Genomic DNA, 443,922 nt, shown 5'->3' with positions numbered 1-443,922 from the left:
AAAAATGTAGCAGGCAGGACAATTATTCTGAAGCTAATGGCTAATCCTTATAAGTGAGAGTAACGGAGTCAGGATAAAGATTTAGTGACACACTCCTGGCTTCCTATCATTTACTTCTTCTTAAGATGCACCATGCCGTCCTATTCCTGAAGTGTCTTCTGAGGTCATTGCAGTTCTAAGCTAGTGTTCAAAGGGACTACTAAGCAGGATAACGAGCTCCACTACAGGACTTACTTGGTTTTTTACAACTGCCAACAAGGAGGTCATTCTTTGATTTGGTTGTGAAGATAGTAACACTGTGTTGTCAAGTGAAAAATACTTGTGCTTACTAAAAATTGAAAATTTAATTTTTTCAGTATTTGACAATTATTAAATATTTGACAATCACAGGTGTATAATTGCACTGTCACAGTCAGAGGGCTAAACTTGGACAAAAATACTCAATTTCCTACAAAATGTGTGTGCACCTTCTTCATACAACTGTCCTCATTATCAGTTTAGTGGAAGGTAGTTCACTGTCTGAGAATAGAAATAGTTGTCCTAAACACATGAAGAGAAACTAAATTTTATTTTAAAGATCTTTGTCTCTAGATTCAATAAAATCCCTTTAAACAATAGAACTTAAATCATATGAGAGTGAAGTGTGCTAAGGAATGATAAGGAACAAGTATCATTCTTCCACTCATTCATTCAATAAATACATATTGATCAGTAGTGAGCCTTTGGCTTTCTCCTCTCCCTTCTTCCAGTAACAGTACCTGTATTTTCCTTTGGGAAGCAAACCCTACCCCTGTCCCACTCGCAGTCTACTTGGCTCCATTGGTGCTAATTTCCTTTCCTGGCACAGGACCCAGGATTGGTCCTTGAATGTTTTCTCTCCTCTTGGCCATAATGATCAGCGCAAGGACGGCACACACCCAAAGACAGACCCTTGAGACGCAATTCTGGACTTTTACTGGAAGTATTGGGAAAGGGAAGTTTTTTTCCATTGGGTTGAATAAGTCGGAAAAATGTTAATCTAAGGCCCCTGCAGCCATTTTTCTACTTCAATTTTGTTCAGTTGGCAACTGAGATCCCTTAAGCTTATAAAGTTAGATCCTCTCTCCAGCCCTAAGGGATAGTGATTCGTCTTTCAGGTAGTAGTTTTCAACCCTGGCTGCACATTAGAATCACCTGGGAGACTTAAACAAACAAATCTAATGCCCGAGCTGCCCCCCAGAACAATTTCGATCGAACTCTCCAGGGATGAGATCCAGGCGTCAGTATTTTTTAAGTCCCCTGAGGTGATTTCAACCTGCAGTGAAGTTGGAGACACACTGGCCTAGGTCAGTCATGACAATCTCCTTTCCTTTTGCTAATGGTCTGGGGTAGGCATGGGACCTGATTTTGGCTGATGTGTGTGGACCTAGCGCTAGCCAAGGGGATGTTAGAAATAATCCATTGCTTCTGGAAAATATATTTTCTTCCCAGGTGAAAAGACAGCCTCAACAGCTTTGAACCAACTGAATGAGGAGCAAAGGCCTCTGAATTGTTACCATGAGATTGCAAACAAGCCTAAGGACAGCAAAACATGGTAGAACGGGAGAATGGAAAGGGAGAAAGAACCAGGGTCGTTGGTGATCCTACTGACTTTCTTTATGAAATGCCTACCATCACTTTTCTTACATGAAATAAACAAATGCCTTCCCTGCTAAAGACAGTCAGTACTCTGTTACCTCCTGTTGAAAGCATTCCTAACAGATAATTAACTGATAACTTATTTAGGAAAAAGTGTTTTATAAGGGAAATATGTCATAGAGACAGTCAAAATGTCTCAAGACATAGTCCTTGTATATCAAGTGTTTATAAAACATGAGAAACAAATTTGGAAGGTTTATAGAATGCAATGCTAGGAAGTAACAAAGGCTTTTGTGCAGGAGAATGAAATCATCAAAGAAAGACTTTTTCACTTGCTTTCACTTCCATGACCTCTGGTTTTCTTAGCCCCACAAATGATGTGCCTATTTCTCATCCTTAGTTCTCAGATCAATCCAGACTTTAAGCAGACAGTAAACTATTAAGCAAGGTTAGCCATAATCTGTCTTCCCCTCTAGTGAAGCTAATGTTGAATTACTTCCCTTATTTACCTGAAGCAGGTATAATAACCTAGGTCAGAGCTCTAGCCCCACATTCTTCCTACTGTATACCAATTGTATTCCTGAGTCAGTTTAAGCTTCACTCTCCACTAGCTTTACTCTGCCAAATAAAACCACATGTAAACATCTTTGTCTAATAATTGTACCACATTGTTCAACTCTCATATGTCTACATTTATTTCTATGTCTAGGTTTCCTCATCTGAATTTTCCATCCTCTGCCTGCCCTACTTCATAAAACTGGGATTCTCTCTTGGTTCCTCTTTGTAAGCAATTTCTGATATCCTATCTAGTATTCCAGCCCACTTCTAATATTTCAGCTCTATCTTGTTCTTAAAAGTCATCTTCCCTAGGATAAAAGTTCTGTCCTTATACCCTTGACCAGTGTCTGATGTTTGCTAACATATGGTTGAACTCCTTATATACAGATTATCTGGACTTGAAAGTATCCCCTGTTTTGAGTTCTTCATTATTGGAATTCACCTCTTACAACAGTTCATTTCTTATTGGATCTCTGATATTCTCTCTCCAGTGTATCAGGAAGTCAAACCTCTTGTCAAGAACTGTGAAGGGGAGAACCTAAGATGGTGGCTAAGTGAGACAGGGCAAAAAAACACCTCCATGAAAAATACTAGATAAAAGCCAGAAAATGACCCAGAACACCAGTTCCAGCAATGCACCAACCGGACAAGGTCTGCTAAATCCACAGAGACTGTGCATTTAGTGAAACTGGGAGTCTGCATTCTAAAACAAGTGAGTGAGCCGGCTGAGAGTCCGGCAGCTGTGCTGCAGTGTGGGGAAACCATGGGTTGGCGTTTGGAGATGGACTAGTTCTTTTTTAAAAAAACAACAACCCAGGAGCGGCTGCGGACACGGTGGCGAGAACTGCGCAGTGAAGCGCAGAAGGAGCAGGCCTTGCGAACGCATCAATATCTGGCGTGGAAGATAGCCCTTCCCACACCTGCTGCTAATTGTCTCAGAGCCAGGAGGGCAGAAGGGAGCCAAAAGGAGAAACAAACTGCACCCCTTGCAGCCACCTTCTTATCAGGCTGGGGATGCTCCTGCCAGGGGCCGGATCCACAGCCCAGAGCTGCACCAAGGGTCCCAGTGTGACAGGGAGTGTTTCACGCAACACCACACACTTGCCACAATATTGGCCGTGAACAGTGGCCTTTAGTGCATCCACAGCTAATTGTCCCAGAGCTGGGAAGGTGGAGCTGTGCAAAAAGGGGGAAATTAACACGCCCCATTCAGCCATCTTTACAGCAGGCTGGGAACACCCCTACATGGCCCGGCGGCCCAGGGCTTCGCTGGAGGGCCGGCACGCACTTGTGATGTGGCACAGCCTTCCCTCAGCAGAGGTCCTGAAAGAGCACGGCTGGGAAGGGGGACCCACTCGGAAATCCCAGGGACCCTACCCCAATACCAAGGACTTGTGGGTCAGCAGCAGAGACAATCTGTGGCAAGACTGAAATGAACGTTTAGACTCTTGCAACAGCCTTAAATCTCTGGGAACACCTGGGAGGTTTGATTATTAGAGCTATACTGCCTCCCTAACTGCTCAGACACACACCCCACATTCAGGGCAGACAGCACCAAGAACACACCCAAACTTAGTGCACCAATTGAACCCCACAAGAATCAGATCCCCACACACCACAAAGACAAAGTTGGGGAGAACTGACTTGAAGGGAATAGGTGACTCTTGGACACCATCTGCTGGTTAGTTAAAGTGTACGCCACCAAGCTGTAGATCTGACAAATTAAAGATAGGTGTTTTTCATATCCTGAAAGAAGCCTATCAAGTAAAGCAAATGCCAAGAGGCCAAAAACAACAGAAAAATTTAAAGCATATGATAAAACTAGACGATATGGAGAACCCAAACCCAAACACCCAAATCAAAAGATCAGAGGAGACACAGTACTTGGAGCAATTAATCAAAGAACTAAAGACAACGAGAGCATGGCCAAGGATATAAAGGACATGAAGTCCCTAGAAGAACATAAAGAAGAAATTGCAAGAGTAAATAAAAAAATAGATGATCTTATGGAAATAAAAGAAACTGTCGACCAAATTAAAAAGATTCTGGATACTCATAGTACAAGACTAGAGGAAGCTAAACAACAACGCAGCATCCTCGAGGACCACAGAATGGAAAATGAAAGAACAAAAGAAAGAATGGGGAAAAAAATTGAAAAAATCAAAATGGTTCTCAGGGATATGATAGATAAAATAAAACACCCAAATTTAAGACTCATTGGTGTCCCAGAAGGGGAAGAGAAGGGTAAAGGTCTAGAAAGTGTATTCAAAGAAATTGTTGGGGAAAACTTCCTAAATCTTCTACACAATATAAATACATAAAGCATAAATGCCCAGCGAACTCCAAATAGAATAAATCCAAATACACCTACTCCAAGACATTCTGATCAAACTGTCAAATACTGAAGAGAAGGAGCAAGTTCTGAAAGCAGCAAGAGAAAAGCAATTCACCACATACAAAGGAAACATAAGACTAAGTAGTGACTACTCAGCAGCCACCATGGAGGCAAGAAGGCAGTGGCATGACATATTTAAAACTCTGAGAGAGAAAAATTTCCAACCAAGAATACTTTATTCACCAAAACTCCCCTTCAGATTTGAGGGAGAGCTTAAATTTTTCACAGACAAACAAATGCTGAGAGAGTTTGCTAATAAAACACCTGCCCTACTTCAGATACTAAAGGGAGCCCTATCAACAGAGAAACAAAGAAAGGAGAGAGAGATACAGAGAAATTTAACAGACATATATAGAATATTACATCCCAAATCACCAGGACACACATTCTTCTCTAGTGATCACGGATCTTTCTCCAGAATAGATGATATGCTGAGACATAAAACAAGCCTCAATAAATTTAAAAAAATTGAATTTATTCAAAGTACATTCTCTGACCACAGTGGAATACAAATAGAAGTCGATAACCATCAGAGACTTAGAAAATTCACAAACACCTGAAGGTTAAAAATGAGGGGAAGATGAAAACATTCCTGGATAATCAAAAGCTTGAGGGACTTCATCACCAGTAGATCAGTCCTATAACAAATGCTAAAGGGAATTGTGCAGGCTGAAAGGAAGGGACAGTAAACAATTGACTGAAACCACATGAAGAAATAAAGATTTCCAGTAAAGATCACATGTTAAATATAAATACCAATACTACCATATGTTTGATTTGTAACTCCACTATTTACTTCCTACAGGATCTAAAATACATAAATTGTAATGATGAATCAGTGGTTTTGGACTCAATGTAAAATATGTAATTTTTGACAAGAACTACATAAAGGTGGGGGAATGGAGGAGTATAGGAACATAGTTTATGTGTCCTATTGAAGTTAAATTGGTATCAAAGAAAAACAAGATTGTTATAGATTTAAGATGTTAAATTTAAGCCCCACGGTAAACACAAAGAAAGTACCAGAGAATATGACCATAGAGATGAAAAGTAGAGTATGGGTTACGAGAAGTGGGGGAAGGGGCAATGGGGAGTTAAGAAATGAGTGTAGGGTTTCTGTTTAGGGTGAAGAGAAATTTCTAGTAACGGATGGTGGGAAGGTGATGGCATTCCAACATTCTAAATGTGATTAATCCCACTAATGGAATGCTAGGGAGGGGCTGGAATGGGAAGATTTAGGCTGTATATATATGTTTCCACAACTGAAAAAAAAAAGAAAGAAGACAGCCTAAATAGATAATGACAATTAAATGCCAAGGATGATCTTGGATGGGATCTGAGGATGAAGGAGAGGAGGGTCAAAGGGACACAGTTGGGACATAAGAAAAAAAAAGAAATATAGAATGTAAGCTTTGTATCAATGTTGAATTTCTTGAACTTCTTAGCTGTGCTTAATGGGATTGCATAAAAGAATGTTCTTGTTCATGGGAAATGTACATGTGAATTATATTGTTTGTTCAAGGATGTGTGCAGCTTTCTCTCATATGTTCAGAAGACAGAGCAATAGATGATGGGAGGGAGTGAGGGAGGGAAAGAAAGAAATGGTGGTGTGACAGGATGTTAAACTTGGTGGATACGGATATCGGGGAAGGGGGGTCAGGGTATGCTGGAGTTCTTTCTGTGTTTGGGTTTGTATTGTTTTTGCAACTGTTCCTGTAAGTTTGAATTTATTTCAAAATCAAATTTAAAAAAAAATTTTTAAAAAGAAAAAAAAAAAAAAGAGGCCACACAGCATCTTTCAGAATGCCTTTGAAGATGAAGAAAAACAAACAAACAAAAAAAACTGTAAAGGGTCTGATATTTTGTCCTACTTGCAAGATAACAATTTAGCCTGCCTCAGTTTCATGAGTTCTTGCAGAAGACATGGGACATTAGGGTTAGAGACAAAGGAGTTTAGTATTCAATAGCCATATCCAGAGTACCAGCATTTTCTTTCACCAGCTCCTCAATCCCTAATTCCCACAGGGTAATGTGAAGTAATCCAGTAGGTTACTTTTATGGAAGATGGAAGAGGAACCTTGAGCTTAGCGAACCCAAATCTTTTTAAATGGCCAGTAAGCATGCTCTTTGCTACAGAGAGAGACTTTCTCTGTCTTCCAAGGATGTTCAATATAAAAACATCCTTGCAAAGACAGTCCAAAACAAAGGCCATCATTGCTTCCACTTGCAAGATATGCAGAAAAATGAGAGACCCATGGAGAATTGTCTCCCAACCTTTCTACCATAAATCACATATTCAAATATTTATCTTTCCTCCTACCTTGATTAATACTACCATTACCTCTTAATGAGCTTCCACAATAGAATTCTAAATGGTTTTTCTGTTTCCACTATCATTCCCCTATAATCCATTATACACACAGCATAGTATGAGTGCTGTTCTTAATATTTAAATCAGATTTGGTCTTAAAATCATTATGGTTTTCATAATATTCATACTCTTCCCCTAGACTTTTGCAAATTCTGGTCCTTAATAAGTGTGCCGGTTTTGAATGTATTATGTCCCCCAGAAAAAGCCATATTCGTTGATGCACTCTGTGGGGCAGACATAATAGTGGGGATTAAGTTGGAACGTTTGGATTAGGTGTTTGCATGGACGATGTGCCCCACCCAACTGTAGATGATAACTGATGGGATATTTCTATGCAGGCATGGCCCCACCCATTCAGGGTGGGCCTTGATCAGTGGAGCCATATAAATGAGCTGACTCAAAGAGAAGGAACTCAGTGCAGCTGTGAGTGACGTTTTGAAGAGGAGCAAGCTTGCTAGAGAGGAATGTCCTGGGAGAAAGCCATTCTGAAACCAGAACTTTGGAGCAGATGCCAGCCACGTGTCTTCCCAGCTAACAGAGGTTTTCCGGACGCCATTGGCCATTCTCCAGTGAAGGTACCCAATTACTGATGTGTTACCTTGGACACTTCATGGCCTTAAGACTGTAACTGTGTAGTCAAATAAACTCCCTTTTTAGAAAAGCCGATCCATCTCTGGTGTTTTGCCTTCTGCAGCATTAGCAAACTAGAACAGATTTTGGTACCGAGAGTGGGGTGCTTTTGCTGCTGAGTTTGCAAATACCAAACATGTTGGAATGTCTTTTTAAATGGATAAGGGGAAGATTCTAGAAGAATTGTGAGGAGTTTGTTAGAAAAGGCCTAAACTGCTTTGAAGAGACTGTTTGTGGAAATATGGACTCTAAAGGTACTTCTGATAAGGACTTGAACCAAAATGATGAATGTGTTGCTGCAAACTGGAAGAAAGGTGATTCTTGTTTTAAAGTGGCAGAGAATTTGGCAAAATTGAATCCTCATGTCAGATGGAAGGAAGAATTTAATAGTGGCAACATGGAATACTTAGCTGAGATCTCCAGACTACATGTGGAGGAGGTACCCTGGCTTCTTCTTGCAGCTTATAGTAAAATGCGAGTGGAGAGAGATAAACTTAGAACTGAACTCGTGGGTTCAAAGAAACCAGAAGCTGATGGCTTGGAAAATCATGAGCTTCCAGGGGGTGGAATCCCAGAAGCTACAGCCCAACGTGAGGACGTAACCAAACATGGAACCCAGCCGCCATTTCAGTACAAGCCAAGATTGGAGATGGAATTATCCAGAAAGGATTTGTGGAAAGTCCTATTGTCTGATGGCTTTGACCCCTGCATGCTTCATGCAAAGCCAACAGAATTTTTGCGAGATCTTTACAGACAGAGCCATTGCCAGTCTGGACTGGAGAAGACAGGCAAGGAACAAACTGAAGGAAAAATTTCTTCAAGGACAGAGCCAAGGAGGTTGAGGTCTGGAGTCAAGAGGTCTTGGGCTGGGAGAGCGAAGTGGCCCACACGCATGGAAAGGGTGAGTTTGCCCTGGAGGTTGAGGGTGGGCCTTCCGCCTCGATGCTCAGGAAATGTCTTGCCACCCCAAACCCCAAAGAGGGTGGAACACATTCCGAGGGAATTGGGGAGAGCCTGGCTGCCACCACACTGTTCTGAAGGGGTTGAGCATATGCCCCGGAGATGGAAGGGAATCCAGGAGCTGCCCTGATGTTTGAGGAGGGTGGGGCCGAGAAGGTGGTCTCCCCAGTGTGTGGATATGTTAGAGCACTCACCCAAGTGTTTGGAGAGGAAAGGGCTGCCAGAAAGGCCCTTAGGAAGGGTTAGACTCCCGCTCTCTCAAGCCCCAAGGATGCAACGTCGTTCTGTTAATGACTCTCAGACTTTGAAATCTAATGGAGTTTATCCTGCAGGTTTTAAGAACGGTTTTGGTCCTGTTAACTCTGTTTTCCTTACTCTTTCTCCTTATGGCAATGGGAATGTTTATCCTATGAATGTCCCTCCTTTGTACATTGGAAACATATAACTTGTTCTAAGTCCACAGATCCAAACCTAAAGGAAAAGTATGCCTTAGGACTGATCACGCCTATATTTGATTTTGATGGGATCTTGTACTTAACGATTGTTACTGAAATGATTTAAGTTTCTGTGGTATTGTGGGATGAATGTATTTTGTATTTGGAAAGAATATGTTTTTCTGGGGTCCAGGGGGTGGAGTGTGCTGGTTTGAATGTATTATGTCCCCCAGAAAAAGCCATATTCTTTGATGCAATCTTGTGGGGCAGACATAATAGTGGGGATTAAGTTGGAACGTTTGGATTAGGTTGTTTGCATGGAGATGCACCCCACCCAACTGTAGATGATAACTGATGGGATATTTCCATGGAGGCGTGGCCCCACCCATTCAGGGTGGGCCTTGATCAGTGGAGCCATATAAATGAGCTGACTCAAAGAGAAGGAACTCAGTGCAGCTGTGAGTGACATTTTGAAGAGGAGCAAGCTTGCTAGAGAGGAACGTCCTCAGAGAAAGCCATTCTGAAACCAGAACTTTGGAGCAGATGCCAGCCACGTGTCTTCCCAGCTAACAGAGGTTTTCCGGACGCCATTGGCCATTCTCCAGTGAAGGTACCCGATTACTGATGTGTTATCTTGGACACTTCATGGCCTTAAGGCTGTAACTGTGTAGCCAAATAAACCCACTTTTGAGAAAAGCTGATCCATCTCTGGTGTTTTGCATTCCGCAGCATTAGCAAACTAGAACAATAAGGCCTTCCCTATCTCTTCTCTAACTTCATATTCTTTCTTTTGCTATGATTGCAGTTAAAGTTTTCCACTGAATTTTTAATTTCAAATATCAATTTTTTTCTAATTCTGTTTGATTCTTTTTTAAATCTGCTAAGATTTTTTTTTTAATGGTTTTCTGTCCCCCCTCCAGGTATTTTTAAGCTTGTCTTTTCTTTCTTTAAGCATGTTTGTCTTAAACATATAGTAAAACATATTTACATTAAAATGTGTGTCTGCACGATGGAATACTACACAGCACTAAGAAGGAACGACGTTGTGAAACATATGACAACATGGATGAACCTTGAAGACATAATGCTGAGCGAAATAAGCCAGGCACAAAAAGAGAAATATTATATGCTACCACTAATGTGAACTTTGAAAAATGTAAAACAAATGGTTTATAATGTAGAATGTAGGGGAACTAGCAATAGAGAGTAATTAAGGAAGGGAGAACAATAATCCAAGAAGAACAGATAAGCTATCGTGGGTAAATTCAATGTTCTGGGAATGCCCAGGAATGACTATGGTCTGTTAATTTCTGATGGGTATAGTAGGAACAAGTTCACAGAAATGTTGCTATATTAGGTTACTTTCTTGGGGTAGACTAGGAACATGTTGGAAGTAAAGTAGTTATCTTAGGTTAGTTGTCTTTTTCTTACTCCCTTATTATGGTCTCTTTGAAATGTTCTTTTATTGTATTTTTTTTAATTTTTTTTAAAAACTTTTTATTTTTCATAGTTGATTTAGAAAAAAAAAGTTAAAAAAAAAAAAAAAACAAGGAAAATATATGCAGAGCCCCCTTGAGGAGCTGGTGGAGAATGTAGGGGTATTGGCCTACCCCACCTCGATGGTTGCTAACATGCCCAAAGACATAGGGGACTGGTGGTTTGATGGATTGAGCCCTCTACCACAGGATTTGCCCTTGGGAAGACTGTTGCTGCAAAGGAGAGGCTAGGCCTCCCTATAATTGTGCCTAAGAGCCTCCTCCCGAGTGCCTCTTTGTTGCTCAGGTGTGGCCCTCTCTCTCTAGCTAAGCCAACTAGAAAGGTGAAATCACTGCCCTCCCCCCTACGTGGGATCAGATACCCAGGGAAGTGAATCTCCCTGGCAACGTGGAATATGACTCCCGGGGAGGAATGTAGACCCGGCATCGTGGGATGGAGAACATCTTCTTGACCAAAAGGGGGATGTGAAAGGAAATGAAATAGCTTCAGTGGCAGAGAGATTCCAAAAGGAGCCGAGAGGTCACTTCTGGTGGGCACTCTTACGCACAATATAGACAACCCTTTTTAGGTTCTAATGAATTGGTGGGTAGATGTGGTGGTGGATACCTGAAACTATCAAACTACAACGCAGAGAACCCATGAATCTTGAGATAATTGTATAAAATTGTGGTTTATGAGGTAGGGACAGTGGGATTGGGGGGGCCATGGGGATCACACTCCCCTTGTCTAGTTTGGGATGGATGAGTGGAAAGGTGGGGAAGGAAGGAAACAACCAACAAACAAACAGACAAGGGCGCCCCAGTGTTCTCTTTTTTACTTTAGTTGCTCTTTTTCATTTTAATTATTATTCTGGTTATTTTTGTGTACGTGGTAATGAGGGTGTCGGGGATTGATTTTGGTGATGAAGGTACAACTATGTAATGGTGCTGTGAACAATCGAATGTATGATTTGTTTTGTATGACTGCGTGGTATGTGAATATATCTCAACAAAATGAATATTAAAAAAATGTGTGTCTGATTATATCAACATCTGAAATTTACATAGGTCTGTTTCTGTTGTCTGATGTTTCTGCTGGTTCTTGTTCACAATACTTTATTTCCTTGTGTGCTTGATTGTCTTTGACTGTGAATTGCTCTTTTCCCTTGAAAAGTTCTTTGTGGGAAATCTTTGAGGCCTAGGATGGATGCATGTTCCTCCACAGGAGATCTTTGTTTACTTCTGCCAGGTTTGCAGGGCTACCACCAGTTCTGGAACCATTTAGGCTAAATTCAAGGCTTGACCTTTTGGGGGATCTCTGAGGAGATGTGAATTTGGCCTATAAATTCTCCTTTAGGACAGAATTGTGATTAAAACTTCTCAGAGATAGCTTTATTCTTTTTCTCCCTTACCCTGCTTTGTCCAATGCAAGATAACTTTCCTTAAAATTCTTGTAGTACCCTGAGGGTGGGGGAGTGGAAGAAGCAGAGAGGGCTATTAGTTCAGCCTTACCCTTACATTCGGAATAAAACCCTTTGAGTCCCAACCATATCAGGAATTTACTTATTAGATTGCCCTGCTCTATGTAAGATGAGCTCTGTCTTTTTCCCTTCACACCCCATAAGGCCTTGATGATTTAAGCTATATTCAGTATTACCACTCTGCTTACCTTGCTGGTTACTGCCTTCACAAGGATTTTGACTTGGTATTTCCTTATTTTTTCAGCATCTCTATGCTTTTAAAATACACACACACACACACACACACACAGAATTTGTAGTTCTTTTTGGTGAGAAGGTTAGTATGAATACTTTGCAGCCATATTACAAAAAGTGGAACTTACAGACACTACCACATGTCTAAAATGTTTACAGAATCCCTTCTCTCCTCTTTACTCCTATGGCCCCTTCCCCAGTAGAAGTCATTGCTTCTTACCTGAAAAATCACAGAAGTAGCATTTTAAACTGCTGTCTTGCCCAGTCATTCCCCATTGCTTCCATTTTCTACCCTGCTGACAAATACTTGAAAAACACTGACCTATCATATGACTCTTCTACTTAAAAATATTCAATGGCTCCCCTGTTGCTTATACAGGTCAAACCCTAGTCTTGTCCCAACTTAACTAGACTCATGTTCAACCACTTTCTTCTCCACACACAGTAGTATAATACTCATTCTTAAACCACCATACACTTTCATATTTCTGTTCCTTTGTTCAAGCAAACTCTTCTACCTGATAAGGACTGTTCTCTATGTGGCAAATTTCTTCCCATTTTTCATGGGCCTGGTCTAGTACCTTCACATCTCTGAAGCAAGCCTGTATTCATCCAGGGAGAACTAACTCTTCTTTCCACTACCCTAACACTTACCATATTACATATTAATAGTTTGCATGGCCATTTTTAAAATTAGAATGTGACACTAAATGAAATCAGGGAAGAAGGGTTATTTATTTCGATTTTAAATTTTTAGTCATTAGCACAGAGCCTGCTACAAAGTCAGTGCTTAATACATAAATGAATGAAGGCATTTTATTTTATGAAAGTCCAATGTGTAGCTTTTTGTTTTAAATTTCCCACTCTGGCAGGGTAGTCATAGCATTTCAGAGTTAAAAGGCACTTTGGAAGTCATTAATACAATTGTTTTTATGATTATTAAAAACTCAGGCCCAAAATGGTTAAGTGCAAAACTACAAGAAAACTCAATGAGTATTGCAAAAGTATGTACTATTTATTCACTGCTTGCTGAATAGCAGCTACTGCTAAGCACTTCATATATTTTATTTCATTTCATTTATTTCATTTTTTATTGCATTTTCTCTATGTACCTATAAATAAGGAATTCTTTTTTTATATTTTATACAATGTGTTTATCAGTTATACCAATTCAGCTTTGTGATCTGAAACAAAGCCACAGGTTAAAGTTATCGGACCTTTTCATGGCCCCTGGCACCTTCTCCTTTAGCCAGTTCCTGGCTGCCATGTAGAGGAAAAGGTTTTATTGCCTCCTTAACACCTTCTGGTTACTCTCAGCTCTTAATTTTTCTCCCCCAGGGCTATTCCTGACTTACAGGCTACAGCTTGGAGCCTCTGTGCATTTTTCTGCTTTTATCAAAATGGTGGCAAATCATTTTGTAAAGCTCACCCCGCACTTACTGAGAGCCACCTCTTCCTGGAAAACAATTCCCACATTTTGAAACTCTGTTTTTTTTTTTTTAAAGGGACCATATCCTTTTTATATATTTTTAAAATATATTTATTTTAAACATATTTCCTCCTTACTTCATGTCAACCAAGTTTGAACAGTTGGTTGATTTAAACAAATGTTATCTGATTTACCCAAGATTCCTTCAGTCATAGCCATTTTCTAATTCTGTGTTTTGTATCTCATTACATCATTACTCTAGCTATATAGGTCTTTTACATGGCATAAAAGAGTTTTCTAATTTCTCAGCTTTCATATACTCTTCATACAGACTGTGGTAAGGCTGACTAGTTGGAGGCATTCTGTGTGAGTGGGAGCAATATACTGCAGACAGCTTCAGTAATTCATCCTGGATTTCACTAACCAAGCTTCCATTGTTGTTTTAGTAAAAATATTATTTTACTAAAAATATGGATATAGTTATCACTCCCCTGATCAAGTATTAATTTAAAAATCATGGAATTCTTAATAAACAGAGAACAAATGAGGAAAATACAATAATCACTGTTAGGCAAATATTGTTGTAGGCAAGAACCATTGATGGATGTCAAAATTAGTGAGCAAACATACTATGAGAAAAAGTATATTTGCATAGTCTCAAAGAACCATCTCTTAAGATATTTTTTAATTGCAAAGGGAAAAATAACAACTTTATAGTGGAGAAACCTGGCAGACACCACATTAACCAGGCAAGTAACGACAGCCACACTAGTAACAAAACACTGACATTATGTAAACCCTGATGTGATGCACTGAGAAGGGCACAACATCTCTTCTGTGGTGCCAGAAATTCATAGGCTCAATCTAATCATAGAAAATGTCAGACAGACCCAAATTGGGGGACATTCTACAAAGTAACTGACTAGTATCTTCAAGGGTGTCAAAGTCATGAAAGAAAAGATAGAACTGAGGAACTGTCACAAACTAGAGAAGACTAAAGATTCATGACAAATAAATGTAATATGGGTCTCCCAGTTGGGTCCCAGGACAGAAAAAGAACATTAGTAGGAAAACTGGAAAAACCCAGAATAAGCCTATAGTTTTAGTTAAAAGTAATGCATCAATGTTCATTTCCTGGTTTTGATAACTGCACTGTACTTTAAGATGTTAACATTTGGGGAAGCTGGGTATTAGCATTCTCTGTACTTTTCTTTAAGTCTAATATTATTGTAAAATAAAATGTCAGAAGAAAGGACATCATGGAATTCCAACAAATAGAATCTGGGTGCCATTTCTCCTCTTCCATTTCTCCCAGGCAGGAGGAAATAAAATCTTGGACTGGGCCAGTATCCTGCACTTCAATTGTCACTTTTGGTGCTCTAAGAGATCCAGTTGTTCCTGAAACCCAGATCACTCCTGCAAACTGACCATCCAGTTTTTCCTTAGATTTTTGTGAGCTAGTAAATATCTTACCAAGAAATGATTTTTCTGTTTTTCTCTTTTTCTTGAGATTCTCAGAGGTATAATTTTTTATTTTGTAAAATGTAAGACTCTATTTAAATATATTTTTAAATCATTATTAAAAGTCAATGAAGTATCTGTCTGTACAAGGTGAAATAAACAGATTACAGTGGCTACTGTTTTAGGAGTTTACAATCTGCATGCTGTCCCCACCAGGGCACTTGTAAATTCTCACTTCTTGCTTCTGTCCTCACATTCCCAGTCCCTTAGTGTAGCCTTCCTTCCTCAGCCCAGTATACCCATTCAGAGTCTATTTTTGTTGTTTGTAATGAAACAACCTGAACTTATACAGACAGTGTTAGAGTTAGCCTCACATTTTTGACTTCTTGTCATCTTTTCCCTTCATTTCCTTTTACTATTTTAATTTTATTTATTTGCCTTACTGCTCACAGTCCTTTCTTAAATAATACTTTCCCTGTGTGCATGATTCTTTTACTCTTTTTCCCTAAGTCTCTCTCAAACTTCTAATTGCATCTAACTGTATCAGCTGGCAGTTCACAACTTAAATACTAATTTCAACACTTCGATTCATACCTTGATTGCTGCTTTTAAAAGTACACTGGTATACATTCTTCATTTAACCATTTGAAGCAGGTGGGCCTGTTGCTATTTTATCCTGTTTCCACATAAGTTAATTGGGTCCCAGAGATACTAAATGGCCGAAAGGAATTAAACAACACCCGGGGCTCACAGAGCACGAACCACTCAGCAGCTGCGCAACCCAGAGGGCTCTGGTAGCCCTGGGGGCAGTGCCCAGGAGGTCGAGGGTCCCGGCACCAGAAGGGAACCCTGCAGCCCCAGTGTGATGGCAGACATTGATGGCAGACTTGCCTAGGACCATAGTGAGCCACAGCCTACCTGAGTTCTCCCAGAAGTACTTCCGGGGCCCTGCGAGTACCCTGGAGCTGAGGCTGTGAAAATACAGGTTAGAAGAGCAGCAGAGACCTGTGCCCTTCTTTTGCTTTCCTAATGAAAACTTGCAGAGTCCTCCCCACAAAGTTTCTCTTTCCAAAACACAAAATTCTCACAACTGTCATGGTTTCTATTTTTCAAAATGCAAAAATAAAAGAAAAAATTCACCGCTTCATTATTCCAGTGCATTTGCTCTCCAGATACACGGTGATTAGAGCGAGCTATGCCATTTGGCACTGAATGCCGGACCACCCTTCGTTTTTGTCTGCTCCATTCTTTGAAGGCCGTGGGAATTCTTGGCGCGCAGCTTTCTGTTTTCACAGCTTTGCTGCAGCACCTGTTCCAAAAGCAATTGGAAGAGCTTGACTGGATCCCGATTCTTAATTTTCAGCTCCCAAGCAAGAATGTGAAGGATTTAGGGCATAATACTGTATTTAACAGTGTAAGAACTGAAGCTTTTATGTGGAATTATACCATAAAACGCTTTTCCTGATTTAGTGAAAACAGTACATTTAAAGGGGATTTTGTCCTCATTTCAAGAAGACAAACATAAGCATATATCATACCCATGTAGGCATGGAAAATACGTATTTGTAGGAGCTTTTATTATTTTGACCTGCTCATTAGATTGTAAGTTTTCCCCTTATGGTATCTTACAGGGGGTAAATGCCTAATAAATATTATTTCATCAAACAATTAAGGAATAAATTAAGGAATAGTTACTCTACTATTTTCAGATGTTTGCCCACCTACGTGAATCAAAGATTCTTTTAATCCTACCACTGCCTATGAATTATTCATTAATGCATCAAAAATAAAATATTAAATTAAGTACTCATTAATTCAGTAAACATGCAAAATTTGTTCCAAGTTCATCAAATTCCTCTAAAGAGGACTGGTTGACTTTTGAGACCAGCAGGAGACCAGAAAACAATGATATAATTCTGGGGGTGAAATCTGTCATCCTGTGAACTAAAAGACGAGTTTCAGCCTAAACCGCTATAAATTTGCTTTCAAATGTGAACCCAATGTTTCATTTAGAATTCACCCAAGTAACATCACGATCATAAGTGATGATTTAGTGGGACACTGGACTTTGATGGGGACTCCTTTCCTGGTAGGTGGGGACCAGGATGGACCTGGGGCTGTTCCTGCTGGAGTCCGGACTAGGGCACAAGGTGGTTGGGAAGCCTGGGTGGGAACGAGGTGGGCCACGGCTTCCCCATGGGGCGTCTCACCTGAGGCAAGGCAGGAAGCAAGGACGGGACTGACAAATCCAGTGCAAAGGAGCAGGCACCCAAAACTTACAAGCTTTGCTAAAAATAGAGTAAAGGAAAGGGGAGTAAAGAGGTTTGCAAGTGAGAAACTGGGAAGATCTCCCAGGCAACACTGCACAGGGCAAGAGACGCTGTTCCCGGAGGAGGCGGGGAGTGGGGGGGGGGGGGGACGTTGCAGGGGCACAGCTCGGTGATGGGCGGAGCACATCACCCAAAGGGGAAAGACTCCAGTGGATACTCATCACAACTCACTTCAGTGAGTGAACAAAAAGATCAAGTAGATGTTCACTCTCAGTTTGTCTGTAATGCAACAAAATGTCATTCTGTCTCTTAACAGTGGGTTCTGAATTATGCATGAAGTGGTTTGTCTGAAATCAACTATGATGTGCAGTCAGGTTCCTTCAGAGTGTTTCCCAAAGGACAAAAGAGGAAATAGTAGGAATTTTCTTGTGTATCAAATTTTAGAAGAAAACAAAAATATTTATGTTGGCTTGCATTGTACAAGGTCTAATAAAAGCTTGTATACACTATCACCTTTTAGTATTATTCCCATTTAAAGTACAGATTTTTGACAACTATCTTTTAAATTTCTTTTATTTTTGCTAAATTGTTAATTAATAAAGATGACACACTGATTAAAAAATTTATAAAATGATCTGTGAAAGTGGTGACAAAGTGCCTTCCTCAGCTTATAATTTCTGTACTTATAAATTAAATACCCCTGAAGAGCAAATTATTCATTTCAAACAATTGAAAACTACCTCTCTAGTCTCTTGTAAGAATTGACTTGTCTCATCAAGTAAACTGTACTACCCTGAAACTGTAAAATATCTTAATAAATATATTGTATTCCACACTTTTTTAGACTTTGCATCCTGATTTTTCTTAATGTAATATTTTCTTCAAGTGTAGAGTGTTAGCCTTTAAAAGTTTGAAAATTTCTGACTTAATCCCACCTGGGGCATGGATCACAGAGCCTCTAAATGGCAGGGTTATGATGAGAATATGACTTTCCTGACTTCCACCCCAGTGCTATTTCCACTAGAACATTCCTAGGCAAAGTAAAACCAAGTTGATCAAACTGATGTTGAATCTTAAAATATAACTTTAAAAATTATAATAAAATATGTTTCCAGCTTTTGCCAGTGTATTCAGAATAAATGACAATTACAATAAAAAGAAACTACAATGTTTCCCTTAATAAAGAAAAAGCTTTCAATTTGTGATACACAAATTTGTATCAAGGCCATGTTACACTGTTAAATTCATATTTCATCCCCTTAGAAATAAGAGTATAGTGGAAGTACTAACACAACTGTAGAGGAGGAATTGTGCCAATGTCATAAAATTCAATACCCCAAGTTTTCAATTTTATACCAAAAATATAAAAAAATAAACAAATAAGAACACATTGAGAAATTATGTAGAAGACCTATTAAATGTTTAAGTGGCCATAAAACTGCCACCAACCCATTAAATATTTACTTGAAAGCATTAACCCAAGAGCCAATAGGACCCAAGATCTCACAATTAAAAAAGAGAGAGAGAATTTTATAGGGCAGAATTATTGAAAAAATTATAAAAATGGCTTAGGCATGAATGAAACAATGAATTTATTTAATATGGATGTTTCGATTCAGGATAAAATAAAGAACTTATAAAGTCTTCAAATTCCTTAACATTAGAAACCAAAAAATATATAAACCTAAGAATAGGATGTACAGTTAATTTGCTTTAAACAAAGTTGGAATGGGAATACATATTGCATTCTTAATAAGGCGCAGATCAACTGTGGTTTCTTAATGAAGGACTACAGCTTGGAAAAGAATATAAAAGTACTTTGTAAATCAAGAAAGAATATTGATTTATGTGTTCCATTTGTATAACGTTAAAATGAACCTGACATCATCATTTTGTTTAAATATTTACTGCCAGTATGAAAGATTTCTCTGTATCTGTGAATTGTTTTAGTCAGACTCGTTGAACTTCAAAGAAGACAGTTCAATTAAAGAGGCCTTTATTGTTAGGATAGATGATGGAATCTCACTTTTTTAACAGGTGTTCTCAGAAGTGAACATGGTATATAGAAATATAGCTAGGCTCTATGATCAGGAGGGAAAGATCCTACCCTTTAATTAACTTTTCTTTGTATCCACCCCATGTTAAAGTAGACTCTGGACTCAGGCTGTCAAGCTTTGAATCCTGAGCTCACCATATGCTAGCAATGCGATAATATTTTTTGAAAAAATGATTTTGTAGTTGTCATTGGAAAACACAGTGCTTATGTATTTTCATTATTTCTTCTCTTTTTCCACTTCAAATAAAATTCACAACTTATTTAAATAGCCTAGAAGACTAAAGAGCGGTTCAACATATGGCTGACATCTCTTCCTTTAAGTGTTTCATATCTTTAAAGGTGTGCCTTGATGACCTTGGCAGGCAAGGAGAACAGAAATCAGAAGCTCAACTCCATACAGGAAGAGGAGTCATATTTAGGACACCTTCTCCACAATAAGCTGGGGTGCCTCATGCCCAGGATAAGGGTGAACCAGAAGTCAGCCAGCCCTTGCTTGGATATGCCGTCCAAACTCATGTCACATAGGTGGTCTAAGGAAATTAAGGTGGCTCCAGATGATCCGAGTCCCCAGCTGGTATAACTGTTCTATACATTAAAGCCAAAGAGATTTATTACAGGTAAAAATAGCAATTTAATAATAAAATATTTAATTCACTAGGAACATATAAATCTTAAAATTGTATGCACCTAGTAAAATAGCCTCCAAATGTATAAGGCAAAAATGACAGAATTAAATGGAGAAATAAAGTAAAAATGAGAGAGTTCTGTGAGTAATAGAACAAATGGACCAAAAACTTAGTAAATTAAGAGATTATACAACCTGGTTACAAACTTGACCTAATAGACATATACATAAACATATATAACTGTATGAACCACTGCACAATCGTTTCAAGAATCGTTTTCAAGAATACATGGTACATTTACGAATGTTGAGCATACCTTGGCCATAAAGCAGGTCTCAACAAATTTCAGTTAGTTGAAATCATACAGAGTTGGGTCTAAAACCATAATTTCTAGTAGTTAAGCTAGAAATTGATTTTAAAAGTAATAATAGTAACTAGAATTCTGTTGTTTTAAAATTAAGAAATTTGCTTCTAAAGGATTTAAGTGTGAAAGATGAAATCATATTTTGAATAGAATGATAATGGAAACACGATCAAAATTTGTGGCTATAAGTTAGACAAGTAAACACAGGGCCTCAAATGCATGTATTAGAAAAGGCTAAGAGCTAAGAAAATAGTTGCCCTCCGCCGCCACTGGGCACTCGCCTCCACGCCCCTCAGCTCCTGCCCCGCTGCGCCTGTGCATTCTCGCCCTTCCCTCGCTCCACTCGTGGACTGGGAGTCCACGGTCTGCCCTGAGTACGCCTATTGTTTTGCTTTGGCCTCCGTGGTTTTCAGTGCCCTGGACTCTGCCAATGGAAAGGTCAAGAGTGGCACTGGCATCTCAGCCATGTCCCTCTTGCTACCTGAGCCGATTATGGAGTCTATTATCCCGGTGGGCGTGGCCGGAATCATTGCTATCTATGGCCTGATGGTGGCAATCCTTACGATGAACTCCTCAAAAGGAAAGATCACTCTCTTCAGGACTCTCCTGGGCAGTGGCCTGAACATGGGCCTGCACGGCCTGGCACCCGGATCTGCCAGTGGCATCATGAGTGATGCTGGCAAATCCAGCACTTTGGCTGTTTGTGGGCAGGAGGGTAATCCTCGTCTTCCCAGCAGTCTCATAATTATGCTCATCTGCCCCACAGAGTTGCCCCTTCCTAAGCCTATCAGCCACAGGATATGATATAAGGACCACCCCCCACCTCATTCCAGAATGAACAGTCTGACACACATCACGGGGCAGCTGACCCTCAGTAGCTGGTCTTCTACATGTGGAGTGTAGTAGTGTTCATTTTCCCCTGGCCCCCACATGGCTTCTGCTGTGGTTATCTCAGCCCACTCATCACCCATTCCGGCCCTTTGACCAGTTAGGATGCACTTAGGTAGTGTGAGTGTTGAGCTGTGGGATTCCTGTATGCCCTGAGACTTCCTTGGATGTAGGTACCCTATCCTCCAGCTCTGGGTACTGGGGTTCTGGAAGGCAAGTGTGCTAAGCCTTCCAGGCCTTAGCTCTGGAGCTGTGTCCAATAAAGTTCTCAGATGTGACAGGGGAAAAGAAACAATAAATTAAATATGCATTTCAAGAGGTTAGAAAAAGAGTAGCAAAATAAATCCAAAGTAAGCTGAAAAAAGAAAATAGAAATAAAAAGAGAAATACATGAAATAGAAGCAAATGTATAATGGGGGATTCAACAAAAAAAAGGCTGGTTTTTAAAAAAAGAGCAATAATATTGATAGAGCTTTGGTGAGATTTTTAATCAATAAAAATGAGAGAAGACAAAACTTACAATCAGAAAGGAAAATGAAATATTACTACATAAGCTTCAGACATGAAAAAAATTAATAAAAGGACATTATAAACAACTTCATGCCAATAAATTTTTAAATATAGATGAAATAAATGCATTTTTGGAAAATGTAGCCTAACAAAATTTACTCAGGAAGAAAGAGATTACCTAAAATATTCTATAATGTTAAAGAAGGAATTGAATTGTCAAAATTCTTCTTTAAAGCAAAACAAAACAAAAGAACAACCTCTAGGCCCAGATGGATTTACCGAAACAAAATCTACCAAATATTTAATAAAGAAATCATCCTGTTGTCTTATACAAACTACTCCAAGTCCACATAAAAAAGGAGAAACACACCACAATTCACTTTATAATCTTTTTTCACTAGCAATAAACAAAATGCAATTTTTAATGTAATTTTTAAGAAATCATAAAAATAGTGATAAACCAAGGGGAGTGAATCTCCCTGGCAACGTGGAATATGACTCCCGGGGAGGAATGTAGACCTGGCATCGTGGGACGGAGAACATCTTCTTGACCAAAAGGGGGATGTGAAAGGAAATGAAATAACCTTCAGTGACAGAGAGATTCCAAAAGGAGCCGAGAGGTCACTCTGGTGGGCACTCTTACGCACACTTTAGACAACCCTTTTTAGGTTCTAAAGAATTGGGGTAGCTGGTGGTGGATACCTGAAACTATCAAACTACAACCCAGAACCCATGAATCTCGAAGACAGTTGTATAAAAATGTAGCTTATGAGGGGTCACAATGGGATTGGGAAAGCCATAAGGACCACACTCCACTTTGTCTAGTTTATGGATGGATGAGTAGAAAAATAGGGGAAGGAAACAAACAGACAAAGGTACCCAGTGTTCTTTTTTACTTCAATTGCTCTTTTTCACTCTAATTATTATTCTTGTTATTTTTGTGTGTGTGCTAATGAAGGTGTCAGGGATTGATTTGGGTGATGAATGTACCACTATGTAATGGTACTGTAAACAATCAAAAGTACGATTTGTTTTGTATGACTGCGTGGTATGTGAATATATCTCAATAAAATGAAGATTAAAAAAAAAAAAAAACAAAACAGGGCAGGCACATTGGCATCCTCACCTGCTCATGATCCACATTGCAATCATATAAAATTAATCTCTTTTTCTCCTTGCTAATAATAGAGACAGTTAAAATATTTTTTGACAGTGAAATTACAATTGGATTCTTTTTCATTTTGTTTTGTTTTGTTTTAGAAGATATGGGCTCTTAAGCTACTGTAAAAATAGCAGAATTGCCTAATGATTACTTTTCATTCTAATTATGTACATTTAATTTTACTATTGTATTTCCTTAAAAATTTTCTCCACGAGCCACTATTTTGAAGCTATATTTTTAACATATAAGCTATTCATTCATGGAACCATGATTTCAATGAGAGTTCCTTCAGGAAGAGCAGCTATGTCATAAATAAAATGATGGAGCAATTAAGCATTTATAGGCTATTCTAATTTTGGAAAATATTTTTTGACCGCTAATACACTTTACATTCCTGTTTTCAACTACAACCTTGTTGAGCAAGCTTATTTTTAAGATTTTAATTAAGATGCACATTATTTAGATTATAAAATTATACTACTTCTTGTATTGAAGTTGGAAAATGCAACGAAACACAAAGAAAAGTAAATAAAATTATCCACAAAAAAAATAGTGATAAAATATTAATTTTAGGGAAAAATGGAACAAAAATTATACAAGGACTTCATGTAGAAATTTATAGAATTTTACTGAAAGACTTTTAAAAAGGATCTAAATAAATGGAAAGGTGTTCTATGTTCATGGATTGGAAGATTGATGGCCCAAAGATGTCAGTTGTCCCTCAACTAATCTAGTGATTCAATGAAGTTTAATTAAAATTGATAAAAGAGAAAATAGCTACATTGGACTTCATCAAAATTAAAAACTTTTTTATTTCAAGAAAGTGAGAAAACCCACAGAATGGGAGAAAATATTTGCAAATCATATATCTAATAAGAGACTTTTATTTAGACTGTATAAATAACTCTTACAACTCCATAATTAAGAGACAAACAATCCAATTTTTTAAAAATGAGCAAAGGATCTGGATAAACATTTCTACAAAGAAGATATACAATTGGCCATAGGCACATGAAAAGATACTCAGTATCACTTTCTTTTTGTTTTGTTTTTATATAGCAGTCGTATTGATATAATTCACTTACTATACAATTCACCCATTTAAAGTCTGCATGTCAATGGTTTTTAGTAGATTCACAAAATTGTGCAACCATCTCCACAATCAATTTTAGAAAAATTTTCATCACCCTTAAAAGAAATCCAAATACCCATTAGCAGTTACTCCCCAATTCTCCCAATCACCTGAAACACTATCTAATTTTTGTCTTACAGATTTGCCTATTCTGGACATTTTATATAAATGGAATTATATAATATATGGTCTTTTGTGACCGGCTTCTTTCACTTAACATAATATTTTCAAGATTCATCCATGTTGCATCATGTAACAGTATTTCATTTCTTTTTTTAAAATTCAGTTTTATTGAGATATATTCATATACCATACAATCATCAATCATCCATGGTGTACAATCAGCTGAGCTTCTTGGATCTGTAATTTTATGTCTTTCATAAGATATGGGAAATTTTCATTATTTCCTCTATTATTGCTTCTGCCCCTTTTCCCTTCTCTTCTCCTTCTGGGGCACCAATGACATGCACTTTCCTGCATTTCATTTTGTCCTTAAGTTCCTGGAGACATTGCTCATATTTTTCCATTCTTTTCTCTATCTGTTCTTTTGTATGCAGGCTTTCAGGTGCCTTGTTCCTGAGTGTTTTCTTCTGCCTCTTGAGATCTGCTATTGTATGTCTCCATTGTGTCTTTCATCTCTTGTGTTGTGCCTTTCATTTGCATACATTCTGCCAGTTGGTTTTTCGAACTTTCAATTTCTACCTTATGTACTCCCAGTGTTTTCATTATATGCTTCATCTCTTTTGCCATATCTTCCCTAAACTTTTTGAATTGCTTTAGTATTCATTGTTTAAATTCCTGTGCCTCAGTTGAAGTGTAAGTTTGTTCTTTTGACTGGGTCCTAACTTTATTTTTCATAATGTAGGTTGTAGTTTTCTGTCTAAGCATCTGGTTCCCTTGGTTACCCCAATCAGATTTTCCCAGACCAGAATGGGCTCAGGTCCCAGAAGGAAGAAATATTCAGTATCCAGTTTTCCTGAGGGTGTGTCTTAGAAAGTTGGTACATCCTGTGAGGCCTCAAGTCACTGTGCTTTTCTGGCCAGCAGGTGGTGCCTGTTGGCCTGTGACTCCAGACTGGTGCAAGGTGTGGCCCATGGCTGTTTTCCCCTGGGCTATGGGGTCTCATTCTGAATGGAAGGTGGGTAATAGAGCTGGACCCCACCTCTTTCTTCTTAGGGAAGATAGACCCCCCCAGGGAGAGGTCATTAGCATTTGAATGGTCTCTCTCTGCCTGTGCTGTCTCCACCCTTGTCTGGGTCAGAGTGCTGGGAACTGAAAATGGCTGAGACTATCTCCACTGAGCCAAAACAGGGACAGAAAACTCCCTTCAGGGCCAGTCTGTGGACACCCTCTGGCTCTCCAAGGTCAGTCGTCATCCAAAGCCTCTGTCTTCTTGTTGGGGATTCATAGCTTGTATCAAGAGCAGTCCACATTTGTTAATTAAAACCCCAGTTGGAGCTCAGCTGAGCTGTATCAAGTGAGCTGCTCTCTAGCACCATGAGGCTTTGCAGTTTGGGCCATGGAAGGGGGAGGGGGAGTCCCGGCTTGAATCCACAGTTTTTAATTTACAGACTTCATGCTGTGACTCAGGCATTCCTCCCAATTCGGGCTGGTATATGATGAGTGGTCAATCACGTTTGTCCCCCTTCAGTTATTCCAGATTATTTACTAGTTGTTCCTGGTTATTTATTAGTTGTTCCAGGGGGACAAACTAGCTTCCACTCTTCTCTGTGCTGCCATCTTCTTCCGTCTTTTCATTTCTTTTTATTGCTCAATAACATTCCATCATACAGGTATACCACATTTTATTTATCCATTCATTATATCATGGGCAATTGGGTTGTTTCCACTTCTTGGCTATTACGAATAATGCTGCTATGTACATTTATGTACAAGTTTTGTCTGGACATCTGTTTTCATTATACACCTAGAGCAGTGGAATTTTGGGGCCATGCAACAACTCTACGTTTAACCTTCTGAGGAACTGCCAGGTTGTTTTCCAAAGCAGCTGTGCCATTTTACATTTCCACCATCAATATATCAGTGTTCTTGTGTTAGTTTGAATCTGAACAGATCCCAGAAGATCAAGTTCTTAAAGCTAATCCATTCCTGAGGGTGTAAACCTATTGTGGGTAGAAACTTTTGATCACATTATTTCAGTTGAGGCATGCCCCAGGTAGGTCTTATTAAATTCAGTTTTATTGAAATATATTCACATACCATGCAATCATCCATAGTGTACAATCAACTGTTCACAATACAATCAAAAAGCTATGCTTTCATCACCCCAATCTATTTTTGAACATTTTCCTTACACCAGAAAGAATCAGAATAAGAATAAAAAATAAAAGTAAAAAAGAACACCCAAATCATCACCTCCATCCAACCCTATTTTTCATTTAGTTTTTGTCCCCATTTTTCTACTCATCCATCCATACACTAGATAAAGGGAGTGTGATCCACAAGGTTTTCACAATCACACTGTCACCCCTTGTAATCTACATTGTTATACAATCATCTTCAGGAGTCCAGACTACTGGGTTGGAGTTTGATAGTTTCAGGTATTTACTTCTAGGTATTCCAATACATTAAAACCTAAGAGGTGTTATCTATATAGTACATAAGAATGTCCAGCAAAGTGACCTCTCGACTCCGTTAGAAATCTCTCAGCCACTGAAACTTTATTTTGTTTCATTTTGCATCCCCCTTCTGGTCAAGAAGATATTCTTAATCCCATGATGCCAGAGTCCAGTTTCATCCCTGGGAGTCATATCCTGCATTGCCAGGGAGATTTGCACCCCTGGGAATCAGGTCCCACATAGAGGGGAGGGCAGTGAGTTAAAAAGAGAGAGAGAGAGAGGGCCACATCTGAGCAACAAAGAGGTACTCAGGGGGAGACTCTTAGGCACAATTATATGCAGGTTTAGCCTCTCCTTTGCAGTAATGAGCTTCATAAGGGCAAGTGCCATGACTGAGGGCTCAGCACATGAAACCACCGGTCCTCAATGTTTGTGATAACACCAGCATCAGTCCAGGCGAGGACCCAGGTGGGTCTTAATCCTTTCACTGGAGTCCTTTATAAGAGGATAAAATTCAGAGAAGCATGGAGAGAAAGACACAGAAGCTGAGAAAGAAAGGCACAGAAGCCAGAAGTTGAAAGTGACGAAAACTAGAAGAGAAAGGAGAGATTAGCAGACACCACCATGTGCTTTGCCATGTGACAGAGCAGTACAGGATTGCCAGTATCTGGTCTTCAGGGAGAAAACACTACTCGCATGTTGATGCCTTGATTTCGAAATTTTCATGGCCTCAGGACTATAAGCTTGTAAGTTAACAAATCCCCATTGTAAAAGCCAGCCCAGTTCTGGTATGTTGTGTTTTGGCAGCTTATCAGACTAAAAGAGTTCCTATTTCTCCACATCCACTCCAACACTTAGGATTTTCCAGTTTTTTTTAATAGCAACCATTCTAGTTGGTGAAATGGTTGTGGTTTTGATCTGCATTTCCCTAATAGCTAATGAGGTTAAGTACCTTTTCATGTGCTTTTTTGACCATTTGTATATCTTCTTTGGAGAAATGTCTATTCGAGTCTTTGGCCCACTCTTTTTTTCCAAGCCTTTTTTAATTAGAAAACTTAAATTATTACCTTTTTTTAATTAAAAAAGGGAGTAGCCAGTATCCATTTTGAATTTTCTCAAATAATAATAATAGCAAATGAGGATAATAAAACACATCAGAAGACAGTGTTCTACTTCATACAACTTCGAGTTACCTTTTCCTAGCCAGTCACTTATTTCTGGTTGGCAGCAAGAAAAAAAAATTCATTTATTTTTGCTTACTTGGGTTTTCCAAGAGTAGTTTTCATTTACCCAAATACAAACAAAAACTAGGGGAAATGGCTTTTATATTGGCACAGACCAAGTACATTCTTACGAACCAGGAAACCCTGCCTTCCTTGGCTTCTTTTTCAGTTTAGAGTGCAATGGTTACACAACCAACTGAAAGTTGAACAATGTTCAAAATGACACAGATTGGCCACAAGTAATGGAAAGACATGGAATTCCCTTGGCTGTCATTCTTCTAATAGACAAATACCTAGTATTCTGTAAATAAAATTGTAAACACTAAAGAAATGATGAGAATTTCACAATGGGGAAAGGATTATTTCTTATATCTTAATATCTTGGAATACATATTTAAAAAGTAGAAAGGTTAGTATCTTTGGGTACTTTTTTTTAATAAAACCATACCTGCCTCAGAACTTGTTTGATTATAGCTGCTAATAATGCTGTTTGGTAGCACTGGAGTGGAAGACATTGAAATTCTTGACTCAGGTGGATTGGGATATAATGAATTTCCTAAAGCCATGTCCAACTGACTGAGTATCCCACAGTTCCCGCTAGCCTGAATCTGATTTATGAAACCCGCAAAATGGTGGTTTGGGACTGGACTGCTACTGTGAACAAAGTTAGTGTTTACACTGTAGCAGTGCATGTTTTCCCCTCTTAAAAGTATGTTCTGTGTCAGTGAATTCTGAAGAACACTGGAGTTCATATTGGGATTTGTAAAATGCAGCTGGTTAGCAGAGCAAGACAAAGCAGTATTTGAGCTCCTACAACCTAGGGTACTGTTGCTACTCAAGCTTGAGCTTTGACAACTCATAGACTGTAGTAACTGGGACACTGAACTGATGGGAGACGAACCCTGACCCTGCTTCCTTTGCAAGTCGGGTCCAAGTTAAGGAACTGCAGAACTATCCATTTGAGACTTCCTGAGCAAACTCAACACTGTTGCAGGTGGCTGTTTTCTTTTCCGCAACGAGTCTTTTTGCTGAGACATCAGTTTATCTCTCAATGCTGCTTGCCCACTTTGCCCTTCACCTGTTGGGAGAAGCATGTTGGCACTAGGAGGGAACATGGTCTTTAAAGTGCTATGTCCTTCATTGTTGCCACAGCTAGCAACAGCTCCAGAATTGCTACTGCTGCTACTGTTGTCACCAACAAGTTTGTTTTGATTTGCTAGCTGTGCTTTTGGATGCTGCTGAGAGTAAACAACTAGCTGGATAGGAGGCAGTATTGTGCTGGTTCAAGAGCTGATTTAAAGGCATTCCCATCAAACCAGGCTGACTCCTTACAGAACCACTTCCAGCGGATGCAGTAGGAATAGCTGCACTGCTTGAGGTATTTAGCACATTACTCATTCCAGCAATTAATGAGTTAGGGATATCCTTGTATTGATGATGTCCATTGGACTTGGTAGAAGGGCTTGATGACACTGATGGCCTTGGGGACTCTACTATTGACCTTGGTGACCTGGGTGGAACCTTAATACCACTATATGTGGTCTGGGGTCCTACAGGTGGCATCATGAAATTTCTATGATCTGAGGATGTGGAAGATGAGAGTGATCTTTGGAGCAATGCCTCAATCTTTCCCATTCCAGTCCCCATCATGTGCACTGGGGATGTCACTGGAGAAAGAAACAGAGAGGTTAAAGCTGAATGTTGAATTCTTTGTGCATGACTCCCATGATTCATGTGACAGGTTTTACAGTTGGCAAGGGAGATTACCTGGCAAAGGAGCCACAGCAAGAGGCATGCTTACAATCGTCACACATACCTAGAGTGGACATTTGAATGGAAAACGGTTGGATTAATGTTAATAGGGTTCTGATTCATTGGTTTACTAGGAATAGGGTCAAGAACGCCAAGCAGATCTTTCTCAGATGTTAATGGCTTTTTCTGAAGAGCACTAGAAGGTGGAGGAGAGGGATGTAGGTCTTGGGGTGGTTTGCAGTGGAACATTGCTCGTGGTGTTTCCATATTAGTTAAAAAAATAACTCATTGGTTTTGTCATTACTGGACTATTTGGGGAAAGAGGAATATTAGTCCTTCCAGCCATTGCACAGGATGACTGCACAGGAGAACAGTGTGGCAGTATTGAAGGTGGAGAAAGAGGAATCCTATTCAGGTGAATAAAACTAAAATTGGGAACTCCACGAAAACCAGGATTATTTCTTGTGAAAGCATCAGGGCTTCCAAGTGGGACTGAGCCGTTTTCACATATCTCGGATGCTGATGACACTGGGCTGGGCAGGCCATCATGTTCAACACAGAAAGGAGATTCCTGTCCATGTTCACTGTTGCCCAATCTCTGCCAGGAATAGATAGAGTGGAGTTCTTGTTGCTGACTTCCAAGCAGTTCTTGTACCTGCATTCTTCCCATGGCATTGGATGATCCAATCATTAACTTGAAAGGATTCTTACATTCAAACATCATAGAATTTGTAATTCCTTCCTGAGACTTATTTCTTACTGATCTTACAGTTGCTGCCCATGAAGGTACCATTAGAGTTACATTGTTCCTCTTCTGGGACTGGTGAGCTCCAGAGAAGGATGTGGGGTTTCCATGCTTTTAGGAAATGTGGTCACTGCAATGATTCTTCTTTTATGTATACATAGCTTTGTGACATCTTCATCTGCTTTTACATTTTCTGCAGTTCTCTGCTTCATCACAACCCCAGGATCAAAATTAAACACCTTGGGAAGAATAAGAGGACATTCCAAGTCACAGTTGCATATTCCGTCAGTAAGCAGGTATGTTTTAATCTGCTCCAAGCAAGATAACAAAGACCCACTGGGACTGAAAGAAAGCACTCCATTTTGATCCACCTGATGCTGCCAACCCTCAAGAGCTTGTACAGCTGGAAGACCTCTATCCTTGTCCCCTCCGTCACACACCTTTCCTCCATTCATTTTCCATGTCTGTTTGAGAGTCTTCAAAATATTAGCAACAGATGTTATCCTTACATTCCATGGCATGATGGCCTTCAAAAATGGACCAATGCAGCACAGTTTTTGCCAGACTGTACAAAATGCATTGGGACTCTTCAGCTCAGTTTAGAACCAAATCTCTGAAATCTGTCCGAAGTGGTGGAGGGAAGGAGTGTAAAGGTTTTGGTTCACCATTTTGCCTTCAACCTTGATGGTGGTCTAAAATAACTTCTACTGTTTAGAAATCAGTCTCACTTTTAAAGTGTGAGTCAGTTAATATTTCCATGGAGTACCCAGCTTCAAAGACCATATTCTTTAAACTTTCTCTTGATCTTCCAATCTGAATCCAAGGCTGGTTCATCTGATGTATTTGTGTCTCCAAAATTCCAATAATGTAGCCTTCTGGAGATAAATTGATGAAAACATAAGTGTTGTGAGATCCAGTAGCATAATGGAGGCAGTAAATCTCCAGAGGCTTTATGCCTTTATGTAAGGGAGGACCTCTTTTTCTCTAAAAAATTTGTTGACATCCTCTGGGGCCATTTGCCAAGGGGGCCATTCCTCTTTATTTCATGGAATTAGAGAAGTATCAGGATTCTATGGATTGATGGAAAATATTCTGTGTTCTTGGCTTATGGTTTATTTCCTTGGTCCTTGAGTGTCTAGATTTTAAAGATCTTGTCTGTAAACCATAAAACCTTCAACATCTACTTCCCACACACTGAAAGCAATGTCTTCAATGAACATTTTTCCTGTTCCCCACTTTTGAGTGCCTTCCCTGGAGCTGTGGAGGATGACAAAAAGGGTAATAAAGAGGGAAGCGGAGGAGGGGGAGGAGAGCTGGGGAAATGGCTGCTCCTGGGTGTAGTGAAGTGTATCCAGCCAGGGCCAAGCAGCAGCAGTAGCAGCAGCGGCACTGGCAGCAGCAGAGAAGGGTCTGTGTTGCTGAGAGTCTTTGGTCTCTTTCTCTCCTCCTCCTCTTATAGCCAAAGACAAGGAGGTGGAAGGGGCTCAAGAGAGAGGCAAATGGAGGGGTGGAGAAGTAGGAGTTGTAGATGGGGGGTTGTGAAGAAGAAAGTCCTTCTCCTTCTCTCTAAGGCCCAATCCCCCTCTCAGGGCTCAGAGATAGAGGATGGGGGAAAGAACTCAGCCACCTTCCTCCCACCCCCTCAATTCAATGTTGAAGTGGGATAAAATTAGTGTTCTGTCCCTTTAAAAATAGAAATAAAAGGTGCCTCTCTGCTCCCCCCCCGAAGACCCCCACTGCCTTTCTTCATCATCATCAGCTGCTGCTGTTACTGGGTCTCTCCATGCTTATACACTGCTCCAGTAATCAAGGATGATGCTGACTGGGTGGGGCCACACCTCCATGGAAATTATCTCATCAGAGTTATCACCTACAGTTGGGTGGGGCACATCTCCATGGAAACACTCAAAGAATTCCAATCTAATCAGCACTAAAATGTCTGTGCCACAAGATTGATCAAAGAACATGGCCTTTTCTGGGGGACATAATACATTCAAACCAGCACAGGTGGTATATGAAAAAATAAACTTAAGGTAACAGTAATATTTTAATATTCTTTTGTCAATTGTAACAAAGTACCACACCAATACAAAGTGTCAACAAAAGGGAGGTATATAGGAATGTTGTATTTTTCACATGACATTTATGTAAACCTACAATTTCTCTAATTAAAAAAATAACAACAATAATAAAAAAACATTATGCTAAGTGAAAAAAACCAGACACAATGCACTACCTATTGTATGATTGCATTTATAAAAAAGGTAAATATAAACAAATGTATGGAATAGAATTAGATTAGTGGTTATGTAGGGCTGGGAAAGGATAGAGGGATAGCAAGGTTAAAATGATTGGGTGGGCTGAATGGGAAAAAATATTTGGAAACCATGTATCTGATAAGAGACTAATATCCTGTGTATCTAAAGAAATCCTACAACTCAATGACAATAGTACAAACGGCCCAATTCTAAAATGGGCAAAAGATATGAAAAGACAGTTCTCCGAAGAGGAAATACAAATGGGTAAAAAAAAAAAAAAAAAACGTGAAAAAATGTTCATCTTCACTAGCTATTAGAGAGATACAAATCAAGACCACAATGAGATATCATCTCACACCAGTAAGAATGGCTGCCATCAAACAAACAGGAAACTACAAATGCTGGAGAGGATGTGGGGAAATTGGAACTCTTATTCATTGCTGATGGGACTGTATAATGGTACAGCCACCCTGGAAGATGGTTTGGCAGTTTCTCAGAAAACTAGATATTGAATTACCCTATGATTTGGCAATTCCACTTCTTGGTATATAACCAGAAGATTTGAAAGCAGTGACATGAACAGACATTTATACACTGATGTTCATAGCAGCATTGTTCACAATTGCCAAGAGATGGAAACAATCCAAGTGTCCTTTAACAGACAAGTGAATAAACAAAATGTGCTATATTCATATTTGGAATACTATGCAGCAGTAAGAAGCAACAAGGTCTTGAAACATATGGCAACATAGATTAACCTTGAAGATATAATTCTGAGTGAAATACCTCAGACACAAAAGGAGAATTATTGTATGTTACCACTTCTTTGAACTACCTGAACAATGCAAAATCTTATAAGAATATTGGGAGCCTAGTGATAGACAGTAGCTAGTGAGGGGGAATGATAATATGTTCTAATATGATCAGATATGTTAATGATGGTAAATTCAAAGGTATGGTAATGGATAGGGGTGATGACTGTTAAATTTAAATCCTTCAGAGTGCTCCTATGCCAGTTAAGTCCCAAAACCCCGAGGCAAAAGCCTCTTCGAGAACAACCGGATATGTCCCCTTTGCTCATAAAATTGCCACTCCCTTTTTAACATGAATGGATTAGGGTGGTCACTGCCTAGAAATCCCTGAAGATTGGGAAAGGGATTAAACTAGAGGAAGGGGTAGCAACAGACTAGATGGAATTTAACAAAGAATTGTGAATACTGAATCTTTATATAATTTGCTTTTTCTTAGTTGCCAGGGTATTAGAATAGATAGAAGGACAGAATTGAAATGGTGGAACTGTAACTCAGAACATCCTTTGAAATTTGTGCTACAGCTACTTGTTAAATTGTAATTTAAAAGCCATATCTTTTGTATATATGTTATATTTCACAATAAGGAAACAACTGAAACAACAGTACTGTAACTCATAATAACTTTGAAAATTTCCTATATATCTACTTGTTAAATCATACTTTGAAAGATATCACCTTTTTGTGTATATATTGTATTTCACAATAAGGAAATAACTGAAACTGTGGAATTGTAACCTATAATATTCTTTGAAATTTGCTCTTTAACTACTTGTTAAGTTGTACTTGGAAAGTTATCACTTTTATGTATATATGTTTATTCCACAATAAAAAAAATATATGAGAAAAAAAGATTGGGTGGGTATGCTGCTGATATTTAGTAGGTTGAATCCAGAGATGCCCGTGGTCTGCCATGTCCTGTAGAGTCCCTGTTCTGGTTTTCTAGAGCTGCCATTAGGCAAAATAGCAGAAATGGATTGGCTTTTATAAAATGGGTTTATTCAGCTACAATTTTACAGTCCTAAGGCCATAAAAGTGCCCAAACTTAGGCATTAACAAGACGATACCTTCACTGAAGAATGGTCCATGGTGTCTGGAACACCTCTGTCAGCTAGGAAGGCATGTGGCTGGTGTCTGTGCTTCTCCAGGGCAATCTCTGGGTTTCATCTCTTAGCTTAGCATCTCCAAAAGTCCTTCTGTCTGCAGCTCCAAGTATCTCTAAGTATCTCTAAGCTTCAGCTGTTCTTGGGGCATTTTGTTCTCTCTCAGCATCTCCAGAGCAAACTCTGGGCTAGCATCTCAAAGCATCAGCAAGTTTCTGGGGCTGCTCCTTTTAAAGGATGCCGGTAAAGTAATCACGACTCACGCTGAATGGGCAGGGCCATATCACCACGGAAACATTCAATCAAGAAGTCACACCCTAATCTGCCTTTTAATCTTAAAAAAGTTTAATCAATCTGCCCCCACAAGATTGCATTAAAGAATATTGCTTCTCCTGGGGATATAATATATCCAAACCAGCATGGTCCCATACTACAAAAAAATCATCTCTCATCCTGCATGACTTTTGATATCCTATGGGACATTCAAGTAGGTTTAAAAACACTTGTGTATAATTGTCAGAATCAAGAAACTAAAACCTAATTACATTTTGCATATAAATGTATTTTTAAAAATATTTACAGAATTTTCCAGAAACCCAAATAACATATAAAGAGAGGAAAATTGTACCAAGTGTTGTTTACCACATCAGGAAATCACTTCATCAGTAGCTGCAATGCTGCTTTTTGTATCTGAGTCATGGATATAACACACCCAAATCAATCTGCATTTGTACATGTTGCACTCAAGATAAACATAGCTAACTACTTCATTATGTATTCCAGCACAGCTGTTCTCAAAATTTACATATTGAATGAGTATTATGTCCTTATCAATTTATTTACTTTTGTATGAATCAATTATAATGTCTATGATTTACATATCAGGCTAATAAAGTGTTGTTACTAAATATTTGTAATGAAAAGGGGAGTCATGGTTCTCAGCCTGAAGTGCTTGGAATTATTAGGGATTTGTGAATGTCAGTAGATCTTTTTAGTACCGAGCATCATTTGCAGACAGAATAAATGCCTTGCATGTTTACACACACATACACATACCCACACATAGTGCGATATGTTGTTCTATGTGATATATGTATTATAGTTTTTAAAATATTTGCAGGTGTGGTTAGAATTAATAAAATACAAATCCACATAGCCTTATTGATAGGTTTGTATGAGCACAAATAGAGAAGTCAAAGGACCAACATCAAACTGTTAATACTGGTTACTTAAGTGGGGGAAAGAGAGATTATGACCTCTTCTCTACGTAAGGTTGTGTTGTATATCTTGTCAGTGTGAATTTGTAATCTTAAGGAAATAAAACATAAGCATTATTGAATTCCTAGTATAATCAAAACCAAACAAAACTAAGACTCTAATCTTGTTTCGTTCACTCATTAGCTGTGTACTGTCAGGTGTTGCTGAGCTCATCCTTCCACTACAGTTGACTCATTTCTAAGGACATAGCTGAGATTAGATGATGGCTGGGGGGTTTCTTCCAATACTAACATTCTATGGTGCTCTGTATAATACAGTTTTAAAAGGTTACATTTCCAAGAGTCTACTGCCAGACATACATTAGTTTACCATGATGCAAGGTATGCTGGGACTGGGGGTTGTATTGACTTCGACATTGACCAAACACAGTAATGGGAGCATGGGAAGGTAATGACCAGAAACACACCCCTGTGTTAGTGGCCAGCCTTGACTGACCTCTCCCAGACCCACTGAGAGCAGGAGAGACGCTTAATCCCTAGAGCTAAAGCAGAATGCCTTACCAATGGCCCCAAGACTTCTGGGCTGAAAACTGGGAGTTTTCAGAGCCTCCAATATCTTTAGGTGATGGGCATCTGGGAGCCAGGGCAGGAAAGAGGGGTGGGTGCAGACAATGGCCACCAGGACCAGATACAGTAAGTTCTCCTGCTCATAGCAGAGAACACTCACTGCTCTTGGAGTCACATGCTGGTAGGCTATCCCCAGTGCAGGGTCAGAGCTTATGTTTTTTTGTCCTACTAAATGGATTTAGCTCTGGCCTTCTGTGAAGAGCAGCAGTCATCTCACTTCATAAATAACAACTGAAATCTGCTTATCCATATTCTCAAAACTATATTCTTCACCCTTCAAACTCCAAAAAAATTTTGAATATTTTTGACATAATTATTATAAAAGTAATCATTTTCTTCTCTGACATAGACCAGTTATCTGCAGGCAAGTGAGCATTTCATTCACTTGTGAGATTGGGGCCTACCAGAGCCCACTGGAGCCTACACCCAGCAATTCCCCTTAGAGGGCCCCTGTCATCCTAGAACGTCACCCCTTCTCCTGGTAGAGATGATTCGTATCTGTTATACTGCAGTGATGTCTCACTTTTTTTTTTAATGATGATCTTAATATGGGAGATGAAGAGATGAGAACAAGAAGATGTAGGAATTTCCCAAGAACATCATCTATGATCATCAACCCTTATAAGAAGGAATATTAAAAGCACGACTCAGAGATATTACTTTGTATCCATCAGCAAATTTTGTGTCTCCGTGCAAGGTATATCAGTTTGGCTTATAATAATAAAGATCCTGTTTCTGAGTGGATACAGGGAGAAATAAGGCAATGAAGAGTGAGCTCCATCCCTGAAATGCTTTAATGAATGGAAATGGACCGGGTGAGAACAGGAAATCTACTGATAAAGAAATTCTTGATGGCTTTGCAGAAGCAACGTAAGAGGGCTAAGCTGAGCACATCTTTTTTGTTCACACATCTTTTTTAAGTCCTAACCCAAACCTGTGGCTTTCTCCTTTAAACCCACCACCAAAGAAATGGGAGAGAATAGGGAGTTAAAAAAAAAAAAAAAAAGGATGGGAGGGGCAGGGATAATAGCCAAAATCTTTAACTGCTAGTGCCTCATGGGCACCAACCAATCAGAAGAGACGCTGGCAGGCATCACTCAGGATCAAGGATCAGGTTGCCCTTTGCTGTGCCGGCCCTTAACTCTTGAGTTGCTGGATAGTGGGGAGGTTTAGGTTTAGTGGTCCATGGGAGCGGGGCCGTGGTTACCAGGTGACAGGGGGCACTGGGTGGGTGGGGAGGGGTAACAGGGCAATGACTATTTTCCAAGCCATGTGGAATAATTTCAGCAGGCCCGACCGCATGGAGTGTATCAGCGGAACCTCACTCAGCCCAACGAAGAATACATTAAGGATGGGAGGTAATGACACTTCCTTCATTCTTCCTTACCCAGCGGGCCTCTTCTTTTGGAAACGCCCTGTGTTAAAAGGGCTCAATTTGATTGTTCGCCTGAAGAAGTCAGGGAGGAGTAGGATAAGCCATTATCCTTTGCCTTAATTTCTGTGGTCAACTCAGAGAAGTAATCTGAAACATGAACTCTCTATAAGAGTTCAATTATTAGCTATTGGAAATTAGAAAACATTATTTTTCCAACTTTTTACTTAATATTTTTAAAATCAGGGATATTTAAATGTGTCTTAGGGGCATTCAGCAGTTATGCAAAAAGAATAAGTCAAATAGAGCAAACAAGTGTATTTTAAAAGAAGGCAACATGTGGCTGTCACTCTGTTACTTAGTGATGTCACAGAGGAAAGCAATGATAGATTTTATATTTTGTGGACTAAAATTCATTTTAAAAATAAAACTCACTAGATGTCTGATTACAAGCAAATCACATACTCTCCGTGTTTCAGTTTGCTCATCCGAAAAACAGGAATGTTAAAAACGTTCCTGTCTCATAGGCTGAAGAAATAAACGAGAATCCACACAAAGTGCCAAGCACATAGAAAGTTACTTAAAAATAGCTGTTATAATTGTTAATGACAAAATTGTGGTTTGAGAATCTTGAATTAGCTTTGTTCAACCATATATTCAGAAACCAATGGAAAGGAAAGGATGAGGCGTCCTGTGTATATAGAAATGGTTGAACATGGATAAAACAAGTAGAAAGCAGTAGCAACTATGAAAATTAATTTGTTATTTTTCCATGTAGTAAATTTGAATTAAATCTCAGTATTATAAAATGCATCTCTTAACCAGAGTTCAGAAATATCTTTGTTTCATGTACAATGGAAAAAAATCAAGAGCTTATTTCCATTTAACTCATACAAAATATATCAATTTCTAGAGAATTTTAACATTTACCACCTCTTTTAAAAGAAATTTGTCCCCTCTAATTATATTTTTATAATAGCATATGCATGCTTCTTTTCTCTTACATACCTCTTACGTATAAAAATTCTCTAGTTGGTTTGTTGATTTATGTTTTGCAAATATCTTCTCCCAGACTTTTTAAAAATAATCTTTGATGGACCTAGGTTTTACATTTTAATGAAGAATTAATCAATATTTCCCATTGTATATGTGTATATGCTGTTTTATAAACCCTTTGCTACCTCGAAGTAATACAAATATCTTGCTATATTGTATTCCAACATTTTTGGAGGTGACTTTACACAAATAAGGCTTTGATACACTTGAAATAAATGTTTTCATGTGGTATGAACTAGGAATCCAATATTCCCCCTACATGGGAAACCGATAATACCAGCACCATTTATTGAAAAGGTGACTTTCTCCGGCTGATCTGCAAAGCCACCCATTACAGACCAAATGTTCATGTCTTCGTGGATTTTAATCTACACCTTCTATTTGTTTCCATTGATCTGTTTGTGCATTCCTGTGTCAATAATACTTCATTTACTGTTTTAAAAAGATTATTGGTTATACTAAAAGCTTTACTGCAAGGAAGCTTAAAATAATTAAATTCTTTATGGCTTTAAAAACAACTTAATTTTAAAATGTCTAACTCATAATATTTCAGGAACCATCTGTCCTGTAAAAGCATATAGTTGCATTTACTGTTTTATCACAAGGTTTAACATTTACTTCTCCATGGGCGAAAACTCCAGTTATTTCACATTATCTATTGAACTCAATGCATTTTAGTGCAATGAATGAATGGATAGTCAACAATCATTCGATGTAGAATTTCTGGCATGTGTGCTAGAAACCAATGTCATTACCTAGCAATCCATACTTTAGATTTATAACTCTTGCAGCAAAGGTGTGTGAGCTAAGAAATGGCCTTGTCATAGCTCAGAGCTTCCAGGAATGGCCTCAACAAAGGCAATATTACTTTTGCTCTAGCAATTCACATTTGCTCTGGTCTTAAAGGAATTCTCCCTACATTCCGGAAGGTGTATGTGGATGTGTGTATATGTGTGAACATGTGTGTGCTGGAGGGTGGGGGGAGGGGGTTTGCATTTATCATTCTCAAATTGTTTTCCTGTCCAGTTTTTACAAAAATATGTGTGTGGACCTAAGTGTTTGTGGTGAGAAACCCAGTGAGAGTTGTCAGCAGAGTACAGGGCTTTTACTGCAGCAAATAAACCTGATAAGGAGGAGAAAGGAAATGAAAGGATGTAATAGAACCTTGCCTTAAGGCAAGTTCAGGCTGCTGTTGAGGATCTTTTAAAAACTTTTACAGCAAATTGGCATTTCATTCAGAGTTTATAGGAAATTGATCGTACAGAAGTCAGTTGGGGCAGAAAAAGCAGGAAATTAGTCTTATTCTATGGGAATTTAGCTGTAGCAAGGAGAGTAAGGTGTGCACAGTCTAATTTACAAGGTTTGCCCTTAAATATGTCATGATGATTTCTAGGTAAGATTCCTAAAGCAATGTTTGCCAATGCCTAAAAGAGAGAGGAAAGAGGACACCAATAAAGAGCACAAGCACAAGTGCCCAAAACTGATTGGAGCCTTGAACTCAATGAAATTGGAACAGTGTGCTTTTAAAGTATTTCTAAAGTTCTTTTTGGAAGTAAAAGCGGTTTTTGAACATTTGTATTGCTCTCAATGACTATTTTGAAAATTTTATTGAGTACTCTGTAATTTCCTCTTATGAAAGTTGTAAAATTTCAAGGTAATAACAAAAAAACTTTGTTAATAGTGAGATACCATGGTAAACCTCTGAAAATCAACCCAACTCAAAGAGAATCATGCATCATCAGAGCTGCCTGTTAAAGGAAAAGAAATGAAAAATGAAAATATCTGACCTTTAAAGTGTTTACTATGTGCAGGCAGTGAGCTAAGTGCAATACATGTTTTACCCTGTGAGGTAAGGTAATAGTATCTTTCCCATCTGACAGATGGTAAAACTGAGGCTTAGAAGAATTAAGTAGCTTTCCTAAGGTTATATTTCTAGCAAGTGGGAGAGATGGGCCTGGAATTAGGTCTAATTTGACTCCAAAGCCCACACCATTTTTTTACACTGATTGGGTGTAAGCTCATGTAACAGCTGTGGTTGACAGAATAATCAGCTGCTGAAGACGTCCACCTTGTAATACACAGAACTGGTGAGTATGCTACCCTACATGGCAAAAAGACTTTGCAGGTGTGATTAAATTAAGGATCTTGCCATAACGAGATTACCCTAGATTACTTGGGGTGGGTCCAGTGTAATCACAAGGGTACTTATAAATCAAAGAGGGAGGTGGCGGAGTCAGAGATGTGAAGATGGGAGAGTTCAAGTGACATGAATGCTGAAAGGAGGGCACAAGACAAGGAATGCGGGTGGCTTCTAGAAGCTTGAAAAGGCAAGTAACAGATTCTCCCCTGGAGCTTCCAGAAGGAAAGCAGCGATGCCAGGACCTTGATCTTAGACATCTGGACTTCCGACTTCCAGAAATGTAAGATAATAATTTGTGCTGGTTTCAGCCAAGTTTATGGTGATTTATTATAACAGAAAAGGGAACTAATACCCAGCCAAAGAGAATGCCTATCTGCTCTTGGGTAATTCCAAACTTGATTCATTATCTAAAAATACAAGTATTAGCAAATATTTGTTGAATCAAAGCGATGGGGGCCAATGTGTAATCCAGTTTATAAATCCAAAACATGAGTTAATCTGTTAAGGGTTGGTGAAAGCTTACTTCAGTTTGGGGATCCTCCCAAACTCAAAATGATATTGCACACCTGTCTTCAAAAGTAGCTAAAATTTAAGCTATCAGTGACTGGTGAGTGTCCCTAGTAATTTGTAGTTTGTTTATAACGAGGCCCATGGATGGGAAGACACTCCCTATGAGGAACTACAAACACATTATAATGTCAATCTCAGGACAATTGTATTAAACACTATTTTAATTATGCACATCCTGACAGCCTGTTCTAAATTCTCATTCCAGGGGTAGGGTGTTTACAAGTCCTGCCTCCTGCTCCAAGTACTATCTGTTGGAGAGCAACTAGGTACCATGGATTAGTCTGACTGCTTGCCATGGAACATTCATTTGTCTCTTCAACAAACGTTTATTGATCTTTACTGTGTGCCAATAACTGCCTAAGAGTGAATAAGACAGACATCGTACCCGTCCTCATGGAGCTTATACTCAGGTAGGGGAGCCAGCAAATAAACAAAGCCATTGCATAAAAAAGTATTTAATTGGAATTATGCTAAATTCCATGATGGAAAAGGACAGTGATGGGCCAAATCCAGTCTGGAGAACCAGAGTAAGGCATTTAACCTTTGGGGAAGATTAGAAAACATCCTCGAAACTGGTTTAGAAATTATAAGGAACAGTTAAAGATCTGTTTATACATTGTGACTACAAAGTAAAGGCAAAATACTAAAGTCACATGAAAATATGACATGTTATATATTATTATTATTATTATTTTAGAAGTCATCATGTTTCTGATAGGCAAACCTGAGAGCTATTCCTCTGCCTAATACCATTCAATGGTTTCCGTAGCTCTAGGCTCATGTCCAAATGCCTCAACATGCCCACTAGGCCCTTCTCACCTGTGCCTGCTTCCTTTTAGAGACAAGGAATGTGATTCTCGTTTCTGTCTCCATCACACCCTCCTGCTCCCATCCAGCTCTTGGTCGCTCCTGCTCATCTTTCATCAGCCACTGCTTAGCCATGGCTGCCTCTGGGAAGTCTTCTTTGTCGCTCTGTCTGGTTTAGGTGTCCGTCCTCTGTGTGCTTGTACCCTCTTTTGTGTTCCCTCTACTGGCACATTCCACCATATGACATAACTGCTTATTTGTTTATTAAATTGTGACATCTCAAGAGCACGAATTCTGCGAAGGCAAGATATGTTTTGTTTTGTTTGCTGGGGATGTGAATGCATATATGGAATAGGCAATTCCAATGGAATGACCATGGAAAGGAAAAGAATGGAGGAAAACAGCACTGTGGTCCTCTGCTTGTCTGGGACAGATAAACCTGCCCAGTTGGCTGGACTGGGAATGAGAGGCGAGTAAGATCAGGGAGGCCATGGGAGCAGTAGCTCAGCATGAACCTCCAGGATCAAACTGCCTGGCTTTGACTTCCATACCCTCTACTGATCATTCACCCCCCATTTAATGGCTCATCACAGCTGCAGCTGAGGATTGGGGTAGGAGAATTGGTGCTAAAACACCCACTTGTGCACCACGCTTGATGCCCTGGTGCAGGGCTGCAACTGCCCTGAGGAAGGGGCACTTTTTTGTTCTCCTAAACATGCTATGGCACTCCAAGAAGACTTGGGGCTGAATTGCCTGTGGGGCTCTGAGGACACGGATGGGCAGGCACCTTTTTTTTTTTTATAACTCCTCTGCCCACTGGGGCACTTTTCTATAATTTGTCCACCCTTAGGTAGTGTCTTTTTCAATTTGGTGCAAGGATCAGATAAAGGCTAGCTAAGGCCTGTCTGGGTGAGACCCTGGGCTGGTCTCCAACCTCCTCTAAACCTCAGCTTCCCCATCAGTTTCTGCACCCAAGTGCTCATCTGAAACTTAACACTTGATGATCCACTCATATGTGCTCAAAACTGGTAACAGCTGCATTTAAAATACTCAGGATGCTAAGCCATCATTTTGTATTTTAAAAAATACGCCTCGTGATCTGCTCCCCTTCCCAAAAGCCTTACAGGAGGCGCCAGCAGTTTTGGCGATGCCTTGTTTCCTTTTCTGCTTTCACATTTCTTGTTAAGTCTTTCTGTTCATACTGTGCCTTTGTGCGTTATGCACTTTTAAGGCCCACTTGTAAAACTGCAGGATGCTGATTTCCTTACACATAATATAATTCTCACAATGGATATTTAAAATTTATGGCCAAGTCTCCCACATGAAGGTGGTCTGGCAGCCACAGTTTTTTTTCCTTCTGTACATAAATGACTATTAACTTGGCGTTTTGCAGACAGGTTCTGATGAACTATGATGTTTTGCTTAAAATCATTCCAAGAATAATGTCAGACTTCATAATTGCCTTACCATGACCACCAGCAAGTAAAAGTCACCTTTGCTGCACAGCTTACGTTGAAAGGAGTCGAACTACGACCACAGACAGGACTGTGAATGTGAAAACACAGGTCAGACAGCTCCTTTTCTGCAAGGTTTGGGAATCTTTTCAGAGGTGGCACAGAGTCTTGACTATAAATATCTGTAAGTCAGTTTCCACAAGCATAGAAATATGCTGTGAGAATGGCTTTTGTAGGTTGTTTCAGATAAAAATTTGGCAGATGATTTGACATGAAAACAAAGCAATAATCAAAATTCAGTCACGATGCAGATAAAAATATTTAAGTTTGTGGCTGAGTGCTATTTAGAACAAATGTCCCCAAATGCCAGACGACGTTAAAACGTTCACTCATCTAGAGCAAAATAAGACAAACTTACATAGGGATGTACAAACAAATGTATATATGTACAGCAGGATTAGGTTGCCAACAATCTTTATTCAGGAAGAATTGTCAGTTATTCTGAGATAATGTCCTTTCAACCTTTTTTAATGTTAAAAGGTTTTTTCCTAATGTAATCAATTCCAGAGTGGATGAGAGTTGTCAATACTTGGAAAAGGTAGAAGTTAACAACCTCCTAATTTTGTTTTTTGAAAATGTTCATGCTACATGGAATCTAAAGGCCTACTAAATAAAAAATCGACTCTATTTTCTATTTCCTAGGCCTCTGCTTTGCTATCATAGATGCTGGCCTTGCTTATCTTCTGTAAAAGAATGGGGGTCCCAGACCTCTGACATGTTCTTAGACACTATCTCAGTACAAACAGGTTTGCATGGAGAGCTACACCCCACCATGTATCTAGGCTGCATTCCTACTGAAGAGGATTAATAAGACATTCTTTCCTGTTCAAGGAACAGGAAAAATACATGAGAAAAAAGGGAAGAATAAATAGGCTCATTAGGCAATGCATAATTCCATTAGGACTTTTATTCAAAACATGTCTAATAATTTGAATTATTTTATACCATCATGAATAAATTTTCTCATATACATTCAACTGAGAACAAGTATCATGCCATGCTAACTTGGATAAAATTACTTCAATCTAGGTCTTTTTATCCTCAACTGGAAAAGAACAGTTGGACTCACCAATGTACCTCCCAGGACTGACATTACACACTTGACCACTCCTCTGGCCCACAAATAATACTTTGCTCCCTAAAATAGTTTTGGTGAGATAATTGGAATGGAAGTTAGTGAACGTTAAGGATGGATGTCAATTGCATAAAGTGCATATGACTTTGCAAAAAAAGATGTTTTTCTTGTATCACTTTGTCCTATTGATGCTTCTTTCACCATGCCACTCTTCTACCGCTTCAGGTTAAATCAGGGGCCTCACAATCTGGGGTCTGGCAGACCAGGCAGCTGATTGAAATAAGTGAAGCTTCTCCAGTGGGATAAAGAAACGAACCAGCCCCTGCCCATCAAAAGGAGCAGTGGCCGCCCAGCTCCAGCACCGTGGGGCCAAACAGGAGGGCCAACGGCTGCCAAATCTAGCTATTTTTTGAGAAAAGGCAGAGATCTGATTTTATTGTCGGTATGTAAGTTTTAGAATTTTAACAGTTGGCAACTATGTTAAAATTCTTTTAAGCCTGATGGCCCATAAAACGGGGTAGGTAGACAATTTCTGAAATGAAGGATAATATTCTGAGAAACAAGATTCTGTTACATAGCCCTGACTTATTTTGGGGCCCAAAACATACACTCTTTTCTTTCCGTTATATTCTTGGAATCAGTAATTGAGACCAACTTTCCCAATTTGTAGATGAGGACACAGAATATGGGCTTTGAAGATGAAGACAGATCTTGTTATAAATACCAGTTCTGCCATTTGCTACCTTGTGAAAGATACTCAACTATTTTGAACCTGTTTCCCCAGGTTTAAAATGAAGTTAATAACCCTACCTACAGTGTTGTTAAATGTTTGGTGTGTTTTGTGTGTGTGTGTGTGTGTGTGCGTGTGTGTGTTTGTGATGGTGGTTTTTGCCTTGCTTTTCCCTACTCTTTCCAAGATGGAAGACTCTTTGGACACATCTTGGTCCCCACCTGCACTGTTTTCTCTCCACTTACCTGGATTCTGCAGTGACTTTAAGGCCATTTTATATGCCACTCCCATGTGCAGTCTTTTCAGACCAGCTCAATCTGAAGCAACTTCTCTGCCTTACCCCATAAGCATTTATTTTTACCATAGCTCAGTTGATATTTATCATATTTTAATTACATTACCTATTCCTGTGTTTGTACTTCGGTTAAATCTCACTATCTACTACTGAGGTTTATTTCCCCAACTGAATTGTGAACCACCTGAAGCTAGGGGACCCTGTGTGATGTCTCACCCCTGTCACAACATGAAGTCTTCACAAAATGTTTACTGATTGGTTTTGTCTACTTTTATGAAGATTCAATGACAAATATAATTTCCAACAACAAAAACACCAAATCAAGTAAACACCCCAAAGTCTTCCTTTTGGTCATTCCTTTATCTCATTCTGGATGTCAGAGAATACATCAACAATGATCAACTCATAGTGTCAAATTCTAATCTGAGTTAGGAAGCATTAAATCATTTGAAAAAGAGAACATTTTCAGAAATTGTGTATGCTTTGCATTTTAGAGTGCTGTACACATCATCCCACACATAAAATACTACAATCTCCCCACAGTCCTACAAAAGTTCCATTAGCATAATCAGGGACTTGGGAAAGGGGTATAATTTTTGACAGTTGTTTTTCAATAACATCAACAAGGATCAATTTCAATAGTCAAAAACAGGAACCTCTTCTGTTGTGCTGGTGAAATAACAACAACAGTATCAATAAATGATTAACATTTATCATCACAGCTGCTTCCTCCTGTACCCCAGAACATGGCCCCATAATGAGCTGCTAATAAGATCCTGCTCTAATTGTGCTCTAGGCTATGTCCAGACTTGCTGGTGAAATGCTTTGGATACAATGAGGTACGCAGAAGCCCCAGGAGTGTTTTTCATCAAACCCCGGCTTTAGTGATAACCTTGCTCTCTAAGGAGATAAGCAGAACCCTCCTGCGGCAATCCATTTCAATATCTGTCCAGTGTAGGTTTCTCTGGAGATTTATTTGCACTAAGTTCCCATGATGTCACATAGAGGTGGTGATCTGGAAACAGAATTAAGAGAAGTGTTTGGGGAAATATTCTTATGAATGATTGGTCGAGAAGGGTGGTAATGGGAGACACCACCCCAAAGAGCCTTTTTCACGTGGGATAAATATTCAACTGCCAATTGTTTATAATCTTCTGAAGCTCATAAAATCTAACCCCGTAAATTGGCAAATGCACATGATGTACCCAGAATCCAGAAGGAACAAACACTGTTATGAGTATAAAACATCCTATGTGTATTTAGAGGGAACATTTACAAAGCATTGAAAACTTTTGTTATGTGGCCAGAAAGGAGTCTGAAGATCAAGGTGGACGTTGTCCAAGAGGATGGGTGGAGGACAGCGTACAAAGGGGGCGGCAAAGGAAGCAGATTTCGAGGCCACTCAACAAGGCTCGAGGGCCGCAGTGGCAACATCGGTCCACGTTCTCCATCAGCCCCAAGCAAGTCTCCAATCCAAGACAAAGGCTTTAAGGTCTTCACACTCTCTTCCCATGAACATATTCCTGTGTGTTCTGGAGACCCCTTTTACTTTAAACTGCTCCTGACGGTTACTTCTCCCGAACAAAAATGTTCAAAGTGGGGATTACAATGTAATTTCTCCAAAGCTTGGCAGATCTCTAGAACGGTGGCTACAATCAGTTTAAAACAGCTAATCGAACAAACAAATGAACAGACAAAATATGCGAGCCTCCCATTTTAAATTTCAAGTGCGTCCACGACACCACTTTTGAGGGAGGTAAGGCAAGAAGAAAGAGGTCATTACCTTCACCTGGGATGTTGTTACAACTCCTTAACTTCCTGTGCCCTTCTGGAACTTATTTAAAATCTTGTCACTTCACCTATGTCCCACCCATACTAGTCCATAAGAATTCTTGAAGCCTTTCCTGGTGCCTAAGAGCTTTGAGCAAGTCAGTTTCAAAGGCTCACAGGCTCATCTCCCAGTCTTGCCAACCCTGGAAAATGAGCTCCTTCCAGGCCCAGAAACAGCCAGAAACAAGAAAGGGAAAATTGGAGAATACTAAATTTTGTATTACGGAAATTAGAGGCAGTCCAGACTTGGGAAATTTCATCAAGATGAGAACTACATAATTTTTCTTACAAGCCAAAAATAGAGTGTTCAGGAAACCCTGCCCTGTGAGCATATCATAGCAAAAGTCAAAGGTGGTTAGTAACGTTACAGACACGCTCGGGCCTTCATCCATTCAGGCACTGGAATGTGATCCACTAGTTGCCAAAGACCTGTCTGAGAAGGCTGGAGAAGAGGAGAGAGAGAGAGGATGAATAACCTGCATCAGCTCAAAGGACTTATTAACTATTTGTTATTACAGTAAATGTCACCGTCCGTAAAATGGCCTACCAGGCCCTACGTGATCTCCCCACTTCCCCACCTTCTCCCCCCTCCCCTTCCACTTGCTCCAGTCACCCCAACTCTTGCTGTTCTCTGAACATGTCAAGCGTCTCCCTCTGCCTGGAACAATCTTCCCCCACCTTCCCACGTGGCTCCCCACTGCACTTCTGTCCTGTCTGGTTCACTCACACCTACACTCCCTTCCCCTTATCCTTCTTTATTGTCTTCTATTTACCGCCTGACTGTGTCACTTCAGCCTGGAACATAAGCCTTAGGAGGGTAGAGACTTGTGCTTTGTTCACTGCTGAATCCCCAGGGACTAAAATGGTGCCTGGCAAATTCTAGGTGTTCAATGCTTATCTGTTTAATAAATGCATGCATGAAAGAATGAACGAGGCACCAACATATGTGGATTGTATACTTTCAACTCCCTGCAGAAATGTTTTCTGGGATAAGATTTAAAATTTTGCCCTTGGAAAGAGCTGATATAAGACAAAATTTTATGTAAATGATGGCCTTTCTTAGTCATCCAGAGTTCGAAAACAACAGGCCATTTTGTTACCTGCTGTGTACTGGAATATTAGTGACCTTGAATCCCAAGATTATTGCACACATGTTACTAGAATGTAAACAAAATTGAAGGAACATGTTTGTATAACAAGTGATAACCAGACATTTGTGTGAGGATAAGATATGGGCTTTCTTGACACCTGCCAGAGGGACAATCCCTGGTTAAGGACGTTGAGGACCAGACCTCTAGGACATGAAAGACCAGTGCAGACACCCTTTCAGTGAGTGTCAAATCATGCAGACTGACACTTGGCCGCTCAGACTCTTGGCCCCAGTGCCCATGCTGTGCCCTGAGGCTTGCTGCCACCCTTACCACCCTCAGGTGAACAGCATCCTCTACCAGTGGTTTCCAACCCTCTGCTAACTCTGCATCAGACCAGCTTCTGGGACCTCTCACTAAAGGTACCTGCCTGCCTTGTGTCTGCCCTCAGACGGATGGACTTTAGAGACTCTGGTAACTTCCACCTTTGAATGTGTTGTGGGCCCTTGACCTGGTTATTGCATGTTGGTTGTGGTGCCAGCTTGTGATTATAAGCAAGCAAATAAATTGCATTGAGCATCCAAACTCTTGTTGTTTTGACTCTGCATTTGATTTGAGATCATTTCTCAGGTCATAGGTGACATTACCCGAGGTGTCTCACATAAGAACCCAAGAAATTCCTTCAAGAATCCAGGGCCAGGAGGTTTCTTCAGAGTAACACTGATGTGCATCTTTTTAAACTGACTCTGCAGACCACATTACCCTTTTATCTTAGCTGCCAGGAAAATAATTTAATACTACTGTTACTTATCCATGGAAAGTATGTTTGTGTGTGTGCCTGGGTGTCTGGAGGGGTGAGGGTGTGTGTGTTCTTATTGATCTTCTCTTTGTGCCTGTAAGTCTTTGTCATTTTCACTTATTTTACATTGTTACAGAACCCATTTTTTAAAAATTCAGTTTTATTGAGATACATTCACATACCATACAATTATCCATGATGTACAATCTACCGTTCACAGTGCCATCATATAGTTATGCATTCATCACCCCTGTGCTGGTTTGAATATATTATGTCCCCCAAAACACCATTATCTTTGATGTAATCTTGTGTGGGCAGACGTATCAGTGTTGATTAGATTGTAATTCTTTGAGTGTTTCCGTGGAGATGTGCCCCACCCAACTGTGGGTGGTGACTCTGATTGGATAATTTCCATGGAGGTGTTACCCCACCCATTCAGGGTGGGTCTAAATTAAATCACTGGAACCATATAAATGAGCTGACAAACAGAAGGAACTCAATGCAGCTGTGAGTGACATTTTGAAGAGGAGCTACAGTCAAGAGAGACACTTTGAAGAATGCACAGAAGTTGAGAGACAAGCTGCGGATGAGAGACAGTTTGAAGATGGCCGTTGAAAGCAGATTCTTGCTCCAGAGAAGCTAAGAGAGGACAAACACTGCAAGAGCAACTAAGAGTGACATTTTTGAGGGACTGCAGCCTAGAGAGGAACATCCTGGGAGAAAGCCATTTTGAAACCAGAACTTCGGAGCAGATGCCAGCCATGTGCCTTCTCAGCTAACAGAGGGTTGCCAGATGCCCTTGGCCATCCTCCAGTGAAGGTACCCAATTGTTGATGACTTACCTTGGACACTTTATGGCCTTAAGACTGTAACTTTGTAACCAAATAAACCCCCTTTATAAAAGCCAATCCATTTCTGGTGTTTTGCATTCTGGCAGCATTAGCAAACTAGAACAACCCCAGTCTTTTTTTTTTTTATGTGATTATCCAGAAATCCAAAGTGTACAATCAGTTGCCCCCGGTACCATCATACAGTTGTGCATCCATCACCACAATTAATTTTTGTTCAATTTTTGGAACATTTTCATTACTCCAGAAAAGAAATAAAGACCAAAAAAAAAAAGGAAACTCAAATCCTCCCATATCCCTAACCACCCCCCTCCATTGCTGACTCATAGTATTGGTATAGTACATTTGTTACTGTTTATGAAAGAATGTTAAATTCTACTAACTGTAGTATATAGTTTGCAATAGGTATATATTTTTTCCTGTATGTCCCTCTAGTATTAACTTCTAGTTGTAGTGTCATACATTTGTTCTGGTTCATGAAAGAGATTTCTAATATTTGTGCAGTTAATCATAGACATTGCCCACCACGGTTCACTGTTTTATACATTCCCATCTTTTAACCTCCAACTTTTCTTCTGGTGACATACATGACTCTAAGCTTCCCCTTTCCACCACATTTACACACCATTCAGCACTGTTAGTTATTCTCACAATGTACTGCTGTCACCTCTGTCCATTTCCAAACATTTAAGTTCATCTGCTCATACTAAGCAACCGCTCCCCATTCTTTAGCCTCATTCTATATCTTGGTACCTTATATTTCATGTCTATGAGTTTACATATTATAATTTGTTCCTATCAGTAAGACCCTGCAATATTTGTCCTTATGTTTCTGGCTTATTTCACTCAGTATATTGCCCTCAAGCTTTCGTCATCAGCCCTTTTTTTTTTTTAAGATGGTTTTCAGAACCCATTTTTTATCTCCCTAATATGGAATTGCATGGAAATGGGAGGAACATTGTTTTACAGTTTCCAAGGAGACCTCCTTGTCCTTAAAATTGCTTCTGAGTCCTCTAAGATTGAGGGAACTCAAAAGCAGGGCCAAATATCATTGGACTAGAATAAATCAAAAGGAAAGTCATTTCCCAGAGCATGGGCAGAGAGAGAAAGAAACAGGAAACTGAGAAAGAGAAGGATGAACACTGATGGAAGACGGGGGACGCTGTGCTCTGCTGCCTCAAAACTAACCAAACGGAATCCTGGAATCTCCATTACCCTGTTGAATACAACATTCCTGTTGGCCCCTGTCCAAGCAGGTTTAGTGGGAAAAGTATTAACGCCTACAAGGTGGGCCCACAGCAAGGTCCCCCGAGGACAGAGGTTTCAGTGTGGTTGGGGAAAAGCCGGGGGAACGGGCTGATTCCAACACCGTGGCGTCTGCTGTTAAATGACAAGGCACTATATCACCCAACAAGTGCAGCTTTCGAATGGGAGATGGTGGAGGTATGATTGAAACCCATGTGTCCCACAGATGACGTGAAATGAGTGAGCAGGGTTGTCCTGGGAGAACATAATCTACATACCAGAACAGGTATGGGTTTGTTTAGGTCTAAGCCACTGACAACAAATTTTAGCTTTGCAGCTCTCAGAACAGCTGTACGGCAGAGTCCTGGGCAAGGCTGGGATTCCAGGACCCCCCCAACTCTGGGCTCTGTTGTATTATATCTTCAAACAGCACCTAAGTGTTAAACCTTCAGTTCATTTGCACAGTGCAGCTAAGAAAACAAAGCAACTCCCAGCCCTCCCCAGTGGCTGCACACAACCCTTCCTTTTACCTCCCCCCTCACAGACTGAAGTAGTTTTCAATCATATGAAAAAGTAGGGAAAATCTGCTTATTAGTTTCAAGGGGGAAAGCATTGAAAAATGGATTATGATTTTAAAAAAACCAAAACAATTATTCTCTAGGCGATGCCAAAGTTGTGGCAAATGTGAATGGATGTGTATCAAATAGCACCAATCCATGATCCCCACAGGTGGTTAAATAGACTGGAAGAAATTTAGGAGGCCTTCCAGTTAAGAGATTTATAAATCCTGTTCCTGAGAACCTGAGGAATCCTGAATTCCTTCAGTGGTTTTGCAAATCGGAAGCGTCTTCTAAAATATTAAGATATTAAATTATCTGATTACCTCTGGCCTGTTTTTTGTGTTGGGTTCTGTGATGGTTGGGTTCATGTGTCAACTTGGCTAGGTGACCCAGCTGTCTGGTCAAGCAGGCACTGGCCTGACGATTGCTGTGAGGATATTTGAGGCTGGTTAATAAACCAACGGGCTGGTTTGTTGGATCGTTAGTCAATTGACTGCAGCTGACTGATGACTCATCAAGGGGCATGCCTTCCACAATGAGAGAATGCAATTGGCTGGATTTGGTCCAGGTGATCAGTTGAAGGCTTATAAGCCAATGGTTCGCGAACCTTCACTACTTCTTCGGCTGCCCAGTGAAGCATTTCCTGGGGAGCTCGTCGAAGTTGCCGGTTTGTTTCCTGAGGAGTTCATCGAGCACGTTCATCAAAAATCCCAGTTCATTTCCTGAGGAGTTCGTCGAAGTTGTCAGTTTGTTTCCTGAGGAGTTCGTCGAAGTTGTCGGTTCGTTTCCCGAGGAGTTCATCGGACATCTTCCTTGGAGTTGACAGTTTGTTGACGGCTCTGCAGAATTTGGACTTGTGCATACCCACAGTTGCGTGAGTCACTTTTACAATTTGATAATCAGAGACATCTCTCATTGATTCTGTTTCCCAAGAGAACCCTAACTAATACAGGTTCTGAAGAAGATGTTTTCAAAAAAGTTACTCTACTAAAACAAACAAAGTGAGGAAAACACTGATCTAGTTAATGTTTATAGAGAAGAAAGTCCTGGTCAAGATTGGTTAAGTGCCTTTACCAGTGTCAGAGAACTAGTTAGTGACCACCTGGGCCAAAGACCCAGCTCCATTACTCTTGGTTCAGGGCACACTCTTCTATAACTTAAAGCCCCCTTGAAGGAAGTTTATAGCAAATGGTTTGGGAAACTAACATTCCTAATCTGGAATGATGAGAAATACCTACTAATTGAGATTTAATTTATTTCCGATTTCACTTACGGGGCTGTACATCCACTGTTGGCATTTAGTGACCCAGCTTAGGTTATAGCCCATGCAGGATCTATTGTAGCTGCTCTACTTTCTACAGGTGCCATAGGAATTGTGAAAAGAAAAATGAAAAAAACTTGCAAAATTCTCAGATTACATTTTTCTATGTATCTAATTTTCAGAGATCAAAGCAGGAGTCTCTGACTGTAGACACAAGAGGAGGAGAGGAAATATCGGTCTCTACCTGTAGGCTCTGAAGGCTCTGAAGGCTCCTCATGATTTTGTTTCATCACATCTAAGCCAGAGATTCCCTCCTGCCAGTGTCTTCCTTGGATCACAGCATCAAACCACCTGGGAGTTGTTAGAAATGCAAATTGATGAGCCCATCCCAGACCTACTGAATCAGAATCTTTGGGGATGGGGCTCAGGAATGTCTTTTACAAGATCTCCGGCTGATTTGTTTGCATATTGAAGTAAAAAGCATTGGTTTAGATCTAGAACAGTGGTTCACAAAGAGGGGTCCCCAGACCAGCAAAACCAGCTTCACCTGGGAACTTGTTAGAAATGCAGCTCTTTACCCTGCTCTAGACCTGCTGACTCAGAAACTCTGGGGATGGGCTTCAGCTAAATCTGTTTAACAAGCCCCCCAGGTGACTCTGATACACACTAAAGTTTGATAACCACTGATCTAGAATATGAAGAAGGTAGGTACAACTTGGGACAGTCACCCTAAAAAAAGAGAAAGGGTAAACCAGTGTCTCCCTAATTGTATTATATAGAATAAGGTATTAATTGGTATTCTTGAAATAAAGGGGCTCCTCATCAAATAAATTTGAGAAATACATAATTAAAACTGTTAAATCATTTTTATTTTTCATGGTAAAATTACTCAGCGTAAATATGTATTGTGAATCTCTGAGATAGTTGATAGCAATTTCCAAATTTTACTATGAATTTTTGAACAATACCTAACTCCTAGAAAAAAGTGTGGATAGGTTGTTTGGAGCTATGGATATTTTCATATACACTGTTATTTAAATGTCACAACAATTCTCTAAGACACTGGAGAATGATTATCCCCCAAGATGTGAGGGGACACACTAGTGAGAGATGCAAGATCAACCATGTGATTAGCTTTTCTAAATTCACAAAGTTTGTAAGCGAGGGAACGCCAGTTAAAGAGGTGGGTCCAGGATGCCAATCCACAAGAAGCTCTAAAACCTCACTGGAAATGCTATGAGAATGAGAATTGTAATTTACTAGAAAAATTCTTGGGACAAGACCTCCATGGGGTTGAAAAAGATACCTGGATAAGCAGTTAAGAGTTGGGAGTTGAGAATCTTAAGGGAGATCCTCAAGTAACACCAGGTAACTCTTGTCTGAAGGCTGCTTTGCTGAGTGGGATGGACAAACCTGGAGCAGAGGTAAGTGGATCAGAACATTTTAAGAAACTGATTCCTGCTCTCAGTGATCCTTCACCTCCCCACTTCCTCCCAACAAAGTGCTTAACCACTCCTCTAAATAAATGTTGAATAAGAATACCAATAAAGCAACACCACTGATTTGGAGGTGATCCAAATTATTGGCCAGCCTGTGGCACCCCCATGTATAGGTTCAACCTGGGTGTAATCAAGATTCACCTGTAAGCAGGTCTATCAAATGCCAGTGCCTGTGTCCTCTTGAACCGGTCTTCTCCCTTTAAGTGCTATACTCATGTATAATTGTTATATTCCATTATTACTGGTTAATGCTCTACTTTGACAAGAGCTTAAGTTGGTTTGAAAAGATACTGAATTCTAGTTCTTGAACATATTCTATTGGCTCCCCATCATATTAGTATCAGAATGACAGTAGTGTGAATGAACTTTATTACAATCCTTCCAAGAGATTCTTTAGTGAGTTTCCATTTTTAAAAAAAATTTTGGATAAACAAATATTTTCAGAACCCTTCCATTATAATCTAGCACTCAAGCAAGCACCGTAACCAAATTATGGATCTCAAAGAATTTTGAAGTCAAGTCACACAGGTTTCTGATGTATACAATATGCAATTGTTAGAAGTCTAAGACACTATTTCCTCAACATTATTTTAGTTCAAACCAGTTTAAGAGCCTAAACACATAAGATTTAAGCTACAGCAGTCCATCCACATATTTCATAATATGTCTCATTTTCTGAACAAAGGATTAACAACTTGAATGTAAGAAGCAGGTGTGAGCATTCTAGAAAGGTCAAATCCTTAACACCACCCAGACAAGTCTATAATTTCTGGGCACAGTACATGGCATGTGTGGATTTTGATTCAATATGTTTTCCATAGCGATAGCTTAGAAAGTCACAAAGCCATATCCTACCCACACTTCCATTCCTGGTGGCAGAAGTATTTGCTGATGATTGAAAGATCATGCAAAACAGATGTGAGGGCAGCTGGATTTTCCAGCTATGCTTCAGTGGACTTAGCAGTGGTGCCTGCAATTACCAAATAGCAGAGGGATTTTATTTCAATTGAGTAAAAACAAGAATCTTATGCAACTTTGTCAGTATAACTGGATATATATGCGGTTTCTCTCAACGCTCACTGATGTCTCACCTTTCTCTCCTTCCACTCCTCACACTCTCAGCCTGGAACTAAACTCAACACACTGCGAAGGTAAACAATTAGCTGGGTGTCAACCATTCTGACCTGTTTTCAAGCACCTTATAATAAATAGGTATTATTGACTTCTGTATGTGGAAGTGATTTTAATTGCATTTCCTACAATCTTTTCATCTGTTTGGTATCATATTTGGTGGTATGTACACTTCAAATTGACTTCCTTTCCTTATTCCTGTGGTTTTTTTTGTTTTGTATCCCCAGTGTATGAACTGTGAAATTTAGTGAAAACAGCAAATGGTGCATTGCAGAGAGGACTACCATGGTACAAACTGAAGAAGAGGTGGTCCAATTGCAAACCTCCCAAATAAGACTTCTGTGTGGAAGGCAACTGTGTCAGTCATACAGATACAACTTTTAAGTTTTGCATATTTTATCAAAACTAATAATTCCTAAAACTGTCGTTTACCAACTGAATATCTGGAAATTGTTCCTTAATAGGAGAGTCTCTGAGGGGATGTGGATAAGGTAATACAGTTCCTCCCAAATCTATTAGAAAGTTAAGTCTCAGATTTGTAAGTTAATGTTTATAGAGGATAATTTCTGAGTTTTAATTTTCTCATCTCTAAAATGTGGATTAAAAATACTTGACTCAGAGTTTCTCCAATTAGCATGTACTAGTATACCGTAAGTGTAACAGATGTGTTGACATCTGTAAATATTTCACAAATTACAAAGACTATTCAACAAATGTAAGTTGTTGTAGGTCTTTGGGCTTGTCCCTGCATGCTTTAGTGTGGAGAGGAAATTGTTAATCTCCTTGCTTTCTACTGCTAAATATGGAATGAATATGATTTAAATTTATATAGAAAACTTCTAGAAACTGGAATCCCAATAAACACAAACTTTCATTTACGACTGACTCAACAAATTCATTAAAAAAAAAGAGCCTTTAGTTAATCTTAGTATACATCCAACTAAATCTCTTAAATATTCAGAACTATTCAGCTATCCTGCATGTTTAGAGGATGGAACTTGAAAAACTCAATTAAAGCAACATTATGTTTACTTTGCATATTAAAGTATATTAATTCATTATCAGAGGATTTTTGACAGTGAAGAACAAAGTAAGAAGAATTTCTTGTTCGACTTTCCAATTCACAAAAAATATTCATTGATGTTCTGGGTAATAGAGGTTTCAATTTAGTTAAGAATCTAAAGTTTTATTTTGTACCCAATTATAAATGCACTGCTTTTAGTGCCAAATTCAGCCTTGAGTACCTGCTCTGTGATAATGGACTGGAATAAATATTTCTTTACTATGAGCACGACAATGTCAAGCTTTGTCAGTAGAGGGCGCCAAAGGGCTGTTGCAGGAGAATGCATTGGGGGCTTCTCTTCCTGGTACCAGTCCCAGCATTCTGCTTTTTGTTACTCAGGCTGCACTGGGTCCAGTGACCACCTTGCCATGGCCCTTGTGACCTGGATACTCTGTTCCGGGATTGTCCCTGCAGCACAACTTCCAACTCCCTATGTGCCATTTGTCCATTGACTTCGGCTTGCCTGCCTCCTCGAGGATTATTTCCTCCTTATTGGTCAACTGAGGACCAAGCTCTGGCTTCAGCAACCCAGCAAACTTGTTTGCCACTTAGTGAGCTGCAACCACACTTTAACCAAGATCTGAACCCCAGCCCTTGGGGAAGGGACGCCCTCCAAGTTTGTCCTTCCTTGGTATGATGGTTCGGAGCTGTGTGAACCCCAGGAAAACATGTTCTTAAACTTAACGCATTCCTGTGGGAGTGAACCCTTTGTAAGTACGATTCTTGATGAAGTTACTTCAGTTAAGGTGTGGCACAACCCAATCAGGATGAGTCATAATCCTATTGCTGGAGTCCCTTATATGCAGAATGAAATTCAGACCCAGAAAGCCTCAGGAAGCAAAAAGCTAAAATTCAAGGGAACCCAAAAGAGAATGGAGAGGCCAGGGGAGGCCACCATGTGCATTACCATCTGACAGAGGAGCCAAGCACCAAGGATAACTGGCGGACAGCACCAGGACGCTGGCCTCTGGGAAGAAAGCATCACCTTAATGATGCCTTGATTTGTACATTTTCCCAGCCAAAACTATGAGCAAATAAATTCCCATTGTTTAAGCCAAACCATTGCATGGTATTTGCTGGAGCAGCCCAGGAAACCGAAATACTTGGGTACTCTCTCTCAATCCTAGTTTACCCTTTCGAGTTCTCTTTCCAGTTTCAGTTGTTTTCCTATCATAGCTTAATAATTCTTTACATAAAACTTTTGTCTGCTGAAATTACTGTGTGGTATTGTCTTCTGATCCAGACTGACACATCAGGTGGAACTAAACATTTTTCTCTAGGCCCTAATTTATACTCCCTATTATTATCCATATTGATACTGCTACAGATCACCCAGAACTTCCTGGATTTTCAGGCTAAACCCTAATAGATTTACATCATTGATTCTTGGGCCAGAAGTACTGGGTTCAGTTCAGTGCCTCTCAACTTGCTTATTGTTTATTTTTATTCTAAGCATTTCTAATAGTACCAGAAAATTATTAAGCAGTAGCATAATAATTCAGAGCAAAATGAATGGTAAGTTTCAGTTGATAAAACCAGAATTTAACTTATATTTCTAAATTCATACTTGAAAAGCTCCATGGATTTTTCTGCTCTACCTTTCATTCAACCAAGGAAGCTCGAGACTGTCAGGGTTTTCAAACAAATAGAGATGGAGCAAGCTTCTGGGGTCAGATAACATCAATAAAGGGTCACCTAAGCAAAGACTTATTCATGCAATAACTATTATTGATATGAATATTGGAGTTTAATGTACCTTTCTATTTACCAAGGGAACAGTTTGGCATGTCAGTGATTAAGTAAGAAAAATCAAAAGACATCTTAAGGTATTATAGTATACAAAAATACTTTAAACAAACAATTTAGTTTTGGGTACAGTAGAATAGCACCAGCTGTGAGTGCTTTATAAGTGAAGAAAAAGAAAAAGGAAAACAAACAAACAAACAAAACAGGTATATTTGAACTAGAAAGCAAATGTAACAATTTGGAACCTGAAGATGTAAAACTAATTTGGAACGCAAATATAAAGCAGAAACTTTATCCTTGCATAAGAGACCATGTCAATCAATTCATAGACCTGGCACCGACATCACTTTCCTTGGGAACTATAAGCCTGAAGGGAAATTGAAAAATTATATTCTCTGTGAATTCTAAAGTTTTATTTTTCTCCCTGAAGTCAGTGATTGGTGGTTTTCTGACATGGAAATGTTGTATTCTTCCACATTAAGCAACGGCTCCAAGCTTTATTGTCTGATTACACGCAATTACAGAAATGGGGAAAAAATGGCTTTCTTGGCAAACTTTCATTTAATAGGGCTCTCCCAGTGCTCTGCCATTAGTGCCATTCAGTAAACGCATTTCACTTTCCCCCAGCTCTGTGTAGAAGCCACACATTTATTAATCATTGATGCAATCTTGCCACCTACTCAGCCTCTAAATCATACAATAAAGAGTAAAAGTTCAGTAATATAATACCATAGACAAATGGTTAGTTCTAAATTCTCTCCATAAAATGAACAGTTGAGGTAAATCAGATGCTTGCCACATTAAAGAGTGTATACCTATCTCCTAAGTATGATAAATACACAGTCCCTTTTTACTCTTGGGAGGGAGATTTCACAAACTTTTGGGCTCATTGCTGATTTTAATACTCTCATTCATATGTACAACATAAAACTGTATCAGTCTGAGATATCTGTTAGGTAGACATGTGTCCTAGCCCGTTTCCTCTTTTAAATTTTAAATACTGCAAAGGAACCATTTTCCCGTGAGGCTCCCACACGTGGGATGGAACCTTCTCTGTGGAATTTTGGCACCCTAGTAATTAGTGGTTATGAGTGGGAGCTGCTCTCTCTCAGCAACTCCTATTCTGCCATCAGTCAAGTGTGATTCTGTAATAAATTTCCACAAAGCAAACTATTTCTGGTAATTCTCCCTAATTAACACCAGGCCTGCTAATAATACATCAGTACCTATGTGTTTCTGATATAAGCAAGATCTTGTCTTAGAGTACTCTAAAAGGGAAAACGCCAATCTAAATTAAGCTTTTGCTGGCAAAAGGGATTTTATATGCAGTTCTGTAAGAAAACCTTTGATAATCTTATATTGGGGACATTTGACCAGAAAACACTGAGCAAGAGAAAAGTGTGTTCTGGTTTGAGCACTGAATGGGGATTTACTGTGAACACACACTGTTGAGTCTTAAGCCTACAAATCTTGTACAGGATTACTGTTTCTTAACGAAGGAATGACAGATCTCTTATTTTGTTGGTGCATTTTAATGTGCAATGATGTGATTGATAGAAACCAAACAGCGGCTATTAAAACGTCAGATGCAGACTCAATGCCCTTAAAAGTTTGGCTTCTGGAGTTTATATACTGTGAGCAAACAGACTTGAATTTGTCTTTTATTCCCAATATACAGTTTGCAACAGAAACATTTCTTCTAACTTTATACCGTTGGAAAAAAAATCTTACCAGAACCAACAAACACCAGGAGAGCTTTTCTACATCATTGAAGTCATTTATTTATTAAGAATGTGCACATTAAGGTATTACTGTACTGATTGTATCTCATGTGATTTTTTATTAGAAAATGTACCCAAAAGCAAAACAGCACAGACATATACAAACTTTAAAAACTTAAAGAAACAGAAGATTGAGATTAATATATAGGCAAATGGTACATTGAGACCCCAATCCAACACATTTAAACATTTGGGGGACTGGGGAAAAACTAAGGCCAGGTTAGATTTGTATAAAACAATTCAGTATATGTTTTCCCTTCCCTTATGTCTGAAAGCCCCTTTGTTCAGCAGGGATGACTAACTTCCAAATATCACAAAATGTTAATATCAGGCTAAATTCACACTTGAACAAGGGGAAAATGAAGGAATTATTTTCTACAAAAGTAGTTCTAATATAGACCATTTAAAAATGGTAACAAATACATTTTTGCTGTAGATAATTTTAAACATAATGCCACATTAATATTTTTAATATTTAAACTCTTATTTATATTTGTTTTAATACAGTTACCATCCCAAATAATGAGGTTTTAGTCCTAGACTCTAAATGTAACCTGAATCCACAAGAAATATGTAAGGTTACTATATGCATAAGCAGAGGGGATAATTTTCAGGTGGCTACTTCAATGGGCAACATTCAGTTCTTTAAGTCCAGAGAAATATTATAAATCTGAACCTATCACTAAAATTTTGAACTTTGGAAATCCAAGTAGGCAGTGTTTTTAGAGTCATGTATTGTGATTTTAATCTGTTATATCAATTACAGGATTCCAAAATATACATCTAGGAGAGGCTAAAAGTGAATGCTCTCCACTGAAGAAGTAATAATAATAATAAATGCTTTTGACATGGAATATTTATAACCAGAAAAATAAATATTCAGGGAGCTCACAGAAGAATAAAGTGCTCTGCCAGTTATTAATAGATTAATGCTTGTGTATTAAATATGGCCTTCTCCACTGGAAAATACAAAGATTCTTCTGGGTAATGTTCAATATTTATTTCACAGGATTAACTGTTTTAAGAACAGATATAGAGCTTTGCCACAGAAGAGACAGACAAAGCACAAAGACAAAATGATAAATTAAGAAGCAACATTACCCTTTTAGGGATAAAATTTGGAGAAATGCAACATCATGCTCCACGAATAATATGTAGAAAGAAAGGTCTAAAAAAAAAATGAAATCCTTAATGAATGTAAGATAACTTTATGAGAAATCCAGGCCAAATAAAAGGCTTTGAAGAAAATACCTAAATGCCATTGACTTATCAAATATTATCTTGACCTACATGTAAGCTAAAAAGGCAAAACTAAATAAAAATAGCTCCACAAAACCAAAACAAAACAAAGCTATTTTGTATTGTCTAACGCAAAAGACTGACATAAAGATATGTGACAATGCACATCAGCCAACATGTCTTCTACAGGGGATTTCAGCAGCAATGAGGAATAATGCATAATTCAGTTCCAGCACTTTATTTCAAGAGAAACTTCCCACCTCCTTACAAGTTGCAGGCTGAGGAGGTAGTTTGGGGTTGCTGTTGGTGGAGCATTCAGTTTGCCACTTTGGTCCCCCCTTCTCATTCTTTTATCCCCAGTTAATGATTATCTGCATATAATATAAATCTGCTAGATCATAAATTAACAGCTTTCAGGACAGATGCCTTGAAAGTTCTCAGGGAGGTTAAACAAATATTGTAGCCTAAAACCTCCCTCTTTAACAAACCTGCACACAATGGAAGTGAAGTCCTTAGTGAGTGATGGGGCAGGAAGAGCTCTGTCTCAACTTTACAAGCACCTTACACCAAACAAATTTAAATTATAATTTAGTGGGATCACAGGCTTTCATCGTTCCAGAAACAGAGAACAAAGAGAAAAACTATCCAATGCCATCATGATCTGTCTTCTCACTGGGCAAATATAAACTGAATCCATAATTTCTCCACAGTTGTTTCTCTGTCTCCATGTGGAGCTATATAATTCTGTCCCTGAATCAGGAAAACAAACGGGACAATCTGAATAATAAATTGTCTTCCAGTACTACTCTACCAAACCTCTGAAAATAAAAACTCTCCAAACTTTATGATTACACTGAAAGTAGTTTGTGTATTATTGAGAAAGAACTATCAAAAACAACAAAAAACAACAAAACCACAACTAACTAGGTTTTATCACACTCCCAAGCCAATCTTCTAGTTATTTTTCTAATGTAGAATTAAAGAAACAAATGAGTGCTCTCAAACCTTTATGGTTAGTAGTAAAACTCTGAAATTGACTCAATTGATTTTTTGTCTAAAAGGGGGAGAATTTCTTTTTTGTTTTGGGTAAAGACCTCTGATTTACTATAAATTCCCAATGACATTCTTTACTACTTATTCTCTTTAAAGAGAGAGAAAAAACTAACTTCAGAGCTCAAAGTTATTTAACTGGTTCTTTACCTTAGCATGAGGGAAGGGAAAAAAAAATGGAGTTTGAATAACACAGGTGACGAAATTTACACAATGAATAGAAACAGTCATATACTAATAAAAGGCAAAAACTCGAGATTATAAACTATGTGGTAGTTTTTGGAGGAGAGAGAAATGGGAGTTTTCTTATTGGTATGACACATTTTGATTAAAAAAATCTGATTGGCCTCTCCTATCAGAATGAACAACTGAAAGACAAAAAGATTTACATATGTTTTAAAAAATTGACACTGATAAAATTATGGGTTAAAACACCTATTTAGTGTTATAAAGATAAACAATCACTTAGTTTTTTTAATACAGTGATTCTCTTATTGATAAGGCTTATGGCAGTTTTCATTGCCTTTTACAGATTCACTCATAACTACCTAACAAGGAAAGAAGGAATTATTTCAGCATAGAGGTTGAAGTTCTTATTCTAAAATTTAATTCTTCACTAATTTATTCTAAGATGAATTTAATAGTCAACCAGGAAATTGGTTTTTATACCAGTTATTTCATGGGCAGAAAATACAGGAAAAAAAGTATTAAAAAATACCGAACGGTTTCTTTCTTTACTTTATGAAGCCAAATATTTCCTCACAGACTTGGTTTTTAAAGCTGGAATTTATCCCTTCAGGGCCACTATTATTTTTTAAAACTCTATATAATACTAAACTAAAAATTGGTAATTTTAATTCTCCTTTCTCTTCAAATTTCTTCTCTTCCCTGAACTGCTGACTTCTAAAAATTCACAGAATGAGCATGTTTCTTGCAAAGTGGCTTGTCCTTCTTGGAGAAAAAGGTCTGACCTTCCAAACTTTCACAACACACCTGAAAAAGAAGTATTATTTAAGAGAATATTATTATTTTGTCAAGTATACCTAAGAAGGGGAAGGTGATTTTACCTCCAAAGGATAATATGACAAAGCACTTTAGTTGGCTGGTGTTAGACACTCTGACATTTCATAATTACTATGACATTTCATGTACTCTTTGAAAGTAATGAAAAATGACTTTTTCCTGGAATATAATCTAATTTGCTTAAGTCACTGATCATTATTTTTCTTTATTGGGAGAGAAGCAGTTAGTGCTAATGAAAAAAATAATACATAAAGAGGTCATATTAAGTATACTTTCTCTCCCCAAATTCCGATCAATGCTGTAAATCTGCTTCCTGTTTTGGATAACCAATGCATTCAGAAAGAAACACAATTCAATTGCTCTTCAAACTTTTCCAAGCCCAACTTTAACCTGCCTCCAAATACACAGGTATAATAAACTCGCTGCTTCTTTTTAACTTGTTTCTTTGTTTCCTAGAGTAAAATCCCTGCCCCACATCCTGGATGATTATATAGTCAGTTAAGTATCCACATTTATGTCTTCTTGTTTTTTCTACTGCATTTGTTAATTATAATGCTGATAAGCAGCTCTACCAGAGAGTAGGAAAAGGCAAACCTGCTAAAAGTTGTTGCTCTTTTAATAGGTTTTAAAGAGTCCAAGGGATGGATGAGGTAAACAAGAAAGGGTTCAATGGTAATGTTTGGGGAAATTGTTCAACTTCAATTAACATTACTTTTTCAACTTCATACAATGGACATTGAAAACTGTTAGATATACTAAATCAAATTAAAAATCAAACATCAAGCAGAACATCTTTAACTGGATATTGCTTTCTAAACATACACACACAAATCTTAGGTTAATGTCAATCTGTGAAATCTATCCTTAGCATTAAAAAATAAAACCAAAAATATTAATAAAATATCAAATTAAATAAGTAAATATTTCACTGCATGTTTATTGTAGGCTTCATGGGGTATGGCTAAGGAAACAAATGAATCAACATATAGTTTACTCTCAGTGTTAATTCAACAACAGATGTTTATAATTGTTTATTTCTATTTTAAGCATCTAATGTTTCCAAAAACTACTACAAATATTCCAATAAAATCAAGCTTAAAACCAGGAATCTTAACTATTTTAAGAAATATATAAGTTCTCCTTATAAAGAAAACTACATTAATAATAGTATTTTCTCTAAAGGGGTAAGCATCTTATTCTGTGCCAAATAAGTTTAAAAGGTGCCAAAAATTGTTATAAACAACTTGCAAATATCACTGTAAAATGGTTTTTCTTCAGCTTCGAAGGACTGAAAGACATAAGTGCTATGATTTCTATTAACTACCTAGGCTAGAACTGGGCATACTAAGCTCTCTTAATTAGGAAACCAAGTTTACTTACTGAGCAGACAAAGCAAGTGTCATGCCAGGTATAACCCAGAGCTTCCAGGAACATGTCGCCAGCTTCTATGGGAAATTCACATCCACGGCATATGGTACCAAAGAGAGCATAATAATCTGTATTGGAGGAGGAGGGGGAGAGACTTAGTTCAAACACCACAAAGTGACTAATGTGTCCATCAAATTCACTTAATGAACACCTGAAGAGGCACAATTCAAATAGAAGACAAACTTCTGTTTTGTTTAGAGCACTAAACTTGGTGCATATCAGAATACTCTGTAAGTCCTTATATCAATTTACCTTTCTGAGATGTAAAGAACCTACTATTTTAAAGGCAACTTTTAAAATACATATGCAAAGGGCCATAAATAATTAATAGACATAAATTAAAGTAAAAGCAGGTTTTAGAAATATTAGCAAAGTTGCTTAAAATTTCAAGACTTCAAGGACTAAAGTCAGGTACAGGTTTAAGTTTCTTTCAGTTGCTAAAAAAAAAAGAAAGGATCTAATAATCACTTAAAGAAATGTTATGGAAGTTTATATATCTGACTCCCTTACTAGACTTGAGGCTCCTGAGAGAAGGTACAGGGTCTTTTTGTCTTTGTATTCCAAAAACCTGGAACAGGACCTAGGTATAGTAGATAATATGTAATAAATATCCATTAAACACAACTGAAAATATAAAAGTGGTGGATATGTTCACTTGGTACACACTTAGCATTGGGAAATTCCTTTATTGTAAATGTTTTTATTTAGCTTTGCCTTTATTTTTGTGTTTGGTTTCAGGTCAAAACATCCTTTAGAATCAGAGTTCTTAGAAAGCAGCAACAAAATCAGAATAAAATAGGACAATGTGAAAAAACCTGGTAAACTGCAAAACTATGTTTATTACTATATGCAAGCAATACTGTGTGTTTAAAGCTGATAAAAATAAAGATTGTAGTAATTAGAAAACCATAAGGACACAGCATAATATTTGGCTTAAGATACATGTTTAACATGTTTTATATTTCTCTTGGTAAAAGTTTTTTATACAACTTAACATTTTAATTATATTTCTAAGTGTAACATTTCTCTCCAACTATGTAAGTGCCCAAATATGTATGAAGAACAACACTATTCTCTGACAAACTACTGGTAGACATGACTTTCTAAAAAGATACAAAAGGACCTGCAATCACTAGCAACATTAAGACTAATAAACATAAATCAAGAACAAAGGGTGATACTAGCAAATGCTGACAGTGTATCAGACTTGGTATGGAAAAAAAGAAGTTACAAGAAACTTCTGTGAATAAGTGCCATGACTAAGATTTTAGCTGAACTGTATCACAACAATATTAGCCACATTTTTTTCCCTGTATTTTCCTTTCAATTTTATGACTTCATGCTGAAAATCCTTAGCCAGAACACCATTTCCTTGACACAGATTACAGTTCTAAAACACTAGCAGAATTTCTGTCTGAGAAAGCAGTTTTGACAAGATGTTTTCCTGCTAATACTAAATTAGAACTTACTAGTGTTTTAATATTATTTTATGAAGTTACTCTCACTACTGTGTCTACTCCTGGTTCATACTTTGGCCTTTATGGTTTTGCAGTCTACCAAGTTTATTTTACAGCTCCAAACCACCATAGTATCTATTGAGCAAATACAATTGAAAATTCAGTCTGGGATGGAGGAGAAAGTAGGCTATCATTTGCAACTTAATTCATCTTTCTTAGCAATCTTCAAAATCCTGAATTCCTTAGCACCATTTGCTCAATACAAATTGTGGTGGTTCGGAGCTGTATGCACCCCAGAAAAAAACATGTTTTTAAAACTTAATCCATTTCTGGGGGTGTGAATCCATTGTAAGCCAGACACCTTTTGATGAGGCTATTTAAGTTAAGATGTGACCCATTTCATACAGGATGAGTCTTAATCCTATTACTAAGGCCTTTATAAAAGGAAGCAAGACAAAGAGAGAAAGCCAGGAAAGGAAGAAATTGAAAGCCATGAAACCTAGAAGAGAAGGGAGAGACCAACAGATGCCGCCATGTGCCTTGCCATGTGGCAGAGGAGTCAAGGAGCCAAGGATCAACGGCAGCTGGTCTTTGGGAAGACAGTACTGCCTTGATGATGCCTTGATTTGGACATTTTCCCAGGCTCTATATTCCCATGAGTGAATAATTCGCATTGTTTAGGCCAAAGCATTTAATGGTATTTATTTAAGCAGCCTAGGAAACTAAAACACATATCTATAGGGTCCTGTTATGTGCAGGCACTGTTCTAGGTACCAAGGGTTACAGTGGTGAAGAAGACAAATGTGGTTGTTCTCCTCATGAGGCTTATATTACTGGGAGCAGGATGTCACTATTTATTATATTTTAAAAATAATGAAAATAGATAATTTCAGATTGTGGTAAGTGCCATAAAGGAAAGAAAATTGTGATGTGATACAGAATAACTGTTCTAGGCACTGGGGGAGGGGACATGAGGTACTACATTACATAGGAGGGTTAGGAAAGGTCACTCTGAGAAGGTTAATAGTTGTGATGAGACTTGAAGAACAAAGAGGAGCCACCACAAAGAAGCTAGGGAAGATCATTCCAGTTAGAAGAAATAGCAAGTACAAAAGTCCTGAGGCAGGAAAGATCTTAGCCTGTTCAGAAACAGCAAAGCGGTTGGGTATGGCTAGAACCTAGTGATAGTAGGTAAGATGGGAAGAGATAAGGTTGGCAAAGCAGGCCATGGTACAGAATATAGTTTTTATTCTAGTGGAAGCCAGTGAAGGGTTTTAAGCACAATCTAATTCACATCAAAAAAATATTACTGTAGCTGCTATTTGGGGATTGCAGAGAAGGAGGTATATCATTTAGTTGGCTATTACAGTGTCCAGGCAAAGGGTGAGAGAGAGAGAGCTGGATTTAGTAGTGAAAGCTGAGATGGAGAGAAATTAACGGATTCAATATACAGTGGGGGAGGTAGAACTGCAAGGACTTACTAATGGGATTGGATATGGGGAAAACAACAGAAAGAGCAGAATTCAGTGGACAATGGGGCCATTTATCCAGACAGGGAAGACTGAGTTAAGAACAGGTTTGGGAGGTTAAAGAAAAAGAATACCAAGTTCCTCAGAAGCAACATTTAAATAAATCTTCAAAAATATTTTATATTTTCTAAGCAATTCATTAGGTTCTTAAAAAATCTGCCAGTTAGTCAAAATGTCTTGTTAAGCTTCAGGAAAATTAAGTGGAATTCCAAAATGTGAAACATTCTGGTTAAATGAGGCCTGCAGACAATCTGTCCCAAAATGGCACATGGGGGACTTCTCTGGAATTTTCAGGACTTCCTGGTGGACAGTCTGGAATAGATCCAGGTTCGTCCCAATTAAGGAGCTAAAAGGATGGTGAAAACAGGAGAATATGGAGTGAACAAAAGAGGTGAATGAGGTTAATACAGCCTCAATTAGAAGCTGTTTCTTTAATTTGACTACCTTGGAATACTGAAAGAAGTTTTAGCACCCCACCTTGAGTTTTAAGGTAGAACAACAATAACACTCAATAATGGAAATGCAGTGATAGTGAGTGGAAGAATGATAAGGGAAAAATATTTTATTTTTTGAAACATGCATGTGTGGCAGTAATATCTAGGAACGAGCATGTGGTGGTTTGGAACTGTATGTGCCCCAGAAAATCATGTTCTTAAAGCTAATCCATTCCTGTGGTTGTGGACCCACTGTATGTAGGATCTTTTGATAAGGTTACTTCAGGGTGGATCTTAAGCCTCTTACTGGAGTCCTTTACAAGAAAATGGAATTCAGAGAAAGAGAGAAAGGCAGGGAAGCAAGAAGTTGAAAGCAAAAAACCTGGAAGAGAAGAGAGACCAGCAGACACTGACATGTGCCTTGCCATGTGACAGAGGAGTCCAGAATCACTGGCAGCTGGTCTTAAAGAAAGCATCACCTGATGATGCCTTGATTTGGACATTTTTCTCAGCCTCAAAACTATAAATTTGTAAGTTAATAAATTCCCATTGATAAAGCCAATGCATTTCCTGGTATCTGCTTTGAGCAGCTGAGCACACTAGAACAGAGCAATATTAATAAATGAGTGTTATGAAAGTTTGCTTACAGTCTTTGGGAAGGAAAAGGAAGTGTGCACAGTTCATATAGTAAGACAAATGTACCAGACAGGTCCTTATAGCCTAGTGTGTTAAAAATAATTTTACCCAGGGAGCAATCCAAGCCAGGATTGCCCTCCCATTCAGTAAAAGTAACAAGATTATGAATTTATTTTCAAGGCTGTTTCCTTAAAATAGCAAATCAACATATTCAAAAGTAGAATGCTTCCCATGTTTATAACTACTCAAAATTTATTACTGGAGTATAAGTGGTGGCTTTAAGCTACACAATTTGGTAGAAAATTTGTATCCATAAATTAATAGGTATTCAAACAAAATATTTTTTTCTTACTAAGTAATATTTACATGCTTAATTCTCTTAATGACATTGGGAATATCTGTTTTGACAAAAGTCACTTTAAAAAGTTCACATAGTTTTTTGCTATATATATTTAGAGTAACATTAAATGCCCTCAAAACAATTAAGAAAACAACTTGCCTAACATTATCTTTCAACGTACAGCAATATAAGGATTAACGTTTGACCTTTATTCGAGACTTAAGACACCAATGGCTTCATGATCTTACCTGTCTCACAGTATGGTTCACCATCCTCTAAGTGAAAAACATTATTACGAATGGGTTTTCCACAGGCTACACATACAAAACAGGACACATGCCAAGTTTGCTTCAAAGCATTGATGACTTCCTGTCACAGAAAGGATACAAAGGAAGATGACAATAAATAAATAAATAAATGAATGCTTACTCCGATAGTTGTACGAATACTGCACACAAAATAGACACACACGTTTTTTCTTGAGTGTTTCATCTAGATAACATAAGATACTTAAGGACAGAGTTGCAAATCATCTCAATCAATTCATTATGTGTGTTCTTCACAAATACACATGAATAAACCTACTTTAAAAAAAGTAAAAAAAATTTGAAGAAAAAGTAAGAGTTCATAAGTGCTTGTTATAATATATTCTGCTTCCTTTCAAAGGGTGTCAGGAAACATTCATTAATTTAATTTATAATGATTTCATAGTACTATCTTGAAAATGTTTTGGGGGAATGGGGAAGTATTTTAAAGCTAAAACAAACCTAATGCATTGGCACATTATGGAAGCAATAATATAATCAGTATAAGCCAATCAGTTTACATATGTTTAGGGTTAGCTGTGACCTGAGGATTATATTAAGCACATACTCATGTAAGTGTCTAAAATTTACCTAAAGCATGGATTCTAGTCAACAATGGCCCCATGGTTAAATTTACTATGTTATATATATGGGTCAGATTCTAATTTCTAAAAGAGGCTTTGTGGTAGTTGGATTGACAGAAAGAGATGGAACCATTAAATATTATATTTTTGAAGAACAGTTAATAACATGTTTTTTTTTCTCTCCATATTTATAAAAAAAAAAACACCAAAAAACCAGGATACTATTAATAAAGTATGGTTACAATTTTGTAAATGAATTACTTGTAAAGAGCAAACTGGAAGAAAATGGAACATAAAGTTAACACTGATTATCCAGGTGGCTAAACATATACAGGTCACTTAAATTTTACTCTTTATATTTTATATTTTCTACTTTTTCTAGAGTGAAAGTGTTTTTCTTTTACAATAAAAAATACTGTCAAATAAAAGAAAATGATATAGGATGAATTACTGGCAAAAGAAAAAGTCACACTTCATTACAACAAATGTGCACTGAACCAAATCACTGCATAAAGCTTCTAGCATATACATCCCTTTCCATCCTTGAGACACATTACCATGCCTTCTTTAATAGGTAACCAAACAACTAAAATGCAATCCAGAGAATATATATTCTTTTTTTTTTAAAATGTTTCAGACATATTTTATTGTAAAATATAACATATATGCAGAAAAGTAACAGATTTCAAAGTACAGTTTAACAAGTAGTTATAGAGCAAATGTCAAAGCATAGTTAAGGGTTACAGTTCCACAATTTCAGGTATTTCCTTCTGGCTGTTCTAATACACTAGAAACTAAAAAGAATTCTCTGTATAATGATTCAGTTGTCATAATCATTTGTTAAATCCTAACTTCTCTGTTACAACTCCTCCCTCTCATTTAATCATTCTTTCATTCTTCAGGTGTATCTAGGCAACAACCATTCTAACTTCTTCATGTTGAAAAGGGGTGCTGACATTATGGGGTAGAGGAATGCAACCGGTTGATGTTCTTGGAGAGACTGGTACCTCTGGGTTTCAGGGCTTATCTGGCATGGGAACAATCTGAAGGTTTTAAGTTTCTGAAAAATAAACTTAATAAATGAAACTTTTATAGAACCTTAGATGGAGCCCTGGGTTTTCTTGAACACTGTTGGTTGGGGCTTGGCACAACGTGGCAATGTGCAATATCTGGCTAAAGTTTGTATAGGAGTAACCTCCAGAATGACCTCTCGACTCTATTTGAAATCTCTTAGCCACTGAAACCTTATATTGTTACATTTCTTTTTCCCCCTTTTGGTCAAGAAGGCATTGTCAATCCCATGTTAGGGCTGGGCTCATCCCTGGGAGTCATGTCCCACATTGCTAGGAGGACCTACATCCCTGAAGTCAAGTCCCATGGAGGCAGGGGGTGGATGAGTGGGAGGGTAATAAGATTATTTGCAAAATTTGGCTTAGAGAGACCACATATGAGCAACAAAAGAGGTTCTCTGGGGGTAACTTTTAGGCATGTTTTTAAGTAGGCTTAGCTTCACCATTACAGAAATAAGTTTCATAAGCCCTCAAGATCGAGAACTTGGCTTATTAAATCCAAGTCCCTAATGCTTGAGAGAATATAACTTTCTATTATCTACCCAAAATACACTGGAATGTATGAGGGTATTACATTAAGCTATACAGAATCACCAGATCTCATTCCCTATTCTAGGCTCCATGTATTTAGGTTGTTTAATTAAACTGGCCAGACAGGTTAAGTTAGATAGTGTGCTATAGAAAATATAAATTTTGGACAAAATAAACATCCCTTCCTTTGGTCTCACAGAGGAGCTGAAGTTTTAAAATACAGACAATATCATCCTTTACCCTGTATTCTGATTCACCTTAGTCCCAACCAGATCAGCTTCATTTATTTCTTTAATTAAGTCTGAATTCTGTTTCATCTTCCATAACTGTTGCTGTATGGAGTAATGCTGACTTTCAGAGCTGCAGAACTCTGAGTCTTAGGTGTCACACAGGTACCCACAGATACAGGGAACTACCAAGGTAACACAAAGAGCACACCATCTCTGAATTTAGAACTAACACTGAAAACTCAAGAATAAATATGACTGGTGTATGAGCTTACAATGTAGGCCCTAATATTCTTATAAGCATTTCCTAAATGAGATCATACAGTATTTGTCCTTTTGTTTATGGCTTATTTTGCTCCACATAATGTCCTGAAGGTTCATTCACCTTGTTCCATGCCTCACGACTTCATTCCTTTCTGTACGCACACAACATTCCATTGTATGTATACATCACAGCTTACCCTTCCTCCCTTCCTCTCATCAATCAATGGACACTTCAGCCACGTCCATCGATTGGCTATCATGAATAATGCTGCCATAACCATCAGTGTGTATATGTCTATCATGTCCCTGCTTTCCATTCTTCTGAGTATATTCCCAGTAATGGGATAGCCTAATCCTAGGTGACTCTACATTTAGCCTCCTATGGATCTGCTATATTACCCTCAGAAGGGGCTGCACCATTCTACTTCCCTACCAACATTGAAAAGGTTTACCTCTCTCTCCACAACTTCTCCAGCACTTGTATCTTTCTGTTTATTTATTTATTTGAATCGGCAGTTTTTGTTGATATAGTCACATAGCATATATTCCATCCAAAATATCCAATCAATGTCTCATAGTATACTCACTCAGTTGAACAATGATCATCACTCTCTATTTTAGACAATTTTCATTGATCCAAAAAGAAAAATTACAGACAGAGCCACACAAAAAAAGAAAACCCAAAACACCCCATATCGCTTATTCCTCCCCAATTATTTACTCCTCTTATTGGTGTGGTACTAGCAAGATATTACTGTTAAATATAGTCCATGGCATGCAATAGGTAATTTTTCTCCTATACCACTCTACCATTAACTCTTGGTACAAGTGTCATGCATTTGAAGCAGTTCAAGCAAGGACTTATTTATATTTGTAGTGTTAATCGGTGAGATACATGACTTTAAACAACCCTCCTCAATTGCATTCACCTTCAATAAGGCACTATTACTTATAATCCCCATAATGAACTATCATCAACTCTATCCATTCCGAAACATTTAAGATCAACCTCATTATCAAATTTGTACATATTAGGTAGCTGCTCTCCCTTCTCTAGCTTCTATCTCTAGTTCCCCTATATTCTACATTTTATTACTCCAAGTTTACATTTTCTAGGTGGTTCATATTAGTGAAATTATACAATTTCTATCCTTTTGTGTCTGGCTTATTTCACTCAGCCTTATGAAATATGTCATCCATATTAACACATGCTTCAGGACCTCATTTCTTCTTAATGCTGCATAATATTCCATTGTATGCATATACCACATTTTGTTTATCCACTTGTCTGTTGATGGACTCTTGGATTATTTCCATCTTTTGGCAATTGTGAATAATGCTGCTATGAACATTGGTGTGCAAATGTCTGTTTGTGTCACTGCTTTCAGATCTTCTGGGTATACACTAAGTAATGGAATTGCTGGGTTGTAGGGCAACTCAATATTTAGTTTCCTGAGGAATGCCAATTGTCTCCACAGCAGCTGTACCATTTTACATTCCCACCAGCAGTGAATAAGTGCTTGATTTTCTCCACATCCTCTCCAACATTTGTGGTTTCCTGATTGTTTAATAGTGGCTATTCTTATAGGTGTGAGATGATATCTCATTGCGGTTTTGATTTGCATTTCCCTGATAGCTAATAAAGAGGAACATTTTTATAGCCATTTGTATTTCCTCTTTGGAAAAATGTCTATTCATATCTTTTGCCCATTTTACAACAGTTTGTCCCTTTGTTGTTGAGTTGTAGGATTTCTTTATATATACTAGATATCAATATATTATCAGATATATGGTTTCCAAATATTTTCTCCCATTGAGTTGGTTCTCTCTTCACTTTTTTGACAAACTCCTTTGAAGCACAGACATGTTCTATCTTGAGGCACTCCCATTTATCTATTTTTTCTTTTGTTGCTTGTGCTTTAGGTGTGCGGTATAAGCAGCTACCTCATCACCAGGTCTTGAAGATGTTTCTCTATATTTTGTTTCAGGAGTTTTATGGTATTGGCTCTTATATTTAGGTCTTTGATCCACTTTGGGTTAATTTTTATATAGGGTGTGACATAGGGGTCCTCCTTCATTTCTTAGGTGTGGATATCCAGTTCTCCCAGCCCCATTTATTGGAAGACAGTATTCTGTCCCAGTCAGTGGATTCGGCGGCCTTGTCAAAAATCAATTGACCATAGATCTGAGGGTCTATTTCCAAACTCCAAACTCTCTGTCTTTTATCCTCTTATAGAGGACTGCAGTAAGGGGACTAAGACCCATCTTGAATGGGTGGGTCACATCTTTATGGAAACAACCTAATCAAAAGGCCCCACCCACAATAGTTCTGCCCCTACATGGCTGGATTAAAAGAACCTAGGCTTTTCTGGGTATATAACAGATCCAAATCAGCCCAACTGATTTTCTTGTATTGAACTACCCTTGCATACCTGGAATAAGCCCCACATGGTTGTGGTGTATGATTCTTTTAATGTACCATTGGATTTGATTTCCAAGTAATTTGTTGAGAATTTTTGCATCCATATTCATTAGGGAGATTGGCCTGGAGTTTTCCTTTCTTGTAGCATCTTTATCTGTTTTTGGTATTAGAGTGATGTTACCTTCATAAAATGAGTTAGGTAGTGTTTGTTTTTCTTCCATTTTTGGGAAGATTTTGAGAAGGAAACGTATTAGTTCTTTTTGGAATGTTTGGTAAAATTCCCCTGTAAAGCCATCTGGCTCTGGGCTTTTCTTTGTAGGAAGGTTTCTGATGACTGATTGAATCTCTACTTGTGACTTGTTTGCGGAGGTCTTCGATTTCTTCTTGAGTCTGTGTAGGTCGTTCTTGTGTTTCCAGGTAATTGTCTATTTCATCTAAGCATACAGTTTGCTGGCATGCAGTTGTTCATACTATCCTTATATGATTTTTTTTTTATTTCTTCAGGGTCCATGGTAATGACCCCACTCTCCTTTTTTATTTTATTTATTTGCATCCTCTCTCTTTTTTTGTCAGCCTAGCTAAGTCCATTCATTTTACTGATTTTCTCAAAGAACCAACTTTTGGTTTTACTGATTCCTCTATTGTTCTTTTTTTTTTTTCCAATTCATTTATTTCTGTTTTAATTTTTATTTCTCTTCTACTAGCTTTAGGGTTAGTTTGCTGTTCTTTTTCTAGTTCCTCCAGGTGAGCCATTAATTTCTCATTTTGCTCTTTCTTCTTTTTTAATATAGGCTTTTAGGGCAATAAATTTCCTTCTCAGCACTGCCTTTGCTGCATCCCAGGCGTTTTGATATGTTGTATTCTTGTTTCAATTCATCTCCAGATATTTACCATTTTCTCTTGCAGTTTCTTCTTCAACCCACTGTTTAAAGAGTGTGTTATTTAATCTCCACATATTTGGGGAAGTTCTGGTTCTTTGGTGGTTACTGATTTCCAGCTTCACTCCATTGTGGTCAGAGAATGTGCTTTGAAAAATTTCAATCATTTAAAATTTATTAAAACCTGTTTTGTGCCCCAGCATATGATGTATCCTGGAGAAAGTTCCATAAGCACTAGAGAAGAATGTGTATCTTGGTGTTCTGGAATGTAATGATCTAGATATGTCTGTTAGGGCTAATTCATTTATCACATTGATTCTCTGTTTGTTCTATCTATAAAAAAGAGTGGTATATGGAACTCTCCCACTATTATTGTAGAAATATCTATTGCTCCCTTCAGTTTTGCCAATGTTTGCCTCATATACTTTGGAGCTTCCTGACTGGGTATATAAACATATGATTATTTATTCTTGGTAAATTGTCCTTTTTATTAATATGTAGTGTCCTTCCTTGTCTCTTACGGCATTTTTGCACTTCAGTCTATCTTGTCTGATATTAGTATAGCTACTCCTGTTTCTTTTGGTTACAGCTTGTGTGGAATATATTTTTCCATCCTTTCACTTTCAATCTGTTTGTATACTTGGGTCTGAGATGAGTCTCTTGTAAACAGCATATAGATGGATCATGTTTTTAAATCCATTCTGCCAATCTGCATCTTTTAACTGGGAATTTAATCCATTAACATTCAAAGTTACTACTGTAAAGGCAGTTCTTGAATCCACCATCTTATCCTTTGGTTTTTAATTGTCAGATTGATTTTTTTCCTCTCTCTGTCTTATCTTCTTATCTTTTAAGTTACCCTTACTAATACTCTTCAGTTCTGTGCCCTTCTCTAGACCTCTTCCTTTTTTTTTTTTTTTCCTTTCAGCCAACAGAATTCCCTTTAGTATTTTTTGCAGGGATGGTCTCGTGTTAACAAATTCTCTCAGCATTTGTTTGTCTGAAAAATTTAAACTTTCACTCACTTTCGATGGACAACTTGGCCGGATAAAGAATTCTTGGTCAGCAATTTTTCTCTTTCAGAATCTTAAATATATCATACTACTGCCTTCTCACTTCCATGGTGCCCACTGAGTAGTCAGAAATTAGTCTTTTGTGGCTTTCCTTGTATGTTGCAAATTGCTTTTCTTTTGCTGCTTTCAGGACTTTCTCTTTCTCCTTCTCTTCAGCATTTGACAGTCTGATTAGTAGGTATCTTGGAGTGGCTCTATTTGGATTTATTTTATTTGGAGTTCATTGGGCTTCTTTGATTTCCATATTTATATCTTTTATAAGGGTTGGGAAGTTTTCCACAATTATCTCCTCAAATAATCTTCCAAGCCCTTTACTCTTCTCTTTTCCTTCTGGGACACCAATGACTCTCATATTTGTGTACTTCATGTTGTCCGCCATTTCCCTGAGACCCAACGCAAAATTTTCCATTTTTTTAACCATGTTATTTTGTGTGTTCGAATTCAGTAGCCCTACCCTCTAGTTCACTTATTCTTTTTCCTGCCTCTTCAATCTGCTGTTGTGTCTCTCTAGCATATTTTTAATTTGATCTAGTATCTTTCATTTCCATTGTTGGGGCAGGCCATCTGGGCTTCAGCTCCATGTCCCCTCTACTCTGTGATATGAGTCAGGGCCATGCCCCTGCACCCTGGAATAAGATGAGGCCATTCTGTCCCTCCCTCCCTGAAGCTGTTTCCCAGGGCTTCTGTTGGGGCCTGGCCCAGCTGTTTACATCTTCTGACATCCCTCTCCCACTCCTCTAGGCATTCTGGACCTCTGGCTTGGGATCAGAGGTAGGTATGGAAGGGATGGAAGATAAACAGCAGGATACACTTCATGAGGACTGGGAAGGACAATTCTTAAATTGCTGTGGAGATGGGGTGGGGAAAAGAGGTGGCATCTTCTTGAGCTCCTCTCCCTCCTACACTTACCATCCCAGCTGCCCAGATGCAGGGAAATTTGGCCAGCTTGTGGGGGAGGGGCTTGCTCCCTTCCATAAAACTTTGATGACTGACAATGCCCATTCTTCCTTTTGCTGACCCAGGGAGTTCTGGGAGTTGAAGTTTATTAAAAGATTAGGGAACTTTCAAGTTGTTTGGGCCAAGAACCCTAGATGTGAAGGGTTGACTTCATCCAGTTTGGGTGGCAGAGGAGTGGTGAGAAGCATCTGAAACATTTCTTTAGATCTCTGGGGCCAGACACAGGGATGTCCAGTGGAGACCCCTAGCTGCCCTCTTTCTTCTACCCACAGCACTCAAGGCCAGCCTAGGGTCATATATACCACCCAGACATATAGGAAAGACACTCTATTTTTTCTTTCAAATCCTTCTTTATGCTCTTTTTGTGTCTTCTTGATATCATTTTTGTCTTTAGCCAACTGACTGAAGTCATTTAGGAGGCTTGTATGAACATCTTTGATTAGTTGTTCGAAATTCTGTGTCTCTGGCTTTTTAATTTGGTCATTTGGTTTGGCCATGTCTTCTTGCATCTTTATATGCTTAGCGATTTTTTGTTGATTTCCAGGCATTTGGTTATCTTGATAAGATTATTTTGAAAGTTGATTTCCCTTGCTTGTCTAAGATTTTGTAGTTGCTTGTGTTTGCACTGAAGGTCTCCTTCGCACTTGGTTTGTCAGAAATTCCCAGCCAAACCAAGGCCGGGGCCTCATGCAGGAGGTGTAACTCTATTTGAAGATTTGTTAAAGGCTGAGCAGAAAGGCAGTTTACCAGAGTGCACTTTCCCTGTCTTCTCAGCAGATGGTGATCTTGGGTCACCTCTACCTCTCAAGACAGTCTCTCTCCAACTGCGGCAGCCAGCTGGCAGAATCCAGACCAGGTGAAAATCCAGTCAAGGCCATGGTCTCCATGCATGCTAAAAGCCACCAACCCTGGGAGTGGTGGGTGGGCACCGTGTACCTCTGCGGAGAATCCACTTGTGGGAACAGTGGGTCTGGTGACTCTCTGGCTCCTGTGTAAAATGACCTTGGGCTGTGAAACTAAGAGTTTCAACTTCCCCTGCTCCCTGGGGGTGCCTGGTGCTGCAGTGTGGGTCACTCCCTTACCTCTTGCCTCTCTGCCTGTGCATGTCAACAGTGATCCAGCCCTTCATGGAGAAAGGATATGGGCAGAACAACCCAGAGTGTCTCTTTCACCGGCCAACTGTCAGATCGGCTCTGCTCTGTGTCCCCCCTCCCCCTGAGGAGACATCCCTACCCCCAGTCTGCCCCCAAACCAGGTACCCACACTGGCCTGCCTCAGGGGTAGGGAGTAGGCACCATGCACTGCAGCAAGGTCTCTGTGTGTGGGTAAACCAAGTCTACTAGCTCCTGGGTTCCCATGCAGGAGCTCCCACTGTGGAGCTGAGAGGGAGGATCTCCCCAGCTGGCTGCAGAGGTGTGGGTGTGGTAGTGCTTCGCTCCTTTGGCACCTGCTCCAGCCTGTGCACAGCAGCCTGCTCCAGGTATCGTCATGATTGAATACACTTACCTTGTCCTCTCAGTCATAATTTCACTGCTTTTTCACCCAGGTCCTCCCTATATGATGTAGAAGTCCCTCTCTGGTCACTCATACCTTGGAACCACTGTTGCTGTCATTTTCTGTCTTTTCTCTAGTTGTTCCATGGTGGAGGGGTGAGCTCAGCCTTGAGAATCTATTCTTTAGTGAAGTTCTGGCCAATCTCTGAAGTAATGAGTGTAAGATTTCCTTTCCTAAAACATTATTTGGTTCTAAGACGCTTACTTGCTCTCTTTTATTAATTATTCTAGAATGTGTAGAGAACATTTATACACTTAAATAGCATTAATGTACATTCTACTGGTTAATTATTTGGCATCATTTGGGAAGGTCCATGCTGAACCATTCTACTCCCCCGCCCCCCAAATATAGTACAAATTAATAATATAAAAGTATTTCCGGTGGTATATTTATAATTTTCAAGGGTCCTCAATGCTTTAGACCCATATAAAGAGGTACCCTACAATTAAGAGTGCCCAATAATTCACATTAACTTTTCTCTCAACTGATATTAATTGAAGTTTCATTATTGTATTCCATATTGAGAGTATTAGAATTCAGCACTGCCATTTCCAACTTTTGCATGAGGCTGCTTCTCAAATAAAATTCCAGCTCGTGGTTACCCACAGGAAACACCCAGGTACTAATGGGAAGTAGAATAACACTTCATAATTGCAAATTGGGTATTCCAGAGCAGGAAACTGATTCATTCGTAATTATTCATTATGTAACTGATTTTTAAATTAGTCCTTTTTTTGCAAAAGAACAAAACAAAACAAAAAACAAAACAAAACAAAAAAGGTGTGGTTTGAAATGATTTTTCCATCAAATGTGTACTCTCATCAAGCTGAGGTTATATTTTTAAACAGTACATGCTTTCAAGGAAACCATAATTATAAACCTTATATTTTTATATTTCATGAGATCTGTGTCCCAAGTTTGAACTGGGGAAATGCTGTCTTAAAACAGCTATGTAATTTAATTTAAAACAGTTAAGGTGTCAGTTCTGAGAACTCTGATGCATGTGGTCCTATGCAACCTCTTCATTCCCCAGCAAACAAGAATGTTCCTGAAGTAGCACAACCTCGCTAATTTATATTTTCCCCACAGTGGCTAGACTTTCACCAGCCAAGCCAGCACTCAGTAAGACAAAATCAAAGACCACCTACCCCCATGAGTCTGATATACTACTACAGAGATCTATTTAATTTTACTTCATAATAATAATTAGTGATGAAAGGAAAGAGGGAATAAAGCAAGAAGAAAATAAAAAGAGATGATGGAACAGTTTCATACCAAAATTATTCTGCTTTAATACCACTCAGAATAAGAAGGTTTCCAATACTTACTCCAAGGATCTTCCTTTGGCATCGACCACATTCAGGAGCAAAGAATTTCTCATAGCACAGCTCACAATACAGGGCTCCCTTCTCCTCTACAAATCCAATGTAGGCCATAGTATTTTTGCAATGAGCACAGTTAAATTCTTCTGGATGCCAAGATTTCCCCAGTGCCACCAGGAATGGTCCCCTGCCAGAAGAAAAGAGATCAAGTTGGCTCAGGAATAAAAATTTCTAAAGTTAGCCTGGATAGCATGGACCTCTTTTATGCAACATCCAATCAATTAAATACTTGCTCAATTCTCCTTCTCAAGGTTGAACACATGGGTGCTTTACATTTACATAGGGACTCTATGCATTTATGCAAAGACAAAAGGGGAGAGGAGTGAAAACAATTGAGGGTTTCTTTAAAGAAAGGCCATCCCCCTTTCCCCCTTTTTTCTGTCTACAGAGGCTGTGGTAGGTTTTATTAAACTGCAATGAGTGACTCTGTCTGCATGATGATTATGGTTTATTATGATTGGATATTAAATGTGACAGAAACTGAAGCACCAGAAAAATGTACGTTTTAACCAGAGATAAGAGTTTGATATTTCTTTAAATAAAGAAAAGAAAAATCCCAGTTTGGCATGTCAGAATTTTAAAAATAGTTAATTATTAGCCAAAAATACTCTAGTCAATTTCTCATCCCCACATATTGTTTCATATATTTATTTCTCAACTTTATTAAGCATATCAAATCCTCACACCCTGCTAATGACTACAGAAATTGTAAATTGAGTATTATGGATTGTTTGAAGCTAGTTGGAAAGAGGTTTTATTTAATTTACACATGGCTGATTTTTAATGTACATTCCTATCAAGATAAAAAATGTTTGTAAAGAGATTTTTTTTTCCATTAAATACTACACAGTCATGGACTGATAAAATGGGTCTGAGTTTGCTTGACAGGGATCCATTATGAAGCCTTATCTAGTCATGAAGCCTGTGGAAATTAACCATTCTAGCCTCTGCAACATACTTTTCAGTAGTTACATCACACTAATTTTTATTCATAGAGTGGCTTTACCTCCAAGGCAGTTTTACACTTATCTAATTTGTCCATGCAACATTCCTGTGAGATAGACCAGGGTAGTTATTACGGACTCAGTTTAACAGATGGAGAAGCTGAGATACAGACTGTTCAAAAGATATGACCAATACTATAAAATCACTGACTGAACCAAGGCTAGAAACTGAATTTCCTATTTCCTAGAACAATGTTCTAGTCAACTGTTATTAAGCACCAGACTAGGCAGCTTATTATCAAGTAAAGTCACAATAAGCATCACAAAGTCACACCTTTTTTTTAACCTTTGACAGTATCATAAACCTTTCTATTCACTAACTATCTCCCATTAGTAAACTCTTTGCACACACATTGATGTTTATTTAGAACCGGCACTTAACTCTGCAAGCGTCAGGAGAGTAGAAAGGCTCTTGATGGATGACTAAAAATTTTTCTATGAGTTTAAAAGGGTATTTTCTACCCCCAATTCTTGTTAACTTGTTTCTCAATAATATGATATCATTTTGTAAAAGCTAGGACATGCACCTTTCTTAGCCTTTGAGACAAATAGTTTATTATTTTTAAAAACATTATCGTAGTTTTGTGTTCCTTAACAAAGAATGTCTTTGTTAACTAATAACTGGCAGAAAAAAGAGCTACCTATTCTGTACACATATATATTGCTTTTGGGAAGTCATCCCTCAGTTTTTAACTGGTTTATAAATAAAAACAGTCCCACTCCACAAATTCCTCCATCTCATTTTCTTAGTATACATTTGGCAAGCAGTTTACCTTCAAAGATAAACCAGAAAGTCACATGGCTCAAAGCCAGCCAAGGTTTTATGATTGCTCTGAGCTTTTCCACTAGGTGGGTATTTGGTTGTATATGCTTGAAAAGTCTTCCAGACTAAATTTACTGTGACCATAACACAGGGTATGGTAGAACTTTGGGGTTTTATGGCTGGCATTTGTCTGGACATTAAAGCAGATTAGAAACATTTCTATTAGGATCAATTTTTTTATTAGGGCACACACATCTTCAGTTCATCCATAAGGATGGATAGTCCCTGAGGCCGGGATCTTTTTGGGCACCTCAATTTTCGAATGAAGTCAGTCCAACCTAAGGTCTGTATTTTGTAAAAGCATAAGTGTTGGTATGCACCATGAATAAAGAGAAGAGCTTTATTCCCGGAACATAACCAGTGCTACCAAATACTTAACAAAGTTTATCTGAGACAAAAAGACATTTAAGAACTGATTCTAGATTTTCTACAGTATGTACTGAGATCAAGTCAGATCAGCAGAGTACTGATCTATGATATGCTATGAGTCTGACTCACTCGACAGAATTACTCCTTTTATGAACAGTGCTTGGTGTGATGTTATTACTCTATATTGCCAGCAATTATGGAACAGACCTCTATGAAATTCACCCTTGCTCTTCCTGCAAGTTGTTGTTGAGAGTGTTGTGTGTTATATCATACAGGGTCATTTTCACGTATACTCCTGGAGAAATGCCTATCAAGTTTTTGTAACAAGAATAGCTTTGCTTCTTCTGAGCAATAGGTTTATTTTTACATTATTGTATAGTGAATTGCAAAACTATTCTTTGGGGCTGACTGCTAGAAGGCTTAAAGCCAAACCATAGGCAAAAGTGTGTAGGCCATTAGCATAGGTATTGTCTAGTCTTAATGCTAGCTTCTTTAGCTTGGTTTTTAATGGTCCCACCTGTGATTTTCATTCTTCTTTTGCCCGCTTTTAAGTTAGAATATTTTATATTCCATGTATTCAAAAAATCTTTGTAAACGCTTTCTGGAATAAGGCTCACTATAAATAAATAAATTAGAATTATACTCCATTGAAAGGGTAACTTTAAAGTATTTCATTAGTTCTTTTATCAAAGAATAAAGAAAACACTCTAAGACAATAAAAAAATTCCTTCTGCAACTTTAAAATATGAGTTTAAAATAACCTTTGCTCATGCCAGATCTCCTTCCTTAAACATACATGCTCAGCTCAAATACTAGTCCAACCTGATATTCCCTGGCTGCACTGAAAGTGCATTTTTCCCAATCAATGTCTGTAAAGATATGTATAGATTAAACAATAAAATCTCTTACTTATAACAAAGCACTCTCTTCTCTATGTAAGCAAAGACTAATTTAATAAATTCATTAACACAGGATTAACACCAAAGAAGTTCTTGCTCCAGGTAGGATTGAGTTTCCATGTCTGAACTGGAACAACAGGCTTGCATAACTGCAAAGTGGAATTAAGTATTCAACTACCTCTTACAGTACTCTATGCCCTATGGGCCCTTACTAAATACTTGTTGACTGACAAACGAAGGGAGGAATGAGAGTTAAAGTATTTGATTGGCTGAAAGAGAAGAGCTATAGCATGAAAATTTTGTGCCATTTATCTTCTGTGAGACTTAGGCCAGGGAAAAAAAAAATGAAGGAGAGGTAGGGAAGGATGCCAAACAAGAATTTAGGGGAAAAAAGCTTATAAAGTGTCAGAAAAGTGAAAGAAATTGCAAATTTCAACAGATACAACCTAACAGGGATTCAGCTTCAAATACACATGCTCACTGCTTGATTCTCTTTATTATTTAATTCTCACAATAACCCTCAGTGATGAGGTTATGATACAGATGAAAAAAATATCAGAAGTTGACCAACTTTCCTAAGATCATGTGGCTGATAACCTATATTTAGAATACACCCAAACCCAGCCACTACATATTAAAAACTTTTCTACCAAAAGTTACTGCATTAGTAGAAGTTAAAAATAAAAGCCTATCAAAGCCATATAAAAATAAACAACTTGTGTTCAAAAATAAAAATGGAATCTGATATCCTATTTAATTATATATAATAATACTAAAAATTATAAACCAGTTTTATATTATGGTCAACTTTTAAGCAGCACCTGGCATGAGCAAAGAGTTCAAGAAAAACATAACTGGAGGAACAGAGCGAAACAGAAAAGATAGTTGGGAGAAACTGCACACCCACACATTCACAAATACACACAGTTATATGCAGGAAGAGAGAAAGAGTAAGAGAAAATGAAAATACAGTCACTGTCTTTCAAGATTTACACTACCCTAAATTAGAAATAGTAACAATCATTCCTAAAATTTGGCATAACTATTTTTGACACCCTTAATTCTTCATTTCCAGTAGATTATACCCAATTTTCCAATTTGGAATGTTAGAAAAATATAGCTCTACTTTCATCAAGTATCATATTTATGTACAGCCCTTTAAAATACTGCATTTAAAGGGTTTTGAAGCAAACTACAGTTTTAAATTTTAAAGACAAAAAATTTGCTCAAGAATAAAACATAGTTAAAATGAGCCTAAACATAATAATGAATAAAAATGGCATGCCCTAAAGAAGTAATATGAATTGATAATTTTTAAAAAGTCTACTGGAGACAATTATAGTCAATTCTTTTATTGGAATTACTATAAAATCAGCAAACCAGGGGAACTGTGATTCTATAATAAGACAAGTTAAATAAGTGGGATATAATTGCAACTTGGCAACCTTAATATCATGAACCTTACAAATACTTTAAAAAAGTTCATTCATCAACTTAAATATTTACCAAATGCAATAATATATGCAGGCAGTGTTCTAAGAACAGGGGTTACAACAAGAAACAAAGCAGAAAAAAGTCCTAGCTCACATGGAACTTTTATTGTAGTATGAGGGAGAGTGACAATAAATAAGATAAATAAATAACATATATGATATGTCTGATATTAAGTGCTGAGAAAAATAAAGCAGGGGAGACTGGGAGAATGTGCATGTGTGTGTGGGAATGGAGGGAGGTGGTTTAAACAGGGTGGCCAGGGACATGATGATATTTAAGGAAAGGTCTGAAGCAGGTGAAGGTGAGTCATGCAAATATCCAGGGGAAGAGAATCCAGGCAGAGGTGATGGCAACTGTAAAGGGCCTGGTGGAGGCACCTGTAATGTTCAAGAAACAGCAAGGACAGTGTGTTTGGAATTGAGGTGACTAGGGGGAATCTGTAAGTAATAAAATCAAAGAGATAATGAGGTGGGTGGGTAGGGGTGACTGAGTAGGGTCTTTCAGCCATTGTGAGGACTCTGGCTTCTATCAAGGGTGGAATCATAAGAAAGTTTTGGGCAAAATACTGACTTGATATGATTTTAGTTTTTTCAGGATTACTCTAACTACTATGTTGATAACAGGTAGGGAACAAGGGCAAAAGCAGAAAAATTAGTTAGAAAATAACTGCATTATCTCAGGTGAGAGATGAAAGTAGATTAGATCATGTTGGTAGGAATAGACAGAAATAGTGAATAATATTCAGATTTTGGATATATTTAGAACTTAGAGCCAGAATGATTTGCTGACTCATCATATGTAGATTGTGAGAGGAGTCAAGGAAAACTCTTAAGGATTTTGGTCTGAGCAACTGAGAGAAGAGAGCTATTAATCAAGGAGAAAAAACATGAGGGGAAAGGTATAGCAGGCAGAATTCTAGGATGGCTCCAAAGAAATACTGGAGTCCTTAAGAAAGCTCAGGGGCCAACACAGACCCAGATGCTTAGAGATGCAGACAGAGCATTTGGTTGCCCTGGAGAAGCTGAGAGAAGACCCCCAGAAGCTTAGAGAGAAACACCCTGGGAGAACAAGCAAGAATGCACAGGAGCTGCAAGAGAGAAGCTGAGAGAGACAGAAGCCCAGAGACATTTTGAAACCAGAACCTGGGAGCAAAGGACCAGCAGATGCCAGCCATGTGTCTTCCCAGCTGACAGAGGTGTTCTAGACGCTATTGGCCTTTCTTCAGTGAAAGTATCTTCATGTTGATGCCTTAGTTTGGACCCTTTTTTACCTTAGAACTGTAAATTTGTAACTTAATAAATCCCCTTTATAAAAGCCAATCCATCTCTAGTATTTTGCATAAAGGCAGCTTTAGCAAAGTGGAACATGGGTCTAGATGTGAATCTTTTTAAATTTATCCTCCTTGGAGCTTGCTGAGCTTCTTGGAAGTAAATTAATGTTTTACATCAGATTTGGGAAGCTTTTGGCCACAATTTCTCTAAATATTCTTCCTGCCCCATTCTCTCTCTCCTCTCCATGTAGGACTTGAATTGTAAATATATTGGTATGTTTAATGGTATATTAGAGGCTTCTGAAGCTCTTTTCATTTTTTCTTCATTCTTTTTTCTTTCTGTTTCTCAGACTGGATAATGTCAATGGGCTTACCTTCAAGTTCATTGATTCTTGTGCTCGCTCAAACCTGCCCTTGAGTCCCTGGCCGATTCTTTCTTTTCATTTATTGTACTTTTTCTACTCCAGAATTAAATATATTTCCAGCAAGCCACCACCATAATGCTACAGACTTCAGAGAAAGCATAATCCTGGCAACAGTTTGATTTTGGACTTCTAGACTCTCTTTACTGATATTCTTTATTTAGTGAGACATTGTTCTGAGACTTGCTTTTGGTTGTCCAGATGTGGCTTCCTTTAGTCTTCTGAACATATTTAAACAGCTGATTAAAGTGTTTGTCTAGCAAGTCCAACCTGTGGGCTTCCCCCTCATCCCCCGTATATGAGCTACACTTTCTTGTTTCTTTGCATATTATATTTTTTGTTGAAAATAAAACTGCAGTTTTAAGTAATATAACTTAATGAAGCAAAGCTGGAAATCAGACCCCCATTCCCCTGGGTTTGCTGTTGTTGCTGTTTGTTGTTGCATTGTTTGCTTAGTGATTTTTCTGAACTAATTCTGTGAAGTCTATACTCTTTGTCCTGTGGATCTGCTTATCTTAGTAGTCAGCTAAAGACTGGACAGATATTTCCTTAAATGCCTGGAATTGATAAATCTCCCCATATTTGCTGACAGGTTCTGTGTACATGTTGGGACACATTGTCAACACTCAGCCAGGCACATTACAACTCTATCTTAGCCTCCACTTCCTTCCTGAGCAGTCTCAAGGTTAGTCAGAAGGGAGAGCTTAGGGCTCTCTATTGAGCATGCAAATAGCCCTACACATGCACATTACCTTCTAGATTCCCAGGAATACGCTGGAGTTTTTCAAAGTCCCCTATGGACATCTCATTCCCCAGCTTTTCCTTTTGGCTTTTTGTTAACCTATTGTCTGTCCCAACTATTATCCACCATCTGAGGTTGCCCTGATTTTGTTTTAAAATTCAGTTTTATTGAGATATATTCACATACCCTATAATCATCCACAGTGTACAATCAGTTGTTCACACTACCATCATATAGTTGTGCATTCATCACCAAAATTTCTGAACATTTTCATTACTCCAAAAATAAATAAATAAATATAAAAATAAAATACAAGTAAAGAAGAACACCCAAAACATTACATAACCCCTACCGCCCTATTACTGATTTTATTTTTGTCCCCATTTTTCTACTTATCTGTCCATATAATATAATGGAGTGTAAGCCATAAGGTTTTCACAATCACAGTCACACTATAAAAGCGACATAGTTATACTTCAAGAATAAAGGCTACTGGATTGCAGTTCAACAGTTTCAGGTATTTCCTTCTAGCTATTCCAATACACTAAAAACTAAAAAGGGGTATTTATATAACCCATAAGAATAATCTTCAGAATGACCTCTTGACTCCATTTGGAATCTCTCAGCCACTGAAACTTTGTTTCATTTCTCTTCTTCCTTTTGATCCAGAAGGCTCTCTCAATCCCATGATGCCAGGGCCAGGCTCATTCCTGGGAGTCATGTCCTGCATTTCTAGGGAAATTTACACCCCTGGGAGTCATGTGCCACATAGTTGCCCTGATTTTAAACAATTCTCTCTTATTGTTTTAAAAAAAATGTCCCCAGGTAAAAGATTGTTCACACTGAGTGAGCTGAGTCAGGTCAAATAAAGATAGCTGTGAAAGTGGAGTCTTTCAGGGAATAACCAGACAGGTCAAACAGTGACAATTCTAGGAATAGAGCTTTGAAGGCACTCCAATCCTGTTCTGCCCCTGCGAGTGGCTGCCAGGCTGCTTGTTTTTACTGTGATTGTGAGCTGTTGATTTTCAAGGCTACCATAAAGCTATGGAAGGGGGAGACTGGGATATGGCAAGCTAAAAGGCCACAAAACTTGCTGTTCTTACCAAGATTCAGTTGGTTTTCTTGAATAAATGCACCTCAGATTGCTACAAGCCTTTGGTTAATTTTCAAAGTTCTAGAAAAGTTGATTCTGACAAAATTTTTCAGTATTCTTGCTGCTTTTATGGAGGGGAGAATTTTCAGGGGTTCTTACACCACCGTTTTTACAGAAGTCCAAATTTGTGTTGTTTTAAGCCACTAAATTTGTAGTAATTTGTTATGCAGCAATAAGAAACGAATGCAGAAAGTTTAGGGGTAAGATCGGGAGGTCAGATTTGGAAATGTTCATTTTACAATGCCTATTAGACAAAAAAAAAGAGCAAATACTGTGTAGGATAGCTGGATATGAATCTGGATTTTAGGGAAGAGGTTCAAGCTAGAGAAAAAAATTGGGAATTATGAGTGCAAAAGATGATATTTAAAAACCAAGCAACCGTAGTTACCCAAGGAAGAGAGTATAATAGGAAACAGCAATCAAAGGACTAAGCTCTGAGGCACTTCAACATTTAGAAGTTGGCAAGATAAAGGAGGAACACAAAAAGAGTGATCCAGAAAAGTAGGGGGAAGAAAAAAAAGAGGAGAGCATAAAATCATGGAAGTCAATTGTTTCATGAAGGAGTAGGGCTCTACTATATCAAAAACTGCTGATAGGTCTAGTATGATGAAGAATGATAATTTATCACTAGATTTAACAACAATGTCTAGGTTACCAAAACACTGATGGTGGCAATTTTGGTGGAGTATTAAATAAAAGACTAACCAAAGTACATTAGATAAATGGAGGAGAGGAATTAAAAAGAGTATAAACAAGGAATATAGGAGTTTTCCTGTGAAGAGGAGAGAAATAGGGGTGAAAGACAATCAAGGGCTGCATTTCTGAACATGGGGAAAAATAACAGCTTGTTTGTATGCTGACAGGAAAATCCATTAGAAAAAGGAAACTGATGATATAGGAGAGAGAAGGTGGAATTGCTGGATAAATGTGTTTGACAAGGCAAGAGGGGATGAGATTTAGTGCCCAAGAAGGGGGACTCACATTACATATTAGCAGAGCTATTTAATCCATAATACAGGAAAGAAGTTGAGTGTATGGGAACAGATGCACCAAGGTGAGTGGGTGCCATGTAGAAAATCTCTTCTGATTACTTGCTTCCCTTTCCTAAGTGAAAGAATGAAAGAAGAATCAAGGTGACAATCAAGCTGAGAGTGAGAAAGGAAAAAGAGGTATTAAGGGTATGAAATGGCTTTCTGAGTGGGAAAGTAAATGTATTAGAGAAATACATAGCAATGCTGTTACTATTAAGAACACACCTGAGATTAATAATCATGAATTTAAAATAAGATTCATTGGTGTGGTTGTGGGTTTCCCCTTAGCTACATCTGTCTGTTCAGGTGTAGGTACAGAGTAGACTAAGAGTTGATTCTATCCAGGTTAGTGGTTTTGTCAAGTGAATATGATGAAGTGAGAGTTGTGGAAAGGAATAGAGGATGTATGTAAAGGAGTGGAATTAATGACTGACTATGGAATTAAGGCTGGATAAGAAGAAAAGTGAGAACCTCAGGACCTGAGGGACTGTGACAAGGTATCTGGACCAATGGTTAGAGATTGCTGGCAGAGGTATGTGTTAAAGGATTGTTGGAACTGGGGTATTAGAGAGTAGTGATATAGGCAGTGGTTCTTGAAGTAGAATGGGATGCTAAGAATTGGTATTATGATGGAATTGTAATTATTGGTAAAGATAAAGTCCAGGATGTGACTATAAAAATTGGTGTCAGAAGTTGAGTAGAGGGATCACTAAAGTAGAGGATGACAGAATATTGAAAGACCAGGATATAAGAGTGATCACCTGTGTTGATATTGCAATCACAAAAATGGCCTCCCATTAATAATATATTCTTCTGAGGCAAGATTAATTTTTCAATTTTTACAACTGTGACAGTTTAAAATTCTATAGATATCTCATGACTTTTCTTAAGTACCGTGATTCAGGACTGCCTACTACAGATGACTCTTTCTCCTTTATATTACTATAATAGTACTGTGTATCTTTCTTATGACAATTATATTACTACACTATGGTTATCTGTGTCAGGGTCTTAGCTTCTCTAGCAGATGATAAAATACATGAGAACAGGGACTGCATCTTAATCTTTATATATCCATGGTACCAGTTTGGCGACTTGCACGTAAGTTTTCAATGGATATTTGTTGTACAAAAGTATTGATCTGATAAGCAGACTATATAATCTTATTGCTTATCATTCCTTTCAAATAAAAGAAATTGGTTTGTTGAAGCTAGATAATCACCACCTTTCCTCCTTTTGCCAAAAGGATCTTGGATGTATCCCTATTAGACTTATATACTAATTTGGTGGTTGATTTTCTTACTTGCATTTTCTACTAGATTGTAACCTCCTTAAGGGGAGGTAGTCTATCTTTGATTTTTTTATCAATGGTGCCCAAAGGGAGTTGCACACAAAATATTCAATGAGTGTTTGCTTATAGAATGAACAGATTTCTGAATTAGATGAGAATTTGGAAAAGTGAAATCTGAGTCACCTATATGAGTCTAAGAATGCATGTGTGTGGTACAAAGTCTTTTAGAAGGGAGGTAAGAACTTTTAAATTTTCAACCTATCTATAATCTATCTTGTTCTTTCTCACTTATACATTCAAACATTATGAAGTACGTTGCCACAGTTTTAAGTTACGGCAGTTTTGCTTAACCCTCTCCCCCTGCCCTGATTTAATACAGTAACAGGTATTACTATATTTATAATGTAGACATACACACATAATTTTTGCACGTAATAAGTTAGAAAGTTCAAAACATCACATCACATCCAAATTTCCAGAGATTATCACTTAATTTTTTGCATAGTTCCTTTTGGTCTTTTTTTTCTTCTTTCAGAGTTGCTGTACATACGGTTAACTATGCCTGGAACCTAGTAGGACCCTTAATAAATATTTAATGAATGAATTAATATGTTTTGGAATCAAACAGACCTGGGTTCCAACCCTAGTTCTACCATTCAACCAGATTTGTGACTTTGGGAAATGAATCTAAGCCTCAGTATTCCCATCTGTAAATGGGCATAACAACAATATCAACTTCATGGAGGTTATTTTAAGGATCCAGTAAAATAATACTTATAAAGTTCTTGGCATGGCACCAAGCATGTTCAATAAACAGTAGCTGTCTTTATTATCATCCACAGATAGGTATCTTGGTATATATTTCTTTATATGAAATTGGAATCACTCTTTAATATTCAGAGTTTTATATTTTTCCATCTTACTATAATATTATTAAACATTTTCCTATGTAGTGGCAGCTGAATGCATGAATAAAATCTAAAGTTAGGCAGACCTGGGCTCAAGTTCAGGTTCTACCATTTACTATGTATGTGAGTTGAGGCAAATATTTAACTTCTCTGTGCCCCAATTTCCTCATCTGTGAAATGGAGGTGATAATAGTAACTATATCAAAGGGTTGCCATGTGAATTAAATGATAAAACAGGTAAACTTCTGAGCACAATATTTGTTATATGTTAAGAACACATTAAACATTACTATTATTTGAAAACAGCATTTTAATGGCACCATGATAGTATAGTATATAGATGCTGAACGTTTATGTTCTTTCCAATTTTTCACTTTATAAATATATTGTATAATAAAATTGTATTACAGTTTTAACATATCCTTGTTCATAAAGCTTGGTCTAGATCTTTGATTGTTTTCTTAAATTCAGGGGCCTAACACATTAAGCCAGGAAACCTCTTATCCTCAAGTAAAATCTTCACCAGAAGGGAAAAATAAGTAAAACCTATTAATAAGAGAGTGCTCAGAGACTGAAGTAGATGGTCAGATAATCTTGCTTGCCTTTCCCCAGAGTAACCCAACAAAGCCCTCAATAGGAGAGAGTTGGAAAAATCACTTGGCAAAAACGAAATCAGTTATGTTAAAATTCTCTCACTGGAATAAACAATGGATTGACTGAATGTGGCTGTTCTGGTGTTATATTGCAGTCAAAGAACAATACTCAAGTGTTTTTTTTTTAAGCATTCTGTATCTAAGAAGAAATTCAAGCACCAGAAATCTCTTACTTCTTTCACAAAGATGCTAAGAATCTAAACTCGAATGGTTCAGTTAACTGTAATGCAAATGCGCAATAGATTTTAATGCCATTTGATGCAACAGTCAAGAAATAAGCTACAGTTTTCATAAAGTACAATTTTATTGGGGAAACTAAAATGTGGTTTTGGCTATATTAGTCCGATTTTCTATGCTTTCCCTGTTGTACCAGCACACCAACAGTCAAACTATTTATGAGTATAGCAGCCAAAGAAATGGTACTCCTATCATAATTGGTTTGGAAATATTCCATAGCAAACTTAACCAAAGCTTCAGCACAATTTTCTAAAATGTTAACTCCATGCCCATTTGGAAAAGGCAATAAATGAGTTAAAGTAATGCCTAGATAATAAAATGTAGGCCAAACATCCATAAACTTTTCAGGATTCAAATAGGTAAGAACTTTTAAAATATCAGACCCAAACAAAATTATTTATGGAATTTAAAGCTAACCGTATTCTATAAAGAGATAACCAGCTTAGTGGTAACATTCAGTGATTCAGGTTTCTGAGGGTTACCAAAAACAACTGCTAAAAAAAAAAAAAAAAAAAAAAAATTCACCTTAATTTGCCCTTATTTTAAAAAGGTTTTTGAAAATCTGAAATATTTAGGAAAACAATATGTAGAAAACAATTTAAATTATAAAACAAACCTTATACTTCTCAGAGTCTGCCAAGTTACAATATTCAATATTGAAAGTATCAGCACTGCAACTGCAACTCATTGTGTTCAAAACAGGTGGCCATAAGAATGTCACTTGATCTAATGCCTCTTGCTTTGGTAAGTAATACTGACAATGAGGCCAGGAACTAGAATTATGCTTTGACTAGATCTCTGAACCAACCGCAATCTATTCAAGCTGCTTTAGCATTTGAGCACCAGGCAAATGTGCTATGTTAATTACTGTTATGTGATCTTGGCATGAACTAATCCCTGTTCCTATTAACTTCCCTTGTAAATGAAGCTTTAATGCTTAACGATAACAAGTGCTGGGATAATCCAGAGCAATATAAAATTTAATGATGAAGGACCAATAAGTGGTGGACATTCATATTATTAACATAATGCATATTTATTTCATATGGCAGGATTATTACATGTTAAATTATGTCTTCTGAGATAGGTGGGGATGGGGAATGTAATTTCTACTCTGATCTGCACATTTTCTCCATACTAAGCAAATTTTCCAGAAATGCTGATAGTGGGTGGTTATAGGATGTCACATATTTTGATAATCAGACATGAAGTCAGCCACTGATGTGGTCTGCCATTTTGTTAATCCATCCAGAAATTACTGCTTAAGATAGTACACAAGTAACAGGAGTGATTCCTTTCTCCATAAAGGTTGTTTTTATCCAGAATACAGTATCCCAAAACACAAGCCTAGGTAACCAAAATACCATAAATTATAGAAACAAAGTTGCAAATTAGATGTTATTTTTATTTTACTAATATGAACCTAAAAATATAGCAACTAAATGCAGGTAGAAATTAAAAACATTGATTGTTGTATTTATTAGACAAAGCAGTACCACACCATATTTTAAAGTTGTTTCAATATTTCTGTGAGGCAGTAACACTACAGTAATACTTTAAGGAAAATGACTCTAACTAATTAGATATTATGGCCTGAATAATGAGTAGGTTTAGAGTCATGCATGATCTGATAAGGTCTAACATTTACTAAATGCCTTCGGCATGTTGGATACTGAGCTAGACATTGGAAATCTCTACTGAGTCCACCCTTCCCACATAACCACTAATTATTATTACCACTGTTACTGGTTAATTCTTATTGAGCAGATACTTTGAACCAGTTACTTTTCTAAGTACTTTATATATTATCTCATTTAATCCAACAAAACCACCCAATGAGGAAGACACTATTACCATCCATATTTAAGAAACAAGGTAACCTAAGTACATGGAAATAAATAAATAACTTGCCCTAGGTCATGAAGGTACTAAGCAAAAATAAGTCATATCAAAATTACTAAAATACTGAGGACCAAAGAAAAGACACATAGGATCCCCTGTTAGCCCAGAACTAAACTGAGGGACATAAGATAAAAATCACTTTACTAAAATTTTCTTATATTGTTCTTTGTTTGAAGGGCATTATGTTAGTAATGCTAGTTTTCTTATACTTTACTATAAATATTCAAGTCTATACATAGATTTGAAATTTCATATGCTTATTAGTAAAGGACCCTACCCTCACAAATATTAACCAAATGAGAGCAAAAAAAAAAACTTCCCTGCCCCATATGCGATTCTATTTAAGTACTATCACATCTTTAACAACAACAAAAAGGACTACCATTAATAAAGCAAGCACTGAGTACACTATAATCTTAAACCTATTAGAACAATAGAAGGGTATTGCTACTGTTTTCATCTCCTCACATTCATCCTGGAAAAATATCCAAGGGCTCCTATTATGTTAAAATGGGACCACTCCCCTGGCTGTTTGAATATGATTGGCATCACATGTAAACCATCCTCCCCTTAACACCTATGATTGATTAGTATTACCTGGCTACTAGCCCTGGAATTTCAACATCAGAAATTACAGGGAGGAATAGGACAGATCATGGAGGCTAGAGCATTCAGGAAACTGCACCTATCTTCATGCTCGTTAACAGCACAACTTCTCCCCAATTAAAGGCTTCACAGGAGAAGCCGAAAATTACCAAGAATATTTGGAAAATCATCCCTGGTAGGAAAACAAAAAACATTTGCTGAGTACCTACTTTCTGCCAGAGATTCAGTATTGAGGAGATATGATACTGTTTCATGAAGGGAATTCTAGTTGTAGGCAAGATTATCACAGGATTATAAGTTATTATAAAAGTCACACAATATGTCTAGAATTGAATGAGGGGAAGAAAACTTGCCAGATAAAGTACAGGATGCCCAATTAAATATGAATTTCAGGTAAAAAACATTGAATTTTTTAGCATATGTTTCAAATACTGCACAGGACATACCTAGGCCAAAATTTTTTGTTGCTTAGCTGAAGTTCAAATTTAACTGGGATTCTTGTTTGTATGTGTGGCAGGGGGTGCCGCAAGGTGGGGTGGGGGTGGGAGGGTGGGGATTGTGCAGGTTTTTGTTTGTTTTTTGGCTAATTCTGGTAACCTGAGGAAGGAGATATTTCCTGTAAGCCTTTTAAAGGGCCTAAATCCATCTAAAATTGACTCTCCCAGATTCCACATCTTGTTCCTTCTGTTTCTGTCTTTTTCAAATAAGTGCTAGCTAGCATGGTAGGGTAGTTAGGACAACTCAAGGAAGTTAGGTGGTGGTAAAGTCCACTTTATACCTAAGTACATCACAGATAGATTATAGGTATAAGGTAAGTAAATACAGAAATAAATTTTAGAATAAAATATTAGTGAATATTTTTATAATCCTGTGGTAAGGAAGGCCTTTCTAACCAAGGCACCGAATGTAGAAACAATAAAGGAAAAGACAGATTGATTTAACTACATAAAATTAAGGCTCCAGTGGGGTAAAACAAAGAAAATAAAAAATGACCATATGGTGAAAACAAACAAAAAAATTAGAAAACAATATTTTTAACATATGAACAAAGGTTTACCTGCCTAATATACAAAGTGTTCTTATAAATCTGTAAGAAAAATAGGGATATTCCTGACTGGAAAATGGGCAAAGGATACAAACAGGGGATGAAGAAAAAAAGAAATACTAACAGGAAATAAATATATGAAGATGTCATTAGTCATCAATGAAATAAACAACAAAACAAAACAATTTTTGGCCTATTATAATAGAAAAAAGATTGGCAATATTTGGTATTATCAAGAGTACTGGTAAATGGGTGTTTTAGTTCATTTCTGATGAGAGTAGAAACAGATGTAATCATCCTAAATGGTAAAGATGGTATGAACCAAAATTTAAACAGGTATATCCATTGACCCACAATTCCATTTCTAGTAATTTATCCTAAAGAAATAATATATTTGTGCCTCACAAACCATTGCCTATAATATACAAAAGTTAGATGCAATCTCAATTTACCAAAAAAAAAAAAAACCACTAAATTTATGGCACATTACTACAATGTTATATTATGCAGTCATGAAAAACATGAACTGGTAATAGAAAGATAGACTCAGGATATTATTAAGTGAAAAATAATAGGTTATGAAACACTGAGTATTATGATTCCATTTCTATAAAACTATGTCTGCTCTTCTGTGAGTGTTTTAAAGTCTGAACTAAAATAAAATACTAATAGTGATTATCTTGGAAAGCCTGTTGTTTTCTATTCTTCTATATTTTTTAAACATTATGATGAGAATGGACTCCCTTTAAAATAAAAAATGTATTCTAATTTTAATCACCTATTATGTGTATGTTCCTAAAGCAGGTTTAGGAAAGGAGTATGCATATTTGACTTTTAAATAAAATACTGAGGCTTCTTGGTCTCCATTTTAAGTTACTATCTAGAAACATTATCCAAAGCAATAATTATGTAATAAAGGAGTGGTAAATGCAAACAAGTTTTAACCCTACTCAACTTTAGAGAAGCCACTGTTACAACTATTTCAAAACAGGACAAGTAAAAAAATGGGGAGAGGAGCTTGAGCAATCATTTCAAATGATTATTTGCCAACAAGACAAAACTCACAAACAGGAACCAAGGCCCTTTTGGTGGGACCCCTGTAATCAACAGCCATACCTATACCTCATAACATTTTAAAAGCCATTTATTAAAAAACATCAGAGATTTAGTGTCAGTGTAGTACACTAACTTCAGATTTCTGGACCTTTTTCCTGCTACGAAATTTAAGAGACAATAAAATAGATTTGGAGAAAAAGTATTTTAAAAAAGTAGGTTACGACTTAATCAAATATTTAAAGCATTTAAGAATAGACCTGAAGGTAATTATGTCTTTTCCGAGCTTAGGCATTTGAAAATCCAATCTTCATTTTTCTAGAGCTCAAAGTTCCTCATATCACTAGTTATTTTTCATCTAAATGAAAAGTTCTTACTATTATAATTTGTAAAATAATGAAGTTGAGATAAATACTCTGCAGAGTCCCTTTGAGTCTTAAAATTTCATTCTTCTCTGAAAGACTACATTAATCACTATTTTTCCTTCTGTCTGATAGGAAATAATAACTGACAAAATTGGTATTTTTAGCTTTATTTTCACAGAGCCCAAGCTTACTTTTCATTAAAATAGATTCTAACAGATATATATATTCACATTTATACATATCAATAATATTGATTACATAGAAATATGACTAGCATATTTTCACTTATACAATTTTGATTCTTTCAGAATATTTTTAAAAAACCAACACTGGTATTAAGTCCTTTCAAAAAAATTTCAAAAAACAACCAACCAACCTGATGACCTGGTTACAGTGAGCACACATTGGAGTTCGTTTCCCTGCAGGAATGTGCTCAGCTCTTTGCACTAAAGTGTCTTGCTCGCTTGGCTGGGGTTGCCCCCCTGCTAAGTTGGCTGGTGCCACTGCCCCTGAGGAAGTCACACTGTTTGAGATTCTTCCAGTGGAAGGTGCTACAAGGTAAAACACAGAAGAATAAGACAAATACAAACTATAAATATGGGAATAAGACAAATATAAACTTTTTCTAATAATCAAAAAATAAAATTTTTTCTAATAATCACTAACCCACATTTATGGCAAGCTTACATACCAAACACCGGGCTGTGGCTACTGAGATGAATAGAAAAGAAAATAAAAGATTACAACACAATGAAAAGAGTTATAACACACATATGCATAGGATATTATAGGAAAAGCAGAAAGTCACCTTTGCTTCCAAGAGGACATATAGTTAAGGTGAATAAAGATGGCAAAGTATTTATAGTCACCTAGACATCTCTGCTAAGCATTAAATTTATATGTCCAAATATATCATAAGTACATGAAAAACATCAGTGTGTTGAAGAAAATGAAAACAAACTCACTATATTCTCTCTCTTTCTATATTCTCTAACTAGACTGTGGAATCAATCACACACTCATATAAGAATCATCCTTGATCCTTCCTCTTTTCCATCACTCTCTTTGGTAGTAACAGGTTCTGCTGATTTTACATTACAAATAGCTCTTGAATTTACTCTCTCTTCTCCATTCCTACTAATAATGCCCTGGTTCAAGCCATAATTGTCTCCCACCTGGTCTAGATGCTCAAACCTCATCTTCCTTAAATTCATCTTCCCCTGTATCACCTAAGACTTAAATCTGACCCAATCAAACTCTGCTAAATCATTTCAAGGACCTCCCTTTTCTTTGACCGCTGAATGCAGTCCATGCTTCTAACACAGCATAAAAATCTCTCCACTGGTCTCTATCTCTCCCCATAACCTCATTTTCACCACTCTACCTTTCACTTTGTGCAACAGCCCAACCACAAACTACCTCACTTTTTCTTGCTTATAGGTCTATGCACAGGCTGTCTTCATTGTCAATAATGCCATTTTTTAACTTTTTCCTCCTATTTACCTGGTACTCACTTTTTTCCCCACTTAGGTTGTACACTCCCTGAGAGCAGGTATATATCTTATTCATCACTCTAGCAACTAATACAATGTCTGAAATGAATGAATGAATGGATGGATGAATGAATCCAAAAACTGACTGAGGGACTGAAACCAACAGAAGGTCCGCTTCTTACCAGTAGGAAGCTAAAATATATTGCAAGAAAGAGGGTACACATTTAAAAGGTTAAAAAAGGAATAACTTTTAAGAAAAGCAACCAAGTAACATAAATTAACAGAGTCTGTATATACACACACATACATATACACATATATACATATGTTGACAGCATCCATATTAAAGAGGTAGTTAGAATTGATTAAGATTAATTAGGAAAAATGAAAGGATCATTCTCCTTCACCAGAATAAAGCCTATGTGCAATGATGTCTAATGATGGATCCAGAAACCCCAGCATTTATATAAACACTTAAAACATCTCTTAAAGTGTTCTGACTGGCACTCAATCTGTGAAATGGCACTTTACAGACCAGGGAGATCCACAATTGCCCATGTTTCAGGTAAGCCAACTGGGCTAGGAACATGTTTTTATTCTCAGACTTATGCTTTCTCTTATAGAAATGGGAAAGAGAAAAACACTGTAATTTTCACATTGTGCACTCTCATTACTTCACATACACAGCACAACTCTCACTTCGGTGAGTCGTCAGTTTTTAGATTGAGGCCTGATTTCTCTTGGAACAACAGTTAAGCATTTTCAGGGGCATTTTCAACGTCAAATCCTGCTATTGTCTTTAAATTCAAGACAACTAAAATGGATTTCCTCTTCTAGCACATGTTACCAGCTCTTCCAAGAACTCCTATTTGTTTGAATTCTTTCATTTATCTAGGCACTTTGCCTCCCATGTCCCTGATGGTCAGTTCCCAGACCCTAACAACTGTTTCAAAGTAAATGCTCCTTCGTTCTAATCCAAACCCACTCTCTATCATTTGAATTCTGATCTTGAATCCTTTAAGGCTGGACTATTACAATAACTTCCTAACCAGTCTCTCTGCTGCCAGATTCTCCTTCAATTTATCCTGCTAGATTCTTTTCCAGAAAACTCTGATCATATGTCCCTGCTTAAAAGCTTCTACAACTCCTCAGTGAAAACTACAAGCAGTCCTGACAGTTCAATCCCTAAGTGAGTTCATCCCAATCTTCTTTACAGCCTTGTCTGTCACACTTCCCTACATTGCTGTCATTCTTCTCATACTAGATTACACTAATTTAATACTTACCTTTTGTCATCACTATTTGAAAACACTATTCTCAAATCCTTACAACAGCCTTATGATTTAGGTACAATTAGTACCCCTTCTTTTTTATTGTTTGAGGAATCTGAGGCAGGTTTAAAAACCTGACTAAAGTCAAATAGCAAGTGGCAGTCCTGAACCCAGGAAATTGGCTCCAGACTGTGTACTCTTAAACAATATGCTATGGTTTACTCCCTGTCCCTTAAACATGCCATATCAGTCCCTGCTTCTATGACCTTCAGTCAATGAAATGTCTCTTTCTCTGCTGCTGCGCACTGTTTTCCCATTCTGCAAGGCTCATGTAAGTTCCATTTTCTTCTCTAAAATCTTCCCTCACCATCCCAGCTAGAAGTGTTCTCCTGTTCCTCTTAACATCTATAACCCTCCCCTACCTGTAAAATTTAGTAGTTTTTTATCAATGTCCTATAATACCTTTTCCTCCCTGAGTCAATTATAAACTGTTACAAAAATGGGGACAAACTGTATACTTCTTTCTATCCACTACCAGAAAATTTCTATATAAATAGAAGGTAAGAAACTAACATTTGAACAATTAAATGAAAAAAGAAGAAGGTTCCAAATCACTTTCATTTTGTCTCTTAAAAGAAGACTGTAAAGACAGACAGATATTTTATAATGTGGAATAGGTTCAGGATTTCAAATAATGGGAGAGGTGTTAACTGAGAAGTTAAAATTCAACAAATGATTATGATTACTGCATCATTATATAGATATTTCTTTTTTTCTTTCTAATATTAGAATAGCCAGAGGGAAATACCTATAATCCAGCTACCTTGATCTTTGATAATGACCGTATAACTATAAAGCCTTTATATTGTGATTGCAGAAACCTTGTGACTGACCCTCACTTGTACCCCCTTTAACCTATTTTTCAACTTTAGAGTCTTATGATCACTAGAGACAGCCCCTAATGTTTATTAATGAAGGGCCTTGCATCAGCCCAGAACAAACCCACCCAATTCCAAAGTTATCTTGATAGACGGAGCTGGATCTAACCAAAATTGGCGTGCCTGACATGTGCAGTAGCTTAAACCTCTAAGTGACCTATACCTTATTATAATACTAAAAATTACACCCAGGCTGCCATTTTCTTGCATACATTCTGTGACTAAGCATGTACTCAATCTCTGCATGCTCAATAATTAGATCATCTCTAACCTTGTCATCTCTAGCCACTGTGCTCATTATCCTAAAACCTGCCCATCCTTTGATACTATAAAATTATCAGATTACTGCAGTTCGGAGGAGACAGATTTTTAGGCCTATAGGACATCTGATCTCCTGCTTTGCACCTAGCAATATACTCTTTCTTTCTCTTTGAAACCCTGGTGTCTCAGGAATTGGGTAATTTGAGTGTAACAGGCAGAGAACCCACCATTCTGATTGGTGTCAGAGGTACCAATTGAAAAACCTGAAAACCAGAACTCAAAAAGAGTCAAACCCTTTCATCTACCATATGTCTTTATTTTATCACATTATCTGTGCAAAAACCCTAACATATTGAGTCTTTGAAACACTTTTACCAATGGAAGTGTAATAATTCTCCATCAGTCAATGTAAAATGGGATATAATCCATCTGCCCCATGCTTCAAGGAGAAGGTACATGGGGAACTAATTTGATTAACATGAGAAGCCATTCTTAAACATGAAACATGTGAATGTCTTAAACACATATAACAAGGCTTGAAGCTCTGTTGCTGTTCCTTTCTTGGGAAGAAAAATCTTGCCTTCTATTACTGCCCCATTTTAACCACTTTGGATACAAAAGAAATTGTCATACTTCTGTTTTGTTGCTGTGTTGCTAACACATTAGCCTACACACAAAATTACACAAGTCCTATCAGTTACCACGCCCTGAACATTTCCAAGCACAGTTATTTCCTATATGAATAAAATGATGTTCCTTTCTTCAGATTGAACTTCTCACCACTCTAGCACAGGAATGGGCAATGTTTCAGCAGTCAAATGCCAATCCACTGGCCTTTGCTCACTTGGCTTTCTTATGAGAGGGAGGTATAAGAAGGTGAGGTCTTGGGAGAATGGAAGCAACATAAAATTAACCCTACTTATTTTATAATTTTGTAGAGAACTTCTATTACCATACAGGAAAAAGTCATCCATGGTTAGCACAGTGACCAAAATACTTCAAATTTATTGAACCCATTGTAAAAGTCACCCACAATTTTTTTCAGAGGGAGCAGATTATAAAGATTACAACCTATTTGTTGTTTTCATTTGTTATGAAAACATTTTTTTTTTCTTTTTAAGTTCTGGTAAGACAATTAAAAAGGAATACTGAATTAGTCTCACATCATAATCTAGGACTCTAAGTCACAAAAAATGTAAATGACTTATTCAAACTGAATAATGAGTGAGTCAGTAAAGTGGCACAATGAGAACATTAGAAGGAATTTAGTTCTTGACTCAAGTTTTCTTTTTTAATCTTTATCTTAAAGCAACTTTCATTAAATTTGGCATCTTTTGTGCCTAATTTCTATCCTACTGGGACTGTGTTTGAAAATTATTATTTTTTCCTTTTGTATCAAATGTATTTAAAAAAATCCACCATAAACCTCATCTAGAAATGCAGTCACTAGCTACTCTCTCAAAATCAACATTGTTGATGAGACCTTTTTTCATTACCATTAGAATTGTTAGTTATGCATCTTTTAAAGGCTTAGAATCACATACATTAATACTTAATCCTTACTTTTGTCTTTCAATACTATGATAGTCAAACCTAAAATTACAAAGATTATCATTAAATAAGCAAACACAGATTAATGTGAAAATCTGGCAGGATACTAAAATACTTTCCCAGTATATAATATACAAATTTGTCAAATTATATCCAGCACAATTTGTAAAATATGTCCAGCACAAAACACATTGAGTTGGTAGATTTAAAAGTATTCGTCACAGTGATACAACTGAGAATTTTAAGGGGCAGAATTTTTAAAAAGCAAACAAGCCCATGACTCACTAAACATGAAATTTAAATTACTACAAAGAATTAAAAAGGAATCTCTCTACTTCAGACTATTAATTGGAGATTAAGAATCAAAAAAGAAAAAACTGAACTACATAATAGTCATTGATTTAGTAGAACCCTATATCCTGTTATTGGGAAATCTTTCCATTACATCATTTAGAAAAATAAAAAGCGAAGATTCTGTAATCTAGAAAACTCTTCACTGCATTTTTTCAAGCAGATGGTATGCATTATTAAGCTAACTAGTTAACACAGTTTTAAGCAATTTTATCTTGAGCTTTAATTTTATTTTTTAATCATTGTAAGGCCTTAACTCAGTGACTGTCAAGTTTATTCAAGTAACTTATGTGCTAATGTACCACACAAATATATTATTAGGGACTTAGATAATATTGTCGTAATATTATATATGTAATATTATGTAATGTTTAAAGAATTAGAAATTGTCTAATTTTTACTATATCTCTGAAAAATAGCTGAGTTCACTAAAAGGCACTTGTTTATATGCATTATAAAGAGATTTCTGTGAGAAATCACAAAAGACCAATTGAAGTTCCTGGTAGTATAATGGGCAAGTTTTCTAAAAACAGATGTTTTCTGTCTTAAGAATAATTGTTGGTTATTTGATGCTTTTGTTTTCTATCCCTGTTTACAAATGGCTGTTAATTCTGCACCAATGTTCTTAAAAAAACAGTAGTGAAGCTTATAATGCACACATTAAGCACCCAGTCAAGACTGTACTCGAATAGAGATGAAATGAATCCACTGACTCCTTTAGTTCAAGTTAAGTTATTCAACTGTCAGTAAAATATTCTTATTTATTGACATATACTAGGTGAAAAATTACTACACTCTGTAAGATTTTACTTGGAAATTTAAATAAGTCAGTTGTGGCTGGGGGATAATATCCCAAAAAGAAACGTAAGTAACAACAGATGTTGCTATTATCTTCTATAGTGGGTTACTGTTATTAAATAAAGTGCTTCTGAATTGTTGAATGTTATCATTCAGTAGGCGAGCAAATGTGGTGCTAAGATGAACTGCTCATGACAATATAAAAAATACAGAACCTGATGACTTCTCACCACCTCCATATTACACTCTGGTCCAAACCACATCTCTTGCTTGGATTAATGCAGTGACTGCCTATAGATTTCCTTGCTTCTGTTCTTGCCACCAAAATACAGACACCAGTAAAAACTAAGTCAGATCATGCTACTCTTCTGCTCAAAACCATCCAATAGCTTCTTTCTTACTCAAAACTAAAACCAAAGGTCCTAAAGAATCTGATCCCTGCTATTAATCTGACCTCATCTCCTGCCGTGCTCCTTCCCACCTTTTGCTCACTATATATTAGGCACACTGCTCTCACTATTCCTCTACAATGGCCAGCATGCTTCTGACTCACAGCCTTTGCACCTTCTGTTCTCTTTTCCTGGAAAGCTTTTCCCCCAGCTTGTTCCCTGTACAAAGGCCATTTATCAGTGTGGCTCTCCCTCACCACCCTACATAAAACAGCAACTCCCTCCCCCACAAACCACCACTCCCTAAACTCCTTACCTGGATTATGTTTCTTCAAAGCACTTATTCCTGCTATGAAGAATATCTTATATTCTTTTTATAGGGCAGGGATGCTGTCTATTTTGTTCATTACTATATCCTTAGCACCTAAAACAGCCCCTGGCATATTGTTCACTAAATATTTGTTTACAGAATGAATGACTCTAGCACAAAAATTATTGCCTTCCCGCTAAAATGAACCAGTACTTAGAGAACCTGCTGATTGTGAGCATTGGGGAAAGAAACAAACAAGGGGAATCTGAATATCTTGTCAAACTAGAAAGTGAGGAAGCTATCAAAGACTACTGGGGTTGTATCAAAAGGATTGGAAGAAACAGATGGGACAGTTTGAGCATTAATAAGGATAATAACTACAAAGCATTGAAATTCTTCAAATATGTTTAAGTCCGTAAGTCACAACAATTCTGGAGTTTTAAAAATGCACTGATATCTTTAAAGGATGCTAAGAAATCAATTCATTCTTTTAAAAAAAACAGTAAAATTTAATAAAGGAAAAGAATCAAGCTTTGACAATGTATCAACTCATAAATGATCATATTTCGTCTGTATCCCATCCACTCCTATCTTTGCACTATTCTGAATCAAATTCTAAATAAATCATTTACTTCATAATATTTCAGTATCATCTCTAAAAGAGTACTGTTTTAAAAAGATAACATTAATGCCATTATCACACCTAAAACAAAATAAAAATATTCCTTACAACAAATAACCAAAAAATTTTCTGTCTTTTCAGATTACCTCCGGTATTAGTTTTCTATGGCTGCAATAACAAATTACTAACAACTTAGTGATTTAAAACCACCCACATTTATCATCTTATAGGTCTATATGTTAGAAGTCTCACTTGGATCTCATGGGCTAAAATCAAGGTGTTGGCAGGGCTGTGTTTTTTTCTGGAGGCTCTAGGGGAGAATCAGTTTCCTTACTTTTCCCAGCTTCTAGAGGTAGTTCATGGCCCCCCTCCCTATTTTTAAAGCTAGAAACATCAGGTAGAGTCTTCACATTGCATGACTCTGACCATTTGTTGTGCCTTCCTCTTCTACCTTCAAGGACCCTGTGATTACACTGGGCTCATCAGAAAAACCCAGAATAATTTCCCTATTTAATGTCAGTTGATTAGCAATATTAATACCATCTGCAACCTCAACGCCCCTTTGCCATGTAACATAACATATTAACAGGCTCCAATATTAACAGTTTCCAGAAATTAAGACATCTTTGAAGGGCCATTATTGTGCCTAGAACACATCCCTCAATGCAATATTAACTAGGATCCAAATAAAGACCTTACATTGCATTTGGCTGTATGCTCTTGAATCTCTTCTAACCTATAATCCCCTCCATCTCCCTACCCCCTTGAGATACATATGTAGAAGAAACTAAGTCTCTAGTTTTTAGTTTATATTTTAACATTTTTATAAGGAAAAGTAAAAGAAAAGTGAATGACTAAATCTGAATTGTTTAATCTTTACACCATAAGGTATTATCATTATTTAATGGATGAGGATTATAAAGTTCACGAAAGATAAGTGACTTGCCCAACAACAATGAAATGAAATGGAGCAAGTATTTTTTGAATAATGACTACATACCAACCAATGTGGTGGGCTTTACAACTGTGAACAAGACAGACATGGTTTCTGCCTTCGTAGAGTTTAGAGAAGATTGTAAACTAACAGTCATCTACTTTGTAGTGGGATAAAAGCTAGAATAATGAAAGATAATGAGCTTATTATAGATTATTTATCCATTCACTATTTATTGAGAGCCTACAATGTGTCAGGCATTATATTTTGCATGGGTATACAGTAGAGAACAAAACACGTATGGTTCTTTCTCTCAGAGCGCTCATAGCCAACCTTTTTTAGTTGAACGTGCCTGTGGTTCATCCTGGTGTAATTAGTCTATAAACTCAAAATAAAGATCTGAGACAGAAAAATTGATTCAGAAGTCATCAGCATATTGATGACATCTGAGGCTGTGAGTGAATGAGATTGTTCAGGGGAAGTATAGAATGAAAACAGAGGAGCTCCTAAGATAGAAGGCCAATAACACTGTAGGGACAGAAAGAAAGGTAGGGGAAAAAACCACAACAGTGTGGTGTCATGGAAGCCAAGGCAGGAGAGTGGAAAGTTTAGGATCAAAAACTATGTCTGACTCCAAACCCTGTGCCCTTATGCATTCATTAACTGAATATTAACTACGTGCTAGTGGGGGCCAAGCTCTTTGCCAGTCACTGCCTTGATCCATTATCATATGAAGGCAGATCTTATCAAATATGATCTAAATTTGGAAGGACTAAATTCTGGACCAATTGAGAAGGAGGGGATAGTGATAACTGAGATCATTAATTTCTGCTATTTTAATTTCTTTACTTTACTTGCTAGAGTAAATTTAGGAATAACGTATGAAAGCAGTATTTTTTATTTGGTCTGGTGTCCCTAACAGCAAAGATTATCACTTGTAAACCCTTCATGAATTCTGTAAAAGGTTGGAGTAGTTTCCTATAGATTACTTTCTTTCCCTAAACCTGGCTCCCCATACTTTTCAGCCCTTTTAGAAGCCTTCAAGGTTTCTAAAATAAAACATGGATATAAGGTTCAATTCTTCACATTGTAAGAAACATCTCTCTTTAAGTGGATTTATATAAATTGCTTCAGAAAGGAAAATATAATTGTAGGTCTAATACTTTTGATAAGGACAAACAAGCTTGGAGCACTATTAGAATTCTGACCCATTTTCTTGCATGAACTCCATATTGGAGTAAATACTTCAACTACTACTTTTGAATTAAGATAGAGCAGCTAAGTTATGGGAATAAATCTAGGGGTGACCATAACATATTTCTTGATTCCTTAAAAATTCCTGTAACATTTCATCTTCATTAAGTCAGAAATAAGGCTGATATTGAAAATCTCAATTAACACTTTAAAGCTCCCCACCCCCCCAAAAAGAAAAAAGGCAAATGTTTATAGCCTGACAAGAGAGAAGTCACAATGTGAGATTTTATGGTATGAAAAACAACTGGCTCAACTGCAAGAGGTGTTCCTATTAAAAACACTGAGGCTAATGTAGTACTCATATAAATAACTGGGCTACATCAAAGTGACATTTTGGCACTGTTGGGGAGACAAAGTAATGTAATTCAGCATCTTAGAGAATATGTTCTCAAAAGTATGGAAGAAATTTTACACGTACTAAATTGGGCAGCAGTGATGGCAACACATTTGAATACTGTGTATAGCAAGTGCTTGCTTCTTTGCCCCATTCCCCAACCATTTCAGATAGATGGGGGCCAAGACAAGCATAACATCTGTGCATTTTGTCTGTCAAAATCCTTATGTTAAAAGCATAAATAACAGTCTACTCTTCCTAATCCAGGCATGAAATCATACACAGCAGAAATGGAAAAAGTTTAAAGTTATGCCCAGATCTAGGATAAAAGGAAAGTACATTCTGGTGAGTTCTTTGGAAATTTATTAAATGGAATGAAAGATTTTTTATTCAATGATTAAAAGCAAAATTGGGCAGATTAAACTATTATAATTTCTCTAAGTAGTGGAAAACACTGGTATGTATGTCATAAAGAACTGGAACAGGTGAACCCAAGGCTAAGTATCAAATATTTCCACAACTTCAAGAGGTTAGTTTCTTCCATTAGCAACCAGTCTTTCAACTTTAAGAATCCAGATTAAATTGGATCTAGAGTGTCTTAAAGTGAATATGGAGACTTGTATTACGTTCAGTTCTCTGCTTTTTAATTCGTTACATCATATGCCATCAAAATTGGGTACACATGGACCTGTCTTTTTCTCTCTTCTAACTGACCCTACACACAAAATTTCCATTTGGCTAAAGTTGCAAGTAAAGAACCTATTCTGTACAATGCAGATAAAGATGTGATATCTTCAAATATCTGGTTTTGCTATTGTTCAATTAAAAAGCAACTAATTATTTTACTTATCACAATATAAACAGGATTTTCTAAATACATACTCTCAGTATCACTGTTACAATTTCTACTTTCATAATGGGAAGGAAAGCTCGTGCTTCAACTGTGGGAGGTCAATGTGCTTCATGTTAAAGACGGGTGAGGGGTATAAATATGTAAAAAGAAAAAAAAAAAAAGAGAAATACTCTGATGAAGTATTTTTAAAAACTGAAGTTTGATTCATGACCAGGAATGCTAGTCACTGGTAAACTAGTATAGACTCTGTAAATTAAGAATTTATTTCAAATATTAAATTTGTAGAAATTTGCTCACATTTGGATAAGAAAATTGAAAAGACATACATGAAAATTTTTATACTTGTATTATATTTAGAGTTCTGAAATATTTCCAAAGTAACATGAAATCTAAATGGGTTTGGATTTTATCACTTTCCCACCAATTTCCATCTACTTATACAAGTGAGAAAGCAGCCTAGACTCAGAAATGAAGGAGAAACATACCTCAAGCTTCAGTTACCCATATATACTCATATATAAATAAAATTCTTACCATGTAGGGGGAAAAAAACAAACAAACAAGCAAAAACAACAAAAACTGAGGCAAAAAGGAAAGAAAATTTAAGGAGATTCTCCCCATGTCAAACAGTATCAAACTACTACTAATTCTCAAAGATCTCTGGAATCAATGAAACTTTATTATTATTATCCAAAGTTATGTTTGAATTTCCTATCTGTTAAAAGCGGAGAACACTGCTCAGCTAGTTTATGCTGGAGGAAGCAATATAGTTAACATAATGAATCAATGTTAAGACACACTTGGGCATCTAGTTCTGACACTTTCTAGCTGTGTGATCTTGGAAATGCCATCATTCTGCATCTTGGTTTTCTCATCTGTAAAATATAAATAATAACTACCTCAAAATGTTGAGAGGAGTAAATGAGATAGATATATAAAGGGTTTATTTACGGTTCCTGGAATGTGTAAGAAATGCTTTATAAAGGTCAATGATCTTTATTATACTCTGACATTTGATTGCATAAGATTTAAAATATTCATTCATTCATTCAATAATTACTAACAGAACCCATACAACATTTTAGACAAGCAAAGAAGCAATCAGAGTGTCCTGAGTAAGTGCTACCAAGAGAGCTCATGATCCTCAGTAAATTTGCATCTGCTTTTCGGAAACATCAAGCATAATTTATTATTGTTCCCACAGTTTAAATCCAGGGTTGGCAAACTTTTTCTGTTTAGGGATAGAGAGCAAATATTTTAGGCTTTGTAGGCTGTATGGTCTCTGTTGCAACTACTCAATTCTGCCACTGTAATATGAAAGCAGCCATAGACAATATGTAAAGAAACAAGAGTGACTGTGCTCCATAAAAGTTTATTTACAAAAACAGGCAGGCTGTATGTGATCCACAGGCTGTGGCTTGTCAATTCCCACAAGCACCAATTAATGAGAATTAAAAATTCTTTATGAAAAGCATATGTGAACATCTTCCTTTATAAAAGATTTAATATTTTAACCTCATATGAAAGGAAAATGGGGAGAAGGAAGAGCTTTCACAGATATACAATTGGATCAGCACTGGAAAGCTTCCAACATGAAAATAATTTCCAATAAAAGAACATTTAGAAGAAAAGAAAGAAGGCTGTTAATGATTGTTATTTTATTTTTTTCCTATCTGGCATCCATGATTCTAAACAAAAATCGATTTGGTATATAAGAAGACAAAGCATATTTGTATGTTTCACACCCCAGTTCTGACAATGGACAGCTCTAGTCATGCCTTTAAGGCAAGTGGCCTTTTCAGTTTAATGATGTCCAAATGCAGAACAGACAGCAATAACACATTATTAGAAGAGATGAAATACATGGAACTGGTAGGAGTTTACTTATTCATATAAAATCTTCAAAATAGAACCAATAAATGTATTCATCTTAGCTATACAAATCTAGTTATTTTGATTTACTACTCTAGCAAAAGCCTACAATGAAATTTGGGATAACTGTAGAAACAGTAATTTCCTTTTTCATCCTATCACTTTTAGATTTCAAATAAAAAAAAGAATATATATCCACTTATAACTGACATGCACATTAGTCAGTCTTTGATGTAATCATGTCTCACAAACCTGTCTTCTCTGAAAAAACAAAACAAACCATCAGATCTCTCCAAAGTTCTATTCATAATGAAGTAAACAAATTTTTCTTTATTGCTAAAATGTAGTACATACTAGAGGCAGGCTATGGTAAAAGGGCATGTTAACTAGCATCTTAGGGAATTAATCTAAATTTCAAAAATGCAGTTTAGATTCAAAGAAAATGTTACTTGAAAGTGACATCAGTAGTCACTAGTCAACTATTTTATTCTCTCTCTCCAAGGCAAGAATCCTTTCTATACTATATTCCTAAGAGATTTAGTCCTTAAATTTATTCACTGATGCTATCTGTTGACACAGGGAAATTCACCTTTCAGAATCCATATGACTGAGCTCCAATCACTATAACTCTGAACAATTCTTTTGACTTCTCTCAGACTCTTATCACACTGGTAAAATGATGCCCATTTTAATTTAAAAATTTAATGACATAATCTTATTGTGCATTATAAATTAAAGAAAATTCGTAAAACTGAAAGTATTAGAAAAATATAATTATTACTATTAGTCAATAAAACCTACCATTTCACAGTTAAATGAGCTAGTTTGTTCCCTTCTAGGCTGCCCACTGCGCTCATGAATTTCAAGTCCCTAAGTGGGGATAATGAGAACTCTCCAAGCCAGGGTGCAACAGAAGCTAAGGTCAACCAAATGTTCACTTTGAAAAGCAAGTTTATATGTTTTTCTCTTTTTCATTTGACCAAAAGAAATTTACTGTGCCCCCAAACAAAATTCAAAGAATCACAACCTTCCTATCTATAGCTTTATTGCATCATGCTTCTTCAAAACACAAAATAACTTACATACTAAGTCACCAATTTTTACAAATCTCATTGTCAATTAATAGCTCTTGTCATTACTATATATGTCAAAACTGTTTCATAAAGAAAAAAGCAACTCACTAATAAATAGTAGTGTGTGTGTGTGTGTATGTGTATACATATATATATATATATATATCATTTGAAATATATCACCTGATTCAGATAAACAGAATTATGCTTTAAGCAGAATGTACGGAAACTGATTATTTGTTCAATGTGGCATTTCAGAGGTTAAGAATGTACATTATGAAAAGGTAAAATAGTTTACAGAGTGTCACTTTAAAATCAGCTAAATGCCTTTACTCTCCTCAGCAGAATTCCAGCCTTCAGGGACACAGTTAAGGATAAATGGAAGGAAAGAGGGAAGGGAAGGGCAGGGAAGGAAAGAGGGAAGGGAAGGGAGGGGAGGGGAAGGAGCTTGTAAAAGTAAAATTTAGCTTATTTCAGTTACAAACTGAAACCCTCCTGATTTACATTTATAACTTGACATGTTACATTAAAAAAACTAAAGATATATATTCAATTTTCCAACCAAGCTTAATTTCTCTATGCTGAATACAATCTTCTACCAATGTTTTAACAGAAGATATATAAGTACTCTATAGGGAGTTAGGCTCCCTGGTAGATCAATGGTTAAAACTCACCTCCAAGTCACGTTGAAGTGTAAGTATCTCGCAGTTCTCTTGCTCATGGAATCTCTCCCTTCCCATTGCCACTGCCCAGAGTGATATTCACTATCATCATCTCTACAATGGATTGCCACCACAGTCTCCAGGACTGCCATCGTAATCTCTACACCACAGTCACAATGATCTTTTATAAGCACATAGAAGCTATATGACCTTTTACTCATGCTAATCTGATTGTTCCACCACCCATCTTAAAAATCTTATAATAGCTTCCTTTCACTATCAAGTCTACAAGCTCTTACATCCAAAGCCCTTTCTGGCCAGCCCCCCTCTTTCTCTCTGGCCACTAGACACAATGAACCATTCTCCTTTCCTTCAAGAAGCCAAATTCTTTCAAAACTTTTGAATATGTTGTTCCCTCTTCAACTTGGGCTCTTTCTAAAAATGTCCAAGAACCATTCACTATGTGTGATTTTGTTTTAGACACAAACATTACAATTTTATTCCTGCATAAAATAGGACTACACTATAAACCACTATTTTAAAATCCACTATTTAAAAATAAATTTCTAACTCAAGACTGTATCTTTGGAACTTTATCTGAGCCCCTTTCTCTTCTTTTCATTGATCCAGAGCTCTACATCTTCTGACCTGGGCCTTGTAATCTGATTTTTAACTCTTCACTGTGCCTTTTTTTGCTTATTTCTATATGTTCTTTATTGGTGCTTTGCATCTACTGTGACAAATCATATCCCTAGTGCTCCCTCTCCACCTCACTGCTTTATTCTCTACATGCCATGAATTCCCATATTTTTTAAGAAAAAAATTATTACCACAGGGATTCAGATTTGTTATTATTGTTAATATTTTAATTACTGGAAATAAATAATATTGTACTACCTATAGTACTGTTAGTATTCACAACCTTTAATTCTTATGGCAGCCTTCACCTCCTTGGGAAGTGAATTATGTACCCCTTAAATCATATGAAGAAGCTATTCAAAATAAGACAAACTGACCTATTCACCCATTTACTTATTCATAGACTTTTACTGAGGAATAATAAATTGCACCTGGTATTGTTTAGGTGCTGTTTAACCAAGATTAGTAAGACTTGATCTTGTCCTGAAGGAGATATGAAAGCTGTAATAAAAGACATATATGCAACTGATTAAAATAAACATGATGAATGCTATAAGAAAGCCACTAACAAAGTTTTGTAGGAGACAGACAAAGAATAGGTAAATATTTAGAGGGATCAAGAAAGCATCACAAAGGAGGTGATAACTAGTCTTCAAGGGTGAAGACAAGTTTCCAAGGGGTTAAATGAAGCTGGCAAAGAAGGCTGAAAGGGAACTGTAAGCCCTGGTAAGAAGCTTGACATTTAACTGTGTGTAGCAGAAAGGTCCAAACATTTTCAAGGAAGGAAGTCACATAAGAAGAACTGTTTTGTTGGATGGTATTAGTTTAAGTTATTAATGCTATTAGTAAAAGGAATAAAGGTATAGAAATCTAGCCTTTCTTGAATATCCTCTATGTATCAGGTACTTTGATATTATTCAATCTTCATAAGACTGCTGTAAGAGATTTTTTTAGACCCTATTTTAATAGATGAAGAAAACTGGAGGCTCAAAGATGCTCCACTTGAGGAACATCTCGAACCTTTCAAAATTCATACCCCATTAGGCAGTCAATCCTATTTTTTAGGGCCACCACCAGTCAGAAAACTGAGTTCAATGAACAATGGACCTGATCTAGTGAGGCACTGCTTATAGTTTAATGAATTAATCATTCTCACTTTGTATATGATTAAATGAAAATTAGAAAACTGATGTGCTTCCAACATATAATGCCTCTTCACAACTGGATTTGTGAAAAATATAACTTTATTTTGTAAGATAATATTTTATATGTATGTTTTCATTTAGTGAACTAAATTTACCTAATATGAATCCATAAATTAAATAGAATCTAGGAATAACATTACAAAGCAAATGAGATCACCTAACAAAAAGGACTGTGTAACAATAGGAATACATTTTTAAACTTTTACCATTATATTTACAAAGGTTTTGAAAATACTCATCTAACCATTTATTAATTATATATGAGTTTCATGCATAAAAAAACTATCAGCAAATGCAGTCAACACAAATAGTCAATTCAAATAGCTATACTGAATTAAAATATAACAAATATACAAGGAATTCAAATATAAGTTTAAGAAGTATATATCTTTAATTCTGAAAAATAACAAGAAAAATCTCACCTTTATGTGTTTTTCTAGATTCAAGTCAATGTTTCTAAAAGGATTACTTCATCTTAATCATGGAAGTATCACCAAAGACACAGGACAAGCAGGAATTAGCATTGCCAGCTTACATAAAACTCAAGCTTGGATTCTTATTTCTTTTGTATCTTAATACTTTCATCCAGACTTTGAACTTTTAATCATTTTGCATCCTAAATGTTTAGCTCTTTGTAAATCACGGCAAGCTTGTGTGTGTGTGTGTGTGTGTGTGTGTGTAGGTGTATGTTAAACTATATGCCTGAGAAAAAGAAGATGATCCAATCTAAGCTATAATGCTGTTACATATACACTTAGTTCCTATTTATCAACTAGTACAGCATTACTGCGTTCTTGAAAGATTTCTGGGTACAGAGGCTATATAACACCACAAGAGAAACGATCTAAGATTTAAAGTCAGTACTTCAGAGGAGGTAATAGAAACCCATGATAGGCTTAGAATACACTGGAAGGTCTTAAAATTTCAATCAGCCCTTTCAATGCAGTCTTTTTTCTTGGCCTGTCATTTCAAAGCTACATTAGTCATCATCCAATATACAGAAGAGACAGACTGAAATATTTGTTTAAATCAGTATTTTCAAGCTTTCTCTTTTCACTGTAATACATAATAAGAAATGCACTTTACCTTCTGATCCAAAATGTGTGCACACATACATACATACATATATATATATATAAATCAAAAGTTTTCACAAAATGACACCTCCCCTTAGTGTGTGAAACATAACTCAAATATTTTCTATTCTATTCTATTTCATTATTTCAAAATGTTGTCTATGATTTAGTAAATTGATTTCAGGATCAGCTAGTGGGTCACAGACTGCAATTTAGAGATTCTGATCTCCACCACCACCTATAGGAATTGGTAAAAAATAACATTACTGGTAATAGTCACTGTTTGGTGATCTGTGGGGAGGGAGGAGGAAGGGAGAAGGATCAATTTTTTTTTTCCTTTTTTCACTGGCACTAGAGCACAACTATGAATTATCACGAGCAACAGAAGTAATGCCACAATTCTTAAATGCTTTGTCCAAGTCCACACTAGCCCATCAACTCACCTTTCTAGCTTGTGTATCACTTTGGTTAATACTACAGTTTTCATAGGTGAATTATGAAGACCACAAAAACCCATGAGAAAGCTATTCCTTCTAAAGCAAAAAACAAAAACAAACTTTTTCAGGTGCATTAGGAAGCTTTTGAAATTATTTATCAAAGACTAAATCAGAGTAGATTCTAAAATTTGTTTTTTTTTTTAATTGGATAGGGCAGAATAAAAGAATTTGAGTGGATGCTGGTAATTCTGTATTTATAGAGCGTTTTTACTAAATAGTATAAATAAAAGTGACTTCTATATAACATAGTAACCCATTAAATGCCAGTTTTAGCACACACAGCAAGATAAACAGCAGGAGTGCAACAAGTATTTTCTGATTTGAGCTGAGCATCATGATTTAATTCAACCATGACTTCACAATGGAAAAATACATTTTATTTTTATAACGTTAAGGTTTATATAATGCTATATAACGTAGTGTTTTCTGCTGTTATAGTTTTACTCATATTAAATTCACTTATATACTCTGGAAAAAATAAAGTGCTTTAAATACTAAATACTTGAATCATGATCACAGTTGAGTTATTTGCCTGCTTTGAGTACTGTAACAAATTAGCCTCAGAGAAGAAAGGATTCTGTCGCCCTCTTGAGGTAATTTTGCTGTACTGCATTCTCCGGGGTCCCAACATGAATTGAAATTTTTCTTTCCACTTTAAGAGGCAGGGGATATTCTGCCTCTTTCCTTATTTCCATAAGCAGTACTTGTACTTTTTTCCCTTTGCAGTGCATTTCCTTTGTGATCTCCTTTAAGCTTCTAACTCAGAAAGGTGGTCTTTTCCTTGAAGAACTGTTTTAAGAAACATTTTTCTGTTCTGAAAGTTACTTTCTGTATTCCAGTGCACATACAAAATAATTACAGCAAATCTCTGTTGTTATAAGTAGGCTTTAAGCAAATGGAAATAATTAAAAATGGTTAGGGCTGCGCTTTGTCAGGATTTTGTTTCAAGAGAATAATTGGTCTTGCTAATTTAATAAACAATCCAGAAATTTCAGAGGCTAATGATATTAGTCAAAATATTTTAAGCTTTCAAAGGAAAAGAATAATTGGGACAACTGAAAAAATTGGAATATGGACTGTATGCTTTATATCAATGTTAAATTTCTTGAATTTGATAACTGCATTTAATGTGGTTATATAAATGAATATCCTTGCTCTTAGATAATATATATGGAAGCATTAAGTATTAAAGGAGCATGACATACGCAATTTACTCTCAAATGTCTAGAAAATAGGTAGTAGATAATACACAGACAGACAGGTAGAATGATACAACAAATGTGGCAAATGTTAAAAGTTGAGTAAATCTGGGTATCTGGGTAGGTGGTATATTGGAGTTCTCTTTATTGTTTATATATTTTTCCAACTTTCCTGTAAGCTTGAAATTATTTAAAGATAGTTTAAAAAGTAGTAACATAGTCTTTCATTTAAAACAGTCACACTTACATGCAATGACCTATCCTTTTTTCCCCAAACACCTAGTTTCTTTGCAAATTTAGCAACATGTAACTGTAATTCAAACTATACAAAATGCCACTATGAAATACATTGTATAAATGATATAAATGATTAGTTTTTCTAATGATAATTTATTTAAAATACATGAATTGATTTAGTGTCTAATGTATTTATACACTATAGAAATTGTAAAAACAGATGTATTCTAATTACATTAAAAACTCTGTGGGGGAATACACTCTCACAAATGACAAAAATATTCTTAAAGAATAATAAGTGATCAATTCTTAAAGCTATAATATTTTGAAAAGTAGTCCCTTGTGCATTCAATCAATACTCATCCAAATATTGATGTAGAAAGTTCTGGTCTGTCTTCATTCTATGAAGACAGACCAGAACTTTCAAAATCATGTTAACATGGCATGTCTCACTAATTGTAGATGGTTCAGTATGGTTATAGCACAGATTATAAATTGGGGAGCAGCAGGAGATGAGGCTGAGAAGTTAGTTAGTAGGAGGCAAAGTAAAAAGGTCTTAAATGATATGTTAAGGAATGGGGAGATACACTGAAGCATCTGAAGCAAAGGAGCGATATGATCAATTAGAGCTTACAAAGATCACTTGCTGCAGAATGGAATACAAAATGAAGGAGTTAGAAGACATTTGCTAATGTTCAGAGCTTGAAACAAGGCAATGTTTCTTAAGAAAGAGAGAAGAGGAGAAATTTGAGAAATACTAAGAAGTGGAACCATCAGGGGTTGGTTACTGAAAGGATGTGGAAGGGGTCTCAAGTTTACATTCTAGCTTTGGTGACTAAGTGGATATGCCATTCACAGAGACCGGTAATGTTATTTTCAATTTTGGACATACTACCTTTGAGGGATCACTTAGAAACATCAAGTAGGTCAATGTGTTTGGGGCTATGGAGTTCAGGAAGAGAGCCCTGTAAATTGTCAGTGATTAGGTAGTAAAAGGAACCTGAGAGATCATCCAGGGAAAGTGTCGAGTGACAAGAAATGAAGGCTGAGTTTGGGAATTGGCAACATTTAAGTGTATCTTAAGTACACTGAAGTACATCTTTCTGTTGAAAGAGGTACTTTAGTCATATAACCATAAACTGTTCATGTTGAGAGAAACGAGATATTTAGTGTCTCTTCATTTCGCATATAAGAAAACTGAGGGTCAAATAGGTTAAGTGACTTTATTTAAAGTTATTTATCTGTAAAAGTGAATGAGAACTCAGGTTTTCAGGTGGAGCACAAGTTTTTTCCATCCTGCTATGCAAATATTCTCTTTCCAGTACCACATCCTTTTTCCTCTACTGCCTCAGAAATCTTTAAAGGGCAAGAATTACAAGATCCTTTTGTATATATCATCATAATTACAATGTCATATTTCCCAAGGATAACTTTCCAACAATACTGTTCCTTCAGAAATAAGACCTCAATTCACTATTCAACACGTGCTTCCTGGGTAGTCTGGAAAACAAGGAAAAGCCCAATTCTACAGTTAAGGATAGTAAATGGCATACACAGAGAACGCTTACAAATACTTCAAAGAGAAAGACAGCAATATCTATTCTTTACAGTCCTCTCTCAGTCTAAAATTGTTGAGACTGAGTTTTAACAGTGAATTCTATCATACATAGAACACATTTTCATAATTGCACTTAAAAAAAGCAAGTAGCAAGAGATTTCTTTGGAATACCTGCTTGATTTGGCCGCTGCCAGCTTGGTGACTTGATAACATTGGTGGAACCCAGAGGCTTGAAGGCGGCAGCAGTTGTGAGGCTGGCCACCCCTGGTCTGGCAGAACCTGGGCTTTCTAGGCTCTCTGGCAGGCTCTGACTTGAGGCTACTGAGGAAGTCAATTGCTGAGAAGACTCCTGGGTATTGCTGTAAAGGAAACATTTTTGGTGAAGTGGCGGCATTCTAAATCAGTAATGATCTTTTCTTTTCCCAATCCATTAAATCTTTAAGTAAAACAACAAAAATAATTAATTTTTAAAAAAGAAAAATTCTGAAACCATGACTCAGGGACTTCATCTTTTTAAAGCAAGGGAAAAAAAGAAAAGTAAAGGGTCCGACTGCATTCATCCTATACTATGAAATTTCTCTTTGAAAGGTCTACCATGAGAACTTGGGCTATTAAAAAGCTTATACAGCCAATGCCTTTAAATAAGCTAATTTCCTCTCCCAATTCCTCTTTAGTTCATCACTTCAAGAGTCATCTAGATTAAAACAATCAATTAATGGAAAATCCCTGATAATTTCTATGAAATAGTAGAGGTGCTTCAACTTTCCTGCATTTTTCTGGTATTTTATGAACTAAGCTTCCCAGACAAGACACTAGTTCTTTCTCATTCACATACTCACTCGTTCCATCAATTAATGTTTAAGCACCTACTGTATGCCAGACACTGTATTAGGCACTGATTACACAGTGGTAAACAAGAGGTAACAGTTCCAGTCTAACAGAATATCTACTGTTCTGAGTTGATAATACAGGAAAACAAGACACAGGACTACTATAGTCTTCTCTCAAACAGAATTATTTGCTTAACAGGATACTTTATCTGGACAGGTTACAGTTTGGTTTACAAGATCATATGGCCCAATGTTGCCAAGTTATATGTTGTTATGATTACATATAAAGCATTTCTAAAAAAAATTTCAGGTAGCTCAAATTATAAAAAATACACTTTAGAATGACACAAAATAACAGTGGTTATTTCTCTCAAGTGAGGTATAATAATAATAATAACAACAATAATCCTGACTGCTTAACTCCATGTATAGAAACTCAATTCCTTCAATTACTGAAATCAACACATGGAGGAATAGACTGTAAATACAGGATAATATATTAATGACCTCAGCAAAATAATTACCCTTAATTATACTGTTTAGGTATACAGTATTTCAACAAAAAAATAATTCAATCACGTCCACTAGATTATCAAATGAACTAGAATATCTAATTTACCCAAAGCCTCTTGAATTTCTGGTAACATCGAACATAGGAGGCCTGAGACTGCCCATAACTGAGAAGACCTGCTTGCAAGGTTGATCCTTCACTGGCATTTGGGAACCTGGCTGGTAAACAGTTCATCACAGTGATATAAAACTTTCTCTAAATGATGAGAGGCTCACTGTGCCTAGACTGTACAAACAATGTGATTTATGTTCAATACCTGCTTTCTTTCTGAGAACATGAAATTTTGATACATACTAGGCACATGGTGCCTATGTGACTGGTCCCTAACAAAAACCTTGAGCACTCTCCGATGAACTTCCCTGGTAGACAATGCTTTGCATGTTTTGTCATAACTCATTGCTGGAGGAATTAAGCACATCCTGTGAGGCACTACTGGGAGAAGACTTTTGGAAACTTTTGCCTGGCTTTCTCCAGACTTTATTCCACGCACCTTTTCCCTGTGCGTGTTTTCCTTTGTATTCTTTCACTGAAATAAATCTTAGTCATGAGTGACTCACCATCTGGTGAGTCCTGAATGTAGTCCTTCTAGTGAATCATCAAACCTGGGGGTGTCCTGGGGCACTTCCAATACTCAATAGTTACAAAAAATCATACTAATGGTTCTCTAACTTTCTTGAAATTTTGGTCCCTATTTTTGTCCTCTCAAATTCAAATGTAACAGAGCTATCAACTTTCTTCATTAATTCTGATCCATTTAATGAAAAACTAAAACCTATTTAATGTTAAAACATACTTTAAAACAAAAAGTTTAATCATTTTAATAATTTTTGTCATCAATTAAAAGTGGAAGACTGCTTACTTAATGGCAATGTTGAACACAAATATCAGAAAAGAAGATACAACAAAAACATTTATGGAAACAGAGTTCAAGCACTATGGTATAGTAGTTACAAGCATCCTTTAAAAAACTTTGTGATGAACAAATCATTTAATTCCCTAAACCTCAGCTGCCCAAACTTTAAATAGGGATAATACTTTGCTTATAAGACAAGAGGCTTTATGCATAAGACAATTATGCATAAAGTGCTTAGCATACTGTATGGTACAGAATATGAGCTTAATATAGCAAAAGGATAATTAATATATTCAAATAAAAGACTTATCTTCATTATTTTTACTCATCACATGTAAATGATCTTTAAAAGTAATACTTAAGTACAGGTGATTTTAATTCTAGGATTAAATTACTTGTGTGGATTTGAAAAAAAAATAACTAATAATCCAAATAGTTACAGTTCTGTGAAGGAAATTTATCACTAAACCATACTGCAAGTTGTAGATGAAACAAAAATATAATCTGGAAATAAAAATAAACCCAGGGGCGGGGCAAGATGGCAGACTGGTGAGCTGGATGTTTTAGTTACTCCTCCAGGAAAGTAGGTAGAAAGCCAGGAACTGCGTGGACTGGACACCACAGAGTAATCTGACTTTGGGCATACTTCATACAACACTCATGAAAACGTGGAACTGCTGAGATCAGCGAAATCTGTAAGTTTTTGCAGCCAGGGGACCCGCGCCCCTCCCTGCCAGGCTCAGTCCCGTGGGAGGAGGGGCTGTCAGCTCCGGGAAGGAGAAGGCAGAACTGCAGTGGCAGCCCTTATCGGAAACTCATTCTACTGATCCAAACTCCAACCATAGATAGACTGAGACCAGACACCAGAGAATCTGAGAGCAGCCAGCCCAGCAGAGAGGAGACAGGCATAGAAAAAAAAACAACACGAAAAACTCCAAAATAAAAGCGGAGGATTTTTGGAGTTCTGGTGAACATAGAAAGGAGAAGGGCAGAGCTCAGGCCCTGAGGCTCATATGCAAATCCCGAAGAAAAGCTGATCTCTCTGCCCTGTGGACCTTTCCTTAATGGCCCTGGTTGCTTTGTCTCTTAGCATTTCAATAACCCATTAGATCTCTGAGGAGGGCCCTTTTTTTTTTTTTTTAATCCTATTTTCTTTTTCTAAACAATTACTCTAAGAAGCCCAATACAGAAAGCTTCAAAGACTTGAAATTTGGGCAGGTCAAGTCAAGAGCAGAACTAAGAGAGCTCTGAGACAAAAGGCAATAATCCAGTGGCTGAGAAAATTCACTAAACACCACAACTTCCCAAGAAAAGGGGGGTGTCCGCTCACAGCCATCATCCTGGTAGACAGGAAACACTCCTGCCCATTGCCAGCCCCATAGCCCAGAGCTGCCCCAGACAACCCAGTGTGACGGAAGTGCTTCAAATAACACGCACACACCACAAAACTGGGCGTGGACATTAGCCTTCCCTGCAACCTCAGCTGATTGTCCCAGAGTTGGGAAGGTGGAGCAGTGTGAATTAACAAAGCCCCATTCAGCCATCATTTCAGCAGACTGGGAGCCTCCCTACACAGCCCAGCAGCCCAGAACTGCCCTGGGGGGACGGCACTCACCTGTGACATAGCACAGTCATCCCTCAACAGAGGACCCGGGGTGCACAGCCTGGAAGAGGAGCCCACTTGCAAATCTCAGGAGCCATACGCCAATACCAAGGACTTGTGGGTCACTGGCAGAGACAAACTGTGGCAGGACTGAACTGAAGGATTAGACTATTGCAGCAGCGTTAAAACTCTAGGATTACCAGGGAGATTTGATTGTTAGGGCCACCCCCCCTCCCTGACTGCCCAGAAACACGCCCCATATACAGGGCAGGCAACACCAACTACACACGCAAGCTTGGTACACCAATTGGACCCCACAAGACTCACTCCCCCACTCACCAAAAAGGCTAAGCAGGGGAGAACTGGCTTGTGGAGAACAGGTGGCTCGTGGACGCCACCTGCTGGTTAGTTAGAGAAAGTGTACTCCACGAAGCTGTAGATCTGATAAATTAGAGATAAGGACTTCAATTGGTCTACAAATCCTAAAAGAACCCTATCAAGTTCAGCAAATGCCACGAGGCCAAAAACAACAGAAAATTATAAAGCATATGAAAAAACCAGATGATATGGATAACCCAAGCCCAAGCACCCAAATCAAAAGACCAGAAGAGACACAGCACCTAGAGCAGCTACTCAAAGAACTAAAGATGAACAATGAGACCATAGTACGGGATACAAAGGAAATCAAGAAGACCCTAGAAGAGCATAAAGAAGACATTGCAAGACTAAATAAAAAAATGGATGATCTTATGGAAATTAAAGAAACTGTTGACCGAATTAAAAAGATTCTGGACACTCATAGTACAAGACTAGAGGAAGTTGAACAACGAATCAGTGACCTGGAAGATGACAGAATGGAAAATGAAAGCATAAAAGAAAGACTGGGGAAAAAAATTGAAAAAATCAAAATGGACCTCAGGGATATGATAGATAATATGAAACGTCCGAATATAAGACTCATTGGTGTCCCAGAAGGGGAAGAAAAGGGTAAAGGTCTAGGAAGAGTATTCAAAGAAATTGTTGGGGAAAACTTCCCAAATCTTCTAAACACCATAAATGCACAAATCATAAATGCTCAGCGAACTCCAAATAGAATAAATCCAAATAAACCCACTCCGAGACATATACTGATGACACTGTCAAACACAGAAGACAAGGAGCAAGTTCTGAAAGCAGCAAGAGAAAAGCAATTCACCACATACAAAGGAAACAGCATAAGACTAAGCAGTGACTACTCAGCAGCCACCATGGAGGCGAGAAGGCAGTGGCACGATATATTTAAAATTCTGAGTGAGAAAAATTTCCAGCCAAGAATACTTTATCCAGCAAAGCTCTCCTTCAAATTTGAGGGAGAGCTTAAATTTTTCACAGACAAACAAATGCTGAGAGAATTTGCTAACAAGAGACCTGCCCTACTGGAGATACTAAAGGGAGCCCTACAGACAGAGAAACAAAGAAAGGACAGAGAGACTTGGAGAAAGGTTCAGTACTAAAGAGATTCGGTATGGGTACAATAAAGGATATTAATAGACAGAGGGGAAAAATATGACAAACATAAACCAAAGGATAAGATGGCTGATTCAAGAAATGCCTTCACGGTTCTAGCGTTGAATGTAAATGGATTAAACTCCCCAATTAAAAGATATAGATTCGCAGAATGGATCAAAAAAAATGAACCATCAATATGTTGCATACAAGAGACTCATCTTAGACACAGGGACACAAAGAAACTGAAAGTGAAAGGATGGAAAAAAATATTTCATGCAAGCTACAGCCAAAAGAAAGCAGGTGTAGCAATATTAATCTCAGATAAAATAGACTTTAAATGCCGGGATGTTTTGAGAGACAAAGAAGGCCACTACATACTAATAAAAGGAGCAATTCAGCAAGAAGAAATAACAATCGTAAATGTCTATGCACCCAATCAAGGTGCCACAAAATACATGAGAGAAACACTGGCAAAACTAAAGGAAGCAATTGATGTTTCCACAATAATTGTGGGAGACTTCAACACATCACTCTCTCCTATAGATAGATCAACCAGACAGAAGACCAATAAGGAAACTGAAAACCTAAACAATCTGATAAATGAATTAGATTTAACAGACATATACAGGACATTACATCCCAAATCACCAGGATACACATACTTTTCTAGTGCTCACGGAACTTTCTCCAGAATAGATCATATGCTGGGACATAAAATAAGCCTCAATAAATTTAAAAAGATTGAAATTATTCAAAGCACATTCTCTGACCACAATGGAATACAATTAGAAGTCAATAACCATCAGAGACTTAGAAAATTCACAAATACCTGGAGGTTAAACAACACACTCCTAAACAATCAGTGGGTTAAAGAAGAAATAGCAAGAGAAATTGCTAAATATATAGAGACGAATGAAAATGAGAACACAACATACCAAAACCTATGGGATGCAGCAAAAGCAGTGCTAAGGGGGAAATTTATAGCACTAAACGCATATATTAAAAAGGAAGAAAGAGCCAAAATCAAAGAACTAATGGATCAACTGAAGAAGCTAGAAAATGAACAGCAAACCAATCCTAAACCAAGTAGAAGAAAAGAAATAACAAGGATTAAAGCAGAAATCAATGACATAGAGAACAAAAAAACAATAGAGAGGATAAATATCACCAAAAGTTGGTTCTTTGAGAAGATCAACAAGATTGACAAGCCCTAGCTAGACTGACAAAATCAAAAAGAGAGAAGACCCATATAAACAAAATAATGAATGAAAAAGGTGACATAACTGCAGATCCTGAAGAAATTAAAAAAATTATAAGAGGATACTATGAACAACTGTATGGCAACAAACTGGATAATGTAGAGGAAATGGACAATTTCCTGGAAACATATGAACAACGTAGACTGACCAGAAAAGAAATAGAAGACCTCAACCAACCCATCACAAGCAAAGAGATCCAATCAGTCATCAAAAATCTTCCCACAAATAAATGCCCAGGGCCAGATGGCTTCACAGGGGAATTCTACCAAACTTTCCAGAAAGAACTGACACCAATCTTACTCAAACTCTTTCAAAACATTGAAGAAAATGGAACACTACCTAACTCATTTTATGAAGCTAACATCAATCTAATACCAAAACCAGGCAAAGATGCTACAAAAAAGGAAAACTACCGGCCAATCTCCCTAATGAATATAGATGCAAAAATCCTCAACAAAATACTTGCAAATCGAATCCAAAGACACATTAAAAAAATCATACACCATGACCAAGTGGGGTTTATTCCAGGCATGCAAGGATGGTTCAACATAAGAAAATCAATCAATGTATTACAACACATTAACAAGTCAAAAGGGAAAAATCAATTGATCATCTCAATAGATGCTGAAAAAGCATTTGACAAAATCCAACATCCCTGTTTGATAAAAACACTTCAAAAGGTAGGAATTGAAGGAAACTTCCTCAACATGATAAAGAGCATATATGAAAAACACACAGCCAGCATAGTACTCAATGGTGAGAGACTGAAAGCCTTCCCTCTAAGATCAGGAACAAGACAAGGATGCCCGCTGTCACCACTGTTATTCAACATTGTGCTGGAAGTGCTAGCCAGGGCAATCCGGCAAGACAAAGAAATAAAAGGTATCCAAATTGGAAAAAAAGAAGTAAAACTGTCATTGTTTGCAGATGATATGATCTTATATCTAGAAAACCCTGAGAAATCAACGATACAGCTACTAGAGCTAATAAACAAATTAGCAAAGTAGCGGGATACAAGGTTAATGCACATAAGTCAGTAATGTTTCTATATGCTAGAAATGAACAAACGGAAGTGACACTCAGGAAAAAGATACCATTTTCAATAGCAACTAAAAAAATCAAGTACCTAGGAATCAACTTAACCAAAGATGTAAAAGACCTATACAAAGAAAACTACATAACTCTACTAAAAGAAATAGAAGGGGACCTTAAAAGATGGAAAAATATTCCATGTTCATGGATAGGAAGACTAAATGTCATTAAGATGTCAATTCTACCCAAACTCATCTACAGATTCAATGCAATCCCAATCAAAATTCCAACAACCTACTTTGCAGACTTGGAAAAGCTAGTTATCAAATTTATTTGGAAAGGGAAGATGCCTCGAATTGCTAAAGACACTCTAAAAAAGAAAAACGAAGTGGGAGGACTTACACTCCCTGACTTTGAAGCTTATTATAAAGCCACAGTTGCCAAAACAGCATGGTACTGGCACAAAGATAGACATATAGATCAATGGAATTGAATTGAGAATTCGGAGATAGACCCTCAGATCTATGGCCGACTGATCTTTGATAAGGCCCCAAAGTCACTGAACTGAGTCATAATGGTCTTTTCAACAAATGGGGCTGGGAGAGTTGGATATCCATATCCAAAAGAATGAAAGAGGACCCCTACCTCACCCCCTACACAAAAATTAACTCAAAATCAACCAAAGATCTCAATATAAAAGAAAATACCATAAAACTCCTAGAAGATAATGTAGGAAAACATCTTCAAGACCTTGTATTAGGCGGCCACTTCCTAGACTTTACACCCAAAGCACAAGCAACAAAAGAGAAAAGAGATAAATGGGAACTCCTCAAGCTTAGAAGTTTCTGCACCTCAAAGGAATTTCTCAAAAAAGGTAAAGAGGCAGCCAACTCAATGGCAAAAAATTTTTGGAAACCATGTATCTGACAAAAGACTGATATCTTGCATATATAAAGAAATCCTACAACTCAATGACAATAGTACAGACAGCTCAGTTATAAAATGGGCAAAAGATATGAAAAGACAATTCTCTGAAGAGGAAATACAAATGGCCAAGAAACACATGAAAAAATGTTCAGCTTCACTAGCTATTAGAGAGATGCAAATTAAGACCACAGTGAGATACCATCTAACACCGATTAGAATGGCTGCCATTAAACAAACAGGAAACTACAAATGCTGGAGGGGATGTGGAGAAATTGGAACTCTTATTCATTGTTGGTGGGACTGTATAATGGTTCAGCCACTCTGGAAGTCAGTCTGGCAGTTCCTTAGAAAAGTAGATATAGAGTTACCATTCGATCCACCGATTGCACTTCTTGGTATATACCCGGAAGATCGGAAAGCAGTGACACGAACAGATATCTGCACGCCAATGTTCATAGCAGCATTATTCACAATTGCCAAGAGATGGAAACAACCCAAATGTCCTTCAACAGATGAGTGGATAAATAAAATGTGGTATATACACACGATGGAATACTACGCGGCAGTAAGAAGGAACGATCTCGTGAAACATATGACAACATGGATGAACCTTGAAGACATAATGCTGAGCGAAATAAGCCAGGCACAAAAAGAGAAATATTATATGCTACCACTAATGTGAACTTTGAAAAATGTAAAACAAATGGTTTATAATGTAGAATGTAGGGGAACTAGCAATAGAGAGCAATTAAGGAAGGGGGAGCAATAATCCAAGAAGAACAGATAAGCTATTTAACGTTCTGGGGATGCCCAGGAATGACTATGGTCTGTTAATTTCTGATGGATATAGTAGGAGCAAGTTCACAGAAATGTTGCTATATTAGGTAACTTTCTTGGGGTAAAGTAGGAACATGCTGGAAGTTAAGCAGTTATCTTAGGTTAGTTGTCTTTTTCTTACTCCCTTGTTATGGTCTCTTTGAAATGTTCTTTTATTGTATGTTTGTTTTCTTTTTAACTTTTTTTTCATACAGTTGATTTAAAAAATAAGGGAAAGTTAAAAAAAAAAAAAAAAAAAAAGAAAAACAAGGAAAAAAACAGATGTAGTGCCCCCTTGAGGAGCCTGTGGAGAATGCAGGGGTATTCGCCTACCCCACCTCCATGGTTGCTAACATGACCACAGACATAGGGGACTGGTGGTTTGATGGGTTGAGCCCTCTACCACAGGTTTTACCCTTGGGAAGACGGTTGCTGCAAAGGAGAGGCTAGGCCTCCCTATGGTTGTGCCTAAGAGCCTCCTCCCGAATGCCTCTTTGTTGCTCAGATGTGGCCCTGTCTCTCTAGCTAAGCCAACTTGAAAGGTGAAATCACTGCCCTCCCCTCTATGTGGGATCAGACACCCAGGGGAGTGAATCTCCCCGGCAACATGGAATATGACTCCCGGGGAGGAATGTAGACCCGGCATCGTGGGACGGAGAACATCTTCTTGACCAAAAGGGGGATGTGAAAGGAAAGGAAATAAGCTTCAGTGGCAGAGAGATTCCAAAAGGAGCCAAGAGGTCACTCTGGTGGGCACTCTTACGCACACTTTAGACAACCCTTTTTAGGTTCTAAAGAATTGGGGTAGCTGGTGGTGGATACCTGAAACTATCAAACTACAACCCAGAACCCATGAATCTCGAAGACAGTTGTATAAAAATGTAGCTTATGAGGGGTGACAATGGGATTGGGAAAGCCATAAGGACCACACTCCACTTTGTCTAGTTTATGGATGGATGAGTAGAAAAATAGGGGAAGGAAACAAACAGACAAAGGTACCCAGTGTTCTTTTTTACTTCAATTGCTCTTTTTCACTCTAATTATTATTCTTGTTATTTTTGTGTGTGTGCTAATGAAGGTGTCAGGGATTGATTTGGGTGATGAATGTACAACTATGTAATGGTACTGTAAACAATCGAAAGTACGATTTGTTTTGTATGACTGCGTGGTATGTGAATATATCTCAATAAAATGAAGATTTAAAAAAAAAAAAAAATTACCCAGAGATTTGCTCTATAGTTGCTCACTGAATTGTGCCTTGAGGGTCTTCAACTTGCTATATATACCTTGTATTGCAAAATAGGGAAGGGACTGAGACTGTGGAACTGTAATCCATAACAATTTTTGAAATTACCTATATAACTGCTTGTTGAGCCGTACATCGAGAGTTGACACCTTTCTGTATGTATGTAACATTTTATAATAATGGAAATGGCTGAAGTTGTGGAACGTGACCCATGACGTTCTTTGAAATTCTCTCCCTAATAACTTGTGAAATCGGACTTTGAAAGTTATCACTGTTATATATATATGTTAAAGTTCACAATAAAAAAAACCCATTATCCAAAGGAAAAAATTACCCAGAATTATAATTCAGAGCATTGGAAACTTCTGTAACAGTGGGTGGTTTAAAAACATACCATCAATAGATGGTCACCTATATTTTATGGGGTTTTTACTAACTAGAGTCACATTTTAGTAGATACTTTAGCATTATACTTCAGAGATTCCAGAATGAAACACACAAGGCAAATAATGAAAATTTTCTAAATAAGCAATGAAATTACACTCTGCCATTAATTTTATGCTCTGTTAAAAATGATTTTATACTGTTATTTCAGTGAGATTATACTTTTAGTAAACCCTTAGGATATTTCTATTTTTATATTATGCCTGACAATTTTTGGCATAATTGTTAAGTTCAGGAGACAAGTTAAATTTTGTATTTCAACAATTCTCAGATACAGTGAAAATTAAGTAGCTTGCCCAAATAAAGTCTTCATACCTAAGAACTATAAGGTATAAGTCAATAAAAACCAATTATTTTACTACTCTTTTTTATTTTTTCAAATGTCATACTAAACATTCGACTATTCTAGCATAGGTAAATCCATGCAATAAAAGATAGAGTGCTAATGTAATTTAAATATTTGCACAGCTACTCATAATTTCATACCAAAAATCAAGTGCACTAATGAAAGATGTCGTAAAGGATTAAAAGGTGAATTAATAATCAAACAAAATAACATGCTGGGTATTAGCATTGCACTGAAGTTATAGTTAATTCAAAATTGACACAAATCACTATGAGATTTTCCCAGCTGGCCTGTTAAATGGTGGTTAAGTGTTAGAGAAAGCAGTAGGTTTAACAGCAATCCACCACTTGCTACATCCTCTGCCACAGTACCTTGGTTTCATAACATGGATAGAGCCAGTTGATTTCCTTGAGGACTGGAGATATGAAAAAGCTAAAGGCTTGGAAACAGGGCTGATAGAAAGTGCATCCAGGAATAAATGATAGTTTTCAGGACTGGAGAGCCTGGCAATTATTTAGAAATAGTTTTAAATCGAAAAATAACAACTCAGGAGCAGAAAGTAGTTATTAAGATCTATGATTTTAAACATTTCCGCTGGGTGAGTGAGTGAATGAGACAGTGAGAATAAAGCAGTAGAAAAGAGCATGAAAGAAGGGCCAAGTGTCTATTATATTAATTTATTCATTCATTGATTCAATTTTCACAAAAATTTGTCAAGCTAATCATTTAGAAAGCATTTAAAGCTGAAAAGGCCACTAGAAATTATGTAAAATAAAAAAAATCCCACAAAAACAAAGAAAATGTTTATTCTTTTTCTGGGGGGAGGGGAACTTCAGAGAATAGTTGGGCTTTAGACATTCTCAAACATAAACAAGTTGTGGGAAAAAATAAAACCAACACAAACTTAAAAATACCTAACTATTCATAATTGATCCTGTTCCAGATATAAAAATTGAAAACTGTAAAAAAACCAAAATCAGTAGGCACAGAAAAGCATCCATGTATACCACAGTATCACAGATACAAGACCGCAGTGAAAAGAGATAAAAGAATGATTTAAAAAAAAAATCAGTAACTAATACATATTAGTGGGATATATGCACAACCTAGATAAAATATCTATTATACAAGTACAATTAAGAGCTTTTACTACAGCTGTGACTTTTTCAGGTGGGAAGATACCTGTCTTTGAAGTGGCTCCTAAGACAGTGAAAAGGACTGGGATCACATTCAAACACACTGCACATGTAGTTCTACCTGGTTTTTGCAGCAATAACAGCAGACACGGTAGCAGCTGCGCTGCTCAGAACTTGAGCACTATATCTAGCAGAAGAGAAAGTAGAAAAGTTTCGAACACCTTCCAAAGAACTTGCCACTACATTTCTTGTGAGGCTGTTTCCACTAGTATATAGAAAAGGAAAAACAGAGGAGAGGAACAAAAAGGAAAGTGAGAAAAGGTAGGCTATTAACCATAAGATAGCAACCATCCTATGCTAATATCTAGACATTGTAAAAGTGTGAAGTGTCAGAGTAGTGTGTAAAAGGAATTCAGGTCATTATTTACTGTTGCTATGATCTCAGAAATTAAGATTTGATGTATAATCCTCCAGAAAACTTATTTTTGAGATACAAACACTTCTGAATGTACTTAAATTCACTGTGTCTAATCCTATTTAAAATTAAATCAGTATCATATAACAATACACATTTGAAGACTGGTCTGCCAGTCTAAATGAAGAATGAATTTCTATAAACAGAGAAAAAAGTAAAGGTTTATGATTTTTCCAAAAAGTCTCTCTTTATTTTTACCTTAGAGATGACATACATAAAAAACCTGACATTTTAATGAGACTTGTGTTTTCAGGAGAAGCAGGTCTAACTGGCTGCCTATTCAGAAGCAGCAACACATATTAACTGTTTAAATAACTGCTTAAAATATTGAGAGTAATGCTATTTGGGGAAGGCAAGCATCTTTGTAAAAATAAACAGTAGTTACAGTGAATAAGATTAAAACATTGCCTTCTCTGCTGATGTTCCATATTTCTGTTTTAGAAGCTCAATAAAGATTCAAAATGCTGGTATACAAGTTTATCTTCAGAACTGTAATTACTTAAAACAATTATTTTCTCTTGATTTTTAGGAAAAGGTTAAGTAGAACACGTGCAGAGGAATTAGCACTCTTGTTATTAGAACTAACGGTTTTGAATCCGGTTATCAAATTGGAACTGAGAATTTTTATTTATTCAGTAAAATAAAAAGTCTAAATGCACATTGTGAAATCTGTAGTCTCTCTCTTCTTCACATATGGGTACAAGTTATTAATGAACATTCTCTTTATACTTTCAGAAATCTATGACAGTGGGCACCTCCAACACAAAGTAATTATGTGCCAAATTTGGGCAGGCAATGAGTATATCATGTGAAGTGGAAGAATAAAGCTACCAAGTGATTCAACTTTTAGTTTCTGAATTACTCTGTATCTTTGAGTCAATGGCTACTATTTGGGGGAAGTAATGGCTCTGCAGTAATAACTAGAAACTTATTCTACTAAAAAACCAAATCAGCTAAATTATCTTTCAGGAAAAGGAAACAATGAATTTCTTCCATCATCTTGTATCACAAATAATGAAGTAAAAGGACTTAGTTTCAGCAGAATGGAGCAAAATCTTAAACATAGAATTATTGACCTAAATATTCTTAGAATATCTCTGGGTACCTAACAACATATTATGATCTCACTCTTTTTTAGAGTAGATTTAAGACAAACTTAGAATGTTGGTTTTCCAAATCACATAGTGAATAAATAAAAACCACAGGTTTCCTGACTTTACACTAGACACTAAACAAATAAAGAAAAAACAAACAAACAAACAAAACTACATATAAAACCAGTGTAAAGCAGTGTCACAAGAATAAGTGCCAAGAATTCTTTTTTATGTATTAATGATGTCCATCCTGTAATCTGTATCTTTTTCTTTTTAATCAGATAGTTTTAGTATTGAAGCTCTCCATTAAATTTTAGACATAACAAGAAGGAAAAACTCTACCTAGAATAAGTAGTTGATACTTTAGAAAGTGTGGCCACTTGGCTACCAATACTCAAAACCTTAGGAGTTGAAGGTGGGTGAGGTCCGCTCTTAGCTATGTCTTCCAGAGAACTGTCAAACCTAAGTTTTCAGAATTAAAATAAACAAGGCAAATGAAACATTAATGAAAGATCTACATCATATTTTACATATACATTGATTCAATTTTGAGAATACAGCTAGTTTCTAAAAAATTTTACTTTATATGTGCAATAGGTTCAAACAAAACCCAATAATCTCCCAACCACAAAATGCAATAGTGGATCCTCTACAATCTTTTAACATGACTAATTCCATGAAATAAAACATTATGCTTAAAGTCAAAGAAAGGTGGACAGGAATTCCCATTTGTTGACTAGGTGTTTTGTATTAGATGCTTCAAGAACACTTAGGTTCAAAGAAGTTAATTAAGTTGCCCAATATTACACACCTAGTAAGAGTCAGATGGAGTTTGACTTGAATTTGTATGCACTATTTCCACTACAAAATGCTTTTTAGCGTCTTTGGGAGAGCTGGCTGAATAGTGCACTATAAAAAAAACAACCAGAAATTTCCTTTTAAGTCACAATGGTGTGTTTTTTAGATGTGAAATTAGATGAATTTTGTTTGTCTTGATGTAAACAAAGTATTTTATCCAGTCACACAACAGATGTTTGCATGCAATTGTGGAGCTGTATTTTTTACTTTGTTTTTTTTCCAGGTCTGAACCATTTTTTCTTTAGAATGCCAGAATTAGATTTTAGAAGAACTATTACCAGGTAAAGGAAAGATGAAAAACTCAGTGTGAGGTTGGAAAGAAGAAAGCACCAAGTATAATACTTTGGAAGGAAAAATTAGCCAGGAAAATACAAAATTACCCATTATTTGAAAAAGAAAGCTTGTGGATAAAAAACGGACCAGGTCAATCATGTTAAATGATTTTTGAATGGAAAATGTGACACTGAAATAAATAAACAGAAAAGAAAAATTTATCTTGTCATTTTTTTATTCAGTATTGATCATACCTTCACAAGAGTGATGGAAAAAAAATGTAGACATCTTAAGAAAAATGTCATGGCAGAGCTAAAATATCATTTGAGGGGAAGAGCAATAAAGGCTAAAGTAATAAGATGCATAATCCTAGAGCAGGGATCAGCAAAACCAGGGGCCCACAGGTAAATCTGGCCTGCCATATGTCTTTGTATGGCTTGTGGGATAAGAAAAATTTTTACATTTTTAGATGGTTAAAAAAAAATCAAAAGATAATACTTCGAGAAACATGAAAATTATATAAATTCAAATTTCAGTCTATAAACAAAGTTTTAGTGGAACATAGCCAGGTTCATTCACTTATGTATTATCTATGGCTCCTTTCATGCTATATGGCAGAGTTTAGTAGTTGCAAAAGACCACATGGTCTGCAAAACCAGAAATACTTACTGTCTGAACTTTCATAGAAAATGTTTACTGACCCCTGTCCTGGAGAATAACAGGTACCAGAGTGATTTTTTTTTTAAATACAAATCTGATCATAGCTTAGACCTTCTAGCACTGCTCCAAAGATAATTGTGATTTTTGGCTACCTATTCTCCAGCCTTATCTCAAGGAGCTCTTCCTCTCTCTCTGGCTTGCTCCAGTCCCTCTTGCCTTCCATCTCTTCTTCAAACAGGCCAAGTTTCTCACCTCAAGGCCTGTGCAGAATGTAAAGTCCACTACTTCTCACTTTCAATACCCCTCTATTTCTACCACACCTTCATCGGGCTAATTCCTAAGTAACTTTCTAGTCTCAGATTAAATGTCACCTCCTCAGGGAGACCTCCCCAATCCCCCAAATCACTTTAGGTTTCCTCTGTCATATGCTTTCATAGCAGTCTGTACTTTCTCTCCATACCATTTCTTTTTTATTACTGTAATTATACAATTATTTGTGTGGTTATTTGTTTAAATCCAGACTCCTTCACTAGATTAGACCGGTCCCATAAAGTCAGAGATTCTTATGTTTATTGGTATAAATGAAGTGTAATGAAGTGCTTACCACAAAGTAAACAAATATTTGTTGAATAAATACATGAATGAATGTATTGTTTTCAAATACAGAACTCACAATATATGTATATTTCTTAGAACACATTTGTTTCTTCTAGAGGCCATGCTGCAATTTAAGTTAAACATATATTATTATTGATTAAATAAGGAGGGATGTGTGGTCAGCCTCAAAGAAATGAACAGAACTCCAGAAATATCTTAATTATATCTTTATAATAAAAAGAACTATCAAAATTCTAGAAAAAAGAAAATATAAAGACTTATCAAATACTATATATTAACATACAATGAGGACAAGTGAGAAAAGAAAAGGGAGTGATAGCTGGAGAAGTTCACTCTCTCAAATACCCTCATGAGCTACGCTGATGAGAAAAACGTAAGCACCACTTGAGAATAAAGTTCATGTAACTCATGAAATACTTTTTAAAGTCAGATTTCCAAATTTCCAAACAAATATGCTTGGGAAGTTCCCATGTGCTACACACATTGATTACCTATTCTTTGCTTAGTCAACAAAATTTAAATTACCTCATTTGATATGGAACAGACATCAATATCTATTCTCATTCTGATATTCCCTAATAATTATTCTTTTTAGGGTTGGAAGAAGTTCTGATTAATAACAGCTCTGTAGCAGCCAGGTTTTCTGCTTGTCTGTTACTTAAATGAGTTTTCATTTCTCACCAGAGAGAAGTATGAAGACTTTCTCCATTCCCAGATGTGTCTGGAGAGTTGGGCTTGTGGCCTTTTGCCCTGCTTTTCTCGTAAAACTGATAATAGTTTCTCAAAGAACTATTTGCTGCCAGCTTTCTGAATTGTATCTCTCCATGCTTTTTAATGTGGACCTGTATCAACAATCTGTCAAGCAAATCAGGCATGAGGTTTTCATCTTACTAACGTACCATCCTTACCATCCTGCAGGACAGGGGATTCAACAGAAATCTTACTACATTCTCACATGACAAGTTCTCCATAAGACAGAAAATTCAGAAACTTTAAAATATTTACTTTATAAGCAGGTAAAGAAGGGTACTACAATGAATTGTTCTTGTTTTTTTTCACTATTCCACAAAGCAAACTTTCATGCAATAATATTCCTAAGGAGAAATGGAATACATCAGGATCATAGCTGGATTCTGTCCTTTTGGGGTTCACTAGCAAAGCAAAGCTTTATATTTTAGTCGAAGAAACTGTAAGTCATCTGGAAAGATGAGCATCTTCTATTAGCTTCCTGACAATAAACATGGGGGGTGCATTTACTTGCAACTGTAATCTCCCTTCCAGCAAATTAAATCAACTAAATTTTAGCTGAAAATTTTTTCTGGCATTCTTAACCACAAGCTAAAGTTATTAAATTACTTCAATAGTCTTTGATTCTTTAGCAGCCTAAAACATTATTTGAGCCTGCTAATTCTACACATTTATTATAGATGGCATCTTGAAGATCATTGAAAAACTGACTGGTAGCAGCATCTTTGCTTTGCATGTGGTGAGTGGAGATGACTGTAAAAGGCTAAAAAGAAGGTTATGAAGTAAATTATCAAACATGAAAACACCACCCTAAATGAGGCTTATTTTCGTCAGAACAAAGGACAAGTCAAACTGAAATTATTTTTCTGGGAACTTCCACTTTCCCAAAGCAAGGAAAAGACAAGAAGAAACTAAAAGAGAGGTCTTGGAAGGAACTGGAACTTCTTATTTTATTTATTTTAGGGAAGAGTTGCTCTTTGTTGGTATGTTCCATTTATTCACATCTTTCAAACTCTGCCTTATCTTTTACACATCTCTCTGCTACTGCCTTTCCATGATGGATTTTACCATTTAAAGTGTCCAGTTTCACTATGCAAACTCTTTAGTTATCTATACTACGCCTTTGTCTCTTTAGAGAAAATGTTCCATGGTATCTAAAGGAAAAGACAGGTAAAGAATGAGCATATATTATACTATGTATATTCAAAAAATAACATAAAGAACTTAAGGTTGTTAAGGCAACTTAAATCACTTGGGGCAATCCCCTCATAAAAGCCTGAGTCCTCTACCATATCCTTGACTACAGAAGATGTTCAATACTGCGGGGCACTTACTGATCACTAACCTTAGCCCCTCTTACTTGTGCATCATTGATTTCTTCATTGGGACATTCCTGCAAATGTTTTCAAAGATTTCTATTAGCTAGAAAAAGCTTCCTATTTGGGACAAAAATCTGCCACTTTGTAGTTTCAATAATCCAAATATTACAGAAATAACTTTTACATGATGGAGGTTTTCTTTTAATATTCAGGGTAAAGTTGATAAAATAAATAGTCTTGAGTCAATTTATTATCTATTTGAGAATATAAATGAATCTGACTGCATGAATATAGTCTACCAGTCAACTACTCTGAATCTATGGAGAGTCCAGGTGTCTTGAGAAAGTCATTACTATGAGAATGTACTGTCAGCATGGGAGAACAAACTATGCTCTCCAGCTAAATACTCTGGGTCAAATACCTTGAACTCTCCCATTTAATCACTCACTCCATTCACTCATTCATTCAACAAATAATAATCATTTCAATTCCCACCAAATCCTGATATATTTTATTGTCCACTTTAATTTCCTCCCTTCACAGAACTTATATTTTAGTGCCAACTTTCCTCTAATAGATTGTGAGGATTAATCCCATCATGCTCCCCATCCCTGATTATCTGCTAAAACCAGATGTGCAAACCTCCTGGGTCATCCATCATCTCCTGGACTCTTATTTCTTTCCTGCTTTGTGCATCTCCTAATCTGATCAATTTCCCATCCCTCTCACCTTTCACAAACTCTCTGTTACTCTACTATACCCTCTATCATTCTACACCTTTCTTGCAGTTCCCTCAAACAGAGGTTACCTTTTCTCTCATACCCCAAATTTTTAAAAATCTGCAGATGGAGCACCCCTCATAACTGTTTCTAATGCCAACAGCCATTCTTGATCCTCCAAAATCCCAACTCTTTTGAGATTCATTATCATCAGACTCTCCACTCACCATCCACCCATATCACTGCTGGCCCCTACCTCAACCACTGTTTACATTAGCCCCGGGCTCGCTGCCTTCCTCTTTACCCCATTTTTACAATCTTTCCTGATGACTTCAACATTATCATGGCTGCTAAATCCTCTGACTTCTTTACTTCAATAATATATACCTCTAAGGTAAGCCTTAGGCTGGGAATACCCCAACTATGTACTTCAAAATGCATAACTTTTACTTTTTCAACAATAAGCACTCTTGTTTTTTGTTCTAACTCACACACTCCTCTGCTTCTTGATTATACTAACTTTTGTACTGTACTGAATTCTTACCAATTTCACTGATTGATACCAATTGAATTAACCCTTACCAAATTCACTGATTCTGAAAAATTTCCACTATCATTACTCTGGTTTTCCACATCCCTGGTAGCTCTTCCTCTAAATACGAATCCATCCAATTTTCTCCATCTTCATTAGTACTTCCATAGTCTAAGCCACTATCATCTCTTATCTGAAGCTTGGGTATACTCATAACTGGTCTCCTGATTCCATTATTGCTCCCTTACCATTAACTTTCCAGAGCATTCAGTGATCTTTTAAAAACACAAATCAGATGTCACTCCCATAATTAAAATCCTATATTGTGTTTCCCATTTAATTGGAATAAAAATCCAAATTCCTTAACACAACCTACAAGTCAATAAATGATCTGGTCCCTAACTATTTCTTCATTCAGTTTCTTGTCATTCTCTTCCTTATTTACTATGCTTCAGTCATAGCAACCTTCTTTCAGTTCCTTAAATACACCAAGCTGATTCCTGTCTCAAGGCCTTTGCACTTGCTGTTCCCTCTACCTGAAGAGCATCCATATGGTTGTTAAAATTAACATTTCCCCTAATCAACCCAAAATGTGTTAAATTAGGTGGGATTTGTTTCTTGAGAACCTATTCTGGGTCTTAGCAATGACACTTTCTCTTTTCTTAGTAATCACAATGAGTGCTTTTAAGAAGGCCTTATAGACCTTTTCCCCGTTGACCTCAAGTTCAAACTAGTTTAATGGGTTTTTAAGTTAACCTTTTTCTTTTCTTTTCTTTTTTGAAAATCAGTACTATATTTACCTGTTCTCAAATTTTCTTTCCCATTCTCCAGAATTACAAAACAACAACAACACAAAAATAAACAAAAAAAAAACCACAAATAGAATCATTTAGCAATCTCATCTGTAAGTTCTCTAATTACTCTGGACTGTAAATCACTGAGAAAAGTGACTACAGAGAACTCATTTAGAGTGTTTTCTATCTGGGCCTTCAATTCTGTCTAGGATGTAACAACCCAACCCCCACTCCCAATAATAATTCAGTATTTATCTCTGGGTTTGGGTGATTTTTGTTTGTTCATACTTTTCCACAATGATTATTTATTAATTTCATAATCACCCCTTGATAACATCACTTCTGTTTCTCACTTTTTGTACTACTGTTATCTGGTCATGTTTTATCTTTCATATTTAAAAGATTTTTCTATGGATACACATTTTTTTAATATGCCCATGGTGCTGCTCCAACATCCTTTCTAATTGATCTGCTGATTTCAACAAGAAATGTTTGATTTCACTGCTATAAGCCAAGGATAAGTCTAAGTCCACCAAAATTGTTTAAAAATGTTGCTTCTCTGTATTAAAACCTCAAATTCACCCCTTATGTAAGTAATGACATGCAGCTACCTGAAGCTGTTAGAAGTCTTTCAGAAATTCATTCCTGAGTATTTTTTCTTCTTATGAAAAACTAGGATACTGGGATAAAGAATAAACTATGTGAAAACAGAAAAAATACATATACTATTAATGGCAAAATTAAAGAAATGAATACAGACACTTAAGGAGTAATTAATGCATCTGGGAAATGAATGTCTATCACAAAGTAGGATTTAGAAGGTGTACTTAATGAATAATGTTAATAGACACAAAAACAGAAAAATACAAAAGCAGAGTCATGGACAATTGAGACTACTTTCAAAATTCAAAGACAGAGTTCCTTAATTTGACTCAGAAAAGGAGAATTATTAAGATGCCCAAATATCCATAACTGGCATACCTATTATATATAGATTATACAATATACTGGTTCAATTTTCCTTTATATCATACCATCATAATAAACATACCTTCACATAACATAGAAATAGAAAACTTTAGTTTTCTGAACCCTTCAATGTGACTGAAATATGGAAACTGAGAGCACCAAAAGAAAAAAATTATACCTTCTAACACAGTAAAGATTGCCTATATCAATGCTCCTAATTTTTTAAAAAGTCATTATTTTCCTTTGAAGTAAAAAAAAAAATTACTAAATATAGTATTGAGTTTTTCATCAAAAAGGTATTTTTCTCAATAATGAGTTTTTAGCCAAAAAGACATTTTTCTCATCTTCTGGCTGTGCTGGTTTGAATGTATTATGTCCCCAGAAAAAGCCATATTCTTTGATGCAATTCTGTGGCGCAGACATATTAGTGGGGATTACGTTGGAATGTTTGGATTAGGTTGTTTGCAAGGAAATGCGCCCCATCCAACTGTGGGTGATGACTCTGATTGGATAATTTTCATGGAGGTGTTGGCCTGCCCATTCAGGGTGGGTCTGAATTAAATTACTGGAGCACTATATAAGATCAGACAGAAGAAGCAACTTGCTACAGTCAAGCACACTCCTTGCTCCGAGAAGCTAAGAGAGGACAAATACTCTAAGCGCATTAAGAGTGACATTTTTGAGGAACTGCAGCCTAGAGAGGAACATCCTGGGAGAAAGCCATTTTGAACCAGAACTTTGGAGGCAGACGCCAGCCATGTGCCTTCCCAGCTAACAGAGGTTTTCTGGACACCACTGGCCATTTCCAGTGAAGATACCCTTTGTTGATGGACACTTTATGACCTTAAGACTGTAACCGTGTAACTACATAAACTCCTTTTTATAAAAAGCCAATCCATGTCTGGTGTTTACATTCTGGCATCATTAGCAAACTAGAACACTGGCTGAATAATTTTATTGTGTTACTTCTTTCTCTAAAGGTGAAGTGCAAAGAATTTATCCAAAAAACATCATAACAGAAGGGTTACTTATCAAATTCTGCTACTAAGGAACTTGATACAAATTCTGAGCTACAAAAGTCCAATTTTGCATATTTCCAATCAAAACATACTGATTCTGATAAATAAATTATCTTTTTAGTGGTAATCTTAACATAATACACAAGCATTTCCAGAATTAAACAATTTGCATGTGAAATACATAGAAAAGACAGAAATTTGCTTCAATAATTTTAAAGTACTATGCTTATAAGGAACTGAGGTGTAGTAATTACTCATGTTCAATAGATGGCGAACTTTACATTTAGTCACTAAACCAGCATTTGTGTAGGACATTATCATCCACTAGTAGAAAATAAAAGATTACAAATATTCTATATTTTGCAAAAGAGAAAAAAATATTACTTGACTATATACCCATTTTGTTTTACCTCTGGACTTTTTTTCCAGGTTACTGAACATATTTAGTATGAATGTATGTGATTGCATCAGCTAAGAGATACTATCTGGCTATTTTCTTTTCATTTTTTAAAATTAAACTGTGTTATTGAAACCTTTGTGTTTTGTGTTTTAGAAAAAGGCTGACTGTTAATATCTACCTCATGAAAATATGAGAGAAAACAAGACTGGGGTATTCACCAGTCCTGATTTCTTTGCAAAGTTTGTAAAAAGAATAGTAGTTTTAAATAATATACTCAACTAACGTGTCTTAACAAAGATACATAACAAGACTCTAGTACACTTATGAAACCCAGTATGCTTACTAAACACAGCAATAATGAAGACATGGAATACGTCAGCAAACTGCTTCTTTCTTTATTTATTTTATTTGGGTCATATATGAACAAACTATAATTTAAAAGAAACCTTTGCTGTAAAAAGAGTATATTTGGATTATTTTCTGTTTTCAGAATCTTTGATGAATGTACAAAGGTGATAGATTTCTATACAGGAAGTAACTTAAACTCTATTTTTTCAGTGTCAAAATTCTATTAGGCGGTCTTCAGTTAGAAATCATGTGGATTTATTTAGTGCTAAGGACAGATTGTAAGACAATATAAATTTTTTCCATAACTATTTCCGTTTCATGGCATTATATATTAGTGATTGGCTTGAACTGTTGATGAGTATTTTATAATATATTTAATTCTTTAAAAATTGGGAATCCATATCATAAAATTCTTAAGCATAATATGTGAAAATTAAGTATTCATTGATCAAGGGAATTTAGATTGATAAAAGTATATTTAATCATAATTTTTATATTTTTGCTACACTAAAATGCTACTTTATACTTATTTATATATTTATATAAGGATGTAAAATTTTAAACTGCATATTAGATCAATATTTTACTATATAGTAAAAACTGAAAAAATGGTGAGACAAAGAAAAAACATCTTTTCACATAAAGTGAATTATACTGTGTGTGACTAGATGATACATTTCAGATACATATATGTTTTTAAAAGAATTATCTTTAGTTGAAGTTTTCTATGGCTTTCCATAATTATCTTTTCTGGTATACTGCATATTATTATTAGCTTTCTATTATTGTTACTAATACTATGGTAGTTGTTTCTATTTACCCAATATTATAGATTAGATTCTTAACTTAAAAAAATTTCCTTAGTAATGATAAAATTATTTCTATTGGTCGTTCCAGTCAGGAACTAACTAAGCATCTCATATATCTGTTACAAAAATTGGTCAGATACAACCCAAATGGCCACAGTATGCCATGCCCTTACCAAAAGTAGTCCCCAAATACCTAGCTCCCTACATGAGATTGTATAAAAGATTCACTCACTAAATTTTATCTCTCAGAAACCTAAATCCAGCAGCCAAGTCCTAAAACCCAGAATCAACAGACTCTTTATGAACAACAATCAGATCCATCTCCCTTCCCCATACTGTCGACACCCCCTTTCAATACGAACAAGTTAGTGTGGTCACTGCCTAGACACTTCTGAAGGTGGAGAAAGAGATTAAGTGAGAGGAAGGGGTAGCAACAAACAAAATAAGATTTAACAAAGGCCTCTGAATACTGAAACTTTATATAAATATGTATTTTGTTAGATGCTGAGGTGTTCGAATAGCTGGAAGGAGGTAAATTACATGGTGGAGTTGTAACCTATTACATTCTTTGAAATTTGCTCTATAGCTGCCCGTTGAATTGTGCTTTGAAAGTCTTCACCTTTCTGCTTATGCCCTATATTTCATAATAAGGGAAGAACTGAAACTGTGGAACTATAATCCATAACAATTTTTGAAATTACCTATATAACTGCTTGTTGAGCTGTACGTGAAGTTAACACCTTTCTATATGCATGCTATATTTTACAATAATGGCAATAGCTGAAGTTGTGTAACTATAACGCATGACATTCTTTGAAATTTGCTAACTACTTGTTAAATAGTATTTTGAAAGTTATTGTGACGTGTATATGTTAAAGTTCACAATAAAAAATGCATTTAAAAAATTAGTCAGACAGTCTCTTCCTCATAGGAGTAAATATTCACATACAAACAGATCAGAAACACAAAGGAAGGTGGATTAAGAAACAAATGTTCATTTCAAAATAGATATGGGGAGAAAAACATCAACTTTAGGCAATTATGAAAATTTGATCTTACATTGAATTTACATTCAGTTAAAATTGTGTATACCTTGAAAAATCCAAAAATTAGGGAACTGGAGAAATACGCAATTATAATCAATTAGTAACTTAGTGCCAGAAATGGTGGAGATTCTAACACTCTTGCATTCAAAGAGATTTACCCTAGTTGGTAATACAGGACATATATGCAAATATTGATAATACAAAGTAGAAAAGGAGGTAGGTGTCAAAAGACATGGAATTGTAATGCTTCCAAATGGGTCCAAGTCAGTGATTCTACTTAAGAATAACTTTCTCTTAAATGCTAATCTGTTGAAATGAGGATTACTACAGAAAGGTAGTTGATGTATTTCTAATTTTAAAAGTGGCTTACCAGCGATGACTCTTACAACCCTAAAACCCATCTTCAAATTGTATCCTCTCATTGAATGTAGAGAAAGATCCTTACTTAAACAGCTACAATTGCATCCATGTAGAAGAAATACTAAGCCCATTAAAATGCCTTTTCCTTCCAATTTAAATTATTATACTAAGACTCTTGCCTTCAAAGAGCTCACACTCTAGTTCAAGACTTAGGACAAGTAGACAAATATCTGTACTTGAAATTACAAAAGGAAGTACTAAAACAGAGGTAAAAATTATATATTATGTTAGGGCAGAAGTGAGAAGATTATTACCAGCATGGGACAGGCACCGTGGGTGAGAATGTGGAGTTGGAGCTGTGGGGACAGGAAAACCTGCAAAGAGGGAGCATTTGCACTCAGCCCAGTCATTCTCAGTGACATGCCACAGGCATTTTGGGCAGGGTAATTCGTCATTCTCTGGGATTATTTAGTGCTTTACAAGACTTTTAGTACCCTTAAGACTTCCAAACTTGTAATATTTGTATATTTTCCCACACATTTCTAAATTACATCAGCAGCAGCATCTCTCCCAGAAGAGAACTAGAGGTAGACTCTTAAGTATGGGGAGGAAACAGCAGGTATGTGAAGCGACTGATTAATTGGTTAATACATTTGATTCTAAAATGCTGCACATGTAAAATCAAAATATTTTGTTAGTAGCGGGTTTGTAGTTTTGAGCATTCTATACATTGACTCAGAGTTAATCCTAATGTTCCACTTGAAGCTTCTTATTTCATATTAGAGCTTCATTCATATACATCCCTGATTATGTTTTGTTTCTAAACGACTTTACCTACTCATTACTTTTGGCAGATGGGCTGTGAAATCAGGGAAGAGTAGTCTTTCTGTTCGGTGTTAAAAATAAACTATAAATAACAACAAAACAAAACATCCTCCAAGGTTGCCTCTAATGCAATCAATACATAAATATCCTTTACCTGAAGCAAAGGGAAGTAAAGCACCTCCTTTTGACTTCCATATACTTTTCCAGCTGTCCTTAACTGATCTTTCATTTTAAAGACTTCCTTAAATGACGTGTGGCCTGGGTTGAAGATTTAAGGAGATAGTGTGTGAAGTGACAAAGACAGAGAGAACAATGAGAAGATGAAGACAAGGACCATGCTGAAGAGAACCTATGCAACTGCAGTCCAAACTGGAACCTAAAAGATTCTATGATTTGGCACAGATCAGGTTTCTCTAGAGGGCAGACTCCAAGATAGATAGTGTAGATGATGCTTATTAAGGAGTGGCTTTGAGATCAATACCTGCAAAAGGGAGGGGACAAGAAGCAGGAGTGGGCAGAAGAAGTTCCTACATAGGCCCTGTAAACATGCTTCAGCTAACCCTACAGCAGCTCTAGAACTACAATGGCTGTTCTGAGTTGTCCTGGCCAAGCTTTTTACCCTCCCCCTCCAAGTAATCAGTTCATTGACTAAGGGCAGCCACACAAAAGCTGTGGCCTTTGGGGGGGAACAAAGTCTGTAACTGAGGTAATTTCTGAAAGGGCTGTCAGTGGAAGGCTGTCTGCCCTTTGTACTCCCAGCAACTGTGGTATCAAGTCCTTCAATGAAGACGTATCTGACCTAGCATCACAATGTCCACCACAGATTCTAATTTCTTGTTTTAATGTAGAAACTCAGTGCCAAAAAGTAGTCAGTCAGTTACAAATCTGAGCCTCAACCCACGATTTGTCACTCATTTTTTTTTCCTATCTTTAACCAAAAAATACCATGGTGCCTATTTTGGAAAGAATGATCAAGGAAATACTTACTTGCTTTAAGGAATTTTCTTGATTGAAATAAAAAAGGATGGGTCCAAACAAAATTGGCCAGGTGTTTTAGAGGAGTAAATTATCAGTCATCACTAAATTATGAATAGAGCATTAAATGTCAAATTTGATAATCAAAATTTTATTTTTTTATGGCTGTTATGTATGCTTTACATGACATTCTGCTCCCTATATTCCCTATATATACTGTATTTATGCTCCTCTTTTCTAGATTTTCTAAAACTGTATCTTTGGGTCTCAATGGGAAAAGCATTAAACTGACGACTATGCCTAAGGTCAACACTACCTAGGTGTGTGAATATTTTTAATCAAATTGATTAACATATATGGTTCTTCATTTCCTGTTCTTATTTGAAAGTATTAGTCATGATAATAAGATGATTTCTAATTTAAAATGCTGTGAATAGTATTGAAAATAAAATTTATTTGCCTATGTACAGACCTATTATATTTTTATATCATGCTTCCCCTCACATATGACATTTCAGCCACACTCTCCTCTCCATTTTAGGGACTTGCCGAGCTCTTTATCACCTCAGTGTATCTACATTATTTCCTCTGCACTGCACAACACCCTGTCATCACACAGCTGACTCCTTTTCCTTTCTCTCATGTAGGTAAAGGTTGCCACCTCAGAGGTTCACACAACCTAAAGTAATCCCTCCCTGCCTAAGACAAATTCTTCTAATATTGTCTTATTTTACTATTTTAGTATTACTTAAAATTACCTCAAATCATCCAGTTCATGTATTTGATGTCAGCTATTCACTACTGTATCTCTAGTACATAAATCAGTGCCTGGCATTTAAATAAATATTCAGTACTCATTTGAAAGAAAGAATGCAAACAATGAATGATCTGTGTGATTTTAAATACACATCAGAAACACAATAATTACAAAATTGTCTGGGGTAAATCAATTTATTATATAATATCTGCGAGAGTATTTTTAATAAAAGGAGAGACTTCTACTCTTTATCTTATTATCACAATTTTATTAAATAAGCTCCAAGATGCTTTTATATCTGAGTCTTCGTAATGGGCATAATGATATACAAGATGAGTATATTTCAGTTTGCACAAATAACATATTTTTCTAGGTAACAAAAGTATATTTGACTCTGTGGGAGACATTCCATGTTCAGACTAGTAAAAACATAAGAAAAAAAAGGAAAATTCTTTGGAGTAATTTCCCAATTTCACATTAAAAGTGTATGATATAGTCTGTATAAGAGAGAAAAACAAAAACAAGCTATAAATGAGCCCACTAGACTTTTACAATAATATTTTGCAAGAAGCTTTTATAATTTTTAGCTAGCTTTTAAGATAGGAATATAAGATTTCCCAGGAGATTTTCTGAGCTTGGGAATTCAAGTTTTGACAGGATCAAATGAAATGTCCTTTGTGATTCAGGTTGAACATTTACCCTCATATTTGACTATGGATTACTCCATTTATCTAAGTTTATACTTTTAATGACACAGCAAATAACATAGGCAAGGCATTAAATTCTTATTTTCAACTGCACCTATTTCAAGTTATAAAGATCTATACACTTTCTCTAGTCTATATTTGAGAGGAAAATTTCTTTCTCTCAAATCTATAATTATTCTTGAAATTTGGTTCTTGGTGTAAAACACCACGTTTACTCTACCTATATCTTTATGAGACTTTGATTCCATCTTCTTTCAGGCATCATCTTATGAGATTGAAGAATTATTAAGAATAGGAGATTCTGGTCTAAAAACTAGGTTTTCTTATAGGGATGAGAGGACACAGCAATAAATGAGGTTGATGTCAGGATCATAAAATCACATGCAGACAAGAGCTTTTAGTATTTGAAGAAGAGCTGATGTAATAAAAGAAAGGCATCTTAACATATTATGAAATATAGCAGAAATGAGCACAGATGAAACTTTGACTTATTTTTTAAAATATTTTAACCTTACAACACTTGATTTACAGTTAGGTTGGAAAACTGGTTATCTAGAACTATTTTTTAAATGCATCTGGCAAGCCAAATTTTAAGTAGCACCAATCACTAACTAAAATTAATATTAACTTCTCCAAATTATCAGGCATTTGTCCTAGTCTATTGTGACTCAGAAGTGAAGAAACGTGGAAAAGTAAAGACGAATCCTGAATTCAGGCAAGATCCTTCAGTAATCATTTTCAAACAAAGAATAATTCTACGTTGAGCCATAGTCTATCTGATCTCACATGTTACTCACACAGGATGTTACATCAAATAATATTAACTATTCAGAAAAAAAATCTAACATAAGTCTTTACCATATTCGATACTCACATTTTAGCAAAATCACAAAATTACAAATGTTTTCCAAATGAACTGTCAAGACAATTATGTATTTTATCCAAGTGATATTTTAAGAAGTCCTGGATGGCATTAACAGCCTCAAGAAAATAGAACAAGTACAAAAGCTAAGTTAAAGTCAACTTTATTACAACACTTTTCCAAACTTCAAAATGCATTTATCATGAATTTAGCTCTAATATATAATACATTATATTACAAGAAAGAAAGCATTTCCAGTCAGCTATTTAAGCTTTTATATATTACCCAAAACATAGCCTCCTAGGAAGAAGAGCAATACACAAGTAGTTTATATCATTCTCTCTTATCTCATGATTAGTTATTTATTTTGCAACTTATTTTATGTTCATTTTCTTTGATTTAAAAATAAGGCAAAGCTTTATTTTCTAAATCTTACTAGTAATGTCTAGAAATTTCCTTTACTCTACAAACATTTGCTACCTTAGAAACATTTCCTTGGGTAGATAATAGAATTTTGAACCTAAACAAACCAAAAGGACTGTGTATCTCCCATTGCAAAGAAGGGCAGAATTCTCTTCTTTGCTTCTTTCTGGACCAAATCAGGGTCTCTTCCTCTTTGTACAGCCATCCTGAATATTATCAACTTCAAAACTGACCAAATCAACAATAAACTCTACTCTAATCAAGTCTGTTTAATCTTGCCTCCTGTTTGCTTATTTAAAATAATTTACAACCCATTTTGAACATTACTGTAATAATGAACTTGAAAGCAGTTTTGAGAAGTATAATAAAGGAAGCATTTTTCAAATTAGAGGAGGACATTATTTGTTCATGCACCTCTGCTTCAGAACAACCTACAAATACACCAATTCAACTTATGAAAATAATTACTTTTCCAAGGTTACTACACTTATTTAATAATGATGGAAACAGATGTAAATTCACTGAATAGATGTAGTCTCCCTTAACTTGCTTTCTTTGATTTCACATTTGTGAGCTACTGACTAGCACAAAACATGTTCATCTTCCTCGCTTTTACAACATCAGGAAATGGTTAGAAAAGGTTCTATTTTTTCATAAGGCAAAGCTAACACAGATTTTGCTAAGAAGTTTTGAAAAAAAGAAAAGGTAAAGGAAAAGGTATGTGCTGGCTGCTTGGGGGGCAAGGCTTATAAATCACTGTACGTTAAGAGCACGTGCTGAAACTTCATGGTGCCAGTCACGTAATTTTGTGTATTTGGGACTAAAGACGTGAAGGGGTATCTTTTCCCTGTGGGGGGTGGAAAAAGAGAGAGAGAGAGAGAGAGAGAGTGGTAGAAGAGTCATGAGAAAGAGAAGGAAAAAGTTCCTACCTTAATTCAACATGCAGAGAACATGCCTTATAAGAAAGCTAATTTCACAAAGCTATTTTATTAAACAGCAAAGATTTTTTTAAGAGTAGAGTATTTTAGAAATAGAAAGATTAATCTAGAAAGTCCTCTTGGAAACATCACTATTTATTCCCAAATTAAAGAGAATGCAAGACAATGCACATGAACTCATTCACAGAGATCTGTAATGTTAGCAAAGCACCCCAAAGTACATCCTTCTACCAACATCTTATTTCAGTAATAAAGAAAATAAGAATTAGACATAAAATCCCGACAATATTTACTAATTTAAAAAACTGTAAGTTGTATATTTAGGTCACACAAAAGGCACCAAATTAAATGCTTAGCTTCTAATTGCAAAAACAAAATGCCATACCATTACACTTGAAAATCTGAAACACCAAAACGAGACCATTCATGAAAGAAAAAAAGTATTCAATTTGCAAACTTACTTTGCCTTCTTTGTACTATCAGTTTCAGATTCTTTCACTGAAATATAATAAGCAATATTCAACATTAGTTTGCCTTTTTAAAACTTCAAAATCACTCAAACAATTGCTGTATCAATCAATACCAAATATTCAACTTTCACAGAGGCACTAAAAACAACTTCCATATTATGTTTTTACTGGCTATATACTATAAGCCACTACTGCTATGACACTTTTCAGTGTAATTCTAGCTTGGCTGATACCTTATTTACATACTTATATTATGCATAATTAAAAAGCAAAATGTTTCAGAGTTGATTTCCAATAATTGTTAATCTCTCTAACTGCTACTTGGTGGCAAAGAACATTCATAGATTGGATGCCTAGGAGTTTACTTACAATGTTCGGTCCCGGTGATTTGGGCAAGGATTCGGAAAGAGCGAGACTGAGTAGTTCCAGTCCTTGGACGCCAGTCTTCAGTATCTTCAATTAGTCTCTTCTTGCTGGCATCACTATGAGTAGGTATGTGATAAAACTCTGTATAGCGCTCCACAATGTGTTTTCTTGGTGGGCTAGGGGTAAGAATAAAAAATGAGAATAAAAAAATTTTTAACTATATTAAGTCAAAATGTCCCATGCAAAATTATTTATAATTTATACATCTAATCCTCAACGTTCCTTTACATAAATAATTTTGCTTCTGAAAGTATATTAGGCTTCTATTTTTAATTTTTTTTAAAAAAAGCATATTTCTAAAATAGAGTAGACTAGGTTTCTTTCATTAGTAAAAAAAAAAAAAAAAAACTATGTACTCATAATTAATGCCAATATGGAAATAATAGCATAAAATGTATTCAACAGAAAGATTACCGTTTAGGTGGGATTTTCCTTTTAATTGACAGAAGACAGCAGAAGAAAGATTTCCAACATGAAGAAAAGGAAAAGGAAAAGGATGATATGAAAAAAGTAAAATAACTGGAAACTGAAAAGTCCACAGTAGTTTAAAGTAAAATCAAACAATTTGAATTTACCTGTATTATTCATCTTATCATATAATACATAGATCTGGACTACATTTGCAACCACTGCAAAATACTGATATGATGCTAGAATGCACTGGCTTTCATGAAATTAAATGATCATATTCTCACTAGGCCCAGGAACCAAGAAAGGTTTAATACAGACTAAAACAACAATTCTAAACACAATTTTGAAAAGATCAATACTGTTATTTTCTGCAGTTTTCTCATTTATGTATACAAATTTCCTCATCCTAAATAAACTTGTGTAGAGGATCAGCATAGTTGGAGAAGAGCTGTGGTATCCAAAAAACTGGATTTAAATCTTGACTCTATGGCTTTTTAGATGTGTGATTTTGGGATAAGACAATCTCACAGAGCCTCAGGTTTTTTTTTTTTTTTTTTTTTCATTTATAAGGCAGGAATAGCACACGCAAAACAGGACTATTCTGAAGATTAAACAAAATAGTATATGTGAAGAAGATACATAAACAACTTTTGTAAGAACTTTGGGTTTCTAAAGAAACATTCATTTTTATACTAACAAAGTATAAATATTAAGGAATTTACAATGTACATTATTTTAGCACTTTAAATCAAGATCTACCTAACATATTAATACTTCCATCTCCCACTCCTCCCACAATATGACAAATGCAAACTTTTGGAAACAGTGAGTTAAATTTCAGAAGAGAAAAAGGAACATGAGTCTTAACTAGCCAACTACTGGCACAAAAGAGGAGCAGAGAAAGTGCTCTAGGTATGATCAGAGGTGGGTAACAACTCCTGTTAGGTGTGACTCACAGCTCTCAGCATACCAACAGACTGTTGTGATTTTAACAGTGACACTATCAAAACTGTCTCAGTCCATAGAAAGAGATTTTCCCTCATGAAAAACATGCCTGAATTAAGGTTAATAACACTGGCTTTAAAGTCACACAGACATGGTTCAAGCACTACATCCTCCACTCAGTGCGTTTTATACAAGTCATTTAACTTCTCCATGCATCAATTTTCGATCTGTGAAATATGAATCGCATCTATCTTAAAGGGTTGTTCTGAGGAATAAATGAGATAGGTAATCTTAACTATCAAGGCAAACAATTCACTTCAAGCTAAAGACACTCAAAAGTAGCAAGTTCATTCAAATATATTTTAATATTAAGTAAGAGGCCTCAACAGTATATATAACTCTAATATATACTGTCCATATCTATCTCCCTGAAGGTTTCACTTACTGTTTTTCCACTGCAGAAGTATGGGTGTTCTAAACACATGCACTGACTCATGTGAAGTTCTCTAGCATGAAAAACATGTTTTTTATGTTCCTTAATACATTTGAGAATTATTTTTAATAAAAGCATACACTGACAAAATTTGCTGATAGTGTTAAAGCTGAAAGCAAGATGAAAAATTACAGAGAGACAATGATGAAAACTACGAAAGGAACAACTGGTTAAGTACTTACGTTGTGCCAGGATTACTGAGGAAGAATAATACACACAAAAAAAGATGTGAGAGAGTAGAGAAGACATCGATGCTCCCAGGATGATGAAAAAGACACAAAGATGAGTAACCACCCCCCCCCCCCCAAAAAAAAGAAGAAAAAGAAAAGAAAAAAATGAAATGGTGATATTAAACACACTGAAATTAGGTCAAGATGTCACAAACATGCTTCAAAATAATCAGGCAAGGGAGGAATGTAGACCTGCCATCATGGGACGGAGAACATCTTCTTGACCAAAAGGGGGATGTGAAAGGAAATGAAATAAGCTTCAGTGGCAGAGAGATTCCAAAACGAGCCGAGAGATCACTCTGGTGGGCACTCTTACGCACACTTTAGACAACCCTTTTTAGGTTCTAAAGAATTGGGGTAGCTGGTGGTGGATACCTGAAACTATCAAACTACAACCCAGAACCCATGAATCTCGAAGACAGTTGTATAAAAATGTAGCTTATGAGGGGTGACAATGGGATTGGGAAAGCCATAAGGACCAAACTCCACTTTGTCTAGTTTATGGATGGATGTGTAGAAAAGTAGGGGAAGGAAACAAACAGACAAAGGTACCCAGTGTTCTTTTTTACTTCAATTGCTCTTTTTCACTCTAATTATTATTCTTGTTATTTTTGTGTGTGTGCTAATGAAGGTGTCAGGGATTGATTTAGGTGATGAATGTACAACTATGTAATGGTACTGTAAACAATCGAAAGTACAATTTGTTTTGTATGACTGCGTGGTATGTGAATATATCTCAATAAAATGATGATTTAAAAAAAAAAAAAAAAAATAATCAGGCAAGCATAGACCAAGAAAATAAACAAATGTTAGTCAAAACTCTGTTACATTGTTATTATTAGGACAACCATTTTATCTATTTTTTTTCTGTTTCCAAAGCACTGAAAAATACTTTATATATTCCTGCTAGCTTAATTCTCAAATTATTGAATACTGAGAGAGCAAGAGCCCCATTTAAAAAAAAAATTTCTAGGTTTTTATAAAAGTGTACTGAATTCAAATTCTCATGTTCCTAATAAAAGGCAGAGAAGAAAACAGAGTAGGAAGTAGAAACAGATCACTTAGAATCACTTTTAAAATCAGGAGAGAAGAAAGAGAAAATCTCTCAGTCTCACATAATGTAAGTATATATTAACAGCAAGTTCAACCTATTCACATAAATGATCCTGAATCATATATTTTAAGCAAATGATACTCTATATGAAAAGTTTCTCATTTTTTAAAATATAGTGATTATGATGAAAAACATAGGAAGTACAAGTGGCTCATAAATAATAGACTATCAATTAATTTTCATTCTTTCCTCCATCCTCCATTACAACCACAGTCAACCACAAGCAAATATCAGTAACTTTAAAACTGATTTGTGGGAACTCAATAGTTCAGTATTACGAGTGATACAATTATTGCCCAGAAAGACATGTCTGATATGATACAGGAAAGGAACAAGTTAATGATCTCAACAGAGAGAACTTCAAAACGCTATTCATTCACTGATGAATAGTGCATGAAGTATAGATTCATTAAGTATAAAATCTAAAAACAAATACAGTCGTACTCCATTACGGATAGAGAAGACTAAAGAATAAACTCTCTTTGTATGGCTTGTCAAAGAACAGATTGTAGAAACAATCCTACAATGAACTTCAGAGTAGCTAATAATTCATTATAAAAGTAGTGAGAAAAATTACCTACCAGTTCTAATACTAAGACTGTGCAGGGCTACTATATTTCCACATGTCAAAGTCAGTCTTTTAAACTCAATAGAGAGCTGAGCGTCAACGAATGAAGGTGGGAAGCAGGAGCAAGTCGATCTCATTATTTAAACTGTATTTACTCTTCTCTAGCCACTTTTCTATTTAGAATAGTAGGGAAAGTTTTGCATAATAACCTCTCCTGGACAAAAAGTAGAATTTCAGGTGTATATTTAAACATTTTAAAGTTTAAGAAATATGTTTTATGTTATATGAAGCTAAGGGGGGAAATGTTCTATGGTGTGATGAGGGGAAGGGAAGTGGGGGGGGGTCGACTGATTTCAACCTATAGATGCAACTTTGAATATAAGTAAACATTTTCATGTATTTTCGAATATGTACGAAATGGAATGGCCCATCACATACATTAGTGGCAAAAGTGCCAATATGAAACTCAGATGAACTGGCCTTTCATCCTGATTATGCTGCCCACTTTCCCAGTGCCCTGGGCAAGTCATAATTTACGGAAGCCTCACTTTCCTCAACAGTGAAATGGGTTAAACAATTTGTCTGTCTCTCAGGCTTCTCGTAAGGGCATATGTTTAACATATTTAAAGGCACTTCAAAAACAATACAAATAGAGTTTTCTGTTATAAACAGATCTACCAACTGCAGGAAAGAAAAAAAAGAATATAACCCAACTGTTATTTATGCATATTAATTCACTCAGATATCTCAATTCACTCAATTTATCTTCAAGTCAATAATCATTAAAAACAAATATCAATTCAAAGTAACAGAAATAAACCCATGCCACAGGCAGCTGATACAGAGGAAGGCACAATTTGACTTCAAAAGACCTAGGCTTGAATCTTAGCTCTATCACTTACAATCCACATGACTTGAGAACATTACTTAACCTCTCTGCATTCAGAGCCAAATGAGCATTAAATCATATAATGCATTTAGAAACACCTAGCACAATGCTTAGTTGTACCTAATAAATGAACTAACCTGAATCTTGAATTTAAAAAAAAAAAACAAAAAACAAACAAACTACATTTATCCTAAATGTTTAAATTTATTTCTCCAAATCTCATTCTCCCACCCCCTTTAAATTGTTTCTTATACTGGAATCTAGTAATTGGTCAAAGTCTTTGTGCATAAGAATTTAGTCTTAAATAGACCAACAATAAATCAGGGTTTGGGGAATAGTTCATTAGGTGGTTTGCAGTGTTCCTGTGTTACATATAACAATGAAACTATTTAATCAGTGAGACCACAGCTACCCTGGAATGAAACTGTTTTTATAATTCAATAATTAATTCTCTTGATATGTCCAAAATAGATATTTCATATTTTCAATTCTACTCTATGGTCTGATGATAAAGAAATTTCAGCACAGGATCAGAGTAATGATAAATTAATTAATACATAACTACTTTAAATTTTTATCTAATGTGATTTTTACCTTTTTAAACCAAGTAATCAATACCTATGGAACATAAAAGTGGAATGTTTAAACATTATACCACAACTGTGACATTTAATAAGTTGGCAGTGACCTCTCAACTAACTTCAAAGGTGTATAGACTTCCTACCATCCACTAACCCACAAATGTATATATATATAGTTCTAAATCCATCACTGACATTGTTTGAATCAAAACTCTTGAAAAATTATGATGATTCTTAGAGACTTACCTAAAAAAATACTGGTTTATATTTGGGAATCAACTCAGTTTTATATATGCTATTCACTAGTAGATTATCTTTATCTTTGTCTCCAAACAGTCTCAACTGATACAAATTATATACCCCCAAGCACTGCAACTTGTAAACCATTACACAGCAAACCACACATATATTTTATATGAAATAAGTTAAATACTGCTATTTATTACTATAAAGCAATTCACCACAACATAGCTATACAAACCAAACTTATTGAAAACACTGTGTTTATTCTAAATTACAACTCTTTTGCAAAATTCAATTTAATTTTGCAAAAGTTAGGCATTCATGCTGTTTACTCATATTTAAATCACCGCATTTCCTCTCCAGTAATGTGAATACTAACTTTGTCACTTGCGTTTTCTGCAAAGAGAAAAGCATTTTAAAAATTACTACCATATCATTATTTTTTGAATCTTCTAAGTCCAGGTTCTTCAAAATATCACACAGGAACTGTTAGAAAAAAATTCAGTCCAATGAAATTGAAATTAATAAAGGATACATCAAAGACTTACCTCTAGAAAGCAGTGGCACATTATAATGCAAGGGCACATGTATAGGGAAAAGGTAAATCATGCAAACTACTTGCTGCAAAATTTTTCCTTAAGTTTGGAATATAAGGTCCCATTTTGCTCTTAGTAAACAGCAAGTCAAGACCAATAATTTGTATACATAAAAGAAAGACTTAAATTTCTTCAAGTACTTTGATGATCATTTATAAGAAGGAACAGAACTGCTTACATAGAATCAAGAGATATTGTAAAAATTATCAATATAATTATAGTTTGACACTATTAGGTAGGATGAATAGCTAATTATTTCTTATTAATAATGCTTAATTAATAGGTACATGTTTGTCTCTTGTGTTTATTAATCCTATACAAATTTGGGTGGAATGTTTACCAAACTGGCAAATTAGCTAGCCAATTTAAATCACTTGAATACTAACAATCCTGGTGCTCTGAGGGAAAAGACAATTTATACATTTAATTTGAGATCCTTCCTTTTGAACTCTTAAATTTTTGGTCACTGGCATATATTATTTTTAAAATAAAAAAGTAATAACTAAAAAGTAACAATTCTCAACTTTAAAAGAGTTTTGTTGGAAATATTTTACAACATTATAAAAATATGAGAAATACAGTAAAATGTTTTTACTAATTTTTACTTTAGTAAAAAGTGATAACTACTTGATTCTGATTTCAGAAAAAGTTTGACACTCGACACAGGAAATGTATTCATCAATATCACAAAACACCTATTCTTCAAAATGACACATCACTGACTACTACTGTGGGATTTTTAAAAAATCTCTTTAAACATAGGGAGAAAAAGGACACTACAAATTTGTCTTAACATTTCACAGACACCATACTTGAGTAATCAAGTTCGATTGTCTTAACATCGGAACACTTGAAATCAAGCTATTTTTAAGTACAACCACTTTGTAAATGCAAAGTAGTAAATGGCTTCTTAATAATGTAAACTATGTAATAACTGCTTTTCTTCTGAATTTTACACAGTGCTGGACACCAGGCATGTGTTCAATAACCACTTGTCAAATGATTAAGAAGCCAGCAGCATAAAGGCTCTAGAACTACGTAACTGCCTACAGTTTGGATCTGAAAATAAGCTTTAAATCATTTCAAGTTTAATCACCAAATCTGTGCTTATAAAACAAAACTAAGTTTGATATTTTCAGAGGTTTTAAATGCAGGACTCCATAATCGCAATTTGTCTTTACCTCTACAATTTTTCACTCAGAAGTCTTCCTTATAAAATTTGTGTAAGTAAGCAGAAAAGATTTTAGTTAAGACATTTCCTTCAATGAACTTATTTCTACTATATTTGGAATTTAATAAATATGGTAGACTTCTTTTAGTTTTCCATAGAGCTAACATTTGACAGGCATCAAGGAGTCTTTCCTTACTGGATATCTACTTTGGCAAACTCTAAATATCTTAAGATATTCAGAACAAATAAACAAAAAACAAAACCAACCAAAACACACACACACACCTCAAACCTACATATGTTTCTCTTCCTCACATGAAAGGAGAAATAACATTCTTTGAGGACACTAGTTTTCTTCAATAAATACATAAAAACTTTTAAAAGCCACCCAAAACCACAAAACCATCTGGATGGTCCAGTAGCTGTTCTTCCATAACTCCTGCTCTCTTTCTCTCAGCAGCAGCCTGGAATCCTGCCACCTTCTCTTTCAAAGCCAAAAGTTGCCATGGCAGCAGTGCTACAGAAAGCACAGCCCCTTCATTACATGAATTAACATTCAGAAGGGATTATCTCATAGAAAGAACCTATCCATGCATTTATTTTAATTATATTTTTCTGGGAACTAGCATTGATAAAAATTATCATACGTGCAGATTACTTCCCTTTGTTTTTCTTTTAAAGTACATTTTGTCACAACAAATCTGATCAAAATGATTTTGCAAAAATGACTTTGGCTTAAATTGTGGCTATTGGATTCCAAAAAGAATAAAATGACCGTTTACAAATGGAGGCTGCTGAAGATTTTAACTTTGGGTGGTTCAAATAAGTTGATAACTTCAATTTTTTAAAAATCTACCTCAAAAAGGAAAGTTTTTGAGGAAAAGATTTTTTAAAAGCTTCTGCCAACATATATTTAGAGTCCACAATCTTAAATTCATTCATTTTAGAAAAATCTTGACAATGAAAATGTTCTCATTTGCTTCTGGTACTTTTTGGGTTGTTTGTCATTAACTGTTTGTCTTTAAAAAACAAATTCTAGTTTAACCTTATCTGAAAATAATGTTGCTTAGCTATAAGCGCTTCAGCTAACACATCATACATAGACATGAGACAAAACTGGACCTGTTTTCTGTTTTTTTAAGACTACTTCCCAGAAAAAAATACTACTACCAATTCCTTATTTCCTCCCTTCTCAAAGTGAGATACATAAGCTGACAACAACTGTAACCAATCTGCTTAAACCTCTGGTAGCCAATAAAAAGATGGAAAAATTGAGGAAGAAAAAGATTCAACTTTCACCTTGCATTATAAGTGCCAGCTGCTCAATGCTGTGGAAGGAGTTGGAAGAGTTTTAGAGTATGTTACATGGCTCATAGCATGTCAAAATGCATAATTAGTTTTTGATTAACCTATAACTGCCTTGCAGAAAGTGCTGTGTGTATGTATTATAAAGGTCACATGTTAATGAAGCTAATAATACTTCATCTCCCTTCCTTCAAAGAACAGCTGATGTTTGGAGGATAAAGATTGTTTCCTGGAAATTGCCTGAAAGAAGAATCTTTTAGAAGAGCAGAAAGTGTCCTTGACCACCTACCCATTTTGCTGTTTACTGTCACCCTGGGATCCTCTTCTCTGTCCCTCTGCTAGCTCCTGAGCAGTCTCAGAACACACGTTGGTGACTGTGGGCTGCCGTGGGACATTAACTGGAGTTTTAGCGGTGCTAAGTGCAGGTGAACGCTGGTCAGCACTAAGATTGACATTAGCATGCAGTCCAGATGCAGCAAACTGGGGAAGAGTGACAGCAGCCACAGGTGGAGGGGAAGCATGTGATGAAGTGGTCACATGGGCTGGGGTGAAGGCAGACGATGGTGATGGGATGGATGTGACTTTTGGAGAAGACACAGAACCAAAGGGCCGTGGTGCCTTATTGTAGGCCATGTTGGTTGTGGAAGTGACTTTGGACACAGCAGGAGATGAAATGGGCACAGGTTTAACTACTTCTTTAGGTTCTCCCTATGTAAAATAAAAATAAACATACACAAAAACACACCAAATACATGCAAAATATATTCACTGAAAAGAACACACATCACATTTTTAAAAAGACACCACAATCATGTTAGCAACCCAAACTTCACAATGTTTCCAGTTTCCAGTTTCCAAAACATTGAGTTTATATAGCATAACATGCATGCTAATGGGTCTCAACATGCATAATGCAGATGTACACACTAAGCATTTTTTCTATAAAAATGAAGGATGTTTAAAAATATTTAGGAAATAGAGCAGAAAACAATAAAAAAAGCCTAAAGGCCACCATGATTGTTCAATTTAGACATATTCTAAAGAGAAAAAAAAATTAAACGATCCCATAATAAACAAAACATTGCTAACCAATTTTTTTAATTTAAAAATATCCAGAGTCTCATTATAATTCCATTTTTCAAAAAGGTTTAATTACTCTCCAGAGTGCAATAAGAAGTAGCATAATTCTAACTCTTCAGTTAAAGAAACAAAAAAGGGAGGGGGCAAAAGATAATTTTCTTCTGAATCAGAAATGTGTACATACTAATTATCTTGAATTTAAATTAAAAAATTACTATAAAATTCATTAACAATAAAGCAAATAAACCAAATTAAACCATCCTTTCTCTGTTTCTCTCTCTGGAATCCACCTGTTTCTCTCACTGGAATGTTTTGAGATATGATACAGAGATGGAATAAAGCTCCTTCCCTTCTCATCCCAAAATAAGTATTTAATATTTAATAATTATGTGGGGAAACAAATGAGCTTAGACATTTCTTCACTGCCATTAGCCAAAGAAAAAATAACTGGCAAGAAAGATCAATTCCTTTTATAATAAAGAGAAGTTATGTTTGCTAATCACCATTCTAAAGGAATTCTAAAGTATACAAAAATTAGGTTAAGCCTCCATAAAAACAAGAATAAATCCCTACTCATCCTACTCATCCCTATCTTTTCAAAAGAAAAACAATTTTTAAAAAGCATACAGTGGTGGCTATTGTATTTACTTTTAAGGAAAAAAGTTAACTAAATGAGTCTTATAGGTATAAGAAAGCTAACTGAGGAAAAATAATAGCTTAATGCCTAAGCAAATCAAAATAGTAAGTAATTCAATGGAAAGGCAACAAGTAAACTTGGGAGGAAAACCTCAGAAGCATAAACCAGATGTTCATGAATAACAGTGGGGGAAAATCTGGGTAACTGCAAATAAATTAATCCAAGATTACTTTGGAAATATTATTAAATATTTATTATTAATAAAATGTCACTAAAGACCTGTTGGAATATTCATTTTCAGTAAATCCCTTTGGAAAATACATGAATCAAGACAGGTAAACTTAAAAATGAAAGTAAATGTAAGAAATTTGGACACAGTTGTTGATAATGTATGGTTTTGGAAATGATGCTCTGATAATACAGGTATAACATACAAATGGCGTATGTGTTGATTTCCATATTTTCTTCCTTATTCTTTAAGAACAGAAATATGAGGAAAACTGTACCGAAACTATAAAATAAAAGCCAGTATGACCTGAAACAGGATTGGGAATTACAGTGGTTCAGAAGGGACTATCAAATAGTTCCCTAGTGATGCTAGATTAAAAACACACACCTTTTGAACTGGAACTGGCTCAGGCTTGGGAGTAGCAGATGCTCTGGGAACAAAAGAGAAAAATAAAAAAAAAAAAAACATGAATATTTAGAAACTTGCAAACATCTTACTGATGGAATTTTTACTATTATATAACTTAATACATTAAATCATCTGAATTTACAGTTTCACAATTAATGGTTTTGGCTATCCACACTCCACCTATTAGTCCATGCGAGGCAATTGCTGCAAGACCTAATACCCTTAACACATTAGTTATTCATTAGCAGCCTCTGATTCTCTACAAACTCAACTGAGGAAAAACAAATGCTAATCCTACTTGCTAATCCACCAATGCTAAATCCTAAAATTAAGACTAAATTCTCCACCTCAAAAGGCAAAGTATAGCCAAAAAATCTGCTCCTTTTTAATTTACTCTTTCAAATTCTTCTTTATGCTCTTCTAGAGTCTTCTTGATGTCCTTTATGTCTTTATCCATCTTGTTGAATTTGTTTTGGAGATTTGTGTGTACTTCTTTAATTAATTGGTCCAAATTTGTCTCTCTTACGGCTTTTAAATTTGTTCATTTGGCTTGTGTATATCTTCTTGTTTCTTCGGGTGCTTAATGATTTTCTGTTGGCTTCAGGGCACCTGCTTATCTTGGTAAGATTACTTTGGGAAATGCAGGATTATTTGAGCATTTATATATAATTTGGCAGAGCTACAGCTTGCTGGAGTACACTTTCCCTGTCCTACCAGCAGATGGCACTCTTGAGCCACCTCTTATTCTCAAGCCAGCTTTCCCCCAACTTCTCCTGTGCACTGGGCATGGTCCAAACCAGGTGAGAATCCAATCAGTACACCAGTTCTCTGTGTGGACTGGGGACTGTGCACTAGGGACAAATAATTAAGGGCTGAAAAGAGCTATGGGGTGCTTTGGTCAGGAAAATTGTTTAAAACGGAGAGTGATGAGGACTGCACAACTAAGTGATGATAATGTGAGATACTGATTGATTATCATGGATAGAATATATGCTATGTGAGATTAAGAACCCCCTACTTTATAAGTTAAACCTTCAATCTTAAAAGGCTTGCTCAAGTGAAACTTATAGTTGTAAAGGGGAGGCTAAGCCCACCTACAATTATGCCTAGGAGTCACCTCCAGAGAACCTCTTCTGTTGCTCAAATGTGGACTTCCTCTAAGCCCAACTCTGCAAATAAATTTATCACCTTCCCCTCAACATGGGACAGGACGCTCTAGGTGAGTGAGTCTCCCTGGTGATGTGGGACACAAATTCCAGAAATGAGCCTGACCCTGGCATCAAGGGGTTGAGAATGCCTTTTTGACCAAAAGGGGGAAAAGAAAGGCAACAAAATAAGGTTTCAATGGCTAAGAGATTTCAAATAGAGTCAAGAGGCTGTCCTGGAGGTTACTCCTATGCAAGCTTCAGCTAGATATACCAAATGGCCACAGTATGATAAGCCCAAGTCAACAGTCCCCAAAACCCTAAACAATGCCCTGGTCCCTTCCTGAGACTCTATAAAAGTTTTACTCGCTAAGTTTATTCTTCAGAAGCTTAAATCCTCCAGAGAACTCCTATGCCAGCTAAGTCTCAAAACTCCGGGGCAATAGCCTCTTCAAGAACAACAACCAGATGTGTCCCCTTTTCTCATATTGTTGACACCACTTTTCAACATGAACAAGGTAGGGTGGTCACTGCCTAGACATCCCTGAAGATCAGGAAAGTGATTAAACTAGAGGAAGGGATAGCAACAGACAAGATAGAATTTAACAAAGAATTATGAATACTGAATCTCTATATAATTTTCTTTTTCTTGGTTGCTGGGGTATTGGAGTGGCTAGAAGGAATGAACTGAAGTGGGGGAACTGTTACCCATAACATTCTTTGAAATTTGCCATATAGCTACTTGTTATTTGAGAGTTGTCACCTTTTTGTACATATGTCGTATTTCACAATAAGGAAATGGCTGAAACTGTGGTACTGTAACCCATTAAAAAAAAAGCAAAGCATAATAAATATGACTTTCTAATCTGTGAGTGATCAGAATCCTCAATAATCTAATCTAAATCTCTATCTGCACCAGCATCTGCCTTTTCTCGTAACATCCATGAAAAAATCTTTGTGAAGACAAAGAATAAATTTTGGTTGATTTGGGTCACTGAATGAGTATTTATTTCACAGTTATATTCTTAAGTACTTATGCAAGTTAATGTATTTGTTATAGTAAAAAACAAAAACAAAAGTTACATTAAATTGCAAACTCCTTTCACTAGGCTATAATTTCAGTGAAGGCAGCTGTCATGTCTTATTTGTGTTTGTCTCTCAGCACAGTACCTGGCAGGCAATAGGTCATCACTAATGAGTGGAGAAGGGAAAGAACAAGGAAAACCAGACTAAAAACCCATACATACAACTTGGCTGTTTCTAAATACAAATTAATTTTTATATTTATATTTATAATTTGTGTTTTTTTGTATTGTGTTATTACTATCCCTTTGGTTACTACTAGTAATAATAACTGGTTTGGAGCAATTTTCTCAGATAATCCTGCCAAAAACCAAGGTAGAAACTATTATTATCTTCATTTTTCAGATGAGGAACTTCAAAGTTAAGAGTAAGTAAATTGCCTACAATGGAGTTCAGACCCATGTTTCTTAAATATTATAATATATTGCCTGTCTTCAAGAAAAGTAACTGTGCCGATTTGAAACTATTATGCACCCTAGGAAAGACTATGTCCATTAATGCAATCTTGCGGGGACACTTATCATGGGTAGGATGTTTTGATTAGGTTGTTTCCATGGCAATGTGACCTACCCAACAAGTAGGTGAGACCTTTGACTGAATATTTTTGTGGAGATGTGACCCTGCCCATTCAAGGTGGGTCTTAATTAGATCATTGGAGTCCTTAAGAGTTGACAGTCCACACAGACTCAGATGCTTGGAGACTCTTGGAGATGCAGACAGAAAGATGTTTGCTAAGCTAAGAGATGAAGCCCAGAGTTTGCCCTGGAGAAGATAAGAGAGGACTCCCACACGCTTAGAGAGAAATGCCCTGGGAGAACAAGCAAAGATGCACAGTTGCTGAGAGAGAAGGTAAGAGATACAGAAGCCCATAGACATTCTGGAGAAAGGCATTTTGAAACCAGAACCTGGGAGAGCAAAGGACCAGCAGATGCCAGCCATACCTTCCCAACTAAGAGCGGCGTTCTGGATGCCACTGGCCTTTCCTCAGTGAAGGTATCCTCTTGTTGTTGCACCAGTTTGGATACTTTAATGGCCTTAGAACTGTAAATTTCTAACCTAATAAATCCTCTTTATAAAAGCCAATCCATTTCTGGTATTTTTCATAATGGCAGCTCTAGCAAACTGGAACAGTAACTAAATGACTAGAAAAGCCTCTAATGATTTAAAGCTATTTACCCAATATTAAGGAACATGTTATGTTTAATGACGCCAGAAGCAGTTTAAGTCCTTTCATATGACACAAGCCTGAAGATAAGACATCAAGTGCAAAATTCAAGAAAAGTAAGCCTAGTAGGTAATACATGTGAAGTAATAACAATTTTAAGTTACAAGACGTGGTACTGTTTTACTTATAGAGGTAACCAGATCACAAATAGAAGAGATGATATCAAGTCTCTATCAACATAACCTAGAAATGAATTCCAATCAACACTGTAAGCAGCAATTGAATTTTCTATTAATAATTTAGTAATGTACCAGTTTCAAACTGGTATGAACCCCAGGAAGGACTATGTTGTTTAATGCAATCTTGTGGGCGCAGACTTATGGGTGAGATTTTTGATTAGGTTGTTTCCATGGAGATGTGACCCACCCAACTGTGGGTGAGCCCTTTTGATTAGATTATTTCCATGGAGGTGGGTCTTGATTAGTACCAGAGTCCTTAAGAGAGTTCAGGGGCTGACACAGACACAGACCCAGACGCTTGGAGATGCAGACAGAAGGACATCTGGAGATGGCTAAGCTAGGAGATGAAGCCCAGAGTGTGCCCTGGAGATGTTAAGAGAGGACCCCCAGACACTTAGAAATGCCCTGGGAGAACAAGCAAGGATGCATAGGAGCAGAGAGAGGGAAGCTAAGAGAGACAGAAGCCCAGAGACATTTTGGAGAAAGGCATTGTGAAACCAGAACCTGGGAGCAAAGGACCAGCAGACGCCAGCCACCTGCCTTCCCAGCTAACAGAGGTGTTCCAGATGCCACTGGCCTTTCCTCAGTGAAGGTATCCTCTTGTTGATGCATCAGTTTGGACATTTTAATGGCCTGAGAACTGTAAATCTGTAACCTAATAAATCCTCTTTATAAAAGCCAATCCATTTCTGGTATTTTGTATAATGGCAGCTTTAGCAAACCAGAACAGTCAGTTAGGCTACCTAATTTTTCAGTCAGGGCCTGCCCTAACAGAGGTCAAAATGGAGGCTAATATTTGGTTACTACAATACACTATGTGTGCTTGCCTAATTTTCCATGTTTACTCTTAAACTGACAATTTCTCTTTGAGCACACAGGGTTATTATAATAATTAAAGGAAACAAGTTCAAGTACAAAACAGTCAAATCTTCTTCCACTAAAATTCACAATAGAATATAATTTCAAAGGATCTACTTATTAAAACCACCCAAGACATTATTGAAAGTTTACTATAATAGAAAATATGGTGTCCTTTTTCATCCCGGCACTTCAAATCATACAGAGAACTTCTAGAAACAAACAAAAAAAATTGTAAAAATGAACATGATGTTTAACAGTGTGACAGTTAGGATCATGTGTCAATTTGGCCAGGTGATGGTACCCAGTTGTCTGGTCAAGCAAGCACTGGCCTAACCTTTACTGCAAGGATATTTTGTGGCCAGTTAGTAATGATTAGTAAATCATCAGTCACTGACTGCATCTGTGGCTGATTATATCTAGAATCAGATAAGGGAGTGTCTTCCATAATGAGAGAATCCAACCAGTTGGATTTAATCCAATCAGCTGAAGACTTTTAAGGAAGAAGAAAGAACTCTCACTTCTCCTTTGGCCAGCCAGCCTCTCCTGGGTTGTTCATCAAGGACCATCATCGGAGTTACCAGCTCATGATCTGCCCTGCGGAATCCGGACTCATGTGTCCCCACAGTCACATGAGACACTTTTATAAAATCTCACATTTACAGGTATCTCTTGTTGGTTCTGTTTCCCTAGAGAACCATGACTAATGCAAACAGTCACTAGGTTTCCAAACTTAGAATAAAATACATACATCCTAAGTCTTTGAAAATAACCCCCTTAGTTTTTTCTAGATATTTTTTTTATCTTCATTTTATTGTCATATATTCACATACCACGCAGTCATACAAAACAAATTGTACTTTCGATTGTTTACAGTACCATTACATAGTTGTACATTCATCACCTAAATAAATCCCTGACACCTTCATTAGCACACACACAAAAATAACAAGAATAATAATTAGAGTGAAAAAGAGCAATTGAAGTAAAAAAGAACACTGGGTACCTTTGTCTGTTTGTTTCCTTCCCCTATTTTTCTACACATCCATCCATAAACTAGACAAAGGGGAGTGTGGTCCTTATGGCTTTCCCAATCCCATTGTCACCCCTCATAAGCTACATTTTTATACAATTGTCTTCAAGATTCATGGGTTCTGGGTTGTAGTTTGATAGTTTCAGGTATCCACCACCAGCTACCCCAATTCTTTAGAACCTAAAAAGGGTTGTCTAAAGTGTGCGTAACAGCGCCCACCAGAGGGACCTCTCGGCTCCTTTTGGAATCTCTCTGCCACTGAAGCTTATTTCATTTCCTTTCACATCCCCCTTTTGGTCAAGAAGATGTTCTCCATCCCACGAGAATATTCCAGGTCTATATTCCTCCCCAGGAGTCATATTCCACGTTGCCAGGGAGATTCACTCCCCTGGGTGTCTGATCCCACGTAGTGGGGAGGGCAGTGATTTCACCTTTCAAGTTGGCTTACCTATGCTTTACCTTTTAATTTTTATTCAAGTAACATATAACCTAAAGTTTCCCCCTTTAACCATATTCACCTATATAATTCAGTGCTGTTAATTACACTCACAGCAATGTGTTTAAAGGAAAAAAAAAAAAAAGCTCCAGAATGGTTTCCATTAATTTTGGAATCCAACTTCTTAATCATTTGAGAAAATGCAGAATAATCAAAAGTCCTAACATACTGAATGTTCTACAAAAGTACTGCTTGGAATTTTTAATTCACAAAAAATCTCTAAAATCTAAATTTAAGTCTGTTTGCCCTGCCTTTAAAGTCTCACAAATGCAATGACATGCCCCTTCTTTCTCTGACTGCCTGTTTTAATGCATGTAATCACAAATTCAAATTCAAGCAGTAATTTTGTAGAACTTACGTTCTATAAAGTATGCTAAAACACACAATTTAAGCAACATAACTTTTGAACCCTTCTGTTAAAGTATTTTAGTTTTAGTATGTTATTTTGTTTTTTGGAGTAAAGAGAAGTCAACTTCCCATATTAAAAATATTTTGAAAAAAATTTTAACAAAGTATATGTGCATAAAATCTACAATATATTCATTATATATTAAAAGATCAGTATGTTACATAACTCTTACATTTAAGTGTAATTACATACACTTATGACACTGTAATATTACGGGTCAGGAAATTTGCAATACAAGATGAATAAAAACTACAAAAATGAAAGAACAGCAATAGCACTTTAGTTAAAACAATAAATGTTATTAATTATCTAATGCACAATCAAGTTATACTGTTTGTTCTGATTTGCTAAAGCTGCCAGAATGCAAAATACCACAAATGGATTGGCTTTTACAATGGGGATTTATTAGGTTGCAAATTTACAGTTCTAAGGCCATGAAAATTTCCAAATTAAAGCATCAACAAGAGGACACCTTCACTGAAGAAAGGCCAATGGCATCTGGGGTATCTCTATCACATGGGAAGGTACATGGCAACGTCTGCTGGTCCTTCTCTCCCAGGTTCCGGTTTCAAAACGGCTTTCTCTAAAATGTCTCTGGGCTTCTGCCTTAGCTTCTCTGGGTCCTTCTGCTTGTTTCTCCCAGGGCATTTCTGTCTCTAGGCATCTGGAGGTCCTCTCTTAGCTTCCCTGGGACAAACTCTGGATTTCACCTCTTAGTTTCTCTCCTGGTTCTGGTTTCTGTCTCTGTCTTTTATCCCCTCACAGAGGATGCCACTAAACTAATTAAGACCCAACTTGAATGGGCGAGGTCATATCTCCATGGAAATAATCTAATCAAAAGGTCCCACCCACAATTGGGTGGGTCACATCACCATGGAAACAACCTAATCAAAAGATCCCACCTACAAAAGGTCTGCCCCCACAAAATTGGATTAAAAGAAAATGGCTTTTCTGGGGTACATAATACAGTCAAATCAGCACACTGTCTTTTTCTCTAAATGTGTGAAGATATCAAAAATGTTAATATACAATATATCTCTTTTGGAAAATAATTGGGCATTTAGAAAAAGCCTTCAAGAATGCTCATGCTCTTTCACATAATAATCAACTTCTGGGGACCTATCATGAGGAAAAACCTGAAATATGGGAAAGACTTTATGTATATAGACACTTGTCACTCCACTATAACTTAAATATTGAAAAGTTGGAAACAACCTATTAAATATACAACCATGAGGAAATGGTTAACTATAATATAAACTCTTGATTAAACATTACATGATGATTAATACCATTATTAGAAAAAACTCTGAAGAGCATGATAAAATGCTTACTTTATGATGTCAAATGAAAAAAGGAAGATATAAAATAGCACATACAGCAGGATCAGTGCACAGAAACAAATGGGTGGAACACGAACATTTTAAAAGAGGTTCTCTCTGAATACTGTTTGTCCTCTTTTGTATGCAGATTTTCCATGTTTTATACAACACATATGTGTTACTTTTTATAAAAAGGAAGATATTTCACAAAGCATGTTTCATGGAAAACTATTTTCTAAAAAACTGAAAAAGTTCCATTGTCAAAGATATCTGTGATGGTTTGAAGCTGTATCTACTCCAGAAAAGCATGTTCTTAAAGCTAATCCATTCCCATGCCAGTTGGATCTTTTGGTGAGTAGATCTTAAATTAAGATGTAACCTACCTCATTTAGGGTGAGTCTTAATCCTCTTACTGGAGTCCTTTATAAGAAGATAAAACATAGCAAGAAACACATAGAAAAAAGCCCCAGAGAAGCTAAGAGAGGAAGTCACTGAAGCCAGAAGCTTCCTGGAGGCAAGGAAACCTGGGAGAGAAGGGAGAGACCAGCCAGACATCACCATGTACCCGGCCATGTGACAGAGGAGCTGAGGAATGCTGACAGCGGATCTTCGGAGAGAAAGCACTGTCTGTTGATGCCTTGATTTGGATGTTTTCATGGCCTAGGAACTTGTAAGTTAACAAATACCCATTGTAAAAGCCAACTTATTTCTGGTATATTGCATTTGGTCAGCTTTAGCAAACTAAAACAGTACCTGAAACATATGAAGTTAAAGTTACATGAAGCATCTTAACCTTAGGACATCTCAGAGCCTTTAACTTCCTAAAGAAGAAAATACTGTGGACTCTTGCTTATACTCCTTTGAAAGAGAACTCTTTATTTTTCAAGACTGGAGTTAGGAGGAAAAAAAACCCTTTTGAGAAATGCTATTGTAAAGAAACCTTTAAAGAAAGAGCAAATAGAGCAAATCTCTTAACGTCTGACAATGTTTATTTAATAAAGTCCCCTACAGTGGCTACAATTAAGGAAAAGAAATTACAATTCTTAAAATTCTTGAAACCTTTGCTATATACAATATCTTTCTTACCAAACTAGTGCTTTCTTGACCTTTATATTTAACAAAACATCCAAAAACTATTAGCATAATTTAAGCAGTGCTTAAGGAGGGAAATTCTATTTCCTGGAATGGGTAATGGCATATGTATTTCCTACAGCCCCTGAGAGAAAATCCTAACATATGAATAAAGAAAACAATTTCTCAAAATTACAATTTCTATAGTTGCCTTTTCTTTAGAAAAAGATTATATTGAACATCTGCTCTTTTAACTTCAAAATGTCACTACTACTAATAAACAAATAATTTTTAAAAGATGTTTAAATACATGAAGTTTTAAAAAGTGAGGTATAATATAAAAATTATTCCTATATTTTTCTCTTCAAATCCTGGCAAATATACAATGGGATAATATATACCCTTTCAACTACAGTGATCATCATAAGTCACTTTTGTGTAGGGTGAGTCTCAAACCAGCAGAGATCCTGGCAATGGCTTAGTGCCAGGGGCTCAACAATTTGCTTATTGTTCTTTCTTCCCTCAGTGTGAAGCCATGTACTTGAGTTAAGTCATGATGCTGAGATACCAATGCCTTAACCCAGTCTATCCTCACTTACAGAATTCAAAGAACAAAGCCATCAGTGTAGCTAGAACAATCTATTTTGAAAGCTGATTGATTTTTCTAAGAGTGGTATCCAAAATAAAACTCCCTGATGCATTATAACCAATTTCAAAACTTCTGGCTGAACAGTTAAACGTTCTAAATTATAATGAATTGTATTAAAACTAGAGTTGTCATGCCCTGGTTAGAAAAGGTATAGGAAAAGTAATGCCACAAATAAGCAAAAGCTCTATCAAGATCAGATTCAAAAGAACCAATCAAAACTTCATCATATGGTCACCCAATGAGTGATGGTATATTTAAGCTATACCTTTAACTAATTAATGCATTTTTCTAATACTGCTTTATTAAATAATGTTTTTAGTTAAGAAAGTAACCAATAAATGTTCACTTTAGTGTTTAAAAATAAGGAAATAAACAACACAACTAGATTGATAAAGCTTATTCACATTTCTCATTATTTCTTGGTGACTCCAACAATTTCTAACATACTTAAGTCATAAATAATCACACAGAAAGGAGGATTTTTCTTTATCCACTATGAGATAAGTTCTAAGTTTCCCACAGCAAAGCCATCTTTGGGCCCAATGACCTCAAGACCCATAAACACTAGGGCACATCATTAATCACTTTAATTGCAAAGTTGTCAATTTGCAATAACAAAGCAACTCTAAGGGGAAAAAATAAGCACTCAAGTGTGCAGAGAGACGCCTCTCTAAACAGTTTCCCCATACTTTACTGTACTTCCAGTCAATTTTCCCAAAATCTCAATCCTTCAACATTTAAGGCAATGCATCAGTATTTTTTTCAAATGATTTGACAATATATACAGATATATTTTCTATAAACAAAAGTACAAAATAGTTATCAAAATATTATAATACCTTCCTTACAAAAGATTATATTTGCCACATATACACTCATACACATACTCACACTTTTTCTTTCTCTCTCTCCCTCTTTGAACTTTTTCTATCTTACTACTGGAAAGAATAAACACAGAAATAACCAAAATCTGGACAGAATTTTTGAAAGTGGGAGAAAGAAGGAAATAGGATAGATACAGAATTGCTCTAGCCCAACAGAGTACCTGGGACCCCCTCTGCTAGTGCTTGGCCTTAAATGGGGTGCGGCTTTGAAAAATCTAGAACAGGTAGTTGCCATAATTATTACTTCCCTAGGCAATGGTGAGTGTTTCGTTGTAATGATCCTTTTCAAATGGCCATAGCAGCTGATGAAGTTTGAGAAGAAATTTTTGTCAACCATCTACAAATCATTCCAGAGAACTGTTTCTGAAGAAGGAAGGAAAGAATTTTTACTGAGCTTCCCTGACCCACATGGTTGCACTATTTCAAAGGGGAAAAAAAGAGGGAGAGGGGAGCATTAGACTAAATTTAAAAGGATAAATCATTCCCATCATATAAATAATGAGAACATCAGTATCAGCATTACAACCACAATTTAATGGGCTTTTACTATGAGTTCAACACTAAATTAATTAAGGGCCTTATATACAATATATTAAGTTTCAGAAATAAAGCTTAGAAATGTTAAAAAATTTGACTCACTAATAAGTTTAATATCAATATCCATATTTTTTTTGCCCCTCTAATATATTCTTCTCACCTAGCAGGAGCCAACAAACAGTAGATCCTTAAATTTTCTATGGTTGAAGTTCATCAATATAATGCTATGTACTAAGATCTTCAGAAATACAACTGAATACTGATATATTTAAATAACTAGTTTTGGTGACAGGTGTGTGTGTGTGTGTGTGTGTGTGTGTGTGTGTATCATTTGGCATTCCTCACTTGAGATCATCCTTTCATCTGTCTATCCATTAGGTATTTATTGAATCTTTGACACCATTTCAGGATTTGGTAATAGATTGGTAAACATTCTAATGGAGTCGGCAAATAATAAGTCAATAAATAAGATAATGTTACATAGTGATAAATGCTTTGAAGAACAGAAGAGGGTAATATGACAGAGTATGAGTGGTTATCACTCAAACTATTTCTCAGTTCAAATGGTTAATGCCTAAATACCTAAAAATCTCTTAAGAAAGGAAACATTTGGCAAAGTAAAATGGCAATTCAAGAAATTTAAATAGGATAAGAGGAACAACAGACTAAAAATAACAGCTACCTTAAAATTATTCTATATGCCAGGCTCTCTACCATGTACCTATACAGTGTATCTTTCATTTAAAATTCATACAAATCCCATGACATAGGTGTTATTCTCGTTTTACAGATGAGAAACTGAAGCACAAAGAGGTTAAATGGTCTTACCAAGTCATCTATCTAGTTTGGAGTGGGAGATTGGTTGCTATCCAAAGGCTTCTCCAAAAATCTTGCTCTTAACACTAATCAAATTGCTTCCATTTTTTAAATCAGAATTGACCCAAACAAAAAAGGCTTTCTAGCAACACTTCCTCACCTCATCACTGAGGTGGACATTTTGTAGCAGGGACACTTGGGCAATATGGGTAACATATATATATATATACACACACACACACACATATATAAAGGCCACTCTAAAGGTAATCAGAATCTAAAGCAATATCATGAAAAAAAGGAATCAACTTTTATTCCACTCAGTGTCCAAGAAAAAAAAAAGTTCAGGACAAAAATTAACTGAAGGCACACCCCAAACTAATTTGGTGATATTCCAGGTACATTGACTTGGCCTTGTCAAAGCTTAAATCTTCTTCTAGAGTACTGCAATAAAGATGCAAAACTTAGTTTGTTATCCAAAGGTATATTTATTAAAAATATTAACACATATTATTACAAGAATAAGTGTTTTCTGTATTCTATACTTTATTTCTATACATCTTTCTTGAAAATATTTTCAAATTGCGTGCACAAATTTTACTCTACATTTTTTTCCGTAATTAGATTTTTATCAGGGGGAAAAAGTTTCACCTGCCCATTGTGTCTCACGTCCATACTCAAAGTAACCTCAAGATGTTTAAAGAAAAAAAATGCATTTTTCTAACTAGCATTTATAAAACAATTTCTATCAAAAAGAATGTTGAAAAAACTATATGATATTTTAGATAGACTCAAGAATAAATAAAAGGATTTTCAAAGTTTGGGATAATTCATTCTTACTAAGTGTAAAATTCCAGTATAGTGAAAAATACCATTTCAGTAAAGGGTGTCTAAATAGAGAATCTATTTTATATACCCCATTGTTGAGAAATGGGAAACTTTAACTGAAAAGGGCCTGATAGTAAATATTTTAGACTTAGTGGACCATATAGCCTCTTTTGCAACTACTCAGACCTGCCATTGTAGAGCCAAAAACGCCACAGACATACATAAACAAATGACCATGGCTGTATGCCAATAAAATTTTATTCACAAAAGTGAACAATAGGATGGATTTGGTCTGCAAGTCAGTTTGCCAACCTCTGGTTTAGATCATTTTTTTGTTTTGATTATAACAAATACAGTATATAGTCCTACACAACCACTGTTCTTTTGGACTCCAAGCCTCATAATCATCCCATACAATGGAAAACTCCTGATTACAATCTGTTTGGTCACTAACAGGCATAAAACAAGAGGTGATCTTCTCACTACTCTTTTTTTCTGTTGTTGCAGGACTCTACCCTTCAAATCCTCTTACCTCTTCTACCTCAAACTTTCACACTGCTTGCAAATGAAGGCTCTATCTAAACTTCCAAGCCACCTATTCAAATAAAATTCAAACTACACATTGATACTGAAGTTTAGGGAAGGGACAGGTTTGGTGTTACAGGATTAAGGATGACATTTTTAGCACTATTTTTAACTCTGTTACTCAGCACCTTAGTTCATTTGCTAATACATGATAAAGGCTTCTCAACACCTCTCTTATCTGCTTCTACATTCCAGAAATAAAACCATTAGTAATACAATCATTTAAAAAAAATTTCTCAAAGAACAAATGAAAATAATGCACCATGCATTGCACAAGAGGTTGACAGGTTTAATTCCTTTCCTTTCCTATTCTTTTCCACCCAAAGTATACTTCATTTCACGTCAGGTATAAACAGTGATACCTTTAGAGTTGATATAAACAAGTAATCTATAACAGAGTTGCACTTTGTGAAAACTTACTGGGTTTTATAGATTCCTTTGGGGCACAGTAGCAAGTCTATTTAATACATCTTCTCTTCTAGCCCCAATAGGAAAAGTTAAAAAAAAATTATTCTTAATATAGTACTACATTATTAATATGAAAGTAATAGGATTTGCAGAGCAAATAATCTGCCTGTGAAAACTTAGGAGTTCCACTTACACATTTTTCTGGCTCTTTCATGGACCTGTTAAAATGAAAATTTGTTTAAAACAAATGTGGTTAAAATTCATATTAGGAGAGTAGAAATCAACAACAAACCCATATGGATAACTGGACTTTCAAAGACTTGTAACAATGTAGGTAAAATTAATGGCTTCAAGAAAACTTTGGTAAGTGTCAGATGCTGGAAAGCAGGATAAAAGTAGTAAGAGCAGGCAGTATTCATAACCTAAAGCTTTTTTCTACTTATTTTTTCTTCCTTTTGGGAAAAACATAGCACCTTGAAACAGAATTTTAGATATTGAGGCCTTTTCCTAAGCTTTTCCCAAAAGAATAGGACAAATAGTTAAATCAAGCATGAATTTGTTGCAAGTGTAGGTTATCAATAGAATAAGTTAACGACTCTACAGTTTTCTTTTTGGTACAGTGAGGACAGTAAAACCTCCCTTACAAAACTGCGTAAAGGAGGGAATGAGGTCATGCATTTATCACACCTAGAAGAGGGTTTGGCACACTTCTAGTAAACAGTGAATAGTTACTTTCCTAGCCCCTGTGTAGAAGATGTAACCCTAGAGTCCTGGAAATAATTCTCTGTCCCTGATTATATACTGTATAATAAAACCAAATTATCTGTCAGGATAATTTTCAAGAGAGAAAAACAAGAAAAATCTGAGATTAACTAGAGATAGTCAAGAAAATTTCATATATTGAGTACCTACCAAATGCCAATACTTCACTAAGTCCCATTACATAAATTACCTAATTTGTATTCCCTGAGAAAGTAGTTACTATTCTCATTTTAAAAATGGAAAACAGAAGCTCAAATGAGTTAATTAAGTTGACCACAATTTAGAATTTGTAAGTAGTAGAACCAGAATTTGAATCTAGGTCCTCCAGGAGCTTATATGCAGATCAAATACTCTTTGCCTTGTAAGTATAACATTTAACAAAGTGAAAGTCACAAAAGTAACTTTGTTTTTGGTGTAATGATTTCAAATAGCGAATAACTATATACTTTCTACTAGCTAATAACTATTAATTTTCAATTTATAGAATGCCATCTTTGGTTTAAGGCAAGTAAACACAAAAGCCACTCATTGTAACAGGCATGTATATGTATATAGGTAGTTATACAAAAATATATAGTTAGAGATATACAGAGATAATATATGTAGATTTCTCTCTATTGAGAGTGCACATTTTATAGCTTGAAATACATATGTGAATTTAGGTTCTTCAGAAAACTCCCAGTTTAAGCATAATAAACAGATTGAAACAAAGAAACATAAGTCCAGTCAATTCTTTTTATTTTTCCAGAGAATAGAAGTATTTTTCCCATAGCAACAGGAAATCTCTTATAACTTCATTTTCCAGCAAGAAGGGGCTGTGTCTCACTTCTACTGCATGGTCTGGAGGTTCCTTAACGAATGCTAAATTGGACGTCTGTTCAAAACAGCAATCAGCTTCTGAGAATAGTGGCTATGCAGATCCATATCACGTAACTTCTTCTTGTGGGTATATGTCAAGAACCTCAAGTTTATACCTCCTCTTCCTCCCAGTTTTAAGAAAGGAACTGGTGTCATGGCTCTCATTAAAACCAGTGATGGTGATATGTTACCAACAATCCGGAATGAATTAGACTAAAGGAATGGCATGTACCCAGAGTGAACTCTGTTTTAAGAGTTGGGGCTACAGTAATGAGTAAACAAAGTCCTTACTCTAGAGGTGCTCTACATTCTACATGGGAGAGTCAGACTACAAACAAATAAGCAAAGTATATCACATGGTAATAAGTACTACGAAGTATAATAAAACAAGACAGGGGCAAGAGCTTTCTATTTTATATAAGGGGTCAGAGAAGCCCTCTATATAACAAGATAAAATCTGAGCATAAACCTGAAGTAAAGAATTCCAGGCAGACCAAACAGTAAGTGCAAAGTTCCTGAGGCAGGGAAGTACCAGGCAGGCTACAAGGAGAGTGAAAACTGGGGAGACCAGTAAGAGATGAAGCCAAAGAGGCAGCTTGGGACCACAACACAAAGTACTTACACGAATCTTAGTTTTGGGCAATAAATGAATTTGTAAATAGACTTGCACTACTTTGTAACCTATTTATTTAACTAAGGGGAAGAAAAAGGGACTGAAACCCGCCCCAAATCTGAAGTATACCAAGATGAACAAAATACAGGTAGAAAACAGCAAAAAAAATCTAATCTGTTCTCCACACTTTTAAAGTATGACATATGGTTTCTGAGGTTCACATTTATATGCACCATGTCCTATGATAATATTGGAGGCACAATTTTGCCACTAACTTTTTCCAGACACATCTCTTCTATTCTTGTCTACGCTAAACACATTAAATTGAAAATTGTTTTCTGTGCATATTTTGAGGTATTTCAATAAAACTCAAGGGAATAAGCATTCCAATATTCAGCACAGCTTTATTAGGAAAACAAAATAGGTCTGTTTTTTGTGGAGAGCTCATGAAATGAAAATTTCTCATTATTTATCATCAACTTATTTTTTTCACATTTTTACTATTTAAATAATTTTCAGAAAGTTTAGATTTTTTAAAAAAATCTGAAGTAGTTACTCAGAATCAAGGAATTCAGAATTAATGACCAATGTGATGATTTTAGCCATAGATAGGCCAGGTCTATCCTTGTTGAATAACTTCAATTTGAGTCCTTATTTTCAAATTCATCAGTTAAGAAGCAGAATCTTGTCCAATATCCTCATCACTGAATTTCATTAAAATAGTTTGAAGTATTTAAAGTGATGAAAAGATCTAAATCCGTAAGTAAAATTTTAAATCCAGTTAAATTCTCAAATATTTGATTTTTTAAAGTTTCAATATTATTTATGGTTAATTCCACATTTATACCATTACACAGAAAGGACAAACTCATTCTACTGTTTCTTTTATCTATTAAGGGTGAGTTTAGATTATAAAAGCAGAGAGTATTGTCTATATTTCTGATTGCAAAACTTAAGCTAGAGTTCAATGTTTTCAAATATTAACAAATTATTAGTATCTTTTTTAAAAGATTCATATAAAAACATAAATTATATTCTCTACTCTAATGCCTCCGTCATCGACTAATGATGACTACTTTTCCAAAAGGTAAGCCTGTTATCCTGAGAGAATAAATGTACCTTCACTTCACCACTGTTTGAGCCCAATTTAACAGGAAATTAACTAGAACAGTGCTTCTCAGCAGTACAACTTGCAAAACAAGTGACTCACCATGAAACTTCAACAACACCCAAACTGGTCTACACCTGTTTAATAGGATAAATCCACTGATCAAGGGCTTGAAAATCATGGCAATGTCAAATTGCTTCCAAAGTTTCTAAATGATTATTTTCAATTTTTGTATTTAAGTCATTATAGACTGGTAACCAACAGTTCACAAACTGGTACCAGTACAGGAATGAGAAATTGAGTAGCATAGACCTAGAGCATTGTTTTCAAACTTTTTATCATAATGTACAGGCAGAAATATATTTTACATCATGACTTACCCAGTAAAAGTACAAACAATTAAAATATAGAAGCACACAGAAGTTTCTTGTATAACCATTAAAACGTAATCTATTCTAATCCATTTCATTTACAAAACAAAAAAGAGAAAAGGGGGAAAGGTTTTGGTCCTGATCTAGTAAACTGAATGCAGTAGCCTCAGTTTGATAAACACTAATCTTGACTTGAAGACAGAGAGCTCAGAAAGGTCTGAGGCTTAACTAAGTCACATAATAATATTGTTGGGATGAATCACGTACCCTAAAAAAAGGCATGATCAGTCCCAAACCTTAGTCCTGAGAGCCATTTGTAAATAGGACCTTTGAAGATGTTACTAGTTACGGTGTGCCCAAAGTGAATGAGGGTGGGCCTTAACCCAATATGGCTTTAGTCCTTATAAGCAAAGAAATTTGGACACAAATTTCAAAAACAAGAAGCAACGAGGAGCAGCCAGAGCTGGAAGTCAATGGAACCCAGAAGACAAAGTAGAAGATATCACCATACGCATGGCCATGTGACAGAAAAGCCAAGGACCAAGGATTGCCAACAGCAAAACTCCATAATGCCACTGTTTTCAGGGAGAAAGCATTGCCTTGCTGATGCCTGGATTCTGGACTTCTCCTGGCCTCAAAACCGTGAACCAACAATTCCCATTGTTTAAGCAAACCTATTGTATGGTATTTTAGCAGCCAAAAAACTAAAACAAACAGGATGCCTGAGACACATAGTGGTCACACAACAAATGCTCACTGAATTGTATTGAAACAGCCCATCTGTAAAACAATATCAAACTAGTTTTAACTTTCAAAAAGTATCTGCATCTAATATCACCCAAGACACAAAATAAACAAAAATAACAACAATAATTAACACAAGGTTCTGGCTATGACATGTTTATAAAGCATCTTGCCAAATCTGCTTTTAGCAGAATTATGATCACTGTGAGTAAAATAAATGCTGACCATAGATTGCTGTGCGTTGCTCCAATTACATTCTCTATCAAGTACTTATAACATAAAACTAGACTACAGAAATTTCCTAGTTGATAATGTGTGAAAATTTAGAGAAGGTAAATGTTAATCCCTAACACTTAAGACAATATGAAATGTATTAGATTCCTTAGTAAGAGAAAAAAATCCCTCTAATACGATGTTTCTCTTATGTTGGCTCTAAGTATCCCTAAAAGACCTCTGAAGAATGGGAATTGGAAAGCCCTGTCATACTTACTTCTTCTGGATCTGTGGTTTAAAAAATAATACAAATTCTGAAATTATATCCAATATTTTTGCCATTTGGGGGAGCATTTTTGTAGGGAGAGGGTCCTTAGTTTTTATTAGATTTTCAGAAGGATCTGACCTACCAGACAACAAGAGCCAGTGCTTAGAAAATTGCTTTATACACTGATCTTTAAACAACTATTTACAACAGGTGAAAAAGCTTAAGTACCTTGCATCAAAGTTCCTGATTCCTTTCAAGATAACTATAATACTTTTCTTGAAGAACTATTTTGATTTTTAACTCTTTTGTCTGTTCTAAAATGTTCTTGCTGAATTCTGACAATAAGATTGTAATTCAAAGAACTTTCTCTTAATTAGAGTTGTCTGACAAAAATGGGTTGTCCAGTGGTAATGTCCATGTAGAAGCTTGATCACTGTTTCAAGGATTCTTGTATAGAGGAAGGTTGGACCAACTAAACCACAAGATCTCTTAAAGTTCAAGGAAACATGAATAGCTCTATCATACACTCTGTATCACACAATGTTCTTTATTTTGAAACTCTGTCTATATTAGCTAATTATTTTATTTCTCATAGGAGTGAAGAGACTCCAAGCAGGAGTGAAGGGACTCCAAACAGACTAGCAAATACACCCAACACTAACAATAGTGAAGGGACTCCAAACAGACTAGCAAATACACCCAACACTAACAATAGTGAAGGGACTCCACACAGACTGGCAAATACACCCAACACTAACAATAGGCCTCAAAGAAATGAAAGCCAAAGCTAAATAAAAATTCACCTAACTCTTAGCTTGGTCACTTTGATAAGCAGTATAACAGCCCACAGAGTGTCCCTGAAAGCCAGTATCTACAGGGTTAAGAGCAGACTACCCACATTCTAATCCTAACTCCTCCATTTACTAACATACCACCTAGAGCAAATTACTTGATCCTTCTTAGTTTCCTCACCTGCAAGACGAAACTAATAACAACACTTACCTATCTGACAGGGTTGCTGCGAAATGAGAAAATGTAAGGTGTTTAGAACAGTGCTTGCGATATATATAGACACTATTAAAGTATCAGCTGTGATATTTATTTTCCTTGAAAATGACTTGAAAAATTGATCAGAAATGGCAGTTATAATCTTCTTCCAGGCTCTTGGCTTTTATGAGAGAAGGGGAACAATTTAACATCAAAAACAATATAGTTTTGTGAAGGCCACCTCAACAGTCTCATTTCAGTAAACATCAGTTCTTGGATCCTGTAATAACGGGGAATTATTGGGATAATGGGAAACGGAAGAAATAACCCATTTCCAAATCATCCATAATATACAAAATCACTCCTGAATCTCCAGAGTGAGATAAAAATCCATTTAGCGTCTAGGCAGTTCTTTGAACTAGCAACAATCCAGGGCTCGGTGATGGCTACGTTAGTTTCTGTAAAGTTAGATGGAGAAGAAGACAGTATGTGTTAAATTAGCAAGGTGAATTCAAGGACTCTCCTTTTCTGAATTCCCCGTAGGTGCTTCATTAAATTCAAGATACAACGACAACACCTAGGCTCACCATGGCATGCAATTATGTGCCATTTGCCCTTAGAGGTAATGTTTGGGAGTCAGTTTGGTCCTCTGATGCCTCTGCAACGAATCATGCTGATTGGCAACTGAGTCAACATAGAGAAGAAACTATCACAGACTGGCCAGAGAACAAGCTCTGCTCCTAATTGCCATGAAGAAATTGTGCTTTCAACTACTTAAGAGTTCTAGCAACAAAAAAAGTTATGACGACACAAATAGTCAAAGCCACACACACACAAAAAAGTGTGTTCTTAAATATCCAACTTGTTTGCTCATCTTTAGTTTGCATCAATGATTATAACCCAGTCATGGATGGCAATAAAATATAATAATTACAGATCAGAGTAGCAGCTGTATTCATGGACCACACCAAAGGCTGTGGGACAGCTGCCTTTGAGGGAGACCTCAATTCATATTGAGAGATTCATATTTAGGGAACATTAAACTTGTGTTATAATCTTTGTTCTCGTTTTGACTTACACGACATCTAGGAGTTTGGCCTTGTTTTCTGCTGTCTGTCATGTAAAATGGGAATTCAACATCTTACTGATCTCCTGTTTTCTAGGGAAACCTATCCTAAAGAAAACACTGGAATATACTTATACTTTGGTATTCCTATGAAAGCAAGATGTAGAATGATACTCATTGCTATTCTTACTGAATTAGGTAACTTACATGAGTTCTAAAGAAAGAAACCAACAGTTAAATATGCTGGAATACTGATGAGCACTCTAAGAAACCAGTGATTTGTGGAGGTAAGAGCCCTGTAAAAACAGTACTAGATAGGTCAAGTTCAGATAATTACAACTTTCCATTCCAGAGTTACCAAAAAATATTCATTGTAACCTAAAAAAGTTCCGTTAGCCTATGTTTAATGAAGATCAGCACTAAGAAATCTAGGTCAGTGTGCCGGTTTGAATGCATTTTGTCTCCCAAACGCCATTATCTTTGATGTAGTCTTGTGGGACAGACTTTTGGTGCTGATTAGATTTACTTGGAATGTGCCCCACCCAGCTGTGGGTGGTGACTTTGGTAGGATACTCCCATGGAGGCATGACCCCACCCATTTAGGGTGGGCCTTGATCAGTGGAGCCATATAAATGTGCTGACTCAAAGAGACTGAACGGAGTGCAGCTGTGAGTGATGTTTTGAAGAAGAGCAAGCTTGCTAGAGAGGAATGTCCTGAGAGAAAGCCATTTTGAAACCAGAACTTTGGAGCAGACGCCAACCACGTGCCTTCCCAGCTAACAGAGGTTTTCCGGACACCATTTGCCATCCTCCAGTGAAGGTACTTGATTACTGATGTGTTACCTTGGACACTTTATGGCCTTAAGACTGTAACTGTATAGCCAAATAAACCCCCTTTTTATAAAAGCCAATCCATCTCTGGTGTTTTGCATTCTGCAGCATTAGCAAACTAGAACAGTCAGTTTCTGAAATTTGACAAAATTCTCAGTGAATGTTTGAAAAATCAAAGAATCACCGACCATCTAGAATGATTTTATGCAATATCACATCAAGATCATAATAAATTCTTTTTTATTTTTTTAGGTTTTATGATAGACAACAGTAATTTGGTCTATTGTCAAACCATCACAACTTCCTACTGGTCTAATCAAAATCCCTCATTCTCTAACATAAATTTATCTTCTTTACAAAAAAATCCCCAGAGCATAAAAATCTACACAGACTCAACTGTATCACTGCTACAACTGAAATGTTCTAGACAAAAAAATTTTCATCGTAACTACTTGCAGAAGTAAGCCAACACAGATTTATTAACACACTCATCAAGATCAATAACCACTTATATAATTAGGTTCTCATTAATTTTTTTACTACCCCCTCAAAAAAAATAATAAGACCATGACAATTCATTTTACAAAAAGATTTAACAGAGAACTGAGTTATTTATTATTTCACCTAGAATAAAAGTAAAGCAGTAAATCAAATCTGAAAGCCCCAATTTTTATTCCCAAACTAAGTCAGTATTATAAGTAGTGGTTACATTTGAATATACTTAAATCCAATATATAAAACAAATAAAAGCATCATCTTCTGTGACTGAAGCACAAGTATAAGCAGAAAACTCAGACTGCACACCACTCTTGGTAAGACCACCCTAGGGAACTTCAGGATAGAGTTGAATATAACTGAATGCTCTCATATACAGACAGGAAACTGAAAGAATAAGTTATATGCCTACTATTTTTGTTGCCGTTTCTACTACTCTTGAAATGCTAGCCTTTTCTGTGCTTCAGTTTTCTCATTTGAGAAATCGTTATAATTCCTACCCTATTCACCATTGCAAAAAGAGAACATAATATTAAGAAAATAAAATCATCAATTTTATTTGGAGCCAAGCAAGACTTAAGTCTCCATACCAACTCTACAACAGAAAGTTGGTCCAAGTTAATTAACTTCCCTGAATTGGCATCATCTGTAAAACAGGTATAAAACCCCCTAATGGGTTCTTCTGAGGATTAAATGATGTAATACATGTAAATTATCTAGCATTATACTAGAAATATAATCATACTTCCAGTAACATTATAATCATCTATAATACTTTCATAAGCAAATTCATTATTAACAGTCTATCTGTAAATAATGGCCCTACTCTGGCACTTCTGGAAAGATTTATAAACTAAAGGTAAAGTTAAAAGCAAAACGAGTCTTCAAACTAGTATTTGATTCTATGAAACCACAATTCTATGACATCTGTTAAGGAGAAATAACATCTGACAAAGTCACATTGGAGAGCGAATTTCTCTCTCTAAATATGTATGTATTGTTTATCATAGAAGACATTTTATTATGAAAATAAATTTTAAAAAACAATGACAAAATCCACTCACACAAATATGTTACTCCCTTCTTTAATACTGTGTATGCTATTACACTATACACATTTGACAAAGTTATAATTATATAATTATGTGATTATATGTTGAGTATCTTCATTCCTTATTAGCTAGTATAGCAGTTTTATAATGGCAGGCACTCTCTCTCTTGTTCATCTCTGTATCCCTGAAGCATGTGTTGAAAGAATGTGTAAAAGCTGTGTGTTTACATATACGTATGCATGCGTGTACATATATAGGTAGGTATGTAGGTATGTATGTATACATAGAAATGAATACAAATAAAAAGAAAAAAAGACTAGAAGGGTATCAAAATGTGCTTGTTTCCTCTGGATGGCACAAGTTTCTTTTTTAATGCATTTTTCCAAATGTTCTGCAATATTCAGGTAATTGTTTTCCAAACAGAAAGTAGTGAATTAAATATTTTTTTAAAGAGAAAAGTGCTTGAAATAAAAGATAACAGAGAACAAGGAAAACTATAACATTAATTTGGAAAGCTTAAATGATTTTGCAATCTCTTGATAGAAGACAGCCTCTAAAAGGGGTAACACAAAGAAAAGCAATTAACTAGTTTTAAATAATAAAATAATGAACACTATATAAAGACAACAGAAAGATGAAAAGTCCAATAACAAAAGGGAGAAAAAATGTTTCATTCCTAGCAAAGATTTTTGTGACAAAGTGATTTGCAAAGCAATACTATCTGTAGTAATAACACTGTGGAACAATATAAATAAATATATTGAGAATGTGAAAGAAGAGATGTTTTGAAAATGTATTTTTAGAAAATGTTTTCACATTTTCCCATAAGTTTACTGAACCTATTCATCCTTCAATGACATGTCTATATATACTCCCTGTGGGAAACTGAATTTCTTTATATGTATAGAAGCTGGATTTCACAATGCAGATACTAAACACAACACATAAGAATTGCAGGGCTTCTGATATAACCTTTGTAACATTCTCCTTTTCTCTGCTGCTTTCTCAAAGAACAGGTAGTGCTAAAGATCCAGAAGATGGAGAGCTCTGCAATCCAGCGTCGGGAAATGGGCTGCACGGTCACCCACATGGCATACTGAGCTAATTCATATATAGTGAATGGGGCAGTGGCTCCTAAATTCCTTTAGGATCCACAGACCCCAGAAGTGATCTCTTTGGGACATGTTGGACTCAAATTCTGATACAATGAATTAGCCCATGTCAAGGCTCTGAGCAGTCCTGCAAAAGTCTATTTACCCTTATTTTAATTTCACCATACAACTTGTATTTTAGTAACGTCAATTGATAATTGGAAAAATTCATTAAAAATGTGGCAGCTTAAGGACTTGATTTATACTAAGAACAAAAATCTGTAATGAATAGCTAGAGAGGGTAAAGTGCTTTGCAATGAAATAAAAATGTTTTATTAAGACATGGTAAATATGCAGCATTTAAAGTATAGTTTATTTTTTTCTCTGTATTCATGTGTCATAAGCTGATCATTCCGTTTTACATCAAAAGTATATGAATTTTTACAAACTCAAAGAACAGATGTTAGGAGGTTCCTAACATCAATACTACTTCCTGACACATCTAAGATTCATTTATAAACATAAGAATGTTTGGTTATTTATAGTTCATACTAAAAGACTGTTAAATAAAACTTCTATCTATTCTAGTCCCATATTAAGTTATAATCATATTCAGTAGTATCTCAAAGAGCAAAACCAATGTACATCATCATTTTAATAAAACTTTATTTGCAATGATCAAAAAAGTTTATAATAAAAAACATGTTAGAAAATGTATTAAAAATGTATTAAAAAATAAGAATTGTACAAGAATAAAATCAGTAAAATAAGGATGTCTTATTTATGTTGGAAAACAAAGTAGATAAAGCAGAGGAGTTCAACTTTCAAGAAAATGGATTAAAGACATATCTACCTCCTACTCCTCTAAAAAAATAAAATATAATATATATATAAATATGTAAAAATACAAAGAGAACAAAAACAACTCCAAACTCCATCTTTGACCGAATCAGGTGAGTCATGTGTAACTCTGACCACAAACGATGAAGATGAAAAGAGGAGAAAGGAACAGTAAATGATTTACAAGAAGGACCAAGTCACACGAGCATCCGCAAAGTAGAACACTTAGAAGAAGAAAGCTGCTTTACTCTGCAGCAGCCCATTTTGGTAAGAGAATTAGAGACCCCAGGTATTAAATATGGCCAGGGTAAGTCACTAGGCAGGAAACAAGAACAATTATTTGAATGTTTATATAAGGAGCCCAGTTCCCATATACCTCCCTTCTCTATTCCCACAAAACCATGACTTCTTAGTCTAGGCAGAGTGATTTCCAAGTAAAGTTATACACTATTTCATGGATTTTTTTCTGGTAATACTTGTGAAAATAAGATGCTAAAATATTATGATAGGTAATTTTTAGTAAGAGAAATAATAAAAACATTCTTAATTACAAATATAAAAACTATTTCCTTTTGCTCCCCAAATAAGTATGGACAACTGCTGTCAGACATTGTAGAGTTTCAAAATTAGTTTTAGCATTCCAAACTTTAGTAGTTTCAAAATTAGACATTTAAAGGAACTGTAAGGCTTCAAAGCTTAAGTCAATTTATGGTATCTCTGCTGGATATTTTAAAGTGTGCCAACTAAGCTAAAATGCCACTAGAGATAATACACCCAAGTTATTCCGAGAAGCAAAGATAAGCTCTAGCCAAAGTCACATTGTTTCCTTGCATCTTCAGTGTGACAACATAAAGAGCTTAAAATAATTTTACAAGGACAATGGTACATGTTAAATGCTTGCTAACAAATCCTTTAAATTTCTCATCTTCTGTGATTCATTTGATCTTTACATATCAGAAAACAATTGAAAGATTTTAAATAAATATATAAATCTTTCTGAAATGCCCTAAGTTTTAATCCAAAAAGTGAGAATAAAATTTATTTTGTATAGAAAAATAATTCATATGCAATTATGGATTAAGACAGGAATGATACAGACTAGAGAAATGTCTTGGACAAACCTTATAAAATAAGCAAACTAAGAAAATTAATTTGGGTGATAATTCTACTGAATTACTATATAATTATACAATATTAAATTTTTATATAATTTCCACGTAAGTAATATGTATATGTTTATGTGTATGCTGGACACTGTGCCATGTACTTCTGCAAGGAAATATATAAAAAGAAGCTTTATATTCTTCAAATCATTAAGCAAACATGAGGTTTTAGTATCATCATCCCTTTTGCTAAAGATTGATACAGAACTCGAGATTTTAGAATCATGATGCATAAAAGACCTCTCTAGACTCCAAGCTCTCTTATCACACTATGATTTACCAATTTCAGTTATACTAGCAGTTGTAAAGCACTTGGTCCAGGGATGCTTAATAAATATTTAAAAATGAATGAGTAAAGTAGCTGGGGAAAAAACCCTCTTAAATAATAAAGATACCATCTCTAACAACTAGATCAAATAAGTATAGCTGAGAAAAGTGACTGTTCAATTCACTGTGCCAAAAAGAATGCTCTAATGGGTTTACAGCCTCCACACAACACTGGTAACAGCTGACAAAGAGGAACAAGATTTTTTTAAAAAAAGAAAACAATGCTAGAGGGTAATAAGCTCTATTGGCAGAGACAAGAGATAGGGCACAGCAGCAAAAAAACAGGAACTGACCCCAGAGAAGGGAAGAGAACCAAAAAATTAAAAAGTGAGTCGAAGTACAATAAAAATTTAATACCATAATAGCACTGTGGTTATAGGGTATTTGTGTAGGGTGTGTATGTATGTGTCCATGAAAGTGAGTCTGTGTGATGTGAGGGCGAGGCAGTAGACAGGTGATAGAAGTCATGTAAATTTTAGAAGCCCCTAAGGGCATCAAACTATCACACTAAAGATGCATCTGTTAAACTAAAGGTAATATTACATAGAGGGAGAGTATGGACTCTAAAGCCTGGCTGCCTGGGTTCAAGGCAGGGTGCTGCCACTTACTAACTGGGTAACCTCAGACAAGTAACCCAAACTTTCTGCACTTCATAGTTTGTTCATGTATAAAGTGAGGAATAAGAATATCATTAACTTCACAAGGAGGATGCAGTAAGGTTTATATGACTTAATGTATGTAAAACAGAGCAATGAGTTACCTATTATTAATTATGACAAATATTCTAGAAGCTGTCTTCATTTTCACTATCTGTGAGCCCTATAGCAAGTTATGTATCACACAATGAATGCTATTAGAAAAGTGTATTCAAGAACCAATCTATCATGTAGGTCAAATATAAAACTCTCAGACTACCAAGAAATGTTAATGTGCCTAATATCTAGAATTCAGTTCAAATGAAAGAAACAGAGAAAGAAAGAGGGAGGGGAGGAGAAAGGAGGGGAGAGCCCTTAAGAGATTTACTGACACAGTTACATTTCAGCAAAAGCAGCAGAAGATGCACCTTTTGATCTTTTGATGCCAGAGAAAAGTGTAATCACTGGAATAAGGGCCAACCAAAATTCTTAGGCTCATTAAGGACTGTCTCCTACACTCCATGAAAATTCACACTTCAAGTCAGACAGGAGGAAAGGTGACAAGAGAGTGCCTGCCTTCTACTCCGCTAGTGATTAAAAAGTTAGTGTTTTGAATCGTGGCATGACATGACATGAGGACATGTCAAAGGACATAATGCAATTGTGAAAGGATCTGACAAGGATAAAATACTGAATTTTAGAAGTATTTGCTTCTGTCTCTGAAGCACAAACTACTTTTGGAAAAGGGTAGCCATGTAACAATGTCCAAAGGGCTCATTTTATCTTTATGGGCAGAGGCAACTTAAAAACAACAACAATACATCTGACACTTGTGATTTATCAAGAAAGCTGGACTTAAGCTGCATGCAGCTGACCTATGCTCCATAATATCCATATGTGATTCTACAGGAGGGACAGAAGAGAAACAATGTTAACTGAGCACAAACAATACTTTTACAAATGATGTCTGTAAGCTCTGTTCCATTCTACAGATGACGAATGGACATACCCCCTGACCCACCAATTCCATTTCTAGAAATTTATCCCAAAGATATACTCACATATGTGTGGAATAAGGCAAATACAAGTAAACCTCTAAAGTATATTAATAGCAAACTAAATGTCCATCAATAGGAGATGGGTTTAATACATTTTGGTGCATCCATATAATAGAACATTAAGTGCCTATTAAAAAATAATGAGCAAGTTTTTTATTACAGATATAGGAGGATCCCTAAGATAAGCTGAAGTTTAAAAAATTAAGTTAGAGCCAAATATACATCAGTATGTATGGTGTCTATTATATATAGTAAAATATGCACATTTATTGCTTTTATATGCATAAAATATCTCTGATAAAATATAGCTGCATAGTGATTCATAATATAGCTGTATCAAAATATATTTAACCGTCTCCTATTTGTTGCTCAAGGGAGGAGACTTGGGTGATGACTAGGGGACTAGAGGTGGCAGGAAGAATTTTCATTGCAAAAGCTTTGGTACCTTCCGGATTTTGAACAATATCAATGAATATAAACCAACAAAAATTTGTTTAAAAACAAAACAAAACAAAACAAATTTTGCTAAGGTCCCATGGCTACTAAATGGCTGAAGAGAGACCTAAATCTAAGACAAACCCCCAAATCAAGTTTTTCTTTATACTATGCTGCTACCTTCAACTGCATCTTCGGTACCTTATAACAAATGGTACTTATAAAAAAGTCTCTGAACCCTTAGAAATGTTAAACCATGCATATTCTAATATAGAAACCAAGTAAATTTTACTAGAATTTAACCCCAGGTCCATCCGATACTGAAGTCTAAGTTCTTTCTATCGTACGATGTTGCCTCCTTCAGTTAAAAAGAAAAACTCAATTTATCTGGGAGCTTCAAATAGCAAGAACTTGCTAGAGCTAAGAAATTTTCTCATGTTTTAATCAAATTTTCTCAGCTCTAAATTATCTGTTTTTTTTTAACATTCAAAACATTTTTGCCGTAGGCAGTAGTTCAATGGTAATGGCTTCATTTTTAGACTAGTCACATGCTAAATCTCTTTAGATAACTTTCACCATTCTTATGACTTTAAGAAAGGAGGCATAAAAGATTCTTAGATCTTTTCTGAAAAAGTTCACAATAGAATTCTCCAATTGAGAATTCTGATTTCTAGTGCAGTCTCCAATTTAGAGAATGGTTTAAAGTTTTCTTCTACAAAAAGAAAAATTCAAACCTAAAGAAATGTAAATATGTTAAATTGTAAGCCCCTACTGTCAGAGCTCATGTCCATCAAGAGCCTCTTCAGGAACAGATACAAATAGGGAAACTGACAGTAGAATGAGGATGCATATATTAAGATAGGGATAAAAGAAATCATCTAGCAACTAACTGTATACTCTGTATAGAATCTTCTATCTGTATATGAAGCTTGATATCATATTGCCCTAGAATGCTCACATATAGATGAAGGTCAGCTTTAGGACCTACAGCAAATACACACAAAACTGATGTTTTCAAATAATCATTTGTGGAAACCAAGCTGAACTAATCAAAGCAAAACATGAATTAAAGGACAAAGTGACCATCATTACATAGGTATGTCAGACGGCTTCTGCAGCTCAAAGAAACATTGTCAAAGCAATGGGAAGTTTAGGATAAGGTAAAATATTTGCCATTCAGGTACTTATTTATATAAGGAAGAAACTGAGACAAAAAAAGGAACAGTTAGCCAGTCGCAGGACTTCAAACCACCCTTTGGCAAGGTGATTGCATAGCAAAAGTGGAGAGCCAAGAAAGACAGACTTATCCATGAACTATATTAGGCTTAGAGGGAAGTGGGTGTGTCCTGAAGAAGATTAGATGAATTCCTAACATGTTTTTAAAGAATAATGTGACTCACAGAAAGTAAACAGGCTCATTATATCTGCTATCATTTGGGTCACCCCTTTATTTCCTCTTATCTTTCCTTAGAAGAATGTAATGAAAACAGCCCCTTTCCTTGTATCTTTCTAAATTGAAGAAGAATTGAAATAAGCAGATGGAATTAAGGTTGCTAATCAATTGACTTTAAAATACGGAGATTATCCAAGTGGGCCCAGTATAATCACAGGGGTTTTTAAATGTAGAAGAAAGAGGCAGTATCGTCAGTGTTAGAGTGATGCAAAGTGAGAAAGACTCAACCAGATATTGCTGGCTTTGAAAATGGAAGGAATGCAAGTCAAGGAATGTGGGCAGCTTCCTGAAGCTGGAAAAGACAAGAAAACAGATACCCCCAAAAGCCTCCAGAAAAGAACACACCCTGATGACACCTTGATTTTAGCCTACAGGGTCTCATTTAGAACTTCTGACATCCAGAATTACAAGATAACAAACCTGCTATTTTAAGCCAGTAAGTCTGTGGTAATTTTTACAGCCTCAATATGAAACTAATACACAAATAATTTTTAAAGAATTTTACGAAAATGTTATAGTAAACATTTTAAAACACTGAGGTATTTGATGTCAATTTATCTAGAAAATTCAGTTTTTCAGAATTAGTCATGCCCTGAGGTTACAGGACAAGTTAAAATTTACCACTAACTTTAGATAAATGCTTTTTTTCCTTAAGCCCTAAGATCATTAACTGTTAAACGTAAAACTAAATTTAAAATGCTCAGTGAGATAACCACAACATAACCCACATACACTTTCCAATAACTTAAATCCAGTAAATATTTAGATTGGAAAAAAGAATGAGCTGTTGCCAAAAAGAGTATGAGGGCTGAATACATTAAGTGAAAATAATAAGTAATATATGTTTTAAAACACTGAAGTATAAAAATGTAATATTTACAGTTAATACAATAATAATAATATTATTTCATCAATTGTAACAAAGGTATCACACTAATGCAAAATGTTAAAATAGGGAAAATGGGAACTCTGTACTTTCTGCATGATATTTATGTAAACCTACAACTGTTCTAATAAAAAAATTAATATCTCCGATGTTTTGAACATCTTACAATAGATTAAATTTAGCTTTACATTTTAAAAGTAACTCAAATTACAGCTGGGATGTTGCAAGAATCAAGAACACCCACGTTTCAAAACATCTATTCATGATAGCAAATTTAATTTGTATTTAAAAGTACATAAATCATTAAATCACATTAATGTGTTTTCCTGAAAAGTAAGAATATAAGCAAAGAAGGCTAGAAGTCTAACACCTCTTCCAAGTACAATTCTGAAGTTTCCCAAATACCTTTTGTTTGATATCGATAAAACAAGTATATGAAGGCAGAAAAAAATACTACTTACATACAGTTCTCTAGGTTAAGTTTATTTTCTTTTCTACATTGTTACTTCCAATTTGAAACTATTCTGCTTTCAACAGAAGTGTGAGTGTATGTTCATGGATGTGGGGAAGGAGAGATTGTTAAATGAGTTATGATGAGGATCAAACTATTTTCTACTCCAAGAAGAAATTAACAGCAGGGTAGTACTGGTAATGTAATATCACATGGGTCAGAATATTTTTAAGTATCTATTACAGCATTTAATTCTATGAGCCTATACTCTTCCTGGAGCAAGCATCATAAATGCTAATGGTCAAAACTAATTTTGCATCCAACATTGTATTATCTGCACAAAAGTGGAAAACAAATATTTGCAAATACTATTCAACTGGGTTTATAACTTACAGGTTTTTTTGTTATTATATAATCAGTAATTCCATTTAAGACAAACATGCTACATTAAGACAACAGTTTAAGAGCTCTCATAAAATGCCAAAAAATAAGACATTTCAAAAAATGCTGTTTTCTAAAAAATTTTATTTTGAAAATGAAAGATAGATGAAAGATATATCCAACTACCATGACTTCATCAAATAGATTTATGCAACCATGAAAAAACAAACAAGAGTAAGCTAAAGCTAACTAGACTAGGGTAGTTTGCTTTATTCAGCACCCAGCTTTCTCAACATTCTTCTACTGAAAAGGACAAAAAAATGAAAGACGCTTATGTTTCCAATCTAAGAAAATATTATTCAGAATTGTAACACACTGAACTTAAAAAAGAAACAGTGACCGCCAACCTTAACAGGACTCTCTTCTTAGAACAGAGATATCACTTACAAAATGCCAAAAGTACAATAGTCCGATGACGTGATCTCAGCAACATTCTTTCTTATAATTTTTCCCTTTTTGGTATATGTGTCAGGCACTGGGTAAGAGGAACAGCTTTTTTTTAATACACAAACAAAACTAGTGTGTGCTGAGGGAGATACCACAAACATGCAAAGCAAACATTATGTGGGCTTAAGAAGATATCATATTTGTGCATGGTTAATGAAAGATGCTGATGTTTTAAAAAAAAATTTAACTTAAAGCAAGCTCTATCATTTGTGATGGAGAGAACTGATTAAAAAATATAGTTTTTATTATTTGGCTATAGACCCAAGTAAGCCTGAAGAAATTCACAGACACTGGCATTATATTTTTAAAAACATTTAAATGCTTACTTTAGGCAAACTACATATTATATGCTTGGGTTTAACCTATTCAACTAATCTCAGTTGTCTAAAAATAGGGATTCCTAATTTATGGGTAAGTAAGTGAAGTTCTGAGAACTGAAATAACTTGCTCATAGCCAAGAGACCCTAAGTGATGAAGCCAGAATTAGAATTCTGGTGTTACTGATTAGCCTCCCTAAACGAGAAAAACAAGTTTATGCTGCTGTCAAAGCACTGAACTGTCTTTTCTTCTGGAGTAATCCATGGCAAGAAGACATCAGTCTTTACATCAAAAGAATTCATCAATGAAATTTCGGCATATCTTCCCAAAACAGAGGACATGCAACCAACAGAAAAAACTGGCCACGTGTGAATTCATTCCTCATTAAATAAAGGATTACCTTTCATACAGATAATACTTCAAAACAGACAGTGATTAAGGAGAATAAATTAGCATGGCATCATAGTGTGGTGGTAGAGGAGAACAGCTACCAGATATAATATCTGTCCAATGTCAGCTATTCTGTCATTCTGTCAATGTCAAACAGGGATAATCAAAGTATGTACCTGTAATGGGTTAAATGGTAGTCTCCCAACCCTTCCAAATATGTCTACTTCCTAATACCCAGCCCCTGTGAATGTTAACTTATTTGGAAAAAGGATCTTTGCAGATATAATTAAGTAAAGGATCTTGAAATGAGATCATTCTGGATTACTCAGATGGGCCCTAAATCCAATGACAAGTATCTTTATAAGAGACAGAAAAAAAGACACAGACACCTGAAAATGAAGAGGCAAAGCACTAGGGAGGGAGAGACTGGTGTGACATAGCCACAAGGAATGTCAATAGCCACCAGAATCCAAAGGATTCTTCCCTAGGGTTTCCAGGGGAATTTTGGACTTCTGGTCTCCAGAACTGTGAGAGAATAAACTTTTGTTTAAACCATCCAGTTGGTGGTAACCTGTTACAGCAGTCATAGGAAACTAATACAGCACCCAAAGATAGTGTTGATAAGATCTGATGACAGAGTATATGCCAAGGACCTTTCTCTGTAAGTATACAACGAATATTAGTGATTACTATTAATGAATGAACATATATAAGGGGCAGCCATGCTACATATGTGCAAATGGGTGGTGGGGGGAGCACATGTTTTTTCCTTCCCTGTGAAATGAATTATCAAAATGTCCTTAGTGCTCTAGTAAATAAATTTTTTTAATTAGCAACTGTGACTGTTTCACTTTATTTTTAGGGAAGACAGATAATTTTCTCTTTTAATGATTTTCTGCTTTATTTCACTGGCTGGCTTTTTACCAGAAGCCTTGGTAAAAGTACAATTCATTCCTAACCTAATACATAGACAAAATAAAAGGGATTTAAAGATTAAGGGAAGAAGTTGAAACTCAAAAAATAGGGTGGGTTGTTTAATAAAGAAAAGGCAAAGACTCATTGCCCAACAAGTAAATTATTGATGTAAAAGACTCTAGTATGACAGGATACAACTACTGAAGCACAACTATTTCTTCTTCCTATCCAAGAGATACATCAGTCATTTAACAAGTCCATGAAGTCTACTAACCGGATGGGTCCCCAAACTTTCTCTCACTTAGAAGGTAAGATATATCACCGAAACCTCCTTATTTGCTGTTATAGTCGCCTATCAAGGAATAGTAGGACAATGAGAAATAAATGCAAGCCCTTTATAAATCCCCCTTTAAAGCCCAAAATGCAGGGCTTCTGATTTGTATTAGAGCCAAGAACGGTCTCTCAGGTTTTAAATTCCCATTGTCCTGACTCGATTCACTTACCGAAACAACAGATGAAAAAGGAACAGGAAGTGAGAGAGAACACTAGGCCTCTCTCCTGCCTAGAAGACTTGTCACACTTGAGAACAAAAGGTAAAGTAGTGAAAATTTGGAGACTGTGATCTAGCACATTTTACCCAACTCAAATGTGGTCCAATGAAGATCAAGACAGGACCAATCCGGCACAGATTCCAACTGCCAGGGGGTGAGGTGGCACTGAAATGGATAGAAAGGAGTTGTACCCTTCAGGTAGGCAGAGAAGATGTCTGTGGAAGTTTTGTTCTCACAATGGGGAGAGGCATTAGGAAAGAAAGAATTACCTCACTCCCCAGCTGGTAAAGGACAGAGGAAGGGGCTTGGCACATAATCAAGATCTTAACATATTAGGTTATGGCTCCTCAGATAGGGTTATAACATGTAGGCTCCCCCCACAAAACTTCTTGCCAATCTGTGGATATAGTTTAGTGTGGTTTTATTTATATTCACAAACTGGTGCTTATTAGCACATTTCTGTACTTACAGGTGCTTTGATTTCCTAACTTCTTGCTGAAAGTATTGTAAGGAAATGTTCACCCACAGATGCAGTATTCAGTTCAAAAAATATTTTAGCACACATTGTGTGGCAAGTTTGCAGGAAATGTCAGACCATATGACTGTAAACAACAGAAGCATAGCCTTTGCCCTTAGGGAATTTACAGTCAAGTAGCAGATGTCAATGAGGTTTTACATAAATGAAGGTTTATTTTCCTACTAAAGTCAAGATGTTGGGAGATTGGGAGAAAGTATGTAGATACCGGGATTTTCACTGTTCTACAGCTCTAAAGGTAGAAAGCGTGATTGCACTAAGGCCTAGCTCTGACCTTTTCGGTAATCAGGGAGCTGTAGAAATCAGCAGTCAAGATGAATCAATCTTAAAATAGCATAGGAAATGCAAAAGGAAGATGAAGTGTACAATGAAATGACATATGTTTCTCCCTGCATTTTGGATCAGTCTGTTGGCCTTTCTCATCCTGACTTGTGTTACAGGTATCGTACTTACCTTATTTGTCACACTACGTCAAAAACTGCAAAGCAGGGAATGTGTCCTAGATTTTTTGTTTGCTTTTGTTTGTTTGTTTGTTTTTGGTAAGTGCATAGCAATTAATGTGGACTCACACCAACTAACAATCTGACAAATAGTTGTTACATGAATGAATATACACATTATTTATAGGTGGGGAGAAGAAAGAAAAACTAAACAAAACAAACAGAACACAGCTTTAAAAGGTACCTATGCAATAGAACCAAGGAAATTAAAACCATCAGGATAGCTGCTCAACAATGAGTTATTCAACCCAGTTTTGGAACTTGCAGCCCTCACCATCCGAAGAACTTCTGGTCTTCCATCCCAACTCTCTCCTAGCCCATTACCTTGCTCCTATGCTTGGGCAACAATCTGACTGCTCTCCTTTCTCTACCCTACACACATTACATAGCCAGAATATCTGGGTTTAAATCATGGCTGTGTCCCCTCAAGCAAATTATTTAGGCCTTGTTTCCCACCATTGTTGGAGTGGGAGAATAATAAAAGCATCCATATCGCTCTGAGTTCTTGAAAGGATTAAATGAATTATATGTAAAGCATAACCAATATTAACTTATTATTTCTATATCTGTTATTTCTGCACTGCAACAACATTTCAAAGTTTCCCTATTAACTAATGAACAAATTTCAAAACTTTATTTATGGCAACCTAGACCTTTTAAAATCTGACTTCTCCTAACCTTCTAGCTATTTCCCATTCTTCCGTCCCCTCAAAAAAACTACATTTCAGCCATACTGAACCACTCCTACTGGCAAGTTCTCAGAATCAAGTGTGACTTGAATTTTAGTTGTCCTCTCTTGTCTAGAATGCCCCCTTTACTCCTACTGTTGACCACCCAGTGAGTTGTAATTCTATGTTCACGCTTTAACTCAAGCATTATCTCCTGGCAAATCTTCCTTGACTTCTCCCTCTGTGTGTATGTCACCTGTACATACCCACATTCTGAGAATCATCGACCTGTATTATAAAAGTTGTCAGCTGACGTATTTGTTTCTTATTAGTAGCTTCTTCAGCTAAGAGAAGCATTTATTTATCTACCCATTCCTTGCTCCTAGCATACCACTGTAGTTAAATAATTGCTTGCTGAAGAGAGGAAGAAAGGGAGGTAAGAAAGGAGGACATTTTCTTCTTCATACAGTATGGCCTCTTGACCCCAGTCTTCCCCTACATTCCTCCATTTACCACATAAGTCTTCCCTAACCAACAAAGTCAGGCAGCAGCCAAAAGCACACACAATGTACTATTCTGCAAAGGAATTTAGGGGTATAAATTATATATATAGGGAATGAATATATATACACATATACATAAGCCACAGGGAACTTAATTCATCTTGTCACTCATTCACATTTACTAAGGTGTTGATAATATTTTCAAGCTTCTTCAATTTAGGCTTAATTCCAAAATGCAGACCAGCTCATCTCATTTGATTCCTGGAAAAACCAAGTACTTTTTGTTCAATCTCAGGTAACAACTGCTCTTCTCAAAACGTGACTTATGTGCCTTGTATTTTAATCATGGAATCATTTGAACTAGGATCTCTCTCTCTTCTCTAGAATTTCAGCAAACTTTCTCACTGCCCTTAATCTAAAAACTTCCTTTTAATAACCTCACACTTCAGGTGACTGAAGGATGCTACTCTGCTCCTTTCTGCCATCATCATTGATCCCACCTGTGTGGTGGTGTCTGTACTTCAAAATTTTTAAGGACTCTATGTCCACTGAAAGTAACAGAAAAAATCTGCAATTTCTGTAATTCAATTACATACAGGTATTCAAGCTCCAGAAATATATTCATTTGGGGAGGACATTTTGACACCTTTAGGGATTTTGAGGCTGTACCAAAAAAACAAACAAACAAACAAAAAACAAATATAGGAAAATGAGCAACTTAAAGAAAGAAGGGGTTAGAGAAAATGGAAAACATGTTGGTTCCTTCAGCAGTTATATTTACTGTAAACCAATTTACCACTAAATCCAGAATTTCCTCCTCTCCATATAAGATACTGATGACATATCTAAAAGAAAATTGTATCTAGATCACAAAAATAGACGGAGAAAGGAGTAAAGTCGGGTGAACACGCACACAGGGTGGCAAGGTTAAGTTCATGAGCTAACATCTATCTGTTCTTTCTTTTCTCCTCCACTACACACCACCAATTCCAATGGCTTTCAACAAAGAGCTGTCACAGTAGGTATTTTTTAATACAGATCAAAAAGAAATTTCAAAGTATAAATGGAAACAAATGGGGTAAGTGAAAAAAATGGCTTTACTGGTTAATAGTTGGAGTTGCTTCAAACTCTAAAAATGCCATGAATCTATGTAGCCTTTTCTTTATATTTGAACTTAACCATGCATTTCAATTTAACTGAAAAACTTTCACAGATGAAGACACTAAAGCTGCTTTAATTTATCCAGAGAATGCATACATTGGAGCTGCTAAAGGAATGGATGAGGTAACAGTGCTGCCAGAGTATTCTGTAAGCTTCCAAAAAAGCAAAAATGTTCAAAGAGTACTGATTCCTTCCTAGTATTTTCCATGGAATTTTTAAATAACTGGAACATCAAACAAATGTCTCCCCAATTACATCTTTCTCTGCCTCCTATGAAACAAATTTAATGGCAAAAATTCTTATTGTGGTGTATTTGGAAAAGCAAAATAAACTTTTAGATGAGAGGCATTTAAGAAGACTGTGCAACAGAAATATTTAATTCCTTTATTTAAGGAGACAGTTTGATGTTGTAGAAAAATCATTAGGAGACCTGAGATTGAATTCTGGCTTGCCTATTTAAAATTGGGTAACTGAAGTAGTGATTTAATCTCTCTATACAATGGGGCAGTAAATATCTGTCACACTAAGTGCTGCAAAGATTAAATGACTAATGGATACAAAGTTCCTAGCTCAGTACCCTGTTAGAGTAAGAATTTACAGTGCTAATTTACTTTTCCTTAGTATGCTTTACTTACTAAACTCCTACTGAATACTAAAAAACAACACTGAAATTACTTCCATAACAACTTTTAACACTTTTTTCCTTCAGAAGTCTCAGAAGGAAACAAGGATATTGTTAAAATTGATACAAGCTTCTTTAAAGGAAAACATTAAAAAGGAACCCTTTTCTGCATTATACTACAATTATTTCAATAGTAAACATGTATATAGCTATAGAAATTATATGCAAAAATAAAAGGCATCATAGCCAAGTTCCACTAAAGGAACAATTCACTTCTTTGTCACACTAGAGTGAACAGGCTTCTGATTAGAAAATGAAATCTACACGAACATTTTATAATCTTTGTAATCTGGAAAAAAAAGATATTGTCCTATATTTTAGTGTATCAGATTAAAAGTCTACTTTGAAAGAGCCAGTTGAATCAAATGATCAAATAGTTTGTCTTTCAAATATAAAAAATGTTTTTTTTTTTTAGTTTTAAGAATAATGTGGTAATCAAAATATTCTCAGAATAACAAAAACATTCTGGATTTACAAACAGCCCATTATTTCAAAGCACAGTCTATATAACATAATTCCAGTAAAATTAAAGAATCTGGAAAGTCCCTCACATCCATTTTAACAGGATGAACTGCACAGGAAAAAAAAATGCTATAAACTTCAGCCAAAGCAGCCAAGATAGAAGCAGACTCAAATGAAAGAGGTAACTGAATTCAGGAATACCGTCTATGGATTTTTATTATAATATGAAAATGTACCTTACTGTATTACCCAGGAAATTAAAATTCACAATCAAGAAAACAATCAGTGAATGAAAGACTATTTTTCACATGCATTTTAATTTCAGAGAAATACTGTTAACAGGGATCATGGCTGGTAAAAGAAATGATTAGGACTGAAAACATGTGGAGACCTATCATAAAGCTGATTTACTCTGACAATGCAGGCTTTAAAGTACATTAAATAAAAAGTCAACTGCAAAGTTTGGCAGTATAAATACTCCAACACATTTATGTTTTGCACAGCCAATCACACCCATTTACTTTTCAACTCATATATAACCTAAGCTGAATAGTCTTTGAGACTATATTAACAACAGCAGCCACTGGAAACAGTTGGGAATGACTTGAATTTCAACTCTTTCCAAAGCTCTTAATTCTATGAACAAAAACGTTTATTTGGAACTCCAAGGAGACTGCTGCCATTAAATACACAAGAAAGACCAGTTTGTCATTCCTTAGCTCACTAATAACACCTTGTGACTTACTTCTAAATTTATCAGGCAAAGTAGCAGAAATTACTTTTTTTTTAAAAAAAAAGTGGCATTCTCTACAACTCAAGGCAACAAATATTTATTGGGTGTTTTCTCTGTTCAAGTCATGGTGGCAGGCAATGGAGTATGTAATAAATATAACATTGTTTCTTCCCTCAAAGAGTTCGGTGTGATCTTATTACCATTTAATCAGTGTGCATACTATATATTATTCAGCTACTCCTTTTCATATAAGGAAATACTGTGTACTTATTTTAAAACTCTGAAATTAAGCTTTTTTTCTTTTTAAAAATGTCAATAAAAGTTAGGTTAATTTGGTGGACTCCAATGTTTTGAGATAATCATGCTCCTTTTAACCTGTTAATTACCAGATACGGCCAGGAGAATTTTCTCATGCTACATGTGAAGTAAGCATACTTCACTGATTCAGTCTTTTGTGCTAATTATACAGAAATGGATAATAAAAGGTACACAATCACCTCTTTCTGAAACACACACACACACACACAAAACTGCTATCTCTGTAAACAATGTTTTATTGTAACATTTCTCTTCCTCTGTATGCAAAGGCCTGTCTTTTCATGTTTGTGTCTGAAGGTCTAACCCTCAGCTCTCTGTGGATATAGATCTCTTTCTTGGTTTCAGTCTCTTGTTGGTCTCTTTGACTTTGTCTCTCACATACAGGCTGGCCTATCTGTGTATCTATGAACCTAGGTATCTAGGTACTATCTATGTACCTATCTACTTATCCATCCATCCATCCAAGTATCTTGTGCAGTCTCACTCCACCCCCATCTTGAGTTTTTGTGTCCTTCCCTCTTCCTCCGTGTTCCTCCCCTGTACATCTCAGTGTGCCCATGTTTCTTTCTGCTTATGTCTCCCTGCATGATTTTCTCTCTGCATGTCCCTCTTATTGTGTATTCATGTACATTTCTGTATACATCTCTACCTCTCCAGATACTGTCTGGCTCTCTTCCTGGTCCTGTCTCACCTGGTACTCCCTCACTCACCAATAATTTTTTCTCTCTCATCCTGTTTCATCCTCAAACTGTCCTGCTGTGTCTTCCTGTCTCTACAGCCCTCTCCACCTTCATGTTGTCTCTCTATCTCAGTCTCTCATTTCCTATGGGTGTATCTGCTTCCCAGACTCTCTCTCAATTTTCAAGTGGCTTGCAATATTTTTGGCCAGTGATTCCCAATCTGTGAACCACATCTGAGTCAGATGGAAATAGCTGGTACCCTAAGTTTTCAGAAGTGATCCTTGAATTCATCTATGTACAAACACACTTTAAAGTCTATTTAAATCACATATGTATTTTGATTATTAAATATATATATATATGGATTCTACTACATAAATACAGAAAGTTCAATTCTTTATTTAAAAATGCTATACAATATTGATAAAATTGACAGTCACTAAAAATAGAATTATCTTAGTGTAGTAGGGGAAGGATTGCCCATAAAATGTTTGAGATGCAAATTTGTGAGAACAGGTGTAGATCTCAGTTTCACCATGTTGAGTTTGAAGAATCTATGCAACATCCAAATGTGAAGCAGTGTCAACAGCATGATGGGAGCAGAAGCCAGACTACAGTGAGTGAAAGAACAAGGGGAAAGTGAAAAGAGTACATGTAGTTTGAGTCCATACAAGCTAAAAACCTGAGATACCTCTGATGCTTCCCCCTTCCCACATATCCAGACCATTGGCATGGCTTCTAGAATTACTCTTCACATGTTCCAACTTCTCTCGTTTCTCCTCTGTTTTCCATTTCAAGTTCTCACTTATCCAGATTACTGCAATACTTGCCTAACCAGTTTCCTTGCCTCTGGTCTCTCTCCATCTTCTTCCAAGCAATCCCACTAAGTATTAGCCTGAAAAAGTCATCTGATCAAAATTTTTTATAATACCTCAGTATCTAAGACCCTGCAAAGCCCTATTCTAACCTAACCTTCCTTTCACTCTTATCTCTATTTCCAAGTAGTCAACATGTTCATCCCAAGATACACCTGGAGATTTCCCATCTCCACACTATCTCAAAAGGTATTCTTCCTTCTGACATATCTTCCCCAAATATGTTCTCAGCTATTGACATCCTCCTCATCCTTCAAAACTTAATCCAGGTTTTAGCACCTCCATAAAGCTTTTCATTTGAGTGGGATCTTGTCCTCCTTTGAATCTTTGTAACACTTTCTGCTGCTTCTTATCCCAATGAATGGATTATAAACTCCCTAAAGGCAGGGATTAAAAAAAAAAAAAAACCCTTTGTTTCTAACCCTATGGCTTCTAGCCATAAGGCAAATCTGAAGGAATGTGCAAATGTTTTATTCTTTGATGAACATTATAAGATTTTTCAACTAAACCTCAGTAATTAATGAGAGTGTTGATGAAGGGTTCAAATTCTAAGAATATCCTAAAAACACCATCTAAAATTAATAATTTTAACACACTACCCAAGAAATTACTTTAAAGAGAATATACATGAATTTGGTTGGGAGAGTACAAGGGAAACTTATTTTTTGTTTGTCCTTCTGACTTAATCCACAGTAGAAGAGAATTATGCCCATGTTGTTCCTTTAAGGAGAAACCAGAGGATTAGCAGAATAAACAAGGCTAGGCATGTACTGGTTTCTCTTTGCTACCACTCTTCTTGTTGCCAGATGGGCCATAATTAAGACAATAATTCTGAACCAAAGCAACAGTTAGCTGACAGTAAGCATAATGTTCCTATCCATTTCACTCTTAATATTTTTTGTATGTTCATAGTCTTTAAAGAAAGCCTTGAAATAGAGACATAAAGAAGGTGAATGGAAATAACATGGGCTTTGACATTAGAATCCCCACTTTTCAGATCAGTAAATAAAGACAGAGAATTTGAGACTTGCCTGATAAACATAAATCAGTTCAAAGCCTATGCCTTCCCCACGAAACCACTCAACTAAACAATCCTTTCTTCTAACACTTGCATCATCATCTTCCTGACTTTCTCAGGTAACCACCTACCAAGCTTCCCTCTCATTTTCTCTTTATTTTCCTCCAGACACACCCATTTTGTTGCTGGGAAACAAAATAAATATCATCAACTAGAAGTGACTTTGCAATGGATAGCATATTAATACTCATTTATCAATTGAGGAGGGAAGCAGGAAGAAAGGAGAGAAAATTTATCTTAATTATTCCTAGGTTCTTTATCTGTCATTTCATTTAATCTTTATGATAGCCCTACAAGGCAGGTATTACTCTACCCATTTACAAATGGTTAACTGAAACTCAGTTACATTATTTGACTAAGGCCACACAGCTAGGTAGTGGTAGAAACTGAATTTGCACCATGTTTGCCTAATATCAAAGCCCATGTTATTTCCATTCACTTTCTTTATATCTCTATTTCATGGCCTTCTTTAAAGACTATGCACATACAAAAAATATTCTATACACTAGAATTTTCTTTCACAAGAACTATCTCAGCTGTGATCCAAAAAATATTAAAATAAAACTTTAACGTCAAATAAGTCTTTAAATGTACTATTTCCTAGGATTGTTTTTCCAAAGCATTATAAACTGAAATAAATTTCCCTTCAGAGGAACAGATAAAACTTTTACAAGTTAAAAAACTAACCATGAACCTTCAAGATGTAAAGTTCAAAGTATTTGCAAATGAAATGTAAAATATACCCTAACCAGCCCACATTTACCAAATCTACTTATGGTCAAACTACTATAGATGATTTTAAAAAGATGAACTAACTTGAGCCTTCAAGTCCATTTCCAATGATCTTTATCCAAATTGAATTTTTAAAAAAAAGATACATAAGATAAACACTTTCCTTCTTTCTGACTGATTTGCTGATTGCCAGCTATGGTCGCTCTTCCAGTGACTGTTATACTGAGCAAACAGTCCTAAAAAACATGTTTTTAAAAACTCTTGAAATCTTAGTTATTGTTTACTATCCTCTGTTATGAAATATGTATTAGGAGACTGCACTCACTAAATCTGTTGATGCAGCAAAGGGACGTGGGGAGGGCATAGGCTTTGAACTGATTTATGCTTATCAGGCAAGTCTCAAACTCTCTTAAGTCTTTATTTACTGATCTGAAAAGTGGGAATTCTAATGTCTTCCTAAATGTATCATATAGGATTAAATGGTATAATATACGTGAAAAGGCTGTACAAAATAGGTAAGTCAATACAGGCTTGCCCCCCGTTCCCCTTCCTAATAAGCACCACCTCTAATTTTAATGACAGGGGTTGTGATCAGAGCTATAACTCAGTCCCTCTTAAAGATGGTCATGCTCTGACCTAAGAACTAAAAAAAAAATCAAAACCAAAACAAAGACCCAAACAAAAAACAGTAAAAGCTAAATTCCAGAATAGACCTAAAAAAGCATGTGAAATACACCAAGGGGAAAAAAAGTAACCTCAAATGGGGTGATGTGCACCTCCAATTACTAAAGGAAAAGATAATCCAAACAAATTTTTTAATGCACACAAACTGAAATATCCCAAAAAGTAAAAACTTTCACTAAAAAAAATTTATAAAACATTCTAAAATCTTGCCTCTATACTTTTAGTGAAAAGAAATAACAGAGTTGAACCCACAAAGCCAACAGCAAGATGTTAAGCAATCCATTAAAATGAAACAAAAGATGGTAATAGCTTCAGTCTGGCACAACAGTCACTTTTTCTTTTTTTTCCCTGTAATTCAATGTGCCTATTAAATTATTCCAACCTGTCATTCATTATTAGTAGTTAACTGGACTTCAGACAGTTTTTTTTGTTGCTGTTAGTTTGAAGGATGAGAAAGAAGGGGAGGCAGAAAGAGAATATATCAATATTTTTCAAAACTAAACCTTTCTAGATCCTTTCACTTCCAATCATAACAAGTTATACACTAAAAGAAGTCCAAGGAACAAAAAACAAAACAAAGACATGCCACTACCAATAATATAAAAAAATAAAATTAGAAAAGCTATATCTATTATCTTTGATTCCTACAGGATTAATTTAAAAATATAAAATAAGGTCGAATACATCAAGTACTTTTTGATCATTAAGTGCTGACTTACCTTTCACTTTAAAATCATCAGAGTAGTACAAATCACTTTGCTGACCTGGCACACAAAGTTTAAGATAATCCCAATGAAGAAAGTCCAGTTTCCTAATTCTCTCAGCCAAAATAAGCAAAATAATTTAAGTTTGATCTAATAGCAAGCTCTAGGGAACTTATCCATTTACAGCTGAAAAACCAGAACAAGAACCAGAATTTTTATCGCAAAATGGGAACTTATAAATCACCCATGATTTCACTTTATAGTCAAGAAAATTAAGACCGAGAACTTTATTAACTTGCCCAAATAATACAGGTAGTAGCAAGCTTATCTATGTCCTATTTAGAGAATTACTGAAATAAAATGACAGTTAAAAATCTAGTCACATAATTCACTTAACATAATTAATAGTTATTAGACACAAAACTTTAGAAAGTAATTTTCTTCTTTTATAAGCTGAAATGATGTAATTTAAACAATGATCTGCTTTGGCTTAGATCAAAATCATAGGCAAACTGTATTTGATATTTAAAAATAAGCATACTGCTATTGGTCTAATTTCCAAGAGGAAAAATAACTTTAAATATAATTTTTTATTGTCCAATTGTCTTAGAATCAGTTCCAATTGCAGGGAAAAATATTTTACAGTCCTTTCCAAGGATAAAAGAGCAAATTAAAATAATATCTTCCACACCTCCATATTTATTAGATAGCCAGAATATAATGAGTCAAACCTTATTTTTCAGAATATCACAGGACAGCATGTTTGATTTATTGCATGACCCCAAATTTGACTAGATATAATTTATTACAAAATAACCTTAACCTAGTAAGTTACTTTTTCTTATCTAAATCCTATTTAGGATACTGAGGTTGGGCCTAAAGAAGAGATCAAATTAAAATACATATACACACACACATTTTTAAAAATTAATGAATACGTAAGAATAATATTTAACGCAAAAAATTCACAAAACAAAATTGCTGATGATTTTCATTTTAAAACCAACAATGGGCTTTCTCTCTTGCATTCTCCCCTGGGTATTCTTGGATTGAGGTGAGCAGAACTTGGCAGAATTGCTAATCATCCAGCATTTCTATTATGATAGAAGGAAAAAGCAGTGGCATTGCTATTAAGGTTCCTAAGACTAGGGAGACGTTTGGTTGGTTCCTTCTTCTGGCCCTTCTTTCCAATAATAAAATCATTTCTGCCCCAAACCCTGTTCTAGATCTGGGTTACAAGTAGCTGTAACTTTCCAAAGCTTTCTCCATAAAATTTTTATAGGTCCGGGAAAACTTAAATTTGGTTGCAAACATTACAATGACTCACAAGGCCCAACAAGTTCTGTCTCCCTCCAACCCCTTCTTGCTAGCTCTTTGAGCTTGCCTCTTACTACTCTCCCTTCATTCACTGTTCCAGCCACACTGGACTCCAGTGCGTTGGCTCTTCCTTCATCCCCTAGATATCCAATAACCTCCTCAATGAGGTGTTGCTGACAACTCTATTTTTAAATTGCAATTCCCTACCCCTGCACTCCCTCTCCCCCTTATATGCTTTATTTTTACCCTTGACTCTTACAGCCATGTGCCATACTCTTTCTTATTTGTTTATTGTCTCTCTCCCCATTAAAATGTCAGTACAATAATGAGGGTAGAGGATTTTTGTCTTTTGTTCACTGCATATCCCCCAGCATCTACAAGAGTGCCTGGCATATATTAAGAGCTCAATAAATACTTGTAGAATAAATAAATGATCTCAATTTTGGGAAATAATGCTGATGCCTATCAAATCATTATCTATTGGACACCAAAATCACAATATTACACAAATGATGTTAAATACAGATAGCGGGAAAAAAAAACAAAAAACAACAAAAAAACATGGTCTTTGCCTTCAAGGAATCTAGCTAGACAAACAGGACTAATACATATGGAGTAATTATAATACATATGGAGTAATTATGTAATAATATAGGCAGTATTATTAACTGACTAATAACTAAATAGGTCTTATTTGTATATGACTCATGGAATCGGTCTCATTATTCTTGATTTTACCTAATTAAATGCTGAATTGAATGGTAAAAACTATGTCATGTAAGTTTGGAGGAAAAAAAATGAATGAATTGCAAAAGTAGGAAAAGACTATGGGCAATAAATGGGTTTGATATAGGTTTTTTGGATGTGGAAGCATGGATTGATTATCAGTAGGTGAGCATTTCAGATAAAGTGAATTTCATGAGAGGGCATAAAGCAAAAAAAAAAAAAAAAACAGGCATGTGAGGGACAGTGAGAAATTCATCTTAAATGGAATGGAGGATACTGACTGATGAGTAGTGGTAATTTTAAGACGACATCTGGATGGGCCTGGGTTACAAAGAACCTATCCTCTGAGCAAAGTACTCTGGTTAGGATAGAATCTTGTTACACGTGCTGTTGTTGTCCAGCCTGGATCCCTTGGAACCTTTCTGCTAGGTGTTCCCTGAATTGCTGCCAATGGTTCACACCAACAACCTTCTATGGAAGATTGTCTTTGGGCCACAGAGTCCTCCCTCCAACACACATGCACACACACTTTCAGGACAGCTGGTAGCCAATAACTAACAGATGGAGGGGAGAGAATTCAAAATCCCGGCTCCCTTGCCTCAAGGCAGGACAGAATGTGGGGCATTTGTTTTTCCAAGTTCCCTGTTGGATCAAGTTAAGGGTAGACATCACCTGAAACCATGTCCTTGCTCATCTCAGTTTCTTTTGCTTCCTAACCCTGCTTTTCTTACTTTCTTGCAGGTAACATTTGAGAGAATTTCCTTAATTTATCACTTTCACATAAATCCCCATCTCAGGTTCTGCTTCTAGGGAAACCAGACTAAGGCAAATCTGAAAAAGAAAATACTACTGTGATGGTTTGAAGCTGTATGTACCCCAGAAAAGATCATTTTCTTAAAGCTATCCATTCCTCAGGTGCAGACCTATTTGATTAGGTTATTTCAGTCAATGCATGTCCAGGTGGATCTTAATCTTCCTACGGGAGTCCTTTATATGAGATGAAATTCAGAGAAGCAAAAAGAAGAAAAGTGGAGAAAGGACACAGAGAAGCTCAGAGAGAAAAGTCAGAGAAGCCCAGAGAGAAGGACACACAGAAGCTGAGAGAGACAGAAGCTAAAAGAGAGAAACACACAGAAGTGCAGTGGCTCAGGAAGTCACTAAAGCCAGAAGCCGGAAGCAACAAAACCTGGGAGAGAAGAGAGAGACCAGAAGAAGTGCCATGTGCCTTCCCATGTGACAGAGGAGCTGAGGATACCGGCAGCCTGTCTTCAGAGTCCAGGTAACGTCCTGTTGATTCCTTGATCTGGACATTTTCATGGCCTCAGAATTGTAAACTTGTAAGTTAATAATCCTCGTTGTGAAAGCCAACCCATTTCTGGTATATTGCATTTCGTCAGCTTTAGCAAACTAAAACCACCACAAGGGCATAAAGAAAACTCCATGTTCACCAAGAAAAGAGTTACACACAGGGAAAGTACTGCTATAAAGTCAATCAGTTTGGAAGGGGAATTCAGAACAATTGGGCTGGTGAGGAATGGGATGAAGGGGGTAATATGACAGGAAGCCAATTAAGAATGACTCCTCAAAGTTGCATTTTTTCCTTAAAAGGGAAAAGCATTTCTTCAGCAACATTGTTAGCGTTATATCATGAATTCTCTTAAACGCACACACTATCAAAACAGGCTGCCATTCAGAAATATTCAAAAACTTGAAGAAAATTACAATTCATAGCAAGACTCTAAAATTCTTCCTCATATTTTTGGTCCCCAATATCCATACTCATAAATAGGAAGACAAGATTACATAGTATTCCCAAATGTTTATAACAAGTTGATTTGTTAGATTTCGTATTTAAGCAGCTTAAAAGAAACTTTATTAGAGTCAGCAACAGATTTCTTAAATTGGAAATGTACCCAAACAGGGTAACATCTGGTTTTCATCTATTTTTATGAGACCCAGAAGAGTTTTGGGCAGAAAATAGGATACTGGGCACAATGTGAAAACAAGCAGGCTGGTATGAAAAAAAATGATACACAGCCTGGGAAAAGAGCTTATACCCCACATAAATGTTCAATTTTAGAATATGAGAAACAGTCCATAATCACTTGATTTTGTTGTTTTTGTTGTTGTTGTTATTGCTGTTTTATATCTCAGACAAGCTTCCTGACCTCTTGGTTCCCTCTCAAAATTCACACTTAGTAAAAATGCCTACAAATAAAAATGACTGCTTTGCTTTAATTGGAAACAACTTTTGTGTTATATGTCTCAATATATAGAATAGAATGGTACTATCAGAAACAAACTTTTTAGCAATACATTTTTTTCCTCGTTGGTTACATTTCTATACATTAAAATATATAGCTAATTTAAAATACACATAACCTTTGATTCAACAATCCCACTGAATAGAATTTCTTCATTAAAAAAAAATCCCTAAAAGAGGGAACTGGTTGGAAAGCCATGAGACATAAAAGTTGATCTGTAAGAGCTGATACAGTAGTAAGGTTCAGAATAGTGTAAATTTAAATGCAATTTTTTTTTCCTTAGAAGTTGTTTTAAAAATTATTAACAATAGGAAGAGACTCTCGGATCTGGGGATAGACGGCCTGGGATGCCATTAATCTTTACTGTGTATCTCTCTGTATTTTAATTTTCTTACCACATGCATGTAAACCAATTTTTAAATATTTGTTTTTAAATGTTAACAAGAATAATTTGAATAATGGGAATCAGGTAAATTTTATTTCCAAAGATTATATTTTAGCTTTACTGTGTGTTTTGTTCTCAAAAAATTGGCAAGATAAATGATTGTTTTGAATAAAAGTCTACAGAGTACACAAAAGTCAGACTATCCTCTTTATGTTTCAATGACTGAAGAATTTATAGCTTTTCAATAATTTCAAAAAGATCAAAAGATCAAAACTTCTAACTTCAGTATAACCTTGTAAAAAAATTTTTCCTATTTAGGTGTAAGATCAAACTATACTCATTTAGACCAGTGCATACAATTTATCCTATATAAATATTTTAAATATCAATCTCTAGAACAGCAGTAGCACAAAAAAGAAAAGCACTTTCCAAAGTGCTTTCCAGAGAACACTAGTACCAGGAGAGGATCCAAGAAAATCGGGTTCTATAGCCAACTATGAGGTACCATATATTTCATCCCCCACTTGAAAATTAACAATTAACCAAAAATTATGAAAGACTATGAGATGGTTTGGAGAAAAAAAAAAGGGTGTTTTCCAAATTTAGCAAAATATAGAGTACTTTTGTACTCATCAAAAACAAGACTTGTTTAAAACTCTCCATAGTCCTCTGATAAACGACCAAGCCACATTCCTTATAAAACCTCAAGGTTCAAAGGTATCTCTCAATGGACCTCTCTCCATTCCCTATTTCTCCTCCTTTTCCCTGAGATGAAGGTATTAGGATACCCTAACTTCAGAATTCAAGAATCACAGGGAAGTTATTAAAATATTATTCTTGATCCTTAAGTCCACAAATTCTGATTCAACATGGAAATCAGTATTTCTAACAAGTACTACAAGTGATTTCAACAAGGTCAAATGCTGGGAACCTCAAAATGCCTGATATATTATAATCAATGAGAGGATTAACTATTTTAAAATTGAGGCCAGAGTAACTTTAAAAAGATAAATAATGCCAGTTCAGAAAATCCAGCCTTCGAGTGAGTATATTTAAAAAATTGTTTTTTTTTTTTTACTCAGGAAAAAAAGACAAAGAAAAGCCAAATTATTTCCTAAAAGATATCCTCCATTATACTTCCCAGAATATAAAGGTTGAGAGTTTCACCCTAAAATAAGAATTTTTATTCTGAACTACACAGAGAAGCTTCAGGGACTCTTCAATTCTCTGAAACTGTACACACAAGTTTTTGAGTGAGTACATGCCTTGTATTGGGATAAAACTAATACCTTTCACCAATTCTCATACTACTCAATTACTGAATTTAAGAGCCATTACAATTTTTATTATCTGAAACAATGTCTAGAAATTGCATCTTAATTAATGCCATGAAACACACACACAAACACATTCTTCAGTGTTGTTCTCTCTCTCAGAGCCAAACAAAAAGTAATTTACCTTTGCAGAGTCATATTCAAAGAGCCAGTACAACCCTTAATCTTGTTCTGGGCTTCAAGATGAGTCATTCCATGTGCACTTATTCCATCAATGCTGACAACCACATCACCTATTCTTACATTTGCCTGGGATGCCTTGCCGCCATCTTTCAGCTGTAATGAATATATTTCATTAGGAGTGTCACTCTTTAAAAAGTAAATAAAAATGAAAACAGGTGATAAATCATACTTTTGCTTATATCAAAATAAAAGTATATTAATATAATCTTAGAGTAATACAAGGACCTAAAAAAATTATTTTGCTTAACATGTAAAGTTAAAATTCAAATGATTTTCATGTTTACTTTCTCTAAATTCTTATTTGCTCCATAAAAAAATACATAAATTTTGAGAAAGGTCTCTTGCTTAATTTCTCCATCTTTAAATTATGCAACAGTGTGTTTATTATAAATGAAAAAGAGAAAAAGCCAAGGAAATTTCACATTTTAGCAGGACCCAAAAAAAAAAAAAAAGGCAATCTGAATGGGGTACTTTATACCCTCCTAGAAATAATTTTTTTAAAACTCTTTAAATAGCTGTATTTTTGTTTAGCACAAAAGGTAAGATAGAGGGAGTATCTATAGAACAATCTTTCCTGTTAACTCAAGTTCATATCAAGTGTGTGAGAGACTGAATTCTTTTAGATCACAGGCCCAAATATTTTTTAAACTGGGTGTGCTTCCTGCTTCAAGACTTTAACAGGAGGGGAAAGAAACTAGTTTTGTTCAGGGCTGCCAAACTTTCTGTGCATCCCAATCTTCAATCCCCAATCTTTGTTCTCTTGTTCAAAAAAATTTTCCATGTGTTTAGATGATTACTTAGTTCAATCTTTTGCAAATTTCATGCGCGTGTATTTCACTGCTCCAAAAGAAGCAACAAATATAAAATTACAGTAAAATGATATTTGATATAACTTTCAAATATATACCTAGAAACTTGAGAAGTGCAAATCAAAAGATACTACTCTAATTTATATGATAAAGTCAGCATACGTACAAGTAGATCACACCGAATATTGGGGTTTCTGAGACCAGGCCCAAAAAAGAAAGAAAGAAAATAACCAGTATTCCTCTAATACTTAAAACTAAAGAATTTGGAAAACATTTTACTAAACTTACTTTTTGATCAAAAAAGAAAAAAATCCCTCAACTTACTGAATAAGAACTGAGTGTTAGATGTCATAATTTGGAGGCAAAGGATTAAATACAAGTAAAGATTATATCTTCACTTAGGTTCTGGTTATCATCAGTGTTCAAGTTATTTCCTTAAAAAATCATCATCAGGAGAAGGCGGGGCAAGATGGCGGAGTGATGAGGAGCAGAATTTCGTCTCTCCCCTAGAGCAGCTGGCAATTACCCAAGAACTATATGAAACAGTGTTTTCGGGGTCTCCAGGAACCAGTCACACATTGGACACAAGTTTGGAATTGGAGGAAAAGCTGAGATCGCAGTGAACATTGCTTCAGTCAGCCACACCCCTGACAGGATCACAGTCACCAGGAGAACTAAAGGCTCCACACCTCCTTACACTGGTGGGGGAGCTGCGGGCTGGCCAGCGCCACCTGCTCGACAGGAGAGGGAAAGCACCAATTCTAAAGGCCTCATAGGAGGGCCTCATTCTCAGGAAAACTCCATACCCTCCCACTGAGACCTGGGCCTCACTAGACTGGGAAAATCTGACTAGGGTCGACCATATCTGAGGAGACCCACTCACAAAAAGGTTACATAGAGGCAGAGCAAGAAACAGAAAAAACAAGAGGGGAAAAATTCTGATCAACTAAATAGAACCTAAGTTAGAGGTCTAGAATAAGCTGAACTGAATAACAGAGGCCAGAAAACAAAGCCAACCAACAAGAAAACCACTAGGTAAAAGACAGAAAACAAGCTCCAAAATAAACTAATCAAGAGAATCAGATGCCTAGACAACTTAAGATAACAAGCCATACCAGGAAACACGAAAACATGGACCAGCCAAAGGAACAAACTAATAGCTCAGCTGAGACACAGGAGTGGAGGCAACTAATGCTAAATAAATTTGATGAAATGAAAGAAGATATAGCAAAAGAGCTGAAGGATATAAAGAAGACACTGGCTGACCATAAAGAAGAATTCATAAACTTAAAAAAACAAATGGCAGAACTCATGAGAATGAAGGCCACAATGGAGGAGATGAAAAACACACTGAAGGGACACAACAGTAGATTTGAACAGGCAGAAGAAAGGATCAGTGAACTGGAAGACAGGTCATTCGAATTCATACACACAAAAGAACAGATGGTGAAAAAAATGGAAAAATATGAGCAGGGTCTTAGGGAGCTGAGTGACAACATGAAACGCACAAATATACGTGTTATGGGTATCCCAGAAGGAGAAGAGAGGGGAAAAGGGGCAGAAAGAGTAATAGAAAACATATTCACTGAAAATTTCCCAACCCTTATAAAAGACAGAAAATTAGAGATTCAAGAAGTACAACTCACCCCAAATAGAATAGATCCCAATAGACCTACCCCAAGACACTTACTCGTCAGATTGTCCAATGTCAAAGACAAAGAGAGGACTCTGAAAGCAGCAAGAGAAAAGCTATCCATCACATACAAGGGAAAGTCAATAAGACTATGTACAGATTTCTCTGCAGAAACCATGGAGGCAAGAAGACAGTGGCATGATATACTGAAGATACTTAAAGAGAAAAACTGCCAACCAAGAATTCTATATCCAGCAAAACTTTCCTTCAAAAATGAGGGAGAGATTAAAACATTTTCAGACAAACAGACACTGAGAGAGTTTGTGAATAAGAGACCGGCACTACAAGAAATACTAAAGGGAGTGCTACAGGCTGATAGGAAAAGAGAGGAGAGAGAGAGTTGGAGAAGAGTGCAGAAATGAAGATTATCAGGAAAGGTAAAAGGAGAGGAAAAAATAAGATATGACATATAAATTCCAAAAAACAAAATGGTAGTAGAAAGTACTGCCCTTACACTAATAACACTAAATGTAAATGGATTAAACTCCCCAATAAAAAGACACAGACTGGCAGAATGGATTAAAAAACAGGACTCATCTATATGCCGTCTACAAGAAACTCACCTTAGACACAAGGACAAACATAGACTGAAAGTGAAAGGTTGGAAAAAGATATTTCATGCAAACAACAACCAGAAAAAAGCGGGAGTAGCTATATTAATATCAGACAAGTTAGACTTCAAAAGCGAAACATTTAAAAGAGACAAAGAAGGACACTATATATTAATAAAAGGGTCAATTCATCAAGAAAACATAACAGTCATAAATATTTATGCACCAAACCAGAATGCCCCAAAATTCATGAGGCAAACACTGCGATCACTGAAAGGAGAAATAGATACCTCTACAATAATAGTTGGAGACTTCAATACACCACTCTCATCAATGGATAGAACATCTAGACAGAGGATCACTAAAGAAACAGAGATGTTGAATTGTATGATAAATGAACTAGACTTGACAGACATTTATAGAACACTACATCCAACAACAGCAGTATACACTTTTTTCTCAAGTGCTCATGGAACATTCTCTAGGATAGACCACATGTTGGGTCACAAAGCAAGTCTCAACAAATTTAAAAATATTGATATTATACAAAACACTTTCTCAGACCACAATGGAATGAAGTTGGAAATAAATAAAAGGCAGAAGGTCATAAAATTCACAAACATATGGAGGCTAAACAACACCCTCTTAGAAAACCAGTGGGTAAAGGAAGAAATTACAAGAGAAATTAGTAAATACCTCGAGGCAAATGACAATGAAAACACAACTTATCAAAACTTATGGGATGCAGCAAAGGCGGTGCTGAGAGGGAAATTTATTGCCCTAAATGCCTATATTAAAAGAGAAGAGAGAGCAAAAATTGAAGAGTTAACTGCTCACCTGGAGGAATTAGAGAAAGAACAGCAAACTAACCCCAAAGCAAGCAGAAGGGAAGAAATAACAAAGATTAGAGCAGAAATAAATGCAATTGAGAACAGGAAAACAATAGAGAGAATCAACAAAACCAGAAGTTGGTTCTTTGAGAAAATCAATAAAAGCGATGGACCACTGGCTAGGCTAACAAAAAAAAAAGAGAGAGCAGATGCAAATAAATGCAATCAGAAATGGGAAAGGAAATATAACTACCGACCCTGCAGAAATTAAGGAGATAATGAGAAGATACTATGAGCAACTATATGCTAATAAGCTAGACAACTTAGATGAAATGGACAACTTCCTAGAAAAGCATAAACAACCAACATTAACTCAAGAAGAAATAGATGACCTCAACAAACCAATCACAAGTAAAGAGATTGAGTCAGTCATCAAAAAGCTCCCAAAAAGGAAAAGCCCAGGACCAGATGGTTTCACATGTGAATTCTACCAAGCATTCAAGAACGAATTAGTACCAATCCTGCTCAATCTCTTCAAAAAAATTGAAGAAGAGGGAAAGCTACCTAACTCTTTCTATGAAGCCATCATCACCCTAATACCAAAACCAGGCAAAGATACTACAAAAACAGAAAATTATAGACCAATTTCTTTAATGAATATAGATGCAAAAATCCTCAACAAAATATTCGCAAATCGAATCCAGCAGCACATTAAAAGAATTATACACCATGACCAGGTGGGATTTATTCCAGGTATGCAAGGCTGGTTCAACACAAGAAAATCAATTAATGTAATACACCACATCAATAAATCAAAGCAGAAGAACCACATGATCATCTCGATTGATGCAGAAAAGGCATTTGACAAAATTCAACATCCTTTCCTGATGAAAACACTTCAAAGGATAGGAATAGAAGGGAACTTTTTCAATATGATAAAGGCAATATATGAAAAACCCACAGCTAACATCACACTCAATGGGGAGAGACTGAAAGCTTTTCCTCTAAGATCAGGAACAAGACAGGGATGCCCACTATCACCACTGCTATTCAACATTGTGCTGGAAGTTCTAGCTAGAGCAATTAGGCAAGAAAAAGAAATAAAAGGCATCCAAATTGGAGAGGAAGAAGTAAAACTTTCACTATTTGCAGATGACATGATTCTATATGTAGGAAATCCAGAAAAATCTACAGCAAAGCTACTAGAACTAGTCAATGAATACAGCAAAGTAGCAGGCTACAAGATCAACACGCAAAAATCTGTAGTGTTCCTATACACAAGTAATGTGCAACAAGAGGAGGAAATCAAGAAAAAAATCCCATTTACAATAGCAACCAAAAGAATCAAGTATTTAGGAATAAAATTAACCAAGGACACAAAAGACCTTTACATAGAAAACTATAAGAAACTGCAAAAAGAAATTGAACAAGACCTCAAAAAATGGAAGAACATACCATGTTCATGGATTGGAAGACTAAATATAATTAAGATGGCAATTTTACCTAAACTGATTTACAGATTCAATGCAATACCAATTCAAATCCCAACAACTTACTTTACAGAAATAGAAAAACCAATAACTAAATTTATTTGGAAGGGTAAGGTGACCCGAATAGCCAAAAATGTCTTGAGAAAGAGGAGTGAAGTGGGAGGTCTCACGCTACCTGACTTTGAAGCATATTACAAAGCTACAGTGCTCAAAACAGCATGGTACTGGCATAAGGACAGATATACTGATCAATGGAATCGAATTGAGTATTCAGAAGTAGACCCTCACATCTATGGACAACGATCTTTGATAAGGCAGTGAAGCCGAAGCAACTGGGAAAGAGCAGCCTGTTCAATAAATGGTGTTTGGAGAACTGGATATCCATTTCCAAAAGAATCAAAGAGGATGTCCATCTCACACCTTACACCAAAATTAACTCAAAGTGGATCAAAGACCTAAACATTAGCACCAAGACCATAAAACTCTTAGAAGAAAATGTAGGGCAATATCTTAAAGATCTTGTGAAAGGAGGTGGTTTCTTAGACCTCACACCCAAGGCACGAGCAACCAAAGAACAAATAGACAAATGGCATCTCCTCAAAATTAAACACTTTTGTACATCAAAGGACTTTGTCAGAAAAGTAAAAAGGCAACCTACACAATGGGAGATGATATTTGGAAACCACATATCAGATAAGGGTTTAATATCCCGAATATATAAAGGAATCCTGCATCTCAATAACAGAAAGACAAACAATCCAATTAAAAAATGGGCAAAAGACATGAACAGACATTTTTCTGAAGAGGAAATACAAATGGCTCAAAAGCATATGAAAAAATGCTCAACTTCACTGGCTATTAAGGAAATGCAAATCAAAACCACAATGAGATATCATCTCACACCTACCAGAATGGCCATTATCCAAAAAACAGAAAATGAAAAGTGCTGGGAAGGATGTGGAGAAAGAGGCACACTTATTCATTGTTGGTGGGAATGTAGAATGGTGCAACCACTCTGGAAGATAGTATGGAGGTTCCTCAGGAAGCTAAATATAGATTTGCCATATGACCCAGCTATTCCATTGCTGGGTATATACTCAGAGGAACTGAAACTTAAGACACAAACAGACATCTGTAAACCAATGTTTACTGCAGCATTATTCACAATTGTCAAGAGATGGAAACAGCCCAAATGTCCATCAAAGGACGAGTGGATAAACAAACTGTGGTATATACACATGATGGAATATTATGCAGCTGTAAGACAGAAAAAAGACATGGATCATGTAATAATGTGGATGAACCTTGAGGACATTATGTTGAGTGAAGTTAGCCAGAAACAAAAGGACAGATTCTGTATGGTCTCACTAATATGAACAGACATTAATGAACAAACTTTGGGAGTTAAAAGCTGACAACACAGGCGACCAGGAGATAGAAAGAGGGCAGAGACCAGCCATTTGATGCTGAAGGACTACAGAATGTTTAGGATTGATTGCATAGATCCAGAAATAGACAGGATAATACTGTGTGATGGTAGCACGGTATTGTAAGTACACTGAACAAAGATGTCTGTGAGTAAAGCTGAAAGAGGTGGGATAGGAGAATGTATGACACCAGAGGTAAAGATAGATGATAAAGACTGGGACTGTATAATGTGGCAAAAACTGGAGTGGCCAATGACTGTTACTAAATATACAAATATAAAAATGTTTTTGCATGTGGGAAAGCAAATGAATGTCAACCATGTAGAAATTTGAAAAAGGGATGGTATTCAGGAAAAAACATAATCAAAGCAAACTGGAGTCTATGGTCAACAGTAACACTGTAATATACCTCCATTAAATGTAACAAAGGCAATACGCCAATGCTAAATGTATATGAGAAGGGGATATAGGGGAGTAATATGGGATTCTTGGTAGTGGTGTTATTTGCTGTCCTTAGTAGTATATTGTATTGTATGACATGTTATTTTTCTTTTTATCATTTTTTATTGCTAAAAAAAAAAAAAACAAAAAAACAAAAAAAACAATTTTTCTTGTAGTAATAAGTATGTTCAAATGCTGATTGTGATGATAAGTGTACAACTTTATGATGATACCATGAACAACTGATTGTACACTGTGGATAAATGTATGGTATGTGAATATAACTCTATAAAATTGTAGGAAAATATATATATAGGAGTAAAAGTGTTGGAGAATACATGGTGAGAGGGATGATGCCTCACCAATATGGACTAACTACAATGTGTAAACTCAGAATTGAATCTTAGAACATAGCCTAACGTGGACACAATAATTGTAATAGTCCCTACATTGTAAGCTCTTACAGCAGTTAACTCTATCCCTGAAGTGTAAGGCCTATCTCTAAACTTTGAGATGCTGATCCCCTAGCATATGTTGTCACAAACATTGGGACTGGCGGTTTGATGTGCTGAGCTCTCGAGCATGGGACTTGCCCTTATGAAGCTCATTACCACAAAGGAGAGTCTAAACTTGTATGTAATGGTGCCTAAGAGTCTCCCCCTGAGTACCTCTTTGTTGCTCAGATGTGGCCCTCTCTCTCTCTAACTGAGCCATCTCGACAGGTGAACTCGCTGCCCTCCCGCCTACGTGGGACCCGACTCCCAGGGGTGTAAATCTCCCTGGCAACGCAGAGTATGACTCCCGGGGATGAATGTGGACCCGGCATCGTGGGACTGAGAGTATCTTCTTGACCAAAAGGGGGATGCAAAATGAGATGAAATAGTTTCAGTGGCTGAGAGATTCCAAATGGAGTCCAGTGGTCACTCTGGTGGACATTCTTATGCACTATATAGATAACACCTTTTAGGCTTTAATGTATTGGAATAGCTAGAAGTAAATACCTGAGACTACCAAACTCCAACCCAGCAGTCTGGACTCCTGAAGACAATTATATAATAATGTAGATTACAAGGGATGACAGTGTGATTGTGAAGAACTTGTGGATCACACCCCCTTTATCTAGTGTATGGATGAGTGGAGGAATGGGGATAAAAACTAAAGGACAAATGGGGTGGGATGGGGGGATGATTTGGGTGTTTTTTTTCACTTGTATTTTTTATTCTTGTTCTGGTTCTTTCTGATGTAAGGAAAATGTTCAGAGACAGATTGTGGTGATGAACACATAACTATGTTATCATACTGTGGACAGTGGATTATATATCATAGATGATTGTATGGTGTGTGAATGTATTTCAATAAAACTGAATTTTATAAAAAAAAAAAAGGAAATTAACAAAAAAATAAATAAATAAATAAAATAATCATCAAGGCAGACCAGTCTCAGTACACAAGAACAAGTACTTTGGATCTAAAATCAAGAAAATAGCATTCACTGCTACATTGATCAAGATAGAGACCATGTCTGTGTCTCCTTCCCATTGTGGCCATAATGCTTCAAGTGTGCCTGACACATGAAAAATCTTCATGAAATACATGCTGAATGGATGCCACATTATCTGTTATTTAAAGCTGGAAAAACCTAGTTTGTTTTAAATTGTGAAACTAGGAAAAATTTTAATTGTATATAATTTTACATTTATAAATACTTTAACATAATTATCAAATGACTGACAGTTCTTGAGATTAGTAAGAAAAATATCTACAGCAAGAATATGTAAAATCTAACAGAAACAATATGCAAAAAATATCTCAAACTCTTCAAATTAAATGCTCTCTGTCATATACATAGTACTATATATAGTGATTTTGTTTTCACCGTTGCACTAATACAAACAAAACAATCCCTCTCACCTGTTCATATACTTAAAGGTAAGAAAAATTAGTGAAACAGTGATACTAATAATTTCCAGAGTAAGAAAACAGATCAAAATTTAACTCGTATCATACTTATCAACATGGCTATATTATATAAGTACATATGTATATATATACCTTTTTATCATATATATATAAATGGTTGATTAAGTACTTCTAAAATTCAAAGAAAATTACATGGATTGTATTTTAGAACCTTAGAAGTGAATCCAAGAAGAAATAATTATGATAGACCCTCATTAAGTATATTTTAAAACAATGTGCAGATATATTTATCAAAATGTGAAAGCAACGTATGTATAGGTGTTTGGGAATAAGGAAAAGTCTTTAAAAGTGACAATAACTATATTAAAGTATGTGATTTTACTATATTAAATAATAGGTGTGGTCTGTCTTTCAAGAATTAATGTTTCTTTTTATTAATTTAAATATTAAAGAAAATATTTCTTAACAATAGAAAATACTAATTGTTCTTCTCTACTGCACAGAACTAAACTGTTTAAATTGTTTTATTATATATATAAAACAGGTCCTAAAGCCACAGATGCCACCTCTTTCTATGGGACTTTGGGAAGGTCACTTCATTTACCTTATAGAATCTTTTTCAGTGATTATGTGAAATAATAGCTCAATGAATGTTGGCTACTATAATTATTCTCTTAGCCTCAGACGACAAATCAGAGAAATGCGGGTCTGTACTACTAGGTGATCTCAAAGGTCTTTGAAGGTTCTTTCCAGTTTTAAAAGCTTACCTACCTATGAGCTATCTGCACAAATGTATAGATCTAACCTCATCAAATATGACAATTTTGCTGGTAGGACAAAGGGACATCTATTCCCTACTAAAATGAGCAAATGAATTGAAATTTGGAATCCTGATAATTAGAGAAAGTATATACATAATTTATCCTAGATTTTATTTAGCCAAATAGGACAAGCAAAAAAATTTAAAAAATTTAACCAGAAATAGAATACAGCTAACTTACCTCATCATCCCTTACACAAAGTAACCTTAAAATAGAAACAGTGAAACATATGGGCATTTGCTCTAAATGTATACAACAAAAGTAAAATATATATTCTCAATTCATTAGGAGCATAAAGATAATGAACAATGTAAAAAGAAAAGCAAATCAAATTCATTATTACAACTAGATAAATATCTTACTCTGCTCCAGCTATCTACTAGATTTTGAGTTTCTATGATTTCAAGATGTCCAAACCCAACTTCTCAGAATTACCTGTCTTCCTAGGATTGCTTTTACTCTAACCACTACTAACCACTACCCTTATTTTCTGATCATGGAACGCAGAGAAGTCCAACAGTCACCTGTGAATTGTGTGTCTTCCTTGATTACCACATCCTGAGAAATCATGCAATTGTGCTGACTCCCACTGCCATCATGCTAGCCATATTCACATCCTCTTTCACTTGGCTTATTGTAAGAGTTCTCTAAAGAACTTTCCTGTCTTCAAACTCTCCATATCCCCCTCCCTTTCCTCCAATTTCACATTTCCATGATGGTGGCCAACTCACTGCTTCACACTGGAGAGTTCTAATCATGTCAATTCCGTATTTATAAAATGAGGGGGGGAAACCTTCAAATGTCTTCTGCTTCCTACAATGTAAGATAAAACTGAAGCCTGAAATACAGACTATCTTTATATAATCTGTCAACAACATGTTTCCAATGTCAAAACAAGCTCCATAAGGTCAGGGACCATGTTTTATAATTAACTCTTCTCGAAGAGCCTTGGAAATTGTAGTTACTAGAAAAATATTTGATTAGACTATGCTAAATAAGAAATCATTACATCAGTTTAACAAGCTAATTTTAGTAGAAATATTCTTAATTCACCGATAAACAGAGAAAATTAGAATCTTCAATTAATCATTAGGTTGAACTGACCCAAGGTCAACCAATGTTTCCATTAGAACAAAGTAAATCCATTTTGGATAGTAATATGTGGTTTCTAGGACCTCAAAAGAAAAGCCACAACTCCCCTTGGCAACCTTAGTTATCTAACAAATGTTAGGAAAAGCTTAACTATATTTAATCTCAATCAATTAGCAGAAATGGAAACAAATGCCCATCACCCATCTGTATAATCTTTTATATATTTAATCTGTTGTACAAACTCCTTTTTGTCACAGTTTTATTGAGCTTAGTAATATTAATCATCTTAGGTTTTCTACATCAACATCTTTTCTAATTCTCTAACTACTTTCATTACTCTACACCCAGGCTTCACACTCATAGAATTCAAACTAAAGGGCATGAAGAACCTGAACTAATGCTGTATTGTAGTGAGAATCGCCCAATGAATAGAAACAAATTTAAGACTTGTGAAAAGGTGACAGCATCTCACCTTTGAGCTTCATTTACTCCCTAAACCATTTTCTTAAACCATCCACTCATTGGAAAGATAAATGGTTCTTTTCCCTTAATCAGGTAGGATGTAGCATTATTACGAATCGTAGCAGCTAAGAAAGGACTACAAAGTCACTCATTATTTGCATAGTTCACTTTTTACTCTTATTTTGCAAGTCTAAATAGCTTGCATTTGTTTGAAGCAATAATAACTTTCTATCAATAGTCAGTGTATCATGTACATATTATACGGCAGCCAAAAGTACGTGTGCATTTCATAAATGCACAATGTGTAACAAGGCAGCAATCATGGGAGGCTCCTGGGTCAAGCCCAGTATAAATCAAACTAATCACAAGCAAATGCTTCTCTTTTGATCTTTAAAAGCATTTTTCCGTATTGTTGTCCAATTTCCACAGATTTAATTGTAGCTATATGCTTCTTTTAAAAAATTACTTGGTCTTCTCAATTAAGTTGCAAGCGTATATGGCTGCTATGTTAGAACTGAAAGTTCAATTTCTGTTTACTGATGGAGAAACCAGGTATGGTATGAGAATGGTAACTTTTTAACTGGGCCATCCCTACCACTGCCCCCCACCCCCACCCCGATCTAATCACCTGTACTTGAACTAAAATCCCCTCTTACAGATAGTTGCATTTTAACCTTTTATCTGTAATTATCGATTATGACAAGTTTTCTCTAGAAAAGGAGGTTCAGCCTTCAGTAAGCAGGTGGAACAGACTTTGTGCGCGCATATGTATGTGGGTTATGGGAGTGGATGTAAGAGAAAGAGGTATCAGAGCATTCTGGCTTCCACCACCTGATTCTGAAATACCCGAAGATAAATTTTCTTCAATCATTTTAGGAGGGTAGCTACCTTCATACAGTCTTTTACTTCTGAAAAGAAAACAGCCAAGAACAAGTAATTCATACTATTTACTGAGCATTCAAAGTAAAGTCAGACACTTTTGGGGGGCACTTTATCATTCTTCACCATTATAAGGTAATTTTAGCCTCTCTTTTACAGATGGGAAAACAGAACTTCAAACTGGTTCAATGAGTTGCCTGCATCCATTCAGCACATAAGAACTCAGTGCTGACAGATCACAGGCTTTGAAGTTAGACAGACAGACAGAAGATCCTATATTCAAGCTCTGCAGTTTATCAGTTACATGACCTGAATTTGCTTGGCTCTCTAAGTTTCAGTTCTCTCCCCTTAAAAATGAAGATTATAATTTCACCTGCCTCATAGAGCTGTTGAGCAGATTAAATAAAACACCAGCACATGAACCCTTTATCATGGGACTTGCCCTTATGAAGCTCGTTACGGCAAAGGAGAGGCTAAACTTGCATATAATTCTGCCTAAGAGTCTCCCTGAGTACCTCTTCATTGCTCAGATGTGGCCCTCTCTCTCTCTAACTGAGCCACCTCGGCAGGTGAACTCACTGCCCTCCCCCCTATGTGGGACCCACTCCCAGGGGTGTAAATCTCCCTGGCAACACAGGATGTGACTCCCGGGGATGAATCTGGACCCAGTATCGTGGGATTGAGAATATCTTCTTGACCAAAAGGGGGATGCAAAATGAAACAAAATAAAGTTTCAGTGCCTGAGAGATTTCAAATGGAGTCGAGAGGTCACTCTGGTAGACATTCTTATGCACTATATAGATAACACCTCTTAGGTTTTAATATATTGAAATAGCTAGAAGTAAATACCTGAAACTACCAAACTCCAACCCAGTAGTCTGGATTCCTGAAGACCCCTGTATAACAACGTAGATTACAAGGGGTGACAATGTGATAGCGAAAACCTTGTGGATCATACTCCCTTTATTTAGTGTATGGATGGGTGAGTAGAAAAATGTGGACAAAAACTAAATGAAAAATAGGGTGGGGGAGGAGATGATTTGGGTGTTCTTTTTCACTTTTGTTTTTTATTCTTATTCTGATTCTTTCTGATGTAAGGAAAATGTTCAGAAATAGATTGTGGTGATGAATGCATAATTATATGACGGTACTATGAATGCTGATTGTACACCATGGATGACTGTATGGTATGTGAATATATTTCAATAAAACTGAATTTAATTAAAAAACAAAAACAAACAAACAAAAAAACACCAGCACAGCACACAGCATATAATGCACAATGAATGTTCACTATTATTATTGTTCATTATCATAACATGCCACCAATGCACAAAGACTAGAATGGAAGCCTACTTCTAGGACCTACGATACAGAAGGAGGTTTTCAAACCGAGCAGTCAGATACATGTCCCTCTGGCTTTTCTTTTACCTACTTAAAGGTAGGCCAAATGTCCCTCCTTAATTCATTGTCTTCCCTCTACATCTCTAAACCTAAACTTCTCCCTCACTCAGCAACAGAATTTGACATGCCACAAATTCAGAACCCCAGCTCACCATGCCTTTCCTTCCCTGCTTACTACTATCCAAGTCTGAGTTCCCAAACTCAGGATGGTGACCTCATCATCAGGGAGAATTAGGTATTGCCACTGTACCAAGACAAGCCAAAGGGTAAGAATCAAACAGGTGATACTGGTGAAGAAGTCTTGAGTTGGGAGTCAGAGAAGGACAAGAATGAAAGAATACAAGAGAATCCACAGTAAGGGGAACAAAGTAGAGTCTTGGTATAGAAGACTATGAGAGAATAAAGGGTCATAGGGAATATCCCAGGTATTGATAAGCTAGAGCTAGGCTGTATGTCTCTGAGTGCGTTGTATATCCATGTGTAAATATGCAAAATAATATTTAAAGTGAACAAAACATCAAAATAATCACTAATTATAGAAGAGACAATTTATGTTATTTGGATTAGTACTATAAATGACTATAATTAGTAACTATGATTTAGAGCTAGCTAAGTATCTCACAGTCATACTTAAATGTGTCATTAAACATATCATTAACTTTATTACAGGCAAACAAAATTTATAATTAAACTCTCCAAAAAAGGCTTAGCCTCCATACAAATGTTCTAACAGGATTTCTTCTTACAGGTGTTTTGAAAAAGAGAAAAGTAGCACTGCACTGTTATAGAACTGTGTTGGAAATAAAATAACACTTCAAAATACCACTTACACAAGGATCTCAAAAGCGCACTTAATAGAAAGGCTAACTTTTCCATAAATAAATGTGTGATTTAGGATTCATAGGAAATTAAGAGAGATACCTGTACATCAATGAGAGCACCTATGTCACTGAAACAAACCAGAGAAAGAAACCAACCATTGAACTCATAGCAAAAACAAAATCAATGAAAATATTGTACAGCTTTAATTTCTAAAAGTTAGAATTCATTATGATAGTTTTTTTTTGTTTTATTACATTCAGTTTTATTCAAATACATTCACACACCATACAATCATCCATAGTATACAATCCACTGTCCACAGTATGATAACATAGTTATGCGTTCATCACCACAATCTATCTCTGAACATTTTCCTTACATCAGAGAGAACCAGAACAAGAATAAAAAATAAAAGTGAAAAAAGAACACCCAAATCATCCTCCCATCCCACCCCATTTGTCCTTTAGTTTTTATTCCCATTTTTCTACTCATCCATACACTAAAGGGGGTGTGATCCACAAGGTCTTCACAATCACACTGTCACCCCTTGTAATCTACATTATTATATAATTGTCTTCAGGAGTCCAGACTGCTAGGTTGGAGTTTGGTAGTTTCAGGTATTTACTTCTAGCTATTCTGATACATTAAAACCTAAGAGGTGTTATCTATATAGTGCATAAGAATGTCCACCAGAGTGACCTCTCGACTCCATTTGGAATCTCTCAGCCACTGAAACTATTTCGTCTCATTTTGCATCCCCCTTTTGGTCAAGAAGATACTCTCAGTCCCACGATGCCGGGTCCACATTCATCCCCGGGAGTCATATTCTGCATTGCCAGGGAGATTTACACCCCTGGGAGTCGGGTCCCACGTAGGGGGGAGGGCAGCAAGTTCACCTGTCGAGATGGCTCAGTTAGAGAGAGAGAGGGCCACATCTGAGCAACAAAGAGGTACTCAGGGGGAGACTCTTAGGCACAATTACATGCAAGTTTAGACTCTCCTTTGCAGTAATGAGCTTCATAAGGGCAAGTCCCATGATCGAGGGCTCAGCACATCAAACCGCCAGTCTCAATGTTTGTGACAACATCAACACCAGTTCAGGTGAGGATGTCCAACACATCCGCACCTTCCCCCAGATCCTCGGGGCTGGGGAGGGGGAGACTGTAAATATATTTTTTATTATATGATGGATATTTTAATTAAATGTAACAGCTTAAGATTTCTCTTTAAAATGAGGATTAATACAGATGCTATATTACCCTAAGTATTTTCATAAAGGGACAAAATGTTTAGCTGTAGCAGAGACCTCAACACTGTCTTATGATTCTTAATGAAATCCATCCTTCCAAATCATAGGAAGTGTTCCACATGCACACAAAAATCTCTTATTTGCCTTACCTTGGAAATAAGACAGCAGTTACAAATTTCAGAAAAGAAGTATCAACAATGGAAATGATGTATTGTAAACATAAATACCCAAGTACATTACAGAAATCAGTCTTATAATATAGAGTATATCCTTTTAATAATTAGATGTTTACTAAATAGAAGAATTTATGATGGTTCAAAAGATATTTACTTCGGTAATTATCGTGTAATGTACTATGGGTAACAAGTAGGAGACATGTACCTATAAAATGAGCCACTACTCAAGAGCAAGTTTTCAACTTTCTGCATAGTTTCAACAAATATGGAATGCTTGGAAACACATGGCCCTAACACCAAGGGTATGATAGGAATGCCGTCAGACTTAGTAAATGTAAAGAAACAAATAAATATGACAGCTACTGAAAGAAACACTAACAGAAATTTCCCATGTCCAAAAATCATGGGAATGAAATGATGGGAAATAAATGCTGTTGTTTTTCTAACAGTGATATGACCAAAATTTGGAGAAATGTGCTCATAAAATAATATCAACCTGATTAACAGGATTTTTTTTGAGGCAAGGGAAAACACTGAGAAAAGTATTCTAAAAACACCTAATTAATTAACAATCTTTTATTTTGTTTTAAAATGTATTTGCCAGTATCTACCAGATCTAGTAGAACAAGCAAAAAAAATGGACCCAGCTATATGAGTCTATGTTTGAAAATATCTAGATATTTCTCACACACTTCCCAGGGTATCATAAAATGTGACTTTTTGCGCACACACACACACACACCAAGTCACAAGAATTTATTAGCATTACATCTATAAAATAGGGAACTTACACAGGACTAGTTTTCCTGGAACGATAGGTACTAATCAATCACCACCACATATCACAAATAAATAAAATATAAGTGAAGTTTTTAGCACCTGAGGGTCTAATAAAGTGAGCAGAAGTAAAGAAAATTTGAGAAGTGCTGATTTTTTTCCCAAACATATCTTTCAAGGATTATTTCAAATCCCAATTTGTTTACTCTCACTCTTGTGCTTATTAATCTACACTAAAATATTACACTTCAGCACTTAATGTTGTTTGGGCTTGGACTATTTATTGTTATACAGTGTTGGTACCACGACTGGTGTGCAAATGCTACTCTATTACACTTAAAATGACAATCTCTGGCCTGGGTGTTTAATGTGAGCAAGTACTTTTAAAATGTGAGGCTACTCTGGATTTAAGACTCTTTTCTATAACATAAAATAAATTGGCTTCTTATAGGTTAGAATGATAGGAAGATAAAATGAGCAATCACGATGCCTTTTTGTGAGCAAATTTGTAAAATCCCAAATATGTGAACACTGGTTACTTTAACTATGAGCCTTCTTTTTTGGCTTATGAGTCAAACTGTAAAAAAATTTACCCGTAAGTTAGAGAATATACCTTACATGGTAGCAATGAAGATAATGGCTCAAAGTATGTGTTGTCATGCCTTACAGAAACAAACAGAAGAGGGCGATTATGTCTCTTTCCTTGTGTAGCTGCTGAGCTACCTAGGTCAAACACGGGTTCTGCTATAGCTGTTCGTTCTAATAGTCTAAACACATTTCCCTGAACAGCCCCTATCTAATGAAATATCATCTTATTCCACTGTACTAAAGTCCTAATGAAATAGAAACATACATTCTTAAACTGTAATTCACTATCAAGACACCAAGTAACACTGTGATTTTATAGCTAATCTATATGTGTTGTTCAAGCCCACAGACTTAATGTCCTTTATACTAATGTATGAATATGATTCCACCTGAAATGTGAAAAGTATGGTGGTTTGGAAAAAGAGCACCCCCACGAACATCTCAAAATCCAACAAATTTGTGAGTGATAAAGAAATTGGTGTTTTTATGTAAACCCCTCTGGAATAAGGGAAATGGTTAAGAAATGTCACAGATAACTAAAATAAAGGTTGAAAGCAAACTAGTCAACTCCAGTTTATCTGGAAACAGATTAACACTGATAAGCACACAATTCAACTCTCCCCCTCCACTAGTTTCTGATCAATGATGAGATGACTCCTCTGCAATTATATGCAAACTTTGTGCAACCATACATGCATTTTCCATTGAGTAGGTCCATAGCTTTCCCCAGATTCTCAAAGGCATCTCTAACCAAAAAAATGTCAAGAACTAATGATTTAATGAAACCTGAGAACAGAGTTTATCAAAGTGTGGTTCCTTAATCACCAATACTGGCATACATCTATGGACAAGGGAAAAAAATTCATAGGCCCTTCAAAACCCACAAGCTAAAGACGTTTCAAAACAAAAATTCCAATAGCATCAAGAAAATTTAAGAACTCTTCAAGCAGGATGAATATTTACTCAAAGTGGTGAAAAACTGTGATTTCACGTGCTAATGGCAGATAAGAATAGCATAACAAACAGGGACTCAATTTTAGAAACTTTTATAATTTTCATAGTGTAAATCACAAACACTCAAAAATTGGCCCATTCCCATAAAGTACTAATTTCAATTTAGAGAGACGATATACAAGAACAGAAAATACCCTTTCCCTCATCTACTGTTCTATACTATTTAACTTTTCACGTGTACACAACTGTCCATAAAGTAATATCCCTCAAACTATCTGTGGTGAAGGACTAGTTTTTTCTCTACCAATCGTCATGTATGATTCTTTTGTAAACTATAATAAAGCAATTACTGGGAAAAGAAAATTTTTAAAAAGACAAAATATAAATTCAAATTTTGTATTATCAAATTCAATAAAATTATTCTGTCAAATTACAAAAGTTTCTAAATACTCACTCTTAATTTCTGCACTTAGTTCATCTCAAGCCGGTAATCAAAAGTTTGCTGTTCCACACACCACACTCCTCTTTTAGGAGTATGCTCCTTCTAGACAATGAATATATTTCTCTTTAGGAACACTGTACATGGACTGTAATATGTATATAATTCAAAAACGTGTTGAATTACTACACTGGAAATTAAAGGTATTTAATAAATAGGCTGTTCTTTGATAATTTATTAGTTCCAATGTATTGTTCTTCTAAAAAAACAAAGTGAAGAATAATATAGCACATTTATACTGGAGAACCAGACTGACTTCTTCTTTAGTAATTGTTTTTAAAAGGGTAGGCCCACTGGAAGAGGTGGGGCAAGAAGACAGCACAGAGAGGTGTGGAATTTAGTTAATCCTCTGGAACAACTAGCACATAGCCAGGAACAACTTATAAATAGCCTAGAAAAACTGTTGGGGGACATCTGTGACCAGACAAACATGGTACACTAGTCTGGAATGAGTGGAACAGCTGAGAGAGCAGCATAATAAATGTAAATAGAGCTCCCTGAACTGCAGAGCTGCCCCCCCACCCCACACTGGCACAGCTGGCTGAATAGGAAGACTTCACCGTGGAAAAAAGAAGCAGTCTACTAGGAGGAAGGGAAGGTACCTCAACCAAGCTCCAATTGTGTTTTCCTTAAAAGTAGAATATAATATAAATACATAGAAATGATAACTTTGCAAGTGCAATTTAACAAGCAGTTAGAGCAAATTACAAAGAATATTATGTGTTACAGTTCTACAGATTCAGTTATTTCCTTACTGTGAAATGTAACATATATACAAAAAATAAATATCTTTCAAAGTATGATTTAACAAGTAGTTATATAGGAAATTTCCAAAGTTGTTACTGAATTGTAGTACCATAGTTTCAGTTATTTCCTTCTGGTGAAATATAACAAATATACAAAAAGGTGACAGCTTTCAAATTACAATTTAACAAGTAGCTATAGAACAAATTTCCAAGGATCCTATGTTCCACCATTTCAGTTCTTTCCTTATAGCTATTCTAGTAACCTAGCAACCAAGAGAAAGAAGATTATATATAGATTCAGTATTCATAATCCTTTATTAAATCTCATTTTCTATGTTGCTATCCCTAAAATTGTGGTTTTAATCAATGAATTTGTACTAATGAATGCAAGCTACTAGCACAGATAAATCCAGAGTAAGCAGGAAAGGAACCCAGAGATTCCTCCAGACAGAGAGGAGGCAGGGCAGACAGAAACAAAAATACTTAAATAAAGACAGAGGCTTTTGGAATTGGTTGAGCTCAGAACACTGGAAAAGAGCTGTGTCCCTAGAAAAGAGGCACATAGATCGGGACACCAACTCCAGTTCTTAAAAGGTAAAATGGGGAGGAGTGTGGGGGGGGGGGGTGCTGAGGATTGGGCTCCAGAAAGAGGATTTCTTTTGTTTTTCTTTTTTTTCCCCCCGTTCATTCTAAGTAGCTCATTAGAGAAAGCCTCAGGCATTAGCAACTGTAAGTGCTGACCTAAGCAAGGAAAGAGTTAAGATACTCAGAGAGTAAAAAGGAAAAAGTCAAAGGTAGGAGATAAATCCCTAAAGGGTTTATCTTCCCTAAGAAAAGGGAAAGGCAGAGCCCAGTTCAAGTGGCTGCCCTCCCTCAAAGAACTCAGACCCTAGGCCCTGACAGGGTAAGGGGGGGACAGCTTAAGCTTGGCTTCTGATACTTTCAGACCCTGACAGGGACAGGGTCTATTGAGAATTAAAGGGAATGCACATCTTTACACTGGTGGGGAGCTGCGGGCTGACAAGTGCCATCTGCTAGGCAGGACAGGAAAAGCACATCATCTAGAGGCCTCACAGGAAAGACTGACAACTTTCTGGATCTCACCTCAGGGAAACCTGATACTGATTACACTCTCTTCCTAAGACCTGGACCTGTCTGGTCTGGGAAAATCTTATTGGTGTAATCAAGGAATCCAAATGCCTAGATAACAAAAACTTACAAATTGCACTAGAAAAAACCAAGATACAGCCCAGTCAACGGAACAAACTTACACTTCAAATGAGATACAGGAGTTGAAACAACTAATTAAAGATCTTCAAACAAATATGCTAAGTTAATTAAAAAATCAAACCAACAATTTAAGAGAGGATATGGCAAAAGATTGAAGGATATAAAAAAGACATTGGGTGAACATAAGAACTTGAAAGTTTGAAAAGACAATTTACAGAACTTATGGGAATGAAAGGCACAACAGAAGAAATGAAAAACACAATGGAGACATACAACAGCAGATCTGAAGAGGCAGAATAAAGAATTCAGGAACTAGAAGACCGAAGATCTGAAATACTACACAAAAAAACAAAAGACAGGAAAAAGAATGGAAAAATATGAGCAGCATCTCAGGGAACTGAATGACAACATGAAGCGCATGAATATACATGTCATGGGTGTCCCAAAGAGAGAAAAGAAGGGAAAATGGACAGAAAGAATAATGGAGGAAATGATCACTGAAAATTTCCCATCGCTTATGAAAGACATAAAATTGCAGATCCAAAAGCACAGCGTACCCCAAATAGAATAGATCTGAGTAGACCTACTCCAAGACACATAATAATCAGATTATCAAGTGTTAAAGACAAAGAGAGAATTCTGAAAGCAGCAAGAGAAAAATGATCCATTATATACAAAGGAAGCTCGATAAGACTATGTGTGGATTTCTCAGTAGAAACCATGGACGGGTGTAGGTAGTGACATCATATATTTAAGATACTAAAAGACAAAAACTGCCAACCAAGAATTGTATATCTGGCAAAACTCTCTTTCAAAAATGAGGGGGAGTTTAAAATATTTTTAGACAAACAGACCCTGGCAGAGTTTGTGAACAAGAGATCTACAAGAAATACTAAAGGAAGCACTACAGGCAGACAAGAAAAGATAGGAGAGAGAGGTTTGGAGAAGAGAGTAAAAATGAAGACTATCAGTAAGAGTAAAAAGAGAGGGAGAGAGAGAAAAAATAAAAATAAGTTAAGACATACAAAATCCAAAAGACAAAATGGTAGACAGTAGACATTACATTGAGTGAAATTAGCCAGAAACAAAAGGACGGATACTCTATGGACTCACTAATATGAACTAACATTGATGAGTGAAATTTGAGAGTTAAAGTTGAGAACACAGGTTGTCAAGAGATAGAAAGAAGTTAGAAAATGGGATTTGATACTGAAGGACTACATAAGGTGCAACAGGATTGACTGTATACATTCAGAAATGGATAGCATAATACTGTTGTGCTGGTAGCATAATACTGTAAGTATTCCAAACAAAGATGAGTGTGAGTATGGCTGAAAGTGGAAGGCTACAGGCATGTATGACATCAGAAGCAAAGAGAGAAGATAAAGACTGGAATTGTGTACCAGCAAAACCTAGAGTGGTCAATGACGGTGATTAAATGTACAAATATAAGAATGTTTTTAAAAGAGGAAGAACAAATAAATGCCAACATTGCAAGCTGTTGAAAATCGGAAGGTATAGGGGAAAAAATACAATCAATTCAAACTAGAGTCTATAGTTAATGGTAACATTGTAAGATGCTTCCATTAATTGTAACAAGGGCAATATAACAAAGCTAAATGTCTATGAGAGAGGGATATAAGGGAGTGATATGGGATTCTTGGTGGTGGTGGTGTTGTCTGACCTTTTCACTGTATTTTATTTTACTTTTATTTTTCTTCTATCTTTTTTATTTTTATTCTTTCTTTCTCGTTTTCCTTTTTCTTTGCAGAAGAAATGGAAATGTCCTCATACAGATCGTGGTGGTAAAATGCATAATTATGCGATTATACCGGGAATCATTGTTTACTTAGAATGGGTTGTATGGTGTGTGAATAAAACTTTCTTACAAATAAACAGAGGGATACAAGTGCTGGAGAAAATGTGGAGAGAGGGATGCACCTATTCACTGTTGGTAGGGAAGACTATCTCGAGGACAAAACAAAAAATCATTTGAGGTCTGAGAAAGGGAAAAAGTAATTTCCCTCCTTTTATAGTTAGCTATAAAAGGGCAGCCTATCTCGAGGACAGTGTGGTGGTTCCACAGGAAGCTAACTATGGGGTTAGCATATGGTCCTGCAACCCCATTATTGGGTATATACTTGGAAGAACTAAGAGCAGGGATATGAATGGACATTGCACACTGGTGTTTATGGTGGCAATATTTACGATTTGCAACGGATGGAGTTGTCCTAAGGGTATATCAACTGATAAACAGAATGGTGATACATACAATGGAATATTGAGTAGCAGCAAGAAATGAAGTTCTGAGGGTATGCAACTAGGTGAATGGACCTTGAGAACAGTATGTTGAGTAAAAGAAGACAGAATTGAAAGTACAAACATTATAATGCCTCACTAATATGGAATAACTATAATGTGTATATTGATTGTGGTGATGAATGCAGAACTGTATGATGACACTGTGAGCCACTGATTGTATACTGTGAATGGATTCTATTGTGTATGAACGTATCTTAATAAAATTGCATTTTAAAAACATTAAAAGAAAAAAACAAAACATCCCTGGGTCTAAGATAGGAAAGACAAGATCACTGCAAAACTGATTAAAATAGCAACAGAACTAAGACTGCCACATGTACAAGAATCAAGATAAGTTTGGACAGCCAAACCAAAAGTTACTTAAAGATCTGGGATTTGGTGTAGTACTCCAATACACCGGAAGAGATAAATAACACAGTACATAAAGCACCAGAAGATAAACAGCCTGATTAAGAAAATCATTAAGAGTGCAGAAATTGGGGGACCATTCCAAACATGTGAAAACACAGAGAAAAAAAGCCTAGGATGTTATTAAACAAGGAATTAAAATCACGGGATATACAATTAAACAGATACATTTCATCAGATTTCCTCGTATCTTCTAGTATCTTACAGCAAACATGGGTGCATTTCAAAGGCCTAAAACCACATCAATATTAGGCACCCAAAAGCCTGGGTTTCAGAGCTAACTATAAAAGGAGGGAAATTACTTTTTCCCTTTCTCAGACCTCAAAAGATTTTTTGTTTTATACCCGCTGGCATCTGATGCTGAATCATGAATTTACTTGTTCATATATTAATGAACCTATTTACACTTACTGACTGTCCTAGTCTGCTAATGCTGCAGAATGCAAAACACCAGAGATGGATAGGCTTTTATAAAACGGGGGTTTATTTCGCTACACAGTTACAGTCTTAAGGCCACAAAGCATCCAAGGTAACACCCCAGCAATTGGGTACCTTCACCGGAGGATGGCCAATGGCGTCCGGAAAACCTCTGCTAGCTAGGAAGGCAGCTGGCCTCTGCTCCAAATCTCCAGCCTCAAAACGGCTTTCTCCCAGGACATTCCTCTCCAGCAAGCTTGCTTCTCTTCAAAACATCACTCCCAGCTGCACTCTCTTTCCTCTTTGAGTCAGCTCATTTATATAGCTCCACCGATCAAGGCCCACCCCAAATGGGCGGGGCCACGCCTCCATGGGAACATTTCATCAGAATCATCTCCCACAGCTGGGTGGGGCACATTCCAAGCAAATCCAACCAGCACCAAAACTTCTGCCCCACACAAGACTACAAAGATAATGGCATTTGGGGGACACAATACACTCAAACCCGCACATTCCACCCCCTGGAACCCAAAATGACATTATCTTTCCAAATACAAAATACATTCATTCCATCACAATACCACAAAAACTCAAATCATTTCAGTAACGAAAGTTAAGTACAAAATCCCATCAAAATCAAATATAGGCGTGGTCAGTCCTAAGGCATACTTTTCCTTTAGTTTGGATCTGTGGACTTAGAACAAGTTATATGCTTCCAATATACAAAGGAGGGACATTCATAGGATAAACATTTCCATTGCCATAAGGAGAAAGAGTAAGGAAAACAGGGTTAACAGGACCAAAACAGTTCCTAAAACCTGCAGGACAAACTCCATTAGATTTCAAAGTCTGAGAGTCATTAACAGAATGACGTTGCATCCTTGGGGCTTGAGAGAGCAGGAGCCTAACCCTTCCTAAGGGCCTTTTCGGCAGCCCTTTCCTCTCCAAATGCTTAGGTGAGTGCTCCAACATACCCACACATTGGGGAGACCACCTTCTTGGCCCCACCCTCCTCAAACATTGGGGCTGCTCCCGGATTCCCTTCCATCTCCGGGGCACATGCTCAACCCCTTCAGAACAGTGTGGTGGCAGCCAGGCTCTCCCCAATTCCCTGGGAATGTGCTCCACCCTCTTTGGGACCTCGGGTGGCAAAACTCTTCCAGAGCATCGAGGTGGAAGGCCCACCCTCAACCTCCGGGGCAAACTCACCCTTTCCATGTGTGTGGGCTGCTCCACTCTCCCAGCCCAAGGCCTCTTGACTTCAGACCTCAACCTCCATGTCTCTGTCTTTGAAGAAATTTTTCCTTCAGTTTGTTCCTTGTCTTTCTCCTCCAGTCTCGACTGGCAGCAGCTCTGTCTGTAAAGATCTCGCAAAAATTCTGTTGGCTTTGCATGAAGCATGCAGGGGTCAAAGCCATCAGACAATAGGACTTTCCACAAATCCTTTCTGGATAATTCCATCTCCAATCTTGGCTTGTACTGAAATGGCGGCTGGGTTCCATGTTTGGTTACATCCTCATGTTGGGCTGTAGCTTCTGGGATTCCACCCCCTGGAAGCTCGTAATTTTCCAAGCCATCAGCTTCTGGTTTCTTTGAACCCAAGAGTTCAGTTCTAAGTTTATCTCTCTCCGCTCGCATTTTACTATAAGCTGCAAGGAGAAGCCAGGGTATATCCTCCACAGGTAGTCTGGAGATCTCCTCAGCTAAGTATTCCAGGCTGTTGCTTCCAGATTCTTCCTTCCATCTGACACCAGGACTCAATTTTGCCAAATTCTCTGCCACTTTAAAACAAGGATCGCCTTTCTTCCAGTTCACAACAACACATTGATCATCTCTGTTCAAGGCCTCATCCGAAGTATCTTTAGAGTCCGCATTTCCACAAACAGTCTCTTTAAAGCAGTTTTGGCCTTTTCTATCAAGCTCCTCACAACTCTTCCAGAAACTCCCCCTTATCCATTTAAAAAGCCGTTCCAACATGTTTGGTGTTTGCAAACTCAGCAGCAAAAGCACCCCACTTCTCTGGTACCAAAATCTGTCTTAGTTTGCTAATGCTGGAGAATGCAAAACACCAGAGATGGATAGGCTTTTATAAAACGGGGGTTTATTTCACTAAACAATTACAGTCTTAAGGCCACAAAGCATCCAAGGTAACACCTCAGCAATTGGGTACCTTCACCGGAGGACGGCCAGCGGTGTCCGGAAAACCTCTGTTAGCTAGGAAGGCAGCTGGCATCTGCTCCAAAGCTCCGGCCTCAAAACGGCTTTCTCCCAGGACGTTCCTTTCTAGCAAGCTTGCTTCTCTTCAAAACATCACTCCCAGCTGCACTCTCTTTCTTCTTTGAGTCAGCTCATTTATATAGCTCCACCGATCAAGGCCCACCCCAAATGGGCGGGGCCACGCCTCCATGGGAACATTTCATCAGAATCATCTCCCACAGCTGGGTGGGGCACATTCCAAGCAAATCCAACCAGCACCAAAACTTCTGCCCCACACAAGACTACAAAGATAATGGCATTTGGGGGACACAATACACTCAAACCCGCACACTGACCAATTACATATGGATCAGATGCTGATGGCTATAAAAATGAATTAATTATTATACTACTGAGAGAAACGAACATTCATTCATTCCATGTTCACAAATTGGATGAGTTTCTATTACGTACCAGGCACTATTTTGGGTACTGATGATAACAGCAGTGAACAAAATTAAGTCTTTCCCATCAAAGAACTTATGTGTAGTCAGGGAAAAAGAGAAAAATCAACGAATAAACAAAGATATATAACAAAATGTCAAGAAGTGGTAAGTGTTACAGAAGAAAAATAGAACAGGGAAATAGGATAAAAAGTGCCAGGAGATGTTATTTTAAGGTAGGGTTGTAAAACAGGGAAGACCAAAATGAAGTAAGAAACAGTCACGCAAATATCTAGAGGAAAAGCATTCCAGGCACAGAGGCAAAGGTAAAGGATACACTAGGATACCATGGAGTATTGATGAAATATATAAAAGTTATTACTAACACAAAGACTGGAACAACTAATATGCCTGGGTTTGAGAAGTTTTCTCAAAGAAACTGACAATTTCCCTGGAGTGCTGAAATATAGGTTGTTTGCAGAAACACAAAGGGGAGAGAATCATGCACTCTAGGCAAAGGCAAAAAGCATGTGAAGAACAGGATGAAATGAAAGTAGTACCATTTCCAGGGAATGGCAAGCAGTTAAGAGTGTCTACAGTATAAGGAGAAAGTGTGGCAGGGAAACTAGGAGCCAAGGCTAACAAGGCTGCCAAAAGCCATTTAAAAGGGCTCAGTATGTGACAATAAGTAAGTTTACAAATTGCTTCTACATCAACTAGTGTAAGTTCCTTTAAAATTTTTGTTACTTAGAACATATTGATTATATGATACAGGTATCACTCCTGAATGCCATACTGTTTCCAAGAAACCCACTTTTGCCAACACTGGTTCCTTCCAGTGCTTTTCTACCATCCAGTTTCTCCTATCCTACAGAGATGATGGGGAGATCTGCAGCTCATTCCTACGCTAGGAAATGTGGCCTCCACTTCCTTCATACATCTGTAGCCTTTCAGAACCATGGCCCATCAATACATGGACTTAGGAAGATAAGTTTCTGACTTCTAAGGATCCATTTCCATTTAGCGCTCTTTGTTTAGGTCAGAACTACCATCAATACCCTGTTACAGGTCTGTGGTGCCTTTGCATGCAGTCCCAGATTTATTTTTCTAGCCCACTAAACCAGCCTGCACAATGGCTTTTTTCAAGAAAGCACCATATGTTGGTAGAACACTTCTAGAACTACTCTGTAGTGACAAAGCACTGGCTTACTCTACATGCTTCTCCCCCTCTGAAGAAATCAAATGCACAATCACATGCAGCAGCTATAAATGGAAAGGAAATGTTCTTACATCAGTACCACTCCTTTTCTTTTTTTTCAACAAAGAATAAAATGAGTTAGAGTAACACTGAATGATTCTTGTTCTAATGCACCATGTGTTTCTGAGCTCTGGGTAATACTGAACTTGGCAGAGGGCAGGGTGCTGACAGCAGCTAGAGAAAGTCTATTAAGCAATGTCACTAGCTCTCAGTTCTGCAAAGTCTGCACAGGGGAGGGATTAAGGAGTGGAGAGGGCTAGGATTTTGGTTTGCCTGGAAGGGTATGCCTGAACCACACCATCTGCTATTTCATCCTCTCCCTGTTTACCACTATTACATCAGTGCTCTGATGACAAATCACCCATGCCCTTCCGAGTAACAGCCCAGAAATACTCAAATATAGGTAAGACTAAAGCCATTAATGTTAGAGAACCCAAGAATTTACTACTAGAAGTTACAGGTAAATCTAGGCCCTATATAAGGCTCTTCTTGTGTAAGTCAAAAATTATCAGTACTACTAACAGTTGATTATTAAAAACTGAAATCCCCACTATTTTACTGTAATCTTAAAAGTCTTTAAGTTAGGTTAGAATAGTTGACATAGGGTTCCATTCTTTCAGTAAATGGTGAGTACATGATATATACCAGTGCATAAGGTATCCGTGTGTTTGTGTGTATGTGTGCAGTAGGATGGGGTGACAGGGGTAGACAGCATTATACTTTTTTAACTGTTAAACGTATGTATAATTAACAGATTTTATTTATGAGAGTAACTACGATTTCTTGAGTATTCATTACATGACAGACACTATTATAGGTACCTTATATTCTGTTTTTATATCTTCCATTTCTACATGTAAGATGATAAGGTTTAAATAAGCAATATAAAATGCTACAATAGAAACTTAAGTCATTTGCCATTCTATCTCATAAACTAACATTCTGACTTAACATTTCTTCAGGTATATGCAAAAACTCATCCAAAAGTTAAGAATACATTTCCAAGAAAATCCATCTGGTAAACCTCTGTTAGCCTGGTTATTGTTCTGTGCTGGCAATTTTTATAAGCCAGTTCCTCAATTTTCAAGCAATGTGGAAGATAATATGCAATATCAAAATATCATCTGAGGCACAAGCACCGCCAGGGGCAGGCAGTGCTGAAGCCTGTGAGGGGTAAAGCACCCCGCATACGACTTCTACAATGAGGCTCAGACAGGCCAGACCCAGACATACTAGTCCTTCTCCGGCTAAAACATCAATGAAAGCCTTCCTCCTTAAAGCCTCATGATGGAACAGTAGTTTGACTCATTCCAACAGAAGGACAAAAGTTCTGCATAGAAACACAGTGTGACTGGAAGAGGCCAGCACTCTGAAAAGGCACTAAAAACAGCTCTAGTCTCAAAGACCCCAGCGCTTGTTGCAGTATAACTCAGATGCTGGGAAATGGCATTTTATGAATGAAGTCTTCCAGCCTTCCACCCATTACCTCACACTCACAATCAGATTGGATCACTTCCCATCCCAAAGTACCCCAAGACTTGAAATTTTTCAACAATCCATACAGAAAGACACCCTTTCCAGAGGTTCTAGGGCTACTATGAAGCATTTTTCTATAGTTTGATAGTAAAACTCCTAGAACCAGTTCCTGTTTCTGCCATGATAACACACAAAACCCACAAATTCATGCAGGGGATATCCTGAAGTTCTTAAAAAAAGAAGAAACTTCAAAATGCCTTCTCTGTTATAGGGATAACAATGACTGATCTTTACCCAAGAGACTCCTGGAATTTTGTCACTGACAAGCCTCCTTGATAGATGGCATGGGAATCATTCAGCTTTCCCAAGTATGGCAGTGATTTTTACAGCTCATGCTATGAAGGCAAAGTGAAGCAGTTCTGGAAAACATCTCCAAATAACTATTTATCTTTGAAAACTATCATATTCCTGAAATCGCTAGTACTTTGCTACTTTGATCCTTTAAGACCTTAACCCATGAGACTAGACATAGATGTGAACTGCAACACTGCCAGTGGCTCTCATGCCTAATGCAAGGATTCAACTGCATGGAAGAAGCTAACCAGTGCTCTCTTTGCCCCATCTGATTATGCAAGTTGCAGTGTATTGTTGATAGCATGATCACAGAAAGATACAAAATGCTAGTAAGGTGGATTCATGAAAAATCTGCTGTCATACCAGGTATAACTATAAAACACAGTCTTGAGAATAACATGCATTACCACAGTCCATGGAAGCCTTCAGAGAATGGAAAGTGTGGATAATAAAATGCCTTGCTGTTCTCCAAAAATAGAAGTAATTAAAATAAAATACACATTACGCTTTCAAATATATATATATAATTTTTCCAATATACATACATATGTGTGTGTGTGTGTGTGTGTGTGTGTGTGTGTGTGTGTGTATAAATAATTTGAGTTTGAAAACTCTCATTCCACAAGCAAAAGCCTCTAACTATTCCATGAGTTCTTCAGGTAGACTGGTCAACATTACAGACATAAACAAGAGACCAGTGTGCTGATATATAATGGTTCATACCTCAGAAACACTCAACTGGGAAACATTTTCCTTGCAACAGGTTCTTTAATCACAGGTACACTTCATGAACAAGCAATGGTTCTGGCACAAAACCCTTGGAATATAAAAATAAATTTTTTTTTTTTTTTTTTTTTTTTTTTTTTTCTCATTAAACTTTGTTTTAATGGGTCTCAAAATTCTGTGACAGATTTTTGGTCATTGTTTCCATTTAAAAAGTACTGATTTCAAAAACTAATAACTTAAAACTGCCACACAAAAACAAATGGTCCACAAAACATTCCTTTCCTTCTGAAAGTTTTACGATGCATTGTTATCATTAACCAGTCTTTTACTATTAAACTTAAATGGCCAATTGAGACAAACAGTTCTGAGACTGTTCTTCCACCACTGATTAAAACTGGGGTGGCAGGTGTTATAGGTAATATTCATTTAGCCTTCTGAGCTTTCTGGGCAGACTTGGTGACCTTGCCAGCTCCAGCAGCCTTCTTGTCCACAGCCTTGATGACACCCACAGCAACTGTCTGTCTCATATCCCGAACAGCAAAACGACCCAGAGGAGGATAATCAGAGAAGCTCTCAACACACATGGGCTTGCCAGGAACCATATCAACGATGGCAGCATCACCAGATTTCAGAAATTTGGGGCCATCTTCCAGCTTCTTACCAGAACGACGATCAATCTTCTCCTTCAGCTCAGCAAACTTGCAAGCAATGTGAGCTGTGTGACAATCCAGCACAGGTGCATAGCCAGCACTGATTTGGCCTGGATGGTTCAGAATAATCACCTGAGCAGTAAAACCAGCTGCTTCCATCGGTGGATCGTTTTTGCTGTCACCAGCCACATTGCCACGACGAACATCTTTTACAGACACGTTCTTGACATTGAAGCCCACGTTGTCCCCGGGAAGAGCTTCACTCAAAGCTTCATGGTGCATCTCAACAGACTTGACTTCAGTTGTAACGTTGACTGGAGCAAAGGTGACCACCATGCCCGGTTTGAGAACACCAGTCTCCACTCGGCCCACAGGGACAGTACCAATACCACCAATTTTGTAGACATCCTGAAGAGGCAGACGCAAGGGTTTGTCAGTTGGACGAGTGGGTGGCAGGATGCAATCCAAAGCTTCAAGCAGTGTGGTTCCACTGGCATTGCCATCCTTACGGGTGACTTTCCATCCCTTGAACCAAGGCATGTTAGCACTTGGCTCCAGCATGTTGTCACCATTCCAACCAGAAATTGGCACAAATGCTACTGTGTCGGGGTTGTAGCCAATTTTCTTAATGTAGGTGCTGACTTCCTTAACGATTTCCTCGTATCTCTTCTGGCTGTAGGGTGGCTCAGTAGAATCCATTTTGTTAACACCAACAATTAGTTGTTTCACACCCAGTGTGTAAGCCAGAAGAGCATGCTCACGGGTCTGCCCATTCTTGGAGATACCAGCTTCAAATTCACCAACACCAGCAGCAACAATCAGGACAGCACAGTCAGCCTGAGATGTGCCTGTAATCATGTTTTTAATAAAGTCTCTGTGCCCTGGGGCATCAATGATGGTCACATAGTACTTGCTGGTCTCAAATTTCCACAGGGAGATATCAATGGTAATACCACGCTCACGTTCAGCTTTCAGTTTATCCAAGACCCAGGCATATTTGAAGGACCCCTTTCCCATCTCAGCAGCCTCCTTCTCAAATTTTTCGATGGTTCTTTTGTCGATTCCACCACATTTGTAGATCAGGTGGCCAGTAGTGGTGGATTTGCCCGAATCTACGTGTCCAATAACGACAATGTTGATATGAGTCTTTTCCTTTCCCATTTTGGCTTAAGAATCAGGGATGGTTTTCACGACACCTGTGTTCTGGCGGCAAACCCGTTGCGAAAAAGGAAACATAAATTTTTACTGAGAATTCTCTGGGGGTTTACAGCAAGCCTCAAGAATAAGAGACTTTTTCAAAGACAGGTTGTTTTTGTTTTATGTTTTTTTTTTTTGTTTGGTAAAAACAAGAGAGGAAGGAAGCCTACACCAAGGTGACCTGCAAACCAAAACTTCTTCCGCCTTGAGGCAAAGTAAAAATACATATATATACTAGAAGACAAAATCCAGCCCTAATTCAAATGGATTTTTAATATCTTTCTTTTCTCCAAAATCTAAAACTTTATTTACTTGTTTGATCTAAAGTAAGAAATATCCTTCCCTGATTCTCATTTATTGTACCCCAATCATAAGAAATCAGCAAATCAAGCTCCATTTCTTGGGGCTGTCTGATTCAATATTTGTATTACACATTATTAGGAGGTATGCACATCAATCTGTAAATGCTAAAAAAAGGGGGGTAAAAAATATTCTAGGCTTTGGAAGAAACACTTAAAAGCTCTTTATTGACGTAAAGATACACAAAATATACAGGGTAAAATCTAAATCCCAGTACATAAACTGAAAAATATTCGGGCTTCTGGGAAGATGGCAGATTAGGAGACACAGAACAAAATTCTCCTCCATGAAAAACACTAGATGAAGGACAGAAAATGCTCCAGAACACCAGATCCAGGGTTCCACCGGGTGGGCAGGGACTTCTATACCACTTAGTGAGTGCGTGGTTGGAGAGACTGTGTTTAAGACCGGTGAATGTTCGGCCCAGAACACTGCAAGGAAATGGGCAGTTGGAGCCAGCTGATGAAAGTGGAGGAAGAGCCTTCCACACCCCATGTACCCTCTTCAGCACTTGCCTGGGGTGGCAGCCCTTTGCTGATTCTCATCCAAGAGACCCTGTGCCGAGGACCGGTGTTTGGAGCGGGTGGATGAGCGAGGAGGGGGGCAGCTTTCCACACCCCATCAGCTATCTTGGCAGTTGGCTGGGGTGACAACTCTTCACAGCCCCATGGCTGAGAGCTCACCTGAGGGAATTCGGGATTCAGTAGACTTGTGCCAGCATCCACTCTTCCTCCACAGAAGCCCACAGTGTACAGTCTAGAGGCAAGGGCACTACACGGAAGTGTCAGGAGCCCTCCCCAAATCCCAGGGACTCTCAGGCACATGGCAGACAGGGAATGTGGGGCATGTGACCTCACAGGTGAGATGCACAGCTCTGCAGCCTCAGAGTATTCCACCTGCAGCCCCAGGAATGGACGGGACCACTGTGTACTGGAACAGACTCCCTGCCAAACTGCACAAGACACATCCTCCACCCACAGGGCCAGCAGTCCCCAATGCACATGGAAAATTGGTGTACTGATTGGATTTCCACATGGTTTGGACCCCCATCAGTGCACAGATGAAGTTGGGGGAGAACTGGCTTGAGGGTAAGAGGTGACTAAAGAGCACCATATGCTAGTAAGACAGGAAAAGTACACTCCACCAAGATGTAGCTCTGCCAAATTACAAATAAATGTTCATATAATCCTACATATCCTGAAAGAACCCTATCGAGATAAGCAAGTGCCAAGAGGCCAAAAACAATAGAAAATTATAAAGTATATCAGGAAACCAGAAGATATGGACAACCAAACAAATTACAAAGCCAGAGGAGATACAGAACCACAGAACTTGGAACAATTAATCAAAGAAGTATACACAAACATTAATGCCATGGCTAAGGTTATAAAGAACATTAAGAAGACTCTAGAAGAGCATTAAAAAGAATGTGCAAGAGTAAATCAAAAAAACAGCGGATCTTATGGAAATAAAAGATACTGCTGATCAAATTAGAAGTATTCTTGGGAAACATAACAGCAGATTTGAAGAGGTAGAGAAAGAATTAGCAAACTTGAGAACAAGGCAATGGAATGTGAAAACACAAAAGAACAAATGGCAAAAAAAAAAAAAAAAAAGAAAGAAAAAGAAAAATTTGAAATGGATCCCAGGGAAATGATGAACAACATGAAGTGCACAAACATAAGAATCCTTGGAGTTCCAGAAGGTGAAGAGAAGAATAAAGGGCTAGAAAGAGTATTTGAAGATACTATTGGTGAAAACTTCCCAACCCTTCTAAATGACATAAATATACAAATCAAAGAAGACCAACGAACTCCAAATAGAATAAATCCAAATAAACAACTCTGAGACATATTCTGATCAGATTGTCAAATGCTGAAGAGAAGGAGAAAGTTCTGAAAGTAGCGAGAGAGAAGCAATTCACCACATGAAAGGGAAACAACATAAGACTAAGTATTGACTACTCAGCGGGCACCACGGAGGCAAGAATGCAGTGATATGACATATTTAAAATTCTGAAAGAGAAAAACTGCCAGCCAAGAATTCTTTATCCAGCAAAGCTCTCCTTCAAAACTGAGGGAGACATTAAAATTTTCATGGACAAAGAAATGCTGAGAGAATTTCTTAATAAGAGACCTTTCCTACAAGAAATACTAAAGGGAGCTCTACCAACCAAGAAAAAAAGACAGGAGAGAGAGGCCTGGAGAAGGGCACAGAACTGAAGAGTATTAGTAAGGGTAACTTAAAGGAAATAAAGAGAAAGAGGGGAAAAATAGAGCTGATAACTAAAAACCAAAGGATAAGATGGATGATTCAAGAACTGCCTTCACAGTAGTAACAGATGAGTATAAAAAAGGGGGACAAAAAAGTAAATGAATAATTGGGGGGGGATGAGATGTTTTCAGTGTTCTGTTTTACTTTTATTTTTATTTTTATGATTTTTGTTTTAATCCCTTGGAGTAATGAAAATGTTCAGAGAATTGATTTTGATGATGAATGTACAACTATGTGATGATACTATGAACAACTGGTTGTACACTTTGGAAGATTTTATGGGATGTGACTGTATCTCAATAAAATCGCATTAAAAAGACAGAATAAAACTAAGAAGCTGGTTTAATTTAAAAAAAAAAAGAAGGCTACAAAACATATATAATGATTCCATTTCTGTATTTTCAAAAATACACATTTATACATGCAGAAAATGACTTTCTTAGCAGCATATTCCTGCTAAAAGATTCACAGTAGGAGTACAAGCTATTTTTTTCTATTTCTATTCCAAAACTTTTATCACTTAATTAATGTGAAAAAGAAAAAAAAAAATCTTAGAACTAAATAGCACCTTTGGAATCTTAAAAGCAGAAAAGATCTTAGCACCTTAAGGTAGAAAATATATATCAATACTGGCAACTGTATAGGTTACCTAAAAAGAATATTTTTAACAGCAGGTTAAAGATTTCTATCTTATTATAAAAATAATATTCCTTCTTATATCTGATTCTGGCACAAGAAATCTAACTTCAATTAGATGGAGATGATAAAATGGACATTCATCTTATTGGTCTTATATAAAAAAGTAAAGCACAGGTGACACTTCACTGTTGTAAAGGTCATGAACCTTAGTCATCACTGAATAATGTCCAAATGCATGAAGGAATACCAATAGAAAATGCAAATGATGTTACTTAAGCAAGTTAATAGGACGCGGAAGATGCCTTCCAAACACATTATTCAATATTCAATTTGTTCTCAGCCCAAAAGGAAAAGGAAACTGTCCCAGGATTAAAACATGAACTGGCAACAGTAAAAGGTTCTGTAATATGATAATGTTAACTCTAATGTATCAGGTAATAATCATCAACATCAGAGTTAAAAAGTTCTACAAGGGAAATGATTTAATCAAACACCTGAATAGCAAAATCTTAGAAGAGGGTTAAGTTGCTTGTCTCAGTGCATGTGCTAGAATGTGTCAACAGCCATAATCAGTTTCTGGCTTTTGTTCTGATCAAGGTGATGATCATTGCATTGTTTCCACAATGAAGAAATGACCAGATCTCTAAACCTATATATCAAAGATCTTTATCAGAGAACACAAACAAGTTTCACACTAACACATAAAAAAATTGACTCAGAACAGATATGTTGTTTTATGACAGAGGTGGAGGATGGTTTTTTTTACAAAGTTGTATAAAATATTCATTAGCAAACATTTAATATTATAGTATAAAATTCACATCCACACAATAGTATTAAAACTATCAGTCATGGAGTTGAAAGGTATATTAAGAATCTACTCTACCTTCTTCCAGGTAAAATCCAAATTAATTTACTGAATTACTTAACACTGCAATATCACTACTTATCAAAATGGTAGTCTTAAAGTATCATTTAACTTCTTGAATCACCACTTCTCGAATCATCTCTCAAGTTTTCACATTTGGATTATAGGATTAGCAGAGCAGCCACAATAATTTTTGTTTAATCCTAAATTGTCTTCCCCTGACATTTAGCCTGACTGTGGGACATCTCTACACAATTATCAGGAACACTGACGTATTTTACTCTGAGCTGAAGAAAAACAGAATTTTAACTATCAAATGACAGGGAAATTTTAAAAATATAACACATGCAATATCCAAAATAAATTAACTTTTACTATCTACTCCTTTGGCTTACCTCAACAATTCTTTATGTACTATTACATGGAAGGACATGGTTGAGAATTTCTCAGAACTGTGAATAAATGATACACAGCATATGGGAAAATAATTGTAACTATAAATTTTTAAATAAGCTTATTTTTAGTTCGATTTTTGAGGAAAACAGAATGCAAAATGTATTTACAGAAGTCAAGAGTTCAAACATTTAAAATGCAATCTAACAGAAAACCATGATGGCAGCTAGGTGAGACCGGGCTAAGGAACACCTCCGTGGAAAACACTAGATAAGGACCAGAGAGTGACCCAGAATACCGGTTACAGCAATGTGCCAGCTGGACGAGATGTGCTAGTTCCCAGGGGCTGTATACTTGGTGAAACTGGGAGTCCGCATTCTGAAACAAGTGAGTAAGCTGGCTGGAAGTCCCGCAGCCGCACGGCGATCTGGAGAAGCCAGGGTTTGGCGTCTGGAGACCGATGGGCTCTTTCAATAAAAAAAAAAAAAAAAAAAAAGGGAAAAACCCAGGAGCAGCTGCAGGTACGATTGTGGGAACCACGCAGTAAAACACAGCAAGAGGGGGCTGGGCCGGACTCTCGGTGTCTGGCCTGGAAGATAGCCCGCTGCAGATATCCCTGGGGCCGGGGGAATGAAGGAAGAGCCAGAAGCTGAATGAAACCCCGCGGCTAGCAGCTCGCTCCCGGGAGGGCTGGATAAACTCCTGCCTGGGGCCGTGCCCACAGCCCAGAGCCCCGCCAGTTGTCCCGGTGCTGGGAAGGAGGAACTGTGCGAGGAGGGGGGTGTGGAGATGCCCCACTCGGCCATTTTTGCATCAGGCTGAAAGCGAGCCGGCTCGGCCTGGCGGCCCAGGGCTTCCCTTGAGGGATGGCGCGCACTGGTGACGTAGCACAGCATTCCCTCGGCAGAGGTCCTGGGGGAACGTGGCTGGGCAGGAAGACCTCCTCGGAGATCCCAGGGACACTATGCCAAGTCCGGTGGTTTGTGGGACAGTGAGAGAGAGGGGCTGGGGCTGAAATGAAATGAAGGCTTGGACTTTTGCGGTGGCCTTGAATCTCCGGGAACCAGGGGGATTTGAATATTGAGGCTGTCCTTCCTTCCTGGCCACCCGTACAAGCACCCCACATTCAGGGCAGACGGCTCCAGCAACACACCCAGGCTGAGTACTCTGGCTGGACCCCATAAGAATCATTTCCCCACACACCGCAGGGACAAGGTGGAGAACTGACTTGAGAGGTATAGGTGACTCACAGACGCCATCTGCTGGTTAGTTAGAGAAAGTGTACATCACCAAACAGTGTTTCTGAAAAATCAGATAGGGTTTTTTTTTTTTTTTTTTTTACAAATTGAAAGAACCCTCTCAAGCAGAGCAAATGCCAAGAGGCCAAAAACAACAGAAAATCTCAATGCATATGATAAAACCAGATGATATGGAGAATCCAACTCCAAACACACAAATCAAGTTATCAGAAGAAACAAAGTGCCTTGCAGAATTAATCAAAGAAATACAATCGAGGAATGAAAACATGGCAAAGGATTTAAAGGACATCAAGAAGACCATGGCCCAGGATATAAGTGGCATAAAGAAGACCCCAGAAGAGCATAAAGAAGACATTGCAAGAGTAAATAAAAAAATAGAAGATCTTATGGAAATAAAAGAAACTGTTGGCCAAATTAAAAAGATTCTGGATATTCACAATACAAGACTAGAGGAAGCTGAACAACGTCTCAGTGTCCTAGAAGTCCACAGAACAGAAAATGAAAGAACAAAAGAAAGAATGGAGAAAAAAATTGAAAAAATCGAAATGGATCTCAGGGAAATGACAGATAAAATAAAACGTCCAAACTTAAGACTCATTGGTGTCCCAGAAGGGGAAGAGAAGGGTAAAGGTCTAGAAAGAGTATTCAAAGAAATTGTTGGGGAAAACTTCCCCAACCTTATACACAATATGAATACACAAAGCATAAATGCCCAGCAAACTCCAAATAGAATAAATCCAAATAAACCCACTCTGAGACATATTCTGACCAGACTCTCAAATACTGAAGACAAGGAGCAAGTTCTGAAAGCAGAAGAGAAAAGCAATTCACCACATACAAAGGAAACAACATAAGACTAAGTTGTGACTACTCAGCGGCCACCATGGAGGTGAGAAGGCGGTGGCATGACATATTTAAAATTCTGAGAGAGAAAAATTTCCAACCAAGAATACTTTATCCAGCAAAACTCTCCTTCAAATTTGAGGGAGAGCTTACATTTTTCAGACAAACAAATCCTGAGAGACTTTGCCAATAAAAGACCTGCCCTACTTCAAATTCTAAAAGGAGCCCTACCAACAGAGAAACAGGAAGGAGAAAGAGATATAGAGAATTTTAACAGAAATATATAGTACCTTACATCCCAAAGCACCAGGACACTCATTTTTCTCTAGTGATCACGGATCTTTCTCCAGAAGGGACCATAAGCTGGGACATAAAACAAGCCTCAAGAAATTAAAAAAAAAAAAAAATTGAATATACTCAAAGAACATTCTCCAACCACAATGGAATACAAATAGAAGTCAATAATTTTTGAACTGTAACTCCACTATTTACTTCCTACATGATATAAATTACACAAACTCTAATGACAAATCAGTGGTTTTGAACTCAATGTAAAATATGTAATTTTAGACAACTATATAAAGGTAGGGGAATGGAGGAGTACAGGAACATAGTTTATGTGTCCTATTGAAGTGGAGGTGGTATCAAAGAAAAACAAGATTGATATGGATTTAAGAGTTAATTTTAACCCCCACAGCAAACACAAAGAAATTATCAGAGAATATAACCATAGAGATGAAATGTAGAGTTTGGGTTAAGAGAAATGGGGGAAGGGGCAATGGGGAGTTAAGAAATGAGGGTGGAGTTGCTGTTTGAGGTGAAGGGAAATTTCTAGTAATGGATGGTGGGAAAGAGCATTACAACATTCTAAATGTGATTAATCCCACCAATGGAAGGCTAGGGAGGGGGTGGAATGGGAAGATTTAGGCTGTATATATGTTTCTACAATTTGAAAAAAAAAAAAAAAAGACAGTCTAAATAGATGATGATTGAATGCCAAGGATGAACTTGGATGGAACTGGAGGATATAGGACAGGTGGCTCAAAGGGACACAGTTGAGACATAAGGTAAAAGAAATATAGAATGTAAGCTTTGTATCATTGTTGAATCTCTTGTACTTCTTAGCTGCGCTTAATGGGATTACATAAAAGAATGTTCTTGTTCATGGGAAGTGTATATGTGAATTACAGTATATGTTCAAGGATGTGTGCAGCTAGCTCTCATATGTTCAGAAGACAGAGCAATAGATGATGGATGATAGGGAGGGAGGGAGGGAAAGAAATAGCGATGTGACAGCATGTTAAGGTTCGTGGATCAAGCTATCGGGGGAGGGAGGTCAGGGTATGATGGAATTCTTTGTATGGGGTTAGTATTGTTTTTGCAACTGTTCCTATAACTTTGAATTTATTGCAAAATAAAATAAAATAAAATAAAATAAAATAAAATAAAATAAATGCAATCTAAAACTGATGTGAATATTATTTTTCAAGGAATCAAATATAAGAAAAAATTCATAACCAGAGTTTACAATAGTTTAGTCACTGATGACAAAAATATTTAGGTCATTTTCAAGTTGTTTAATTACTGATTTTAATTGAAGTTTACAAGTAATTTATCAAAATAATCATTAATAAAATTACCTCACTTTGTATGTGATTTTTTTGTTACAGCCATAAAAAATATGTATTGGGAAAATTAAAAAAAAAAGCAAGCACTCATTTCCTAAAGTTCTAGATATAAAGAATCATTTCAAGCTTAATATCTATCAATGAAAGCTTTGACACTTAAATTATGTTCTATCAATATGATAAACAGTACATAACTACATAACTATACTCACTTGGAAACACATCCATGATACATATTGATGAAGAAAAAAAGAAAGTTACAAAACAACATGTATTTGTGTGGGGAGAGCATTAGAGCTAGAAAAATTATATCTGGGAGTCTGAGAAAAGGATAAGGAGATTTCACTTTATATTTTGCGTATGTCTATACTGACTGAATATTTTACAAGAATTAAACTTTAATTTTTAGATAAAGATGTATATACATTTTAAAAGAGATAGTGTAAGATACCAGTCAATACTGTGAATATTCTGCACCTAATTATAAGGATCATATCATGACCAAAACCATGAAGTAACAAATTTTAACTACCTGATAGTCAAACTCCGGAATGACTTCATCATTTCTGTTATATTTATCATTCATATGCAAGCATATATCTAAAGTAGGCATAATATACATGCAGATGAACCCAAAGGAGCTGCATGTTGTGTAACAAAGATAATCAGACTTTCCTAATCAGTCTGTACAGTACGAAACCAGGGACACAATGTCCCAGATTGACATAGGCCAGGTTCACAGCTGCTTGGATAGCTACTTGTATCAATTTACCATTGCATTCCCTCATGATTATGGAGCACCTACATACGACTGGTGACTGGGGCACTGCCAAATCATCTAGGTTGCTTGTATTTCATCAACAGAAGAAAACACTTTCATGACCATTCCAAAAGGGCATAAACTGAAATGCCTGATTCCTAATGAGTGGTGTACAAAGTAAATCTGCAAAATTATTTTTCCATAAAAGAGATGAACTACACATTCAGTTTACTTCACTTCCTTCGTACTCTTATCCCATCTTACTCATGGAGAAATAATTGTCCTTAAGGCAGATCTTTATAGCATTTGCCTTAATAAACAGCAAAGCATTTCTTGACATCAAAACAGCTCAATAAACAAGGTGGGGGGGGCAATGCAAAACACATGGTCAACTAAAAGACCTCAAAAGCAGGTCTGACTGCAGGATTTTTAAGTTTTTCTTATGTATTCCAAATTCCTATTTCCAGGGTTATACTCAGTTTGCTGGAATCAAGCTGTTCCTATGTAATATTAATAAAAGTACTTGGGGGGAGGGGGACCCAACTATTTAAGCTGTGGTTGGCGTCATTGAAAACCTGTCTCAAAAAGTAGGTACACTTAAAGATGTGTAAGTTTTCTATTTTAAATCTGTACAGATTCAGGTTAATAGAAAGGCATCTTTGTTTTTGTATTTTACTTGAAAGCAAAATGTTTGTGCCAAAAAAAAAAAAAAAAATGAGATGTCTGTTTATGGCTACTTGAGCTATATACATTTGATAGCCAAAATGATTTAGAAGAGATGATATATTTTTCAGAACTATTCTAAGGTAAAAACAAGTTATTTTAAGAATGTGATGGAACTTTTTATTTTTTAAAAATAATCGATTTTCAAAGGGCTTTAGGAAGGAGCAACTAAAAAAATTAAAACTGATAAAAGGAAAAGAATTTGTCCAATAAAATGAAGATAATAAGAAATTTTGGAAAACCCAAACATGAGTCTTCCAAATCACATAAGCAAATGGAAAAACAACTACCTTGCTATTTGTTTAAAAAATAAATAAATAAATAGTAAGACTGGATTTCTTTAGAGCACTGCCCCAATCAAAATGGCTGAATGAGAAACATCAGGGCCCCGTCCTCCCAGAGAAGCACTGAATAACCAGGAAGAACTGGCAGAAAAATCTTTCTCAAAATTCCAGAAAACAGTTAACAGCTTGCAGAAACAGGGTGAGTGCCAAATCAAGGAAAAAGCTAGTAAAAGCAGTATGATCTCCTGGCCCCCCGGCTGGCTAATCTCCTGGCACCTTGGCTGGCCCCTCCCCATCTCCTCATAGCCTCAGCACTCCCAGTGCAACTCCCTGGTGGTCCTGGTTCTGGAGGGAGCAGACTAACCCTTGTGAACATAATTGGAATATGTATGTCTGGCCCAATCTCTATGGTGGTGGCCTAAGGAACTGAACCATGTTACTTATTACAAGCTTGCCATCCCAGAATCTGCACTGAGTGTGAAGGCAACAGCAGCTCACAGAGCCCTCCTACAGAAAGCTGTAGGACAGCAGTCTAGTTGCAGCTAACTAGGGCAAGGGATTGCCAGCAGTAGGATATAAAGTGCAATGCCCAGGACCGTGAGGAAACTTTCCTAAGGAAGAAGGGACATTTGTATCCGTCTAAATTCCTATGGCCACATGTGGATGTAGATGCCCAAGAAAAGACACATGCACAGAAAGATCAGAAAGCTCCTATGCTTTGGTCTGGAACTATTTATTTTGTTACTTTCTGACATTTAAGTAAAGCTCTGTTTTAATACTACCTGGATACTAGCTTAAGGAACAGGTACCCCAGAGTCTAAATTCGTGATAACACATTAAAATATCAAAATGTCCAGGTTTTAATAAAAGTTTGAAAACATACAAAGAAACAGCAAGTGATGACCCATGCAAGGGATAAAATTAAAGCATTAGAAACCATCAGTGAGGAGGACCTGACCTGGGACGTATCAAACACTTAAAAAAAATTGGTCCTAAATATGTTCAAAGAGCTAAATAAAAAAAATAAATAAAATAAAATAAACCATGGACAAAGAACAAAAGGAAATCAAAAACATGATAGATGAACACAAAAGAATGTATCAATTCAGCAACAGAAATTATGAAAAGGAATCAAAGAGCTGAAGACCACAGTGAGAGAAATTAAAAGTCCCCTCAAGGAGTTCAACAGCAGATTGGAGCTGGCAGAAGAAAGACTCACTAAACGTGACCATCAGACAATTGACTTCATGCAGTCTCAGGAGCCAAAAAGGAAAGAATGAAGAAAAGTGAACAGAGCCTGAGGAAACTGTGGGACTCTATCAAGCATACCAATAAATGCATTGTGGGAATCCCAGAAAGAGAAAGAAGAAAGGGACAGAGGGAATATCTATAGAAATAATGGATGAAAACTTCCCAAATTTAACGAAAGACATTAACATAAACATCCAAAATGATCAACAAACTCCAAACAGGATAAAGCCAAATAGACCCACGCCACAGCATATTATAATCAAACTATCCAATACCAAAGATAAAGAGAAAATTATGAAGGCTGCAAAAGAGCTACAAGAGAGAAGCAATGTGTTATGTACAAGGGAGCCTCGATAACATTAAGTTTCAAATTCCCATCAAAAATCATAGAGGCAAGAAGGAAGTGGGATGACATATTTAAAGTGATGACAGCAAAAACTTCCAACCAAGTATTCTATATCCGGCAAAGCTGTCTTTCAAAAATGAGGGAAAGACTCAAGACAATCCAGATAAACAAAAGCTGAAAGAGTCTGTCACCACTAGACTGGCCCTATAAGAGACACTAAAAAGATCTCTGCAGGTTGAAAGACAGAACAAGAGATAATAGATTGAAGCTACATGAAGAAACCAAGATCTCCAGTAAGGATAATGACATGGGTAAATATAAATGCAAATAGTATTGTAATTTTGGTTTTCAACTCCACTTTTCACTTCCTACAAGATCAAAAAGGCAAATGCATAAAAGATTAAAATAAATCAGTGGTGTTGGACTCAATATATAAACCCATAATTTGTCACATGAACTACATACAGGTGGGGGCATGGAGGGGTATAGAAACACAGTTTGTGTATATTACTGAAGTAAAGTTGGTATCAAAGCAAACGAAATTGTTATGAATTTAGGATGTTAAATTTAAGACTTCTGGTTAAATATAAAGAAAATATTACAGAATATGCAAGCTATTCAGAAATTAGAATATAGGTTGCCAGGGGTGGGAGAAACAAGGAATTAGTGCATATTGGGTAAAGGATCTCTGTTTGGGGATATGGGAACATTTTAATAATGTAAAGTGGTTAGAGTACCAAAACATTGCAGAAGTGATTAATCCCACTGAATGGTGTGCCTGGGAGTGCCTGAGACATGAAAAGTTTATGCCGTATATATGCTCCAAAAAAGGAGGAGGAAGGGAGAGAGGACAGATGGATATCTGGGACTTCCTAGAAAACGGAGGAATAGGGAGGGAGCTTCAGGGCCCACTCATCTACCAAAAGCAGTAAGTGGACAGGAAGAAACTGTCCAAAAAAACTATTCCAGGTCTCCGGAAACCAGAAGCGTTCTATGCAACATCCAGGGAAATGTGGGACAAAAAGACTAAGAAACCATATTCAGAGACTATGAGTAATCCTGTCCATGGCTTGTGGCAACCATCCCCTACTAACAAGCAAGCAGCACTGGGCACTCTAATCCTTACCTGGCAGGCTGCAGCAGACTGGATGGCCACAGGAGTCCTTCGCCCCAAATAAGAGGGGGATATGACCTAGTACTGTTCTACTTACTGGCTGGTGAGTTCAGACCACTGGATTCCACTGTTCTAGACTATCCCATTGGACACTACCATCCCATGATTTCCACCATGTCAGAGACAGAAATGATAGAGCCAAAAATAGTCTCCCTTTGTAGGGTTGAGGGGAATAGGTTGTCAAAGAGTGCACCTAATGGGCAGGTCAGGAAAATGCGCTTTTGGGGAAATGTCAAAAGGGTGGTTGGCAAAGTACACCATGTGCTGGGCACGCCAGGAAAGTGCAGACATGGGAAGTGGCTTTTTGGAGTCTTTCCTGACCCTCTCTCCAGTGTCCTTTAGATCTGGTCTGCATTCCCTGCATGGTTAGGAAACACTGACAAACCAAATGTTAAACAAGACCCTTAACAAAAACCCAATCAATAACAAAATCCTAAATAAGAGAAAGAAACTGACCTATGTATTAAAACCATCAAAATAATCAAATGCCCATTGTTCTAGTTTGCTAATGTTGCCAGAATGCAAAACATCAGAAATGGATTGGCTTTTATAAACGGGGGTTTATTTGGATACACAGTTACAGTCTTAAGGCCATAAGGTGTCCAAGGTAACGCATCAACAATTGGGTACCTTCACTGGACGATGACCAATGGTGTCTGCAAAACCTTTGTTAGCTGGGAAGGCACGTGGTTGGCATCTGCTCCAAGCTCTGGTTTCAAAACAGCTTTCTCCTAGGACGTTCCCCTCTAGGCTTCAGCTCCTCAAAAATGTCCTTCTTAGTTGCTCTTGGAGCGTTTGTCCTCTCTTAGCTTCTCCGGAGCAAAAGTCTGCTCTCAGAAGCCGTCTCCAAAATGTCTCTGTAAACTGCATTTCCTCTCTCAGCTCCTGGGCATTCTTCAGCGTGTCCCTCTTGGCTGTAGCAAGCTTGCTCCTTCTGTCTGAGCTTATATAGTGCTCCAGTAATTTAATTCAGACCCACCCTGAATAGGTGGGGCAACACTTCCATGGAAATTATCCAACCAAAGGTTTTATCCACAGTTGATTGAATCACATCTCCATGAAAACACCCAAAGAATTCCAAAATCAAATCAACACTAATATGTCTGCCCACACAAGATGGCATCAAAGATAATGGTCTTTGGGAGGACATAACACATCGAACTGGCACACCCATATATCAGCAAAAAATACAAGCCATACTAAGAAGCAGGAAGATATGACCCAGTCAAGAAGCAAATTTAAAAGTTGGAGGGGAGACAGAATTTGGAACTAATCAAAGATGCTTAAATCTCCTACATCAACTCAAGGAGGCGGTTAGAGAGATAAAGGATATTAAGAAGATGCTGTGTGAGCACAAAGAAATATTTGAAAGCTTGCAAATAAAAGTAACAGAACTTATGGTAATGAAAGGCACAATAGATGAAATTAAAAATATTCTAGAAGCATAAAAAGCAGAATTGAAGAAGCAGAAGAAAAGATCAGCAAGCTAGAAGACAAAGCATCCAAATTCGAACATATAAAAGAACAAACAGAAAATAATGGAAAAATTTGAGCAAGGTCTCATGGAAATGACTGACAACACAAAGCGCACAAACATACATGTCCTGGGTGTCCCAGAAGGGGAAGAAAAGGGAAAAGGGGGCAAAAAGAATATTTCAGGAAATAATGGCCCCAAATTTCCTAACTCTTATATAAAGGATTTAAATATGCATATCCAAGAAGCATGACATGCTCCGAACAGAATAAATCAGAGTAGACCCACTCCAAGGTACATACTAATCAGACTGTCAAATGCCAAAGATAAAGAGAGAATTCTGAAAGCAGCAAGAGAAAAGCAACTCACCACATCCAAGGAATGTCAAATAAGACCACAAGCTGATTTCTCATCAGAAATCATGGAGACAAGAAGGCAATGGTACAATATATTTAAGATACTGAAAGAGAAAAATTGCCAGCCAAGAATTATTTATCCAGCAAAACTGTCCTTCACAAATGAGGGATAGTTTAAAACATTCACATATAAACAGAAGCTGAGAGAGTTTGTTAACAAGAGACCTGCCCTACAAGAAATACTAAACGGAGTTCTGCAGGCTGTAAAGAAAAGAGGCATGGTATAGAGGGTAGAAATGAAGATTATCATTAAGGGTAACTAAAAGGATAAGAAGAGAAAAAAATTAAGATATAACAAAGACAAGCCAAAGGAGGAAATGGATGAAGTAAGTACTGCCTGAATGGATTAAACTCCCCTATCAAAAGACATAGATAGGCAGAACAGATTTAAAAAAAAAAAAAAAAAAAGAACTGGGGTAGCTACACTAATATCAGACAAAATAGATTTTAAATGCAAGCCTGTTACATGAGACAAATGAGGACATTATATATTAATAAAGGGGGCAATTAACCAAGAAGAAATAACAATCAGAAATATCTATGTACCTAATCAAGGTGCTCCAAAGCATATGAGGCAAAGACTGGCAAAAATGGAGTAATAGATGGCTCCACAAGAAGAGTTGGAGACTTCAACAAACCACCCTCATCAACTGAACACCTTAACAGAGGATCAATAAGGAAACAGAGAACCTAAATAATACGAAAAATGAACTAGACCTAACAGACATATATGGAACATGACCTAACAGATATATACAGAACACTATACTCCAAAACAGAAGGATACACATTCTTCTCAAGTGCTTATGGATCATTCTCCAGGATATACCACATGTTGGGTCAAAAAAACAGCTCTTAATAAATTCAGAAAGAATGAAATTATAAAAAGCACTTTCTCTGAACATAACTGAATGAAGCTAGAAATCAAAAATAGGTGGAGAATGAGAAAATTCACAAATAAAGGAGGTTAAACAACACACTCAATCAGTGTGTCAAAGAAGAAACTGCAAGAGAAATCAGTAAATATCTTGAGACAAATGAAAACAAAAACACAACATATCAAAACTTATGGGATGCAGCAAAGGCAGTGCTGAGAGGAAAATTTAAGCCCTAAATACCTACATTAAAAAGAAAAAGAGGGCTAAAATCAAAGATCTAACTGAACACCAGAAGGAATGACAGAACAGCTAACTAATCCCAAAGCGAGCAGAAGGAAAGAAATAAAGTTTAGGGCAGAAATAAATGAAATGGAGAACAAAAAAACAACAGAATCAATAAAAGCAAAAGTTGGTTCTTTGAGAAGATCAATAAAATTGAGAAACCCTTAGCTAGACTGACAAAGAAAAAAGAGAAGATGCAAATAAATAAAATCAGAAATGAGAGGGGGACCATTTCCACTGACCCCACAGAAATAAAAAATATCATAAGAGGATACTACGAGCAAGTGTACGCCCACAAACTAAAACACTTAGATAAAATGGACAAATTCCTAGAAATACACAAACAACCTAAACTAAATTCAAAAGAAATAGAAGACCTCAACAAGCCAATCACAAATAAAGAGATTGAAAGAGTCACCAAAATCCTCCCAGTGAAGAAAAGCTGGACCAGATGGCTTCACAGGTGAATTCTACCAATCTTTCCAAGAAAAATTAATAACAATTCTGCTCAAACTCTTCCAAAAAATTGAAAAGGAGGGAATGCCACCTAACTCATTCTATGGAACCAACATAACCCTAATACCAAAGCCAGACAAAGATACTACAAGGAAAGAAAATTACAGAACAATCTCTCCAATGAATATAGATGCAAAAATCCTCAACAAAATACTTGCAAATCAAATCCAACAGCACATTAAAAGAATTATTCACCATGATCAAGTGGGTTTTATTCCAGGTATGGAAGGGTGGTTCAACATAAGAAAATCAATTAACGTAATACATCATATTAACAAATCAAAGGGGAAAATCACATGATCATATCAATCAATGCAGAGAAGGCATCTGACAATCTCAGCATCCTTTCTTGCTAAAAGCACTTCAAAAAATAGGAGTCAAAGCCAAGTTCCTCAACATGATAAAGGGCATATATGAAAACCCCACAGCTAACATTGCACTTGGTGAGAGACTAAAAGCTTTTCCTCCAAGATGAGGAACAACACAAAGATGCCCACTGTCACCACTGTTATTCAACATTATGCTAGAAGGTCCACCTAGAGAAATTAGAAAAGAAAAAGAAAGACATAATGCTGAATGAAATATGCCAAGCACAAAAAGAGAAATATTATATGCTACCACTAATGTGAACTTTGAAAAATGTAAAACAAATGGTTTATAATGTAGAATGTAGGGGAACTAGCGATAGAGAGCAATTAAGGAAGGGGGAACGATAATCCAATAAAAACAGATAAGCTATAGTGGGTAAATTTAACGTTCTGGGAATGCCCAGGAATGACTATGGTCTGTTAATTTCTGATGGGTATAGTAGGAACAAGTTCACAGAAATGTTGCTATATTAGGTTACTTTCTTGGGGTAGAGTAGGAACATGTTAAGCAAAGTAGTTATCTTAGGTTAGTTGTCTTTTTCTCACTCCCTTGTTATGGTCTCTTTGAAATGTTCTTTTATTGTATGTTTTTAAAATTTTTTTTTTATTTTTAAAATTTTTTATAAAGTTAATTAAAAAAAAAAGTTAAAAAAAAAAAAAAAAAAACAAGGAAAAAATACGCAGAGCCCCCTTGAGGAGCTGGTGGAGAATGCAAGGGTATTGGCCTGCCCCACCTTGATGGTTGCTAATGTGCTCACAGACATAGGGGACTGGTGGTTTGATGGGTTGAGCCCTCTACCACAGACTTGCCCTTGGGAAGACTGTTGCTGCAAACGAGAGGCTAGGCTTCCCTATAATTGTGCCTAAGTGCCTCCTCCCGAATGCCTCTTTGTTGCTCATATGTGGCCCTCTCTCTCTAGCTAAGCCAATCTGAAAGGAGGGGAGTCAATCTCCCTGGCAACGTGGAATATGACTCCTGGGGAGGAATGTAGACCGGCATCGTGGGATGGAGAACATTCCTGACCAAAAGGGGGAAATGAAAGGAAATGAAATAAGCTTCAGTGGCAGAGAGATTCCAAAAGGAGACGAGAGGTCACTCTGGTGGGCACTCTTACGCACAATATCAATATAGACAACCCTTTTTAGGTTCTAATGAATTGGGGTAGCTGGCGGTAGATACCTGAAACTATCAAACTACAACCCAGAACCCATGAATCTTGAAGACGATTGTATAAAATGTAGCTTATGAGAGGTGACAATGGGATTGGGAAAGCCATAAGGACCACACTCCCCTTTTTCTAGTTTAAGGATGGATGAGTAGAAAAATGGGGGAAGGAAACAAACAAACAAACAGACAAAGGCACCCAGTGTTCTTTTTTACTTTAATTGCTCTTTTTCACCTTAATTATTATTCTTGTTATTTTTGTGTGTGTGGTAATGGAGGTGTCAGGGATTGATTTTGGTGATGAATGTACAACTATGTAATGGTACTGTGAACAATCAAATGTACGATTTGTTTTGTATGACTGGGTGGTATGCGGATATATCTCAATAAAATGAATATTAAAAAAAAAGAAAAAAAGGCAACCAAATTAGAAAGGAGAGGTAAAGCTTTATTTGTAGATGACATGATCCTATATTTGGAAAGTCCTGAAAAATCCACAGTAAAGCTATTAGAGCTAATAAATGAGTTCAGCATAGTGGTCGGATACAAGATCAACAGGGAAAATCAATACTGTTTCTAAACACTAGTAATGAGCTATACAAGGAGGAAATCAAGAAAAAAATTCCATTCACAACAGCAACTAAAAGAATCAAATACCTAGGAATAAACTCAACCAAAGGTACAAAGGATCTATATTCAGAAAACTACAAAACACTGCTAAAAGAAATCAAAGTAGACCTAAATAAATGAAAGGATATTCTTTGTTTATGGGTTGGAAGGCTATCATTAAGATCCTAACCAAAATTCCAAAAGCCTACTTGGCATAAAAGGAAAAGCCAATTATCAAATTTATGTGGAAGGATAAGGGTCCCTAAACAGCCAAAAACATCTTGAAAAAGAAGAATGAAGTTGGAGAACCCAGACTTTCGGACTTTAAAACATATTACAAAGCTATAGTGGTCAAAACATCATGGTACTGACATAAAGATAGACATACTGATCAATGGAATCAAACTGAGAATTCAGAAATAGACCCTCATTTCTACAGTCAACTGATTTTTGACAAGGCTGCCAAGTCCATTCAGTTGGGAAAAAAATAGTCTCGTCAACAAATTGTCCTGGGAATACTGGACATCCATATTCAAAAGAATGAAAGAGGACCCCTATCTCATACCTTATACAAAATTGAACACAAAATGGATCAAAGACATAAATACAACAGCCAGTACCATAAAACTACAAAAAAACGTAGGGAAGCATCTTCATGATCTTGTGGTAGGCAGTGGTTTCTTAGATTTTACACCCAAAACACAAGCAATGAAAGATAAAATAGATAATCGGGACCTCCGCAAAAAATACTTTTGGACTTCAAAGTACGTTGTGAAGAAGGTAAAAAGGCAACCTACTCCATGGGAGAAAATATTTGGAAACCACATCTCTGATAAGGGTTTAACATCCAGAATAAGTAAAGAAATCCTACAACTTAACAATAAAAACACAAGCAACCCAATTAAACAACAGCCAAAAGAATGAAGAGACATTTTTCCAAAGAGAAAATGCAAATGGCTGAAAAGCACATGAAAGATGCTCAACTTCACTAGCTATTAGGGAAATGCAAATTAAAACCACAACGAGGTATCATTTCATACCTACTATAATGGCCAATATTAAACAAACAGAAAACTACAAATGTTAGAGAGGATGTGGAGAAACGGGAACACTTATTCACTGCTTGTGGGAATGTAAAATGGTACAGCTGCTGTGGAGACAGTTTGGCAGTTCCTCAGGAAGCTACGTATAGAACTGCCAAATGATCCAGCAATCCCACTACTAGGTATATACCTAGAGGAACTTAAAGCAGGGATGTGAACAGACATTTTCCCACCGATGTTCTAGCAGCTTTATTCACAACTGCCAAAAGATGAAAGCAACCCACCTGCACTGCTTGTTAAAAACACAGATTTTCAGCTGCTACTCCAAGAGATGCTAATTCAGCAAGTCTTGAATAAGGCACAGGAATCTGTATTTTTATTAAGAGTGCTCAGTAATTCTGATAGAGTCAGACCAAGAAAAATGGTTCCAGATAAACTGGACTGTCCTCTACAGAAGAAAGCATAAAAAGGGACAGTCGGGTTCAGCAGAATTGATTGTATAGATCCAGAAATAGATAGCATAATACTGTGTGACAGTAGCACAATATTGTAAGTACAGTGAACAAAGATGTCTGTGAGTAAGGCTGAAAGAGGTGGGATAGGGGAATGTATGACACCAGAGGTAAAGACAGATGAAGACTGGGACTGGATAACTTGGCAAAAACTGGAGTGGCCAATGACTGTTACTGAATGTACAAATATAAAAATGTTCTCATATGTGGGAGAACAAACGAATGTCAACCGTGCAAAGTGTTGAAAAAGGGATAGTATTTGGGAAAAAAAAACATAATCAAAGCAAAACAGAGTCTATGGTCAACAGTAACATTGTAATATGCTTCCATTAAATGTAACAAAGGCAATATACCAAAGTTAAACGTGTATGAGAGGGGGATATAAGGGAGGGATATGGGATGCTTGGTAGTGGTGTTGTTTTCCATCCTTACTAATATATTGTATTGTATGACACTTTATTTTCCTCTTTATTATCTTTTTTATTATTCACAAAAAAAAAACCTTTTTCATAGTAATCAATATGTTCAAGTGCTGACTGTGGTGATAAATGTACAACTATATGATGATACTGTGAACAACTGATTGTACACTGTGTGGATAATTGTATGTTATGTGAATATATCTCTATAAAATTGTAGGAAAAAATATAAATAGGGGTAAAAGTGCTGGAGAAAACATGGAGAGAGGGATATACCTATTTACTGTTGATGAGGAGACAATGATATAGGCTTTCTGGAGGTCACTGTAGTGGTTCCACAAGAACCTAAGTATGTGGAGGCCATAAGGTCCTACAGCCTCATTATAGGGTATGTACTTGGAAGATCTGAGAGCAGAGACATGAGTGGACATTTGTAAATTGGTGTTTATGGAGGCAGTATCCATGATTTGCAGTGGGTGGAGGTGGCCTAAGGGTACACTGGTGGAGGAACAGAATGGTGAAATGTGGTGTATGCATGCAATGGAATATTGAGCAACTACGAGGAGTAAAGTTGTGAGACACACAAGGAGGTGAATGGGTCCTGTAGACAGCATTTTTGAGTGAAGTACGCCAGAAACAAGGCAAACACTATAATGCCTCACTGATATGGACTAACTACAAAGTGTAAACTCAGAATTGAATCTTAGAGCACAGTCTAACAGGGAAATGATTATTGTAATGGTCCCGACATTGTAAGCTCTTACAGCAGTCAAATCTATTCCTGAATTGTAATGGCTATCTCCAAACTCTGAGATGTTGATCCCTTGGTGTATAACCTGATTGGTCTCTGGAACATTGGGTATCTGTGTAACACATGAAACTCAGAGCTAGAGCTTGTCAGATAAGAACGTCAGTATTAGCACATACAGCAACTGTTTAAGAGAAAAAAAAAAAAAAAAAAAAAAAAGGTGAAAAAGAGCCCAAACTTCAATTAGAGATATGAATGAAGCAGATCTGGTTAAGACTAGGGCAAATAGGGCCAAAGGGTAAAGACTGAAACTGACTGTGTGTTAAAACTTCAACTTCCATGTAAAACCAAGGGAAGAAATGTTTATTTGGTGTACTATCTATATTTTCTAAACAATATAACTTCTACAGTCAGTTTGTTCAAACACCACAATTACATGGAACTTTGAATAGGAAGTGAGATATAGCAGGTCTGTATAGGTTAGAGTGAAATAGCAACACATCCCAAAGTAATTTGGGCAGAGAATAAAAATATATATGCAGGGCCCCCATGAGGAGCTAGGGGAGGATGCAGAGGTGTTGGAGTTTCTCACCTGGATTGTTGCTGATGTCCTCACAAACACTGCGGACGGACAGCTTAACACGCTGAGCCCTCTGTCTTGGGGCTTGCCCCTATGAAGCTTGCTACCGCAAAGGAGAGGCTAAACCTGCTTATAATTGTGCCTAAGAGTCTCCTCCTGAGTGCCTCTTTGTTGCTCAGATGTGGCCCTCTTTCTCTAACTCAGCCACCTTGGTGGGTGATCTCAGTGTCCTCCCCCTCTACGTGGGACCTGACTCCCAGGGGTGTAAATCTCCCTGGCAATGCAGGATATGACTCCCGGGGATGAATCTGGGCCTGGCATCATGGGACTGAGAACATCTTCTTGACCAAAAGGGGGATGCAAAATGAAACGAAATAAAGCTTCAGTGGCTGAGAGATTTCAAATGGAGTCAACAGGTCACTCTGGTGGACATTCTTACGCACTATATTGATAACACTTCTTAGGTTTTAATGTACTGGAATAGCTAGAAGTAAATATCTGAAACTACCAAACTCCAACCCAGTAGCCTTAACTCTTGAAGACGACTGTATAACAATGTAGATTACAAGGGGTGACGGTGTGATTGTGAAAACCTTGTGGATCACACTCCCTTTACCCAATGTATGGATGGATGAGTAGATAAATGGGGACAAAAACTAAATGAAAAATAGGGTGGGATGGGGGGGATGGTTTGGGTCTTCTTTTTTATTTTTATTATTTATTCTTATTCTGATTCTTTCTGGTATAAGGAAAATGTTCAAAAATAGATTGGGGTGACAAATGCACAACATATGATGGTACTATGAACAGTTGATTGTACACCATGTTTGGTATGTGACTGTATGGTATGTGACTATATCTCAAGAAAAGTGAATTTAAAAAAAAACAGGAATCAAAGAAGAAAAACATTATTCCAATAAATAGGAATATAGTATGTAATGCCACCAATAATAAAACATTCTAAATACGTTTCTTTTAAAAACACATTGTCATTTGCTAAATTTATAATTTGAGAGTGTCTGATGTTGCTCAACAATGCAATTAGACAATAAGTATTTTAGGTAAGTGTAATAGAAATTTGAAAATAATGCTATTTCATAAATTTTGATATGAAAATAAAATATTAACTAACAGAAGGAAAAAAGGGGGGGGGGGGCAGTCAGAAGAAATTCAAAAGAAAAGAACTTGCCATGCAGTTAAATTTCAGAGGGCTATCACTGGTGCCCTTGGTGATATTATGGCCAAGAGGAATCAGAAACCTGAAGTTAGAAAGGCTCAATGAGAACAAGCTATCAGGGCTGCCAAAGAAGAAAAAAAAGGCTAAGCAAGTATCTGAAAAGACAACAATGGCTGACGCTAAGGCTTCCCACAAAGCAACACCTAAACAAAAGACTAAACCTGTGACGGTCCCAGATTTGGCGGAAAACGCTAAGTTGGCAGATCAGATTTTTTAATAAAGATTTAGCAAAAAAAAAAAGAGAGAGAGAGAAAGCCAAAGGCAGGCAGTCCAAGACAGGTTCACGATGGCATCCTTCATTCTTTTACCTCTCATGTGTATAGATTTCCTCTACATTTTTATTGTCACACGTGGTAGCAGGAAATTTCAAGCACCATGCCCACATCCAGACAGAGAGAAGCAAGAAATCAAAATGGAATGGGTGGCAAACTCACAGAGTAAGAATCTAGAATAAGAGGTCTTCAGGGGGTGCGGCAAGGGTAGGAATAGGGAGCTAAGGCTTAAAAATGTATAGAATTTCTATTTTGGTAATGGATGGTGGTAATGGTAGCACAATATTGTGTACATAAATATGAGCACTGAATTATATATTTGAATGTGGTTAAAAGGGGAAACTGTAGTTTATAAATGTTACTAGAACAAATTTTTTTTTAATCATGGAACTACACAACACAAACTATGAAACCTAAGTTAAACCATGGACTATAGTTAATAGCACAATTACTAAAAAGTGTTTTCATCAGTTGTAACATATGTACCACATGAATGCAAGATGTTAAAAACAGGGTGGTACATCAGAATCCTGTATTTTATGCATGATTGTTCTGTAAATAAGAAACTTCTCTTTAAAAAAAAAAGATGAATGAGACACTGTTCCTGTCCTAGAGAGGCTTAGGGTCTAGTGAAGAGATAGACATATAATTAATACTTTCCCAATATATTGTAATAAATTCCCTTAAAGTTAAATGCACAGCACTTTATGTCAGCACAGAGAAAGAATGGGTAATGTAAAGGCACAATATCCTTCTGAAACTTGTACCTGAAATCCTTATTTTAAAAAGGTGAGAGTGGGATTGGGGAGGGAATGGGTGGCACCTGATTCAGGCACATAAAACTTTCCCTAGTTAATATCCATGTGGACTAAATTGCAATGAATCTAGAAAGGTAAATCTCTTAGCTGGGCACACTGCTACCCCAAAGAAAATAGGGTTCTTTTAACATAGAAAAAGAGGATAAAGGGTACTGGAGAGGCAAATTGCAGTGTTTGACAACCACAACTATCTAACGAGACGATCTACAGATCTTACTCAAGGTCTAACATATCAATATAATCCTATTCACAAAGGACCTTTCCTTTATCTTCTAGGTTTTTAACTCATTCTCTATAAATAAGTAGAGTGTTTTTATCTAGAGGCTATATATAAAGCCTTATCTAACTTTTCAAAACCTAAAGGAAAAATCCTTATATAACAGTATCCTTTACTATTTGGTTGTTTCCAAACACACACACAAAATGACTATTTTAAGGAAAGAAATACTAGTAATAAGCTAGATATTCATTGGCAGTAACCCTCAGATCTGTACCAAGTGGCTGATGCATAATGAATATAATTAATACCCTGGAGGCAGAACTCAGATGTGTAGGATTCATCTAAAAGATGAATCTAAGATCTCAGAGAAGCTCACTAACTCGCCAGTTTGGCCTTTGAGATCTCATATTCATCCCTAGCCTGATTCATGATCTATGGGCCTTTCACCAGAGGATTTTTTAATAAGCTAAAAGAGCCATTGAAAGTAATATTTCTCTAATTATAAGGCTTATGCATAGAAATCCTGTGGTTCACTCACTTCAACCACGTAATTTCCCAACTGCATACATATTACACTGGCCATGCAGTGTGTGAAGTAAATGCTTTTATTTATGGAATATTTTATCATATTGTCTGATGACATAGCTCTAGCACAATAATAATATATAATGAAGCAGCACCATATTGCAGTCAGGATCCTAGAGTGCTAACATGACTAAATGGCTAATGCCTAAGAGAAATAAACTGAGAAGCTAGCAGTGATGGATGAACAAGAGAAAAACAGAACTTGGCTAGAGTCAAAAAGGACAAAGAGATTTGTCCTTTCTTCTGTCCTCATAAAGATTATTTTCAAGAGTCTCTATCAAGTAACAGATTTCTATTAGGATGTATTTACCATGTGACTCTGTCCTCAAAACATTAGTTCTCTTTTCTCTCCCCCTCCTTAATAGCAGAGCTATTCATGGTGGAAGGAGCACTCAGCTAAACTCCTTTTTATCTAGTCACCTGACTAATCACATGAAGCTTCAACAAAACTACCCATGACAGCTTATCTTTCAACAGCCCCATATAAGCATAACTTCCCCATGTCTAAGTAAATATTAGGAATATGGGTGTCCTAGTTTGCTAATGCTGCAGAATGCAAAACACCAGAGATGGATTGGCTTTTATAAAACGGGGATTTATTTCGCTACACAGTTACAGTCTTAAGGCCACAAAGCGTCCAAGGCAACACATCAGCAATCGGGTACCCTCACCGGAGGATGGCCAATGGCCTCCGGAAAACCTCTGTTAGCTAGGAAGGCAGCTGGCATCTGCTCCAAAGCTCCGGCCTCAAAACGGCTTTCTCCCAGGACGTTCCTCTCTAGCAAGCTTGCTCCTCTTCAAAACATCACTCCCAGCTGCACTCTCTTCCTCCCCCCGAGTCAGCTCATTTATGTAGCTCCACGGATCAAGGCCCACCCCGAATGGGTGGGGCCACGCCTCCATGAGAACATCTCATCAGAATCATTGCCCACAGCTGGGTGGGGCACATTCCAAGCAAATCCAACCATCACCAAAATGCCTGCCCCATACAAAACCACAAAGATAATGGCATTTGGGGGACACAATACACTCAAACCGGCACATTCCACCCCCTGAACCCCAAAATGACATTATCTTTCCAAATACAAAATACATTCATTCCATCACAATATCACAAAAACTTAAATCATTTCAGTAACAAAAGTTAAGTACAAAATCCCATCAAAATCAGTTTAGGCTTGGTCAGTTCTAAGGCATAATTCCCCTCTAGCTGTGGATCTGTGAACCTAGAACAAGTTATGTGCTTCCAATATACAAAGGAGAGACATTCATAGGATAAACATTTCCATTGCCATAAGGAGAAACAGTAAGGAAAACAGGGTTAACAGGAGCAAAACAGTTCCTAAAACCCACAGGACAAAGTCCATTAGATTTCAAAGTCCGAGAGTCATTTACAGAACAATGTTGCATCCTTGGGGCTTGAGAGAGTGGGAGCCTAACCCTTCCCAAGGGCCTTTTCAGCAGCCCGTTCCTCTCCAAACACTTAGGTGAGTGCTCCAACATTTCCACACATTGGGGAGACCACCTTCTCGGCCCCACCCTCCTCAAACATCGGGGCAGCTCCCGGATTCCCTTCCATCTCCGGGTCACACGCTCAACCCCTTGAGAACAGTGTGGTGGCAGCCAGGCTCTCCCCAATTCCCTGGAAATGTGCTCCACCCTCTTTGGGACCTGAGGTGGCAAAACTCTTCCAGAGCATCGAGGCGGAAAGCCCGCCCTCGACCTCCAGGGCAAACTCACCCTTTCCATGCATGTGGGCTGCTCCGCTCTCCCAGCCCCAAACCTCTTGACTCCAGACCTCAACCTCCATGGCTCTGTCTTTGAAGAGATTTTTCCTTTAATTTTTTCCTTGTCTGTCTCCTCCAGTCCAGACCGGCAATGGCTCCGTCTATAAAGATCTCGCAAAAATTCTGTTGGCTTTGCATGAAGCATGCAGGGGTCAAAGCCATCAGACAATAGGAGTTTCCACAAATCCTTTCTGCTTAACTCCTTATCCAATCTTGGCTTGTCCTCAGGTTGGGCTGTAGCTTCTGGGATTCTACCCACTGGAAGCCCGTAATTTTCCAAGCCATCAACTTCTGGTTTCTTTGAACCCAAGAGTTCAGTTCTAAGTTTATCTCTCTCTGCTCACATTTTACTATAAGCTGCAAGGAGAAGCCAGGATACGTCCTCCACACGTAGTCTGGAGATCTCCTCAGCTAAGTATTCCAAGTTGTTGCTTCCAGATTCTTCCTTCCATCTGACACCAGGACTCAATTTTGCCAAATTCTCTGCCACTTTAAAACAAGGATCGCCTTTCTTCCAGTTTACAACACATTCATCATTTCTGTTCAAGTCCTCATCAGAAGTATCTTTAGAGTCCACATTTCCACAAACAGTCTCTTTAAAGCAGTTTTGGCCTTTTCTATCAAGCTCCTCACAACTCTTCCAGAAACTCCCCATTATCCATTTAAAAAGCCGTTCCAACATGTTTGGTATTTGCAAACTCAGCAGCAAAAGCACCCCACTTCTCTAGTACCAAAATCTGTCCTAGTTTGCTAATGCTGCAGAATGCAAAACACCAGAGATGGATTGGCTTTTATAAAACGGGGATTTATTTCGCTACACAGTTACAGTCTTAAGGCCACAAAGCGTCCAAGGCAACACATCAGCAATCGGGTACCCTCACCGGAGGATGGCCAATGGCCTCCGGAAAACCTCTGTTAGCTAGGAAGGCAGCTGGCATCTGCTCCAAAGCTCCGGCCTCAAAACGGCTTTCTCCCAGGACGTTCCTCTCTAGCAAGCTTGCTCCTCTTCAAAACATCACTCCCAGCTGCACTCTCTTCCTCCCCCCGAGTCAGCTCATTTATGTAGCTCCACGGATCAAGGCCCACCCCGAATGGGTGGGGCCACGCCTCCATGAGAACATCTCATCAGAATCATTGCCCACAGCTGGGTGGGGCACATTCCAAGCAAATCCAACCATCACCAAAATGCCTGCCCCATACAAAACCACAAAGATAATGGCATTTGGGGGACACAATACACTCAAACCGGCACAATGGGTCTTGCCGTGTACATAATAGCATACAATTATAATTGCTCTCTTCCCAAAACTCTTAACAGCACTTTCATCCTCTATTATAGCATTTCTATGCTCTGCTGAAATTCACTTGTTTTTTTCAAGTTTGTATCCTCCACTTGACTGATCTGTTAAAGGAAATGGCATGTCTTATTCATTTTTGTGTCCCGAGAACCTATTAGATTGATCAAATGAGTGAAATGTACACTTAATTTCCCAACAGAAAGGTGTACTCCACAGAAACCAAATTTTGCTAGAAAACATACAAAAATGCCTTTCAGTCACTATTTTTATTAAGCATAAGAAAACTTAAAACAATGAGTCCTTATTAAATATTTATTAAAATTATATTACTAAGATGGAAAAAATGACAGTAATATGAACTCACAAAGTAACTTATTTTATAAACTTTTTAAATATTGTTTTCACTTACACATTATCTAACTTCATTCTTAAGAAACTTCTGTAACAAATTATACCAATTTACAATGAAAATGACTGAAGCTTAGTGAGATGAAATAAATTACCCAAGGTTACAAAGCTTAGCTAGTAAACAGCACTGAGTCCAGAACATGACTTCAAATCCAGTACCTACAGACAGATCTCTATATGGGTCTCAGTAACTCCTCTAACTAGGTATGTGTCTATGGACAAGAAGCATGATTCCTCTGGGCTTCCCTCAGTTTCTTGGTCTGTAAAATGAGAATACCAACATGTTTATAGAATAACATGACACACAACTAAGAATGTATGTGAAAGAGCTCTGTAAATTATTCACAGCATATTTATATATATATGTACATATACATATGTATGTGTATATGAGTGTATGCATACACTGATATACAAGCAAGGATAATCCTTATATATAAAACACAGTTAAATATATTTTTCTACACAAAATAAATTGATAAATTCTAGCTTCCCAAATGTTCATATTTTCAAAGTATTTCACTGAAATGTTTCTCCAAGAATTTGAAAAAACTTAAAACAAATTATCACTATTTTCTTAATTTTATTATCTTCAAATTTCACTTTCCCTAAAATTAAACAAATCCTATTCAACAGGGAAAAAAAAGGTTTTCAACCATGACTTAACCCCATTTATCATGATAAACTAAAGATTTCAAAATATAGCAATACAGAAGCAGGGCTACGGTTTTTTTCCTTCCTCTGTAAAATTACATGTCACACATAATGGAATCTGAACCTGAAAGATACAACACTGAGCTGGCTAGACCATGATATCAGGCTGGTAACACAGCTCACTTGCACTGTGCTAGTAAAACCATACTTTGCACAGAATGTACCTTGTTTCTGGAGACATGCAGGAAATGTATTTAAGGTTTCAAATTAGTCCCTCTGGGAATAACTGATTGGATTTCAATAGGAGAGTGAAAGGAAGAAAAGAAAGGAAGAGGAACTGATATAAAGCAGTGTTTCCTTATGTATCCAAAATGATTTTAGATGGTTCAGAGATGAAGAGTTTTACTTTAATAGTTACATTTATCTTGGTACATATTTTAAAATATAACAAAGTCATCAATTCCATGATTTCATGAGTGTGAATATTAGAATAATAATAAAGTATGAAATTTCATTTTTAAAGAAGGGCAATAATCACGAACATGGTAAGCAAATGACAAACCTGGGATACGACAAAAATCACAAACATGGTAAAAAATGACAAATCTGGGAAACACTGATGTTGAACCATCTCTATTTTTCCATAATAAAGTTATCCCTCAAAAAGGGCTTTATTTAACACAAATGACCCTTTTTCTTCAAGTTAAAATTGCAAGAAGTATAAAATTATAGAAGAGGAACTTATACATCAAAACAGACTTATGAAATTCATCAACCAACCCCCAAGAATGGGCTTTATTTGGATCCTGATTTCAACAAACTGTTAAAACAATTACGCATACATATATACACCCCCACCCCCCCACCCCACCTCCCCCCACACACACACAATTCTGAATGATGGCAATTGAATGATGACAATTAGGAAAATGAAAACACTGACCAGATATATGAAATTGAGAAACTGGTAACTTTTTAGGTGTGCTAATGGTATTGTGATTATGCTTTTTAAAAACAGTTCTGACTTTCAGAGATACCTACTGGGATTTTGGATGAAATGATAGCTGGAAGTTGCTTCAAAAGATTTCAGAAGTGAAGGAAGGAATCAGTGAAAACAGAAATAAAATAAAATTAGCCATACATGACTGTCTTCTTGGGGTTTTACATTTATATGTTATATAAACATGTCCTGAATTTCAGATTAATTTCCAAATGTCTTCCTTTTTATTTTCTGTAAAATAGTGTGTTATGGAGGATTTAAATTATATAAACATCTGGATGTGACCCAACAGATTATATAATTTTCTAAATAAGGAAATAAGACCTAATATAAACAGTAAAAATAAATATGTGTATGTTTCAAAAAAATAAAATAAATAAAATAAAATTGGTCATGTCCTGCTGAACTTCAATGGTGGTTATCTTGGACTTATTGTATTATTCAATTTTTATAGATTTGAAATTTTCCACATTAAAAATTTTAAATTTGTTTTACTAAGTTTTAAATTAATGCCAGTTAATTTAAAACTGTAAATAGAAAAGAACTGGAAACAGGTACAAAAATCTCTTATTTCAAAACTAAACACCACAGGCTAGTTTTTCAGAATGTTTTTCTGATAAATAATGCATTTTAAAATGCATCTTCTTTCCTCATTCATCTTCCCACAAACCCAATTATTTAAAAAATGCTAAGTTAGCCATTGTACTGTCACTATTCAAATACTTTATAATAATACACTACTTTTCAGAAGTAAATAAAATAAAAAGCGATGCCCTCTCTATTTAGATATTTTCAAAGTTCTACCATCTTCATCACGAGTCAAGGAAAAAAGCAAGGAATCAATAGTTAAGTAAGTAATCTATCATTTCCTTTCTCTTGACATTTTGGCTTTTACTTTCAAGTCTACCATATTTGGATAATGTTCCATACCACAATTACCAGATTAACATAATTATAGCAACTGATTTCCTTGCCCTTCTTTGGCCTCTCTGTATGACAGGAAAGTACATTTTCCAGGCTCCCTTGCTTTCTGGCTTCTGGATAGGTCCTACCAATGAGAGAGGCAATGGTAGAAGCCCATAGGGCAGAGGGAGGGAAAAAATCTTTGTATTTCTTCCCTGCCTACACTTCTTCCACGTTTCCACCTCTCATCAGTCAGTCCCTGGCTCCAGAGTCACAGCTCAAGGTAGACAGCCGCCTCTGCATTCTAGCACCTACATGATAGTGCCAGCTTCCAGGCTCTGGTAACAGTACATCCTCCCATTATCACTCTTAGCCTAAAGATGGCAGTGATTTCCTGCTGCTGCTTATCTCTAGGCTGCCCCACCATACCCTGTTTAGCTCCACAGCTCTACCAAAACCTATTTTACTAATTCCTTGTATTAAAATGTCCTCTGAAGATATTCAAATGGCCAAAAAGCCTATGAAAAGAGGCTTAACATCATTAGCCATTAGGGACATGCAAATCACAACCACAATGAGATACTATTTCATACCAACTAGAATGGCTAATATTAAAAAAAAAAAAAAAAACTGAAAAGCACAAATAGTGGAGAGGACGTGGAGAAATAGGAACATTCAATCATTGCTGGTGGCAAGGTGTAGCCACTGTGGAAGACAGTTTGGCATTTCCTCAGAAAGTTATAGAATGCCGTTTGACCCAGCAATCCCACTTCTAGGAATATACCTAAAAGAACTGAAAGAAGGGACTTGAAAAGATATTTGCATACTGTTGTAGCAAATTATTCACAGAATTATTCACAACTGACAAAAGATAGAAGCAACCCAAGTGTCCACTGACCGATAAATGGATGAACACTATGGAATATTATTCAGCCCTAAAAAGGAATGAAGTTCTGCTACATGCATCAACATGGATGAACCTTGAAGACATCATGTTGAGTGAAATAAGACAAACACAAAAGAACAAATATTGTATGATTCACTGATCTGAGATAATTAGAATAAGCAAATTCACTGAGTCATGACCTAGAATATAGGTTAGCAAGGGATGGGATGGGGGTAGGGATAGGGAGCCAAGGTTTAAAATGTACGGAGTTTCTATTTGGGACAACAGAAAAGTTTGGTAATGGCTGGTGGGGATGGTAGCACAACATTGTGAATGTAATTAACAGCACTGGCTTACTGATTTAAATGTGGTTGAAAGGGGAACTGTTTGGCTATACATATGGTACTAGAACTAAAAGTTTAAAAAAAAAAAATTCACGGAACTACACAACACAGTGAATCCTAAGTTAAACCATAAACTATAGTTAACAGTACAATTAGAAAAATCTGCTTTTATCAATTGTAACAAATATACCACACCAATGCAGGTGTTAAAAATAGAGTAGCATACAGGAATCCTGTATTTTATGCATGATTGTTCCAAAAACCCACAACTTCTCTAATTTAAAAAAAAAAGTCCTCTGATTAAAACACCTGGAATGTTCCTGTTTATCTGACTAGAGCCCAACTCACTGAGTTCCCAAATCAAGACCTGAATGGCAGATTTTAAAGGAAAAGATAGATAATTCAAAATAACGTTGAGTCTTACTCTTCTAGGAAAAAAAACAAAACATTAAAACACAAAATATGAGATACATAAATTACCGATGATCCAGAATCATTTAATACTAATGATCCTTATGTACATATCCTCAGTGGCCCAAATTTATTTAAAAAGTGATCATGATCAGTAACAGTAGTATTAACAACAATAATTAAAATAAAAAGATGGCTGCTGATACAGCAACCCACTATTAACTGATCTTTAGCTCTGGCCTCCTCTCAAACCCTGAACTTTTCCCTTCTTCCCTCTTTTCCTAGTGATATTTTCTCTGGGAGAAGGAAAAATTCAAAAGTCAGTGAAAGTCGGTGGAAAATTTTACACCTAAGCTTGAAAATCTACATACATCAACTTTTGTCAGTATATTTCTGCCAGGATAAAAAAAAAATCAAAATCAAAGCAAAGATAAATATCTAAAAATTCTGATAATAAGAGTGAGTCAGAATAAATACATAGGTTGTATGCAAAAATGAGAGAATAATCTAAAAACGGTTTAGTTTCTCATCATGGTTTGCCTTGAAAACAATCGAATATGCAATGATTTCCTTACAAAATTCCCTTTAAAGGTCTTTAAAGTCCACTTCAATTTACCAAAAAATGAGACAGAAAAATGTAAAAAAACAAAAACAAGGTGTTGAGGTGTGTTTTAAAAATGAAAGACACCATTTGTCTTTAGAAATCACTGAACCTATAAATTTCAACCATGGCCTAACATTCCTGCTCATAACCTAACACTACAAGCCTGACTGAGCCTTAGGAATATTTGTAATACTACACTAAATCATATTTTAGTGATCATAGTAACTTTCTTTAACTCCTTAGGTCCTGACTGGCTATCAAAAGTGAAACAGACATAAAATTAGAAGTCACAAAATTAAGTATATTTAAAATGCATACTTAAAAAGAAATGAAGCCAAGACACATGGAATGTAAGTTTGGCTAATAACTTTTCATCGATTTTAAGGCGGTTCATAAGACTACATTAAAATAAAATTTTACAAATATATGTAAACACAGGCCAAATTTTCTTAAATTTTTAACATATCATTTCTTCTATTCCAGATCATTTTTAAACTGCTTTAAAATGATAAACTAAGTCACAGCCTCACTCTTTTCCTCCAAATTTCAACTTATAAAAAACAAAACAAAACAAAAAAACCTATAAACAAGAGAAGTCAAACAGACCAACTCCAAATAAGGAAGTATCTCTCAGACAGCATAGGCCACTTTTAATGTTTTAAGAATGCTTAAACATATAAAACCAAAACTGTTCAGTAAGATTAAAGAATTCATCTCCAGGCTGGACTAAATGCCCAAATTCACCAACTCATATTAACTTAAATTACCTTTCACTGACCCTGGATTAAAAACCTTTAAAACAATTCCCCAGATTCCCGGATATAGCAGGGCTGGCTCTACTTAGAGCAGCCATAGTCAAATGCCACCCAAGATATGCCAAAGGCAGTATGGCCAGAAAAGCATTGGTAATTCTATCCAAGTCTCTAAAACCCTAACCTCCTTTCTACCATCTTCCCCTCACTTGAAAGCTTCTTTCCTCTTTTCCTAGTGATACTTTCTGTATGAAAAGGAAAGATTCAATGTTTGGTGAAAGTGGAGAAACAATATACAACAAAAAAGGGGATGATAAAGGCCTGTATATATTGATGATGGCAGCAGATTCAAGATGTTTATATGAAGAAGGTGAGCAAAAAGTCTATTTTTAAGGATAGTCACCAAAATGTCCACACTAGATTTCTAGGTAGTTGGTTTCAAGGGGGCGGTGGGGGGGGGTGGATGTGTGGGAGTGTTCTATATGCAGTTTCAATTGGTATATGTATATATAATTCTGATAATCAAAAGTAAATTTTCCTTTTGAAAATTAGACTGTTATAAATTACTATTTACAAAACAGAGAGCAAGAGAGAGAGAGACTGACCCTTAACTAAAATACAATTCTTCAGATTGTATTTTGAGGCAGGAAGAAATGGAAAGAGAGGTTTGGGTTACCTAAGAAACAAAGCAATACTTGTCTATCCAAAATATTGGAATTATCCCAGCAGAAATTAATATGTATGTTACAAATGTATAAAGGAAACAGAAGGATGATTTCACATGGTCTCCAGTAAAACTCAACACTATCTTCCCCATATATTTACGCTATGTATGTTCATCTACCATTCAATGTGTAAAGAATCAGGTTTTGGAGTGTTCAACAGCTACTAAATTACCAAATGTATACATACTTCACACTAATGAGATATGCAGGCATGTATTTATGACATTTTGTTTTTACTTTAGATATGATAAAACTTCAAGATTAAGTGTTAGCTAACCTGTGATCAATATATATCAAATATATGTTGTATGTGTATGTCTTAAGAGAAGGTAGAATTGAATTGCCTTAGTGCTATCGAACTAGGAGATGTGACTGTCAATTCTTATAAATGTTACACTGTCTTTAAATACAGAGACTATTTCCTGGTAAATCTGTTTGACTTTATTAAGAAATGGGTTTACCATAAGCATACCAATCACTGAGGTTAAATTTTAGTTCCCACAATTTCAAAGAAAATTCAGTAATAATTTGTTGTCTACTCATTCCTATCTAAATGCCATTAAAATTTCGTTGCAGCTTCAAGAAAAAAAAATTTTTAAATATGTATCTGTAATACCTGTAAAAATTAACAGGGCTTATAAGACCACCACTTTCTGGTGACTAAATAAAAGTCACCAATTTGTGGAGTCCTCTGTTATGTGATAAATTTTTTTCAAATCCAGCAGTTCAATATGCTGCTGTTTTTCTCTGACTGGTTTTTATTTTAAATATCTTCCTTTTTAAAGAAAGACTATGACTTTATTTAAGTAAAAAAAAATAAACCATTATAAAAATAATCATCATTTGGGGGAAGGCCATATTTGACCATGAAATTCAAGTTAGTTCCATAAAAAATCTAAATTATCAAAAACCAAACAGGCACAAGACCTTATTTAAATGGGCTGCTAAATCAACTTTCAAACTTTGTTGAAGCAAATATCTGCTTCACTACATCAACGAACAATAGGTTTGTTTTTTAAATTATTTGTTACCAACTCCATAGAAGCATGTCATCTATATTACATTTGAAGCATTACAACCAAATTAGATTCAGAAAAGTAGTTCTCCATTAGAAGAAATCCCACCTTTACACAGCAATCTCCTCTGATGAAAAAAATTTTCTGTTTATAACATTTCTTGCCTCTCCTTCAGGGGAAAAAAAAAAAAAGGAGGGAAGGGTTTCATTGATTACTTTCAATTGAGATTACAGATAATTATCTAGAAATAATAAAGCCTTAATGAAGATGATAAAATAAAAGCTTTGGAAAACTGCTCCTCCCAAGGAAAAGATGCATTTTTATTTAAAATTTCAAAGGAAACACAGTTCAGTGTCTAAAGCAAAAGCCTAGGCAGCTGGATTATGGTTACCAGTTTACCAGGTAAGTTACTGACTTCAAAAGTCATTCATGACAGGTATAAATGAAATGTTTTAATGATCATACACTGTAAGTAAACCAAAGCTTCCAAGAAACATTTCTGAAAGTAAAACTTAAACAGCAGCTTCACTTCCCCACCTGGGGAATTGCTGATATTCTCACAAGCACTGGGGACTACCAATTTAGAAGGCCGAATCCTCGATCTTGGGACTTGCCCTTATGGAGCTTGTTACTGCCAAGGAGAGGCTAAGCCTACTTATAATTGTGTCCAAGAGTTACCCCCAGAGAACCTCTTTCATTGCTTAGATGTGGCCTCTCTCTCTAAGCCAACTCAGCAGGTAAACTCACTGCTTTCCCCCCTACGTGGGACATGACTCCCAGGGGTGTAAATCTCCCTGGCAAGTCGGACATGACTCCTGGCGATGAGCCTGGACCCAGCATCATGGGATCGAGAAGTCCTTCTTGACCAAAAGGGGGAAGAGAAATGAAACAAAATAAAGTTTCAGTGGCTGAAAGATTTCAAATGGAGTTGAGAGTTCATTCTGGAGATTATTCTTATGTATTACTTAGATATCCCTTTTTAGTTTTTGGTGTAGTGGAATAGCTAGGAGGAAATACATTAAACTGTTGAACTGCAACCCAGTAGTAGCCTTGATTCTTGAAGATGACTGTATAACTATATAGTTTACACAGTGTGACTGTGTGATTGTGAAAACCTTGTGGTTCACTTTCCATTTATCCAGTATATGGCCAGATGAGTAGAAAAATGGAGATAAAAATTAAATGAATAACGGGAGGATAGGGAGATAGGAAGTTTGGGGTGTTCTTTTCTACTTTTTTTTTCATTCTTATTTGTATTTTTTTGGAGTAATGAAAATGTTTAAAAATTGACTGTGGTGATGAATGCACAACTATATGATGGTACTATGAACAACTGATTGTACACTGTGGACGATTACATGGTATGTGAATGTATCTCAATAAAACTGAATTTTAAAAATGCATACTAAAGAATAATCTTGGTAAAAATATCAAATGAAACAGATTTTAGGAATCTTATTTCCTATTTTAAAAAAGTTTCAATGTTATTCAATAATGCTCTAAATAGAATGAAGCATTTTACATACTAACATAAATCTAAAACTCTGCATGTCACATTAGTGATTACCCAGCAAATACTAAAAATTATCAGCCTCCATTTCCTAAGCTGAAAAAAAAATAAGAGTAAAGTCAGAATCTTTAAAACAAAAACAATTTTATCTCAATTTTAATTTAAAAAGTGAATGTTATTGTAAGGGTGATGTTTTGAAATTCAATGTAATCCATTCCATAAAAGATCTTATCACTGAACAATATATTTAATCTGACCCCTCTTCTCATTCATAATCAGTTACCCTTCCTACATATAAACAACAGTACAAGAGTGAAAATGCCAATATTTACATTTTAAACCTCAAATACTATTAAAAAATTAACCTTAGTCCTAAATAAAATAACACTGAAATCAGTTGTCTTTTCAAACTTCAGAGAAAATATTTACTATGTACCAAAAACAAACAAAAAAAAACCTCCCTTATGTTCACAAGATCTTATTTAAATCTAAGGCAAAACACTACTATGCTATCAACAAACCATAATGTGGTATTATATATATATGATTAATTTTGGGAAATAACTACCCTCAACTCTAAAATCATTTCCTTACCACTCTCCCCCTCATTCTGTCTACTCCAGCCACTGAAGCCTTGCTGTTCCACAAATACACCACACAAACATTCATCTCAGGGTCCTTACCCATTGGCCAAAATACCCTCCCTCCCACTTCATCCGCATCTCTGCTCAAATGCCATCTTATCCACAAGACCTAATTTACTCACCTTCTATTAACCCTCATTTGACCACCACTTCCTTTCCCTTACTCCTTTGTTTTATCCCGTAACATTTTATCACTACTTTTATTTATCTGTTTCTTTTTCACCCACCCTCACCCCCAAAATATAAATCTGAGAAGGCACAGACTTTACTTTATTCACTGCTGTGCCTCTAGTACCTAGAACAGTGTCTGGTATATAATAGATGTTCAGTAAACATTTGTGGAATGAGTAAATGAATCAATGAATGAGCACCAATGATTTACATTTATTTATATGGCTGAAGTTCAGAGTCATTAAATTATGTTTTTTTTTAAATTCATAGAGCTTATAAGTAGTATGACCACATACAGATCTCTGAACTTTGTCTATAGATGGATGCATTTGGGTCAGGCATCCTTCCCAGGTCCAGCTGGCTGTGACCAGGGAAGCAAGACGGCACAGCAAGAGAACACAGAGACTGACATACACAAACTGCTAGCGCTGCAATAACTCCTGGAGGTAGGCGCCGCAGATGGTTGCTGAACCCATTAGTTCACATGGCTGAGACTCTATGCCACTGCCATGTCCTGCTATCTGCCACCTCCCTCCCCCAACACATCTCTGTTCATGAGGAACGTGACCAACAACACCTGGTCTGAAGATTTACACTGTGAATTTGGTCATTACGGTCCCTATAGTCGATGTTTATGTTCCACTTGATTTCTACACTCACTGTCCAAGAGGATTTGCTTATGTTCAATCTGAGGATGTTCGTGATGCCGAAGATGCATTACATAACATGGACAGAAAATGGATTTGTGGATGTCAAATTGAAATCCAGTTTGCACAGGGGGATCAGAAGACACCAAATCAAATGAAGGCCAAGGAAGGGAGGAATGTATACAGTTCTTCATGCTACAATGATTATGACCGATACAGACATTCTAGAAGCCAAAGTTACGAAAGGAGGAGATCAAGAAGTCGGTCTTTTGATTACAACTATACAATATCTTATAGTCCTAGAAACAGTAGACCAACTGGAATACCATGGCATAGCAGAAGCCATTCTGACAATGACAGACCCAGCTGCAGCTAGAATACCCAGTACAGTTCTGCTTACTACACTTCAAGAAAGATCTGAGAAAGTGGAAAAAGAACCAAAGGGAAGTTCAAGCAACCAAAGGGTGGGTGGAAGGTGCTGCAGTACAAATACTGTACGAACATTTTGACTCTGGTCTGAAAAGATAAAAGAATGTTATCAAAAACTACATGGAATAATTGAAGTCCCTTCAAGTTTGGAAGTAAGCATTTTAGGACAAATAAAAGGAAATTCAACTTTGTACTTGTGGAAACTAATCCCTAAATATGAAAAGGTTTATATTGATTCATGGGTAATACTTCCATAATAAATTATTGAAAACTAGGATGTCTGAACATTAAGGAAGACAGCCATAGTCTCTCCTTTTCTTTTTAACGCATTTTTTATTGTGAACTTTAACTTATATACGTAACAGTGATAACTTTCAAAGTACGTTTCAAGCAGTCAGAGAGCAAACCCCAAAGAATGTCATGGGTCACAATTTCACAACTTCAGCCACTCCCATTACTGTAAAACATAACATACATACAGAAAAGTGTCTCTTATCAGTGCCTCTACTGGTCTGTCTCAAACTGAATTGGTGGGAAAAGATATGGTCCAATATAAACTTTCTCTTTGGTTGTCTTTTAAAGTCAGTTCCAGTTTTGCTATTATTGGCAAAACTTGCCCATGTTTATTCTGGTGCCAGTGTTTTCTGCTTAAGTGTTTGCTTTGTTGGCATCTGACTTTATTTACTTGTACACCACACACAGCTTTCATCTTCCTCTTTCCCAGGTAAACTTCAAATATGATTCTTAATATCTGGCTAAAAGGGTCCATCTCTTCTCACCTCTTACCTACCCACTATATTCAGCAAACACTTATTGCACCCTTACTGTTGGGCAAAACATTTTACTGGATAGTTGGGGAAAGAAAAATAGATATAATTCACTTATTAAATGTCTACTGAGAGCACAATCTAGTGAATTATTACAGTATGGCCTCATTGTTTTGTTTGAGGTAGATTCGTAACAGTATTTTACACCAGTCATATCCTAATGTAATTATAAAACCCAATATATACTATGAAAGATAAGTAATTTTGTATTTGCCATTTTTAAGTATCCAATATTTCTGTTTGCATCCCATTAATACAAATAATGACAAATGATTTTTATCTGTAATAAACTGATTTATTGTGCAGCAACTATTCAAAAAAAAAACAAAAACAAAAAACCACTCATGGAAAGAGACAGAACAAATGGAAAGCAGATTGCTTAGCTTGCCTAGGCCTTATTCCACTTACATATTCTCTCTTATAATCAGATGTATCGTTCACTAGAGAAGAAAATTTTTCCCTAGATCGACTGCCTCTCACCAGCAATATAGCTTATCATTCAACTTTAAAAGAACAAAACACAAAACAAAACCATAGTGAGTGGAAAGAATGTCTAATTGGAGTTACCACTGGTGCCAATCCTCTTCAAGAGTTTATGCCAGATGGAGGAAATGCCTCTTCATTCAACAAATATTTATTATGCACTTACTATAAAAGAAGATAACTTCATGAAGTAATTCAATTACAACTGCAGTATGTGTGTGTATATGTGCAATGAGAGGGGTGCTTCTAAACAATCCTAAATAAAACCTACAAAAAGAAAACCAGTAATGAATTTTGAAGATGATGTTATCTAAGAGGTAATGGGTCTAAAAATATTATTTCAATAATAGCATCAAAACTGCTTCAGATGGATGCTGCTAGTAAATATTTATTACTATAAGGTAACCTTTATTTGGCAAGTATACCAGAAATCTTATTCTTTTCCTGATTTTATAAAAAGCTGACCTAAGTATGAAGTTATATCATTTAGTAAGGCATTAGGATTTACTACTGCAGACCAACAGCTATAAGACAGTGATGACACTTTACCCATTAACAATGTATTTAAGGGATGAAAATCTGAATTTACTGGAGTTTCAACTGTCAGCTTTCTCATATTACATGCTAACCCTAATCAAGTGACCTCTCTAAATGCTCAGAAATGAAAAACTTATCAAATCATATAAACTCCCCCACTTGAAATAAAAGGGTCACAAAACATAACTCTTGGCATTCGGAATACACAACTGACCAATAGACAAAACATTCTTTTTGAAATTAAACACAATTTTCATCTTTTTTCAGATCCACGGATCTAACCTAGAATAAACATCCTAACACTCACTTTGTCTTTGAGGCAGTCTCTAGCAAATGTGTTACCAGCATTATTTGTAAACAACTCCTGAATGCATATGGAACATTTCTTAATTAAAGTAGAAAAGGTCATAACATCACAAGGAAATAACAGAAGCTATCTGGGAAAGAAGCTGCTTCATAAAGTGAAAATAAAAAATTTTTAAAGAACATTAAGTAGAAAAATGTAATTGGTCTACAAATAAGAATGAAAAAATAATGTGTTATGTATCTGTAACTAACTTTTTAAAACAAACACCTTAAAATGAGTGTTTTCCCTCCAACTAGTCACCTTGGAAAACCATATACTTATTCCTTCACTTTAAAAATTTTTAGAATTCTTCCCCTCAAATTTCCATCAAAAACAATTTACAAAACACACCAGCCTGTGCATACAGTAAGATCACAATAATAGTAAGGAAACCCACTTTCTCTATCTCGGCTCTAATCCAAAGGTACCAGAATCCCTCTCAGATACCCGGAATTGTTCCATAATTGCCTCCAACTTTATCCTCCTCACTACTGTCAACCTCCTTATCTCTCCTTCTGGCACAGACATACCTCCCTCCCTCATCTCACTCTACTTTCCTCCTTGCTTACCACCCTCCTTCCATTCAGTCCTCTTTTCTATTCCTTGAACACATCTGGTTACTTACCTTCTCAAGGTCTCTGCACTTGCTGTTTTCTATGCCTGAAATACTGTTTCCCTGGCTCTTCCCAAGACTGGCCTCTTATTCTTAATTCAAAGCTACCTTTTCGGTCATAAGGGGCCTTCCTTGACCACCTAAATATAACCCTTACCCCTAGACACCCACTCCTAACACCAATTATTCTCTATTCTATCATCTTATTAAATTACATTACTTATTTCTTTACTCGTGAGTTACAAGTCCCCTTTATGGAATATAAGTCCATAATACTAAGGACTTTGTTTTGCTCACCTCTGTATTAATAGTGCCAAGTACACAGTACATGCACAATAAAGATCAGAATAAATGACTCCATCCCCAGATGTAGATGTAGATATAGCAAATTTTGTTTGTTACTGCTACTTCTGTGTTTCCTCCATGGATTCTATAGATCCTGGTCTAAAAGCTCCCTGCTATCTTGACACATCTGTATGGTCTATGTACATGTCACTGTGGTCTTTTCCTTTCCTACAACTGATTACATATATGTCCTCTCCTACAACAAAGCTCCTTCCTACATCCCATGTGCCCTTAGGTCAGAAGAGAGGGAACCACACTCACCATCCAATGCCTGGAGTACATAGGTAAATCAATAAATACACATTGATTAACTCCTTCCCTTCTCAGAGCTCTGGCATGAATCCTTCAGAAGGGCAGTGCCAAAAGACAATACCAAGAGCACACACCCTGCTGTACCAAGAATTCACCCATCTCTCCTAAAACACAAATAATAGTAAATAATAATAAAATTTCCAAGGACTAAACATAAATACACCTCATTTATCTCTTTCCCGAATTCATTCCCCTGAGGGAATGATCATGATCATCAATCAATATTTATTGAACATGTACTGAGAATTCTAATATGATCTTGAGTAAATAAGACCCAGAGTGTACGTTTTCTTTCTAGTGAGAGAGGTTCATAATTGAGCAAAGTATATGGTTTATTTATATTTACTTAAACTATACTGCTGTGAAATCGAATATGGAGACCAAAAATATGAACTGATCTCTGATCCATATCCTTAAAAAGGCTGTTACCAGTTCTTTTTAACTTAAATATTACCATTTTAGCTTAATCATGAAATGTAAAACAAAATCTAATATAGACAAGGAATTCTCCAGAAGTCTTTGGTAAATTTAATATTCATGTAATACACCAACTTCAAAGTCATGAAAATCTTTTGTCACACAGGTGCTTATGGCATCATAAACAAGTAAAGCTTGATTCCATGTATTATTAAAACTGACATTTATTTCAAAAAGGATTTGACCTATGATGACTTAACTATGAAAAATGGAAAGAGACTTGTGGTTGGGCAAAACAGATCTATCACATTATTTAGTCAATGGCAGTTCAGATTCCAAGTGACTTAGCCTTAACATTTTTGCTGAAATAATCTTAGCAAGTAACAAAATCTCCATAATAAAAAATCATTTTAAAAAAAGCAAAGCCACATATGGTTCTCAAACATTAATGCACAGAATGGAACCCAAATGGTATGAAAAACTCTTGTAAAGTACATTAAAAATATAGATTTATAGATTCTCTACAGGTTGTGAATTCAAAGTCTGGTGCAAGACCCTGGAATCTACATTTTTAAAAGCTCATTGATGATTTTAATGATCAGTTGGAAACCAGTGATTTTTTTTTTTCTTATCATCCCAGTTATTCCCATATTTACATGTCTGATTCTTGAGTTTCTATTCTCTCTTTAAGAAATACACAATACACATACACACACATGGCTATTTCTAGTGAAAGCTATGATCTAGTCCCAGGAAACAGGATATTAGGATTAAAAGCATCACTACTACTCACCTTGATTGGTTTCAAATTCTGACCCTAATTACTAGTAACTTTAAGCACATTACTTAACTTCAGGGTCCCTCAGCCTCTTTACCTATGAACCAGAGATTTTAAATTGTACTCCCTCATAGGGCTGTTGTGAGGATTAAATAATTGAACATGTGCAAAGCATCTAGGTTAGGACCTAGCCAATAACAATGGCTCAATAAAATGTTAGCATATTTTCATCATTATTATTATTTAATACAGGAGTTTAGAAGAAAGGAGACCCAAGTGAGCAAGAGTGGTCAAACATTTCAAAGAGCTCCTGATATATGGGATTGTGCCTTGAAGGATGAACAAAAGGCTTTAAAGATGATTAGGAGAAATAAAAGTAGGTGCATAAAAGAGAATAAAGAGAACAAGGACATTAGGGTTCAGAATGGGCACTAATGGACCATATCAGTTGTACAAAGCGAGTCCATTTATATGCAGCCTTGAATGTCAGGCAGAGGAGCTAAGCAACAATACAACAGGTAATGGGAAGCTCTCACAGTTCTTGAATAGGGTTTAATATATTAAAGGTAGGATATACCAGGCTAGACAAGGTGCCAGCATGAGAATGAAGAACCAGTCTAACAGGGGATATACACCGCTGATGAAATTTGGAAACACTCTTGCTACTAAAATATCAAAGTATCACTCTGAGAATTGGATGCAAAATAAAATCTTCCAGAATAGAAAAACATGTAAACACAAATATTCAGTATAAAAAAACCTAAAGAACCATATGTAGGATATTTAGAAGTTAGTAACACAGAGATACTCCAAAGGAATGGACAAGATCATGAAAATTACATATGCAAATAGCTTGAATTTATATATAAACTTCTTTATCCAGAACATCTCTAAGGGGTGCTACTTAAGTGATAAGGCAGTTTTTCTAAAGGAAATTTGTCCTCGACTATCTTTTCCCAAGAAGAAAAAGACTTCCAGAACACAGCTGCAATCTCCTCTGGCTAGTATTATACAGCCTTACTAAATTTCTTAATTTCCCTGTTTCTAAAAGCTAATATCTCAGAAATCATTTCAAAAATACTGGGATATTAATTGGATACTGAACCGAATCACATTTAAAGCTCTGATTGTAAATGACATTCAATTGTTAGTGTCACTAAAACAACAACCACTTCCTCTTTTGGTAAATAAAAATTTACCCAGGACAATTATCATGAAGTACAATGACCACTGTTAAATCAATTTTTGGACCCTGGGGAAAAAAATGTTTAACAATTCACACAATTCAAATAACAATATTAATAGTGCAAATTCTTATCTAGTTCCCTACTCATCATATTTAAAATTTACAGTGATAAACTAAAGGGAAATTCCTCCTTCCTCAATCTTTAACCATATAAAATACTAACATCCCTGGCATTCCCACTCCTTTTGCTAACATGGTTACCAATACATACTCTACTGCTTAAACCCAGGTAAAATGAAGAAATAGATGGTGCCACAATATTAGTGTGCTTTCACAATGCCTGACTCACTATGCTATGGAACACTATCAATCTATGACTTCAGTTAAGCTCTGCTGGCCAAAAAATACTGATAATGAAATCAAGGTATGGCAATTAAGGGTTAATTTAACTATGTAACAGGACCATATTGAACACTTCATAATGGTCAGCCTCGTCATATCATAGAGAAAAATGGGATTCAAAACCACACAACATAAGAGGGTACTGGAGAGACTCCGAAGGTAATAACCTTGAATCCATTAAATGTGACTTGCTTAATTTTTAAAACATCCACGCATGACAGGGAACTTTTACAAGAAATGTTTCATAAAAAAGAAAAAAAAATTGTTCACCCTGTAATTAGAAGCAATATGTTAACATAGAGAGGAAACTGGTTTAGAAATAGGAAACAAGTGATATAAATAACTATTAATCACAGATCAGGATGAAAAAAAATTCAAAGAACAGCATTCCTAAGAAATAAATGGCATCATTTAAAAAAGGGTGGCACAATTTCACTTCATATATTCTCATGCAAAATAGAAAACAATGAAATACTTATAAATGTAAAGAATCCTCAGTAGAATATTTGTGATTAAGCCCTGTAACGAGAAAGGTAGAAATCAGCCCAACTGATTGGAAAGATCAGTCTGTTGAAATACATGCTAGCACATGTATGGGGAAACAGGCATTCTCATGCTGTGGGTAAGGAATGCCTATAGAGATATCTGGTAATATCAATTAAAATTACAAATGCATACAACCCTTTGACTCAGCAATTCCATTTCTAGGAATTTATCCTACAGAATATGTGTGCAAAAATGACACTGCTCTGTCAGTAAAAGTAAAAGAACAGAAACAAATTAATTGTCCTTAAATAGGGACTAGTTAAGTAAATTATGATAAATACAACCTGCAGAACACAAAACAGTTGTAAAAAAATATATATGAATGAAGCTTTACTAATCTTGGGTTAAGTGAAAAAAGCAAAATACCAAAAAATACATACATTAGGATACTATTTTGTTGAGGTGAGGGGGCATATAGACATATATCTATATAGATCATCTCTGAAAGCATATAGTGGTTGCTTCTGGAAAGAAGAAATGAATGGCAGGACAACAGAAGACTTCCTGTATACTTTATTATATCTTTTGAATTATGAACAATACTACTTAAAGAGCTTTCAAAAAGCCATACTACTTTTGAACTTTTCTACTTAAAGAAAAACTAAAAACAAAACTTTAAAAGGCGCAAGGGGTAAACACTTCTTTTTTTTTTTTTTTTTAATCTTCATTTTATTGAGATATATTCACATACCACGCAGTCATACAAAACAAATCGTACTTTCGATTGTTTACAGTACCATTACATAGTGGTACATTCATCACCCAAATCAATCCCTGACACCTTCATTAGCACACACACAAAAATAACAAGAATAATAATTAGAGTGAAAAAGAGCAATTGAAGTAAAAAAGAACACTGGGTACCTTTGTCTGTTTGTATCCTTCCCCTATTTTTCTACTCATCCATCCATAAACTAGACAAAGTGGAGTGTGGTCCTTATGGCTTTCCCAATCCCATTGTGACCCCTCATAAGCTACATTTTTATACAACTGTCTTCGAGATTCATGGGTTCTGGGTTGTAGTTTGATAGTTTCAGGTATCCACCACCAGCTACCCCAATTCTTTAGAACCTAAAAAGGGTTGTCTAAAGTGTGCATAAGAGTGCCCACCAGAGTGACCTCTCGGCTCCTTTTGGAATCTCTCTGCCACTGAAGCTTATTTCATTTCCTTTCACATCCCCCTTTTGGTCAAGAAGATGTTCTCCGTCCCACAATGCCAGGTCTACATTCCTCCCCGGGAGTCATATTCCACGTTGCCAGGGAGATTCACTCCCCTGGGTGTCTGATCCCACGTAGGGGGGAGGGCAGTGATTTCACCTTTCAAGTTGGCTTAGCTAGAGAGACAGGGCCACATCTGAGCAACAAAGAGGCATTCGGGAGGAGGCTCTTAGGCACAACCATAGGGAGGCCTAGCCTCTCCTTTGCAGCAACTGTCTTCCCAAGGGCAAAACCTGTGGTAGAGGGCTCAACCCATCAAACCACCAGTCCCCTATGTCTGTGGTCATGTTAGCAACCATGGAGGTGGGGTAGTCGACTACCCCTGCATTCTCCACAGGCTCCTCAAGGGGCACTACATCTTTTTTTTTCCTTGGGGGTAAACATTTCTTAAGTACCAAATATGACTCAATAAATAATTATGTATTCCTATTACAGGCCTTTAAAAATTGCCACTTTGTTTTCTCCTGTCTTTTTCTCTTTCATTCCCTCATGTTCACTTTTCCAGTTCATTTTATTCTCCTCCATTTAGGCCTATCGGGGACATTTGTTGCAATTGCTGGGCTCTGTGGAGAGTACTAAGTGCCAACAAGTTTGATAAACTTTGTTCCAGTAACTGTCACACAAAAAGGGTGATAACATCAGCTGTAAAAGAAATCAGAGTATTTACAGAAGGGTGGATATGACTACACTTATGCAACAGGAAAGGGAAAAAAAATAAAAGAAACAAGGTGAAAGAAGATGGAAGCAAACATAAGATTTGAGAAATTCAGTTTTAATAAGTACTGTAACAAAATTCTTTCAAACCTAACTATAAACACACATCCAATACTGTGTTTTACCCATTCATAAATATTTTATTATCTAAAAAATACTCTAAATAAAAAAAAAAAGCACCTATGTCAGAAAAGTGAGTTTCCCTGTCTATTAGTTAAAAACTCCACCTGTCTTCCCAACATGGCTATACTATGGCTCTGCACTTAGAATACCTAAAGAATTAGTGGCCACCAGAGTCACTGTTCATTAGTTGCTTAAACTAATATTTTCTTCTTTCATTCCCATTATGTCATTTATTAGCAAAAGCATACACATGTTATTTCATATGCTAGTGTCTTGTTTTGCACGTTTTATATTACATACTCAATATTTTCACATCTCAAAAATGGAAATAAAGGACTAGAGAGTCTTACCTACCTCAAAGTCGAAAAACAATCATCTCTTACAAGACGCCAAAGGAAAAACCCCAATGTTTGCTTCTAGATTAACTAAATCATATTAGATTTCTCCTCCACACAATTGTAACTAGGGGAAAGACGACATGACTAGTCTTATGGTATTATCTGAATCTAGGTATGAACTACCGCAAACAGGATGTTACAGATAAAGACAACTGTGCGGCCTGGCCAAAAACCGTCAGAAGACAAGCACTTTGCCTTGAAAGTTCTCAAAAATGAGTGAAAATAAATTTACAAGCATCAATATTCTTTCTCAGTTTAAGCAGGTAGATTTGACACCTAACTCATGGATAGGTATAGAGGTTATATGAAAATCTTCTTTACTTATGTCTGAGTACTATTTTTACTTCATCAAAACCCTACAGTGTTTTTTTTTACGTTAGATTCAAAAGTCCTGCATATCAGTAAAATTCCTCTTTTTTAACAAATAACTTTCCAAAATATTCAATACTTAATAAAACCTAAATAAGCCCCCTTTTTTCTAACATTATTAATTTACAATAAAATGTACTGATAAGATTTTCATTTCTTTATAAATAACCAGAGAAATATCTTTAGAATTGTCTTAAGATTCTTGACCCTTGTGATCACATATGATAGAAAACTGCCAGACAGGAAGAGACACCCCTGAGCCCCCACACAAAAGGTAATTAATGTTCTAAAGGTAATTTTATGCATGAAATATACATTATGTAGTCACACAAACTAAATTATTAACTTGCTAACTTGACATAATGACAGAGTTGTTGGGAGGGAACGTAAAAGAAAAATATTTAGCCAAAATTAACAATGGCCCATTTATTCAAGGTAGGATGGTTCTCCCATTTCAGCTTGAGGGGACTGAAAGGTTCCTTCTGACCCCCTTCGGAAGGAAACTGCAGCCGGCATGTCTGAAAAATCACTGAACTATATTCACAACTTTATTCAGAGTCAAGCATTGGTAAGAAAAGACATAGTCTTTACTTTGGACTGAAAATCAACATGCAGAAATGTTGACTTTGAAGTGTTCAAATTTCATCCTTCAATTAATTCCTGCTATGGGAAGCCTATATCCACAAATACCAAAGATCTATGTCCACTGAAACCGAAAAAACTTTTCTGTGTCTTTGGCACAGAATATTGTCTTGTGATAGGTCTTCTGAAATGTCTGGTACTGTACTTATTTCTTCCCCCCCCAACCTTTGTACTCCCCAATACTTTGTATCTTCTTCAATGGCTTCTAGGAAATATCCCTGTAACTGCTGAATGAATGAGTTCACAGAAAAGTGCTCCATGGCTCCTTCTCTGTTCTGTTATGGTCCCAAAAAGAACTCCACTGACCAAGGAAACAGTCAATTTCTTCTGCTTTTCAAATCCAACCAAAATTGTGTCCAATCCTGCAACAATTGTTCCTTCTCTGATTCTTGAGAATCAGTCATTATTATTTGAGTATTAAAAATGTGACCTAATCCTTATCTACTAAAGAAACTTATGTGTTTAGAGAGAATTGGAGGTCATCTACAACAAATTCAAATACTGACAGCTATGAAAAAAGGTCTGATGTCACACATCAGAAAATAACACACAGCAGAGTACGTCAACCTTAGGATGTTGCAGATGCTATTCAAAAATATATAATCCTGGAGAGGCGGGGCAAGATGGCGGACTGGTGAGCTGTATGTTTTAGTTACTCCTCCAGGAAAGTAGGTAGAAAGCCACGAACTGCGTGGACTGGACACCACAGAGCAATCTGACTTTGGGTATACTTCATACAACACTCATGAAAACGTGGAACTGCTGAGATCAGCAAAATCTGTAAGTTTTTGCGGCCAGGGGACCCGCGCCCCTCCCTGCCAGGCTCAGTCCCATGGGAAGAGGGGCTGTCAGCTCCCGGAAGGAGAAGGGAGAACTGCAGTGGCAGCCCTTATCGGAAACTCATTCTACTGATCCAAACTCCAACCATAGATAGACTGAGACCAGACACCAGAGAATCTGAGAGCAGCCAGCCCAGCAGAGAGGAGACAGGCATAGGAAAAAAACAACACGAAAAACTCCAAAATAAAAGCTGAGGATTTTTGGAGTTCTGGTGAACATAGAAAGGGGAAGGGCAGAGCTCAGGCCCTGAGGCGCATATGCAAATCCCGAAGAAAAGCTGATCTCTCTGCCCTGTGGACCTTTCCTTAATGGCCCTGGTCTCTTAGCATTTAAATAACCCATTAGATCTCTGAGGAGGGCCCTTTTTTTTTTTTTAATCCTTTTTTCTTTTTCTAAAACAATTACTCTAAGAAGCCCAATACAGAAAGCTTCAAAGACTTGAAATTTGGGCAGGTCAAGTCAAGAGCAGAACTAAGAGAGCTCTGAGACAAAACGCAACAATCCAGTGGCTGAGAAAATTCACTAAACACCACAACTTCCCAAGAAAAGGGGGGTGTCTGCTCACAGCCATCATCCTGGTGGACAGGAAACACTCCTGCCCATCGCCAGCCCCATAGCCCAGAGCTGCCCCAGACAACCCAGTGTGATGGAAGTGCTTCAAATAACAGGCACACACCACAAAAATGGGCGTGGACATTAGCCTTCCCTGCAACCTCAGCTGATTGTCCCAGAGTTCCGAAGGTGGAGCAGTGTGAATTAACAAAGCCCCATTCAGCCATCATTTCAGCAGACTGGAGCCTCCCTACACAGCCCAGCAGCCCAGAACTGCCCTGGGGGGACGGCACTCACCTGTGACATAGCACAGTCATCCCTCAACAGAGGACCCGGGGTGCACAGCCTGGAAAAGGGGCCCACTTGCAAGTCTCAGGAGCCATACGCCAATACCAAGGACTTGTGGGTCAGTGGCAGAGACAAACTGTGGCAGGACTGAACTGAAGGATTAGACTATTGCAGCAGCTTTAAAACTCTAGGATCACCAGGGAGATTTGATTGTTAGAGCCACCCCCCCTCCCTGATTGCCCAGAAACACGCCCCATATACAGGGCAGGCAACACCAACTACACACGCAAGCTTGGTACACCAATTGGACCCCACAAGACTCACTCCCCCACTCACCAAAAAGGCTAAGCAGGGGAGAACTGGCTTGTGGAGAACAGGTGGCTCGTGGACGCCACCTGCTGGTTAGTTAGAGAAAGTGTACTCCACGAAGCTGTAGATCTGATAAATTAGAGATAAGGACTTCAATTGGTCTACAATTCCTAAAAGAACCCTATCAAGTTCAGCAAATGCCACGAGGCCAAAAACAACAGAAAATTATAAAGCATATGAAAAAACCAGACGATATGGATAACCCAAGCCCAAGCACCCAAATCAAAAGATCAGAAGAGACACAGCACCTAGAGCAGCTACTCAAAGAACTAAAGATGAACAATGAGACCATAGTATGGGAGACAAAGGAAATCAAGAAGACCCTAGAAGAGCATAAAGAAGACATTGCAAGACTAAATAAAAAAATGGATGAACTTATGGAAATTAAAGAAACTGTTGACCAAATTAAAAAGATTCTGGACACTCATAGTACAAGACTAGAGGAAGTTGAACAACGAATCAGTGACCTCGAAGATGACAGGATGGAAAATGAAAGCATAAAAGAAAGAATGGGGAAAAAAATTGAAAAAATCGAAATGGACCTCAGGGATATGATAGATAATATGAAACGTCCAAATATAAGACTCACTGGTGTCCCAGAAGGGGAAGAAAAGGGTAAAGGTCTAGGAAGAGTATTCAAAGAAATTGTTGGGGAAAACTTCCCAAATCTTCTAAACACCATAGATGCACAAATCATAAATGCTCAGCGAACTCCAAATAGAATAAATCCAAATAAACCCACTCCGAGACATATACTGATCACACTGTCAAACACAGAAGAGAAGGAGCAAGTTCTGAAAGCAGCAAGAGAAAAGCAATTCACCACATACAAAGGAAACAGCATAAGACTAAGTAGTGACTACTCAGCAGCCACCATGGAGGCGAGAAGGCAGTGGCACGATATATTTAAAATTCTGAGTGAGAAAAATTTCCAGCCAAGAATACTTTATCCAGCAAAGCTCTCCTTCAAATTTGAGGGAGAGCTTAAATTTTTCACAGACAAACAAATGCTGAGAGAATTTGCTAACAAGAGACCTGCCCTACTGGAGATACTAAAGGGAGCCCTACAGACAGAGAAACAAAGACAGGACAGAGAGACTTGGAGAAAGGTTCAGTACTAAAGAGATTCGGTATGGGTACAATAAAGGATATTAATAGAGAGAGGGGAAAAATATGACAAACATAAACCAAAGGATAAGATGGCTGATTCAAGAAATGCCTTCACGGTTATAACGTTGAATGTGAATGGATTAAACTCCCCAATTAAAAGATATAGATTCGCAGAATGGATCAAAAAAAATGAACCATCAATATGTTGCATACAAGAGACTCATCTTAGACACAGGGACACAAAGAAACTGAAAGTGAAAGGATGGAAAAAAATATTTCATGCAAGCTACAGCCAAAAGAAAGCAGGTGTAGCAATATTAATCTCAGATAAAATAGACTTCAAATGCAGGGATGTTTTGAGAGACAAAGAAGGCCACTACATACTAATAAAAGGGGCAATTCAACAAGAAGAAATAACAATCCTAAATGTCTATGCACCCAATCAAGGTGCCACAAAATACATGAGAGAAACACTGGCAAAACTAAAGGAAGCAATTGATGTTTCCACAATAATTGTGGGAGACTTCAACACATCACTCTCTCCTATAGATAGATCAACCAGACAGAAGACCAATAAGGAAATTGAAAACCTAAACAATCTGATAAATGAATTAGATTTAACAGACATCTACAGGACATTACATCCCAAATCACCAGGATACACATACTTTTCTAGTGCTCACGGAACTTTCTCCAGAATAGATCATATGCTGGGACATAAAACAAGCCTCAATAAATTTAAAAAGATTGAAATTATTCAAAGCACATTCTCTGACCACAATGGAATACAATTAGAAGTCAATAACCATCAGAGACTTAGAAAATTCACAAATACCTGGAGGTTAAACAACACACTCCTAAGCAATCAGTGGGTTAAAGAAGAAATAGCAAAAGAAATTGCTACATATATAGAGACGAATGAAAATGAGAACACAACATACCAAAACCTATGGGATGCAGCAAAAGCAGTGCTAAGGGGGAAATTTATAGCACTAAACGCATATATTAGAAAGGAAGAAAGAGCCAAAATCAAAGAACTAATGGATCAACTGAAGAAGTTAGAAAATGAACAGCAAACCAATCCTAAACCAAGTACAAGAAAAGAAATAACAAGGATTAAAGCAGAAATAAATGACATAGAGAACAAAAAAACAATAGAGAGGATAAATATCACCAAAAGTTGGTTCTTTGAGAAGATCAACAAGATTGACAAGCCCAAGCTACACTGACAAAATCAAAAAGAGAGAAGACCCATATAAACAAAATAATGAATGAAAAAGGTGACATAACTGCAGATCCTGAAGAAATTAAAAAAATTACAAGAGGATATTATGAACAACTGTATGGCAACAAACTCAATAATGTAGAGGAAATGGACAATTTCCTGGAAACATATGAACAACCTAGACTGACCAGAGAAGAAATAGAAGACCTCAACCAACCCATCACAAGCAAAGAGATCCAATCAGTCATCAAAAATCTTCCCACAAATAAATGCCCAGGGCCAGATGGCTTCACAGGGGAATTCTACCAAACTTTCCAGAAAGAACTGACACCAATCTTACTCAAACTCTTTCAAAACATTGAAGAAAATGGAACACTACCTAACTTATTTTATGAAGCTAACATCAATCTAATACCAAAACCAGGCAAAGATGCTACAAAAAAGGAAAACTACCGGCCAATCTCCTTAATGAATATAGATGCAAAAATCCTCAACAAAATACTTGCAAATCGAATCCAAAGACACATTAAAAAAATCATACACCATGACCAAGTGGGGTTAATTCCAGGCATGCAAGGATGGTTCAACATAAGAAAATCAATCAATGTATTACAACACATTAACAAGTCAAAAGGGAAAAATCAATTGATCATCTCAATAGATGCTGAAAAAGCATTTGACAAAATCCAACATCCCTTTTTGATAAAAACACTTCAAAAGGTAGGAATTGAAGGAAACTTCCTCAACATGATAAAGAGCATATATGAAAAACCCACAGCCAGCATAGTACTCAATGGTGAGAGACTAAAAGCCTTCCCTCTAAGATCAGGAACAAGACAAGGATGCCCGCTGTCACCACTGTTATTCAACATTGTGCTGGAAGTGCTAGCCAGGGCAATCCGGCAAGACAAAGAAATAAAAGGCATCCAAATTGGAAAAGAAGAAGTAAAACTGTCATTGTTTGCAGATAATATGATCTTATATCTAGAAAACCCTGAGAAATCGACGATACAGCTACTAGAGCTAATAAACAAATTTAGCAAAGTAGCGGGATACAAGGTTAATGCACATAAGTCAGTAATGTTTCTATATGCTAGAAATGAACAAACTGAAGAGACACTCAAGAAAAAGACACCATTTTCAATAGCAACTAAAAAAATCAAGTACCTAGGAATAAACTTAACCAAAGATGTAAAAGACCTATACAAAGAAAACTACATAACTCTACTAAAAGAAATAGAAGGGGACCTTAAAAGATGGAAAAATATTCCATGTTCATGGATAGGAAGACTAAATGTCATTAAGATGTCAATTCTACCCAAACTCATCTACAGATTCAATGCAATCCCAATCAAAATTCCAACAACCTACTTTGCAGACTTGGAAAAGCTAGTTATCAAATTTATTTGGAAAGGGAAGATGCCTCGAATTGCTAAAGACACTCTAAAAAAGAAAAACGAAGTGGGAGGACTTACACTCCCTGACTTTGAAGCTTATAATAAAGCCACAGTTGCCAAAACAGCATGGTACTGGCACAAAGACAGACATATAGATCAATGGAATCGAATTGAGAATTCAGAGATAGACCCTCAGCTCTATGGCCGACTGATCTTTGATAAGGCCCCCAAAGTCACTGAACTGAGTCATAATGGTCTTTTCAACAAATGGGGCTGGGAGAGTTGGATATCCATATCCAAAAGAATGAAAGAGGACCCCTACCTCACCCCCTACACAAAAATTAACTCAAAATGGACCAAAGATCTCAATATAAAAGAAAGTACCATAAAACTCCTAGAAGATAATGTAGGAAAACATCTTCAAGACCTTGTATTAGGCGGCCACTTCCTAGACTTTACACCCAAAGCACAAGCAACAAAAGAGAAAATAGATAAATGGGAACTCCTCAAGCTTAGAAGTTTCTGCACCTCAAAGGAATTTCTCAAAAAGGTAAAGAGGCAGCCAACTCAATGGCAAAAAATTTTTGGAAACCAGGTATCCGACAAAAGACTGATATCTTGCATATATAAAGAAATCCTACAACTCAATGACAATAGTACAGACGGCCCAATTATAAAATGGGCAAAAGATATGAAAAGACAGTTCTCTGAAGAGGAAATACAAATGGCCAAGAAACACATGAAAAAATGTTCAGCTTCACTAGCTATTAGAGAGATGCAAATTAAGACCACAATGAGATACCATCTAACACCGGTTAGAATGGCTGCCATTAAACAAACAGGAAACTACAAATGCTGGAAGGAATGTGGAGAAACTGGAACTCTTATTCATTGTTGGTGGGACTGTATAATGGTTCAGCCACTCTGGAAGTCACTCTGGAAGTTCCTTAGAAAACTAGATATAGAGTTACCATTCGATCCAGCGATTGCACTTCTCGGTATATACCCGGAAGATCGGAAAGCAGTGACACGAACAGATATCTGCACGCCAATGTTCATAGCAGCTTTATTCACAATTGCCAAGAGATGGAAACAACCCAAATGTCCTTCAACAGATGAGTGGATAAAGAAAATGTGGCATATACACACGATGGAATACTACACAGCAGTAAGAAGGAACGATCTCGTGAAACATATGACAACATGGATGAACCTTGAAGACATAATGCTGAGCGAAATAAGCCAGGCACAAAAAGAGAAATATTATATGCTACCACTAATGTGAACTTTGAAAATTGTAAAACAAATGGTTTATAATGTAGAATGTAGGGGAACTAGCAATAGAGAGCAATTAAGGAAGGGGGAACAATAATCCAAGAAGAACAGATAAGCTATTTAACGTTCTGGGGATGCCCAGGAATGACTATGGTCTGTTAATTTCTGATGGATATAGTAGGAGCAAGTTCACAGAAATGTTGCTATATTAGGTAACTTTCTTGGGGTAAAGTAGGAACATGTTGGAAGTTAAGCAGTTATCTTAGGTTAGTTGTCTTTTCCTTACTCCCTTGTTATGGTCTCTTTGAAATGTTCTTTTATTGTATGTTTGTTTTCTTTTTAACTTTTTTTTCATACAGTTGATTTAAAAAAGAAGGGAAAGTTAAAAAAAAAAGAAAAACAAGGAAAAAAAAAGATGTAGTGCCCCCTTGAGGAGCCTGTGGAGAATGCAGGGGTATTCGCCTACCCCACCTCCATGGTTGCTAACATGACCACAGACATAGGGGACTGGTGGTTTGATGGGTTGAGCCCTCTACCACAGGTTTTACCCTTGGGAAGACGGTTGCTGCAAAGGAGAGGCTAGGCCTCCCTATGGTTGTGCCTAAGAGCCTTCTCCCGAATGCCTCTTTGTTGCTCAGATGTGGCCCTCTCTCTCTGGCTAAGCCAACTTGAAAGGTGAAATCACTGCCCTCCCCCCTACGTGGGATCAGACACCCAGGGGAGTGAATCTCCCTGGCAACGTGGAATATGACTCCCAGGGAGGAATGTAGACCTGGCATCGTGGGACGGAGAAAATCTTCTTGACCAAAAGGGGGACGTGAAAGGAAATGAAATAAGCTTCAGTGGCAGAAAGATTCCAAAACGAGCCGAGAGGTCACTCTGGTGGGCGCTGTTACGCATACTTTAGACAACCCTTTTTAGGTTCTAAAGAATTGGGGTAGCTGGTGGTGGATACCTGAAACTATCAAACTACAACCCAGAACCCATGAATCTCGAAGACAGTTGTATAAAAATGTAGCTTATGAGGGGTCACAATGGGATTGGGAAAGCCATAAGGACCACACTCCACTTTGTCTAGTTTATGGATGGATGAGTAGAAAAATAGGGGAAGGAAACAAACAGACAAAGGTTCCCAGTGTTCTTTTTTACTTCAATTGCTCTTTTTCACTCTAATTATTATTCTTGTTATTTGTGTGTGTGTGCTAATGAAGGTGTCAGGGATTGAGTTAGGTGATGAATGTACAACTATGTAATGGTACTGTAAACAATCGAAAGTACGATTTGTTTTGTATGACTGTGTGGTATGTGAATATATCTCAATAAAATGAAGATAAAAAAAATATCATTACAAATAGTTCAGTATATAAAGTTAACTTCTCTAATAAAACTATTTGTCATTTATAGAGAGCAACCCATTAACCTGAGTAATCAACCCTGGTTTCCTTTCATTTCCATTTAGCCAGGTTTAGGGGTAAGCACAGATTTTTCTTTAGCTTGTGTTTTGTAAAATAACCTCTTGCAATCTGCTTTATGTGCATTTAAACATATAAAAAGAAGCTAAATGGATATTACAGGGCCTTTAACATTATATATTAGGTATGTGAAATTTAATTTCTCACCCATCAAAATATTTTTCCTTTTAATTAATTATCAATTAGATTCTCTTGTTCTTCTTCAGATATACTCCTGAATTACTTTCCTACTTGCTATAAAATTCTATGAAACTGTTTAGTATGTGTTATGAAAACATTATCCTGGATTCAGAACTCCAAAGGCTTTTTAAAAAAGCAATTTATCATTAAAATTAAAACAAAAAAATTTTATTCTTCAAAGGCTGCTATCAGGAAAGTAAAAAGACTTTCTCCTTTTTGGATCACTGGCTCTAGAAGCAAGTTGCTATGATGCATGATGTGAGCAGTCCTTATGGAAAGGCCCACACGGTGTGGTGAGGAATTGAGGCCTTTTTTCCTGTGAGGAGTTTAAGCCACCAACAACCATATGAGTGAGTTTAAAAGAGGACCCTTCAGCCCACTGGGAGTCTGGAGGTGACCACAGCTCTGACCTCATATGCACCCCATGCCAGAATCCCTCAGCTAAGCTATTCCCAATTCGTGACCCACAGAACTGCGAGATAATAAATATTTGTCATTGTTTAAAAAAAAAAAAAAAAAAAAAAAAAGAATTACACACCATAACCAAGAGGAATTTATCAGAGGAATGCAAGCTTGGCTTAACATCCCAAAACCAATTATTATAAAATACCATATTATTAGAATTAAGGATCATCTTAGTAGATGCAGAAAAAGCATCTGTCAAAATTCAATACCCTTTCATGCTAAAAATAATCAAAAGTGAAAATAGAAGGGAATTTCATTAACCTGATAAAGGGCATTTACAAAAAACCCACAGCTAACATCATATTCAATGGTAAAAAGACAATGCTTTCCCCCCCCAAAAAAATACATATATATATATATATATATATATATATATATATATATAATCCTTCTTGTAATTCCATCATGAGGAACATCAACTTGCCAAAATACGGTCTTGAATTGTGCAACAATCCTTGTATTTCTTCTTATAAAATATACTGGCAAAGACCAAAACCCACACAGCCACAATGAAACCTATCCCCCTTTCCATGGCTTCAGAGCAATTCCATAAATACAGGGTCATAAAAAGACAGCCTGCAAACTCCTATAGCCAGCAATTCCATTCTAAGGACAGGAAATTGAAGACAATGACGTGATCATTCAGTTATACGCATCTTTTTAAAAGTATGCAGCAACTGACAATCTTACCTTAGAAATCCATCTACAAAAAGTATGTAAAATTCATATGATGTAGATGATGCCCAAATCTAAATGAAATGTTAACATTTTATATCTTGTATGTTCTAAGACAAGTCTTATCTGGCATATTCATATGCTTGTATAACAAAATGACAAGAAAATCAAATGCTCATGTCCCAGCCAACAGCCTATTTATTTCAAAATATATTTGATACCACAGAGTTCTAATGTTATAAAGAAATGTAAATAGCTCTTTGGAGTTCAACATAATACCTGACCAAAGGAAAAATTTTATACTTCTGAACTCTAAGTACAAAGATGCAGATTCCTAGATAAGCACAATCTTCCTGAATTGTTCTTTTTCAATTTCTATGAACTGTAAGCTTAAAAAAACAGAAAGAAAAAAGAAAGCAACTGCTTTATCCCCTACTACTCCAGGGGACATTTAATGTTTCAAGTCTCTAACTTTTTTCTTTTTAATTTTATAATACCACTATTGTAAAAGATTGCATTTGAGTGAATACTATGTATCAAACCTTGTAAGCACTTCATGTGCATTATTAAAATAAGAGAATCATTAAATTACGTTTTAAGCCATGCCTCAGATTTGAATTGCTCCTTGATACTATTATAGAATCTGATGACCCCTGAAATATATACTAATAATTCTAAATAATTAAGTATAATCGGACAACTATTTAAGATGAGATCAAGTTTAAATTTTTATATAGCATTAATAATCTTACTACAAACGACATAAACTAGTGATTGACACAAATTTTTATTAGGCAATGTTACCAGGCAGGTTAGAATGAACCACACAAGAGGTTAAAAAATAACAATGAAAGGCCAACAGCCTAGAAGCACAGTTGAGCCAACATTCCCTTCTCTCCTCCCCCTCCCCTTCCCATCCTCACCAGTCCAGAATGAATTGCATGCCCCAGTGCACAAGGCCCAAAAAGGTCACAGTAGATGGCAGAAATTTTTGTAAGAGAACAGAAATAACTCAGCAGCTTTGTTACCACAGTCTCTTTTAATCAGTATGTTCAAAATCCTTTAATTAGCACTCTGTCTACACAAGGAAAGCATTTCTTCCGTACCAGGGGAGGGCATGTATGTATGTACACAGTGTTCTGTTTTATCAACATCACAACATGGAGCTAGCTCCTCAAACTATATCTGCCAGGAAACTGAAGCACATAAAACATTTTAAAAGCCAAGGTACCACAAAATTTATATATTACCTTTGGATCTCTATGACTAAAGAACTAAGTGACAAGTTAATTTGTTTCATTTAAGTGTCAATTTGCTTCTGGAAGATTTTCCAGTGAAAATGGAAGTATTTTAAACTAAGCAATAACATTCTTTGGTCAATATGATAAATATATTAAAAACTAATAAGGTTAACAAAACATAAAAATAGACCATATTTAAATATTGTTCCTTTTCCTCATAACAGATCATCAGTAGTATAAGAAAAACAGCTTCACTCAAACAGGAACAAATCAACAAGACACATTTTCACATGGATGCTTCACATTTAAGATTTCATCCAACTATGAAAAGTATTAAAACTTACAGGCCAGATTACATATATATATATTTTTTCTTACAAAAACTGATTAACTATAATCTAGACAGAAATTGATGATAAATTAAAGATAACTATTTTTAAATCTGCAGCCAAGAAACAAAGGAAACTTCATTAAAATGGGAACTGAATTATTTTAATAGGAATATGTAGATGTTCCAAACTTATTTTTAATCTTTCAAAATCAAGTTGGATATATAGGCTATAAGAAGCATTATATGTGTGTGTGTGTGTGTGTGTATATATATATATAGAGAGAGAGAGAGAGAGAGAGAAAAAGAGAGAGAGAGAGAGAGAGAGAGAGAGAGAGAGAAGACTTTCTAAAGAAAAGCAATCTACCTAAATTTAAGATAAAGTTCATTGTTAGAGGAGCAGCATAGCATAACTGCTTGAAAGCCAGCTCTTCCATACCAGCCCTGTGAACCCTGAGCACAGTTCTGTATAATGTGAAGAATACCACTATTCTGCAGGTTAATGTGAGAATTAAATGAGGATGCATTTAAAGCCTTTGGCAAATATCCAAAAGTTTGTTAGCAAGATGGGAGTGTGAGGGAGGAATAGTTATCTCAGTGTACAAGACTATAAACTGGTACAACCTATCAAAATGACACATATATATACATATGTTCATATTCATATGCATAAATATAAAACACACACACACATATGGTATTCACTGCATCACTGTTTGTAATAGCAATACCAGGAACAATATAAATGTCCTTCAATAGGGAATTTGTTAAGTAAATGCTACAGCCATACAAGAAAATACTGTACAATTGTTTTGTTTCGTTTTTTTTAAAAAAAGCTCTTTATATATTAATAGGGAAAGTTCTCCACTACAAGATGTGGAACAATATGTATAGTATGTTACCATGTGAGTAAAAGGGGAGTAGATATTTACTTGAATATACATAACAAACTCTAGAAAGTTAACAAGTAATGAATGGCAATAATTAGCTACTGGTGATAAGAAAGAAGCAGTGTCTGATGCACAGTCAAGCATCAGTAAATGGAAGCTACAATTACTTCCCTCTTCAGTATCATCATCATGAAAACATATCCTTAAAATATACACACAGAATACATTCAAAATAAATCCATAATGAAGTAAATAGCCAAATCTCAATTGCTCATAAGCTGATACTATCTAGTTGGAGAGCCAAGCCTTTTATTTCCTCTTCAAAGGTAAACTGATTTTGGCCATTATACTGCTCACTATCATTTGCACCAGAAAGTGAACTGAGGAAATAACACCAAAAACTGCTAATTTATTCAATACTGATCAACTGCTTTTGATATATGGCTTTTGGAGTTGAAATGGATCATGAAAATCCTATAATGAAATCTAATATTACATATGAAGAAACTAAGGTCCAGGGAATTCCCCAAATTAGTGACAGTTTAAAGATTTGAAGCACCTAATTAAATGTTTTTTTCCATTTGATTACTAAGATGGAGGAAAACTGAAAATAAGCTACATCGAAATCTATTATCCTTGCTAATAACCTTCTCCCGATCCTTTATTATAGATCATTAAGTCTGCTGAGATCAAATCCCACAAGTAATCGAGTATAGGTCAACCACTGAATTCAACAACTCAGCCCCGAAGTTTCCAGAATAAAGCACTGATGAACATCTATGATAGAATCTGTAAAGTATGCTTACACTAGAAATAGTCAGAGGCATGTTGAAATCCTTGCCACCTTGCAGCCGGAAACCCCAAGGAGCTGGGCCAACCAAGGACACACTGTAGTTGCTCATGGTTCTAATGGCTCAAAGTCCAATCCCAGAAAATGAAAGACACTGTAAAAGAAAATTAGACAGTTAATGAAAATTAATTAGACAGTTAATAAAAATATTTATTTGAAACCTATTAAATGTATTTCATATAAAACCAACTAAATTATGTTCAGTATTTGGGGCTTTTCTTTGGGGGTTGGGAGGGAATGTGGAGGATGAGTCTGTAATTAGGTTTTCATTAATTTCAGTTTAAGAAAAGGAATCTATGAGCTAATATACTATTTCCACACTCATGCCAATTTCCATAGTATAAAAATTCCATTTCAGAATATATTTCTACATCCATGATCAGTTTTATAACTTGTTACAATCCAATTTTGTGGCTTCTTGCATATATACTTTAACTCAAAGTACTTTACAACACTCCTTTATGTACAGAGAAAAGAACAAGATTTTATTTACAATTTAATTAAAGATAATTTTCTCCTTCCCTCCAACTCATGCATTCTCTTGACTGCAGTTAGCATAAGTCCTTCAATTTTACTTACTTAAATTCAACATTACTCTAACAAATAAAAAGGGACTGCAAATCAGTAGATTGCCATTTATACTTTCCAAATACTAAATTCTTTAAAATGAGAAACTGAATGCAAAAAAACTTTTCAATCATAAACTACTTATATTTGCTCTTATAGGGACATGGTATTTTCCACACTCAACGTAATATATACTTTTCCTACAGATAAGCAACAGTCTAACCAGTGCAATACTTAAGCACACTGATATTTTAGTCAGAATCTGCCTTTTGTTTTATACACACACCTCATCAGGTAAAGGAGAGTAAGCATTTACCACACAGTGAATAGGCTATGACTAAACTTGGTACAACCTAAGGGATAATCTTAATGCATGAAACTGAATTGGAGTTTTAGAAAAGAACCAATGCCTCAGTGCTTTTCTTTCTGTGTTTTGCTGTAAGTGCATCAATAATGACTCTTACGGTAGTACTTTTACATAATAAAAAGCTAAAGCAAAAAAAAAAAAAAAACAGCTATGAGTTTGGTATTGATTGCCACATATGTGGGTGGAAGAGATTGGGAGGAATGGGATTTTTTTAAATGTAAAACCAAGAAACTTAGTATTTCCCTCTTTAAAAAAATGTTTTCAATGTAACAGAAGCTGTATGTATAATTTTTAAAGTGCATTTTAGGAAAAAGCTGTTTAGGATATACTTCCTTGGAAAATCTGAGCTGTCCAACCAAACCATCCCTTTATATTACACCTCATTTAAAATAGTTTTTCATTTGCTTAACCCATTCAAAATTTCTGTCCCATCACACCAAATTCATAACAGCAGATAGAGATATGTGAACCACTGATACAACAAAAGCAAATAGAGTCCTTCTCATACAGAGAAAATGAGGCAAAACTTTCAAATAGCCTGGTTCTCAAAGAAAATAAATCAGTGAAAAATATGCACTGCATCTACCAAGGAACAAAACAAGCTTTTCCACTAACATAGTAGTACAATGAACTACTAGGCAATAATAGGCCTGAAATAATACGTACCAAAAGACTAAACCAGAAGTCAAACTGGTCCATATACGTGAAAAACAAATAATGAGGAGGTAATAAGGAGCCAAGCATAGTTAATTTTCCTTCTGTAATCAGAGGAGACTTTCATAGAACTAGTAGAGGAAAACTGTTTTGGTATTAGCACACAATATAAATTAGAAGAGTGTAAAACCAACTGATATTTCACAGGCCGCATGTTCCCTCCTTTTTTAATCTTTAAATTGTCAGAGGAACAATGTGAAAGTGAGACTCAACTTTCCCCATCCCGTTGTTCCCTACCAAAAAAAGTATTTCGTTTATAAGCCAACCTTTGTACACGCAACTTCCCTGTACCAGGGGGCTCCCCTTCTGTTTTCTTCCCATGTTATTAAAATTTCTAGCACTGGCAAAGTCACAGTCACACTACAGAACGGCTATCATCTCATTTCCCTTTCTCTAGTATTCTGTCTGCTAGCTTCATTCAGAATTCATTTGTCCACGTTCAAATTCCTAAGCAATGGCAATATTATTATTGGCCCTTTCCTGGTCTCCATGAAAATCATCTGGTTATTAGTGTCCAAACCCTTCCTAAAATACCAAGCAGGCAGGAAATAGTGAGCAAACGACTCGGCTTTCAAAAGCGCAGAAAACGCTGGAATTTCGGGATAGTTCTGGGTTTTCTTTTACGAAGTCTAAACAATGTCTTCGCTCTCGTACTAGGAAAGGAAGCTTGGTATTTCCCACATTTCTACCCCAGCTTCTTTGGGGTGTGTGGGGGGGGGGGGGGTTGGGGGGTGGTTCATTGATGATCTGTTAAAGCGTCAAGGAGAGCCTAAAATTAAAGTATTTTGGGATTTACTTTTTCCCCAGGTTAAGAGAGTTGATGGTGGCAGAGCTGAAGAACTGAAGCCACAGGCACAGGATGAAAGCAGCCAAGGAGACACTTCCAGGCAAAAGGTTCACGCCTAGCGCTGTTTTGCCAAATAAGGCTCCGAGCCCGCTGTTTCCGTGGCAGGCGGGTTCAGACGTCCTCTGGGTCAGGAAGGCGGGCTTGGATAGGATTCTGGCGATCACACCCCTAGACCTACCCTGGCCAGCGCAGCTACGAATTTTCTTTCCAAGCTCTGCCTATTCATACGCTTTCCTTTTTCCACTCATTGTCAAACTTACCGAAGGCACAGTCTTACAAAACTCCAACAAATAGTACGCAAGTATTCATAAATGTGACACTCATGACAGATTCTCTTTTCAACGAGCTTTATTTCTGACTCACGGAAGTTTTTCCCAAACAGGTTACACTACTGTAACATTTGGGGGTGGGGGGGGGGTGGGAATAAATGCTTCCCAGTAGCCTGGGAACAACAATCAAAAAATAACACGCCTTTCCCGTTTGGCCCCGCTTCCTCCCCATACCCCTAAATGGTTCGCGCAAGACGTGGGTGTACACGGGCGCCAAGGTCTGCCTGGCGACGCCCGGCAAGCCGGCCGGGAGCGTCTGCTTGGGGGTGCCAGGGAGCCCCGACACGCCCCGCCCCCCGCCGCCCTCGGGACACCGTCTCGCGCGCCCCTGCCCTGCTTCGCCGCGCTCCCCTGGCCCGCCGGGCTCCGGGGACTTCCAGCACTAGCCCTCTGGCCTCACGCCCAATTCTGCGCCGCCCTTTCCCAGGCGCTCCCTCTTCCCGCGCCCCACTCCCACCTTCGCCGCTCCGTGCGAAGAAAACACTGAGGAGCCGCTCGCCTGCACGCGAGGTGCTCCCCTCCTTCTTCCCCAGCTGCGCTTCTCTGCTCGCGCTCGGCACACAGCGACCGTTTCTTTCCCTTCTCCCTGAGGGAGATCACCGAGGCGCCTCCAAGCGGAGAGGCCACTCACCTCGAGTACGCTTGCGGCGTTTGCCTCCGCCTCAGAAGAGCGCTGACAAGTGACTCCTAGTGCGTGCGCCGTCCCCACCGCCCACGGGAACTTCCGCCTCCCAGCTCTCCTCGACCCCGCCTCCCGGGCCTAGGCAACGCCCCCGGGCCGAGCTGAGCTACCCAGTCAAACGCGCTAAGGCTGCCCGCGAGACGGGCGCGGCGGGCTGTGGCTGGAGCGGCCGCTGAAAAACAGGACGCGCTACAGTTTCGGTGGGAGTAGACGTGGGGGATTTCAAGGAGTAGCTGGCAAAGATCTAACCCTCAGCGTTTCTGTTTTGTAGTGGGTTCATTTCTCTTTCCAGAAACCTTGAATGGCAAGCAGTTGCTCTGGCCTCTAAAAATAGTAAGGGCTTTGGATAAATCCCTGTCTATGCAAGTACCGCGGTACTGCCCCGCTTTTTGAGAAAACTTTATGGCTTCTGAGAAGTGCAGACCCTGAGGTGTGCTTATAAAAAAGGTGAAAATCAGTAACCCAATACCTAGAAATTAAATCCTGATCCTACCAGAAGACAGTGCTAGGGAGCAGCTGCCAAAGTGGTTCAACCACTGTATACTCAGCTTATATTCTAGTCCAAATCAGTAGTCCACTTCTCAGTTTCTATAAAGTTGCTTGATTTAGCCCTAGGAATTCATTCATAAGCAAATCTGAATAATGTTATATGGTCCAAAGACACACAGAGAAGTACCTTGACTTTTAAAGCTGTGGATTGGTCTATAACATGAGAAAAGACAATTTTTAACCAGGGGACATATAACCAAGGATGAGCTTAGTGGGGTCTATGATTCCCCTAGAAGTGCAAGCAAAATTTTAGAGAACCAAAGTTGCGCTGTCCAACACGGCAGCAACTAGCCACATGTGGCGACTGAGTAGGGGAAATGTGACTACTGCAACTGAGGGACTAAATAACTGATTTTTTTTTCTTTTATGTTATTTTAATTAATTTAAATTTTAAAACTGAAAGTAAAATATATTTCTGTTAAACACTACTTTATTGTTTGGGTAGGATTACATTTCATGTAACTGCTGAAAAATAAGTGCTCACATTAATATGCTGGAAGTTTACAATACACACTGGATTTTAAAATTAGTATAAAAATGTAACATAAAATACTTTATTCATGGTCTTTTTATTGATTACATGTTGAAATGATAATATTTTTTATAGATTTAGTTAAATAAAATAACATTATTAAAATTAATTTCACCTATTTTCAATTTTTTTAATATACATACTAGAAATTTTTAAATTACATATGTGGCTCACATTGTATTTCCATTGGACAGCACTGGTCCATAGCTGGTCCATAAACATATCCAAAGGATTATTTTAGGAGGAGAAGGAGTTTCCTAGTGTGAGAATTGGCTTACAGATGCTTTTATGCACATTATCCACAATATGATATCTCACCCAATAATAAATAAATAACAATGGCTACCATTTACAAATGCCTATAAGGTAAACCTTATAATAACTTTATAGAGAAATATCATCTCTATTTACAGATAAGAAAATTAAAGTTGAGAGTACAACTTCTAACAGTTTTCCAGGCAATGGCTAGAGTTACTCTGTAAGAATCCCATGCCTGCACCCCCTCATCTGTTGCTGCTGAAATACAGTCAAATTGAGCATGGATCCATGAAGGTTTGATTAAAGACATCAAGCACTGCAGTCAGTATGTGGAGGTATCACCAGAGGATAAGTATCTTGGGGTGATGAGGAGGGTTAGGAGTCAGGGAACTATTGTTTACTAAGACAAATTCAACATCAGGCACAATTGCTAGCCTTCTTCTGGATCCTCCTCCTCCTCTTCCCCTCCCCACCCCCCAGTTTTAAGCCTGGATTATAGGCTAAATGAACCAAATTAAACCTGTATTATATACTGATATTATCCAAGTGTCTACCAAAGGATTAACAGGCAGCTTGTTAAAATTACATATTCCTGGACCCCACCCAGATCCAGAATCCTTGGAACTGGGTCCTTGGAGCTGGGCCCCAATAATCTGCTTTTTTTTAACAAACACTCCCCCTGCCTCTACCGAGGTAATTCTTAAACTGTAATGTTCAAAAAGCACTTCCCTAGAAATAGCCCTGTATCCCAAATTTAGTATGTACTTGCTTAGGTGCATCCCAGATGGCAGCAACTTATCTCAGTTTTCCTCAGCTTAAAGGAAATAATATTATCTAGTTTGTGAGGTTATCGTGAGAAGTAAAGATATTATATATATATATGCAACAGGCTTGGTGTTAATAAATAGTTACCCTATGAAACTTTCCTAACCAATTTATGAAAATTGATTAATGTATGGTAAAAGACAAGCAGAGAATTTTAGCATTCATTATGCATGTACTATGTTCTTGGTACTTTATGTATATTATCTTATTTCATTCTTACAACCATATAAAGTAGGTTTATTTTCCAGAGGAATATACAGGAACTTAAGAAATTAAGATTCAGAAATAAGCACACAAATAAGTTATCAAAGTATATCAGAGGATCTGACTCTAAAAACTACATTATTTTCATTTCAACACACTGCTTCTCAGTAGATTCAGTAAGCCATCCAGTTTAAAGACCAGAGAAAGAAGAAAACCTATAGCAGTTACCACTTTTGAGGACTATAGAGGTACAATCTGCAGCAAATTATTGAAATAAAATAATTGCTGAATTATTTGTAATGAGGGAATATGAAACTACTAAGCATGTGCCTTAACTTGTTTTATAATGAATTGCCACTGAGGCATTCTAACTGCACTCCTCTATCTCCCTTATGACTAACGTTTTTGAAACGGCTGGCAGTGGTTTGAAGAACAACAGTCAGTGACTACAGACTAGTAGGAAGATAGCTGACCCACTGGGAAAGGAAACCAGTGTCCCTGACGTCATTAACTCTATGAGCTAACCAGTGAGGCACTAACCACAAAGGAAATCGTATTAAAAGCTTCATTTTATCATAACCAGCATATAAAAAGCTAGGCTAGAAAAAAAAAAGTAGATCAAAAGATAAATGATTTAGCAGGAAGAATTTTAAGAATATTCCATCTAAGCACAGTATTTACCTAAGTGTATAAATGTTTGCTTTAAACTTTATTATCCAATGTATGACTCAGAATCCTCTTGGAGCACCACAAAATAACAGGAACTTTTAATTACAAATTACAAGGTGGTGACAAGTTTTTACACCCAATAAACTAAAAAGAGCCAGTCTTTTAAAATATTCCTATATTACTCTGTCAATTTATCTTTAATCCTAATCCTGAAGGTAAATAAGCCATTCATAGGTATGAGTATTTTAATTTTAAAGTCTAGGAATGGAGAGCAAGCATTAACAATTCTAATACCTAAAGAAACATTTGGTAATCAAGGGTATAATTTATTGCATTAGTGTTAACCTGGGAGAGTTAATGCTGCTAGGATGTTCTTAGCCACTAAATACTTCATCAGTGTGAAAAGAAGCAAACGTTCGCGATCAACAACAACAACTAAAGACTATTTACATTTCAACTACAAATTTACTATTATGGGTCTATTTCCTAGGATTTTTTGCAGGTTTACAAGGCTTTATAGTACTTCAAAAATATTTGCACTATAAGATCTTCATTTCATGAATCTTACAGCTCTTGTCTTTAAAGCCACTCATTTCCAGGTCTGCTACCCTACCGTAGACAGGCAAAATCTAGCTCAAATGAATATTACGAGGAACAAAGTCTAAATAGCAAACATTCGACAAAAGCCAGAAATGAAAGTGTTGGAACAAAATACATATCAAAACAAAAATCCGGAAAGAATTATAAAAGGGAATCAGCATTTATTGAGCACACACTCTGAGTCATTTCACATTCCTTATCATGTTTAGTCCTTAAAATGTGCACACACATAAAAACTCTGGAGAAATAGTTCCCAACTTCTGCTGCACTTTGAAATCACTGAAAAACTTTTAAAAATCACAGTACAGGCACTGCCCCCCTAAAATAATGAAAGTAGAGCTGCCGGAGGAGGGCACCAGGTATGAGAAGAGGTAGTCTTACCTCCTTTTTTATAGTTGTGGAATCTGAGGCAAGAGAATACATTCATAGAAACAATATACTACACAATTATATTCCATGTATTTTCTCAAAATGCCAAATATATTAAACTTATCTTTTAATCACTTTAGATGCACAGCTTTTACATCACTTCAATGGCTTCATTTACTTTATTCATTCAATTTCCCTAAATGAAAATCAATAATACCATCTAATAGTAATGAAACCTACTGAGTATCCAGGAACTTGGTTCAGTATATTGGGGGCAGTCCTGCTTTATAAATGTAAGTGTGTTAACATTAAAATGGCCTCCTATTGCAGCCACATTCATTCCTGTGTATAGTTTAAGGCTTAGTTCTACATCAAGATTAGGAATGTATAATATCACAGCTAAGCAAGCACTAGGAGATGGTCTAATTTTAATATTGAGTAAATGGAAGTCTAGAAAGTTTAAAGAACTTGTGCAAGAGCACACAGCTACTTAAGAGTGAACCCAGGACTAGAACCCACGTATGAATTAGGAATGTGCTTTTGGAGGCTTGATGGAAACTTTCCAAAAAAAAGCAAAAATGAAAACAAACAAACAAAAAACGCTTATAGCTACTACAGTGCAAATTGCTTGGTATCTGTAATTAGTAATAGGCTGAGAATCAAATAGGTTGTTATACTTATCCTTGTAAATTTCATCACTTGTATACGTCACTGTATGTTAGCTGTGACAGCAGGCCATGCATGCTGTACAGAGTTTTCCCCTAGTGGCTCATACCTAGTAAGTATTTTAAAAAAGAAGCTTTGGTTTGCATCAATTTCAGCTTTTCCCAAATTCAGAAGCTTGGTTACAACTATTAGGCTCATTTCACTAAGAGTCTCTAACATTGAAAAATAGCTATTGATCCTCTTATTATTTTTTTTTTAAGTAGAGAAGTTGCAGGTCTACAGAAAAATCATGCAGAATGTACAGTTTACATAAACCCCATATGCAAAGATGAAGCAAATGATGTTTCTTTCCATACAGAGTTTATAATGAAATTTGTGAGATTAGACATGTTCAAAAATAAAATACACTTTAGATTAGAAGACATTAAGCGCTATAATTGGAAGGAAAAAAAAAGTGCTCTCCCAGAGCTGGAGTATTCTAAACAGAATGTTATGGATTCACGTAAAAAAATATTTAAGAGCTTTACTATGTGCTGAACCCAGGACAGGGGCTAGGGAGGGAAACAAAGGTGAAAAACGTCAGCATCCCGCTAAAGGATCTTGCTTTCAAATGAAGAAAGAACCTACTTATTATCAACATCCCAACTAAAGGTGGAAAGTGCTACACTGTATTTAAATGATGCACTGGAGAAACCTAGGGATGGATCTGAAAAGGCACCAGCCTACCTTGCCAAGCTCATCTCTAGACTCCCTGATTCCTAAGAGATGATCCTGCCATAATGAACTATTGTACAGGTATTTATCCAAATTCACCATACCTGCTCATGGCTCTATGCTTTCTTATTATTTTGTTCTCTCTGACTGAACATCACTTCACTCACTTCTCCTCCTGGCTAACTGCTTTTCATTCTTCAAAATTCATTCCTGGTATACTCCCCTTCTGGAATAATGATAGTAAAATTGAACATGATTGTTTTCCCATGTGCCACACTATTATAAATGCATTATACATATTATATCAACCCTTGTATATGTAGGGAATTCTTTCTGCATGATGCTGGGCCATTCCAACTTATTGCTGTCATGCAGAGTGATTAACCACCCTGACTGGGCTCTAGCTGCCTAAATCCATGTCTTCGATCCATCATTTAGATATGCTGAACTTAGGCAGTTTGCTGCACTGTGCCTCCATTTCTACCATTTAAAAAATAGAAATAATAATAGCAATTACCTCATAGGGTTATGGAGAATAAATATGACAAAGCAAGGGGATAGTTAGCGCATAGTATATGGTACACAGTAGGTATGAATTAGATGTTAACTGTTGCTGTCTTGAGCAAAGCACTTATCCACTTTGTTGTAATTATCTGTTCACATGAATTTTTCATCACAGACTGAGGGGTCTTTGAGATTAAGATCTAAATTAAAACAATACTTTACATCTCTATATCCTTAGTATTTAATTTGATAAACTGTATTCAGCAAATAAAATCTCACAGGATCAAATAAATCTTTTAAGGGGGTAGGATTTCAACCAAAACTTGGGGAGTGAAGTGTATTTTCGGTGGAAGGAACATGTTAAACAATAAAGAAAGAGGATGCATGGTAAATTCACAAGGCAGCTAGTTATCAGATAATGATGAGAATTTGGGTATCAGAGATGTAGAGAGGAGATAGGTGGGTGGGCGCCAGCTCTGAAGGGCCACTCTGAAGGCTACAAGAAATTCTCAAAAGCATTGAGAAGTGGTATCTGATCACTGCTTTAGCAAACATACTTTAGCAATAGTGTACTGGCTGGATTACCAGAAAAAGGGATTGAAAGCATGGGTTCATTCTAAAGCATACTAAGGAATCCTGGGAGAAAAGCCAGAACTACGGTGGGGACAGAGAGAAAGGAAAGGAATAAATGGAAGAGAAAGACCACAGGAACAGAACTTTGAAGACTAAATGAGTGATTAGCGAGAAGCCACAGTTTAAACTAGCTTCAGAGTTGCAAGTCTGGCTTCTCAGGGCATTATTAATAACTGATGTTGGAGGAAGAAGAGCAAGTTTTGAAGGGATTATGCATTTTAATAACAAATTTCTAGTGAGCAAAAAAAAAAAAAAAGGCAGTTGGTAAGAATGGACACAAACAAGAAGGATAGATAGTAAAGAGACTATAAAAAATATTTTGGAACTCCAAGTTTGAGATTTCAGAAGGGAGCTATATTCCTCATGATAAAATCAAGGTTTAGTGAGTCAGAAAAAGTCATTTCATTGAGAAGGCTGAGGGGTGGTCAAGAGAATAGAGAATGTATGTGAATGATTTTGAAATTGAAATAAAGAGAAGCAAAATCTGTAGGTCAATTACTGAGAAAGCTTGGTATATGAAGAAAAATGTTATTTGAAGAAAGTGAAGAAAGTAAGAAATGGGCCTAGACAGAACTTCTCAAATAGTTGGGTGTGCCAAGAAATTAATCTCCTTAGCCTGGGAAGCTGGGCAGACAGGGAAGAATTCTTACCCATTTTCTCCCGTTTCCAAGTTTGCCTTGATGGAAAAAAAAGTTGAGAAACTTGCTAGGCAATCAAAAATACGAATAAAAAGATAGCCAGCTTTTCATGTACTCATCATAACACCTTGCTCATTTTCACTAATGAGCAAAGGAAAATGTGAAGAAAGAAAATTCAGAATGCTTACTATAAGAGTGCTCATCTAGAAAGACCTCACTCATAGAAGGTATTTGGTGTTTTCGGAGAAGACTCCCTGTCCACACTCCAATGAAGAATTCCCTTTTGCAATGATTTTCAATTAAACACCTTTGAGTATACCACTTGTTCTGGTTTGCTAATGCTGCTGTTATAGAAAACACCAGAAATGGATTGGCTTTTATAGAGGGGACTTACTAAGTTACAAAATTACAGTTCTAAGGCCATAAAAGTGTCCAGACTAAGGCATCAGCAAGATGATACCTTCACTGAAGAATGGCTGATGGTGTCCGGAAAACCTCTGTCAGCAGGGAAGGCAGATGGCTGGCATCTGCTGATCCTGGGTTGTGTTCCAGCTCCTCTCTCTACACCTGTGCATTCTTGGTTCTTTCTCCCAGGACATTTCTCTCTAAGTTCCTGGGGGTTCTGTCTTAGCATATCCTGGGGCAAACTCTGGGCTTCATCTGCTGGCTGAACATCCTTCTGTCTGCATCTCCAAGCATCTCTAAGTGTCAGCGTCAGTGAGCATCTGGGCCTGTGTGGCTCTTTTTAAAAGACTCCAGTAAACTAATCAAGACATGCTAAAGGGGCAGGGCCACACCTCCATGGGAATAATTCAATCAGAGTTATCACTTACAGTTGTGTGAGTCACATCTCCATGGAAACACTCAATCAAAAGGTTCTAACCTAATCAATGTCTGCCCTAATATGTCTGTCCCCACAAGATTGCATTAAAGAACATGGCTTTTTCTGGGGAACATAATATATACAAACCAGCACACCACTTGTTTCCACTCTGGACCCTGACTGATACATTATTAGTGATACTTTCTAGCATCAAAAACTTAGCATAAATCATTAAAATGCAATGCATACTTATTTGATGGATGTCTGCCATGCCTCAGAGTCCGGAAATAAGTCATTTTGAAAGCAAACTCATTTTTTTTGGAAAAATATTTTAAATTGATGATCTTAAATTAGGTGCCTTACAGTTTTAGGAACATTTCTGGAGTTATAGGGTGTGATACATCCCATCATCACCTAAAATCTGAAAATAAATGTTTTCTTTCCACATTACCACCATTCCAATTAATAAAAGAGATCGATACAATTGTGGTTATTTTGATCAGAAATAAATGTTTCTTGAATGTAGACTTTGTCCATTTTATTTAGTAAAATATTATCAGTAGTTCTCTTTGAGAGATGGTATTATGGGGACTTTAACATTTTTATTTTATGCTTTCCTATATTTGAGATTTTAGAGAGGGTATGGTATATTTATAATGAGAATAAAACAATGCGGACTTTTTTAAAACCATATGATTGAAGATGTCACATAGAGAGGTGTGGAATTTAGTTAGTCCCCTGGAGCAACTAATAAACAACCAGGAACAATTAATAAATAATCTGGAACAACTGCTGGAGGACAACAGTGACTGTCCACACATCGTACACCAACCTGGATTGGGTGGAATGGCTGAGACCACAGCATAAAAACTGTAAGCAAAAACTGCAGAACCATCCCAGGAGCCCAATCCCCTCACTGCAGGCTGAAGTGCAAGACCTCACTCTGGGAAAAAGTAGCATTCCTGGAGCTGGTGAATATAGTGCAACTTAGCTCCAACAGGGGTTTTAATTAACAAATATGGACTGCTCAATACAAGCTACAAACATAGACAAGCCCCTAATAAGCAGCAAAGTACCCTGAGGTGATTCCCAGTGGAGAGGAGGAGGGCTGATGGAAAAAATATATATCTATATACAGAGGCTTTAAGAGATGACTGACCTTAGAGAGACAGAAAAAGCCTGTGCCCCAGGAAGGGGAGGCCAGAAGACTAGGTGCTCTCTCTAGCCAATGAGCAAAACTAGAGGGCTGTGGACTAGCTCTGAAAAGGGACTCTCTTTCCCTTTTTCTCTCTCTCAACCTGAGTGGCTCAGTGGAGAAAGCCTCAGCCATTTTCAGTTCACAGCACTCTGACCCAGCCAGGGGTGGAGTTAACAGATTCAGAGAGACAAAGGAGTAATTAAAATGCAGAAGATAACTCCCTGGGGGGTGTATCTTCCCTAAGAGGATGGAAGTGGGGCCCAACTCTATAGCCTTCCCTCCCTTCAGAGCTCAGATCCCAGGGCCTGGGGGAAAACAGTCAAAGCAGAAACAACCTAAGCTGAGAACTAATAGGATCACATCTCTTTACACCAGTGGGGAGTGACAGACTGACAGGCGCCACCAGTTGGGCAGGTTAGAAAAAGCAGAGCAGCTAGAGGCCTCACAGGAAAGTCTGTCCATTTTCTAAGACACACCCTCAGGGAAACTTGAATATAGGTCCCTTCTGAGAGCTGAACCCATTCTGATCTGGGAAAATCTGATTGGAGTAATCAAGGAAACCAGATGCCGTGACACAGAAAACTACAAATCACACTAGGAAAAATGAACGTATGTAAGGGTACATTGACTGAAGAACGGAATGATGTACTGTGGTGTATGCAGACAGTGGAACACTGAGCAACTATGAGAAGGAGTGAAGCTGGGAGACACACAACTAGGTGAATGGATCCTGTACACAGTATTTGAGTGAAGTATGCCAGAAATAAAGGCAAACACTTTAATGTCTCACCAATATGGACTAACTACAATGTGTAAACTCAGAATTGAATCTTAGAACATAGCCTAACGTGGACATGATTATTGTAATAGTCCCTAGATTGTAAGCTCTTACAGCAGTTAACTCTATTCCTCAATTGTAATGCCTATCGCTAAACTTTGAGATGGTGATCCCTTAGTGTATAACCTGATTGGTCTCTGGAATAATGCGTATCTCTGAGACACCTGAAACTCAGCTAGAGCTCGGCAGATATGAATGTCAGTATTAGTGCATACAGCCACTGTTAAAAAAAAAAAAAAAAAGCTGAAAAAGAGCCCAGACTTCAGTTAGTGATATGAATGAAGCAGGTCTGGTTAAGACTAGGGCAAACTGGGCCAAAGGGTAAAGGTCAAAACTGACTGTGTTTTAAAACTTCAACTTCCATATGAGACCAAGGGAAGAGAAGTCTATTTGGCACAGGATCTATATTTTCTAAACAGTACAACTCTACAGTTGGTTTGTTCAAATACCACAATTACATGGAACTTTGAATAGGAAGTGAGATATGGTAGGTTAGTATAGGCTAGAGTGAAACAGTGACACATCCCAAAGTAATTTGGGCAGATAATAAAAAATATATTTACAGCCCCCCCCCCCCAGCCCCGAGGAGCTGGGGGAAGATGCAGAAGTGTTGGACTTCCTTACCTGGACTGGTGTTGATGTTCTCAAAAACATTGGGACTGGCAGTTGGATGTGCTGAGCCCTTGATCATGGGACTTGACCTTATGAAGCTCATTACTGCAAAGGAGAGTCTAAACTTGCATATAATTGTGCCTAAGAGTCTCCCCCTGAGTACCTATTTGTTGCTCAGATGTGGCCCTCTCTCTCTCTAACTGAGCCACCTCGGCAGGTGAACTCACTGCCCTCCCCCCATGTGGGACCCAACTCCCAGGGGTGTAAATCTCACTGGCAATGCAGGATATGACTCCTGGGGATGAATCTGGACCCGGCATCATGGGACTGAGAATATCTTCTTGACCAAAAGAGGGATGCAAAATGAGACGAAATAGTTTCAGTGGCTGAGAGATTTCAAATGGAGTCGAGAGGTTGCTCTGGTGGACGTTCTTATGCACTATATAGATAACACCTCTTAGGTTTTAATGTATTGGAATAGCTAGAAGTAAATACCTGAAACTACCAAACGCCAACCCAACAGTCTGAACTCCTGAAGATGATTATATAATAATGTAGATTACATGGGGTGACAGTGTGATTGTGAAACCTGTGATTGTGGATCACACCCCCTTTATCTAGTGTATGGATTGATGAGTAGAAAAATGGGGATAAAAACTAAATGACAAATAGGGTGAGATGGGGGGATGGTTTGGGGGTTCTTTTCTCCCTTTTATTTTTTATTCTTATTCTGATTCTTTCTGATGTAAGGAAAATGTTCAGAAATAGATCGTGGTGATGAATGCATAACTGTATGATTGTACTGTGAACAGTTGATTGTATGCCATGGATGACTGTATGGTATGTGAATATATTTCAATAAAACTGAATTAAAAAAAAATGAAGCTGTGGCTCAGTCAAAGGAACAAACTTACACTTCAACTGAGATACAGGAATTGAAACAACTAATGCTAAATCAATTCAACAAATTTAGGGAAGATATGGCAAAAGAGATTTAGGGTATAAAAAAAGCACTGGGTGAACATAAGGTAGAAATTGAAAGTTTGAAAAAACAACTAGCAGAATCTATGGAAAGGCACAACGCAAGAGGTGAAAAACACAATGAAGACATACAACAGAAGATCTCAAGAGGCAGAAGAAAACACTCAGGAGATGGAGAACAAGACACATGAAATCCTACGCACAAAAGAACAGATAGGGAAAAGAATGGAAAAATATGAGCAACATCTCAAGGAATGACAACATGAAGCACATGAATGTATGTGTTATGGGTGTCGCAGAAGAAGAAGGGAAGGGAAAGGGGGCAGAAGCAATAACAGAGGAAATAGTCAATGAAAATTTCCCATCTCTTATGAAAAACATAAAATTACAGATCTAAGAAGCACAGCATACCCCAAACAGGCTAGAACTGAATAGACCTATGCCAAGACACTTAATAATCAGATTATCAAATGCAAAGATGGAGAATCCTGAAAGCAGCAAGAGAAAAGTGATCCATCACATACAAAGGAAGCTTGACAAGACTATGTGCAGATTTCTCAGTAGGAACCATGGAGGCAGGAAGGAAGTGGTGTGATGAATTTAAGATACTGAAAGAGAAAAACCGCAAACAAGAATCTTATATCTGGCAAAACTGTCCTTCAAATATGAGGGAAAGCTTAAGATATTGTCTGACAAGCAGACAATGAGAGAGTTTGTGAACAAGATAACTGCTCTACAGGAAATAGTAAAGGAGCACTACAGACAGATAGGAAAAGACAGGAGTGAGAGGCTTGGAACACAATTTTGGGTGTTGGTAGCACAACAATGTAAGTACACTGAACAAAGATGACTGTGAGTATGGTTGAAAGTGGAAGGTTAGGAGCATGTGGGACACCAGAAGGAAAGAAGAAAGATAAAGACTGGGACTGTGTAAATTAGTGAAACCTAGAGTGCTCAACAATTGTGATAAAATGTACAAATAAGTTTTTACAAGAGGTAGAACAAATGAATGTCAACCTTGCAAGGTGTTAAAATAGGGGTTAAAAAATACAATCAATGCAAACTAGAGATTAGAGTTAACAGAAACATTGTATTGTGCTTCTTTTAATGTAACAAGGGCAATATACCAAAGCTAAATGCCTATAAGAGGGGGATATAAGGGAGGGGTATGGGACTCTTAGCATTGGTAATGTTGTCTGGCTCTTTTATTGTACTTTAGTTTAATTCTGTCTTTCCTTTTGTTGCTTTTTAGCTGTACATTTTTTTTCTTTCTTTTTATTTTTCTTCTGTCTCTCTATCTTCTTTGACTCTTCCCCTTTCTTTGTGGAAAAAAATGGAGATGTCCTTATATAGATAGTGGTGATGGTGGTGAATGCATAAATATGTGATTATACAGGGAACCATCAATTGTTTGCTTAGGACAGAATGTATGGTATGTGAACAAAACTGTTTTTAAAAAAAAAAACAGGGTGATGAAGAAACCTTGAGGGCACTATATTGAGTGGAATAAGTCAGACACAAAATGACAAATACTGTATTGTCTCACTGATATGAATTAATTATAATATGTAAACTCGTAGACATGAAATACAAGTTACCAGGATATAAAATGAGGCTAAAGAATGGGGAGAAGTTGCTTATTATGAGCAGAATGTTTAACTAGGTTGAACTTAAGTGTTTGGAAATGGACAGAGGTGATGGTAGCCTGTTATTGTGAGAATAAATAACAGTGCTAAATGATGTGTGAATGTGGTGGAAAGGGGACGTTTATAATCATGTATGTCACCAGAAGTAAAGTTGGAGGTTAAAATATGAGAATGTATAAAACAGTGAATCTTGAAGTGGACAATGTCTGTGATTAACTGTACAAATATTAGAAATCTCTTTCATGAACTAGAATAAATGTATGACACTATAACTAGAAGTTAATAATAGAGGAGTATATAGGGAAACAATATACCTATTGCAAACTATGTAGTACAATTAGTAGTATTTTAACAGTCTTTCATCAACAGTAACAAATATACTATACCAATACTATCAGTGAATAATGGAGAGGGAGTTAGGGATACGGGAGGGTTTGAGTTTTCTTTTCTGTTTTTATTTCTTTTCTGGAGTAATGATAATGTTCAAAAATTTGAAAAAAAAATTAACTGTGGTGATGGATGCACAGCTGTGTGATGGTACAGTGGGCAATTGTGCACTTTGGATGACTGTATAGAATGTGAACAATTTCAATAAAATTGAATTTTAAAAAAAGACTAAAAAACCATATGATAGACCAAATTCATCATGATATAAACTTATATCATCCCCAAATTAGTTTTTAATTAATACATTTTAATTCTTATTTATTTAAATCTGGTTTTGTCCCAGACCCCTGATCTACCATCTACTAACCCATTTAGTTATCTTTCATGCTCTCTGGGTTTTGAATTCCTCATGCTTTTCCAATGAATTGTGGGCTATGAAGACATAATTACTAACAAGGCAAGTGTTCAAATAAGGTCATTTAAACAAGTGGTATTTTGCAGATTGGAAAGTTCCTTGGGGAAATCTAATTGCAACATGATTTATTTACAGTAAAATCTCCCCACCCAGAAGACAGTACCTCTACTAAGTGTTTGTAAAATCCATTTACATACCCTGGGAAAAGCAAGGAAACTAATATTTTGGTTGGAAGGTGCCCACATGTGTAGCCACAGTGGAATGCACTGAGGCATGTCATTCCTAGCCAAAATGTAAGGGAGGTAGTACTAAGAATGATGAATCAATTAATCAAGAATCTGATTAAAGCACAGAATTGTTTTTACGATAAAGGACAGTATGAAGGAATGAATATGGATGAATAGCATATACCAAAACTAGATTTAATTCCACTGATAACATCAAATTTGCACATCACATCAAATTCTGCCAGTCTGTATAATATGCACATATCTATTGGCGTTTGATTTCATAAAATTATTATGGGAAACTTCTTGAAGTCACTTTCCACCAGCTGTGAAAAGTTACCGATCAAGAAAATAAGCAAGATATATTTTTTTTAAATCTATGAGATACGAAACTGGAATTTTAAAATATTTTCATGACCTTTTTATTCCACAATACAAAATATTTTTTAAACTATACTTTAGCCAAAGTTTCGTGCCTGTTTCTTCTCAGAATTTAAAAGCATTAACAAAATAACTGCAGTTTTGCTATGTATAAAGAAATCTATCAACTTTTACTTAAATATTATTACTTTAAACATTAAGTTCATATTTTAAAATTCATGGAAAAAACCTAGAAATAAATGTCATCAATGGTTGCCTCTGGATGGTGAAACTTGGTGTAATTTCATTCGATTTCTAATTGCTTTGTGTACTTTTCAAGTTTTCTGCAAAAATATATTACTTTTTTAATAACAAAACCTGATAATTAGGAATAACATTATTTATACCAATTAATGCACATATATTGTTTTATATACATACATTGTTCTATACATTGGCATATGTACATAACTAATATCTTTGGAACAAACTGAAATTCTGAATAATAACTATTACCTATTAGACACTTACTAATAGGTAGATATTCTTCTGAATTTTTTTTACATAATTGTCTTATTTATTTCTCACAACTACCCTACCAACTTGGCATTTTTATTTTCTGATGAGGAAATGGAAGATACAGAGCTAAAGTAACTTCCTCACAATTGTACAGCTAGCTACTATACCTGGAATCAGATTTTGAACCCAGGCAATCCTACTAGTATGTACTTAACTAAAATACATGGCTGCTTTTACAGAGTGTGTTATGGAAGTTTGTATCTCTGTTTTTCTCTTCTTGAAAGTCTGATTCAGCCCAACTTGATGCTAACTCAAGATGCTAAACTTCTCTTGACTACTTTTATAGTTCTGGACCACTGAAAGAGGATTAGGTGGGTAAACTGCAATAAGGTAAACATACTGATTATAATAAAAGTCATTTCAGGAGTAAGAGATAAATCTCTAAACCTAATCTTAAGAAATATATTCTTCAAATATTTCAAGTTGAAACCATTATTTCTATTAAGGTTTATAGACTTACCTACAGAGAAAGCTCCTTGGATAATAATAACTTATTTTTTCTGTATCTGAGAAAGTGAAAAAAATCTAATTAAAATATCTGCAGAATATTTGTTTCCTTTCTATGAACTTCTTCTAGGAAGGAAATTATGGGCATATATATGGCTGTTCCATCAATACAAAGTCAAACATCCAGATTAAATCTGAAAAAATAAAGTATTCACAAATTTGGTCTAGCTAAAATCAAACTATTAGATATTTTTTAATATGGAATTTGATTTCATTTTAAAATTTAGCCCAGATACGTGGTATAAATACACCTAATTCAGCCTTAATAGAGAAATATTAAAGTTATAATAAATGTTAAAAGAGAATTTTGATAAATTTTTAAACAAATGTACTAAACACAGTAACTAAGATAATTACAACAAAAAGTACCATGAAAAAAAAAACAGGCAAAATGAATACCACATTGAAATAAACAAAACACATTTTCCAAATCAATATCTGCTATCTCCTTCAATGAAATTTATTAAACAGATAAATCTCTCCATGTAGGATTTAATCTTTAAGAAAAAAGTGAGGACATCTTTAGTTTTCTTTATACTATCTGGTCAGATTCCTTAACAAAATTCTGGCAGACCTGTTATATTTGTGGTTAGCTGACAATTAGATCAGTTCAGTGTGTCATTATATGAGAGCTTGCACCATAGAGACAGGAACATATGTAAGCCCCCAATGGAGAAATTAGAACAAGAGAATTACTAGTTCTTTTATCAAGAGGGCAGAAATATCCCTAGGGAAATAAAAATCCTATCTATTTCACAGATATTTCAATATAATCAGCAGTGGTAAAGCAAGTATCAATCTCTCTTAGAAAAGAGATGACTTGGTTCATTACAACTTGGGCCAAAGTATCAACTGTTACACATAGATCCAAATATAGTGCATGTTGGCAAAGAAACAGCAAACACCAAGAGGCAGAGCTGATGGACACTTGATATCACTGGCAAAGTAACTTGAGCTGAGGTTTCGCTTGTTATGGAGACCAATACACTGAAAATCCAGGCAGAAAACAAATCACATTACCTTTCCTCAATTTTAGAAAGTTCTTTGATGATGGATGTAGTCTCCTGGTACATTTTTTTTGCTTTGTTTTTGCTTTACTTTTTATCACGGAATTTTCAAACCTACACAAAATAGAAAGAATAATATACTATAATGTATCCATTACCCAGTGTCAACAAATATCATCACTGACATAATTTTAAGTAAAATTTTATACATACTTTTAAACAAAAATAATTATTACACATGACAAGATTTCACAAGCTACTTATCAGGTTGAATGAAGGAATGTGTGTTTTATTTAGTTCACCCATGTGGCAGGTAAAAAGTTGGTAAGAAGAATGCTTTGGCAGGTGTTTTTCAGGTAAAAACTCTCATACAAATCATTCTGGGGTCCTCATCAAAGAAAACTGAAAATGTTCAGAAATTCACTTTTATTAGCTCAGATATGTAAGACAGACTTTCAGGGACTGATTCATGCTTATCAAGCTCACTAGAAACTGATAAATAATCCAGGAGTTCCATTTGTTAATTTACACTAAAAGCGAAACAATCTCAAATATTCAGGTAATTTTATTTCCAGAAAAGTGTAATTGGAAAATAAAATTTAGATTAAATATTTGATTGGCAAGTATAGACTCAAAGTAAAGAGAGGTGAATGAAATTAAGGAGAAGAAGCATATCCTGTTAAGATAACCAGATGGACTTTTCCTTTGTATGGTACTTCTGAAAGTTTTGGGATATTCATTAACTTATCCTTCTCAAGCCAGGGTTGGAGAGTACCGACAAGGCCTTGGTTTCAAGCTCTTCTTTGTTCAAGTTCATAACTAAATTCCAAGTTTACTAAATTCCAAGTCTGCTATTACAACACTTGGTTCTGAAGATACCCAATTTCTAAGAATGCAGTTTACTTACATAAGTAGCATTTTAAATTAATGTCTTCCATTTTGAAGGAAACATGCCTCTGCTGAAATTTCGGAAGGCACCTTCTGAGAAACCATTGACTCCTGAAGTTGCTACCTACTGTCTCTCAGTTCTTTCTTAAAGATCATTGAAGCACAAATACAGATTTTTTCCTGTTTTTCCAGATTTCAGGGAATGGACTTGGGCTTTTTTTCCCTTGAGACCGTTAAAGAAAGACTAACTTATAACCCAATCTCAAAGTTCTCACTTAGATTTTCAATGTGAACACCAGGGAAAAATTAAACATATTTTCTGGTCATTTTGGAAGCATGCTGACTCTATTAATATTTATTTCTTTATTAGATTAGTAAAAATAGACTATTCTTCCTCCTTTCTGCATGTATACTCCACCAATTAGCTTATGTTTATCAAAGGGTTGAGACAGGAAGCAATTTATAAGAATTTATTAGAATTTCTGTTTTTTAGGTTTCTCTCATACTAAGCAATAGAGGAGTAAATAAGGAGCTTTAGTCAACAGAGCCAAAGATTTCATGACTTCCTTTGTTTGTTCTAAGTGGTTTCCTTTCTAACCCAACCCTAGCCAATCCATAAGAATTTTACTTAATCATTCTGTCTAGTGACATGAATTATAAAAAAGCATTTCATAGCTAGAAGGAAATACCTGAAACTGTTGAACAATTAGGTAGCCTTGATTCATGAAGATGATTGTATAACTATGTAGCTTATGCAGTGGGACTGTGTGATTATGAAAACCTTGTGACTCACACTCCCATTATCTAATGTCTGGAGAGATGGGTAGAAAAATGGGGACAAAAAATAAATGAATAATAAGGGGGGAGGAGATGTTTTGAGTTTTCTTTTTTACTTTTATTTTATTCTTTATAAATATTTTTTTGGAGTAATGAAAATGTTTAAAAATTTATTGTAATAATGAATGCACACCTGTATGATGGTACTGTGAAAAACTGATTATACCCTGTGAATGCTTATATGGTATGTGAATATATCTCAATAAAATTGAATTAAAAAAAAAACAAAAAGTCAATTCATTTCATGGTGTCTTATAGATTGCCAAAACATTCTGATTCTGGCAGTAGATAAAGAGTAGTTTCCTCCTCTGGTATTCCAAGATTGTTGGCTAGAAGACTGTTCATTCAGTGACAAAGAGGTGAAGATGTTGGAGGATTTCCTTACTCTAGCTTTTAGGTATTAACAGAATCCTGAAAAAAAGGACATTTGGTTATTCTCTGTTTGTACAAATATAAATATTGGATAAAAACAATTTCACCAAAAATAATTCACTCCCTAGTTTTGAAGCTGAAAAAATCCTCTGCTTAATTCCACAAAATCTAAGATGGTCTATTTTTTCTTCAGATTTATTTACCTATGTTTATTTTCTTTTCTATGTAATTACAGCCATTATAGATTGACAAGGCATTTCTTTGACAATACCAAAGGGTGATATATTTAGTCCAGAGTAACCTACAGATTGAACATAAATACAATGCTTATTATTCTTTACACATCTTCTCTTTAAAAAAATTCTAAGTACCAATGTGTGAGTGGCAGTATCCTACTCTCTTGCATATAGAAACCTTGCAAACCATACTGGGTGACATCAGGAATGACCTTTGAATATTATTTGTTAGCAAGTTTGCTATTGTATTAAACAGTAATAACAAATGATTAGAATTTCAAAGGCTGTTATTAAAATATATTTTTTGCTTGGGTTGTTTAAATATTCCTAGGGGTTTTAATTAATTATGGTATTCTTCTGGAATGAGACAGTAGAAAGCAGAGGGATTAAGGAAAAGGAGCAAGGAAAAAGCAAGATAGGAGGACAAAGAAAACAAAGTAGACTAGAAAAGGAAATTGAAAAAGAAAGAATGGAATGGGTGAAGACCATACAGTTGTTTAGGAAGAAGAACAAGATGGAGAAAGAAATTCTGAGAGAATGAGGAACAGTTTGGTTGGTTCTTATAGTAGTGTGGTTATTTCTGGCAACTGGACTCCAAGCAAAACCAGGAAGTTAAAAGACTCCCATGTAACTTGAGGTGGTAAATACTCAATTCCCATCAAGTCCTCTTTTCTCTCAAGTTAACCTTGTTTATTTACTTATTTCATTACTGTTAATGTCACCAAGCGATTCTGATCTTTTCTCTCCTCTCTCCTTCTCTCTCTCCCTCCCAGTCTCTCTCTCTCTCAATTAAGGTAACGAGGCTCTTGGGCCTTTACTGTCATAAAGCCAAAAAACAAGAACAAACACATGTTTAGGTGCAAGAAGAATGAGTTTCAGGAAGCCTTCAACCCCAACCTGTACTGTCATCTCCTGAGCTAAGGGTGCTCCTCTGTTAAGCATCAGTCACTCAGGGCTTTTGGAAGCAATAAACCCCTTTTAACCAAGCTGTAGTTTAACTGCCTTACCTAGGACTCCCCAGCAAGCGAATAACAGAAATAGTACCCAGACCTCTTCACATAAGATTCAATGCTCTTCCTGCAACACAGTGATGTCTAAAAGTACAAGCAAATAAAAATTTTTCAAAGCAAATAAAATTTTATAGTATATCTTAGAAAGCTGCTGTTTTGTAATGTTGATTTTTTAAATTCTAGCTTTTTTAACATACCACACCTAAATTTGTAGCAATTGAATAAATTTAACGTATTTCATGAAATAAAATTCTATTAATTTTAATTAATTGTCTTAATTTTAATTGAGTCTAATCTGATAATATACTCTATAACAATAGTTTCAAACTGAAATGGACACCTGGAAAGTTTCTCCAACCATTTTTTTTTTTTCAGTTTCTAAAAATCAACATTCAATTTATTAAAGTTACAAATCCAAAAGTTTGTTTTTTTAAACTTCTAGATTCAGCTTATGAAAATAATCAATTTATAATTTTGACAATTTTTTACAACTGCTTTCAAGGAGACTGAGTAATGTTTTATCCCATTTTATAAACTTAATGGCAAGCATTTAAAATTTCATTTCTAAATTTAATATACCTTCTTAAGTTCTTAAGTATTGTATATCTAGTAAATTAAAGTGAAAATATGGTGAATCATAAATCTGCTTAAATATTCGAATACTTTTTACAAACAATAAATTTACAATTTAACAACACAAGTCCAAGCCAATTATTTCATTCCGTATTTTAAGTTAGAATCACAGAATTAATGGGATGCTATATTTAGCATGTTGGTAAATTCTGATAGGTTCTCTTAAACGTAGCTCAAAAGTATGAATACAGAAGATTTGATTTTCAAAAACATGTCTGTATTTAATTCTGTCATTTTTTAAATTAAAATATCTTTGGCTGAAATGAGATCTTTTGTGTGATTTTACTTGTGCCTTTGAATTACTTCACTTTATTCCACTAGTGTCATTCCTATTCATCTATATCTAAGACTTCAGGTCTCAATTTAAATGGCTCTTCCCTGGGGCAGCTGCCTTCTCTGACTCTTCAGAGTAAATTACCCATCCCTACACACTGTATTTATAATTTAATAGCACCCAACACATTTCCTTCAGAGCCCTTGTTATGAGAGTGGTTATAATTTGACTAATTATTTTTTAATATCACTCTTTCCTTCCAGACCATAAGCACCACGAGAACAGAATTTGTCATGATCACGCATAAATCCCCAGCACCTATCACAGTATTTGGCATAAAGTAAATGTTCATTAAATATTTGTTTAATAAGTGAACAGATGTGTTTCTAAGCATAGCTATATGAGCTTTTGCATATTTTACATAACGATCATAGTCCTCTTTATTATGTGCCTCCTGTGTGCCATACACTAGGAAAGATATTTTATATGCATACTCTCACAACAATCCTATGAGGTAGCTACAGTTTTTATTCATATTTACAGATGAGGAAAGCAAACTTTAGAAAGATTAAGTAACTTGCCCAAGGTTACCTGGCTCATGATTAAAGTGTAGTATAGGAATTTAGGAAATTAAAAAAAAAAAAAAAAAAAAGCAAGGAAATTATTAAGCTCTTTTTTTCCCAAAGAGTAATTGCTCCCTCTGTCATTATACCTAACACCTGAGAGAGATAGACAATAGGCCTCACTACTTTTCCTATTAATCATTCAGCGTCATATTGTTCCATGTTGGTTCCTATGTAACAAATCCCAACTGTTGTATTTTGGATCTTTTGTCTATGTGTTAAACACAAAGATTTCAGACTTTTCATTCCTATTTCCATATCACCTTCTTAACTATTAAAAATGGTGTCAGAATCTCTATGGGTTCAAAAAGACAAACAATATTTTTGTTATTGTTATTGTTTTTCCAAAAAAGTAAAAATTTAAAAATACCAGGGAATAATATAAGAGAGAATAAGGTGTTATGGAGGACTGAGAATGTAGGTAGGAAAAGGTAAAAGTGTATATTTTTTAACAGAAATACCAAAATCTGTAATTTCAGTTCTCACTTTGGAACATTAACATAGCCCCACAGGTAGATGATTCCTAAATCATTTTTGATAAATAGTGTCTGAGTCAAAGCATTATACTATTTGTGCTTATTTTGAAATCAGTTTGATTAGAAACCCAGGAGTCTTCTATGAACATTTTATAAGCTGAGAGACTCAAACTGTATATCCCTGAAGTTACCCTCTTAGGAATAATTCATTTTGTGGAGAGGGTTCTTTCATATTCTTAATATTGATTGTCACAGTCTTTTGAGTCAAAGTTCTGTGGCTTTCATATCATTCATGTTTTTTGTTTCTGGAATTCCATTGAAGAGGAGACTAGTAAGTAGGTGTCATATCATCGAATCATTTAAATGAAACTTAGGCACACTATTTAGGTATCTCAGTGCTGTTCTTCAGAGACTCTACTAGAAAGCAAACTGGGTTGATGAGATTCTTAAAGAAATTCTTTAGGTAGCTGAGAAACAAAGCCCTTTTGAGTGGGGCTCAAGATAGACCCCCCAACAAGAATGTAGGGTCCATAAGGATAAGAACTTTATTTTGTTCTGCTGTATCCCTAGGCTTAGAAGGGCATATGACACATAGATATTCTCAATAAATATGTTCATTTAATGACTAAATCTTTATATCAAAGTATGATTTAAAAGTCATCAATTTTTTAAAAGCTCGATTGTGACTGATTTACGAAAATAAAATCTAATGTAATTATATTTATTCATATAGGAGAAGCCATTTCCATTTTTGCCATTAGATTCATAAATAATGGGAAAAATATATAATAATGAATCAACTAAATCAAGCTTTTCTTTTTCCTTCAGACTAATTCCTTCTTTGAGGCCTGCCCAAGAATTCCAAGTAGCACTCTTTACTTAATCTCTGTAAACTGTGATCCCTTGAGATAAGAACAACAATGGAAAGTTGTTAAGAGGTCATGTGCTATAGCACTTGGGGCTTTTTAGTGTGGAATTTTTCCTGTGCTTCGGAACAAAATCACCAAGATTCTTTTAATTGTGATTCTACCACTGCACTACTCACTGCGTAGTTTTTCCTTCATTTTTTTTTTTTTTGGAAGTTATAAACAAGTTCTTAATGAAAGCTGTCTGTCAAAAGGAGAGATTTCTAACGAGATGTCAACCCACTCCAATACAGGTGCTGGGTTGCCAGCAAAAGCATGATTCACACAGGCTCTGATGGAATGACATTTTACTCACTTAGAAAAGAGACAAAGCAAGGTCAGCTTCACTAGTGGGTGTCAGTTCCCTATAGCCCGTGGGTTTCAATCCGTGGCCGTAGGAGGGAGATGTTCTACGGGCAGCACCCCTGTCTTGTGTTTGTGTGCTGCTATACTGGAGGAACCCAGCTTCCCCTTGTCTGCAGGGACAGATACACCCAAGGTGTGAGCTGGATGTCATAAAACATGCTCACCGGAGTCAGATTGTCTCCAGCGAATATTTACATATGCTTGGGACAACAGGGGAAGGAATGTATCCAGAGCAGCCTTATCTGCTAGGGAACTGTGTTTTATCCCGCCAAGCTGACACAACCAGTCCTGACGACAGGACGGATTTGTGGGTCCCAAGGGAAAGGTGGCAGGCCGCAATAGGACCGACCCCTACCACTAAAGCTATAAAAGTGAAACAGAGATACTCAAGGATAAAAACTTTTCTTTATGTTCTGTTTGTTTCATGGCACTTTCTAGCAAAAATAGACAATATGATATAGTAGCCAACCTTGAATGCAAACATCATTTCAGAAATAACAAAACATGGAATATAAAATGACAGAAAATGGGATGTATTGAGCACCTACTGTTTGCCTAGCTCAGAGTGAAGTCCCTAGTTTTGTTACACGGTTTCTGTTAGAACCTAGAATACTTTTCAGTTTAAGGAACAGTCTCTATAGGACACTATTACGAGAAAGAAGAATTAAAGCAGACATCCAAGCAGACCTCATGCCAAATGAGAGAGGACTGAATAGGTACAATAGAGCTTAGCTTTAATAAGGCTTATTATTATATGAATTTTGACATAGATCAATTGATATATCCCCAAATATAACAACTATATGCAGAAAAGTTCTGGTTTTTTTTTTTTTTTTACTGGCTTCTAAGGCAGTCTTGAGAATTCCTGTGCTTCTCCAAAGTATCACTGCTTTTGGTATGTTCATTATTGTAATCCTAGTCCTCTCATATCCAGGGGTTTAAAAATGCTAAATTTTGTATGCCCAGATATGATTACTAGATTAAATTCCTACCACATTTGAAATTTATATTGTTTTACATGTTAAGTGAGGACCACTTGAGTGTGTGAAACCTGCAAGCTACATCCAAAGCAAGCATCTGTTGATTAATTCAAAGTCTTGGAGACATTTTAGACTGAAGTCCTACATTTCTGTTCAGATCATCTATATTTCACTGTAAACCGTGAGCAGAGTAGTAATTTTCCCTTAATTGGATGTTTTACTTGATTACTAGATATCATCTTGCCAAATGAATGATGGGATCAGAGATTAAATTGTTATGTATCCTGGGAGTGGATCAGGATACCTTCCCAGTGCTTTTGAATCTCGTATCTCATTTATTTAAATTGGGGAATGTAAAAAGAGGCTAGCATTTTCCTTTCTTAGTTAAATGGTGTATGGATGTAGGTTTAAATAGTTTGAAACTATCTATTAACAATGTTGTGTGAAGTTAAGGAAAGCTCATTTACATCATGAAGAACATGAACCTCTCAGAGAACAAAGTTCCACCCTGCAATTTTAAGAAGATATTTGAAGATGTCCATAGCTTTGGCAGTATTCCAGAACCAGCTGGCTCCGGGTGATCCCATTTAATATGGAACACTGCAGTCCTGAAGACTTGTGAAAGCTGGTAGATTGTCCAGAGCAAACAAATGTTTAGTTAAGGCTGATGGGCCCAACCTTCCATTAAGAGACAGTTGTCAAGATTTCCTTAGGAATGAGATTTGTATCTAAAAAGAATAGATCTAATAAATAGTCCCTGAGATAGACAAACTTTAACACTATTTTCTCTAGTTTCTTTCTTTATCTATTTCGAGGCTAAGTTTCTAATACAAAATTAATCTCCCACTCTGGTGTGTTAGCTTATTGACAATACTTTTTAAACCAGTAGTGGATTTACTTCAGTTATTTTTGGTTAGCTCTTTGCTCCAATGGACAATCAACTGATCTGTGCATGGTGATTCCAGTAGGTCCTTGTGTTGGTTTGAATCTGTTATGTACTCCATAAAACACTATGTTCTTTTAATCCACTCTTGTGGGGGCAGACCTATTTTGGGCGGAAACTTTGATTAGATTGTTTCCAGGGAGATGTGACCCCACCCATTCAAGGTGGGTCTTAATCATCTTTACTGGCATCCCCTATTAGAGGATAAAAGGCAGAGGCATTTTAAAGAGAGCTCACAGAGGCTTAGAGACAAAATGCCCAGAAACATTTTGGAGAAAACCATTAAAACCAGAACCAGGAGAGAAGCTAGGAGATGAAATCCAGAGTTTACCACAGAGAAACTAAGAGAGGACTCCCAGATGCTTAGTAATAACTGCCCTGGGAGAAACAAGCAAGGATGCACAGGAGCTGAGAGAGAGAAGCTGAGACAGAAACCCAGAGACATTTTGGCAAAAGCAACAGAAACCAGAATCTAAACCTGGGAGTGACCCAGCAGACTCCAGCCATGTGCCTTCCAATGTGACAGAGGAACACCAGATGCCAACAGCTTTTCTTCAGAGAAGGTATCATCCTATTGGTGCCTTAATTGGGACATTTTTATGGCCTTAGAACTATAAATTTGTGAACTGATAAGCTCCCATTGTAAAAGCCAATCTATTTCTGGTATATTGCATTCTGGTAGCTTTAGCAAACTAGAACAGTCCTAGCAGGAAAATGGGGGAGGCAGGGAATGGCAGGAAGAACTTCATTAAATGATTTAGATAGCTAAAGATGCAGAAGGATCATTTCTTCATTCAGAATATTTCTTGAATACTTTCTATATGACAGGTGCTGTTTTAGGGATGTGACTATAGCGATAAACAAAGGCCCACCCTCATGAAGTTAACAGTCTAGTGTGTCTGAAAGACAATAAAACAAGTGCATACATTATTTTTGAATGATGGTAAAGCCGGGTAAGGGGATTGCAACTAGTAGGGTGATTGGATAGGATGATATTTTAGGGCAAGGCCTTTCTGAGGAGGTGACATTTAAGCCGACTGCTGAGTAACACAAAAGTGTGGGCCACACAACTATCTGAGGGAAGAATACAAGGCAAAACAGCAAAAACAAAAAACCTTGAGAAGGAAATGCACTAAACAAGTTTTCAGAATAACAAGGAGGCAAGTTTTGCTGGCATAAAATGAATTAGGAGAGAGAAGTTCATTATGAGGTCAGAGAAGTAGCCAAGTACAAACAATGTAAGGCCTTGTAGGCCAAGAAAAACCTCTTTGTATTTCATTCCAGTGTGATGGAAAGTTACTGGAGGGCTTTAAACAAGGGTAGGATGTAATCTGATATAGACAGACTTCAAGAGGTAAAAGCAGAATCCAGGAGACTCAGTAAGGAGAGGGATGGCAGCTTGGATCTAGGTGAGTAGTAGTAGATAAAGTAAAATGTTTGGAATACTGGAAATATTTTGGGAGTGACTGAAAAGATTTACTGATGGCTTGAATATGGAGTGAAATAATAATAATTAAAAAAAGGAGTCAATAATTATCCCAACATTTTTGCTCAGAGCATATGAATGGAGTGCCGTTTAATGAAACAGAGAAAGTGGTCAAAGCAAATGAGAGAACAAAGGTTTTTAAGAGAAACTCTGACTGATACTTCATGATATAAATATATATAAGAATTCAAAGTTAGAAAGCTCAAATTCCTAGGATACTATAGTATAAAGATAACATTTATACAAAAGAAGGAAACTTGAACAGTAGCTTCTAGCAGGGAATAGGCCTGGACATTGGGAAAGTATAGGCTTTCAACTTTCTTTTTTATACATTCATGTGCTTGTTCGAGTTTAAAAAAAAATCTTGTTCATATATTAATTTTATTTTAAAAAAATAATACAGCAATAAGGTAGTAAAAATTAAGCTGTTAAATGAAAGATTATATAATAAGCAGATAGAATAAAAAGCCTGCCTAGAGGGGTTTTAAAACTATCCCACTTCTAAACCCTGTAATGAGCCTTAGAAGTAGACAGGTGCATCTTAATTTCTTTCTAACTTTACATTTGGCATTAACTTCAACTCATTCCTTAGTTTAAAGTTTGCTTTCTTTCTCCACCTACGCCTTAGACTACTCCACTTGCAGGAGGACATGCTCTGCCTCAAGCTCTAAAATGGTTTATACACATCTATCTCAAAAGCATTTGTCATCTGTCTCTAATCCAGTGACTGCTTAAAACCAAAACCAGTTGGCCTTGAATAGCTAAATGAGGCCTGTTTGTTTGCTTTTTGGAGCTAGGTAGCAAATACAAGGATATTCCAACTTGCCATATTACTTGATGCCTGTGATATGAAATCAGCTAACATACTAACTGTAATGAAGTCACTCTTTCTGTTTAGATAAGACAGTAGCCAAAGCTCTCAGGGGCATTTTAACAGACTCCTATAGAGAAGGGATTAGGGTCTCTATTAATATACTCTGTTCTGGAATTCCTGGAACACAGGGCTATTCTACTGACCTTTATCCTTCACATTCTTCCAATGAGGTTACTCTTATTCTCCGCACACTGGGGTCTTATTACAAGAGTGTTCACTAGCTCATTTATAGTCAACTTTCTATTTTTAAAGATATGATTTTCAAATAATTGATTCATTTTAATGTTGGCTTTATTGAGGGACAATTTTAAATGTACAATTCAATGAGTGTTGACAAATGTATACTGTCATGTATCCACCATCACAATCAATATATAAAACATTCCCATCACCCCCAAAAGTTCATTCATTGCTCCTTTGCAGACAGTCTTCTCCCTGTTCCCCAGCCTCTGCAACCACTGACCGACCTGCTTTCCATTACTACAGTTGTGCCTTTTCTAGAAATTCACATATGGAATCATAGAGTACATAGTCTTTTCTTAATGACTTTTTTCTCTTAGCACTCATACAGGTTGTTCTGTTACCAGCAGTTTGTTTATTTTTATTGCTGTATGGTATCTTGTATAGATAAACCACAATTTGTTCACCCACTGGCCACTTGATGGACATTTGTGTTGTTTATAGTTGTTGTGAACAGTTGCTTACAAGTTATTGTGTGGACATATGTTTTCATTTCATTTGAGTAAATTCCAAGAAGTAGCATTATTAGGTTGTATGGTAAGTATATATTCAACTTTATAAGGACTAGTCCAACAGTTTTCCAAAGTGGTTGCATCATTTTGCATTCCCACCAGCAATGTATGAGTTTCAGTTGTTCCACACCCTCATCAACACTTGTTTTGTCAATATTTTTAGTTTTAGCCATTTTAGGGAGTATGTTGTGGTCTTACTGTAGTTTTACTTTACATGTTTCTAATGACTAAAGATATTGAATTCTTTTCATGTGATTATTTGGCCTTGGTATATCTTTTCTGGTGAAGTGTCTGCCCAAATCTTTTGTCCATTTTTTGATTGGTTGTATGTCTTCTTATTAGTGAAGCTATTGGGGTTACAGTTTTCATTTTGGGAAGGTTTTTCACCATGGATTGGATTTCTTTAACAGATAATATAGACAGTATGATGCTTGTGTTACCCATTTTTTCTTGAGTGAGATTTGGTATTTTTCAAGGGATCAGTGCATTTTATCTAAGTGGTCCAATTTATTGGCCTAAAGTTGTTCATAATATTTCCTTATCACCCTTTTAAAGTCAATAGGATTTTAGTTATGTCCCAATGTCCCTACTTCATTTCCATTGTTAATATTTTTTCTAGCTACAAAACACTTTATTTAATGAATATATGTATTACGTATACTAAATACAATACATTCAGGCCCTGTCACCATGGAAACAATACCAAATCTCTCCTGGGAGTTATGCCAAAGCCAAGTCACAGAGGGCAGGTATGCCCAAGTAAAGGACAAATCTCTGGTTCCCAGCTATCCCCTCCCTGAGAAGGAAAAGCTGTCCTCCCATGCATGCCTGGTGCTTGGGCGGTAGGCTCAGAGACCACAGAAGGATTGGGCAGGGGTTGGGTGGTGGTGGTGGGAGGTGAGGTGATGTGGAGGCTGCCTGCTATGCAGAGGCTTGGGAAATTAGTGCTACTGGGAGTGGGTGGGAGGAAGAATGGAGACCCAGTATCAGTAAGATGGGAGTGGGGGGAAGCAGGCTGCAGGCCCTTGGGAACTCCAGGACTCCATGGCTCTGAAGATCAAGACAAGGGATTCAGTTCATGTCTCAATGCCCAGCTTGGGCATCCACTTGTACTGATAGCCACTCTGCAAGCCAAGTACTAACTTGGGGTCTCCCATTCAGAGAGTAGCTCCTGCTCATCCACATGCAGCAACTCTGGAGGATCATCTCTCTACCTGGGGCACAAGTGATGATGAAGACAGCTGTGCTGGTTTGTATGTATTATGTCCCCCAAAATGCCATATGCTTTAAATGCAATCTTGTGGGGCAGACATATTAGTGTTAATTAGGTCAGAACCTTTTGATTGAATGTTTCCATGGAGATGTGACCCACCCAACTATGAGTGACACCTTTGATTAGGGTGTGACCTCTTGATTGAATGTTTCCATAGAAATGTGGCCCTGCCCATTCAGCATGGGTCTTTGATTTAATCACTGGAGTCCTATATAAGCTCAAATAGAAGGAACTTGCTGCTGCAACTTAGAGAGACGTTTTGGAGATGGCCGTGGAAAGCAGACTTTCACTGACGCTTTAGAGATACTAGCCCAGAGTTTGCTCCAGAGAAGCTAAGAGAGGAAAAAACACCCCAAGAGCAACATTTTGAAGAATGCACAGAGCTGAGAGAGGACCTGGAACACAACCCAGGATCAGCAGATGCCAACGACATGCCTTCCCAGCTAACAGAGGTTTTCCGGACACCATTGGCCTTCCTTTGGTGAAGGTATACTTGTGTTGATACCTTAATTTGGACATTTTCAACCAAATAACCCCCCGTTATAAAAGACAATCCATTTCTGGTATTTTGCATAAAGGCAAAACTGGAACAAGGGCCCACCTGCTTTTTTCTTCTGGACATGCATTACCACGGCTGCTGCCACCTTGACCAGGTAATGAAGAAGAAACGTGTAGGGAGCTGCTGTTGACCTGGTGAGCGCTGGGCTCTGTGGTGTTGTGCATGACATAGGCAGTGGCGGCCTGTGTAGTCAGCAGGAGCAGTGGTGCCTGGGGAGGGCGCTAATGCTGAACTCCCAACCACCACTGAAGCCCTGGCAGGAGTGTCCTTGGTCAGCTCCCGAGCCCCATGCACATTAGTAATTTGTGTCTTCCTCTTGCTTTCCCTTGATTATTTTGGTATGAGGTTTATTAATTTTGTTGATTTTTTCCAAACATTCTGTTTTATTGAATTTCTACTGTTTTTCTGTTCTCTATTTCATTGCTTTCTGTGCTTACCTTTATTACTTTATTCTGCTTACTTTGAGTTCTTATTTTTCCAGTTTCTTAAGATGAATATTCATGTCAGTAACTTTAGATCTTTCCTCTTCTCTAATACATGTATTTAATGTTATAATTTTTATCTAAGCACTGAATAAGCTGTACTCCACACATTTTGATATGCTGTATTTTCATTCTCATTCATTTCTAAATATTTTCTAATTTCTCTTCTGGTTTCATTTTTGATCCATGGGTTATTTAATACCAAATATTAGGGGATTATTTCAGATATCCTTCTATTATTGATTCGTAGTTTAATTCTGTTGTGATGAGAGAATATAATTTGATTTCAAGCCTTTTAAATTCATTTAGACTTGTGTTATGGCCCAGAATATTACCTATTTTAATGAGTGTTCTGCTTACACTTGAGAAGAATGTATATTCTGCTGTGGTTGGGTGGAAAGTTTTATAAATATCAGTTGGGTCAATTGCGTTGATAACGTTCAAGTCTTCTATATCCATACTAATTTCCTGTCTGCTATCAGTTCTTGAATGGGGAGCATTAAAATCTCCAACTAAAATTGTGGATTTGTCTATATCACCTTTGAATTGAAATGCTTTTTGCTTCATGTATTTTGTGGCCTTATTATTACATACATAAATATTTCTGATTGTTATGTTCTTTTGGTGAATTGACCCCTTTATCATTATGAAATGTCTGTATCTCAGGTAAATTATTTTTGTGAAGTCTATTTGGTTTGATATTAAATTAAATCTACCATCTTGTTGTTTGTTTTCTGTTTGTCCCATCTGTTCTTGCCTTTTTTTCTATTTTTTTGAATTTGTTTGGATTAATTATTAGTAGTATTCCATTTTTGTCAACATTGTTGGCTTATTAACTTTAACTCTGTTTATTTTGTTGGTGTGGTTGCTCAAAGGTTCTATCTCATCTCAGTGTCCATTTGAATAATATTATACCACATATTGCACACTGTGTAAGAAACTTACAACCATATTCTTCTATTTTCCCCCTTCATTTTTGCTTTTTTATTTTATGTCTTTCTTCTGCATATTTTATAAACTCACAATACATCATTATCTTTGCTTTAAACAGTCAATTGTCTTGTAAAGAGATGTAAAAAATGAGAAAAATATCTTGTATAATTTCCCAACTCTTAACCATTTCTGTGGGTCTCTATTCCTTGTATGGATCCAAATTTCCATCTGGTATCATTTTCCTTCTGACTGATAAGTTTTCTCTAATTATTTTTTTTAAGTGTAGGTCTGAGGGTGTTAATTTTTTCAGCTTTTATTTGAATGAAAATATTTTTATTTTTATTTTTATTTCATCTTCAGTTTTGAAAGAGATTTTTCACTGGGTAACAATTTTAGGTGACAATTTTAGGTGACAACTTTATTTTGTTTTCAACACTTTGAAGATGTTGTTTCATGTCTTCTGGCCTGTATAGTTTCTGATAAGTTTTTTGTCATTCTTACCTTTGTTCTGAACTTTTGTCTTTGAAGCTGCTTTTTAAGATTTTTTCCTTCATCAATAGTTTTCAGCAATCTGTTTATTGATGTGCTTTGGTGTGCCTTTTTTAGTGTGTACTTTGCCTGGGTTTTGTTAATGTTAATGTTCTTTGATCTATAAGCTTTGATCTATGAGTTTTGTTTTTCATTAGATTTGGAAATTTTTCAGCCATTTTTTTTACAAATAGTTTTTCCATTCTTCCTCTTCCATTTTGGGACTCCACTTACATGTATGTGAGACCACTTGTCCTTCATTTCATTGATGCTTTGTTTATTTCTTCTGGTCTTTTTTTTTTTCTGTGCTTCATTTTGGATAGTTTCTATTGAGGTGTCTCTTCCAGTTCACTAATCTTTTCCACAGTGTTTAATCTGCTGTGATCCCCATATTTTTCACGTCACATCTTATATTTTTGAATTCTAGAAGTTTCACTTGGATCTTTTCTATAGCTTCCATTTCTCTCCTCATTATGTTCATGTTTTTCTCACCTTCTTGAGCATTTAAACACATATATAATAGCTCTTTTAATGTTTTCTTCTCCTAATTCCATCATCTCTGTCATTTCTTGGTATGTTTCTATTGATTGAACTTTTTCCTGACTATGGATCATATTTTCCTGCTTCTTTGCATGCCTGATGATTTTTGATTGGATGTCAAACACTTTGAATTTTACTATGTTGGGTGCTCTATTTTGTTGTATCCCTTTAAATAGTACAGGAATTTATTCTGAGATACAGTTGAGTTACTTGGAATTAGCTTGATTCTTTCCACTTGCTTTTAAGCTTTGTTAGGATGTGCTCAGAATGCCCTTTATCTAGATCTAAGTTATCTCTACTATTAAGATGATGTTTTTCTGAGGACTCTACCCAATACCTGTGTATTAAAAGGTGTTTCCATTTTGGCTGTTGGAAGCACAAACTGTTCACAGATCTTTTTGAACTCCAGGAGTTGTTTGGTCTACTGCTTTCTGATGATCCTTTCCCATCCATGGGTAACTTCCTCTGACACATGTGCAGTTCAGTTCTCAGCCAAAACTTGAGAGTCTGGAGCTCTCTCTTCTTCTGTGAAGCTGACTACTTTCTAACAAATTTAACTGCCTTGGCCTCCCAGAACTCTGATCTCTGTCTCCTCAACTAAGACTTCTGGGCTCTCTTTGGGTTTCACCTCGCTGTGCTGTGGTTTGGAAAATACCTCCAGACATTAAGCAGGGACAGTTATAAGTCTCACTTTTGTTTTTCTCCTGTCAGGATCACAGTTTTACATTGCCTGTTGTCCAATATCTGGAAAGGCACAGTTTCATATATATTGCCCAGCTTTCAGTTGTTTAAAATGGAATGTTAATTTGGTCCCTGTTAACTCCATCATAGCTAAAAGCATAAGTCCCATTAATCCTTTTATTGCTATAAAATAATAATTCAATATATTTACAATAACATATTTACAAGTATTATGGAAAAGAAAAAAACACTGCAATAGTGAAAACACAAAATAGGTTTTTATACCTTTATGCAACTTGACAAGCTCAAATACACAAACATGCACATACATACACAACAGGGCTTTGTTCATTTTCTTGTTTTTCAATAGCTGTTGTGGCTCCCTTTTGGTAACTAAAGAGCAAAAATTAAAAGTTTACAAGGAAAGGAGTATTAAAAAGAATAATAAAGAGAAAAGAAGTAAATATAATGTTTGCTTAACTGTGCATGTAGTCATTTTTTCTTCACAAAAATAGAATACTTCTGTAGTGCTCATTTCCAGAACTCCAATCCATAGCACCAAACTTGTTCTCTTTTCTTCCAGTTACATAGATAAACGGTGTTTCTTAGAGTTCCTTGTAGTTGCCTATAATGATGTGACTGAAGTTCTTCCAGGGAAAAATGAGCAGAAGAAATGTGTTGCTACTAGCAAGCCTGGCCCATAAAAATATTTCTCCTCATAGAGCACAATGTTTTTGTATTTTCTGGGTACCCTTGAAAGCCATGTGTTGAAATGGCAGACCCACAAGAAGGAAGGAACTGCATTACCACTGGGAGGAAAATTACCTATCAGGAATTTCTGAACTTTATGTGAGCAAGAAAAAGAAACATGGTTCAAGTCATTGATTTGGGGGCGGTTTGTGTGATACATTAAATAGTGCTACTTTAATACACTGTTTTTCTCTCCCACAACTCCTTTTCTAGTTTTTTCTAGCCATTCACACAAATGAGATATATTTTAAAAACAAAAAAGTTTGGAATCTTTCTGTTATTTGTGTTGCTTTATGAGACTGGTGTTGTGAATATGTAATATGATAAGGCAGTGCAGGGTGAAGTTACAGGCCTGGGGTTGGGAGTCAATCAGAATTTGGTCTGAATCCCTGATTAGACATGTTTTAACTGAGTTACTAAGCTATAGTGTTTTTATCTGTACAATCAGCCTACCTCTTAAGTTTTTTATAATGTGTATGGAAATACTATTTAGAGAGTATTTTGCTTGGTTCTTGACATAGTAAGAATTCAATGAATAGTAGCAAGTACTGTTATTTCAGCTCCTATATATTTTGTTGATGCAATTCCTTTAATAGTTTAAAAAATGTTCTATTATACCTCAGATGATGGAAGGAAAACTGCATTATTTTATTTTATTTATTTTATTAATTATTTCTTCCTGAAGATATATCCGAATATTTTCTACACAAATTATAACAGGGTTGTATTTTTTTAGATGAATCTATTAATAAAGAAATACAATCCTCCTTTCATACAAATGTCTAGGTATTTTCAATTTTTAAATCAAGAGGAAAATATAGATGTATTAATAGTCCTGTAGCTTGCAAATTGACTTGTATTTCAATGTAGAGGATTACGTAGGCCCCCGAAGGCCCACCTAATCTGGCCAGAGAATAGATAACCAGACTTTGCTTTAATTTTCTGTGCTTTGATTTTTAAGCTATAATGCTTCTAATGGATCTTATCTTACAAATTGTCTACTGAAGTAACTAATTCTTAAGATTGAAGTTCTATGGAATGTTTGAAAAGTCTAGATTACAATTGAATTATCCAATTTTTTTCCTCCAAAGTATTTCTCCAATTGAGTTATACATGACTATGAATGTAGGCCTCCACTCCTTCATTAAAAAAAAAATGTTTTCTAACAGTCAAGCATATCATTGCATTGCTATGAATCACACAGTAAAATGCTAGTTTAATTTCCAATACTGGATCCATTCCTCTGTGATTCAGAAGGCATCTGATTTTAGGCCAATGAACTAGTGTAATTATTGAAACCACATCCCTGTTTACACTGGGTACCACACAAAGCAAGTTGGAAGAAAATTACAGCTGTAGTCTTAGCACACACATACATGCACGTATTTTTTTTTAAAATGTAGCTATAAAGTTTTGACCTAGCTATCACTTGGGACTTGTAAATGAAAAACAATTTGGTTACATAGATCTTAAAGTGAACAGATTACACCAGAAATAACATACTGATATGGAAAAGATAGGCTCTGAAGAAAAGAGAAAATTCAGGATGTGTTTTTTTGGGGTGTGGAGGGAAGGAAGAGAAAAGGAGAGTGAAAGAATATGAATGAATTATACAGGAGCCACATCTTGAAAATCTGTGACTAAAAGAATATAAGCACATACTGAAGATGGTATCCTTGATATTGAACACAAATTTCCTGTAACTCCCATATAGAGAGTCTGAAATGCTAAAGTAATCAACTAATAATAATGGAAAATAATGTAGTTTGGATTTGTTAATTATGCACAATAATTAGCAAAGCTGAATAAGAGACTATGTTAATTTATTTAAATATACCCCTCCCCAAATATTTGGGGGAATCATTCAAATAAAACAGCAGTTAAATGGGAGATTTAAATTTTAATCATTATATTTCTTATTATACTGAATCTCATCTATATTCATCTATCAGTCATTCAGTTATATGTGTTCATGATTTTGGACAGGGGAAGACAAGATTTCAAAAATCTCACAAATCCAGAGTGGATCAAACCATCTGTATAAAATATTGCTGTCTAATGGCATGAAAAGGTATTGAAATGTGGCTTGGAAATACAATTTTTTTTCTTACTAGTTTTTCAGATATTAAGGTGATTAAAACTGACTCTGTTTTATTCTCTATACTGTCAAGAAATCCATTGGTTTAAACTCCTTCTGTTTTGGGGGAGGGAGGGATACATGGTTAAAAATCTAAGAAAAGGCTTTAACTCAATTTAATTTGCAAAAGACAAAGATGAGAGTAATCAAAGCCATTGAGACTCCCAGTTAATAAGTATTGTATTAGAGGAATAAAAACTTCAGCTAACCATAAACATATAAGTTTATATCCCTGAGGAGTTTCATTAAAAATTTTTTTAATTGTGATTAACATAGTCTTCATGTTCCAAATAGCATTTTTTCCCTGAGGCCAAAAAGTAAAGGAAATAGCTACTCTTTAACTAATTTATATTTATGAATGTTAACCACCAAAGAACAAGTTCCATGTCAAAACTTGCCTATCAGTAGGAGGAACCAACTACCTTGAAATAACTATATAGGGAATTGAATCACAGGTTTTTAAAGTTGGAGATGCTATTTCAACATGAGATTATATACTTGATCAATTAACTGCACTAATGCAGTACTCCTGAGGTTCGGATTTCTAATTTGAAAATTCAACCACAAAAGCTCATGTGGCAATCAAAACTACAAATAAAACTGTAAAGTATGTGGGAACAGTTGAGACTTGCTTAAGAAGAAAAAAAACTGAGCACAATGTTTCTATTTGAGACTAAGAGCAAAATCAAGGTACAAATAGATGAAATATATTAGAAATATTTAAAAGCACAGTGAATTAAAAAAAAAAAACAACTATTTTTTTTTAATGGACTACTATGAATTTGGCAGCTAAAAATCCTAAAGTGTTTCCACATATTACTTAGCTTACAGGTCACACCAAGTCAGTACTAAAATTGGGTTTATAGAGTTTTTAGTATAAGACTAAATTGAGATATGAATATCAGTTTCTAAACTCCAAAGTATTTAAGTTGATCACTTGGAAATTAAAGTTCAAAGTTGCTTTTCAGGTGAACAACTATGACCTTTGATCTCAGAACACTTAGTTTTAGCATTAAGGTAATATAAATAATGTCTTTCCATTTTTAGGGAATAATGGTGAAATGGTCTCCTTATTTTCCTCATAAGAAAATTAAAGATCTGAAAAACATGCCTAAGTTCCTCATGGCAGCATAGAGATGAAATAAGATGATGGGAGTCAATGGCTACGCTTTTTTCCAGTTAGATGTCATCTGCATTCAGGGAGGAAGTTATAACACAGGCTATGGTGTCAAACTGCCTGTGTTTGAATTCTTTTCTAGAACTTATTCCCTGGGTGACCTTGGACAAGTTATCACTATGTACTCCTCATTCTTGATTGGTAAATTATGGATAATAACAGCTCCTACCTCATACTGTAATTGCTGTTGTGGAGTAAAGGAAATATTACATGTAAAATACCCAGAAGAATAGTTACCACATAGTGAGGATTCTGCAATAATTCACTATATTGCATAAAAATTAATTGAAATATAATTTTTCAAAAAAATCACATCTTCATGTATTTTCTTGTCTTTTACCCCTGAATTTTTAAAAAGAAATTTTTATTGAGATAATATAGATTCATATGCAATTGTAAGAAATAATACAGAGAGTGCCTAGGTACCCTTCACTCAGTTTCTTCCAATGATAACCTTTGAAAAAAAATTACAGTGGTAACATATATGCAACACAAAATTTCCCCTTTTAACCACTTATATGTGTAGTACTCAGTGATATCAATTACTTCCACAATATTGTGCCACCACCATCACTATCCTTTTCCAAACCTTTTACATCACCCCAAACAGAAATTCTCTACTCATTAAAGCAATAACTCTTCAATCTCATCCCTTATCCCTGGCTTGCAGCCCTCAGTAACCTGTAATCTACTTTTTGTCTCTATGAATCTACTTATTCTTGGTTTTTCATGTGAATGAGATAATACCGAATTTTTCCTTTTGTGTCTGGCTCATTTCATTCAACATGTCTCCAAGGTTCATCCATGTTGTAGTATGTATTAAAACTTCATTCCTTTTAAAGCCTGAGTAATATTCCATTGTATGCACGTACGACATTTTGTTTATCCTTTAATCTGTTGATTTGGGCTATTGTGAACAATGCTACAATGAACACTGGTGTACAAATATCTGAGTCCTTGTTTTCAATTCTTTTGGGTATATACCTAGAAGCAGGATTGCAGGGTCATATGATAATTCTATGGTTAGCTTTTTCAGGAACTGCCAAACTGTCTTCCACAGCAGCTGTGCCATTTCACATCCCTACCATCAGCATACAAGTGTTCCTTTTCTCAGCATCCTCATCAACTCTTGTTATTTTCAGTTTTTTAAGTAATAGCCACTCTAGTGGGTGTGAAGTAGTATCTCACTGTGTCTTGACTGGAATTTCCCTGATGTCTAATGATGTCAATCATATTTTCAGGTACTGATTGGCCTTTGGAGAAATGTCTAATAAAGTCCTTTGCCCATTTTTAATTGGGTTGTCTTTTTGTTGTTGCATTTAGGAATTGTTTGCATATTCTGGATATTAAACATTTGTCAGATATATGATTTCCAAATATTTTCTCCTATTCTGTATGTTGTCTTTTTCACATCCTTGAAAATTTTCTTGGATGCACAAAAGTTTTAAATTTTGATGCAGTCCAATTATCTATTTTTTTGTTGTTGTTGCTTGTGCTTTTGGTGTCATATCTAAGAATCCATTGCCTAATACACAATCCTAAAGATTTTACCTATGATTTCTTCTAAGAGTTTTATACCCTTGAATTTTTAAGTCTCATTTATAATCTCATAATTTTTCACTTAGGCCAAGATAATTTTTCCTGCTAAGTGTTCAGTAGCACATATAATAAAGTCTTCTAAAACATTTTGACACATTTGTGATAAGAACATATACTTATATTGATCAACTACATTTATTGAGTGGCCTTTATGTATCTGCCATCAATAGAATACAAAGTTGAGTATGAAGAATAAGACATGTTCTTTTTTCTCAAAAAATTTTCAGCCCAAATTAAGAAGTAAATTAATATACAGGACTTGAAAAAATACTAGAAAGCAGTACCAGACATTATTATAGTACAATGGGGACAAGATTCCCCATTTTGCTGTATGGGGGACAAGAATCCCCAACCTTTCTTCCTCCTCTCCAACCAAGAAAAGTTAGACATTTGAAAAATTGGATTTTGAATTTTGGTTATGTAGAATCAGGAGAATGGGTAAAGCAAATAAAAAGCTAAATTTAAACAAACAAACAAGCAAACAAACAAATAAAAAACCCAGACAAGTTAGTAGATCAGCATAATGAAGAGGAGAGAGAAGGGGGGACAAAGGAGGTGGCGGAAATACATTAAAAACTCTTTGAGCTTCATGTCCAAGGTGAGTGGGTGGTATGGAGAAAATGTTCAGAGGAACCACAAAGTATAGGGGTATTAATGTGGGCAGGCTGGTCAGGCCCTTCATTTATACTTCATCCCGTCTTTTCCTGTTTTGTGGCTCATCACTTGCTTTATCCTCCTGTCTCCCAGGTTGAACCCTGGGCTCAGGTTTAATGCCTTTGCTCTACTTGCATTTGTCCCCTCACTGCTTTGAGCTGGCTCATGGCTAGACTCCCTCCCGGTTCAGCACAGTTGCTGATTTGTGTTGTTGAATGAACCATCTCTGAGTTGTGACCCCTGGAATGAACTTCCTTGTGTGACCTCTCCCCTAGGGCCAGCAGCCTTAGCAGGGAGCCAAGTCCCTTGGACCTTATCCTTCCAAGTCCTGGCCCCAGGTATGATGGGTGTCAGAGAGTAAGAACACAGATTAGATGATGTTAATTACTTAATAAAATTGTACAATAATGATACCTTACATTTACTGTTAACTGTGGTTCGCAATTATAAATGCTTTCTTACATATTACTTTAAAACAAATAGCATTTAGGATGATTAGAGGGGAGAGAAGTCAAAGGGCAAAAGATTGTAATAGTCAAGTGGTGAATTACAAAGGCCTATAAAAGGAAGTGCACTGAAAGGAAAATGGTGGTTTTCAGAGAGATTCTCCTGATGAGAAGCAGCAAGCCCTGGTAACCACAAAGGTAGGGCAGGCCAAACAACTACAGGCAGTCAACAGTGACTTTGAGGTTTTATAACTGGTAATGGGCAGAACAGTGTCTTAACTGTCAAACGTGGTCCTAGAGAGCAGATTTGGTGGGGACTAAAATTGATACAGCAAATGTTGTGCTTGCCGTGGTCAGTTTGATGCAATGATGGATATACCTTGCAAGAATTTGGATTATGTGGGAAACAGAAAATAAGACAAGGAGATTTGTTTGCGTTGTCTTTCTAAACATCAGCTGAAACCACAGGATGAGAATCTCTCTCTCAGTAGAGGGAAAGTTAGAACAATTTAATGATACTGATGGAATATGTCTAAAGAGCAATCCAAACAACTCCTGATTTATGAAGAGCCACACGAAGTCTTCTGAGGAAACATACAATGGTTTCTAAAATTCCCACAAAGGGAAAAAAAGTAAAACAAATTTAACTCATTGACCTTTTACAAGTTTTGCCACTTAAAAGATGTTTCTGGGCTTATTAGTTGTGGGTGGCTTGTTTATGTAAGGGACATGACCATGGATTGACACCTACTGAGTGACTGAATGTTTATTTTTTATTTAGATTTCAGGAATAAACTTTAGCTCATGCCTAATAAAGTCTTCTACCATGTCCAACAATCTAGGTCAGTGGGGAGGCTCAATTTTACAAGCTAAGAAAACTCAAAGTTCTGCCAAAACAGAACTACCTCTTCTGAAGTGTTGATATTGATTCTGTGGATTAGAGGACTGAATAACCTGTGTGTCAAATAAGGTAAACTTTTAAAAGTTTAAAACTTAACTCAAGTTCCAAGGCTCTCTGATGGTAATAGTTCTGTAATGGAGAGTCAGGCCTCTAGGTTTAGCTTTTCATTATTTCTTTTCATGATCTCTGAATTCCATAAAGGAATATCTATTTGAAGAGTTTCAAAATGACATTCATTGCATGTCCCTGTGTACAGGACTCTATGGTGGGTATTTTTGCTAAAGGGTAAAGGTTTGTTTTTTTAACACCATTCTTTTACAGTGTCAACAGGAAAGGTTTTGAGTGGGTGGCTTAGTCAGAGGATAGAACAGGAGAAGGCATTTGGCAACTTATTATGGTATGAAATGAGAGAAATGACATTTCTAGGCTCTGTTCCCAGTATTGTTTGTTGGACACATTTTGCCTGTGAAATAAGCAGTGTTCACACCCAGTAGTACCATTTTCTAATCAACTGGTAGTGCGTTTATGTGTGACAGTGTTTTAGAAATTAAAATTCCAAAGGGCTTTATTAGTCTTTGATATACTTGCCAAAGACAAACATAAATGACATAAGCAATGCCAAAGAGCTTCACTGTTCCCTCTTGTAATCTATATAAGGTGAATATGTTTGCCAAAAGCAAATGGGTAACTTTATATACGTATATATTTAAGTTTAATTGAGGTGAAATTCATGAGACATAAAATTAACCATTTTAAAGTAAACAATTCAATGACATTTAGTACATTCATGACATCAGGTAACCACCATCTCTATCTAGTTCCAAAATCTTAATCAGTTTTGAAGAGTAAAGATACTCGACTCTATCAAATGTGCCCCCAAATAATTGACAGAGTCATGAAATGGTCTCCTTAAACTAAGTTTATTTCATTTGATCAGTATTTCAAATCTTTAGGTTAATTTTCCATGCCCCTGAATCTCAATCTTGTTAAGCTAGGTTACAGAACAAATGGAGAAAACAGGGAAAACTAATTGAATCCATCTGTGATCATTTCACATATTTCCACATAACCCTAGAGATGTTTATGAGGCTCAGAAAGTTCAAGGAACATGGTATGAAATTCATTGCAATCTCTTTCTTGTTTATATTGTAACTCTCAGTAAGAATTTGAACTGAAATAACTGTGGGAAAAACAGGAAAAGTGGACTTGTATCGACACTTAACCTCTTTTGCTGCTTCCAGTGGCAGAGTATCAGAAGAAATGACGTGGTGATTTGTTGGAAGTTTTTTGAGAAGGGTATTTTTACATTAAAATTAAATATATTCTCTAAAATTACTAGCTAAGATTACCCTTACTGTAGCAACTAGTAAAGAACTTTGACAATATGAAGAAAATTGGAATATAAGAGCAAATTTACATGTATAATATCTCAAAAATAATATTAGTGAGGCCACGGATGTGTACTTTAAGACACCAGAGAACATTGTCTAGGTCTAAGGAACATACAAATGAGGTAGCTTCCAAAAATCAAAAGGACTGGATGACGATTCAGACTAGGTCCTGATCCTGCTCTTGAACTCAGGCCCTAATTGTCTTCAGGTTCAAGCTTCATTCCCTGATCAACTATAAATTAGGAGCTAAAATGACTTTCCTAAGTTCATCAGAGGAGGGAATTAAAACATGGAAGACTTTAAGAAGCATTCTAATTTTAAAATTTATATCCAGTTAATTAATTGGCTTTGCAAGTAAATAAATATTTCTCTTCCTTCATAAATCATGTCTCCAGGAAACAGAACATCATTATGAAGTATTGCCAACTAGTGTCTCAAATACTTTTAGCTCTTTTTTTCTCCAACTAATGTGGGGGAAGGCTCTCAGAGAGAGCATGCAAATCCTTCTCTTCTATCACATTTGCTATTAAGAGTAAGAACTGGACATAATTCTCTAGATTCCATAACCAAGTACCATATTCCTTATATGGAATTCAGCAGAGTGCTTTTTAAAGATCTGGGCTTGGTGGTGGTGTGCCAGCTCAGTATTGGCTGTTCTCAAGGGAAAAAATTGTGAAACATCACAAACCTGAGTTAGGATCATACTTGCTAAGTCATAGTTCGTGATTGAGTGCCCGTGGTCGACAGCCAAGGAAGCTTATATCAGGATGAAGGACGTCTTATTGATATGGATTTCCACTGTTAGAAAAGTGAAGTTCTCCCTCTCAACCCACACACCCATTAAATTTTTTTTTCCTCAGAAAAAGAAATTGACCATCAGACACAGTGAAGATTTGAAATTCAGTTGGGAAAGTTTCAGACATAAGGTTAAAAAATGCACACTCAGAAACAAAAAAAGAAATAAAACATTTACATCAAAGAGGAGAGAAAAGAAAATTTGGATTGAAGAAAATCATAGGATATGAAAGGTGGGAAGAAACGATAAGAAAACACAATAAAACAAACAAAATAATTTTACAAACTTAAATATTGCTATAATTCAGTTTCTTCTTATTTTTGCCTTTCAAGTATTAGCTAAGCTTGAAATATTTCCAGTGACGGTCAATTTAATATTTTCACTGGCAACCTAAGTTTTTGGCTCAACTTCCAAGGCTATTTTTGGACATTTTCCCTTGCCTGCCTATAAAAATACATCATTGGAGTATTTTTAACAGCAAAGTCTGTATGAAAGTCTACTTTCTCGACCTGTCAGATAGTTGTGGCTGCTTCTAAGCAGCCTTGTTTGTAAGCCCTTGTGTTTTTTCCCCCCAATTTGCGTCACTTTTATTTTTTTTTTTTAATATAGTGCATTCATTAAAGATACTACATATGGTTAAAACTTTACAAAATTCCATATCACTGCAGGAATTTTTGTTACTTTCAGAAATAATTTTTTAGATCTAAGCAATCCTAATGGAAGAATCTACTGTCTCTTTTATATAAACCGAATCTGCAGGAGGAGTGGGGAGCCGAAAAATAAGCAAAATCTTAACCTTTCTTTTAATAACATGAGCTGGGGCAGGAAGGGAGATGTTTTTTTGAGAGGTTCTAAAATATCATTCTCTTCCTCCAACAAGGAATATACTCACATCATATAGATCAGAGATGTCAAATAAGTTTCATTGTGTGCACTGATTCTTACTGATTGATTGACTGTTAGTGCTCCCTGGAAATTCATACCGAAAAGAAGTTAATGAATTTAGAGGAGGAGTATTGTGCTTTGCAGGAAGAAATGTTCTAGAGTCAGCAAGCCACAGGGAGATGCATATCTGCACCCACTAAATGGCATTCTTTTGGATTAATAAACTCATTTTTTAAACTGAAGTTTTCTAAAGCATTTGGAAGAGCTGTTGTATCAAAGTCACTCATAGCTTACTGATAATTAAATAATTTGGCTATTTAACTCCTAGGTAACATCAAGTGAGCTGTGGGAATGAAATAATAATGACTATAGGAGAAGAGAAGGAGTGGTAATTTGTGGGTGGGAGAAGATAGAGAGGTTCCTAAAATGTAAAATTCTGTTGAGAGATTTTGGCCCCATAGATTGCCAATGTCTTATCTGGGGTACTGATGAAAATGTCAAACAGAGCCAGTTCTTGGTTGACACCTGCTAAATATTATTTATGTCCTAAAACTGACATCAAACCATTTGTAACTATTCTATTTATAAGTTTCCTGAGCACCCTTCAGAATTTCTAGATATAAAGTGTAGTAGTGCTCTCATCACTTAACTGATAGATTTGCCTGAAAATACCATACTCTGAATTAGCATAGGAACCACCTTTCAATGACCCTATGTATTTTCATCTATAATTCTTGGGTAGTGGAAATTCAATAAGACAAAGATTGAAGAGACCTGTACTTTAAATCTAATTCTGTCCCTACTTAATTGGGTGATTTTTTTTTTTTTACAAATCACTTAATCTCCCTGGACCTCAGAAACTGAAGTCTAGCCCAGATCAGCATTCCCAGTCTGTGGGCCTCAAATTCCACAAGGTCTCATATATACTGTCAAGATCTCACAAATCCATATGCAACCCAAAATTATTCGACTATCACCACTACATGTGAAAGGTTGTTATGATGTTAAAAGGAGGAACTTTTATTTTAAAAAGGGTGGGATACAGAGGCATAAGTTGTAAACAAGCATTTGTGTCTGTTAGCCATCGACAAAAGACCCCTTAAATATTTCACAGAATAAAAACAATCACTTTTGTTTCACAGTAAAATAACCATGAGGCATAGAAAATTGAAATAGATTTTCCCCATTTTATAGGATGGTTTCCTGATTGATGTCGGAATTGAACACCATCTTTTGTGTAAGTTTGCTTTCTTTGGTTTAGTACTGTATCTGATCCTTACTATATTTGGTAACTTACTTTGACAATAATTATACTGGAATGGATGTGATTATATATTTAATTTAGTTAGAATTTCATCCTTTTGCTGATAAAACCAACTAGAAGCAGGGTTAGAGTATACAGTGTTACTTTCATAAAAGATGCAATTTGATTTCTCCCAGAATTAAGTAGTGGAGTTTCACTCTCAGCTAACATAAGCTAAGGAATCTTGGCTATCGTCATAGCTACATGATGCCAGATACTCATTAATAGTGCCAGGAGATAGTTCATCTATGATGTCAAAACTTGCAGGACATTTGAGCTAAGAATGCACGTTACATACCCAGTAGGGCATCAAGGAATGTTGCTCAGGTCATACGGACAAACTGTATTTGGAATTGACGTTGTTGAGAGATCAAACTTCCATTGTTATCTTAAAAACTTTAGCCTCAGTAAATCTTCATAGGAAGATCATGGCGTAGGCAGCTACATACAAACATCAAATGTGTTAACTGAAGAGTGCCAGGAACTGTAATATTTCTTAATTGTATGCAGAAAGATACACATTTTCCAGTTGAATTAAGGTTTGGTGAGGTTTTAAAAAATTCATGCGTCTTAAAAGTGGAGATTTTGTGGGATAAGACATAAAGTCAGTGATTCCGTTCCTGCATGCCCCAGACCTTGGACTGTAGATAAGAAATAGACAATGGTTTTACTTCAAGGTGTGTATGAACTAGCTTAGGCAATGAGCCTTAACTGTTTTTTTTTAATGCAATTTTATTGAGATATATTCACACATCATATAATCCATCCAAAGTATACAATCAGTGGCTTCAAGTATTATCATATAGTCGTGTTATTGCCACAATCAATTTTAGAACATTTTCATTACTCCAAAATAAAGAAAAAAGAAAAAGGAAAAGAACACCCAAAACATCCCATACCTCTAATCCTCCCGCATTATATATATTTATCTTTATTTTATTACTCATCTGTCCATACACTGGATATAAAGGAGTGTCAGTCACAAGGTTTTCACAATCACATGGTCCCATGATCAAAGCTATATAGTTATACAATCATCATCAAGAATCAAGTCTACTGGATTACCATTCAACAGATTCAGGTATTACCTTCTAGCTATTCTAATACATTAGAAACTAAAAAGGAGTATCTATATAATGCATAAGACTAACCTCCAGAATGACCTCTTGACTTATTTGAAATCTCTTGACCACTGAAACTTTATTTTGCTTCATTTCTTTTCCCTCTTTTGGTCTAGAAGCCTTTTTCAATCCCACAAAGCCAGGGCCAGGTTCATCCCTGGGAGTCATGTCCCACGTTGCCAGGGAGACTTACACCCTGGGAGAATGAGCCTTAAATGTTGACCGAATAACGAATATATTTTGTATATTTGTACTGCTATCTTTCAAATGTACGTTTGTGGTTAACACCAAATCAATTCATTAAACAGTGTTACTCCAGTTGTAGTATCTTTTTTCTATTAACTTTTAATTTTGTTGTAGTAACATACACATATAATATAATTTGCCATTTTAACCATTTTAAATGTACAATTCACCATTCAGTGGTATTGATGGAATTTACAATGTTTTGCTACCACCAGCACAATCCATTGCCAAAACTTTTTCACAACCCTACTCTGAAACCCTGTACCCGTTAAGTAATAACTCCCTGTTCCCCCCTCCCACCCTTGTTTTGTAGTATCTTGTTGGTGTTACATATATTTTAATCAACTGACCTTGAGTTCAGTAATTATCACATGGGAGTCTGTGAAATTTTGCTTGTAAAGGGCCATCACTTTTGAAAAGGTTGGGACCCACTGCCACTGTCTTAATGGATTTCAGGTAAAGTGACAGACTAGTGGAGAGCTATTTTTGGCAAAGGGGTTCTCTTGTTGCAGCTGCCTGTGTGCTAGGATAAAGGGCAAAGTGTAGCTTGAGAAGAAGCAACCTTAACAAGTATTTGACAGGTCACAGGCTAAATTTTACTTGTAGGCACAGTGCTTGATGTGAGACGTGATTTCTCCCCCCAAATCCCTGGTGTCACCTTATTTCTAAGTTGTTTGATCAAAATAACAATTAAAAACACATTCTAAATGTTCTATTCAAGCTCACACACCCAGGTATTCTGAATCCAAATTACCAGAATTTCAATAGTGAAACTACATAACAGATATTTGCTGTGAGATCAAGTATTAGCTGGAAGAAATATTTCAATCTAAAGGTATAGGAAGTAAGTGAGGGGGCTACCGCCCTCTAGTGGGGCCCTCTCTGCCTTGCCCCTGCAGTGCCTATGGTTTCCCTGGGAAGTTTCGTCTTCATATAAAGTTCCATTTAAAAAAAAAAGTGATTGCCATCTATTGTCAGTGGCATCAACCTATCGCAAAAGGCCATCATCTCCCTTGTTGAAAGGTGCACACGGTAACTGTTTCATATATTGGTAAATTTTGTTTGTTGCTCTCATAGAATTTTACTTCTAACACAAAATATTTGTTGAATATCTATCACAAAACTATTTGCGACTATTCACAAGAGAAGTACAAGATAGTTCTCACCCTTGAGGTAGCTTTTAGTATAGGTGAGGATACGGATAAACATGACATTTATGGTAAGAAGTATTTTTATCATAAATGCCTAAGAGTATATTTCATTCACTACAAAAACTATTCTCTTGCTTGACTCACTGGCCATTAAGATGAGATTATTTTCAGTGTCTAGCAAATTTTTTAAAGAAAATTATAATGCTAGAGGTGTCACAATGTTAAAGCTGGCATAGTGTGTGTGCTGGAGGAGGATGCAGAAGGAGGATGTAATCTTAGCTGTTCTTCAATTGTCATATTTAACTTGTTGCCTTGCTTGTAAGAAGATGAAAGGCTGGCAAGCCATCCCTGATAGTTTTCATTCCTTTTCCAGGTCATTAAAAGGACCTAATTGTCATCATAATGACATATTTAGTAGTGGACACTTTGTCATGTGCATAAGTTTCCAGAAAATGTTCAACGTCTAGTGGGTTTATATCTCATGGCTTCAAACTCCTTGCTCTCTAGGGATAAGGTTGATTGTTAAAACCAGAACAGTTTTCATTACTGTGTTCAGTAAGTTCTTATCATGCAAGTAAAATATATAATTTGTACCAAATATTGCATTTGGTTGTATATCTATGACTATGTAATGGCAGTCAGATAATATGAAAAAAAAGGTCATGCTTATAGATTTAAAAATACCTCTAAACATCTGAAAAATTTTACGTATTTTTAGAATTAGTGTCTTTTACATTTTAATGGACATAAAGTGATTTTTAAAAATTAAAAAAAAAAATTTTTAGAGTATGGTCTGCAAAAAGTAAACTGATTTAGAAGATAGCCTGTCTTTGAATGCCCTCATGCCAAATTAATGAGGAATTTTGTTGATTTTATAGGATAAATATGAATTTATCTCAGGAAAAAATCTAATGTGGACATAACTTATATTATATTAATATAAGTAAGATATTTAGATGATTAACTTCACTCTATCCTATCAGGCACATGTGAAATATGGGCTTTACAGGCATCACAGTTTAATGATATTGACAAACTACAAAGCATTCAGAAGCAGGAGATGTGGAATCAAGCCATATGGAGAACACCTAAGCAAATTGGGGCAGTTCCTCCTCAAATACCAAAGGTGTAGTGATAATTTAGGTATTTTCAAATATATATAGGACCATCATGTAAAGGGAAAGGAAATGGGGAGAAAACAGATATTGAGTCTTAATCTGTATTTTAAAAATTCCTTCATTTTCTGTATAAAATAGTCTCATTTGTTCCTTTCTTTCTTCTCACTTAATATGTCTCCTAGATTTATTTCACTATCCCACATTCATGTCATGCTTTTTACCTTGGCCATGCTTTTTCTCAAGTTATAGTCTTCATTGCCCCATTCCTAACCCTCTGTCCATAAATTCTCTCCTGTGCATGCAGTTCCTGGTCCTCCTCTGAGAGCCACTGAATGAAATTCTTTCCTTGAGACTTGTTAACTATTCTAGCTATAAGAATTTTGCCTCTGGATTTCTATAGTGTATTCTAACTATACCATATCCTTTAGAATTAATTTTTTATAAGGTATAGTTGCAAAATAAGACTGATTCCATGATATATTGTTCATCAATCTCATTCTGGTCAAATTTTATACTCTAGGGGCAGATTATTGCAATAATGGCCCCAATTTATAGTCTGCCTCCTTGCATCCCCTTCCTTGGATAGACTCTCCTATAATTACCCTAGTCTTGGTCATTTGACATCATTTGACCAAAGAGACAACAAGAAAATATGATGCAAGAAGAGAAGTGAAAAGTGTTGTACCCTGGGGCTTGCTTTCTCTTTCTACTCTTAGGAACCCTGAGACCACCCATGCAAATAATCTTAGGTGAGCCTTCTGAAACCATGTGGCCTAGTAACCTCTGTCTCCCCAGGTGGGAGCCAGTACCATCCAACACCCAGCACCAACTGTCAGACATGTGACATGTGAATGTGGCTATTCTACATCTAGACCCCAGCCATCCCAACCAGCAGGTGTCAGCTGCATGGGTGAGCCCAGGCAAGACCAGTTGGCATTACTGACTCACAGAATTGTGAGCTAAATAAATGATTGTTGTCTTAAGCCGCTAAGTTTAAGGATGGCTTGTTCTGTAGCAAAAACTAACTGATGCAGGGGTCTGGATTTCTTAGCTAACTGTTACTTGGGTATTAGATCTGCTTCAGCATCTATAGTGTGAGTTCTTGGAAAGCCAGAACCATAACTTAATTTCAAAAATTGTCAAGATTTTAGATAGTGCTAAGTACATAATAGACATTCCATAGACAACTTGATTAAAATTGTTCTCTGATAATTTTAATGTTGTATTGTTGATATCATGAAGATCAGATTAACAACCCCTACACACTATGACATCACCTGAATTTTCTAATTTTAAGTAGGCTAAAGCTTTAATATTTAAAAAGATATGAAATCCATGATATGTGTAATACTGGAATAGACCTTGGGTTTTTTTAATTGCTATTAAAGACAATGCTGAGGCAGTTGGAAAGATCTGAATGTGGACTGTATATTAAATAATAATAATGTATCAATGTAAAAGTTCGATATGTAAGTATGATTCAGCAAAAATACTAGTACTAAATCTACTACTGAATAGATGAGAGAGAGAGAGAGAGAGAGGGAGGGAGAGAGAAGCTAGGGAAAGAAGAAAGAGAGAGCGAAGAAAAACAGGTGTGGCAAAATGCAAAAATTGGTGAATCTTAGGTGAAGGGTAAAAGGGATTCATTCCACTATTCTTGTAACTGTTCCATACATTTGGAATTTTTGTTCAACATAAAAATTAAAGAAGAAAGAGGTAAGAGTCACTACTCACCGAGTAATTTAAATATTTTCATTTATAAAAGATCTAGGTCAGTGTTGTGCAAATGAAGGTCTACAGGACACTAAGGATGAGTCCCAGTTTACTCCAACTCCATTGTCATCACTCATTGTCCTAAGGAATGTATTCTTTAGTCTGTGATGGTGGAGCGGGGAGGGAGAATTGGGGAAGTATTTGAAAAATACTGTTGGTTGAGTGACCAGAAATGCAATGTTACTATCTCAAAATCTTCTAAAATATGCAAAATTTACAAGTGGATTTTAAGAACAAATGATCTCCATCATTATTCCTAAAAAAAAGTGTAACGCTCACCTACTACTTCACTCTAACAGGATGTTTTACTGCTGTGGAGAACAGTTTACTTGCAATTAATAAAGGATAAAAGAGGAGAGACTGTTTGCAATATTGAGGTGGGTAGGAGATTCAGAATTCAAACTTAAGCCATTCAGTGATCTCCTAAATGTTCAGAGCACTTTTCTCTGAAGATTGGCTATGGGATCCTTAGGAATTTAGCATAGTGATCTAGGTTAAATTTTACCTGAAATTCACTGACTTCTTTATTATTGTATATAATGTGCACATACAAAGAAGCACCACTTGCTGGGAAAACTCTGGAACACTACAGACTAATTTTAGATATTTACTATTTCAGGGAAACTTTTACAGTAGGAGCATTAATCTTTAATTACAGGCTGTTGAAGAGATTATTTTATTAAAATAAACAGCAAATAAAACAAGCAAAACAGTTTGAAATTAAACTTCAGATGCTTAGTGCAAAATGCCATAAGGCAGTATAGGCATTTTGGGCACTGATTTCAACATCTTTTACAATGTATTGATTTTGGTAATAAGTGCAGCTAAAAAAAGATGAACTAATTTTTATGTACATAGTAGAGATTGGACTCAGCTAAAAATATGGTCCCTTTTTCTAGGTAGCCACAAATAAAAGCATTGAATTCAAAGATAGAAACCTTAAGCTCTGCTGCAACTGGCATTATTTGAGGATAAGAAATAAATACATAGCTCAATAGAAAAAATACTGGTTAAATAAAGGTCAAAGAGGAAGAATATGGGTCAAAAATAGAACTGTCTTAAAAAGCATGCTATGCTTTCAGTTGCGGATGGAAAATATGGTGGCAGATAAAATAAAACCTTCCTGTTACTTCTCTATCTGGGAAGTGTCCTAAGCACAAATGCAGCCAGAGTCGTTGCCCATATCAGTTCACAAAATCCTGATTAGAACAGGCTTGAGTGAGAACTCTTTTAACATATACAAGTCCAAAGCATGTAGCTCTGGTAAGAATAACCTGTTTCTAAATATACAAAGAGCAAAGGTCTCCTAAGAAAAAAATAATTACAAGTTTTCCATTTAGATTTTATAAATACTTACCATGTAACTTGATGTGGGGTAGAGGGGAAAAAATGTTTCTCCTGAAATGCTCAAAAATCTTATTTGCCTGTATATTTTTGTGATGTTTTTCCTTGGCATAAATGAGATAACTGGATTATGGTGCTTGTTATTTTAAAATGTGTTCTGCCCTTTGTGATTGAGCCCAGGCTCCACACATTGAACTGTCCCTGGTCCAGCTCCATTCCTTAGCACTCCATCCTGTCACTGGGTCTAAGTGGTGAGGTATGTCCTGGTTTTTTCCTATTTATAGATCAGAGGTGATGACCAGAAATGACAGCTGGGGCTTATGCTCATTAAGGTTCAAGTGAAAGTCTTGAACTTTAGCCTGGAGTATAAACTTTAATAAGAAAGAGGAGTGGACTCTTTATTGATTTCCATTTCTCCTTTGCTAATCAATTTCTATTACTCAACCACTGAATTGGCAAAGGCAAATTAAGTTCTATCTACTAAACGAGAACTTCTAAATAAAGGCAAATTTCTAAATAAAAAGCTTAGTACCTCCTTTTATCTGTTATTCAGGGAGCTTTTTTCCCTATGCATTAATTGCTTGATCATTAATTAAGTTTAAATATTTTTTATTTAAGTAAGAAAAAGAGAGGCATTCCATTAGCCTGTCCAAATTTATTCATATGTTACTGGGCTTAGAATACAATCCTTTAAATGAAAGATTGCAGGTCTATTCAGCTCAACTGATTATAAATTTTGAAAGGTCAAGTGAGTCTCTAAACTGTGCTACTCATTCATTCATTCATTTTGCAAATATTTATTGAGTATCATGTGCCAGGCATTTACTGGAGATATGAGAATACAGAGGACACAGTTCTTTCCCTCACCAGCCCCCCCTTTGCATATCTTATATGGGATACAAACAAGTCTCTGGGCAATTATATCACCCTGTAGAGGTGTATAATAAATTCAAGGATGGGATTAAGTGCAAGGTGCTACAGAAGCATGTAGGAGGGCCATACAACTCAGTCACTGAAACCTGGAAACTTTCCAGAGAAAATAATATCTGATAAAGAGCTGATGGACAAGTAGGAGTTAGGAGGCAAAGACCAGGAGTGGAAGAGGGAAGGAGGGGGCAAGGACAAGGTCAAAAGGCATTTCAGTCAGAGAAACCAAACACCAAGGATTAGAGACAACAAGATGTGCGCCTAGAGGCTGGAGTGATCTGAGAAGAGATGAGGTTGGGCCTATCAAGTAATTAAGGCAGTTCCCATCCTTGTGAGGATTTGGAGCTTTACCCTGAGAGCAACAAGCAGTTATTGTAGATTTTTAAGTAGAGAACAGACAACATAAATATCATTCTGTCTGTAGTTTGGAAATGGATTACGGTAGGGAGATACTGTTAGCAATACTGTTAAGAAGCTGTTGTAATGATTCCATCAAGAGATGATGGAGAAGAAAATCAAGATATGGAGAGAATTTGACAGATTTGAGAGGATTTAGAACGTAGATTTTTAAAGGATTTAGTAATTATTTTGATATAATAAGAGAGAGAGAGAGAAAGAGAGAGAGAGAGAAAGATACTCAAAATTCTTGCCAGAGCAACTGGTGGAGCATGGAGATATTAATAGCTAAATATGTGGGCATGGAGCGCAGGAGAGAAATCTAGCCTCCAGATAAAGATTTGAGATTCATCAGCATTTTGACTGTAATGAAAACACCAAGCATGCATGAAATCTTCTGGGAGTATGTGCGGGGTGAAAAGAAGAAAAGGCCCAAGGCATAACCATGAAAGAGTCTGCAATATAGACTGAGATGGAATACCCAGAGACACCTGAGGAAAACCTAGGGTCCACAGTTCCAGGGAACTCAAAAGAATGCTGATTTCACATGGGACCAGGTAATATGGACACCAGCATATCTTCCTGCCTATTAATGGTGTATACCTTAAGGATGTTGCTTTCCCAGCTTTGCCCCAAAGCCACCTACTTGATCACCTCTTGAAGAACATGTTAAAAACTCAAAGCCCATTTATTCCATTAATGAATATTGCAGTGATGTCACTGACTAATATGTGTATTGTGAGTTTTTTTAAATTTGAGAAGTTGTAGGTTTTTAGGAAGAGCATGCAGAAAATACAAAGTTCCCATATACCCCTCCTATTATTAACATCTTGCATTAGTGTGGTAAATTTGTTAAAATTGATGAAAGAATATTTTTTGTTTTTTAAATAATTTTTTTATTAGAAAAGTTGTAGGTTTAAAGAAAAATCATGCAGAAATTTCCCATATACTCCCCCTATTATTTACACTTCGCATTAGTGGGGAATCTTTGTTACAACTGATGAAACAATATTATAATTGTACTATTAACTATAATATATTGTTTACATTAGGGCATGTTATTTTTTTCCCCATATGCCGCCCTATTGTTGACACCTTGCATTAGTGTAGTACATTTGTTGCTATTCATGAAAGAACATTTTTAAATTGTGCTATTTACTATAGTCCATCATTTACAATAAGGTTCACGGTGTTGTACAGTCCTATGTTTTTTATTTTAATTTTAATTTAATCAAATTTAATTTAGTAACATATATACAATATAAATACAATCTAAAATTTCCCCTTTGTAACCAGATTCAAATATATGATTCAGTGTTGTTAATTACATTCACAATGTTGTGCTGTCACCACTATCCATTACCAAAATTTTTATGATCAACCAAAATAGAAACTCTAAAATTTAAGCCTTAACTTTCCATTTCTTTAGAAGCTCTAAAAACATTTATTCCATTAGTGAGAATTGCAATGATGTCACTAACTAATATGTGAATTGCAATACCTGTTTTCCCTCCCTTCCATCTCAAATTGTGACCAGTGATGGTACATTTATGCATTTATGTTAAACTTTTAGCTAGGAGTTCAGTTTGGTACTAGAACATAGGAAAGATTTTAAGGTGTTTTTGTTTGCTCATATATTTCTTTGCATTACTAAATAATATTCTATTAATGTGGATTCTCCACATTTAAAAATATATGAGAAATAATGAGTGGACCTTCCTTTAAATAGGGCAGAAAGAAATAAAAATTACTGTCACTTTAGTATAATTTAACTGAGCAAATCTCTGACCTTTCTAGTCTCTTATTCATGTTCATCTTTTTCTACAAATAACTCATCAAGTAGAGCCTCTATCACCTCCCTGCTACTTGGCTAAATCATTTCAAAATTATTACTGCTACATCTCTTGGAATAGTATTTCTACTAAAAGGAACCAAAGCAAGAAGTTTCAATTTTTAAGGAGAGACCAAACTGTTAACATTTATACTGAGTATGTACAATCATGAATTTAGGAAAATATGTTCTTCCTTCAATTTAGGAAAAAAGTTATAAAATAATACTCCTGGTGGTGAAACACTTGTTTTGACAATAAAAGAACTCATGATTTTAATTTAGTGAGAAAGCTCCCGTAAGGAAATATAACTCAGTTTCTTAAAAAAAAGAAAAAAAAAAAAAAGAAAGAAATCTCTTTAAAGGCGTATTTCCCAGAAAACACCTGCATCTTCTTTGGTTCCAAGGGAATGACAGATTAGACACAGATGATTCTCTAGACGTCATGGCTAATCATGTTCCTTTGACAACAGCAAGCTAGATGACTGGAAAGAATGACCAAAGCTATAGTACAAATGGCAAGGACTTAGACCAGAGATTGCCAAATGGGCATGTCTCCTAAAGAAGCTTGACTTTTAGGAACAAGATCTTCATTAAAGGGAATAGTTAATGCCTGGATTATGCAGGATTTTTATTTCTGTGCCTAGTGTCCAAAAATTACATGAAATATCAGATATTCCAGGTAAGATGTCAACAGATGTTAGCTCCATCTTGTATAAAAACATAAATATGCATGTCCAAGAAGCACAATGTACAACAAACAGAATAAATCCTAATAGACCTACTCTGAGACACATACTAATCGTCAGATGCAAAAGATAAAGAGAGAATTCAGAAAGCAACAAAAGAAAAGTGATTTGTCACGTATGTGGGATCCTAAATAAGACTAAGTGCCAATTTCTCATCAGAAACCATGGAGACAAGAAGGCAGTGGTATGATATTTTCAAGGTACTGAAAGAGAAAAACTGCCAGCCCCAAATTCTTTATCTGGCAAAACTGTCCTTCAAAAATAAGGGAGAGAGTAAAATCATCACAGTGTGCCAGTTTGAATGTATTATGTCCTCCAAAATGCCATTATTTTGATGCAGTCTTATGTGGGCAGACATATTAGTGTTGATTAGATTGTAATTCTTTGAGTGTTTCCATGGAGATACAAACCACCCAGCTGTAGATGATAACTCTGATTAGATCATTTCCATGGAGGTGTGGCCCTGCCCATTCAGTGTGGGCTTTGATTAGTTTACTAGAGCACTATATAAGCTCAGACAGAAGGAGTGAGCTTGCTACAGCCAAGGGGGACACTTTGAAGAAAGCACAGGAGCTGAGAGAGGAGCTGCAGCTTACAAAGACATTTTGGAGATGGCCTTTGAAAGCAGATTTTGCTCTGGAGAAGGTAAAGAGGACAAACCCCCCAAGAGCAACTAAGAGTGACACTTTTGAGGAGTTACAGCCTGGAGACGAACATCCCAGGAGAAAGCCATTTTGAAACCAGAACTCTAAAGCAGCTGCCAGCCTTGTCCCTTCCCAGCTCCTAGAGGTTTTTTGGACACCATTGGCCATCCTTCAGTGAAGGTACCCCCTTACCTTGGACACTTTATGGCCTTAAGACTGTAACTTTGTAACCCAATAAACCCCATTTATAAAAGCCAATCCAATTCTGGTATTTTGCTTAATGACAACATTAGCAAATCAGAACACACAGATAAGCAGAAGCTGAGAGGTTTTTTCAAAAAGAGACCAGCCCTGCAAGAAATGCTGAAGGGGGTTCTGTAAGTTGGAAGGAAAAGGCAGGGGAGAGTGGCTTGTAGTAGTGTGATAATAAGTAAGGGTAACTAAAGGGGTAAATGCAAAACTCAGTAATACTGTATCCTAAAATACTACTCTACTCTTTAATTCTTTTAAGAGTCAGAATACAACTGAACAAGAAAAAAGCATATTTTCTGATAATGAACATGTAAAATATAAATTGTAAAGTGGGACAAAAACAACATAAAGAGGAGGAACAGAGGGATATGGGAACAGAGAACATGTATGCTATTGAAGCTAAGCGGTCTCTTTTCAAATTAGTAGGTTATAGATGTTTATGCAATATAAATCCCAGGGTAACCAGAAAAAAAGTATTTCAAAATTTATAGAATTGTCAAGCCCTCGATCTTGAAGCTTGCTGTTGTGAAAATGATGACTGTAAAAGGGAAGCTAAGCCTTCCTATAATTATTCCTGAGGCACCTCCAGAGAACCTCTTTTATTGCTCAGATGTGGCCTCTCTAAGCCCAAATCAACAAATAAGTTCATTAACTTCCTCCCTACATGGGACATGACTCCCAAGGGAGTGAATCTCCATGGCAATGAGGGACATGACTCCCAGGAATGAGCCTGGCCCTGGCAGCAAGGGATTGAAAATAACTTCTTGACCAAAGGAGTAAAGAGAAAGGTAACAAAATAAGGTTACCTTACTGGCTAAGACATTTCAAATAGAATCAAGAGTATATCCTGGAGGTTTCTCTTATGAAAGTTCCACCTAGATATCCCAAATGGCCACAGTATGCCATGCCTTAACCAACAGCAGTCCTGAAACACCTAGGTCCCTATCTGAGATTCTAGAAAATTTCCTTCATTAACTGTATCTCCCAGAAACTTAAATCCACCAGAGTGTTCCAATACCAGACAAGGCCTAAAACCCAGAGGAAACAGCCTCTTTAAGAAAAATAATCAGATGCAGCTCCCTTCCCCATAATGTTGACTCCCTTTTTCAAAATGAACAGTTTAGGGTGGTCTCTGCCTAGACACCTCTGAAGATCGAGAAAGTGATTAGAGAGAAAGGGTAGCAACAAACAAGATAGGATTTAACAAAGGATTACATATATGGAAACTTTATATGAATTTTTTTTTAGATGCTAAGGTACTAGATAGCTAAAAGGAAATAACTGAAAAGGTGGAACATGACATTCTTTGAAATTTGCTCTATAGCTACTCATTAAATTGTATTTTGAAAGTTATCACCTTTCTGTATATACTTATATTTTACAATAAGGAAAGAACCGAAGCTGTGGAACTGTAACCCATAACATTCTTTGAAATTACCTATATACCTACTTGTTAAATTGTACTTTGAAAGTTATCACCTTTCTGTATATGTGTTATATATTACAATAAGTAGATAATTTAAATTGTGGAACTGTAACCCATAACATTCTTTGAAATTTGCTAACTACTTGTTAAATCATACTTATATCACTGTATGTATATGTTAAATTTCACAATAAAAATGTATAAAAATATACAGAAACAGAAATGAGAAAGGGATCAGTCAGATACATCATAAAAGATAACTGCACAGAAAAGGAGATTGCAATAAAGGAAAAGAGAGACAAAAAAGATGACATATAAAAACCAAAGAAGAAAATGGCAGAAGTAAGTATTGCCTTTACAGTAATAACACTGAATGTAAATTGATTAAACTCCCCAAAGACACAAATTGGGTGAATGGATAAAATAGCATGATCCAACTATATGTTGTTCACAGGAGACTCACCTTAGACCCCAAAACAAAACAGATTGAAAGTGAAAAGATGGGAAAAAAATATTCCATGCAAATAATCAAAACAAAGCTGGGCTAGATATACTAATATCAGACAAAATAGATTTTAAATGTGAAACTGTTGTAAGAGACAAAGAAGGATACTATATATCAATAAAGGGGGCAATTCACCAAGAAAAAATAATAATCATAAATATTTATGCACCTAACACCAGTGTCCCAAAATATATGAGGCAAACACTGTCAAAACTGAAGGAAGTAACTGACAACTCTACAATAATAGTTGGAGAACTCAATACAACACTCCCATCAATAGGTAGAACATCTAGACAGAAGATCAATAAAGAAACAGAGAACTTGAATAATATGATAAATGAAATAGACTCAACAGATACATACATAACATTGCACCTCAGAACAGCAGGCTACACATTCTTCTCAAGTACACGTGGATCATTCACCAAGATAGAACACAGGTTGGGTCACAAAGAAGTCTCAGTAAATTTTAAAAGATTAAAGCTGGAAACCAATAACAGGCAGAGAATTGGAAAATCCACAAATATAGGTAAGTTAAATAACACTCTCTTAAACAATCAGTGGGTCAAAGAAGAAATTGCAAGGGAAATCAGTAAATATCTTAGATGAATGAAAATAAGCCTACAACATATGAAAACTTATGGGATGCAATGAAGGCAGTGCTGAGAGGGAAATTTATAGCCCTAAATGCTTACATGTAAAAAGAGGAAAGAGCCAAAATCAAAGACCTAACTGCACCTGGAGGAACTAGAAAAAAGAACAGCAAACTAAACCCAAAGCAAGCAGAAGGAAAGAAATAACAAAGATTAGAGAATAAATAAATGAAATTGAGAATAAAAAACAATAGAATCAACAAAATCAAAATTGCTTCTTTGAAAAGATCAATAAAATTGACAAACCCTTATCTAGTCTGCAAAGGGGAAAAAGAGAGAAGATGCAAATAAATAAAATCAGAAATGAGAGGGAGCCATTACTATTGACCCCACAGAAAAATGAAGGGCCATAAGAGGATACCATGAACAACCGTATGCCAATAGATTAGAGAATCTAGATGAGATGGAAAAATTCCTAGAAACACACAAACTACCTACACTGATTCCAGAAGAAATAGAAGACCTCAAGAGACCAATTAAAAATAAAAATATTGACTCAGTCATCAAAAACCTCCCAACGAAGAAAAGCCCAGGATCACATGGCTACACAGGTTGGATTCCACCAACCATTCCAAGAAGAATTAATATGAATTTTGCTCAAACTCTTCCAGAAAATTGAACAGGAAGGAACACTGCCTAACTCATCCTAAGGGGCCAATATCACCCCAATATCAAAGCCAGATAAAAATACTACAAGAAAAAAAGTACAGACCAATTACTCTTATGAATATAAATGCAAAAATCCTCAACAAAATACTTGCAAGTCAAATCCAACAGCACATTAAAAGAAGTATACACCATGATCAAGTGGGTTTTATCCCCAGTATGCAAGGATGGTTCAACATAAGAAAATCAATTAATGTAATACACCACATCAGTAAATCAAAGCGGGAAAGCACATGATCATCTCAATTGATGCAGAAAAGTCATCTGACAAAAGTCAGCATCATTTCTTGTTAAAAACACTTAAAAAAATAGGAATGGAAGGAAACTTTCTCAACATGATAAAGGGTGTATATGAAAAACCCACAGCTAACATCATACTTCATGGTGAACTACCAAAAGCTTTTCCTCTAAGATTTGTAACAAAAGAAGGATGCCCACTATCACCACTGATATTCAACATTGTACTGGAAGTTCTAGCCCGAACAATCAGGCAAGAAAAATAAAAGGCATACAAACTGGAAAGGACAAAGTAAAGCTTTCACTACTTGCAGATGACATGATCCTATGTGTAGAAAGTCCTGAAAAATCTACAACAATGCTACTAGAGCTAATAAAAGAATTCAGCAAAATGGCAGAGTACAGGATCAACAAGCAAAAATCAGTGGTGTTTCTATACACTAGTGTTCTGGTTTGCCAATGCTACCTTTATGCAGAACACAAGAAATGGATTGGCTTCTAAAATGGGGGTTTATTTGGTTACAAAGTTGCAGTCTTAAGGCCATAAAGTGTCCAAGATAAGGCATCACCAATCAGGTACCTTCACTGGAGGATGGCCAATGGCATCCAGAAAACCTGTGTTAGCTGGGAAGGCATGTGGCTGGCATCTGCTCCAGAATTCTGGTTTCAAAATAGCTTTCTCCCAGGACATTCCTCTCTAGGCTGCAGCTCCTCAAAAAATGTTACTCTTAGTTCCTCTTGGGGCATTGTCCTCTCTTAGCTTCTATGGAGCAAAAGTCTGCTTTCAAAGTCTGTCTCCAAGCTGCAGCTCCTCTTTCAGCTCCTGTGCATTCTTCAAAGTGTCCCTCTTGGCTGCAGCAAGACTATGGGCCTGTGGGAACTCCTCAAACTTAGAAGTTTCTGTATCTCAAAGGAATTTGTCAAAAAGATGAAGAGGCACCCAACTTAATGGGAAAAAAATTTTGGAAACCATGTATCTGACAAAAGACTGATATCTTGAATATATAAAGAAATCCTGCAACTCAATGACAATAGTACAGACAGCCCAATTATAAAATGAGAAGAAGATATGAAAAGACAGTTCTCTGAAGAGGAAATACAAATGGCCAAAAAATGTTTAGCTCCACTAGCTGTTAGAGAGATGCAAATTAAGACCACAACAAGATGCCATCTCACACCAATTAGAATGGCTGCCATTAAACAAACAGGAAACTACAAGTGCTGGAGGGGATGTGGAGAAATTGGAATTCTTATTCATTGTTGGTGGGACTGTATAATGGTTCAGTCACTCTGGAAGACAGTCTGGCAGTTCCTTAGAAAACTAGATATAGAGTTACTTTTCGATCCAGCAATTGTATTCTTGGTATAGGGAAGATCTAAAAGCAGTGAGATGAGCAGATATCTGCATGCCCATGTTCATAGCAGCATTATTCATAATTCCCAAGAGATGGAAACAACCCAAATGTCCTTCAACAGATGAGTGGATAAATAAAATGTGGTATATACACACGATGGAATACTACACAGCAGTAAGAAGGAACAAGGTTGTGAAACATGATAACATGGATGAACCTTGAAGACATAATGCTGAGCAAAATAAGCCAGGCACAAAAAGAGAAATATTATATGCTACCATTAATGTGAACATTGAAAAATGTAAAATAAATGGTTTATAATGTATAATGTAGGGGACCTAATGATAGAGAGCAATTAGTGAAGGGGGAACGATAACCTAATAAGAACAGGTAAGCTATCATGGGTAAATTTAATATTCTGGGAATGCCCAGGAATGACTATGGTCTGTTAATTTCTGGTGGGTATGGTAGGAACAAGTTCACAGAAATGTTGCTATATTAGGTTATTTTCTTGGGGTAGAGTAGGAACATGTTGGAAGTAAAGTAGTTATTTTAGGTTAGTTGTCTTTTTCTTATTCCCTTGTTTGGGTTTGTTTGAAATGTTTTTTTATTGTTTTTTTTTAATTTTTGGTATAGTTAATAGTTAATTTAAAAAAAAAATGAAAAAAAATATGCAGAGACCCCTGAGGAGCTGGGGGAGAATGCAGGGGTGTTGGGCTTCCCCACTTCGATGGTTGCTGATGTACTCACAGACATTGGGGACTAGAGGTTTGATGGGCTGAGCCCTCTATCACAGGACTTGCCCTTGGGAAGACTATTCCTGCAAAGGAGAAGCTAGGCCTGCTTCTAATTGTACCTAAGTGGCTCCTCCTGAATACCTCTTTGTTGCTCAGATGTGGCCCTCTCTCTCTATCTAAGCCAACATGGCAGATGAAATCACTGCCCTCCCCGCTATGTGGGATCTGACACCCAGGGGTGTAAATCTCCCTGGCAATGTGGAATATGGCTCCTGGGGAGGAACCTAGACCTGACATCGTGGGATGGAGAACATCTTCTTGACCAAAAGGGGGATGTGAAAGGAAATGAAATAAGTTTCAGTGACTGAAAGACTCCAAAAGGAGATGAGGGGTCACTCTGGTGGGCATTCTTTTGCACAATATAGATAACCCTTTTTAGGTTCTAATGAATTGGAATAGCTAGCAGTAAATACCTGAAACTATCAAACTACACCCCAGAACCCTTGAATCTTGAAGATGATTGTATAAAAATCTAGCTTATGAGGGGTGACAATGTGATTGGGAAAGCTATGTGGATCACATTCCCCTTTGTCCAGTGTATGGATGGATGAGTAGAAAAATGGGGGCAAAAAACAAAACAAAACAAAACAAAAACAAAAACAAACAAACAACAAAACCCTAAAGGAAGAATGGGGGGTACAATTTGGGTGTTCTGTTTTTATTCTTGTTTTTTTTAAATTCTTGCTTTCACTTTTTCTGGTACAAGGAAAATGTTAAAAAAAAATTGATTGGGGTGATGAATGAACAACTATATGATGGTAATGTGATCAATGGATTATATACTTTGGATGATTGTATGGTATGTGAATAAATCTTAATAAAAAAAGGAAAAAAAAATAAAGTACTCCAGTGATCCAATTAACACCCACCCTGAATGGGCAGGGTAACACTTCCATGGAAATTACCCAATCAAACATTTCATTCACAGTTGATTAAGCCACATCTCCATGGAAACACTCAAAGGATTCCAATCTAATCAACACTAAATACATCTGCCCACACAAGATTACATCAAAGATAATGGTGTTTGGGGGGACATAATACATTCAAACTGGCACAACTAGTAAGGAGCAATCTGAGGAGGATCAAGAAAAAATTTCATTTACATTAGGAACTAAAGGAATCAAGTATCTAGGAATAAATTTAACCAAGGATGCAAAGGACCTGTACACAGAAAACTAACAAAATATTGCTGAAAGAAATCAAAGAAGACCTACATAAATGGAAGGCTATTCCATGTTTATAGGTTGCAAGACTAAATATAGTTAAAATATCAATTCTACCCAAAATAATTTGCAGATTCAATGCAATCCCAATCAAAATTCCAACAGCCTACTTTGCATAAACGGAAAGCCAATTATCAAATTTATTTGGAAGAATAAGGGTCCCCAAATAGCCAAAAACATCTTGAAAAAGAGGAACAAAGTTGGAGGACTCATACTTCCTGACTTTAAAATATACTACAAAGCTACGGTGGTCAAAACAGCATGGCACCAACACTAGCATAAATATACTGACCAAGGGAATCGTAATGAGAGTTTAGAAATAGACTCTCATATCTATGGCCAATTGATTTTTGACAAGGTTGCCAAATCCACTCGATTTGGAAAAAATAGTCTCTTCAACAAATGGTACTGGGAAAACTGAATATCCGTTTTCAAAAGAATGAAAGAAGACCTCCATCTCACACCATATACAAAAATTAACTTTGAATGGATCAAAGACCGAAATATAAGAGCCAGGACTATAAAACTCCTAGAAGAAAATGTAGGGAAGAGCTTCAAGATCTTGTGTTAAACAATGGTTTCTTAAACTTTACATCCAAAACACAAGCAATAAAAGAAAAAGGGATAAGACCTCCCTCAAATTAAAACCTTTTGAAAATTAAACGTCTTTGTCACAGAAGTGAAAAAGACAGCTTACTCAATGGGAAAAAAATATTTGGAAACCACATTTCTGATAAGGGTTTAACATCCAGAATATATAAAGAAATCCTACAACTCAACAATAAAAAGACAAACAACCCGATTTACAAATGGGCAAAACAGCCTAATAGATGTTTATCCAAAAAGTATAGACAAATGGCTAAAAAGCACATGAAAAAATGCTCAACATTGCTATCTATTGAGAAATGCAAATCAAAACCACAGTGAGATATCGTTTTCCACCCACTAGAATGTCTGCCGTTAAATAAAACAGAAAATTACATGTTGGAGAGGATGCACAGAAATACGAACACTCAATCTTTGCTGGTGGGAATGTAAAATGGTGCTACCATTGTAGAAGAAAGTTTGGTGGTTTCTTAGGAAGTTATCTATAGAATTACCATATGACCTGGCAGTCTTACAACTCGTTATATCCCAGGAAGAATTGAAAGCAGGGACTCAAATAGATATTTTCACACCAATGTTAATAGCAGCATTACCCACAGTTGTCAAAAGATGGAAGCAATCCAAGTTTCCATCAACAGATGATTGGATAAACAAAATGTGGTATATACATACAATGAAATATTATTCAGCCATAAAAAGGAATGAAGTCCCAATGCATGTGACAATATGGATGAACCATGAGGGTATTATGCTGAGTAAAATAAGCCAGTCACAAAAGAACAAATATGATCTCACTGATATGAACTAATTATAGTAAGTAAACTCATATAGTTAGAATCTTGAATATAGGTTAACAGGGGATAGATTGGGGGTGGAGAATGGGGAGTTGGTGCTTAATTTGTACATACTTTTTATTTAGGTTGATTGTAAAGGTTTGGAAATGGATGGTGGTGATGGGAAGCACATTATTGGGAGTGTAATTAGTTGCACTGAATTATATATGTGAATGGGCTAAAAGGGAAAATTTTAGGACACATATATTACTAGAATAAAAATTACAAGAGAAAACACAAGACTGAATAACAAAGGGAACCTGATTGTAGACGATGGACTATAGTATAAGCATGTTCTTTCTTAATTATAACAAATGTACAACATTAATACAAGGTGTTAATAATAAGGTGGTATATGGGAAAATATATACCTAATGTAAACTATGGACTATAGTTAACAGTACTATTTTAATATTCTTTAGTCATTTGTAACAAAGATACCACACTAATGCAAAGTGTTAACAGTAGGGGGTATATGGGAACACTGTATTTTTACATGATTTTTCTGTAACCTACAACTTTTCTAATTAAAAGAAAAAGAACACAAATGCAATGTTCTCAAATATTTCTAGAAGCTGGTGTTGAATATTTTGAACTTTTATTTCCTTAAGCTATGTGCTATCATAATCTAAAATTATTTTCACAAAAAAGAATATTTTAAAAAATACGTGTATATTTCATTGAAATGAAGATAGCAAAGCAGCTGACAAAATACTAAAAAATGTTCATATGTTTTACTTTTCACTGATTGGATCCTGAGAAGTGGAAAATATTCATCTGGAAGACCAAGGCCATGGGATTTCCCATTAATAAAACTTGGGCTCAAGATGAAAGGAATCCTATATAGGAACTTGAATTCAAAGTAGGGCCTAAAAGATTAAAGACAGTAAACCAATGAGAAGAAATATTTTTAAAGGTTGGTTATTAGGAGAAAAAAATTAATGATTGCAGTATTACGTACCATATATTGAGGGTTTACTGTGTGCCAATCACTGTTCCAAATGACTTATGTACATTATTTTAATTCTTTCATAAATATGACACAAGTTTTATCTTGCTCTATTACACATGAAGAAACTTAGGCTTAGAAAGGCCAAATAACTTAACCAAGGCCACATAGCCAGTATTTAGAAGAGTTGGACTTCAAACCTCATTTTACTTGCATCCAAAGCCAGTACGCTTTTTAACTTCGCTGCAACACGTTTACAAAGGAGGAAGTAAAACTTTTCAAACCAGGAAGATTCTTCTAAAGAATGTTAGTAAATATTCCACTAAAGGAGTGCTTTATTCTCAAATAATTTTGGAAAATTGTTGCTTAAAAATGTTGAACTGATTTCTTTACTGCTTCATCCTGCAAAGACTTTAATTTGCTAATTATGGACATGAAGAGGAGGATCAAGTTTGCAGTTGTTTCCTGAATGCATTTGATCACACAACACATTTTGCCGTGTGCATATGAGTGTGACTGTAAAACCTGAAACAGTGTTCCTCAGAATGCAGCTTTGGACTATTCTGCCTTCCCAGTAGAATTGAAACCATCTCCCAGTACTTTATGGTAGATGGGCTTACTGCAGGTTCTGAGTTTAAAATATGTGCCTGAGATATCCTATGCAAATATATCTGTGGTCAAACCATGATGACATTTTCTTTGTTGCCAGAAATAAGGATCTGCAAATTGTTTCTGAGAATATGCCACTGGTTGTCACATAAATACTTAGGAAATCCTCCCTTAGTTCTCCACCGTAGCCTCCTTATCTTGTCACGAGATTTTTGCCTGTATTGTGTGGTAGCCACTCTACTTCCCTGGGCTGCCATTTTCCATTCTTTAATTCCCTACAGCACAACAGATCAAGCTTGAATTTTCCCATGAGAATTTATGAAGAATTTAGGAGAAAGAGAAGGTGGGTTTTGCAGAGAATAATTCACAATTATTTTACAGGCACAGAGCAGCCCAAGGCTTCTTTGGTATGGGACCAGTTTCCTACCTTGCTGCACTCTACTGGGGAAGCTTATGCCATTTCCTTCTTTGGAGAATGGCTCAAATTCAATCCCAGTCCCAGAAAAAAGAGGAAATATTTTTAATATCAGTCTAAAGTTTGTCTCTTTTGTACTTATTTTCTGCCCCAAGATTTATTGCTTCCCAGATGTTGGACAAAGGGAATAGCCATTTCCTCCAGGAGAAACCCTTGTCCCTACCCACAGAGGTATGATCGGCCCTTATGGTCCCAAGAAGACCATGTATTGACACATCTTTACAGTCTTGGCTATCTAGGCTTATGCCTGGCTCCCTAATTGCACAATTGATATAAAAGACAGCATAGCATAGTGGAAGAATAAGGGTTATGAATAAGATGGGTCTGGGTTTGAGTTTAAGGTTTACTGTGTAATGTTTGATGAGTTACTCTTCACTTATCAATTTACTGCTCTGCATAAAAGGGAAAATGATGTTATTGATTAGGATTGTTGAAAGGATTAAATATCATGTGTAAATAAATAATTTATTGCATCTAGTGAGTATGCCTTATCCATAGCAGGAACTTAATATATCATGGTTATAACACATTATCTGGCTTTAAAATTTAATCTTATATCAGTTACCAAGAGTCGCTTCAGCGGATTTTTACAATATGCACATTGCTTTGCCATACCTGAAAAAGAATTCCAGTTACAAAAAATGAGATAGCAAGCCCAAGAGCCGATCTCAAAGGTGAAAAAAGTGGTCCAAATGTCTTGATGTCTTAAAGGGAAAGAGGTTCTTAGTGGATATGGTCATGGCTGAAACTGAATGTTTATGGGTATTCAATCACTATAAGATTATATTTTCATGGTTAAGAAAATCTTTGACTCTGTTATAAAACAATCATAAAGTGATAAATCAGTTTACCCAAAAAGCTGAGAAGCATGTTTGTATGTGTATGGGGAGGGACTGTGATAGTTAATCTTTATTATAACTCTATAAAGAAGGTTTAGTTTCACTGTATACATGAGGAAATCAAGCTTTGAGTGACTAATTTTTCCAAAGCTGCCCTGGTAAGTCACAAAGCCAAGATGTGCAGCCAAGTCTTTATAGCACAAAAACACTTGCTGTCTCCTCTTGAATTATGAAATATATGATACATACTTAAGAATAAACATATGACCAGGGTTCATTCAGCCAGCATACATTGGGAAGATGTACCGGTTGTTAAGTTGGTTCTATTCAGATTGGCCATATGCCCATTACACCTAAATATTTTGAATATCTCTCCTGTGTCCAAAAAATACATACACTATAAAATATTAATAAGACAGATATCTGTGTACTCCAACCAGCCCAACAAGTAGAATATTATCTAAGTTGAAGTCCATGTGAACAAATCCTCTGTTCTTCCCAAAGGTAATATTGTTCTGATTTTCATGTTTATACTTTTATCATTCCTTTTCTTGGTATTGTAGCTTTGTTACATACATATTATCCCAAAACGTATATTGTTTAGTTTTACTATAGATGATACCACACCAACTGCATTCTCCTGTGACTTACTTTATCATCAAGCATTTTTTTGTGTGTGAGGTTCATTCATTTTGAAACATGTGTTCCATGTATAAATATAACATGATATGGCATTTAAGTCATCACATTAGGTAAAGAATCCTGACCAACCAAAGTGCAACCAAGGACAAGGGGAATGTAAAATGGATATCGGAGGAAGAAGTTATAAATACAAATTTTAGACTTACGATTATTTACAGAAATGAGGACCATAGTAGCTATCCAAATTTTTATCAATTCATTATCTATATACTATGTGTATATATAACCAATTAGATTTTTCTCCCTTTCTCCCTCTCCTCAGTTGTTTTATATAGCATGGTTGATAGTAGTTAACTTTACAAATGAATCTATATGGTACAGGGTATCGATATGTGATTGTGAATGAAACTAATGGAAGAGTGAATTGTTGAAAAACTATGATTCTTATGAGATTTACCCTGATTGTAAGCTGACAAGTTAACGTGCCACAGTTTCATGGATAATGGTAAAAGATACAAGCCTCCTGGGTCAGAGATGAAGGACACTTTATTGCACACACCAATAATAGTTGCCAGAGTATCAGCATTTTTTTGTGGTGGTTATCTGAGCCCTAGTTCCCACAAGGTGACTCAAAGAGTGCCAGATGATACCTACAAATGCAGCAGGTGTGTTACAGGAAAACAATCCTGAGTTTAGTGAACGTGAATCTTTTATAATGAGCAGCAGGTATGCCAGCCCTTTTCTTTGGGAGAGACAAAGTTGTTCACTATACAAACATTCTTAAAAAGAATTAACCATCAGAGATTAGAGGCATTATGCTAAATTCTGAACTGCACTGGTGGCATAGGACAGTTGAGTTTAGGTACCCCTGAGGAAGTGTTACTAATGTATATTGGAGATGTTGCTATTTGAATGTGAACAGACTTGGTTCTTGAGCACCAGCAGTAAGGCAAAGAAGGTGTTGGTAATGTCCAAGACAGCCTATCAATTGCCATCAGTCTGTGTAATGGATTCAATTAGTCACAATGTCTGGAACAGCGGGAGTTATGGGAGCAACAAATGAATTTAGTTGCAATAATCCACTGTAAGCCTCTAGCTCCATTAGCCCTTTTTATTGACAATACAAGATTATTGTATTAAGATATTGCATCTGTTATTACCTTTTCTACCTTTAAGTCCTTAATCAAGGTTGTGATTTCCTTTTCTTCTCCAGGATTTTATACTATTTCTGTTTGACTGCTGGGGTGGGGACACATAGGCAGGCTGGGGAACAATGTATGTGTTCCACTAGCACATCTCTGTATGTGTGTGGCCCTTCCCAATTGGGAGAACCCCCTCTAGCACTTAGGGAATGTGGAAGTAAAAATATATAGCACATCAGTTCCTACCATATGTTCATATGTAGAAGCAGCAACAACAATACACTGAGCCAAAGAACCCTACCCACAAGCTCCATAAAGGAAGCTATTAACTTCCCCCATAGCAGCCAGAACCCACTGTAAAAATCTCCGAGAACTTTTATTGTCATCTCCAAATGGGATGGCCTGATAGAGTGCAGTTAGCCTGACAGAGTGCAGTAGGGGATGATTTAGAAGAGAGCTCAGTTGTTGCCATTCTTCCTTAGCAAGCATTATGCACCCCACCCCCTCATCTTCAAAGTGAATCTGCCAAAGCTCTTATAATGCTCCTGGAATCTGGCCATGGGAATCACACATTTCCTTTCTTTCATACTCAGTGTAGATGCTTATCTTTAACTGTTGTCTGATATGAGCTGAACCCATGACCACCCAGGATGAATCGAGTGCTAGTTTTTACAACGGACAGATCTGAGTGTGACTGATAAGATTGGTAAGGAAGTATTCTTGTCCACAAGACAGGAAGGAACACCAGGAGCACTGTTCTGGCAGCTGTCTTTGAACATACTTCTCATTACTCAGCCTGTAACCATCTCCCCAATTCCTACTTATTAGCAGGCAATAAAGGGAAGACTATTTATTGTTCGACTGAACTACAATTTGGTCAATATGCTTCCCTCAAATCCCGTCAATTGGCTTAGGAGGCCCTTATCCTTTCTCTTCCAGAAATCCATGTGTTTATTATCATCCCATCCTTGTTGCCAAAACCATGAAGAACTGTGAAGGGTCTGAGATGCAGAAGATCCTTGAAAAGATAGTCTGGAACAAAGGTCAGTCAGTGTCTCACTCTTAAGATGTTTAAAAACGTGAGAGACTTATAAGAATTGTCCCTTAACACATACAATACCCAAATATAATTACAGGGATTGATGGGACATTATTTCTCTGCTATTGTTGAGAAGATGGGCTTGTGTTCATTTTATGCAGGAAAATTTGTATCATATTAGGTGGAAACATATTATTATTGCTATTGGTATTGTTTGCATGTCTAAGTATGGGGTGAAATATGTGTATGATATTCAAAGAGGTGGACTGTGGCAAATAGTGTGGATTCCATTGCTCAACATCAATTACAACTCTTCACTCATGTTTACTTATATTTGGGTTTCAACTCCTGCTTAGTATTTTTGGGTCAGTGAGGCTGGTGGGACTAGTGCCAAGGTCATTGGCATCGTCAGTGAAGTGGAGCCAAGGATTTGGCTGGTGCACACAGCCTGTCTGGTGGAGCTGGGCCTGAGGAGGTAACTGCATGATCAGGAGCAGTGGGGCTGGGGATGAGGAGACAGCCTGTGTGGTTAGGGAGAGTGATTACAAACAGGGAGATTGAGAAAATAAGTAAATATATTGAAGACAGTGAGAAACAGGTTTCTCACTATTGGAGAAGAGTGGTACAAATATGGAAAGGAGGAACGCTAGAAGAAACCTGAAGGTATTGTATGGGAAATGGAGAAATAGATAAAAATGTGTGTGTGTGTATCAGTTGGGTATCCATATGTAAAAAAGCAAGAATGAAAAAGCAAGAGTATAAAATGCTAGCAATTGGGGAGTTGGGGCAAAGTATATATGGGAATTCTTTGTACTAGAATTGCAACTTTTCTGTAAGTTTTAAATTATTTCACAATAAAACAAGTTTTTAAAAAATGTTTGTAGTAGGTTATCCAGTATTTATACGGATTTTCTAGACTTCCATACAACTAGAACAATATCTATGCTCTTTTCACTATAACACACTAACTTCATAATAATTTTGTACCTTATCCTAAGCATTATTTTTTAAACCATGCATTAACATTTATTTTAAAGCAATGTTAATTAAGACAGTGGGGGTATTGACACGTGGATGGAGAAAAACACCCAACAGAACAGAATACAAAGACTGGAAATAAATCCTTTCATGTCTGCACACTTAATATACTATGTGTGTACCAATACACAACAGGGAAGGATGGTCTTTTAAGTATATAAGATTTCTCTATCAACTGGACATCCATATTGAAAAGAATAAAATTTCCTCCTATTTAATACCATGCACAAAACCCAGTGCTTTTAGAAAATATGAGACTATCTTCATGATGTCAGAGTAAGAAAAATTTCTTAAATAAGCCCCCAAATCACAAACCATAAAGGAAAAGATTGAACTTTGTAAAAAGATTGTACTTTGAAAAAAAAATATTGAACTTACAATAAAGTTACAAGCTCAATAAAAAGAATATCATTGTCTTAATAAAGTCACCTATAACAAAAAATATAACCCAGAATTACATGTTGCATTCTGTTGTTCTGTCTCTTTAAACTGAAACAATCCTTAGTTTTTCCTTGACTTCCATGACCCTGACATTTTTTAATACTATGGCCAATTATTTTGTAGAGTGTCCCTTGTTTGGGCTTTTTCTGTTTCCTCATGATTAAATTCAGGCATCTTTTGCAGGATTATCTCAGGAGTGATGCTTTGGTCTTTTTATTCGAAGGGAAGGGTGGGGAAAGGAAGCATTATTTTTGTAAAGTTCTATAGGTAGAGATGTATTCCCTGAGACAAGGAGTTCTAGGTAAACTTCCATTCGTAAGGTTCATAAGTGCTAGTTCTGACTTTTCCAATTCAGAAATAATTACATGTGACCTTGGGCAAATTACTTGACTTATTTGGGATACACTTTACAAAATACAAATTATTAATTTCTCAAAATGTTTATAAGGTAATGGGTATGGAAAGTTCTTATAGCCAATATTAATTGATTTTAAATTCATAAATTGTATTAATTTATTTATTATATAAAAACTAATTTGTAAAAACAATAACAGCCATAGCTGATTTGTATGTCCTCCTTTGGAAGTTCAGAATTTAACATAAACCCCTTATTTTCCTGCATATACAAGCATGAACAAGGAACCTCATACTAACTTATTTTGTCTGATTTACTCAGATAAGGAGAAGAGATCCACAGAGATAAATTCCTACAATCAGGGACATGTGAGAGGTTTTAGGCTCTCTTCTTCCAAAAGAAAAATTAAAGTTCAAATACATGTAAAGTGATGACAAAACGCAGTGATCCTCTTGCTGTGTGTCAGTCTCAAGCCTCTGTATTATTGGCAGTTGCAATATTTTCATCATGTAAAAATAGGCTGCTCCAGGTCTCCCAGAAACAGTGCTGGTTCTGCAAGGTGATAAAAAACCACCGGCTCTTATAACATCTCCTCTTGAGTGAAAAATAATGCAGTATTTAATGATATCTAAGTTCTGCAAAGCTGAACTGCTTTTAGAGGCCAGGAAAAATGAGCCACATATATTTTTAAATGAAGCAGAAGGGAATGTTTTTACCTTCAGAAGGAAAATGTAGTGGTGTGAGTATAATTCTCAACCACTGAGACATTACATCTCAAAAAAAAAAACACATGGAAATCTACTTGGGTGGAAATATCATGTCTGATTGTACTGACTCATAAAGATAGGATTTTGAGTTATTGCCTCTTCTCCCCCTTTGTTACTCTGCACTCATTCCCAGAAGATGGTAAAGCACTTCTAGTTCTTGAGAGATTTGTTCAGTTTTATACAACCCTTGCTGTCAGGAAACTATTCTTCATATTTAACCCAAATCCCATAAGCCAAAGTTTAGACCCATTTCCTTTGGTTCAGTCCTCAGTGGAGATGCAGAACAGCTGGCTGCCATCTGCATAGTATTCCTTTATAAATTTGAAGGCTGAAGTCATACTACAATCATTCCTTCTACTGGATAATAGTTGCAATTCATTTAACCTGTCTTCATATTGCCTATTTTCAAACCCATAATCATTTTAATTCATGCCTGCAAATTCTAAGTTTTTCATGTCTCTCATAAATTGTGTACAAGACATTTTTATATTCATATAATATAGGAATAATTACCTGTGGCTAATGAGTTGAGAGTAATTTCTTCTATCTCCTACAGCATGTCCATAAGATCCTGTTATATCCACCTTAAATAATATTATGCATTTCTTAAATAATATTATGCATTATCTATTTTCTCTGTGATTACTATCTTCTTTTTAGTGAAGCCAAACATTCTTGAATTTAATTATATTTCTTCTGTTTCTGTAGCACTTTCTGAAGATGAAACACTGTAAAATTGAATTAAACTGAATTCCATTTTTTTTCTGACTGGGCCCCAAACCCGTTATACATATTCTTCTAAATTGAAGTTACCCATAATTTTAATGTACACACTCTCTCTTCCATTAATGTGAACATCAAATGAAATGGGAAATCACAACTACATTCAACATAAACCCTATAAAATAAGTGGCTTTCAGATCAACATTATGTTTGGAAACTGCTTTTTTTTTTTTTTTTTTGGAGGAAACACACATATGCACTCCATTTGGGGTGCTGATCTGCATTATTAGAGCACTGAATTTGTTCCTAAAGTGTTGTTTTCTCTGCCTTCTGTAGGCAGATCAGAAATGGCCTTCAATGAGCTTGTGCCATTTGGGCTTGTTTCAGTGTCTGCTGGCCAGTCCCGCAGCATGGTTTTGTGGGAGTATTTCACTGCCTCTTTTGTATGCCACCAAACCATGGCTGTGAGCTGTCTCCAGCAAAATTCTCTCATAACCACAAAGAGTGGTATGTACAGAAAGCTCACTTACAGTCTGACTGGAAGCTTGACTAAAAGTAGGGGCTGGCACTCATGCCAGATTGTATTTTTCTGGGGTCATGATTTCCATTCCTCAGAGTGATCCTATTTGATTCAAGATAAATCATACCTATTCCAACCAGTTCTGTCACTCCAGTCTGCAAAAATGTTATATTGCTCTCATGAGGTATTTTTTCACAAAGGCAAGCTGCTTATTATTCTGTTTTTCCTTAGGAAGTTGCCAATAGATTTTCTAATGATTAACTTTAGCTATTTGGAGGGAATAGAAATTAAACTTTTAAGCCTAGAATTTCTGAGGGATATTTGGAAGGAATAGGAGTTAAACTCTTAACTTTGCAATTTTAAAGGGTCCATTCCTTTTTAAAAAAGACAGCACTGCATTGGTTCTGACGGATTTTACAGTTAATGAAGAAATATTAAAATAAATATCAGCATTAAAAAAAAACTAAGGCAGTGAATTCTTATTTTGCTTTTTAAAGAAGTATGTTCACATCATATGAGACTTTCTAGTGTAATTCTCCAGTCTCTTCCAAAAGCAAACTTACAAAGAATGTCATATTTCAAGTTGGTCATGAATTAGGTAATTGTTCCTCATTATTTTGAGTTTAAAAATAGTCTGTACCCGGAAGATCAGAAAGCAGTGGCAAAAACAGATATCTGCATGCCAATGTTCATAGCAGCAATATTCACAATTGCCAAGAGATGGTAACAGCCCAAATGTCCTTCAACAGTTGAGTGGATAAACAAAATGTGGTATATGCACATGATGGAATACTATGCGGCAGTAAGAAGGAACAATGTCGTGAAACATATGACAACATAGATGAACCTTGAGGACATAATGCTGAGTGAAATAAGCCAGGCACAAAAACAGAATATTATATATTACCGCTAATGTGAGCACTGTGAAAAATGTAAAATAAATGGTTTATGTTGTAGACTGTAGGGGACCTAGAGATAGACAGCAAATAGTGAAGGGGGAACGATAATCTAAAAAGAACAGATAAGTTATGGCGGGTAAAATTAATGTTCTGAGAATGCTCAGGAATGACTATGATCTGTTAATTTCTGGGGGAGTATGGTAGGAAGAAATTCACAGAAATGTAGTTATTTTAGGTTGTTTGTTTTTCTTATTCCTTTGTTGGGAATAGGTTGTTTTTCTTATTCCTTTGTTGGGGTAGGGTAGGAACATGTTGGAAGCAATGCAGTTACTTTAGGTTATTTGTTCTTTCTTATTCCTTTGTTTTGGCTGTGTTTGAAATGTTGTTTCTTTATTGTTTTTTTTTTTTTCAATTTTTTGATAAGGTTAAAAAAAACAATGAACTAGTGTGAAAAAAGTGAATGAACAATGGGGGAGGAGGGAAATGGAATGTTTTGGATGTTATTTTTTATTCTAATTTTTATTTTATTTTTTGGAGTAATGAAAATGTTCAAAGATTGATTGTGGTGATCAATGCACAACTATGAAAAACTGATTGTATACTTTGAAGGATTGTATGTTATGTGCCTATATCTCAATAAAATTGCATTAAAAAATAGTCTGTATCTTTTCATGTTCATTCAGAACTGAATTTCAAAAATAACTTAAGGTTTCCCAGTTTAGCACTGTTGAATTTTTAAAAATTGAAATCATAATTTTGGGTTAAAAGGTTTTTATTTAGACATGCATCATTTGAAGCTATAGCTCCCTTTTGAAGTTGAAAATCATTCATATCAGTGGTTTGCATATCCCCTAAAGAATTTTTTATTACTTCATTCAGAAAAATATTTTTGAGTGCCTTCTATGAACATATGCTATTCTATGTCCTTGGGATGCTGCAGTAAGTAAAATAGATGAAGATCCTGCCTTCAAGGAGTTTACATTCTAGTGAGAAGAAATAGACACTGAACGTAATGAATAAACTAAATAGTATGTTAGAAGGTGGTATGTATCATGGGAAAAAAAGAAGTAAAAGAAGAAAAAGGAGGCTAGGAATGCAAAAATGGAGAAAGAGGATTGAAATAAATTTGAGCAATGGCATACAAGAAGGGAGAATTTGGCTAGGTGGGAAAAGAATATTCCAGGCAAAGAGAACAGCCAACATAAAGGCCCTAATTTGGGAGCTTTCCTGGCATGGTCAAGAGTGCCAGTGTGTCTGGAATGTGGTAAGTGAGGTGAAGTTGTAGAAGAAGACATAAGATAGGAAGTGGGAGGTCAAATCATGAAGGTGGTGCCACCGGAAGGACTTTGATTTTAACTCTGAGTGAAACTGGGGGAGACATTGGAGGATGTTAAACAAGGGAGTAAGTAATATGATTTGAACTAATTTGAAAGGATCATTCCGGTTGCTTTATTGAGAACAGCCTGCACAGAGGAAAAGGTAAAAGTAGGGAGACCTCTAAGGAGGCTATTGCATAATTCAAGGGAGAGAGATGATAAGGTCTTGGAACCAGGTGGTGATTGTGGGTCTGGTTGTGAATTTTTTATAAGTGCCACAAGATTTTTAGATGTATTGGTTGTGAAACATGAGAGAAAGAGAGGAGAAGGATGACTCAGGGCATTTGATGCAAGTAAATGGAAGACTGAAGCTTCCAATAATGGTAATATTAGCATGAAATGCCTGTTAGATACACAAGCCAAAATGCTGAATAGGCTGTTGCATGTAGAAACCTGAAGTTCAGGAGCGTGGACTGTGCTGGAAATATAAATTTCAGAGTCATTGGCATCTGGCATATGTTATTTAAAAGCCATGAGTTTGGTTGATACCACAAAGAGAATGAGTGTTGAGAAGAGTAGAGGATCAAGGATTGATCCACGTGACACCTAACATTTTGAGGTTAGAATGATAGGAATTAAAAACAAAGGAATGGTGGCTTGAAGTTGTAGGTACCCCAGAAAAACATGTTCTTAAATTTAATCCATTCTTGTGGGTGTGAGCCCATTAAGTAGGACGTTTTGCTGTGGCTACTTCAGTTAAGGTGTAACTCACTTCAATCAGGAGGGGTCTCAATCCTGTTCCTAAGAGAATGAAATTCAGATACAGAGAGAAAGCCACAGATGGAGGAACCAGAAGCTGAACATCAGTGGATCCCAGAGACACTGCCGTGTGACTTGCCACGTGACAAACTAAGGAACAAGGATGACTGGCAGCCAGCCCCAGAAGCCAGTCTTTGGGGAGAAAGCATTGCCATGAGATGTCTTGATTGGGACTTTCTTTTAGCCTCAAAACTGGAAGCTAATAAATTCCCATTGTTTAAGCTGAACTATTTCATGGTATTTACTTCGGCAGCCAAGGAAACTAAAACAAAAAGAGACTGAGGAAGAGCGAACTATGAGAGAGGAAGAGTTCAGCCAAGTGGAAAAGTTATATCAAGAAGGAAAGATTGATTGACTGTATTAAATCTTGCTGGTAGGTCAAGTAAAATGAAGACTGTGATTGACCAATGGATTTAGTAACTGTGAAAGTAACTGATGAACTTTCTAATGAACTTTTGGTGAAGTGATGGGATAAAAGCCTAAGTGTATAACTCCTACTGAATTAAAAAGATAATGGGGGGAGGCGGGGCAAGATGGCAGACTGGTGAGCTGTATGTTTTAGTTACTCCTCCAGGAAAGTAGGTAGAAAGCCAGGAACTGCGTGGACTGGACACCACAGAGCAATCTGACTTTGGGCATACTTCATACAACACTCATGAAAACGTGGAACTGCTGAGATCAGTGAAATCTGTAAGTTTTTGCGGCCAGGGGACCCGCGCCCCTCCCTGCCAGGCTCAGTCCCGTGGGAGGAGGGGCTGTCAGCTCTGGGAAGGAGAAGGGAGAACTGCAGTGGCAGCCCTTATCGGAATCTCATTCTACTGATCCAAACTCCAACCATAGATAGACTGAGACCAGACACCAGAGAATCTGAGAGCAGCCAGCCCAGCAGAGAGGAGACAGGCATAGAGGAAAAAAAACACCACGAAAAACTCCAAAATAAAAGCGGAGGATTTTTGGAGTTCTGGTGAACATAGAAAGGGGAAGGGCCCTGAGGCGCATACACAAATCCTGAAGAAAAGCTGATCTCTCTGCCCTGTGGACCTTTCCTTAATGGCCCTGGTTGCTTTGTCTCTTAGCATTTCAATAACCCATTAGATCTCTGAGGAGGGCCCTTTTTTTTTTTTTTTTTTTTTTTTTTTTTTAATCCCTTTTTCTTTTTCTAAAACAATTACTCTAAAAAGCCCAATACAGAAAGCTTCAAAGACTTGCTATTTGGGCAGGTCAAGTCAAGAGCAGAACTAGGAGAGCTCTGAGACAAAACACAATAATCCAGTGGCTGAGAAAATTCACTAAACACCACAACTTCCCAAGAAAAGGGGGGTGTCTGCTCACAGCCATCATCCTGGTGGACAGGAAACACTCCTGCCCATCGCCAGCCCCATAGCCCAGAACTGCCCCAGACAACCCAGTGGGACGGAAGTGTTTCAAATAACAGACACACACCACAAAACTGGGCGTGGACATTAGCCTTCCCTGCAACCTCAGCTGATTGTCCCAGAGTTGGGAAGGTAGAGCAGTGTGAATTAACAAAGCCTCATTCAGCCATCATTTCATCAGACTGGGAGCCTCCCTACACAGCCCAGCAGCCCAGAACTGCCCTGGGGGGACGGCACTCACCTGTGACATAGCACAGTCATCCCTCAACAGAGGACCCGGGGTGCACAGCCTGGAAGAGGGGCCCACTTGCAAGTCTCAGGAGCCATATGCCAATACCAAGGACTTGTGGGTCAGTGGCAGAGACAAACTGTGGCAGGACTGAACTGAAGGATTAGACTATTGCAGCAGCTTTAAAACTCTAGGATCACCAGGGAGATTTGATTGTTAGAGCCACCCCCCCTCCCTGACTGCCCAGAAACACACCCCATATACAGGGCAGGCAACACCAACTACACACGCAAGCTTGGTACACCAATTGGACCCCACAAGACTCACTCCCCCACTCACCAAAAAGGCTAAGCAGGGGAGAACTGGCTTGTGGAGAACAAGTGGCTCGTGGACGCCACCTGCTGGTTAGTTAGAGAAAGTGTACTCCATGAAGCTGTAGATCTGATAAATTAGAGATAAGGACTTCAATTGGTCTACAAATCCTAAAAGAACCCTATCAAGTTCAGCAAATGCCACGAGGCCAAAAACAACAGAAAATTATAAAGCATATGAAAAAACCAGATGATATGGATAACCCAAGCCCAAGCACCCAAATCAAAAGACCAGAAGAGACACAGCACCTAGAGCAGCTACTCAAAGAACTAAAGATGAACAATGAGACCATAGTACGGGAGACAAAGGAAATCAAGAAGACCCTAGAAGAGCATAAAGAAGACATTGCAAGACTAAATAAAAAAATGGATGAACTTATGGAAATTAAAGAAACTGTTGACCAAATTAAAAAGATTCTCGACACTCATAGTACAAGACTACAGGAAGTTGAACAACGAATCAGTGACCTCGAAGATGACAGAATGGAAAATGAAAGCATAAAACAAAGAATGGGGAAAAAAATTGAAAAAATCGAAATGGACCTCAGGGATATGATAGATAATATGAAACGTCCAAATATAAGACTCATTGGTGTCCCAGAAGGGGAAGAAAAGGGTAAAGGTCTAGGAAGAGTATTCAAAGAAATTGTTGGGGAAAACTTCCCAAATCTTCTAAACAACATAAATACACAAATCATAAATGCTCAGCAAACTCCAAATAGAATAAATCCAAATAAACCCACTCCGAGACATATACTGATCACACTGTCAAACACAGAAGAGAAGGAGCAAGTTCTGAAAGCAGCAAGAGAAAAGCAATTCACCACATACAAAGGAAACAGCATAAGACTAAGTAGTGACTACTCAACAGCCACCATGGAGGCAAGAAGGCAGTGGCATGATATATTTAAAATTCTGAGTGAGAAAAATTTCCAGCCAAGAATACTTTATCCAGCAAAGCTCTCCTTCAAATTTGAGGGAGAGCTTAAATTTTTCACAGACAAACAAATGCTGAGAGAATTTGCTAACAAGAGACCTGCCCTACTGGAGATACTGAAGGGAGCCCTACAGACAGAGAAACAAAGAAAGGACAGAGAGAATTGGAGAAAGGTTCAGTACTAAAGAGATTTGGTATGGGTACAATAAAGGATATTAATAGAGGGGAAAAATATGACAAACATAAACCGAAGGATAAGATGGCTGATTCAAGAAATGCCTTCACGGTTATAACGTTGAATGTGAATGGATTAAACTCCCCAATTAAAAGATATAGATTCGCAGAATGGATCAAAAAAAATGAACCGTCAATATGTTGCATACAAGAGACTCATCTTAGACACAGGGACACAAAGAAACTAAAAGTGAAAGGATGGAAAAAAATATTTCATGCAAGCTACAGCCAAAAGAAAGCAGGTGTAGCAATATTAATCGCAGATAAAATAGACTTTAAATGCAGGGATGTTTCGAGAGACAAAGAAGGCCACTACATACTAATAAAAGGGGCAATTCAGCAAGAAGAAATAACAATCGTTAATGTCTATGCACCCAATCAAGGTGCCACAAAATACATGAGAGAAACACTGGCAAAACTAAAGGAAGCAATTGATGTTTCCACAATAATTGTGGGAGACTTCAACACATCACTCTCTCCTATAGATAGATCAACCAGACAGAAGACCAATAAGGAAATTGAAAACCTAAACAATCTGATAAATGAATTAGATTTAACAGACATATACAGGATATTACATCCCAAATCACCAGGATACACATACTTTTCTAGTGCTCATGGAACTTTCTCCAGAATAGATCATATGCTGGGACATAAAACAAGCCTCAATAAATTTAAAAAGATTGAAATTATTCAAAGCACATTCTCTGACCACAATGGAATATAATTAGAAGTCAAAAACCATCAGAGACTTAGAAAATTAACAAATACCTGGAGGTTAAACAACACACTCCTAAACAATCAGTGGGTTAAAGAAGAAATAGCAAGAGAAATTGCTAAATATGTAGAGACGAATGAAAATGAGAACACAACATACCACAACCTATGGGATGCAGCAAAAGCAGTGCTAAGGGGGAAATTTATAGCACTAAACGCATATATTAAAAAGGAAGAAAGAGCCAAAATCAAAGAACTAATGGATCAACTGAAGAAGCTAGAAAATGAACAGCAAACCAATCCTAAACCAAGTAGAAGAAAAGAAATAACAAGGATTAAAGCAGAAATAAATGACATAGAGAACAAAAAAAAAATAGAGAGGATAAATATCACCAAAAGTTGGTTCTTTGAGAAGATCAACAAGATTGACAAGCCCCTAGCTAGACTGACAAAATCAAAAAGAGAGAAGACCCATATAAACAAAATAAGAAATGAAAAAGGTGACATAACTGCAGATCCTGAAGAAATTAAAAAAATTATAAGAGGATACTATGAACAACTGTATGGCAACAAACTGCATAATGTAGAGGAAATGGACAATTTCCTGGAAACATATGAACAACCTAGACTGACCAGAGAAGAAATAGAAGACCTCAACCAACCCATCACAAGCAAAGAGATCCAATCAGTCATCAAAAATCTTCCCACAAATAAATGCCCAGGGCCAGATGGCTTCACAGGGGAATTCTACCAAACTTTCCAGAAAGAACTGACACCAATCTTACTCAAACTCTTTCAAAACATTGAAGAAAATGGAACACTACCTAACTGATTTTATAAAGCTAACATCAATCTAATACCAAAACCAGGCAAAGATGTTACAAAAAAGGAAAAATACCGGCCAATCTCCCTAATGAATATAGATGCAAAAATCCTCAACAAAATACTTGCAAATCGAATCCAAAGACACATTAAAAAAATCATACACCATGACCAAGTGGGGTTCATTCCAGGCATGCAAGGATGGTTCAACATAAGAAAATCAATCAATGTATTACAACACATTAACAAGTCAAAAGGGAAAAATCAATTGATCATCTCAATAGATGCTGAAAAAGCATTTGACAAAATCCAACATCCCTTTTTGATAAAAATACTTCAAATGGTAGGAACTGAAGGAAACTTCCTCAACATGATAAAGAGCATATATGAAAAACCCACAGCCAGCATAGTACTCAATGGTGAGAGACTGAAAGCCTTCCCTCTAAGATCAGGAACAAGACAAGGATGCCCGCTATCACCATTGTTATTCAACATTGCGCTGGAAGTGCTAGCCAGGGCAATCCAGCAAGACAAAGAAATAAAAGGCATCCAAATTGGAAAAGAAGAAGTAAAACTGTCATTGTTTGCAGATGATATGATCTTATATCTAGAAAACCCTGAGAAATCGACGATACAGCTACTAGAGCTAATAAACAAATTTAGCAAAGTAGCGGGATACAAGGTTAATGCACATAAGTCAGTAATGTTTCTATATGCTAGAAATGAACAAACTGAAGAGACACTCAAGAAAAAGATACCATTTTCAATAGCAACTAAAAAAATCAAGTACCTAGGAATAAACTTAACCAAAGATGTAAAAGACCTATACAAAGAAAACTACATAACTCTACTAAAAGAAATAGAAGGGGACCTTAAAAGATGGAAAAATATTCCATGTTCATGGATAGGAAGACTAAATGTCATTAAGATGTCAATTCTACCCAAACTCATCTACAGATTCAATGCAATCCCAATCAAAATTCCAACAACCTACTTTGCAGACTTGGAAAAGCTAGTTATCAAATTTATTTGGAAAGGGAAGATGCCTCGAATTGCTAAAGACACTCTAAAAAAGAAAAACAAAGTGGGAGGACTTACACTCCCTGACTTTGAAGCTTATTATAAAGCCACAGTTGCCAAAACAGCATGGTACTGGCACAAAGATAGACATATAGATCAATGGAATCGAATTGAGAATTCGGCGATAGACCCTCAGATCTATGGCCGACTGATCTTTGATAAGGCCCCCAAAGTCACTGAACTGAGTCATAATGGTCTTTTCAACAAATGGGGCTGGGAGAGTTGGATATCCATATCCAAAAGAATGAAAGAGGACCCCTACCTCACCCCCTACACAAAAATTAACTCAAAATGGACCAAAGATCTCAATATAAAAGAAAGTACCATAAAAGTCCTAGAAGATAATGTAGGAAAACATCTTCAAGACCTTGTATTAGGCGGCCACTTCCTAGACTTTACACCCAAAGCACAAGCAACAAAAGAGAAAATAGATAAATGGGAACTCCTCAAGCTTAGAAGTTTCTGCACCTCAAAGGAATTTCTCAAAAAGGTAAAGAGGCAGCCAACTCAATGGGAAAAAATTTTTGGAAACCATGTATCTGACAAAAGACTGATATCTTGCATATATAAAGAAATCCTACAACTCAATGACAATAGTACAGTCGGCCCAATTATAAAATGGGCAAAAGATATGAAAAGACAGTTCTCTGAAGAGGAAATACAAATGGCCAAGAAACACATGAAAAAATGTTCAGCTTCACTAGCTATTAGAGAGCTGCAAATTAAGATCACAATGAGACACCATCTAACACCGGTTAGAATGGCTGCCATTAAACAAACAGGAAACTACAAATGCTGGAGGAGATGTGGAGAAATTGGAACTCTTATTCATTGTTGGTGGGACTGTATAATGGTTCAGCCACTCTGGAAGTCAGTCTGGCAGTTCCTTAGAAAACTAGATATAGAGTTACCATTCGATCCAGCGATTGCACTTCTCGGTATATACCCGGAAGATCGGAAAGCAGTGACACGAACAGATATCTGCATGCCAATGTTCATAGCAGCATTATTCACAATTGCCAAGAGATGGAAACAACCCAAATGTCCTTCAACAGATGAGTGGATAAATAAAATGTGGTATATACACACAATGGAATACTACGCGGCAGTAAGAAGGAACGATCTCGTGAAACATATGACAACATGGATGAACCTTGAAGACATAATGCTGAGCGAAATAAGCCAGGCACAAAAAGAGAAATATTATATGCTACCACTAATGTGAACTTTGAAAAATGTAAAACAAATGGCTTATAATGTAGCATGTAGGGGAACTAGCAATAGAGAGCAATTAAGGAAGGGGGAACAATAATCCAAGAAGAACAGATAAGGTATTTAACGTTCTGGGGATGCCCAGGAATGACTATGGTCTGTTAATTTCTGATGGATATAGTAGGAGCAAGTTCACAGAAATGTTGCTATATTATGTAACTTTCTTGGGGTAAAGTAGGAACATGTTGGAAGTAAAGCAGTTATCTTAGGTTAGTTGTCTTTTTCTTACTCCCTTGTTATGGTCTCTTTGAAATGTTCTTTTATTGTATGTTTGTTTTCTTTTTAACTTTTTTTTCATACAGTTGATTAAAAAAAGAAGGGAAAGTTAAAAAAAAAAAAAAGAAAAGGAAAAAGAAAAACAAGGAAAAAAAAAAGATGTAGTGCTCCCTTGAGGGGCCTGTGGAGAATGCAGGGGTATTCGCCTACCCCACCTCCATGGTTGCTAACATGACCACAGACATAGGGGACTGGTGGTTTGATGGGTTGAGCCCTCTACCACAGGTTTTACCCTTGGGAAGACGGTTGCTGCAAAGGAGAGGCTAGGCGTCCCTATAGTTGTGCCTAAGAGCCTCCTCCCGAATGCCTCTTTGTTGCTCAGATGTGGCCCTGTCTCTCTAGCTAAGCCAACTTGAAAGGTGAAATCACTGCCCTCCCCCCTACGTGGGATCAGACACCCAGGGGAGTGAATCTCCCTGGCAATGTGTAATATGACTCCCGGGGAGGAATGTAGACCTGGCATCGTGGGACGGAGAACATCTTCTTGACCAAAAGGGGGATGTGAAAGGAAATGAAATAATCTTCAGTGGCAGAGAGAATCCAAAAGGAGCCGAGAGGTCACTCTGGTGGACACTCTTATGCACACTTTAGACAACCCTTTTTAGGTTCTAAAGAATTGGGGTAGCTGGTGGTGGATACCTGAAACTATCAAACTACAACCCAGAACCCATGAATCTCGAAGACAGTTGTATAAAAATGTAGCTTATGAGGGGTGACAATGGGATTGGGAAAGCCATAAGGACCACGCTCCACTTTGTCTAGTTTATGGATGGATGAGTAGAAAAATAGGGGAAGGAAACAAACAGACAAAGGTACCCAGTGTTCTTTTTTACTTCAATTGCTGTTTTTCACTCTAATTATTATTCTTGTTATTTTTGTGTGTGTGCTAATGAAGGTGTCAGGGATTGATCTGGGTGATGAATGTACCACTATGTAATGGTACTGTAAACAATCGAAAGTACGATTTCTTTTGTTTGACTGCGTGGTATGTGAATATATCTCAATAAAATGAAGATTAAAAAAAAGAAAAAAAAAAGATAATGGGCGAAGAGGACATAGGGAAAGCAATTATAAACAATTCTTTTGAGGAGTTTTATTGCAAATGACTGCAAGAAAAGGGGAGATGGTAATTTACAGAGGAAGTGAGGTTAAGAGAGTGTATCTTTCGGATAGGAAAAATGACAGTATGTTTGGATACTGATGGGAAATATTCAGTAGAGAGTGAAAAATTAATGACTAGGAGAGGCTGGAATTGCTGGATTCAGTTCTTGAGTAGGGAGAGAGGATTTGAGCTCAAGGGGTGGTGAGAGACTGTGGCATGTTGTTGTTATTAGAAATGGCAATTTCTAGGTCATTGGAGGTGAGGAGTTCAAAAAACTGGATTTGCTGACTGACTGAACTAAGGTGCTGTCACCTTTAGTATGCATTACTGATGTTTTCCTTGCTTTGCTCTTCTTGCACTCTTCCTCAGATGTAAGGTAGATTTTCTGTTGCCTGTAATTAGGAGCAGGAAAAGTAAAGATTGTTAAACAGATATAGTCATCATTTTTGCTACCCCCAATCTACAATATTCCTGAATTCAGAACATCCCAACATGAGCTAAAACATGAGCTAATACCATGCCCAGAAATATGTAAAAGACAGGGAAATATATAAAGCCCTACTGTAGATTTATGGTGCCTTGCTTAAATGAGGCTTCACTGATGGTAATATTTTGAATTTTTCTATATTTGGCACCCCCAGAGATTTTTACACCCTGGTTCAAGGTAAATAGTAAGATTTGGGATAGAAGAACTGATTACCTCAATTTTATAAAGTGAAAAGGAAGGCAAGTCCTGGGGCTCCGGAGCGCCCTGTTGCGGAGGGACCCTCGGGCCGAGCTCCTCCTGGCGAGCTTCCTGCTGTGGGCAGACACCGTGGAGTTGGTTTGCGTGGCTGGACACCCCACTGTCTACAAGTCGGGCTGGCTGTACCCCGTCTACACAGCTTTATTTCTCTGCTTCGAATTGGGCTCAAGCCCCAAAACCCTCTTCTGAACTCCCTGGGCGTCCTGCTCTGGGACTTGCCCTTCATTTTCGTCAGACTTGGTTTGGTTATCACCCTGGGCATGGTCCCGCCATCCTGGGCCTCTGTAAAAGCATCCTGGTGGCCTTCTCCTTCCTCTGCTTCAATCCCCTGACCCGGGTCAGGGTTTTCTCCCCCGGCGACACGCCTTCATTTTGAAAAAACAACGTGCTACGGTAAACACTCTTCCTTATGTAATCATTTTATCTGGGGCACAAAGATTTTGCATGTATAAAACTTAAGAATAGACTGCGGAGAGAAGAAGCCATTTTTTATAACCATAGCATATCAGCTTTTTAAAATGGTTTGTCATTTCACAAATGGTGCTAAAGTTAAGCAAAGTTTTCTTCTAAGTTGGTGCCCCTGGATCTCTAGAAAATGTGAGTAGTTTAGTTTCAGTTAGGTATTTATACTATGCTTTTTCTAAAAACACTCTTCTGGAAAGCCTCTTTCTTTTTAAATGAGAACATATTTTCCCACTAATTTAGTCCAAGAACGAGCTTTTTATCATTGATATATATTAAAGACCATTATGGGAATGAATGAATTAAAATTAACTTTTAGGAAGTGAAATGAAAGCTATCAAATAGCTTTTAGATTATCCTCTTTAAAAATTTGAAAACTGACGTGTTAGAGCCTCCTCCAAACATGGGGTCATCTTCCTTATTGCACTGAGGAAGTGGCTTTGATTTACGAGATGATTTCGGTACAAAAACAACTCCCTTCAGCAGATTTTTGGCTCAGTTTAAAGCTTAGCAGTGTAGCTAGCACAGCAGCCCTAGCCTAAGTCTTGTTTCACATAGTGAAGTCAAGGCACATCAGTAACGCCTAGATAAGGCTTTATGATAGAAAGCCCTAAATGGAAGTTGTAGCTCTCCAAGTAAGTATTCCAGGTGTGAGGATTTGATACCCTTATAGAAATAATCAAGTACAAACTTTAAAACAGAGAGCTGGAATTACAAGTATAACCGCAAATGCTGCAGTATCATGTGATAATATATAATAATGTGCAAATGCTGCAGTATCTTACGTGATAATGTATAATGTGGAAATATGGCAGTATCTTATGTGATTATATGTAATGCATATCTTGAAGTTATAAAATAATTGGGTGTGTAACTAAGTAACTTGCCTTGACCATGTTGGCACTCCCACATCCACGCTGGGCGTCCTCACTGGATGTGGATTTTCAGGTGCTGGGAGGATCCGGGGGGCTGCTGTGCAGGGTAACAACCTGCACAGCGAGGAGATTCCGTCAGTTGTGGTCAAGTTAATGTTTGCAACTCCAGCATGACTGTGACATTGCTGCTGTTTGTTTTTGTCTTTTAAAGCCTCTGTTGGTCCTAAAGGACAATTGTCAGTAAGGAGTAAGGAGAGGGAAGGGACATGGGATGGAGCCCTCCAGCTCTGGGCACTGTGCCGTGTGCTTAGCGGGTGGTGATCGGTGCGGTGGACCTTGTAACCGGACTTTACTTGGTGAACTGATCGATAACTTTTCCTCTTCACAGCCGTTAAAACATACATTGAATTAAACTTACAAAACCACAGTACACTACATAGAAGCTGGATTACTTAAACATAGCTACTTCTCTGTAGAAATAGATGCAGTAAAAAATGAAAAGAAAAAAATGCATAAAATATATGCAGCTGGAGCCATTTTCCTGTGTAAAGTGGTTATTTCCATGTTAATTAAAGTTCTGTGTTTAAGCAAAAAAAAAAAAAGGAAGGCAAGAGGGGAAAATTGCCATGACTCCTCAACCACAGATTTATTTTCAGGCAGATCAATTAGGAGTACATATGGAAGTTGAGAATAAGGAAATTGATTCCCTTAAAACTTTCCATCCTCTCCATAACCCCTATAAAAAAGTCTTTGTGTACCCTAATTTGAAGACTACTGATCTAGATAGTTGAAAATTTAAAACAATCTGATTCATTTATATTCTGTATAGGAAAAAATCCTATCACATTTCAATACATTCAATATGAATGCTCTGTTTGATTACTGCAAAGGGCAAATGAAACAAAAAGAAGTTTGGATCTCTCCAGAAAGGAAGGGGCATTCTTTTTCAAAATGAAGAGCTCTATTATCCTTCAGAGAACATTTCCATTTGATGTCTACTCCTGTACTTTTTTTTTTTTTTTTTTTTTTTCATTTTTATTGAGATTGTTCAGATACCATACAATTATCCAAAGATCCAAAGTGTACAATCCCTTGCCCCTGGGTACCCTCATACAGCTGTGCATCCATCACCACACTTAATTTTTGTTCAATTTTTAGAAACTTTTCATTACTCCAGACAAGAAATAAAGTGAAAGATGAAAAAAGAAAAAAAGAAAAGGAAACTCTAAACCTCCCCTATCCCTAACCAACCCCCCTCAATTGTTGACTCCTAGTATTGATATAGTACGTTTGTTACTGTTTATGAAAAAATGTTGAAATACTACTAACTGTAGTATATAGTTTGTAATAGGTATATAGTTCTTCCCTATATGCCCCTCTATTATTAACTTCTAATTGTATTGTCATACATTTGTTCTGGTTCATGAAGTGATTTCTGGTATTTGTACAGTTGATCATGGACATTGCCCACCATAGGATTCAGTTTTATACATTTCCATCTTTTGACCTCCAACTTTCCTTCTGGTGATATATATGACTCTGAGCTTCCCCTTTCCACCTCATTCACACACCATTCGGCGCTGTTAGTTATTCTCACATCTTGCTACCAACACCCCTGTTCATTTCCAAACATTTAAGTTCATCCTAATTGAACATTCTGCTCATACTAAGCAAGAGCATCTACATTTCTTCCACAAGGCAGGAGGGAGAGTCATAGAAGGTAGAGAGGCAAAAGAAAGAGGAAACACAAAAAAAAATGACAGGAAGCAGCAAAAGGAAAAATAACCTTAAATCAAAGTAGAATAAAGAATCAGACAATACACCAATGTCAAGTGTCTAACATGCCTCCCCTATCCCCCCCTCTTATCTGCATTCACCTTGGTATGTCACCTTTGTTACATTAAAGGAAGCATAATACAATGATTCTATTAGTTACAGTCTCTAGTTTATGCTGATTGCATCCCTTCCCCAATGCCTCCCCATTTTTAACACCTTGCAAGGTTGACATTTGCTTGTTCTCCCTCGGAAAAGAACATATTTGTACTTTTTATCACAATTGTTGAATACTCTAGATTTCACCAAGTTACACAGTCCCAGTCGTTATCTTTCCTCCTTTCTTGTGGTGTCTCACATGCTCCCCATCTTTCTCTCCCAACCGTATTCATAGTTACCTTTGTTCAGTGTACTTACATTGTTGTGCTACCATCTCCCAAAATTGTGTTCCAAACCACGCACTCCTGTCTCCTATCACCCTGTAGTGCTCCCTTTAGTATTTCCTGTAGGGCAGATGTCTTGTTCACAAAGTCTCTCATTGTCTGTTTGTCAGAAAATATTTTGAGCTCTCCCTCATATTTGAAGGACAGCTTTGCTGGATATAGGATTGTTGGTTGGCAGTTTTTCTCTTTCAGTATCTTAAATATATCACACCACTTCCTTCTTCTCTCCATGGTTTCTGCTGAGAGATCCGCACATAGTCTTATTAAGCTTCCTTTGTATGTAATGGATTGCTTTTCTCTTGCTGCTTTCAGGATTCTCTCTCTGTCTTTGACATTTGATAATCTGATTATTAAGTGTCTTGGTGTAGGCCTATTCATATCTCTTCGGTTTGGAGTACGCTGCGCTTCTTGGATCTGTAATTTTCTGTCTTTCATAAGAGATGGGAAATTTTCATTGATTATTTCCTCTATTATTGCTTCTGCCCCCTTTCCCTTCTCTTCTCCTTCTGGGACACCAATGATACGTACATTATTGTACTTTGTTTCATCCTTGAGTTCCCGGAGACGTTGCTCATATTTTTTCATTCTTTTCTCCATCTGCTCCTTTGCATGTAGGCTTTCAGGTGTTTTGTTCTCCAGTTCCTGGGTGTTTTCTTCTGCCTCTTGAGATCTGCTGTTGTATGTTTCCATTGTGTCTTTCATCTCTTGTGTTGTGCCTTTCATTTCCATAGATTCTACTAGTAGGTTTTTTGAACTTTTGATTTCTGCCGTATACATGTCCAGTGCTTCCTTTACAGCCTCTATCTCTTTTGCGATATCTTCTCTAAACTTTTTGAATTGATTTAGCATTAGTTGTTTAAATTCCTGTATCTCAGTTGAAGGGTACGTTTGTTCCTTTGACTGGGCCATAACTTTGTTTTTCTTAGTGTAGGTTGTAATTTTCTGTTGTCTAGGCATGGTTTCCTTGGTTATCCAAATCAGGTTTTCCCAGACCAGAACAGGCTCAGGTCCCAGAGGGAAGAAATATTCAGTATCTGGTTTCCCTGCGGGTGTGTCTTAGAAAATTGCTCCACCCTTTGATGCCTCAGGTCACTGTGCTTTTCTGCCCAGCAGGTGATGCCTGTTAGCCTATAATTCTTGACTGGTGTGAGGCAGTGTGGCCGTGTTCCCCCAGGCTCTGGGGTCTGGTTCTGAATGGAAAGGGCCCCACCCCTTTCCTCCTAGAGAAGACAGACTCCCCAGGTGGAGGTCGTTAGCATTTCAATGGTCTCTCTCTCTGCTTGTGCTGTCTCCACCCTTCTCCGCTTCACAGCCCTGGAAACTGAAAATGACTGGGGCTTTCTCCACTGAGCCCAAAAAGAAACAGATAGTCCCCTTCAGACCCAGTCAAGGCGACCCTCCGGCTCTCCCAGGTCAGTCATCACCCAAAGCCTCTGTCTGTTTTTTGGGGCTGCGTACCTGTAGTGAGCAGTTCACACTCGCTACTTAAAACCCCAGTTGGAGCTCAGCTGAGCTGTATTCGCTTGCTGGGAGAGAGCTTCTCTCTGGCACCACGTGGCTCCGCAGCTCGGGCTATGGGGGAGGGGGTCTCCCGACCTGGTTCTGCAGGTTTTACTTACTGATTTTATGCTGTGTTCTCTGGCATTCCTCCCAATTCAGGTTGGTGTATGATGAGTAGATGGTCTTATTTGTCCCCCCGCAGTTATTCTGGATTATTTACTAGTTGTTTCTGGTTTTTTGTAGTTGTTCCAGGGGGACTACTTAGCTTCCACTCCTCTCTATGCCGCCATCTTGCCCGAGCCCTACTCCTGTACTTTTATGACACTGAATGGCACTTGATTGACTGGGATAGCCAGCTAGGGATGGCAATAAACCCAGCCACCAGAACAGGACAGAGACAAGGAAACTGACCCCAACTTTAGTAGTTGACAATCAACATATAGCAGGAAAGCCTGTGTGGTAGTTTGAAGCTGTATGTACCCCAGAAAAGCATCTTCTTAAAACTAATTCATTCCCTTGGCTGTGAACTGATGGTTAAGTAGGATCTTTTGGTGAGTAGTGTCTTAAGTTGAGATATGACCCACCTCCTTCAGGGTGGGAATGGAGTCCTTTATAAGAGGATAAAAGCCCCAGAGAAGTTGAAAGAGAAAACCCAGAAGCTGAAGGCAATGAAACCTGGGAAAGAAGGACCAGCAGATGCCATGTGGCAGACAAGCTGAGATCACTGGTCTTTGGGAGAAAACATCACTTTTTTGATGCCTTGATTTGGACATGTTAATGGCCTCAGAACTCTAAGCTCATAAATTAATAAATCCCCATTGTGAAAACCAGCCCATTTCTGAAGAATTGCATTTCATCAGCTTTAGCAAACTAAAACAACCTGTTACCCAGGGGTATCAATAGTCTTCAAACAGTTTAAAATAAAAACACCATGGGCATTAGTACAAACCCAAGCACTTGGATGTCCCGTCAAGTTGATGGAGCTTATGACAGGGATTGAAGCAAGGCTTTTATAATTTGAGTCATGCGGATAATCCCCAACATATAAGCTCATCATGGGTAGTAAGAATCTGCACTCAACAAAACAAACAATCTGTAACTAGGCTGAATGGTGAGTGTTGGAAAAACTAAATGGGACTGTAATGAACTGCCACTGCCAGGGTGAAGAGTTACCGGGGTGAGCAGGATACAATAGGAAAGAACAAATCCCTTCGTCCTCCAGACTTGAAGTTTTTTTCTTGTGCCCCTTATTGACAGAACCTAATATTGAACTAGTTGGCCAAGGACAAGTGTGGTTAGCAGAGTCCCAGTTCAGTCGCAGGTGTGTACAGAAAGGGGGTTTTGAAGCTGGGAGTCCCTTAGAGCAATGATTTCGAAAGTGGGGTACATGCACTCACAGGGTGTGCACTGGGGTATGGGAAGAAATTATTTTTTTTTCCCCTAAAAGAATAAGGAAGAAAACAAGCTTCATTAACGTCTAAAATGCAGATTGAAAGTAAAAACTCTCTTTCTGAACTTGGAAATGTTGCCAAAAGAACAAAACAAGACAAGACAGCAGGAGATAATACAATGTTTACATATGCACTGGCAAAGAAGAATAATTAGTAGCAGTAGCCCAGAACTTTTTGTACAAGTGTAGGGCACATTTGTACTGGTGGACACTAAAGAAATTAAATTAGTCTTCAAAATACTTCTTTAAGGATCATATGACTTTTCCCAGGCCCAAATTTGCTAGTTGTTCCCCTAATCTGATGCAGTATCTGCAGTAGTAGCAGTTTGTTAAAGGCTAAAGGATAACAGAGGGACCAGCAATTGGCTGCTGAGGATATAAAGGAAGGCTGCCTTAAAAAAAGGGAACTTTGAATTAAGTTTAGCATTGCTCAGATACAGAATTCTAGAGAGAATTATCAGTAAATGAGCCTGCAGGGTGGGCAGACGCTAGAGCATAAACGATCTTGCACGGCATGATGGGAAGAAATGAAATAAAACCATGGAAACTCCATGTAGTCCTTTCTCCTTAAGGACTCTGACAGTTACTAATACCATGTTCTCCCCACAGTTTCTTGTGTATTTATATAGAATTAGCCTTAATTTTATATTTAAACACAAGCATGGGAACGAGTGCATTCCCTTCTTTAGTGCATTAATGATCACGAAGAGCAACTAAGAGATCCCTTTAGATTTTGTCTCTTAGAGTTTAGACTTAATCCAGTTAATTAAAGAAAAGAAAAGCATTCTAGGCAGAGGGAATAGCTTGAGTAAAGACAGAGAAGGAAGAGTGAACAAGTCCTTTAATAATTAAAGTATGGGAGCTTGGCCAGAGGGGAGGGGTACGGGCAGGGTGGGGGCAGGCCCAGATCTTATCCGGCCCTAACCGACCAAATGGAAATGCTAGGGATTTTATGCCCCAGGCAGTGAGGAATCATTGAAGAATTTTAAGTAAGGTGTGGATTGGAGAAACAAGAGAACTAATGTAGGGAAACCATTGAAATTGCACTGAAATATCATAGAAGTCTAAACACAGTTATTGAGCCTTCTCCATACTACCACATCTACATATAAATCTATGTGAGCCTACATTATTGGCATAAACAGTACTTGTTTTTTTAAGTTTTTCATTAGGCAGTGGCTTTGGGGCGAATGCTTTTCAACAGAAACCCCAAATTACACAGCCCTAAGGAAAAAAGAACTTTTATTGTTTCATCGGTAGTTCTGCCTGAGGTACCACTTGATGCAGTGCTGGTATCACATCCACCCCCAAGCTCTGCTTCCTCTAGGTAGTTCCATTTTCAGGCACTTCATGGTGACTCCCCGCTGCTCTCAACTCTCTCCTGGTGGTTGAAAATGTTTGGGGCAGGTGAAAGCCTCAAAGTCTTTGGCCACCAAATCCAGGAGAATAGAGTCAGTTAATGAGAATCTGGGTGGTGTTTGCTGAGGCCTCAATGATTCTCATTGACTGACTGCAGGACCAATTTATTCATTAGATACAATAGGCACAGTTCCTGGGGCCCACAATAATTTTATGGACCATGAAAATATTTTAATTTGTTTTAAAATCAGATAAAAAATAAATTTTTACTTCAAAGGCAATGTTTTAATGTATAATATTAATATATTCATCTTTATACCAATGCAGTAGTAAAATATGATTTTTAATTTTTTTTTAATTGAGGAAGGGGCTCACAAAGACAAATGTGCCTAGAGCCCATGAAAGTCATAATGTAGCCCAGGATGACTGGGTGTTGTGCTCATCTCTGAATCAATCATTTATACCAAAATGGTGGGATATGCTGATACCATCTATATAGGCTCATTCTAGAACTGAAGATCAATCATAGCTCAACAACATGACTGACAATGGGGGTTATAGTTTCATGATACTATTTCTAGAAGGAAGAGGAAGACTCTGGGCAATAAATAACAGATGTCCAAGGTAGTAGGGAAGTGAATTTTGCTTTATGATGATGCAAGAATTTATATGATTCTTTGATGCTGACTCTGAAAGTTCTCTTACCAAATCCAAAGTTTCAGTGTCAAGTGTTTGAGAAAAAGAACTTCCCAGTCATAGTTTCAGTCAGTAACTGATTTCAGGATTGTTAGATGAGAAAGAAATGCCTTTTTAGTTTAGCACAAAAATAATATAATGGGTCTTGTTATATTTTTATCTACCTTGCAAACTTCTTTTGGGTGCACACACCCTTACCATTTCCACTGGATTCTAATGGGACTTTCCATTGCATGGCTCCTCCTTTCCCAATACAGAGGTGGGTGTATGACTTGTGCAAAATCAATCTGGCTTGCAACTTTACTATAAATTACTGTTATTATTCATTTATTGAAAACAATTGACTCTAAGACTGTGATAGGATTTCTCAGCTGAACCCAAGCTAGAATTCAGTCTGGCTCTCAGCCATTGGGCCAATGGGTCAGGTTTTCATTTCAGATATTGATTTGGATTGTTTCATAAGCATGGAGAGAAGATGGAGAAGAAAATTTGGTATTTTGAATCTGCAGAATGGTAGGAAGTAGAAATTGGGACTCTTCATAAAGAGTACAGTTCTGGAAGCCCTGGTGTCAAAATGCAACATTTCGGGATGAAGGGAGGGTTCTCCCTATTTCTTTGTTGGGTGTAACCTGGCTCCAGTGACCAGAAATCTGAGAGGCACACTTTGCAGTTTGCCACACCCAAGGTATTTTCAGCTGTGAGAGCATCAGGACAAACACTCTTGTCAAGGGCAGCAACATTCTCATCTTGTTAACCACAGCAGAGACAATGAGGAGACACCCTCTAGTTGCTTACTGGCATCAGGCAGCAACAAAGAACCCAGAGCAGAACTAGAGCAGACTTGTTCTTACGTGCATGTGAGATACCTTTTGGGGACTTCACAGCAATCTGCAGGAGATTTGGGGAGGTGGGAGTCTAACACTCATCAGTCAGGGAGGTGAGCCACTGAGCATGTTAAATGCGAGTAATTAATGTTAATGTGATCTCATTTGTACCCGTAAGATGGTGGAAACAGGGAATATGTGTGTGTGTTTGGGAGGGAGCTATTCTTTCATTCTAAAAATTCTTGAGTGCCTTCTATATGTCTGGTACTACCAGAAATCAGTAGTATTGGGGTAAACAAGATAGAAGTCTCTTCCCTCAAGAATTATATACCTAGGAGTCCCCATGAAGTGGGAATAACCTGGAACTTCATTTCATGATGTTTTTAAGCTCTGTGTCATCGAAGGATTTTCAATCTCGATGGAGCCAGACCCTAAATTAGATCCAAGAATCAAGGTAATCTCACGAAGCCTATAGCCACCACAATATAATTATAATGCTTGTCCATGTCACAAGTTAGATTCAAAATCACAAAGCATTCCTCAACTCAAAAAGTCATATGTTAACTCTATTAATTCTATTCTATACATAATATTTGGAGGCCAGCTGTGGTCTTGAAAGATATAGTTAGCTATTTTGGTTAAAGAGATGGAGATTGAATACTTGGCATCAAAACTTTTTGGTGTTTTCTTTTTTTCAGTTTCTTTAGACATACCTTTAAAAACAAACCACAGTGATAGTAGATCCAAAAATTATTTGATAAAGTGAAATGTTGATCTTTATGTACATAAATGCTGTCATATTTTTGAATTCTTGCATTGTTTCACATTGAATAGTAGTATAATCCAAAGTTGCCTTCTGCTCCTCAGTACTGCCTTATTTCTTACTCCCAGCAGGGTTATTTTCTGGTGATTCCAAGCAGAAAATTAAAAAACATAAACAGCAAAGCATCCATTTGAGCAAATTGAACTCATATGGTGAATTCAGATATGCATTCTTTTAAGAAACTGTGAAGTAATCAAGTTTCTTTAAAAAGATATTTAGGGAATTTGCTTGAAACAAGTCAAACTTGTATATCTTCTAAAGCTATTCAGCCAGAATTTCAAAATATTCTCCACATTGAGCTTGAACTTTCATGTGTTACTTGGTTTGAGCCTTGAGTGACTACCATACCAGTGGTTCTTCAGTTCCTGCCAAAATCTTTCTGAGTGTAGTTGGCTTGGTTTTGAGGGATAACATTTATTGGATACAGAAAATATAATTCATGTCCTTCTGATTCATTAAAATAAATAAATACATATACTGTCCGAATTGAGCTCAGTTTTTAATTAAAACTCAGATCCCATCTCCAAGAAAATGCCTATTGTATTTCCAGCATATGTGTTCAATACTTGAATTTATATTTGGCAAACAATCGTTCCCCCAGGGATGGCACATGATTGCTTTAATTGAAACATGATGGACTGCTTTATATGATGTCTGAATCTTACAAAAACATTTTTTATAGAAAACTGGTTGATGGTTCAATGTCTATCTTCAAGCTAAGGCTTTTACATATTAGCACAGCTCTAGACCATAGGGATCAATGCTAAATTTAGAGTTGATCCTATGATCCAGGAGATTACATCAAATATTTCCACTAGGATTCTTAAGCCAACTGGCTGTATGTGTATTTTTTTCCTTTGTTAGAGAAGTTGTGGGTTTACAGAATAATCATGCATAAAATACAGGATTCCTATATACCACTTCACAACAACAACTTGCACTTATGTGGAATATTTGTTACATTTGATGATAGCACATTTTTATAATTGTATTGTTAATTAAAGTCCATGGTTTAACTTAGTGTTCACTGTGTAGTGTAATTCCATTGATTTTTTAAAAACTTTAGTCTGTTAATATATATACAACCTAACATATCCTCTTCAAATCATATTCAGAGATAAATTTCAGTGCTGTTAATTGTATTCACAATGTTGTGCTGCCATCACCACCATCCACTGCCCAAATATTTGTCATTCCAAATAGGAATCCTGTACATTTTAAGCCTTAACTTTCTTTTTTTTTTTTTTTTTTTTTTTAAATTCAGTTTTATTGAAATATATTCACAAACCATACAGTCATCCATGGTATACAATCAACTGTTCACAGTATGATCATATAGTTATGCGTTCATCACCACAATATATTTCTGAACATTTTCCTTACATCAGAAAGAATCAGAATAAGAATAAAAAATAAAAGTGAAAAGAGAATACCCAAACCATCCCCCCATCCCACCCTATTTGTCATTTAGTTTTTACTCCCATTTTTCTACTGATTTTTTTTCAATTTTTTAACTTTGTTTATCAAAAAATTAAAAACAAACAGGCAAACAACAACCAAAAAACCCCCACAACATTTCAAACAAAGCAATGGATTAAGGAAAACAAATAACCTAAAATAACTACTTTGTTTCCAATATGTTCCTACCATACCCCAAGAAAATTAATAAACCATGTCCAAACAGAGGAGTAAGAAAAACAAATAATCTAAAATAACTACATTGCTTCCAACATGTTCCTACCATACCCCAAGAAAATTAACAACCCCTAAGAAAACAAAGGAATAAGAGAAAAAAAAAAACCTAAAATAACTCTATTGCTTCCAACATGATCTTACTATATCCAAGAAAGTTTACAAACCATAATCATTCCTGAGCATTCCCATAACATTGAGATTACCCTCCATAGTTTATTTGTTCTTATTAGATTATCATTCCCCCTCCACTAATTGGTATCTCTAGGTCCCCTACATTCTACAGTATAAAACATTGTACATTTTTCACAGAATTCAGATTAGTGGTATCATACAATATCTCTCTTTTTGTGCCTGGCTTATTTTGCTCAGCATTATGTCTTTTTTTTTTTTTTTAATCTTCATTTTATTGAGATATATTCATATACCACGCAGTCATACAAAACAAATCGTACTTTCGATTGTTCACAGTACCATTACATAGTTGTACATTCATCACCCAAATCAATCCCTGACACCTTCATTAGCACACACACAAAAATAACAAGAATAATAATTAGAGTGAAAAAGAGCAATTGAAGTAAAAAAGAACACTGGGTACCTTTGTCTGTTTGTTTCCTTCCCCTATTTTTCTACTCATCCATCCATAAACTAGACAAAGTGGAGTGTGGTCCTTATGGCTTTCCCAATCCCCTTGTCACCCCTCATAAGCTACATTTTTATACAACTGTCTTCGAGATTCATGGGTTCTGGGTTGTAGTTTGATAGTTTCAGGTATCCACCACCAGCTACCCCAATTCTTTAGAACCTAAAAAGGGTTGTCTAAAGTGTGCGTAAGAGTGCCCACCAGAGTGACCTCTCGGCTCCTTTTGGATTCTCTCTGCCACTGAAGCTTATTTCATTTCCTTTCACATCCCCCTTTTGGTCAAGAAGATGTTCTCCGTCCCACGATGCCGGGTCTACATTCCTCCCCGGGAGTCATATTCCACGTTGCCAGGGAGATTCACTCCCCTGGGTGTCTGATCCCACGTAGGGGGGAGGGCAGTGATTTCACCTTTCAAGTTGGTTAAGCCTTAACTTTCTATACCCTATCCCCACCCCATCCCCTGGTAACCTATATTCCAGATTCTGATTCTTTGAGTTTGCTTAGTCTAGTTGTTTCAAATCACTGATATCATACATTATTTGTCCTTTTGTGTCTGGATGATTCCACACAACATGAAGTCTTCAAGGTTCATCCATGTGGTTGCAAGTCTCAGGATTTCATTTCTTTTTACAGTTGAATAATATTCCATTGTAGGTATATACACCACATTTTGTTTATCCAATCACAGGTTGATGGACACTGAGGTTGCTTCCATCTTTTGGCGATTGTGAATCACACTGCTACGAACATCACTGTGCAAATATATGTTTGAGCACAGTGCTTTCAATATTAGTGGGATTGCCAAGTCATATAGTAGTTCTATACTTAGCTTTCTGAGGAGCTGCCAAACTGTCTTCCACAGTTGCTGCATCTTTTTACATTGCCACTAGCAATGCATGAGAGTTCCTATTTCTCCACATCCTCTCCAATACTTGTTATTTCCATTTTTTAAATAGCAGCCATTCTAATAGGTATGAAATTGTATCTCATTGTGGATTTGATTTGCATTTCTCTCATGGCTAATGATGTTGAGCATCTTTTCAAGTGCTGTCTGACCATTTGTTGGGTGTCTTCTTTGGACAGATTTCCATTCAAATCTTTTGCCCATTTTTTTAATTGGGTTGCCTTTTTGTTGTTAAGTTGAAGGATTTCTTTATATATACTAAATATAAATCCTTTATCAGATATGTGGTTTCCAAATATTTTCTCCCATTGTGCAGGTTATCTTTTTACTTTCATCATAAAGTCCTTTGAAGAAAAAAAGTTTTTGATTTTAATGAGGTCCCATCTGTCTATTTTTTTTTCTTTTGTTGTTTGTGCTTTGGATGTAAAGTCTAAGAAACCATTGCCTGAGTTGAGAGGTCACTGTGGAGGGCATTCTTATATGCTATATAGATATCCCATTTTAGTTTCTGCTATACTGGAATAGCTAGAAGAAAATACCTGAAACTGTGGAAATGCAACCCTGTAGCCTTGATTCCTGAAGATGATTGTAGCTTACATGGTGTGACTATGTGATTGTGAAAATCTTGTGGCTCACCCTCCCTTTATCTAGTATATGGACAGATGAGTAGAAAAATGGGGACGAAAACTAAATGAAAAATAGGGTGGGATGGGGGGGGTATGGAATGCTTTGGGTATTCTTTTTTTTTACTTTTATTTTTATTCTTATTTCTATTCTCTTTAGAGTAAGGAAAAGTTTCAAAAATTCATTGGGGTGATGAATGCACAACCATATGATGGTACTGTGAACAGCTGATTGTACACTCTGGATGATTGTATGGTATGTGAATATATCTCAATAAAACTGAATTTGAAATTAAAAAAAGGAAGTTTTTTTCTTTTTTAAAAAAAGAAACCACTGCCTAACACAAATTCCTGAAAATACTTCCCTATGTTTTATTCTAAGATGTTGGTAGTTCTGGCTCTTGTATTTAGATTTTTGAGTCATTTTGAGTTGAATTTTGTATATGGTGAGAAGTAGGGATCCTCCTTTTTTTGCAAATGGGGATCCAGTTTTTCCAGTACCAGTTGGTGAAGAGACTATTTTTCCCAATTGAGTAGTCTTTGCTGCCTTGTAAAAATCAGTTGATTTCTGAGCTCTTAATTCGATTCCATTCATCTATATGTCTGTTCTTGTGCCAGTACCATGCTGTTTTGATTATTGTATTGTGGCTTTGTAATAAGTTTTACACCCAGGAAGTGTGAGTCCTCCAACTTCATTCTTCTTTTTCAAGTGGCTATACTATTCGGGGCCCCTTACCCTTCCACATAAATTTGATAATTGGCTTTTCCATTTCTGCAGAAAAGGTTGTTGGAATTTTGCTTGGGATTGCCATTGAATCTATAATGGATTTGGCTGGTATTGATATCGTAATGATATTTAGTCTCCCAATCCATGAACACAGAATGTACTTCCATTTAGTCTTCTTTAATTTCTTTTAGCAGTTTGTTTGTTTGTTTGTTTTCTTATACAAATCCTTTACATTCTTGGTTAGATTTTTTCCTAAATATTTGATTCTTTTAGTTGCTATTGTCAATGGAATTTTTTTCTTGGTTTCTTGTTCTAATTGTTCATTGCTTGTGTATAGAAACACTACTGATTTGGGGGTATTGATCTTGTACCCTGCCACTTTGCTTAAGTCATTTATATTCTCCAGGAGCTTTCTTGTGGATATTTCAGGATTTTCTGTATGTATGATCATATTATCTGCAAATAAAAAAAGTTTTACTTTTTCCTTTTCAATTTGGATGACTTTTATTTCTTTTTCTTGCCTAAGTGCTCTGGCAAGAACTTCCAGTACAATGTTAAATAACACTGGGCATCCTTGTGTGGTTCCTGACAGTGGGCATCCTTGTATTGCTCCTGATCTTAGGGGGAAAGCTTTTAGTCTATCACCATTAAGTAGTTATTAAGATGTTTTTTGTGGGCTTTTCATATATGTCCTTTATCATGTTGGGGAAGTTTCCTTCTATTCCTAGTGTTCCAAGTGTTTTTATCAAGAAAGAACACTTGTATTCTTTCTTGCTGTACTTTGTCAAATGCCTTTTCTGCAACAATTGAAATGATCATTTTTTTCCCTTCATTCTGTTAATGTGGTGTATTACATTAATTGATTTTCTTATGTTAAACCAACATTGCATACCAGGGATAAATCCACTTGATCGTGGCATGTAATTCTTTTAATATGTTGTTGGATTCAGTTTTCTAGTATTTTATTGAGGATTTTTGTATCTACAGTCATAAAAGATATTGGTTGTAGGTTTTTTTGTTTTTTCTTTTTTTTTCCTTGTGGTGTCTTTATCCAGGTTTAGTATGAGGGTAATGTTGGCCTCATAGAATGAGTTAGGGAGTGTTCCCTCCTTTTCAATTTTTTTTGAAAGAGTGACCAGATTTGAAGTTAAGTCTTCTTGGAAAGCTTGGTAAAACTCCCCTGCGAAGCCATGTGGTCCTGGGCTTTCCTTTGTTGAGAGGTTTTTGATTACTGATTCAATCTCTTTATTAGTAATTGGTTTGTTGAGATCTTCTATTTCTTCTTTATTCAATGTAGGTAATTTGTGTGATTCTCAGATTTGTCCAATTAGATCCAGGTCATCTAATTGATTGACATACAGTAATTCATATTATCCACTTATAGTCATTTATATTTCAGTGGGGCCAGTATTTATTTCAGTGGAATCACCTTTTTCATTTCTGATTTTCTTTATTTGTATCTTCTCTTTTTTTTTTCTTTGTCAGTCTAGCCAAAGGTTTGTCAATTTTGTTGACCAAAATCAACCAAAAGAACCAACTTTTGTTGCTTCTATTTTTTTTTTCTATTTCATTTATCTTTGCTCTAATTTTTGTTATTTCCTTCCTTCTACATGTTTTGGGTTTAGTTTGCTCTTCTTTTTCTAGCTCTTACAGTTTTGAGGTTATATCTCTGATGCAATGTCTTCCTTTTTTTTTAATGTAAGTATTTAGAACTATAAATTTCCCTCTCAGCACTGCCTTCATTGCATCTCATAAGTTTGGTATGCTGTATTTTCATTTTCATTCACCTCAAGATATTTCCAAGTTTCCCTTCTGATTTCCTCTTTAATCTGTTGGTTGTTTAAGAGTATGTTGTTTAATTTCCACATATTTGTGAATTTTCCCTTTCTCCCTCTGTTACTGATTTTGAACTTCATTCTATTGTGGTCAAAGAATATACCTTGTATTATTTCAATATTTTTGAATTTATTGAGACTTGTTTTGTGATCCAGCGTATGTTCCATCCTGGAGAATGATCCATGTACACTTGAGAAGAATGTGTATTTGTTTTTGTTGGGGGCAGTGTTCTATATATGTCTAAGTCTAGTTGGTTTTGTATTCAAATCCTGTACTTCCTTATTGATCTGTCTAGATGTTCTATCCATTATTGAAAAGGTGTGTTAATGTTAATGTCTCCTACTATTAATGTAGAACCATCAGTTTCTCCCTTAAAATCTGTCAGTATTTGCTCCATATATTTTGGGGTTCTGCTGTTACGTGTGTATATATTAATAATTATTACATCTTTCTGTTGAATTGTCCCCTTAATCAGTAGTAATGACCATCTCGTCCTACATAACTTCTTTTGACTTCAAGTCTATTTTATCTGATATTGCTATAGCTATACAGCTCTCCTTTTATTACTACTTGCATGATATATTTTTTTCCATCCTTTCACCATCAATCTACCTATAACTTTGAATTTGAGGTGAGTCCCTTGCAAGCAGCACATATTTGGGTCATGCTTTTATATCCATTCTGCCAATCTCTGCCTTTTGACTGGAGAGTTTAATCCATTTACATTTAAAGTCACTACAAATAATACAGGACTTTCTTGTACCATTTTGCTATTTAGCGTTTGTAAATCTTATGCCTTTTTTTGGCCCTCATGTCCATTAATATTTATTTGCTTTCTTATGTTGTACCATATCGAGTACCTTCTCTTTTCTATATGGATTATTTTTCATCTGTTTTCCTTGTGGTTACCATATGTTTAAAATTTAACATCCTAAATGTATAACAATTATATTTGGTTTGGTACCAACTTAACTTCAATTGTATGCATATACTTTTCCTATGACCCTTTGTCCCCCCACCACTTTTTTTGTACTTGTCACCACTTATATCTTTATATATTGTATGTCCAAAAACCTAGATTTATCATTACTTTTCATGCATTTCTATTTTAGCACCTGTAGGAAGTGAGACATGGAGTTACAAATCAAATAATAAAATATAACAATACTGGCATTTCTAATTGCCCAAATGTTTACCTCTATGACCAATCTTTATTTCTTGATGCTGCTTTGAACCATTGTCTAGTGTCCTTTCCTTTCAGTCTGAAGAACTTCCTTTGGCATTGCTTCTAGGGCAGGTCTAGTGGTGATGTTCTCCCTCAGCTTTTGTTTATCTGGGAACATCTTAATCTCTCCCTCATTTATGAAAGGGAGTCACCAGATATAAAATTCTTGGCTGGTAGTTGTTTTCCTTTAATATTTCACCCACTGCCTTCTTGCCTCCATGGTTTTTGATGAGAAATTGGCACTCAGTCTTATTGGGATTCCTTCAGGTATAACACATCACTTTTCTTTTGCAGCTTTCAGAACTCCCTCCTTGCCTTTTGCATTTGATAGTGTAATCAACATATGATGGGATATATTTTTCTTCATGTTTATTCTGCTTGGTGTTCTCTGAGCTTCTTGGATGTGCATATTCATATCTTTTGTTAAGTTTGGGAAGTTCTCTGTCCTTATTTCTTTAACTATTCCTTCTACCCCTTTTTCTCTTTTTTTCCTCCTTCTAGAACTCCCATAACACATATATTGGTATGCTTGATGGTGCCCCATAGCTGTCTTAAGCTATTTTTGCTTTTAATGTTTCTTTTTACTCTCTGCTCTTCAGTCTGACTCATTTCAAGTGTCTTGTCTTCAAATTCACTGATCTTTCTTCTGCCAGCTCCATTCTTCTCTTGAAACCCTCCTGGGCATTTTTCATTTCAGTTACTGTGGTCTTCATCTCCAGTAGTTCTGATTGGTTCCTTTTAAAAATTTCTCTTTACTTAGACTCTCATATTGCTCATTCATTGCTTTCCTCATGTCCTATAGCTCTTTCTGTATACTTTCTACATTTTAAAGATCATTTTTCAAAGGCTTTGTTTGGTATGTCCACATTCTCTTCTTCTTTGTTGGATTTTTTTTTCTGATTTTTCATTGTCTTCCTTTGTATGGGCCATCACTTCCTGTTTCTTTATTTGGCTTGTACTTTTTTGTTGCACATTGTACATTTTAATATTTTGAAATGTTAACTCTTGTATTTGCTCTCTGGAATGTCTGTTTCTTAATTTTGTAACCAGGTGGTGATAAGACAGAGATTTTCTTGAGCATCAGCCTTCTTATCGGGAAGGTCTGCCCAAGGCGAATGCAGTGTGCAGCGTTTTCCCTGTCTTCCTGGGCCTCTGTCTTGTCTGGAATTTTGCTTGTTAGTTGTTTTGGAGTTCCTCTATTTACAGGAATTTGATCGTCTCATCTGTTTCCCAGGGGGGGCGAACCTCCCTCTCCTGAGTATCTGAAGCCAGCAGGCCTTTATCTCAGACTGTCTGCCTCTATAGTTTCTTACACTACTTTTGTTGTCTCATGCTGTTTTTGCCTGTAGGGCAAATTCTGGGAGCAGTGTTACCCCAGGGAGCACTTTCCCAATTCTGTCTTTCCTAGCCAAAACAGGGCTAGGGATTCACGAAAGGGATGCAGATTGGCTCCAAAGTGCCCAGTGGAGGAGGTCAGGAAGAATGCCAAAATCTTCTCTGATGGCTCTCCAAAGATGAGCTTTCCTGGCTTGCCCAGCAAATGCAGCCCTTCAGCTAACCCCCTCCCCTACCACACCTCACAAACCTGGGGCAGCCCTGCATCTTTAAATCTCCACCAACTCTACCCCTGTGTAGTGAGGGTTGAAACAATGGCTGCTGCCACCTGTGTCTGCGGTGGGTTGAAACAATAGCTGCTCTCAGAGCTGGGACTGGCAATCTGAATTTGCTAATCAACAGCCGTGATCAGTGATTGGCCGTGTACACCCTTGTTCTTGGGGAAGAGGATGTTTATGTCTTTTGCTGTCACCAGCAACTGGCCATGGACTGGACCACACAGCAGTGTGCCACAAGAATGAGGGATGGGCACTGGTAGCTGCTGTGCAAAAAGATCAATTCACAGTTTTTTACTCTAATTTATCAACCTCTTCCTCCTGCTCTTCCCTGGATTCTGTACAGTGTTCTTCTGGCTTCTGGAATTTCAACCAGTTATTATGTAATGCTCTCTAAGCAGTCAAAGAGATCAATTCCTTAGACTATCATTTGACTTTTCCTTTGAGATACAGTTGGTCCCATTTTATGTCTTGATTAAGAAATTTTCCTTTATTTCCACTTAATAATACTGATAGCTAACATAACTTACTTGTACCAGGCATTGTTCTAGGTACTTCATATGCATTAATTTATTTAATCCTCAAAACAACAGTATGAGGCATATATCATTATTGTTACTACTACTGTTACTGCTATTATTATTATACTTATTTGACAGGTAAGAAAATTGAGACTCAGAACTTGCCCATAGTTATACAACTAATAATTGGAAGAGGTAGGATTTGAATATAGGCAGTTTGGCTTCAAAAGTGTTCCTTTTAATCTGTACATTATAACATGGCACATCTTGATGTGTTTCCTACCTGTTTCCAGCTTCCTCTCTTGGCATCTGCTTTGGCTATGCTCGTACCTTACAAAGCCCTTGGTGTTTTTTTTGTTTTGTTTTGTTTTTGACCTTTACAATGCTTATTTTAGCTAGTGTGTTAGATTGAATTATGTACCCCAGAAATAACAAGTTCTTAATTTTAATCTGCATTGTGAACCCATTACAAACAGAGGGCCTCCTGAAGATGTTATTTTGAATTAAGGTGTGGCCAAACCCCAAGGTTCACTGGCAGCCAGTACCAGAACACCACAGTCTTCAGGGAGAAAACATGTCTTTCTGATATCTTGAGGTTGGACTTCTCACCTCTCAAACTGTGAGCTAATAAATGCTTGCTTAAATCAATCCGTTTTGTGGTATTTGTGATAGCAGCTCAGGCAAACAATGATAGCTAGTGAAAATTTATGGTAGAGGGAAGAAGAATATTCTTGATCCAGATACTTTGCTCTGGGTCCCTGGGTCTTGGTCTTCTTATCAATTATGACAAGTAGCCAATAAGGATTGCTAGAGTGACTTTGTTAAATGGAAATCAGCTTCTGAAGAAGTGAACTAGAATAAAAGATTTCACAAAGACATTTAAAAAATATTTCCTATGGAATTATTTATATTTCATATAAAGATAAGCACTGCAACATAAAGAAACTAAAAGCTGAGGTCCAGCATCATTCCTAATTTTTCTATGGTAAGACAGAAATTGGTGACAAGGCTGAGGTTAGAGGCTACCTCTCCTGACTCTCCATTCAATGCTCTTTCTTCTCCATCCTCAAGAGCTAACATCAAGGGGTCCTGGGAAGTAAAAAGAGTATAAAACTGGCAAAGTGGTAGAGTTGAGCGCAGAATGGAAAATGGAAGCCATAATTGAGAGACTAGAAAACTTTCCAAAGGAGATCATGCAGAACTGTTTGGAGTTGGTTAGCTAAAGTGGAGGGAAGAATGTTCCAAGCAGCAAAAGCAATATATTTAAAATCCCGTATCTGTGAAAGCAGAGAAAATGTGACCCCTCCAGGATGTTTGGGTATGCTGGAGAGTAGAAATGAGGAGACTAGATATAGATAGGAGAAACATTTAAAAGTACTGAGTATGCCACACTAAGGAATTAGAATTTTAAGCCAAACCTTTTGTGAAGACATTCCAGGATTTCAAACAAAGAAATGACATAAGTATATGTACATTTTTGAAAGGTCACTCTGGCAGGAGAATTTACTGGACTTGGGGAGAGAGGGCTATAAAGGCTAAAACTAGGATGCAAAGGGACAAGTTAGGAAATTGTTGCAATTAAATGGAAAGAAAAGAGCAAATTTCAGAGACAGTGGGGAAAGAGTGATATCATGAAAACACATGCCTTTTGTATGACACCAAGTCCAAAACAAAGGACATGCAGAATGAGGAGCTCACTAGGAGGTTCACTTTGAGGTGCTCATGGGACATCCAAGATACCTAGTTGGCGTAAGTTCTATGCATCTGGTCCTTGGAAAAAATTCAAAAAGAAAGACAGAAATATGGTAATTATTATTCATTCATTCAGCAAACATTTATTGAACATTTGCACTAGGCCAGACATTGTGATGGGTGCTGAAAATACAAATATGAATATATCAGAACACATTCTTGTCTCCCAGGTGTTTATAGTTTACAGAGCAGGCAAGGGGCATGTGAAGAGTTAAAGAAAGGAAAGAATTATAGGTTCTACAATGCAATAGTGTCCAGAACACAGTGGGATAGTCAGTTCTCCCTGGGAAAAGTTAATTCAGTGCAATGCTCCGAAGTCATACTCTCAGTATCTTTGAAAAAATAATTTGCATTAATGAATTGTTAATTTGCTCATAAATTTTCGTCATCATTTCAGCTTGATGAATAATGTGCTTGTTGGTGAATTTATCTAAACCATTGTTTTAGGAATAATAGGATAAAGAGCTAATATTTACTGACTGTCTACTACAGACTACTACATATCAGACATTAAAATATTTTCAATGTATTGTCTCATTTAGTCCTCCCAACAACCCAATAGAATTGGTTCTACTAAAATCCCCACACTATTTTTCCATCATCAGTTATGTATTAATGTTGACTTTTGTCATTTTCTTCTTTTTAAAAATCAGTGTGGCTTAATTTTTTTCTCCAGAAGATCATTATTGCTTTGACTGAACAAGCACATCAGACTCCTTTTACACATGGGAACTGCTAGAATTTGAGAATGTCCTCAGGTCCAAACGGAGACCTTGAAGAATCTAATTTAAAAATACCCTCTACAAGGTTATTTAATTTTGTGGGAAGAGTTGGGTAATAAAATATACGTATTGAGTAATATTTTGGCTGAGAGAAATACTGTAATGGAGAAAGTTCTAATTTGTTAAAATAAAAAGTCATTGATCACCTACTCTTGTGAAGCAGGCATTGTGTTAAGCACTAAAGATCAAAATATGAATAAGATATGGTGCCTACCTACTTGTTAAAAGGAAATTAAGAGTAAATAATTCATTTCCAGTTCCCAATAAAGAACATCCACTCACAGAACATGCAAAGGTTAGAAGTTTTAGTAGGTGAAACTGAAAAAAAAAAAAAAAAATCGTGTGTTTGCATTACTAAAGTTACCCAATACAGCAAAGTACACTAGTCTTTCAGTTTGGCTTTTAAAATAAGGCCATTATTGGACCTTGGAGTTGCTTTTTACCTTTATAACTGATTCACTAGGTTGTCCATTGTTTTGCCTTTTAATCCCTGTTTCATAGAACAAACACTCAAACTTTATGCCCTGGATATGCATGTTTGGGTTGATTTAACTGATTGAAAATCATTGACTTTTTTCATGCAGGAGGGTAAAATACCCACTTGATTTCCTTGGTTGTGTTTGTTTTTGTACTTTTTTTTTAGCCTTACAAAATACTGCATGACTAACCAAGAATGTGGTCACCCTTGTTACCACCTTAAACAGGCTTTAGTCAAGTGGAGGCCTCTTTCATCAGCCAGTTTATCTTTTTTGTTTGTTTGTTTAACCAATTCTAGACTCATTTTGTTTTAGTATCTTTATTTTCTCTTATCTCTTCAACTCTAACTCTACCATTAAGTATAGCATTCATTCCAGAGAAAAGAAAGACACTTATCAACATGTTCAGAGTCTCTTAATACTGATGGTGAAAAAAAAAATGTAACCTTATGCTATGTGCATTCTGGACTTCTCTGTGGAAAAGACCATAAGGTGGTGGAAGATCCAAGACCGTGATTTGGAACATGCGTTTATCTATCTCACCATGATGCTTAGGAAGACACATTTGGTAAACTTGTCCCTAATTGCCTTAATCTCCATACCTTAATTACTCAAAAGAAAGGAATAGAATGGAAAGTTTTATGAATGCATAGGAAACATTCCATAGTGGAACAAAAAAAGGGAATCTTCTTCACTCAAATTCCTACTGAATTTTACAATTAGATTAATCTTCCAAAATAGCAATGTAATAATTTGCTCTTTGGCCCAACACCTTCAGTAGCTATTTATTGTCTACTAAAAGGCAATCCAATGTACTACACAATAGTCTTCAAACTTTTTAAAAATTAGCTATGCCTAAACAGTTGAAAAAATTAAGATGCAAAGGTATATTTCCTCCATACAAAATTATATAAGTATATTACTATAATTGTCTAAAATCTTCAAGTATAATTATATCTTAGCACAAAGTTCATTGCTAATGATAGTGGCTTAAATTCATGTCTCAAATGGTCTTTTTGATTGTTTGACTTCTTCTTATACCAAATCAGATTATCATTTGTTTTTTTGTCTCCTAACATCGCTGTCAAAGAGCCAGGGGAGAAGAGTCAGCTTTGTCATTTCCTTATTTTATGTCTGTGCTTGCATTTTATATTTTTGATTTATAGTTTCTTTGCAGTTGTCATTTCATGGATTCTACAATTTTAATGATATATAATATCCATCAGTAAGAATGGCTGCCATTAAACAAACAGGAAACTACAAATGCTGGAGAGGATGCGGAGAAATTGGAACTCTTATTCATTGCTGGTGGGACTGTATAATGGTACAGCAACTCTGGAAGACAGTTTGGCAGTTCCTCAGAAAACTAGATATTGAGTTACCCTACAATCTGGCAATTTCACTTATTGGTATATACCCAGAAGATCTGAAAGCAGTGACATGAACAGATATTTGTGCACTGATATTCATAGTGGCATTGTTCACAATTGCCAAGAGATGGAAACAATCCAAATGTCCTTCAACAGATGAGTGGACAAACAAAATGTGGTATATGCATACAATGGAATACTATGCAGCAGTAAGAAGGAACGAGGTTGTGAAACATATGACAACATAGATGAACCTTGAAGATATGATATTGAGTGAAATAAGCCGGACACAAAAAGAGATATATTGTATGTTACCACTAATGTGAACTTCATGAAAAATGTAAAGTAGATGTCTTATAATGTAGAATATAGGGGACCTAGACATAGACAGAAGCTAATGAAGGCAGAATGATAATCTAATATGTACAGATATAATAATGAGGGTGAACATACTGGTATGGGAATGGTCAGGTGTGACTATGGTTCGCTAATGATATTACAAGTATCAGTGACGTATTGAAGGTAAACATGGTTGTAAATGGTTGCTTGAAGGCATGTAACCCACAGAGCAGCACCACAAACCTAAATAAGTGTTAGCATGATATACTTATAAGGTATGACACTGGTGCAGAAGGTTAACAACAGAGTGGTATATGGAAAAACTACCCATTACATATTATAGACTATATTTGATAGGAATATCTTACCAACACTACACTAATACTAGGGATGAATAATTGCAGTGGATAAGAGCTCTGGGATGTACTACGTTATGATAATTGTTTAAAGTTGAGAGTGATGATGATTGTACAACTAAGTGAAGATAATGTATGAAACTGATCACTTACCTTGGGATAGAATATGTATTAAGTGAAATTAGGAACCCACTGCTTAATAAATCAAGCCCTCGACTTGAGGCTTGCTCTTGTGAAACTTAGGGTTATAATGAGATGATGAGCCCTTCTATAATTATGCCTAAAAGGCACCTCCAGGGAACCTCTTTTGTTGCTCAGATGTGACCTTTCTCTCTCTAAGCCCAGCTCAGCAAATACATTCATTAACCCCCCAGGCCCCCAAAAGGGACCTGATTCCCAGGGGAATGAGTTTCCCTGGCAATGTGGAACATGACTCCCAGGAATGAGCCTGGTCATGGCAGCAAAGGATTGAAAATGCCTACTTGACAAAAAGGGGGAAAAAAGAAAAGCAATAAGCTGAGGTCACAGTGGCTGAGAGAACCCAAATAGAGGAGAGATCCTATCCTGGAGGTTTCTCTTATGTAAGCTCCAGCTAGACATCCCAAATGGCCACAGTGTGCTATGCCCATACCAAAAGTACTCCCCAAATATCTAGGTCACTTCCTGAGATTCTATAAAAGATTCACTCACTAAGTTTTTTTTTTTAATTCAATGTAGATATAGTAACATACTATATAATCATACACGGTGTACAATTAATTGTTCACAGTACCATTACATAGTTGTGCATTCATCACCACAATAATCTTTGAACATTTTCATTACCATACACAAAAAAGAATAAGAATAATAGTTAAAGTAAAAAAGAACATCCAAACCATCCCATCCCCCCATCCCCCCCTATTATTCCTTTACTTTTTGTCCTCAGTTTTCTATGCATCTGTCCATACACTGAATAAAGGGAGTGGGAGCCACAAAGTTTTCACAATCACACAGTCACAAAATGTAAGCTATATAGTTATGCAATCATCTTTAAGAATAAAGGCTACTGGGTTGCAGTTCAACAGTTTCAGGTATTTCCTTCTAGCTATTCCAATACACTAAAAACTGAAAAGGGATGTTGATATAATGCATAAGAATAACCTCCAGAATAAACTCTCAACTCTTTTTGAGCTCTTTCAGCCACTGAAATTTTATTTTGTTTCATTTCTCTTCCCTCTTTTGGTCCAAGAAGGCTTTCTCAATCCCATTATTTCAGGGTCAAGCTCATCCCTGTGAGTCATGTCCCACATTGCCAGGAAGATTTATACCTGTGGGAGTCATGTCCCACATAGAGGGGAGGTCAGTGAGTTTACCTGCAGAGTTGGCTTAGAGAGAGAGGCCACATCTAAGCAACAAAAGAGGTTCTCTGGGGATGACTCATAGGCACAATTTTAAGTAGGCTTAGCTTCTCCTTTGCAGTAACAAACTTCATAAGGGCAAGCCCCAAGATTGAGTGATCAGCCTTCTAAATTGGTAGCCCCCAATGCCTGTGAGAATATCATTAATTCCCCAGGTGGGGAAATTTAATATTTCCACTTTTCCCCCCAGTCCCTCAAGGGAACTTTGCAAATATATTTTTATTCTCTGCCCAAGTTACTCTGAGATGTATTGGGGCTTCACACTAACCTGTACAAACCAACCAGATTTCACTCCCTATTCAATGTTCCATGTAATTATGTTGTTTGAATAAACTGACCATACAAGTTAAATTATATAGTGTGTTACAAAAAGTATAGATTTTGCACCTAATAAACATTTCTTTCTTTGGTCTCACACAGAAGTTGAAGTTTTAAAAACACTATTAGTATTGTCCTTTACCCTTTAATCTCATTTACCTTAGTCCTAACCAAGTCTGTTTCATTCACATATCTAATTGAAGTCTGATCTCTTTTTTCAGACTTTTAACATTTGCCTATGGGGTAATGCTGACATTCATAGCTGCTGAACTCTGGCTCTGAGTTTCAGGTGTCACACAGATACCCAAAGTTCCAGGGACTGACCAGGTTATATACAAAGAGCTCAGCATCTCAGAATTTAGCAATATTACAACTCAGGAATAAGCTATGAGAGGTTACAATCTAGGAATTTTTACAACAAGCCTTCCCCTGATAACCTATGTTCTCAGACTCAATTCTCAGAGTTTGCACATTAGAGTTAGTCCAGATTAGTGAGGCATTATAATGTTTTTCTTTTTCATTTCTGGTTTATTTCATTCAACATACTGTCCTCGATGTCCATTTGCCTCACAAATTCACTCCTTCTTGTAGCAGCTCAATATTCTATTGTTTGTATACACCACAATTCACCATTCCATTTATCAGTCGATGCACCCTTAGGCAAATCGAATCACTAAGTTTTATCTCTCAGAAACTTAAATCCACCAGAGTGTTCCTAAACCAGACAAGTCCTAAAACCCAGAGGCAACAGCCTCTTTAAGAACAACAATCAGATGCAGCCCCCCTGGGAGTTAGGTCCCAAGTAAGGGGGAGGGCAGTGAGTTCACCTGCTGAGTTGGCTTAGCTAGAGTGAGAAGGCAACATCTGAGCAACAAAGAGGTACTTGGGGGAGACTCTTAGGCACAATTATAGGCAGGTTTAACCTCTCCTTTGCAGTAATGAGCTTCATAAAGGCAAGCCCCAAGATAGAGGTCTCAGCATACCAAACCGTTGGTCCTCAATGTTTGTGAGAACATCAGCAACAATCCAGGTGAGGAAGTCCAACACTTCTGCATTTTCCTCCAGTTCCTTAGAGGGGCCCTGCATATATATTTTTATTCTCTGCCCAAATTACTTTGGGATGTGTCACTATTTCACACTAACCTATACAAACCTACCAGATCTCACTTCCTATTCAAAGTTCCATGTAGTTATGGTAAATCATACTTTGAAAATTATCACTGTTATGTATACACGTTAAAGTTCACAATAAAAAATGCATTGAAAAATAAAATGCAGACAATATCATCCTTTAAAAAAATAATAAAATGTATGATCCATAAGTTAACATTAACAGGCATACCATGTACAGTGTTCAAAGCACCTTAAGCCTGATAAGATATCCAATCTTGACCTCCATTTCTGGAAATAGGGCAGTTGACAATCTGTTGTTCATAGAAATCCTTCTAGTAGGACACACTTAACAATATTGTATAAGTTATTATTTTTAAAATATTACTGAATAATGCTGGTAAATAAACTAAGGAAATCTTTAGAGAAAAGTAGAAAGTGAATGCTGGGTTTAAATGGATCACACATATAATAAAAGGCAAAACCTGTAGCCTTGAGCAGGATGGAATTTTAGACCAGAGAACCTGGCATTAAATCTGGACACTTAAAGGACAATATCTTTCTTAGGTGAAATAAGAAAAAAATAACACTTCCTCACAGAGGGGAAGATTCTAGGAAGATTTTTTAAGAAGTTCTCTTAATATTCCTAATCAAAGCTTATACTCACATGGGGTTTTTGGTCTAAATTCAAACTACATGCATACCCTACCAAAGCAACATATCAAAAATTGAATTAAATTCAATTAAAGTAGTTCCAGTTTGGTGTGTTCTCTGCAATAAGGCACATTAAACTCAGGTGTCAAACAATTCTCACAGATAAAGTTCCAAAGAAAATCAGCTCACAATAAAAAATTAAATACACATAAAATAAGATACCATTAGTAAGCAACAACAAACTAATCTGTTCACAATTTTAAGACTATCAGTGTCAGAGTTGATAGCAAAGGAGAATATGAAATAATTGTGCTTATTATTTTCAAAGAGATTTAGTAATGCATTGATAGTATGATCAAAGAACAAATGACTAGCAACATTGATTAAGCATATTTGTAAAATAACCAAAATGAATTTCAAGAAATGGAAATGTACAATAATTGACATGAAAAACCCAATGTATTGGTTAAATAGCAGATTGGACATGACTGAAGTGAGATTAAACTGGAAGATAGTACATCTAAAGAAATTACACCAAATGCAGCCTAGGTACACAAGGATATAGAAAAATAGGAACAAAAAAGATTAGAAACATGGAGAATAGAGGGAGAAGATCCTACACACATTTCATTGGAGATCCACATAGAGAGAATATAGAAGATGGGAGAGAGAATTTGAAAAGATAATGGCTGAAAATTTTCCAGAAATGATGAAAGATAGCAATCCTCAGATTCAGAAGACCTATGAATCCAATGAAGAATAAGTAAAAAGAAATACACACCTTAGCACACTGTAGTGAAATTGCAAAATACTAACAATGAAGATCTTAAAAGTAGCCAGAGATAAAGTATGTATCATTTTGACAGCTGAGTTGTCAATGGAAATAATGGAAGCCAGCTGATGGTGGAATGATATCTAGCTCTTGTCAGCTAGTGTAGTACTCTATCTAAGGGGCATTTGGAAATCTGGCAAAGTGTTTACATAGGATGACACTGGAGTGCCACTGGCAAGTTATTTAACTTCTCTGGCCTCAGTTTTCTTATTATTATGGGAAAAAATAATATTATTTGTTGTGAAGATTAAATGAGTTAGATAGATAAGAAAAATTCATAACAATGCTTGGCACATAGTAAGTGCTATGCAAGAGTAATGATTACAGTGGCCATGAGCTAATGACCTGTAATATACAAAGAAGGATTAAGACAATGAAGAATTTTCTGACCCAAGTTTTTAAGAAAGTTTCCCACTGAGAAACACTGAAAACCTATCCTACTTCCTTTTATACTATTTTCACTATTTTTCCCCATTACACCCACTGTCATCACTTCTTCATTCAATGAATAGATTTAGAAAACCTACTGGATGCCAGGAACTATTCTCTGTGTTGTCTTGTGATCATATATTATAAATTTCCTAAGAGTGTGTTTGGCAGAGACCAGCTAAATCTTCATCAATCCCATTTCCTCTTCCTGTTCTCAAAGAAAATGACATTTCCCAGGCTCCCTTGCAGTTGGGGTAGGGCTACACAGCTGGGCTCTGACTAGTACAATCGTAGAAATGACACACACCTCTTCTAGGCCTGGCCATAAAATATCCTGTACTCTCCTCTTCTTACTGACTCTCTTTGATTGTAAGACTACAGCATGAATATCCAGGGGTGGGCTCCAAGAAGCCCAGGAGCTCTGAATCAGCACATCCCCACCGAATCATTTGGCAGCAGCAAGAAATCAGACATTATTGTGTTAAGCCACTTAAAAGTTTATCTTGATTAATATAATAGCATGATTCTTTCCTTTGCGACTTTAAGTTGTAAACCCAGAATACAGCATAGTGCCTGGTAGATAGAACTCTATAAATAAATACTTGCTAAAAACAGTGAATGAATGAATGAATTATAAATCTGTGAATGAATCTGTGAATGAGCTTGATTCCTTATTTTATCTGAAGTGTTCATTTTAACTCACCTGCAACTCTTAATTTTAGCAGATGTGTCCTTCTTTTTGGTAAGGAAGACTCCCTTCTCTGCCTCTGATTTATCTTCTTTTACTTTCCTAGACTCTGTAAGGAAATACAAGACCACATTAGTGGTAGTGTTGGCTTTTTAGGTATTGTTGATAGTGTATTGCAGTAAGATCATCTATATTTCAAAGGAAAATTCAAATTGTTCCTCCAACTTTTCCTTTTCCAGAAAAGGAGTCATCCTAAACATTTCACCATTGGAGTTAGAGTGGAAGTTATGCAGTAGGAAAGAACAGAGACTTTGGATGAGTCAGGAGACATTATACTAGTGCTGAGGACCCTATAGATAAGACCAGTCCAGTAATGGGGTGGGAGGAAGACAAGAGTTGCTGTTAGGGGATCATCTTCCCTTCTTGCTTTGCTTTCACCCATCTCTTTTGTCCTGATTTGAATCTGTTATGTACCCCAGAAAAGCCTACGTTTTTTTAATCCAGTCTTGTAGAGGGCAACCTATTGTGTGTGGGACTTTTTGATTAGGTTGTTTCCGTGGAGATGTGACCCTGTCCATTCAAGGTGGGTTTTAATTAGTTTACTGACATCCTCTATGAGAGGATAAAAGGCAGAGACATTTTGGAGAGAGCTCAGAGACGCTTAGAAAGAAAAGGTCCTGGGAGAAGCAAGAAGGACCCACAAGAGAAGCTAAGAGATGTAATGCGAGTTTGTCTCTGGGAGACGCAAGGAGGATCCACAGGAGCTGAGAGAGCCATTTTGAAACTGGAAGCTGGGAGATCAGCAGATAGGAAGGATGTGCCTTCCTATATGACAGAGAGTCCCCAAATGTCAGCTGCCTTTCCTCAGATAAGGTATTGTCCTCTTGATGCCTTAATCTGGACACTTTCCTGATCTTAGAACTATAAATTTGTAAATTAATAAATTCCCATTATAAAAGCCAACCCATTTTTGGTATCTTGTATCCTGGCAGCTTTAGCAAACTGGAACAGATTCTTCCTACAGATACTGCACTGAAGTAGTACTGGGAAAACAGGTATGAGGAATCTGGGCTAGCATAAGTGGGGGTGGAGGGTGTGCAAGGAGAGGAGGAAGGCAGATCTCAACATCAGCAGCTGGAAGGAAGTGAGAATTCCTGTGCTCAGCATCCTATGGCAAGTTTTCATGTGTAAGGGCTATATGTAAATTAATCTCACTTTGTGCCTGTCCATGCATGTCTTCATGCTAACTTAATGTACACTTTTAGAAGTTATTTAATTTTACTTCCTTAATTTTTACAATTACAATTATTTTTAGGTTTTAAGAAAAGGAAAGTAAACCAAGCACTTTAATTTTAATTAAATATATCTACATTTGAAAATCACATATGTATTTGTTTTGTTTACTGTTCTTTTCTTGTGTTTCTCCAAGATTCCTTTAGGAATGAGCACTATCATCAACTCACTGCTGTTTCCAGAGAGATAGTTAGAAGTCTAGGTCCAAACATATGGCAAAGTGGAAAACACTGGAAAAATTTGTTTTCAGATACTTTTAGGTATACATAAAAGTATCTGGAAACAAACTATTCCAGTCAAAAACATTCTAACCAATGCTTGGGAAAGCACAAAAGTGACTTTTATAGCTCTCTTGTGATTTAAGAATAAAAAATGTGGGTGGTAGACATTTTTCTCCTCAATACTTTATTTATAACCTCTGCTTTTTCCTATAAAGTAAAATATTTTTATGAGACTATAACTTAAACTGAAGAAATGCTATTTTTATAAATCATACTTTTCAAACTATTTTCATTTGATTTTTAAGTGCTTTCTGTATTAGTAATCTTTGTCATTTTCTTTGGAACTCTTGACCAAAACTTTTTAATACACAGATATTTAAACATTTCATAGAATTATGTTATTATAGATGTCATACTTTCTCTTTCTGCAGTGAAAACTTCAGGTTGTTGTAGCCTGGAAATGATCAGGTTTTCAAGACGTCCATGTGCCCATTACCACATTTCAGGATATGTAGAGATGGTTTTATTGTAATTCTCCCAGGAATCCCAGTTTAAGAATCATGGATATACATGGCATACTTCAATAGTGACCAATGGGAAGTGAGGCATTCTTGAACCAAGACAATATAAAAAGCGGAAGGAAGGGTTGGAGCTATTGGATTAGACCAGTGACTTCCAGTCAATCTCCAGCCCACTTGAACACAGGGGGTTTGAAACTACTGTAAGGAGTCTATATGCACATTAACCACTGTATTTATTGAGAATAAATACTTGTAAATATGCATATTATTAACTCAAATTTATGTAGATGTTCTTAAAATTTTAGTATTCAGGTTCACAAGTCTGCAGGACATTTGGGATAGCTCTGCCTGAGACTTCTTGTGTTTTCATTCTGGAACCAGTGGTTACCCAGCTCATGCTCTTTTTATTGTAGATCACAGGAGCAGAAAAGGAAAATCCAAACTGCGCAAGCACTTTTTAAAGCCTCTGGCTGCATTGCGGCTGCTAGTATTACATTGAGTCAGCAAGTCACACGGCCAAGCCCTAAGCCAAGTGGCGAGAAAATATACTCTGCCTACTCTGAATTCGTAACAATGATAGCAAGGATAATTCTATAACATATCTATAACATATATAAAAAACTTTTGCGAATCAATAAGAAAAAGATGAAAACTCCAATAGAAAAATGCTTCAAGGCATTAGCAAGAAATTCACAAAAGAATACGAATGACAGAAACACAGAATAGTCAAACATTAGTAATCAAAGAAACACTAATTTAAAACTATGAGATACTTTTTACCTATGAGATTGGAAGAGAATAAAATAATTAACAGAAACATATTGGCTAGAAAATGTATTTGTGCAACCATTCTGCATGTCATTCTGGGAATGAGGATTATAAATGTAAAATGCATAGAACCTATTATTCAGCAATTCCCCTTCTAGGAATTTATTCTACAATAAAAGATTGTACAAACATTTATGTACAAAAATATTTATTATGAGAGAAAAGGAAAAAAATAGCCCAATAAATTGAAGAAAGTTCCTTGTTTTCTTGCTTTTGCTGGAGCATCACCAATACATACCCAGCAGAGGTAAATTGATCATTTCATCTGTGTCATATAAATCACATTTTCTGCACAATGACATAGAAGACTAAACTTACGAAATCTACAACATACGAAATGAATTTCTTTTCAGAACTAAAAATGTGCTTTTGCTGTGAAACAGTAAAAAAAATCTCTTTAAGAAAGAGAAAATGAGAAAAAGGAAGATAAAGAAAGCAGAAAAAAACAAAAAGAGAAAGGTTATCAGGCAATTCATTTTAACATGCTTTTCCAAGTTTCATTGTGGACCATTAAAAATGTTTGAAATTTACAGTATTTTATACTTAGATTGTAAACCTTAGGGCCTAGCACACGGTGTCAGAAATTTGTTTATCAGATAATATGAAATGGGAAGGAAGGAAAAGATGAGTAGCATAATAGATACAGAGCCTTTTTAAAGCAGATTTTAGAAAAGAGTGAACTGGGGTGGTCAAGTCAAGCTTGTCATTTTGAGGTTCTTCTCGGCTGGGCAGGCACTCAGTGGGGAGCTGTCACAGGTGGAGGAAACTGCTCCCCAGCTGCTGCCAACAGGCTCTCCAGGCTCGAGGTTCCAGCATGTTCAAAGACTTCATTCCTCTGCTAAGGCATCAGTTGGCTGCTGCAGGATGACAGTGCCCCTCCCTGATTTGCACACAACTCTTACAAAACATTTTGCTGTTGAGACTTTTTTTTCTTTAATGTTGCTCTTGGTACACTTCTCCTCTTATTTAATCTGTCTAACAATGCTGGGTGAGCAAAAGACATGATGTAAGGTTTTTCTCCGTCCAGGTTTTCTCACAAATCCACCTTTCCAGCCCTCTTACCCAAGTCCTCTCCTCCCTCACCCCAACTCTCACTGGTGATGGCTCTGCTCAACTATAAAATATAGAGAAAACAGGAACAATATGTGACTATGAAAATTGCCACTTGGGGTACCTGATAAAGGTTGTTAAAGAAAGAGTAAAGGAGAAATGTTGCTATATTAGGTTATTGTTTTGGGATAGAGTAGGAACATGTTGGAAATAAAGTAGTTATTTTAGGTTAGTTGTCTTTTTCTTATGTTATGGTTTGTTTGAAATGTTTTTTTTACTGTATTTTTTTAATTTTTATTTTTTGGATATAGTTAATTTAAAAAAAAAAAGAGTTAAAAAAAATGAAAAAATTATGCAGAGCTCCCTTGAGGAGCTGATGGAGAATTCAGGGGTGTTGGGCTTCCTCACCTCAATGGTTGCTGATGTGCTCACAGACATAGAGGACTGGTGGTTTGATGGGCTGAGCCCTCTACCACGGGACTTGCCCTTGGGAAGACTGCTGCTACAAAGGAGAGGCTAGGCCTCCCTATAATTGTGCCTAAGAGCCTCCTCCCGAATGCCTCTTTGTTGCTCACATGTGGCCCTCTCTCTCTACCTAAGCCAACTTGGCAGGTGAAATCACTGCCCTCCCCGCTATATGGGATCTGTCACCCAGGGTTGTAAATCTCCCTGGTAACATGGAATATGACTCCCAGGGAGGAATCTAGACCCAGCATCATGGGATGGTGAACATCTTCTTGACCAAAAGGAGGATGTGAAAGGAAATGAAATAAGTTTCAGTGGCTGAGAGATTCCAAAAGGAGCCGAGAGGTCACTCTGGTGGGCACTCTTATGTACAATATAGACAACCCTTTTTAGGTTCTAACGAATTGGAATAGCTAGCAGTAAATGCCTGAAACTATCCAACTACAACCCAGAACCATGAATCTTGAAGATGATTGTGTAAAAATGTGGCTTATGAAGGGTGACAGTGTAATTGGGAAAGCCATATGGACCACACTCCCCTTTGTCCAGTGTATGGATGGATGAGTAGGAAAATGGGGGCAAAAAAAAGAAAAAAAGGGACCCAGTGTTCTTTTTTACTTTAATTGATCTTTTTCACTTTAATTTTTATTCTTGTTATTTTTGTGTGTGCGGTAATGAAAATGCTCAGAAATTAATTTTGGTGATGAACGCACAGCTACATAATGGTATGGTGAATAACTGAATGTATGCTTTGCATGGTATGTGAATATATCTCAATAAAAATGAATAAAAAAGAAAGAGTGAAGGAGAAATTTTAGGTTGTATATGTTACTAGAATAAAAATGAAACAAACAAACAAACATAGGACTGTACAACACAAACAGGAAACCCTAATATAAACTATTGACTATAGTTAATAGTACAATTATAGTAATAGTCTTTTGTCAGTTGTAACAAAGGTAGCACACTAAAGCAAGGTCTTAATAATAGGAGTTGAGTATATGGGAACTCTGTGTTTTCTGCATGATTTTTCTGTAAACCTACAACTTTTCCAATAAAAAGAATTATATACATGAAAAAGTCCATCTCATAGAAGGTGGCAAGTGCCATCAAAACTGGAGAATTTAGGATTATAAAAAGCATTCTAAGTAATAAACATGTCATTTAAAAGCTTGACACTCCTCATCTTGCTACTTGGAAATGCCATAGTTTCCCAAATTCTAAGTCCTGTGCTCTCAAGTTTAAAGCTGTTAATTGTACGCCCTCCCTGATTGTGCATAGAGCTCCCTGTGGAGGACAAAACTACCAGCCTGGTGATCACCTCGAGCTCTCATCCTGACCACAGCAGCACAGTGACACCTGTCACTTGATCTTCACAGCCATTAGTGAAAAACACAACTGGGTGGGACCACCTGCCCTTTCTTCCTTCTTAGAGCACCGTCTTTACCAGATATCTTTTTTCAGAATACTATTGGCCTGGCAAACAGTGCCAACCATCAGGCTGCCAACCAGCAGTTATTCCCAAGTCCTGCTCTGTGCAAGGCGTGATCCGTCAGCATCAACCATATGCCACCTTAGACACAGATCCCTCCAGATAGCCTCATTTTCCTATTTGCAGTCAGCCCTGCCTCACCAAACTGAGCCTTCCTGTAACTGCAGATTTCAACTAAAGTTCATCTGATTCTTGGATTCTTTCCTACTTAGGATTCTTTTCCAATTAATCTAGAGCTATCTTCTATCCACTATGCCCTGAAGCCATCCAATTCCCCAAATTAATGTGTTTACCTTAAGTTCTACTCCTAACATTTGCAGAACCTGGGGCAGGGAGGGGAAGAGGGAAATATTAAACTAATATTTAAGTGAGTAGAGATCATATCAGATGGTTTGAACCCAACTATCAGCCAGGGTAAAACTTGTATCAGGGGACAGTGAGTCCAGAACACATCAGACATGGAGAAAAACAGCCTCGGAGGAGATGACTAACGGAAAAAAGATAACAAACACTTGATAAGATTGACCCATATTGTAGCTTAGGTTCATATTAATTTTTATATCTAAAATTGATTTTGAGTACTTGCAATTTTAGGATAAAAAATATTTGAAAGTATTTGTCCAGCCTTTAAATTCCAAGTTCATCAATCTAATGAAAAATGAAATAATTAGAGGTTCTAAACTTGTAGGAAATGTTCTATGACACTTCCTTCTTTATCCTGGAGAATCTTCCCTCAGTGAAGAGTACCTATAAACCAAAAATTTTGTGAAGCAATTTAGGGTAGTTCTAGACACAGGCTTACAATGGACAGACAGAGTTTGTTTACTATTTCCACTGCTTACTAGCTGTATGATCTTGGGTAAGTTACATAATCACTCAAATCCTTAATTTTCTCATCTGTAAAATGAGACTAACAAGACCTGCGTTATAAAGTTTCTGTGAGCCTTCACCGGCCCCCACAAATATCATTACTATAAAATGACCTTACCAAATATTTGAACCTACTGCAATTTTCTCTACTTCATTTAAATTTTTATAGACATTACTTCTCAAAACTATATTTCTATAAGAGTAGTATTCAATAATTAGAATACTGTAGTCATTAATATAATGATTTACATTTAATGTTTGCTAAAGCTGCTGGAAGGCAATATACCAGAAATGAATTGGTTTTCACAGTGGGGTTTTATTAGGTTACATATTTGCCGTTGTAAGGCCATGAAAATGTCCAAATTATGGCATCAAGAGGAAGATACCTTCTCCGAGGAAAGGCTGCGGCACCTGGGGTTCCTCTGTCACATGGGAAGGCACATGGTGATGTCTGCTGGTCTTTCTCTCCTGGTTCTGGTTTCAATGGCTGTCTCCAAATGTCTCTGGGCTTCTCTCAGTTTCTGTGGGTCCTTCTTGTTTCTCCTGAGGCAGTTTTCTTTTTTTTTCACCAAGCTTGCTCTCTCGGTGAGCTCTCTTAAAGGACTCCAGTAAAGAATAAGACCCACCTTGAAGGGGCTGGGTCACATCTCAATTGAAATAGCCTAATCAAAAGGTCCTAACCACAATAGGTCTGCACCCACAAGAATGGATTAAAAGAACATGGCATTTTCTAGGGTACATAACAGTTCCAAACCAGCACAGATGTTTTCATTATGAACATAATTGTAATTCCTACCAATTGTGGGGAATTTACAAGTCTTTTTTTTGGCAAAGTTATTTTTTTCCCAGAAAAAATGAACTGGAAATAGCAAGAGGAGACTTCTGTAAAATCCTAGAGTTGGAAAAAACCTTAGAAGATTAGATCCCTTTAATCTTCTGTGTTTCCTTATCCTCTGTCTTATCTGACCCAGAGACTAATGCATGCAACAGTGAGCTTTGGAATGGAGTCTCATGTGAATTCAGTCTAACAGAGAATCACTGTCACTGCTTTTTCAAATGGGATAGATGGCTAATGCCTTGATTTCGTATTCCATGCCTTGCATTGTCACTGTTTTCCCAAAGACCCTCCTATAAATAAATATACTTTGTTAAAGACCGAAGGGTTGGCTAGAGGGCAATGGGTTGAGAGGAGACAATGGGGGTTGACTTTAACTAATCCACTTGTTTTCAGTCCTGATTCTCAAAACCATTTTTGTGGTTCCTGGGGCTCACGTCTCCCATGAGTTCTTCAAATGGCTCTTTCTCAATGTAAGTCCTCCTTCCTCCTTACCTTTTGGAAAACTTAGTCATAACTTTGCCTACTTTGTTCGATCACGTGCCTCTCCACTACTTGCTTCCTTTCTGCCAAAATTTTTTTTGCAAAGATTTCCTATATTCTTTACTCCTTCCTAATTTTCTTTGCCCTTGTGGACTATAGCTTTTGCGTACTTTTCCTGACATCTTAATGTGGATTGGTGGGGGGTGGGGATGACATTAACATGTGTTGTTAAAATATCGTGCTTACTGCCCTCCCCCCTACATGGGATTAGACACCCAGGGGAGTGAATCTCCCTGGCAACATGGAATACGACTCCCGGGGAGGAATGTAGACCTGGCATCATGGGACGGAGAACATCTTCTTGACCAAAAGGGGGATGTGAAAGGAAATGAAATAAGCTTCAGTGGCAGAGAGATTCCAAAAGGAGCTGAGAGGTCACTCTGGTGGGCACTCTTACGCACACTTTAGACAACCCTTTTTAGGTTCTAAAGAATTGGGGTAGCTGGTGGTGGATACCTGAAACTATCAAACTACAACCCAGAACCCATGAATCTCGAAGACAGTTGTATAAAAATGTAGCTTATGAAGGGTGACAATGGGATTGGGAAAGCCATAAGGACCACACTCCACTTTGTCTAGTTTAGGGATGGATGAGTAGAAAAATAGGGGAAGGAAACAAACAGACAAAGGTACCCAGTGTTCTTTTTTACTTCAATTGCTCTTTTTCACTCTAATTATTATTCTTGTTATTTTTGTGTGTGTGCTAATGAAGGTGTCAGGGATTGATTTGGGTGATGAATGTACCACTATGTAATGGTACTGTAAACAATCGAAAGTACGATTTGTTTTGTATGACTGCGTGGTATGTGAATATATCTCAATAAAATGAAGATTAAAAAAATAAAAATAAATAAAAATAAATAAAACAAAAAAAATAAAAAAATAAAAAATAAAAAAAAAAAGCCAAAAAAAAAAAAAATATATCGTGCTTAACCAGATGCTTTGGAAAGAGCAACTTTGGAAATTTAAACAGTAGGTTTTAAACAAGATATCAATAATAAAAAAGAAAGCAATTAAAAAATACTTCAAGTAAAGTACATCTAAAAATTATAACTTTTCAGTTTCTGAAGAGCAATACATGCATTTAACATGAGCACTTCCATCATATAGCTCTTAAAATAATGAACATTTATAAAAACAAAAATTTTTTTCAGAAAATTTACTGCGCAATACCTTATTCCTTGAGTTTATAAACAGGACCCAAAGAGTGGGAACAAAAACTAAACAGGCAATTGGCTTAAGTTCAAACTTCACTCTTTGAAATTCAAGGGGTATGAAAAGATGCCTTTGACTTTGATTTTTTAAAAGAATGTAATGCTTTGCACTTGCTAAGATTGAAACAATGAACCATGAACAGCAACTTAATTTTGGTAGCTAATATGCATCAGAATACTATTGTGCTTGAGCGGTGTAATGGAAGAGACTTTGCTATAATCACTGTTTATCTCTAATCTGCCATTTAAAAACAGGGAACAAGTAGAAATTTAAAATTTATGTAGGATTACCACTACATCCAACGAAATAAAATTAAAGTCAAAGATTTGATTCTGAACATTTACAAAAATATAATGGCATGTGGTGTGAAGTTTAAGTCAGTGTAATGTGGTTTCATGGGAATTTCTACTTATTTGTGAAAAAGATTTCTTTTCAAACTGGTCCTAATGAAATATCTGCAATTAGCTAGTCCCAATTAATCTGAAATCTGCTCCCTAATCTGGTATTCTTGAGAATTTTATCAGTTTACTCACTATTTCCTGTGTTACTGAAAGGCCAAATATAATTGTGTTAGTATATATGAAGAAATACATCTGTCAAATAAATAATAAAGTTCTTTTCAGTTGTCTAGCAAATCCTCTTTTTAAGTGTCACGTCAGATTATAGAGAATTGGGTCTTTTTAACAAGTAGCAGGATCAATATAGGGGTAAAACTGCATGGGTAGGGAACTACGGTACCTATTTCTCAAAGCACCTTTGAGATAGTGAAGGAAACCTGAAAATTGTCTTATTCTTATCAGATGCCTAAAAGCATGTCATAAAAACAAATCTTTATGGGAGACATAATGTTGGTACAGGGCTCAATACCTGTCCATTGTGTGAATGTTAACTGAGTGATAATCTTATGTTAATTGCACCTATGCATTTACTTTTCATTTCTTGATTAAAGAGCAGTATTTGATTGGGGCAGGTTGTTCTCTTTGAAAGAAAGTAAACTACTGAGAAGAAAACAGATGGATTTTGAGGAATAAGTGAGTAGCCATATGGTCAAAAGCACCCTGACTAGCAGTTAAATAAAAGATGCTCTGCCTGACATTTTTTCCATGGACCACGCTAAAATTTAGGAAGCATTCAACTCTTTCCAGAATCACACTTACACATCAACTTTCAGTTGGTATCCACAGATGACAGATTTTAACCGTTTATTTACATTCCTCAAAACTCTAGGCTTAGTGACAATTCGGGATCTTGTCCCCAAACATTGGTGGCTCATCCCAGTTGAGGCCTGTAGCTTCCTCGGAGCTATTTAAACTGTTTACACCAACAAGATGTACATGCCCACAGAAAACATTCCATTCCCAGCTTTCCTGAACTGGATTGCAGCGTTTTGGAAGCAGCTATTTTCTCTCTATATGAAAGGGCTCACGAGTACCGAAGTCCTCATGCAGCAAAACTGTATCTTGGAGGCCAGGAAAATATTTTTATCATAGTTTTTCTTTGTTTTCTGGAACCTTTTGTAACTTTGCGATAAGTGAAAACTGCTTCTCTTTGCTTATACAAGCTGTATATTTTTTTTAAATTCTGTAGCCTAAGGGTTAAAGTTTTATCTCATTTCTGTAGTCATTTCTTAGAATTCTCCTTTCACTAGAGCCATTTCACTTTTAGACGCAGAGCAGCAGATGGTAGTTGTGTCAGCAGAACGAAGATTTCACTGTTTCCTTTGTTCTAAGCAGCTTCCTCTCTTTTTTTATCACAGGCCTGCCTTTCTGAAAGAATTCTGCCAGAAATCCTACGTGTTTGATATGAAGCCATGCAAAATCGATTTCAGAATGAAATGGTGAAAAAATCTGCTTAGGAGAAAGAATTTATCAGAAATTTACTTGATTTGAATTTACATGCTTCCTTTAGTATGGTTTACTGTCATGCTAAAGTTAGATAATCCTAAGAAATACTGTCAGCAAATGATAGTAGCCTGGTTCCTTTCTCCTCACTCTAGTGACATACATTTATGAGGCAATTGAATGCAATGATTAATAGTGAAAGACTCTGGGTTTTGTTGGATTCAATAGTTGGGTTAAAATACTGGATATGCTGCTTGCTAGCTTTGAAACCTTGGCAAATGAAAACATTTAATGCAGTACCCGGTATGTGATAAGCACTTTATATCCAGGTTTGCTATTATGAGTCCCTTGCAGAGTCCAGGAAGTTTTCTGATATATTCTTATTCTCCAACAACTCCTTTTCCTAGATTTCATATAGAAAATACACCTCTCCAAGTTAATATATTTTTGAAATATGTTAAAATTCCAAATATATAAATCATTATAATAAGTACGTTTTGGTTGCCTGCTTGTTTAATACTCCTAGGATGATGGCACTTGAATCTCACACACAAAAAAATGTCTATAAATTATGTTTATATCTGCTTTATTTTACTACTTGTAAATAGTAAGTTCATTCTGTGACCTAGGATTATCAGAAAGGGTCACCTCCCTTTGATCTGAGTATCTTGTTATTGCTAGATTCGGGGACAAAGACAACTGTGCATGTAACTCGGAGTCCACTAATGGTATGACTTCATTTTCATTAGAGTTTTACCTAAGACAGATGTCTTCAGGGAAAAATTATGCCATTGCATCATAGAGTGGGAGGTGACTCTAGAGGTCACAAGGCCAACCCCTTTATTTTCCAAGAACCGAGGTCCAGAAAGATGTAATTCTTTTTGGGTCACAGGACAGGGTAATGGCAGAGGTGGGATATAGTGCATAGTCCTTTCTTCTACAGTGCATGTTGTTTGATACTGATGTGACATGACTGACTCCAGAAAAATATTGATAAATTACTAAATAAAATACTTATTTTTCCCATTCTAGACAGAGGAACAAAACATAAAACCTCATGAATGAGATTCAAACATCTGAGGAATTGTATGTCTATAAATGCTTTCATGACATTTCATAGTCAGTTATGTAACCACACTCAAGGGAGGTACACCATTTGTGATGTTGTTCTGTGGGCATTAAATATGATAACAGTAAACACTGTTCAATGCCTGACCAACAGGACACACTTAATAAATATTAGCTATTTACATTACTATTGTTTTCTTACATTTGGGAACTCTCATGTAGTCAAGAAGCTAGGTAGAAAAACATTTACTCATGATTGAGGAGATAATTACTGCATCCTTCTAGTTCAGGTACAGACCTGAAGTGGCAAGTAAGAACAATAGCATTACCAATTCTGAAATCTGGGAAAACATAGACATTGAAAGATTTGCAAGTGTATTTAAATTACCCAAATAGGTTGGAAGCAGAAAGAGAAACAATATTCTTCATTTCCTGCCTTCTCAACACTGGGTTTAAATACTTTGGCTTTACATGTTTTCATTTTCTTAAATAATTGACTATGGAAATGAAACTGTTTGATTAAACAAAATATACCAAAATATACCGAAACCTTCCAGAAGCGAAGTAAAGGAAGCTTTGTATGTGTCTCCTGGAGACTTCCTTCTTTCCTATCAACAAAGCATCTAGAAAAGTAGGAACCGGTTTGATTGAAGACTTCCCCTTTACCAAAATAAATAAAGAGGAACCAAGAGTGAGGTGTTTTTTTTTAAAAAAAAAATGTTTGCTTCATAAAAGAAATTTGTAATAACAGCTAATACTTACCAAGCAGTAACTACTTGCCAAGCAAGGTACTAAGTGATTTAAATGCATTAATTTGTTTAACTGATTCAACTCTGAGAAATAAGAACTATTTAATTGTCACAATTTTGCAGATGAGGAAACTATTGCAGAGAGACGGTATTTGCCTAAAGCTATAAAGTTCCTAAGTGGTAGAGTTGTGATTCCACACTAAGCAGAGTAGACTCCAAGCTGGCTCTTAATCACTCCCTTTTATAACACATTACTACAGAGACTGGGAAATAAAGAAAACAAGAACAACATTGGATGATGACTTAACATCAGATTCCCCACAGCAGTTAGAAATCTGCTAATTAATACAAAAGGATTAAGAGTTTCCAATTAGGGAGTTGCTGGAGAAAACAGATATATTCTATTAAATTATACTAGTCCTTCAAATTACTGTGTGGATATTATCATGAAAATTGTCACATTTATTCCTAATTATTCCTGACACAGTCCAATCTGGATGCACATGGTATTTAGGAAGGGCAGGTAGCGTGAAGAAACTGCTCTGCCTAGGAGAGTATTGTAAGATAATAATCCACGAGGGATTTTTCTCTCTGTAGTTTTCTCCATTGGCTTCCCCTTCATTCAAGCAATTGTGCTCATTTCCTCAGGAGAGGATGAAGCAAGGTGAAAAATAAAATTTGCCTGCCATGGCTTCTCTTCCTGGCTTTTAGTTCCAAACACCCAACCACAGAGAAAGGAAGAATTCTTGAGCATACACCCTTGAAGGGATACAATCCTCCCTTCAGACAATTGCTAACAATTTTGGTAATAGCTAACACTCATAGAGCTCTGTGCAGTAGGCACCTTTTAAAGCACCTATCTATGTAGTTATTTTATTCTCTGAATACCCTATGAAGAAGTTATTGGTAATATCTTTAGAATGCTCCATGAGGGCAGGGATTTTTGTCTGTTTTTGTTCACTGCTTTATCTCTGGTGTCTGAAACAGTGTCTGGCAAAGATTATGTACTCAATAAATATTTACATTTGAATAAATTCCACATAAAGGTGAATAAACCGAGGCACGGAGAGGTTGAATAACTTGCCCTAAGCCACAAAGCTGGTAGTGGACTAGGATATTTTGCAGCATTCCCACCTGGGCTGGGGATAGCAGAAGAGAGGAGAAGGGACGTCCATGGTTCCTGAGCATAGAAGGGCCCTGGAACACTTTCTAGCTGTGCTGCCAGGGAGATGGCAAGATGGCAGAGAAGAAAGGGCTGTGTTGGGTTCGGGACAGTTGGGACCTTTGGCAGCATTATAAATGATTAAACTGCCGTACATGGGGAAGAAAGTGGCAGAATGAGGATGCTGCAGAAGCAGCAGAGAACCACCCAGCATGAAGGCCACACACAAGACAGTAGGCTGTCTCCATGACAACGGGTGTTGACAAAGTATCAAATAGCCAATCTTCCCTCAATCAATGATTTGTTGATTTGTTTTCCTCAAGCCAAGCAGAATGGGTTTTAAAGCAGAAAATTGTGATAGATAATGTGAAAGGTCTATTTCTTGCTTACCTGATTGTT

At 36.6% G+C, this 443,922-nt stretch overlaps 2 protein-coding genes and 3 pseudogenes across 5 annotated transcripts; 2 read left to right on the top strand and 3 right to left on the bottom strand.

Moving 5' to 3' along the window:
- Window positions 1-28,265: 28,265 nt before the first annotated feature.
- LOC119530368 lies at window positions 28,266-30,807 on the bottom strand (annotated as a pseudogene).
- A 29,949-nt stretch (window positions 30,808-60,756) lies between these two features.
- On the bottom strand, window positions 60,757-311,903 carry PDLIM5 (PDZ and LIM domain 5). 4 transcript variants are annotated; one of them, XM_037830279.1, is made up of 17 exons: window positions 311,807-311,903; window positions 308,308-308,445; window positions 213,440-213,591; window positions 162,657-162,699; window positions 160,613-161,031; window positions 152,192-152,209; window positions 151,721-151,893; window positions 151,343-151,379; window positions 134,266-134,385; window positions 132,476-132,619; window positions 131,590-131,721; window positions 119,975-120,162; window positions 98,803-98,977; window positions 81,106-81,286; window positions 70,161-70,281; window positions 65,469-65,584; window positions 60,757-64,058 (listed from the first exon to the last, which is right to left on the bottom strand). In XM_037830279.1, the coding sequence occupies exons 2-17, from the start codon at window positions 308,401-308,403 to the stop codon at window positions 63,969-63,971; spliced, it is 2,205 nt and encodes a 734-aa protein (XP_037686207.1). In that variant the 5' UTR covers window positions 308,404-308,445; window positions 311,807-311,903; the 3' UTR covers window positions 60,757-63,968. The 4 variants fall into 4 exon arrangements, with proteins under 4 accessions (XP_037686207.1, XP_037686203.1, XP_037686204.1 ...); XM_037830275.1 differs by lacking the exons at window positions 131,590-131,721; window positions 132,476-132,619; window positions 134,266-134,385; XM_037830276.1 differs by lacking the exons at window positions 131,590-131,721; window positions 132,476-132,619; window positions 134,266-134,385; window positions 311,807-311,903 and adding an exon at window positions 311,633-311,787.
- On the top strand, window positions 225,531-243,710 carry LOC119529063 (annotated as a pseudogene).
- LOC119529662 (elongation factor 1-alpha 1) lies at window positions 244,317-245,838 on the bottom strand. The gene has a single exon (XM_037830280.1). It carries the CDS (start codon window positions 245,767-245,769, stop codon window positions 244,381-244,383), a length of 1,389 nt encoding a protein of 462 aa, XP_037686208.1. The 5' UTR covers window positions 245,770-245,838; the 3' UTR covers window positions 244,317-244,380.
- LOC119529663 lies at window positions 284,372-284,930 on the top strand (annotated as a pseudogene).
- Window positions 311,904-443,922: the final 132,019 nt, after the last annotated feature.

Source organism: Choloepus didactylus, chromosome 3, assembly GCF_015220235.1.
Source record: "Choloepus didactylus isolate mChoDid1 chromosome 3, mChoDid1.pri, whole genome shotgun sequence".
Lineage (NCBI taxonomy): Eukaryota > Metazoa > Chordata > Mammalia > Pilosa > Megalonychidae > Choloepus > Choloepus didactylus.
The sequence above is the reverse complement of the archived record's forward strand: the minus strand, read 5'-3'. Positions and strand labels throughout refer to the sequence as shown.

Excerpts from the sequence above, each read along its gene's own strand:
- LOC119529662 (XM_037830280.1), bottom strand. The coding sequence starts at position 245,769 with ATGGGAAAGGAAAAGACTCATATCAACATTGTCGTTATTGGACACGTA.
- PDLIM5 (XM_037830279.1), bottom strand. The coding sequence starts at position 308,403 with ATGAGCAACTACAGTGTGTCCTTGGTTGGCCCAGCTCCTTGGGGTTTC. Across the intron at positions 161,032-162,656 it reads AGCCAGTTCCAGTTCAAAAG|GGAGAACCTAAAGAAGTAGT; the intron begins GTGTGTGTTTTT and ends TATTTTACATAG. Across the intron at positions 64,059-65,468 it reads ACACTTGCTTTGTCTGCTCA|GTGTGTTGTGAAAGTTTGGA; the intron begins GTAAGTAAACTT and ends CTTCTTTTTCAG.